Consider the following 441,306-nt stretch of genomic DNA (forward strand, 5'->3'; position numbering starts at 1 on the left):
ACCACTCATACTTTTATCCCTTACCAAATTCCTTTGCCTAGCTATCCTATTGCTTTCCTCTCCTTCCTTTGCAGTCTTATGGCTCTTATTTGTACCCTATCCCTACTATGAAATGTACTGGATAAGGTCTTGGACTTACAGCCAGGCCAGGGGGTGTAGTTACTAAACTCTGCTTTTCTTTCCTATTATCTCTTGATCTTCATACATCTCTCTCATTTTTTATCCTTTTTCATAACAATTTTGTGTATAACTGAAATACTGTACTCAGCCTCAAACGGGAAAGAAAGAAAGTGTGTGTGGAGCCCTGATTCTAATTTGTTTTTTCACTTTGGAGGCAACTACTACAATATTCGCCAACCTCTGTCTCTAATAAGTGACACTGTAGAATGCAAACAACGCTGGTGGGAGGGAGGAGGTTTCAGAATACAGATCATAAAAATGGACATGTAATAAAGTAAATGGTTAGTGGGAGGGAACAAGCACAAGGTAGCAGACCAATAAATATTGAATAGATATCAAGTTTAAAAATGAATGAATCAGGTTTCAAAATATTAAGCTGCTTGTTATTATACTAATGCATTTTGGCTCAAGGAACATCTTTCATGTGAAAAAACAAAGGTCCTATATTTTATCTGCATTAAAATATCTATTTATAAACTGTTTTCTTTAATGCAGCGTTACTGGTATAACTATGTTGAAATAACAATAGAAAACAAACAGTTTGCAGATAGGAATTACCATCGAGAATAATAGCTCAGTGATTAGTGATGCTATCTCAATAATCAATGTCATACATTTGTGAATAAACTCTTTGTGTAGTGTAATTAATGAGCAGCACTGGTTGTCACTATTTTTAATTAGATGTCCTACAGAAATAATGTAAAACTTAAGTATTCCACTAAACATAAATAATTAATTGTATAACAATGATATTCAGTTGCTTACTACCATGCCCCTTCTACTATGCCTCTTTTCAGAGGTTAGCTACAGCAACAATGTCCACTGTAAGGTAAATCATTCCATTAACAAAATAAAAATCACATTGTATGTTATGAAACCGGTTTATTAACAGTAAAAACACTTAAAAGCGAAATACAAATGTAGTTTTTAAAGACAGTTATATATATATATATACAGGTTGAGTATCCCGTATCCAAAATGCTCGGGACCAGGATAATTTTGGATAACGGATTATTCCGTATTTCGGAATATTTTAATATTTCAATGATGTATTTTGAAGTATCTTGCATGTATGCTGTATAAACACATAATATACACACAAATATATTTTATTACCACATAAAATACACACAAATATATTTTAATTGTTCAAAAAACAAGGTTTCAAAACGTGAAACAAAATGTGTGTACTATCTCAGCACTGAATTTGAATGCCAAGCAATCATTGTCTTGCACATATATAGTGCCAGTTACATATCATGTCCCCAGTGATGCTGTTACAAATGTCCCCAGTGAGTTTTTAGCAAAAAAATATTTTTTTTTCACTTTCTGGAATGTCCGTATTTCGGAATAATTCGGATAACGGATACTCGGATACGGGATACTCGACCTGTATATATATATATATATATATATATATAATCACTTACCCCCTCTGTGTAGAAGGAATTGAAGCCAGCACTCAGCGATGTAAGTGAAAAAACAAAATAACTTTTATTGCAAATACATCATTGCAAAAAAATGACAGCTGTAGAGACCTGACAGCCGTTTCAACTGCTCCCAGGCAGTTTTCATTAGAGGTGCAGTTGAAACGGCTGTCAGGGCCATTTCAAAATAAACACATGAGCTAGGTTACTCATCTCAGGCAAACTGAAGCTCCAGAGGTCCAGATGGTGAGTAAAAAACGGGGCCCCGTTTTTGGTCCCTCTGGTTACTCTCAGGCTGCCCAGATGAGATTTGCTGCTCCTTAGAGGTCACCACCAACGCATTTCAACCTTTAGAGAAGAACCTTTAGAGAGGATCTTCTCTAAAGAGGATCTTCTCTTGAAACGCTTTGGTGGTGACCTCTAAGGAGCAGCAAACCTCATCTGGGCGGCCTGAAAGTAACCAGAGGGACCAAAAACAGGGCCCCCATTTTTTACTCACCATCTGGACCTCTGGAGCTTCAGTTTGCCTGAGATGAGTAACCTAGCTCATGTGTTTATTTTTTTATTCATTGTATAAATAAAGGATCCATTCTACTTTTATTCTGGCGGATTTCTGTTGTCACTATACGGAATAAGAAGTTTGGGAATCCTTTGTGATACGCAACATTCAAGTCGCTAAAGAGTGAGTACTTGGAAAGGGGGAATCCCCGACTTTATTTGGCTACTTCTGTAGGATAAAGATTTCCATCCATCTGATATTGATAAGCCATATTAAAATTGATTAGTGTGAGTATTCTGACAGGGGAAACCCCCCGATTGCAGTACCAGCATACATCAGATCCACAGTACCAGATTTGCTTCATTGATACGATCATACTGATACGTTCATACTGTATTGACACGTATATATCAGTATTACACAAGGGTGGAGCTCTCTTCCTTTTTGTCTTTCATATTCGACCAAAATACTGCAAGAGACCCAACCTGCTAAAGTCATGTGACATTCGCCCGCCCCTTGCAGACATCAGCCTGCCTGCATTCCCAGGGGAACACCCAGTATTTCCTGCAGGGCATTCCCCTGCTCTGGCCCTTGCCGGCTCCCCTCCCTCCCTAACCTGTGTGAACACCTCAGTGACTGCGATAGTCTCCAAAGGCATTTGCACAGCAGCCCTGCACATGTGTATATTCACTTATAAACATGTGTAGAGCTGCACCATCGGTACCCGGAGAGAATACGCTGTGACCAAACCCTATTGAATCATGCCCTCTATCTCACTACTAAATGGTTTATGGGCACACGGGCCTGCTGAATGAACCTGCTAGTTGGACTAACATGTAATGTATATAGCAAGCATTGAACAAATATAAGAATTTTTATATGATATATTTAGTTTTCACCTTCACACAGTAACCTTAATCTAGTAATAAAGTCAGCAATGAGTTTACTGCATCCTAATTGTATGACTGAGACTTTGATTTTGCAAGTATTGGCTGTCATGCTCTACTATTATTGATGAATTGCTGTCTGTAGAATGCCTGGAACACTTATCCATCAGTTGTTTAATTTACTCTGAGTTTACTTATCCTTAAAGAGAAGAATTACATCAACTAAACGTACTTACAGGATTTTGGATAGATGAATTACTGCTAAATCTCCATATGAAAAACTTCTTCGATTTAAAACATTAAATAAATGCATTGTACCACCAAATGGTGGTTAATCTTGCATTCAGTTGTTATTCCTATCTATCACCATTTGTGTGAAAATAGCTATTGTTCAGCCTAACGGAAAATGTTTCCATCTAGGAGGACCCATATGTCAGCTACACTGAGACTGACATAAGCTATGTCTTTTGTCCATGTAAGATTTTAAGATTTCTGTATTTCATAGATTGTAGTTGGGTATAAACCATACAAATGTACCTGTTGTTTTACTAAAAAGTAAAAAAAAAAGCCATAAAAATAATTAATAAACGGTAGGTATGTATTTATTTGAGGTTTAAAAATATATTATTTTTAAAGGACATGTAAAGTTTAATGTATGTTGATACTTATAGAGCATTTGCAGCAAAATGTGTTCTAAACTCATTAATATTCTACCTGGAACACCTGCATTGCAATAGAGCGGATGATTAAAATGATTAATTACCATTAAGTGATAGCTTTAGCCTGGTATGTGTCAGTTAGATGATGATGTGGACAGTGCAATTTAAAACTCATGTAACAATTTCATTGTAAAATGTGTATTGTGTGCATATATTATAGACCTACGCTTTAAGATTGTAAGTATAGAATGAAAGACTTCTGCAGTGCCACAGTCTGGGTAAAATTGGTACTGCATAATCTTTGACATTCTTAAATTGCAATACATTATCCTTACAATTACATGTATTTCTCCCATCCTCTATAAATCACATTATTCTTTTTTTGCTGATATACAATTTCTTTTACCAGTGTTCTTGCATCAAACCTACAATATGTCATCATTTTAGGCAATGTGTTTTACTGTTAATTTTAAACCTCTCGAATATTTAATTGTAAAAAAAAAATAACACCAAATCAATTGTACTAACACTTTACCTTAAAATATCTACTTATGTTTAACAATATAATTCATATTAATATTAATGAAATTTAAAGTTAATGTTATAGTGCAGAATTTCTGCAATGAAAGTTATTGCATGGCATACATGTTGCAGTATTATTGCCATACATGTTGCAATTATCATAGGGAAAGGATTTGAATGTGTATGTTGAACATTAGATTAATATTACAATTGCAGTAAAACTCACAATGTGGCAGATCTCAATCAATTTGTACACCTAAGATATCTATCTATCTATCTATCTATCTATCTATCTATCTATCTATCTATCTATCTATCTATCTATCTATCTATCTATCTATCTCTATTGGGTAAAGTACTGTACTGACCACTAGAAGCCACTCGACTGTCACAGCTCAAAGTAAAAGTAAGAAATGTCACGGCTCAAAGTGAAAGCACAATGCAGAAGCCATCATTTTGACAGGCTTTTAATCAGTGTAGCCAGTGTAGATCTGAGGAAGAAGGGGGTTGCTGCACCTCGTCAATGACACTAAAACCACCTGCATCATCTATTAATAGGGATGGTGGTGCTGTGGAGGTCCGTGGTGGAGGTGGAATTGGTTCCACCTATCATTTCAGATGATGGAGCTTACTCCCCCATTACTTTAATCCCTTGGAGTAATTTATTGGAAATAATTTACAAATACATTTGTCTGATCTTTTTAACATTTCAAATTCAATGTGTTTACTTTCATGGAGATTGTGAGCATTTTTAATTATCAAAATTTGATGTTTTAGGTACAGGGGTGAATTGTGATGGAAAATCAGCCTAGGAAATTTCTGAAAGGAGCTTTTATGGGTCTGTTGAAGGGATGGGATCCATTCTCATATGGCTTCATACTGAGTTTGATATAGGTCACACCCACACCACCAGTCTCACACTCTATACCCTCTCCCAGGAGCAGCAGTTCCTTAGGTGCATAAGACCTCCGTAAATCTTCCCCGTGGTGCCTATTACCAATCCACCCCTCTTTAGATCTACCTATAAATCTAGGGCCCATAGATTAGCAAAGATCCATATTACTGTAGGTAATTTTCGCTAATCCAAGTAAGCACATGCAACTACGTGAATGTGTGAGGACTAAAACATTAAGGAAAAAGTGAATGCAGTCTAATGGCCATTGTGGAGTGGAGATGGGGCATCAGCGCAGTGTTGTGAAGTGTCTAGATGGCATTGAAGGTGGAGGACTGGTTACGGGATGGGTCGCTGTGGTTACTTGACATCATACGCAATCGATGTGATGGGAAAAATTGCAGGCCGCCAACTGTCTTTGCAGCTTGACTGTGTAGCAATGGGGCTACCCTTAACATGCAAGCACTAATAGCATAATAGCGATGTGATTGCAAATATTTGCAATCACATTATGGGGAGGGTACCTTATGTTAGAGGGATCAGTTGTAGTTTTGCTACAATTCAGGAAAACATCTACGGATGCTTAATTAGGCCCCTATTTCATTAATATTTCTGCTATTAATTTAATTGTATTGTTCTTTTGGTTTTTACGCTTTTTGATGGACTTGAGAGTATATGTTCTAATATACCGGTACTTTTGGCAAGGTAGTCTTAAATTGAGTACACACTATATTATTCCTCCATGAGTGATATCGTTAACAATATAGTTAACGATAATGCTCAAATGATCTAGCACATACACACTGAATGAAATCATTAACAATATTGTTCAGTGACTTCACTGGGCCCCCCGCTCAAAACACGCAGTCTTTGATAATGTAGTTAAATAACTGCAGTTCAGATGACAGAGGATCATTATCATTAACAATAATATTGTGCATATAGTGTAGTGTCAATGCATAATGGCCCTTATTCAGATCTGATCGTAGTACAAATTTGTTCTCAAAATGGGCAAAATCATGTGCACTGCAGGTGGGGCAGATGTAACATGTGCAGAGAGAGTTAGAGTTGTGAAGGGTGTGTTGAAACTGAAATCTAAATTGCAGTGTTAAAATAATGCAGCCAGTATTTACCCTGTACAGAAACAAAATAACTCACACAAATCTAACTATCTCTGCACATGTTACATCTGCCCCACCTGCAGTGCACATGGTTTTGCCCATTTTGAGAACAAATTTGTACTACGATCAGATCTGAATAAGGGCCATTATGCATTGACACTACACTATATGCACAATAATATTGTTAATGATATCGATATCATGCATATCATTAAGAAATGTCATATACTGTGTACCCAGCTTTAGTACAGTACAGTGCAGTTTGTATGCATGGCATTTTGTCAAGTAACTTGGGGGAAAATAAGCAGGAGCTCAATTGGTTTAATAAAATAGTGTGCTCACTACTGCATCTCATTGAATAAGATATTTTCTGTGTAAAGGACTAAGGGGGTGATTCAGGTTGGTTTGCAAAAGCAAATTCCATCTTTAATGGACGAAACCATGTGCACCGCAGGTGAGGCAGATGTAACGTGCAAAGAGAGTTAGAATTGGGTGAGTTATTTTATTTCTGTGCAGAGTCTAAAGGCCATTACTCACTACTTATTCTTCTAGATCTTTCTGCTGGATTTGACACTGTGGATCACACTCTTCTCTTACAAACACTACACTCTCAAGGTCTTTTCTGGTTCTCATCTCATCTTACCTATCTGATCGCTCTTTCAGTGTTCGCTTCGCTTCTCTGACTACCTCCTCTTTACTACCTCTGTCAGTCGAAGTTCCGCAAGGCTCAGTCTAAGGTCCTCTGCTTTTCTCAATCTATACTTCCTCTCTTGGCAAACTAATCATCTCTTTCGGATTTCAGTATCACTTATATGCGGATGATACTGAAATCTATCTATCAACCCTAGAGTTGTCACCAGTGGTTTTGGGCCGAGTCTTTGAATGCCTGTCTGCCATCTCATCTTGGATGTCTTCTCGTCAACTCAAACTCATTATTTCCAAAACAGAATTACTTATATTCACACCAGCCAAGAACAGTTACCATCCTGATATCTCCATCACTGTTGACAACTCGACAATCTACCCTACCCCACAAGCTTGTTGCCTTGGGGTCATCCTCGACTGAACTGCCCTTTCTTCCCCACATTCAATCTGTCTCCAAATCATGTTACATGTATCTAAAAAAACATATCCAAAATACAACTGTATCTCACACAAGACACTACTAAATCTCTTATCCATGCACTCATTATATCCTGCATTGATTATTGCAATAGTCTCCTAACTGGTCATACCAAGAACAGACTCTCACCACTGCAATCCATTTTAAATGCTGCTGCTAGGCTGATCTTCCTTGCAAGATGCAAGTCGTCTGCTGATCCGCTCTTATAATGGTTAATAAAGCTATTAACCATACTGCACCAGCATATATCACTTTACTTATCACAAAATATCTCCCATCTCGACCACTCCGCTCTGCAAAGGATCCCTTATGTTTCCTCTCCTATATCGCCTCTAACATGTACTGTAGGTGACCCTTAATTCTCTTCAGGCTGTGTGGCTGAGTCTTTGAAAACATTGAATGTGCAATCTTAGCAGAAGATGATAATTGGGGGTAATTGTCACTCTAAATGTTGTGAAGGAACAGAATACTCTACTCTTGTTTGTGCTATTGCTGTTGTTATTGTGAGTTACTGCTGTTTAGTATGTTAAAAGAATCTCATGTTGTTCATTTTTTTTCTTTGCTAATACCTTTAGTATTATTTAAAAATTTTGCTGTGTATTATTACCTGTTAACTTTACCAATAATTGATCTTTATTTCCCCATAGGGATCCCTATCAGTGAGTTAAGTGACTATATTTAGACTATGCAACAAACTTTTATTGGATCTTTTATTGGATCTGTCTTTCCTTCCTTGGGTCTGACAGCAATCTAAAAATGGGGTTTGCATTGGCGTACAGTACCTGAATGGTCCAATCAAAGCACTCCAAGGCACACATATCCTCTCTGATCTCAGTTTGCAAACTGGAAGTCCATTTTGGTGTGCAAAGAGGAGGAAAATCGGTACTTATGTAATATCTGGACTCCCGGTTTTCTTATGAGACCGTGTCCCCTCGCAGGGCTCGCTGCGCTCGCCACGCTTCGGGCACGGTGGCTCGCTGCGCTCGCCACACTATATAAAATCATCTCCATGCGTAGTTGGATAGTAGGGGTATGAAAAAATGGGGTGCATTTAACATGGGAGTCCAGATAATACATAAGTACCGGAAAATCTATATGCTTTACAATGTTCCTGCTAAAATACTGAGATTTAAAACATATTTCATAGTTATATTAATCATGAGAGTAAGGGGGTTCTAAACTACTTTTATACCATATTATGCCATTGAATAATTATTTTTAATTATATTGACATGAGTATACCTACTAGTAGTACTACTCTGCTATAGATCAAGCCATAAGTTATAGACCCCATTCAACGTATAAGAGGACATTTCAACAGTGACATATCTATAATAGTTGCAGTGTCCATTTTTCCAATACTTACCCTCCATATTCCAGTCGCTGAAGCGATTCTGAGATCCCATACAAAAATCAGCCATTTTTCTGGTGTTCTGCGCAGTGGAGTATAAATGCTATAGTGTGCTCACACTCCACAGTGCAGTGCAGTCATTTTTCTGGAGGTTTTCGCAGTAGGGTCTGATCGCTCTAGTGCTCAGACCTACTACTGCTCCAGGCAGAGAGGAGGGGGCATGGCCACAGGAGGCTGTGCAGGGGCCTCCTATTTTAAGATGCCCCTGCATTTCAATATTGCCACCTTGATGTTGGTTCTTTACTAATGTCCTATTTCTGAATGGAAAGGGGCATGCATACCTGCATACAGAAAATTACAATGCTAATAATGTATTTTTTCAATGCAATAATCTTGCTGAGTAATATAACCACTCAAAAAGGTTTCAGGTTGCCATAAGTTTAAAAAAGGGGCAGAATATACAAGAGTTTAATCATTTATTTTGTTGCATAGGTAAGCACAGGGGAGTTTTTATTTGCATGGAAACCCCCTACCCAACGGTCTGGCCAACAGCCACTACATGCAGTAAAAGGGCAGAATGGAGCTTCTGTACATTCCCGCCAGCTAGCGGTGAAGCTTATTGACACACACTTTGATTAGGATTGTATTTTGATTTATGTCTTAATTTTTACAGGTTGTGCTATATATGGGGGTTATGCGAGCAAGGTGTTGATCTTGCTGACTCCTCCAATTTGAGACACAGCAATTGCTTATATTATATATACTCTTAAAGCAATACACATGCCGTTATCTCTATCCTCTGAAGCAAACACCACAGCCTGTGCAAACTGGGTGTTAGTGGCTCATGAGATAGTGGGCTATTTTATTATAGCCATAGTGCTGGTATCTGTACAGAGGGACATTCTGAGGCCATTACGCAGATGACTAATTCTGCATACTGACTCCCGCTAGTATAATAGTGACTCACCGCAAGTGTCGCTATATGCATATGGCTTTGTAGAGCAATGATAAAGTATGGCATTGTTATTTCATGCCAATTAAAACAGCTTCCCCCTTTTTTTAAGTGGTTAAACTGAAAATCTGTGGACAACCCAACTTGGAATAAATATAAAATCTTTATCATCATTGTCCAGTACAGAAGTCTTTCATATAAGAGAAATTCATGTCACTCCTTATAGCATCCTTCACTGACTCATGATATTAAACTACAATTGTAACATTGTGCCTGATATAAAAAAAAACATTGGGTACTTGTTTCCTAGCACGGCGCCCACTAAGCAATTTACTTAGTGGGCTATTCTGCGTAGTGAAATCGCATTGCATGGGCCATTTTAGGGCCATGCAATGTGCGATGCGATTTTCCTATGTAATTTATTCACTGCTCTCTCAGCCCCGGGCCATCGCATCGCATCGCATCTGCCGCAAAATTTTTAATCTGCACGGTCTTACTGCGTCCGAACGGACGGGAATCTGAACGTACACTGTTGGTGTATTTGCGCAAACCTCAGTAATCTATTCGGAAGTCATGCTTCAGCGACATGACACATTTATCCAATTAGGGTACCTCATAACATATATATTTATTTGTAATTAAATCAATTACTTCCTAAATGACACTTAAACACATTACTAGCACTTTAGATTAACCCTTACACCATGTTAAGTTGAAATACTTCATTGTTGCCCCTTTACCTGTGTTCTAGTATTTTGTAATGGGCCATTTAGCCAGCAATGCTTCCAATTGAACGTCTGAAAAGAGTGTAATTAATCACTAATGAGTGAGGAGTGGAGGAGTGGATTGTATTGTGCTAAGCTGCGAGTGTTTAAGGTGCGGGTGTACTAATTGGGCGATCCGAATGCCTAGCGCATGAACCATTGCCTTCCGAGAACTGAAACTTGCTTATGGACGCCGAAGATTTCTACCGTGTTGGTTCACTTGCACTGGGTGTCCGGTCCGAATGCACGCCTACCACTGTTCGTGTACTTCCACGTGTACGCCCAGATTTACGCCCAGTTTTGCCCACATGATGCCCATATTACGCCCATATTTCCCGAGGGAGTTCGGTGCACATTTGTAGATGGTATTGCTGAGAACGAGTGCTAAGACACTGCGTTGCACATGCGCATTGCGTTGCTTGCGCATGCGCAGGTAGCTAAAAATCGCCCTCCGAAAGAATTCGGAACGGACCGCATCAACCAGAATAAGGCCCTTTGTGACAAAACAGATTCACGAATGCAGTTAAAAAGAAATAGTTTTATTTGTATCTTTCTATACAAGTGGTGAAGTGTGTACATATGAGATCTTTACCTCCCGTATTCAGTTACACGGTACCAATGTGAAGCTCACAAGATTTAATGACCACACGTGTCCAATAGATCAGATTCTCTCTAAAGGGGTGACCTTATAAACACATACTGGTGAATAATTTTCCACATCATATAAAAGTGCTGATACATCCTTGCTTCTTATTAGTTGATATTTATTTGTGAGACATACCCTCATTTATTTAGCCGATATACATTGATTTGGAAACCAATAATTTAATATACAGTGTCCTGTGTTAACAGTCTGTTTATTATTTAATATCCATTGCATAGTGCGTTGTCAGTAAGCCACCGTATTTAACACACCTACACCCTTCCCTGTCTTCACATATTGTTGTATGTGTGTTTGTCATATTTTGCTTGTTTTTTAATCTGAATCACAATATTAAAGTTATATTTTATTTGAAAATCCTCAGTGCACCACACCGTTGACAAACTTTCTCTTCCTTGCAATCCTTATAATAAAAAAATTGCCTTAGTGGTAGCACAACTCCCACCAAAATCGGGTTTCTCATAATAGTATTAAAATACCTATATACATTTTTTTGGGTGGTCCTCCTTCCTTTTTCCTCAAACATTTCAATGATGGTCCTGTGCTTGTAACAACCTTTGTGCCTTTGTCATTCCCAGTGGCAGCAGATTTTTCTTCTCAGTCTGCTGTAAGCATGTGTGTCTTTGGATATAAGTACCATTTCACCAGATAGAGAATCTGGTAAAGTGGCTTAAGGTGCCCATACATCTACAATGTATTGGGGTGATCTGCCAAACTCCTGATGGTCATGTTGAGGGATTGGGATTTAAAACATGTTTAAAAATCCTGATCCCCGGTTTTAGCAGGGATTTCGGAATTGGGACATTTTCAAGATGCTTCATTACCCCAATACGAATCACTGATTATCGATGCTCACCGATAGGCACATCCTGTGGGATGTTCATGTTTCCAGCAATTCTGCAAATTGGACAGTCTCCCCCTGTTTATGTATGGGCACCTTTGCTATGATCATTGCGCCTCCATATGTTGGAAGTACTGCATTACATAAAGTACATTTTTAGGCAGATTTTAGCTTGTTACAAAGGAGCTAATATCTCTCTTAGTACATAATAATGATGCATGCTTCATGGGCTGGTAAATATTGGGTCATATTGCATGTAGCCCACAACTTCTGGGCAGCTTTATTATCATGCAGAAATTTAGATTTAGTTTGGCTACAACCAATTAAAATCCAAATATGTCTGGACATGTTAGATCTACCTGCCCTGCAATTCAGAATGGTTTTGCCAAAGTTCACTTGCTCTTTGTGCTTTATTCCCTACTCAAAATCAGACCCATTAAACTAAATACTTTCTCCCATTGGCCCATTCCAACATCTGCTCCTCAGAAATATAAGCATATATATGGAATAAACTGGTGTTTCCCACAGTGCAGAATACCACCAAACTTTATAGATTTACTCATCAGGACTCTTCTATGAGGAAAGCATGCAAATAGGAGGTGTTGCCTCAGCAAAAGGGGTGTGGCTTCATAGGAATGCCACTATCATGAGCCACACCTCCCATTTGCTCTCACTGTTAGGGCATGCCCAGCACTCTAGGAGCCGCTGGATATGCAACCAGTCCTTCTCTCCTGTTAATAGACTCTGTGCACATGCTAAGCAATGCCACCCCACTAGTGCACAAAGAGGGTGAGGGGGTCTGTGTACCTAGAAATCCCCCTGTTGCGTTTCCATCACCTACAGTATATTTTGTTTTTATTTTTGGAGGGGAGACGGAGAAGCTACTCATACAAATACGTTGCGCTGCAAATAATTTAATGGCAATTGCTGTGCACAAAGAAACCGCACTCACTGTTCAAATTTTAGTATAATAGCTTTATATATGCAACAAAATAATCAACAAATTTTATATGTTAAGAACACATACAATCAATTAACACTTATAAGTTTAAATTTCAATTTAAAAGTTCACATCCAATGCACAAGATTTCCACTGATATCAAATAGTCATACTTATTGCCTCCAATAATAATATATTTGCCTGTAAAGATAGGATTTAGCACTTCTAGTCCCCTTCTTTGCTGTATTAGCATGTGAGCAAACACGCACGAACCACAGTTCAGTTAGGCAGCAGATGAGGGGTTAATAGGCAGGTGTAATTTGTTAGTTCACTGTGTTGTTATATTGATTAAACACAAAGTTTGTTATCCACACACCCGCTGTGTTAATGGAAAAGTTAGTTTGCCAGCTTTAGATCCCCATATAGGGTCGATGCAGATAAGCATAGGTTGTGATAGCAGTGCCTTAATAGGGTAGAGTGAACAGTTGGATAGTCACCTCGCTTGTAGCTGGTTTCAGGGAATGGGTTGCGACAGTATGTAGCTGGCATGAAAGCAGCACGCTGGTAAAGGCTGGAGTAATTCGCCACTTTAGTGTAGAAGTGCTGTGTGCCGCTGGGACAGAGGTATGGTGCTCGCTCTGTGTTGGGGCAAAATCCCGGCAGCTGTAGCCGATTAGCGTAAGGAGGGCTTCAGTGCATGGACCTCAAGGACCGGCTGTGAGGTCTGATACTGGAAGTCGTCAACGCGTTTCGTCTCCAGGGAAACAGGAGACTTTCTCAAGACATGCTGTGACTTCCCCTGGGGGCTCTATTTAAAGGTCCCATCATTATTTAATTGATTGATTAATTATTTTAAAGAGACAGTTTGCTTTGCGAGATTAAGCATAATATATATAGGTAATAAAATGCATATCAAATTCAGTGATTCCGGTGAATTACAGTAAACAATGCAACAATCAATTTGCAGTAAAGCGCAATGTATAAATTGCATTCATTATAATCTTTAAGGACAATCATATTAGTTCATTTTAGAACCATCCTTAAGGTAGTGAGATCTATTTACATAAATTAGTAATCAATATTTAAGTCACTAATGCAATTTTAATTCCACGGTGCAATCATATAATCAATTGTTCTATAGGTATTTATATCTATATTCGCATTAAGTATGGTCCAGCAAAGAGAGAGATTAAAAAAAAAAAATATATATATAAAAATAAACAGAGAGAGAGATAAATAAGGGAGAGATAAAGTAAGAAAAGACATATATGTAGAAAAATATTAAATAAAATACACAAAAAAAAAATATATATATATATATAAATATATATATATATATATATATATATATATATATATATATATATATATATATATATATAGAGAGAGAGAGAGAGAGAGAGAGAGAGAGAGAGAGAGAGCACTTACCCCCTTCCTTTGCAGGCGAGGATGGAACCGGCACACAAGTTTTAGGTGAAGAAAAAGTGAAGTTTATTGCACAAGCATAATTTTGCACAAACAGTCAGCTGTAACCTTACAGCCGTTTCAACCACTTCCTAGTGGTTTTCGTCAGAGGTGAAGAGGCATTACACTGAGCCGTTTAAATAACATAACATTGCGCCAAATCTGGCACCAGAGAGAGGCCAGTCAGACCTCCTGTGACGTCAGCAAGCGTCACATACAGTGAGTGACAGCGGGGCTAGGTTGCTGGGGGCGCGGCTCGTGGTGAGTCATCAGGGATCTCCCGATACGTCAGCGCTGTGCTGGTAACGGGATCACCCTGTGTAATGCGTGGGACTTCAAAGCAGATGACTGCAGGGGGGTACAGCTGCGATGCTGTTACAGTCTGGTGAGGACAGTGGGGAGACGGGGTGCGGGAACGGAGGTCTGATTGCCTACATATAAATACACATATAAATACAATCAGCTTCAGCATGCGGGGAAATAAGTGTAAAGACCAAGTGCATAAGCAGCCTGTTGCAAAGCTGTCATAAAGCAAAGGAAATCATCACAATCAAAGCATCGATAATCAAGGTGGTCAGGGTTCAGTACGGCACATTATGATCGCCAGTATCCAGTGGTTAAGGACTAAGTCCGGAGTCACAGCATGTATTGGACATATTCACAAACTGCCGACACTAGTGTGTGTCGATCTTGAATGCGACATAGACTTATCCAAATATAAACAACAACATGCTAGGTATACTACTCAATTCCAATCATGAGTCAATCCACTATCAGGATACCAGTAGGCAACCAGTGCATGTCCAGTCCACACAGGGCCGTGTCGATCCCGGACTTAATACGGAAAATAAATAGAATGATGGTGAGACTGTGCCCACACACGGCAGTGTAGGTTGGAGGTGGTAGTAAAACTTACTGCAACAGGAAAAAATGTATAATTATAAAAATGCACGCTCAGCGGCGTGTACATGTAACCCTGGACACTCGGCGGTGTTCAGGGGACCAGCAGGTGAATATAGCACCCCAGACACTCGGCGGTGTCTAGGGGACAGGCAGGTTATTAGGGTATAGGTATCATAAAAAGACACCCAACTTAAAATCCTCATTTAAACCCAGTGGTGCCAGACTTTTGAGCCTGAATATCCAAGAAAGTTCCCTTTGCAGGAGGAGTTTTTCCCTGTCGCCTCCGTATTTAAGCGGTGGAACGTGGTCTAGTATAGTACACTTTAAATCGATCATCTTGTGCCTCAGTTCCAGAAAATGTCTTGCGACAGGCAGGTTCTTGAGGTTGCTCTGGGTCGTCATGGGGTTGATGCTCTTTTTAATTGAGGATCTGTGCTGGTTAAATCTCTCCTTGAAGGTGCACGTCGTCTTGCCCACATAGATTTTGTGGCAAGGGCATTGTAAAGCATATACAATAAATCTGCTGTTGCAGTCGAGGTGGTACTTGATATTAAAGCTCTCGTCATTGAGGGGGTTAACAAATCTTGGGCCAGTCAGGAGATACTGGCAGTTCACACATCCACCACATTTGAAAGTTCCTTTTTTACATGTGAGCCATGTTTGTCTCGATCCAATTGCAGGGTTGGGAGTGGTTTTGACTAATAGGTCCCTCAGGTTTGGCCACCAGCTTCCTTCCTGAGCCGCTCAAACGTGGGCTGCCCTATTCTCAATTACTTAGAGTGATCAGGATAACATCAGACCCTGAGCTCACCAAAACAGCTATCTCTACAATGAAGGAGAAATTTCTTGAAAGGGGCTATGATATACATGAGGTGGAGAAGGCGATCGAAAGAGTGATGGAACTAAATAGAGAAGACCTCCTCCAACCAAAAAGGCCGGAGAACACAATGAGAGAGAGCAGACTCAACTTTGTGAGCACATACACAGTGGCCTCTAAACATATTAGAGACAAGGTGAATGAACACTGGCACCTGCTTACTAGTGATCCGGTTCTTTCAAAATAAATTACAGCACCCCCAAGATTTGCGTACCGCAGAGGGCCAAACCTGAGGGACCTATTAGTCAAAACCACTCCCAACCCTGCAATTGGATCGAGACTGATACTGAGGGGCAGATTTATTAAGCTTGGAGAAGAGATAAACTGAAGATAAAGCGGAGAAAAGGTAAAAGGAGATAAAGCACCAGCCAATAAACTCCCAACTGTCTTTTTCAAACACAGCTGATTGGCAGTGCTTTATCTCCTTTTACCTTTTCTCCGCCTTATCCAGTTTATCTCTTCTCCAAGCTTAATAAATCTGCCCCTCAATTAATGATTCTTTCCTTTAATGATACTGAATACTGGCCGGACTAGGGGAGTATATGTTGTTTGGCTCTGTTGTTTCCGGGAACCTGACTGATACGCATTTCTTACTTATGTACTTATTCTTCTAATCCTGCTCTTGTGTCTGCATTTATATCTGTGAACATTAGGGCAAAATTAGATTGAAATCCTGTTTATAATGTGTGGATGTTTGCCCTACTCATTACCGCCCCAGTTAGTCCATTCTGCTAATATCCTTCAACTGGGGGGGGGGGGGGGCTAGAAGGGGTAATTAGATTGGCGTAGATTAGCCAAGACGTAGACGTTCTCTCCTGATGGATAGGTAGGAATCCTATTAGTCTGGTTGATGACCACTAGCTACTGCCTTTTATATCGGGGAGGGAGGGGACCAATTAGGGTAGTATAGTTTAGACATAGTATAGATAGTGGGGTAGGGGTTAGATGGTTTAGGGGCTCCAGGTATGCCTAAATTGGGGATAGGTTATACAGGGTGGGGGGTTTTGGGGTAGGTTTGCTTTGGGAATCATTTTATTTATTATTTTGGGTAGTTGGGCATATATCAGGTATTCTAAGTTCACTTGGTCATTGCTTAATATAGTAAGCGAATATAGTAAGAGGGAGGACGATGACTACCCCAGTCTGCAATTATTATTTTACTATATGTTTTATATTGTGCGTGCCTGGTCGTCCCCGAATGGCGCCTTCGGGGGAATGAACTACCATGAATGCTTACTGGAATTATCCTGTATCCATGCATTATACGTATTCTGCTCACTCACATAAGACCACTTACTCATGCTATATTTTCTCCTGTCTGCCTTCAAATATTATGTTGTTGCCCTAATTGTCCTCCTATATGTAAGGGGTGTTGTAATTTTTGTTGTATGAGAAAATGTCAATAAAAATTATTGAATTAAAAAAAAAAGAGTAATAGATGAGGATACTAATAATAATAATAATAATAATAATAATAATAATTTAGGTCATTGTTCGGAAGGTAGGGAAAAAGATTTTCAGCAGATCTATGACCCTTCCAGTTACATCGTAACTGACAGATAAAATAGGCTATAGGTTTTAACATTACACATATACAGGTACTAGAAGTTAAGTTCATGATTTGGACAAAATAAACCCCAATGACTTATCTGTTGTTTAGTCAATACACGTGAAATCCAGGGCTTCATTTAGCCCCTGTGGATTGAGTGTTTCTAATTTAAAGATCCAGCTAGTTTCAGCAATACACAATTTTCTGAAACGGTCACCCCCTCTTTTGGTGGTCGCTATGTGTTCGATGCCCATGACATCAAACACATAGTAATGTCATGGAAGGAATTGAAATGACGGGAAATAGTATGATGCATTGATTTTTTTAGAATATTATTTAGATGTTCTCTAAAATGACTCTTAATACTCCGGGTTGTCCTCCCTACATACTGTAGCTTGCAGGGACATTGTAAAACATATATGCAATAGGTTGTTTCGCAGTTCATGAAATCCCTCAAAGAAAAGTTTTTGTTGTTAGAACAAGAGGCCACTGTATTTTTCCTATTGCTTATATAATTGCATGTCAAACAGATGGATTTGTTACATTTATAACTTCCTACTGGTTTAACCGGGAGCCAGGTGGAATAAGAAGTAGAGGGTTCGGTTGGTAGAAGGCTTGGTACTATATGATTTCTGATATTTTTATTTCTTCTGAAGATTATTTTTGGTTTATCAAGAACCCCATTAAGGATTTTATCATGCTTGAGGATCTCAAAGTTGTTCTGAATGATTTTTCTTATATTATGAGATTCCGTGTTAAATTTTGGGATAAAAATAACAGATTATTTTACATCGAGGCACTGTTGATTTTTTTGGGGGGTTGCTCTAGAATTTAATAAATAAAATGCTTCTTTGCACCGCTTCAACAGATTTCAAGGCATCAGTTAATAATTTGTTTGGGTAACCACGTCTTTTAAAGTTTTTTATCATTGAATTTGTTTGTGAATTGAAATCTAGATCTGTTGTACAGTTACGTCTTAATCTCAGCATTTGGTTTCTAGGAATATTACGAGTCCAGGGCTTATAGTGGCTACTCTCATAGTGGAGGTAGTTGTTGGTACCCACTGGTTTCACATAATTGGATGAAATCAGAAAGCCATCTTGGATGGAGAACGCGATATGATAGGAAGTTGACAGATGTATATCTAAAAGTGTGGGTAAATGTGAGGTTAAATGAATTGGTGTTGAGGAAACTGATGAAGTCTTGTGCTAATTCTTGACCTCCCCTCCAAATAATGAAGAGGTCGTCAATGAAACGGCCATAGAGGACCAGATTCTCTCTATACGGGCCACCCCAAATAAGTTGTTCCTTGAGGCAGCCCATATAAAGGTTTGCAAAACTAGGTGCAAATCTGGTCCCCATGGCCGTTCCAAGTTGTTGTAAATAATATTTGTCGTCAAATAGGAAATAGTTATGGGTTAAAATAAAAAGAATTGCATCCAGAATAAAAAAATTCTTTGAAATGAAAGATCTTTGTCAGAGTCCAAAAAGTGCTTAGTGGCTTTAATCCCCTCCTCATGGGGGATATTAGTATATAGGGCTTGGACGTCAAGGGTGAGGCATGCCCACCCCTCTGTCCAAGCAATATCCTGAGTTTGATTTATAATGTGTATGGTGTCCTTAATATGTGAAGGTAGTGCAGTAACACATTTTTGGAGGTGAATATCAACAAAGTGGGATAAATTAGACATGAGGGACACAACACCTGAAATAACTGGTCTCCCAGGAGGTGCAGTGAGACTTTTGTGTATTTTGGGTAAAAAAAGAAAATGTGGGGGTGACTGGGTATGGTGAATAAAGAAAATTAAGTTCATCCTTAGATATCGCGCTCTTCATCACTGCTTCATCCAACATGTCTTTAAATTGTTCTTTGTAGAGAGAGGTGGGATTTGACGGTAACTGTAAGTAATATTGAACATCACTTAATTGATTATATGCTTCTGTCAAATACATTTGTCTATCCATTAGAACTTTTCCTCCCCCCTTGTCTGCCTGTTTAATTACTAAAGACAGATCCTTCTTCAGATTTTTTAGTGCTAATCGTTCGGCGGTGCTAAGGTTGTCTTTATAGGGGGAGCAGAGTTTATTTATTTTCTTGTTGTTTTGATTGCATAGTTTTTTCAATTCATCCAATGTTTTATTATAGAAGAGGGTAATGGCTGGAATTTTTTGTTCCAGTGGAAAAAATGTAGACTTTTTTTCTAAAAATAGGTTTACTTGTACAGTACACCTGGGAATTGATATTAAATGTTTCGATCTCTAGTGTATTATTTTCTTCCCAGAGACGGAGAAGCTGTCAGTTATGTTGCTGACTCATCTAATTCAGAGACTGATGTGCTTGCAAGCTGGCTGAATCCAGGGCTAGGGGGAACTGAGGCCAGATCTGGCCAGTCAATTAGGCATCATACGCAGGCGCGTATGGCACTACGCTGTGATGGATTATCGCAGTCTAACTCTCACCCTGGTGTTGCTCTCTGCCGCTGATTGAGATGCAGCTGGCGCTCAAGCACTTCATCTGGGCTTCTTGCATGACATGCAGGCTGTGTCGCTGTCTGCAGAGGCACTGACCTTGCAAGAGAGAGATTCTCCAGTCCCCGCCCACACGATACACACACATCACAAACTTTACCACTCCTGCTAGTTCTTATGCTCTTCATGCTGCCCCATCTCTCTATGGTGCACGCACAGGGTCCATGTCCGACTGCATTCTAAAAAACATTTACATTGCACCTCAGCCTCACACTCACTCTACCATTAGCATTGTGTATGTTCCCCTGCTAAAATTAGGCCCTGACAGCCTAAAAATGACAGGTTGTAAGGGGATCTGTGTGTGTGTGTGTGTGTGTGTGTGTGTGTATGTGTGTGTGTGTGTATATATGTATATAGACTTTATTTCAGGGTGATAAACAATTTTGTGAGTGCAATCATCATGTCTATACTGCATATTACTTTACTATTACTATTAGAAGGCATCATGACAGATTATAGGGTGCATAATACCTCAGTCTCTGCCCCACACTCACACACACACACACACACACTGCTGTTCATGCAGAGCCAGATTAAGGTCTAAATGGGCCTGGAGCTGAAAATTATCAATGGCCTATTATGCACAATAATAGGGGTTGTGGCCAGCACCTAATAATGTGGGGGGCGTGACCAGTGTTCTGTTTGGGTGGTCTGCTCATGGGTGTGTCTGTATTTGTGTAAATACTTTCAACTAATTATATATGCCTAGAAAAGGCAGGGGGCTGGCATAAGAAAAATGCAGGGAGATATATTGGCGGGTGCCCTCCAAAGGTGCACCCGCATCACGCCGATGTCCTAAGATACTTGCAGGGTGAGGCAACATTCCAGTCATAAAAAAAATACTGAAAGCCGAAACTTGGTAGACAACATTTCAGCACCTTTTATGTGGTCACCTAAATTTACCACACCATATACCCCTTATACAAATCATGCAACACAATAGTAACCCCCTTATACTGTACTTGCCTCTTACACATTGTGCCACATGGAATGAGCCAAAATTCACACTATGGCACACAGATTAAGGCAAAATACACATTTTGCCACATGGATTGAGCCAAAATACACATTATTATACCAAACAGATTGAGCAATAAAGCACAATATGCTTCATAAATAGGGGCATTGCGCGCTGAAGGCGCGCATTAAAAATTTACACCATAATGCCCATTACATGTTAAGCCAAACACCATATTCTCCATTACGTATTATGCCAAACACCATAATGCCTATGAAAAATGATGCTACTTAAGTGTTGCTTACCAAAATGTTCATTGCCAGGGGTTCCATGCTTATTGCCACGTGGGATTACATGCTCATTGCCAAGGGGGAATACATGCTTGCGGTAACTGGGGGATAGCCGCCGCCGGGCAGAAATGACAGCCATTGACAGCTGGGCAGAGAGCAGGGGGCTGCCTGGCTGTATTCAGAGCACTGCTGCATGTCCCGGCTATTTGAAATAATACCCCATTCACACCAGAAAATGCAGGGATTTACCCGGGAATATGGCCCCAAGATCATGCAGGGACATTCCCGGACTGGACCGTTTTACACCAGCCTAGTCCCTGCATTTTTTTGTGTGAGGGGGAGAGAAAACAACCCCCGCCCCCCTTTAAACAACCAGCTACATCTTCGGAACCAACTGACCGATTTACATGTAGGCTTCAAATGATTTTGGTCCCGTGAAAATGGGACATTTGGTTCCAGAGAAATCTGTCCTCAAACAACATGAACAGCCATGAAATTACATTTTAGAAATGAAAAAAAATTGGTTAACCCGCAATATCTCTAGAACCAATGAACCCATATGGACCAGGTATCAGATTGAAGGCCCAGCGATTTGGGTTAGACTGAGATCAACCTCAAGCTTCTGTGATGCCGGAGGGGGAACTGGCAGCCGTTGGAACCGGGTGTAGGTCGGAATTAGCTGGTCCCATGTTATCCTATGGGGAAAACGTTCCAGGTTTGCCTGTCGGTATCTACGGTTCCCGGGGGGCTACCGACACGGGGCTGGGCTCGTTGGAAAGCTCTGGCCCTCAGCTAATGGGCCTATTTGGAGAATGGGCCTGGAGCTGTAGCTCCATCAGCCCCACTGTTAATCCGGCCCTGTGTTCATGGGTGGGACAGCAGGACAGCGGAACAGTGCCCCAAAACAGAACTGTCCCATGAAAATCGGGACAGATGGGAGGTATGGTGCAGATTTCACGCATACAGTTAGCTTTTATTATTAGAACCTAATTTACGTTTCTGTGCTCATGCAGTTATACATATGCATATAAAAATGCTGTGTAGTGTGAAATGCAGGAAAGTGAATCCAGGATAATAAAAAAAACATTAAAAAACAACATCAATTTCATGACATATAAAATAAAGGACTACAATATGGTGCTAGTAACCTATCTGTGCAATCCTTAATTATAATTGCTATTTACTTTCCTTGTGTCTTTAATGTTACTCATCATGATAAAATATTGCAGCTATTTATAGCAAAGATAGACAATGTTTGATTTACCTTTGTGAATAACACCCTCTACAGTATAAAGTAAAACCGTATATGTGAGAAAATTCAGCATTGCCATCACTCTCCAATAATATCTTTCACAAACAGACTTTCCAGAGACAATTTCAGTTCACAATAGGCTTTAATCAGTTAAGTGTTTAATCTAATAAAAGCATTCTTCAGAAAATGGAATTTGATTGTAACACCTTGTTTATGGCAACCATGTTGTCTATCAAGCTTTCCGTCAGCAGTTCCATTTAACATAGCATGATACTTTCTGAGCAGGAAGAAAGATTCCATGGTGAACATTCCATTGCTTGCTGCTTATTCTAGATAACAATGACAATAATGTAGCTCTGTTCTCTCTGGGACAGCAGCCAAGCACCACAGAAAATAATGCTGTTGTCGTTATCAAATATGAAACAATCACAGAGTAAACATAACTTAGACGTACCCCCAACATATTTGGCACCTCTAATAGGTATTGTTATAAGCTATTATATGCATTGACCTTAAGAAAGGCCTTGGTCTCATGCGGTTTGGCTTGTACAGCATACGATTAGGTTTTAACCCTTTAAAACATTGGATAAGAAATCCACTGGTTTGAAGGATAAAGTCAATTGTGCTTTACAAAGATAAGTGGTGATTCTAAACACACAATAAAGAAAAAGTCTATGAAAACTTTAATATCTTAACTGTTATACAGTGTGTCCAGTGTGTAAGAAAGAAGGTTACACAAATATATGGCCTTCAAATTAAACTATATGCATTTACAAATAATGACTTCTGTAATGCCTTTACCATGCACCCATCAAATGTGACACAGGTGGTGCTCAAACAGAATAAGAAGGCTGCCTTTAAAACAAATATCGGTACTTGTTTCCTAGCACGGCCACCACGATTTCTATCGTGGTGGTCGTGTCGGAAAAAATCGTGCCGGTCGCGTCGGGTGCATACCAAAACGCACACGACGCGACCGACGCGATGTACCCGATTTCTCCATAGGCTTCAATGTTAAAATAATTTAACATTGAAGCCTATGGAGAAATCGGGTACATCGTGTCCATAGGCTTCAATGTTAAATTATTTTAACATTGAAGCCTATGGAGAAATCGGGTCCATCGTGTCCATAGGCTTCAATGTTAAATTTTTTTAACATTGAAACTGAGTCCATTTAACATAGTAAAAAATGGTAAAAGGGCCAATATGGGCCATTTCTCATTGGGTATGGCCCCGTCATGTGTGTAAAAAATAATGGCCCCCCATTGTGGCCGCCACCCCCACGATTGACGCGAACCCGAAGCGTGGCGAGCGCAGCGAGCCCGCGAGGGGCGGCGGTGCGCGTCCTCCAACCTTTTCATCCCCCTACTAGTTGAGAATAGATTAGTGTGGCGAGCGCAGCGAGACACCGAGCCCGAAGCGTGGCGATCGCAGCGAGCCCCACGAGGGGACGCTGATACCTTCACAGATCCCTGCGTCCCCTCGCGGGCTTCACAGGTATCAGCGTCCCCTCGCGGGGCTCGCTGCGCTCGCCACGCTTTGGGCTCGGTGGCTCGCTGCGCTCGCCACACTAATCTATTCTCAACTCCACGCCAACGTGAATAGTAGGGGAATGAAAAGGTCAGAGGACGCGCACCGCCGCCCCTCGCGGGCTCGCTGCGCTCGCCACACTTCGGGTTCGCGTTAATCGTGGGGGTGGCGGCCACAATGGGGGGCCATTATTTTTTACACACATGACGGGGCCATAGCCAATGAGAAATGGCCCTTATTCTGCCTTTTCCCATTTTTTACTATGTTAAATGGACTCAGTTTCAATGTTAAAATAATTTAACATTGAAGCCTATGGACAAATCGGGTCCATCGCATAGGCTTCAATGTTAAATATTTTAACATTGAAGCCTATGGGGAAATCGTGGGCATCGCGTCGCATCGTGTGCCTTAAAGTTAAGGCACACGACAAATCGGGTCCATCGCATAGGCTTCAATGTTAAATATTTTAACATTGAAGCCTATGGGGAAATCGTGGGCATCGCGTCGCATCGTGTGCCTTAAAGTTAAGGCGTGTGCCCGCGATTGTGGCCGTGATAAGAAACAAGTACCCAAATATCTTGTGATTTATCAAATCAAGCTCACTAGTACTCCATATACATATACACAGTACAGTGCCCAATTGCCAATACACAGGGCCATGGAGGAAACACTGTCACTGCCCCATGGGATGACATGTGGCTTGCCAGATGCCTAAAACAGCAGCCTGCAGCCAGTATTGCTACTGCTGAGCTGCCAGTAGTGTCCAATGGATGCTCTAGCCAGGTGTTGCCCATCATGTGGAGATGCCCGATGCATTCTTAACTCGGCAGTGTTCTACTAAGCTGTTGGTCCAGCCCTCTATTTGTATTTGCTATTTAAAGAACATGAGCTACTGTACTTGCTTATGATTGTGCCCAGTGCTTGGATGGGCAGGGTAGGAGGGTGCCATCTGCCCTCCAGGCCAGTACATTTTATACCATTTGGGTCCGCACCAAATGCCTGTCAGCCTGTAGTGGGCTGCTGTGCTGTCATGTAATACTAGCCAGGCATGGCAGGCAGCAGAATCAGCCTTGTCCTCGCCATCCTCCCCCGTAAGCCAGTGAAGCTCCACCTCCCATAACAGGCAGGCTGACCAGGCTTGGCCGCTCCTCTCGTGTCTGTACAGGTGGGGTTTCACACTATGGCAAAAACAAAAAAACTGAAGAATTAGCGCTTGTGGTGTTCTTATAAATGAAACTCAGTTCATGTGAAGATAATCACAAAGAGTAAATGTCACCAAATGTAGGTATCCAAGCATAAATGGGATTATTGCTAGTAGGGTCCTCAAATAGTCAGGTCCTCAATGGTGGTATATAATATGAAATGACACAATAAAAGAAAAACGCTGCTGAGGAAGGACCTGTTGGGTCCGAAATGCATTTGGCGTGTCTCACTGTATAATCGCTGCAAACGGACTTGGCTGTGGCTATTCTTGGGTTTCAACTTCTCCCAGTATCCGGACCTGGTGTGAGTTCTGTGCCCCTGAACCATCTGTTGGATCGCAGTCTTGCCTTGAGCGACTTTTATCTACATGCTTATATGAAGCATTTAAATTGTAAGTGCACATCTTTATTAAATTTATTTGTTTAAGAAGGTTTGCACTATTTTTCTTTTATTGTGTCATTTCATATTATATACCACCATTGAGGACCTGACTATTTGAGGACCCTACTAGCAATAATCCCATTTATGCTTGGATACCTACATCTGGTGACATTTACTCTTTGTGATTATCTTCACATGAACTGAGTTTCATTTATAAGAACACCACAAGCGCTAATTCTTCAGTTTTTTTGTTTTTGCCATATGTCTCTATTGGCTGATTATTGGATGTCACCCTAAACTGTGGATAAGCTGCATGTGTGTTTTGCGCACCTTTTCACAAATCATTTTTTATTGTACGGGGTTTCACACTAACCAAGCCGTTCAATCCAGGAACGGAGGGACGGTGGTTGTCAGGGGGCAGAAGGATTGGATCACCCAGTATTTTATGGCCTCCCCCATAAAAACATTGGGCGTTCTAATGAGAATGCAGGTGTGGCAATGTCTGCTCATGGTGGGTGGCCCCTGGAAAGGGGGGAGGTGCTTGGCCAGGTATTTGCCTTTTCACTTGGCTGCAATTACACACAGCCTAGCGAACAGGCCAAAATAAAGTCCAGTAAGTGATCACTAGTGGCCCGCTCAGTTTAAACTGTGCCTGGTTTCCTTACAGCTACTGGCTCCTTCTCCTCTCTGGGCCATGCAGGAAGAGAGTTTTGCAGTGTACAGAGACTAAAGAGCGCTGCATCCAACTCTGATATATCACATTCCAAAGGAATATCCCTCAACCACACAAACAGCTCAAACATGTGAACAGTTCATGGCCTCATGATGTGTGTAGCCTCATGATCTCTAAATAAATATGTTTTGTGTGTGTGTGTATGTGGTGATGATGATGATGATCATCATTGCGCATCGTTGCGCATGTGCAACGCAGTGTCTTCGCACTCGTTCTCAGCAATACCATCTAAAAATGTCCACCGAACACCCTTGGGAAATATGGGCGTAATATATGGGGTGATTCTGGTTGGTTTGCAAAAGCAGACTCCTTTAATGGATAAAACCATGTGTACTGCAGGTGGGGCAGATGTAACATGTGCAGAGAAAGAGTTACATTTGGGTTGAGTGTGTTCAAATTGAAATGTAAATTGCAGTATACTGTAAAAATAAAGCAGCCAGTATTTACTCTGCACAGAAACAAAATAACTCACCCAAATATAACTCTATTTGCACATGTTACATCAGCCCTGCCTGCAGTGCACATGGGGCCTTATTTTGGTTGAGGAGGACCGTTCCGAATTCTTTCGGACGGCGACTTTTAGCTAACTGCGCATGCGTAAGCAATGCAATGCGCATGTGCAACGCAGTGTCTTCGCACTCGTTCTCAGCAATACCGTCTAAAAATGTCCACCGAACACCCTTGGGAAATATGGGCGTAATATGGGCGTCATGTGGGCGTGTATAAGGGCGCGGTTTCAAAGTGAGTGAAACTGGGTGTAAATCTGGGTGTAGACATGGGAGTGTACGAACAGTGGTAGGCGTGCATTCGGACCGGACACCAAGCGCAAGCGAACCAACATGGCAGAAATCTTCGGTGAAAACAAGCAGCTTTCACTTCTCGGAGGGCAATGGTTCATGCGCTAGGTATTCGGATCACCCAATTAGTATGCCCACACCTTAAATACTCGAAGCTGAGCACAATACAATCCAGTCCTCTGGTCATTAGTGATTAATTTAACACTTTCCACAGGTTCAATTGGAACCACTAAGACAGGTAAAGGTGCAACAATGAACTAATAAAACGTAACATGATGTAAGGGTTAATCTCAATAGGAAGTAATGTGTTTAAGTGTCAATTAGGAAGTAATTGATTACAATTAAAAATAATATATATGTTAGGAGGTACCATAATTGGATAAGTGTTTAATATGGGTGAAGCATGATTTCCGAATAGATTTGTGAGGTGGGCGCAAAAATGCCAACTCGGTGCGTACGGTCAGCTTCCCATCCGTTCGGACGCAGTAGGACCGTGCTGAATCTTTGATTTCCGACCACACCCGGACGTGTGGATGCAGTCCGAAGACACTCCCTCTTCTTTGAAAGTCCGTCCGACCGGATGCGGACGAAATGTAGGTGTGTGTTCTTCGAAGGTCCGACGTCCATTGCGTTCGGTCATTTACGAACTAACGCGCATCCAAAAGAGTGAACTTGAATAAGGGCCATGGTTTTGTCCATTAAAGAATCACCCTCAATTTCCACTGTGTTGACATAGCCCACAGACAGGAGGTTAGGCCTGCCTACCAGCCAATCATGAGACATCGGGAATTCTCCGCTCATGATTGGATGGTGGGCAGTCTTAACCCCTGGTTGGCGGGCAGACCCCACAGATGTAAACACAGTGGAAATTGTGTGTACAGCATGTGGATGGGGCTGCAGAAGCACAGAAGACGGCTGGTGAGTATGACTTCTTTCCACAGGAACACAAATGGATTCAACAGAACAAGGGGACCGGTCCTCCGTGACAAGATAGTGTAGGTGAGTATAGTATGAGTGGGCTATGTGTGTAATAAAGTTGTATTGTTCTGCTGTGTATGTGTTTTTTTATTTGGCTATTGTTCCTGCTGTGGAACTAAGTGTCCCAGCATGCCCATTAATGGGGCATATACTGAGTCCTGTAGTTCTCCAAGTCCCAGTATGTGGACTAGGCTTGCTGGGACTCATAATCCGCAGCAGAAGCCAATAATTCATCATTCTTTATTTTTACACACTGGCTATAAGCCCAGTGCCCATCGCACAGGGGTGCCATGGACAGCTCCAAGCTTCAGCCCGGGCAGGGTTAATCCTGGAGAGGGGGACCCCTTTTTTGGGGTGTCCCCACTACCCCAGAGTCCCTACCTGGGCTTACCGGTCAAGGGGTATAATGCTTCAACCGCGGGACATTATATAATAAGCGTCCCCTGGCTGTAGCATTAACCTGCTGGTTGGTTGGGCCTGGTGCTGGTTCTCAAAATACAGGGGACCCCTACTCATTTTGTCCCCCGTATTTTAGGAACCAGAACTGATCCTTGAGCCTGGTGCTGGTTATAAAAAAATCTGGGGATCCCCTATATCATTTCACCTGTGATTTTTTAAGACCTGTACCAGCTCTTTGAGCCTGGGGCTGATTATGGCTGTGTGGGAGTGGGATTCCCATGCCATTTGTATTTAGGGGTTGTATATATGGCCGCCAAATTCGTATACGACTCCATATGACATAAAAAATGATGAATCTCAAAAATACGGCACCTTTATAAATCATGCTCCGGAATACGAATGTGTAAATAAAATACTCCACTGATAACATCGTATTCAGTGGTATTCAGAATATGACACAAGCAAATTCGTATTCTAAATATATTTTACCCATTTTGAATGTTATTTGAAAAGCAGATTTGCAGTCACACAAAACGTAAGAATCTTGTATATCTTTTGCACCAGATACAATTTTTTAAAAACAATTTCCGTTGTAGAAAGGGGGAAAATACGATATTTTATACCCAAAATGCTCAGCAGTGATTTTCTTGTTACAGGTATAGAAAAAGTGAGAGCAAATAATAATTCTACTGAATAACAAAAGCTAATGCTCAACAAGCATTGAAAAATTATTTCTAGAACTTGGCTAACATAATGTACACATGAAACATTACGTTTCTTGTAAACTAAATCATCGCCATAATATTTTAAAATGATTGATGTTGCTCATAATGGCAAACTGATGGGCTAAGTAGAAATAGTACATATGAGATGTGTGGAAAATACAGCAACTGACAAAAACAGTTAAACCGGTTAATTTTTATGTTTGTACTGTAAGACATCAGTGGTGAAGGTGTTAAAAATGAATGAAAATATGATGTTGAATTTAATATTGTAGTCTTCTTGGAATGTGGATTAAAAAATAATATTGCAAGTGTTGTCATAGCAACAGTGTTTTGTTCACACCAGTGGGCTATTGTCTGCAAGGTAATAGCTGCTCACTAACATCTCCTAATCAATCAACATGCTGGGACCTGCTTTGAATATTGGGAATATTACAATAGCAGGTAGTATTGTACTTGCCGAACAAAGTTTATCATAATTAGCACACATAAACCATGTAAACATATAGTAAGCTTTATACTTTTATATTTACTTGTTGCTTCATATAAAAAATATAGTTAAATAATTGAAAGTTACCATATATAAAAGTCATATATAAAAAGTGATACAATGGAGAGTAATACACCACCAGCCAATCAGGTCCTAACTGATGTTATAGTCTGGGTTTAAAAAAAAAATGACATGAAGAAGCTGATTGGCTGGTTGTTTATCATTCTTCACTTTATCACTTTTTGAAGCTTGATACATCTGCCGCTATATGGTCATTAGGTCAACACACCTACGGTCAACATGCATTGGGTTGACCACTGAAGGTCGACGTGGCCTTAGGTCGACAATGGAAAAGGTCGAAATGGGCTTAGGTCGACAGCATCATTAAGTCAACACAAGTATTAGGTTGACATTGGGGAAGGTCAAAATATCAACATAGGTTTTTCATGTTTTTTGAGCCAACATGTGTCTACAGGCGGTATGCCGTGCCCTACCATCCACTAGGGCATGGTGGGAGAATAAAATAGTGTGCCGAGTGTAGCAAGGCACTGTGGCTGAAGCATGGTGAGCGTGGAGAGCCATGCGAGGGGACACTGCACCAATACAGTGTCCATGTCTACTGTGTCGGCATTCAGGGAAAAAAATGTGAAAAACCCATGTAAAACTTTTGAGTCTTGACCTTCCCCATGTTGACCTAAAGCTTATGTCGGCCTAATGACCCTGTCAACCTAAGCCCATGTCAACATTTCAGGTGTCTCAGTCCATGTCGACCTTCAGTTGTCGACCTTCCTCTGGTCGACCCAATGACCCATACCCATTTGGCCCTGTGTAACTTATCAATACGTCACTTTAGTGCCCTTCCTCCACAAGTTGGGAGAATATAACACATATGCTGGATGACATGCAAAGACTTTCAACCATAATAAACAAAAGGCACAGGGGAAATTTGCTAAGATTGCCGACTATGGGCGATCCGCAGTACGAACAGGTACAACCGCAATCGGCCGTAATTGGCACAAAAATACAAATGGAAAATACAACAGATTTACTAAGTTTATCAAACAAAACAAAAATAAGTAAGCGATGTCTGGTGCAGGAATTAACAATGAATACTTCTCCTTTGTCTTCAGAGAAGGTTTATGTTCTTAATTCCTCATACATGTTACAATGTTCTCAAAAGAAGGGGATTTCAAATATGATCTGTGACGTCACATGTAGGGGTTTGTAGTATTAACCCCTTTAGGTGATGGTCTATCCGAGGAGACAGACTTTACTCTCCGATAATGTATATAATAAAAGTGGTATTCAGCAAACGTGCTTACATATTGCTTACTCAGAAAGAAGTGCATTAAAGCCAATAAAGGTATCTTTGGTGAAGGGATACTCTAAATGTAAACCATGTGGATCGGAGCTTCTTACAGTGAAAAACATGTGCTCACACTGGCTTACATGAAGCAAACAGCATGTAATATATCTGGGTTTCTTTAGGTCCTTATGTTTGATTACACACATATGGGGTTACTCTGGTTCACTCACAAAGGCACAATCACTCTCTAATGGACAAAACCATGGGCACTGCAGGTGGGGCTGATGTAACATGTACAGAGAGAGTGTTAGATTTGGGTGTTTTATTGTTTCTGTGCAGGGTAAATACTGCTTTATTTTTACACTGCAATATAGATATCAGTTTGAAGTACAAACCCCACCCAAATCTCTCTGCACAAGTTTCATCTGATACATGTCTCTGGTTTCCTCAGAAGATAGGAAGTCTGGTTTCCAAAATACGGTGGACAAAAGGAGTAGGAAACCATCACTGGGCTCAAACAGCCAGCAGTGTCGTGTCACAACCGAGGGACACTTTTTACATAAGCTCCCCTGGCCAAAAAATTATTACCCTTGCTGGTCAGCCCAGTCCAGGTCCCAAGGACTATGGGGATTCCCCAATAAAGCCCCACTTCCAGAGGAACCTCGGCCTGGGCTGAAGCTCAGGGCTGTCCCTGCCACCCTTGGGCTATAGGTGGTGGGTTGATTGGGTTGAAAAGTGTAAAATTAAGAACAAAAGTATTCAGTTGTTTTATGAAACTACAAGTCCCAGCAAGTCTCCCCCACATGCAGCGACTTGGAGAACCACAAGTCCCAGCATGTGGGGCATTAATGGCCAGGCGGTTTTTGTAGTTCCAAAACATAACCAATACCTAAGTAAAACACACAAACACACAAATAAAGTATAAGTTTAATACATAGTACATTCACACATACAGTACATACTTACCTATAGGGTCCCCAGTAGGCCTATCTTCCTCTCCAGTAGTAATCCATAGGGGTACCTGTGAAAATAAATTATACTCATCACCCCCTCCTGTGGAGATTGCGTCCTCTTCATCCCTTGTAGCCGATTGTAAAAAAAATAAACTGAGTAGCCTGTTTCCACCAAACTGAGGAGCTACAAGTGTGTTTACACTTGCAACTCCTCCCTGGGAATGAGGGATTCCCCAGTGACTTAATTCACTGGGTCCTCTATCAGCAAATCAGGAGCGGGCTCTAGGGGGAGCTCCGAGCCTGATTGGCTCTGCACGGCTCCATAGGAGCCATTGTTGTGAATTTAAACTGGGTTCTATGGAGCCACACAGAGCTCCCCCGGAGCCCGCACCTGATTGGCTGAGGGAGTACCTGGTGAATGACATCAACGGGGAATCCCTCATTCTCTGGGATCCCATTTTGTATGAGTAATTAATTTTGTACAAGTGTGTTTTAAGATAAATAAATTGGTTGTGAACGTACTATACCATCATATCTTTTATATCTTTTCATATAATTTACAACTGGTGACCCACCAAGGGTAAAGATAAATATCAAAGGGAAGTATGGTTCATATTCCCATGTTTCCATACTACTTTCTCTTTAAATTCCTTTCAAATAGTTAAAACCCTTTGCGCACAATCCCTTCTTACACCCCTTTTTTTTCCACTAAAATCTGTTGCCTATTCTAGAGGTATAGCCTCGAGAAGAGAAGTGCAGCATTGGTAGGCCATTCAACATCAGCGCCAGTTAGAAGAACAAGGCCCTTTTACCTACCCCTATGTTTCTCTTATTGTTTGTGATAGTCAGATTCAGGGGTGCCCCATATTATGAAGCTCCTAGGCAGCTGCCTAAAGCTGCTTAATGATACGGCCCTGCATGGGGGCTGTCACTGACATTGAGCATACACACCGGACAATATTTTAATTTTACAATTCCGAATTGTGGGAATGTGGAAAATTGTTATGAATATCATCTAGTATGTACCCAGCTTTTCTGTCATCACAAGCACTATCAACCAATGTAATAAAAATAATATTTTTGCAAATCATAACTGCATCCACACAACAAATTATATTTGAAAGGGTGCAACTTAGATACAAGGGGCACATGTACTAGGATGCAATTTCCTTATGCATCTGATTTTGTTGGGTCTAAAATGGCAAAATGTGTGGTTTTCCGATAATTGCACATGTAATAGGGTGCTATTTGCTGTGAAAATCATCTGAGTTGCAGTGACTAATACAATCACACTTCATTAATCGCATCCAGATGCTTTCACATTGAAAACATACAAAATTGCAAATGTATTTGGGTGCAAATTTTAAAATCACTCACCTTACATGACTAAAATAATGCCCAAAAATAGACCTGCTTCTGACAGTGAGATCTGTGCATGCTTCTCTCAGGAAAAGTGTATAAAGGTAAACCTAAAAAACAACATAAGGTCCCCCCTGCCATGAGCATAACCAGCACTGGGCTCTTTGAGCTGGTCCTGGTTCCGGATATATGGGGGGACAAAGATTAGGATTTCCCCGTATTTCTAAAACCAGCACCGGGCTCATGGACTGGTCCTGGTTCCAAAAATCCAGGGAACAAAAGGTGTAGGGGTTCCTCATATTTTGGATCCAGCACCAGGCTCTAACAGCCAGCAGATTAATGCCACAGCCAGAGGAGACTTTTTATACATGCCCCACCGTTCAAAGCATCACCCTTGGGTTCAAAGTTGAAATGTAACCCTTTGAGGGCCAACATCTCTGTCAGAGATGCGCAAAATATCTGCTAAAAAGGGCCAACATCTCTGTGAGAGATGTGCAAAATATGTGTCAAAGGGCCAGATGTATCAAGCTTCAAAAGTGATAACATGGAGAGTGATAAACAGCCAGCCAATCAGCTCTTACCTTTAATTTTTCAAACCCAGCCTGTGACATGGCAGGTAGGAGCTGATTGGCTGGCTGTTTATCACTCTTCATTTTATCACTTTTGAAGCTTAGTACATCTGGCTCAAAATCTCTGTGAGAGATTTGCAAAAAAAAAAAAAAATTGCATCCTATTACATGTGCCCCTTATCTTTTTAAATGGGGATAAACTGAGTTGCATTATTTATTTATTATACCGAGCATTGATATTTCCTTCTATTACTTTAATAACAAACCACAAAAAGTCCAAAGCACAATAAGTTGTTTTTCATAATATAAATAGAGACTTACCAAAACACAACTTTCATATCTATGGTAACATTATTATTATTATTTTTTTCTATGTACATTTGCAGTCTAATGTAGCTAAAAAGAATCTATGCCGCTGTGTTCAGCTTTGTTGTGTTCACAATAGAAAACTGTAAAACAGAGCTACACGTGTGATACTGTATGCATGGTTGGGACAAGCATCTGCTTTTTCTTCATTGCAATCAATACATTTGTTATTTTTAAACTCAATATTGATCGAAGGTCCCAGGAACATTGGAAAACCATTATAAAGTGTACCATGGATTTTCTGGCTGGTTTCTTGTATTAAGAATTAAACAAGCCTTATAAAGCAAATGTTCAGTAAAATATTGATGGACCGGAAGTAAATAGGTCCAGAGCTAAAATTTGCATCATAAGCTTAGAAAAAAAAGTATTTTCTCAGTTCTCCACAGACAACAGAGAACTATACTGCTTGCAATCAATGTAAAAAAATAAGGAAAGAGAACATGTCAGCATGGACGCTCTAATCTGAGCTGGGGCAGATTTAGTGGAGAGGCGGCCCTTAGGCACAACAATAAAGGCTGCCCATCTGCCTAATTGTATTATTTTTATTGATTACTTATAAGTCCTCATTTGATAAAAGCCAATGGCTTAATGGATAAATAAATAAATAAAGAAGCCACTAATTGTGTCATTTTTATTTTTTATTATGCATACATATTTACTAAGTAGGACAGTTTACAGTGGCAGTATATGCATGTCCTAGCCATTTACACTCTATTCAAGATGGAATATGGTACAGTCAGTGGTGTAGCTAGGTGCCACAGCGCCCGGAGCAAGGGCATTTTTTTATTTATTTGAACATTTTGAGGTTACAACAGTTGAATCTGCCACAAGGCAGGCAGTGTCATGAGGTCAATACATGTAGTCGGCAATATACGTAGAACAATCATATAGAAATAAAGACAAAACAAGAACAGTAAGTAACCTTGTATCATAGCTGAGGGGGGGGGGGGAACAAAACGCAAAAGTAAATGGGGGGAAGAGAGGGGGGTTGGGGGGGGGTGAAGGTGGTAGGGCAGTGGGTGAACACTTGTAGAGAGTCGGCTCATAATATTTTGCAGGTGGTGACTGTGGGAATACCTTGAGAAGGGCTACAGAGAGGTCTCCTGCGGGACTTTTTAGTATATCGTTAGAGAAGGGAGGTGCCCTAGGTATGCAAGGGGGGATATTAGGCGTGGGGGCGCATGCTTGGGGAACTAAGATGAGTGTGTGGGCTAACCGCTACATTGTGAGTGCAATTGGAGGGCGAAGAGCTACTGAGAGCCAGGGGTGCCAAATGCGGTCAAATTTCTGAGGGCAGTCGTGTAAGTAGTAGGATATTTTTTCCATGTTGGCGATAAAGTTGATTTGGTTGTGGAGAGCATTCATAGAGGGTGAGGCTGGGGACTTCCAATTCTTAGCTATTAAAGATTTAGCTGCTACTAAAATGTGGGAGAGGAGTTTACTCATATTGGGGTCTAAAGTATAGTTTGTACGAGGTCTCCTTTATGCGAGTGGAAATTGAGCTCTTGGCGATGCTTTCCCTAATTTCCTCCCAGCTTGTTTGGTCAGGGGGGGTCCTAGGTCACGTTCCCATTCTACTTCATGGCGAGGGGAAGAGGGAGCGAGTGAGTCTATCAAGAGTGAGTATACTTGTGAGATTATGCCTCGTTGCAGGGGGTTCTCCAGGCATACCCGTTCCAATGTGGTGTAAGGTTGCAGGGTAGTGGTGCATATGTGTGAATTGACGAAGTGGCGAATTTGGAAATATTCAAAAAAATAGGGGGTTAGAGAGGGGAATTTATTTTTAATACCGTCAAGAGAGGCTAGCTGCCCCTCAATCAGTAGGTCTGCGGTGTATTTGATACCTGCACTCTTCCAGGACTTAAAATTGTTGGGGGAGCATCCCAAGGGGAAGTTAGGATTATCCCATATAGAGGTAAGAGGAGAGGAATTAGAGGTGAAGCTAAATTTAGAGTTAGAGTGTTTCCATAAGGTTATATGGAATTTGAGAGAGGGGAAAGCAACAAGAGTACTGAGTTTGGATGTATTGGGCTTATTAGGCATAGGCCAAATCGAGGAAAGGGAACTGATCCCCAGTGCTGAGTATTCGAGATATATCCATGCCAGGCTGCCCTTTGGCACGAAAGACGCCACCACTTGTCCTAGCTGGCTGGCTAAGTAGTAACATCTAACATCCGGTAGGCCTCTGCCCCCTTTTGCCCTGGGGAGTCTAAGGGTGCTAAGAGCTAGTCTGGGCGGTTTGTCGTTCCAGATAAATTTGGTGATGGAGGACTGGACCGTGCGTAATACTCTGTCAGGGACTTTTACTGGGAGGGTTTGGAAAAGGTATAGCAGCTGGGGAAGCACTGACATTTTGACCGCTATTATTCTTCCCAGCCATGAGATAATAAGTGATTTCCAAGTGTAGAGGTCTTTGGTGAGTTTGTCTATAAGTCGGGGGAAGTTTTCGGCGTAAAGAGAGTTGTAACTGGAGGTAATGTAGATGCCTAGATATTTAATTTTACGGGGTTGCCATTTAAAGTGGAAAGTGGAGGCGAGGGAGGCTTTGAGGTCGTGAGGAATGTGGAGAGATAAGGCTTCGGATTTGGTGTAGTTGATTTTGTATCCAGATAAATGACCATATTCCTCTATGAGCTCAAATAATGCAGGTAGGGATGTTTGGGGTTGAGTGATTGTTAATAAGACGTCGTCCGCAAACAGCGAGAGTTTTGGTTCGAGCGACCCTACTCTTACCCCTCTGATGTCGGGCGAGTTTCTAATCCTAGAGGCCAGGGACTCGATCACCAGTGCAAAAACAAGAGGGGATAGGGGGCAACCCTGGCGAGTACCATTAGATAAAGAGAATGGATTAGAAAGAATACCATTTGTCATAACTCTTGCTGTTGGGGAGGAATATAGGGCTGAGATTGCTAATAAGAATTCATCTTTTATGCCGAAGGCTTGCAGGGATTTAAATAGAAAAGACCATGAGATGCGGTCGAATGCCTTTTCGGCGTCAAGAGCTAATATCAGAGACGGGGTTTTTCTATGGTTCAGGATTTGTATGATGTCTATTGTGCGCCTGGTATTATCCCTTGCTTGTCTACCCGGGATAAACCCGACTTGGTCGTAGTGTATCAGGGAAGCCAAGTCTGTGTTAAGGCGATTGGCCAGAATTTTAGCATGGATTTTAATATCTATATTAAGGAGAGAAATAGGTCTATAACTTGAACAATCGTGTGGGTCCTTTCCTTCTTTGTGAATTAAGATTATTCTGGCTTCAAGCATTGATGGGGGGAAGTGGGAACCGTGTAGGGCTGCGTTAAGTAATGGTTTGAGGTGGGGCAGGAGTATGTGGGAGAACTTTTTGTAGTAGGCGGCCAAAAAGCCATCTGGTCCTGGGGCCTTCGATACTTTAAAAGATTTCAGGGCGTGCATGATTTCATCCTCCGAGATATCTCGGCATAGCTGCGTGGATAGGTGGTCTGGGAGGGATGGGAGGTTGGCTTTTCTTAGAAAGTCTTCAATTGCGGTGTCTGGTGGGGTGCTGGTTGGGCTATTGCTGTGGATATTGTAGAGATTGGAATAGTATTTTTCAAATTCGTTGCTAATTGAGTCTGCGGAGTACGATAGGACTCCAGCCCTATTTCTGATAGCTAGTATGTTGTTACGCGAATTTTTGGCTTTGAGTCTAGATGCTAGGATCTTATCTGCCTTATCTCCTTTCTCATAATATAATTGGTTCAGCTTTTGGAGAGCTTTCGCTGTGCGCTCCGACATGAAGGTGGACACCTCCTGTTTCGCTTCAGCTAGTTGTTCTGCTAGGTGAGGTGTTGGGGTGAGTTTGTGTTGTATTTCTAGATAGTGGAGTTTAGTCGTAAGTGTGTTCAGTTGTTGTTCTAGTGTCTTTTTGTGTCTGGAGGCGATGTTGATGAGGTGGCCTCGTATAACCGCTTTGTGTGCTTCCCAGAGAATTTGCGGGGTTGTTTCCGGGGAGGAGTTGAGTTGGAAGTATTCTTCTAGGCGGTCCTTAATTTGATTAACATACGTGGGATTGTGTAGGAGCGAGTCATTCAGACGCCAGGGTGTGGAAGGGGGGCGGGTGGCAATTGTGACTAGGTCAGCTGAGATCGGGTTATGGTCTGACCAGATCATGGGGTGTATATCTGCTGCTATAATGCTAGACGAGAGGGTTTTGCTAAGGAGAATCATGTCAATTCTCGAGTAAGTATTGTGAGCTGGTGAGAAGTAAGTGTAGTCCCTGGCAGAGGGGTCTATGAGCCTGAATGAGTCATACAGTAGGTGTTTCTTAAGAAGTGATAGTAGGGACCTTGAACCAGGCGTGGGAGAGCTCGGTGAGGGGGAAGAAGTTGAGGAGCGATCTAGTTTAACATCCAACACCTCGTTGAAGTCGCCCGCCATTATGACGGAGCCTTTGGCATAATTGTCTAAGAGAGAATTGATTTTATTGAAGAAACGGGCCTGGTGTTGGTTTGGGGCATATATGTTGACCAGGGTACACAGGGTTTGGTTTAGTTTCCCGACCAATATGAGCCATCTACCTTCCTTATCAGCATAAATGTTTTCTAGTGCAAACGTGAGGTGGGAGGCGAAGAGGATGGATATCCCTCTTTTTTTTTTGGTTGGCATCGCATGCATGAAATGTGAGGGGAAATAGTTTAGACTTCAGGTCGGGGTGGGAGGGATTTTTAAAGTGGGTTTCCTGGAGGAACACCAGGTCACTTTTAGTGTTCTTGAGTGTTAGGAACAACTTAGTTCTCTTAGTGGGGCTGTTCAGGCCCTTGACGTTGTGGGAGTAGATTCTAAGGGCCATTGTGTGGGTTAAATGAGATATCCGGGCATATCGGGCATAAGTTAATTACATGACACAGGTTGAGTCCCAGGGAGGAGGTTATGGTTCTACAGCTTGCTTTTCTAGGTAATAGAGTTAAAACAATTCTACCCTTCGGGGGAAGGAGTGGAGGGTGGGATTCAAAAAAAAAGTTGGCAACAGCCATGGGAGTACAGGGAGGTGGAAGACCAGGAGGGGCTAGTTCCGGTCTGAGGTGCCGGCCAGAGGGAAAAAAGAAGAGGTCGGGGTGCGACCTGGGCCGGTCTGGGGCTGGAGGCCCCAAGGGGGGGTCGTGGCCTGGGGTTACCCAGGGCATGGTACTGGTTGGGTCTTGGTGAGGCCAGGATAGGTCCGGAGTCTAACACAAATGTAGTTAGTACAAGCATAACAGGAGTACATTTCAACAAAACTAAACTAAGGGGTATGACTAACAGATTAACCGCAGTATCAACATTGAACATTAATAGCTATGTTGACCTGACTATCATCGTTACAAATCAGATAATGTTATTATATTAGTTAAGCAACTTGAGGCAATGTGCTAACTAAAGTTCAGGTGTGAATAAAACTAGTAGATAAACTGACTTTATAGACATGTGCAGCAGTCCAAAAAAGTTCACTAATGTGAACGTAGGTAAATAAGTCGAGCTACATCACCATCAAACGTCGATTCAAGGAGGGTGGTCAGGCGGCACTGCGTTCCTGGCGGAGGGGACTTGGGACCAGTCACGGTTTAAAAATCTTCTGGGGGTGTTGACGTTTGCTGAGGTTGGGGTGGCTTGTGCTATTGGAGTTGCTGCACTTGTGGAGGAAGGTATGGAGAGGCCCATCGCAGATAGAATTTTCTAGGCTTCTTCCGTAGTTCTTGCTGGAGTGAACTTGTTTTGATGCCATATGAGAATGCGGAATGGGAAGCCCCATCTGTATCTAATGTTCTTCTCGCTGAGGAGGGATGTGATGGGTTTAAACTCCCTGCGTTTGGCTAGGGTTGCCGGGGCGATATCTTGAAAGATTTGTAGGTTGTGGCCTTGAAATGTCACTTTTGATAGTTTTCTCGATTCTCTGACAATGTCCTCTTTTGCCTGAAAGTAGTGACATCGGAGGATGACGTCACGAGGTTGGGAAGGGTCTAATGATTTGGGGCGGAGTGCCCTATGGGCTCTGTCAAGGAGCAGGTGATCCTCTGGGGTTGTTGGCGAAAGGTGGGAGAAGAGTTTCTTAAGGTAGTCGTCAAGAGTAGAAGCATCTATTTCCTCAGGGATGCCTCTTATCCGTAAGTTGTTACGTCTTGCCCTGTTCTCTTGGTCTTCTTGACGGTCTTGGAGGTCACGCATCTCACTTTTGAGATTTTGTAGGTCAGAGGATAGGTCGTTCTGAAATGTGACAATATCGTCTACTTTAGATTCCAGTTGGTTTGTTCTGTTGCCAAGGTCATTGATATCTGCCTTAAGAGTGTTGACTGCTTCCCTAACTTCGGATTGGACAGCTTGGACTGACCGTCTTGTCTCTTGAATCTCTCGGAGTAGGGAGCGGAGGTCACCTCTCGTCAGCGGGGAGTTGTCAGATTCGTCTGAATCGGAGTTGTCCTGGGTTGAGCTTAAGGGGTTTTTTTGTGGTTTCTCCGCAGAGAAAGCAAATCTGCTGAGAGTCTGGGAGGGTTCCGGGTTGTCATGTTTGCGGTGACCTTTAGGCATGATGAGGAGGTTGCGGCTGGCTGGATGGGGGATGGAAGAACTAAGCTGCGGCCAAAGCTACTGTTTATAGGTAGAGCACTCCTGATGACTTCTGGATAGCGGAGGTGAGACTCCGGACCTAGAGCAAGTTTAGGCAGGCATTTATGCTGTATTGGTTAGACAGGTAACAATCCGGGGCGGGTGCCCAGATGAGAGCTAAGTGCATAAGTTGCACCCAGTGTTTCTACACGGGTGCCCAGATGAGAGCTAAGCGCATAAGTTGCACCCAGTGTTTCTACACCATTTAGTAAGAGCTTGTAGATGGGGCTTTTCCCTTTCAGTATGCTAGATATAGGATCTTAGGGGGTCCACAGGTGGGGATAAAGAGCAGGAGCTTTCAAGGAGAGAGAGGGTGCGTGGGGTGAAAGGCCTCTGATCAGGGTGTCCACAAGGGGGGACGGGGGGCAGGAGTTTGGATCTTGGAATTCACAGGGGGAGGTGGTGTGCAGGGTGAGGGGTGAGAGGCACCCGACCAGGGAATTTCTGTAGCTGGTCCTGTGTTTCCTCTTGCAGCACAGGTGGTACGCGCTGGGGGAAGGGGGTCTGTTTGGGGGCAACCTCCTGTAGTGTGGGTCAAGTTTTTAGAACTAGGGGTATGGGCGCTCCACAGGGAGTATTAGACCAAGTCCTTATAACAGCGATCACTGTGAGGCCCACGTTGTGTCAGGTAAGCTGCCTGTGCACCTGTGAGGCTTTAGGTGGGTGCCGGTATTATAGGCCTTCCCCCTCACTCCCCTCCGGAACGGTACCTGGTGGAGATGTTAGGCGAAAGGTGCTTGGATTCCCGTTCAAGTGTTGGGCTGTGAAGTTGTGAGGATCCGCCGGCAGCGCTACTGCCGGACCTCGTGCTGCTGTGCCCTGGGCGGCCCGCTCCAGAAATTGAGGCCGCGGCTCCCGGTATACGTGTAGGCCGCAATTCACAGGTGGCCCCGGCCAGTTGCCCCGACTCTGCTGCCCCACGATTTCGGTGCCGCTTGGGACCGGAGGGCACGGGGAGGCTGCGGGGGATGTTGTTTCGTCGGTATGAGGAGGCATGGCGAGGCCGCGGCTGCGGATCCCGGAAGGCGTGTAGGCCGCGAGCTGTGAGCTGGCACCACTGACACCGCCGGCTGCTCCGTCTCCCAAGTCTGTCACCTGCTGGAGCCTCTACCCGACGGTGACTGGGCAGGGTAGGAGGAGAGGTGGTTTTCAGCCACGAAATAGTTTTTAGAAGGGCATAAAGGCTCAGGGCACCGGGAGCTAATCTGAGTAGCGTCCTTCTCCTTTGGCTGCCAGGCCACGCCCCCCTCCCCCCCAATTTGTAGTAGGTGAGGCTCCTACCACACCGTGATGCCCATTGCACATTTTAGCAAACTTTGTAATACCAATTACACATAAAGCCACATGCCGTAATGCCAATTACACATAAAGCCACACATGATGCCCATTACATACTATATAACAAACCGTAATGCCCATTGCATACTATATAACAAACCATAATGCCCATTACATACTATATAACAAACCATAATGCCCATTACATACTATATAACAAACCATAATGCCCATTGCATACTATATAACACACCGTGATGCCCATCACATACTATATAACAAACCGTAATGCCCATTACATACTATATAACACACCGTGATGCCCATTACATACTATATAACAAACCGTAGTGCCCATTACATACTATATAACACACCGTGATGCCCATTACATACTATATAACACACCGTGATGCCCATTACATACTATATAACAAAACGTAATGCCCATTACATACTATATAACACACCGTGATGCCCATTACATACTATATAATACACCGTGATGCCCATTACATACTATATAACACACCATGGATCCGATATGATATCCCGGCGGTCGGGATCCCGGCGGTCGGAATCCCGACACTGGAATCCCGACCGCCGAAATCCCGACAAGGGGGGGACATGGATCGCCCCCCCTTGCGGGCTCGCTGCGCTCGCCACGCAGCGGGCCCGGTGCCTCGCTACGCTCGGCACGCTATTATATTCTCCCTCTATGGGTGTCGTGGACACCCACGGAGGGAGAAAGTTTCGGGATTTCGGCGGTCGGGATTCCAGTGTCGGGATTCCGACCGCCGGGATCCCGACCGCCGGGAAATTAACCGCATCCCCACACCATAATGCCCATTACATACTATATATCACACCGTAATGCCCATTACATACTATATATCACACTGTAATGACAAATACACATTTGACACATAAGTGCCACTTACCTACATGCTTGATACCAGGGGCTTCATGCTCCATGCCAAGGGGGACTGAAATTGCTTGTTGCCAAGGGGGACAGAACTGTGCAGCAGCCCAATCCCCACCGCTATTTTCAATTCAATGCACCGCCAGCTCCCCTGTGGTGGATCAAGACTTTTCTTCTAGGGGGGCAGTTTACTGTTTCATCTTGACCCTCCCCCGCCAGTCCCGACCCCTCCCCTTCCCATTTTTAAAGGAATTTAATGTGCTTATGCAAAACCACACATTAAATGTACACTCAGTAGGACATTTTATTTAAAAAAAAAGTTAAAGCAGACAGAAGGGATCTGAGTTCAGTCACCAACAAGCAGCCAACGGCCATACAGTGTTTGCATTGGTAGCTCCTGTGCCCCAAGTGCCTCCCGGCTGCATGTAGCAGCAGCCCCCGCCGCCCCCCAGCCCAGGCCTCAGAGAAGGTTGCTGGGCTCCTGGAGGAGACAGCTGGGACAGTCGCCAGGAACAGGGAGGAATGAGGCTGTCCACAGCTGCGGCTACAACCAATGGATAAGTGACAGCTCTGGCAGGGCAGGCGTTCACTGAGCACTTGCGCTTCAGAAAGCTCCCCACCCCTCCACTCCCCCGGCTCTCACTCAGAGGCAGCCTGGGTTCAACTTACTCTGTGTCCCTCAGGCTCCGGGGTTCTGACAGTGGCCCCTGTGCTCCGTGCACACAGGATTGGGAGCCGACCGATCCCGGACATGGGGGGAGGAGAGCATGGGTCCATAGGGGGGGGGGGGTGGGGGGGCGACCACACCATTCCCCCCCTCTGTATCGGTCCCGGGGAGACGTGCTGCTATTTTCAACTCACGTCTCCCACTGGACCGCTAGCCAATAGGCACTCGCAGTCCAGCAGCCACCAGTTGATTGGCTGCTGGACCACAAGCGCCTATTGGCTAGTGGTCCAGCGGGAGACGTGAATTGAAAATAGCAGCACGTCTCCTGGACACTGCGGGGAGCTGGGAGTGGGCAGAGGAGCAGGCAAGTTGGCGGCTCCGGCGCCCTGTTATCTTCTTGCGTCTGGAGCTCGTGCTCCGCCGGCACTGCCCTTGCTACGCCGTCTGAGTGCCGTGCTGGCAGGCCTCACTCAGCTCAATGAGAGCACCCAACTTGAAATAAAAAAGAGCAGATTGTTCACCAGGCTTCCCCTTGCTGTAGGAATCTTTGGCACTCCTTACCAATTGCTTCATATTTTGGAAATAATTAACACGGTCAAGAATTTACTGCATGGGAAGAAACAGACATATGCTGTCCTCGCTATGCAAATGAGCTCACTTTCTAGAAAGCACCCTCATTCTGTCTTTAAACTGAGAAAAGAAACCCCATTAAGCTGGGGCACACAAAAATTGAGACAAAACTCAGTTTTGCTCCTCTCCACGGAAATCTTTAGTAAAAGGCGAAAGATTTGTGCGTTCTGAAGAGAAACCAGAGCATGACCAAGATTTCACCTGTCGTCTGAGTGCTGTGCTGGCAGGCCTCACTCAGCTCAATGAGAGCACCCAACTTGAAATAAAACAGAGCAGATTGGTCACCAGGCTTCCCCTTGCTGTAGGAATCTTTGGCACTCCTTACCAATTGCTTCATATTTTGGAAATAATTAACACGGTCAAGAATTTACTGCATGGGAAGAAACAGACATATGCTGTCCTCGCTATGCAAATGAGCTCACTTTCTAGAAAGCACCCTCATTCTGTCTTTAAACTGAGAAAAGAAACCCCATTAAGCTGGGGCACACAAAAATTGAGACAAAACTCAGTTTTGCTCCTCTCCAAGGAAATCTTTAGTAAAAGGCGAAAGATTTGTGCGTTCTGAAGAGAAACCAGAGCATGACCAAGATTTCACCTGTCGTCTGAGTGCCGTGCTGGCAGGCCTCACTCAGCTCAATGAGAGCACCCAACTTGAAATAAAACAGAGCAGATTGGTCACCAGGCTTCCCCTTGCTGTAGGAATCTTTGGCACTCCTTACCAATTGCTTCATATTTTGGAAATAATTAACACGGTCAAGAATTTACTGCATGGGAAGAAACAGACATATGCTGTCCTCGCTATGCAAATGAGCTCACTTTCTAGAAAGCACCCTCATTCTGTCTTTAAACTGAGAAAAGAAACCCCATTAAGCTGGGGCACACAAAAATTGAGACAAAACTCAGTTTTGCTCCTCTCCACGGAAATCTTTAGTAAAAGGCGAAAGATTTGTGCGTTCTGAAGAGAAACCAGAGCATGACCAAGATTTCACCTGTCGTCTGAGTGCCGTGCTGGCAGGCCTCACTCAGCTCAATGAGAGCACCCAACTTGAAATAAAAAAGAGCAGATTGTTCACCAGGCTTCCCCTTGCTGTAGGAATCTTTGGCACTCCTTACCAATTGCTTCATATTTTGGAAATAATTAACACGGTCAAGAATTTACTGCATGGGAAGAAACAGACATATGCTGTCCTCGCTATGCAAATGAGCTCACTTTCTAGAAAGCACCCTCATTCTGTCTTTAAACTGAGAAAAGAAACCCCATTAAGCTGGGGCACACAAAAATTGAGACAAAACTCAGTTTTGCTCCTCTCCACGGAAATCTTTAGTAAAAGGTGAAAGATTTGTGCGTTCTGAAGAGAAACCAGAGCATGACCAAGATTTCACCTGTCGTCTGAGTGCCGTGCTGGCAAGCCTCACTCAGCTCAATGAGAGCACCCAACTTGAAATAAAAAAAAGAGCAGATTGTTCACCAGGCTTCCCCTTGCTGTAGGAATCTTTGGCACTCCTTACCAATTGCTTCATATTTTGGAAATAATTAACACGGTCAAGAATTTACTGCATGGGAAGAAACGGACATATGCTGTCCTCGCTATGCAAATGAGATCACTTTCTAGAAAGCACCCTCATTCTGTCTTTAAACTGAGAAAAGAAACCCCATTAAGCTGGGGCACACAAAAATTGAGTCAAAACTCAGTTTTGCTCCTCTCCACGGAAATCTTTAGTAAAAGGCAAAAGATTTGTGCGTTCTGAAGAGAAACCAGAGCATGACCAAGATTTCACCTGTCGTCTGAGTGCCGTGCTGGCAGGCCTCACTCAGCTCAATGAGAGCACCCAACTTGAAATAAAAAAGAGCAGATTGTTCACCAGGCTTCCCCTTGCTGTAGGAATCTTTGGCACTCCTTACCAATTGCTTCATATTTTGGAAATAATTAACACGGTCAAGAATTTACTGCATGGGAAGAAACAGACATATGCTGTCCTCGCTATGCAAATGAGCTCACTTTCTAGAAAGCACCCTCATTCTGTCTTTAAACTGAGAAAAGAAACCCCATTAAGCTGGGGCACACAAAAATTGAGACAAAACTCAGTTTTGCTCCTGTCCACGGAAATCTTTAGTAAAAGGCGAAAGATTTGTGCGTTCTGAAGAGAAACCAGAGCATGACCAAGATTTCACCTGTTGTCTGAGTGCCGTGCTGGCAGGCCTCACTCAGCTCAATGAGAGCACCCAACTTGAAATAAAAAAGAGCAGATTGTTCACCAGGCTTCTCCTTGCTGTAGGAATCTTTGGCACTCCTTACCAATTGCTTCATATTTTGGAAATAATTAACACGGTCAAGAATTTACTACATGGGAAGAAACAGACATATGCTGTCCTCGCTATGCAAATGAGCTCACTTTCTAGAAAGCACCCTCATTCTTTCTTTAAACTGAGAAAAGAAACCCTATTAAGCTGGGGCACACAAAAATTGAGACAAAACTCAGTTTTGCTCCTCTCCACGGAAATCTTTAGTAAAAGGCGAAAGATTTGTGCGTTCTGAAGAGAAACCAGAGCATGACCAAGATTTTACCTGTCGTCTGAGTGCCGTGCTGGCAGGCCTCACTCAGCTCAATGAGAGCACCCAACTTGAAATAAAACAGAGCAGATTGGTCACCAGGCTTCCCCTTGCTGTAGGAATCTTTGGCACTCCTTACCAATTGCTTCATATTTTGGAAATAATTAACACGGTCAAGAATTTACTGCATGGGAAGAAACAGACATATGCTGTCCTCGCTATGCAAATGAGCTCACTTTCTAGAAAGCACCCTCATTCTGTCTTTAAACTGAGAAAAGAAAACCCATTAAGCTGGGGCACACAAAAATTGAGACAAAACTCAGTTTTGCTCCTCTCCACGGAAATCTTTAGTAAAAGGCGAAAGATTTGTGCGTTCTGAAGAGAAACCAGAGCATGACCAAGATTTCACCTGTCGTCTGAGTGCCGTGCTGGCAGGCCTCACTCAGCTCAATGAGAGCACCCAACTTGAAATAAAAAAAAAGAGCAGATTGTTCACCAGGCTTCCCCTTGCTGTAGGAATCTTTGGCACTCCTTACCAATTGCTTCATATTTTGGAAATAATTAACACGGTCAAGAATTTACTGCATGGGAAGAAACAGACATATGCTGTCCTCGCTATGCAAATGAGCTCACTTTCTAGAAAGCACCCTCATTCTGTCTTTAAACTGAGAAAAGAAACCCCATTAAGCTGGGGCACACAAAAATTGAGTCAAAACTCAGTTTTGCTCCTCTCCACGGAAATCTTTAGTAAAAGGCGAAAGATTTGTGCGTTCTGAAGAGAAACCAGAGCATGACCAAGATTTCACCTGTCGTCTGAGTGCCGTGCTGGCAGGCCTCACTCAGCTCAATGAGAGCACCCAACTTGAAATAAAAAAGAGCAGATTGTTCACCAGGCTTCCCCTTGCTGTAGGAATCTTTGGCACTCCTTACCAATTGCTTCATATTTTGGAAATAATTAACACGGTCAAGAATTTACTGCATGGGAAGAAACAGACATATGCTGTCCTCGCTATGCAAATTAGCTCACTTTCTAGAAAGCACCCTCATTCTGTCTTTAAACTGAGAAAAGAAACCCCATTAAGCTGGGGCACACAAAAATTGAGACAAAACTCAGTTTTGCTCCTGTCCACGGAAATCTTTAGTAAAAGGCGAAAGATTTGTGCGTTCTGAAGAGAAACCAGAGCATGACCAAGATTTCACCTGTTGTCTGAGTGCCGTGCTGGCAGGCCTCACTCAGCTCAATGAGAGCACCCAACTTGAAATAAAAAAGAGCAGATTGTTCACCAGGCTTCCCCTTGCTGTAGGAATCTTTGGCACTCCTTACCAATTGCTTCTTATTTTGGAAATAATTAACACGGTCAAGAATTTACTACATGGGAAGAAACAGACATATGCTGTCCTCGCTATGCAAATGAGCTCACTTTCTAGAAAGCACCCTCATTCTTTCTTTAAACTGAGAAAAGAAACCCCATTAAGCTGGGGCACACAAAAATTGAGACAAAACTCAGTTTTGCTCCTCTCCACGGAAATCTTTAGTAAAAGGCGAAAGATTTGTGCGTTCTGAAGAGAAACCAGAGCATGACCAAGATTTCACCTGTCGTCTGAGTGCCGTGCTGGCAGGCCTCACTCAGCTCAATGAGAGCACCCAACTTGAAATAAAAAAAAAGAGCAGATTGTTCACCAGGCTTCCCCTTGCTGTAGGAATCTTTGGCACTCCTTACCAATTGCTTCATATTTTGGAAATAATTAACACGGTCAAGAATTTACTGCATGGGAAGAAACAGACATATGCTGTCCTCGCTATGCAAATGAGCTCACTTTCTAGAAAGCACCCTCATTCTGTCTTTAAACTGAGAAAAGAAACCCCATTAAGCTGGGGCACACAAAAATTGAGTCAAAACTCAGTTTTGCTCCTCTCCACGGAAATCTTTAGTAAAAGGCGAAAGATGTGTGCGTTCTGAAGAGAAACCAGAGCATGACCAAGATTTCACCTGTCGTCTGAGTGCCGTGCTGGCAGGCCTCACTCAGCTCAATGAGAGCACCCAACTTGAAATAAAAAAGAGCAGATTATTCACCAGGCTTCCCCTTGCTGTAGGAATCTTTGGCACTCCTTACCAATTGCTTCATATTTTGGAAATAATTAACACGGTCAAGAATTTACTGCATGGGAAGAAACAGACATATGCTGTCCTCGCTATGCAAATTAGCTCACTTTCTAGAAAGCACCCTCATTCTGTCTTTAAACTGAGAAAAGAAACCCCATTAAGCTGGGGCACACAAAAATTGAGACAAAACTCAGTTTTGCTCCTGTCCACGGAAATCTTTAGTAAAAGGCGAAAGATTTGTGCGTTCTGAAGAGAAACCAGAGCATGACCAAGATTTCACCTGTTGTCTGAGTGCCGTGCTGGCAGGCCTCACTCAGCTCAATGAGAGCACCCAACTTGAAATAAAAAAGAGCAGATTGTTCACCAGGCTTCCCCTTGCTGTAGGAATCTTTGGCACTCCTTACCAATTGCTTCTTATTTTGGAAATAATTAACACGGTCAAGAATTTACTACATGGGAAGAAACAGACATATGCTGTCCTCGCTATGCAAATGAGCTCACTTTCTAGAAAGCACCCTCATTCTTTCTTTAAACTGAGAAAAGAAACCCCATTAAGCTGGGGCACACAAAAATTGAGACAAAACTCAGTTTTGCTCCTCTCCACGGAAATCTTTAGTAAAAGGCGAAAGATTTGTGTGTTCTGAAGAGAAACCAGAGCATGACCAAGATTTTACCTGTCGTCTGAGTGCCGTGCTGGCAGGCCTCACTCAGCTCAATGAGAGCACCCAACTTGAAATAAAACAGAGCAGATTGGTCACCAGGCTTCCCCTTGCTGTAGGAATCTTTGGCACTCCTTACCAATTGCTTCATATTTTGGAAATAATTAACACGGTCAAGAATTTACTGCATGGGAAGAAACAGACATATGCTGTCCTCGCTATGCAAATGAGCTCACTTTCTAGAAAGCACCCTCATTCTGTCTTTAAACTGAGAAAAGAAAACCCATTAAGCTGGGGCACACAAAAATTGAGACAAAACTCAGTTTTGCTCCTCTCCACGGAAATCTTTAGTAAAAGGCGAAAGATTTGTGCGTTCTGAAGAGAAACCAGAGCATGACCAAGATTTCACCTGTCGTCTGAGTGCCGTGCTGGCAGGCCTCACTCAGCTCAATGAGAGCACCCAACTTGAAATAAAAAAGAGCAGATTGTTCACCAGGCTTCCCCTTGCTGTAGGAATCTTTGGCACTCCTTACCAATTGCTTCATATTTTGGAAATAATTAACACGGTCAAGAATTTACTGCATGGGAAGAAACAGACATATGCTGTCCTCGCTATGCAAATTAGCTCACTTTCTAGAAAGCACCCTCATTCTGTCTTTAAACTGAGAAAAGAAACCCCATTAAGCTGGGGCACACAAAAATTGAGACAAAACTCAGTTTTGCTCCTGTCCACGGAAATCTTTAGTAAAAGGCGAAAGATTTGTGCGTTCTGAAGAGAAACCAGAGCATGACCAAGATTTCACCTGTTGTCTGAGTGCCGTGCTGGCAGGCCTCACTCAGCTCAATGAGAGCACCCAACTTGAAATAAAAAAGAGCAGATTGTTCACCAGGCTTCCCCTTGCTGTAGGAATCTTTGGCACTCCTTACCAATTGCTTCTTATTTTGGAAATAATTAACACGGTCAAGAATTTACTACATGGGAAGAAACAGATGCTGTCCTCGCTATGCAAATGAGCTCACTTTCTAGAAAGCACCCTCATTCTTTCTTTAAACTGAGAAAAGAAACCCCATTAAGCTGGGGCACACAAAAATTGAGACAAAACTCAGTTTTGCTCCTCTCCACGGAAATATTTAGTAAAAGGCGAAAGATTTGTGCATTCTGAAGAGAAACCAGAGCATGACCAAGATTTCACCTGTCGTCTGAGTGCCGTGCTGTCAGGCCTCACTCAGCTCAATGAGAGCACCCAACTTGAAATAAAACAGAGCAGATTGGTCACCAGGCTTCCCCTTGCTGTAGGAATCTTTGGCACTCCTTACCAATTGCTTCATATTTTGGAAATAATTAACACGGTCAAGAATTTACTGCATGGGAAGAAACAGACATATGCTGTCCTCGCTATGCAAATGAGCTCACTTTCTAGAAAGCACCCTCATTCTGTCTTTAAACTGAGAAAAGAAACCCCATTAAGCTGGGGCACACAAAAATTGAGACAAAACTCAGTTTTGCTCCTCTCCACGGAAATCTTTAGTAAAAGGCAAAAGATTTGTGCGTTCTGAAGAGAAACCAGAGCATGACCAAGATTTCACCTGTCGTCTGAGTGCCGTGCTGGCAGGCCTCACTCAGCTCAATGAGAGCACCCAACTTGAAATAAAACAGAGCAGATTGGTCACCAGGCTTCCCCTTGCTGTAGGAATCTTTGGCACTCCTTACCAATTGCTTCATATTTTGGAAATAATTAACACGGTCAAGAATTTACAGCATGGGAAGAAACAGACATATGCTGTCCTCGCTATGCAAATGAGCTCACTTTCTAGAAAGCACCCTCATTCTGTCTTTAAACTGAGAAAAGAAACCCCATTAAGCTGGGGCACACAAAAATAGAGACAAAACTCAGTTTTGCTCCTCTCCACGGAAATCTTTAGTAAAAGGCGAAAGATTTGTGCGTTCTGAAGAGAAACCAGAGCATGACCAAGATTTCACCTGTCGTCTGAGTGCCGTGCTGGCAGGCCTCACTCAGCTCAATGAGAGCACCCAACTTGAAATAAAAAAGAGCAGATTGTTCACCAGGCTTCCCCTTGCTGTAGGAATCTTTGGCACTCCTTACCAATTGCTTCATATTTTGGAAATAATTAACACGGTCAAGAATTTACTGCATGGGAAGAAACAGACATATGCTGTCCTCGCTATGCAAATGAGCTCACTTTCTAGAAAGCACCCTCATTCTGTCTTTAAACTGAGAAAAGAAACCCCATTAAGCTGGGGCACACAAAAATTGAGTCAAAACTCAGTTTTGCTCCTCTCCACGGAAATCTTTAGTAAAAGGCGAAAGATTTGTGCGTTCTGAAGAGAAACCAGAGCATGACCAAGATTTCACCTGTCGTCTGAGTGCCGTGCTGGCAGGCCTCACTCAGCTCAATGAGAGCACCCAACTTGAAATAAAAAAGAGCAGATTGTTCACCAGGCTTCCCCTTGCTGTAGGAATCTTTGGCACTCCTTACCAATTGCTTCATATTTTGGAAATAATTAACACGGTCAAGAATTTACTGCATGGGAAGAAACAGACATATGCTGTCCTCGCTATGCAAATGAGCTCACTTTCTAGAAAGCACCCTCATTCTGTCTTTAAACTGAGAAAAGAAACCCCATTAAGCTGGGGCACACAAAAATAGAGACAAAACTCAGTTTTGCTCCTCTCCACGGAAATCTTTAGTAAAAGGCGAAAGATTTGTGCGTTCTGAAGAGAAACCAGAGCATGACCAAGATTTCATTTGTCGTCTGAGTGCCGTGCTGGCAGGCCTCACTCAGCTCAATGAGAGCACCCAACTTGAAATAAAACAGAGCAGATTGGTCACCAGGCTTCCCCTTGCTGTAGGAATCTTTGGCACTCCTTACCAATTGCTTCATATTTTGGAAATAATTAACACGGTCAAGAATTTACAGCATGGGAAGAAACAGACATATGCTGTCCTCGCTATGCAAATGAGCTCACTTTCTAGAAAGCACTCTCATTCTGTCTTTAAACTGAAAAAAGAAACCCCATTAAGCTGGGGCACACAAAAATTGAGACAAAACTCAGTTTTGCTCCTCTCCACGGAAATCTTTAGTAAAAGGCGAAAGATTTGTGCGTTCTGAAGAGAAACCAGAGCATGACCAAGATTTCACCTGTTGTCTGAGTGCCGTGCTGGCAGGCCTCACTCAGCTCAATGAGAGCACCCAACTTGAAATAAAAAAGAGCAGATTGTTCACCAGGCTACCCCTTGCTGTAGGAATCTTTGGCACTCCTTACCAATTGCTTCATATTTTGGAAATAATTAACACGGTCAAGAATTTACTGCATGGGAAGAAACAGATATATGCTGTCCTCGCTATGCAAATGAGCTCACTTTCTAGAAAGCACCCTCATTCTGTCTTTAAACTGAGAAAAGAAACCCTATTAAGCTGGGGCACACAAAAATTGAGTCAAAACTCAGTTTTGCTCCTCTCCACGGAAATCTTTAGTAAAAGGCGAAAGATTTGTGCGTTCTGAAGAGAAACCAGAGCATGACCAAGATTTCACCTGTCGTCTGAGTGCCGTGCTGGCAGGCCTCACTCAGCTCAATGAGAGCACCCAACTTGAAAAAAAAAAGAGCAGATTGTTCACCAGGCTTCCCCTTGCTGTAGGAATCTTTGGCACTCCTTACCAATTGCTTCATATTTTGGAAATAATTAACACGGTCAAGAATTTACTGCATGGGAAGAAACAGACATATGCTGTCCTCGCTATGCAAATGAGCTCACTTTCTAGAAAGCACCCTCATTCTGTCTTTAAACTGAGAAAAGAAACCCCATTAAGCTGGGGCACACAAAAATTGAGACAAAACTCAGTTTTGCTCCTCTCCACGGAAATCTTTAGTAAAAGGCGAAAGATTTGTGCGTTCTGAAGAGAAACCAGAGCATGACCAAGATTTCATTTGTCGTCTGAGTGCCGTGCTGGCAGGCCTCACTCAGCTCAATGAGAGCACCCAACTTGAAATAAAACAGAGCAGATTGGTCACCAGGCTTCCCCTTGCTGTAGGAATCTTTGGCACTCCTTACCAATTGCTTCATATTTTGGAAATAATTAACACGGTCAAGAATTTACAGCATGGGAAGAAACAGACATATGCTGTCCTCGCTATGCAAATGAGCTCAGTTTCTAGAAAGCACTCTCATTCTGTCTTTAAACTGAAAAAAGAAACCCCATTAAGCTGGGGCACTCAAAAATTGAGACAAAACTCAGTTTTGCTCCTCTCCACGGAAATCTTTAGTAAAAGGCGAAAGATTTGTGCGTTCTGAAGAGAAACCAGAGCATGACCAAGATTTCACCTGTTGTCTGAGTGCCGTGCTGGCAGGCCTCACTCAGCTCAATGAGAGCACCCAACTTGAAATAAAAAAGAGCAGATTGTTCACCAGGCTACCCCTTGCTGTAGGAATCTTTGGCACTCCTTACCAATTGCTTCATATTTTGGAAATAATGAACACGGTCAAGAATTTACTGCATGGGAAGAAACAGACATATGCTGTCCTCGCTATGCAAATGAGCTCACTTTCTAGAAAGCACCCTCATTCTGTCTTTAAACTGAGAAAAGAAACCCCATTAAGCTGGGGCACACAAAAATTGAGACAAAACTCAGTTTTGCTCCTCTCCACGGAAATCTTTAGTAAAAGGCGAAAGATTTGTGCGTTCTGAAGAGAAACCAGAGCATGACCAAGATTTCACCTGTTGTCTGAGTGCCGTGCTGGCAGGCCTCACTCAGCTCAATGAGAGCACCCAACTTGAAATAAAAAAGAGCAGATTGTTCACCAGGCTTCCCCTTGCTGTAGGAATCTTTGGCACTCCTTACCAATTGCTTCTTATTTTGGAAATAATTAACACGGTCAAGAATTTACTACATGGGAAGAAACAGACATATGCTGTCCTCGGTATGCAAATGAGCTCACTTTCTAGAAAGCACCCTCATTCTTTCTTTAAACTGAGAAAAGAAACCCCATTAAGCTGGGGCACACAAAAATTGAGACAAAACTCAGTTTTGCTCCTCTCCACGGAAATCTTTAGTAAAAGGCGAAAGATTTGTGCGTTCTGAAGAGAAACCAGAGCATGACCAAGATTTCACCTGTCGTCTGAGTGCCGTGCTGGCAGGCCTCACTCAGCTCAATGAGAGCACCCAACTTGAAATAAAAAAGAGCAGATTGTTCACCAGGCTTCCCCTTGCTGTAGGAATCTTTGGCACTCCTTACCAATTGCTTCATATTTTGGAAATAATTAACACGGTCAAGAGTTTACTGCATGGGAAGAAACAGACATATGCTGTCCTCGCTATGCAAATTAGCTCACTTTCTAGAAAGCACCCTCATTCTGTCTTTAAACTGAGAAAAGAAACCCCATTAAGCTGGGGCACACAAAAATTGAGACAAAACTCAGTTTTGCTCCTGTCCACGGAAATCTTTAGTAAAAGGCGAAAGATTTGTGCGTTCTGAAGAGAAACCAGAGCATGACCAAGATTTCACCTGTTGTCTGAGTGCCGTGCTGGCAGGCCTCACTCAGCTCAATGAGAGCACCCAACTTGAAATAAAACAGAGCAGATTGGTCACCAGGCTTCCCCTTGCTGTAGGAATCTTTGGCACTCCTTACCAATTGCTTCATATTTTGGAAATAATTAACACGGTCAAGAATTTACTGCCTGGGAAGAAACAGACATATGCTGTCCTCGCTATGCAAATGAGCTCACTTTCTAGAAAGCACCCTCATTCTGTCTTTAAACTGAGAAAAGAAACCCCATTAAGCTGGGGCACACAAAAATTGAGACAAAACTCAGTTTTGCTCCTCTCCACGGAAATCTTTAGTAAAAGGCAAAAGATTTGTTCGTTCTGAAGAGAAACCAGAGCATGACCAAGATTTCACCTGTCGTCTGAGTGCCGTGCTGGCAGGCCTCACTCAGCTCAATGAGAGCACCCAACTTGAAATAAAACAGAGCAGAATGGTCACCAGGCTTCCCCTTGCTGTAGGAATCTTTGGCACTTCTTACCAATTGCTTAATATTTTGGAAATAATTAACACGGTCAAGAATTTAAAGCATGGGAAGAAACAGACATATGCTGTCCTCGCTATGCAAATGAGCTCACTTTCTAGAAAGCACCCTCATTCTGTCTTTAAACTGAGAAAAGAAACCCCATTAAGCTGGGGCACACAAAAATTGAGACAAAACTCAGTTTTGCTCCTCTCCACGGAAATCTTTAGTAAAAGGCGAAAGATTTGTGCGTTCTGAAGAGAAACCAGAGCATGACCAAGATTTCACCTGTCGTCTGAGTGCCGTGCTGGCAGGCCTCACTCAGCTCAATGAGAGCACCCAACTTGAAATAAAAAAGAGCAGATTGTTCACCAGGCTTCCCCTTGCTGTAGGAATCTTTGGCACTCCTTACCAATTGCTTCATATTTTGGAAATAATTAACACGGTCAAGAATTTACTGCATGGGAAGAAACAGACATATGCTGTCCTCGCTATGCAAATGAGCTCACTTTCTAGAAAGCACCCTCATTCTGTCTTTAAACTGAGAAAAGAAACCCCATTAAGCTGGGGCACACAAAAATTGAGTCAAAACTCAGTTTTGCTCCTCTCCACGGAAATCTTTAGTAAAAGGCGAAAGATTTGTGCGTTCTGAAGAGAAACCAGAGCATGACCAAGATTTCACCTGTCGTCTGAGTGCCGTGCTGGCAGGCCTCACTCAGCTCAATGAGAGCACCCAACTTGAAATAAAAAAGAGCAGATTGTTCACCAGGCTTCCCCTTGCTGTAGGAATCTTTGGCACTCCTTACCAATTGCTTCATATTTTGGAAATAATTAACACGGTCAAGAATTTACTGCATGGGAAGAAACAGACATATGCTGTCCTCGCTATGCAAATTAGCTCACTTTCTAGAAAGCACCCTCATTCTGTCTTTAAACTGAGAAAAGAAACCCCATTAAGCTGGGGCACACAAAAATTGAGACAAAACTCAGTTTTGCTCCTCTCCACGGAAATCTTTAGTAAAAGGCGAAAGATTTGTGCATTCTGAAGAGAAACCAGAGCATGACCAAGATTTCACCTGTCGTCTGAGTGCCGTGCTGGCAGGCCTCACTCAGCTCAATGAGAGCACCCAACTTGAAATAAAACAGAGCAGATTGGTCACCAGGCTTCCCCTTGCTGTAGGAATCTTTGGCACTCCTTACCAATTGCTTCATATTTTGGAAATAATTAACACGGTCAAGAATTTACTGCATGGGAAGAAACAGACATATGCTGTCCTCGCTATGCAAATGAGCTCACTTTCTAGAAAGCACCCTCATTCTGTCTTTAAACTGAGAAAAGAAACCCCATTAAGCTGGGGCACACAAAAATTGAGACAAAACTCAGTTTTGCTCCTCTCCACGGAAATCTTTAGTAAAAGGCAAAAGATTTGTGCGTTCTGAAGAGAAACCAGAGCATGACCAAGATTTCACCTGTCGTCTGAGTGCCGTGCTGGCAGGCCTCACTCAGCTCAATGAGAGCACCCAACTTGAAATAAAAAAGAGCAGATTGTTCACCAGGCTTCCCCTTGCTGTAGGAATCTTTGGCACTCCTTACCAATTGCTTCATATTTTGGAAATAATTAACACGGTCAAGAATTTACTGCATGGGAAGAAACAGACATATGCTGTCCTCGCTATGCAAATGAGCTCACTTTCTAGAAAGCACCCTCATTCTGTCTTTAAACTGAGAAAAGAAACCCCATTAAGCTGGGGCACACAAAAATTGAGACAAAACTCAGTTTTGCTCCTCTCCATGGAAATCTTTAGTAAAAGGCGAAAGATTTGTGCGTTCTGAAGAGAAACCAGAGCATGACCAAGATTTTACCTGTCGTCTGAGTGCCGTGCTGGCAGGCCTCACTCAGCTCAATGAGAGCACCCAACTTGAAATAAAACAGAGCAGATTGGTCACCAGGCTTCCCCTTGCTGTAGGAATCTTTGGCACTCCTTACCAATTGCTCATATTTTGGAAATAATTAACACGGTCAAGAATTTACTGCATGGGAAGAAACAGACATATGCTGTCCTCGCTATGCAAATGAGCTCACTTTCTAGAAAGCACCCTCATTCTGTCTTTAAACTGAGAAAAGAAAACCCATTAAGCTGGGGCACACAAAAATTGAGACAAAACTCAGTTTTGCTCCTCTCCACGGAAATCTTTAGTAAAAGGCGAAAGATTTGTGCGTTCTGAAGAGAAACCAGAGCATGACCAAGATTTCACCTGTCGTCTGAGTGCCATGCTGGCAGGCCTCACTCAGCTCAATGAGAGCACCCAACTTGAAATAAAAAAGAGCAGATTGTTCACCAGGCTTACCCTTGCTGTAGGAATCTTTGGCACTCCTTACCAATTGCTTCATATTTTGGAAATAATTAACACGGTCAAGAATTTACTGCATGGGAAGAAACAGACATATGCTGTCCTCGCTATGCAAATTAGCTCACTTTCTAGAAAGCACCCTCATTCTGTCTTTAAACTGAGAAAAGAAACCCCATTAAGCTGGGGCACACAAAAATTGAGACAAAACTCAGTTTTGCTCTTGTCCACGGAAATCTTTAGTAAAAGGCGAAAGATTTGTGCGTTCTGAAGAGAAACCAGAGCATGACCAAGATTTCACCTGTTGTCTGAGTGCCGTGCTGGCAGGCCTCACTCAGCTCAATGAGAGCACCCAACTTGAAATAAAACAGAGCAGATTGGTCACCAGGCTTCCCCTTGCTGTAGGAATCTTTGGCACTCCTTACCAATTGCTTCATATTTTGGAAATAATTAACACGGTCAAAAATTTACTGCATGGGAAGAAACAGACATATGCTGTCCTCGCTATGCAAATGAGCTCACTTTCTAGAAAGCACCCTCATTCTGTCTTTAAACTGAGAAAAGAAACCCCATTAAGCTGGGGCACACAAAAATTGAGACAAAACTCAGTTTTGCTCCTCTCCACGGAAATCTCTAGTAAAAGGCGAAAGATTTGTGCGTTCTGAAGAGAAACAAGAGCATGACCAAGATTACACCTGTCGTCTGAGTGCCGTGCTGGCAGGCCTCACTCAGCTCATTGAGAGCACCCAACTTGAAATAAAAAAGAGCAGATTGTTCACCAGGCTTCCCCTTGCTGTAGGAATCTTTGGCACTCCTTACCAATTGCTTCATATTTTGGAAATAATTAACACGGTCAAGAATTTACTGCATGGGAAGAAACAGACATATGCTGTCCTCGCTATGCAAATGAGCTCACTTTCTAGAAAGCACCCTCATTCTGTCTTTAAACTGAGAAAAGAAACCCCATTAAGCTGGGGCACACAAAAATTGAGTCAAAACTCAGTTTTGCTCCTCTCCACGGAAATCTTTAGTAAAAGGCAAAAGATTTGTGCGTTCTGAAGAGAAACCAGAGCATGACCAAGATTTCACCTGTCGTCTGAGTGCCGTGCTGGCAGGCCTCACTCAGCTCAATGAGAGCACCCAACTTGAAATAAAACAGAGCAGATTGGTCACCAGGCTTCCCCTTGCTGTAGGAATCTTTGGCACTCCTTACCAATTGCTTCATATTTTGGAAATAATTAACACGGTCAAGAATTTACTGCATGGGAAGAAACAGACATATGCTGTCCTCGCTATGCAAATGAGCTCACTTTCTAGAAAGCACCCTCATTCTGTCTTTAAACTGAGAAAAGAAACCCCATTAAGCTGGGGCACACAAAAATAGAGACAAAACTCAGTTTTGCTCCTCTCCACGGAAATCTTTAGTAAAAGGCGAAAGATTTGTGCGTTCTGAAGAGAAACCAGAGCATGACCAAGATTTCATTTGTCGTCTGAGTGCCGTGCTGGCAGGCCTCACTCAGCTCAATGAGAGCACCCAACTTGAAATAAAACAGAGCAGATTGGTCACCAGGCTTCCCCTTGCTGTAGGAATCTTTGGCACTCCTTACCAATTGCTTCATATTTTGGAAATAATTAACACGGTCAAGAATTTACAGCATGGGAAGAAACAGACATATGCTGTCCTCGCTATGCAAATGAGCTCACTTTCTAGAAAGCACTCTCATTCTGTCTTTAAACTGAAAAAAGAAACCCCATTAAGCTGGGGCACACAAAAATTGAGACAAAACTCAGTTTTGCTCCTCTCCACGGAAATCTTTAGTAAAAGGCGAAAGATTTGTGCGTTCTGAAGAGAAACCAGAGCATGACCAAGATTTCACCTGTTGTCTGAGTGCCGTGCTGGCAGGCCTCACTCAGCTCAATGAGAGCACCCAACTTGAAATAAAAAAGAGCAGATTGTTCACCAGGCTACCCCTTGCTGTAGGAATCTTTGGCACTCCTTACCAATTGCTTCATATTTTGGAAATAATTAACACGGTCAAGAATTTACTGCATGGGAAGAAACAGATATATGCTGTCCTCGCTATGCAAATGAGCTCACTTTCTAGAAAGCACCCTCATTCTGTCTTTAAACTGAGAAAAGAAACCCTATTAAGCTGGGGCACACAAAAATTGAGTCAAAACTCAGTTTTGCTCCTCTCCACGGAAATCTTTAGTAAAAGGCGAAAGATTTGTGCGTTCTGAAGAGAAACCAGAGCATGACCAAGATTTCACCTGTCGTCTGAGTGCCGTGCTGGCAGGCCTCACTCAGCTCAATGAGAGCACCCAACTTGAAAAAAAAAAGAGCAGATTGTTCACCAGGCTTCCCCTTGCTGTAGGAATCTTTGGCACTCCTTACCAATTGCTTCATATTTTGGAAATAATTAACACGGTCAAGAATTTACTGCATGGGAAGAAACAGACATATGCTGTCCTCGCTATGCAAATGAGCTCACTTTCTAGAAAGCACCCTCATTCTGTCTTTAAACTGAGAAAAGAAACCCCATTAAGCTGGGGCACACAAAAATTGAGACAAAACTCAGTTTTGCTCCTCTCCACGGAAATCTTTAGTAAAAGGCGAAAGATTTGTGCGTTCTGAAGAGAAACCAGAGCATGACCAAGATTTCATTTGTCGTCTGAGTGCCGTGCTGGCAGGCCTCACTCAGCTCAATGAGAGCACCCAACTTGAAATAAAACAGAGCAGATTGGTCACCAGGCTTCCCCTTGCTGTAGGAATCTTTGGCACTCCTTACCAATTGCTTCATATTTTGGAAATAATTAACACGGTCAAGAATTTACAGCATGGGAAGAAACAGACATATGCTGTCCTCGCTATGCAAATGAGCTCAGTTTCTAGAAAGCACTCTCATTCTGTCTTTAAACTGAAAAAAGAAACCCCATTAAGCTGGGGCACTCAAAAATTGAGACAAAACTCAGTTTTGCTCCTCTCCACGGAAATCTTTAGTAAAAGGCGAAAGATTTGTGCGTTCTGAAGAGAAACCAGAGCATGACCAAGATTTCACCTGTTGTCTGAGTGCCGTGCTGGCAGGCCTCACTCAGCTCAATGAGAGCACCCAACTTGAAATAAAAAAGAGCAGATTGTTCACCAGGCTACCCCTTGCTGTAGGAATCTTTGGCACTCCTTACCAATTGCTTCATATTTTGGAAATAATGAACACGGTCAAGAATTTACTGCATGGGAAGAAACAGACATATGCTGTCCTCGCTATGCAAATGAGCTCACTTTCTAGAAAGCACCCTCATTCTGTCTTTAAACTGAGAAAAGAAACCCCATTAAGCTGGGGCACACAAAAATTGAGACAAAACTCAGTTTTGCTCCTCTCCACGGAAATCTTTAGTAAAAGGCGAAAGATTTGTGCGTTCTGAAGAGAAACCAGAGCATGACCAAGATTTCACCTGTTGTCTGAGTGCCGTGCTGGCAGGCCTCACTCAGCTCAATGAGAGCACCCAACTTGAAATAAAAAAGAGCAGATTGTTCACCAGGCTTCCCCTTGCTGTAGGAATCTTTGGCACTCCTTACCAATTGCTTCTTATTTTGGAAATAATTAACACGGTCAAGAATTTACTACATGGGAAGAAACAGACATATGCTGTCCTCGCTATGCAAATGAGCTCACTTTCTAGAAAGCACCCTCATTCTTTCTTTAAACTGAGAAAAGAAACCCCATTAAGCTGGGGCACACAAAAATTGAGACAAAACTCAGTTTTGCTCCTCTCCACGGAAATCTTTAGTAAAAGGCGAAAGATTTGTGCGTTCTGAAGAGAAACCAGAGCATGACCAAGATTTCACCTGTCGTCTGAGTGCCGTGCTGGCAGGCCTCACTCAGCTCAATGAGAGCACCCAACTTGAAATAAAAAAGAGCAGATTGTTCACCAGGCTTCCCCTTGCTGTAGGAATCTTTGGCACTCCTTACCAATTGCTTCATATTTTGGAAATAATTAACACGGTCAAGAGTTTACTGCATGGGAAGAAACAGACATATGCTGTCCTCGCTATGCAAATTAGCTCACTTTCTAGAAAGCACCCTCATTCTGTCTTTAAACTGAGAAAAGAAACCCCATTAAGCTGGGGCACACAAAAATTGAGACAAAACTCAGTTTTGCTCCTGTCCACGGAAATCTTTAGTAAAAGGCGAAAGATTTGTGCGTTCTGAAGAGAAACCAGAGCATGACCAAGATTTCACCTGTTGTCTGAGTGCCGTGCTGGCAGGCCTCACTCAGCTCAATGAGAGCACCCAACTTGAAATAAAACAGAGCAGATTGCTGTAGGAATCTTTGGCACTCCTTACCAATTGCTTCATATTTTGGAAATAATTAACACGGTCAAGAATTTACTGCATGGGAAGAAACAGACATATGCTGTCCTCGCTATGCAAATGAGCTCACTTTCTAGAAAGCACCCTCATTCTGTCTTTAAACTGAGAAAAGAAACCCCATTAAGCTGGGGCACACAAAAATTGAGACAAAACTCAGTTTTGCTCCTCTCCACGGAAATCTTTAGTAAAAGGCAAAAGATTTGTTCGTTCTGAAGAGAAACCAGAGCATGACCAAGATTTCACCTGTCGTCTGAGTGCCGTGCTGGCAGGCCTCACTCAGCTCAATGAGAGCACCCAACTTGAAATAAAACAGAGCAGAATGGTCACCAGGCTTCCCCTTGCTGTAGGAATCTTTGGCACTTCTTACCAATTGCTTCATATTTTGGAAATAATTAACACGGTCAAGAATTTAAAGCATGGGAAGAAACAGACATATGCTGTCCTCGCTATGCAAATGAGCTCACTTTCTAGAAAGCACCCTCATTCTGTCTTTAAACTGAGAAAAGAAACCCCATTAAGCTGGGGCACACAAAAATTGAGACAAAACTCAGTTTTGCTCCTCTCCACGGAAATCTTTAGTAAAAGGCGAAAGATTTGTGCGTTCTGAAGAGAAACCAGAGCATGACCAAGATTTCACCTGTCGTCTGAGTGCCGTGCTGGCAGGCCTCACTCAGCTCAATGAGAGCACCCAACTTGAAATAAAAAAGAGCAGATTGTTCACCAGGCTTCCCCTTGCTGTAGGAATCTTTGGCACTCCTTACCAATTGCTTCATATTTTGGAAATAATTAACACGGTCAAGAATTTACTGCATGGGAAGAAACAGACATATGCTGTCCTCGCTATGCAAATGAGCTCACTTTCTAGAAAGCACCCTCATTCTGTCTTTAAACTGAGAAAAGAAACCCCATTAAGCTGGGGCACACAAAAATTGAGTCAAAACTCAGTTTTGCTCCTCTCCACGGAAATCTTTAGTAAAAGGCGAAAGATTTGTGCGTTCTGAAGAGAAACCAGAGCATGACCAAGATTTCACCTGTCGTCTGAGTGCCGTGCTGGCAGGCCTCACTCAGCTCAATGAGAGCACCCAACTTGAAATAAAAAAGAGCAGATTGTTCACCAGGCTTCCCCTTGCTGTAGGAATCTTTGGCACTCCTTACCAATTGCTTCATATTTTGGAAATAATTAACACGGTCAAGAATTTACTGCATGGGAAGAAACAGACATATGCTGTCCTCGCTATGCAAATTAGCTCACTTTCTAGAAAGCACCCTCATTCTGTCTTTAAACTGAGAAAAGAAACCCCATTAAGCTGGGGCACACAAAAATTGAGACAAAACTCAGTTTTGCTCCTCTCCACGGAAATCTTTAGTAAAAGGCGAAAGATTTGTGCATTCTGAAGAGAAACCAGAGCATGACCAAGATTTCACCTGTCGTCTGAGTGCCGTGCTGGCAGGCCTCACTCAGCTCAATGAGAGCACCCAACTTGAAATAAAACAGAGCAGATTGGTCACCAGGCTTCCCCTTGCTGTAGGAATCTTTGGCACTCCTTACCAATTGCTTCATATTTTGGAAATAATTAACACGGTCAAGAATTTACTGCATGGGAAGAAACAGACATATGCTGTCCTCGCTATGCAAATGAGCTCACTTTCTAGAAAGCACCCTCATTCTGTCTTTAAACTGAGAAAAGAAACCCCATTAAGCTGGGGCACACAAAAATTGAGACAAAACTCAGTTTTGCTCCTCTCCACGGAAATCTTTAGTAAAAGGCAAAAGATTTGTGCGTTCTGAAGAGAAACCAGAGCATGACCAAGATTTCACCTGTCGTCTGAGTGCCGTGCTGGCAGGCCTCACTCAGCTCAATGAGAGCACCCAACTTGAAATAAAAAAGAGCAGATTGTTCACCAGGCTTCCCCTTGCTGTAGGAATCTTTGGCACTCCTTACCAATTGCTTCATATTTTGGAAATAATTAACACGGTCAAGAATTTACTGCATGGGAAGAAACAGACATATGCTGTCCTCGCTATGCAAATGAGCTCACTTTCTAGAAAGCACCCTCATTCTGTCTTTAAACTGAGAAAAGAAACCCCATTAAGCTGGGGCACACAAAAATTGAGACAAAACTCAGTTTTGCTCCTCTCCACGGAAATCTTTAGTAAAAGGCGAAAGATTTGTGCGTTCTGAAGAGAAACCAGAGCATGACCAAGATTTTACCTGTCGTCTGAGTGCCGTGCTGGCAGGCCTCACTCAGCTCAATGAGAGCACCCAACTTGAAATAAAACAGAGCAGATTGGTCACCAGGCTTCCCCTTGCTGTAGGAATCTTTGGCACTCCTTACCAATTGTTCATATTTTGGAAATAATTAACACGGTCAAGAATTTACTGCATGGGAAGAAACAGACATATGCTGTCCTCGCTATGCAAATGAGCTCACTTTCTAGAAAGCACCCTCATTCTGTCTTTAAACTGAGAAAAGAAAACCCATTAAGCTGGGGCACACAAAAATTGAGACAAAACTCAGTTTTGCTCCTCTCCACGGAAATCTTTAGTAAAAGGCGAAAGATTTGTGCGTTCTGAAGAGAAACCAGAGCATGACCAAGATTTCACCTGTCGTCTGAGTGCCGTGCTGGCAGGCCTCACTCAGCTCAATGAGAGCACCCAACTTGAAATAAAAAAGAGCAGATTGTTCACCAGGCTTACCCTTGCTGTAGGAATCTTTGGCACTCCTTACCAATTGCTTCATATTTTGGAAATAATTAACACGGTCAAGAATTTACTGCATGGGAAGAAACAGACATATGCTGTCCTCGCTATGCAAATTAGCTCACTTTCTAGAAAGCACCCTCATTCTGTCTTTAAACTGAGAAAAGAAACCCCATTAAGCTGGGGCACACAAAAATTGAGACAAAACTCAGTTTTGCTCCTGTCCACGGAAATCTTTAGTAAAAGGCGAAAGATTTGTGCGTTCTGAAGAGAAACCAGAGCATGACCAAGATTTCACCTGTTGTCTGAGTGCCGTGCTGGCAGGCCTCACTCAGCTCAATGAGAGCACCCAACTTGAAATAAAAAAGAGCAGATTGTTCACCAGGCTTCCCCTTGCTGTAGGAATCTTTGGCACTCCTTACCAATTGCTTCTTATTTTGGAAATAATTAACACGGTCAAGAATTTACTACATGGGAAGAAACAGACATATGCTGTCCTCGCTATGCAAATGAGCTCACTTTCTAGAAAGCACCCTCATTCTTTCTTTAAACTGAGAAAAGAAACCCCATTAAGCTGGGGAACACAAAAATTGAGACAAAACTCAGTTTTGCTCCTCTCCACGGAAATCTTTAGTAAAAGGCAAAAGATTTGTGCATTCTGAAGAGAAACCAGAGCATGACCAAGATTTCACCTGTCGTCTGAGTGCCGTGCTGGCAGGCCTCACAGCTCAATGAGAGCACCCAACTTGAAATAAAACAGAGCAGATTGGTCACCAGGCTTCCCCTTGCTGTAGGAATCTTTGGCACTCCTTACCAATTGCTTCATATTTTGGAAATAATTAACACGGTCAAAAATTTACTGCATGGGAAGAAACAGACATATGCTGTCCTCGCTATGCAAATGAGCTCACTTTCTAGAAAGCACCCTCATTCTGTCTTTAAACTGAGAAAAGAAACCCCATTAAGCTGGGGCACACAAAAATTGAGTCAAAACTCAGTTTTGCTCCTCTCCACGGAAATCTTTAGTAAAAGGCGAAAGATTTGTGCGTTCTGAAGAGAAACCAGAGCATGACCAAGATTTCACCTGTCGTCTGAGTGCCGTGCTGGCAGGCCTCACTCAGCTCAATGAGAGCACCCAACTTGAAATAAAAAAGAGCAGATTGTTCACCAGGCTTCCCCTTGCTGTAGGAATCTTTGGCACTCCTTAACAATTGCTTCATATTTTGGAAATAATTAACACGGTCAAGAATTTACTGCATGGGAAGAAACAGACATATGCTGTCCTCGCTATGCAAATTAGCTCACTTTCTAGAAAGCACCCTCATTCTGTCTTTAAACTGAGAAAAGAAACCCCATTAAGCTGGGGCACACAAAAATTGAGACAAAACTCAGTTTTGCTCCTGTCCACGGAAATCTTTAGTAAAAGGCGAAAGATTTGTGCGTTCTGAAGAGAAACCAGAGCATGACCAAGATTTCACCTGTTGTCTGAGTGCCGTGCTGGCAGGCCTCACTCAGCTCAATGAAAGCACCCAACTTTAAATAAAAAAGAGCAGATTGTTCACCAGGCTTCCCCTTGCTGTAGGAATCTTTGGCACTCCTTAACAATTGCTTCATATTTTGGAAATAATTAACACGGTCAAGAATTTACTGCATGGGAAGAAACAGACATATGCTGTCCTCGCTATGCAAATTAGCTCACTTTCTAGAAAGCACCCTCATTCTGTCTTTAAACTGAGAAAAGAAACCCCATTAAGCTGGGGCACACAAAAATTGAGACAAAACTCAGTTTTGCTCCTGTCCACGGAAATCTTTAGTAAAAGGCGAAAGATTTGTGCGTTCTGAAGAGAAACCAGAGCATGACCAAGATTTCACCTGTTGTCTGAGTGCCGTGCTGGCAGGCCTCACTCAGCTCAATGAAAGCACCCAACTTTAAATAAAAAAGAGCAGATTGTTCACCAGGCTTCCCCTTGCTGTAGGAATCTTTGGCACTCCTTACCAATTGCTTCTTATTTTGGAAATAATTAACACGGTCAAGAATTTACTACATGGGAAGAAACAGACATATGCTGTCCTCGCTATGCAAATGAGCTCACTTTCTAGAAAGCACCCTCATTCTTTCTTTAAACTGAGAAAAGAAACCCCATTAAGCTGGGGCACACAAAAATTGAGACAAAACTCAGTTTTGCTCCTCTCCACAGAAATCTTTAGTAAAAGGCGAAAGATTTGTGCGTTCTGAAGAGAAACCAGAGCATGACCAAGATTTCACCTGTCGTCTGAGTGCCGTGCTGGCAGGCCTCACTCAGCTCAATGAGAGCACCCAACTTGAAATAAAACAGAGCAGATTGGTCACCAGGCTTCCCCTTGCTGTAGGAATCTTTGGCACTCCTTACCAATTGCTTCATATTTTGGAAATAATTAACACGGTCAAGAATTTACTGCATGGGAAGAAACAGACATATGCTGTCCTCGCTATGCAAATTAGCTCACTTTCTAGAAAGCACCCTCATTCTGTCTTTAAACTGAGAAAAGAAACCCCATTAAGCTGGGGCACACAAAAATTGAGACAAAACTCAGTTTTGCTCCTGTCCACGGAAATCTTTAGTAAAAGGCGAAAGATTTGTGCATTCTGAAGAGAAACCAGAGCATGACCAAGATTTCACCTGTTGTCTGAGTGCCGTGCTGGCAGGCCTCACTCAGCTCAATGAGAGCACCCAACTTGAAATAAAAAAGAGCAGATTGTTCACCAGGCTTCCCCTTGCTGTAGGAATCTTTGGCACTCCTTACCAATTGCTTCTTATTTTGGAAATAATTAACACGGTCAAGAATTTACTACATGGGAAGAAACAGACATATGCTGTCCTCGCTATGCAAATGAGCTCACTTTCTAGAAAGCACCCTCATTCTTTCTTTCTTTAAACTGAGAAAAGAAACCCCATTAAGCTGGGGCACACAAAAATTGAGACAAAACTCAGTTTTGCTCCTCTCCACGGAAATCTTTAGTAAAAGGCGAAAGATTTGTGCATTCTGAAGAGAAACCAGAGCATGACCAAGATTTCACCTGTCGTCTGAGTGCCGTGCTGGCAGGCCTCACTCAGCTCAATGAGAGCACCCAACTTGAAATAAAACAGAGCAGATTGGTCACCAGGCTTCCCCTTGCTGTAGGAATCTTTGGCACTCCTTACCAATTGCTTCATATTTTGGAAATAATTAACACGGTCAAGAATTTACTGCATGGGAAGAAACAGACATATGCTGTCCTCGCTATGCAAATGAGCTCACTTTCTAGAAAGCACCCTCATTCTGTCTTTAAACTGAGAAAAGAAACCCCATTAAGCTGGGGCACACAAAAATTGAGACAAAACTCAGTTTTGCTCCTCTCCACGGAAATCTTTAGTAAAAGGCAAAAGATTTGTGCGTTCTGAAGAGAAACCAGAGCATGACCAAGATTTCACCTGTCGTCTGAGTGCCGTGCTGGCAGGCCTCACTCAGCTCAATGAGAGCACCCAACTTGAAATAAAAAAGAGCAGATTGTTCACCAGGCTTCCCCTTGCTGTAGGAATCTTTGGCACTCCTTACCAATTGCTTCATATTTTGGAAATAATTAACACGGTCAAGAATTTACTGCATGGGAAGAAACAGACATATGCTGTCCTCGCTATGCAAATGAGCTCACTTTCTAGAAAGCACCCTCATTCTGTCTTTAAACTGAGAAAAGAAACCCCATTAAGCTGGGGCACACAAAAATTGAGTCAAAACTCAGTTTTGCTCCTCTCCACGGAAATCTTTAGTAAAAGGCGAAAGATTTGTGCGTTCTGAAGAGAAACCAGAGCATGACCAAGATTTCACCTGTCGTCTGAGTGCCGTGCTGGCAGGCCTCACTCAGCTCAATGAGAGCACCCAACTTGAAATAAAAAAGAGCAGATTGTTCACCAGGCTTCCCCTTGCTGTAGGAATCTTTGGCACTCCTTACCAATTGCTTCATATTTTGGAAATAATTAACACGGTCAAGAATTTACTGCATGGGAAGAAACAGACATATGCTGTCCTCGCTATGCAAATTAGCTCACTTTCTAGAAAGCACCCTCATTCTGTCTTTAAACTGAGAAAAGAAACCCCATTAAGCTGGGGCACACAAAAATTGAGACAAAACTCAGTTTTGCTCCTGTCCACGGAAATCTTTAGTAAAAGGCGAAAGATTTGTGTGTTCTGAAGAGAAACCAGAGCATGACCAAGATTTCACCTGTTGTCTGAGTGCCGTGCTGGCAGGCCTCACTCAGCTCAATGAGAGCACCCAACTTGAAATAAAAAAGAGCAGATTGTTCACCAGGCTTCCCCTTGCTGTAGGAATCTTTGGCACTCCTTACCAATTGCTTCTTATTTTGGAAATAATTAACACGGTCAAGAATTTACTACATGGGAAGAAACAGACATATGCTGTCCTCGCTATGCAAATGAGCTCACTTTCTAGAAAGCACCCTCATTCTTTCTTTAAACTGAGAAAAGAAACCCCATTAAGCTGGGGCACACAAAAATTGAGACAAAACTCAGTTTTGCTCCTCTCCACGGAAATCTTTAGTAAAAGGCGAAAGATTTGTGCGTTCTGAAGAGAAACCAGAGCATGACCAAGATTTCACCTGTCGTCTGAGTGCCGTGCTGGCAGGCCTCACTCAGCTCAATGAGAGCACCCAACTTGAAATAAAAAAGAGCAGATTGGTCACCAGGCTTCCCCTTGCTGTAGGAATCTTTGGCACTCCTTACCAATTGCTTCATATTTTGGAAATAATGAACACGGTCAAGAATTTACTGCATGGGAAGAAACAGACATATGCTGTCCTCGCTATGCAAATGAGCTCACTTTCTAGAAAGCACCCTCATTCTTTCTTTAAACTGAGAAAAGAAACCCCATTAAGCTGGGGCACACAAAAATTGAGACAAAACTCAGTTTTGCTCCTCTCCACGGAAATCTTTAGTAAAAGGCGAAAGATTTGTGCGTTCTGAAGAGAAACCAGAGCATGACCAAGATTTCACCTGTCGTCTGAGTGCCGTGCTGGCAGGCCTCACTCAGCTCAATGAGAGCACCCAACTTGAAATAAAACAGAGCAGATTGGTCACCAGGCTTCCCCTTGCTGTAGGAATCTTTGGCACTCCTTACCAATTGCTTCATATTTTGGAAATAATGAACACGGTCAAGAATTTACTGCATGGGAAGAAACAGACATATGCTGTCCTCGCTATGCAAATGAGCTCACTTTCTAGAAAGCACCCTCATTCTGTCTTTAAACTGAGAAAAGAAACCCCATTAAGCTGGGGCACACAAAAATTGAGACAAAACTCAGTTTTGCTCCTCTCCACGGAAATCTCTAGTAAAAGGCGAAAGATTTGTGCGTTCTGAAGAGAAACCAGAGCATGACCAAGATTACACCTGTCGTCTGAGTGCCGTGCTGGCAGGCCTCACTCAGCTCAATGAGAGCACCCAACTTGAAATAAAAAAGAGCAGATTGTTCACCAGGCTTCCCCTTGCTGTAGGAATCTTTGGCACTCCTTACCAATTGCTTCATATTTTGGAAATAATTAACACGGTCAAGAATTTACTGCATGGGAAGAAACAGACATATGCTGTCCTCGCTATGCAAATGAGCTCACTTTCTAGAAAGCACCCTCATTCTGTCTTTAAACTGAGAAAAGAAACCCCATTAAGCTGGGGCACACAAAAATTGAGTCAAAACTCAGTTTTGCTCCTCTCCACGGAAATCTTTAGTAAAAGGCAAAAGATTTGTGCGTTCTGAAGAGAAACCAGAGCATGACCAAGATTTCACCTGTCGTCTGAGTGCCGTGCTGGCAGGCCTCACTCAGCTCAATGAGAGCACCCAACTTGAAATAAAACAGAGCAGATTGGTCACCAGGCTTCCCCTTGCTGTAGGAATCTTTGGCACTCCTTACCAATTGCTTCATATTTTGGAAATAATTAACACGGTCAAGAATTTACTGCATGGGAAGAAACAGACATATGCTGTCCTCGCTATGCAAATGAGCTCACTTTCTAGAAAGCACCCTCATTCTGTCTTTAAACTGAGAAAAGAAACCCCATTAAGCTGGGGCACACAAAAATAGAGACAAAACTCAGTTTTGCTCCTCTCCACGGAAATCTTTAGTAAAAGGCGAAAGATTTGTGCGTTCTGAAGAGAAACCAGAGCATGACCAAGATTTCATTTGTCGTCTGAGTGCCGTGCTGGCAGGCCTCACTCAGCTCAATGAGAGCACCCAACTTGAAATAAAACAGAGCAGATTGGTCACCAGGCTTCCCCTTGCTGTAGGAATCTTTGGCACTCCTTACCAATTGCTTCATATTTTGGAAATAATTAACACGGTCAAGAATTTACAGCATGGGAAGAAACAGACATATGCTGTCCTCGCTATGCAAATGAGCTCACTTTCTAGAAAGCACTCTCATTCTGTCTTTAAACTGAAAAAAGAAACCCCATTAAGCTGGGGCACACAAAAATTGAGACAAAACTCAGTTTTGCTCCTCTCCACGGAAATCTTTAGTAAAAGGCGAAAGATTTGTGCGTTCTGAAGAGAAACCAGAGCATGACCAAGATTTCACCTGTTGTCTGAGTGCCGTGCTGGCAGGCCTCACTCAGCTCAATGAGAGCACCCAACTTGAAATAAAAAAGAGCAGATTGTTCACCAGGCTACCCCTTGCTGTAGGAATCTTTGGCACTCCTTACCAATTGCTTCATATTTTGGAAATAATTAACACGGTCAAGAATTTACTGCATGGGAAGAAACAGATATATGCTGTCCTCGCTATGCAAATGAGCTCACTTTCTAGAAAGCACCCTCATTCTGTCTTTAAACTGAGAAAAGAAACCCTATTAAGCTGGGGCACACAAAAATTGAGTCAAAACTCAGTTTTGCTCCTCTCCACGGAAATCTTTAGTAAAAGGCGAAAGATTTGTGCATTCTGAAGAGAAACCAGAGCATGACCAAGATTTCACCTGTCGTCTGAGTGCCGTGCTGGCAGGCCTCACTCAGCTCAATGAGAGCACCCAACTTGAAAAAAAAAAGAGCAGATTGTTCACCAGGCTTCCCCTTGCTGTAGGAATCTTTGGCACTCCTTACCAATTGCTTCATATTTTGGAAATAATTAACACGGTCAAGAATTTACTGCATGGGAAGAAACAGACATATGCTGTCCTCGCTATGCAAATGAGCTCACTTTCTAGAAAGCACCCTCATTCTGTCTTTAAACTGAGAAAAGAAACCCCATTAAGCTGGGGCACACAAAAATTGAGACAAAACTCAGTTTTGCTCCTCTCCACAGAAATCTTTAGTAAAAGGCGAAAGATTTGTGCGTTCTGAAGAGAAACCAGAGCATGACCAAGATTTCATTTGTCGTCTGAGTGCCGTGCTGGCAGGCCTCACTCAGCTCAATGAGAGCACCCAACTTGAAATAAAACAGAGCAGATTGGTCACCAGGCTTCCCCTTGCTGTAGGAATCTTTGGCACTCCTTACCAATTGCTTCATATTTTGGAAATAATTAACACGGTCAAGAATTTACAGCATGGGAAGAAACAGACATATGCTGTCCTCGCTATGCAAATGAGCTCAGTTTCTAGAAAGCACTCTCATTCTGTCTTTAAACTGAAAAAAGAAACCCCATTAAGCTGGGGCACTCAAAAATTGAGACAAAACTCAGTTTTGCTCCTCTCCACGGAAATCTTTAGTAAAAGGCGAAAGATTTGTGCGTTCTGAAGAGAAACCAGAGCATGACCAAGATTTCACCTGTTGTCTGAGTGCCGTGCTGGCAGGCCTCACTCAGCTCAATGAGAGCACCCAACTTGAAATAAAAAAGAGCAGATTGTTCACCAGGCTACCCCTTGCTGTAGGAATCTTTGGCACTCCTTACCAATTGCTTCATATTTTGGAAATAATTAACACGGTCAAGAATTTACTGCATGGGAAGAAACAGACATATGCTGTCCTCGCTATGCAAATGAGCTCACTTTCTAGAAAGCACCCTCATTCTGTCTTTAAACTGAGAAAAGAAAACCTATTAAGCTGGGGCACACAAAAATTGAGTCAAAACTCAGTTTTGCTCCTCTCCACGGAAATCTTTAGTAAAAGGCAAAAGATTTGTGCGTTCTGAAGAGAAACCAGAGCATGACCAAGATTTCACCTGTTGTCTGAGTGCCGTGCTGGCAGGCCTCACTCAGCTCAATGAGAGCACCCAACTTGAAATAAAAAAGAGCAGATTGTTCACCAGGCTTCCCCTTGCTGTAGGAATCTTTGGCACTCCTTACCAATTGCTTCTTATTTTGGAAATAATTAACACGGTCAAGAATTTACTACATGGGAAGAAACAGACATATGCTGTCCTCGCTATGCAAATGAGCTCACTTTCTAGAAAGCACCCTCATTCTTTCTTTAAACTGAGAAAAGAAACCCCATTAAGCTGGGGCACACAAAAATTGAGACAAAACTCAGTTTTGCTCCTCTCCACGGAAATCTTTAGTAAAAGGCGAAAGATTTGTGCGTTCTGAAGAGAAACCAGAGCATGACCAAGATTTTACCTGTCGTCTGAGTGCCGTGCTGGCAGGCCTCACTCAGCTCAATGAGAGCACCCAACTTGAAATAAAACAGAGCAGATTGGTCACCAGGCTTCCCCTTGCTGTAGGAATCTTTGGCACTCCTTACCAATTGCTTCATATTTTGGAAATAATTAACACGGTCAAGAATTTACTGCATGGGAAGAAACAGACATATGCTGTCCTCGCTATGCAAATGAGCTCACTTTCTAGAAAGCACCCTCATTCTGTCTTTAAACTGAGAAAAGAAACCCCATTAAGCTGGGGCACACAAAAATTGAGACAAAACTCAGTTTTGCTCCTGTCCACGGAAATCTTTAGTAAAAGGCGAAAGATTTGTGCGTTCTGAAGAGAAACCAGAGCATGACCAAGATTTCACCTGTTGTCTGAGTGCCATGCTGGCAGGCCTCACTCAGCTCAATGAGAGCACCCAACTTGAAATAAAAAAGAGCAGATTGTTCACCAGGCTTCCCCTTGCTGTAGGAATCTTTGGCACTCCTTACCAATTGCTTCTTATTTTGGAAATAATTAACACGGTCAAGAATTTACTACATGGGAAGAAACAGACATATGCTGTCCTCGCTATGCAAATGAGCTCACTTTCTAGAAAGCAACCCCATTAAGCTGGGGCACACAAAAATTGAGACAAAACTCAGTTTTGCTCCTCTCCACGGAAATCTTTAGTAAAAGGCGAAAGATTTGTGCATTCTGAAGAGAAACCAGAGCATGACCAAGATTTCACCTGTCGTCTGAGTGCCGTGCTGGCAGGCCTCACTCAGCTCAATGAGAGCACCCAACTTGAAATAAAACAGAGCAGATTGGTCACCAGGCTTCCCCTTGCTGTAGGAATCTTTGGCACTCCTTACCAATTGCTTCATATTTTGGAAATAATTAACACGGTCAAGAATTTACTGCATGGGAAGAAACAGACATATGCTGTCCTCGCTATGCAAATGAGCTCACTTTCTAGAAAGCACCCTCATACTGTCTTTAAACTGAGAAAAGAAACCCCATTAAGCTGGGGCACACAAAAATAGAGACAAAACTCAGTTTTGCTCCTCTCCACGGAAATCTTTAGTAAAAGGCGAAAGATTTGTGCGTTCTGAAGAGAAACCAGAGCATGACCAAGATTTCACCTGTCGTCTGAATGCCGTGCTGGCAGGCCTCACTCAGCTCAATGAGAGCACCCAACTTGAAATAAAAAAGAGCAGATTGTTCACCAGGCTTCCCCTTGCTGTAGGAATCTTTGGCACTCCTTACCAATTGCTTCATATTTTGGAAATAATTAACACGGTCAAGAATTTACTGCATGGGAAGAAACAGACATATGCTGTCCTCGCTATGCAAATGAGCTCACTTTCTAGAAAGCACCCTCATTCTTTCTTTAAACTGAGAAAAGAAACCCCATTAAGCTGGGGCACACAAAAATTGAGACAAAACTCAGTTTTGCTCCTCTCCACGGAAATCTTTAGTAAAAGGCGAAAGATTTGTGCGTTCAGAAGAGAAACCAGAGCATGACCAAGATTTCACCTGTCGTCTGAGTGCCGTGCTGGCAGGCCTCACTCAGCTCAATGAGAGCACCCAACTTGAAATAAAACAGAGCAGATTGGTCACCAGGCTTCCCCTTGCTGTAGGAATCTTTGGCACTCCTTACCAATTGCTTCATATTTTGGAAATAATGAACACGGTCAAGAATTTACTGCATGGGAAGAAACAGACATATGCTGTCCTCGCTATGCAAATGAGCTCACTTTCTAGAAAGCACCCTCATTCTGTCTTTAAACTGAGAAAAGAAACCCCATTAAGCTGGGGCACACAAAAATTGAGACAAAACTCAGTTTTGCTCCTCTCCACGGAAATCTTTAGTAAAAGGCGAAAGATTTGTGCGTTCTGAAGAGAAACCAGAGCATGACCAAGATTTCACCTGTCGTCTGAGTGCCGTGCTGGCAGGCCTCACTCAGCTCAATGAGAGCACCCAACTTGAAATAAAAAAGAGCAGATTGTTCACCAGGCTTCCCCTTGCAGTAGGAATCTTTGGCACTCCTTACCAATTGCTTCATATTTTGGAAATAATTAACACGGTCAAGAATTTACTGCATGGGAAGAAACAGACATATGCTGTCCTCGCTATGCAAATTAGCTCACTTTCTAGAAAGCACCCTCATTCTGTCTTTAAACTGAGAAAAGAAACCCCATTAAGCTGGGGCACACAAAAATTGAGACAAAACTCAGTTTTGCTCCTGTCCACGGAAATCTTTAGTAAAAGGCGAAAGATTTGTGCGTTCTGAAGAGAAACCAGAGCATGACCAAGATTTCACCTGTCGTCTGAGTGCCGTGCTGGCAGGCCTCACTCAGCTCAATGAGAGCACCCAACTTGAAATAAAACAGAGCAGATTGTTCACCAGGCTTCCCCTTGCTGTAGGAATCTTTGTCACTCCTTACCAATTGCTTCATATTTTGGAAATAATTAACACGGTCAAGAAGTTACTGCATGGGAAGAAACAGACATATGCTGTCCTCACTATGCAAATGAGCTCACTTTCTAGAAAGCACCCTCATTCTGTCTTTAAACTGAGAAACGAAACCCCATTAAGCTGGGGCACACAAAAATTGAGACAAAACTCAGTTTTGCTCCTCTCCACGGAAATCTTTAGTAAAAGGCGAAAGATTTGTGCGTTCTGAAGAGAAACCAGAGCATGACCAAGATTTCACCTGTCATCTGAGTGCTGTGCTGGCAGGCCTCACTCAGCTCAATGAGAGCACCCAACTTGAAATAAAAAAGAGCAGATTGTTCACCAGGCTTCCCCTTGCTGTAGGAATCTTTGGCACTCCTTACCAATTGCTTCTTATTTTGGAAATAATTAACACGGTCAAGAATTTACTACATGGGAAGAAACAGACATATGCTGTCCTCGCTATGCAAATGAGCTCACTTTCTAGAAAGCAACCCCATTAAGCTGGGGCACACAAAAATTGAGACAAAACTCAGTTTTGCTCCTCTCCACGGAAATCTTTAGTAAAAGGCGAAAGATTTGTGCATTCTGAAGAGAAACCAGAGCATGACCAAGATTTCACCTGTCGTCTGAGTGCCGTGCTGGCAGGCCTCACTCAGCTCAATGAGAGCACCCAACTTGAAATAAAACAGAGCAGATTGGTCACCAGGCTTCCCCTTGCTGTAGGAATCTTTGGCACTCCTTACCAATTGCTTCATATTTTGGAAATAATTAACACGGTCAAGAATTTACTGCATGGGAAGAAACAGACATATGCTGTCCTCGCTATGCAAATGAGCTCACTTTCTAGAAAGCACCCTCATACTGTCTTTAAACTGAGAAAAGAAACCCCATTAAGCTGGGGCACACAAAAAAGATCTGTACTTGGACCGGTGCTTTTTAATATCTTTATTGGTGATATTGCTAATGGAATTGAGGGTAAAATGTGCCTTTTTGCAGATGACACAAAGGTATGCAACAGGGTAGACACACCAGGAGGGGTAAAACAAATGATTGAGGATCTAGGCAGATTAGAGAAATGGTCAAGAGAATGGCAACTACAGTTTAATGCCAAAAAATGCAAAATCATGCACTTGGGTCTCAGAAATCCAAAGACTCAATATAGTATAAATGGCACTATAATGGAAACTACTGAGGAAGAGAGGGATCTAGGTGTCACCATTTCAGGGGACTTAAAAGCAGGTAGGCAATGTAACAAAGCAATGAAGAAGGCAAGTCAGATGCTTGGTTGCATAGGGAGAGGTATCAGCAGTAGAAAGAAAGAAGTAATAATGCCACTGTATAGGTCATTGGTACGACCTCACCTAGAGTATTGTGTTCAGTTCTGGAGGCCATATCTCCAGAAGGATATAAATACATTAGAGACTGTACAAAGAAGAGCAACTAAAATGGTGCATGGCCTACATCACAAAACGTACCAGGAAAGACTAAAAGATCTTAATATGTATACTTTAGAGCAGAGAAGGGAAAGGGGGGACATGATAGAAACTTTCAAATATATCAAGGGCTTTAACAAGGTACAGGTGGGAGACATTCTTCACAGGAAGAGGAGCAACAGAACACGAGGACATGCACTGAAACTAGAGGGAGGAAGATTCAGGGGAAATGCGAGGAAGAATTTTTTCACAGAAAGAGTAGTAGATAAGTGGAATAGCCTCCCAACAGAGGTGGTAGACGCAAATACAGTAGTACAATTTAAACATGCTTGGGATAAGCATATTGATATCCTTACAAAAAAATAAGGATCAAATATGGTTTGAGGTAACATGTTTAAAAAAAGGGGCAGACTAGATGGGCCAAGTGGTTCTTATCTGCCGTCAAATTCTATGTTTCTATGTTTCTATGTAAACTCAGTTTTGCTCCTCTCCACGGAAATCTTTAGTAAAAGGCGAAAGATTTGTGCGTTCTGAAGAGAAACCAGAGCATGACCAAGATTTCACCTGTCGTCTGAGTGCCGTGCTGGCAGGCCTCACTCAGCTCAATGAGAGCACCCAACTTGAAATAAAAAAGAGCAGATTGTTCACCAGGCTTCCCCTTGCTGTAGGAATCTTTGGCACTCCTTACCAATTGCTTCATATTTTGGAAATAATTAACACGGTCAAGAATTTACTGCATGGGAAGAAACAGACATATGCTGTCCTCGCTATGCAAATGAGCTCACTTTCTAGAAAGCACCCTCATTCTTTCTTTAAACTGAGAAAAGAAACCCCATTAAGCTGGGGCACACAAAAATTGAGACAAAACTCAGTTTTGCTCCTCTCCACGGAAATCTTTAGTAAAAGGCGAAAGATTTGTGCGTTCAGAAGAGAAACCAGAGCATGACCAAGATTTCACCTGTCGTCTGAGTGCCGTGCTGGCAGGCCTCACTCAGCTCAATGAGAGCACCCAACTTGAAATAAAACAGAGCAGATTGGTCACCAGGCTTCCCCTTGCTGTAGGAATCTTTGGCACTCCTTACCAATTGCTTCATATTTTGGAAATAATGAACACGGTCAAGAATTTACTGCATGGGAAGAAACAGACATATGCTGTCCTCGCTATGCAAATGAGCTCACTTTCTAGAAAGCACCCTCATTCTGTCTTTAAACTGAGAAAAGAAACCCCATTAAGCTGGGGCACACAAAAATTGAGACAAAACTCAGTTTTGCTCCTCTCCACGGAAATCTTTAGTAAAAGGCGAAAGATTTGTGCGTTCTGAAGAGAAACCAGAGCATGACCAAGATTTCACCTGTCGTCTGAGTGCCGTGCTGGCAGGCCTCACTCAGCTCAATGAGAGCACCCAACTTGAAATAAAAAAGAGCAGATTGTTCACCAGGCTTCCCCTTGCAGTAGGAATCTTTGGCACTCCTTACCAATTGCTTCATATTTTGGAAATAATTAACACGGTCAAGAATTTACTGCATGGGAAGAAACAGACATATGCTGTCCTCGCTATGCAAATTAGCTCACTTTCTAGAAAGCACCCTCATTCTGTCTTTAAACTGAGAAAAGAAACCCCATTAAGCTGGGGCACACAAAAATTGAGACAAAACTCAGTTTTGCTCCTGTCCACGGAAATCTTTAGTAAAAGGCGAAAGATTTGTGCGTTCTGAAGAGAAACCAGAGCATGACCAAGATTTCACCTGTCGTCTGAGTGCCGTGCTGGCAGGCCTCACTCAGCTCAATGAGAGCACCCAACTTGAAATAAAACAGAGCAGATTGGTCACCAGGCTTCCCCTTGCTGTAGGAATCTTTGGCACTCCTTACCAATTGCTTCATATTTTGGAAATAATTAACACGGTCAAGAATTTACAGCATGGGAAGAAACAGACATATGCTGTCCTCGCTATGCAAATGAGCTCACTTTCTAGAAAGCACCCTCATTCTGTCTTTAAACTGAAAAAAGAAACCCCATTAAGCTGGGGCACACAAAAAAAGCTTAATGGGGTTTCTTTTCTCAGTTTAAAGACAGAATGAGGGTGCTTTCTAGAAAGTGAGCTCATTTGCATAGCGAGGACAGCATATGTCTGTTTCTTCCCATGCAGTAAATTCTTGACCGTGTTAATTATTTCCAAAATATGAAGCAATTGGTAAGGAGTGCCAAAGATTCCTACAGCAAGGGGAAGCCTGGTGAACAATCTGCTCTTTTTTATTTCAAGTTGGGTGCTCTCATTCAGCCTAGTGAGGCCTGCCAGCACGGCACTCAGACGACAGGTGAAATATTGGTCATGCTCTGGTTTCTCTTCAGAACGCACAAATCTTTCGCCTTTTACTAAAGATTTCCGTGGAGAGGAGCAAAACTGAGTTTTGTCTCAATTTTTGTGTGGCCCAGCTTAATGGGGTTTCTTTTCTCAGTTTAAAGACAGAATGAGGGTGCTTTCTAGAAAGTGAGCTCATTTGCATAGCGAGGACAGCATATGTCTGTTTCTTCCCATGCAGTAAATTCTTGACCGTGTTAATTATTTCCAAAATATGAAGCAATTGGTAAGGAGTGCCAAAGATTCCTACAGCAAGGGGAAGCCTGGTTAACAATCTGCTCTTTTTTATTTCAAGTTGGGTGCTCTCATTGAGCTGAGTGAGGCCTGCCAGCACAGCACTCAGATGACAGGTGAAATCTTGGTCATGCTCTGGTTTCTCTTCAGAACGCACAAATCTTTCGCCTTTTACTAAAGATTTCCGTGGAGAGGAGCAAAACTGAGTTTTGTCTCAATTTTTGTGTGCCCCAGCTTAATGGGGTTTTTTTTCTCAGTTTAAAGACAGAATGAGGGTGCTTTCTAGAAAGTGAGCTCATTTGCATAGCGAGGACAGCATATGTCTGTTTCTTCCCATGCAGTAAATTCTTGACCGTGTTAATTATTTCCAAAATATGAAGCAATTGGTAAGGAGTGCCAAAGATTCCTACAGCAAGGGGAAGCCTGGTGAACAATCTGCTCTTTTTTATTTCAAGTTGGGTGCTCTCATTGAGCTGAGTGAGGCCTGCCAGCACGGCACTCAGACGACAGGTGAAATCTTGGTCATGCTCTGGTTTCTCTTCAGAACGCACAAATCTTTCGCCTTTTACTAAAGATTTCCTTGGAGAGGAGCAAAACTGAGTTTTGTCTCAATTTTTGTGTGCCCCAGCTTAATGGGGTTTCTTTTCTCAGTTTAAAGACAGAATGAGGGTGCTTTCTAGAAAGTGAGCTCATTTGCATAGCGAGGACAGCATATGTCTGTTTCTTCCCATGCAGTAAATTCTTGACCGTGTTAATTATTTCCAAAATATGAAGCAATTGGTAAGGAGTGCCAAAGATTCCTACAGCAAGGGGAAGCCTGGTGAACAATCTGCTCTTTTTTATTTCAAGTTGGGTGCTCTCATTGAGCTGAGTGAGGCCTGCCAGCACGGCACTCAGACGACAGGTGAAATCTTGGTCAAGCTCTGGTTTCTCTTCAGAACGCACAAATCTTTCGCCTTTTACTAAAGATTTCCGTGGAGAGGAGCAAAACTGAGTTTTGTCTCAATTTTTGTGTGCCCCAGCTTAATGGGGTTTCTTTTCTCAGTTTAAAGACAGAATGAGGTTGCTTTCTAGAAAGTGAGCTCATTTGCATAGCGAGGACAGCATATGTCTGTTTCTTCCCATGCAGTAAATTCTTGACCGTGTTAATTATTTCCAAAATATGAAGCAATTGGTAAGGAGTGCCAAAGATTCCTACAGCAAGGGGAAGCCTTGTGAACAATCTGCTCTTTTTTATTTCAAGTTGGGTGCTCTCATTGAGCTGAGTGAGGCCTGCCAGCACGGCACTCAGACGACAGGTGAAATTTTGGTCATGCTCTGGTTTCTCTTCAGAACGCACAAATCTTTCGCCTTTTACTAAAGATTTCCGTGGAGAGGAGCAAAACTGAGTTTTGTCTCAATTTTTGTGTGCCCCAGCTTAATGGGGTTTCTTTTCTCAGTTTAAAGACAGAAGGAGGGAGCTTTCTAGAAAGTGAGCTCATTTGCATAGCGAGGACAGCATATGTCTGTTTCTTCCCATGCAGTAAATTCTTGACCGTTTTAATTATTTCCAAAATATGAAGCAATTGGTAAGGAGTGCCAAAGATTCCTACAGCAAGGGGAAGCCTGGTGAACAATCTGCTCTTTTTTATTTCAAGTTGGGTGCTCTCATTGAGCTGAGTGAGGCCTGCCAGCACGGCACTCAGACGACAGGTGAAATCTTGGTCATGCTCTGGTTTCTCTTCAGAACGCACAAATCTTTCGCCTTTTACTAAAGATTTCCGTGGAGAGGAGCAAAACTGAGTTTTGTCTCAATTTTTGTGTGCCCCAGCTTAATGGGGTTTCTTTTCTCAGTTTAAAGACAGAATGAGGGTGCTTTCTAGAAAGTGAGCTCATTTGCATAGCGAGGACAGCATATGTCTGTTTCTTCCCATGCAGTAAATTCTTGACCGTGTTAATTATTTCCAAAATATGAAGCAATTGGTAAGGAGTGCCAAAGATTCCTACAGCAAGGGGAAGCCTGGTGAACAATCTGCTCTTTTTTATTTCAAGTTGGGTGCTCTCATTGAGCTGAGTGAGGCCTGCCAGCACGGCACTCAGACGACAGGTGAAATCTTGGTCAAGCTCTGGTTTCTCTTCAGAACGCACAAATCTTTCGCCTTTTACTAAAGATTTCCGTGGAGAGGAGCAAAACTGAGTTTTGTCTCAATTTTTGTGTGCCCCAGCTTAATGGGGTTTCTTTTCTCAGTTTAAAGACAGAATGAGGGTGCTTTCTAGAAAGTGAGCTCATTTGCATAGCGAGGACAGCATATGTCTGTTTCTTCCCATGCAGTAAATTCTTGACCGTGTTAATTATTTCCAAAATATGAAGCAATTGGTAAGGAGTGCCAAAGATTCCTACAGCAAGGGGAAGCCTGGTGAACAATCTGCTCTTTTTTATTTCATGTTAAGTGCTCTCATTGAGCTGAGTGAGGCCTGCCAGCACGGCACTCAGACGACAGGTGAAATCTTGGTCATGCTCTGATTTTTCTTCAGAACGCACAAATCTTTCGCCTTTTACTAAAGATTTCCGTGGAGAGGAGCAAAACTGAGTTTTGTCTCAATTTTTGTGTGCCCCAGCTTAATGGGGTTTCTTTTCTTAGTTTAAAGACAGAATGAGGGTGCTTTCTAGAAAGTGAGCTCATTTGCATAGCGAGGACAGCATATGTCTGTTTCTTCCCATGCAGTAAATTCTTGACCGTGTTAATTATTTCCAAAATATGAAGCAATTGGTAAGGAGTGCCAAAGATTCCTACAGCAAGGGGAAGCCTGGTGAACAATCTGCTCTTTTTTATTTCAAGTTGGGTGCTCTCATTGAGCTGAGTGAGGCCTGCCAGCACGGCACTCAGACGACAGGTGAAATCTTGGTCATGCTCTGGTTTCTCTTCAGAACGCACAAATCTTTCGCCTTTTACTAAAGATTTCCGTGGAGAGGAGCAAAACTGAGTTTTGTCTCAATTTTTGTGTGCCCCAGCTTAATGGGGTTTCTTTTCTCAGTTTAAAGACAGAATGAGGGTGCTTTCTAGAAAGTGAGCTCATTTGCATAGCGAGGACAGCATATGTCTGTTTCTTCCCATGCAGTAAATTCTTGACCGTGTTAATTATTTCCAAAATATGAAGCAATTGGTAAGGAGTGCCAAAGATTCCTACAGCAAGGGGAAGCCTGGTGAACAATCTGCTCTTTTTTATTTCAAGTTGGGTGCTCTCATTGAGCTGAGTGAGGCCTGCCAGCATGGCACTCAGACGACAGGTGAAATCTTGGTCATGCTCTGGTTTCTCTTCAGAACGCACAAATCTTTCGCCTTTTACTAAAGATTTCCGTGGAGAGGAGCAAAACTGAGTTTTGTCTCAATTTTTGTGTGCCCCAGCTTAATGGGGTTTCTTTTCTCAGTTTAAAGACAGAATGAGGGTGCTTTCTAGAAAGTGAGCTCATTTGCATAGCGAGGACAGCATATGTCTGTTTCTTCCCATGCAGTAAATTCTTGACCGTGTTAATTATTTCCAAAATATGAAGCAATTGGTAAGGAGTGCCAAAGATTCCTACAGCAAGGGGAAGCCTGGTGAACAATCTGCTCTTTTTTATTTCATGTTAAGTGCTCTCATTGAGCTGAGTGAGGCCTGCCAGCACGGCACTCAGACGACAGGTGAAATCTTGGTCATGCTCTGGTTTCTCTTCAGAACGCACAAATCTTTCGCCTTTTACTAAAGATTTCCGTGGAGAGGAGCAAAACTGAGTTTTGTCTCAATTTTTGTGTGCCCCAGCTTAATGGGGTTTCTTTTCTCAGTTTAAAGACAGAATGAGGTTGCTTTCTAGAAAGTGAGCTCATTTGCATAGCGAGGACAGCATATGTCTGTTTCTTCCCATGCAGTAAATTCTTGACCGTGTTAATTATTTCCAAAATATGAAGCAATTGGTAAGGAGTGCCAAAGATTCCTACAGCAAGGGGAAGCCTGGTGAACAATCTGCTCTTTTTTATTTCAAGTTGGGTGCTCTCATTGAGCTGAGTGAGGCCTGCCAGCACGGCACTCAGACGACAGGTGAAATTTTGGTCATGCTCTGGTTTCTCTTCAGAACGCACAAATCTTTCGCCTTTTACTAAAGATTTCCGTGGAGAGGAGCAAAACTGAGTTTTGTCTCAATTTTTGTGTGCCCCAGCTTAATGGGGTTTCTTTTCTCAGTTTAAAGACAGAAGGAGGGAGCTTTCTAGAAAGTGAGCTCATTTGCATAGCGAGGACAGCATATGTCTGTTTCTTCCCATGCAGTAAATTCTTGACCGTTTTAATTATTTCCAAAATATGAAGCAATTGGTAAGGAGTGCCAAAGATTCCTACAGCAAGGGGAAGCCTGGTGAACAATCTGCTCTTTTTTATTTCAAGTTGGGTGCTCTCATTGAGCTGAGTGAGGCCTGCCAGCACGGCACTCAGACAGGTGAAATCTTGGTCATGCTCTGGTTTCTCTTCAGAACGCACAAATCTTTCGCCTTTTACTAAAGATTTCCGTGGAGAGGAGCAAAACTGAGTTTTGTCTCAATTTTTGTGTGCCCCAGCTTAATGGGGTTTCTTTTCTCAGTTTAAAGACAGAATGAGGGTGCTTTCTAGAAAGTGAGCTCATTTGCATAGCGAGGACAGCATATGTCTGTTTCTTCCCATGCAGTAAATTCTTGACCGTGTTAATTATTTCCAAAATATGAAGCAATTGGTAAGGAGTGCCAAAGATTCCTACAGCAAGGGGAAGCCTGGTGAACAATCTGCTCTTTTTTATTTCAAGTTGGGTGCTCTCATTGAGCTGAGTGAGGCCTGCCAGCACGGCACTCAGACGACAGGTGAAATCTTGGTCATGCTCTGGTTTCTCTTCAGAACGCACAAATCTTTCGCCTTTTACTAAAGATTTCCGTGGAGAGGAGCAAAACTGAGTTTTGTCTCAATTTTTGTGTGCCCCAGCTTAATGGGGTTTCTTTTCTCAGTTTAAAGAAAGAATGAGGGTGCTTTCTAGAAAGTGAGCTCATTTGCATAGCGAGGACAGCATATGTCTGTTTCTTCCCATGCAGTAAATTCTTGACCGTGTTAATTATTTCCAAAATATGAAGCAATTGGTAAGGAGTGCCAAAGATTCCTACAGCAAGGGGAAGCCTGGTGAACAATCTGCTCTTTTTTATTTCAAGTTGGGTGCTCTCATTGAGCTGAGTGAGGCCTGCCAGCACGGCACTCAGACAGGTGAAATCTTGGTCATGCTCTGGTTTCTCTTCAGAACGCACAAATCTTTCGCCTTTTACTAAAGATTTCCGTGGAGAGGAGCAAAACTGAGTTTTGTCTCAATTTTTGTGTGCCCCAGCTTAATGGGGTTTCTTTTCTCAGTTTAAAGACAGAATGAGGGTGCTTTCTAGAAAGTGAGCTCATTTGCATAGCGAGGACAGCATATGTCTGTTTCTTCCCATGCAGTAAATTCTTGACCGTGTTAATTATTTCCAAAATATGAAGCAATTGGTAAGGAGTGCCAAAGATTCCTACAGCAAGGGGAAGCCTGGTGAACAATCTGCTCTTTTTTATTTCAAGTTGGGTGCTCTCATTGAGCTGAGTGAGGCCTGCCAGCACGGCACTCAGACGACAGGTGAAATCTTGGTCATGCTCTGGTTTCTCTTCAGAACGCACAAATCTTTCGCCTTTTACTAAAGATTTCCGTGGAGAGGAGCAAAACTGAGTTTTGTCTCAATTTTTGTGTGCCCCAGCTTAATGGGGTTTCTTTTCTCAGTTTAAAGAAAGAATGAGGGTGCTTTCTAGAAAGTGAGCTCATTTGCATAGCGAGGACAGCATATGTCTGTTTCTTCCCATGCAGTAAATTCTTGACCGTGTTAATTATTTCCAAAATATGAAGCAATTGGTAAGGAGTGCCAAAGATTCCTACAGCAAGGGGAAGCCTGGTGAACAATCTGCTCTTTTTTATTTCAAGTTGGGTGCTCTCATTGAGCTGAGTGAGGCCTGCCAGCACGGCACTCAGACGACAGGTGAAATCTTGGTCATGCTCTGGTTTCTCTTCAGAACGCACAAATCTTTCGCCTTTTACTAAAGATTTCCGTGGAGAGGAGCAAAACTGAGTTTTGTCTCAATTTTTGTGTGCCCCAGCTTAATGGGGTTTCTTTTCTCAGTTTAAAGACAGAATGAGGGTGCTTTCTAGAAAGTGAGCTCATTTGCATAGCGAGGACAGCATATGTCTGTTTCTTCCCATGCAGTAAATTCTTGACAGTGTTAATTATTTCCAAAATATGAAGCAATTGGTAAGGAGTGCCAAAGATTCCTACAGCAAGGGGAAGCCTGGTGAACAATCTGCTCTTTTTTATTTCAAGTTGGGTGCTCTCATTGAGCTGAGTGAGGCCTGCCAGCACGGCACTCAGACGACAGGTGAAATCTTGGTCATGCTCTGGTTTCTCTTCAGAACGCACAAATCTTTCGCCTTTTACTAAAGATTTCCGTGGAGAGGAGCAAAACTGAGTTTTGTCTCAATTTTTGTGTGCCCCAGCTTAATGGGGTTTCTTTTCTCAGTTTAAAGACAGAATGAGGGTGCTTTCTAGAAAGTGAGCTCATTTGCATAGCGAGAACAGCATATGTCTGTTTCTTCCCATGCAGTAAATTCTTGACCGTGTTAATTATTTCCAAAATATGAAGCAATTGGTAAGGAGTGCCAGAGATTCCTACAGCAAGGGGAAGCCTGGTGAACAATCTGCTCTTTTTTATTTCAAGTTGGGTGCTCTCATTGAGCTGAGTGAGGCCTGCCAGCACGGCACTCAGACGACAGGTGAAATCTTGGTCATGCTCTGGTTTCTCTTCAGAACGCACAAATCTTTCGCCTTTTACTAAAGATTTCCGTGGAGAGGAGCAAAACTGAGTTTTGTCTCAATTTTTGTGTGCCCCAGCTTAATGGGGTTTCTTTTCTCAGTTTAAAGACAGAATGAGGGTGCTTTCTAGAAAGTGAGCTCATTTGCATAGCGAGAACAGCATATGTCTGTTTCTTCCCATGCAGTAAATTCTTGACCGTGTTAATTATTTCCAAAATATGAAGCAATTGGTAAGGAGTGCCAGAGATTCCTACAGCAAGGGGAAGCCTGGTGAACAATCTGCTCTTTTTTATTTCAAGTTGGGTGCTCTCATTGAGCTGAGTGAGGCCTGCCAGCACGGCACTCAGACGACAGGTGAAATCTTGGTCATGCTCTGGTTTCTCTTCAGAACGCACAAATCTTTCGCCTTTTACTAAAGATTTCCGTGGAGAGGAGCAAAACTGAGTTTTGTCTCAATTTTTGTGTGCCCCAGCTTAATGGGGTTTCTTTTCTCAGTTTAAAGACAGAATGAGGGTGCTTTCTAGAAAGTGAGCTCATTTGCATAGCGAGGACAGCATATGTCTGTTTCTTCCCATGCAGTAAATTCTTGACCGTGTTAATTATTTCCAAAATATGAAGCAATTGGTAAGGAGTGCCAAAGATTCCTACAGCAAGGGGAAGCTTGGTGAACAATCTGCTCTTTTTTATTTCAAGCTGGGTGCTCTCATTGAGCTGAGTGAGGCCTGCCAGCACAGCACTCAGATGACAGGTGAAATCTTGGTCATGCTCTGGTTTCTCTTCAGAACGCACAAATCTTTCGTCTTTTACTAAAGATTTCCGTGGAGAGGAGCAAAACTGAGTTTTGTCTCAATTTTTGTGTGCCCCAGCTTAATGGGGTTTCTTTTCTCAGTTTAAAGACAGAATGAGGGTGCTTTCTAGAAAGTGAGCTCATTTGCATAGCGAGGACAGCATATGTCTGTTTCTTCCCATGCAGTAAATTCTTGACCGTGTTAATTATTTCCAAAATATGAAGCAATTGGTAAGGAGTGCCAAAGATTCCTACAGCAAGGGGAAGACTGGTGACCAATCTGCTCTGTTTTATTTCAAGTTGGGTGCTCTCATTGAGCTGAGTGAGGCCTGCCAGCACGCCACTCAGACGACAGGTGAAATCTTGGTCATGCTCTGGTTTCTCTTCAGAACGCACAAATCTTTCGCCTTTTACTAAAGATTTCCGTGGAGAGGAGCAAAACTTAGTTTTGTCTCAATTTTTGTGTGCCCCAGCTTAATGGGGTTTCTTTTCTCAGTTTAAAGACAGAATGAGGGTGCTTTCTAGAAAGTGAGCTCATTTGCATAGCGAGGACAGCATATGTCTGTTTCTTCCCATGCAGTAAATTCTTGACCGTGTTAATTATTTCCAAAATATGAAGCAATTGGTAAGGGGAAGCCTGGTGAACAATCTGCTCTTTTTTATTTCAAGTTGGGTGCTCTCATTGAGCTGAGTGAGGCCTGCCAGCACGGCACTCAGACGACAGGTGAAATCTTGGTCATGCTCTGGTTTCTCTTCAGAACGCACAAATCTTTCGCCTTTTACTAAAGATTTCCGTGGAGAGGAGCAAAACTGAGTTTTGTCTCAATTTTTGTGTGCCCCAGCTTAATGGGGTTTCTTTTCTCAGTTTAAAGACAGAATGAGGGTGCTTTCTAGAAAGTGTGCTCATTTGCATAGCGAGGACAGCATATGTCTGTTTCTTCCCATGCAGTAAATTCTTGACCGTGTTAATTATTTCCAAAATATGAAGCAATTGGTAAGGAGTGCCAAAGATTCCTACAGCAAGGGGAAGCCTGGTGAACAATCTGCTCTTTTTTATTTCAAGTTGGGTGCTCTCATTGAGCTGAGTGAGGCCTGCCAGCACGGCACTCAGACGACAGGTGAAATCTTGGTCATGCTCTGGTTTCTCTTCAGAACGCACAAATCTTTCGCCTTTTACTAAAGATTTCCGTGGAGAGGAGCAAAACTGAGTTTTGTCTCAATTTTTGTGTGCCCCAGCTTAATGGGGTTTCTTTTCTCAGTTTAAAGACAGAATGAGGGTGCTTTCTAGAAAGTGAGCTCATTTGCATAGCGAGTACAGAATATGTTTGTTTCTTTCCATGCAGTAAATTCTTGACCGTGTTAATTATTTCCAAAATATGAAGCAATTGGTAAGGAGTGCCAAAGATTCCTACAGCAAGGGGAAGCCTGGTGAACAATCTGCTCTTTTTTATTTCAAGTTGGGTGCTCTCATTGAGCTGAGTGAGGCCTGCCAGCACGGCACTCAGACGACAGGTGAAATCTTGGTCATGCTCTGGTTTCTCTTCAGAACGCACAAATCTTTCGCCTTTTACTAAAGATTTCCGTGGAGAGGAGCAAAACTGAGTTTTGTCTCAATGTTTGTGTGCCCCAGCTTAATGGGGTTTCTTTTCTCAGTTTAAAGACAGAATGAGGGTGCTTTCTAGAAAGTGAGCTCATTTGCATAGCGAGGACAGCATATGTCTGTTTCTTCCCATGCAGTAAATTCTTGACCGTGTTAATTATTTCCAAAATATGAAGCAATTGGTAAGGAGTGCCAAAGATTCCTACAGCAAGGGGAAGCTTGGTGAACAATCTGCTCTTTTTTATTTCAAGTTGGGTGCTCTCATTGAGCTGAGTGAGGCCTGCCAGCACAGCACTCAGACGACAGGTGAAATCTTGGTCATGCTCTGGTTTCTCTTCAGAACGCACAAATCTTTCGCCTTTTACTAAAGATTTCCGTGGAGAGGAGCAAAACTGAGTTTTGTCTCAATTTTTGTGTGCCCCAGCTTAATGGGGTTTCTTTTCTCAGTTTAAAGACAGAATGAGGGTGCTTTCTAGAAAGTGAGCTCATTTGCATAGCGAGGACAGCATATGTCTGTTTCTTCCCATGCAGTAAATTCTTGACCGTGTTAATTATTTCCAAAATATGAAGCAATTGGTAAGGAGTGCCAAAGATTCCTACAGCAAGGGGAAGCCTGGTGAACAATCTGCTCTTTTTTATTTCAAGTTGGGTGCTCTCATTGAGCTGAGTGAGGCCTGCCAGCACGGCACTCAGACGACAGGTGAAATCTTGGTCATGCTCTGGTTTCTCTTCAGAACGCACAAATCTTTCGCCTTTTACTAAAGATTTCCGTGGAGAGGAGCAAAACTGAGTTTTGTCTCAATTTTTGTGTGCCCCAGCTTAATGGGGTTTCTTTTCTCAGTTTAAAGACAGAATGAGTGTGCTTTCTAGAAAGTGAGCTCATTTGCATAGCGAGGACAGAATATGTCTGTTTCTTTCCATGCAGTAAATTCTTGACCGTGTTAATTATTTCCAAAATATGAAGCAATTGGTAAGGAGTGCCAAAAATTCCTACAGCAAGGGGAAGCCTGGTGAACAATCTGCTCTTTTTTATTTCAAGTTGGGTGCTCTCATTGAGCTGAGTGAGGCCTGCCAGCACGGCACTCAGACGACAGGTGAAATCTTGGTCATGCTCTGGTTTCTCTTCAGAACGCACAAATCTTTCGCCTTTTACTAAAGATTTCCGTGGAGAGGAGCAAAACTGAGTTTTGTCTCAATTTTTGTGTGCCCCAGCTTAATGGGGTTTCTTTTCTCAGTTTAAAGACAGAATGAGGGTGCTTTCTAGAAAGTGAGCTCATTTGCATAGCGAGGACAGCATATGTCTGTTTCTTCCCATGCAGTAAATTCTTGACCGTGTTAATTATTTCCAAAATATGAAGCAATTGGTAAGGAGTGCCAAAGATTCCTACAGCTAGGGGAAGCCTGGTGAACAATCTGCTCTTTTTTATTTCAAGTTGGGTGCTCTCATTGAGCTGAGTGAGGCCTGCCAGCACGGCACTCAGACGACAGGTGAAATCTTGGTCATGCTCTGGTTTCTCTTCAGAACGCACAAATCTTTCGCCTTTTACTAAAGATTTCCGTGGAGTGGAGCAAAACTGAGTTTTGTCTCAATTTTTGTGTGCCCCAGCTTAATGGGGTTTCTTTTCTCAGTTTAAAGACAGAATGAGGGTGCTTTCTAGAAAGTGAGCTCATTTGCATAGCGAGGACAGAATATGTCTGTTTCTTCCCATGCAGTAAATTCTTGACCGTGTTAATTATTTCCAAAATATGAAGCAATTGGTAAGGAGTGCCAAAGATTCCTACAGCAAGGGGAAGCCTGGTGACCAATCTGCTCTGTTTTATTTCAAGTTGGGTGCTCTCATTGAGCTGAGTGAGGCCTGCCAGCACAGCACTCAGATGACAGGTGAAATCTTGGTCATGCTCTGGTTTCTCTTCAGAACGCACAAATCTTTCGCCTTTTACTAAAGATTTCCGTGGAGAGGAGCAAAACTGAGTTTTGTCTCAATTTTTGTGTGCCCCAGCTTTTGTGAGCATGACCAAGATTTCACCTGTCGTCTGAGTGCCGTGCTGGCAGGCCTCACTCAGCTCAATGAGAGCACCCAACTTGAAATAAAAAAGAGCAGATTGTTCACCAGGCTTCCCCTTGCTGTAGGAATCTTTGGCACTCCTTACCAATTGCTTCATATTTTGGAAATAATTAACACGGTCAAGAATTTACTGCATGGGAAGAAACAGACATATGCTGTCCTCGCTATGCAAATGAGCTCACTTTCTAGAAAGCACCCTCATTCTGTCTTTAAACTGAGAAAAGAAACCCCATTAAGCTGGGGCACACAAAAATTGAGACAAAACTCAGTTTTGCTCCTCTCCACGGAAATCTTTAGTAAAAGGCGAAAGATTTGTGCGTTCTGTAGAGAAACCAGAGCATGACCAAGATTTCACCTGTCGTCTGAGTGCCGTGCTGGCAGGCCTCACTCAGCTCAATGAGAGCACCCAACTTGAAATAAAAAAAGAGCAGATTGTTCACCAGGCTTCCCCTTGCTGTAGGAATCTTTGGCACTCCTTACCAATTGCTTCATATTTTGGAAATAATTAACACGGTCAAGAATTTACTGCATGGGAAGAAACAGACATATGCTGTCCTCGCTATGCAAATGAGCTCACTTTCTAGAAAGCACCCTCATTCTGTCTTTAAACTGAGAAAAGAAACCCCATTAAGCTGGGGCACACAAAAATTGAGACAAAACTCAGTTTTGCTCCTCTCCACGGAAATCTTTAGTAAAAGGCGAAAGATTTGTGCGTTCTGAAGAGAAACCAGAGCATGACCAAGATTTCACCTGTCGTCTGAGTGCCGTGCTGGCAGGCCTCACTAGGCTCAATGAGAGCACCCAACTTGAAATAAAAAAGAGCAGATTGTTCACCAGGCTTCCCCTTGCTGTAGGAATCTTTGGCACTCCTTACCAATTGCTTCATATTTTGGAAATAATTAACACGGTCAAGAATTTACTGCATGGGAAGAAACAGACATATGCTGTCCTCGCTATGCAAATGAGCTCACTTTCTAGAAAGCACCCTCATTCTGTCTTTAAACTGAGAAAAGAAACCCCATTAAGCTGGGGCACACAAAAATTGAGACAAAACTCAGTTTTGCTCCTCTCCACGGAAATCTTTAGTAAAAGGCGAAAGATTTGTGCGTTCTGAAGAGAAACCAGAGCATAACCAAGATTTCACCTGTCGTCTGAGTGCCGTGCTGGCAGGCCTCACTCAGCTCAATGAGAGCACCCAACTTGAAATAAAAAAGAGCAGATTGTTCACCAGGCTTCCCCTTGCTGTAGGAATCTTTGGCACTCCTTACCAATTGCTTCATATTTTGGAAATAATTAACACGGTCAAGAATTTACTGCATGGGAAGAAACAGACATATGCTGTCCTCGCTATGCAAATGAGCTCACTTTCTAGAAAGCACCCTCATTCTGTCTTTAAACTGAGAAAAGAAACCCCATTAAGCTGGGGCACACAAAAATTGAGACAAAACTCAGTTTTGCTCCTCTCCACGGAAATCTTTAGTAAAAGGCGAAAGATTTGTGCGTTCTGAAGAGAAACCAGAGCATGACCAAGATTTCACCTGTCGTCTGAGTGCCGTGCTGGCAGGCCTCACTCAGCTCAATGAGAGCACCCAACTTGAAATAAAAAAAGAGCAGATTGTTCACCAGGCTTCCCCTTGCTGTAGGAATCTTTGGCACTCCTTACCAATTGCTTCATATTTTGGAAATAATTAACACGGTCAAGAATTTACTGCATGGGAAGAAACAGACATATGCTGTCCTTGCTATGCAAATGAGCTCACTTTCTAGAAAGCACCCTCATTCTGTCTTTAAACTGAGAAAAGAAACCCCATTAAGCTGGGGCACACAAAAATTGAGACAAAACTCAGTTTTGCTCCTCTCCACGGAAATCTTTAGTAAAAGGCGAAAGATTTGTGCGTTCTGAAGAGAAACCAGAGCATGACCAAGATTTCACCTGTCGTCTGAGTGCCGTGCTGGCAGGCCTCACTCAGCTCAATGAGAGCACCCAACTTGAAATAAAAAAAGAGCAGATTGTTCACCAGGCTTCCCCTTGCTGTAGGAATCTTTGGCACTCCTTACCAATTGCTTCATATTTTGGAAATAATTAACACGGTCAAGAATTTACTGCATGGGAAGAAACAGACATATGCTGTCCTCGCTATGCAAATGAGCTCACTTTCTAGAAAGCACCCTCATTCTGTCTTTAAACTGAGAAAAGAAACCCCATTAAGCTGGGGCACACAAAAATTGAGACAAAACTCAGTTTTGCTCCTCTCCACGGAAATCTTTAGTAAAAGGCGAAAGATTTGTGCGTTCTGAAGAGAAACCAGAGCATAACCAAGATTTCACCTGTCGTCTGAGTGCCGTGCTGGCAGGCCTCACTCAGCTCAATGAGAGCACCCAACTTGAAATAAAAAAGAGCAGATTGTTCACCAGGCTTCCCCTTGCTGTAGGAATCTTTGGCACTCCTTACCAATTGCTTCATATTTTGGAAATAATTAACACGGTCAAGAATTTACTGCATGGGAAGAAACAGACATATGCTGTCCTCGCTATGCAAATGAGCTCACTTTCTAGAAAGCACCCTCATTCTGTCTTTAAACTGAGAAAAGAAACCCCATTAAGCTGGGGCACACAAAAATTGAGACAAAACTCAGTTTTGCTCCTCTCCACGGAAATCTTTAGTAAAAGGCGAAAGATTTGTGCGTTCTGTAGAGAAACCAGAGCATGACCAAGATTTCACCTGTCGTCTGAGTGCCGTGCTGGCAGGCCTCACTCAGCTCAATGAGAGCACCCAACTTGAAATAAAAAAAGAGCAGATTGTTCACCAGGCTTCCCCTTGCTGTAGGAATCTTTGGCACTCCTTACCAATTGCTTCATATTTTGGAAATAATTAACACGGTCAAGAATTTACTGCATGGGAAGAAACAGACATATGCTGTCCTCGCTATGCAAATGAGCTCACTTTCTAGAAAGCACCCTCATTCTGTCTTTAAACTGAGAAAAGAAACCCCATTAAGCTGGGGCACACAAAAATTGAGACAAAACTCAGTTTTGCTCCTCTCCACGGAAATCTTTAGTAAAAGGCGAAAGATTTGTGCGTTCTGAAGAGAAACCAGAGCATGACCAAGATTTCACCTGTCGTCTGAGTGCCGTGCTGGCAGGCCTCCCTCAGTTCAATGAGAGCACCCAACTTGAAATAAAAAAGAGCAGATTGTTCACCAGGCTTCCCCTTGCTGTAGGAATCTTTGGCACTCCTTACCAATTGCTTCATATTTTGGAAATAATTAACACGGTCAAGAATTTACTGCATGGGAAGAAACAGACATATGCTGTCCTCGCTATGCAAATGAGCTCACTTTCTAGAAAGCACCCTCATTCTGTCTTTAAACTGAGAAAAGAAACCCCATTAAGCTGGGGCACACAAAAATTGAGACAAAACTCAGTTTTGCTCCTCTCCACGGAAATCTTTAGTAAAAGGCGAAAGATTTGTGCGTTCTGAAGAGAAACCAGAGCATAACCAAGATTTCACCTGTCGTCTGAGTGCCGTGCTGGCAGGCCTCACTCAGCTCAATGAGAGCACCCAACTTGAAATAAAAAAGAGCAGATTGTTCACCAGGCTTCCCCTTGCTGTAGGAATCTTTGGCACTCCTTACCAATTGCTTCATATTTTGGAAATAATTAACACGGTCAAGAATTTACTGCATGGGAAGAAACAGACATATGCTGTCCTCGCTATGCAAATGAGCTCACTTTCTAGCAAGCACCCTCATTCTGTCTTTAAACTAAGAAAAGAAACCCCATTAAGCTGGGGCACACACAAATTGAGACAAAACTCAGTTTTGCTCCTCTCCACGGAAATCTTTAGTAAAAGGCGAAAGATTTGTGCGTTCTGAAGAGAAACCAGAGCATGACCAAGATTTCACCTGTCGTCTGAGTGCCGTGCTGGCAGGCCTCACTCAGCTCAATGAGAGCACCCAACTTGAAATAAAAAAGAGCAGATTGTTCACCAGGCTTCCCCTTGCTGTAGGAATCTTTGGCACTCCTTACCAATTGCTTCATATTTTGGAAATAATTAACACGGTCAAGAATTTACTGCATGGGAAGAAACAGACATATGCTGTCCTCGCTATGCAAATGAGCTCACTTTCTAGAAAGCACCCTCATTCTGTCTTTAAACTGAGAAAAGAAACCCCATTAAGCTGGGGCACACAAAAATTGAGACAAAACTCAGTTTTGCTCCTCTCCACGGAAATCTTTAGTAAAAGGCAAAAGATTTGTGCGTTCTGAAGAGAAACCAGAGCATGACCAATATTTCACCTGTCGTCTGAGTGCCGTGCTGGCAGGCCTCACTAGGCTCAATGAGAGCACCCAACTTGAAATAAAAAAGAGCAGATTATTTACCAGGCTTCCCCTTGCTGTAGGAATCTTTGGCACTACTTACCAATTGCTTCATATTTTGGAAATAATTAACACGGTCAAGAATTTACTGCATGGGAAGAAACAGACATATGCTGTCCTCGCTATGCAAATGAGCTCACTTTCTAGAAAGCACCCTCATTCTGTCTTTAAACTGAGAAAAGAAACCCCATTAAGCTGGGGCACACAAAAATTGAGACAAAACTCAGTTTTGCTCCTCTCCACGGAAATCTTTAGTAAAAGGCGAAAGATTTGTGCGTTCTGAAGAGAAACCAGAGCATGACCAAGATTTCACCTGTCGTCTGAGTGCCGTGCTGGCAGGCCTCACTCAGCTCAATGAGAGCACCCAACTTGAAATAAAAAAGAGCAGATTGTTCACCAGGCTTCCCCTTGCTGTAGGAATCTTTGGCACTCCTTAACAATTGCTTCATATTTTGGAAATAATTAACACAGTCAAGAATTTACTGCATGGTAAGAAACAGACATATGCTGTCCTCGCTATGCAAATGAGCTCACTTTCTAGAAAGCACCCTCATTCTGTCTTTAAACTGAGAAAAGAAACCCCATTAAGCTGGGGCACACAAAAATTGAGACAAAACTCAGTTTTGCTCCTCTCCACGGAAATCTTTAGTAAAAGGCGAAAGATTTGTGCGTTCTGAAAAGAAACCAGAGCATGACCAAGATTTCACCTGTCGTCTGAGTGCCGTGCTGGCAGGCCTCACTCAGCTCAATGAGAGCACCCAACTTGAAATAAAAAAGAGCAGATTGTTCACCAGGCTTCCCCTTGCTGTAGGAATCTTTGGCACTCCTTACCAATTGCTTCATATTTTGGAAATAATTAACACAGTCAAGAATTTACTGCATGGTAAGAAACAGACATATGCTGTCCTCGCTATGCAAATGAGCTCACTTTCTAGAAAGCACCCTCATTCTGTCTTTAAACTGAGAAAAGAAACCCCATTAAGCTGGGGCACACAAAAATTGAGACAAAACTCAGTTTTGCTCCTCTCCACGGAAATCTTTAGTAAAAGGCGAAAGATTTGTGCGTTCTGAAGAGAAACCAGAGCATGACCAAGATTTCACCTGTCGTCTGAGTGCCGTGCTCGCAGGCCTCACTCAGCTCAATGAGAGCACCCAACATGAAATAAAAAAGAGCAGATTGTTCACCAGGCTTCCCCTTGCTGTAGGAATCTTTGTCACTCCTTACCAATTGCTTCATATTTTGGAAATAATTAACACGGTCAAGAAGTTACTGCATGGGAAGAAACAGACATATGCTGTCCTCGCTATGCAAATGAGCTCACTTTCTAGAAAGCACCCTCATTCTGTCTTTAAACTGAGAAAAGAAACCCCATTAAGCTGGGGCACACAAAAATTGAGACAAAACTCAGTTTTGCTCCTCTCCACGGAAATCTTTAGTAAAAGGCGAAAGATTTGTGCGTTCTGAAGAGAAACCAGAGCATGACCAAGATTTCACCTGTCGTCTGAGTGCCGTGCTGGCAGGCCTCACTCAGCTCAATGAGAGCACCCAACTTGAAATAAAAAAGAGCAGATTGTTCACCAGGCTTCCCCTTGCTGTAGGAATCTTTGGCACTCCTTACCAATTGCTTCATATTTTGGAAATAATTAACACGGTCAAGAATTTACTGCATGGGAAGAAACAGACATATGCTGTCCTTGCTATGCAAATGAGCTCACTTTCTAGAAAGCACCCTCATTCTGTCTTTAAACTGAGAAAAGAAACCCCATTAAGCTGGGGCACACAAAAATTGAGACAAAACTCAGTTTTGCTCCTCTCCACGGAAATCTTTAGTAAAAGGCGAAAGATTTGTGCGTTCTGAAGAGAAACCAGAGCATGACCAAGATTTCACCTGTCGTCTGAGTGCCGTGCTGGCAGGCCTCACTCAGCTCAATGAGAGCACCCAACTTGAAATAAAAAAAGAGCAGATTGTTCACCAGGCTTCCCCTTGCTGTAGGAATCTTTGGCACTCCTTACCAATTGCTTCATATTTTGGAAATAATTAACACGGTCAAGAATTTACTGCATGGGAAGAAACAGACATATGCTGTCCTCGCTATGCAAATGAGCTCACTTTCTAGAAAGCACCCTCATTCTGTCTTTAAACTGAGAAAAGAAACCCCATTAAGCTGGGGCACACAAAAATTGAGACAAAACTCAGTTTTGCTCCTCTCCACGGAAATCTTTAGTAAAAGGCGAAAGATTTGTGCGTTCTGTAGAGAAACCAGAGCATGACCAAGATTTCACCTGTCGTCTGAGTGCCGTGCTGGCAGGCCTCACTCAGCTCAATGAGAGCACCCAACTTGAAATAAAAAAGAGCAGATTGTTCACCAGGCTTCCCCTTGCTGTAGGAATCTTTGGCACTCCTTACCAATTGCTTCATATTTTGGAAATAATTAACACGGTCAAGAATTTACTGCATGGGAAGAAACAGACATATGCTGTCCTCGCTATGCAAATGAGCTCACTTTCTAGAAAGCACCCTCATTCTGTCTTTAAACTGAGAAAAGAAACCCCATTAAGCTGGGGCACACAAAAATTGAGACAAAACTCAGTTTTGCTCCTCTCCACGGAAATCTTTAGTAAAAGGCGAAAGATTTGTGCGTTCTAAAGAGAAACCAGAGCATGACCAAGATTTCACCTGTCGTCTGAGTGCCGTGCTGGCAGGCCTCACTCAGCTCAATGAGAGCACCCAACTTGAAATAAAAAAGAGCAGATTGTTCACCAGGCTTCCCCTTGCTGTAGGAATCTTTGGCACTCCTTACCAATTGCTTCATATTTTGGAAATAATTAACACGGTCAAGAATTTACTGCATGGGAAGAAACAGACATATGCTGTCCTCGCTATGCAAATGAGCTCACTTTCTAGAAAGCACCCTCATTCTGTCTTTAAACTGAGAAAAGAAACCCCATTAAGCTGGGGCACACAAAAATTGAGACAAAACTCAGTTTTGCTCCTCTCCACGGAAATCTTTAGTAAAAGGCGAAAGATTTGTGCGTTCTGAAGAGAAACCAGAGCATGACCAAGATTTCACCTGTCGTCTGAGTGCCGTGCTGGCAGGCCTCACTCAGCTCAATGAGAGCACCCAACTTGAAATAAAAAAGAGCAGATTGTTCACCAGGCTTCCCCTTGCTGTAGGAATCTTTGGCACTCCTTACCAATTGCTTCATATTTTGGAAATAATTAACACGGTCAAGAATTTACTGCATGGGAAGAAACAGACATATGCTGTCCTCGCTATGCAAATGAGCTCACTTTCTAGAAAGCACCCTCATTCTGTCTTTAAACTGAGAAAAGAAACCCCATTAAGCTGGGGCACACAAAAATTGAGACAAAACTCAGTTTTGCTCCTCTCCACGGAAATCTTTAGTAAAAGGCGAAAGATTTGTGCGTTCTGAAGAGAAACCAGAGCATAACCAAGATTTCACCTGTCGTCTGAGTGCCGTGCTGGCAGGCCTCACTCAGCTCAATGAGAGCACCCAACTTGAAATAAAAAAGAGCAGATTGTTCACCAGGCTTCCCCTTGCTGTAGGAATCTTTGGCACTCCTTACCAATTGCTTCATATTTTGGAAATAATTAACACGGTCAAGAATTTACTGCATGGGAAGAAACAGACATATGCTGTCCTCGCTATGCAAATGAGCTCACTTTCTAGCAAGCACCCTCATTCTGTCTTTAAACTAAGAAAAGAAACCCCATTAAGCTGGGGCACACACAAATTGAGACAAAACTCAGTTTTGCTCCTCTCCACGGAAATCTTTAGTAAAAGGCGAAAGATTTGTGCGTTCTGAAGAGAAACCAGAGCATGACCAAGATTTCACCTGTCGTCTGAGTGCCGTGCTGGCAGGCCTCACTCAGCTCAATGAGAGCACCCAACTTGAAATAAAAAAAGAGCAGATTGTTCACCAGGCTTCCCCTTGCTGTAGGAATCTTTGGCACTCCTTACCAATTGCTTCATATTTTGGAAAAAATTAACACGGTCAAGAATTTACTGCATGGGAAGAAACAGACATATGCTGTCCTCGCTATGCAAATGAGCTCACTTTCTAGAAAGCACCCTCATTCTGTCTTTAAACTGAGAAAAGAAACCCCATTAAGCTGGGGCACACAAAAATTGAGACAAAACTCAGTTTTGCTCCTCTCCACGGAAATCTTTAGTAAAAGGCGAAAGATTTGTGCGTTCTGAAGAGAAACCAGAGCATGACCAAGATTTCACCTGTCGTCTGAGTGCCGTGCTGGCAGGCCTCACTCAGCTCAATGAGAGCACCCAACTTGAAATAAAAAAGAGCAGATTGTTCACCAGGCTTCCCCTTGCTGTAGGAATCTTTGGCACTCCTTACCAATTGCTTCATATTTTGGAAATAATTAACACGGTCAAGAATTTACTGCATGGGAAGAAACAGACATATGCTGTCCTCGCTATGCAAATGAGCTCACTTTCTAGAAAGCACCCTCATTCTGTCTTTAAACTGAGAAAAGAAACCCCATTAAGCTGGGGCACACAAAAATTGAGACAAAACTCAGTTTTGCTCCTCTCCACGGAAATCTTTAGTAAAAGCAAAAGATTTGTGCGTTCTGAAGAGAAACCAGAGCATAACCAAGATTTCACCTGTCGTCTGAGTGCCGTGCTGGCAGGCCTCACTCAGCTCAATGAGAGCACCCAACTTGAAATAAAAAAGAGCAGATTGTTCACCAGGCTTCCCCTTGCTGTAGGAATCTTTGGCACTCCTTACCAATTGCTTCATATTTTGGAAATAATTAACACGGTCAAGAATTTACTGCATGGGAAGAAACAGACATATGCTGTCCTCGCTATGCAAATGAGCTCACTTTCTAGAAAGCACCCTCATTCTGTCTTTAAACTGAGAAAAGAAACCCCATTAAGCTGGGGCACACAAAAATTGAGACAAAACTCAGTTTTGCTCCTCTCCACGGAAATCTTTAGTAAAAGGCGAAAGATTTGTGCGTTCTGAAGAGAAACCAGAGCATGACCAAGATTTCACCTGTCGTCTGAGTGCCGTGCTGGCAGGCCTCACTCAGCTCAATGAGAGCACCCAACTTGAAATAAAAAAGAGCAGATTGTTCACCAGGCTTCCCCTTGCTGTAGGAATCTTTGGCACTCCTTACCAATTGCTTCATATTTTGGAAATAATTAACACGGTCAAGAATTTACTGCATGGGAAGAAACAGACATATGCTGTCCTCGCTATGCAAATGAGCTCACTTTCTAGAAAGCACCCTCATTCTGTCTTTAAACTGAGAAAAGAAACCCCATTAAGCTGGGGCACACAAAAATTGAGACAAAACTCAGTTTTGCTCCTCTCCACGGAAATCTTTAGTAAAAGGCAAAAGATTTGTGCATTCTGAAGAGAAAGCAGAGCATGACCAAGATTTCACCTGTCATCTGAGTGCCGTGCTGGCAGGCCTCACTAGGCTCAATGAGAGCACCCAACTTGAAATAAAAAAGAGCAGATTGTTCACCAGGCTTCCCCTTGCTGTAGGAATCTTTGGCACTCCTTACCAATTGCTTCATATTTTGGAAATAATTAACACGGTCAAGAATTTACTGCATGGGAAGAAACAGACATATGCTGTCCTCGCTATGCAAATGAGCTCACTTTCTCGAAAGCACCCTCATTCTGTCTTTAAACTGAGAAAAGAAACCCCATTAAGCTGGGGCACACAAAAATTGAGACAAGACTCAGTTTTGCTCCTCTCCACGGAAATCTTTAGTAAAAGGCGAAAGATTTGTGCGTTCTGAAGAGAAACCAGAGCATGACCAAGATTTCACCTGTCGTCTGAGTGCCGTGCTGGCAGGCCTCACTCAGCTCAATGAGAGCACCCAACTTGAAATAAAAAAAGAGCAGATTGTTCACCAGGCTTCCCCTTGCTGTAGGAATCTTTGGCACTCCTTACCAATTGCTTCATATTTTGGAAATAATTAACACGGTCAAGAATTTACTGCATGGGAAGAAACAGACATATGCTGTCCTCGCTATGCAAATGAGCTCACTTTCTAGAAAGCACCCTCATTCTGTCTTTAAACTGAGAAAAGAAACCCCATTAAGCTGGGGCACACAAAAATTGAGACAAAACTCAGTTTTGCTCCTCTCCACGGAAATCTTTAGTAAAAGGCGAAAGATTTGTGCGTTCTGAAGAGAAACCAGAGCATAACCAAGATTTCACCTGTCGTCTGAGTGCCGTGCTGGCAGGCCTCACTCAGCTCAATGAGAGCACCCAACTTGAAATAAAAAAGAGCAGATTGTTCACCAGGCTTCCCCTTGCTGTAGGAATCTTTGGCACTCCTTACCAATTGCTTCATATTTTGGAAATAATTAACACGGTCAAGAATTTACTGCATGGGAAGAAACAGACATATGCTGTTCTCGCTATGCAAATGAGCTCACTTTCTAGAAAGCACCCTCATTCTGTCTTTAAACTGAGAAAAGAAACCCCATTAAGCTGGGGCACACAAAAATTGAGACAAAACTCAGTTTTGCTCCTCTCCACGGAAATCTTTAGTAAAAGGCGAAAGATTTGTGCGTTCTGTAGAGAAACCAGAGCATGACCAAGATTTCACCTGTCGTCTGAGTGCCGTGCTGGCAGGCCTCACTCAGCTCAATGAGAGCACCCAACTTGAAATAAAAAAAGAGCAGATTGTTCACCAGGCTTCCCCTTGCTGTAGGAATCTTTGGCACTCCTTACCAATTGCTTCATATTTTGGAAATAATTAACACGGTCAAGAATTTACTGCATGGGAAGAAACAGACATATGCTGTCCTCGCTATGCAAATGAGCTCACTTTCTAGAAAGCACCCTCATTCTGTCTTTAAACTGAGAAAAGAAACCCCATTAAGCTGGGGCACACAAAAATTGAGACAAAACTCAGTTTTGCTCCTCTCCACGGAAATCTTTAGTAAAAGGCGAAAGATTTGTGCGTTCTGAAGAGAAACCAGAGCATAACCAAGATTTCACCTGTCGTCTGAGTGCCGTGCTGGCAGGCCTCACTCAGCTCAATGAGAGCACCCAACTTGAAATAAAAAAAGAGCAGATTGTTCACCAGGCTTCCCCTTGCTGTAGGAATCTTTGGCACTCCTTACCAATTGCTTCATATTTTGGAAATAATTAACACGGTCAAGAATTTACTGCATGGGAAGAAACAGACATATGCTGTCCTCGCTATGCAAATGAGCTCACTTTCTAGAAAGCACCCTCATTCTGTCTTTAAACTGAGAAAAGAAACCCCATTAAGCTGGGGCACACAAAAATTGAGACAAAACTCAGTTTTGCTCCTCTCCACGGAAATCTTTAGTAAAAGGCGAAAGATTTGTGCGTTCTGAAGAGAAACCAGAGCATGACCAAGATTTCACCTGTCGTCTGAGTGCCGTGCTGGCAGGCCTCACTCAGCTCAACGAGAGCACCCAACTTGAAATAAAAAAGAGCAGATTGTTCACCAGGCTTCCCCTTGCTGTAGGAATCTTTGGCACTCCTTACCAATTGCTTCATATTTTGGAAATAATTAACACGGTCAAGAATTTACTGCATGGGAAGAAACAGACATATGCTGTCCTCGCTATGCAAATGAGCTCACTTTCTAGAAAGCACCCTCATTCTGTCTTTAAACTGAGAAAAGAAACCCCATTAAGCTGGGGCACACAAAAATTGAGACAAAACTCAGTTTTGCTCCTCTCCACGGAAATCTTTAGTAAAAGGCGAAAGATTTGTGCGTTCTGAAGAGAAACCAGAGCATAATCAAGATTTCACCTGTCGTCTGAGTGCCGTGCTGGCAGGCCTCACTCAGCTCAATGAGAGCACCCAACTTGAAATAAAAAAGAGCAGATTGTTCACCAGGCTTCCCCTTGCTGTAGGAATCTTTGGCACTCTTTACCAATTGCTTCATATTTTGGAAATAATTAACACGGTCAAGAATTTACTGCATGAGAAGAAACAGACATATGCTGTCCTCGCTATGCAAATGAGCTCACTTTCTAGAAAGCACCCTCATTCTGTCTTTAAACTGAGAAAAGAAACCCCATTAAGCTGGGGCACACAAAAATTGAGACAAAACTCAGTTCTGCTCCTCTCCACGGAAATCTTTAGTAAAAGGCGAAAGATTTGTGCGTTCTGAAGAGAAACCAAAGCATGACCAAGATTTCACCTGTCATCTGAGTGCCGTGCTGGCAGGCCTCACTCAGCTCAATGAGAGCACCCAACTTGAAATAAAAAAGAGCAGATTGTTCACCAGGCTTCCCCTTGCTGTAGGAATCTTTGGCACTCCTTACCAATTGCTTCATATTTTGGAAATAATTAACACGGTCAAGAATTTACTGCATGGGAAGAAACAGACATATGCTGTCCTCGCTATGCAAATGAGCTCACTTTCTAGAAAGCACCCTCATTCTGTCTTTAAACTGAGAAAAGAAACCCCATTAAGCTGGGGCACACAAAAATTGAGACAAAACTCAGTTTTGCTCCTCTCCACGGAAATCTTTAGTAAAAGGCAAAAGATTTGTGCGTTCTGAAGAGAAACCAGAGCATGACCAATATTTCACCTGTCGTCTGAGTGCCGTGCTGGCAGGCCTCACTAGGCTCAATGAGAGCACCCAACTTGAAATAAAAAAGAGCAGATTATTTACCAGGCTTCCCCTTGCTGTAGGAATCTTTGGCACTACTTACCAATTGCTTCATATTTTGGAAATAATTAACACGGTCAAGAATTTACTGCATGGGAAGAAACAGACATATGCTGTCCTCGCTATGCAAATGAGCTCACTTTCTAGAAAGCACCCTCATTCTGTCTTTAAACTGAGAAAAGAAACCCCATTAAGCTGGGGCACACAAAAATTGAGACAAAACTCAGTTTTGCTCCTCTCCACGGAAATCTTTAGTAAAAGGCGAAAGATTTGTGCGTTCTGAAGAGAAACCAGAGCATGACCAAGATTTCACCTGTCGTCTGAGTGCCGTGCTGGCAGGCCTCACTCAGCTCAATGAGAGCACCCAACTTGAAATAAAAAAGAGCAGATTGTTCACCAGGCTTCCCCTTGCTGTAGGAATCTTTGGCACTCCTTACCAATTGCTTCATATTTTGGAAATAATTAACACAGTCAAGAATTTACTGCATGGTAAGAAACAGACATATGCTGTCCTCGCTATGCAAATGAGCTCACTTTCTAGAAAGCACCCTCATTCTGTCTTTAAACTGAGAAAAGAAACCCCATTAAGCTGGGGCACACAAAAATTGAGACAAAACTCAGTTTTGCTCCTCTCCACGGAAATCTTTAGTAAAAGGCGAAAGATTTGTGCGTTCTGAAGAGAAACCAGAGCATGACCAAGATTTCACCTGTCGTCTGAGTGCCGTGCTGGCAGGCCTCACTCAGCTCAATGAGAGCACCCAACATGAAATAAAAAAGAGCAGATTGTTCACCAGGCTTCCCCTTGCTGTAGGAATCTTTGTCACTCCTTACCAATTGCTTCATATTTTGGAAATAATTAACACGGTCAAGAAGTTACTGCATGGGAAGAAACAGACATATGCTGTCCTCACTATGCAAATGAGCTCACTTTCTAGAAAGCACCCTCATTCTGTCTTTAAACTGAGAAAAGAAACCCCATTAAGCTGGGGCACACAAAAATTGAGACAAAACTCAGTTTTGCTCCTCTCCACGGAAATCTTTAGTAAAAGGCGAAAGATTTGTGCGTTCTGAAGAGAAACCAGAGCATGACCAAGATTTCACCTGTCATCTGAGTGCTGTGCTGGCAGGCCTCACTCAGCTCAATGAGAGCACCCAACTTGAAATAAAAAAAAGCAGATTGTTCACCAGGCTTCCCCTTGCTGTAGGAATCTTTGGCACTACTTACCAATTGCTTCATATTTTGGAAATAATTAACACGGTCAAGAATTTACTGCATGGGAAGAAACAGACATATGCTGTCCTCGCTATGCAAATGAGCTCACTTTCTAGAAAGCACCCTCATTCTGTCTTTAAACTGAGAAAAGAAACCCCATTAAGCTGGGGCACACAAAAATTGAGACAAAACTCAGTTTTGCTCCTCTCCACGGAAATCTTTAGTAAAAGGCGAAAGATTTGTGCAATCTGAAGAGAAACCAGAGCATGACCAAGATTTCACCTGTCGTCTGAGTGCCGTGCTGGCAGGCCTCACTCAGCTCAATGAGAGCACCCAACTTGAAATAAAAAAGAGCAGATTGTTCACCAGGCTTCCCCTTGCTGTAGGAATCTTTGGCACTCCTTACCAATTGCTTCATATTTTGGAAATAATTAACACAGTCAAGAATTTACTGCATGGTAAGAAACAGACATATGCTGTCCTCGCTATGCAAATGAGCTCACTTTCTAGAAAGCACCCTCATTCTGTCTTTAAACTGAGAAAAGAAACCCCATTAAGCTGGGGCACACAAAAATTGAGACAAAACTCAGTTTTGCTCCTCTCCACGGAAATCTTTAGTAAAAGGCGAAAGATTTGTGCGTTCTGAAGAGAAACCAGAGCATGACCAAGATTTCACCTGTCGTCTGAGTGCCGTGCTGGCAGGCCTCACTCAGCTCAATGAGAGCACCCAACATGAAATAAAAAAGAGCAGATTGTTCACCAGGCTTCCCCTTGCTGTAGGAATCTTTGTCACTCCTTACCAATTGCTTCATATTTTGGAAATAATTAACACGGTCAAGAAGTTACTGCATGGGAAGAAACAGACATATGCTGTCCTCACTATGCAAATGAGCTCACTTTCTAGAAAGCACCCTCATTCTGTCTTTAAACTGAGAAAAGAAACCCCATTAAGCTGGGGCACACAAAAATTGAGACAAAACTCAGTTTTGCTCCTCTCCACGGAAATCTTTAGTAAAAGGCGAAAGATTTGTGCGTTCTGAAGAGAAACCAGAGCATGACCAAGATTTCACCTGTCATCTGAGTGCTGTGCTGGCAGGCCTCACTCAGCTCAATGAGAGCACCCAACTTGAAATAAAAAAGAGCAGATTGTTAACCAGGCTTCCCCTTGCTGTAGGAATCTTTGGCACTCCTTACCAATTGCTTCATATTTTGGAAATAATTAACACGGTCAAGAATTTACTGCATGGGAAGAAACAGACATATGCTGTCCTCGCTATGCAAATGAGCTCACTTTCTAGAAAGCACCCTCATTCTGTCTTTAAACTGAGAAAAGAAACCCCATTAAGCTGGGCCACACAAAAATTGAGACAAAACTCAGTTTTGCTCCTCTCCACGGAAATCTTTAGTAAAAGGCGAAAGATCTGTGCGTTCTGAAGAGAAACCAGAGCATGACCAATATTTCACCTGTCGTCTGAGTGCCGTGCTGGCAGGCCTCACTAGGCTGAATGAGAGCACCCAACTTGAAATAAAAAAGAGCAGATTGTTCACCAGGCTTCCCCTTGCTGTAGGAATCTTTGGCACTCCTTACCAATTGCTTCATATTTTGGAAATAATTAACACGGTCAAGAATTTACTGCATGGGAAGAAACAGACATATGCTGTCCTCGCTATGCAAATGAGCTCACTTTCTAGAAAGCACCCTCATTCTGTCTTTAAACTGAGAAAAGAAACCCCATTAAGCTGGGGCACACAAAAATTGAGACAAAACTCAGTTTTGCTCCTCTCCACGGAAATCTTTAGTAAAAGGCGAAAGATTTGTGCGTTCTGAAGAGAAACCAGAGCATGTCCAAGATTTCACCTGTCGTCTGAGTGCCGTGCTGGCAGGCCTCACTCAGCTCAATGAGAGCACCCAACTTGAAATAAAAAAGAGCAGATTGTTCACCAGGCTTCCCCTTGCTGTAGGAATCTTTGGCACTCCTTACCAATTGCTTCATATTTTGGAAATAATTAACACGGTCAAGAATTTACTGCATGGGAAGAAACAGACATATGCTGTCCTCGCTATGCAAATGAGCTCACTTTCTAGAAAGCACCCTCATTCTGTCTTTAAACTGAGAAAAGAAACCCCATTAAGCTGGGGCACACAAAAATTGAGACAAAACTCAGTTTTGCTCCTCTCCACGGAAATCTTTAGTAAAAGGCGAAAGATTTGTGCGTTCTGAAGAGAAACCAGAGCATGACCAAGATTTCACCTGTCGTCTGAGTGCCGTGCTGGCAGGCCTCACTCAGCTCAATGAGAGCACCCAACTTGAAATAAAAAAGAGCAGATTGTTCACCAGGCTTCCCCTTGCTGTAGGAATCTTTGGCACTCCTTACCAATTGCTTCATATTTTGGAAATAATTAACACGGTCAAGAATTTACTGCATGGGAAGAAACAGACATATGCTGTCCTCGCTATGCAAATGAGCTCACTTTCTAGAAAGCACCCTCATTCTGTCTTTAAACTGAGAAAAGAAACCCCATTAAGCTGGGGCACACAAAAATTGAGACAAAACTCAGTTTTGCTCCTCTCCACGGAAATCTTTAGTAAAAGGCGAAAGATTTGTGCGTTCTGAAGAGAAACCAGAGCATGACCAAAATTTCACCTGTCGTCTGAGTGCCGTGCTGGCAGGCCTCACTCAGCTCAATGAGAGCACCCAACTTGAAATAAAAAAGAGCAGATTGTTCACCAGGCTTCCCCTTGCTGTAGGAATCTTTGGCACTCCTTACCAATTGCTTCATATTTTGGAAATAATTAACACGGTCAAGAATTTACTGCATGGGAAGAAACAGACATATGCTGTCCTCGCTATGCAAATGAGCTCACTTTCTAGAAAGCACCCTCATTCTGTCTTTAAACTGAGAAAAGAAACCCCATTAAGCTGGGGTACACAAAAATTGAGACAAAACTCAGTTTTGCTCCTCTCCACGGAAATCTTTAGTAAAAGGCGAAAGATTTGTGTGTTCTGAAGAGAAACCAGAGCATAACCAAGATTTCACCTGTCGTCTGAGTGCCGTGCTGGCAGGCCTCACTCAGCTCAATGAGAGCACCCAACTTGAAATAAAAAAGAGCAGATTGTTCACCAGGCTTCCCCTTGCTGTAGGAATCTTTGGCACTCCTTACCAATTGCTTCATATTTTGGAAATAATTAACACGGTCAAGAATTTACTGCATGGGAAGAAACAGACATATGCTGTCCTCGCTATGCAAATGAGCTCACTTTCTAGAAAGCACCCTCATTCTGTCTTTAAACTGAGAAAAGAAACCCCATTAAGCTGGGGCACACAAAAATTGAGACAAAACTCAGTTCTGCTCCTCTCCACGGAAATCTTTAGTAAAAGGCGAAAGATTTGTGCGTTCTGAAGAGAAACCAGAGCATGACCAAGATTTCACCTGTCGTCTGAGTGCCGTGCTGGCAGGCCTCACTCAGCTCAATGAGAGCACCCAACTTGAAATAAAAAAGAGCAGATTGTTCACCAGGCTTCCCCTTGCTGTAGGAATCTTTGGCACTCCTTACCAATTGCTTCATATTTTGGAAATAATTAACACGGTCAAGAATTTACTGCATGGGAAGAAACAGACATATGCTGTCCTCGCTATGCAAATGAGCTCACTTTCTAGAAAGCACCCTCATTCTGTCTTTAAACTGAGAAAAGAAACCCCATTAAGCTGGGGCACACAAAAATTGAGACACAACTCAGTTTTGCTCCTCTCCTCGGAAATCTTTAGTAAAAGGCGAAAGATTTGTGCGTTCTGAAGAGAAACCAGAGCATGACCAAGATTTCACCTGTCGTCTGATTGCCATGCTGGCAGGCCTCACTCAGCTCAATGAGAGCACCAAACTTGAAATAAAAAAGAGCAGATTGTTCACCAGGCTTCCCCTTGCTGTAGGAATCTTTGGCACTCCTTACCAATTGCTTCATATTTTGGAAATAATTAACACGGTCAAGAATTTACTGCATGGGAAGAAACAGACATATGCTGTCCTCGCTATGCAAATGAGCTCACTTTCTAGAAAGCACCCTCATTCTGTCTTTAAACTGAGAAAAGAAACCCCATTAAGCTGGGGCACACAAAAATTGAGACAAAACTCAGTTTTGCTCCTCTCCACGGAAATCTTTAGTAAAAGGCGAAAGATTTGTGCGTTCTGAAGAGAAACCAGAGCATGACCAATATTTCACCTGTCGTCTGAGTGCCGTGCTGGCAGGCCTCACTAGGCTCAATGAGAGCACCCAACTTGAAATAAAAAAGAGCAGATTGTTCACCAGGCTTCCCCTTGCTGTAGGAATCTTTGGCACTCCTTACCAATTGCTTCATATTTTGGAAATAATTAACACGGTCAAGAATTTACTGCATGGGAAGAAACAGACATATGCTGTCCTCGCTATGCAAATGAGCTCACTTTCTAGAAAGCACCCTCATTCTGTCTTTAAACTGAGAAAAGAAACCCCATTAAGCTGGGGCACACAAAAATTGAGACAAAACTCAGTTTTGCTCCTCTCCACGGAAATCTTTAGTAAAAGGCGAAATATTTGTGCGTTCTGAAGAGAAACCAGAGCATGACCAAGATTTCACCTGTCGTCTGAGTGCCGTGCTGGCAGGCCTCACTCAGCTCAATGAGAGCACCCAACATGAAATAAAAAAGAGCAGATTGTTCACCAGGCTTCCCCTTGCTGTAGGAATCTTTGTCACTCCTTACCAATTGCTTCATATTTTGGAAATAATTAACACGGTCAAGAAGTTACTGCATGGGAAGAAACAGACATATGCTGTCCTCACTATGCAAATGAGCTCACTTTCTAGAAAGCACCCTCATTCTGTCTTTAAACTGAGAAAAGAAACCCCATTAAGCTGGGGCACACAAAAATTGAGACAAAACTCAGTTTTGCTCCTCTCCACGGAAATCTTTAGTAAAAGGCGAAAGATTTGTGCGTTCTGAAGAGAAACCAGAGCATGACCAAGATTTCACCTGTCATCTGAGTGCTGTGCTGGCAGGCCTCACTCAGCTCAATGAGAGCACCCAACTTGAAATAAAAAAGAGCAGATTGTTCACCAGGCTTCCCCTTGCTGTAGGAATCTTTGGCACTCCTTACCAATTGCTTCATATTTTGGAAATAATTAACACGGTCAAGAATTTACTGCATGGGAAGAAACAGACATATGCTGTCCTCGCTATGCAAATGAGCTCACTTTCTAGAAAGCACCCTCATTCTGTCTTTAAACTGAGAAAAGAAACCCCATTAAGCTGGGGCACACAAAAATTGAGACAAAACTCAGTTCTGCTTCTCTCCACGGAAATCTTTAGTAAAAGGCGAAAGATTTGTGCGTTCTGAAGAGAAACCAGAGCATGACCAAGATTTCACATGTCTTCTGAGTGCCGTGCTGGCAGGCCTCACTCAGCTCAATGAGAGCACCCAACATGAAATAAAAAAGAGCAGATTGTTCACCAGGCTTCCCCTTGCTGTAGGAATCTTTGTCACTCCTTACCAATTGCTTCATATTTTGGAAATAATTAACACGGTCAAGAAGTTACTGCATGGGAAGAAACAGACATATGCTGTCCTCACTATGCAAATGAGCTCACTTTCTAGAAAGCACCCTCATTCTGTCTTTAAACTGAGAAAAGAAACCCCATTAAGCTGGGGCACACAAAAATTGAGACAAAACTCAGTTTTGCTCCTCTCCACGGAAATCTTTAGTAAAAGGCGAAAGATTTGTGCGTTCTGAAGAGAAACCAGAGCATGACCAAGATTTCACCTGTCATCTGAGTGCTGTGCTGGCAGGCCTCACTCAGCTCAATGAGAGCACCCAACTTGAAATAAAACAGAGCAGATTGTTCACCAGGCTTCCCCTTGCTGTAGGAATCTTTGGCACTCCTTACCAATTGCTTCATATTTTGGAAATAATTAACACGGTCAAGAATTTACTGCATGGGAAGAAACAGACATATGCTGTCCTCACTATGCAAATGAGCTCACTTTCTAGAAAGCACCCTCATTCTGTCTTTAAACTGAGAAAAGAAACCCCATTAAGCTGGGGCACACAAAAATTGAGACAAAACTCAGTTCTGCTCCTCTCCACGGAAATCTTTAGTAAAAGGCGAAAGATTTGTGCGTTCTGAAGAGAAACCAGAGCATGACCAAGATTTCACCTGTCGTCTGAGTGCCGTGCTGGCAGGCCTCACTCAGCTCAATGAGAGCACCCAACTTGAAATAAAAAAGAGCAGATTGTTCACCAGGCTTCCCCTTGCTGTAGGAATCTTTGGCACTCCTTACCAATTGCTTCATATTTTGGAAATAATTAACACGGTCAAGAATTTACTGCATGGGAAGAAACAGACATATGCTGTCCTCGCTATGCAAATGAGCTCACTTTCTAGAAAGCACCCTCATTCTGTCTTTAAACTGAGAAAAGAAACCCCATTAAGCTGGGGCACACAAAAATTTAGACAAAACTCAGTTTTGCTCCTCTCCACGGAAATCTTTAGTAAAAGGCGAAAGATTTGTGCGTTCTGAAGAGAAACCAGAGCATGACCAAGATTTCACCTGTCGTCTGAGTGCCGTGCTGGCAGGCCTCACTCAGCTCAATGAGAGCACCCAACTTGAAATAAAAAAGAGCAGATTGTTCACCAGGCTTCCCCTTGCTGTAGGAATCTTTGGCACTCCTTACCAATTGCTTCATATTTTGGAAATAATTAACACGGTCAAGAATTTACTGCATGGGAAGAAACAGACATATGCTGTCCTCGCTATGCAAATGAGCTCACTTTCTAGAAAGCACCCTCATTCTGTCTTTAAACTGAGAAAAGAAACCCCATTAAGCTGGGGCACACAAAAATTGAGACAAAACTCAGTTCTGCTCCTCTCCACGGAAATCTTTAGTAAAAGGCGAAAGATTTGTGCGTTCTGAAGAGAAACCAGAGCATGACCAAGATTTCACCTGTCGTCTGAGTGCCGTGCTGGCAGGCCTCACTCAGCTCAATGAGAGCACCCAACATGAAATAAAAAAGAGCAGATTGTTCACCAGGCTTCCCCTTGCTGTAGGAATCTTTGTCACTCCTTACCAATTGCTTCATATTTTGGAAATAATTAACACGGTCAAGAAGTTACTGCATGGGAAGAAACAGACATATGCTGTCCTCACTATGCAAATGAGCTCACTTTCTAGAAAGCACCCTCATTCTGTCTTTAAACTGAGAAAAGAAACCCCATTAAGCTGGGGCACACAAAAATTGAGACAAAACTCAGTTTTGCTCCTCTCCACGGAAATCTTTAGTAAAAGGCGAAAGATTTGTGCGTTCTGAAGAGAAACCAGAGCATGACCAAGATTTCACCTGTCATCTGAGTGCTGTGCTGGCAGGCCTCACTCAGCTCAATGAGAGCACCCAACTTGAAATAAAAAACAGCAGATTGTTCACCAGGCTTCCCCTTGCTGTAGGAATCTTTGGCACTCCTTACCAATTGCTTCATATTTTGGAAATAATTAACACGGTCAAGAATTTACTGCATGGGAAGAAACAGACATATGCTGTCCTCGCTATGCAAATGAGCTCACTTTCTAGAAAGCACCCTCATTCTGTCTTTAAACTGAGAAAAGAAACCCCATTAAGCTGGGGCACACAAAAATTGAGACAAAACTCAGTTTTGCTCCTCTCCACGGAAATCTTTAGTAAAAGGCGAAAGATTTGTGCGTTCTGAAGAGAAACCAGAGCATGACCAAGATTTCACCTGTCGTCTGAGTGCCATGCTGGCAGGCCTCACTCAGCTCAATGAGAGCACCAAACTTGAAATAAAAAAGAGCAGATTGTTCACCAGGCTTCCCCTTGCTGTAGGAATCTTTGGCACTCCTTACCAATTGCTTCATATTTTGGAAATAATTAACACGGTCAAGAATTTACTGCATGGGAAGAAACAGACATATGCTGTCCTCGCTATGCAAATGAGCTCACTTTCTAGAAAGCACCCTCATTCTGTCTTTAAACTGAGAAAAGAAACCCCATTAAGCTGGGGCACACAAAAATTGAGACAAAACTCAGTTCTGCTCCTCTCCACGGAAATCTTTAGTAAAAGGCGAAAGATTTGTGCGTTCTGAAGAGAAACCAGAGCATGACCAAGATTTCACCTGTCGTCTGAGTGCCGTGCTGGCAGGCCTCACTCAGCTCAATGAGAGCACCCAACTTGAAATAAAAAAGAGCAGATTGTTCACCAGGCTTCCCCTTGCTGTAGGAATCTTTGGCACTCCTTACCAATTGCTTCATATTTTGGAAATAATTAACACGGTCAAGAATTTACTGCATGGGAAGAAACAGACATATGCTGTCCTCGCTATGCAAATGAGCTCACTTTCTAGAAAGCACCCTCATTCTGTCTTTAAACTGAGAAAAGAAACCCCATTAAGCTGGGGCACACAAAAATTGAGACAAAACTCAGTTTTGCTCCTCTCCACGGAAATCTTTAGTAAAAGGCGAAAGATTTGTGCGTTCTGAAGAGAAACCAGAGCATGACCAAGATTTCACCTGTCGTCTGAGTGCCGTGCTGGCAGGCCTCACTCAGCTCAATGAGAGCACCCAACTTGAAATAAAAAAGAGCAGATTGTTCACCAGGCTTCCCCTTGCTGTAGGAATCTTTGGCACTCCTTACCAATTGCTTCATATTTTGGAAATAATTAACACGGTCAAGAATTTACTGCATGGGAAGAAACAGACATATGCTGTCCTCGCTATGCAAATGAGCTCACTTTCTAGAAAGCACCCTCATTCTGTCTTTAAACTGAGAAAAGAAACCCCATTAAGCTGGGGCACACAAAAATTGAGACAAAACTCAGTTCTGCTCCTCTCCACAGAAATCTTTAGTAAAAGGCGAAAGATTTGTGCGTTCTGAAGAGAAACCAGAGCATGACCAAGATTTCACCTGTCGTCTGAGTGCCGTGCTGGCAGGCCTCACTCAGCTCAATGAGAGCACCCAACATGAAATAAAAAAGAGCAGATTGTTCACCAGGCTTCCCCTTGCTGTAGGAATCTTTGTCACTCCTTACCAATTGCTTCATATTTTGGAAATAATTAACACGGTCAAGAAGTTACTGCATGGGAAGAAACAGACATATGCTGTCCTCACTATGCAAATGAGCTCACTTTCTAGAAAGCACCCTCATTCTGTCTTTAAACTGAGAAAAGAAACCCCATTAAGCTGGGGCACACAAAAATTGAGACAAAACTCAGTTTTGCTCCTCTCCACGGAAATCTTTAGTAAAAGGCGAAAGATTTGTGCGTTCTGAAGAGAAACCAGAGCATGACCAAGATTTCACCTGTCATCTGAGTGCTGTGCTGGCAGGCCTCACTCAGCTCAATGAGAGCACCCAACTTGAAATAAAAAACAGCAGATTGTTCACCAGGCTTCCCCTTGCTGTAGGAATCTTTGGCACTCCTTACCAATTGCTTCATATTTTGGAAATAATTAACACGGTCAAGAATTTACTGCATGGGAAGAAACAGACATATGCTGTCCTCGCTATGCAAATGAGCTCACTTTCTAGAAAGCACCCTCATTCTGTCTTTAAACTGAGAAAAGAAACCCCATTAAGCTGGGGCACACAAAAATTGAGACAAAACTCAGTTCTGCTCCTCTCCACGGAAATCTTTAGTAAAAGGCGAAAGATTTGTGCGTTCTGAAGAGAAACCAGAGCATGACCAAGATTTCACCTGTCGTCTGAGTGCCATGCTGGCAGGCCTCACTCAGCTCAATGAGAGCACCAAACTTGAAATAAAAAAGAGCAGATTGTTCACCAGGCTTCCCCTTGCTGTAGGAATCTTTGGCACTCCTTACCAATTGCTTCATATTTTGGAAATAATTAACACGGTCAAGAATTTACTGCATGGGAAGAAACAGACATATGCTGTCCTCGCTATGCAAATGAGCTCACTTTCTAGAAAGCACCCTCATTCTGTCTTTAAACTGAGAAAAGAAACCCCATTAAGCTGGGGCACACAAAAATTGAGACAAAACTCAGTTCTGCTCCTCTCCACGGAAATCTTTAGTAAAAGGCGAAAGATTTGTGCGTTCTGAAGAGAAACCAGAGCATGACCAAGATTTCACCTGTCGTCTGAGTGCCGTGCTGGCAGGCCTCACTCAGCTCAATGAGAGCACCCAACTTGAAATAAAAAAGAGCAGATTGTTCACCAGGCTTCCCCTTGCTGTAGGAATCTTTGGCACTCCTTACCAATTGCTTCATATTTTGGAAATAATTAACACGGTCAAGAATTTACTGCATGGGAAGAAACAGACATATGCTGTCCTCGCTATGCAAATGAGCTCACTTTCTAGAAAGCACCCTCATTCTGTCTTTAAACTGAGAAAAGAAACCCCATTAAGCTGGGGCACACAAAAATTGAGACAAAACTCAGTTTTGCTCCTCTCCACGGAAATCTTTAGTAAAAGGCGAAAGATTTGTGCGTTCTGAAGAGAAACCAGAGCATGACCAAGATTTCACCTGTCGTCTGAGTGCCGTGCTGGCAGGCCTCACTCAGCTCAATGAGAGCACCCAACTTGAAATAAAAAAGAGCAGATTGTTCACCAGGCTTCCCCTTGCTGTAGGAATCTTTGGCACTCCTTACCAATTGCTTCATATTTTGGAAATAATTAACACGGTCAAGAATTTACTGCATGGGAAGAAACAGACATATGCTGTCCTCGCTATGCAAATGAGCTCACTTTCTAGAAAGCACCCTCATTCTGTCTTTAAACTGAGAAAAGAAACCCCATTAAGCTGGGGCACACAAAAATTGAGACAAAACTCAGTTTTGCTCCTCTCCACGGAAATCTTTAGTAAAAGGCGAAAGATTTGAGCGTTCTGAAGAGAAACCAGAGCATGACCAAGATTTCACCTGTCATCTGAGTGCTGTGCTGGCAGGCCTCACTCAGCTCAATGAGAGCACCCAACTTGAAATAAAAAACAGCAGATTGTTCACCAGGCTTCCCCTTGCTGTAGGAATCTTTGGCACTCCTTACCAATTGCTTCATATTTTGGAAATAATTAACACGGTCAAGAATTTACTGCATGGGAAGAAACAGACATATGCTGTCCTCGCTATGCAAATGAGCTCACTTTCTAGAAAGCACCCTCATTCTGTCTTTAAACTGAGAAAAGAAACCCCATTAAGCTGGGGCACACAAGAATTGAGACAAAACTCAGTTTTGCTCCTCTCCACGGAAATCTTTAGTAAAAGGCGAAAGATTTGTGCGTTCTGAAGAGAAACCAGAGCATGACCAAGATTTCACCTGTCGTCTGAGTGCCATGCTGGCAGGCCTCACTCAGCTCAATGAGAGCACCAAACTTGAAATAAAAAAGAGCAGATTGTTCACCAGGCTTCCCCTTGCTGTAGGAATCTTTGGCACTCCTTACCAATTGCTTCATATTTTGGAAATAATTAACACGGTCAAGGATTTACTGCATGGGAAGAAACAGACATATGCTGTCCTCGCTATGCAAATGAGCTCACTTTCTAGAAAGCACCCTCATTCTGTCTTTAAACTGAGAAAAGAAACCCCATTAAGCTGGGGCACACAAAAATTGAGACAAAACTCAGTTTTGCTCCTCTCCACGGAAATCTTTAGTAAAAGGCGAAAGATTTGTGCGTTCTGAAGAGAAACCAGAGCATGACCAAGATTTCACCTGTCGTCTGAGTGCCGTGCTGGCAGGCCTCACTCAGCTCAATGAGAGCACCCAACATGAAATAAAAAAGAGCAGATTGTTCACCAGGCTTCCCCTTGCTGTAGGAATCTTTGTCACTCCTTACCAATTGCTTCATATTTTGGAAATAATTAACACGGTCAAGAAGTTACTGCATGGGAAGAAACAGACATATGCTGTCCTCACTATGCAAATGAGCTCACTTTCTAGAAAGCACCCTCATTCTGTCTTTAAACTGAGAAAAGAAACCCCATTAAGCTGGGGCACACAAAAATTGAGACAAAACTCAGTTTTGCTCCTCTCCACGGAAATCTTTAGTAAAAGGCGAAAGATTTGTGCGTTCTGAAGAGAAACCAGAGCATGACCAAGATTTCACCTGTCATCTGAGTGCTGTGCTGGCAGGCCTCACTCAGCTCAATGAGAGCACCCAACATGAAATAAAAAAGAGCAGATTGTTCACCAGGCTTCCCCTTGCTGTAGGAATCTTTGGCACTCCTTACCAATTGCTTCATATTTTGGAAATAATTAACACGGTCAAGAATTTACTGCATGGGAAGAAACAGACATATGCTGTCCTCGCTATGCAAATGAGCTCACTTTCTAGAAAGCACCCTCATTCTGTCTTTAAACTGAGAAAAGAAACCCCATTAAGCTGGGGCACACAAAAATTGAGACAAAACTCAGTTCTGCTCCTCTCCACGGAAATCTTTAGTAAAAGGCGAAAGATTTGTGCGTTCTGAAGAGAAACCAGAGCATGACCAAGATTTCACCTGTCGTCTGAGTGCCGTGCTGGCAGGCCTCACTCAGCTCAATGAGAGCACCCAACTTGAAATAAAAAAGAGCAGATTGTTCACCAGGCTTCCCCTTGCTGTAGGAATCTTTGGCACTCCTTACCAATTGCTTCATATTTTGGAAATAATTAACACGGTCAAGAATTTACTGCATGGGAAGAAACAGACATATGCTGTCCTCGCTATGCAAATGAGCTCACTTTCTAGAAAGCACCCTCATTCTGTCTTTAAACTGAGAAAAGAAACCCCATTAAGCTGGGGCACACAAAAATTGAGACAAAACTCAGTTTTGCTCCTCTCCACGAAAATCTTTAGTAAAAGGCGAAAGATTTGTGCGTTCTGAAGAGAAACCAGAGCATGACCAAGATTTCACCTGTCGTCTGAGTGCCGTGCTGGCAGGCCTCACTCAGCTCAATGAGAGCACCCAACATGAAATAAAAAAGAGAAGATTGTTCACCAGGCTTCCCCTTGCTGTAGGAATCTTTGTCACTCCTTACCAATTGCTTCATATTTTGGAAATAATTAACACGGTCAAGAAGTTACTGCATGGGAAGAAACAGACATATGCTGTCCTCACTATGCAAATGAGCTCACTTTCTAGAAAGCACCCTCATTCTGTCTTTAAATTTAGAAAAGAAACCCCATTAAGCTGGGGCACACAAAAATTGAGACAAAACTCAGTTTTGCTCCTCTCCACGGAAATCTTTAGTAAAAGGCGAAAGATTTGTGCGTTCTGAAGAGAAACCAGAGCATGACCAAGATTTCACCTGTCATCTGAGTGCTGTGCTGGCAGGCCTCACTCAGCTCAATGAGAGCACCCAACTTGAAATAAAACAGAGCAGATTGGTCACAAGGCTTCCCCTTGCTGTAGGAATCTTTGGCACTCCTTACCAATTGCTTCATATTTTGGAAATAATTAACACGGTCAAGAATTTACTGCATGGGAAGAAACAGACATATGCTGTCCTCGCTATGCAAATGAGCTCACTTTCTTGAAAGCACCCTCATTCTGTCTTTAAACTGAGAAAAGAAACCCCATTAAGCTGGGGCACACAAAAATTGAGACAAAACTCAGTTTTGCTCCTCTCCACGGAAATCTTTAGTAAAAGGCGAAAGATTTGTGCGTTCTGAAGAGAAACCAGAGCATGACCAAGATTTCACCTGTCGTCTGAGTGCCGTGCTGGCAGGCCTCACTCAGCTCAATGAGAGCACCCAACTTGAAATAAAAAAGAGCAGATTGTTCACCAAGCTTCCTCTTGCTGTAGGAATCTTTGGCACTCCTTACCAATTGCTTCATATTTTGGAAATAATTAACACGGTCAAGAATTTACTGCATGGGAAGAAACAGACATATGCTGTCCTCGCTATGCAAATGAGCTCACTTTCTAGAAAGCACCCTCATTCTGTCTTTAAACTGAGAAAAGAAACCCCATTAAGCTGGGGCACACAAAAATTGAGACAAAACTCAGTTCTGCTCCTCTCCACAGAAATCTTTAGTAAAAGGCGAAAGATTTGTGCGTTCTGAAGAGAAACCAGAGCATGACCAAGATTTCACCTGTCGTCTGAGTGCCGTGCTGGCAGGCCTCACTCAGCTCAATGAGAGCACCCAACATGAAATAAAAAAGAGCAGATTGTTCACCAGGCTTCCCCTTGCTGTAGGAATCTTTGTCACTCCTTACCAATTGCTTCATATTTTGGAAATAATTAACACGGTCAAGAAGTTACTGCATGGGAAGAAACAGACATATGCTGTCCTCACTATGCAAATGAGCTCACTTTCTAGAAAGCACCCTCATTCTGTCTTTAAACTGAGAAAAGAAACCCCATTAAGCTGGGGCACACAAAAATTGAGACAAAACTCAGTTTTGCTCCTCTCCACGGAAATCTTTAGTAAAAGGCGAAAGATTTGTGCGTTCTGAAGAGAAACCAGAGCATGACCAAGATTTCACCTGTCATCTGAGTGCTGTGCTGGCAGGCCTCACTCAGCTCAATGAGAGCACCCAACTTGAAATAAAAAACAGCAGATTGTTCACCAGGCTTCCCCTTGCTGTAGGAATCTTTGGCACTCCTTACCAATTGCTTCATATTTTGGAAATAATTAACACGGTCAAGAATTTACTGCATGGGAAGAAACAGACATATGCTGTCCTCGCTATGCAAATGAGCTCACTTTCTAGAAAGCACCCTCATTCTGTCTTTAAACTGAGAAAAGAAACCCCATTAAGCTGGGGCACACAAAAATTGAGACAAAACTCAGTTTTGCTCCTCTCCACGGAAATCTTTAGTAAAAGGCGAAAGATTTGTGCGTTCTGAAGAGAAACCAGAGCATGACCAAGATTTCACCTGTCGTCTGAGTGCCATGCTGGCAGGCCTCACTCAGCTCAATGAGAGCACCAAACTTGAAATAAAAAAGAGCAGATTGTTCACCAGGCTTCCCCTTGCTGTAGGAATCTTTGGCACTCCTTACCAATTGCTTCATATTTTGGAAATAATTAACACGGTCAAGAATTTACTGCATGGGAAGAAACAGACATATGCTGTCCTCGCTATGCAAATGAGCTCACTTTCTAGAAAGCACCCTCATTCTGTCTTTAAACTGAGAAAAGAAACCCCATTAAGCTGGGGCACACAAAAATTGAGACAAAACTCAGTTCTGCTCCTCTCCACGGAAATCTTTAGTAAAAGGCGAAAGATTTGTGCGTTCTGAAGAGAAACCAGAGCATGACCAAGATTTCACCTGTCGTCTGAGTGCCGTGCTGGCAGGCCTCACTCAGCTCAATGAGAGCACCCAACTTGAAATAAAAAAGAGCAGATTGTTCACCAGGCTTCCCCTTGCTGTAGGAATCTTTGGCACTCCTTACCAATTGCTTCATATTTTGGAAATAATTAACACGGTCAAGAATTTACTGCATGGGAAGAAACAGACATATGCTGTCCTCGCTATGCAAATGAGCTCACTTTCTAGAAAGCACCCTCATTCTGTCTTTAAACTGAGAAAAGAAACCCCATTAAGCTGGGGCACACAAAAATTGAGACAAAACTCAGTTTTGCTCCTCTCCACGAAAATCTTTAGTAAAAGGCGAAAGATTTGTGCGTTCTGAAGAGAAACCAGAGCATGACCAAGATTTCACCTGTCGTCTGAGTGCCGTGCTGGCAGGCCTCACTCAGCTCAATGAGAGCACCCAACATGAAATAAAAAAGAGAAGATTGTTCACCAGGCTTCCCCTTGCTGTAGGAATCTTTGTCACTCCTTACCAATTGCTTCATATTTTGGAAATAATTAACACGGTCAAGAAGTTACTGCATGGGAAGAAACAGACATATGCTGTCCTCACTATGCAAATGAGCTCACTTTCTAGAAAGCACCCTCATTCTGTCTTTAAACTGAGAAAAGAAACCCCATTAAGCTGGGGCACACAAAAATTGAGACAAAACTCAGTTTTGCTCCTCTCCACGGAAATCTTTAGTAAAAGGCGAAAGATTTGTGCGTTCTGAAGAGAAACCAGAGCATGACCAAGATTTCACCTGTCATCTGAGTGCTGTGCTGGCAGGCCTCACTCAGCTCAATGAGAGCACCCAACTTGAAATAAAACAGAGCAGATTGGTCACCAGGCTTCCCCTTGCTGTAGGAATCTTTGGCACTCCTTACCAATTGCTTCATATTTTGGAAATAATTAACACGGTCAAGAATTTACTGCATGGGAAGAAACAGACATATGCTGTCCTCGCTATGCAAATGAGCTCACTTTCTTGAAAGCACCCTCATTCTGTCTTTAAACTGAGAAAAGAAACCCCATTAAGCTGGGGCACACAAAAATTGAGACAAAACTCAGTTTTGCTCCTCTCCACGGAAATCTTTAGTAAAAGGCGAAAGATTTGTGCGTTCTGAAGAGAAACCAGAGCATGACCAAGATTTCACCTGTCGTCTGAGTGCCGTGCTGGCAGGCCTCACTCAGCTCAATGAGAGCACCCAACTTGAAATAAAAAAGAGCAGATTGTTCACCAAGCTTCCTCTTGCTGTAGGAATCTTTGGCACTCCTTACCAATTGCTTCATATTTTGGAAATAATTAACACGGTCAAGAATTTACTGCATGGGAAGAAACAGACATATGCTGTCCTCGCTATGCAAATGAGCTCACTTTCTAGAAAGCACCCTCATTCTGTCTTTAAACTGAGAAAAGAAACCCCATTAAGCTGGGGCACACAAAAATTGAGACAAAACTCAGTTTTGCTCCTCTCCACGGAAATCTTTAGTAAAAGGCGAAAGATTTGTGCGTTCTGAAGAGAAACCAGAGCATGACCAAGATTTCACCTGTCGTCTGAGTGCCGTGCTGGCAGGCCTCACTCAGCTCAATGAGAGCACCCAACTTGAAATGAAAAAGAGCAGATTGTTCACCAGGCTTCCCCTTGCTGTAGGAATCTTTGGCACTCCTTACCAATTGCTTCATATTTTGGAAATAATTAACACGGTCAAGAATTTACTGCATGGGAAGAAACAGACATATGCTGTCCTCGCTATGCAAATGAGCTCACTTTCTTGAAAGCACCCTCATTCTGTCTTTAAACTGAGAAAAGAAACCCCATTAAGCTGGGGCACACAAAAATTGAGACAAAACTCAGTTTTGCTCCTCTCCACGGAAATCTTTAGTAAAAGGCGAAAGATTTGTGCGTTCTGAAGAGAAACCAGAGCATGACCAAGATTTCACCTGTCGTCTGAGTGCCGTGCTGGCAGGCCTCACTCAGCTCAATGAGAGCACCCAACTTGAAATAAAAAAGAGCAGATTGTTCACCAAGCTTCCTCTTGCTGTAGGAATCTTTGGCACTCCTTACCAATTGCTTCATATTTTGGAAATAATTAACACGGTCAAGAATTTACTGCATGGGAAGAAACAGACATATGCTGTCCTCGCTATGCAAATGAGCTCACTTTCTAGAAAGCACCCTCATTCTGTCTTTAAACTGAGAAAAGAAACCCCATTAAGCTGGGGCACACAAAAATTGAGACAAAACTCAGTTCTGCTCCTCTCCACAGAAATCTTTAGTAAAAGGCGAAAGATTTGTGCGTTCTGAAGAGAAACCAGAGCATGACCAAGATTTCACCTGTCGTCTGAGTGCCGTGCTGGCAGGCCTCACTCAGCTCAATGAGAGCACCCAACATGAAATAAAAAAGAGCAGATTGTTCACCAGGCTTCCCCTTGCTGTAGGAATCTTTGTCACTCCTTACCAATTGCTTCATATTTTGGAAATAATTAACACGGTCAAGAAGTTACTGCATGGGAAGAAACAGACATATGCTGTCCTCACTATGCAAATGAGCTCACTTTCTAGAAAGCACCCTCATTCTGTCTTTAAACTGAGAAAAGAAACCCCATTAAGCTGGGGCACACAAAAATTGAGACAAAACTCAGTTTTGCTCCTCTCCACGGAAATCTTTAGTAAAAGGCGAAAGATTTGTGCGTTCTGAAGAGAAACCAGAGCATGACCAAGATTTCACCTGTCATCTGAGTGCTGTGCTGGCAGGCCTCACTCAGCTCAATGAGAGCACCCAACTTGAAATAAAAAACAGCAGATTGTTCACCAGGCTTCCCCTTGCTGTAGGAATCTTTGGCACTCCTTACCAATTGCTTCATATTTTGGAAATAATTAACACGGTCAAGAATTTACTGCATGGGAAGAAACAGACATATGCTGTCCTCGCTATGCAAATGAGCTCACTTTCTAGAAAGCACCCTCATTCTGTCTTTAAACTGAGAAAAGAAACCCCATTAAGCTGGGGCACACAAAAATTGAGACAAAACTCAGTTTTGCTCCTCTCCACGGAAATCTTTAGTAAAAGGCGAAAGATTTGTGCGTTCTGAAGAGAAACCAGAGCATGACCAAGATTTCACCTGTCGTCTGAGTGCCATGCTGGCAGGCCTCACTCAGCTCAATGAGAGCACCAAACTTGAAATAAAAAAGAGCAGATTGTTCACCAGGCTTCCCCTTGCTGTAGGAATCTTTGGCACTCCTTACCAATTGCTTCATATTTTGGAAATAATTAACACGGTCAAGAATTTACTGCATGGGAAGAAACAGACATATGCTGTCCTCGCTATGCAAATGAGCTCACTTTCTAGAAAGCACCCTCATTCTGTCTTTAAACTGAGAAAAGAAACCCCATTAAGCTGGGGCACACAAAAATTGAGACAAAACTCAGTTTTGCTCCTCTCCACGAAAATCTTTAGTAAAAGGCGAAAGATTTGTGCGTTCTGAAGAGAAACCAGAGCATGACCAAGATTTCACCTGTCGTCTGAGTGCCGTGCTGGCAGGCCTCACTCAGCTCAATGAGAGCACCCAACATGAAATAAAAAAGAGAAGATTGTTCACCAGGCTTCCCCTTGCTGTAGGAATCTTTGTCACTCCTTACCAATTGCTTCATATTTTGGAAATAATTAACACGGTCAAGAAGTTACTGCATGGGAAGAAACAGACATATGCTGTCCTCACTATGCAAATGAGCTCACTTTCTAGAAAGCACCCTCATTCTGTCTTTAAACTGAGAAAAGAAACCCCATTAAGCTGGGGCACACAAAAATTGAGACAAAACTCAGTTTTGCTCCTCTCCACGGAAATCTTTAGTAAAAGGCGAAAGATTTGTGCGTTCTGAAGAGAAACCAGAGCATGACCAAGATTTCACCTGTCATCTGAGTGCTGTGATGGCAGGCCTCACTCAGCTCAATGAGAGCACCCAACTTGAAATAAAACAGAGCAGATTGGTCACCAGGCTTCCCCTTGCTGTAGGAATCTTTGGCACTCCTTACCAATTGCTTCATATTTTGGAAATAATTAACACGGTCAAGAATTTACTGCATGGGAAGAAACAGACATATGCTGTCCTCGCTATGCAAATGAGCTCACTTTCTTGAAAGCACCCTCATTCTGTCTTTAAACTGAGAAAAGAAACCCCATTAAGCTGGGGCACACAAAAATTGAGACAAAACTCAGTTTTGCTCCTCTCCACGGAAATCTTTAGTAAAAGGCGAAAGATTTGTGCGTTCTGAAGAGAAACCAGAGCATGACCAAGATTTCACCTGTCGTCTGAGTGCCGTGCTGGCAGGCCTCACTCAGCTCAATGAGAGCACCCAACTTGAAATAAAAAAGAGCAGATTGTTCACCAAGCTTCCTCTTGCTGTAGGAATCTTTGGCACTCCTTACCAATTGCTTCATATTTTGGAAATAATTAACACGGTCAAGAATTTACTGCATGGGAAGAAACAGACATATGCTGTCCTCGCTATGCAAATGAGCTCACTTTCTAGAAAGCACCCTCATTCTGTCTTTAAACTGAGAAAAGAAACCCCATTAAGCTGGGGCACACAAAAATTGAGACAAAACTCAGTTTTGCCCCTCTCCACGGAAATCTTTAGTAAAAGGCGAAAGATTTGTGCGTTCTGAAGAGAAACCAGAGCATGACCAAGATTTCACCTGTCGTCTGAGTGCCGTGCTGGCAGGCCTCACTCAGCTCAATGAGAGCACCCAACTTGAAATGAAAAAGAGCAGATTGTTCACCAGGCTTCCCCTTGCTGTAGGAATCTTTGGCACTCCTTACCAATTGCTTCATATTTTGGAAATAATTAACACGGTCAAGAATTTACTGCATGGGAAGAAACAGACATATGCTGTCCTCGCTATGCAAATGAGCTCACTTTCTAGAAAGCACCCTCATTCTGTCTTTAAACTGAGAAAAGAAACCCCATTAAGCTGGGGCACACAAAAATTGAGACAAAACTCAGTTTTGCTCCTCTCCACGGAAATCTTTAGTAAAAGGCAAAAGATTTGTGCGTTCTGAAGAGAAACCAGAGCATGACCAATATTTCACCTGTCGTCTGAGTGCCGTGCTGGCAGGCCTCACTAGGCTCAATGAGAGCACCCAACTTGAAATAAAAAAGAGCAGATTATTCACCAGGCTTCCCCTTGCTGTAGGAATCTTTGGCACTCCTTACCAATTGCTTCATATTTTGGAAATAATTAACACGGTCAAGAATTTACTGCATGGGAAGAAACAGACATATGCTGTCCTCGCTATGCAAATGAGCTCACTTTCTAGAAAGCACCCTCATTCTGTCTTTAAACTGAGAAAAGAAACCCCATTAAGCTGGGGCACACAAAAATTGAGACAAAACTCAGTTTTGCTCCTCTCCACGGAAATCTTTAGTAAAAGGCGAAAGATTTGTGCGTTCTGAAGAGAAACCAGAGCATGACCAAGATTTCACCTGTCGTCTGAGTGCCGTGCTGGCAGGCCTCACTCAGCTCAATGAGAGCACCCAACTTGAAATAAAAAAGAGCAGATTGTTCACCAGGCTTCCCCTTGCTGTAGGAATCTTTGGCACTCCTTACCAATTGCTTCATATTTTGGAAATAATTAACACAGTCAAGAATTTACTGCATGGTAAGAAACAGACATATGCTGTCCTCGCTATGCAAATGAGCTCACTTTCTAGAAAGCACCCTCATTCTGTCTTTAAACTGAGAAAAGAAACCCTATTAAGCTGGGGCACACAAAAATTGAGACAAAACTTAGTTTTGCTCCTCTCCACGGAAATCTTTAGTAAAAGGCGAAAGATTTGTGCGTTCTGAAGAGAAACCAGAGCATGACCAAGATTTCACCTGTCGTCTGAGTGCCGTGCTGGCAGGCCTCACTCAGCTCAATGAGAGCACCCAACATGAAATAAAAAAGAGCAGATTGTTCACCAGGCTTCCCCTTGCTGTAGGAATCTTTGTCACTCCTTACCAATTGCTTCATATTTTGGAAATAATTAACACGGTCAAGAAGTTACTGCATGGGAAGAAACAGACATATGCTGTCCTCACTATGCAAATGAGCTCACTTTCTAGAAAGCACCCTCATTCTGTCTTTAAACTGAGAAAAGAAACCCCATTAAGCTGGGGCACACAAAAATTGAGACAAAACTCAGTTTTGCTCCTCTCCACGGAAATCTTTAGTAAAAGGCGAAAGATTTGTGCGTTCTGAAGAGAAACCAGAGCATGACCAAGATTTCACCTGTCATCTGAGTGCTGTGCTGGCAGGCCTCACTCAGCTCAATGAGAGCACCCAACTTGAAATAAAAAAGAGCAGATTGTTCACCAGGCTTCCCCTTGCTGTAGGAATCTTTGGCACTCCTTACCAATTGCTTCATATTTTGGAAATAATTAACACGGTCAAGAATTTACTGCATGGGAAGAAACAGACATATGCTGTCCTCGCTATGCAAATGAGCTCACTTTCTAGAAAGCACCCTCATTCTGTCTTTAAACTGAGAAAAGAAACCCCATTAAGCTGGGGCACACAAAAATTGAGACAAAACTCAGTTTTGCTCCTCTCCACGGAAATCTTTAGTAAAAGGCGAAAGATTTGTGCGTTCTGAAGAGAAACCAGAGCATGACCAATATTTCACCTGTCGTCTGAGTGCCGTGCTGGCAGGCCTCACTAGGCTCAATGAGAGCACCCAACTTGAAATAAAAAAGAGCAGATTGTTCACCAAGCTTCCTCTTGCTGTAGGAATCTTTGGCACTCCTTACCAATTGCTTCATATTTTGGAAATAATTAACACGGTCAAGAATTTACTGCATGGGAAGAAACAGACATATGCTGTCCTCGCTATGCAAATGAGCTCACTTTCTAAAAAAGCACCCTCATTCTGTCTTTAAACTGAGAAAAGAAACCCCATTAAGCTGGGGCACACAAAAATTGAGACAAAACTCAGTTTTGCTCCTCTCCACGGAAATCTTTAGTAAAAGGCGAAAGATTTGTGCGTTCTGAAGAGAAACCAGAGCATGACCAAGATTTCACCTGTCGTCTGAGTGCCGTGCTGGCAGGCCTCACTCAGCTCAATGAGAGCACCCAACTTGAAATAAAAAAGAGCAGATTGTTTACCAGGCTTCCCCTTGCTGTAGGAATCTTTGGCACTCCTTACCAATTGCTTCATATTTTGGAAATAATTAACACGGTCAAGAATTTACTGCATGGGAAGAAACAGACATATGCTGTCCTCGCTATGCAAATGAGCTCACTTTCTAGAAAGCACCCTCATTCTGTCTTTAAACTGAGAAAAGAAACCCCATAAAGCTGGGGCACACAAAAATTGAGACAAAACTCAGTTTTGCTCCTCTCCACGGAAATCTTTAGTAAAAGGCGAAAGATTTGTGCGTTCTGAAGAGAAACCAAAGCATGACCAAGATTTCACCTGTCGTCTGAGTGCCGTGCTGGCAGGCCTCACTCAGCTCAATGAGAGCACCCAACTTGAAATAAAAAAGAGCAGATTGTTCACCAGGCTTCCCCTTGCTGTAGGAATCTTTGGCACTCTTTACCAATTGCTTCATATTTTGGAAATTATTAACACGGTCAAGAATTTACTGCATGGGAAGAAACAGACATATGCTGTCCTCGCTATGCAAAGGAGCTCACTTTCTAGAAAGCACCCTCATTCTGTCTTTAAACTGAGAAAAGAAACCCCATTAATCCGGGGCACACAAAAATTGAGACAAAACTCAGTTTTGCTCCTCTCCACGGAAATCTTTAGTAAAAGGCGAAAGATTTGTGCGTTCTGAAGAGAAACCAGAGCATGACCAAGATTTCACCTGTCGTCTGAGTGCCGTGCTGGCAGGCCTCACTAGGCTCAATGAGAGCACCCAACTTGAAATAAAAAAGAGCAGATTGTTCACCAGGCTTCCCCTTGCTGTAGGAATCTTTGTCACTCCTTACCAATTGCTTCATATTTTTTAAATAATTAACACGGTCAAGAATTTACTGCATGGGAAGAAACAGACATATGCTGTCCTCGCTATGCAAATGAGCTCACTTTCTAGAAAGCACCCTCATTCTGTCTTTAAACTGAGAAAAGAAACCCCATTAAGCTGGGGCACACAAAAATTGAGACAAAACTCAGTTTTGCTCCTCTCCACGGAAATCTTTAGTAAAAGGCGAAAGATTTGTGCGTTCTGAAGAGAAACCAGAGCATGACCAAGATTTCACCTGTCGTCTGAGTGCCGTGCTGGCAGGCCTCACTCAGCTCAATGAGAGCACCCAACTTGAAATAAAAAAGAGCAGATTGTTCACCAAGCTTCCTCTTGCTGTAGGAATCTTTGGCACTCCTTACCAATTGCTTCATATTTTGGAAATAATTAACACGGTCAAGAATTTACTGCATGGGAAGAAACAGACATATGCTGTCCTCGCTATGCAAATGAGCTCACTTTCTAGAAAGCACCCTCATTCTGTCTTTAAACTGAGAAAAGAAACCCCATTAAGCTGGGGCACACAAAAATTGAGACAAAACTCAGTTTTGCTCCTCTCCACGGAAATCTTTAGTAAAAGGCAAAAGATTTGTGCGTTCTGAAGAGAAACCAGAGCATGACCAAGATTTCACCTGTCGTCTGAGTGCCGTGCTGGCAGGCCTCACTCAGCTCAATGAGAGCACCCAACTTGAAATGAAAAAGAGCAGATTGTTCACCAGGCTTCCCCTTGCTGTAGGAATCTTTGGCACTCCTTACCAATTGCTTCATATTTTGGAAATAATTAACACGGTCAAGAATTTACTGCATGGGAAGAAACAGACATATGCTGTCCTCGCTATGCAAATGAGCTCACTTTCTAGAAAGCACCCTCATTCTGTCTTTAAACTGAGAAAAGAAACCCCATTAAGCTGGGGCACACAAAAATTGAGACAAAACTCAGTTTTGCTCCTCTCCACGGAAATCTTTAGTAAAAGGCAAAAGATTTGTGCGTTCTGAAGAGAAACCAGAGCATGACCAATATTTCACCTGTCGTCTGAGTGCCGTGCTGGCAGGCCTCACTAGGCTCAATGAGAGCACCCAACTTGAAATAAAAAAGAGCAGATTATTCACCAGGCTTCCCCTTGCTGTAGGAATCTTTGGCACTCCTTACCAATTGCTTCATATTTTGGAAATAATTAACACGGTCAAGAATTTACTGCATGGGAAGAAACAGACATATGCTGTCCTCGCTATGCAAATGAGCTCACTTTCTAGAAAGCACCCTCATTCTGTCTTTAAACTGAGAAAAGAAACCCCATTAAGCTGGGGCACACAAAAATTGAGACAAAACTCAGTTTTGCTCCTCTCCACGGAAATCTTTAGTAAAAGGCGAAAGATTTGTGCGTTCTGAAGAGAAACCAGAGCATGACCAAGATTTCACCTGTCGTCTGAGTGCCGTGCTGGCAGGCCTCACTCAGCTCAATGAGAGCACCCAACTTGAAATAAAAAAGAGCAGATTGTTCACCAGGCTTCCCCTTGCTGTAGGAATCTTTGGCACTCCTTACCAATTGCTTCATATTTTGGAAATAATTAACACGGTCAAGAATTTACTGCATGGGAAGAAACAGACATATGCTGTCCTCGCTATGCAAATGAGCTCACTTTCTAGAAAGCACCCTCATTCTGTCTTTAAACTGAGAAAAGAAACCCCATTAAGCTGGGGCACACAAAAATTGAGACAAAACTCAGTTTTGCTCCTCTCCACGGAAATCTTTAGTAAAAGGCAAAAGATTTGTGCGTTCTGAAGAGAAACCAGAGCATGACCAATATTTCACCTGTCGTCTGAGTGCCGTGCTGGCAGGCCTCACTAGGCTCAATGAGAGCACCCAACTTGAAATAAAAAAGAGCAGATTATTCACCAGGCTTCCCCTTGCTGTAGGAATCTTTGGCACTCCTTACCAATTGCTTCATATTTTGGAAATAATTAACACGGTCAAGAATTTACTGCATGGGAAGAAACAGACATATGCTGTCCTCGCTATGCAAATGAGCTCACTTTCTAGAAAGCACCCTCATTCTGTCTTTAAACTGAGAAAAGAAACCCCATTAAGCTGGGGCACACAAAAATTGAGACAAAACTCAGTTTTGCTCCTCTCCACGGAAATCTTTAGTAAAAGGCGAAAGATTTGTGCGTTCTGAAGAGAAACCAGAGCATGACCAAGATTTCACCTGTCGTCTGAGTGCCGTGCTGGCAGGCCTCACTCAGCTCAATGAGAGCACCCAACTTGAAATAAAAAAGAGCAGATTGTTCACCAGGCTTCCCCTTGCTGTAGGAATCTTTGGCACTCCTTACCAATTGCTTCATATTTTGGAAATAATTAACACAGTCAAGAATTTACTGCATGGTAAGAAACAGACATATGCTGTCCTCGCTATGCAAATGAGCTCACTTTCTAGAAAGCACCCTCATTCTGTCTTTAAACTGAGAAAAGAAACCCTATTAAGCTGGGGCACACAAAAATTGAGACAAAACTCAGTTTTGCTCCTCTCCACGGAAATCTTTAGTAAAAGGCGAAAGATTTGTGCGTTCTGAAGAGAAACCAGAGCATGACCAAGATTTCACCTGTCGTCTGAGTGCCGTGCTGGCAGGCCTCACTCAGCTCAATAAGAGCACCCAACATGAAATAAAAAAGAGCAGATTGTTCACCAGGCTTCCCCTTGCTGTAGGAATCTTTGTCACTCCTTACCAATTGCTTCATATTTTGGAAATAATTAACACGGTCAAGAAGTTACTGCATGGGAAGAAACAGACATATGCTGTCCTCACTATGCAAATGAGCTCACTTTCTAGAAAGCACCCTCATTCTGTCTTTAAACTGAGAAAAGAAACCCCATTAAGCTGGGGCACACAAAAATTGAGACAAAACTCAGTTTTGCTCCTCTCCACGGAAATCTTTAGTAAAAGGCGAAAGATTTGTGCGTTCTGAAGAGAAACCAGAGCATGACCAAGATTTCACCTGTCATCTGAGTGCTGTGCTGGCAGGCCTCACTCAGCTCAATGAGAGCACCCAACTTGAAATAAAAAAGAGCAGATTGTTCACCAAGCTTCCTCTTGCTGTAGGAATCTTTGGCACTCCTTACCAATTGCTTCATATTTTGGAAATAATTAACACGGTCAAGAATTTACTGCATGGGAAGAAACAGACATATGCTGTCCTCGCTATGCAAATGAGCTCACTTTCTAGAAAGCACCCTCATTCTGTCTTTAAACTGAGAAAAGAAACCCCATTAAGCTGGGGCACACAAAAATTGAGACAAAACTCAGTTTTGCTCCTCTCCACGGAAATCTTTAGTAAAAGGCGAAAGATTTGTGCGTTCTGAAGAGAAACCAGAGCATGACCAAGATTTCACCTGTCGTCTGAGTGCCGTGCTGGCAGGCCTCACTCAGCTCAATGAGAGCACCCAACTTGAAATGAAAAAGAGCAGATTGTTCACCAGGCTTCCCCTTGCTGTAGGAATCTTTGGCACTCCTTACCAATTGCTTCATATTTTGGAAATAATTAACACGGTCAAGAATTTACTGCATGGGAAGAAACAGACATATGCTGTCCTCGCTATGCAAATGAGCTCACTTTCTAGAAAGCACCCTCATTCTGTCTTTAAACTGAGAAAAGAAACCCCATTAAGCTGGGGCACACAAAAATTGAGACAAAACTCAGTTTTGCTCCTCTCCACGGAAATCTTTAGTAAAAGGCAAAAGATTTGTGCGTTCTGAAGAGAAACCAGAGCATGACCAATATTTCACCTGTCGTCTGAGTGCCGTGCTGGCAGGCCTCACTAGGCTCAATGAGAGCACCCAACTTGAAATAAAAAAGAGCAGATTATTCACCAGGCTTCCCCTTGCTGTAGGAATCTTTGGCACTCCTTACCAATTGCTTCATATTTTGGAAATAATTAACACGGTCAAGAATTTACTGCATGGGAAGAAACAGACATATGCTGTCCTCGCTATGCAAATGAGCTCACTTTCTAGAAAGCACCCTCATTCTGTCTTTAAACTGAGAAAAGAAACCCCATTAAGCTGGGGCACACAAAAATTGAGACAAAACTCAGTTTTGCTCCTCTCCACGGAAATCTTTAGTAAAAGGCGAAAGATTTGTGCGTTCTGAAGAGAAACCAGAGCATGACCAAGATTTCACCTGTCGTCTGAGTGCTGTGCTGGCAGGCCTCACTCAGCTCAATGAGAGCACCCAACTTGAAATAAAAAAGAGCAGATTGTTCACCAGGCTTCCCCTTGCTGTAGGAATCTTTGGCACTCCTTACCAATTGCTTCATATTTTGGAAATAATTAACACAGTCAAGAATTTACTGCATGGTAAGAAACAGACATATGCTGTCCTCGCTATGCAAATGAGCTCACTTTCTAGAAAGCACCCTCATTCTGTCTTTAAACTGAGAAAAGAAACCCTATTAAGCTGGGGCACACAAAAATTGAGACAAAACTCAGTTTTGCTCCTCTCCACGGAAATCTTTAGTAAAAGGCGAAAGATTTGTGCGTTCTGAAGAGAAACCAGAGCATGACCAAGATTTCACCTGTCGTCTGAGTGCCGTGCTGGCAGGCCTCACTCAGCTCAATAAGAGCACCCAACATGAAATAAAAAAGAGCAGATTGTTCACCAGGCTTCCCCTTGCTGTAGGAATCTTTGTCACTCCTTACCAATTGCTTCATATTTTGGAAATAATTAACACGGTCAAGAAGTTACTGCATGGGAAGAAACAGACATATGCTGTCCTCACTATGCAAATGAGCTCACTTTCTAGAAAGCACCCTCATTCTGTCTTTAAACTGAGAAAAGAAACCCCATTAAGCTGGGGCACACAAAAATTGAGACAAAACTCAGTTTTGCTCCTCTCCACGGAAATCTTTAGTAAAAGGCGAAAGATTTGTGCGTTCTGAAGAGAAACCAGAGCATGACCAAGATTTCACCTGTCATCTGAGTGCTGTGCTGGCAGGCCTCACTCAGCTCAATGAGAGCACCCAACTTGAAATAAAAAAGAGCAGATTGTTCACCAGGCTTCCCCTTGCTGTAGGAATCTTTGGCACTCCTTACCAATTGCTTCATATTTTGGAAATAATTAACACGGTCAAGAATTTACTGCATGGGAAGAAACAGACATATGCTGTCCTCGCTATGCAAATAAGCTCACTTTCTAGAAAGCACCCTCATTCTGTCTTTAAACTGAGAAAAGAAACCCCATTAAGCTGGGGCACACAAAAATTGAGACAAAACTCAGTTTTGCTCCTCTCCACGGAAATCTTTAGTAAAAGGCGAAAGATTTGTGCGTTCTGAAGAGAAACCAGAGCATGACCAATATTTCACCTGTCGTCTGAGTGCCGTGCTGGCAGGCCTCACTAGGCTCAATGAGAGCACCCAACTTGAAATAAAAAAGAGCAGATTGTTCACCAAGCTTCCTCTTGCTGTAGGAATCTTTGGCACTCCTTACCAATTGCTTCATATTTTGGAAATAACTAACACGGTCAAGAATTTACTGCATGGGAAGAAACAGACATATGCTGTCCTCGCTATGCAAATGAGCTCACTTTCTAAAAAAGCACCCTCATTCTGTCTTTAAACTGAGAAAAGAAACCCCATTAAGCTGGGGCACACAAAAATTGAGACAAAACTCAGTTTTGCTCCTCTCCACGGAAATCTTTAGTAAAAGGCGAAAGATTTGTGCGTTCTGAAGAGAAACCAGAGCATGACCAAGATTTCACCTGTCGTCTGAGTGCCGTGCTGGCAGGCCTCACTCAGCTCAATGAGAGCACCCAACTTGAAATAAAAAAAGAGCAGATTGTTTACCAGGCTTCCCCTTGCTGTAGGAATCTTTGGCACTCCTTACCAATTGCTTCATATTTTGGAAATAATTAACACGGTCAAGAATTTACTGCATGGGAAGAAACAGACATATGCTGTCCTCGCTATGCAAATGAGCTCACTTTCTAGAAAGCACCCTCATTCTGTCTTTAAACTGAGAAAAGAAACCCCATAAAGCTGGGGCACACAAAAATTGAGACAAAACTCAGTTTTGCTCCTCTCCACGGAAATCTTTAGTAAAAGGCGAAAGATTTGTGCGTTCTGAAGAGAAACCAAAGCATGACCAAGATTTCACCTGTCGTCTGAGTGCCATGCTGGCAGGCCTCACTCAGCTCAATGAGAGCACCCAACTTGAAATAAAAAAAGAGCAGATTGTTCACCAGGCTTCCCCTTGCTGTTGGAATCTTTGGCACTCCTTACCAATTGCTTCATATTTTGGAAATAATTAACACGGTCAAGAATTTACTGCATGGGAAGAAACAGACATATGCTGTCCTCGCTATGCAAATGAGCTCACTTTCTAGAAAGCACCCTCATTCTGTCTTTAAACTGAGAAAAGAAACCCCATAAAGCTGGGGCACACAAAAATTGAGACAAAACTCAGTTTTGCTCCTCTCCACGGAAATCTTTAGTAAAAGGCGAAAGATTTGTGCGTTCTGAAGAGAAACCAGAGCATGACCAAGATTTCACCTGTCGTCTGAGTGCCGTGCTGGCAGGCCTCACTCAGCTCAATGAGAGCACCCAACTTGAAATAAAAAAGAGCAGATTGTTCACCAGGCTTCCCCTTGCTGTAGGAATCTTTGGCACTCTTTACCAATTGCTTCATATTTTGGAAATTATTAACACGGTCAAGAATTGACTGCATGGGAAGAAACAGACATATGCTGTCCTCGCTATGCAAAGGAGCTCACTTTCTAGAAAGCACCCTCATTCTGTCTTTAAACTGAGAAAAGAAACCCCATTAAGCTGGGGCACACAAAAATTGAGACAAAACTCAGTTTTGCTCCTCTCCACGGAAATCTTTAGTAAAAGGCGAAAGATTTGTGCGTTCTGAAGAGAAACCAGAGCATGACCAATATTTCACCTGTCGTCTGAGTGCCGTGCTGGCAGGCCTCACTAGGCTCAATGAGAGCACCCAACTTGAAATAAAAAAGAGCAGATTGTTCACCAAGCTTCCTCTTGCTGTAGGAATCTTTGGCACTCCTTACCAATTGCTTCATATTTTGGAAATAATTAACACGGTCAAGAATTTACTGCATGGGAAGAAACAGACATATGCTGTCCTCGCTAAGCAAATGAGCTCACTTTCTAAAAAAGCACCCTCATTCTGTCTTTAAACTGAGAAAAGAAACCCCATTAAGCTGGGGCACACAAAAATTGAGACAAAACTCAGTTTTGCTCCTCTCCACGGAAATCTTTAGTAAAAGGCGAAAGATTTGTGCGTTCTGAAGAGAAACCAGAGCATGACCAAGATTTCACCTGTCGTCTGAGTGCCGTGCTGGCAGGCCTCACTCAGCTCAATGAGAGCACCCAACTTGAAATAAAAAAGAGCAGATTGTTTACCAGGCTTCCCCTTGCTGTAGGAATCTTTGGCACTCCTTACCAATTGCTTCATATTTTGGAAATAATTAACACGGTCAAGAATTTACTGCATGGGAAGAAACAGACATATGCTGTCCTCGCTATGCAAATGAGCTCACTTTCTAGAAAGCACCCTCATTCTGTCTTTAAACTGAGAAAAGAAACCCCATAAAGCTGGGGCACACAAAAATTGAGACAAAACTCAGTTTTGCTCCTCTCCACGGAAATCTTTAGTAAAAGGCGAAAGATTTGTGCGTTCTGAAGAGAAACCAAAGCATGACCAAGATTTCACCTGTCGTCTGAGTGCCATGCTGGCAGGCCTCACTCAGCTCAATGAGAGCACCCAACTTGAAATAAAAAAGAGCAGATTGTTCACCAGGCTTCCCCTTGCTGTAGGAATCTTTGGCACTCCTTACCAATTGCTTCATATTTTGGAAATAATTAACACGGTCAAGAATTTACTGCATGGGAAGAAACAGACATATGCTGTCCTCGCTATGCAAATGAGCTCACTTTCTAGAAAGCACCCTCATTCTGTCTTTAAACTGAGAAAAGAAACCCCATAAAGCTGGGGCACACAAAAATTGAGACAAAACTCAGTTTTGCTCCTCTCCACGGAAATCTTTAGTAAAAGGCGAAAGATTTGTGCGTTCTGAAGAGAAACCAGAGCATGACCAAGATTTCACCTGTCGTCTGAGTGCCGTGCTGGCAGGCCTCACTCAGCTCAATGAGAGCACCCAACTTGAAATAAAAAAGAGCAGATTGTTCACCAGGCTTCCCCTTGCTGTAGGAATCTTTGGCACTCTTTACCAATTGCTTCATATTTTGGAAATTATTAACACGGTCAAGAATTTACTGCATGGGAAGAAACAGACATATGCTGTCCTCGCTATGCAAAGGAGCTCACTTTCTAGAAAGCACCCTCATTCTGTCTTTAAACTGAGAAAAGAAACCCCATTAATCTGGGGCACACAAAAATTGAGACAAAACTCAGTTTTGCTCCTCTCCACGGAAATCTTTAGTAAAAGGCGAAAGATTTGTGCGTTCTGAAGAGAAACCAGAGCATGACCAAGATTTCACCTGTCGTCTGAGTGCCGTGCTGGCAGGCCTCACTAGGCTCAATGAGAGCACCCAACTTGAAATAAAAAAGAGCAGATTGTTCACCAGGCTTCCCCTTGCTGTAGGAATCTTTGTCACTCCTTACCAATTGCTTCATATTTTTTAAATAATTAACACGGTCAAGAATTTACTGCATGGGAAGAAACAGACATATGCTGTCCTCGCTATGCAAATGAGCTCACTTTCTAGAAAGCACCCTCATTCTGTCTTTAAACTGAGAAAAGAAACCCCATTAAGCTGGGGCACACAAAAATTGAGACAAAACTCAGTTTTGCTCCTCTCCACGGAAATCTTTAGTAAAAGGCGAAAGATTTGTGCGTTCTGAAGAGAAACCAGAGCATGACCAAGATTTCACCTGTCGTCTGAGTGCCGTGCTGGCAGGCCTCACTCAGCTCAATGAGAGCACCCAACTTGAAATAAAAAAGAGCAGATTGTTCACCAAGCTTCCTCTTGCTGTAGGAATCTTTGGCACTCCTTACCAATTGCTTCATATTTTGGAAATAATTAACACGGTCAAGAATTTACTGCATGGGAAGAAACAGACATATGCTGTCCTCGCTATGCAAATGAGCTCACTTTCTAGAAAGCACCCTCATTCTGTCTTTAAACTGAGAAAAGAAACCCCATTAAGCTGGGGCACACAAAAATTGAGACAAAACTCAGTTTTGCTCCTCTCCACGGAAATCTTTAGTAAAAGGCGAAAGATTTGTGCGTTCTGAAGAGAAACCAGAGCATGACCAAGATTTCACCTGTCGTCTGAGTGCCGTGCTGGCAGGCCTCACTCAGCTCAATGAGAGCACCCAACTTGAAATGAAAAAGAGCAGATTGTTCACCAGGCTTCCCCTTGCTGTAGGAATCTTTGGCACTCCTTACCAATTGCTTCATATTTTGGAAATAATTAACACGGTCAAGAATTTACTGCATGGGAAGAAACAGACATATGCTGTCCTCGCTATGCAAATGAGCTCACTTTCTAGAAAGCACCCTCATTCTGTCTTTAAACTGAGAAAAGAAACCCCATTAAGCTGGGGCACACAAAAATTGAGACAAAACTCAGTTTTGCTCCTCTCCACGGAAATCTTTAGTAAAAGGCAAAAGATTTGTGCGTTCTGAAGAGAAACCAGAGCATGACCAATATTTCACCTGTCGTCTGAGTGCCGTGCTGGCAGGCCTCACTAGGCTCAATGAGAGCACCCAACTTGAAATAAAAAAGAGCAGATTATTCACCAGGCTTCCCCTTGCTGTAGGAATCTTTGGCACTCCTTACCAATTGCTTCATATTTTGGAAATAATTAACACGGTCAAGAATTTACTGCATGGGAAGAAACAGACATATGCTGTCCTCGCTATGCAAATGAGCTCACTTTCTAGAAAGCACCCTCATTCTGTCTTTAAACTGAGAAAAGAAACCCCATTAAGCTGGGGCACACAAAAATTGAGACAAAACTCAGTTTTGCTCCTCTCCACGGAAATCTTTAGTAAAAGGCGAAAGATTTGTGCGTTCTGAAGAGAAACCAGAGCATGACCAAGATTTCACCTGTCGTCTGAGTGCCGTGCTGGCAGGCCTCACTCAGCTCAATGAGAGCACCCAACTTGAAATAAAAAAGAGCAGATTGTTCACCAGGCTTCCCCTTGCTGTAGGAATCTTTGGCACTCCTTACCAATTGCTTCATATTTTGGAAATAATTAACACAGTCAAGAATTTACTGCATGGTAAGAAACAGACATATGCTGTCCTCGCTATGCAAATGAGCTCACTTTCTAGAAAGCACCCTCATTCTGTCTTTAAACTGAGAAAAGAAACCCTATTAAGCTGGGGCACACAAAAATTGAGACAAAACTCAGTTTTGCTCCTCTCCACGGAAATCTTTAGTAAAAGGCGAAAGATTTGTGCGTTCTGAAGAGAAACCAGAGCATGACCAAGATTTCACCTGTCGTCTGAGTGCCGTGCTGGCAGGCCTCACTCAGCTCAATAAGAGCACCCAACATGAAATAAAAAAGAGCAGATTGTTCACCAGGCTTCCCCTTGCTGTAGGAATCTTTGTCACTCCTTACCAATTGCTTCATATTTTGGAAATAATTAACACGGTCAAGAAGTTACTGCATGGGAAGAAACAGACATATGCTGTCCTCACTATGCAAATGAGCTCACTTTCTAGAAAGCACCCTCATTCTGTCTTTAAACTGAGAAAAGAAACCCCATTAAGCTGGGGCACACAAAAATTGAGACAAAACTCAGTTTTGCTCCTCTCCACGGAAATCTTTAGTAAAAGGCGAAAGATTTGTGCGTTCTGAAGAGAAACCAGAGCATGACCAAGATTTCACCTGTCATCTGAGTGCTGTGCTGGCAGGCCTCACTCAGCTCAATGAGAGCACCCAACTTGAAATAAAAAAGAGCAGATTGTTCACCAGGCTTCCCCTTGCTGTAGGAATCTTTGGCACTCCTTACCAATTGCTTCATATTTTGGAAATAATTAACACGGTCAAGAATTTACTGCATGGGAAGAAACAGACATATGCTGTCCTCGCTATGCAAATGAGCTCACTTTCTAGAAAGCACCCTCATTCTGTCTTTAAACTGAGAAAAGAAACCCCATTAAGCTGGGGCACACAAAAATTGAGACAAAACTCAGTTTTGCTCCTCTCCACGGAAATCTTTAGTAAAAGGCGAAAGATTTGTGCGTTCTGAAGAGAAACCAGAGCATGACCAATATTTCACCTGTCGTCTGAGTGCCGTGCTGGCAGGCCTCACTAGGCTCAATGAGAGCACCCAACTTGAAATAAAAAAGAGCAGATTGTTCACCAAGCTTCCTCTTGCTGTAGGAATCTTTGGCACTCCTTACCAATTGCTTCATATTTTGGAAATAACTAACACGGTCAAGAATTTACTGCATGGGAAGAAACAGACATATGCTGTCCTCGCTATGCAAATGAGCTCACTTTCTAAAAAAGCACCCTCATTCTGTCTTTAAACTGAGAAAAGAAACCCCATTAAGCTGGGGCACACAAAAATTGAGACAAAACTCAGTTTTGCTCCTCTCCACGGAAATCTTTAGTAAAAGGCGAAAGATTTGTGCGTTCTGAAGAGAAACCAGAGCATGACCAAGATTTCACCTGTCGTCTGAGTGCCGTGCTGGCAGGCCTCACTCAGCTCAATGAGAGCACCCAACTTGAAATAAAAAAAGAGCAGATTGTTTACCAGGCTTCCCCTTGCTGTAGGAATCTTTGGCACTCCTTACCAATTGCTTCATATTTTGGAAATAATTAACACGGTCAAGAATTTACTGCATGGGAAGAAACAGACATATGCTGTCCTCGCTATGCAAATGAGCTCACTTTCTAGAAAGCACCCTCATTCTGTCTTTAAACTGAGAAAAGAAACCCCATAAAGCTGGGGCACACAAAAATTGAGACAAAACTCAGTTTTGCTCCTCTCCACGGAAATCTTTAGTAAAAGGCGAAAGATTTGTGCGTTCTGAAGAGAAACCAAAGCATGACCAAGATTTCACCTGTCGTCTGAGTGCCATGCTGGCAGGCCTCACTCAGCTCAATGAGAGCACCCAACTTGAAATAAAAAAAGAGCAGATTGTTCACCAGGCTTCCCCTTGCTGTTGGAATCTTTGGCACTCCTTACCAATTGCTTCATATTTTGGAAATAATTAACACGGTCAAGAATTTACTGCATGGGAAGAAACAGACATATGCTGTCCTCGCTATGCAAATGAGCTCACTTTCTAGAAAGCACCCTCATTCTGTCTTTAAACTGAGAAAAGAAACCCCATAAAGCTGGGGCACACAAAAATTGAGACAAAACTCAGTTTTGCTCCTCTCCACGGAAATCTTTAGTAAAAGGCGAAAGATTTGTGCGTTCTGAAGAGAAACCAGAGCATGACCAAGATTTCACCTGTCGTCTGAGTGCCGTGCTGGCAGGCCTCACTCAGCTCAATGAGAGCACCCAACTTGAAATAAAAAAGAGCAGATTGTTCACCAGGCTTCCCCTTGCTGTAGGAATCTTTGGCACTCTTTACCAATTGCTTCATATTTTGGAAATTATTAACACGGTCAAGAATTTACTGCATGGGAAGAAACAGACATATGCTGTCCTCGCTATGCAAAGGAGCTCACTTTCTAGAAAGCACACTCATTCTGTCTTTAAACTGAGAAAAGAAACCCCATTAATCTGGGGCACACAAAAATTGAGACAAAACTCAGTTTTGCTCCTCTCCACGGAAATCTTTAGTAAAAGGCGAAAGATTTGTGCGTTCTGAAGAGAAACCAGAGCATGACCAAGATTTCACCTGTCGTCTGAGTGCCGTGCTGGCAGGCCTCACTAGGCTCAATGAGAGCACCCAACTTGAAATAAAAAAGAGCAGATTGTTCACCAGGCTTCCCCTTGCTGTAGGAATCTTTGTCACTCCTTACCAATTGCTTCATATTTTTTAAATAATTAACACGGTCAAGAATTTACTGCATGGGAAGAAACAGACATATGCTGTCCTCGCTATGCAAATGAGCTCACTTTCTAGAAAGCACCCTCATTCTGTCTTTAAACTGAGAAAAGAAACCCCATTAAGCTGGGGCACACAAAAATTGAGACAAAACTCAGTTTTGCTCCTCTCCACGGAAATCTTTAGTAAAAGGCGAAAGATTTGTGCGTTCTGAAGAGAAACCAGAGCATGACCAAGATTTCACCTGTCGTCTGAGTGCCGTGCTGGCAGGCCTCACTCAGCTCAATGAGAGCACCCAACTTGAAATAAAAAAGAGCAGATTGTTCACCAGGCTTCCCCTTGCTGTAGGAATCTTTGGCACTCCTTACCAATTGCTTCATATTTTGGAAATAATTAACACGGTCAAGAATTTACTGCATGGGAAGAAACAGACATATGCTGTCCTCGCTATGCAAATGAGCTCACTTTCTAGAAAGCACCCTCATTCTGTCTTTAAACTGAGAAAAGAAACCCCATTAAGCTGGGGCACACAAAAATTGAGACAAAACTCAGTTTTGCTCCTCTCCACGGAAATCTTTAGTAAAAGGCGAAAGATTTGTGCGTTCTGAAGAGAAACCAGAGCATAACCAAGATTTCACCTGTCGTCTGAGTGCCGTGATGGCAGGCCTCACTCAGCTCAATGAGAGCACCCAACTTGAAATAAAAAAGAGCAGATTGTTCACCAGGCTTCCCCTTGCTGTAGGAATCTTTGGCACTCCTTACCAATTGCTTCATATTTTGGAAATAATTAACACGGTCAAGAATTTACTGCATGGGAAGAAACAGACATATGCTGTCCTCGCTATGCAAATGAGCTCACTTTCTAGAAAGCACCCTCATTCTGTCTTTAAACTGAGAAAAGAAACCCCATTAAGTTGGGGCACACAAAAATTGAGACAAAACTCAGTTTTGCTCCTCTCCACGGAAATCTTTAGTAAAAGGCGAAAGATTTGTGCGTTCTGAAGAGAAACCAGAGCATGACCAAGATTTCACCTGTCGTCTGAGTGCCGTGCTGGCAGGCCTCACTCAGCTCAATGAGAGCACCCAACTTGAAATAAAAAAAGAGCAGATTGTTCACCAGGCTTCCCCTTGCTGTAGGAATCTTTGGCACTCCTTACCAATTGCTTCATATTTTGGAAATAATTAACACGGTCAAGAATTTACTGCATGGGAAGAAACAGACATATGCTGTCCTCGCTATGCAAATGAGCTCACTTTCTAGAAAGCACCCTCATTCTGTCTTTAAACTGAGAAAAGAAACCCCATTAAGCTGGGGCACACAAAAATTGAGACAAAACTCAGTTTTGCTCCTCTCCACGGAAATCTTTAGTAAAAGGCGAAAGATTTGTGCGTTCTGAAGAGAAACCAGAGCATGACCAAGATTTCACCTGTCGTCTGAGTGCCGTGCTGGCAGGCCTCACTCAGCTCAATGAGAGCACCCAACTTGAAATAAAAAAGAGCAGATTGTTCACCAGGCTTCCCCTTGCTGTAGGAATCTTTGGCACTCCTTACCAATTGCTTCATATTTTGGAAATAATTAACACGGTCAAGAATTTACTGCATGGGAAGAAACAGACATATGCTGTCCTCGCTATGCAAATGAGCTCACTTTCTAGAAAGCACCCTCATTCTGTCTTTAAACTGAGAAAAGAAACCCCATTAAGCTGGGGCACACAAAAATTGAGACAAAACTCAGTTTTGCTCCTCTCCACGGAAATCTTTAGTAAAAGGCGAAAGATTTGTGCGTTCTGAAGAGAAACCAGAGCATGACCAAGATTTCACATGTCGTCTGAGTGCCGTGCTGGCAGGCCTCACTCAGCTCAATGAGAGCACCCAACTTGAAATAAAAAAAGAGCAGATTGTTCACCAGGCTTCCCCTTGCTGTAGGAATCTTTGGCACTCCTTACCAATTGCTTCATATTTTGGAAATAATTAACACGGTCAAGAATTTACTGCATGGGAAGAAACAGACATATGCTGTCCTCGCTTTGCAAATGAGCTCACTTTCTAGAAAGCACCCTCATTCTGTCTTTAAACTGAGAAAAGAAACCCCATTAAGCTGGGGCACACAAAAATTGAGACAAAACTCAGTTCTGCTCCTCTCCACGGAAATCTTTAGTAAAAGGCGAAAGATTTGTGCGTTCTGAAGAGAAACCAGAGCATGACCAAGATTTCACCTGTCGTCTGAGTGCCGTGCTGGAAGGCCTCACTCAGCTCAATGAGAGCACCCAACTTGAAATAAAAAAGAGCAGATTGTTCACCAGGCTTCCCCTTGCTGTAGGAATCTTTGGCACTCCTTACCAATTGCTTCATATTTTGGAAATAATTAACACGGTCAAGAATTTACTGCATGGGAAGAAACAGACATATGCTGTCCTCGCTATGCAAATGAGCTCACTTTCTAGAAAGCACCCTCATTCTGTCTTTAAACTGAGAAAAGAAACCCCATAAAGCTTGGGCACACAAAAATTGAGACAAAACTCAGTTTTGCTCCTCTCCACGGAAATCTTTAGTAAAAGGCGAAAGATTTGTGCATTCTGAAGAGAAACCAGAGCATGACCAAGATTTCACCTGTCGTCTGAGTGCCGTGCTGGCAGGCCTCACTCAGCTCAATGAGAGCACCCAACTTGAAATAAAAAAAGAGCAGATTGTTCACCAGGCTTCCCCTTGCTGTAGGAATCTTTGGCACTCCTTACCAATTGCTTCATATTTTGGAAATAATTAACACGGTCAAGAATTTACTGCATGGGAAGAAACAGACATATGCTGTCCTCGCTATGCAAATTAGCTCACTTTCTAGAAAGCACCCTCATTCTGTCTTTAAACTGAGAAAAGAAACCCCATTAAGCTGGGGCACACAAAAATTGAGACAAAACTCAGTTCTGCTCCTCTCCACGGAAATCTTTAGTAAAAGGCGAAAGATTTGTGCGTTCTGAAGAGAAACCAGAGCATGACCAAGATTTCACCTGTCGTCTGAGTGCCGTGCTGGCAGGCCTCACTCAGCTCAATGAGAGCACCCAACTTGAAATAAAAAAGAGCAGATTGTTAACCAGGCTTCCCCTTGCTGTAGGAATCTTTGTCACTCCTTACCAATTGCTTCATATTTTGGAAATAATTAACACGGTCAAGAATTTACTGCATGGGAAGAAACAGACATATGCTGTCCTCGCTATGCAAATGAGCTCACTTTCTAGAAAGCACCCTCATTCTGTCTTTAAACTGAGAAAAGAAACCCCATTAAGCTGGGGCACACAAAAATTGAGACAAAACTCAGTTTTGCTCCTCTCCACGGAAATCTTTAGTAAAAGGCGAAAGATTTGTGCGTTCTGAAGAGAAACCAGAGCATGACCAAGATTTCACCTGTCGTCTGAGTGCCGTGCTGGCAGGCCTCACTCAGCTCAATGAGAGCACCCAACTTGAAATAAAAAAGAGCAGATTGTTCACCAGGCTTCCCCTTGCTGTAGGAATCTTTGGCACTCCTTACCAATTGCTTCATATTTTGGAAATAATTAACACGGTCAAGAATTTACTGCATGGGAAGAAACAGACATATGCTGTCCTCGCTATGCAAATTAGCTCACTTTCTAGAAAGCACCCTCATTCTGTCTTTAAACTGAGAAAAGAAACCCCATTAAGCTGGGGCACACAAAAATTGAGACAAAACTCAGTTCTGCTCCTCTCCACGGAAATCTTTAGTAAAAGGCGAAAGATTTGTGCGTTCTGAAGAGAAACCAGAGCATGACCAAGATTTCACCTGTCGTCTGAGTGCCGTGCTGGCAGGCCTCACTCAGCTCAATGAGAGCACCCAACTTGAAATAAAAAAGAGCAGATTGTTAACCAGGCTTCCCCTTGCTGTAGGAATCTTTTTTCACTCCTTACCAATTGCTTCATATTTTGGAAATAATTAACACGGTCAAGAATTTACTGCATGGGAAGAAACAGACATATGCTGTCCTCGCTATGCAAATGAGCTCACTTTCTAGAAAGCACCCTCATTCTGTCTTTAAACTGAGAAAAGAAACCCCATTAAGCTGGGGCACACAAAAATTGAGACAAAACTCAGTTTTGCTCCTCTCCACGGAAATCTTTAGTAAAAGGCGAAAGATTTGTGCGTTCTGAAGAGAAACCAGAGCATGACCAAGATTTCACCTGTCGTCTGAGTGCCGTGCTGGCAGGCCTCACTCAGCTCAATGAGAGCACTTAACATGAAATAAAAAAGAGCAGATTGTTCACCAGGCTTCCCCTTGCTGTAGGAATCTTTGGCACTCCTTACCAATTGCTTCATATTTTGGAAATAATTAACACGGTCAAGAATTTACTGCATGGGAAGAAACAGACATATGCTGTCCTCGCTATGCAAATGAGCTCACTTTCTAGAAAGCACCCTCATTCTGTCTTTAAACTGAGAAAAGAAACCCCATTAAGTTGGGGCACACAAAAATTGAGACAAAACTCAGTTTTGCTCCTCTCCACGGAAATCTTTAGTAAAAGGCGAAAGATTTGTGCGTTCTGAAGAGAAACCAGAGCATGACCAAGATTTCACCTGTCGTCTGAGTGCCGTGCTGGCAGGCCTCACTCAGCTCAATGAGAGCACCCAACTTGAAATAAAAAAAGAGCAGATTGTTCACCAGGCTTCCCCTTGCTGTAGGAATCTTTGGCACTCCTTACCAATTGCTTCATATTTTGGAAATAATTAACACGGTCAAGAATTTACTGCATGGGAAGAAACAGACATATGCTGTCCTCGCTATGCAAATGAGCTCACTTTCTAGAAAGCACCCTCATTCTGTCTTTAAACTGAGAAAAGAAACCCCATTAAGCTGGGGCACACAAAAATTGAGACAAAACTCAGTTCTGCTCCTCTCCACGGAAATCTTTAGTAAAAGGCGAAAGATTTGTGCGTTCTGAAGAGAAACCAGAGCATGACCAAGATTTCACCTGTCGTCTGAGTGCCGTGCTGGCAGGCCTCACTCAGCTCAATGAGAGCACCCAACTTGAAATAAAAAAGAGCAGATTGTTCACCAGGCTTCCCCTTGCTGTAGGAATCTTTGGCACTCCTTACCAATTGCTTCATATTTTGGAAATAATTAACACGGTCAAGAATTTACTGCATGGGAAGAAACAGACATATGCTGTCCTCGCTATGCAAATGAGCTCACTTTCTAGAAAGCACCCTCATTCTGTCTTTAAACTGAGAAAAGAAACCCCATTAAGCTGGGGCACACAAAAATTGAGACAAAACTCAGTTTTGCTCCTCTCCACGGAAATCTTTAGTAAAAGGCGAAAGATTTGTGCGTTCTGAAGAGAAACCAGAGCATGACCAAGATTTCACATGTCGTCTGAGTGCCGTGCTGGCAGGCCTCACTCAGCTCAATGAGAGCACCCAACTTGAAATAAAAAAAGAGCAGATTGTTCACCAGGCTTCCCCTTGCTGTAGGAATCTTTGGCACTCCTTACCAATTGCTTCATATTTTGGAAATAATTAACACGGTCAAGAATTTACTGCATGGGAAGAAACAGACATATGCTGTCCTCGCTATGCAAATGAGCTCACTTTCTAGAAAGCACCCTCATTCTGTCTTTAAACTGAGAAAAGAAACCCCATTAAGCTGGGGCACACAAAAATTGAGACAAAACTCAGTTCTGCTCCTCTCCACGGAAATCTTTAGTAAAAGGCGAAAGATTTGTGCGTTCTGAAGAGAAACCAGAGCATGACCAAGATTTCACCTGTCGTCTGAGTGCCGTGCTGGCAGGCCTCACTCAGCTCAATGAGAGCACCCAACTTGAAATAAAAAAAGAGCAGATTGTTCACCAGGCTTCCCCTTGCTGTAGGAATCTTTGGCACTCCTTACCAATTGCTTCATATTTTGGAAATAATTAACACGGTCAAGAATTTACTGCATGGGAAGAAACAGACATATGCTGTCCTCGCTATGCAAATTAGCTCACTTTCTAGAAAGCACCCTCATTCTGTCTTTAAACTGAGAAAAGAAACCCCATTAAGCTGGGGCACACAAAAATTGAGACAAAACTCAGTTCTGCTCCTCTCCACGGAAATCTTTAGTAAAAGGCGAAAGATTTGTGCGTTCTGAAGAGAAACCAGAGCATGACCAAGATTTCACCTGTCGTCTGAGTGCCGTGCTGGCAGGCCTCACTCAGCTCAATGAGAGCACCCAACTTGAAATAAAAAAGAGCAGATTGTTAACCAGGCTTCCCCTTGCTGTAGGAATCTTTGTCACTCCTTACCAATTGCTTCATATTTTGGAAATAATTAATACGGTCAAGAATTTACTGCATGGGAAGAAACAGACATATGCTGTCCTCGCTATGCAAATGAGCTCACTTTCTAGAAAGCACCCTCATTCTGTCTTTAAACTGAGAAAAGAAACCCCATTAAGCTGGGGCACACAAAAATTGAGACAAAACTCAGTTTTGCTCCTCTCCACGGAAATCTTTAGTAAAAGGCGAAAGATTTGTGCGTTCTGAAGAGAAACCAGAGCATGACCAAGATTTCACCTGTCGTCTGAGTGCCGTGCTGGCAGGCCTCACTCAGCTCAATGAGAGCACTTAACATGAAATAAAAAAGAGCAGATTGTTCACCAGGCTTCCCCTTGCTGTAGGAATCTTTGGCACTCCTTACCAATTGCTTCATATTTTGGAAATAATTAACACGGTCAAGAATTTACTGCATGGGAAGAAACAGACATATGCTGTCCTCGCTATGCAAATGAGCTCACTTTCTAGAAAGCACCCTCATTCTGTCTTTAAACTGAGAAAAGAAACCCCATTAAGCTGGGGCACACAAAAATTGAGACAAAACTCAGTTTTGCTCCTCTCCACGGAAATCTTTAGTAAAAGGCGAAAGATTTGTGCGTTCTGAAGAGAAACCAGAGCATGACCAAGATTTCACCTGTCGTCTGAGTGCCGTGCTGGCAGGCCTCACTCAGCTCAATGAGAGCACCCAACTTGAAATAAAAAAGAGCAGATTGTTCACCAAGCTTCCCCTTGCTGTAGGAATCTTTGGCACTCCTTACCAATTGCTTCATGTTTTGGAAATAATTAACACGGTCAAGAATTTACTGCATGGGAAGAAACAGACATATGCTGTCCTCGCTATGCAAATGAGCTCACTTTCTAGAAAGCACCCTCATTCTGTCTTTAAACTGAGAAAAGAAACCCCATTAAGCTGGGGCACACAAAAATTAATACAAAACTCAGTTTTGCTCCTCTCCACGGAAATCTTTAGTAAAAGGCGAAAGATTTGTGCGTTCTGAAGAGAAACCAGAGCATGACCAAGATTTCACCTGTCGTCTGAGTGCCGTGCTGGCAGGCCTCACTCAGCTCAATGAGAGCACCCAACTTGAAATAAAAAAGAGCAGATTGTTCACCAGGCTTCCCCTTGCTGTAGGAATCTTTGTCACTCCTTACCAATTGCTTCATATTTTTTAAATAATTAACACGGTCAAGAATTTACTGCATGGGAAGAAACAGACATATGCTGTCCTCGCTATGCAAATGAGCTCACTTTCTAGAAAGCACCCTCATTCTGTCTTTAAACTGAGAAAAGAAACCCCATTAAGCTGGGGCACACAAAAATTGAGACAAAACTCAGTTTTGCTCCTCTCCACGGAAATTTTTAGTAAAAGGCGAAAGATTTGTGCGTTCTGAAGAGAAACCAGAGCATGACCAAGATTTCACATGTCGTCTGAGTGCCGTGCTGGCAGGCCTCACTAGGCTCAATGAGAGCACCCAACTTGAAATAAAAAAGAGCAGATTGTTCACCAGGCTTCCCCTTGCTGTAGGAATCTTTGGCACTCCTTACCAATTGCTTCATATTTTGGAAATAATTAACACGGTCAAGAATTTACTGCATGGGAAGAAACAGACATATGCTGTCCTCGCTATGCAAATGAGCTCACTTTCTAGAAAGCACCCTCATTCTGTCTTTAAACTGAGAAAAGAAACCCCATTAAGCTGGGGCACACAAAAATTGAGACAAAACTCAGTTTTGCTCCTCTCCACGGAAATCTTTAGTAAAAGGCGAAAGATTTGTGCGTTCTGAAGAGAAACCAGAGCATGACCAAGATTTCACCTGTCGTCTTAGTGCCGTGCTGGCAGGCCTCACTCAGCTCAATGAGAGCACCCAACTTGAAATAAAAAAAGAGCAGATTGTTCACCAGGCTTCCCCTTGCTGTAGGAATCTTTGGCACTCCTTACCAATTGCTTCATATTTTGGAAATAATTAACACGGTCAAGAATTTACTGCATGGGAAGAAACAGACATATGCTGTCCTCGCTATGCAAATGAGCTCACTTTCTAGAAAGCACCCTCATTCTGTCTTTAAACTGAGAAAAGAAACCCCATTAAGCTGGGGCACACAAAAATTGAGACAAAACTCAGTTTTGCTCCTCTCCACAGAAATCTTTAGTAAAAGGCGAAAGATTTGTGCGTTCTGAAGAGAAACCAGAGCATAACCAAGATTTCACCTGTCGTCTGAGTGCCGTGATGGCAGGCCTCACTCAGCTCAATGAGAGCACCCAACTTGAAATAAAAAAGAGCAGATTGTTCACCAGGCTTCCCCTTGCTGTAGGAATCTTTGGCACTCCTTACCAATTGCTTCATATTTTGGAAATAATTAACACGGTCAAGAATTTACTGCATGGGAAGAAACAGACATATGCTGTCCTTGCTATGCAAATGAGCTCACTTTCTAGAAAGCACCCTCATTCTGTCTTTAAACTGAGAAAAGAAACCCCATTAAGTTGGGGCACACAAAAATTGAGACAAAACTCAGTTTTGCTCCTCTCCACGGAAATCTTTAGTAAAAGGCGAAAGATTTGTGCGTTCTGAGGAGAAACCAGAGCATGACCAAGATTTCACCTGTCGTCTGAGTGCCGTGCTGGCAGGCCTCACTCAGCTCAATGAGAGCACCCAACTTGAAATAAAAAAAGAGCAGATTGTTCACCAGGCTTCCCCTTGCTGTAGGAATCTTTGGCACTCCTTACCAATTGCTTCATATTTTGGAAATAATTAACACGGTCAAGAATTTACTGCATGGGAAGAAACAGACATATGCTGTCCTCGCTATGCAAATGAGCTCACTTTCTAGAAAGCACCCTCATTCTGTCTTTAAACTGAGAAAAGAAACCCCATTAAGCTGGGGCACACAAAAATTGAGACAAAACTCAGTTCTGCTCCTCTCCACGGAAATCTTTAGTAAAAGGCGAAAGATTTGTGCGTTCTGAAGAGAAACCAGAGCATGACCAAGATTTCACCTGTCGTCTGAGTGCCGTGCTGGCAGGCCTCACTCAGCTCAATGAGAGCACCCAACTTGAAATAAAAAAGAGCAGATTGTTCACCAGGCTTCCCCTTGCTGTAGGAATCTTTGGCACTCCTTACCAATTGCTTCATATTTTGGAAATAATTAACACGGTCAAGAATTTACTGCATGGGAAGAAACAGACATATGCTGTCCTCGCTATGCAAATGAGCTCACTTTCTAGAAAGCACCCTCATTCTGTCTTTAAACTGAGAAAAGAAACCCCATTAAGCTGGGGCACACAAAAATTGAGACAAAACTCAGTTTTGCTCCTCTCCACGGAAATCTTTAGTAAAAGGCGAAAGATTTGTGCGTTCTGAAGAGAAACCAGAGCATGACCAAGATTTCACCTGTCGTCTGAGTGCCGTGCTTTCAGGCCTCACTCAGCTCAATGAGAGCACCCAACTTGAAATAAAAAAGAGCAGATTGTTCACCAGGCTTCCCCTTGCTGTAGGAATCTTTGGCACTCCTTACCAATTGCTTCATATTTTGGAAATAATTAACACGGTCAAGAATTTACTGCATGGTAAGAAACAGACATATGCTGTCCTCGCTATGCAAATGAGCTCACTTTCTAGAAAGCACCCTCATTCTGTCTTTAAACTGAAAAAAGAAACCCCATTAAGCTGGGGCACACAAAAATTGAGACAAAACTCAGTTTTGCTCCTCTCCACGGAAATCTTTAGTAAAAGGCGAAAGATTTGTGCGTTCTGAAGAGAAACCAGAGCATGACCAAGATTTCACCTGTCGTCTGAGTGCCGTGCTTTCAGGCCTCACTCAGCTCAATGAGAGCACCCAACTTGAAATAAAAAAGAGCAGATTGTTCACCAGGCTTCCCCTTGCTGTAGGAATCTTTGGCACTCCTTACCAATTGCTTCATATTTTGGAAATAATTAACACGGTCAAGAATTTACTGCATGGGAGGAAACAGACATATGCTGTCCTCGCTATGCAAATGAGCTCACTTTCTAGAAAGCACCCTCATTCTGTCTTTAAACTGAGAAAAGAAACCCCATTAAGCTGGGGCACACAAAAATTGAGACAAAACTCAGTTCTGCTCCTCTCCACGGAAATCTTTAGTAAAAGGCGAAAGATTTGTGCGTTCTGAAGAGAAACCAGAGCATGACCAAGATTTCACCTGTCGTCTGAGTGCCGTGCTGGCAGGCCTCACTCAGCTCAATGAGAGCACCCAACTTGAAATAAAAAAGAGCAGATTGTTCACCAGGCTTCCCCTTGCTGTAGGAATCTTTGGCACTCCTTACCAATTGCTTCATATTTTGGAAATAATTAACACGGTCAAGAATTTACTGCATGGGAAGAAACAGACATATGCTGTCCTCGCTATGCAAATGAGCTCACTTTCTAGAAAGCACCCTCATTCTGTCTTTAAACTGAGAAAAGAAACCCCATTAAGCTGGGGCACACAAAATTTGAGACAAAACTCAGTTTTGCTCCTCTCCACGGAAATCTTTAGTAAAAGGCGAAAGATTTGTGCGTTCTGAAGAGAAACCAGAGCATGACCAAGATTTCACATGTCGTCTGAGTGCCGTGCTGGCAGGCCTCACTCAGCTCAATGAGAGCACCCAACTTGAAATAAAAAAAGAGCAGATTGTTCACCAGGCTTCCCCTTGCTGTAGGAATCTTTGGCACTCCTTACCAATTGCTTCATATTTTGGAAATAATTAACACGGTCAAGAATTTACTGCATGGGAAGAAACAGACATATGCTGTCCTCGCTATGCAAATGAGCTCACTTTCTAGAAAGCACCCTCATTCTGTCTTTATACTGAGAAAAGAAACCCCATTAAGCTGGGGCACACAAAAATTGAGACAAAACTCAGTTCTGCTCCTCTCCACGGAAATCTTTAGTAAAAGGCGAAAGATTTGTGCGTTCTGAAGAGAAACCAGAGCATGACCAAGATTTCACCTGTCGTCTGAGTGCCGTGCTGGCAGGCCTCACTCAGCTCAATGAGAGCACCCAACTTGAAATAAAAAAAGAGCAGATTGTTCACCAGGCTTCCCCTTGCTGTAGGAATCTTTGGCACTCCTTACCAATTGCTTCATATTTTGGAAATAATTAACACGGTCAAGAATTTACTGCATGGGAAGAAACAGACATATGCTGTCCTCGCTATGCAAATTAGCTCACTTTCTAGAAAGCACCCTCATTCTGTCTTTAAACTGAGAAAAGAAACCCCATTAAGCTGGGGCACACAAAAATTGAGACAAAACTCAGTTCTGCTCCTCTCCACGGAAATCTTTAGTAAAAGGCGAAAGATTTGTGCGTTCTGAAGAGAAACCAGAGCATGACCAAGATTTCACCTGTCGTCTGAGTGCCGTGCTGGCAGGCCTCACTCAGCTCAATGAGAGCACCCAACTTGAAATAAAAAAGAGCAGATTGTTAACCAGGCTTCCCCTTGCTGTAGGAATCTTTGTCACTCCTTACCAATTGCTTCATATTTTGGAAATAATTAACACGGTCAAGAATTTACTGCATGGGAAGAAACAGACATATGCTGTCCTCGCTATGCAAATGAGCTCACTTTCTAGAAAGCACCCTCATTCTGTCTTTAAACTGAGAAAAGAAACCCCATTAAGCTGGGGCACACAAAAATTGAGACAAAACTCAGTTTTGCTCCTCTCCACGGAAATCTTTAGTAAAAGGCGAAAGATTTGTGCGTTCTGAAGAGAAACCAGAGCATGACCAAGATTTCACCTGTCGTCTGAGTGCCGTGCTGGCAGGCCTCACTCAGCTCAATGAGAGCACTTAACATGAAATAAAAAAGAGCAGATTGTTCACCAGGCTTCCCCTTGCTGTAGGAATCTTTGTCACTCCTTACCAATTGCTTCATATTTTGGAAATAATTAACACGGTCAAGAATTTACTGCATGGGAAGAAACAGACATATGCTGTCCTCGCTATGCAAATGAGCTCACTTTCTAGAAAGCACCCTCATTCTGTCTTTAAACTGAGAAAAGAAACCCCATTAAGCTGGGGCACACAAAAATTGAGACAAAACTCAGTTTTGCTCCTCTCCACGGAAATCTTTAGTAAAAGGCGAAAGATTTGTGCGTTCTGAAGAGAAACCAGAGCATGACCAAGATTTCACCTGTCGTCTGAGTGCCGTGCTGGCAGGCCTCACTCAGCTCAATGAGAGCACTTAACATGAAATAAAAAAGAGCAGATTGTTCACCAGGCTTCCCCTTGCTGTAGGAATCTTTGTCACTCCTTACCAATTGCTTCATATTTTGGAAATAATTAACACGGTCAAGAATTTACTGCATGGGAAGAAACAGACATATGCTGTCCTCGCTATGCAAATGAGCTCACTTTCTAGAAAGCACCCTCATTCTGTCTTTAAACTGAGAAAAGAAACCCCATTAAGCTGGGGCACACAAAAATTGAGACAAAACTCAGTTTTGCTCCTCTCCACGGAAATCTTTAGTAAAAGGCGAAAGATTTGTGCGTTCTGAAGAGAAACCAGAGCATGACCAAGATTTCACCTGTCGTCTGAGTGCCGTGCTGGCAGGCCTCACTCAGCTCAATGAGAGCACCCAACTTGAAATAAAAAAGAGCAGATTGTTCACCAAGCTTCCCCTTGCTGTAGGAATCTTTGGCACTCCTTACCAATTGCTTCATGTTTTGGAAATAATTAACACGGTCAAGAATTTACTGCATGGGAAGAAACAGACATATGCTGTCCTCGCTATGCAAATGAGCTCACTTTCTAGAAAGCACCCTCATTCTGTCTTTAAACTGAGAAAAGAAACCCCATTAAGCTGGGGCACACAAAAATTAATACAAAACTCAGTTTTGCTCCTCTCCACGGAAATCTTTAGTAAAAGGCGAAAGATTTGTGCGTTCTGAAGAGAAACCAGAGCATGACCAAGATTTCACCTGTCGTCTGAGTGCCGTGCTGGCAGGCCTCACTCAGCTCAATGAGAGCACCCAACTTGAAATAAAAAAGAGCAGATTGTTCACCAGGCTTCCCCTTGCTGTAGGAATCTTTGTCACTCCTTACCAATTGCTTCATATTTTTTAAATAATTAACACGGTCAAGAATTTACTGCATGGGAAGAAACAGACATATGCTGTCCTCGCTATGCAAATGAGCTCACTTTCTAGAAAGCACCCTCATTCTGTCTTTAAACTGAGAAAAGAAACCCCATTAAGCTGGGGCACACAAAAATTGAGACAAAACTCAGTTTTGCTCCTCTCCACGGAAATCTTTAGTAAAAGGCGAAAGATTTGTGCGTTCTGAAGAGAAACCAGAGCATGACCAAGATTTCACATGTCGTCTGAGTGCCGTGCTGGCAGGCCTCACTCAGCTCAATGAGAGCACCCAACTTGAAATAAAAAAGAGCAGATTGTTCACCAGGCTTCCCCTTGCTGTAGGAATCTTTGGCACTCCTTACCAATTGCTTCATATTTTGGAAATAATTAACACGGTCAAGAATTTACTGCATGGGAAGAAACAGACATATGCTGTCCTCGCTATGCAAATGAGCTCACTTTCTAGAAAGCACCCTCATTCTGTCTTTAAACTGAGAAAAGAAACCCCATTAAGCTGGGGCACACAAAAATTGAGACAAAACTCAGTTTTGCTCCTCTCCACAGAAATCTTTAGTAAAAGGCGAAAGATTTGTGCGTTCTGAAGAGAAACCAGAGCATAACCAAGATTTCACCTGTCGTCTGAGTGCCGTGATGGCAGGCCTCACTCAGCTCAATGAGAGCACCCAACTTGAAATAAAAAAGAGCAGATTGTTCACCAGGCTTCCCCTTGCTGTAGGAATCTTTGGCACTCCTTACCAATTGCTTCATATTTTGGAAATAATTAACACGGTCAAGAATTTACTGCATGGGAAGAAACAGACATATGCTGTCCTTGCTATGCAAATGAGCTCACTTTCTAGAAAGCACCCTCATTCTGTCTTTAAACTGAGAAAAGAAACCCCATTAAGTTGGGGCACACAAAAATTGAGACAAAACTCAGTTTTGCTCCTCTCCACGGAAATCTTTAGTAAAAGGCGAAAGATTTGTGCGTTCTGAAGAGAAACCAGAGCATGACCAAGATTTCACCTGTCGTCTGAGTGCCGTGCTGGCAGGCCTCACTCAGCTCAATGAGAGCACCCAACTTGAAATAAAAAAAGAGCAGATTGTTCACCAGGCTTCCCCTTGCTGTAGGAATCTTTGGCACTCCTTACCAATTGCTTCATATTTTGGAAATAATTAACACGGTCAAGAATTTACTGCATGGGAAGAAACAGACATATGCTGTCCTCGCTATGCAAATGAGCTCACTTTCTAGAAAGCACCCTCATTCTGTCTTTAAACTGAGAAAAGAAACCCCATTAAGCTGGGGCACACAAAAATTGAGACAAAACTCAGTTCTGCTCCTCTCCACGGAAATCTTTAGTAAAAGGCGAAAGATTTGTGCGTTCTGAAGAGAAACCAGAGCATGACCAAGATTTCACCTGTCGTCTGAGTGCCGTGCTGGCAGGCCTCACTCAGCTCAATGAGAGCACCCAACTTGAAATAAAAAAGAGCAGATTGTTCACCAGGCTTCCCCTTGCTGTAGGAATCTTTGTCACTCCTTACCAATTGCTTCATATTTTTGAAATAATTAACACGGTCAAGAATTTACTGCATGGGAAGAAACAGACATATGCTGTCCTCGCTATGCAAATGAGCTCACTTTCTAGAAAGCACCCTCATTCTGTCTTTAAACTGAGAAAAGAAACCCCATTAAGCTGGGGCACACAAAAATTGAGACAAAACTCAGTTTTGCTCCTCTCCACGGAAATCTTTAGTAAAAGGCGAAAGATTTGTGCGTTCTGAAGAGAAACCAGAGCATGACCAAGATTTCACCTGTCGTCTGAGTGCCGTGCTGGCAGGCCTCACTCAGCTCAATGAGAGCACCCAACTTGAAATAAAAAAGAGCAGATTGTTCACCAGGCTTCCCCTTGCTGTAGGAATCTTTGGCACTCCTTACCAATTGCTTCATATTTTGGAAATAATTAACACGGTCAAGAATTTACTGCATGGGAAGAAACAGACATATGCTGTCCTCGCTATGCAAATGAGCTCACTTTCTAGAAAGCACCCTCATTCTGTCTTTAAACTGAGAAAAGAAACCCCATTAAGCTGGGGCACACAAAAATTGAGACAAAACTCAGTTTTGCTCCTCTCCACGGAAATCTTTAGTAAAAGGCGAAAGATTTGTGCGTTCTGAAGAGAAACCAGAGCATGACCAAGATTTCACCTGTCGTCTTAGTGCCGTGCTGGCAGGCCTCACTCAGCTCAATGAGAGCACCCAACTTGAAATAAAAAAAGAGCAGATTGTTCACCAGGCTTCCCCTTGCTGTAGGAATCTTTGGCACTCCTTACCAATTGCTTCATATTTTGGAAATAATTAACACGGTCAAGAATTTACTGCATGGGAAGAAACAGACATATGCTGTCCTCGCTATGCAAATGAGCTCACTTTCTAGAAAGCACCCTCATTCTGTCTTTAAACTGAGAAAAGAAACCCCATTAAGTTGGGGCACACAAAAATTGAGACAAAACTCAGTTTTGCTCCTCTCCACGGAAATCTTTAGTAAAAGGCGAAAGATTTGTGCGTTCTGAAGAGAAACCAGAGCATGACCAAGATTTCACCTGTCGTCTGAGTGCCGTGCTGGCAGGCCTCACTCAGCTCAATGAGAGCACCCAACTTGAAATAAAAAAAGAGCAGATTGTTCACCAGGCTTCCCCTTGCTGTAGGAATCTTTGGCACTCCTTACCAATTGCTTCATATTTTGGAAATAATTAACACGGTCAAGAATTTACTGCATGGGAAGAAACAGACATATGCTGTCCTCGCTATGCAAATGAGCTCACTTTCTAGAAAGCACCCTCATTCTGTCTTTAAACTGAGAAAAGAAACCCCATTAAGCTGGGGCACACAAAAATTGAGACAAAACTCAGTTCTGCTCCTCTCCACGGAAATCTTTAGTAAAAGGCGAAAGATTTGTGCGTTCTGAAGAGAAACCAGAGCATGACCAAGATTTCACCTGTCGTCTGAGTGCCGTGCTGGCAGGCCTCACTCAGCTCAATGAGAGCACCCAACTTGAAATAAAAAAGAGCAGATTGTTCACCAGGCTTCCCCTTGCTGTAGGAATCTTTGGCACTCCTTACCAATTGCTTCATATTTTGGAAATAATTAACACGGTCAAGAATTTACTGCATGGGAAGAAACAGACATATGCTGTCCTCGCTATGCAAATGAGCTCACTTTCTAGAAAGCACCCTCATTCTGTCTTTAAACTGAGAAAAGAAACCCCATTAAGCTGGGGCACACAAAAATTGAGACAAAACTCAGTTTTGCTCCTCTCCACGGAAATCTTTAGTAAAAGGCGAAAGATTTGTGCGTTCTGAAGAGAAACCAGAGCATGACCAAGATTTCACCTGTCGTCTGAGTGCCGTGCTTTCAGGCCTCACTCAGCTCAATGAGAGCACCCAACTTGAAATAAAAAAGAGCAGATTGTTCACCAGGCTTCCCCTTGCTGTAGGAATCTTTGGCACTCCTTACCAATTGCTTCATATTTTGGAAATAATTAACACGGTCAAGAATTTACTGCATGGTAAGAAACAGACATATGCTGTCCTCGCTATGCAAATGAGCTCACTTTCTAGAAAGCACCCTCATTCTGTCTTTAAACTGAGAAAAGAAACCCCATTAAGCTGGGGCACACAAAAATTGAGACAAAACTCAGTTTTGCTCCTCTCCACGGAAATCTTTAGTAAAAGGCGAAAGATTTGTGCGTTCTGAAGAGAAACCAGAGCATGACCAAGATTTCACCTGTCGTCTGAGTGCCGTGCTTTCAGGCCTCACTCAGCTCAATGAGAGCACCCAACTTGAAATAAAAAAGAGCAGATTGTTCACCAGGCTTCCCCTTGCTGTAGGAATCTTTGGCACTCCTTACCAATTGCTTCATATTTTGGAAATAATTAACACGGTCAAGAATTTACTGCATGGGAAAAAACAGACATATGCTGTCCTCGCTATGCAAATGAGCTCACTTTCTAGAAAGCACCCTCATTCTGTCTTTAAACTGAGAAAAGAAACCCCATTAAGCTGGGGCACACAAAAATTGAGACAAAACTCAGTTTTGCTCCTCTCCACGGAAATCTTTAGTAAAAGGCGAAAGATTTGTGCGTTCTGAAGAGAAACCAGAGCATGACCAAGATTTCACCTGTCGTCTGAGTGCCGTGCTGGCAGGCCTCACTCAGCTCAATGAGAGCACCCAACTTGAAATAAAAAAAGAGCAGATTGTTCACCAGGCTTCCCCTTGCTGTAGGAATCTTTGGCACTCCTTACCAATTGCTTCATATTTTGGAAATAATTAACACGGTCAAGAATTTACTGCATGGGAAGAAACAGACATATGCTGTCCTCGCTATGCAAATTAGCTCACTTTCTAGAAAGCACCCTCATTCTGTCTTTAAACTGAGAAAAGAAACCCCATTAAGCTGGGGCACACAAAAATTGAGACAAAACTCAGTTCTGCTCCTCTCCACGGAAATCTTTAGTAAAAGGCGAAAGATTTGTGCGTTCTGAAGAGAAACCAGAGCATGACCAAGATTTCACCTGTCGTCTGAGTGCCGTGCTGGCAGGCCTCACTCAGCTCAATGAGAGCACCCAACTTGAAATAAAAAAGAGCAGATTGTTCACCAGGCTTCCCCTTGCTGTAGGAATCTTTGTCACTCCTTACCAATTGCTTCATATTTTGGAAATAATTAACACGGTCAAGAATTTACTGCATGGGAAGAAACAGACATATGCTGTCCTCGCTATGCAAATGAGCTCACTTTCTAGAAAGCACCCTCATTCTGTCTTTAAACTGAGAAAAGAAACCCCATTAAGCTGGGGCACACAAAAATTGAGACAAAACTCAGTTTTGCTCCTCTCCACGGAAATCTTTAGTAAAAGGCGAAAGATTTGTGCGTTCTGAAGAGAAACCAGAGCATGACCAAGATTTCACCTGTCGTCTGAGTGCCGTGCTGGCAGGCCTCACTCATCTCAATGAGAGCACTTAACATGAAATAAAAAAGAGCAGATTGTTCACCAGGCTTCCCCTTACCAATTGCTTCATATTTTGGAAATAATTAACACGGTCAAGAATTTACTGCATGGGAAGAAACAGACATATGCTGTCCTCGCTATGCAAATGAGCTCACTTTCTAGAAAGCACCCTCATTCTGTCTTTAAACTGGGAAAAGAAACCCCATTAAGCTGGGGCACACAAAAATTGAGACAAAACTCAGTTTTGCTCCTCTCCACGGAAATCTTTAGTAAAAGGCGAAAGATTTGTGCGTTCTGAAGAGAAACCAGAGCATGACCAATATTTCACCTGTCGTCTGAGTGCCGTGCTGGCAGGCCTCACTAGGCTCAATGAGAGCACCCAACTTGAAATAAAAAAGAGCAGATTGTTCACCAGGCTTCCCCTTGCTGTAGGAATCTTTGGCACTCCTTACCAATTGCTTCATATTTTGGAAATAATTAACACGGTCAAGAATTTACTGCATGGGAAGAAACAGACATATGCTGTCCTCGCTATGCAAATGAGCTCACTTTCTAGAAAGCACCCTCATTCTGTCTTTAAACTGAGAAAAGAAACCCCATTAAGCTGGGGCACACAAAAATTAATACAAAACTCAGTTTTGCTCCTCTCCACGGAAATCTTTTTTTTTTTTTTTTTATATAACTTTTTATTGAAAATTTTCATGTACACAAACATACATATAATGGCAAAAAGAATGGATATGTAATTGCTTTGCACATTGTATAAGGAAGTTGAATACTGCTTGATCTTTAACAATAGGTCAGTTATACAATGTCAGAAATTGATAGCCAAATATTTTCTTTAACAATAGCATAGTATATTGAAATAGACGTAGAACAGACACATCGGGGGTGGGGTGAGGGAGGGGGGGGGGGAGGTTTGAGTTTAGTAAATGACTGGACAATTTGATAGCTTAATTTGGGTATTGCCGACTACGAATCGGACCAGGTAAAACAAGGAACAAATCTAGGAGCTCTCTTTGACATTTATTCTAACAATAGAGTATCTATGTCATTTAGGAAGGTATTGGCTAATTCGCTGTTTGAGTATTTCCTTTGGGAGGTACATTATGTAAGGCGTCAAAAAAATGAATAATGTCAGAGCTGAGTAAGTTAGTTCGAAGGTGAGTTTGGCAATAAGCCTTTCAAATGGGGTCCTGCCCTTACCCATTCTCCCTTATTAAAGAATCCCTGTATGGTGTTTCGTGCTTCTTCGTCCATACAATTTATGAAGGCATCCCATTTATCATGGAAGGATTTTGCGGACACCCCTGCGTTTATCATAAGGGTTTTCACATCAAAATATAGCAATTGTAATAGTTTGCCTATCAGTTCTCGTATTGTGGGCGCTGATTTTTTGGTCCAATGTATTAGAATGTTTTTTTTTGCTAAGGTTAGTGTAATCACTAGAAAGGGGACCCGACGTGGTGTGTGAGGAGCTAGGCTCCAAGAGCTAAAATCAAGGAGCAAACATGCCTCTGGTGTTGGCAACACTGATATCCCCAAACCCCTGTTGACATAAGCTACCACCTTTGCCCAATAGCGACGGATTTTTGAACACTCCCAGAAACAGTGATAGTATTTTGCATTTGCCATTTTGCACTTAGTGCAGTCACCTGATTCCGAATTCCCCGGCATCATAAATCTACGCTGGGCGGGGGTAATAAATGATCTATGCAATGTCTTTAGGTGGGTTTCTTGTAAGTAGGCAGAAGATAAGTATCGATTACATCTACCATAGTGAACTATTGTGGATGGAGACAGTTTACCAGGATCAGTAATATCTGTGGTCCATTTTGCTATTAAGTCCTGCGTAAGGGGTCTAGATTTATTTTTTGCCTCGACTAGGCATGGATATAAGTGTTTTATTCTATATTCTACAGTATCCCACGCCCGAAGTATAGCAGAGATAAGGTGTGTCTCCTTGCCCAGCAGGGGGCCCTTATCCAGTGACCGTACATAGTGTCTCACCTGAAGATAGAGATAGAAGGTGTTTTTTGGTAATATGAATTTCTCCTGAAGGTCAGCAAAAGGGACAACGTGTCCTCCTGGGTCGAACACCCTGCTTGCAAGGTCCACGCCAGCCTCAAGCCAGATCTTGAATGCAGGATTGGTCAAGGATGGGCTGAAACCGGGGTTTCCCCACAGAGGTAGGTAAGGCGAAATGTGGTAGTCCCGGTTAAGAAGTTTATTAATCCCCACCCAATTCTTGTATGTGTCTTTAAATAAGACATTTGCGAGTAAGCCTGGGGGAATATCAGAAGGTTTCATATGCAGTAGCGCCGCAGGTGAGAAAGGATGAAAGACTGCTCGGTCTAGTGCAGTGTCCGTATATGTAGACCTCCCCAGCAACCAGTCCCCTGCGTATCTGAAGAATATAGACTTAGAGTATAACTCAAAGTCGGGTATTCCTAAACCACCATGGGGCCGAGGAGATGTTAGTTTTGCAATCGAGATCCTGGCCCGTTGCCCTTTCCATAAAAATTTGGAGATTGCCGATGTTATCCTTTTAATGTCAGTGTTGAGTATGGCTATGGGGAGCATCTGAAGTGCATAAAACACCTTAGGAAAGATCACCGTTTTGACTGCCGCGGCTCTACCTAAGAGGGAGAGAGGAAAGCTGTTCCACGTATTCATCAGGTTAATCACTTTGGTAATTATGGGAGTGAAGTTTGATTTGTATAGGTGTTCCGTTGTGTTCGGAATTTGCACACCTAGATATTTAATCTGGGTCGCTTTAGTTTTTAATTGTGCCAACCTGGGGGAGGAAGAGGGATCGATCTTGTAGTGCCCCAAAATCATTATCTCAGATTTGTCGAGATTTACTTTGTAACCTGATTCATGACCAAAAGTTTCTATTATCGAAAGTATAACTGGAATAGACGTCATGGGGCTGGCGACATACAGCAGCATGTCGTCTGCGAAAAGTGAGACTTTAATCTCATGTCTTCCTATTTTAATACCTTGGAAATCAGGGGCGTTTCTCAGTTTCATCGCTAACGGCTCAATGGCCATAGCGAAGAGTAAGGGTGATAGAGGGCACCCTTGTCTGGTGCCTCTATGCAATTTAAAGTGATCTGATAATTGGCCATTGCACATTATTTGGGAAGTGGGTGAGGTATATAGTAGTTTAATATATTTGATAAATTTAGAGGGAATGCCGAATTCGTCCATTGTTTTATATAAATGGGGCCATAGCACAAGGTCAAAGGCCTTTTCTGCATCGAGGGACACAATGGCCCCTACAGGAGACATGCCTTCCCTTTTTTGTAGGTGTTGGACAGCCGCGATGACTTTCCTGACGTTGAGGACAGAATGTCGACCAGCGATGAACCCAGTCTGATCGGGATGGATAATGTCTGGCATGACACTTTTAAGTCTGTTAGTCAGTATTTTTGCCAGGATCTTATAGTCCGTGTTAAGCAAAGATATGGGCCTATAAGACCCTGGCAATGAGAGATCACGACCTTGCTTAGGTAGAATTTTGATATAGGCCGCGTTAAAATGTAAGGGGGGGATTTCAGATTGCAACATAGTGTTAAAGCAGTTTGTAAGGGGTTCTAGTATATGTTGAACCATGAATTTATAGAAATTACTTCCGTAGCCGTCCGGGCCAGGTGCTTTTCCTTGTTTTAAGGCCTTAATTGTATCAAGCACTTCTTTAGTGGTTATGGGGGCTGTGAGGTGTTCTGTCTTTTCCTTAGATAGGGTAGGGAGGCGAGGGGCTTCGCTGTCTGGGAGGACGTCTTCGGGGGTTTTAAAAGCTGTAGTGTTTTGGCAAGTCGGTACTGCATAAAGGGATGAATAAAAGTCTTTCATGGTACATGTTATTTGTTTGTTTGACCTTGTGTATGTCCCGTCAGGGAGTTTTAAGGGATGGACGGTAGTGGCCGACCTAGTTCCATGTAACATGTTGGTGAGAAGCTTTCCAGTCTTATTGCCAAATCTGTGATATCGGTAGTTTGTATTGTATAGGTTTTTATTTCCACATGAGTGCAAATATTCATTGAAATGGGTATTGGCTATGGTGTACTCGTGCTTATTAGATGGCGTAGGATCTTGTTGGTATTTGGTATATGTGTGAGTAAGGGTTTTTTGGAGTTTAAGGTAGGTGGTCGAATAAGATTTATTGAGTCTAGTTGTGTATGATAAAATGTTCCCTCGTATGACGGACTTTGCCGTTTGCCAGAAAAGGGGGGGGTTGCTATCAGCATGGGACTGGTTGCTGGATTGGAAGTCCTCCCAGCTGTCCTTTAACATCATTTTGAAACCTTCTGACGCTAGTAAATGGGCGGGGAATCTCCATATTTTATTATGAGAGGTTTCATCTGCCACATGAAGTTTAACCCATTGTAGTGCGTGATCAGATATAGTAATCGGCTCAATTTCAGCCGCAGATATTCTGGCAAGCAGGGTTTCGGAGAGGAGGATATAATCAATCCTAGAGAAATTATGGTGAGCTTTTGACTCACATGTAAACTCTTTAGATGTAGGATTAAGAGATCTCCATACATCAATCAATCCCAGGTGATTGGCTACCTGGGGGATCCCCAGGCCGGGCAAGGAGACACCACGTGTTGAACCAGTGGACCTGTCCAGGACCCGGTCTGATATTAAATTGAAATCTCCGCCAACTATCAGGTTTGTGTCGCTATAGGGAGTCAGCTCTTTGATTAATTGTTCAAAAAATCTCTTGTTGTAGGGTGTGGGGGCGTATACATTGCATAGTGTAAACTTTTTTGATTGAAGGGACACAAGAGCGATAGTATATCTTCCCTCAGGGTCGGAAATGACCTTGAGTACCTCGTGGGGTATGGACCTTTTAATTAAGATGACTACTCCTCTAGACTTGGAGTTGTATGGAGCAGATGCTAGTAGGCTCCAACCCAGCATTTGTAGTTTTAACACTTCCGTGTGGATTAAATGTGTTTCTTGTAAGAACAGCAGATCCAGATTTAATTTATTGCTATAGACCAATACTTTCCTTCTTTTCGCAGGGGAGTTAAAACCCCCTACGTTAAGAGAGCCTATTTTAAGTTCCGACATGTTTATTAATCAAGAAGATATAGCTACCCTTAACGATTTGTATAACTTGAACCCATCTCAGCCTAATATTCAGATCGGAGTAAATGCTAAGGAAAGAAACATGAAGGGAGGGGGAGACAGCATACAGCAATGAAATAACGAAATAAACATATAACATATTACAAGTGATGCGTTGAAATGATCCACATCTCAACAATACCGTAATGAAAGCTAATGGACTTCCGTAGCAATGGTAAGTTCCTACCATCTTAAGGATTTAACTAAACAAATTTAAACGTATCCGGAGCTAGGCTCCCTCCGTTCCCAACCGAGGAGATTTGGAGTGACTTTTTATAGTTTGTACGTTATCTTGCTAGATTTAAAACTTACATGGTAATTAACTAGGTGTACCATATTGAACTAGGAGTGAAAAGAGGGGGGGGTGGGTAAGTGGAGAGGAGGGTGAGGGGGGGGGGTTATTGAGAGAGATATGGGGGCGAGACCAGTCCAAATTTTCGCCATACTATATCTAGATATATGACTATATGCAGAACATGTTAGCGTGGATGATCATCATAAATCATTTCTTATCTGAGATGTCCTGGTCTACTTGGAGGTCTCGATGACGGAGGTATTCAGCCGCCTCTGCTGGTGATGTGAAATCGTAGTGAGTGTCTTTGTAGAAAATTCGGAGTTTCGCCGGATAGATAAGGGCAAATTTATTTTTGTCTGCAATCAGCCGACTGCAGATTGGTGAGAAGGCCCTGCGTGCCTTGGTCACTTCGGCAGAGAAGTCTTGAAAAAGTCTTATAGTCTTTCCTTCCCATTTCAGCATAGGTTGCTTCCTTGAAGCGTTCCATATTTCCATTTTGTGTGTATAGCTGAGGCATTTGAAAATGGTTACCCTCGGGCGTGTATCTTGGGGGCGAGGAGGGGGCCCTATTCTGTGGACTCTTTCAATGACCATGGTCGAGCAGGCCTCCTGGATTCCCAGCATTTGTGGCAGCGTTGTTTTTACAAAGTTGTCTAAGGAGGGTCCTTTCAGGGATTCGGGGAGTCCTACTATACGCAAATTGTTGCGTCTGGAGCGATTTTCGATTTCTTCAACCTTATTTATCAAGGTGTAGTTCTCCTTTTCAAGCCTTTTGATTTCGCATTGAGCGTTCGCCATATTTTGAGCCAAGGCCCCAATTCTGTTTTCTGTGGTGTCTACTCTTAAGCTTAGTTGTTGGAGTTGAGTCTTAATGTCCTTTACAGCTTTATTCAGAAGTGGCCCCATCGTTGAGGTGATTGCATCAACAAGATCTTCATATGTGAGGGCGTTGACCCTTTTACTGTCGGAGTCTGCATCTAGTGAGGTTGTAGTAGTTTTTTTTGAGGCAGGGGATGTGTCTATTGATTCAGTCTCGTCTTCCGTGGGGGGAATGATCCCTCTTTTTACCTGTCTCATGCTTTGCTGCGAGGAACGTTGGGGTTGCTGAGATGTGCTGTATTTGTCCATTATTACACCGCTGATCAGTGAAGAAGCAGTCTTTCAATATGTCAATATTATGGCCGGAGTGGTGGTCTTTTCAAAAAATCGCCTGTGATGGGACTGAGAGGTATCGGAAAAGGATGTTGTCTTTGCAGCGTATTATATAGGCAGTCCGCAAAAGTATTGGGTTGATAACTTGTGTCCACAAAAATGTTCGCTACCACGTGGATGGGAGGTCAGTTTCCAGTTTTTTTTTTTTTTCCCCCCTCTGTGTATAGGAAGAGGTACTGGTAGGGTGTACAGGAACTTAGAGGTTTAAACCCAGCTGTATTATGTTCTTTTTAACAGCTTCTCTAGTTTCACTTAAGTAGTATTCTAGAGCAGTATGGGGGGTAACTTCGCCTTCAGGTGTTTTATTTAGGCTTAGGTGGCGTTTTAGCAATGAGACAAGGGTGTCTGGGGGGGGGGGGGAGGGATATTGTTAGGAGCTTCCTTTCTCCCTCGAACCCTCTGTGGGATCTAATTAAGGATCCGGGACTTTAATTAGTGTAAAGGTACTTCCTCAGCTATACCACACGGTGCGAATGATGAATGGGCAAGCTCGCTGGAATTATGGTCGAAGATTTCTCAGAGTCTTTGAGTAAGGGAGTCCAAATAGTAGGGAGGAAATTATGTAGTTGGGGGTAGTTTAGGATGTTTGACCAACTTCAGGCGTTATTGTACCTGTACTTATATTTGTAGTCTCCTTAGACTGTGTCAATTTGCTGACTTATCTTGTTTGTTTGTTTTTTTATTTTGTTTTTTATTATTTTTTTTATTATTATTTATTTCCTTTTTCTTTCTTTCTTTTTTTTTTTTTATTTATTTATTTATTATATTTTTATTTTATTTTATTATTATTATTATTTTTTTTTTTTTTTTTTATTTACTTTAGTATTCAGTTCAGGCTGCAGGGATGGTCTCTGTTTGGATAATTCCCAAGAGGCTTTGGTGCAGAGGTTTAGAGGAGGGAGGGGATATGAAGTTTGCAGGGGCTGCTCAGTAGTGACTTCTAACTGCTGCCCTGGTGAGATGACGTCACTAGGCTCAAGCGCGATGTCCTGGGAGCAGTAGTGCGCCAGCAGAACTTCCCACGATGGTAAGCAGAGCTTCAGTACTAGCCTCCTGAGGGGGGGGGGATAGCGTGCGCTGGCGTTGATGTGCCGAGCCTGATGTTCTGGGCTGTGTAGTGCGCCACGCGTCAGTCTCCACGTGCGCAATCTGCTGTATTACCTGCCGTCTGTCGGCTGTTGGGATGCGGGGAGCCCGCCGTCACAGTGCTGGCGCTTGCAGGTCTGGATGTCTATCTTACTGTGTTCTGCCGCCGGAGGTGTAGGGGGTCTCGTCCCGCCGGGAGAGGCTTGTGGCGCGGTGATCGTTCTGCGAGCAGGCCGTCAGCGTCTCCGTTGCCGGGGGTGGCAGATTTCTTCTCTCGCCCACTTTGTGCTGTTAGTTATAGTCAGCGTCTCTCTGCAAGGGCACTCCAAAGTATTAGGGAGGCTTTTGGCCGTGTAAATTGGCTTTTTCCAGTCGGTTCAGGAGGGAGCCTTGGAGCAAGCAGCTACTCCATTGCTAACCGGAACCGGAAGTGCCACGGAAATCTTTAGTAAAAGGCGAAAGATTTGTTCGTTCTGAAGAGAAACCAGAGCATGACCAAGATTTCACCTGTCGTCTGAGTGCCGTGCTGGCAGGCCTCACTCAGCTCAATGAGAGCACCCAACTTGAAATAAAAAAGAGCAGATTGTTCACCAGGCTTCCCCTTGCTGTAGGAATCTTTGGCACTCCTTACCAATTGCTTCATATCTTTGGCACTCCTTACCAATTGCTTCATATTTTGGAAATAATTAACACGGTCAAGAATTTACTGCATGGGAAGAAACAGACATATGCTGTCCTCGCTATGCAAATGAGCTCACTTTCTAGAAAGCACCCTCATTCTGTCTTTAAACTGAGAAAAGAAACCCCATTAAGCTGGGGCACACAAAAATTGAGACAAAACTCAGTTTTGCTCCTCTCCACGGAAATCTTTAGTAAAAGGCGAAAGATTTGTGCGTTCTGAAGAGAAACCAGAGCATGACCAAGATTTCACCTGTCGTCTGAGTGCCGTGCTTTCAGGCCTCACTCAGCTCAATGAGAGCACCCAACTTGAAATAAAAAAGAGCAGATTGTTCACCAGGCTTCCCCTTGCTGTAGGAATCTTTGGCACTCCTTACCAATTGCTTCATATTTTGGAAATAATTAACACGGTCAAGAATTTACTGCATGGGAAGAAACAGACATATGCTGTCCTCGCTATGCAAATGAGCTCACTTTCTAAAAAAGCACCCTCATTCTGTCTTTAAACTGAGAAAAGAAACCCCATTAAGCTGGGGCACACAAAAATTGAGACAAAACTCAGTTTTGCTCCTCTCCACGGAAATCTTTAGTAAAAGGCGAAAGATTTGTGCGTTCTGAAGAGAAACCAGAGCATGACCAAGATTTCACCTGTCGTCTGAGTGCCGTGCTGGCAGGCCTCACTCAGCTCAATGAGAGCACCCAACTTGAAATAAAAAAGAGCAGATTGTTTACCAGGCTTCCCCTTGCTGTAGGAATCTTTGTCACTCCTTACCAATTGCTTCATATTTTGGAAATAATTAACACGGTCAAGAATTTACTGCATGGGAAGAAACAGACATATGCTGTCCTCGCTATGCAAATGAGCTCACTTTCTAGAAAGCACCCTCATTCTGTCTTTAAACTGAGAAAAGAAACCCCATTAAGCTGGGGCACACAAAAATTGAGACAAAACTCAGTTTTGCTCCTCTCCACGGAAATCTTTAGTAAAAGGCGAAAGATTTGTGCGTTCTGAAGAGAAACCAGAGCATGACCAATATTTCACCTGTCGTCTGAGTGCCGTGCTGGCAGGCCTCACTAGGCTCAATGAGAGCACCCAACTTGAAATAAAAAAGAGCAGATTGTTCACCAGGCTTCCCCTTGCTGTAGGAATCTTTGGCACTCTGTAGAGTTTTATTTTAGGGGTCATATATCTCTCTTTATCCCAATAATGGTTATTGAGATTGAAATATTATATAAAATATATTTATTATATCTTGGATTGATATAATAACATATATATTTGACATCTGCAATTATATTCTAATAGACCTTACAATACAATATGCAGAGTACTTGTCATAATTTGATTCCCCAAATATGAGAGTTCGAGACTTGTAATTTTAGCTCCAATTGGAGGATTTTATTTATAGGCAAACAAACCATACAGAATAATTGTAACACAGTAATTAATGTATATGCTATTATATATATATTTATATACGCCTCCTTGCTTATATTACCTAAAACAACATTAAACAATTGACAGACTTAAGACTGCTATAAAACTAACATAAATTGTAGACTTCAGTATTCCATAACTTTATCAACAACTGAACATTTATATCTACCATGATTACTCACTCACTCCAGCCCATCGCTTCTAGGTTCCGTTCCTCTCTCCTGCTCGTGGCTCACATCTCTCCTCCTGACTCACTGAATGGGTTTCTTGCTGACTGTCCGTGTGTGTCTGTGTGCGAATGTGTGTGAATGTCTACTCTATCTCTCTCCTTATATCACAAATACATGAATTGAAGTTCCCTGTTCTCATGACGTTATTGAATTTATGGATGCTAATGGTGACAGGGTCTCCTGCTTGTCTGGACTCTAGTGGTAATCTCCTTTGCGAGATCTCCTGTTCTGGTCTCTCCCTGTGCATCAATCTATTTTACACTCTTGTTGTCAAAATACACAATAGTGTCCTGTCTGTCCTGCAAAGTAACTTGGATGATGTACTAGCAGCTACATTCTCCAGATGGCTGGGGTCTGGCCCATAGTGTATACATTGCTTACTCCTTACAGCACAGACTACCTAAATACAAATATTGCTACATTCTGTAAACATTTAAATGATATACATATTCAATTTATAGCTACATTACTTTATAGTATCAAAATAATATTCAATTTCTATGCAAACAAAATTATATATGGTAACAACTCCTTACCAATTGCTTCATATTTTGGAAATAATTAACACGGTCAAGAATTTACTGCATGGGAAGAAACAGACATATGCTGTCCTCGCTATGCAAATGAGCTCACTTTCTAGAAAGCACCCTCATTCTGTCTTTAAACTGAGAAAAGAAACCCCATTAAGCTGGGGCACACAAAAATTGAGACAAAACTCAGTTTTGCTCCTCTCCACGGAAATCTTTAGTAAAAGGCGAAAGATTTGTGCGTTCTGAAGAGAAACCAGAGCATGACCAAGATTTCACCTGTCGTCTGAGTGCCGTGCTGGCAGGCCTCACTCAGCTCAATGAGAGCACCCAACTTGAAATAAAAAAGAGCAGATTGTTCACCAGGCTTCCCCTTGCTATAGGAATCTTTGGCACTCCTTACCAATTGCTTCATATTTTGGAAATAATTAACACGGTCAAGAATTTACTGCATGGGAAGAAACAGACATATGCTGTCCTCGCTATGCAAATGAGCTCACTTTCGAGAAAGCACCCTCATTCTGTCTTTAAACTGAGAAAAGAAACCCCATTAAGCTGGGGCACACAAAAATTGAGACAAAACTCAGTTTTGCTCCTCTCCACGGAAATCTTTAGTAAAAGGCGAAAGATTTGTGCGTTCTGAAGAGAAACTAGAGCATGACCAAGATTTCACCTGTCGTCTGAGTGCCGTGCTGGCAGGCCTCACTAGGCTCAATGAGAGCACCCAACTTGAAATAAAAAAGAGCAGATTGTTCACCAGGCTTCCCCTTGCTGTAGGAATCTTTGTCACTCCTTACCAATTGCTTCATATTTTGGAAATAATTAACACGGTCAAGAATTTACTGCATGGGAAGAAACAGACATATGCTGTCCTCGCTATGCAAATGAGCTCACTTTCTAGAAAGCACCCTCATTCTGTCTTTAAACTGAGAAAAGAAACCCCATTAAGCTGGGGCACACAAAAATTGAGACAAAACTCAGTTTTGCTCCTCTCCACGGAAATCTTTAGTAAAAGGCGAAAGATTTGTGCGTTCTGAAGAGAAACCAGAGCATGACCAAGATTTCACCTGTCGTCTGAGTGCCGTGCTGGCAGGCCTCACTCAGCTCAATGAGAGCACCCAACTTGAAATAAAAAAGAGCAGATTGTTCACCAGGCTTCCCCTTGCTGTAGGAATCTTTGGCACTCCTTACCAATTGCTTCATATTTTGGAAATAATTAACACGGTCAAGAATTTACTGCATGGGAAGAAACAGACATATGCTGTCCTCGCTATGCAAATGAGCTCACTTTCTAGAAAGCACCCTCATTCTGTCTTTAAACTGAGAAAAGAAACCCCATTAAGCTGGGGCACACAAAAATTGAGACAAAACTCAGTTTTGCTCCTCTCCACGGAAATCTTTAGTAAAAGGCGAAAGATTTGTGCGTTCTGAAGAGAAACCAGAGCATGACCAAGATTTCACCTGTCGTCTTAGTGCCGTGCTGGCAGGCCTCACTCAGCTCAATGAGAGCACCCAACTTGAAATAAAAAAAGAGCAGATTGTTCACCAGGCTTCCCCTTGCTGTAGGAATCTTTGGCACTCCTTACCAATTGCTTCATATTTTGGAAATAATTAACACGGTCAAGAATTTACTGCATGGGAAGAAACAGACATATGCTGTCCTCGCTATGCAAATGAGCTCACTTTCTAGAAAGCACCCTCATTCTGTCTTTAAACTGAGAAAAGAAACCCCATTAAGCTGGGGAACACAAAAATTGAGACAAAACTCAGTTTTGCTCCTCTCCACGGAAATCTTTAGTAAAAGGCGAAAGATTTGTGCGTTCTGAAGAGAAACCAGAGCATGACCAAGATTTCACCTGTCGTCTGAGTGCCGTGCTGGCAGGCCTCACTCAGCTCAATGAGAGCACCCAACTTGAAATAAAAAAGAGCAGATTGTTCACCAGGCTTCCCCTTGCTGTAGGAATCTTTGGCACTCCTTACCAATTGCTTCATATTTTGGAAATAATTAACACGGTCAAGAAGTTACTGCATGGGAAGAAACAGACATATGCTGTCCTCACTATGCAAATGAGCTCACTTTCTAGAAAGCACCCTCATTCTGTCTTTAAACTGAGAAAAGAAACCCCATTAAGCTGGGGCACACAAAAATTGAGACAAAACTCAGTTTTGCTCCTCTCCACGGAAATCTTTAGTAAAAGGCGAAAGATTTGTGCGTTCTGAAGAGAAACCAGAGCATGACCAAGATTTCACCTGTCGTCTGAGTGCCGTGCTGGCAGGCCTCACTCAGCTCAATGAGAGCACCCAACTTGAAATAAAAAAGAGCAGATTGTTCACCAGGCTTCCCCTTGCTGTAGGAATCTTTGGCACTCCTTACCAATTGCTTCATATTTTGGAAATAATTAACACGGTCAAGAATTTACTGCATGGGAAGAAACAGACATATGCTGTCCTCGCTATGCAAATGAGCTCACTTTCTAGAAAGCACCCTCATTCTGTCTTTAAACTGAGAAAAGAAACCCCATTAAGCTGGGGCACACAAAAATTGAGACAAAACTCAGTTTTGCTCCTCTCCACGGAAATCTTTAGTAAAAGGCGAAAGATTTGTGCGTTCTGAAGAGAAACCAGAGCATGACCAAGATTTCACCTGTCGTCTGAGTGCCGTGCTGGCAGGCCTCACTCAGCTCTATGAGAGCACCCAACTTGAAATAAAAAAGAGCAGATTGTTCACCAGGCTTCCCCTTGCTGTAGGAATCTTTGGCACTCCTTACCAATTGCTTCATATTTTGGAAATAATTAACACGGTCAAGAATTTACTGCATGGGAAGAAACAGACATATGCTGTCCTCGCTATGCAAATGAGCTCACTTTCTAGAAAGCACCCTCATTCTGTCTTTAAACTGAGAAAAGAAACCCCATTAAGCTGGGGCACACAAAAATTAAGACAAAACTCAGTTTTGCTCCTCTCCACGGAAATCTTTAGTAAAAGGCGAAAGATTTGTGCGTTCTGAAGAGAAACCAGAGCATGACCAAGATTTCACCTGTCGTCTGAGTGCCGTGCTGGCAGGCCTCACTCAGCTCAATGAGAGCACCCAACATGAAATAAAAAAGAGCAGATTGTTCACCAGGCTTCCCCTTGCTGTAGGAATCTTTGGCACTCCTTACCAATTGCTTCATATTTTGGAAATAATTAACACGGTCAAGAATTTACTGCATGGGAAGAAACAGACATATGCTGTCCTCGCTATGCAAATGAGCTCACTTTCTAGAAAGCACCCTCATTCTGTCTTTAAACTGAGAAAAGAAACCCCATTAAGCTGGGGCACACAAAAATTGAGACAAAACTCAGTTTTGCTCCTCTCCACGGAAATCTTTAGTAAAAGGCGAAAGATTTGTGCGTTCTGAAGAGAAAGCAGAGCATGACCAAGATTTCACCTGTCATCTGAGTGCTGTGCTGGCAGGCCTCACTCAGCTCAATGAGAGCACCCAACTTGAAATAAAACAGAGCAGATTGGTCACCAGGCTTCCCCTTGCTGTAGGAATCTTTGGCACTCCTTACCAATTGCTTCATATTTTGGAAATAATTAACACGGTCAAGAAATTACTGCATGGGAAGAAACAGACATATGCTGTCCTCGCTATGCAAATGAGCTCACTTTCTAGAAAGCACCCTCATTCTGTCTTTAAACTGAGAAAAGAAACCCCATTAAGCTGGGGCACACAAAAATTGAGACAAAACTCAGTTTTGCTCCTCTCCACGGAAATCTTTAGTAAAAGGCGAAAGATTTGTGCGTTCTGAAGAGAAACCAGAGCATGACCAAGATTTCACCTGTCGTCTGAGTGCCGTGCTGGCAGGCCTCACTCAGCTCAATGAGAGCACCCAACTTGAAATAAAAAAGAGCAGATTGTTCACCAGGCTTCCCCTTGCTGTAGGAATCTTTGGCACTCCTTACCAATTGCTTCATATTTTGGAAATAATTAACACGGTCAAGAATTTACTGCATGGGAAGAAACAGACATATGCTGTCCTCGCTATGCAAATGAGCTCACTTTCTAGAAAGCACCCTCATTCTGTCTTTAAACTGAGAAAAGAAACCCCATTAAGCTGGGGCACACAAAAATTGAGACAAAACTCAGTTCTGCTCCTCTCCACGGAAATCTTTAGTAAAAGGCGAAAGATTTGTGCGTTCTGAAGAGAAACCAGAGCATGACCAAGATTTCACCTGTCGTCTGAGTGCCGTGCTGGCAGGCCTCACTCAGCTCAATGAGAGCACCCAACTTGAAATAAAAAAGAGCAGATTGTTCACCAGGCTTCCCCTTGCTGTAGGAATCTTTGGCACTCCTTACCAATTGCTTCATATTTTGGAAATAATTAACACGGTCAAGAATTTACTGCATGGGAAGAAACAGACATATGCTGTCCTCGCTATGCAAATGAGCTCACTTTCTAGAAAGCACCCTCATTCTGTCTTTAAACTGAGAAAAGAAACCCCATTAAGCTGAGGCACACAAAAATTGAGACAAAACTCAGTTCTGCTCCTCTCCACGGAAATCTTTAGTAAAAGGCGAAAGATTTGTGCGTTCTGAAGAGAAACCAGAGCATGACCAATATTTTACCTGTCGTCTGAGTGCCGTGCTGGCAGGCCTCACTAGGCTCAATGAGAGCACCCAACTTGAAATAAAAAAGAGCAGATTGTTCACCAGGCTTCCCCTTGCTGTAGGAATCTTTGGCACTCCTTACCAATTGCTTCATATTTTGGAAATAATTAACACGGTCAAGAATTTACTGCATGGGAAGAAACAGACATATGCTGTCCTCGCTATGCAAATGAGCTCACTTTCTAGAAAGCACCCTCATTCTGTCTTTAAACTGAGAAAAGAAACCCCATTAAGCTGGGGCACACAAAAATTGAGACAAAACTCAGTTTTGCTCCTCTCCACGGAAATCTTTAGTAAAAGGCGAAAGATTTGTGCGTTCTGAAGAGAAACCAGAGCATGACCAAGATTTCACCTGTCGTCTGAGTGCCGTGCTGGCAGGCCTCACTCAGCTCAATGAGAGCACCCAACTTGAAATAAAAAAGAGCAGATTGTTCACCAGGCTTCCCCTTGCTGTAGGAATCTTTGGCACTCCTTACCAATTGCTTCATATTTTGGAAATTATTAACACGGTCAAGAATTTACTGCATGGGAAGAAACAGACATATGCTGTCCTCGCTATGCAAATGAGCTCACTTTCTAGAAAGCACCCTCATTCTGTCTATAAACTGAGAAAAGAAACCCCATTAAGCTGGGGCACACAAAAATTGAGACAAAACTCAGTTTTGCTCCTCTCCACGGAAATCTTTAGTAAAAGGCGAAAGATTTGTGCGTTCTGAAGAGAAACCAGAGCATGACCAAGATTTCACCTGTCGTCTGAGTGCCGTGCTGGCAGGCCTCACTCAGCTCAATGAGAGCACCCAACTTGAAATAAAAAAAGAGCAGATTGTTCACCAGGCTTCCCCTTGCTGTAGGAATCTTTGGCACTCCTTACCAATTGCTTCATATTTTGGAAATAATTAACACGGTCAAGAATTTACTGCATGGGAAGAAACAGACATATGCTGTCCTCGCTATGCAAATGAGCTCAATTTCTAGAAAGCACCCTCATTCTGTCTTTAAACTGAGAAAAGAAACCCCATAAAGCTGGGGCACACAAAAATTGAGACAAAACTCAGTTTTGCTCCTCTCCACGGAAATCTTTAGTAAAAGGCGAAAGATTTGTGCGTTCTGAAGAGAAACCAGAGCATGACCAAGATTTCACCTGTCGTCTGAGTGCCGTGCTAGCAGGCCTCACTCAGCTCAATGAGAGCACCCAACTTGAAATAAAAAAGAGCAGATTGTTCACCAGGCTTCCCCTTGCTGTAGGAATCTTTGGCACTCCTTACCAATTGCTTCATATCTTTGGCACTCCTTACCAATTGCTTCATATTTTGGAAATAATTAACACGGTCAAGAATTTACTGCATGGGAAGAAACAGACATATGCTGTCCTCGCTATGCAAATGAGCTCACTTTCTAAAAAAGCACACTCATTCTGTCTTTAAACTGAGAAAAGAAACCCCATTAAGCTGGGGCACACAAAAATTGAGACAAAACTCAGTTTTGCTCCTCTCCACGGAAATCTTTAGTAAAAGGCGAAAGATTTGTGCGTTCTGAAGAGAAACCAGAGCATGACCAAGATTTCACCTGTCGTCTGAGTGCCGTGCTGGCAGGCCTCACTCAGCTCAATGAGAGCACCCAACTTGAAATAAAAAAGAGCAGATTGTTTACCAGGCTTCCCCTTGCTGTAGGAATCTTTGGCACTCCTTACCAATTGCTTCATATTTTGGAAATAATTAACACGGTCAAGAATTTACTGCATGGGAAGAAACAGACATATGCTGTCCTCGCTATGCAAATGAGCTCACTTTCTAGAAAGCACCCTCATTCTGTCTTTAAACTGAGAAAAGAAACCCCATAAAGCTGGGGCACACAAAAATTGAGACAAAACTCAGTTTTGCTCCTCTCCACGGAAATCTTTAGTAAAAGGCGAAAGATTTGTGCGTTCTGAAGAGAAACCAGAGCATGACCAAGATTTCACCTGTCGTCTGAGTGCCGTGCTGGCAGGCCTCACTCAGCTCAATGAGAGCACTTAACATGAAATAAAAAAGAGCAGATTGTTCACCAGGCTTCCCCTTGCTGTAGGAATCTTTGTCACTCCTTACCAATTGCTTCATATTTTGGAAATAATTAACACGGTCAAGAATTTACTGCATGGGAAGAAACAGACATATGCTGTCCTCGCTATGCAAATGAGCTCACTTTCTAGAAAGCACCCTCATTCTGTCTTTAAACTGAGAAAAGAAACCCCATTAAGCTGGGGCACACAAAAATTGAGACAAAACTCAGTTTTGCTCCTCTCCACGGAAATCTTTAGTAAAAGGCGAAAGATTTGTGCGTTCTGAAGAGAAACCAGAGCATGACCAATATTTCACCTGTCGTCTGAGTGCCGTGCTGGCAGGCCTCACTCAGCTCAATGAGAGCACCCAACTTGAAATAAAAAAGAGCAGATTGTTCACCAGGCTTCCCCTTGCTGTAGGAATCTTTGGCACTCCTTACCAATTGCTTCATATTTTGGAAATTATTAACACGGTCAAGAATTTACTGCATGGGAAGAAACAGACATATGCTGTCCTCGCTATGCAAAGGAGCTCACTTTCTAGAAAGCACCCTCATTCTGTCTTTAAACTGAGAAAAGAAACCCCATTAAGCTGGGGCACACAAAAATTGAGACAAAACTCAGTTTTGCTCCTCTCCACGGAAATCTTTAGTAAAAGGCGAAAGATTTGTGCGTTCTGAAGAGAAACCAGAGCATGACCAAGATTTCACCTGTCGTCTGAGTGCCGTGCTGGCAGGCCTCACTCAGCTCAATGAGAGCACCCAACTTGAAATAAAAAAGAGCAGATTGTTCACCAGGCTTCCCCTTGCTGTAGGAATCTTTGGCACTCCTTACCAATTGCTTCATATTTTGGAAATTATTAACACGGTCAAGAATTTACTGCATGGGAAGAAACAGACATATGCTGTCCTCGCTATGCAAAGGAGCTCACTTTCTAGAAAGCACCCTCATTCTGTCTTTAAACTGAGAAAAGAAACCCCATTAAGCTGGGGCACACAAAAATTGAGACAAAACTCAGTTTTGCTCCTCTCCACGGAAATCTTTAGTAAAAGGCGAAAGATTTGTGCGTTCTGAAGAGAAACCAGAGCATGACCAAGATTTCACCTGTCGTCTGAGTGCCGTGCTGGCAGGCCTCACTCAGCTCAATGAGAGCACCCAACTTGAAATAAAAAAGAGCAGATTGTTCACCAGGCTTCCCCTTGCTGTAGGAATCTTTGGCACTCCTTACCAATTGCTTCATATTTTGGAAATAATTAACACGGTCAAGAATTTACTGCATGGGAAGAAACAGACATATGCTGTCCTCGCTATGCAAATGAGCTCACTTTCTAGAAAGCACCCTCATTCTGTCTTTAAACTGAGAAAAGAAACCCCATTAAGCTGGGGCACACAAAAATTGAGACAAAACTCAGTTTTGCTCCTCTCCACGGAAATCTTTAGTAAAAGGCGAAAGATTTGTGCGTTCTGAAGAGAAACCAGAGCATGACCAATATTTCACCTGTCGTCTGAGTGCCGTGCTGGCAGGCCTCACTCAGCTCAATGAGAGCACCCAACTTGAAATAAAAAAGAGCAGATTGTTCACCAGGCTTCCCCTTGCTGTAGGAATCTTTGGCACTCCTTACCAATTGCTTCATATTTTGGAAATTATTAACACGGTCAAGAATTTACTGCATGGGAAGAAACAGACATATGCTGTCCTCGCTATGCAAAGGAGCTCACTTTCTAGAAAGCACCCTCATTCTGTCTTTAAACTGAGAAAAGAAACCCCATTAAGCTGGGGCACACAAAAATTGAGACAAAACTCAGTTTTGCTCCTCTCCACGGAAATCTTTAGTAAAAGGCGAAAGATTTGTGCGTTCTGAAGAGAAACCAGAGCATGACCAAGATTTCACCTGTCGTCTGAGTGCCGTGCTGGCAGGCCTCACTCAGCTCAATGAGAGCACCCAACTTGAAATAAAAAAGAGCAGATTGTTCACCAGGCTTCCCCTTACCAATTGCTTCATATTTTGGAAATTATTAACACGGTCAAGAATTTACTGCATGGGAAGAAACAGACATATGCTGTCCTCGCTATGCAAAGGAGCTCACTTTCTAGAAAGCACCCTCATTCTGTCTTTAAACTGAGAAAAGAAACCCCATTAAGCTGGGGCACACAAAAATTGAGACAAAACTCAGTTTTGCTCCTCTCCACGGAAATCTTTAGTAAAAGGCGAAAGATTTGTGCGTTCTGAAGAGAAACCAGAGCATGACCAAGATTTCACCTGTCGTCTGAGTGCCGTGCTGGCAGGCCTCACTCAGCTCAATGAGAGCACCCAACTTGAAATAAAAAAGAGCAGATTGTTCACCAGGCTTCCCCTTGCTGTAGGAATCTTTGGCACTCCTTACCAATTGCTTCATATTTTGGAAATAATTAACACGGTCAAGAATTTACTGCATGGGAAGAAACAGACATATGCTGTCCTCGCTATGCAAATGAGCTCACTTTCTAGAAAGCACCCTCATTCTGTCTTTAAACTGAGAAAAGAAACCCCATTAAGCTGGGGCACACAAAAATTGAGACAAAACTCAGTTTTGCTCCTCTCCACGGAAATCTTTAGTAAAAGGCGAAAGATTTGTGCGTTCTGAAGAGAAACTAGAGCATGACCAAGATTTCACCTGTCGTCAGAGTGCCGTGCTGGAAGGCCTCACTAGGCTCAATGAGAGCACCCAACTTGAAATAAAAAAGAGCAGATTGTTCACCAGGCTTCCCCTTGCTGTAGGAATCTTTGTCACTCCTTACCAATTGCTTCATATTTTGGAAATAATTAACACGGTCAAGAATTTACTGCATGGGAAGAAACAGACATATGCTGTCCTCGCTATGCAAATGAGCTCACTTTCTAGAAAGCACCCTCATTCTGTCTTTAAACTGAGAAAAGAAACCCCATTAAGCTGGGGCACACAAAAATTGAGACAAAACTCAGTTTTGCTCCTCTCCACGGAAATCTTTAGTAAAAGGCGAAAGATTTGTGCGTTCTGAAGAGAAACCAGAGCATGACCAAGATTTCACCTGTCGTCTGAGTGCCGTGCTGGCAGGCCTCACTCAGCTCAATGAGAGCACCCAACTTGAAATAAAAAAGAGCAGATTGTTCACCAGGCTTCCCCTTGCTGTAGGAATCTTTGGCACTCCTTACCAATTGCTTCATATTTTGGAAATAATTAACACGGTCAAGAATTTACTGCATGGGAAGAAACAGACATATGCTGTCCTCGCTATGCAAATGAGCTCACTTTCTAGAAAGCACCCTCATTCTGTCTTTAAACTGAGAAAAGAAACCCCATTAAGCTGGGGCACACAAAAATTGAGACAAAACTCAGTTTTGCTCCTCTCCACGGAAATCTTTAGTAAAAGGCGAAAGATTTGTGCGTTCTGAAGAGAAACCAGAGCATGACCAAGATTTCACCTGTCGTCTTAGTGCCGTGCTGGCAGGCCTCACTCAGCTCAATGAGAGCACCCAACTTGAAATAAAAAAAGAGCAGATTGTTCACCAGGCTTCCCCTTGCTGTAGGAATCTTTGGCACTCCTTACCAATTGCTTCATATTTTGGAAATAATTAACACGGTCAAGAATTTACTGCATGGGAAGAAACAGACATATGCTGTCCTCGCTATGCAAATGAGCTCACTTTCTAGAAAGCACCCTCATTCTGTCTTTAAACTGAGAAAAGAAACCCCATTAAGCTGGGGCACACAAAAATTGAGACAAAACTCAGTTTTGCTCCTCTCCACGGAAATCTTTAGTAAAAGGCTAAAGATTTGTGCGTTCTGAAGAGAAACCAGAGCATAACCAAGATTTCACCTGTCGTCTGAGTGCCGTGATGGCAGGCCTCACTCAGCTCAATGAGAGCACCCAACTTGAAATAAAAAAGAGCAGATTGTTCACCAGGCTTCCCCTTGCTGTAGGAATCTTTGGCACTCCTTACCAATTGCTTCATATTTTGGAAATAATTAACACGGTCAAGAATTTACTGCATGGGAAGAAACAGACATATGCTGTCCTCGCTATGCAAATGAGCTCACTTTCTAGAAAGCACCCTCATTCTGTCTTTAAACTGAGAAAAGAAACCCCATTAAGCTGGGGCACACAAAAATTGAGACAAAACTCAGTTCTGCTCCTCTCCACGGAAATCTTTGGTAAAAGGCGAAAGATTTGTGCGTTCTGAAGAGAAACCAGAGCATGACCAAGATTTCACCTGTCGTCTGAGTGCCGTGCTGGCAGGCCTCACTCAGCTCAATGAGAGCACCCAACTTGAAATAAAAAAGAGCAGATTGTTCACCAGGCTTCCCCTTGCTGTAGGAATCTTTGTCACTCCTTACCAATTGCTTCATATTTTGGAAATAATTAACACGGTCAAGAATTTACTGCATGGGAAGAAACAGACATATGCTGTCCTCGCTATGCAAATGAGCTCACTTTCTAGAAAGCACCCTCATTCTGTCTTTAAACTGAGAAAAGAAACCCCATTAAGCTGGGGCACACAAAAATTGAGACAAAACTCAGTTTTGCTCCTCTCCACGGAAATCTTTAGTAAAAGGCGAAAGATTTGTGCGTTCTGAAGAGAAACCAGAGCATGACCAATATTTCACCTGTCGTCTGAGTGCCGTGCTGGCAGGCCTCACTCAGCTCAATGAGAGCACCCAACTTGAAATAAAAAAGAGCAGATTGTTCACCAGGCTTCCCCTTGCTGTAGGAATCTTTGGCACTCCTTACCAATTGCTTCATATTTTGGAAATTATTAACACGGTCAAGAATTTACTGCATGGGAAGAAACAGACATATGCTGTCCTCGCTATGCAAAGGAGCTCACTTTCTAGAAAGCACCCTCATTCTGTCTTTAAACTGAGAAAAGAAACCCCATTAAGCTGGGGCACACAAAAATTGAGACAAAACTCAGTTTTGCTCCTCTCCACGGAAATCTTTAGTAAAAGGCGAAAGATTTGTGCGTTCTGAAGAGAAACCAGAGCATGACCAAGATTTCACCTGTCGTCTGAGTGCCGTGCTGGCAGGCCTCACTCAGCTCAATGAGAGCACCCAACTTGAAATAAAAAAGAGCAGATTGTTCACCAGGCTTCCCCTTGCTGTAGGAATCTTTGGCACTCCTTACCAATTGCTTCATATTTTGGAAATTATTAACACGGTCAAGAATTTACTGCATGGGAAGAAACAGACATATGCTGTCCTCGCTATGCAAAGGAGCTCACTTTCTAGAAAGCACCCTCATTCTGTCTTTAAACTGAGAAAAGAAACCCCATTAAGCTGGGGCACACAAAAATTGAGACAAAACTCAGTTTTGCTCCTCTCCACGGAAATCTTTAGTAAAAGGCGAAAGATTTGTGCGTTCTGAAGAGAAACCAGAGCATGACCAAGATTTCACCTGTCGTCTGAGTGCCGTGCTGGCAGGCCTCACTCAGCTCAATGAGAGCACCCAACTTGAAATAAAAAAGAGCAGATTGTTCACCAGGCTTCCCCTTGCTGTAGGAATCTTTGGCACTCCTTACCAATTGCTTCATATTTTGGAAATAATTAACACGGTCAAGAATTTACTGCATGGGAAGAAACAGACATATGCTGTCCTCGCTATGCAAATGAGCTCACTTTCTAGAAAGCACCCTCATTCTGTCTTTAAACTGAGAAAAGAAACCCCATTAAGCTGGGGCACACAAAAATTGAGACAAAACTCAGTTTTGCTCCTCTCCACGGAAATCTTTAGTAAAAGGCGAAAGATTTGTGCGTTCTGAAGAGAAACCAGAGCATGACCAATATTTCACCTGTCGTCTGAGTGCCGTGCTGGCAGGCCTCACTCAGCTCAATGAGAGCACCCAACTTGAAATAAAAAAGAGCAGATTGTTCACCAGGCTTCCCCTTGCTGTAGGAATCTTTGGCACTCCTTACCAATTGCTTCATATTTTGGAAATTATTAACACGGTCAAGAATTTACTGCATGGGAAGAAACAGACATATGCTGTCCTCGCTATGCAAAGGAGCTCACTTTCTAGAAAGCACCCTCATTCTGTCTTTAAACTGAGAAAAGAAACCCCATTAAGCTGGGGCACACAAAAATTGAGACAAAACTCAGTTTTGCTCCTCTCCACGGAAATCTTTAGTAAAAGGCGAAAGATTTGTGCGTTCTGAAGAGAAACCAGAGCATGACCAAGATTTCACCTGTCGTCTGAGTGCCGTGCTGGCAGGCCTCACTCAGCTCAATGAGAGCACCCAACTTGAAATAAAAAAGAGCAGATTGTTCACCAGGCTTCCCCTTGCTGTAGGAATCTTTGGCACTCCTTACCAATTGCTTCATATTTTGGAAATTATTAACACGGTCAAGAATTTACTGCATGGGAAGAAACAGACATATGCTGTCCTCGCTATGCAAAGGAGCTCACTTTCTAGAAAGCACCCTCATTCTGTCTTTAAACTGAGAAAAGAAACCCCATTAAGCTGGGGCACACAAAAATTGAGACAAAACTCAGTTTTGCTCCTCTCCACAGAAATCTTTAGTAAAAGGCGAAAGATTTGTGCGTTCTGAAGAGAAACCAGAGCATGACCAAGATTTCACCTGTCGTCTGAGTGCCGTGCTGGCAGGCCTCACTCAGCTCAATGAGAGCACCCAACTTGAAATAAAAAAGAGCAGATTGTTCACCAGGCTTCCCCTTGCTGTAGGAATCTTTGGCACTCCTTACCAATTGCTTCATATTTTGGAAATAATTAACACGGTCAAGAATTTACTGCATGGGAAGAAACAGACATATGCTGTCCTCGCTATGCAAATGAGCTCACTTTCTAGAAAGCACCCTCATTCTGTCTTTAAACTGAGAAAAGAAACCCCATTAAGCTGGGGCACACAAAAATTGAGACAAAACTCAGTTTTGCTCCTCTCCACGGAAATCTTTAGTAAAAGGCGAAAGATTTGTGCGTTCTGAAGAGAAACCAGAGCATGACCAATATTTCACCTGTCGTCTGAGTGCCGTGCTGGCAGGCCTCACTCAGCTCAATGAGAGCACCCAACTTGAAATAAAAAAGAGCAGATTGTTCACCAGGCTTCCCCTTGCTGTAGGAATCTTTGGCACTCCTTACCAATTGCTTCATATTTTGGAAATTATTAACACGGTCAAGAATTTACTGCATGGGAAGAAACAGACATATGCTGTCCTCGCTATGCAAAGGAGCTCACTTTCTAGAAAGCACCCTCATTCTGTCTTTAAACTGAGAAAATAAACCCCATTAAGCTGGGGCACACAAAAATTGAGACAAAACTCAGTTTTGCTCCTCTCCACGGAAATCTTTAGTAAAAGGCGAAAGATTTGTGCGTTCTGAAGAGAAACCAGAGCATGACCAAGATTTCACCTGTCGTCTGAGTGCCGTGCTGGCAGGCCTCACTCAGCTCAATGAGAGCACCCAACTTGAAATAAAAAAGAGCAGATTGTTCACCAGGCTTCCCCTTGCTGTAGGAATCTTTGGCACTCCTTACCAATTGCTTCATATTTTGGAAATTATTAACACGGTCAAGAATTTACTGCATGGGAAGAAACAGACATATGCTGTCCTCGCTATGCGAAGGAGCTCACTTTCTAGAAAGCACCCTCATTCTGTCTTTAAACTGAGAAAAGAAACCCCATTAAGCTGGGGCACACAAAAATTGAGACAAAACTCAGTTTTGCTCCTCTCCACGGAAATCTTTAGTAAAAGGCGAAAGATTTGTGCGTTCTGAAGAGAAACTAGAGCATGACCAAGATTTCACCTGTCGTCAGAGTGCCGTGCTGGAAGGCCTCACTCAGCTCAATGAGAGCACCCAACTTGAAATAAAAAAGAGCAGATTGTTCACCAGGCTTCCCCTTGCTGTAGGAATCTTTGGCACTCCTTACCAATTGCTTCATATTTTGGAAATAATTAACACGGTCAAGAATTTACTGCATGGGAAGAAACAGACATATGCTGTCCTCGCTATGCAAATGAGCTCACTTTCTAGAAAGCACCCTCATTCTGTCTTTAAACTGAGAAAAGAAACCCCATTAAGCTGGGGCACACAAAAATTGAGACAAAACTCAGTTTTGCTCCTCTCCACGGAAATCTTTAGTAAAAGGCGAAAGATTTGTGCGTTCTGAAGAGAAACTAGAGCATGACCAAGATTTCACCTGTCGTCAGAGTGCCGTGCTGGAAGGCCTCACTAGGCTCAATGAGAGCACCCAACTTGAAATAAAAAAGAGCAGATTGTTCACCAGGCTTCCCCTTGCTGTAGGAATCTTTGTCACTCCTTACCAATTGCTTCATATTTTGGAAATAATTAACACGGTCAAGAATTTACTGCATGGGAAGAAACAGACATATGCTGTCCTCGCTATGCAAATGAGCTCACTTTCTAGAAAGCACCCTCATTCTGTCTTTAAACTGAGAAAAGAAACCCCATTAAGCTGGGGCACACAAAAATTGAGACAAAACTCAGTTTTGCTCCTCTCCACGGAAATCTTTAGTAAAAGGCGAAAGATTTGTGCGTTCTGAAGAGAAACCAGAGCATGACCAAGATTTCACCTGTCGTCTGAGTGCCGTGCTGGCAGGCCTCACTCAGCTCAATGAGAGCACCCAACTTGAAATAAAAAAGAGCAGATTGTTCACCAGGCTTCCCCTTGCTGTAGGAATCTTTGGCACTCCTTACCAATTGCTTCATATTTTGGAAATAATTAACACGGTCAAGAATTTACTGCATGGGAAGAAACAGACATATGCTGTCCTCGCTATGCAAATGAGCTCACTTTCTAGAAAGCACCCTCATTCTGTCTTTAAACTGAGAAAAGAAACCCCATTAAGCTGGGGCACACAAAAATTGAGACAAAACTCAGTTTTGCTCCTCTCCACGGAAATCTTTAGTAAAAGGCGAAAGATTTGTGCGTTCTGAAGAGAAACCAGAGCATGACCAAGATTTCACCTGTCGTCTTAGTGCCGTGCTGGCAGGCCTCACTCAGCTCAATGAGAGCACCCAACTTGAAATAAAAAAAGAGCAGATTGTTCACCAGGCTTCCCCTTGCTGTAGGAATCTTTGGCACTCCTTACCAATTGCTTCATATTTTGGAAATAATTAACACGGTCAAGAATTTACTGCATGGGAAGAAACAGACATATGCTGTCCTCGCTATGCAAATGAGCTCACTTTCTAGAAAGCACCCTCATTCTGTCTTTAAACTGAGAAAAGAAACCCCATTAAGCTGGGGCACACAAAAATTGAGACAAAACTCAGTTTTGCTCCTCTCCACGGAAATCTTTAGTAAAAGGCTAAAGATTTGTGCGTTCTGAAGAGAAACCAGAGCATAACCAAGATTTCACCTGTCGTCTGAGTGCCGTGATGGCAGGCCTCACTCAGCTCAATGAGAGCACCCAACTTGAAATAAAAAAGAGCAGATTGTTCACCAGGCTTCCCCTTGCTGTAGGAATCTTTGGCACTCCTTACCAATTGCTTCATATTTTGGAAATAATTAACACGGTCAAGAATTTACTGCATGGGAAGAAACAGACATATGCTGTCCTCGCTATGCAAATGAGCTCACTTTCTAGAAAGCACCCTCATTCTGTCTTTAAACTGAGAAAAGAAACCCCATAAAGCTGGGGCACACAAAAATTGAGACAAAACTCAGTTTTGCTCCTCTCCACGGAAATCTTTAGTAAAAGGCGAAAGATTTGTGCGTTCTGAAGAGAAACCAGAGCATGACCAAGATTTCACCTGTCGTCTGAGTGCCGTGCTGGCAGGCCTCACTCAGCTCAATGAGAGCACCCAACTTGAAATAAAAAAGAGCAGATTGTTCACCAGGCTTCCCCTTGCTGTAGGAATCTTTGGCACTCCTTACCAATTGCTTCATATTTTGGAAATAATTAACACGGTCAAGAATTTACTGCATGGGAAGAAACAGACATATGCTGTCCTCGCTATGCAAATGAGCTCACTTTCTAGAAAGCACCCTCATTCTGTCTTTAAACTGAGAAAAGAAACCCCATTAAGCTGGGGCACACAAAAATTGAGACAAAACTCAGTTTTGCTCCTCTCCACGGAAATCTTTAGTAAAAGGCGAAAGATTTGTGCGTTCTGAAGAGAAACCAGAGCATGACCAAGATTTCACCTGTCGTCTGAGTGCCGTGCTGGCAGGCCTCACTCAGCTCAATGGGAGCACTTAACATGAAATAAAAAAGAGCAGATTGTTCACCAGGCTTCCCCTTGCTGTAGGAATCTTTGTCACTCCTTACCAATTGCTTCATATTTTGGAAATAATTAACACGGTCAAGAATTTACTGCATGGGAAGAAACAGACATATGCTGTCCTCGCTATGCAAATGAGCTCACTTTCTAGAAAGCACCCTCATTCTGTCTTTAAACTGAGAAAAGAAACCCCATTAAGCTGGGGCACACAAAAATTGAGACAAAACTCAGTTTTGCTCCTCTCCACGGAAATCTTTAGTAAAAGGCGAAAGATTTGTGCGTTCTGAAGAGAAACCAGAGCATGACCAAGATTTCACCTGTCGTCTGAGTGCCGTGCTGGCAGGCCTCACTCAGCTCAATGAGAGCACCCAACTTGAAATAAAAAAGAGCAGATTGTTCACCAAGCTTCCCCTTGCTGTAGGAATCTTTGGCACTCCTTACCAATTGCTTCATATTTTGGAAATAATTAACACGGTCAAGAATTTACTGCATGGGAAGAAACAGACATATGCTGTCCTCGCTATGCAAATGAGCTCACTTTCTAGAAAGCACCCTCATTCTGTCTTTAAACTGAGAAAAGAAACCCCATTAAGCTGGGGCACACAAAAATTAATACAAAACTCAGTTTTGCTCCTCTCCACGGAAATCTTTAGTAAAAGGCGAAAGATTTGTTCGTTCTGAAGAGAAACCAGAGCATGACCAAGATTTCACCTGTCGTCTGAGTGCCATGCTGGCAGGCCTCACTCGGCTCAATGAGAGCACCCAACTTGAAATAAAAAAGAGCAGATTGTTCACCAGGCTTCCCCTTGCTGTAGGAATCTTTGGCACTCCTTACCAATTGCTTCATATTTTGGAAATAATTAACACGGTCAAGAATTTACTGCATGGAAAGAAACAGACATATTCTGTCCTCGCTATGCAAATGAGCTCACTTTCTAGAAAGCACCCTCATTCTGTCTTTAAACTGAGAAAAGAAACCCCATTAAGCTGGGGCACACAAAAATTGAGACAAAACTCAGTTTTGCTCCTCTCCACGGAAATCTTTAGTAAAAGGCGAAAGATTTGTGCGTTCTGAAGAGAAACCAGAGCATGACCAAGATTTCACCTGTCGTCTGAGTGCCGTGCTGGCAGGCCTCACTCAGCTCAATGAGAGCACCCAACTTGAAATAAAAAAGAGCAGATTGTTCACCAGGCTTCCCCTTGCTGTAGAAATCTTTGGCACTCCTTACCAATTGCTTCATATTTTGGAAATAATTAACACGGTCAAGAATTTACTGTATGGGAAGAAACAGACATATGCTGTCCTCGCTATGCAAATGAGCTCACTTTCTAGAAAGCACCCTCATTCTGTCTTTAAACTGAGAAAAGAAACCCCATTAAGCTGGGGCACACAAAAATTGAGACAAAACTCAGTTTTGCTCCTCTCCACGGAAATCTTTAGTAAAAGGCGAAAAATTTGTGCGTTCTGAAGAGAAACCAGAGCATGACCAAGATTTCACCTGTCGTCTGAGTGCCGTGCTGGCAGGCCTCACTCAGCTCAATGAGAGCACCCAACTTGAAATAAAAAAGAGCAGATTGTTCACCAGGCTTCCCCTTGCTGTAGGAATCTTTGGCACTGCTTACCAATTGCTTCATATTTTGGAAATAATTAACACGGTCAAGAATTTACTGCATGGGAAGAAACAGACATATGCTGTCCTCGCTATGCAAATGAGCTCACTTTCTAGAAAGCACCCTCATTCTGTCTTTAAACTGAGAAAAGAAACCCCATTAAGCTGGGGCACACAAAAATTGAGACAAAACTCAGTTTTGCTCCTCTCCACGGAAATCTTTAGTAAAAGGCGAAAGATTTGTGCGTTCTGAAGAGAAACCAGAGCATGACCAAGATTTCACCTGTCGTCTGAGTGCCGTGCTGGCAGGCCTCACTCAGCTCAATGAGAGCACCCAACTTGAAATAAAAAAGAGCAGATTGTTCACCAGGCTTCCCCTTGCTGTAGGAATCTTTGGCACTCCTTACCAATTGCTTCATATTTTGGAAATTATTAACACGGTCAAGAATTTACTGCATGGGAAGAAACAGACATATGCTGTCCTCGCTATGCAAAGGAGCTCACTTTCTAGAAAGCACCCTCATTCTGTCTTTAAACTGAGAAAAGAAACCCCATTAAGCTGGGGCACACAAAAATTGAGACAAAACTCAGTTTTGCTCCTCTCCACGGAAATCTTTAGTAAAAGGCTAAAGATTTGTGCGTTCTGAAGAGAAACCAGAGCATAACCAAGATTTCACCTGTCGTCTGAGTGCCGTGATGGCAGGCCTCACTCAGCTCAATGAGAGCACCCAACTTGAAATAAAAAAGAGCAGATTGTTCACCAGGCTTCCCCTTGCTGTAGGAATCTTTGGCACTCCTTACCAATTGCTTCATATTTTGGAAATAATTAACACGGTCAAGAATTTACTGCATGGGAAGAAACAGACATATGCTGTCCTCGCTATGCAAATGAGCTCACTTTCTAGAAAGCACCCTCATTCTGTCTTTAAACTGAGAAAAGAAACCCCATAAAGCTGGGGCACACAAAAATTGAGACAAAACTCAGTTTTGCTCCTCTCCACGGAAATCTTTAGTAAAAGGCGAAAGATTTGTGCGTTCTGAAGAGAAACCAGAGCATGACCAAGATTTCACCTGTCGTCTGAGTGCCGTGCTGGCAGGCCTCACTCAGCTCAATGAGAGCACCCAACTTGAAATAAAAAAGAGCAGATTGTTCACCAGGCTTCCCCTTGCTGTAGGAATCTTTGGCACTCCTTACCAATTGCTTCATATTTTGGAAATAATTAACACGGTCAAGAATTTACTGCATGGGAAGAAACAGACATATGCTGTCCTCGCTATGCAAATGAGCTCACTTTCTAGAAAGCACCCTCATTCTGTCTTTAAACTGAGAAAAGAAACCCCATTAAGCTGGGGCACACAAAAATTGAGACAAAACTCAGTTTTGCTCCTCTCCACGGAAATCTTTAGTAAAAGGCGAAAGATTTGTGCGTTCTGAAGAGAAACCAGAGCATGACCAAGATTTCACCTGTCGTCTGAGTGCCGTGCTGGCAGGCCTCACTCAGCTCAATGGGAGCACTTAACATGAAATAAAAAAGAGCAGATTGTTCACCAGGCTTCCCCTTGCTGTAGGAATCTTTGTCACTCCTTACCAATTGCTTCATATTTTGGAAATAATTAACACGGTCAAGAATTTACTGCATGGGAAGAAACAGACATATGCTGTCCTCGCTATGCAAATGAGCTCACTTTCTAGAAAGCACCCTCATTCTGTCTTTAAACTGAGAAAAGAAACCCCATTAAGCTGGGGCACACAAAAATTGAGACAAAACTCAGTTTTGCTCCTCTCCACGGAAATCTTTAGTAAAAGGCGAAAGATTTGTGCGTTCTGAAGAGAAACCAGAGCATGACCAAGATTTCACCTGTCGTCTGAGTGCCGTGCTGGCAGGCCTCACTCAGCTCAATGAGAGCACCCAACTTGAAATAAAAAAGAGCAGATTGTTCACCAAGCTTCCCCTTGCTGTAGGAATCTTTGGCACTCCTTACCAATTGCTTCATATTTTGGAAATAATTAACACGGTCAAGAATTTACTGCATGGGAAGAAACAGACATATGCTGTCCTCGCTATGCAAATGAGCTCACTTTCTAGAAAGCACCCTCATTCTGTCTTTAAACTGAGAAAAGAAACCCCATTAAGCTGGGGCACACAAAAATTAATACAAAACTCAGTTTTGCTCCTCTCCACGGAAATCTTTAGTAAAAGGCGAAAGATTTGTTCGTTCTGAAGAGAAACCAGAGCATGACCAAGATTTCACCTGTCGTCTGAGTGCCATGCTGGCAGGCCTCACTCGGCTCAATGAGAGCACCCAACTTGAAATAAAAAAGAGCAGATTGTTCACCAGGCTTCCCCTTGCTGTAGGAATCTTTGGCACTCCTTACCAATTGCTTCATATTTTGGAAATAATTAACACGGTCAAGAATTTACTGCATGGAAAGAAACAGACATATTCTGTCCTCGCTATGCAAATGAGCTCACTTTCTAGAAAGCACCCTCATTCTGTCTTTAAACTGAGAAAAGAAACCCCATTAAGCTGGGGCACACAAAAATTGAGACAAAACTCAGTTTTGCTCCTCTCCACGGAAATCTTTAGTAAAAGGCGAAAGATTTGTGCGTTCTGAAGAGAAACCAGAGCATGACCAAGATTTCACCTGTCGTCTGAGTGCCGTGCTGGCAGGCCTCACTCAGCTCAATGAGAGCACCCAACTTGAAATAAAAAAGAGCAGATTGTTCACCAGGCTTCCCCTTGCTGTAGAAATCTTTGGCACTCCTTACCAATTGCTTCATATTTTGGAAATAATTAACACGGTCAAGAATTTACTGTATGGGAAGAAACAGACATATGCTGTCCTCGCTATGCAAATGAGCTCACTTTCTAGAAAGCACCCTCATTCTGTCTTTAAACTGAGAAAAGAAACCCCATTAAGCTGGGGCACACAAAAATTGAGACAAAACTCAGTTTTGCTCCTCTCCACGGAAATCTTTAGTAAAAGGCGAAAAATTTGTGCGTTCTGAAGAGAAACCAGAGCATGACCAAGATTTCACCTGTCGTCTGAGTGCCGTGCTGGCAGGCCTCACTCAGCTCAATGAGAGCACCCAACTTGAAATAAAAAAGAGCAGATTGTTCACCAGGCTTCCCCTTGCTGTAGGAATCTTTGGCACTGCTTACCAATTGCTTCATATTTTGGAAATAATTAACACGGTCAAGAATTTACTGCATGGGAAGAAACAGACATATGCTGTCCTCGCTATGCAAATGAGCTCACTTTCTAGAAAGCACCCTCATTCTGTCTTTAAACTGAGAAAAGAAACCCCATTAAGCTGGGGCACACAAAAATTGAGACAAAACTCAGTTTTGCTCCTCTCCACGGAAATCTTTAGTAAAAGGCGAAAGATTTGTGCGTTCTGAAGAGAAACCAGAGCATGACCAAGATTTCACCTGTCGTCTGAGTGCCGTGCTGGCAGGCCTCACTCAGCTCAATGAGAGCACCCAACTTGAAATAAAAAAGAGCAGATTGTTCACCAGGCTTCCCCTTGCTGTAGGAATCTTTGGCACTCCTTACCAATTGCTTCATATTTTGGAAATTATTAACACGGTCAAGAATTTACTGCATGGGAAGAAACAGACATATGCTGTCCTCGCTATGCAAAGGAGCTCACTTTCTAGAAAGCACCCTCATTCTGTCTTTAAACTGAGAAAAGAAACCCCATTAAGCTGGGGCACACAAAAATTGAGACAAAACTCAGTTTTGCTCCTCTCCACGGAAATCTTTAGTAAAAGGCGAAAGATTTGTGCGTTCTGAAGAGAAACCAGAGCATGACCAAGATTTCACCTGTCGTCTGAGTGCCGTGCTGGCAGGCCTCACTCAGCTCAATGAGAGCACCCAACTTGAAATAAAAAAGAGCAGATTGTTCACCAGGCTTCCCCTTGCTGTAGGAATCTTTGGCACTCCTTACCAATTGCTTCATATTTTGGAAATAATTAACACGGTCAAGAATTTACTGCATGGGAAGAAACAGACATATGCTGTCCTCGCTATGCAAATGAGCTCACTTTCTAGAAAGCACCCTCATTCTGTCTTTAAACTGAGAAAAGAAACCCCATTAAGCTGGGGCACACAAAAATTGAGACAAAACTCAGTTTTGCTCCTCTCCACGGAAATCTTTAGTAAAAGGCGAAAGATTTGTGCGTTTTGAAGAGAAACTAGAGCATGACCAAGATTTCACCTGTCGTCAGAGTGCCGTGCTGGAAGGCCTCACTAGGCTCAATGAGAGCACCCAACTTGAAATAAAAAAGAGCAGATTGTTCACCAGGCTTCCCCTTGCTGTAGGAATCTTTGTCACTCCTTACCAATTGCTTCATATTTTGGAAATAATTAACACGGTCAAGAATTTACTGCATGGGAAGAAACAGACATATGCTGTCCTCGCTATGCAAATGAGCTCACTTTCTAGAAAGCACCCTCATTCTGTCTTTAAACTGAGAAAAGAAACCCCATTAAGCTGGGGCACACAAAAATTGAGACAAAACTCAGTTTTGCTCCTCTCCACGGAAATCTTTAGTAAAAGGCGAAAGATTTGTGCGTTCTGAAGAGAAACCAGAGCATGACCAAGATTTCACCTGTCGTCTGAGTGCCGTGCTGGCAGGCCTCACTCAGCTCAATGAGAGCACCCAACTTGAAATAAAAAAGAGCAGATTGTTCACCAGGCTTCCCCTTGCTGTAGGAATCTTTGGCACTCCTTACCAATTGCTTCATATTTTGGAAATAATTAACACGGTCAAGAATTTACTGCATGGGAAGAAACAGACATATGCTGTCCTCGCTATGCAAATGAGCTCACTTTCTAGAAAGCACCCTCATTCTGTCTTTAAACTGAGAAAAGAAACCCCATTAAGCTGGGGCACACAAAAATTGAGACAAAACTCAGTTTTGCTCCTCTCCACGGAAATCTTTAGTAAAAGGCGAAAGATTTGTGCGTTCTGAAGAGAAACCAGAGCATGACCAAGATTTCACCTGTCGTCTTAGTGCCGTGCTGGCAGGCCTCACTCAGCTCAATGAGAGCACCCAACTTGAAATAAAAAAAGAGCAGATTGTTCACCAGGCTTCCCCTTGCTGTAGGAATCTTTGGCACTCCTTACCAATTGCTTCATATTTTGGAAATAATTAACACGGTCAAGAATTTACTGCATGGGAAGAAACAGACATATGCTGTCCTCGCTATGCAAATGAGCTCACTTTCTAGAAAGCACCCTCATTCTGTCTTTAAACTGAGAAAAGAAACCCCATTAAGCTGGGGCACACAAAAATTGAGACAAAACTCAGTTTTGCTCCTCTCCACGGAAATCTTTAGTAAAAGGCTAAAGATTTGTGCGTTCTGAAGAGAAACCAGAGCATAACCAAGATTTCACCTGTCGTCTGAGTGCCGTGATGGCAGGCCTCACTCAGCTCAATGAGAGCACCCAACTTGAAATAAAAAAGAGCAGATTGTTCACCAGGCTTCCCCTTGCTGTAGGAATCTTTGGCACTCCTTACCAATTGCTTCATATTTTGGAAATAATTAACACGGTCAAGAATTTACTGCATGGGAAGAAACAGACATATGCTGTCCTCGCTATGCAAATGAGCTCACTTTCTAGAAAGCACCCTCATTCTGTCTTTAAACTGAGAAAAGAAACCCCATTAAGCTGGGGCACACAAAAATTGAGACAAAACTCAGTTCTGCTCCTCTCCACGGAAATCTTTGGTAAAAGGCGAAAGATTTGTGCGTTCTGAAGAGAAACCAGAGCATGACCAAGATTTCACCTGTCGTCTGAGTGCCGTGCTGGCAGGCCTCACTCAGCTCAATGAGAGCACCCAACTTGAAATAAAAAAGAGCAGATTGTTCACCAGGCTTCCCCTTGCTGTAGGAATCTTTGGCACTCCTTACCAATTGCTTCATATTTTGGAAATAATTAACACGGTCAAGAATTTACTGCATGGGAAGAAACAGACATATGCTGTCCTCGCTATGCAAATGAGCTCACTTTCTAGAAAGCACCCTCATTCTGTCTTTAAACTGAGAAAAGAAACCCCATTAAGCTGGGGCACACAAAAATTGAGACAAAACTCAGTTTTGCTCCTCTCCACGGAAATCTTTAGTAAAAGGCGAAAGATTTGTGCGTTCTGAAGAGAAACCAGAGCATGACCAAGATTTCACCTGTCGTCTGAGTGCCGTGCTGGCAGGCCTCACGCAGCTCAATGAGAGCACCCAACTTGAAATAAAAAAAGAGCAGATTGTTCACCAGGCTTCCCCTTGCTGTAGGAATCTTTGGCACTCCTTACCAATTGCTTCATATTTTGGAAATAATTAACACGGTCAAGAATTTACTGCATGGGAAGAAACAGACATATGCTGTCCTCGCTATGCAAATGAGCTCACTTTCTAGAAAGCACCCTCATTCTGTCTTTAAACTGAGAAAAGAAACCCCATAAAGCTGGGGCACACAAAAATTGAGACAAAACTCAGTTTTGCTCCTCTCCACGGAAATCTTTAGTAAAAGGCGAAAGATTTGTGCGTTCTGAAGAGAAACCAGAGCATGACCAAGATTTCACCTGTCGTCTGAGTGCCGTGCTGGCAGGCCTCACTCAGCTCAATGAGAGCACCCAACTTGAAATAAAAAAGAGCAGATTGTTCACCAGGCTTCCCCTTGCTGTAGGAATCTTTGTCACTCCTTACCAATTGCTTCATATTTTGGAAATAATTAACACGGTCAAGAATTTACTGCATGGGAAGAAACAGACATATGCTGTCCTCGCTATGCAAATGAGCTCACTTTCTAGAAAGCACCCTCATTCTGTCTTTAAACTGAGAAAAGAAACCCCATTAAGCTGGGGCACACAAAAATTGAGACAAAACTCAGTTTTGCTCCTCTCCACGGAAATCTTTAGTAAAAGGCGAAAGATTTGTGCGTTCTGAAGAGAAACCAGAGCATGACCAAGATTTCACCTGTCGTCTGAGTGCCGTGCTGGCAGGCCTCACTCAGCTCAATGAGAGCACCCAACTTGAAATAAAAAAGAGCAGATTGTTCACCAGGCTTCCCCTTGCTGTAGGAATCTTTGGCACTCCTTACCAATTGCTTCATATTTTGGAAATAATTAACACGGTCAAGAATTTACTGTATGGGAAGAAACAGACATATGCTGTCCTCGCTATGCAAATGAGCTCACTTTCTAGAAAGCACCCTCATTCTGTCTTTAAACTGAGAAAAGAAACCCCATTAAGCTGGGGCACACAAAAATTGAGACAAAACTCAGTTTTGCTCCTCTCCACGGAAATCTTTAGTAAAAGGCGAAAGATTTGTGCGTTCTGAAGAGAAACCAGAGCATGACCAAGATTTCACCTGTCGTCTGAGTGCCGTGCTGGCAGGCCTCACTCAGCTCAATGAGAGCACCCAACTTGAAATAAAAAAGAGCAGATTGTTCACCAGGCTTCCCCTTGCTGTAGGAATCTTTGGCACTGCTTACCAATTGCTTCATATTTTGGAAATAATGAACACGGTCAAGAATTTACTGCATGGGAAGAAACAGACATATGCTGTCCTCGCTATGCAAATGAGCTCACTTTCTAGAAAGCACCCTCATTCTGTCTTTAAACTGAGAAAAGAAACCCCATTAAGCTGGGGCACACAAAAATTGAGACAAAACTCAGTTTTGCTCCTCTCCACGGAAATCTTTAGTAAAAGGCGAAAGATTTGTGCGTTCTGAAGAGAAACCAGAGCATGACCAAGATTTCACCTGTCGTCTGAGTGCCGTGCTGGCAGGCCTCACTCAGCTCAATGAGAGCACCCAACTTGAAATAAAAAAGAGCAGATTGTTCACCAGGCTTCCCCTTGCTGTAGGAATCTTTGACACTCCTTACCAATTGCTTCATATTTTGGAAATAATTAACACGGTCAAGAATTTACTGCATGGGAAGAAACAGACATATGCTGTCCTCGCTATGCAAATGAGCTCACTTTCTAGAAAGCACCCTCATTCTGTCTTTAAACTGAGAAAAGAAACCCCATTAAGCTGGGGCACACAAAAATTGAGACAAAACTCAGTTTTGCTCCTCTCCACGGAAATCTTTAGTAAAAGGCGAAAGATTTGTGCATTCTGAAGAGAAACCAGAGCATGACCAAGATTTCACCTGTCGTCTGAGTGCCGTGCTGGCAGGCCTCACTCAGCTCAATGAGAGCACCCAACTTGAAATAAAAAAGAGCAGATTGTTCACCAGGCTTCCCCTTGCTGTAGGAATCTTTGGCACTCCTTACCAATTGCTTCATATTTTGGAAATAATTAACACGGTCAAGAATTTACTGCATGGGAAGAAACAGACATATGCTGTCCTCGCTATGCAAATGAGCTCACTTTCTAGAAAGCACCCTCATTCTGTCTTTAAACTGAGAAAAGAAACCCCATTAAGCTGGGGCACACAAAAATTGAGACAAAACTCAGTTTTGCTCCTCTCCACGGAAATCTTTAGTAAAAGGCGAAAGATTTGTGCGTTCTGAAGAGAAACCAGAGCATGACCAATATTTTACCTGTCGTCTGAGTGCCGTGCTGGCAGGCCTCACTAGGCTCAATGAGAGCACCCAACTTGAAATAAAAAAGAGCAGATTGTTCACCAGGCTTCCCCTTGCTGTAGGAATCTTTGGCACTCCTTACCAATTGCTTCATATTTTGGAAATAATTAACACGGTCAAGAATTTACTGCATGGGAAGAAACAGACATATGCTGTCCTCGCTATGCAAATGAGCTCACTTTCTAGAAAGCACCCTCATTCTGTCTTTAAACTGAGAAAAGAAACCACATTAAACTGGGGCACACAAAAATTGAGACAAAACTCAGTTTTGCTCCTCTCCACGGAAATCTTTAGTAAAAGGCGAAAGATTTGTGCGTTCTGAAGAGAAACCAGAGCATGACCAAGATTTCACCTGTCGTCTGAGTGCCGTGCTGGCAGGCCTCACTCAGCTCAATGAGAGCACCCAACTTGAAATAAAAAAGAGCAGATTGTTCACCAGGCTTCCCCTTGCTGTAGGAATCTTTGGCACTCCTTACCAATTGCTTCATATTTTGGAAATAATTAACACAGTCAAGAATTTACTGCATGGTAAGAAACAGACATATGCTGTCCTCGCTATGCAAATGAGCTCACTTTCTAGAAAGCACCCTCATTCTGTCTTTAAACTGAGAAAAGAAACCCCATTAAGCTGGGGCACACAAAAATTGAGACAAAACTCAGTTTTGCTCCTCTCCACGGAAATCTTTAGTAAAAGGCGAAAGATTTGTGCGTTCTGAAGAGAAACCAGAGCATGACCAAGATTTCACCTGTCGTCTGAGTGCCGTGCTGGCAGGCCTCACTCAGCTCAATGAGAGCACCCAACTTGAAATAAAAAAGAGCAGATTGTTCACCAGGCTTCCCCTTGCTGTAGGAATCTTTGGCACTCCTTACCAATTGCTTCATATTTTGGAAATAATTAACACGGTCAAGAATTTACTGCATGGGAAGAAACAGACATATGCTGTCCTCGCTATGCAAATGAGCTCACTTTCTAGAAAGCACCCTCATTCTGTCTTTAAACTGAGAAAAGAAACCCCATTAAGCTGGGGCACACAAAAATTGAGACAAAACTCAGTTTTGCTCCTCTCCACGGAAATCTTTAGTAAAAGGCGAAAGATTTGTGCGTTCTGAAGAGAAACCAGAGCATGACCAATATTTTACCTGTCGTCTGAGTGCCGTGCTGGCAGGCCTCACTAGGCTCAATGAGAGCACCCAACTTGAAATAAAAAAGAGCAGATTGTTCACCAGGCTTCCCCTTGCTGTAGGAATCTTTGGCACTCCTTACCAATTGCTTCATATTTTGGAAATAATTAACACGGTCAAGAATTTACTGCATGGGAAGAAACAGACATATGCTGTCCTCGCTATGCAAATGAGCTCACTTTCTAGAAAGCACCCTCATTCTGTCTTTAAACTGAGAAAAGAAACCCCATTAAGCTGGGGCACACAAAAATTGAGACAAAACTCAGTTTTGCTCCTCTCCACGGAAATCTTTAGTAAAAGGCGAAAGATTTGTGCGTTCTGAAGATGAAACCAGAGCATGACCAAGATTTCACCTGTCGTCTGAGTGCCGTGCTGGCAGGCCTCACTCAGCTCAATGAGAGCACCCAACTTGAAATAAAAAAGAGCAGATTGTTCACCAGGCTTCCCCTTGCTGTAGGAATCTTTGTCACTCCTTACCAATTGCTTCATATTTTGGATATAATTAACATGGTCAAGAATTTACTGCATGGGAAGAAACAGACATATGCTGTCCTCGCTATGCAAATGAGCTCACTTTCTAGAAAGCACCCTCATTCTGTCTTTAAACTGAGAAAAGAAACCCCATTAAGCTGGGGCACACAAAAATTGAGACAAAACTCAGTTCTGCTCCTCTCCACGGAAATCTTTAGTAAAAGGCGAAAGATTTGTGCGTTCTGAAGAGAAACCAGAGCATGACCAAGATTTCACCTGTCGTCTGAGTGCCGTGCTGGCAGGCCTCACTCAGCTCAATGAGAGCACCCAACTTGAAATAAAAAAGAGCAGATTGTTCACCAGGCTTCCCCTTGCTGTAGGAATCTTTGGCACTCCTTACCAATTGCTTCATATTTTGGAAATAATTAACACGGTCAAGAATTTACTGCATGGGAAGAAACAGACATATGCTGTCCTCGCTATGCAAATGAGCTCACTTTCTAGAAAGCACCCTCATTCTGTCTTTAAACTGAGAAAAGAAACCCCATTAAGCTGGGGCACACAAAAATTGAGACAAAACTCAGTTTTGCTCCTCTCCACGGAAATCTTTAGTAAAAGGCGAAAGATTTGTGCGTTCTGAAGAGAAACCAGAGCATGACCAAGATTTCACCTGTCGTCTGAGTGCCGTGCTGGCAGGCCTCACTCAGCTCAATGAGAGCACCCAACTTGAAATAAAAAAGAGCAGATTGTTCACCAGGCTTCCCCTTGCTGTAGGAATCTTTGGCACTCCTTACCAATTGCTTCATATTTTGGAAATAATTAACACGGTCAAGAATTTACTGCATGGGAAGAAACAGACATATGCTGTCCTCGCTATGCAAATGAGCTCACTTTCTAGAAAGCACCCTCATTCTGTCTTTAAACTGAGAAAAGAAACCCCATTAAGCTGGGGCACACAAAAATTGAGACAAAACTCAGTTTTGCTCCTCTCCACGGAAATCTTTAGTAAAAGGCGAAAGATTTGTGCGTTCTGAAGAGAAACCAGAGCATGACCAAGATTTCACCTGTCATCTGAGTGCTGTGCTGGCAGGCCTCACTCAGCTCAATGAGAGCACCCAACTTGAAATAAAAAAGAGCAGATTGTTCACCAGGCTTCCCCTTGCTGTAGGAATCTTTGGCACTCCTTACCAATTGCTTCATATTTTGGAAATAATTAACACGGTCAAGAATTTACTGCATGGAAAGAAACAGACATATGCTGTCCTCGCTATGCAAATGAGCTCACTTTCTAGAAAGCACCCTCATTCTGTCTTTAAACTGAGAAAAGAAACCCCATTAAGCTGGGGCACACAAAAATTGAGACAAAACTCAGTTCTGCTCCTCTCCACGGAAATCTTTAGTAAAAGGCGAAAGATTTGTGCGTTCTGAAGAGAAACCAGAGCATGACCAAGATTTCACCTGTCGTCTGAGTGCCGTGCTGGCAGGCCTCACTCAGCTCAATGAGAGCACCCAACTTGAAATAAAAAAGAGCAGATTGTTCACCAGGCTTCCCCTTGCTGTAGGAATCTTTGGCACTCCTTACCAATTGCTTCATATTTTGGAAATAATTAACACGGTCAAGAATTTACTGCATGGGAAGAAACAGACATATGCTGTCCTCGCTATGCAAATGAGCTCACTTTCTAGAAAGCACCCTCATTCTGTCTTTAAACTGAGAAAAGAAACCCCATTAAGCTGTGGCACACAAAAATTGAGACAAAACTCAGTTCTGCTCCTCTCCACGGAAATCTTTAGTAAAAGGCGAAAGATTTGTGCGTTCTGAAGAGAAACCAGAGCATGACCAAGATTTCACCTGTCGTCTGAGTGCCGTGCTGGCAGGCCTCACTCAGCTCAATGAGAGCACCCAACATGAAATAAAAAAGAGCAGATTGTTCACCAGGCTTCCCCTTGCTGTAGGAATCTTTGTCACTCCTTACCAATTGCTTCATATTTTGGAAATAATTAACACGGTCAAGAAGTTACTGCATGGGAAGAAACAGACATATGCTGTCCTCACTATGCAAATGAGCTCACTTTCTAGAAAGCACCCTCATTCTGTCTTTAAACTGAGAAAAGAAACCCCATTAAGCTGGGGCACACAAAAATTGAGACAAAACTCAGTTTTGCTCCTCTCCACGGAAATCTTTAGTAAAAGGCGAAAGATTTGTGCGTTCTGAAGAGAAACCAGAGCATGACCAAGATTTCACCTGTCATCTGAGTGCTGTGCTGGCAGGCCTCACTCAGCTCAATGAGAGCACCCAACTTGAAATAAAACAGAGCAGATTGGTCACCAGGCTTCCCCTTGCTGTAGGAATCTTTGGCACTCCTTACCAATTGCTTCATATTTTGGAAATAATTAACACGGTCAAGAATTTACTGCATGGGAAGAAACAGACATATGCTGTCCTCGCTATGCAAATGAGCTCACTTTCTAGAAAGCACCCTCATTCTGTCTTTAAACTGAGAAAAGAAACCCCATTAAGCTGTGGCACACAAAAATTGAGACAAAACTCAGTTTTGCTCCTCTCCACGGAAATCTTTAGTAAAAGGCGAAAGATTTGTGCGTTCTGAAGAGAAACCAGAGCATGACCAAGATTTCACCTGTCGTCTGAGTGCCGTGCTGGCAGGCCTCACTCAGCTCAATGAGAGCACCCAACTTGAAATAAAAAAGAGCAGATTGTTCACCAGGCTTCCCCTTGCTGTAGGAATCTTTGGCACTCCTTACCAATTGCTTCATATATTGGAAATAATTAACACGGTCAAGAATTTACTGCATGGGAAGAAACAGACATATGCTGTCCTCGCTATGCAAATGAGCTCACTTTCTAGAAAGCACCCTCATTCTGTCTTTAAACTGAGAAAAGAAACCCCATTAAGCTGGGGCACACAAAAATTGAGACAAAACTCAGTTTTGCTCCTCTCCACGGAAATCTTTAGTAAAAGGCGAAAGATTTGTGCGTTCTGAAGAGAAACCAGAGCATGACCAAGATTTCACCTGTCGTCTGAGTGCCGTGCTGGCAGGCCTCACTCAGCTCAATGAGAGCACCCAACTTGAAATGAAAAAGAGCAGATTGTTCACCAGGCTTCCCCTTGCTGTAGGAATCTTTGGCACTCCTTACCAATTGCTTCATATTTTGGAAATAATTAACACGGTCAAGAATTTACTGCATGGGAAGAAACAGACATATGCTGTCCTCGCTATGCAAATGAGCTCACTTTCTAGAAAGCACCCTCATTCTGTCTTTAAACTGAGAAAAGAAACCCCATTAAGCTGGGGCACACAAAAATTGAGACAAAACTCAGTTTTGCTCCTCTCCACGGAAATCTTTAGTAAAAGGCGAAAGATTTGTGCGTTCTGAAGAGAAACCAGAGCATGACCAAGATTTCACCTGTCGTCTGAGTGCCGTGCTGGCAGGCCTCACTCAGCTCAATGAGAGCACCCAACTTGAAATAAAAAAGAGCAGATTGTTCACCAGGCTTCCCCTTGCTGTAGGAATCTTTGGCACTCCTTACCAATTGCTTCATATTTTGGAAATAATTAACACGGTCAAGAATTTACTGCATGGGAAGAAACAGACATATGCTGTCCTCGCTATGCAAATGAGCTCACTTTCTAGAAAGCACCCTCATTCTGTCTTTAAACTGAGAAAAGAAACCCCATTAAGCTGGGGCACACAAAAATTGAGACAAAACTCAGTTTTGCTCCTCTCCACGGAAATCTTTAGTAAAAGGCAAAAGATTTGTGCGTTCTGAAGAGAAACCAGAGCATGACCAAGATTTCACCTGTCGTCTGAGTGCCGTGCTGGCAGGCCTCACTCAGCTTAATGAGAGCACCCAACTTGAAATAAAAAAGAGCAGATTGTTCACCAGGCTTCCCCTTGCTGTAGGAATCTTTGGCACTCCTTACCAATTGCTTCATATTTTGGAAATAATTAACACGGTCAAGAATTTACTGCATGGGAAGAAACAGACATATGCTGTCCTCGCTATGCAAATGAGCTCACTTTCTAGAAAGCACCCTCATTCTGTCTTTAAACTGAGAAAAGAAACCCCATTAAGCTGGGGCACACAAAAATTGAGACAAAACTCAGTTTTGCTCCTCTCCACGGAAATCTTTAGTAAAAGGCGAAAGATTTGTGCGTTCTGAAGAGAAACCAGAGCATGACCAAGATTTCACCTGTCGTCTGAGTGCCGTGCTGGCAGGCCTCACTCAGCTCAATGAGAGCACCCAACTTGAAATAAAAAAGAGCAGATTGTTCACCAGGCTTCCCCTTGCTGTAGGAATCTTTGGCACTCCTTACCAATTGCTTCATATTTTGGAAATTATTAACACGGTCAAGAATTTACTGCATGGGAAGAAACAGACATATGCTGTCCTCGCTATGCAAAGGAGCTCACTTTCTAGAAAGCACCCTCATTCTGTCTTTAAACTGAGAAAAGAAACCCCATTAAGCTGGGGCACACAAAAATTGAGACAAAACTCAGTTTTGCTCCTCTCCACGGAAATCTTTAGTAAAAGGCGAAAGATTTGTGCGTTCTGAAGAGAAACCAGAGCATGACCAAGATTTCACCTGTCGTCTGAGTGCCGTGCTGGCAGGCCTCACTCAGCTCAATGAGAGCACCCAACTTGAAATAAAAAAGAGCAGATTGTTCACCAGGCTTCCCCTTGCTGTAGGAATCTTTGGCACTCCTTACCAATTGCTTCATATTTTGGAAATAATTAACACGGTCAAGAATTTACTGCATGGGAAGAAACAGACATATGCTGTCCTCGCTATGCAAATGAGCTCACTTTCTAGAAAGCACCCTCATTCTGTCTTTAAACTGAGAAAAGAAACCCCATTAAGCTGGGGCACACAAAAATTGAGACAAAACTCAGTTTTGCTCCTCTCCACGGAAATCTTTAGTAAAAGGCGAAAGATTTGTGCGTTCTGAAGAGAAACCAGAGCATGACCAATATTTCACCTGTCGTCTGAGTGCCGTGCTGGCAGGCCTCACTCAGCTCAATGAGAGCACCCAACTTGAAATAAAAAAGAGCAGATTGTTCACCAGGCTTCCCCTTGCTGTAGGAATCTTTGGCACTCCTTACCAATTGCTTCATATTTTGGAAATTATTAACACGGTCAAGAATTTACTGCATGGGAAGAAACAGACATATGCTGTCCTCGCTATGCAAAGGAGCTCACTTTCTAGAAAGCACCCTCATTCTGTCTTTAAACTGAGAAAAGAAACCCCATTAAGCTGGGGCACACAAAAATTGAGACAAAACTCAGTTTTGCTCCTCTCCACGGAAATCTTTAGTAAAAGGCGAAAGAGAAACCAGAGCATGACCAAGATTTCACCTGTCGTCTGAGTGCCGTGCTGGCAGGCCTCACTCAGCTCAATGAGAGCACCCAACTTGAAATAAAAAAGAGCAGATTGTTCACCAGGCTTCCCCTTGCTGTAGGAATCTTTGGCACTCCTTACCAATTGCTTCATATTTTGGAAATTATTAACACGGTCAAGAATTTACTGCATGGGAAGAAACAGACATATGCTGTCCTCGCTATGCAAAGGAGCTCACTTTCTAGAAAGCACCCTCATTCTGTCTTTAAACTGAGAAAAGAAACCCCATTAAGCTGGGGCACACAAAAATTGAGACAAAACTCAGTTTTGCTCCTCTCCACGGAAATCTTTAGTAAAAGGCGAAAGATTTGTGCGTTCTGAAGAGAAACCAGAGCATGACCAAGATTTCACCTGTCGTCTGAGTGCCGTGCTGGCAGGCCTCACTCAGCTCAATGAGAGCACCCAACTTGAAATAAAAAAGAGCAGATTGTTCACCAGGCTTCCCCTTGCTGTAGGAATCTTTGGCACTCCTTACCAATTGCTTCATATTTTGGAAATTATTAACACGGTCAAGAATTTACTGCATGGGAAGAAACAGACATATGCTGTCCTCGCTATGCAAAGGAGCTCACTTTCTAGAAAGCACCCTCATTCTGTCTTTAAACTGAGAAAAGAAACCCCATTAAGCTGGGGCACACAAAAATTGAGACAAAACTCAGTTTTGCTCCTCTCCACGGAAATCTTTAGTAAAAGGCGAAAGATTTGTGCGTTCTGAAGAGAAACCAGAGCATGACCAAGATTTCACCTGTCGTCTGAGTGCCGTGCTGGCAGGCCTCACTCAGCTCAATGAGAGCACCCAACTTGAAATAAAAAAGAGCAGATTGTTCACCAGGCTTCCCCTTGCTGTAGGAATCTTTGGCACTCCTTACCAATTGCTTCATATTTTGGAAATTATTAACACGGTCAAGAATTTACTGCATGGGAAGAAACAGACATATGCTGTCCTCGCTATGCAAAGGAGCTCACTTTCTAGAAAGCACCCTCATTCTGTCTTTAAACTGAGAAAAGAAACCCCATTAAGCTGGGGCACACAAAAATTGAGACAAAACTCAGTTTTGCTCCTCTCCACGGAAATCTTTAGTAAAAGGCGAAAGATTTGTGCGTTCTGAAGAGAAACTAGAGCATGACCAAGATTTCACCTGTCGTCAGAGTGCCGTGCTGGAAGGCCTCACTCAGCTCAATGAGAGCACCCAACTTGAAATAAAAAAGAGCAGATTGTTCACCAGGCTTCCCCTTGCTGTAGGAATCTTTGGCACTCCTTACCAATTGCTTCATATTTTGGAAATAATTAACACGGTCAAGAATTTACTGCATGGGAAGAAACAGACATATGCTGTCCTCGCTATGCAAATGAGCTCACTTTCTAGAAAGCACCCTCATTCTGTCTTTAAACTGAGAAAAGAAACCCCATTAAGCTGGGGCACACAAAAATTGAGACAAAACTCAGTTTTGCTCCTCTCCACGGAAATCTTTAGTAAAAGGCGAAAGATTTGTGCGTTCTGAAGAGAAACCAGAGCATGACCAAGATTTCACCTGTCGTCTGAGTGCCGTGCTGGCAGGCCTCACTCAGCTCAATGAGAGCACCCAACTTGAAATAAAAAAGAGCAGATTGTTCACCAGGCTTCCCCTTGCTGTAGGAATCTTTGGCACTCCTTACCAATTGCTTCATATTTTGGAAATAATTAACACGGTCAAGAATTTACTGCATGGGAAGAAACAGACATATGCTGTCCTCGCTATGCAAATGAGCTCACTTTCTAGAAAGCACCCTCATTCTGTCTTTAAACTGAGAAAAGAAACCCCATTAAGCTGGGGCACACAAAAATTGAGACAAAACTCAGTTTTGCTCCTCTCCACGGAAATCTTTAGTAAAAGGCGAAAGATTTGTGCGTTCTGAAGAGAAACCAGAGCATGACCAAGATTTCACCTGTCGTCTTAGTGCCGTGCTGGCAGGCCTCACTCAGCTCAATGAGAGCACCCAACTTGAAATAAAAAAAGAGCAGATTGTTCACCAGGCTTCCCCTTGCTGTAGGAATCTTTGGCACTCCTTACCAATTGCTTCATATTTTGGAAATAATTAACACGGTCAAGAATTTACTGCATGGGAAGAAACAGACATATGCTGTCCTCGCTATGCAAATGAGCTCACTTTCTAGAAAGCACCCTCATTCTGTCTTTAAACTGAGAAAAGAAACCCCATTAAGCTGGGGCACACAAAAATTGAGACAAAACTCAGTTTTGCTCCTCTCCACGGAAATCTTTAGTAAAAGGCTAAAGATTTGTGCGTTCTGAAGAGAAACCAGAGCATAACCAAGATTTCACCTGTCGTCTGAGTGCCGTGATGGCAGGCCTCACTCAGCTCAATGAGAGCACCCAACTTGAAATAAAAAAGAGCAGATTGTTCACCAGGCTTCCCCTTGCTGTAGGAATCTTTGGCACTCCTTACCAATTGCTTCATATTTTGGAAATAATTAACACGGTCAAGAATTTACTGCATGGGAAGAAACAGACATATGCTGTCCTCGCTATGCAAATGAGCTCACTTTCTAGAAAGCACCCTCATTCTGTCTTTAAACTGAGAAAAGAAACCCCATTAAGCTGGGGCACACAAAAATTGAGACAAAACTCAGTTCTGCTCCTCTCCACGGAAATCTTTGGTAAAAGGCGAAAGATTTGTGCGTTCTGAAGAGAAACCAGAGCATGACCAAGATTTCACCTGTCGTCTGAGTGCCGTGCTGGCAGGCCTCACTCAGCTCAATGAGAGCACCCAACTTGAAATAAAAAAGAGCAGATTGTTCACCAGGCTTCCCCTTGCTGTAGGAATCTTTGGCACTCCTTACCAATTGCTTCATATTTTGGAAATAATTAACACGGTCAAGAATTTACTGCATGGGAAGAAACAGACATATGCTGTCCTCGCTATGCAAATGAGCTCACTTTCTAGAAAGCACCCTCATTCTGTCTTTAAACTGAGAAAAGAAACCCCATAAAGCTGGGGCACACAAAAATTGAGACAAAACTCAGTTTTGCTCCTCTCCACGGAAATCTTTAGTAAAAGGCGAAAGATTTGTGCGTTCTGAAGAGAAACCAGAGCATGACCAAGATTTCACCTGTCGTCTGAGTGCCGTGCTGGCAGGCCTCACTCAGCTCAATGGGAGCACTTAACATGAAATAAAAAAGAGCAGATTGTTCACCAGGCTTCCCCTTGCTGTAGGAATCTTTGTCACTCCTTACCAATTGCTTCATATTTTGGAAATAATTAACACGGTCAAGAATTTACTGCATGGGAAGAAACAGACATATGCTGTCCTCGCTATGCAAATGAGCTCACTTTCTAGAAAGCACCCTCATTCTGTCTTTAAACTGAGAAAAGAAACCCCATTAAGCTGGGGCACACAAAAATTGAGACAAAACTCAGTTTTGCTCCTCTCCACGGAAATCTTTAGTAAAAGGCGAAAGATTTGTGCGTTCTGAAGAGAAACCAGAGCATGACCAAGATTTCACCTGTCGTCTGAGTGCCGTGCTGGCAGGCCTCACTCAGCTCAATGAGAGCACCCAACTTGAAATAAAAAAGAGCAGATTGTTCACCAAGCTTCCCCTTGCTGTAGGAATCTTTGGCACTCCTTACCAATTGCTTCATATTTTGGAAATAATTAACACGGTCAAGAATTTACTGCATGGGAAGAAACAGACATATGCTGTCCTCGCTATGCAAATGAGCTCACTTTCTAGAAAGCACCCTCATTCTGTCTTTAAACTGAGAAAAGAAACCCCATTAAGCTGGGGCACACAAAAATTAATACAAAACTCAGTTTTGCTCCTCTCCACGGAAATCTTTAGTAAAAGGCGAAAGATTTGTTCGTTCTGAAGAGAAACCAGAGCATGACCAAGATTTCACCTGTCGTCTGAGTGCCATGCTGGCAGGCCTCACTCGGCTCAATGAGAGCACCCAACTTGAAATAAAAAAGAGCAGATTGTTCACCAGGCTTCCCCTTGCTGTAGGAATCTTTGGCACTCCTTACCAATTGCTTCATATTTTGGAAATAATTAACACGGTCAAGAATTTACTGCATGGAAAGAAACAGACATATTCTGTCCTCGCTATGCAAATGAGCTCACTTTCTAGAAAGCACCCTCATTCTGTCTTTAAACTGAGAAAAGAAACCCCATTAAGCTGGGGCACACAAAAATTGAGACAAAACTCAGTTTTGCTCCTCTCCACGGAAATCTTTAGTAAAAGGCGAAAGATTTGTGCGTTCTGAAGAGAAACCAGAGCATGACCAAGATTTCACCTGTCGTCTGAGTGCCGTGCTGGCAGGCCTCACTCAGCTCAATGAGAGCACCCAACTTGAAATAAAAAAGAGCAGATTGTTCACCAGGCTTCCCCTTGCTGTAGGAATCTTTGGCACTCCTTACCAATTGCTTCATATTTTGGAAATAATTAACACGGTCAAGAATTTACTGTATGGGAAGAAACAGACATATGCTGTCCTCGCTATGCAAATGAGCTCACTTTCTAGAAAGCACCCTCATTCTGTCTTTAAACTGAGAAAAGAAACCCCATTAAGCTGGGGCACACAAAAATTGAGACAAAACTCAGTTTTGCTCCTCTCCACGGAAATCTTTAGTAAAAGGCGAAAGATTTGTGCGTTCTGAAGAGAAACCAGAGCATGACCAAGATTTCACCTGTCGTCTGAGTGCCGTGCTGGCAGGCCTCACTCAGCTCAATGAGAGCACCCAACTTGAAATAAAAAAGAGCAGATTGTTCACCAGGCTTCCCCTTGCTGTAGGAATCTTTGGCACTGCTTACCAATTGCTTCATATTTTGGAAATAATTAACACGGTCAAGAATTTACTGCATGGGAAGAAACAGACATATGCTGTCCTCGCTATGCAAATGAGCTCACTTTCTAGAAAGCACCCTCATTCTGTCTTTAAACTGAGAAAAGAAACCCCATTAAGCTGGGGCACACAAAAATTGAGACAAAACTCAGTTTTGCTCCTCTCCACGGAAATCTTTAGTAAAAGGCGAAAGATTTGTGCGTTCTGAAGAGAAACCAGAGCATGACCAAGATTTCACCTGTCGTCTGAGTGCCGTGCTGGCAGGCCTCACTCAGCTCAATGAGAGCACCCAACTTGAAATAAAAAAGAGCAGATTGTTCACCAGGCTTCCCCTTGCTGTAGGAATCTTTGGCACTCCTTACCAATTGCTTCATATTTTGGAAATTATTAACACGGTCAAGAATTTACTGCATGGGAAGAAACAGACATATGCTGTCCTCGCTATGCAAAGGAGCTCACTTTCTAGAAAGCACCCTCATTCTGTCTTTAAACTGAGAAAAGAAACCCCATTAAGCTGGGGCACACAAAAATTGAGACAAAACTCAGTTTTGCTCCTCTCCACGGAAATCTTTAGTAAAAGGCGAAAGATTTGTGCGTTCTGAAGAGAAACCAGAGCATGACCAAGATTTCACCTGTCGTCTGAGTGCCGTGCTGGCAGGCCTCACTCAGCTCAATGAGAGCACCCAACTTGAAATAAAAAAGAGCAGATTGTTCACCAGGCTTCCCCTTGCTGTAGGAATCTTTGGCACTCCTTACCAATTGCTTCATATTTTGGAAATAATTAACACGGTCAAGAATTTACTGCATGGGAAGAAACAGACATATGCTGTCCTCGCTATGCAAATGAGCTCACTTTCTAGAAAGCACCCTCATTCTGTCTTTAAACTGAGAAAAGAAACCCCATTAAGCTGGGGCACACAAAAATTGAGACAAAACTCAGTTTTGCTCCTCTCCACGGAAATCTTTAGTAAAAGGCGAAAGATTTGTGCGTTTTGAAGAGAAACTAGAGCATGACCAAGATTTCACCTGTCGTCAGAGTGCCGTGCTGGAAGGCCTCACTAGGCTCAATGAGAGCACCCAACTTGAAATAAAAAAGAGCAGATTGTTCACCAGGCTTCCCCTTGCTGTAGGAATCTTTGTCACTCCTTACCAATTGCTTCATATTTTGGAAATAATTAACACGGTCAAGAATTTACTGCATGGGAAGAAACAGACATATGCTGTCCTCGCTATGCAAATGAGCTCACTTTCTAGAAAGCACCCTCATTCTGTCTTTAAACTGAGAAAAGAAACCCCATTAAGCTGGGGCACACAAAAATTGAGACAAAACTCAGTTTTGCTCCTCTCCACGGAAATCTTTAGTAAAAGGCGAAAGATTTGTGCGTTCTGAAGAGAAACCAGAGCATGACCAAGATTTCACCTGTCGTCTGAGTGCCGTGCTGGCAGGCCTCACTCAGCTCAATGAGAGCACCCAACTTGAAATAAAAAAGAGCAGATTGTTCACCAGGCTTCCCCTTGCTGTAGGAATCTTTGGCACTCCTTACCAATTGCTTCATATTTTGGAAATAATTAACACGGTCAAGAATTTACTGCATGGGAAGAAACAGACATATGCTGTCCTCGCTATGCAAATGAGCTCACTTTCTAGAAAGCACCCTCATTCTGTCTTTAAACTGAGAAAAGAAACCCCATTAAGCTGGGGCACACAAAAATTGAGACAAAACTCAGTTTTGCTCCTCTCCACGGAAATCTTTAGTAAAAGGCGAAAGATTTGTGCGTTCTGAAGAGAAACCAGAGCATGACCAAGATTTCACCTGTCGTCTTAGTACCGTGCTGGCAGGCCTCACTCAGCTCAATGAGAGCACCCAACTTGAAATAAAAAAAGAGCAGATTGTTCACCAGGCTTCCCCTTGCTGTAGGAATCTTTGGCACTCCTTACCAATTGCTTCATATTTTGGAAATAATTAACACGGTCAAGAATTTACTGCATGGGAAGAAACAGACATATGCTGTCCTCGCTATGCAAATGAGCTCACTTTCTAGAAAGCACCCTCATTCTGTCTTTAAACTGAGAAAAGAAACCCCATTAAGCTGGGGCACACAAAAATTGAGACAAAACTCAGTTTTGCTCCTCTCCACGGAAATCTTTAGTAAAAGGCTAAAGATTTGTGCGTTCTGAAGAGAAACCAGAGCATAACCAAGATTTCACCTGTCGTCTGAGTGCCGTGATGGCAGGCCTCACTCAGCTCAATGAGAGCACCCAACTTGAAATAAAAAAGAGCAGATTGTTCACCAGGCTTCCCCTTGCTGTAGGAATCTTTGGCACTCCTTACCAATTGCTTCATATTTTGGAAATAATTAACACGGTCAAGAATTTACTGCATGGGAAGAAACAGACATATGCTGTCCTCGCTATGCAAATGAGCTCACTTTCTAGAAAGCACCCTCATTCTGTCTTTAAACTGAGAAAAGAAACCCCATTAAGCTGGGGCACACAAAAATTGAGACAAAACTCAGTTCTGCTCCTCTCCACGGAAATCTTTGGTAAAAGGCGAAAGATTTGTGCGTTCTGAAGAGAAACCAGAGCATGACCAAGATTTCACCTGTCGTCTGAGTGCCGTGCTGGCAGGCCTCACTCAGCTCAATGAGAGCACCCAACTTGAAATAAAAAAGAGCAGATTGTTCACCAGGCTTCCCCTTGCTGTAGGAATCTTTGGCACTCCTTACCAATTGCTTCATATTTTGGAAATAATTAACACGGTCAAGAATTTACTGCATGGGAAGAAACAGACATATGCTGTCCTCGCTATGCAAATGAGCTCACTTTCTAGAAAGCACCCTCATTCTGTCTTTAAACTGAGAAAAGAAACCCCATTAAGCTGGGGCACACAAAAATTGAGACAAAACTCAGTTTTGCTCCTCTCCACGGAAATCTTTAGTAAAAGGCGAAAGATTTGTGCGTTCTGAAGAGAAACCAGAGCATGACCAAGATTTCACCTGTCGTCTGAGTGCCGTGCTGGCAGGCCTCACTCAGCTCAATGAGAGCACCCAACTTGAAATAAAAAAAGAGCAGATTGTTCACCAGGCTTCCCCTTGCTGTAGGAATCTTTGGCACTCCTTACCAATTGCTTCATATTTTGGAAATAATTAACACGGTCAAGAATTTACTGCATGGGAAGAAACAGACATATGCTGTCCTCGCTATGCAAATGAGCTCACTTTCTAGAAAGCACCCTCATTCTGTCTTTAAACTGAGAAAAGAAACCCCATAAAGCTGGGGCACACAAAAATTGAGACAAAACTCAGTTTTGCTCCTCTCCACGGAAATCTTTAGTAAAAGGCGAAAGATTTGTGCGTTCTGAAGAGAAACCAGAGCATGACCAAGATTTCACCTGTCGTCTGAGTGCCGTGCTGGCAGGCCTCACTCAGCTCAATGAGAGCACCCAACTTGAAATAAAAAAGAGCAGATTGTTCACCAGGCTTCCCCTTGCTGTAGGAATCTTTGTCACTCCTTACCAATTGCTTCATATTTTGGAAATAATTAACACGGTCAAGAATTTACTGCATGGGAAGAAACAGACATATGCTGTCCTCGCTATGCAAATGAGCTCACTTTCTAGAAAGCACCCTCATTCTGTCTTTAAACTGAGAAAAGAAACCCCATTAAGCTGGGGCACACAAAAATTGAGACAAAACTCAGTTTTGCTCCTCTCCACGGAAATCTTTAGTAAAAGGCGAAAGATTTGTGCGTTCTGAAGAGAAACCAGAGCATGACCAAGATTTCACCTGTCGTCTGAGTGCCGTGCTGGCAGGCCTCACTCAGCTCAATGAGAGCACCCAACTTGAAATAAAAAAGAGCAGATTGTTCACCAGGCTTCCCCTTGCTGTAGGAATCTTTGGCACTCCTTACCAATTGCTTCATATTTTGGAAATAATTAACACGGTCAAGAATTTACTGTATGGGAAGAAACAGACATATGCTGTCCTCGCTATGCAAATGAGCTCACTTTCTAGAAAGCACCCTCATTCTGTCTTTAAACTGAGAAAAGAAACCCCATTAAGCTGGGGCACACAAAAATTGAGACAAAACTCAGTTTTGCTCCTCTCCACGGAAATCTTTAGTAAAAGGCGAAAGATTTGTGCGTTCTGAAGAGAAACCAGAGCATGACCAAGATTTCACCTGTCGTCTGAGTGCCGTGCTGGCAGGCCTCACTCAGCTCAATGAGAGCACCCAACTTGAAATAAAAAAGAGCAGATTGTTCACCAGGCTTCCCCTTGCTGTAGGAATCTTTGGCACTGCTTACCAATTGCTTCATATTTTGGAAATAATTAACACGGTCAAGAATTTACTGCATGGGAAGAAACAGACATATGCTGTCCTCGCTATGCAAATGAGCTCACTTTCTAGAAAGCACCCTCATTCTGTCTTTAAACTGAGAAAAGAAACCCCATTAAGCTGGGGCACACAAAAATTGAGACAAAACTCAGTTTTGCTCCTCTCCACGGAAATCTTTAGTAAAAGGCGAAAGATTTGTGCGTTCTGAAGAGAAACCAGAGCATGACCAAGATTTCACCTGTCGTCTGAGTGCCGTGCTGGCAGGCCTCACTCAGCTCAATGAGAGCACCCAACTTGAAATAAAAAAGAGCAGATTGTTCACCAGGCTTCCCCTTGCTGTAGGAATCTTTGACACTCCTTACCAATTGCTTCATATTTTGGAAATAATTAACACGGTCAAGAATTTACTGCATGGGAAGAAACAGACATATGCTGTCCTCGCTATGCAAATGAGCTCACTTTCTAGAAAGCACCCTCATTCTGTCTTTAAACTGAGAAAAGAAACCCCATTAAGCTGGGGCACACAAAAATTGAGACAAAACTCAGTTTTGCTCCTCTCCACGGAAATCTTTAGTAAAAGGCGAAAGATTTGTGCATTCTGAAGAGAAACCAGAGCATGACCAAGATTTCACCTGTCGTCTGAGTGCCGTGCTGGCAGGCCTCACTCAGCTCAATGAGAGCACCCAACTTGAAATAAAAAAGAGCAGATTGTTCACCAGGCTTCCCCTTGCTGTAGGAATCTTTGGCACTCCTTACCAATTGCTTCATATTTTGGAAATAATTAACACGGTCAAGAATTTACTGCATGGGAAGAAACAGACATATGCTGTCCTCGCTATGCAAATGAGCTCACTTTCTAGAAAGCACCCTCATTCTGTCTTTAAACTGAGAAAAGAAACCCCATTAAGCTGGGGCACACAAAAATTGAGACAAAACTCAGTTTTGCTCCTCTCCACGGAAATCTTTAGTAAAAGGCGAAAGATTTGTGCGTTCTGAAGAGAAACCAGAGCATGACCAATATTTTACCTGTCGTCTGAGTGCCGTGCTGGCAGGCCTCACTAGGCTCAATGAGAGCACCCAACTTGAAATAAAAAAGAGCAGATTGTTCACCAGGCTTCCCCTTGCTGTAGGAATCTTTGGCACTCCTTACCAATTGCTTCATATTTTGGAAATAATTAACACGGTCAAGAATTTACTGCATGGGAAGAAACAGACATATGCTGTCCTCGCTATGCAAATGAGCTCACTTTCTAGAAAGCACCCTCATTCTGTCTTTAAACTGAGAAAAGAAACCACATTAAACTGGGGCACACAAAAATTGAGACAAAACTCAGTTTTGCTCCTCTCCACGGAAATCTTTAGTAAAAGGCGAAAGATTTGTGCGTTCTGAAGAGAAACCAGAGCATGACCAAGATTTCACCTGTCGTCTGAGTGCCGTGCTGGCAGGCCTCACTCAGCTCAATGAGAGCACCCAACTTGAAATAAAAAAGAGCAGATTGTTCACCAGGCTTCCCCTTGCTGTAGGAATCTTTGGCACTCCTTACCAATTGCTTCATATTTTGGAAATAATTAACACAGTCAAGAATTTACTGCATGGTAAGAAACAGACATATGCTGTCCTCGCTATGCAAATGAGCTCACTTTCTAGAAAGCACCCTCATTCTGTCTTTAAACTGAGAAAAGAAACCCCATTAAGCTGGGGCACACAAAAATTGAGACAAAACTCAGTTTTGCTCCTCTCCACGGAAATCTTTAGTAAAAGGCGAAAGATTTGTGCGTTCTGAAGAGAAACCAGAGCATGACCAAGATTTCACCTGTCGTCTGAGTGCCGTGCTGGCAGGCCTCACTCAGCTCAATGAGAGCACCCAACTTGAAATAAAAAAGAGCAGATTGTTCACCAGGCTTCCCCTTGCTGTAGGAATCTTTGGCACTCCTTACCAATTGCTTCATATTTTGGAAATAATTAACACGGTCAAGAATTTACTGCATGGGAAGAAACAGACATATGCTGTCCTCGCTATGCAAATGAGCTCACTTTCTAGAAAGCACCCTCATTCTGTCTTTAAACTGAGAAAAGAAACCCCATTAAGCTGGGGCACACAAAAATTGAGACAAAACTCAGTTTTGCTCCTCTCCACGGAAATCTTTAGTAAAAGGCGAAAGATTTGTGCGTTCTGAAGAGAAACCAGAGCATGACCAATATTTCACCTGTCGTCTGAGTGCCGTGCTGGCAGGCCTCACTAGGCTCAATGAGAGCACCCAACTTGAAATAAAAAAGAGCAGATTGTTCACCAGGCTTCCCCTTGCTGTAGGAATCTTTGGCACTCCTTACCAATTGCTTCATATTTTGGAAATAATTAACACGGTCAAGAATTTACTGCATGGGAAGAAACAGACATATGCTGTCCTCGCTATGCAAATGAGCTCACTTTCTAGAAAGCACCCTCATTCTGTCTTTAAACTGAGAAAAGAAACCCCATTAAGCTGGGGCACACAAAAATTGAGACAAAACTCAGTTTTGCTCCTCTCCACGGAAATCTTTAGTAAAAGGCGAAAGATTTGTGCGTTCTGAAGATGAAACCAGAGCATGACCAAGATTTCACCTGTCGTCTGAGTGCCGTGCTGGCAGGCCTCACTCAGCTCAATGAGAGCACCCAACTTGAAATAAAAAAGAGCAGATTGTTCACCAGGCTTCCCCTTGCTGTAGGAATCTTTGTCACTCCTTACCAATTGCTTCATATTTTGGATATAATTAACATGGTCAAGAATTTACTGCATGGGAAGAAACAGACATATGCTGTCCTCGCTATGCAAATGAGCTCACTTTCTAGAAAGCACCCTCATTCTGTCTTTAAACTGAGAAAAGAAACCCCATTAAGCTGGGGCACACAAAAATTGAGACAAAACTCAGTTCTGCTCCTCTCCACGGAAATCTTTAGTAAAAGGCGAAAGATTTGTGCGTTCTGAAGAGAAACCAGAGCATGACCAAGATTTCACCTGTCGTCTGAGTGCCGTGCTGGCAGGCCTCACTCAGCTCAATGAGAGCACCCAACTTGAAATAAAAAAGAGCAGATTGTTCACCAGGCTTCCCCTTGCTGTAGGAATCTTTGGCACTCCTTACCAATTGCTTCATATTTTGGAAATAATTAACACGGTCAAGAATTTACTGCATGGGAAGAAACAGACATATGCTGTCCTCGCTATGCAAATGAGCTCACTTTCTAGAAAGCACCCTCATTCTGTCTTTAAACTGAGAAAAGAAACCCCATTAAGCTGGGGCACACAAAAATTGAGACAAAACTCAGTTTTGCTCCTCTCCACGGAAATCTTTAGTAAAAGGCGAAAGATTTGTGCGTTCTGAAGAGAAACCAGAGCATGACCAAGATTTCACCTGTCGTCTGAGTGCCGTGCTGGCAGGCCTCACTCAGCTCAATGAGAGCACCCAACTTGAAATAAAAAAGAGCAGATTGTTCACCAGGCTTCCCCTTGCTGTAGGAATCTTTGGCACTCCTTACCAATTGCTTCATATTTTGGAAATAATTAACACGGTCAAGAATTTACTGCATGGGAAGAAACAGACATATGCTGTCCTCGCTATGCAAATGAGCTCACTTTCTAGAAAGCACCCTCATTCTGTCTTTAAACTGAGAAAAGAAACCCCATTAAGCTGGGGCACACAAAAATTGAGACAAAACTCAGTTTTGCTCCTCTCCACGGAAATCTTTAGTAAAAGGCGAAAGATTTGTGCGTTCTGAAGAGAAACCAGAGCATGACCAAGATTTCACCTGTCATCTGAGTGCTGTGCTGGCAGGCCTCACTCAGCTCAATGAGAGCACCCAACTTGAAATAAAAAAGAGCAGATTGTTCACCAGGCTTCCCCTTGCTGTAGGAATCTTTGGCACTCCTTACCAATTGCTTCATATTTTGGAAATAATTAACACGGTCAAGAATTTACTGCATGGAAAGAAACAGACATATGCTGTCCTCGCTATGCAAATGAGCTCACTTTCTAGAAAGCACCCTCATTCTGTCTTTAAACTGAGAAAAGAAACCCCATTAAGCTGGGGCACACAAAAATTGAGACAAAACTCAGTTCTGCTCCTCTCCACGGAAATCTTTAGTAAAAGGCGAAAGATTTGTGCGTTCTGAAGAGAAACCAGAGCATGACCAAGATTTCACCTGTCGTCTGAGTGCCGTGCTGGCAGGCCTCACTCAGCTCAATGAGAGCACCCAACTTGAAATAAAAAAGAGCAGATTGTTCACCAGGCTTCCCCTTGCTGTAGGAATCTTTGGCACTCCTTACCAATTGCTTCATATTTTGGAAATAATTAACACGGTCAAGAATTTACTGCATGGGAAGAAACAGACATATGCTGTCCTCGCTATGCAAATGAGCTCACTTTCTAGAAAGCACCCTCATTCTGTCTTTAAACTGAGAAAAGAAACCCCATTAAGCTGGGGCACACAAAAATTGAGACAAAACTCAGTTTTGCTCCTCTCCACGGAAATCTTTAGTAAAAGGCGAAAGATTTGTGCGTTCTGAAGAGAAACCAGAGCATGACCAAGATTTCACCTGTCGTCTGAGTGCCGTGCTGGCAGGCCTCACTCAGCTCAATGAGAGCACCCAACATGAAATAAAAAAGAGCAGATTGTTCACCAGGCTTCCCCTTGCTGTAGGAATCTTTGTCACTCCTTACCAATTGCTTCATATTTTGGAAATAATTAACACGGTCAAGAAGTTACTGCATGGGAAGAAACAGACATATGCTGTCCTCACTATGCAAATGAGCTCACTTTCTAGAAAGCACCCTCATTCTGTCTTTAAACTGAGAAAAGAAACCCCATTAAGCTGGGGCACACAAAAATTGAGACAAAACTCAGTTTTGCTCCTCTCCACGGAAATCTTTAGTAAAAGGCGAAAGATTTGTGCGTTCTGAAGAGAAACCAGAGCATGACCAAGATTTCACCTGTCATCTGAGTGCTGTGCTGGCAGGCCTCACTCAGCTCAATGAGAGCACCCAACTTGAAATAAAACAGAGCAGATTGGTCACCAGGCTTCCCCTTGCTGTAGGAATCTTTGGCACTCCTTACCAATTGCTTCATATTTTGGAAATAATTAACACGGTCAAGAATTTACTGCATGGGAAGAAACAGACATATGCTGTCCTCGCTATGCAAATGAGCTCACTTTCTAGAAAGCACCCTCATTCTGTCTTTAAACTGAGAAAAGAAACCCCATTAAGCTGTGGCACACAAAAATTGAGACAAAACTCAGTTTTGCTCCTCTCCACGGAAATCTTTAGTAAAAGGCGAAAGATTTGTGCGTTCTGAAGAGAAACCAGAGCATGACCAAGATTTCACCTGTCGTCTGAGTGCCGTGCTGGCAGGCCTCACTCAGCTCAATGAGAGCACCCAACTTGAAATAAAAAAGAGCAGATTGTTCACCAGGCTTCCCCTTGCTGTAGGAATCTTTGGCACTCCTTACCAATTGCTTCATATTTTGGAAATAATTAACACGGTCAAGAATTTACTGCATGGGAAGAAACAGACATATGCTGTCCTCGCTATGCAAATGAGCTCACTTTCTAGAAAGCACCCTCATTCTGTCTTTAAACTGAGAAAAGAAACCCCATTAAGCTGGGGCACACAAAAATTGAGACAAAACTCAGTTTTGCTCCTCTCCACGGAAATCTTTAGTAAAAGGCGAAAGATTTGTGCGTTCTGAAGAGAAACCAGAGCATGACCAAGATTTCACCTGTCGTCTGAGTGCCGTGCTGGCAGGCCTCACTCAGCTCAATGAGAGCACCCAACTTGAAATGAAAAAGAGCAGATTGTTCACCAGGCTTCCCCTTGCTGTAGGAATCTTTGGCACTCCTTACCAATTGCTTCATATTTTGGAAATAATTAACACGGTCAAGAATTTACTGCATGGGAAGAAACAGACATATGCTGTCCTCGCTATGCAAATGAGCTCACTTTCTAGAAAGCACCCTCATTCTGTCTTTAAACTGAGAAAAGAAACCCCATTAAGCTGGGGCACACAAAAATTGAGACAAAACTCAGTTCTGCTCCTCTCCACGGAAATCTTTAGTAAAAGGCGAAAGATTTGTGCGTTCTGAAGAGAAACCAGAGCATGACCAAGATTTCACCTGTCGTCTGAGTGCCGTGCTGGCAGGCCTCACTCAGCTCAATGAGAGCACCCAACTTGAAATAAAAAAAGAGCAGATTGTTCACCAGGCTTCCCCTTGCTGTAGGAATCTTTGGCACTCCTTACCAATTGCTTCATATTTTGGAAATAATTAACACGGTCAAGAATTTACTGCATGGGAAGAAACAGACATATGCTGTCCTCGCTATGCAAATGAGCTCACTTTCTAGAAAGCACCCTCATTCTGTCTTTAAACTGAGAAAAGAAACCCCATTAAGCTGGGGCACACAAAAATTGAGACAAAACTCAGTTTTGCTCCTCTCCACGGAAATCTTTAGTAAAAGGCGAAAGATTTGTGCGTTCTGAAGAGAAACCAGAGCATGACCAAGATTTCACCTGTCATCTGAGTGCTGTGCTGGCAGGCCTCACTCAGCTCAATGAGAGCACCCAACTTGAAATAAAAAAGAGCAGATTGTTCACCAGGCTTCCCCTTGCTGTAGGAATCTTTGGCACTCCTTACCAATTGCTTCATATTTTGGAAATAATTAACACGGTCAAGAATTTACTGCATGGGAAGAAACAGACATATGCTGTCCTCGCTATGCAAATGAGCTCACTTTCTAGAAAGCACCCTCATTCTGTCTTTAAACTGAGAAAAGAAACCCCATTAAGCTGGGGCACACAAAAATTGAGACAAAACTCAGTTTTGCTCCTCTCCACGGAAATCTTTAGTAAAAGGCGAAAGATTTGTGCGTTCTGAAGAGCAACCAGAGCATGACCAAGATTTCACCTGTCGTCTGAGTGCCGTGCTGGCAGGCCTCACTCAGCTCAATGAGAGCACCCAACATGAAATAAAAAAGAGCAGATTGTTCACCAGGCTTCCCCTTGCTGTAGGAATCTTTGTCACTCCTTACCAATTGCTTCATATTTTGGAAATAATTAACACGGTCAAGAAGTTACTGCATGGGAAGAAACAGACATATGCTGTCCTCACTATGCAAATGAGCTCACTTTCTAGAAAGCACCCTCATTCTGTCTTTAAACTGAGAAAAGAAACCCCATTAAGCTGGGGCACACAAAAATTGAGACAAAACTCAGTTTTGCTCCTCTCCACGGAAATCTTTAGTAAAAGGCGAAAGATTTGTGCGTTCTGAAGAGAAACCAGAGCATGACCAAGATTTCACCTGTCATCTGAGTGCTGTGCTGGCAGGCCTCACTCAGCTCAATGAGAGCACCCAACTTGAAATAAAACAGAGCAGATTGGTCACCAGGCTTCCCCTTGCTGTAGGAATCTTTGGCACTCCTTACCAATTGCTTCATATTTTGGAAATAATTAACACGGTCAAGAATTTACTGCATGGGAAGAAACAGACATATGCTGTCCTCGCTATGCAAATGAGCTCACTTTCTAGAAAGCACCCTCATTCTGTCTTTAAACTGAGAAAAGAAACCCCATTAAGCTGTGGCACACAAAAATTGAGACAAAACTCAGTTTTGCTCCTCTCCACGGAAATCTTTAGTAAAAGGCGAAAGATTTGTGCGTTCTGAAGAGAAACCAGAGCATGACCAAGATTTCACCTGTCGTCTGAGTGCCGTGCTGGCAGGCCTCACTCAGCTCAATGAGAGCACCCAACTTGAAATAAAAAAGAGCAGATTGTTCACCAGGCTTCCCCTTGCTGTAGGAATCTTTGGCACTCCTTACCAATTGCTTCATATATTGGAAATAATTAACACGGTCAAGAATTTACTGCATGGGAAGAAACAGACATATGCTGTCCTCGCTATGCAAATGAGCTCACTTTCTAGAAAGCACCCTCATTCTGTCTTTAAACTGAGAAAAGAAACCCCATTAAGCTGGGGCACACAAAAATTGAGACAAAACTCAGTTTTGCTCCTCTCCACGGAAATCTTTAGTAAAAGGCGAAAGATTTGTGCGTTCTGAAGAGAAACCAGAGCATGACCAAGATTTCACCTGTCGTCTGAGTGCCGTGCTGGCAGGCCTCACTCAGCTCAATGAGAGCACCCAACTTGAAATGAAAAAGAGCAGATTGTTCACCAGGCTTCCCCTTGCTGTAGGAATCTTTGGCACTCCTTACCAATTGCTTCATATTTTGGAAATAATTAACACGGTCAAGAATTTACTGCATGGGAAGAAACAGACATATGCTGTCCTCGCTATGCAAATGAGCTCACTTTCTAGAAAGCACCCTCATTCTGTCTTTAAACTGAGAAAAGAAACCCCATTAAGCTGGGGCACACAAAAATTGAGACAAAACTCAGTTTTGCTCCTCTCCACGGAAATCTTTAGTAAAAGGCGAAAGATTTGTGCGTTCTGAAGAGAAACCAGAGCATGACCAAGATTTCACCTGTCGTCTGAGTGCCGTGCTGGCAGGCCTCACTCAGCTCAATGAGAGCACCCAACTTGAAATAAAAAAGAGCAGATTGTTCACCAGGCTTCCCCTTGCTGTAGGAATCTTTGGCACTCCTTACCAATTGCTTCATATTTTGGAAATAATTAACACGGTCAAGAATTTACTGCATGGGAAGAAACAGACATATGCTGTCCTCGCTATGCAAATGAGCTCACTTTCTAGAAAGCACCCTCATTCTGTCTTTAAACTGAGAAAAGAAACCCCATTAAGCTGGGGCACACAAAAATTGAGACAAAACTCAGTTTTGCTCCTCTCCACGGAAATCTTTAGTAAAAGGCAAAAGATTTGTGCGTTCTGAAGAGAAACCAGAGCATGACCAAGATTTCACCTGTCGTCTGAGTGCCGTGCTGGCAGGCCTCACTCAGCTTAATGAGAGCACCCAACTTGAAATAAAAAAGAGCAGATTGTTCACCAGGCTTCCCCTTGCTGTAGGAATCTTTGGCACTCCTTACCAATTGCTTCATATTTTGGAAATAATTAACACGGTCAAGAATTTACTGCATGGGAAGAAACAGACATATGCTGTCCTCGCTATGCAAATGAGCTCACTTTCTAGAAAGCACCCTCATTCTGTCTTTAAACTGAGAAAAGAAACCCCATTAAGCTGGGGCACACAAAAATTGAGACAAAACTCAGTTTTGCTCCTCTCCACGGAAATCTTTAGTAAAAGGCGAAAGATTTGTGCGTTCTGAAGAGAAACCAGAGCATGACCAAGATTTCACCTGTCGTCTGAGTGCCGTGCTGGCAGGCCTCACTCAGCTCAATGAGAGCACCCAACTTGAAATAAAAAAGAGCAGATTGTTCACCAGGCTTCCCCTTGCTGTAGGAATCTTTGGCACTCCTTACCAATTGCCTCATATTTTGGAAATAATTAACACGGTCAAGAATTTACTGCATGGGAAGAAACAGACATATGCTGTCCTCGCTATGCAAATGAGCTCACTTTCTAGAAAGCACCCTCATTCTGTCTTTAAACTGAGAAAAGAAACCCCATTAAGCTGGGGCACACAAAAATTGAGACAAAACTCAGTTTTGCTCCTCTCCACGGAAATCTTTAGTAAAAGGCAAAAGATTTGTGAGTTCTGAAGAGAAACCAGAGCATGACCAAGATTTCACCTGTCGTCTGAGTGCCGTGCTGGCAGGCCTCACTCAGCTCAATGAGAGCACCCAACTTGAAATAAAAAAAGAGCAGATTGGTCACCAGGCTTCCCCTTGCTGTAGGAATCTTTGGCACTCCTTACCAATTGCTTCATATTTTGGAAATAATTAACACGGTCAAGAATTTACTGCATGGGAAGAAACAGACATATGCTGTCCTCGCTATGCAAATGAGCTCACTTTCTAGAAAGCACCCTCATTCTGTCTTTAAACTGAGAAAAGAAACCCCATAAAGCTGGGGCACACAAAAATTGAGACAAAACTCAGTTTTGCTCCTCTCCACGGAAATCTTTAGTAAAAGGCGAAAGATTTGTGCGTTCTGAAGAGAAACCAGAGCATGACCAAGATTTCACCTGTCGTCTGAGTGCCGTGCTGGCAGGCCTCACTCAGCTCAATGAGAGCACCCAACTTGAAATAAAAAAGAGCAGATTGTTCACCAGGCTTCCCCTTGCTGTAGGAATCTTTGGCACTCCTTACCAATTGCTTCATATTTTGGAAATTATTAACACGGTCAAGAATTTACTGCATGGGAAGAAACAGACATATGCTGTCCTCGCTATGCAAATGAGCTCACTTTCTAGAAAGCACCCTCATTCTGTCTATAAACTGAGAAAAGAAACCCCATTAAGCTGGGGCACACAAAAATTGAGACAAAACTCAGTTTTGCTCCTCTCCACGGAAATCTTTAGTAAAAGGCGAAAGATTTGTGCGTTCTGAAGAGAAACCAGAGCATGACCAAGATTTCACCTGTCGTCTGAGTGCCGTGCTGGCAGGCCTCACTCAGCTCAATGAGAGCACCCAACTTGAAATAAAAAAGAGCAGATTGTTCACCAGGCTTCCCCTTGCTGTAGGAATCTTTGGCACTCCTTACCAATTGCTTCATATCTTTGGCACTCCTTACCAATTGCTTCATATTTTGGAAATAATTAACACGGTCAAGAATTTACTGCATGGGAAGAAACATACATATGCTGTCCTCGCTATGCAAATGAGCTCACTTTCTAGAAAGCACCCTCATTCTGTCTTTAAACTGAGAAAAGAAACCCCATTAAGCTGGGGCACAGAAAAATTGAGACAACACTCAGTTTTGCTCCTCTCCACGGAAATCTTTAGTAAAAGGCGAAAGATTTGTGCGTTCTGAAGAGAAACCAGAGCATGACCAAGATTTCACCTGTCGTCTGAGTGCCGTGCTGGCAGGCCTCACTCAGCTCAATGAGAGCACCCAACTTGAAATAAAAAAGAGCAGATTGTTTACCAGGCTTCCCCTTGTTGTAGGAATCTTTGGCACTCCTTACCAATTACTTCATATTTTGGAAATAATTAACACGGTCAAGAATTTACTGCATGGGCAGAAACAGACATATGCTGTCCTCGATATGCAAATGAGCTCACTTTCTAGAAAGCACCCTCATTCTGTCTTTAAACTGAGAAAAGAAACCCCATAAAGCTGGGGCACACAAAAATTGAGACAAAACTCAGTTTTGCTCCTCTCCACGGAAATCTTTAGTAAAAGGCGAAAGATTTGTGCGTTCTGAAGAGAAACCAGAGCATGACCAAGATTTCACCGGTCGTCTGAGTGCCGTGCTTTCAGGCCTCACTCAGCTCAATGAGAGCACCCAACTTGAAATAAAAAAGAGCAGATTGTTCACCAGGCTTCCCCTTGCTGTAGGAATCTTTGGCACTCCTTATCAATTGCTTCATATTTTGGAAATAATTAACACGGTCAAGAATTTACTGCATGGGAAGAAACAGACATATGCTGTCCTCGCTATGTAAATGAGCTCACTTTCTAAAAAAGCACCCTCATTCTGTCTTTAAACTGAGAAAAGAAACCCCATTAAGCTGGGGCACACAAAAATTGAGACAACACTCAGTTTTGCTCCTCTCCACGGAAATCTTTAGTAAAAGGCGAAAGATTTGTGCGTTCTGAAGAGAAACCAGAGCATGACCAAGATTTCACCTGTCGTCTGAGTGCCGTGCTGGCAGGCCTCACTCAGCTCAATGAGAGCACCCAACTTGAAATAAAAAAGAGCAGATTGTTTACCAGGCTTCCCCTTGTTGTAGGAATCTTTGGCACTCCTTACCAATTACTTCATATTTTGGAAATAATTAACACGGTCAAGAATTTACTGCATGGGCAGAAACAGACATATGCTGTCCTCGCTATGCAAATGAGCTCACTTTCTAGAAAGCACCCTCATTCTGTCTTTAAACTGAGAAAAGAAACCCCATAAAGCTGGGGCACACAAAAATTGAGACAAAACTCAGTTTTGCTCCTCTCCACGGAAATCTTTAGTAAAAGGCGAAAGATTTGTGCGTTCTGAAGAGAAACCAGAGCATGACCAAGATTTCACCTGTCGTCTGAGTGCCGTGCTGGCAGGCCTCACTCAGCTCAATGAGAGCACCCAACTTGAAATAAAAAAGAGCAGATTGTTCACCAGGCTTCCCCTTGCTGTAGGAATCTTTGGCACTCCTTACCAATTGCTTCATATTTTGGAAATTATTAACACGGTCAAGAATTTACTGCATGGGAAGAAACAGACATATGCTGTCCTCGCTATGCAAAGGAGCTCACTTTCTAGAAAGCACCCTCATTCTGTCTTTAAACTGAGAAAAGAAACCCCAAAAAGCTGGGGCACACAAAAATTGAGACAAAACTCAGTTTTGCTCCTCTCCACGGAAATCTTTAGTAAAAGGCGAAAGATTTGTGCGTTCTGAAGAGAAACCAGAGCATGACCAAGATTTCACCTGTCGTCTGAGTGCCGTGCTGGCAGGCCTCACTCAGCTCAATGAGAGCACCCAACTTGAAATAAAAAAGAGCAGATTGTTCACCAGGCTTCCCCTTGCTGTAGGAATCTTTGGCACTCCTTACCAATTGCTTCATATTTTGGAAATAATTAACACGGTCAAGAATTTACTGCATGGGAAGAAACAGACATATGCTGTCCTCGCTATGCAAATGAGCTCACTTTCTAGAAAGCACCCTCATTCTGTCTTTAAACTGAGAAAAGAAACCCCATTAAGCTGGGGCACACAAAAATTGAGACAAAACTCAGTTTTGCTCCTCTCCACGGAAATCTTTAGTAAAAGGCGAAAGATTTGTGCGTTCTGAAGAGAAACTAGAGCATGACCAAGATTTCACCTGTCGTCTGAGTGCCGTGCTGGCAGGCCTCACTAGGCTCAATGAGAGCACCCAACTTGAAATAAAAAAGAGCAGATTGTTCACCAGGCTTCCCCTTGCTGTAGGAATCTTTGTCACTCCTTACCAATTGCTTCATATTTTGGAAATAATTAACACGGTCAAGAATTTACTGCATGGGAAGAAACAGACATATGCTGTCCTCGCTATGCAAATGAGCTCACTTTCTAGAAAGCACCCTCATTCTGTCTTTAAACTGAGAAAAGAAACCCCATTAAGCTGGGGCACACAAAAATTGAGACAAAACTCAGTTTTGCTCCTCTCCACGGAAATCTTTAGTAAAAGGCGAAAGATTTGTGCGTTCTGAAGAGAAACCAGAGCATGACCAAGATTTCACCTGTCGTCTGAGTGCCGTGCTGGCAGGCCTCACTCAGCTCAATGAGAGCACCCAACTTGAAATAAAAAAGAGCAGATTGTTCACCAGGCTTCCCCTTGCTGTAGGAATCTTTGGCACTCCTTACCAATTGCTTCATATTTTGGAAATAATTAACACGGTCAAGAATTTACTGCATGGGAAGAAACAGACATATGCTGTCCTCGCTATGCAAATGAGCTCACTTTCTAGAAAGCACCCTCATTCTGTCTTTAAACTGAGAAAAGAAACCCCATTAAGCTGGGGCACACAAAAATTGAGACAAAACTCAGTTTTGCTCCTCTCCACGGAAATCTTTAGTAAAAGGCGAAAGATTTGTGCGTTCTGAAGAGAAACCAGAGCATGACCAAGATTTCACCTGTCGTCTGAGTGCCGTGCTGGCAGGCCTCACTCAGCTCAATGAGAGCACCCAACTTGAAATAAAAAAAGAGCAGATTGTTCACCAGGCTTCCCCTTGCTGTAGGAATCTTTGGCACTCCTTACCAATTGCTTCATATTTTGGAAACAATTAACACGGTCAAGAATTTACTGCATGGGAAGAAACAGACATATGCTGTCCTCGCTATGCAAATGAGCTCACTTTCTAGAAAGCACCCTCATTCTGTCTCTAAACTGAGAAAAGAAACCCCATTAAGCTGGGGCACACAAAAATTGAGACAAAACTCAGTTTTGCGCCTCTCCACGGAAATCTTTAGTAAAAGGCGAAAGATTTGTGCGTTCTGAAGAGAAACCAGAGCATGACCAAGATTTCACCTGTCGTCTGAGTGCCGTGCTGGCAGGCCTCACTCAGCTCAATGAGAGCACCCAACTTGAAATAAAAAAAGAGCAGATTGTTCACCAGGCTTCCCCTTGCTGTAGGAATCTTTGGCACTCCTTACCAATTGCTTCATATTTTGGAAATAATTAACACGGTCAAGAATTTACTGCATGGGAAGAAACAGACATATGCTGTCCTTGCTATGCAAATGAGCTCACTTTCTAGAAAGCACCCTCATTCTGTCTTTAAACTGAGAAAAGAAACCCCATAAAGCTGGGGCACACAAAAATTGAGACAAAACTCAGTTTTGCTCCTCTCCACGGAAATCTTTAGTAAAAGGCGAAAGATTTGTGCGTTCTGAAGAGAAACCAGAGCATGACCAAGATTTCACCTGTCGTCTGAGTGCCGTGCTGGCAGGCCTCACTCAGCTCAATGAGAGCACCCAACTTGAAATAAAAAAAGAGCAGATTGTTCACCAGGCTTCCCCTTGCTGTAGGAATCTTTGACACTCCTTACCAATTGCTTCATATTTTGGAAATAATTAACACGGTCAAGAATTTACTGCATGGGAAGAAACAGACATATGCTGTCCTCGCTATGCAAATGAGCTCACTTTCTAGAAAGCACCCTCATTCTGTCTTTAAACTGAGAAAAGAAACCCCATAAAGCTGGGGCACACAAAAATTGAGACAAAACTCAGTTTTGCTCCTCTCCACGGAAATATTTAGTAAAAGGCGAAAGATTTGTGCGTTCTGAAGAGAAACCAGAGCATGACCAAGATTTCACCTGTCGTCTGAGTGCCGTGCTGGCAGGCCTCACTCAGCTCAATGAGAGCACCCAACTTGAAATAAAAAAGAGCAGATTGTTCACCAGGCTTCCCCTTGCTGTAGGAATCTTTGGCACTCCTTACCAATTGCTTCATATTTTGGAAATAATTAACACGGTCAAGAATTTACTGCATGGGAAGAAACAGACATATGCTGTCCTCGCTATGCAAATGAGCTCACTTTCTAGAAAGCACCCTCATTCTGTCTTTAAACTGAGAAAAGAAACCCCATTAAGCTGGGGCACACAAAAATTGAGACAAAACTCAGTTTTGCTCCTCTCCACGGAAATCTTTAGTAAAAGGCGAAAGATTTGTGCGTTCTGAAGAGAAACCAGAGCATGACCAAGATTTCACCTGTCGTCTGAGTGCCGTGCTGGCAGGCCTCACTCAGCTCAATGAGAGCACCCAACTTGAAATAAAAAAGAGCAGATTGTTCACCAGGCTTCCCCTTGCTGTAGGAATCTTTGGCACTCCTTACCAATTGCTTCATATTTTGGAAATAATTAACACGGTCAAGAATTTACTGCATGGGAAGAAACAGACATATGCTGTCCTCGCTATGCAAATGAGCTCACTTTCTAGAAAGCACCCTCATTCTGTCTTTAAACTGAGAAAAGAAACCCCATTAAGCTGGGGCACACAAAAATTGAGACAAAACTCAGTTTTGCTCCTCTCCACGGAAATCTTTAGTAAAAGGCAAAAGATTTGTGCGTTCTGAAGAGAAACCAGAGCATGACCAAGATTTCACCTGTCGTCTGAGTGCCGTGCTGGCAGGCCTCACTCAGCTTAATGAGAGCACCCAACTTGAAATAAAAAAGAGCAGATTGTTCACCAGGCTTCCCCTTGCTGTAGGAATCTTTGGCACTCCTTACCAATTGCTTCATATTTTGGAAATAATTAACACGGTCAAGAATTTACTGCATGGGAAGAAACAGACATATGCTGTCCTCGCTATGCAAATGAGCTCACTTTCTAGAAAGCACCCTCATTCTGTCTTTAAACTGAGAAAAGAAACCCCATTAAGCTGGGGCACACAAAAATTGAGACAAAACTCAGTTTTGCTCCTCTCCACGGAAATCTTTAGTAAAAGGCGAAAGATTTGTGCGTTCTGAAGAGAAACCAGAGCATGACCAAGATTTCACCTGTCGTCTGAGTGCCGTGCTGGCAGGCCTCACTCAGCTCAATGAGAGCACCCAACTTGAAATAAAAAAGAGCAGATTGTTCACCAGGCTTCCCCTTGCTGTAGGAATCTTTGGCACTCCTTACCAATTGCCTCATATTTTGGAAATAATTAACACGGTCAAGAATTTACTGCATGGGAAGAAACAGACATATGCTGTCCTCGCTATGCAAATGAGCTCACTTTCTAGAAAGCACCCTCATTCTGTCTTTAAACTGAGAAAAGAAACCCCATTAAGCTGGGGCACACAAAAATTGAGACAAAACTCAGTTTTGCTCCTCTCCACGGAAATCTTTAGTAAAAGGCAAAAGATTTGTGCGTTCTGAAGAGAAACCAGAGCATGACCAAGATTTCACCTGTCGTCTGAGTGCCGTGCTGGCAGGCCTCACTCAGCTCAATGAGAGCACCCAACTTGAAATAAAAAAGAGCAGATTGTTCACCAGGCTTCCCCTTGCTGTAGGAATCTTTGGCACTCCTTACCAATTGCTTCATATTTTGGAAATAATTAACACGGTCAAGAATTTACTGCATGGGAAGAAACAGACATATGCTGTCCTCGCTATGCAAATGAGCTCACTTTCTAGAAAGCACCCTCATTCTGTCTTTAAACTGAGAAAAGAAACCCCATTAAGCTGGGGCACACAAAAATTGAGACAAAACTCAGTTTTGCGCCTCTCCACGGAAATCTTTAGTAAAAGGCGAAAGATTTGTGAGTTCTGAAGAGAAACCAGAGCATGACCAAGATTTCACCTGTCGTCTGAGTGCCGTGCTGGCAGGCCTCACTCAGCTCAATGAGAGCACCCAACTTGAAATAAAAAAAGAGCAGATTGGTCACCAGGCTTCCCCTTGCTGTAGGAATCTTTGGCACTCCTTACCAATTGCTTCATATTTTGGAAATAATTAACACGGTCAAGAATTTACTGCATGGGAAGAAACAGACATATGCTGTCCTCGCTATGCAAATGAGCTCACTTTCTAGAAAGCACCCTCATTCTGTCTTTAAACTGAGAAAAGAAACCCCATAAAGCTGGGGCACACAAAAATTGAGACAAAACTCAGTTTTGCTCCTCTCCACGGAAATCTTTAGTAAAAGGCGAAAGATTTGTGCGTTCTGAAGAGAAACCAGAGCATGACCAAGATTTCACCTGTCGTCTGAGTGCCGTGCTGGCAGGCCTCACTCAGCTCAATGAGAGCACCCAACTTGAAATAAAAAAGAGCAGATTGTTCACCAGGCTTCCCCTTGCTGTAGGAATCTTTGGCACTCCTTACCAATTGCTTCATATTTTGGAAATTATTAACACGGTCAAGAATTTACTGCATGGGAAGAAACAGACATATGCTGTCCTCGCTATGCAAATGAGCTCACTTTCTAGAAAGCACCCTCATTCTGTCTATAAACTGAGAAAAGAAACCCCATTAAGCTGGGGCACACAAAAATTGAGACAAAACTCAGTTTTGCTCCTCTCCACGGAAATCTTTAGTAAAAGGCGAAAGATTTGTGCGTTCTGAAGAGAAACCAGAGCATGACCAAGATTTCACCTGTCGTCTGAGTGCCGTGCTGGCAGGCCTCACTCAGCTCAATGAGAGCACCCAACTTGAAATAAAAAAGAGCAGATTGTTCACCAGGCTTCCCCTTGCTGTAGGAATCTTTGGCACTCCTTACCAATTGCTTCATATCTTTGGCACTCCTTACCAATTGCTTCATATTTTGGAAATAATTAACACGGTCAAGAATTTACTGCATGGGAAGAAACATACATATGCTGTCCTCGCTATGCAAATGAGCTCACTTTCTAGAAAGCACCCTCATTCTGTCTTTAAACTGAGAAAAGAAACCCCATTAAGCTGGGGCACAGAAAAATTGAGACAACACTCAGTTTTGCTCCTCTCCACGGAAATCTTTAGTAAAAGGCGAAAGATTTGTGCGTTCTGAAGAGAAACCAGAGCATGACCAAGATTTCACCTGTCGTCTGAGTGCCGTGCTGGCAGGCCTCACTCAGCTCAATGAGAGCACCCAACTTGAAATAAAAAAGAGCAGATTGTTTACCAGGCTTCCCCTTGTTGTAGGAATCTTTGGCACTCCTTACCAATTACTTCATATTTTGGAAATAATTAACACGGTCAAGAATTTACTGCATGGGCAGAAACAGACATATGCTGTCCTCGATATGCAAATGAGCTCACTTTCTAGAAAGCACCCTCATTCTGTCTTTAAACTGAGAAAAGAAACCCCATAAAGCTGGGGCACACAAAAATTGAGACAAAACTCAGTTTTGCTCCTCTCCACGGAAATCTTTAGTAAAAGGCGAAAGATTTGTGCGTTCTGAAGAGAAACCAGAGCATGACCAAGATTTCACCGGTCGTCTGAGTGCCGTGCTTTCAGGCCTCACTCAGCTCAATGAGAGCACCCAACTTGAAATAAAAAAGAGCAGATTGTTCACCAGGCTTCCCCTTGCTGTAGGAATCTTTGGCACTCCTTATCAATTGCTTCATATTTTGGAAATAATTAACACGGTCAAGAATTTACTGCATGGGAAGAAACAGACATATGCTGTCCTCGCTATGTAAATGAGCTCACTTTCTAAAAAAGCACCCTCATTCTGTCTTTAAACTGAGAAAAGAAACCCCATTAAGCTGGGGCACACAAAAATTGAGACAACACTCAGTTTTGCTCCTCTCCACGGAAATCTTTAGTAAAAGGCGAAAGATTTGTGCGTTCTGAAGAGAAACCAGAGCATGACCAAGATTTCACCTGTCGTCTGAGTGCCGTGCTGGCAGGCCTCACTCAGCTCAATGAGAGCACCCAACTTGAAATAAAAAAGAGCAGATTGTTTACCAGGCTTCCCCTTGTTGTAGGAATCTTTGGCACTCCTTACCAATTACTTCATATTTTGGAAATAATTAACACGGTCAAGAATTTACTGCATGGGCAGAAACAGACATATGCTGTCCTCGCTATGCAAATGAGCTCACTTTCTAGAAAGCACCCTCATTCTGTCTTTAAACTGAGAAAAGAAACCCCATAAAGCTGGGGCACACAAAAATTGAGACAAAACTCAGTTTTGCTCCTCTCCACGGAAATCTTTAGTAAAAGGCGAAAGATTTGTGCGTTCTGAAGAGAAACCAGAGCATGACCAAGATTTCACCTGTCGTCTGAGTGCCGTGCTGGCAGGCCTCACTCAGCTCAATGAGAGCACCCAACTTGAAATAAAAAAGAGCAGATTGTTCACCAGGCTTCCCCTTGCTGTAGGAATCTTTGGCACTCCTTACCAATTGCTTCATATTTTGGAAATTATTAACACGGTCAAGAATTTACTGCATGGGAAGAAACAGACATATGCTGTCCTCGCTATGCAAAGGAGCTCACTTTCTAGAAAGCACCCTCATTCTGTCTTTAAACTGAGAAAAGAAACCCCAAAAAGCTGGGGCACACAAAAATTGAGACAAAACTCAGTTTTGCTCCTCTCCACGGAAATCTTTAGTAAAAGGCGAAAGATTTGTGCGTTCTGAAGAGAAACCAGAGCATGACCAAGATTTCACCTGTCGTCTGAGTGCCGTGCTGGCAGGCCTCACTCAGCTCAATGAGAGCACCCAACTTGAAATAAAAAAGAGCAGATTGTTCACCAGGCTTCCCCTTGCTGTAGGAATCTTTGGCACTCCTTACCAATTGCTTCATATTTTGGAAATAATTAACACGGTCAAGAATTTACTGCATGGGAAGAAACAGACATATGCTGTCCTCGCTATGCAAATGAGCTCACTTTCTAGAAAGCACCCTCATTCTGTCTTTAAACTGAGAAAAGAAACCCCATTAAGCTGGGGCACACAAAAATTGAGACAAAACTCAGTTTTGCTCCTCTCCACGGAAATCTTTAGTAAAAGGCGAAAGATTTGTGCGTTCTGAAGAGAAACTAGAGCATGACCAAGATTTCACCTGTCGTCTGAGTGCCGTGCTGGCAGGCCTCACTAGGCTCAATGAGAGCACCCAACTTGAAATAAAAAAGAGCAGATTGTTCACCAGGCTTCCCCTTGCTGTAGGAATCTTTGTCACTCCTTACCAATTGCTTCATATTTTGGAAATAATTAACACGGTCAAGAATTTACTGCATGGGAAGAAACAGACATATGCTGTCCTCGCTATGCAAATGAGCTCACTTTCTAGAAAGCACCCTCATTCTGTCTTTAAACTGAGAAAAGAAACCCCATTAAGCTGGGGCACACAAAAATTGAGACAAAACTCAGTTTTGCTCCTCTCCACGGAAATCTTTAGTAAAAGGCGAAAGATTTGTGCGTTCTGAAGAGAAACCAGAGCATGACCAAGATTTCACCTGTCGTCTGAGTGCCGTGCTGGCAGGCCTCACTCAGCTCAATGAGAGCACCCAACTTGAAATAAAAAAGAGCAGATTGTTCACCAGGCTTCCCCTTGCTGTAGGAATCTTTGGCACTCCTTACCAATTGCTTCATATTTTGGAAATAATTAACACGGTCAAGAATTTACTGCATGGGAAGAAACAGACATATGCTGTCCTCGCTATGCAAATGAGCTCACTTTCTAGAAAGCACCCTCATTCTGTCTTTAAACTGAGAAAAGAAACCCCATTAAGCTGGGGCACACAAAAATTGAGACAAAACTCAGTTTTGCTCCTCTCCACGGAAATCTTTAGTAAAAGGCGAAAGATTTGTGCGTTCTGAAGAGAAACCAGAGCATGACCAAGATTTCACCTGTCGTCTGAGTGCCGTGCTGGCAGGCCTCACTCAGCTCAATGAGAGCACCCAACTTGAAATAAAAAAAGAGCAGATTGTTCACCAGGCTTCCCCTTGCTGTAGGAATCTTTGGCACTCCTTACCAATTGCTTCATATTTTGGAAACAATTAACACGGTCAAGAATTTACTGCATGGGAAGAAACAGACATATGCTGTCCTCGCTATGCAAATGAGCTCACTTTCTAGAAAGCACCCTCATTCTGTCTCTAAACTGAGAAAAGAAACCCCATTAAGCTGGGGCACACAAAAATTGAGACAAAACTCAGTTTTGCGCCTCTCCACGGAAATCTTTAGTAAAAGGCGAAAGATTTGTGCGTTCTGAAGAGAAACCAGAGCATGACCAAGATTTCACCTGTCGTCTGAGTGCCGTGCTGGCAGGCCTCACTCAGCTCAATGAGAGCACCCAACTTGAAATAAAAAAAGAGCAGATTGTTCACCAGGCTTCCCCTTGCTGTAGGAATCTTTGGCACTCCTTACCAATTGCTTCATATTTTGGAAATAATTAACACGGTCAAGAATTTACTGCATGGGAAGAAACAGACATATGCTGTCCTTGCTATGCAAATGAGCTCACTTTCTAGAAAGCACCCTCATTCTGTCTTTAAACTGAGAAAAGAAACCCCATAAAGCTGGGGCACACAAAAATTGAGACAAAACTCAGTTTTGCTCCTCTCCACGGAAATCTTTAGTAAAAGGCGAAAGATTTGTGCGTTCTGAAGAGAAACCAGAGCATGACCAAGATTTCACCTGTCGTCTGAGTGCCGTGCTGGCAGGCCTCACTCAGCTCAATGAGAGCACCCAACTTGAAATAAAAAAAGAGCAGATTGTTCACCAGGCTTCCCCTTGCTGTAGGAATCTTTGACACTCCTTACCAATTGCTTCATATTTTGGAAATAATTAACACGGTCAAGAATTTACTGCATGGGAAGAAACAGACATATGCTGTCCTCGCTATGCAAATGAGCTCACTTTCTAGAAAGCACCCTCATTCTGTCTTTAAACTGAGAAAAGAAACCCCATAAAGCTGGGGCACACAAAAATTGAGACAAAACTCAGTTTTGCTCCTCTCCACGGAAATATTTAGTAAAAGGCGAAAGATTTGTGCGTTCTGAAGAGAAACCAGAGCATGACCAAGATTTCACCTGTCGTCTGAGTGCCGTGCTGGCAGGCCTCACTCAGCTCAATGAGAGCACCCAACTTGAAATAAAAAAGAGCAGATTGTTCACCAGGCTTCCCCTTGCTGTAGGAATCTTTGGCACTCCTTACCAATTGCTTCATATTTTGGAAATAATTAACACGGTCAAGAATTTACTGCATGGGAAGAAACAGACATATGCTGTCCTCGCTATGCAAATGAGCTCACTTTCTAAAAAAGCACCCTCATTCTGTCTTTAAACTGAGAAAAGAAACCCCATTAAGCTGGGGCACACAAAAATTGAGACAAAACTCAGTTTTGCTCCTCTCCACGGAAATCTTTAGTAAAAGGCGAAAGATTTGTGCGTTCTGAAGAGAAACCAGAGCATGACCAAGATTTCACCTGTCGTCTGAGTGCCGTGCTGGCAGGCCTCACTCAGCTCAATGAGAGCACCCAACTTGAAATAAAAAAGAGCAGATTGTTTACCAGGCTTCCCCTTGCTGTAGGAATCTTTGGCACTCCTTACCAATTGCTTCATATTTTGGAAATAATTAACACGGTCAAGAATTTACTGCATGGGAAGAAACAGACATATGCTGTCCTCGCTATGCAAATGAGCTCACTTTCTAGAAAGCACCCTCATTCTGTCTTTAAACTGAGAAAAGAAACCCCATTAAGCTGGGGCACACAAAAATTGAGACAAAACTCAGTTTTGCTCCTCTCCACGGAAATCTTTAGTAAAAGGCGAAAGATTTGTGCGTTCTGAAGAGAAACCAGAGCATGACCAAGATTTCACCTGTCGTCTTAGTGCCGTGCTGGCAGGCCTCACTCAGCTCAATGAGAGCACCCAACTTGAAATAAAAAAAGAGCAGATTGTTCACCAGGCTTCCCCTTGCTGTAGGAATCTTTGGCACTCCTTACCAATTGCTTCATATTTTGGAAATAATTAACACGGTCAAGAATTTACTGCATGGGAAGAAACAGACATATGCTGTCCTCGCTATGCAAATAAGCTCACTTTCTAGAAAGCACCCTCATTCTGTCTTTAAACTGAGAAAAGAAACCCCATTAAGCTGGGGCACACAAAAATTGAGACAAAACTCAGTTTTGCTCCTCTCCACGGAAATCTTTAGTAAAAGGCGAAAGATTTGTGCGTTCTGAAGAGAAACCAGAGCATGACCAAGATTTCACCTGTCGTCTGAGTGCCGTGCTTTCAGGCCTCACTCAGCTCAATGAGAGCACCCAACTTGAAATAAAAAAGAGCAGATTGTTCACCAGGCTTCCCCTTGCTGTAGGAATCTTTGGCACTCCTTACCAATTGCTTCATATTTTGGAAATAATTAACACGGTCAAGAATTTACTGCATGGGAAGAAACAGACATATGCTGTCCTCGCTATGCAAATGAGCTCACTTTCTAAAAAAGCACCCTCATTCTGTCTTTAAACTGAGAAAAGAAACCCCATTAAGCTGGGGCACACAAAAATTGAGACAAAACTCAGTTTTGCTCCTCTCCACGGAAATCTTTAGTAAAAGGCGAAAGATTTGTGCGTTCTGAAGAGAAACCAGAGCATGACCAAGATTTCACCTGTCGTCTGAGTGCCGTGCTGGCAGGCCTCACTCAGCTCAATGAGAGCACCCAACTTGAAATAAAAAAGAGCAGATTGTTTACCAGGCTTCCCCTTGCTGTAGGAATCTTTGGCACTCCTTACCAATTGCTTCATATTTTGGAAATAATTAACACGGTCAAGAATTTACTGCATGGGAAGAAACAGACATATGCTGTCCTCGCTATGCAAATGAGCTCACTTTCTAGAAAGCACCCTCATTCTGTCTTTAAACTGAGAAAAGAAACCCCATAAAGCTGGGGCACACAAAAATTGAGACAAAACTCAGTTTTGCTCCTCTCCACGGAAATCTTTAGTAAAAGGCGAAAGATTTGTGCGTTCTGAAGAGAAACCAGAGCATGACCAAGATTTCACCTGTCGTCTGAGTGCCGTGCTGGCAGGCCTCACTCAGCTCAATGAGAGCACCCAACTTGAAATAAAAAAGAGCAGATTGTTCACCAGGCTTCCCCTTGCTGTAGGAATCTTTGGCACTCCTTACCAATTGCTTCATATTTTGGAAATTATTAACACGGTCAAGAATTTACTGCATGGGAAGAAACAGACATATGCTGTCCTCGCTATGCAAAGGAGCTCACTTTCTAGAAAGCACCCTCATTCTGTCTTTAAACTGAGAAAAGAAACCCCATTAAGCTGGGGCACACAAAAATTGAGACAAAACTCAATTTTGCTCCTCTCCACGGAAATCTTTAGTAAATGGCGAAAGATTTGTGCGTTCTGAAGAGAAACCAGAGCATGACCAAGATTTCACCTGTCGTCTGAGTGCCGTGCTGGCAGGCCTCACTCAGCTCAATGAGAGCACCCAACTTGAAATAAAAAAGAGCAGATTGTTCACCAGGCTTCCCCTTGCTGTAGGAATCTTTGGCACTCCTTACCAATTGCTTCATATTTTGGAAATAATTAACACGGTCAAGAATTTACTGCATGGGAAGAAACAGACATATGCTGTCCTCACTATGCAAATGAGCTCACTTTCTAGAAAGCACCCTCATTCTGTCTTTAAACTGAGAAAAGAAACCCCATTAAGCTGGGGCACACAAAAATTGAGACAAAACTCAGTTTTGCTCCTCTCCACGGAAATCTTTAGTAAAAGGCGAAAGATTTGTGCGTTCTGAAGAGAAACTAGAGCATGACCAAGATTTCACCTGTCGTCTGAGTGCCGTGCTGGCAGGCCTCACTAGGCTCAATGAGAGCACCCAACTTGAAATAAAAAAGAGCAGATTGTTCACCAGGCTTCCCCTTGCTGTAGGAATCTTTGGCACTCCTTACCAATTGCTTCATATTTTGGAAATAATTAACACGGTCAAGAATTTACTGCATGGGAAGAAACAGACATATGCTGTCCTCGCTATGCAAATGAGCTCACTTTCTAGAAAGCACCCTCATTCTGTCTTTAAACTGAGAAAAGAAACCCCATTAAGCTGGGGCACACAAAAATTGAGACAAAACTCAGTTTTGCTCCTCTCCACGGAAATCTTTAGTAAAAGGCGAAAGATTTGTGCGTTCTGAAGAGAAACCAGAGCATGACCAAGATTTCACCTGTCGTCTGAGTGCCGTGCTGGCAGGCCTCACTCAGCTCAATGAGAGCACCCAACTTGAAATAAAAAAGAGCAGATTGTTCACCAGGCTTCCCCTTGCTGTAGGAATCTTTGGCACTCCTTACCAATTGCTTCATATTTTGGAAATAATTAACACGGTCAAGAATTTACTGCATGGGAAGAAACAGACATATGCTGTCCTCGCTATGCAAATGAGCTCACTTTCTAGAAAGCACCCTCATTCTGTCTTTAAACTGAGAAAAGAAACCCCATTAAGCTGGGGCACACAAAAATTGAGACAAAACTCAGTTTTGCTCCTCTCCACGGAAATCTTTAGTAAAAGGCGAAAGATTTGTGCGTTCTGAAGAGAAACCAGAGCATGACCAAGATTTCACCTGTCGTCTTAGTGCCGTGCTGGCAGGCCTCACTCAGCTCAATGAGAGCACCCAACTTGAAATAAAAAAAGAGCAGATTGTTCACCAGGCTTCCCCTTGCTGTAGGAATCTTTGGCACTCCTTACCAATTGCTTCATATTTTGGAAATAATTAACACGGTCAAGAATTTACTGCATGGGAAGAAACAGACATATGCTGTCCTCGCTATGCAAATGAGCTCACTTTCTAGAAAGCACCCTCATTCTGTCTTTAAACTGAGAAAAGAAACCCCATTAAGCTGGGGCACACAAAAATTGAGACAAAACTCAGTTTTGCTTCTCTCCACGGAAATCTTTAGTAAAAGGCGAAAGATTTGTGCGTTCTGAAGAGAAACCAGAGCATGACCAAGACTTCACCTGTCGTCTGAGTGCCGTGCTTTCAGGCCTCACTCAGCTCAATGAGAGCACCCAACTTGAAATAAAAAAGAGCAGATTGTTCACCAGGCTTCCCCTTGCTGTAGGAATCTTTGGCACTCCTTACCAATTGCTTCATATTTTGGAAATAATTAACACGGTCAAGAATTTACTGCATGGGAAGAAACAGACATATGCTGTCCTCGCTATGCAAATGAGCTCACTTTCTAAAAAAGCACCCTCATTCTGTCTTTAAACTGAGAAAAGAAACCCCATTAAGCTGGGGCACACAAAAATTGAGACAAAACTCAGTTTTGCTCCTCTCCACGGAAATCTTTAGTAAAAGGCGAAAGATTTGTGCGTTCTGAAGAGAAACCAGAGCATGACCAAGATTTCACCTGTCGTCTGAGTGCCGTGCTGGCAGGCCTCACTCAGCTCAATGAGAGCACCCAACTTGAAATAAAAAAGAGCAGATTGTTTACCAGGCTTCCCCTTGCTGTAGGAATCTTTGGCACTCCTTACCAATTGCTTCATATTTTGGAAATAATTAACACGGTCAAGAATTTACTGCATGGGAAGAAACAGACATATGCTGTCCTCGCTATGCAAATGAGCTCACTTTCTAGAAAGCACCCTCATTCTGTCTTTAAACTGAGAAAAGAAACCCTATAAAGCTGGGGCACACAAAAATTGAGACAAAACTCAGTTTTGCTCCTCTCCACGGAAATCTTTAGTAAAAGGCGAAAGATTTGTGCATTCTGAAGAGAAACCAAAGCATGACCAAGATTTCACCTGTCGTCTGAGTGCCGTGCTGGCAGGCCTCACTCAGCTCAATGAGAGCACCCAACTTGAAATAAAAAAAGAGCAGATTGTTCACCAGGCTTCCCCTTGCTGTAGGAATCTTTGGCACTCCTTACCAATTGCTTCATATTTTGGAAATAATTAACACGGTCAAGAATTTACTGCATGGGAAGAAACAGACATATGCTGTCCTCGCTATGCAAATGAGCTCACTTTCTAGAAAGCACCCTCATTCTGTCTTTAAACTGAGAAAAGAAACCCCATAAAGCTGGGGCACACAAAAATTGAGACAAAACTCAGTTTTGCTCCTCTCCACGGAAATCTTTAGTAAAAGGCGAAAGATTTGTGCGTTCTGAAGAGAAACCAGAGCATGACCAAGATTTCACCTGTCGTCTGAGTGCCGTGCTGGCAGGCCTCACTCAGCTCAATGAGAGCACCCAACTTGAAATAAAAAAGAGCAGATTGTTCACCAGGCTTCCCCTTGCTGTAGGAATCTTTGGCACTCCTTACCAATTGCTTCATATTTTGGAAATTATTAACACGGTCAAGAATTTACTGCATGGGAAGAAACAGACATATGCTGTCCTCGCTATGCAAAGGAGCTCACTTTCTAGAAAGCACCCTCATTCTGTCTTTAAACTGAGAAAAGAAACCCCATTAAGCTGGGGCACACAAAAATTGAGACAAAACTCAGTTTTGCTCCTCTCCACGGAAATCTTTAGTAAAAGGCGAAAGATTTGTGCGTTCTGAAGAGAAACCAGAGCATGACCAAGATTTCACCTGTCGTCTGAGTGCCGTGCTGGCAGGCCTCACTCAGCTCAATGAGAGCACCCAACTTGAAATAAAAAAGAGCAGATTGTTCACCAGGCTTCCCCTTGCTGTAGGAATCTTTGGCACTCCTTACCAATTGCTTCATATTTTGGAAATAATTAACACGGTCAAGAATTTACTGCATGGGAAGAAACAGACATATGCTGTCCTCGCTATGCAAATGAGCTCACTTTCTAGAAAGCACCCTCATTCTGTCTTTAAACTGAGAAAAGAAACCCCATTAAGCTGGGGCACACAGAAATTGAGACAAAACTCAGTTTTGCTCCTCTCCACGGAAATCTTTAGTAAAAGGCGAAAGATTTGTGCGTTCTGAAGAGAAACTAGAGCATGACCAAGATTTCACCTGTCGTCTGAGTACCGTGCTGGCAGGCCTCACTAGGCTCAATGAGAGCACCCAACTTGAAATAAAAAAGAGCAGATTGTTCACCAGGCTTCCCCTTGCTGTAGGAATCTTTGTCACTCCTTACCAATTGCTTCATATTTTGGAAATAATTAACACGGTCAAGAATTTACTGCATGGGAAGAAACAGACATATGCTGTCCTCGCTATGCAAATGAGCTCACTTTCTAGAAAGCACCCTCATTCTGTCTTTAAACTGAGAAAAGAAACCCCATTAAGCTGGGGCACACAAAAATTGAGACAAAACTCAGTTTTGCTCCTCTCCACGGAAATCTTTAGTAAAAGGCGAAAGATTTGTGCGTTCTGAAGAGAAACCAGAGCATGACCAAGATTTCACCTGTCGTCTGAGTGCCGTGCTGGCAGGCCTCACTCAGCTCAATGAGAGCACCCAACTTGAAATAAAAAAGAGCAGATTGTTCACCAGGCTTCCCCTTGCTGTAGGAATCTTTGGCACTCCTTACCAATTGCTTCATATTTTGGAAATAATTAACACGGTCAAGAATTTACTGCATGGGAAGAAACAGACATATGCTGTCCTCGCTATGCAAATGAGCTCACTTTCTAGAAAGCACCCTCATTCTGTCTTTAAACTGAGAAAAGAAACCCCATTAAGCTGGGGCACACAAAAATTGAGACAAAACTCAGTTTTGCTTCTCTCCACGGAAATCTTTAGTAAAAGGCGAAAGATTTGTGCGTTCTGAAGAGAAACCAGAGCATAACCAAGATTTCACCTGTCGTCTGAGTGCCGTGATGGCAGGCCTCACTCAGCTCAATGAGAGCACCCAACTTGAAATAAAAAAGAGCAGATTGTTCACCAGGCTTCCCCTTGCTGTAGGAATCTTTGGCACTCCTTACCAATTGCTTCATATTTTGGAAATAATTAACACGGTCAAGAATTTACTGCATGGGAAGAAACAGACATATGCTGTCCTCGCTATGCAAATGAGCTCACTTTCTAGAAAGCACCCTCATTCTGTCTTTAAACTGAGAAAAGAAACCCCATTAAGTTGGGGCACACAAAAATTGAGACAAAACTCAGTTTTGCTCCTCTCCACGGAAATCTTTAGTAAAAGGCGAAAGATTTGTGCGTTCTGAAGAGAAACCAGAGCATGACCAAGATTTCACCTGTCGTCTGAGTGCCGTGCTGGCAGGCCTCACTCAGCTCAATGAGAGCACCCAACTTGAAATAAAAAAAGAGCAGATTGTTCACCAGGCTTCCCCTTGCTGTAGGAATCTTTGGCACTCCTTACCAATTGCTTCATATTTTGGAAATAATTAACACGGTCAAGAATTTACTGCATGGGAAGAAACAGACATATGCTGTCCTCGCTATGCAAATGAGCTCACTTTCTAGAAAGCACCCTCATTCTGTCTTTAAACTGAGAAAAGAAACCCCATTAAGCTGGGGCACACAAAAATTGAGACAAAACTCAGTTCTGCTCCTCTCCACGGAAATCTTTAGTAAAAGGCGAAAGATTTGTGCGTTCTGAAGAGAAACCAGAGCATGACCAAGATTTCACCTGTCGTCTGAGTGCCGTGCTGGCAGGCCTCACTCAGCTCAATGAGAGCACCCAACTTGAAATAAAAAAGAGCAGATTGTTTACCAGGCTTCCCCTTGCTGTAGGAATCTTTGGCACTCCTTACCAATTGCTTCATATTTTGGAAATAATTAACACGGTCAAGAATTTACTGCATGGGAAGAAACAGACATATGCTGTCCTCGCTATGCAAATGAGCTCACTTTCTAGAAAGCACCCTCATTCTGTCTTTAAACTGAGAAAAGAAACCCCATTAAGCTGGGGCACACAAAAATTGAGACAAAACTCAGTTTTGCTCCTCTCCACGGAAATCTTTAGTAAAAGGCGAAAGATTTGTGCGTTCTGAAGAGAAACCAGAGCATGACCAAGATTTCACCTGTCGTCTTAGTGCCGTGCTGGCAGGCCTCACTCAGCTCAATGAGAGCACCCAACTTGAAATAAAAAAAGAGCAGATTGTTCACCAGGCTTCCCCTTGCTGTAGGAATCTTTGGCACTCCTTACCAATTGCTTCATATTTTGGAAATAATTAACACGGTCAAGAATTTACTGCATGGGAAGAAACAGACATATGCTGTCCTCGCTATGCAAATAAGCTCACTTTCTAGAAAGCACCCTCATTCTGTCTTTAAACTGAGAAAAGAAACCCCATTAAGCTGGGGCACACAAAAATTGAGACAAAACTCAGTTTTGCTCCTCTCCACGGAAATCTTTAGTAAAAGGCGAAAGATTTGTGCGTTCTGAAGAGAAACCAGAGCATGACCAAGATTTCACCTGTCGTCTGAGTGCCGTGCTTTCAGGCCTCACTCAGCTCAATGAGAGCACCCAACTTGAAATAAAAAAGAGCAGATTGTTCACCAGGCTTCCCCTTGCTGTAGGAATCTTTGGCACTCCTTACCAATTGCTTCATATTTTGGAAATAATTAACACGGTCAAGAATTTACTGCATGGGAAGAAACAGACATATGCTGTCCTCGCTATGCAAATGAGCTCACTTTCTAAAAAAGCACCCTCATTCTGTCTTTAAACTGAGAAAAGAAACCCCATTAAGCTGGGGCACACAAAAATTGAGACAAAACTCAGTTTTGCTCCTCTCCACGGAAATCTTTAGTAAAAGGCGAAAGATTTGTGCGTTCTGAAGAGAAACCAGAGCATGACCAAGATTTCACCTGTCGTCTGAGTGCCGTGCTGGCAGGCCTCACTCAGCTCAATGAGAGCACCCAACTTGAAATAAAAAAGAGCAGATTGTTTACCAGGCTTCCCCTTGCTGTAGGAATCTTTGGCACTCCTTACCAATTGCTTCATATTTTGGAAATAATTAACACGGTCAAGAATTTACTGCATGGGAAGAAACAGACATATGCTGTCCTCGCTATGCAAATGAGCTCACTTTCTAGAAAGCACCCTCATTCTGTCTTTAAACTGAGAAAAGAAACCCCATAAAGCTGGGGCACACAAAAATTGAGACAAAACTCAGTTTTGCTCCTCTCCACGGAAATCTTTAGTAAAAGGCGAAAGATTTGTGCGTTCTGAAGAGAAACCAGAGCATGACCAAGATTTCACCTGTCGTCTGAGTGCCGTGCTGGCAGGCCTCACTCAGCTCAATGAGAGCACCCAACTTGAAATAAAAAAGAGCAGATTGTTCACCAGGCTTCCCCTTGCTGTAGGAATCTTTGGCACTCCTTACCAATTGCTTCATATTTTGGAAATTATTAACACGGTCAAGAATTTACTGCATGGGAAGAAACAGACATATGCTGTCCTCGCTATGCAAAGGAGCTCACTTTCTAGAAAGCACCCTCATTCTGTCTTTAAACTGAGAAAAGAAACCCCATTAAGCTGGGGCACACAAAAATTGAGACAAAACTCAATTTTGCTCCTCTCCACGGAAATCTTTAGTAAATGGCGAAAGATTTGTGCGTTCTGAAGAGAAACCAGAGCATGACCAAGATTTCACCTGTCGTCTGAGTGCCGTGCTGGCAGGCCTCACTCAGCTCAATGAGAGCACCCAACTTGAAATAAAAAAGAGCAGATTGTTCACCAGGCTTCCCCTTGCTGTAGGAATCTTTGGCACTCCTTACCAATTGCTTCATATTTTGGAAATAATTAACACGGTCAAGAATTTACTGCATGGGAAGAAACAGACATATGCTGTCCTCACTATGCAAATGAGCTCACTTTCTAGAAAGCACCCTCATTCTGTCTTTAAACTGAGAAAAGAAAGCCCATTAAGCTGGGGCACACAAAAATTGAGACAAAACTCAGTTTTGCTCCTCTCCACGGAAATCTTTAGTAAAAGGCGAAAGATTTGTGCGTTCTGAAGAGAAACTAGAGCATGACCAAGATTTCACCTGTCGTCTGAGTGCCGTGCTGGCAGGCCTCACTAGGCTCAATGAGAGCACCCAACTTGAAATAAAAAAGAGCAGATTGTTCACCAGGCTTCCCCTTGCTGTAGGAATCTTTGGCACTCCTTACCAATTGCTTCATATTTTGGAAATAATTAACACGGTCAAGAATTTACTGCATGGGAAGAAACAGACATATGCTGTCCTCGCTATGCAAATGAGCTCACTTTCTAGAAAGCACCCTCATTCTGTCTTTAAACTGAGAAAAGAAACCCCATTAAGCTGGGGCACACAAAAATTGAGACAAAACTCAGTTTTGCTCCTCTCCACGGAAATCTTTAGTAAAAGGCGAAAGATTTGTGCGTTCTGAAGAGAAACCAGAGCATGACCAAGATTTCACCTGTCGTCTGAGTGCCGTGCTGGCAGGCCTCACTCAGCTCAATGAGAGCACCCAACTTGAAATAAAAAAGAGCAGATTGTTCACCAGGCTTCCCCTTGCTGTAGGAATCTTTGGCACTCCTTACCAATTGCTTCATATTTTGGAAATAATTAACACGGTCAAGAATTTACTGCATGGGAAGAAACAGACATATGCTGTCCTCGCTATGCAAATGAGCTCACTTTCTAGAAAGCACCCTCATTCTGTCTTTAAACTGAGAAAAGAAACCCCATTAAGCTGGGGCACACAAAAATTGAGACAAAACTCAGTTTTGCTCCTCTCCACGGAAATCTTTAGTAAAAGGCGAAAGATTTGTGCGTTCTGAAGAGAAACCAGAGCATGACCAAGATTTCACCTGTCGTCTTAGTGCCGTGCTGGCAGGCCTCACTCAGCTCAATGAGAGCACCCAACTTGAAATAAAAAAAGAGCAGATTGTTCACCAGGCTTCCCCTTGCTGTAGGAATCTTTGGCACTCCTTACCAATTGCTTCATATTTTGGAAATAATTAACACGGTCAAGAATTTACTGCATGGGAAGAAACAGACATATGCTGTCCTCGCTATGCAAATGAGCTCACTTTCTAGAAAGCACCCTCATTCTGTCTTTAAACTGAGAAAAGAAACCCCATTAAGCTGGGGCACACAAAAATTGAGACAAAACTCAGTTTTGCTTCTCTCCACGGAAATCTTTAGTAAAAGGCAAAAGATTTGTGCGTTCTGAAGAGAAACCAGAGCATGACCAAGACTTCACCTGTCGTCTGAGTGCCGTGCTTTCAGGCCTCACTCAGCTCAATGAGAGCACCCAACTTGAAATAAAAAAGAGCAGATTGTTCACCAGGCTTCCCCTTGCTGTAGGAATCTTTGGCACTCCTTACCAATTGCTTCATATTTTGGAAATAATTAACACGGTCAAGAATTTACTGCATGGGAAGAAACAGACATATGCTGTCCTCGCTATGCAAATGAGCTCACTTTCTAAAAAAGCACCCTCATTCTGTCTTTAAACTGAGAAAAGAAACCCCATTAAGCTGGGGCACACAAAAATTGAGACAAAACTCAGTTTTGCTCCTCTCCACGGAAATCTTTAGTAAAAGGCGAAAGATTTGTGCGTTCTGAAGAGAAACCAGAGCATGACCAAGATTTCACCTGTCGTCTGAGTGCCGTGCTGGCAGGCCTCACTCAGCTCAATGAGAGCACCCAACTTGAAATAAAAAAGAGCAGATTGTTTACCAGGCTTCCCCTTGCTGTAGGAATCTTTGGCACTCCTTACCAATTGCTTCATATTTTGGAAATAATTAACACGGTCAAGAATTTACTGCATGGGAAGAAACAGACATATGCTGTCCTCGCTATGCAAATGAGCTCACTTTCTAGAAAGCACCCTCATTCTGTCTTTAAACTGAGAAAAGAAACCCTATAAAGCTGGGGCACACAAAAATTGAGACAAAACTCAGTTTTGCTCCTCTCCACGGAAATCTTTAGTAAAAGGCGAAAGATTTGTGCATTCTGAAGAGAAACCAAAGCATGACCAAGATTTGACCTGTCGTCTGAGTGCCGTGCTGGCAGGCCTCACTCAGCTCAATGAGAGCACCCAACTTGAAATAAAAAAGAGCAGATTGTTCACCAGGCTTCCCCTTGCTGTAGGAATCTTTGGCACTCCTTACCAATTGCTTCATATTTTGGAAATTATTAACACGGTCAAGAATTTACTGCATGGGAAGAAACAGACATATGCTGTCCTCGCTATGCAAAGGAGCTCACTTTCTAGAAAGCACCCTCATTCTGTCTTTAAACTGAGAAAAGAAACCCCATTAAGCTGGGGCACACAAAAATTGAGACAAAACTCAGTTTTGCTCCTCTCCACGGAAATCTTTAGTAAAAGGCGAAAGATTTGTGCGTTCTGAAGAGAAACCAGAGCATGACCAAGATTTCACCTGTCGTCTGAGTGCCGTGCTGGCAGGCCTCACTCAGCTCAATGAGAGCACCCAACTTGAAATAAAAAAGAGCAGATTGTTCACCAGGCTTCCCCTTGCTGTAGGAATCTTTGGCACTCCTTACCAATTGCTTCATATTTTGGAAATAATTAACACGGTCAAGAATTTACTGCATGGGAAGAAACAGACATATGCTGTCCTCGCTATGCAAATGAGCTCACTTTCTAGAAAGCACCCTCATTCTGTCTTTAAACTGAGAAAAGAAACCCCATTAAGCTGGGGCACACAGAAATTGAGACAAAACTCAGTTTTGCTCCTCTCCACGGAAATCTTTAGTAAAAGGCGAAAGATTTGTGCGTTCTGAAGAGAAACTAGAGCATGACCAAGATTTCACCTGTCGTCTGAGTGCCGTGCTGGCAGGCCTCACTAGGCTCAATGAGAGCACCCAACTTGAAATAAAAAAGAGCAGATTGTTCACCAGGCTTCCCCTTGCTGTAGGAATCTTTGTCACTCCTTACCAATTGCTTCATATTTTGGAAATAATTAACACGGTCAAGAATTTACTGCATGGGAAGAAACAGACATATGCTGTCCTCGCTATGCAAATGAGCTCACTTTCTAGAAAGCACCCTCATTCTGTCTTTAAACTGAGAAAAGAAACCCCATTAAGCTGGGGCACACAAAAATTGAGACAAAACTCAGTTTTGCTCCTCTCCACGGAAATCTTTAGTAAAAGGCGAAAGATTTGTGCGTTCTGAAGAGAAACCAGAGCATGACCAAGATTTCACCTGTCGTCTGAGTGCCGTGCTGGCAGGCCTCACTCAGCTCAATGAGAGCACCCAACTTGAAATAAAAAAGAGCAGATTGTTCACCAGGCTTCCCCTTGCTGTAGGAATCTTTGGCACTCCTTACCAATTGCTTCATATTTTGGAAATAATTAACACGGTCAAGAATTTACTGCATGGGAAGAAACAGACATATGCTGTCCTCGCTATGCAAATGAGCTCACTTTCTAGAAAGCACCCTCATTCTGTCTTTAAACTGAGAAAAGAAACCCCATTAAGCTGGGGCACACAAAAATTGAGACAAAACTCAGTTTTGCTCCTCTCCACGGAAATCTTTAGTAAAAGGCGAAAGATTTGTGCGTTCTGAAGAGAAACTAGAGCATGACCAAGATTTCACCTGTCGTCTGAGTGCCGTGCTGGCAGGCCTCACTAGGCTCAATGAGAGCACCCAACTTGAAATAAAAAAGAGCAGATTGTTCACCAGGCTTCCCCTTGCTGTAGGAATCTTTGGCACTCCTTACCAATTGCTTCATATTTTGGAAATAATTAACACGGTCAAGAATTTACTGCATGGGAAGAAACAGACATATGCTGTCCTCGCTATGCAAATGAGCTCACTTTCTAGAAAGCACCCTCATTCTGTCTTTAAACTGAGAAAAGAAACCCCATTAAGCTGGGGCACACAAAAATTGAGACAAAACTCAGTTTTGCTCCTCTCCACGGAAATCTTTAGTAAAAGGCGAAAGATTTGTGCGTTCTGAAGAGAAACCAGAGCATGACCAAGATTTCACCTGTCGTCTGAGTGCCGTGCTGGCAGGCCTCACTCAGCTCAATGAGAGCACCCAACTTGAAATAAAAAAGAGCAGATTGTTCACCAGGCTTCCCCTTGCTGTAGGAATCTTTGGCACTCCTTACCAATTGCTTCATATTTTGGAAATAATTAACACGGTCAAGAATTTACTGCATGGGAAGAAACAGACATATGCTGTCCTCGCTATGCAAATGAGCTCACTTTCTAGAAAGCACCCTCATTCTGTCTTTAAACTGAGAAAAGAAACCCCATTAAGCTGGGGCACACAAAAATTGAGACAAAACTCAGTTTTGCTCCTCTCCACGGAAATCTTTAGTAAAAGGCGAAAGATTTGTGCGTTCTGAAGAGAAACCAGAGCATGACCAAGATTTCACCTGTCGTCTTAGTGCCGTGCTGGCAGGCCTCACTCAGCTCAATGAGAGCACCCAACTTGAAATAAAAAAAGAGCAGATTGTTCACCAGGCTTCCCCTTGCTGTAGGAATCTTTGGCACTCCTTACCAATTGCTTCATATTTTGGAAATAATTAACACGGTCAAGAATTTACTGCATGGGAAGAAACAGACATATGCTGTCCTCGCTATGCAAATGAGCTCACTTTCTAGAAAGCACCCTCATTCTGTCTTTAAACTGAGAAAAGAAACCCCATTAAGCTGGGGCACACAAAAATTGAGACAAAACTCAGTTTTGCTTCTCTCCACGGAAATCTTTAGTAAAAGGCAAAAGATTTGTGCGTTCTGAAGAGAAACCAGAGCATGACCAAGACTTCACCTGTCGTCTGAGTGCCGTGCTTTCAGGCCTCACTCAGCTCAATGAGAGCACCCAACTTGAAATAAAAAAGAGCAGATTGTTCACCAGGCTTCCCCTTGCTGTAGGAATCTTTGGCACTCCTTACCAATTGCTTCATATTTTGGAAATAATTAACACGGTCAAGAATTTACTGCATGGGAAGAAACAGACATATGCTGTCCTCGCTATGCAAATGAGCTCACTTTCTAAAAAAGCACCCTCATTCTGTCTTTAAACTGAGAAAAGAAACCCCATTAAGCTGGGGCACACAAAAATTGAGACAAAACTCAGTTTTGCTCCTCTCCACGGAAATCTTTAGTAAAAGGCGAAAGATTTGTGCGTTCTGAAGAGAAACCAGAGCATGACCAAGATTTCACCTGTCGTCTGAGTGCCGTGCTGGCAGGCCTCACTCAGCTCAATGAGAGCACCCAACTTGAAATAAAAAAGAGCAGATTGTTTACCAGGCTTCCCCTTGCTGTAGGAATCTTTGGCACTCCTTACCAATTGCTTCATATTTTGGAAATAATTAACACGGTCAAGAATTTACTGCATGGGAAGAAACAGACATATGCTGTCCTCGCTATGCAAATGAGCTCACTTTCTAGAAAGCACCCTCATTCTGTCTTTAAACTGAGAAAAGAAACCCTATAAAGCTGGGGCACACAAAAATTGAGACAAAACTCAGTTTTGCTCCTCTCCACGGAAATCTTTAGTAAAAGGCGAAAGATTTGTGCATTCTGAAGAGAAACCAAAGCATGACCAAGATTTCACCTGTCGTCTGAGTGCCGTGCTGGCAGGCCTCACTCAGCTCAATGAGAGCACCCAACTTGAAATAAAAAAAGAGCAGATTGTTCACCAGGCTTCCCCTTGCTGTAGGAATCTTTGGCACTCCTTACCAATTGCTTCATATTTTGGAAATAATTAACACGGTCAAGAATTTACTGCATGGGAAGAAACAGACATATGCTGTCCTCGCTATGCAAATGAGCTCACTTTCTAGAAAGCACCCTCATTCTGTCTTTAAACTGAGAAAAGAAACCCCATAAAGCTGGGGCACACAAAAATTGAGACAAAACTCAGTTTTGCTCCTCTCCACGGAAATCTTTAGTAAAAGGCGAAAGATTTGTGCGTTCTGAAGAGAAACCAGAGCATGACCAAGATTTCACCTGTCGTCTGAGTGCCGTGCTGGCAGGCCTCACTCAGCTCAATGAGAGCACCCAACTTGAAATAAAAAAGAGCAGATTGTTCACCAGGCTTCCCCTTGCTGTAGGAATCTTTGGCACTCCTTACCAATTGCTTCATATTTTGGAAATTATTAACACGGTCAAGAATTTACTGCATGGGAAGAAACAGACATATGCTGTCCTCGCTATGCAAAGGAGCTCACTTTCTAGAAAGCACCCTCATTCTGTCTTTAAACTGAGAAAAGAAACCCCATTAAGCTGGGGCACACAAAAATTGAGACAAAACTCAGTTTTGCTCCTCTCCACGGAAATCTTTAGTAAAAGGCGAAAGATTTGTGCGTTCTGAAGAGAAACCAGAGCATGACCAAGATTTCACCTGTCGTCTGAGTGCCGTGCTGGCAGGCCTCACTCAGCTCAATGAGAGCACCCAACTTGAAATAAAAAAGAGCAGATTGTTCACCAGGCTTCCCCTTGCTGTAGGAATCTTTGGCACTCCTTACCAATTGCTTCATATTTTGGAAATAATTAACACGGTCAAGAATTTACTGCATGGGAAGAAACAGACATATGCTGTCCTCGCTATGCAAATGAGCTCACTTTCTAGAAAGCACCCTCATTCTGTCTTTAAACTGAGAAAAGAAACCCCATTAAGCTGGGGCACACAGAAATTGAGACAAAACTCAGTTTTGCTCCTCTCCACGGAAATCTTTAGTAAAAGGCGAAAGATTTGTGCGTTCTGAAGAGAAACTAGAGCATGACCAAGATTTCACCTGTCGTCTGAGTGCCGTGCTGGCAGGCCTCACTAGGCTCAATGAGAGCACCCAACTTGAAATAAAAAAGAGCAGATTGTTCACCAGGCTTCCCCTTGCTGTAGGAATCTTTGTCACTCCTTACCAATTGCTTCATATTTTGGAAATAATTAACACGGTCAAGAATTTACTGCATGGGAAGAAACAGACATATGCTGTCCTCGCTATGCAAATGAGCTCACTTTCTAGAAAGCACCCTCATTCTGTCTTTAAACTGAGAAAAGAAACCCCATTAAGCTGGGGCACACAAAAATTGAGACAAAACTCAGTTTTGCTCCTCTCCACGGAAATCTTTAGTAAAAGGCGAAAGATTTGTGCGTTCTGAAGAGAAACCAGAGCATGACCAAGATTTCACCTGTCGTCTGAGTGCCGTGCTGGCAGGCCTCACTCAGCTCAATGAGAGCACCCAACTTGAAATAAAAAAGAGCAGATTGTTCACCAGGCTTCCCCTTGCTGTAGGAATCTTTGGCACTCCTTACCAATTGCTTCATATTTTGGAAATAATTAACACGGTCAAGAATTTACTGCATGGGAAGAAACAGACATATGCTGTCCTCGCTATGCAAATGAGCTCACTTTCTAGAAAGCACCCTCATTCTGTCTTTAAACTGAGAAAAGAAACCCCATTAAGCTGGGGCACACAAAAATTGAGACAAAACTCAGTTTTGCTTCTCTCCACGGAAATCTTTAGTAAAAGGCGAAAGATTTGTGCGTTCTGAAGAGAAACCAGAGCATAACCAAGATTTCACCTGTCGTCTGAGTGCCGTGATGGCAGGCCTCACTCAGCTCAATGAGAGCACCCAACTTGAAATAAAAAAGAGCAGATTGTTCACCAGGCTTCCCCTTGCTGTAGGAATCTTTGGCACTCCTTACCAATTGCTTCATATTTTGGAAATAATTAACACGGTCAAGAATTTACTGCATGGGAAGAAACAGACATATGCTGTCCTCGCTATGCAAATGAGCTCACTTTCTAGAAAGCACCCTCATTCTGTCTTTAAACTGAGAAAAGAAACCCCATTAAGTTGGGGCACACAAAAATTGAGACAAAACTCAGTTTTGCTCCTCTCCACGGAAATCTTTAGTAAAAGGCGAAAGATTTGTGCGTTCTGAAGAGAAACCAGAGCATGACCAAGATTTCACCTGTCGTCTGAGTGCCGTGCTGGCAGGCCTCACTCAGCTCAATGAGAGCACCCAACTTGAAATAAAAAAAGAGCAGATTGTTCACCAGGCTTCCCCTTGCTGTAGGAATCTTTGGCACTCCTTACCAATTGCTTCATATTTTGGAAATAATTAACACGGTCAAGAATTTACTGCATGGGAAGAAACAGACATATGCTGTCCTCGCTATGCAAATGAGCTCACTTTCTAGAAAGCACCCTCATTCTGTCTTTAAACTGAGAAAAGAAACCCCATTAAGCTGGGGCACACAAAAATTGAGACAAAACTCAGTTCTGCTCCTCTCCACGGAAATCTTTAGTAAAAGGCGAAAGATTTGTGCGTTCTGAAGAGAAACCAGAGCATGACCAAGATTTCACCTGTCGTCTGAGTGCCGTGCTGGCAGGCCTCACTCAGCTCAATGAGAGCACCCAACTTGAAATAAAAAAGAGCAGATTGTTCACCAGGCTTCCCCTTGCTGTAGGAATCTTTGGCACTCCTTACCAATTGCTTCATATCTTTGGCACTCCTTACCAATTGCTTCATATTTTGGAAATAATTAACACGGTCAAGAATTTACTGCATGGGAAGAAACAGACATATGCTGTCCTCGCTATGCAAATGAGCTCACTTTCTAGAAAGCACCCTCATTCTGTCTTTAAACTGAGAAAAGAAACCCCATTAAGCTGGGGCACACAAAAATTGAGACAAAACTCAGTTTTGCTCCTCTCCACGGAAATCTTTAGTAAAAGGCGAAAGATTTGTGCGTTCTGAAGAGAAACCAGAGCATGACCAAGATTTCACCTGTCGTCTGAGTGCCGTGATGGCAGGCCTCACTCAGCTCAATGAGAGCACCCAACTTGAAATAAAAAAAGAGCAGATTGTTCACCAGGCTTCCCCTTGCTGTAGGAATCTTTGGCACTCCTTACCAATTGCTTCATATTTTGGAAATAATTAACACGGTCAAGAATTTACTGCATGGGAAGAAACAGACATATGCTGTCCCCGCTATGCAAATGAGCTCACTTTCTAGAAAGCACCCTCATTCTGTCTTTAAACTGAGAAAAGAAACCCCATTAAGTTGGGGCACACAAAAATTGAGACAAAACTCAGTTTTGCTCCTCTCCACGGAAATCTTTAGTAAAAGGCGAAAGATTTGTGCATTCTGAAGAGAAACCAGAGCATGACCAAGATTTCACCTGTCGTCTGAGTGCCGTGCTGGCAGGCCTCACTCAGCTCAATGAGAGCACCCAACTTGAAATAAAAAAAGAGCAGATTGTTCACCAGGCTTCCCCTTGCTGTAGGAATCTTTGGCACTCCTTACCAATTGCTTCATATTTTGGAAATAATTAACACGGTCAAGAATTTACTGCATGGGAAGAAACAGACATATGCTGTCCTCGCTATGCAAATGAGCTCACTTTCTAGAAAGCACCCTCATTCTGTCTTTAAACTGAGAAAAGAAACCCCATTAAGCTGGGGCACACAAAAATTGAGACAAAACTCAGTTCTGCTCCTCTCCACGGAAATCTTTAGTAAAAGGCGAAAGATTTGTGCGTTCTGAAGAGAAACCAGAGCATGACCAAGATTTCACCTGTCGTCTGAGTGCCGTGCTGGCAGGCCTCACTCAGCTCAATGAGAGCACCCAATTTGAAATAAAAAAGAGCAGATTGTTCACCAGGCTTCCCCTTGCTGTAGGAATCTTTGGCACTCCTTACCAATTGCTTCATATTTTGGAAATAATTAACACGGTCAAGAATTTACTGCATGGGAAGAAACAGACATATGCTGTCCTCGCTATGCAAATGAGCTCACTTTCTAGAAAGCACCCTCATTCTGTCTTTAAACTGAGAAAAGAAACCCCATAAAGCTGGGGCACACAAAAATTGAGACAAAACTCAGTTTTGCTCCTCTCCACGGAAATCTTTAGTAAAAGGCGAAAGATTTGTGCGTTCTGAAGAGAAACCAGAGCATGACCAAGATTTCACCTGTCGTCTGAGTGCCGTGCTGGCAGGCCTCACTCAGCTCAATGAGAGCACCCAACTTGAAATAAAAAAGAGCAGATTGTTCACCAGGCTTCCCCTTGCTGTAGGAATCTTTGGCACTCCTTACCAATTGCTTCATATTTTGGAAATAATTAACACGGTCAAGAATTTACTGCATGGGAAGAAACAGACATATGCTGTCCTCGCTATGCAAATGAGCTCACTTTCTAGAAAGCACCCTCATTCTGTCTTTAAACAGAGAAAAGAAACCCCATTAAGCTGGGGCACACAAAAATTGAGACAAAACTCAGTTCTGCTCCTCTCCACGGAAATCTTTAGTAAAAGGCGAAAGATTTGTGCGTTCTGAAGAGAAACCAGAGCATGACCAAGATTTCACCTGTCGTCTGAGTGCCGTGATGGCAGGCCTCACTCAGCTCAATGAGAGCACCCAACTTGAAATAAAAAAGAGCAGATTGTTCACCAGGCTTCCCCTTGCTGTAGGAATCTTTGGCACTCCTTACCAATTGCTTCATATCTTTGGCACTCCTTACCAATTGCTTCATATTTTGGAAATAATTAACACGGTCAAGAATTTACTGCATGGGAAGAAACAGACATATGCTGTCCTCGCTATGCAAATGAGCTCACTTTCTAGAAAGCACCCTCATTCTGTCTTTAAACTGAGAAAAGAAACCCCATTAAGCTGGGGCACACAAAAATTGAGACAAAACTCAGTTTTGCTCCTCTCCACGGAAATCTTTAGTAAAAGGCGAAAGATTTGTGCGTTCTGAAGAGAAACCAGAGCATGACCAAGATTTCACCTGTCGTCTGAGTGCCGTGCTTTCAGGCCTCACTCAGCTCAATGAGAGCACCCAACTTGAAATAAAAAAGAGCAGATTGTTCACCAGGCTTCCCCTTGCTGTAGGAATCTTTGGCACTCCTTACCAATTGCTTCATATTTTGGAAATAATTAACACGGTCAAGAATTTACTGCATGGGAAGAAACAGACATATGCTGTCCTCGCTATGCAAATGAGCTCACTTTCTAAAAAAGCACCCTCATTCTGTCTTTAAACTGAGAAAAGAAACCCCATTAAGCTGGGGCACACAAAAATTGAGACAAAACTCAGTTTTGCTCCTCTCCACGGAAATCTTTAGTAAAAGGCGAAAGATTTGTGCGTTCTGAAGAGAAACCAGAGCATGACCAAGATTTCACCTGTCGTCTTAGTGCCGTGCTGGCAGGCCTCACTCAGCTCAATGAGAGCACCCAACTTGAAATAAAAAAAGAGCAGATTGTTCACCAGGCTTCCCCTTGCTGTAGGAATCTTTGGCACTCCTTACCAATTGCTTCATATTTTGGAAATAATTAACACGGTCAAGAATTTACTGCATGGGAAGAAACAGACATATGCTGTCCTCGCTATGCAAATGAGCTCACTTTCTAGAAAGCACCCTCATTCTGTCTTTAAACTGAGAAAAGAAACCCCATTAAGCTGGGGCACACAAAAATTGAGACAAAACTCAGTTTTGCTTCTCTCCACGGAAATCTTTAGTAAAAGGCGAAAGATTTGTGCGTTCTGAAGAGAAACCAGAGCATAACCAAGATTTCACCTGTCGTCTGAGTGCCGTGATGGCAGGCCTCACTCAGCTCAATGAGAGCACCCAACTTGAAATAAAAAAGAGCAGATTGTTCACCAGGCTTCCCCTTGCTGTAGGAATCTTTGGCACTCCTTACCAATTGCTTCATATTTTGGAAATAATTAACACGGTCAAGAATTTACTGCATGGGAAGAAACAGACATATGCTGTCCTCGCTATGCAAATGAGCTCACTTTCTAGAAAGCACCCTCATTCTGTCTTTAAACTGAGAAAAGAAACCCCATTAAGTTGGGGCACACAAAAATTGAGACAAAACTCAGTTTTGCTCCTCTCCACGGAAATCTTTAGTAAAAGGCGAAAGATTTGTGCGTTCTGAAGAGAAACCAGAGCATGACCAAGATTTCACCTGTCGTCTGAGTGCCGTGCTGGCAGGCCTCACTCAGCTCAATGAGAGCACCCAACTTGAAATAAAAAAAGAGCAGATTGTTCACCAGGCTTCCCCTTGCTGTAGGAATCTTTGGCACTCCTTACCAATTGCTTCATATTTTGGAAATAATTAACACGGTCAAGAATTTACTGCATGGGAAGAAACAGACATATGCTGTCCTCGCTATGCAAATGAGCTCACTTTCTAGAAAGCACCCTCATTCTGTCTTTAAACTGAGAAAAGAAACCCCATTAAGCTGGGGCACACAAAAATTGAGACAAAACTCAGTTCTGCTCCTCTCCACGGAAATCTTTAGTAAAAGGCGAAAGATTTGTGCGTTCTGAAGAGAAACCAGAGCATGACCAAGATTTCACCTGTCGTCTGAGTGCCGTGCTGGCAGGCCTCACTCAGCTCAATGAGAGCACCCAACTTGAAATAAAAAAGAGCAGATTGTTCACCAGGCTTCCCCTTGCTGTAGGAATCTTTGGCACTCCTTACCAATTGCTTCATATTTTGGAAATAATTAACACGGTCAAGAATTTACTGCATGGGAAGAAACAGACATATGCTGTCCTCGCTATGCAAATGAGCTCACTTTCTAGAAAGCACCCTCATTCTGTCTTTAAACTGAGAAAAGAAACCCCATTAAGCTGGGGCACACAAAAATTGAGACAAAACTCAGTTTTGCTTCTCTCCACGGAAATCTTTAGTAAAAGGCGAAAGATTTGTGCGTTCTGAAGAGAAACCAGAGCATAACCAAGATTTCACCTGTCGTCTGAGTGCCGTGATGGCAGGCCTCACTCAGCTCAATGAGAGCACCCAACTTGAAATAAAAAAGAGCAGATTGTTCACCAGGCTTCCCCTTGCTGTAGGAATCTTTGGCACTCCTTACCAATTGCTTCATATTTTGGAAATAATTAACACGGTCAAGAATTTACTGCATGGGAAGAAACAGACATATGCTGTCCTCGCTATGCAAATGAGCTCACTTTCTAGAAAGCACCCTCATTCTGTCTTTAAACTGAGAAAAGAAACCCCATTAAGTTGGGGCACACAAAAATTGAGACAAAACTCAGTTTTGCTCCTCTCCACGGAAATCTTTAGTAAAAGGCGAAAGATTTGTGCGTTCTGAAGAGAAACCAGAGCATGACCAAGATTTCACCTGTCGTCTGAGTGCCGTGCTGGCAGGCCTCACTCAGCTCAATGAGAGCACCCAACTTGAAATAAAAAAAGAGCAGATTGTTCACCAGGCTTCCCCTTGCTGTAGGAATCTTTGGCACTCCTTACCAATTGCTTCATATTTTGGAAATAATTAACACGGTCAAGAATTTACTGCATGGGAAGAAACAGACATATGCTGTCCTCGCTATGCAAATGAGCTCACTTTCTAGAAAGCACCCTCATTCTGTCTTTAAACTGAGAAAAGAAACCCCATTAAGCTGGGGCACACAAAAATTGAGACAAAACTCAGTTCTGCTCCTCTCCACGGAAATCTTTAGTAAAAGGCGAAAGATTTGTGCGTTCTGAAGAGAAACCAGAGCATGACCAAGATTTCACCTGTCGTCTGAGTGCCGTGCTGGCAGGCCTCACTCAGCTCAATGAGAGCACCCAACTTGAAATAAAAAAGAGCAGATTGTTCACCAGGCTTCCCCTTGCTGTAGGAATCTTTGGCACTCCTTACCAATTGCTTCATATCTTTGGCACTCCTTACCAATTGCTTCATATTTTGGAAATAATTAACACGGTCAAGAATTTACTGCATGGGAAGAAACAGACATATGCTGTCCTCGCTATGCAAATGAGCTCACTTTCTAGAAAGCACCCTCATTCTGTCTTTAAACTGAGAAAAGAAACCCCATTAAGCTGGGGCACACAAAAATTGAGACAAAACTCAGTTTTGCTCCTCTCCACGGAAATCTTTAGTAAAAGGCGAAAGATTTGTGCGTTCTGAAGAGAAACCAGAGCATGACCAAGATTTCACCTGTCGTCTGAGTGCCGTGATGGCAGGCCTCACTCAGCTCAATGAGAGCACCCAACTTGAAATAAAAAAAGAGCAGATTGTTCACCAGGCTTCCCCTTGCTGTAGGAATCTTTGGCACTCCTTACCAATTGCTTCATATTTTGGAAATAATTAACACGGTCAAGAATTTACTGCATGGGAAGAAACAGACATATGCTGTCCCCGCTATGCAAATGAGCTCACTTTCTAGAAAGCACCCTCATTCTGTCTTTAAACTGAGAAAAGAAACCCCATTAAGTTGGGGCACACAAAAATTGAGACAAAACTCAGTTTTGCTCCTCTCCACGGAAATCTTTAGTAAAAGGCGAAAGATTTGTGCATTCTGAAGAGAAACCAGAGCATGACCAAGATTTCACCTGTCGTCTGAGTGCCGTGCTGGCAGGCCTCACTCAGCTCAATGAGAGCACCCAACTTGAAATAAAAAAAGAGCAGATTGTTCACCAGGCTTCCCCTTGCTGTAGGAATCTTTGGCACTCCTTACCAATTGCTTCATATTTTGGAAATAATTAACACGGTCAAGAATTTACTGCATGGGAAGAAACAGACATATGCTGTCCTCGCTATGCAAATGAGCTCACTTTCTAGAAAGCACCCTCATTCTGTCTTTAAACTGAGAAAAGAAACCCCATTAAGCTGGGGCACACAAAAATTGAGACAAAACTCAGTTCTGCTCCTCTCCACGGAAATCTTTAGTAAAAGGCGAAAGATTTGTGCGTTCTGAAGAGAAACCAGAGCATGACCAAGATTTCACCTGTCGTCTGAGTGCCGTGCTGGCAGGCCTCACTCAGCTCAATGAGAGCACCCAACTTGAAATAAAAAAGAGCAGATTGTTCACCAGGCTTCCCCTTGCTGTAGGAATCTTTGGCACTCCTTACCAATTGCTTCATATTTTGGAAATAATTAACACGGTCAAGAATTTACTGCATGGGAAGAAACAGACATATGCTGTCCTCGCTATGCAAATGAGCTCACTTTCTAGAAAGCACCCTCATTCTGTCTTTAAACTGAGAAAAGAAACCCCATAAAGCTGGGGCACACAAAAATTGAGACAAAACTCAGTTTTGCTCCTCTCCACGGAAATCTTTAGTAAAAGGCGAAAGATTTGTGCGTTCTGAAGAGAAACCAGAGCATGACCAAGATTTCACCTGTCGTCTGAGTGCCGTGCTGGCAGGCCTCACTCAGCTCAATGAGAGCACCCAACTTGAAATAAAAAAGAGCAGATTGTTCACCAGGCTTCCCCTTGCTGTAGGAATCTTTGGCACTCCTTACCAATTGCTTCATATTTTGGAAATAATTAACACGGTCAAGAATTTACTGCATGGGAAGAAACAGACATATGCTGTCCTCGCTATGCAAATGAGCTCACTTTCTAGAAAGCACCCTCATTCTGTCTTTAAACAGAGAAAAGAAACCCCATTAAGCTGGGGCACACAAAAATTGAGACAAAACTCAGTTCTGCTCCTCTCCACGGAAATCTTTAGTAAAAGGCGAAAGATTTGTGCGTTCTGAAGAGAAACCAGAGCATGACCAAGATTTCACCTGTCGTCTGAGTGCCGTGATGGCAGGCCTCACTCAGCTCAATGAGAGCACCCAACTTGAAATAAAAAAGAGCAGATTGTTCACCAGGCTTCCCCTTGCTGTAGGAATCTTTGGCACTCCTTACCAATTGCTTCATATCTTTGGCACTCCTTACCAATTGCTTCATATTTTGGAAATAATTAACACGGTCAAGAATTTACTGCATGGGAAGAAACAGACATATGCTGTCCTCGCTATGCAAATGAGCTCACTTTCTAGAAAGCACCCTCATTCTGTCTTTAAACTGAGAAAAGAAACCCCATTAAGCTGGGGCACACAAAAATTGAGACAAAACTCAGTTTTGCTCCTCTCCACGGAAATCTTTAGTAAAAGGCGAAAGATTTGTGCGTTCTGAAGAGAAACCAGAGCATGACCAAGATTTCACCTGTCGTCTGAGTGCCGTGCTTTCAGGCCTCACTCAGCTCAATGAGAGCACCCAACTTGAAATAAAAAAGAGCAGATTGTTCACCAGGCTTCCCCTTGCTGTAGGAATCTTTGGCACTCCTTACCAATTGCTTCATATTTTGGAAATAATTAACACGGTCAAGAATTTACTGCATGGGAAGAAACAGACATATGCTGTCCTCGCTATGCAAATGAGCTCACTTTCTAAAAAAGCACCCTCATTCTGTCTTTAAACTGAGAAAAGAAACCCCATTAAGCTGGGGCACACAAAAATTGAGACAAAACTCAGTTTTGCTCCTCTCCACGGAAATCTTTAGTAAAAGGCGAAAGATTTGTGCGTTCTGAAGAGAAACCAGAGCATGACCAAGATTTCACCTGTCGTCTTAGTGCCGTGCTGGCAGGCCTCACTCAGCTCAATGAGAGCACCCAACTTGAAATAAAAAAAGAGCAGATTGTTCACCAGGCTTCCCCTTGCTGTAGGAATCTTTGGCACTCCTTACCAATTGCTTCATATTTTGGAAATAATTAACACGGTCAAGAATTTACTGCATGGGAAGAAACAGACATATGCTGTCCTCGCTATGCAAATGAGCTCACTTTCTAGAAAGCACCCTCATTCTGTCTTTAAACTGAGAAAAGAAACCCCATTAAGCTGGGGCACACAAAAATTGAGACAAAACTCAGTTTTGCTTCTCTCCACGGAAATCTTTAGTAAAAGGCGAAAGATTTGTGCGTTCTGAAGAGAAACCAGAGCATAACCAAGATTTCACCTGTCGTCTGAGTGCCGTGATGGCAGGCCTCACTCAGCTCAATGAGAGCACCCAACTTGAAATAAAAAAGAGCAGATTGTTCACCAGGCTTCCCCTTGCTGTAGGAATCTTTGGCACTCCTTACCAATTGCTTCATATTTTGGAAATAATTAACACGGTCAAGAATTTACTGCATGGGAAGAAACAGACATATGCTGTCCTCGCTATGCAAATGAGCTCACTTTCTAGAAAGCACCCTCATTCTGTCTTTAAACTGAGAAAAGAAACCCCATTAAGTTGGGGCACACAAAAATTGAGACAAAACTCAGTTTTGCTCCTCTCCACGGAAATCTTTAGTAAAAGGCGAAAGATTTGTGCGTTCTGAAGAGAAACCAGAGCATGACCAAGATTTCACCTGTCGTCTGAGTGCCGTGCTGGCAGGCCTCACTCAGCTCAATGAGAGCACCCAACTTGAAATAAAAAAAGAGCAGATTGTTCACCAGGCTTCCCCTTGCTGTAGGAATCTTTGGCACTCCTTACCAATTGCTTCATATTTTGGAAATAATTAACACGGTCAAGAATTTACTGCATGGGAAGAAACAGACATATGCTGTCCTCGCTATGCAAATGAGCTCACTTTCTAGAAAGCACCCTCATTCTGTCTTTAAACTGAGAAAAGAAACCCCATTAAGCTGGGGCACACAAAAATTGAGACAAAACTCAGTTCTGCTCCTCTCCACGGAAATCTTTAGTAAAAGGCGAAAGATTTGTGCGTTCTGAAGAGAAACCAGAGCATGACCAAGATTTCACCTGTCGTCTGAGTGCCGTGCTGGCAGGCCTCACTCAGCTCAATGAGAGCACCCAACTTGAAATAAAAAAGAGCAGATTGTTCACCAGGATTCCCCTTGCTGTAGGAATCTTTGGCACTCCTTACCAATTGCTTCATATCTTTGGCACTCCTTACCAATTGCTTCATATTTTGGAAATAATTAACACGGTCAAGAATTTACTGCATGGGAAGAAACAGACATATGCTGTCCTCGCTATGCAAATGAGCTCACTTTCTAGAAAGCACCCTCATTCTGTCTTTAAACTGAGAAAAGAAACCCCATTAAGCTGGGGCACACAAAAATTGAGACAAAACTCAGTTTTGCTCCTCTCCACGGAAATCTTTAGTAAAAGGCGAAAGATTTGTGTGTTCTGAAGAGAAACCAGAGCATGACCAAGATTTCACCTGTCGTCTGAGTGCCGTGCTTTAAGGCCTCACTCAGCTCAATGAGAGCACCCAACTTGAAATAAAAAAGAGCAGATTGTTCACCAGGCTTCCCCTTGCTGTAGGAATCTTTGGCACTCCTTACCAATTGCTTCATATTTTGGAAATAATTAACACGGTCAAGAATTTACTGCATGGGAAGAAACAGACATATGCTGTCCTCGCTATGCAAATGAGCTCACTTTCTAAAAAAGCACCCTCATTCTGTCTTTAAACTGAGAAAAGAAACCCCATTAAGCTGGGGCACACAAAAATTGAGACAAAACTCAGTTTTGCTCCTCTCCACGGAAATCTTTAGTAAAAGGCGAAAGATTTGTGCGTTCTGAAGAGAAACTAGAGCATGACCAAGATTTCACCTGTCGTCTGAGTGCCGTGCTGGCAGGCCTCACTAGGCTCAATGAGAGCACCCAACTTGAAATAAAAAAGAGCAGATTGTTCACCAGGCTTCCCCTTGCTGTAGGAATCTTTGTCACTCCTTACCAATTGCTTCATATTTTGGAAATAATTAACACGGTCAAGAATTTACTGCATGGGAAGAAACAGACATATGCTGTCCTCGCTATGCAAATGAGCTCACTTTCTAGAAAGCACCCTCATTCTGTCTTTAAACTGAGAAAAGAAACCCCATTAAGCTGGGGCACACAAAAATTGAGACAAAACTCAGTTTTGCTCCTCTCCACGGAAATCTTTAGTAAAAGGCGAAAGATTTGTGCGTTCTGAAGAGAAACCAGAGCATGACCAAGATTTCACCTGTCGTCTGAGTGCCGTGCTGGCAGGCCTCACTCAGCTCAATGAGAGCACCCAACTTGAAATAAAAAAAGAGCAGATTGTTCACCAGGCTTCCCCTTGCTGTAGGAATCTTTGGCACTCCTTACCAATTGCTTCATATTTTGGAAATAATTAACACGGTCAAGAATTTACTGCATGGGAAGAAACAGACATATGCTGTCCTCGCTATGCAAATGAGCTCACTTTCTAGAAAGCACCCTCATTCTGTCTTTAAACTGAGAAAAGAAACCCCATTAAGCTGGGGCACACAAAAATTGAGACAAAACTCAGTTCTGCTCCTCTCCACGGAAATCTTTAGTAAAAGGCGAAAGATTTGTGCGTTCTGAAGAGAAACCAGAGCATGACCAAGATTTCACCTGTCGTCTGAGTGCCGTGCTGGCAGGCCTCACTCAGCTCAATGAGAGCACCCAACTTGAAATAAAAAAGAGCAGATTGTTCACCAGGCTTCCCCTTGCTGTAGGAATCTTTGGCACTCCTTACCAATTGCTTCATATTTTGGAAATAATTAACACGGTCAAGAATTTACTGCATGGAAAGAAACAGACATATGCTGTCCTCGCTATGCAAATGAGCTCACTTTCTAGAAAGCACCCTCATTCTGTCTTTAAACTGAGAAAAGAAACCCCATTAAGCTGGGGCACACAAAAATTGAGACAAAACTCAGTTCTGCTCCTCTCCACGGAAATCTTTAGTAAAAGGCGAAAGATTTGTGCGTTCTGAAGAGAAACCAGAGCATGACCAAGATTTCACCTGTCGTCTGAGTGCCGTGCTGGCAGGCCTCACTCAGCTCAATGAGAGCACCCAACTTGAAATAAAAAAGAGCAGATTGTTCACCAGGCTTCCCCTTGCTGTAGGAATCTTTGGCACTCCTTACCAATTGCTTCATATTTTGGAAATAATTAACACGGTCAAGAATTTACTGCATGGGAAGAAACAGACATATGCTGTCCTCGCTATGCAAATGAGCTCACTTTCTAGAAAGCACCCTCATTCTGTCTTTAAACTGAGAAAAGAAACCCCATAAAGCTGGGGCACACAAAAATTGAGACAAAACTCAGTTTTGCTCCTCTCCACGGAAATCTTTAGTAAAAGGCGAAAGATTTGTGCGTTCTGAAGAGAAACCAGAGCATGACCAAGATTTCACCTGTCGTCTGAGTGCCGTGCTGGCAGGCCTCACTCAGCTCAATGAGAGCACCCAACTTGAAATAAAAAAAGAGCAGATTGTTCACCAGGCTTCCCCTTGCTGTAGGAATCTTTGGCACTCCTTACCAATTGCTTCATATTTTGGAAATAATTAATACGGTCAAGAATTTACTGCATGGGAAGAAACAGACATATGCTGTCCTCGCTATGCAAATGAGCTCACTTTCTAGAAAGCACCCTCATTCTGTCTTTAAACTGAGAAAAGAAACCCCATTAAGCTGGGGCACACAAAAATTGAGACAAAACTCAGTTCTGCTCCTCTCCACGGAAATCTTTAGTAAAAGGCGAAAGATTTGTGCGTTCTGAAGAGAAACCAGAGCATGACCAAGATTTCACCTGTCGTCTGAGTGCCGTGCTGGCAGGCCTAACTCAGCTCAATGAGAGCACCCAACTTGAAATAAAAAAGAGCAGATTGTTCACCAAGCTTCCCCTTGCTGTAGGAATCTTTGGCACTCCTTACCAATTGCTTCATATTTTGGAAATAATTAACACGGTCAAGAATTTACTGCATGGGAAGAAACAGACATATGCTGTCCTCGCTATGCAAATGAGCTCACTTTCTAGAAAGCACCCTCATTCTGTCTTTAAACTGAGAAAAGAAACCCCATTAAGCTGGGGCACACAAAAATTGAGACAAAACTCAGTTTTGCTTCTCTCCACGGAAATCTTTAGTAAAAGGCGAAAGATTTGTGCGTTCTGAAGAGAAACCAGAGCATAACCAAGATTTCACCTGTCGTCTGAGTGCCGTGATGGCAGGCCTCACTCAGCTCAATGAGAGCACCCAACTTGAAATAAAAAAGAGCAGATTGTTCACCAGGCTTCCCCTTGCTGTAGGAATCTTTGGCACTCCTTACCAATTGCTTCATATTTTGGAAATAATTAACACGGTCAAGAATTTACTGCATGGGAAGAAACAGACATATGCTGTCCTCGCTATGCAAATGAGCTCACTTTCTAGAAAGCACCCTCATTCTGTCTTTAAACTGAGAAAAGAAACCCCATTAAGTTGGGGCACACAAAAATTGAGACAAAACTCAGTTTTGCTCCTCTCCACGGAAATCTTTAGTAAAAGGCGAAAGATTTGTGCGTTCTGAAGAGAAACCAGAGCATGACCAAGATTTCACCTGTCGTCTGAGTGCCGTGCTGGCAGGCCTCACTCAGCTCAATGAGAGCACCCAACTTGAAATAAAAAAAGAGCAGATTGTTCACCAGGCTTCCCCTTGCTGTAGGAATCTTTGGCACTCCTTACCAATTGCTTCATATTTTGGAAATAATTAACACGGTCAAGAATTTACTGCATGGGAAGAAACAGACATATGCTGTCCTCGCTATGCAAATGAGCTCACTTTCTAGAAAGCACCCTCATTCTGTCTTTAAACTGAGAAAAGAAACCCCATTAAGCTGGGGCACACAAAAATTGAGACAAAACTCAGTTCTGCTCCTCTCCACGGAAATCTTTAGTAAAAGGCGAAAGATTTGTGCGTTCTGAAGAGAAACCAGAGCATGACCAAGATTTCACCTGTCGTCTGAGTGCCGTGCTGGCAGGCCTCACTCAGCTCAATGAGAGCACCCAACTTGAAATAAAAAAGAGCAGATTGTTCACCAGGATTCCCCTTGCTGTAGGAATCTTTGGCACTCCTTACCAATTGCTTCATATCTTTGGCACTCCTTACCAATTGCTTCATATTTTGGAAATAATTAACACGGTCAAGAATTTACTGCATGGGAAGAAACAGACATATGCTGTCCTCGCTATGCAAATGAGCTCACTTTCTAGAAAGCACCCTCATTCTGTCTTTAAACTGAGAAAAGAAACCCCATTAAGCTGGGGCACACAAAAATTGAGACAAAACTCAGTTTTGCTCCTCTCCACGGAAATCTTTAGTAAAAGGCGAAAGATTTGTGTGTTCTGAAGAGAAACCAGAGCATGACCAAGATTTCACCTGTCGTCTGAGTGCCGTGCTTTAAGGCCTCACTCAGCTCAATGAGAGCACCCAACTTGAAATAAAAAAGAGCAGATTGTTCACCAGGCTTCCCCTTGCTGTAGGAATCTTTGGCACTCCTTACCAATTGCTTCATATTTTGGAAATAATTAACACGGTCAAGAATTTACTGCATGGGAAGAAACAGACATATGCTGTCCTCGCTATGCAAATGAGCTCACTTTCTAAAAAAGCACCCTCATTCTGTCTTTAAACTGAGAAAAGAAACCCCATTAAGCTGGGGCACACAAAAATTGAGACAAAACTCAGTTTTGCTCCTCTCCACGGAAATCTTTAGTAAAAGGCGAAAGATTTGTGCGTTCTGAAGAGAAACTAGAGCATGACCAAGATTTCACCTGTCGTCTGAGTGCCGTGCTGGCAGGCCTCACTAGGCTCAATGAGAGCACCCAACTTGAAATAAAAAAGAGCAGATTGTTCACCAGGCTTCCCCTTGCTGTAGGAATCTTTGTCACTCCTTACCAATTGCTTCATATTTTGGAAATAATTAACACGGTCAAGAATTTACTGCATGGGAAGAAACAGACATATGCTGTCCTCGCTATGCAAATGAGCTCACTTTCTAGAAAGCACCCTCATTCTGTCTTTAAACTGAGAAAAGAAACCCCATTAAGCTGGGGCACACAAAAATTGAGACAAAACTCAGTTTTGCTCCTCTCCACGGAAATCTTTAGTAAAAGGCGAAAGATTTGTGCGTTCTGAAGAGAAACCAGAGCATGACCAAGATTTCACCTGTCGTCTGAGTGCCGTGCTGGCAGGCCTCACTCAGCTCAATGAGAGCACCCAACTTGAAATAAAAAAAGAGCAGATTGTTCACCAGGCTTCCCCTTGCTGTAGGAATCTTTGGCACTCCTTACCAATTGCTTCATATTTTGGAAATAATTAACACGGTCAAGAATTTACTGCATGGGAAGAAACAGACATATGCTGTCCTCGCTATGCAAATGAGCTCACTTTCTAGAAAGCACCCTCATTCTGTCTTTAAACTGAGAAAAGAAACCCCATTAAGCTGGGGCACACAAAAATTGAGACAAAACTCAGTTCTGCTCCTCTCCACGGAAATCTTTAGTAAAAGGCGAAAGATTTGTGCGTTCTGAAGAGAAACCAGAGCATGACCAAGATTTCACCTGTCGTCTGAGTGCCGTGCTGGCAGGCCTCACTCAGCTCAATGAGAGCACCCAACTTGAAATAAAAAAGAGCAGATTGTTCACCAGGCTTCCCCTTGCTGTAGGAATCTTTGGCACTCCTTACCAATTGCTTCATATTTTGGAAATAATTAACACGGTCAAGAATTTACTGCATGGAAAGAAACAGACATATGCTGTCCTCGCTATGCAAATGAGCTCACTTTCTAGAAAGCACCCTCATTCTGTCTTTAAACTGAGAAAAGAAACCCCATTAAGCTGGGGCACACAAAAATTGAGACAAAACTCAGTTCTGCTCCTCTCCACGGAAATCTTTAGTAAAAGGCGAAAGATTTGTGCGTTCTGAAGAGAAACCAGAGCATGACCAAGATTTCACCTGTCGTCTGAGTGCCGTGCTGGCAGGCCTCACTCAGCTCAATGAGAGCACCCAACTTGAAATAAAAAAGAGCAGATTGTTCACCAGGCTTCCCCTTGCTGTAGGAATCTTTGGCACTCCTTACCAATTGCTTCATATTTTGGAAATAATTAACACGGTCAAGAATTTACTGCATGGGAAGAAACAGACATATGCTGTCCTCGCTATGCAAATGAGCTCACTTTCTAGAAAGCACCCTCATTCTGTCTTTAAACTGAGAAAAGAAACCCCATAAAGCTGGGGCACACAAAAATTGAGACAAAACTCAGTTTTGCTCCTCTCCACGGAAATCTTTAGTAAAAGGCGAAAGATTTGTGCGTTCTGAAGAGAAACCAGAGCATGACCAAGATTTCACCTGTCGTCTGAGTGCCGTGCTGGCAGGCCTCACTCAGCTCAATGAGAGCACCCAACTTGAAATAAAAAAAGAGCAGATTGTTCACCAGGCTTCCCCTTGCTGTAGGAATCTTTGGCACTCCTTACCAATTGCTTCATATTTTGGAAATAATTAATACGGTCAAGAATTTACTGCATGGGAAGAAACAGACATATGCTGTCCTCGCTATGCAAATGAGCTCACTTTCTAGAAAGCACCCTCATTCTGTCTTTAAACTGAGAAAAGAAACCCCATTAAGCTGGGGCACACAAAAATTGAGACAAAACTCAGTTCTGCTCCTCTCCACGGAAATCTTTAGTAAAAGGCGAAAGATTTGTGCGTTCTGAAGAGAAACCAGAGCATGACCAAGATTTCACCTGTCGTCTGAGTGCCGTGCTGGCAGGCCTAACTCAGCTCAATGAGAGCACCCAACTTGAAATAAAAAAGAGCAGATTGTTCACCAAGCTTCCCCTTGCTGTAGGAATCTTTGGCACTCCTTACCAATTGCTTCATATTTTGGAAATAATTAACACGGTCAAGAATTTACTGCATGGGAAGAAACAGACATATGCTGTCCTCGCTATGCAAATGAGCTCACTTTCTAGAAAGCACCCTCATTCTGTCTTTAAACTGAGAAAAGAAACCCCATTAAGCTGGGGCACACAAAAATTGAGACAAAACTCAGTTCTGCTCCTCTCCACGGAAATCTTTAGTAAAAGGCGAAAGATTTGTGCGTTCTGAAGAGAAACCAGAGCATGACCAAGATTTCACCGGTCGTCTGAGTGCCGTGCTGGCAGGCCTCACTCAGCTCAATGAGAGCACCCAACTTGAAATAAAAAAGAGCAGATTGTTCACCAGGCTTCCCCTTGCTGTAGGAATCTTTGGCACTCCTTACCAATTGCTTCATATTTTGGAAATAATTAACACGGTCAAGAATTTACTGCATGGGAAGAAACAGACATATGCTGTCCTCGCTATGCAAATGAGCTCACTTTCTAGAAAGCACCCTCATTCTGTCTTTAAACTGAGAAAAGAAACCCCATAAAGCTGGGGCACACAAAAATTGAGACAAAACTCAGTTTTGCTCCTCTCCACGGAAATCTTTAGTAAAAGGCGAAAGATTTGTGCGTTCTGAAGAGAAACCAGAGCATGACCAAGATTTCACCTGTCGTCTGAGTGCCGTGCTGGCAGGCCTCACTCAGCTCAATGAGAGCACCCAACTTGAAATAAAAAAAGAGCAGATTGTTCACCAGGCTTCCCCTTGCTGTAGGAATCTTTGGCACTCCTTACCAATTGCTTCATATTTTGGAAATAATTAACACGGTCAAGAATTTACTGCATGGGAAGAAACAGACATATGCTGTCCTCGCTATGCAAATGAGCTCACTTTCTAGAAAGCACCCTCATTCTGTCTTTAAACTGAGAAAAGAAACCCCATTAAGCTGGGGCACACAAAAATTGAGACAAAACTCAGTTCTGCTCCTCTCCACGGAAATCTTTAGTAAAAGGCGAAAGATTTGTGCGTTCTGAAGAGAAACCAGAGCATGACCAAGATTTCACCTGTCGTCTGAGTGCCGTGCTGGCAGGCCTCACTCAGCTCAATGAGAGCACCCAACTTGAAATAAAAAAGAGCAGATTGTTTACCAGGCTTCCCCTTGCTGTAGGAATCTTTGGCACTCCTTACCAATTGCTTCATATTTTGGAAATAATTAACACGGTCAAGAATTTACTGCATGGGAAGAAACAGACATATGCTGTCCTCGCTATGCAAATGAGCTCACTTTCTAGAAAGCACCCTCATTCTGTCTTTAAACTGAGAAAAGAAACCCCATAAAGCTGGGGCACACAAAAATTGAGACAAAACTCAGTTTTGCTCCTCTCCACGGAAATCTTTAGTAAAAGGCGAAAGATTTGTGCGTTCTGAAGAGAAACCAAAGCATGACCAAGATTTCACCTGTCGTCTGAGTGCCGTGCTGGCAGGCCTCACTCAGCTCAATGAGAGCACCCAACTTGAAATAAAAAAGAGCAGATTGTTCACCAGGCTTCCCCTTGCTGTAGGAATCTTTGGCACTCCTTACCAATTGCTTCATATTTTGGAAATAATTAACACGGTCAAGAATTTACTGCATGGGAAGAAACAGACATATGCTGTCCTCGCTATGCAAATGAGCTCACTTTCTAGAAAGCACCCTCATTCTGTCTTTAAACTGAGAAAAGAAACCCCATTAAGCTGGGGCACACAAAAATTGAGACAAAACTCAGTTTTGCTCCTCTCCACGGAAATCTTTAGTAAAAGGCGAAAGATTTGTGCGTTCTGAAGAGAAACCAGAGCATGACCAAGATTTCACCTGTCGTCTGAGTGCCGTGCTGGCAGGCCTCACTCAGCTCAATGAGAGCACCCAACTTGAAATAAAAAAGAGCAGATTGTTCACCAGGCTTCCCCTTGCTGTAGGAATCTTTGGCACTCCTTACCAATTGCTTCATATTTTGGAAATAATTAACACGGTCAAGAATTTACTGCATGGGAAGAAACAGACATATGCTGTCCTCGCTATGCAAATGAGCTCACTTTCTAGAAAGCACCCTCATTCTGTCTTTAAACTGAGAAAAGAAACCCCATTAAGCTGGGGCACACAAAAATTGAGACAAAACTCAGTTTTGCTCCTCTCCACGGAAATCTTTAGTAAAAGGCGAAAGATTTGTGCGTTCTGAAGAGAAACTAGAGCATGACCAAGATTTCACCTGTCGTCTGAGTGCCGTGCTGGCAGGCCTCACTAGGCTCAATGAGAGCACCCAACTTGAAATAAAAAAGAGCAGATTGTTCACCAGGCTTCCCCTTGCTGTAGGAATCTTTGTCACTCCTTACCAATTGCTTCATATTTTGGAAATAATTAACACGGTCAAGAATTTACTGCATGGGAAGAAACAGACATATGCTGTCCTCGCTATGCAAATGAGCTCACTTTCTAGAAAGCACCCTCATTCTGTCTTTAAACTGAGAAAAGAAACCCCATTAAGCTGGGGCACACAAAAATTGAGACAAAACTCAGTTTTGCTCCTCTCCACGGAAATCTTTAGTAAAAGGCGAAAGATTTGTGCGTTCTGAAGAGAAACCAGAGCATGACCAAGATTTCACCTGTCGTCTGAGTGCCGTGCTGGCAGGCCTCACTCAGCTCAATGAGAGCACCCAACTTGAAATAAAAAAGAGCAGATTGTTCACCAGGCTTCCCCTTGCTGTAGGAATCTTTGGCACTCCTTACCAATTGCTTCATATTTTGGAAATAATTAACACGGTCAAGAATTTACTGCATGGGAAGAAACAGACATATGCTGTCCTCGCTATGCAAATGAGCTCACTTTCTAGAAAGCACCCTCATTCTGTCTTTAAACTGAGAAAAGAAACCCCATTAAGTTGGGGCACACAAAAATTGAGACAAAACTCAGTTTTGCTCCTCTCCACGGAAATCTTTAGTAAAAGGCGAAAGATTTGTGCGTTCTGAAGAGAAACCAGAGCATGACCAAGATTTCACCTGTCGTCTGAGTGCCGTGCTGGCAGGCCTCACTCAGCTCAATGAGAGCACCCAACTTGAAATAAAAAAAGAGCAGATTGTTCACCAGGCTTCCCCTTGCTGTAGGAATCTTTGGCACTCCTTACCAATTGCTTCATATTTTGGAAATAATTAACACGGTCAAGAATTTACTGCATGGGAAGAAACAGACATATGCTGTCCTCGCTATGCAAATGAGCTCACTTTCTAGAAAGCACCCTCATTCTGTCTTTAAACTGAGAAAAGAAACCCCATTAAGCTGGGGCACACAAAAATTGAGACAAAACTCAGTTTTGCTCCTCTCCACGGAAATCTTTAGTAAAAGGCGAAAGATTTGTGCGTTCTGAAGAGAAACCAGAGCATGACCAAGATTTCACCTGTCGTCTGAGTGCCGTGCTGGCAGGCCTCACTCAGCTCAATGAGAGCACCCAACTTGAAATAAAAAAAGAGCAGATTGTTCACCAGGCTTCCCCTTGCTGTAGGAATCTTTGGCACTCCTTACCAATTGCTTCATATTTTGGAAATAATTAACACGGTCAAGAATTTACTGCATGGGAAGAAACAGACATATGCTGTCCTCGCTATGCAAATGAGCTCACTTTCTAGAAAGCACCCTCATTCTGTCTTTAAACTGAGAAAAGAAACCCCATAAAGCTGGGGCACACAAAAATTGAGACAAAACTCAGTTTTGCTCCTCTCCACGGAAATCTTTAGTAAAAGGCGAAAGATTTGTGCGTTCTGAAGAGAAACCAAAGCATGACCAAGATTTCACCTGTCGTCTGAGTGCCGTGCTGGCAGGCCTCACTCAGCTCAATGAGAGCACCCAACTTGAAATAAAAAAAGAGCAGATTGTTCACCAGGCTTCCCCTTGCTGTAGGAATCTTTGGCACTCCTTACCAATTGCTTCATATTTTGGAAATAATTAACACGGTCAAGAATTTACTGCATGGGAAGAAACAGACATATGCTGTCCTCGCTATGCAAATGAGCTCACTTTCTAGAAAGCACCCTCATTCTGTCTTTAAACTGAGAAAAGAAACCCCATTAAGCTGGGGCACACAAAAATTGAGACAAAACTCAGTTTTGCTCCTCTCCACGGAAATCTTTAGTAAAAGGCGAAAGATTTGTGCGTTCTGAAGAGAAACTAGAGCATGACCAAGATTTCACCTGTCGTCTGAGTGCCGTGCTGGCAGGCCTCACTAGGCTCAATGAGAGCACCCAACTTGAAATAAAAAAGAGCAGATTGTTCACCAGGCTTCCCCTTGCTGTAGGAATCTTTGTCACTCCTTACCAATTGCTTCATATTTTGGAAATAATTAACACGGTCAAGAATTTACTGCATGGGAAGAAACAGACATATGCTGTCCTCGCTATGCAAATGAGCTCACTTTCTAGAAAGCACCCTCATTCTGTCTTTAAACTGAGAAAAGAAACCCCATTAAGCTGGGGCACACAAAAATTGAGACAAAACTCAGTTTTGCTCCTCTCCACGGAAATCTTTAGTAAAAGGCGAAAGATTTGTGCGTTCTGAAGAGAAACCAGAGCATGACCAAGATTTCACCTGTCGTCTGAGTGCCGTGCTGGCAGGCCTCACTCAGCTCAATGAGAGCACCCAACTTGAAATAAAAAAGAGCAGATTGTTCACCAGGCTTCCCCTTGCTGTAGGAATCTTTGGCACTCCTTACCAATTGCTTCATATTTTGGAAATAATTAACACGGTCAAGAATTTACTGCATGGGAAGAAACAGACATATGCTGTCCTCGCTATGCAAATGAGCTCACTTTCTAGAAAGTACCCTCATTCTGTCTTTAAACTGAGAAAAGAAACCCCATTAAGTTGGGGCACACAAAAATTGAGACAAAACTCAGTTTTGCTCCTCTCCACGGAAATCTTTAGTAAAAGGCGAAAGATTTGTGCGTTCTGAAGAGAAACCAGAGCATGACCAAGATTTCACCTGTCGTCTGAGTGCCGTGCTGGCAGGCCTCACTCAGCTCAATGAGAGCACCCATCTTGAAATAAAAAAAGAGCAGATTGTTCACCAGGCTTCCCCTTGCTGTAGGAATCTTTGGCACTCCTTACCAATTGCTTCATATTTTGGAAATAATTAACACGGTCAAGAATTTACTGCATGGGAAGAAACAGACATATGCTGTCCTCGCTATGCAAATGAGCTCACTTTCTAGAAAGCACCCTCATTCTGTCTTTAAACTGAGAAAAGAAACCCCATTAAGCTGGGGCACACAAAAATTGAGACAAAACTCAGTTCTGCTCCTCTCCATGGAAATCTTTAGTAAAAGGCGAAAAATTTGTGCGTTCTGAAGAGAAACCAGAGCATGACCAAGATTTCACCTGTCGTCTGAGTGCCGTGCTGGCAGGCCTCACTCAGCTCAATGAGAGCACCCAACTTGAAATAAAAAAGAGCAGATTGTTCACCAGGCTTCCCCTTGCTGTAGGAATCTTTGGCACTCCTTACCAATTGCTTCATATTTTGGAAATAATTAACACGGTCAAGAATTTACTGCATGGAAAGAAACAGACATATGCTGTCCTCGCTATGCAAATGAGCTCACTTTCTAGAAAGCACCCTCATTCTGTCTTTAAACTGAGAAAAGAAACCCCATTAAGCTGGGGCACACAAAAATTGAGACAAAACTCAGTTCTGCTCCTCTCCACGGAAATCTTTAGTAAAAGGCGAAAGATTTGTGCGTTCTGAAGAGAAACCAGAGCATGACCAAGATTTCACCTGTCGTCTGAGTGCCGTGCTGGCAGGCCTCACTCAGCTCAATGAGAGCACCCAACTTGAAATAAAAAAGAGCAGATTGTTCACCAGGCTTCCCCTTGCTGTAGGAATCTTTGGCACTCCTTACCAATTGCTTCATATTTTGGAAATAATTAACACGGTCAAGAATTTACTGCATGGGAAGAAACAGACATATGCTGTCCTCGCTATGCAAATGAGCTCACTTTCTAGAAGGCACCCTCATTCTGTCTTTAAACTGAGAAAAGAAACCCCATAAAGCTGGGGCACACAAAAATTGAGACAAAACTCAGTTTTGCTCCTCTCCACGGAAATCTTTAGTAAAAGGCGAAAGATTTGTGCGTTCTGAAGAGAAACCAGAGCAGGACCAAGATTTCACCTGTCGTCTGAGTGCCGTGCTGGCAGGCCTCACTCAGCTCAATGAGAGCACCCAACTTGAAATAAAAAAAGAGCAGATTGTTCACCAGGCTTCCCCTTGCTGTAGGAATCTTTGGCACTCCTTACCAATTGCTTCATATTTTGGAAATAATTAACACGGTCAAGAATTTACTGCATGGGAAGAAACAGACATATGCTGTCCTCGCTATGCAAATGAGCTCACTTTCTAGAAAGCACCCTCATTCTGTCTTTAAACTGAGAAAAGAAACCCCATTAAGCTGGGGCACACAAAAATTGAGACAAAACTCAGTTCTGCTCCTCTCCACGGAAATCTTTAGTAAAAGGCGAAAGATTTGTGCGTTCTGAAGAGAAACCAGAGCATGACCAAGATTTCACCTGTCGTCTGAGTGCCGTGCTGGCAGGCCTCACTCAGCTCAATGAGAGCACCCAACTTGAAATAAAAAAGAGCAGATTGTTCACCAAGCTTCGCCTTGCTGTAGGAATCTTTGGCACTCCTTACCAATTGCTTCATATTTTGGAAATAATTAACACGGTCAAGAATTTACTGCATGGGAAGAAACAGACATATGCTGTCCTCGCTATGCAAATGAGCTCACTTTCTAGAAAGCACCCTCATTCTGTCTTTAAACTGAGAAAAGAAACCCCATTAAGCTGGGGCACACAAAAATTGAGACAAAACTCAGTTCTGCTCCTCTCCACGGAAATCTTTAGTAAAAGGCGAAAGATTTGTGCGTTCTGAAGAGAAACCAGAGCATGACCAAGATTTCACCGGTCGTCTGAGTGCCGTGCTGGCAGGCCTCACTCAGCTCAATGAGAGCACCCAACTTGAAATAAAAAAGAGCAGATTGTTCACCAGGCTTCCCCTTGCTGTAGGAATCTTTGGCACTCCTTACCAATTGCTTCATATTTTGGAAATAATTAACACGGTCAAGAATTTACTGCATGGGAAGAAACAGACATATGCTGTCCTCGCTATGCAAATGAGCTCACTTTCTAGAAAGCACCCTCATTCTGTCTTTAAACTGAGAAAAGAAACCCCATAAAGCTGGGGCACACAAAAATTGAGACAAAACTCAGTTTTGCTCCTCTCCACGGAAATCTTTAGTAAAAGGCAAAAGATTTGTGCGTTCTGAAGAGAAACCAGAGCATGACCAAGATTTCACCTGTCGTCTGAGTGCCGTGCTGGCAGGCCTCACTCAGCTCAATGAGAGCACCCAACTTGAAATAAAAAAAGAGCAGATTGTTCACCAGGCTTCCCCTTGCTGTAGGAATCTTTGGCACTCCTTACCAATTGCTTCATATTTTGGAAATAATTAACACGGTCAAGAATTTACTGCATGGGAAGAAACAGACATATGCTGTCCTCGCTATGCAAATGAGCTCACTTTCTAGAAAGCACCCTCATTCTGTCTTTAAACTGAGAAAAGAAACCCCATTAAGCTGGGGCACACAAAAATTGAGACAAAACTCAGTTCTGCTCCTCTCCACGGAAATCTTTAGTAAAAGGCGAAAGATTTGTGCGTTCTGAAGAGAAACCAGAGCATGACCAAGATTTCACCTGTCGTCTGAGTGCCGTGCTGGCAGGCCTCACTCAGCTCAATGAGAGCACCCAACTTGAAATAAAAAAGAGCAGATTGTTCACCAGGCTTCCCCTTGCTGTAGGAATCTTTGTCACTCCTTACCAATTGCTTCATATTTTGGAAATAATTAACACGGTCAAGAATTTACTGCATGGGAAGAAACAGACATATGCTGTCCTCGCTATGCAAATGAGCTCACTTTCTAGAAAGCACCCTCATTCTGTCTTTAAACTGAGAAAAGAAACCCCATTAAGCTGGGGCACACAAAAATTGAGACAAAACTCAGTTTTGCTCCTCTCCACGGAAATCTTTAGTAAAAGACGAAAGATTTGTGCGTTCTGAAGAGAAACCAGAGCATGACCAAGATTTCACCTGTCGTCTGAGTGCCGTGCTGGCAGGCCTCACTCAGCTCAATGAGAGCACTTAACATGAAATAAAAAAGAGCAGATTGTTCACCAGGCTTCCCCTTGCTGTAGGAATCTTTGGCACTCCTTACCAATTGCTTCATATTTTGGAAATAATTAACACGGTCAAGAATTTACTGCATGGGAAGAAACAGACATATGCTGTCCTCGCTATGCAAATGAGCTCACTTTCTAGAAAGCACCCTCATTCTGTCTTTAAACTGAGAAAAGAAACCCCATTAAGCTGGGGCACACAAAAATTGAGACAAAACTCAGTTTTGCTCCTCTCCACGGAAATCTTTAGTAAAAGGCGAAAGATTTGTGCGTTCTGAAGAGAAACCAGAGCATGACCAAGATTTCACCTGTCGTCTGAGTGCCGTGCTGGCAGGCCTCACTCAGCTCAATGAGAGCACCCAACTTGAAATAAAAAAAGAGCAGATTGTTCACCAGGCTTCCCCTTGCTGTAGGAATCTTTGGCACTCCTTACCAATTGCTTCATATTTTGGAAATAATTAACACGGTCAAGAATTTACTGCATGGGAAGAAACAGACATATGCTGTCCTCGCTATGCAAATGAGCTCACTTTCTAGAAAGCACCCTCATTCTGTCTTTAAACTGAGAAAAGAAACCCCATTAAGCTGGGGCACACAAAAATTGAGACAAAACTCAGTTCTGCTCCTCTCCACGGAAATCTTTAGTAAAAGGCGAAAGATTTGTGCGTTCTGAAGAGAAACCAGAGCATGACCAAGATTTCACCTGTCGTCTGAGTGCCGTGCTGGCAGGCCTCACTCAGCTCAATGAGAGCACCCAACTTGAAATAAAAAAGAGCAGATTGTTCACCAGGCTTCCCCTTGCTGTAGGAATCTTTGTCACTCCTTACCAATTGCTTCATATTTTGGAAATAATTAACACGGTCAAGAATTTACTGCATGGGAAGAAACAGACATATGCTGTCCTCGCTATGCAAATGAGCTCACTTTCTAGAAAGCACCCTCATTCTGTCTTTAAACTGAGAAAAGAAACCCCATTAAGCTGGGGCACACAAAAATTGAGACAAAACTCAGTTTTGCTCCTCTCCACGGAAATCTTTAGTAAAAGGCGAAAGATTTGTGCATTCTGAAGAGAAACCAGAGCATGACCAAGATTTCACCTGTCGTCTGAGTGCCGTGCTGGCAGGCCTCACTCAGCTCAATGAGAGCACTTAACATGAAATAAAAAAGAGCAGATTGTTCACCAGGCTTCCCCTTGCTGTAGGAATCTTTGGCACTCCTTACCAATTGCTTCATATTTTGGAAATAATTAACACGGTCAAGAATTTACTGCATGGGAAGAAACAGACATATGCTGTCCTCGCTATGCAAATGAGCTCACTTTCTAGAAAGCACCCTCATTCTGTCTTTAAACTGAGAAAAGAAACCCCATTAAGCTGGGGCACACAAAAATTGAGACAAAACTCAGTTTTGCTCCTCTCCACGGAAATCTTTAGTAAAAGGCGAAAGATTTGTGCGTTCTGAAGAGAAACCAGAGCATGACCAATATTTCACCTGTCGTCTGAGTGCCGTGCTGGCAGGCCTCACTCAGCTCAATGAGAGCACCCAACTTGAAATAAAAAAGAGCAGATTGTTCACCAAGCTTCCCCTTGCTGTAGGAATCTTTGGCACTCCTTACCAATTGCTTCATATTTTGGAAATAATTAACACGGTCAAGAATTTACTGCATGGGAAGAAACAGACATATGCTGTCCTCGCTATGCAAATGAGCTCACTTTCTAGAAAGCACCCTCATTCTGTCTTTAAACTGAGAAAAGAAACCCCATTAAGCTGGGGCACACAAAAATTAATACAAAACTCAGTTCTGCTCCTCTCCACGGAAATCTTTAGTAAAAGGCGAAAGATTTGTGCGTTCTGAAGAGAAACCAGAGCATGACCAAGATTTCACCTGTCGTCTGAGTGCCATGCTGGCAGGCCTCACTCGGCTCAATGAGAGCACCCAACTTGAAATAAAAAAGAGCAGATTGTTCACCAGGCTTCCCCTTGCTGTAGGAATCTTTGGCACTCCTTACCAATTGCTTCATATTTTGGAAATAATTAACACGGTCAAGAATTTACTGCATGGAAAGAAACAGACATATTCTGTCCTCGCTATGCAAATGAGCTCACTTTCTAGAAAGCACCCTCATTCTGTCTTTAAACTGAGAAAAGAAACCCCATTAAGCTGGGGCACACAAAAATTGAGACAAAACTCAGTTTTGCTCCTCTCCACGGAAATCTTTAGTAAAAGGCGAAAGATTTGTGCGTTCTGAAGAGAAACCAGAGCATGACCAAGATTTCACCTGTCGTCTGAGTGCCGTGCTGGCAGGCCTCACTCAGCTCAATGAGAGCACCCAACTTGAAATAAAAAACAGCAGATTGTTCACCAGGCTTCCCCTTGCTGTAGGAATCTTTGGCACTCCTTACCAATTGCTTCATATTTTGGAAATAATTAACACGGTCAAGAATTTACTGCATGGGAAGAAACAGACATATGCTGTCCTCGCTATGCAAATGAGCTCACTTTCTAGAAAGCACCCTCATTCTGTCTTTAAATTGAGAAAAGAAACCCCATTAAGCTGGGGCACACAAAAATTGAGACAAAACTCAGTTTTGCTCCTCTCCACGGAAATCTTTAGTAAAAGGCGAAAGATTTGTGCGTTCTGAAGAGAAACCAGAGCATGACCAAGATTTCACCTGTCGTCTGAGTGCCGTGCTGGCAGGCCTCACTCAGCTCAATGAGAGCACCCAACTTGAAATAAAAAAGAGCAGATTGTTCACCAGGCTTCCCCTTGCTGTAGGAATCTTTGGCACTCCTTACCAATTGCTTCATATTTTGGAAATAATTAACACGGTCAAGAATTTACTGCATGGGAAGAAACAGACATATGCTGTCCTCGCTATGCAAATGAGCTCACTTTCTAGAAAGCACCCTCATTCTGTCTTTAAACTGAGAAAAGAAACCCCATTAAGCTGGGGCACACAAAAATTGAGACAAAACTCAGTTTTGCTCCTCTCCACGGAAATCTTTAGTAAAAGGCGAAAGATTTGTGCGTTCTGAAGAGAAACCAGAGCATGACCAAGATTTCACCTGTCGTCTGAGTGCCGTGCTGGCAGGCCTCACTCAGCTCAATGAGAGCACCCAACTTGAAATAAAAAAGAGCAGATTGTTCACCAGGCTTCCCCTTGCTGTAGGAATCTTTGGCACTCCTTACCAATTGCTTCATATTTTGGAAATAATTAACACGGTCAAGAATTTACTGCATGGGAAGAAACAGACATATGCTGTCCTCGCTATGCAAATGAGCTCACTTTCTAGAAAGCACCCTCATTCTGTCTTTAAACTGAGAAAAGAAACCCCATTAAGCTGGGGCACACAAAAATTGAGACAAAACTCAGTTTTGCTCCTCTCCACGGAAATCTTTAGTAAAAGGCGAAAGATTTGTGCGTTCTGAAGAGAAACCAGAGCATGACCAAGATTTCACCTGTCGTCTGAGTGCCGTGCTGGCAGGCCTCACTCAGCTCAATGAGAGCACCCAACTTGAAATAAAAAAGAGCAGATTGTTCACCAGGCTTCCCCTTGCTGTAGGAATCTTTGGCACTCCTTACCAATTGCTTCATATTTTGGAAATAATTAACACGGTCAAGAATTTACTGCATGGGAAGAAACAGACATATGCTGTCCTCGCTATGCAAATGAGCTCACTTTCTAGAAAGCACCCTCATTCTGTCTTTAAACTGAGAAAAGAAACCCCATTAAGCTGGGGCACACAAAAATTAATACAAAACTCAGTTTTGCTCCTCTCCACGGAAATCTTTAGTAAAAGGCGAAAGATTTGTTCGTTCTGAAGAGAAACCAGAGCATGACCAAGATTTCACCTGTCGTCTGAGTGCCATGCTGGCAGGCCTCACTCGGCTCAATGAGAGCACCCAACTTGAAATAAAAAAGAGCAGATTGTTCACCAGGCTTCCCCTTGCTGTAGGAATCTTTGGCACTCCTTACCAATTGCTTCATATTTTGGAAATAATTAACACGGTCAAGAATTTACTGCATGGAAAGAAACAGACATATTCTGTCCTCGCTATGCAAATGAGCTCACTTTCTAGAAAGCACCCTCATTCTGTCTTTAAACTGAGAAAAGAAACCCCATTAAGCTGGGGCACACAAAAATTGAGACAAAACTCAGTTTTGCTCCTCTCCACGGAAATCTTTAGTAAAAGGCGAAAGATTTGTGCGTTCTGAAGAGAAACCAGAGCATGACCAAGATTTCACCTGTCGTCTGAGTGCCGTGCTGGCAGGCCTCACTCAGCTCAATGAGAGCACCCAACTTGAAATAAAAAAGAGCAGATTGTTCACCAGGCTTCCCCTTGCTGTAGGAATCTTTGGCACTCCTTACCAATTGCTTCATATTTTGGAAATAATTAACACGGTCAAGAATTTACTGCATGGAAAGAAACAGACATATTCTGTCCTCGCTATGCAAATGAGCTCACTTTCTAGAAAGCACCCTCATTCTGTCTTTAAACTGAGAAAAGAAACCCCATTAAGCTGGGGCACACAAAAATTGAGACAAAACTCAGTTTTGCTCCTCTCCACGGAAATCTTTAGTAAAAGGCGAAAGATTTGTGCGTTCTGAAGAGAAACCAGAGCATGACCAAGATTTCACCTGTCGTCTGAGTGCCGTGCTGGCAGGCCTCACTCAGCTCAATGAGAGCACCCAACTTGAAATAAAAAAGAGCAGATTGTTCACCAGGCTTCCCCTTGCTGTAGGAATCTTTGGCACTCCTTACCAATTGCTTCATATTTTGGAAATAATTAACACGGTCAAGAATTTACTGCATGGGAAGAAACAGACATATGCTGTCCTCGCTATGCAAATGAGCTCACTTTCTAGAAAGCACCCTCATTCTGTCTTTAAACTGAGAAAAGAAACCCCATTAAGCTGGGGCACACAAAAATTGAGACAAAACTCAGTTTTGCTCCTCTCCACGGAAATCTTTAGTAAAAGGCGAAAGATTTGTGCGTTCTGAAGAGAAACCAGAGCATGACCAAGATTTCACCTGTCGTCTGAGTGCCGTGCTGGCAGGCCTCACTCAGCTCAATGAGAGCACCCAACTTGAAATAAAAAAGAGCAGATTGTTCACCAGGCTTCCCCTTGCTGTAGGAATCTTTGGCACTCCTTACCAATTGCTTCATATTTTGGAAATAATTAACACGGTCAAGAATTTACTGCATGGGAAGAAACAGACATATGCTGTCCTCGCTATGCAAATGAGCTCACTTTCTAGAAAGCACCCTCATTCTGTCTTTAAACTGAGAAAAGAAACCCCATTAAGCTGGGGCACACAAAAATTGAGACAAAACTCAGTTTTGCTCCTCTCCACGGAAATCTTTAGTAAAAGGCGAAAGATTTGTGCGTTCTGAAGAGAAACCAGAGCATGACCAAGATTTCACCTGTCGTCTGAGTGCCGTGCTGGCAGGCCTCACTCAGCTCAATGAGAGCACCCAACTTGAAATAAAAAAGAGCAGATTGTTCACCAGGCTTCCCCTTGCTGTAGGAATCTTTGGCACTCCTTACCAATTGCTTCATATTTTGGAAATAATTAACACGGTCAAGAATTTACTGCATGGGAAGAAACAGACATATGCTGTCCTCGCTATGCAAATGAGCTCACTTTCTAGAAAGCACCCTCATTCTGTCTTTAAACTGAGAAAAGAAACCCCATTAAGCTGGGGCACACAAAAATTGAGACAAAACTCAGTTTTGCTCCTCTCCACGGAAATCTTTAGTAAAAGGCGTAAGATTTGTGCGTTCTGAAGAGAAACCAGAGCATGACCAAGATTTCACCTGTCGTCTGGGTGCCGTGCTGGCAGGCCTCACTCAGCTCAATGAGAGCACCCAACTTGAAATAAAAAAGAGCAGATTGTTCACCAGGCTTCCCCTTGCTGTAGGAATCTTTGGCACTCCTTACCAATTGCTTCATATTTTGGAAATAATTAACACGGTCAAGAATTTACTGCATGGGAAGAAACAGACATATGCTGTCCTCGCTATGCAAATGAGCTCACTTTCTAGAAAGCACCCTCATTCTGTCTTTAAACTGAGAAAAGAAACCCCATTAAGCTGGGGCACACAAAAATTGAGACAAAACTCAGTTTTGCTCCTCTCCACGGAAATCTTTAGTAAAAGGCGAAAGATTTGTGCGTTCTGAAGAGAAACCAGAGCATGACCAAGATTTCACCTGTCGTCTGAGTGCCGTGCTGGCAGGCCTCACTCAGCTCAATGAGAGCACCCAACTTGAAATAAAAAAGAGCAGATTGTTCACCAGGCTTCCCCTTGCTGTAGGAATCTTTGGCACTCCTTACCAATTGCTTCATATTTTGGAAATAATTAACACGGTCAAGAATTTACTGCATGGGAAGAAACAGACATATGCTGTCCTCGCTATGCAAATGAGCTCACTTTCTAGAAAGCACCCTCATTCTGTCTTTAAACTGAGAAAAGAAACCCCATTAAGCTGGGGCACACAAAAATTGAGACAAAACTCAGTTTTGCTCCTCTCCACGGAAATCTTTAGTAAAAGGCGAAAGATTTGTGCGTTCTGAAGAGAAACCAGAGCATGACCAATATTTCACCTGTCGTCTGAGTGCCGTGCTGGCAGGCCTCACTCAGCTCAATGAGAGCACCCAACTTGAAATAAAAAAGAGCAGATTGTTCACCAAGCTTCCCCTTGCTGTAGGAATCTTTGGCACTCCTTACCAATTGCTTCATATTTTGGAAATAATTAACACGGTCAAGAATTTACTGCATGGGAAGAAACAGACATATGCTGTCCTCGCTATGCAAATGAGCTCACTTTCTAGAAAGCACCCTCATTCTGTCTTTAAACTGAGAAAAGAAACCCCATTAAGCTGGGGCACACAAAAATTAATACAAAACTCAGTTTTGCTCCTCTCCACGGAAATCTTTAGTAAAAGGCGAAAGATTTGTTCGTTCTGAAGAGAAACCAGAGCATGACCAAGATTTCACCTGTCGTCTGAGTGCCATGCTGGCAGGCCTCACTCGGCTCAATGAGAGCACCCAACTTGAAATAAAAAAGAGCAGATTGTTCACCAGGCTTCCCCTTGCTGTAGGAATCTTTGGCACTCCTTACCAATTGCTTCATATTTTGGAAATAATTAACACGGTCAAGAATTTACTGCATGGAAAGAAACAGACATATTCTGTCCTCGCTATGCAAATGAGCTCACTTTCTAGAAAGCACCCTCATTCTGTCTTTAAACTGAGAAAAGAAACCCCATTAAGCTGGGGCACACAAAAATTGAGACAAAACTCAGTTTTGCTCCTCTCCACGGAAATCTTTAGTAAAAGGCGAAAGATTTGTGCGTTCTGAAGAGAAACCAGAGCATGACCAAGATTTCACCTGTCTTCTGAGTGCCGTGCTGGCAGGCCTCACTCAGCTCAATGAGAGCACCCAACTTGAAATAAAAAAGAGCAGATTGTTCACCAGGCTTCCCCTTGTTGTAGGAATCTTTGGCACTCCTTACCAATTGCTTCATATTTTGGAAATAATTAACACGGTCAAGAATTTACTGCATGGGAAGAAACAGACATATGCTGTCCTCGCTATGCAAATGAGCTCACTTTCTAGAAAGCACCCTCATTCTGTCTTTAAACTGAGAAAAGAAACCCCATTAAGCTGGGGCACACAAAAATTGAGACAAAACTTAGTTTTGCTCCTCTCCACGGAAATCTTTAGTAAAAGGCGAAAGATTTGTGCGTTCTGAAGAGAAACCAGAGCATGACCAAGATTTCACCTGTCGTCTGAGTGCCGTGCTGGCAGGCCTCACTCAGCTCAATGAGAGCACCCAACTTGAAATAAAAAAGAGCAGATTGTTCACCAGGCTTCCCCTTGCTGTAGGAATCTTTGGCACTCCTTACCAATTGCTTCATATTTTGGAAATAATTAACACGGTCAAGAATTTACTGCATGGGAAGAAACAGACATATGCTGTCCTCGCTATGCAAATGAGCTCACTTTCTAGAAAGCACCCTCATTCTGTCTTTAAACTGAGAAAAGAAACCCCATTAAGCTGGGGCACACAAAAATTGAGACAAAACTCAGTTTTGCTCCTCTCCACGGAAATCTTTAGTAAAAGGCGAAAGATTTGTGCGTTCTGAAGAGAAACCAGAGCATGACCAAGATTTCACCTGTCGTCTGAGTGCCGTGCTGGCAGGCCTCACTCAGCTCAATGAGAGCACCCAACTTGAAATAAAAAAGAGCAGATTGTTCACCAGGCTTCCCCTTGCTGTAGGAATCTTTGGCACTCCTTACCAATTGCTTCATATTTTGGAAATAATTAACACGGTCAAGAATTTACTGCATGGGAAGAAACAGACATATGCTGTCCTCGCTATGCAAATGAGCTCACTTTCTAGAAAGCACCCTCATTCTGTCTTTAAACTGAGAAAAGAAACCCCATTAAGCTGGGGCACACAAAAATTGAGACAAAACTCAGTTTTGCTCCTCTCCACGGAAATCTTTAGTAAAAGGCGAAAGATTTGTGCGTTCTGAAGAGAAACCAGAGCATGACCAAGATTTCACCTGTCGTCTGAGTGCCGTGCTGGCAGGCCTCACTCAGCTCAATGAGAGCACCCAACTTGAAATAAAAAAGAGCAGATTGTTCACCAGGCTTCCCCTTGCTGTAGGAATCTTTGGCACTCCTTACCAATTGCTTCATATTTTGGAAATAATTAACACGGTCAAGAATTTACTGCATGGGAAGAAACAGACATATGCTGTCCTCGCTATGCAAATGAGCTCACTTTCTAGAAAGCACCCTCATTCTGTCTTTAAACTGAGAAAAGAAACCCCATTAAGCTGGGGCACACAAAAATTGAGACAAAACTCAGTTTTGCTCCTCTCCACGGAAATCTTTAGTAAAAGGCGTAAGATTTGTGCGTTCTGAAGAGAAACCAGAGCATGACCAAGATTTCACCTGTCGTCTGGGTGCCGTGCTGGCAGGCCTCACTCAGCTCAATGAGAGCACCCAACTTGAAATAAAAAAGAGCAGATTGTTCACCAGGCTTCCCCTTGCTGTAGGAATCTTTGGCACTCCTTACCAATTGCTTCATATTTTGGAAATAATTAACACGGTCAAGAATTTACTGCATGGGAAGAAACAGACATATGCTGTCCTCGCTATGCAAATGAGCTCACTTTCTAGAAAGCACCCTCATTCTGTCTTTAAACTGAGAAAAGAAACCCCATTAAGCTGGGGCACACAAAAATTAATACAAAACTCAGTTTTGCTCCTCTCCACGGAAATCTTTAGTAAAAGGCGAAAGATTTGCGCGTTCTGAAGAGAAACCAGAGCATGACCAAGATTTCACCTGTCGTCTGAGTGCCGTGCTGGCAGGCCTCACTCAGCTCAATGAGAGCACCCAACTTGAAATAAAAAAGAGCAGATTGTTCACCAGGCTTCCCCTTGCTGTAGGAATCTTTGGCACTCCTTACCAATTGCTTCATATTTTGGAAATAATTAACACGGTCAAGAATTTACTGCATGGGAAGAAACAGACATATGCTGTCCTCGCTATGCAAATGAGCTCACTTTCTAGAAAGCACCCTCATTCTGTCTTTAAACTGAGAAAAGAAACCCCATTAAGCTGGGGCACACAAAAATTGAGACAAAACTCAGTTTTGCTCCTCTCCACGGAAATCTTTAGTAAAAGGCGAAAGATTTGTGCGTTCTGAAGAGAAACCAGAGCATGACCAAGATTTCACCTGTCGTCTGAGTGCCGTGCTGGCAGGCCTCACTCAGCTCAATGAGAGCACCCAACTTGAAATAAAAAAGAGCAGATTGTTCACCAGGCTTCCCCTTGCTGTAGGAATCTTTGGCACTCCTTACCAATTGCTTCATATTTTGGAAATAATTAACACGGTCAAGAATTTACTGCATGGGAAGAAACAGACATATGCTGTCCTCGCTATGCAAATGAGCTCACTTTCTAGAAAGCACCCTCATTCTGTCTTTAAACTGAGAAAAGAAACCCCATTAAGCTGGGGCACACAAAAATTGAGACAAAACTCAGTTTTGCTCCTCTCCACGGAAATCTTTAGTAAAAGGCGAAAGATTTGTGCGTTCTGAAGAGAAACCAGAGCATGACCAAGATTTCACCTGTCGTCTGAGTGCCGTGCTGGCAGGCCTCACTCAGCTCAATGAGAGCACCCAACTTGAAATAAAAAAGAGCAGATTGTTCACCAGGCTTCCCCTTGCTGTAGGAATCTTTGGCACTCCTTACCAATTGCTTCATATTTTGGAAATAATTAACACGGTCAAGAATTTACTGCATGGGAAGAAACAGACATATGCTGTCCTCGCTATGCAAATGAGCTCACTTTCTAGAAAGCACCCTCATTCTGTCTTTAAACTGAGAAAAGAAACCCCATTAAGCTGGGGCACACAAAAATTGAGACAAAACTCAGTTTTGCTCCTCTCCACGGAAATCTTTAGTAAAAGGCGAAAGATTTGTGCGTTCTGAAGAGAAACCAGAGCATGACCAAGATTTCACCTGTCGTGTGGGTGCCGTGCTGGCAGGCCTCACTCAGCTCAATGAGAGCACCCAACTTGAAATAAAAAAGAGCAGATTGTTCACCAGGCTTCCCCTTGCTGTAGGAATCTTTGGCACTCCTTACCAATTGCTTCATATTTTGGAAATAATTAACACGGTCAAGAATTTACTGCATGGAAAGAAACAGACATATTCTGTCCTCGCTATGCAAATGAGCTCACTTTCTAGAAAGCACCTTCATTCTGTCTTTAAACTGAGAAAAGAAACCCCATTAAGCTGGGGCACACAAAAATTGAGACAAAACTCAGTTTTGCTCCTCTCCACGGAAATCTTTAGTAAAAGGCGAAAGATTTGTGCGTTCTGAAGAGAAACCAGAGCATGACCAAGATTTCACCTGTCATCTGAGTGCCGTGCTGGCAGGCCTCACTCAGCTCAATGAGAGCACCCAACTTGAAATAAAAAAGAGCAGATTGTTCACCAGGCTTCCCCTTGCTGTAGGAATCTTTGGCACTCCTTACCAATTGCTTCATATTTTGGAAATAATTAACACGGTCAAGAATTTACTGCATGGGAAGAAACAGACATATGCTGTCCTCGCTATGCAAATGAGCTCACTTTCTAGAAAGCACCCTCATTCTGTCTTTAAACTGAGAAAAGAAACCCCATTAAGCTGGGGCACACAAAAATTGAGACAAAACTCAGTTTTGCTCCTCTCCACGGAAATCTTTAGTAAAAGGCGAAAGATTTGTGCGTTCTGAAGAGAAACCAGAGCATGACCAAGATTTCACCTGTCGTCTGAGTGCCGTGCTGGCAGGCCTCACTCAGCTCAATTAGAGCACCCAACTTGAAATAAAAAAGAGCAGATTGTTCACCAAGCTTCCCCTTGCTGTAGGAATCTTTGGCACTCCTTACCAATTGCTTCATATTTTGGAAATAATTAACACGGTCAAGAATTTACTGCATGGGAAGAAACAGACATATGCTGTCCTCGCTATGCAAATGAGCTCACTTTCTAGAAAGCACCCTCATTCTGTCTTTAAACTGAGAAAAGAAACCCCATTAAGCTGGGGCACACAAAAATTAATACAAAACTCAGTTTTGCTCCTCTCCACGGAAATCTTTAGTAAAAGGCGAAAGATTTGTGCGTTCTGAAGAGAAACCAGAGCATGACCAAGATTTCACCTGTCGTCTGAGTGCCGTGCTGGCAGGCCTCACTCGGCTCAATGAGAGCACCCAACTTGAAATAAAAAAGATCAGATTGTTCACCAGGCTTCCCCTTGCTGTAGGAATCTTTGGCACTCCTTACCAATTGCTTCATATTTTGGAAATAATTAACACGGTCAAGAATTTACTGCATGGGAAGAAACAGACATATGCTGTCCTCGCTATGCAAATGAGCTCACTTTCTAGAAAGCACCCTCATTCTGTCTTTAAACTGAGAAAAGAAACCCCATTAAGCTGGGGCACACAAAAATTGAGACAAAACTCAGTTTTGCTCCTCTCCACGGAAATCTTTAGTAAAAGGCGAAAGATTTGTGCGTTCTGAAGAGAAACCAGAGCATGACCAAGATTTCACCTGTCGTCTGAGTGCCGTGCTGGCAGGCCTCACTCAGCTCAATTAGAGCACCCAACTTGAAATAAAAAAGAGCAGATTGTTCACCAAGCTTCCCCTTGCTGTAGGAATCTTTGGCACTCCTTACCAATTGCTTCATATTTTGGAAATAATTAACACGGTCAAGAATTTACTGCATGGGAAGAAACAGACATATGCTGTCCTCGCTATGCAAATGAGCTCACTTTCTAGAAAGCACCCTCATTCTGTCTTTAAACTGAGAAAAGAAACCCCATTAAGCTGGGGCACACAAAAATTAATACAAAACTCAGTTTTGCTCCTCTCCACGGAAATCTTTAGTAAAAGGCGAAAGATTTGTGCGTTCTGAAGAGAAACCAGAGCATGACCAAGATTTCACCTGTCGTCTGAGTGCCGTGCTGGCAGGCCTCACTCGGCTCAATGAGAGCACCCAACTTGAAATAAAAAAGAGCAGATTGTTCACCAGGCTTCCCCTTGCTGTAGGAATCTTTGGCACTCCTTACCAATTGCTTCATATTTTGGAAATAATTAACACGGTCAAGAATTTACTGCATGGGAAGAAACAGACATATGCTGTCCTCGCTATGCAAATGAGCTCACTTTCTAGAAAGCACCCTCATTCTGTCTTTAAACTGAGAAAAGAAACCCCATTAAGCTGGGGCACACAAAAATTAATACAAAACTCAGTTTTGCTCCTCTCCACGGAAATCTTTAGTAAAAGGCGAAAGATTTGTTCGTTCTGAAGAGAAACCAGAGCATGACCAAGATTTCACCTGTCGTCTGAGTGCCATGCTGGCAGGCCTCACTCGGCTCAATGAGAGCACCCAACTTGAAATAAAAAAGAGCAGATTGTTCACCAGGCTTCCCCTTGCTGTAGGAATCTTTGGCACTCCTTACCAATTGCTTCATATTTTGGAAATAATTAACACGGTCAAGAATTTACTGCATGGAAAGAAACAGACATATTCTGTCCTCGCTATGCAAATGAGCTCACTTTCTAGAAAGCACCCTCATTCTGTCTTTAAACTGAGAAAAGAAACCCCATTAAGCTGGGGCACACAAAAATTGAGACAAAACTCAGTTTTGCTCCTCTCCACGGAAATCTTTAGTAAAAGGCGAAAGATTTGTGCGTTCTGAAGAGAAACCAGAGCATGACCAAGATTTCACCTGTCTTCTGAGTGCCGTGCTGGCAGGCCTCACTCAGCTCAATGAGAGCACCCAACTTGAAATAAAAAAGAGCAGATTGTTCACCAGGCTTCCCCTTGTTGTAGGAATCTTTGGCACTCCTTACCAATTGCTTCATATTTTGGAAATAATTAACACGGTCAAGAATTTACTGCATGGGAAGAAACAGACATATGCTGTCCTCGCTATGCAAATGAGCTCACTTTCTAGAAAGCACCCTCATTCTGTCTTTAAACTGAGAAAAGAAACCCCATTAAGCTGGGGCACACAAAAATTGAGACAAAACTCAGTTTTGCTCCTCTCCACGGAAATCTTTAGTAAAAGGCGAAAGATTTGTGCGTTCTGAAGAGAAACCAGAGCATGACCAAGATTTCACCTGTCGTCTGAGTGCCGTGCTGGCAGGCCTCACTCAGCTCAATGAGAGCACCCAACTTGAAATAAAAAAGAGCAGATTGTTCACCAGGCTTCCCCTTGCTGTAGGAATCTTTGGCACTCCTTACCAATTGCTTCATATTTTGGAAATAATTAACACGGTCAAGAATTTACTGCATGGGAAGAAACAGACATATGCTGTCCTCGCTATGCAAATGAGCTCACTTTCTAGAAAGCACCCTCATTCTGTCTTTAAACTGAGAAAAGAAACCCCATTAAGCTGGGGCACACAAAAATTGAGACAAAACTCAGTTTTGCTCCTCTCCACGGAAATCTTTAGTAAAAGGCGAAAGATTTGTGCGTTCTGAAGAGAAACCAGAGCATGACCAAGATTTCACCTGTCGTCTGAGTGCCGTGCTGGCAGGCCTCACTCAGCTCAATGAGAGCACCCAACTTGAAATAAAAAAGAGCAGATTGTTCACCAGGCTTCCCCTTGCTGTAGGAATCTTTGGCACTCCTTACCAATTGCTTCATATTTTGGAAATAATTAACACGGTCAAGAATTTACTGCATGGGAAGAAACAGACATATGCTGTCCTCGCTATGCAAATGAGCTCACTTTCTAGAAAGCACCCTCATTCTGTCTTTAAACTGAGAAAAGAAACCCCATTAAGCTGGGGCACACAAAAATTAATACAAAACTTAGTTTTGCTCCTCTCCACGGAAATCTTTAGTAAAAGGCGAAAGATTTGTGCGTTCTGAAGAGAAACCAGAGCATGACCAAAATTTCACCTGTCGTCTGAGTGCCGTGCTGGCAGGCCTCACTCAGCTCAATGAGAGCACCCAACTTGAAATAAAAAAGAGCAGATTGTTCACCAGGCTTCCCCTTGCTGTAGGAATCTTTGGCACTCCTTACCAATTGCTTCATATTTTGGAAATAATTAACACGGTCAAGAATTTACTGCATGGAAAGAAACAGACATATTCTGTCCTCACTATGCAAATGAGCTCACTTTCTAGAAAGCACCCTCATTCTGTCTTTAAACTGAGAAAAGAAACCCCATTAAGCTGGGGCACACAAAAATTGAGACAAAACTTAGTTTTGCTCCTCTCCACGGAAATCTTTAGTAAAAGGCGAAAGATTTGTGCGTTCTGAAGAGAAACCAGAGCATGACCAAGATTTCACCTGTCGTCTGAGTGCCGTGCTGGCAGGCCTCACTCGGCTCAATGAGAGCACCCAACTTGAAATAAAAAAGAGCAGATTGTTCACCAGGCTTCCCCTTGCTGTAGGAATCTTTGGCACTCCTTACCAATTGCTTCATATTTTGGAAATAATTAACACGGTCAAGAATTTACTGCATGGAAAGAAACAGACATATTCTGTCCTCGCTATGCAAATGAGCTCACTTTCTAGAAAGCACCCTCATTCTGTCTTTAAACTGAGAAAAGAAACCCCATTAAGCTGGGGCACACAAAAATTGAGACAAAACTCAGTTTTGCTCCTCTCCACGGAAATCTTTAGTAAAAGGCGAAAGATTTGTGCGTTCTGAAGAGAAACCAGAGCATGACCAAGATTTCACCTGTCATCTGAGTGCCGTGCTGGCAGGCCTCACTCAGCTCAATGAGAGCACCCAACTTGAAATAAAAAAGAGCAGATTGTTCACCAGGCTTCCCCTTGCTGTAGGAATCTTTGGCACTCCTTACCAATTGCTTCATATTTTGGAAATAATTAACACGGTCAAGAATTTACTGCATGGGAAGAAACAGACATATGCTGTCCTCGCTATGCAAATGAGCTCACTTTCTAGAAAGCACCCTCATTCTGTCTTTAAACTGAGAAAAGAAACCCCATTAAGCTGGGGCACACAAAAATTGAGACAAAACTCAGTTTTGCTCCTCTCCACGGAAATCTTTAGTAAAAGGCGAAAGATTTGTGCGTTCTGAAGAGAAACCAGAGCATGACCAAGATTTCACCTGTCGTCTGAGTGCCGTGCTGGCAGGCCTCACTCAGCTCAATGAGAGCACCCAACTTGAAATAAAAAAGAGCAGATTGTTCACCAGGCTTCCCCTTGCTGTAGGAATCTTTGGCACTCCTTACCAATTGCTTCATATTTTGGAAATAATTAACACGGTCAAGAATTTACTGCATGGGAAGAAACAGACATATGCTGTCCTCGCTATGCAAATGAGCTCACTTTCTAGAAAGCACCCTCATTCTGTCTTTAAACTGAGAAAAGAAACCCCATTAAGCTGGGGCACACAAAAATTGAGACAAAACTCAGTTTTGCTCCTCTCCACGGAAATCTTTAGTAAAAGGCGAAAGATTTGTGCGTTCTGAAGAGAAACCAGAGCATGACCAAGATTTCACCTGTCGTCTGAGTGCCGTGCTGGCAGGCCTCACTCAGCTCAATGAGAGCACCCAACTTGAAATAAAAAAGAGCAGATTGTTCACCAGGCTTCCCCTTGCTGTAGGAATCTTTGGCACTCCTTACCAATTGCTTCATATTTTGGAAATAATTAACACGGTCAAGAATTTACTGCATGGGAAGAAACAGACATATGCTGTCCTCGCTATGCAAATGAGCTCACTTTCTAGAAAGCACCCTCATTCTGTCTTTAAACTGAGAAAAGAAACCCCATTAAGCTGGGGCACACAAAAATTGAGACAAAACTCAGTTTTGCTCCTCTCCACGGAAATCTTTAGTAAAAGGCGAAAGATTTGTGCGTTCTGAAGAGAAACCAGAGCATGACCAAGATTTCACCTGTCGTCTGAGTGCCGTGCTGGCAGGCCTCACTCAGCTCAATGAGAGCACCCAACTTGAAATAAAAAAGAGCAGATTGTTCACCAGGCTTCCCCTTGCTGTAGGAATCTTTGGCACTCCTTACCAATTGCTTCATATTTTGGAAATAATTAACACGGTCAAGAATTTACTGCATGGGAAGAAACAGACATATGCTGTCCTCGCTATGCAAATGAGCTCACTTTCTAGAAAGCACCCTCATTCTGTCTTTAAACTGAGAAAAGAAACCCCATTAAGCTGGGGCACACAAAAATTGAGACAAAACTCAGTTTTGCTCCTCTCCACGAAAATCTTTAGTAAAAGGCGAAAGATTTGTGCGTTCTGAAGAGAAACCAGAGCATGACCAAGATTTCACCTGTCGTCTGAGTGCCGTGCTGGCAGGCCTCACTCAGCTCAATGAGAGCACCCAACTTGAAATAAAAAAGAGCAGATTGTTCACCAAGCTTCCCCTTGCTGTAGGAATCTTTGGCACTCCTTACCAATTGCTTCATATTTTGGAAATAATTAACACGGTCAAGAATTTACTGCATGGAAAGAAACAGACATATGCTGTCCTCGCTATGCAAATGAGCTCACTTTCTAGAAAGCACCCTCATTCTGTCTTTAAACTGAGAAAAGAAACCCCATTAAGCTGGGGCACACAAAAATTGAGACAAAACTCAGTTTTGCTCCTCTCCACGGAAATCTTTAGTAAAAGGCGAAAGCTTTGTGCGTTCTGAAGAGAAACCACAGCATGACCAAGATTTCACCTGTCTTCTGAGTGCCGTGCTGGCAGGCCTCACTCAGCTCAATGAGAGCACCCAACTTGAAATAAAAAAGAGCAGATTGTTCACCAGGCTTCCCCTTGCTGTAGGAATCTTTGGCACTCCTTACCAATTGCTTCATATTTTGGAAATAATTAACACGGTCAAGAATTTACTGCATGGGAAGAAACAGACATATGCTGTCCTCGCTATGCAAATGAGCTCACTTTCTAGAAAGCACCCTCATTCTGTCTTTAAACTGAGAAAAGAAACCCCATTAAGCTGGGGCACACAAAAATTGAGACAAAACTCAGTTTTGCTCCTCTCCACGGAAATCTTTAGTAAAAGGCGAAAGATTTGTGCGTTCTGAAGAGAAACCAGAGCATGACCAAGATTTCACCTGTCGTCTGAGTGCCGTGCTGGCAGGCCTCACTCAGCTCAATGAGAGCACCCAACTTGAAATAAAAAAGAGCAGATTGTTCACCAGGCTTCCCCTTGCTGTAGGAATCTTTGGCACTCCTTACCAATTGCTTCATATTTTGGAAATAATTAACACGGTCAAGAATTTACTGCATGGGAAGAAACAGACATATGCTGTCCTCGCTATGCAAATGAGCTCACTTTCTAGAAAGCACCCTCATTCTGTCTTTAAACTGAGAAAAGAAACCCCATTAAGCTGGGGCACACAAAAATTGAGACAAAACTCAGTTTTGCTCCTCTCCACGGAAATCTTTAGTAAAAGGCGAAAGATTTGTGCGTTCTGAAGAGAAACCAGAGCATGACCAAGATTTCACCTGTCGTCTGAGTGCCGTGCTGGCAGGCCTCACTCAGCTCAATGAGAGCACCCAACTTGAAATAAAAAAGAGCAGATTGTTCACCAGGCTTCCCCTTGCTGTAGGAATCTTTGGCACTCCTTACCAATTGCTTCATATTTTGGAAATAATTAACACGGTCAAGAATTTACTGCATGGGAAGAAACAGACATATGCTGTCCTCGCTATGCAAATGAGCTCACTTTCTAGAAAGCACCCTCATTCTGTCTTTAAACTGAGAAAAGAAACCCCATTAAGCTGGGGCACACAAAAATTGAGACAAAACTCAGTTTTGCTCCTCTCCACGGAAATCTTTAGTAAAAGGCGAAAGATTTGTGCGCTCTGAAGAGAAACCAGAGCATGACCAAGATTTCACCTGTCGTCTGAGTGCCGTGCTGGCAGGCCTCACTCAGCTCAATGAGAGCACCCAACTTGAAATAAAAAAGAGCAGATTGTTCACCAGGCTTCCCCTTGCTGTAGGAATCTTTGGCACTCCTTACCAATTGCTTCATATTTTGGAAATAATTAACACGGTCAAGAATTTACTGCATGGGAAGAAACAGACATATGCTGTCCTCGCTATGCAAATGAGCTCACTTTCTAGAAAGCACCCTCATTCTGTCTTTAAACTGAGAAAATAAACCCCATTAAGCTGGGGCACACAAAAATTGAGACAAAACTCAGTTTTGCTCCTCTCCACGGAAATCTTTAGTAAAAGGCGAAAGATTTGTGCGTTCTGAAGAGAAACCAGAGCATGACCAAGATTTCACCTGTCGTCTGGGTGCCGTGCTGGCAGGCCTCACTCAGCTCAATGAGAGCACCCAACTTGAAATAAAAAAGAGCAGATTGTTCACCAGGCTTCCCCTTGCTGTAGGAATCTTTGGCACTCCTTACCAATTGCTTCATATTTTGGAAATAATTAACACGGTCAAGAATTTACTGCATGGGAAGAAACAGACATATGCTGTCCTCGCTATGCAAATGAGCTCACTTTCTAGAAAGCACCCTCATTCTGTCTTTAAACTGAGAAAAGAAACCCCATTAAGCTGGGGCACACAAAAATTAATACAAAACTCAGTTTTGCTCCTCTCCACGGAAATCTTTAGTAAAAGGCGAAAGATTTGTGCGTTCTGAAGAGAAACCAGAGCATGACCAAGATTTCACCTGTCGTCTGAGTGCCGTGCTGGCAGGCCTCACTCAGCTCAATGAGAGCACCCAACTTGAAATAAAAAAGAGCAGATTGTTCACCAGGCTTCCCCTTGTTGTAGGAATCTTTGGCACTCCTTACCAATTGCTTCATATTTTGGAAATAATTAACACGGTCAAGAATTTACTGCATGGAAAGAAACAGACATATTCTGTCCTCGCTATGCAAATGAGCTCACTTTCTAGAAAGCACCCTCATTCTGTCTTTAAACTGAGAAAAGAAACCCCATTAAGCTGGGGCACACAAAAATTGAGACAAAACTCAGTTTTGCTCCTCTCCACGGAAATCTTTAGTAAAAGGCGAAAGATTTGTGCGTTCTGAAGAGAAACCAGAGCATGACCAAGATTTCACCTGTCGTATGAGTGCCGTGCTGGCAGGCCTCACTCAGCTCAATGAGAGCACCCAACTTGAAATAAAAAAGAGCAGATTGTTCACCAGGCTTCCCCTTGCTGTAGGAATCTTTGGCACTCCTTACCAATTGCTTCATATTTTGGAAATAATTAACACGGTCAAGAATTTACTGCATGGGAAGAAACACACATATGCTGCCCTCGCTATGCAAATGAGCTCACTTTCTAGAAAGCACCCTCATTCTGTCTTTAAACTGAGAAAAGAAACCCCATTAAGCTGGGGCACACAAAAATTGAGACAAAACTCAGTTTTGCTCCTCTCCACGGAAATCTTTAGTAAAAGGCGAAAGATTTGTGCGTTCTGAAGAGAAACCAGAGCATGACCAAGATTTCACCTGTCGTCTGAGTGCCGTGCTGGCAGGCCTCACTAGGCTCAATGAGAGCACCCAACTTGAAATAAAAAAGAGCAGATTGTTCACCAGACTTCCCCTTGCTGTAGGAATCTTTGGCACTCCTTACCAATTGCTTCATATTTTGGAAATAATTAACACGGTCAAGAATTTACTGCATGGGAAGAAACAGACATATGCTGTCCTCGCTATGCAAATGAGCTCACTTTCTAGAAAGCACCCTCATTCTGTCTTTAAACTGAGAAAAGAAACCCCATTAAGCTGGGGCACACAAAAATTGAGACAAAACTCAGTTTTGCTCCTCTCCACGGAAATCTTTAGTAAAAGGCGAAAGATTTGTGCGTTCTGAAGAGAAACCAGAGCATGACCAAGATTTCACCTGTCGTCTGAGTGCCGTGCTGGCAGGCCTCACTCAGCTCAATGAGAGCACCCAACTTGAAATAAAAAAGAGCAGATTGTTCACCAGGCTTCCCCTTGCTGTAGGAATCTTTGGCACTCCTTACCAATTGCTTCATATTTTGGAAATAATTAACACGGTCAAGAATTTACTGCATGGGAAGAAACAGACATATGCTGTCCTCGCTATGCAAATGAGCTCACTTTCTAGAAAGCACCCTCATTCTGTCTTTAAACTGAGAAAAGAAACCCCATTAAGCTGGGGCACACAAAAATTGAGACAAAACTCAGTTTTGCTCCTCTCCACGGAAATCTTTAGTAAAAGGCGAAAGATTTGTGCGCTCTGAAGAGAAACCAGAGCATGACCAAGATTTCACCTGTCGTCTGAGTGCCGTGCTGGCAGGCCTCACTCAGCTCAATGAGAGCACCCAACTTGAAATAAAAAAGAGCAGATTGTTCACCAGGCTTCCCCTTGCTGTAGGAATCTTTGGCACTCCTTACCAATTGCTTCATATTTTGGAAATAATTAACACGGTCAAGAATTTACTGCATGGGAAGAAACAGACATATGCTGTCCTCGCTATGCAAATGAGCTCACTTTCTAGAAAGCACCCTCATTCTGTCTTTAAACTGAGAAAATAAACCCCATTAAGCTGGGGCACACAAAAATTGAGACAAAACTCAGTTTTGCTCCTCTCCACGGAAATCTTTAGTAAAAGGCGAAAGATTTGTGCGTTCTGAAGAGAAACCAGAGCATGACCAAGATTTCACCTGTCGTCTGGGTGCCGTGCTGGCAGGCCTCACTCAGCTCAATGAGAGCACCCAACTTGAAATAAAAAAGAGCAGATTGTTCACCAGGCTTCCCCTTGCTGTAGGAATCTTTGGCACTCCTTACCAATTGCTTCATATTTTGGAAATAATTAACACGGTCAAGAATTTACTGCATGGGAAGAAACAGACATATGCTGTCCTCGCTATGCAAATGAGCTCACTTTCTAGAAAGCACCCTCATTCTGTCTTTAAACTGAGAAAAGAAACCCCATTAAGCTGGGGCACACAAAAATTAATACAAAACTCAGTTTTGCTCCTCTCCACGGAAATCTTTAGTAAAAGGCGAAAGATTTGTGCGTTCTGAAGAGAAACCAGAGCATGACCAAGATTTCACCTGTCGTCTGAGTGCCGTGCTGGCAGGCCTCACTCAGCTCAATGAGAGCACCCAACTTGAAATAAAAAAGAGCAGATTGTTCACCAGGCTTCCCCTTGCTGTAGGAATCTTTGGCACTCCTTACCAATTGCTTCATATTTTGGAAATAATTAACACGGTCAAGAATTTACTGCATGGGAAGAAACAGACATATGCTGTCCTCGCTATGCAAATGAGCTCACTTTCTAGAAAGCACCCTCATTCTGTCTTTAAACTGAGAAAAGAAACCCCATTAAGCTGGGGCACACAAAAATTGAGACAAAACTCAGTTTTGCTCCTCTCCACGGAAATCTTTAGTAAAAGGCGAAAGATTTGTGCGTTCTGAAGAGAAACCAGAGCATGACCAAGATTTCACCTGTCGTATGAGTGCCGTGCTGGCAGGCCTCACTCAGCTCAATGAGAGCACCCAACTTGAAATAAAAAAGAGCAGATTGTTCACCAGGCTTCCCCTTGCTGTAGGAATCTTTGGCACTCCTTACCAATTGCTTCATATTTTGGAAATAATTAACACGGTCAAGAATTTACTGCATGGGAAGAAACACACATATGCTGCCCTCGCTATGCAAATGAGCTCACTTTCTAGAAAGCACCCTCATTCTGTCTTTAAACTGAGAAAAGAAACCCCATTAAGCTGGGGCACACAAAAATTGAGACAAAACTCAGTTTTGCTCCTCTCCACGGAAATCTTTAGTAAAAGGCGAAAGATTTGTGCGTTCTGAAGAGAAACCAGAGCATGACCAAGATTTCACCTGTCGTCTGAGTGCCGTGCTGGCAGGCCTCACTAGGCTCAATGAGAGCACCCAACTTGAAATAAAAAAGAGCAGATTGTTCACCAGACTTCCCCTTGCTGTAGGAATCTTTGGCACTCCTTACCAATTGCTTCATATTTTGGAAATAATTAACACGGTCAAGAATTTACTGCATGGGAAGAAACAGACATATGCTGTCCTCACTATGCAAATGAGCTCACTTTCTAGAAAGCACCCTCATTCTGTCTTTAAACTGAGAAAAGAAACCCCATTAAGCTGGGGCACACAAAAATTGAGACAAAACTCAGTTTTGCTCCTCTCCACGGAAATCTTTAGTAAAAGGCGAAAGATTTGTGCGTTCTGAAGAGAAACCAGAGCATGACCAAGATTTCACCTGTCGTCTGGGTGCCGTGCTGGCAGGCCTCACTCAGCTCAATGAGAGCACCCAACTTGAAATAAAAAAGAGCAGATTGTTCACCAGGCTTCCCCTTGCTGTAGGAATCTTTGGCACTCCTTACCAATTGCTTCATATTTTGGAAATAATTAACACGGTCAAGAATTTACTGCATGGGAAGAAACAGACATATGCTGTCCTCGCTATGCAAATGAGCTCACTTTCTAGAAAGCACCCTCATTCTGTCTTTAAACTGAGAAAAGAAACCCCATTAAGCTGGGGCACACAAAAATTAATACAAAACTCAGTTTTGCTCCTCTCCACGGAAATCTTTAGTAAAAGGCGAAAGATTTGTGCGTTCTGAAGAGAAACCAGAGCATGACCAAAATTTCACCTGTCGTCTGAGTGCCGTGCTGGCAGGCCTCACTCAGCTCAATGAGAGCACCCAACTTGAAATAAAAAAGAGCAGATTGTTCACCAGGCTTCCCCTTGCTGTAGGAATCTTTGGCACTCCTTACCAATTGCTTCATATTTTGGAAATAATTAACACGGTCAAGAATTTACTGCATGGAAAGAAACAGACATATTCTGTCCTCACTATGCAAATGAGCTAACTTTCTAGAAAGCACCCTCATTCTGTCTTTAAACTGAGAAAAGAAACCCCATTAAGCTGGGGCACACAAAAATTGAGACAAAACTCAGTTTTGCTCCTCTCCACGGAAATCTTTAGTAAAAGGCGAAAGATTTGTGCGTTCTGAAGAGAAACCAGAGCATGACCAAGATTTCACCTGTCATCTGAGTGCCGTGCTGGCAGGCCTCACTCAGCTCAATGAGAGCACCCAACTTGAAATAAAAAAGAGCAGATTGTTCACCAGGCTTCCCCTTGCTGTAGGAATCTTTGGCACTCCTTACCAATTGCTTCATATTTTGGAAATAATTAACACGGTCAAGAATTTACTGAATGGGAAGAAACAGACATATGCTGTCCTCGCTATGCAAATGAGCTCACTTTCTAGAAAGCACCCTCATTCTGTCTTTAAACTGAGAAAAGAAACCCCATTAAGCTGGGGCACACAAAAATTGAGACAAAACTCAGTTTTGCTCCTCTCCACGGAAATCTTTAGTAAAAGGCGAACGATTTGTGCGTTCTGAAGAGAAACCAGAGCATGACCAAGATTTCACCTGTCGTCTGAGTGCCGTGCTGGCAGGCCTCACTCAGCTCAATTAGAGCACCCAACTTGAAATAAAAAAGAGCAGATTGTTCACCAAGCTTCCCCTTGCTGTAGGAATCTTTGGCACTCCTTACCAATTGCTTCATTTTTTGGAAATAATTAACACGGTCAAGAATTTACTGCATGGGAAGAAACAGACATATGCTGTCCTCGCTATGCAAATGAGCTCACTTTCTAGAAAGCACCCTCATTCTGTCTTTAAACTGAGAAAAGAAACCCCATTAAGCTGGGGCACACAAAAATTGAGACAAAACTCAGTTTTGCTCCTCTCCACGGAAATCTTTAGTAAAAGGCGAAAGATTTGTGCGTTCTGAAGAGAAACCAAAGCATGACCAAGATTTCACCTGTCGTCTGAGTGCCGTGCTGGCAGGCCTCACTCAGCTCAATGAGAGCACCCAACTTGAAATAAAAAAGAGCAGATTGTTCACCAGGCTTCCCCTTGCTGTAGGAATCTTTGGCACTCCTTACCAATTGCTTCATATTTTGGAAATAATTAACACGGTCAAGAATTTACTGCATGGGAAGAAACAGACATATGCTGTCCTCGCTATGCAAATGAGCTCACTTTCTAGAAAGCACCCTCATTCTGTCTTTAAACTGAGAAAAGAAACCCCATTAAGCTGGGGCACACAAAAATTGAGACAAAACTCAGTTTTGCTCCTCTCCACGGAAATCTTTAGTAAAAGGCGAAAGATTTGTGCGTTCTGAAGAGAAACCAGAGCATGACCAAGATTTCACCTGTCGTCTGAGTGCCGTGCTGGCAGGCCTCACTCAGCTCAATGAGAGCACCCAACTTGAAATAAAAAAGAGCAGATTGTTCACCAGGCTTCCCCTTGCTGTAGGAATCTTTGGCACTCCTTACCAATTGCTTCATATTTTGGAAATAATTAACACGGTCAAGAATTTACTGCATGGGAAGAAACAGACATATGCTGTCCTCGCTATGCAAATGAGCTCACTTTCTAGAAAGCACCCTCATTCTGTCTTTAAACTGAGAAAAGAAACCCCATTAAGCTGGGGCACACAAAAATTGAGACAAAACTCAGTTTTGCTCCTCTCCACGGAAATCTTTAGTAAAAGGCGAAAGATTTGTGCGTTCTGAAGAGAAACCAAAGCATGACCAAGATTTCACCTGTCGTCTGAGTGCCGTGCTGGCAGGCCTCACTCAGCTCAATGAGAGCACTTAACATGAAATAAAAAAGAGCAGATTGTTCACCAGGCTTCCCCTTGCTGTAGGAATCTTTGGCACTCCTTACCAATTGCTTCATATTTTGGAAATAATTAACACGGTCAAGAATTTACTGCATGGGAAGAAACAGACATATGCTGTCCTCGCTATGCAAATGAGCTCACTTTCTAGAAAGCACCCTCATTCTGTCTTTAAACTGAGAAAAGAAACCCCATTAAGCTGGGGCACACAAAAATTGAGACAAAACTCAGTTTTGCTCCTCTCCACGGAAATCTTTAGTAAAAGGCGAAAGATTTGTGCGTTCTGAAGAGAAACCAGAGCATGACCAAGATTTCACCTGTCGTCTGAGTGCCGTGCTGGCAGGCCTCACTCAGCTTAATGAGAGCACCCAACTTGAAATAAAAAAGAGCAGATTGTTCACCAGGCTTCCCCTTGCTGTAGGAATCTTTGGCACTCCTTACCAATTGCTTCATATTTTGGAAATAATTAACACGGTCAAGAATTTACTGCATGGGAAGAAACAGACATATGCTGTCCTCGCTATGCAAATGAGCTCACTTTCTAGAAAGCACCCTCATTCTGTCTTTAAACTGAGAAAAGAAACCCCATTAAGCTGGGGCACACAAAAATTGAGACAAAACTCAGTTTTGCTCCTCTCCACGGAAATCTTTAGTAAAAGGCGAAAGATTTGTGCGTTCTGAAGAGAAACCAGAGCATGACCAAGATTTCACCTGTCGTCTGGGTGCCGTGCTGGCAGGCCTCACTCAGCTCAATGAGAGCACCCAACTTGAAATAAAAAAGAGCAGATTGTTCACCAGGCTTCCCCTTGCTGTAGGAATCTTTGGCACTCCTTACCAATTGCTTCATATTTTGGAAATAATTAACACGGTCAAGAATTTACTGCATGGGAAGAAACAGACATATGCTGTCCTCGCTATGCAAATGAGCTCACTTTCTAGAAAGCACCCTCATTCTGTCTTTAAACTGAGAAAAGAAACCCCATTAAGCTGGGGCACACAAAAATTAATACAAAACTCAGTTTTGCTCCTCTCCACGGAAATCTTTAGTAAAAGGCGAAAGATTTGTGCGTTCTGAAGAGAAACCAGAGCATGACCAAAATTTCACCTGTCGTCTGAGTGCCGTGCTGGCAGGCCTCACTCAGCTCAATGAGAGCACCCAACTTGAAATAAAAAAGAGCAGATTGTTCACCAGGCTTCCCCTTGCTGTAGGAATCTTTGGCACTCCTTACCAATTGCTTCATATTTTGGAAATAATTAACACGGTCAAGAATTTACTGCATGGTAAGAAACAGACATATTCTGTCCTCACTATGCAAATGAGCTCACTTTCTAGAAAGCACCCTCATTCTGTCTTTAAACTGAGAAAAGAAACCCCATTAAGCTGGGGCACACAAAAATTGAGACAAAACTCAGTTTTGCTCCTCTCCACGGAAATCTTTAGTAAAAGGCGAAAGATTTGTGCGTTCTGAAGAGAAACCAGAGCATGACCAAGATTTCACCTGTCGTCTGAGTGCCGTGCTGGCAGGCCTCACTCAGCTCAATTAGAGCACCCAACTTGAAATAAAAAAGAGCAGATTGTTCACCAAGCTTCCCCTTGCTGTAGGAATCTTTGGCACTCCTTACCAATTGCTTCATATTTTGGAAATAATTAACACGGTCAAGAATTTACTGCATGGGAAGAAACAGACATATGCTGTCCTCGCTATGCAAATGAGCTCACTTTCTAGAAAGCACCCTCATTCTGTCTTTAAACTGAGAAAAGAAACCCCATTAAGCTGGGGCACACAAAAATTAATACAAAACTCAGTTTTGCTCCTCTCCACGGAAATCTTTAGTAAAAGGCGAAAGATTTGTGCGTTCTGAAGAGAAACCAGAGCATGACCAAGATTTCACCTGTCGTCTGAGTGCCGTGCTGGCAGGCCTCACTCGGCTCAATGAGAGCACCCAACTTGAAATAAAAAAGAGCAAATTGTTCACCAGGCTTCCCCTTGCTGTAGGAATCTTTGGCACTCCTTACCAATTGCTTCATATTTTGGAAATAATTAACACGGTCAAGAATTTACTGCATGGGAAGAAACAGACATATGCTGTCCTCGCTATGCAAATGAGCTCACTTTCTAGAAAGCACCCTCATTCTGTCTTTAAACTGAGAAAAGAAACCCCATTAAGCTGGGGCACACAAAAATTGAGACAAAACTCAGTTTTGCTCCTCTCCACGGAAATCTTTAGTAAAAGGCGAAAGATTTGTGCGTTCTGAAGAGAAACCAGAGCATGACCAAGATTTCACCTGTCGTCTGAGTGCCGTGCTGGCAGGCCACACTAGGCTCAATGAGAGCACCCAACTTGAAATAAAAAAGAGCAGATTGTTCACCAGGCTTCCCCTTGCTGTAGGAATCTTTGGCACTCCTTACCAATTGCTTCATATTTTGGAAATAATTAACACGGTCAAGAATTTACTGCATGGGAAGAAACAGACATATTCTGTACTCGCTATGCAAATGAGCTCACTTTCTAGAAAGCACCCTCATTCTGTCTTTAGACTGAGAAAAGAAACCCCATTAAGCTGGGGCACACAAAAATTGAGACAAAACTCAGTTTTGCTCCTCTCCACGGAAATCTTTAGTAAAAGGCGAAAGATTTGTGCGTTCTGAAGAGAAACCAGAGCATGACCAAGATTTCACCTGTCATCTGAGTGCCGTGCTGTCAGGCCTCACTCAGCTCAATGAGAGCACCCAACTTGAAATAAAAAAGAGCAGATTGTTCACCAAGCTTCCCCTTGCTGTAGGAATCTTTGGCACTCCTTACCAATTGCTTCATATTTTGGAAATAATTAACACGGTCAAGAATTTACTGCATGGGAAGAAACAGACATATGCTGTCCTCCCTATGCAAATGAGCTCACTTTCTAGAAAGCACCCTCATTCTGTCTTTAAACTGAGAAAAGAAACCCCATTAAGCTGGGGCACACAAAAATTGAGACAAAACTCAGTTCTGCTCCTCTCCACGGAAATCTTTAGTAAAAGGCAAAAGATTTGTGCGTTCTGAAGAGTAACCAGAGCATGACCAAGATTTCACCTGTCGTCTGAGTGCCGTGCTGGCAGGCCTCACTCAGCTCAATGAGAGCACCCAACTTGAAATAAAAAAGAGCAGATTGTTCACCAGGCTTCCCCTTGCTGTAGGAATCTTTGGCACTCCTTACCAATTGCTTCATATTTTGGAAATAATTAACACGGTCAAGAATTTACTGCATGGTAAGAAACAGACATATTCTGTCCTCACTATGCAAATGAGCTCACTTTCTAGAAAGCACCCTCATTCTGTCTTTAAACTGAGAAAAGAAACCCCATTAAGCTGGGGCACACAAAAATTGAGACAAAACTCAGTTTTGCTCCTCTCCACGGAAATCTTTAGTAAAAGGCGAAAGATTTGTGCGTTCTGAAGAGAAACCAGAGCATGACCAAGATTTCACCTGTCGTCTGAGTGCCGTGCTGGCAGGCCTCACTCAGCTCAATTAGAGCACCCAACTTGAAATAAAAAAGAGCAGATTGTTCACCAAGCTTCCCCTTGCTGTAGGAATCTTTGGCACTCCTTACCAATTGCTTCATATTTTGGAAATAATTAACACGGTCAAGAATTTACTGCATGGGAAGAAACAGACATATGCTGTCCTCGCTATGCAAATGAGCTCACTTTCTAGAAAGCACCCTCATTCTGTCTTTAAACTGAGAAAAGAAACCCCATTAAGCTGGGGCACACAAAAATTAATACAAAACTCAGTTTTGCTCCTCTCCACGGAAATCTTTAGTAAAAGGCGAAAGATTTGTGCGTTCTGAAGAGAAACCAGAGCATGACCAAGATTTCACCTGTCGTCTGAGTGCCGTGCTGGCAGGCCTCACTCGGCTCAATGAGAGCACCCAACTTGAAATAAAAAAGAGCAAATTGTTCACCAGGCTTCCCCTTGCTGTAGGAATCTTTGGCACTCCTTACCAATTGCTTCATATTTTGGAAATAATTAACACGGTCAAGAATTTACTGCATGGGAAGAAACAGACATATGCTGTCCTCGCTATGCAAATGAGCTCACTTTCTAGAAAGCACCCTCATTCTGTCTTTAAACTGAGAAAAGAAACCCCATTAAGCTGGGGCACACAAAAATTGAGACAAAACTCAGTTTTGCTCCTCTCCACGGAAATCTTTAGTAAAAGGCGAAAGATTTGTGCGTTCTGAAGAGAAACCAGAGCATGACCAAGATTTCACCTGTCGTCTGAGTGCCGTGCTGGCAGGCCTCACTAGGCTCAATGAGAGCACCCAACTTGAAATAAAAAAGAGCAGATTGTTCACCAGGCTTCCCCTTGCTGTAGGAATCTTTGGCACTCCTTACCAATTGCTTCATATTTTGGAAATAATTAACACGGTCAAGAATTTACTGCATGGGAAGAAACAGACATATGCTGTCCTCGCTATGCAAATGAGCTCACTTTCTAGAAAGCACCCTCATTCTGTCTTTAAACTGAGAAAAGAAACCCCATTAAGCTGGGGCACACAAAAATTGAGACAAAACTCAGTTTTGCTCCTCTCCACGGAAATCTTTAGTAAAAGGCGAAAGATTTGTGCGTTCTGAAGAGAAACCAGAGCATGACCAAGATTTCACCTGTCGTCTGGGTGCCGTGCTGGCAGGCCTCACTCAGCTCAATGAGAGCACCCAACTTGAAATAAAAAAGAGCAGATTGTTCACCAGGCTTCCCCTTGCTGTAGGAATCTTTGGCACTCCTTACCAATTGCTTCATATTTTGGAAATAATTAACACGGTCAAGAATTTACTGCATGGGAAGAAACAGACATATGCTGTCCTCGCTATGCAAATGAGCTCACTTTCTAGAAAGCACCCTCATTCTGTCTTTAAACTGAGAAAAGAAACCCCATTAAGCTGGGGCACACAAAAATTGAGACAAAACTCAGTTTTGCTCCTCTCCACGGAAATCTTTAGTAAAAGGCGAAAGATTTGTGCGTTCTGAAGAGAAACCAGAGCATGACCAAGATTTCACCTGTCGTCTGAGTGCTGTGCTGGCAGGCCTCACTCAGCTCAATGAGAGCACCCAACTTGAAATAAAAAAGAGCAGATTGTTCACCAGGCTTCCCCTTGCTGTAGGAATCTTTGGCACTCCTTACCAATTGCTTCATATTTTGGAAATAATTAACACGGTCAAGAATTTACTGCATGGGAAGAAACAGACATATGCTGTCCTCGCTATGCAAATGAGCTCACTTTCTAGAAAGCACCCTCATTCTGTCTTTAAACTGAGAAAAGAAACCCCATTAAGCTGGGGCACTAGTGATGGGTAGTTCGTGAATGATTAGTTCAAAATGAACTAATCTTCAAAGTGAACTAAATCGTTCAGATCACTGCTCTGGCAAAGATTAGTTCATTTAGTTCACCAGGAAGTAAAGCAAGTGGGAGGTGTAACACAGACAGACAGAGCCCAGTGTAACACAGACAGACAGAGCCCAGCAGCTCCATAAGGCTCATTTACTGGATCTTTACTTTCTGAATCTAAAGTTAAAAGTACAATAAAGCCCAGCAAATACAAATCTAATAAAATATAAATATGCACTGCCTAGCCAAAGTCTATATGTGGTGTGTCTGTGAGTGAGAATGTGTGCTCATGCTGCTCACCTTTATGTGATACTATCATTATATGATTAGTTCAGATGTCCAAACACTTACTGCTGCTGCTTCTGGTACTGGGTCCTGAGCATACTGCTGTGCTAAATCTTCTGCTGGGATCTGTGTAGGAGCTTCTGCAGCAGCCATGTTATCAGCTCTCATGCAATACACAGGAGGCAGTACATGTTAGCTGCCAAAGATGGCAGTGCTGAGCTCACACATGGTCTGGACTCTGCGGATCCAAATGAACTACATTGTCCTGATGACTCAAGAGTCCTGCAAATAGTTCAGTAGTTCAATTAGTTCACTGATCATACAGATCCCTGAACTAATCTCTGACTATACAGCCATAATGAGACTGTACAGTACCTGTGAGCTACCATGTGTGGCACTGCTGTGCTCAGGCACATGTATTGTGTGTATGCAGCCACAGACACAGTGCTGGCTGCTGCATGTTATACAGTATACTGTAGTAGCTCTGTTTACTCCACATTACAGTCAGAGATGGATATGTATGAACCTTCATGATACATACAGTGGAGCAGTTGCCCCTAGCAACCAATCAGCAACTGGTTACTTTGCAAAATCTCTACTTTATCTCTCTCTAAGGTCAGCTAAATTGGGGCAAGGGGACATGTTTTTTTCTAATTACTGTATTTTAAAAGCAGAAAAAAATTGACTTTTTAAATTACTCTGAATTTGGGTATTTTACTTGCATATTATGGAAGGTAAAATAACCACCACAATGGGATTAATATTGCAGAGCTAAACAATAAACATGTCACTATAAGTGTGCTGTATAATTTATTGCTTTTCTAAAATAATCTGATTTATTAAACCTACAGTATATGATAATTCTAACAAGACTAAACTCCTACAATGAGCTGGTATTACAATGCCTGTGTGTCATAATCTAGTCTAGTTCATCTAGATCCATGCACTCCTCTCAGTCTCTGAGTCAGTGCTGGAATAATGAACTAAATGAACTAGATGAACTAATCTTCTGATCTAATCTTTTGGGTGAACTAGATCATAATGAACTAGTCACCAAAACGAACTAGATTTCCCATCACTATGTGGCACACAAAAATTGAGACAAAACTCAGTTTTGCTCCTCTCCACGGAAATCTTTAGTAAAAGGCGAAAGATTTGTGCGTTCTGAAGAGAAACCAGAGCATGACCAAGATTTCACCTGTCGTCTGAGTGCCGTGCTGGCAGGCCTCACTCAGCTCAATGAGAGCACCCAACTTGAAATAAAAAAAGAGCAGATTGTTCACCAGGCTTCCCCTTGCTGTAGGAATCTTTGGCACTCCTTACCAATTGCTTCATATTTTGGAAATAATTAACACGGTCAAGAATTTACTGCATGGGAAGAAACAGACATATGCTGTCCTCGCTATGCAAATGAGCTCACTTTCTAGAAAGCACCCTCATTCTGTCTTTAAACTGAGAAAAGAAACCCCATTAAGCTGGGGCACACAAAAATTGAGACAAAACTCAGTTCTGCTCCTCTCCACGGAAATCTTTAGTAAAAGGCGAAAGATTTGTGCGTTCTGAAGAGAAACCAGAGCATGACCAAGATTTCACCTGTCGTCTGAGTGCCGTGCTGGCAGGCCTCACTCAGCTCAATGAGAGCACCCAACTTGAAATAAAAAAGAGCAGATTGTTCACCAGGCTTCCCCTTGCTGTAGGAATCTTTGGCACTCCTTACCAATTGCTTCATATTTTGGAAATAATTAACACGGTCAAGAATTTACTGCATGGGAAGAAACAGACATATGCTGTCCTCGCTATGCAAATGAGCTCACTTTCTAGAAAGCACCCTCATTCTGTCTTTAAACTGAGAAAAGAAACCCCATTAAGCTGGGGCACACAAAAATTGAGACAAAACTCAGTTTTGCTCCTCTCCACGGAAATCTTTAGTAAAAGGCGAAAGATTTGTGCGTTCTGAAGAGAAACCAGAGCATGACCAAGATTTCACCTGTCGTATGAGTGCCGTGCTGGCAGGCCTCACTCAGCTCAATGAGAGCACCCAACTTGAAATAAAAAAGAGCAGATTGTTCACCAGGCTTCCCCTTGCTGTAGGAATCTTTGGCACTCCTTACCAATTGCTTCATATTTTGGAAATAATTAACACGGTCAAGAATTTACTGCATGGGAAGAAACACACATATGCTGCCCTCGCTATGCAAATGAGCTCACTTTCTAGAAAGCACCCTCATTCTGTCTTTAAACTGAGAAAAGAAACCCCATTAAGCTGGGGCACACAAAAATTGAGACAAAACTCAGTTTTGCTCCTCTCCACGGAAATCTTTAGTAAAAGGCGAAAGATTTGTGCGTTCTGAAGAGAAACCAGAGCATGACCAAGATTTCACCTGTCGTCTGAGTGCCGTGCTGGCAGGCCTCACTAGGCTCAATGAGAGCACCCAACTTGAAATAAAAAAGAGCAGATTGTTCACCAGACTTCCCCTTGCTGTAGGAATCTTTGGCACTCCTTACCAATTGCTTCATATTTTGGAAATAATTAACACGGTCAAGAATTTACTGCATGGGAAGAAACAGACATATGCTGTCCTCACTATGCAAATGAGCTCACTTTCTAGAAAGCACCCTCATTCTGTCTTTAAACTGAGAAAAGAAACCCCATTAAGCTGGGGCACACAAAAATTGAGACAAAACTCAGTTTTGCTCCTCTCCACGGAAATCTTTAGTAAAAGGCGAAAGATTTGTGCGTTCTGAAGAGAAACCAGAGCATGACCAAGATTTCACCTGTCGTCTGGGTGCCGTGCTGGCAGGCCTCACTCAGCTCAATGAGAGCACCCAACTTGAAATAAAAAAGAGCATATTGTTCACCAGGCTTCCCCTTGCTGTAGGAATCTTTGGCACTCCTTACCAATTGCTTCATATTTTGGAAATAATTAACACGGTCAAGAATTTACTGCATGGGAAGAAACAGACATATGCTGTCCTCGCTATGCAAATGAGCTCACTTTCTAGAAAGCACCCTCATTCTGTCTTTAAACTGAGAAAAGAAACCCCATTAAGCTGGGGCACACAAAAATTAATACAAAACTCAGTTTTGCTCCTCTCCACGGAAATCTTTAGTAAAAGGCGAAAGATTTGTGCGTTCTGAAGAGAAACCAGAGCATGACCAAAATTTCACCTGTCGTCTGAGTGCCGTGCTGGCAGGCCTCACTCAGCTCAATGAGAGCACCCAACTTGAAATAAAAAAGAGCAGATTGTTCACCAGGCTTCCCCTTGCTGTAGGAATCTTTGGCACTCCTTACCAATTGCTTCATATTTTGGAAATAATTAACACGGTCAAGAATTTACTGCATCGAAAGAAACAGACATATTCTGTCCTCACTATGCAAATGAGCTAACTTTCTAGAAAGCACCCTCATTCTGTCTTTAAACTGAGAAAAGAAACCCCATTAAGCTGGGGCACACAAAAATTGAGACAAAACTCAGTTTTGCTCCTCTCCACGGAAATCTTTAGTAAAAGGCGAAAGATTTGTGCGTTCTGAAGAGAAACCAGAGCATGACCAAGATTTCACCTGTCATCTGAGTGCCGTGCTGGCAGGCCTCACTCAGCTCAATGAGAGCACCCAACTTGAAATAAAAAAGAGCAGATTGTTCACCAGGCTTCCCCTTGCTGTAGGAATCTTTGGCACTCCTTACCAATTGCTTCATATTTTGGAAATAATTAACACGGTCAAGAATTTACTGAATGGGAAGAAACAGACATATGCTGTCCTCGCTATGCAAATGAGCTCACTTTCTAGAAAGCACCCTCATTCTGTCTTTAAACTGAGAAAAGAAACCCCATTAAGCTGGGGCACACAAAAATTGAGACAAAACTCAGTTTTGCTCCTCTCCACGGAAATCTTTAGTAAAAGGCGAAAGATTTGTGCGTTCTGAAGAGAAACCAGAGCATGACCAAGATTTCACCTGTCGTCTGAGTGCCGTGCTGGCAGGCCTCACTCAGCTCAATTAGAGCACCCAACTTGAAATAAAAAAGAGCAGATTGTTCACCAAGCTTCCCCTTGCTGTAGGAATCTTTGGCACTCCTTACCAATTGCTTCATTTTTTGGAAATAATTAACACGGTCAAGAATTTACTGCATGGGAAGAAACAGACATATGCTGTCCTCGCTATGCAAATGAGCTCACTTTCTAGAAAGCACCCTCATTCTGTCTTTAAACTGAGAAAAGAAACCCCATTAAGCTGGGGCACACAAAAATTGAGACAAAACTCAGTTTTGCTCCTCTCCACGGAAATCTTTAGTAAAAGGCGAAAGATTTGTGCGTTCTGAAGAGAAACCAAAGCATGACCAAGATTTCACCTGTCGTCTGAGTGCCGTGCTGGCAGGCCTCACTCAGCTCAATGAGAGCACCCAACTTGAAATAAAAAAGAGCAGATTGTTCACCAGGCTTCCCCTTGCTGTAGGAATCTTTGGCACTCCTTACCAATTGCTTCATATTTTGGAAATAATTAACACGGTCAAGAATTTACTGCATGGGAAGAAACAGACATATGCTGTCCTCGCTATGCAAATGAGCTCACTTTCTAGAAAGCACCCTCATTCTGTCTTTAAACTGAGAAAAGAAACCCCATTAAGCTGGGGCACACAAAAATTGAGACAAAACTCAGTTTTGCTCCTCTCCACGGAAATCTTTAGTAAAAGGCGAAAGATTTGTGCGTTCTGAAGAGAAACCAGAGCATGACCAAGATTTCACCTGTCGTCTGAGTGCCGTGCTGGCAGGCCTCACTCAGCTCAATGAGAGCACCCAACTTGAAATAAAAAAGAGCAGATTGTTCACCAGGCTTCCCCTTGCTGTAGGAATCTTTGGCACTCCTTACCAATTGCTTCATATTTTGGAAATAATTAACACGGTCAAGAATTTACTGCATGGGAAGAAACAGACATATGCTGTCCTCGCTATGCAAATGAGCTCACTTTCTAGAAAGCACCCTCATTCTGTCTTTAAACTGAGAAAAGAAACCCCATTAAGCTGGGGCACACAAAAATTGAGACAAAACTCAGTTTTGCTCCTCTCCACGGAAATCTTTAGTAAAAGGCGAAAGATTTGTGCGTTCTGAAGAGAAACCAAAGCATGACCAAGATTTCACCTGTCGTCTGAGTGCCGTGCTGGCAGGCCTCACTCAGCTCAATGAGAGCACTTAACATGAAATAAAAAAGAGCAGATTGTTCACCAGGCTTCCCCTTGCTGTAGGAATCTTTGGCACTCCTTACCAATTGCTTCATATTTTGGAAATAATTAACACGGTCAAGAATTTACTGCATGGGAAGAAACAGACATATGCTGTCCTCGCTATGCAAATGAGCTCACTTTCTAGAAAGCACCCTCATTCTGTCTTTAAACTGAGAAAAGAAACCCCATTAAGCTGGGGCACACAAAAATTGAGACAAAACTCAGTTTTGCTCCTCTCCACGGAAATCTTTAGTAAAAGGCGAAAGATTTGTGCGTTCTGAAGAGAAACCAGAGCATGACCAAGATTTCACCTGTCGTCTGAGTGCCGTGCTGGCAGGCCTCACTCAGCTTAATGAGAGCACCCAACTTGAAATAAAAAAGAGCAGATTGTTCACCAGGCTTCCCCTTGCTGTAGGAATCTTTGGCACTCCTTACCAATTGCTTCATATTTTGGAAATAATTAACACGGTCAAGAATTTACTGCATGGGAAGAAACAGACATATGCTGTCCTCGCTATGCAAATGAGCTCACTTTCTAGAAAGCACCCTCATTCTGTCTTTAAACTGAGAAAAGAAACCCCATTAAGCTGGGGCACACAAAAATTGAGACAAAACTCAGTTTTGCTCCTCTCCACGGAAATCTTTAGTAAAAGGCGAAAGATTTGTGCGTTCTGAAGAGAAACCAGAGCATGACCAAGATTTCACCTGTCGTCTGGGTGCCGTGCTGGCAGGCCTCACTCAGCTCAATGAGAGCACCCAACTTGAAATAAAAAAGAGCAGATTGTTCACCAGGCTTCCCCTTGCTGTAGGAATCTTTGGCACTCCTTACCAATTGCTTCATATTTTGGAAATAATTAACACGGTCAAGAATTTACTGCATGGGAAGAAACAGACATATGCTGTCCTCGCTATGCAAATGAGCTCACTTTCTAGAAAGCACCCTCATTCTGTCTTTAAACTGAGAAAAGAAACCCCATTAAGCTGGGGCACACAAAAATTAATACAAAACTCAGTTTTGCTCCTCTCCACGGAAATCTTTAGTAAAAGGCGAAAGATTTGTGCGTTCTGAAGAGAAACCAGAGCATGACCAAAATTTCACCTGTCGTCTGAGTGCCGTGCTGGCAGGCCTCACTCAGCTCAATGAGAGCACCCAACTTGAAATAAAAAAGAGCAGATTGTTCACCAGGCTTCCCCTTGCTGTAGGAATCTTTGGCACTCCTTACCAATTGCTTCATATTTTGGAAATAATTAACACGGTCAAGAATTTACTGCATGGTAAGAAACAGACATATTCTGTCCTCACTATGCAAATGAGCTCACTTTCTAGAAAGCACCCTCATTCTGTCTTTAAACTGAGAAAAGAAACCCCATTAAGCTGGGGCACACAAAAATTGAGACAAAACTCAGTTTTGCTCCTCTCCACGGAAATCTTTAGTAAAAGGCGAAAGATTTGTGCGTTCTGAAGAGAAACCAGAGCATGACCAAGATTTCACCTGTCGTCTGAGTGCCGTGCTGGCAGGCCTCACTCAGCTCAATTAGAGCACCCAACTTGAAATAAAAAAGAGCAGATTGTTCACCAAGCTTCCCCTTGCTGTAGGAATCTTTGGCACTCCTTACCAATTGCTTCATATTTTGGAAATAATTAACACGGTCAAGAATTTACTGCATGGGAAGAAACAGACATATGCTGTCCTCGCTATGCAAATGAGCTCACTTTCTAGAAAGCACCCTCATTCTGTCTTTAAACTGAGAAAAGAAACCCCATTAAGCTGGGGCACACAAAAATTAATACAAAACTCAGTTTTGCTCCTCTCCACGGAAATCTTTAGTAAAAGGCGAAAGATTTGTGCGTTCTGAAGAGAAACCAGAGCATGACCAAGATTTCACCTGTCGTCTGAGTGCCGTGCTGGCAGGCCTCACTCGGCTCAATGAGAGCACCCAACTTGAAATAAAAAAGAGCAAATTGTTCACCAGGCTTCCCCTTGCTGTAGGAATCTTTGGCACTCCTTACCAATTGCTTCATATTTTGGAAATAATTAACACGGTCAAGAATTTACTGCATGGGAAGAAACAGACATATGCTGTCCTCGCTATGCAAATGAGCTCACTTTCTAGAAAGCACCCTCATTCTGTCTTTAAACTGAGAAAAGAAACCCCATTAAGCTGGGGCACACAAAAATTGAGACAAAACTCAGTTTTGCTCCTCTCCACGGAAATCTTTAGTAAAAGGCGAAAGATTTGTGCGTTCTGAAGAGAAACCAGAGCATGACCAAGATTTCACCTGTCGTCTGAGTGCCGTGCTGGCAGGCCTCACTAGGCTCAATGAGAGCACCCAACTTGAAATAAAAAAGAGCAGATTGTTCACCAGGCTTCCCCTTGCTGTAGGAATCTTTGGCACTCCTTACCAATTGCTTCATATTTTGGAAATAATTAACACGGTCAAGAATTTACTGCATGGGAAGAAACAGACATATTCTGTCCTCGCTATGCAAATGAGCTCACTTTCTAGAAAGCACCCTCATTCTGTCTTTAGACTGAGAAAAGAAACCCCATTAAGCTGGGGCACACAAAAATTGAGACAAAACTCAGTTTTGCTCCTCTCCACGGAAATCTTTAGTAAAAGGCGAAAGATTTGTGCGTTCTGAAGAGAAACCAGAGCATGACCAAGATTTCACCTGTCATCTGAGTGCCGTGCTGTCAGGCCTCACTCAGCTCAATGAGAGCACCCAACTTGAAATAAAAAAGAGCAGATTGTTCACCAAGCTTCCCCTTGCTGTAGGAATCTTTGGCACTCCTTACCAATTGCTTCATATTTTGGAAATAATTAACACGGTCAAGAATTTACTGCATGGGAAGAAACAGACATATGCTGTCCTCCCTATGCAAATGAGCTCACTTTCTAGAAAGCACCCTCATTCTGTCTTTAAACTGAGAAAAGAAACCCCATTAAGCTGGGGCACACAAAAATTGAGACAAAACTCAGTTCTGCTCCTCTCCACGGAAATCTTTAGTAAAAGGCAAAAGATTTGTGCGTTCTGAAGAGTAACCAGAGCATGACCAAGATTTCACCTGTCGTCTGAGTGCCGTGCTGGCAGGCCTCACTCAGCTCAATTAGAGCACCCAACTTGAAATAAAAAAGAGCAGATTGTTCACCAAGCTTCCCCTTGCTGTAGGAATCTTTGGCACTCCTTACCAATTGCTTCATATTTTGGAAATAATTAACACGGTCAAGAATTTACTGCATGGGAAGAAACAGACATATGCTGTCCTCGCTATGCAAATGAGCTCACTTTCTAGAAAGCACCCTCATTCTGTCTTTAAACTGAGAAAAGAAACCCCATTAAGCTGGGGCACACAAAAATTAATACAAAACTCAGTTTTGCTCCTCTCCACGGAAATCTTTAGTAAAAGGCGAAAGATTTGTGCGTTCTGAAGAGAAACCAGAGCATGACCAAGATTTCACCTGTCGTCTGAGTGCCGTGCTGGCAGGCCTCACTCGGCTCAATGAGAGCACCCAACTTGAAATAAAAAAGAGCAAATTGTTCACCAGGCTTCCCCTTGCTGTAGGAATCTTTGGCACTCCTTACCAATTGCTTCATATTTTGGAAATAATTAACACGGTCAAGAATTTACTGCATGGGAAGAAACAGACATATGCTGTCCTCGCTATGCAAATGAGCTCACTTTCTAGAAAGCACCCTCATTCTGTCTTTAAACTGAGAAAAGAAACCCCATTAAGCTGGGGCACACAAAAATTGAGACAAAACTCAGTTTTGCTCCTCTCCACGGAAATCTTTAGTAAAAGGCGAAAGATTTGTGCGTTCTGAAGAGAAACCAGAGCATGACCAAGATTTCACCTGTCGTCTGAGTGCCGTGCTGGCAGGCCTCACTAGGCTCAATGAGAGCACCCAACTTGAAATAAAAAAGAGCAGATTGTTCACCAGGCTTCCCCTTGCTGTAGGAATCTTTGGCACTCCTTACCAATTGCTTCATATTTTGGAAATAATTAACACGGTCAAGAATTTACTGCATGGGAAGAAACAGACATATGCTGTCCTCGCTATGCAAATGAGCTCACTTTCTAGAAAGCACCCTCATTCTGTCTTTAAACTGAGAAAAGAAACCCCATTAAGCTGGGGCACACAAAAATTGAGACAAAACTCAGTTTTGCTCCTCTCCACGGAAATCTTTAGTAAAAGGCGAAAGATTTGTGCGTTCTGAAGAGAAACCAGAGCATGACCAAGATTTCACCTGTCGTCTGGGTGCCGTGCTGGCAGGCCTCACTCAGCTCAATGAGAGCACCCAACTTGAAATAAAAAAGAGCAGATTGTTCACCAGGCTTCCCCTTGCTGTAGGAATCTTTGGCACTCCTTACCAATTGCTTCATATTTTGGAAATAATTAACACGGTCAAGAATTTACTGCATGGGAAGAAACAGACATATGCTGTCCTCGCTATGCAAATGAGCTCACTTTCTAGAAAGCACCCTCATTCTGTCTTTAAACTGAGAAAAGAAACCCCATTAAGCTGGGGCACACAAAAATTGAGACAAAACTCAGTTTTGCTCCTCTCCACGGAAATCTTTAGTAAAAGGCGAAAGATTTGTGCGTTCTGAAGAGAAACCAGAGCATGACCAAGATTTCACCTGTCGTCTGAGTGCTGTGCTGGCAGGCCTCACTCAGCTCAATGAGAGCACCCAACTTGAAATAAAAAAGAGCAGATTGTTCACCAGGCTTCCCCTTGCTGTAGGAATCTTTGGCACTCCTTACCAATTGCTTCATATTTTGGAAATAATTAACACGGTCAAGAATTTACTGCATGGGAAGAAACAGACATATGCTGTCCTCGCTATGCAAATGAGCTCACTTTCTAGAAAGCACCCTCATTCTGTCTTTAAACTGAGAAAAGAAACCCCATTAAGCTGGGGCACTAGTGATGGGTAGTTCGTGAATGATTAGTTCAAAATGAACTAATCTTCAAAGTGAACTAAATCGTTCAGATCACTGCTCTGGCAAAGATTAGTTCATTTAGTTCACCAGGAAGTAAAGCAAGTGGGAGGTGTAACACAGACAGACAGAGCCCAGTGTAACACAGACAGACAGAGCCCAGCAGCTCCATAAGGCTCATTTACTGGATCTTTACTTTCTGAATCTAAAGTTAAAAGTACAATAAAGCCCAGCAAATACAAATCTAATAAAATATAAATATGCACTGCCTAGCCAAAGTCTATATGTGGTGTGTCTGTGAGTGAGAATGTGTGCTCATGCTGCTCACCTTTATGTGATACTATCATTATATGATTAGTTCAGATGTCCAAACACTTACTGCTGCTGCTTCTGGTACTGGGTCCTGAGCATACTGCTGTGCTAAATCTTCTGCTGGGATCTGTGTAGGAGCTTCTGCAGCAGCCATGTTATCAGCTCTCATGCAATACACAGGAGGCAGTACATGTTAGCTGCCAAAGATGGCAGTGCTGAGCTCACACATGGTCTGGACTCTGCGGATCCAAATGAACTACATTGTCCTGATGACTCAAGAGTCCTGCAAATAGTTCAGTAGTTCAATTAGTTCACTGATCATACAGATCCCTGAACTAATCTCTGACTATACAGCCATAATGAGACTGTACAGTACCTGTGAGCTACCATGTGTGGCACTGCTGTGCTCAGGCACATGTATTGTGTGTATGCAGCCACAGACACAGTGCTGGCTGCTGCATGTTATACAGTATACTGTAGTAGCTCTGTTTACTCCACATTACAGTCAGAGATGGATATGTATGAACCTTCATGATACATACAGTGGAGCAGTTGCCCCTAGCAACCAATCAGCAACTGGTTACTTTGCAAAGTCTCTACTTTATCTCTCTCTAAGGTCAGCTAAATTGGGGCAAGGGGACATGTTTTTTTCTAATTACTGTATTTTAAAAGCAGAAAAAAATTGACTTTTTAAATTACTCTGAATTTGGGTATTTTACTTGCATATTATGGAAGGTAAAATAACCACCACAATGGGATTAATATTGCAGAGCTAAACAATAAACATGTCACTATAAGTGTGCTGTATAATTTATTGCTTTTCTAAAATAATCTGATTTATTAAACCTACAGTATATGATAATTCTAACAAGACTAAACTCCTACAATGAGCTGGTATTACAATGCCTGTGTGTCATAATCTAGTCTAGTTCATCTAGATCCATGCACTCCTCTCAGTCTCTGAGTCAGTGCTGGAATAATGAACTAAATGAACTAGATGAACTAATCTTCTGATCTAATCTTTTGGGTGAACTAGATCATAATGAACTAGTCACCAAAACGAACTAGATTTCCCATCACTATGTGGCACACAAAAATTGAGACAAAACTCAGTTTTGCTCCTCTCCACGGAAATCTTTAGTAAAAGGCGAAAGATTTGTGCGTTCTGAAGAGAAACCAGAGCATGACCAAGATTTCACCTGTCGTCTGAGTGCCGTGCTGGCAGGCCTCACTCAGCTCAATGAGAGCACCCAACTTGAAATAAAAAAAGAGCAGATTGTTCACCAGGCTTCCCCTTGCTGTAGGAATCTTTGGCACTCCTTACCAATTGCTTCATATTTTGGAAATAATTAACACGGTCAAGAATTTACTGCATGGGAAGAAACAGACATATGCTGTCCTCGCTATGCAAATGAGCTCACTTTCTAGAAAGCACCCTCATTCTGTCTTTAAACTGAGAAAAGAAACCCCATTAAGCTGGGGCACACAAAAATTGAGACAAAACTCAGTTCTGCTCCTCTCCACGGAAATCTTTAGTAAAAGGCGAAAGATTTGTGCGTTCTGAAGAGAAACCAGAGCATGACCAAGATTTCACCTGTCGTCTGAGTGCCGTGCTGGCAGGCCTCACTCAGCTCAATGAGAGCACCCAACTTGAAATAAAAAAGAGCAGATTGTTCACCAGGCTTCCCCTTGCTGTAGGAATCTTTGGCACTCCTTACCAATTGCTTCATATTTTGGAAATAATTAACACGGTCAAGAATTTACTGCATGGGAAGAAATAGACATATGCTGTCCTCGCTATGCAAATGAGCTCACTTTCTAGAAAGCACCCTCATTCTGTCTTTAAACTGAGAAAAGAAACCCCATTAAGCTGGGGCACACAAAAATTGAGACAAAACTCAGTTTTGCTCCTCTCCACGGAAATCTTTAGTAAAAGGCGAAAGATTTGTGCGTTCTGAAGAGAAACCAGAGCATGACCAAGATTTCACCTGTCGTCTGAGTGCCGTGCTGGCAGGCCTCACTCGGCTCAATGAGAGCACCCAACTTGAAATAAAAAAGAGCAGATTGTTCACCAGGCTTCCCCTTGCTGTAGGAATCTTTGGCACTCCTTACCAATTGCTTCATATTTTGGAAATAATTAACACGGTCAAGAATTTACTGCATGGGAAGAAACAGACATATGCTGTCCTCGCTATGCAAATGAGCTCACTTTCTAGAAAGCACCCTCATTCTGTCTTTAAACTGAGAAAAGAAACCCCATTAAGCTGGGGCACACAAAAATTGAGACAAAACTCAGTTTTGCTCCTCTCCACGGAAATCTTTAGTAAAAGGCGAAAGATTTGTGCGTTCTGAAGAGAAACCAGAGCATGACCAAGATTTCACCTGTCGTCTGAGTGCCGTGCTGGCAGGCCTCACTCAGCTCAATGAGAGCACCCAACTTGAAATAAAAAAGAGCAGATTGTTCACCAGGCTTCCCGTTGCTGTAGGAATCTTTGGCACTCCTTACCAATTGCTTCATATTTTGGAAATAATTAACACGGTCAAGAATTTACTGCATGGGAAGAAACAGACATATGCTGTCCTCGCTATGCAAATGAGCTCACTTTCTAGAAAGCACCCTCATTCTGTCTTTAAACTGAGAAAAGAAACCCCATTAAGCTGGGGCACACAAAAATTGAGACAAAACTCAGTTTTGCTCCTCTCCACGGAAATCTTTAGTAAAAGGCGAAAGATTTGTGCGTTCTGTAGAGACCAAGATTTCACCTGTCGTCTGAGTGCCGTGCTGGCAGGCCTCACTCAGCTCAATGAGAGCACCCAACTTGAAATAAAAAAAGAGCAGATTGTTCACCAGGCTTCCCCTTGCTGTAGGAATCTTTGGCACTCCTTACCAATTGCTTCATATTTTGGAAATAATTAACACGGTCAAGAATTTACTGCATGGGAAGAAACAGACATATGCTGTCCTCGCTATGCAAATGAGCTCACTTTCTAGAAAGCACCCTCATTCTGTCTTTAAACTGAGAAAAGAAACCCCATTAAGCTGGGGCACACAAAAATTGAGACAAAACTCAGTTTTGCTCCTCTCCACGGAAATCTTTAGTAAAAGGCGAAAGATTTGTGCGTTCTGAAGAGAAACCAGAGCATGACCAAAATTTCACCTGTCGTCTGATTGCTGTGCTGGCAGGCCTCACTCAGCTCAATGAGAGCACCCAACTTGAAATAAAAAAGAGCAGATTGTTCACCAGGCTTCCCCTTGCTGTAGGAATCTTTGGCACTCCTTACCAATTGCTTCATATTTTGGAAATAATTAACACGGTCAAGAATTTACTGCATGGAAAGAAACAGACATATTCTGTCCTCGCTATGCAAATGAGCTCACTTTCTAGAAAGCACCCTCATTCTGTCTTTAGACTGAGAAAAGAAACCCCATTAAGCTGGGGCACACAAAAATTGAGACAAAACTCAGTTTTGCTCCTCTCCACGGAAATCTTTAGTAAAAGGCGAAAGATTTGTGCGTTCTGAAGAGAAACCAGAGCATGACCAAGATTTCACCTGTCGTCTGAGTGCCGTGCTGGCAGGCCTCACTCAGCTCAATGAGAGCACCCAACTTGAAATAAAAAAGAGCAGATTGTTCACCAGGCTTCCCCTTGCTGTAGGAATCTTTGGCACTCCTTACCAATTGCTTCATATTTTGGAAATAATTAACACGATCAAGAATTTACTGCATGGGAAGAAACAGACATATGCTGTCCTTGCTATGCAAATGAGCTCACTTTCTAGAAAGCACCCTCATTCTGTCTTTAAACTGAGAAAAGAAACCCCATTAAGCTGGGGCACACAAAAATTGAGACAAAACTCAGTTTTGCTCCTCTCCACGGAAATCTTTTGTAAAAGGCGAAAGATTTGTGCGTTCTGAAGAGAAACCAGAGCATGACCAAGATTTCACCTGTCATCTGAGTGCCGTGCTGTCAGGCCTCACTCAGCTCAATGAGAGCACCCAACTTGAAATAAAAAAGAGCAGATTGTTCACCAAGCTTCCCCTTGCTGTAGGAATCTTTGGCACTCCTTACCAATTGCTTCATATTTTGGAAATAATTAACACGGTCAAGAATTTACTGCATGGGAAGAAACAGACATATGCTGTCCTCCCTATGCAAATGAGCTCACTTTCTAGAAAGCACCCTCATTCTGTCTTTAAACTGAGAAAAGAAACCCCATTAAGCTGGGGCACACAAAAATTGAGACAAAACTCAGTTCTGCTCCTCTCCACGGAAATCTTTAGTAAAAGGCAAAAGATTTGTGCGTTCTGAAGAGTAACCAGAGCATGACCAAGATTTCACCTGTCGTCTGAGTGCCGTGCTGGCAGGCCTCACTCAGCTCAATGAGAGCACCCAACTTGAAATAAAAAAGAGCAGATTGTTCACCAGGCTTCCCCTTACCAATTGCTTCATATTTTGGAAATAATTAACACGGTCAAGAATTTACTGCATGGGAAGAAACAGACATATGCTGTCCTCGCTATGCAAATGAGCTCACTTTCTAGAAAGCACCCTCATTCTGTCTTTAAACTGAGAAAAGAAACCCCATTAAGCTGGGGCACACAAAAATTGAGACAAAACTCAGTTTTGCTCCTCTCCACGGAAATCTTTAGTAAAAGGCGAAAGATTTGTGCGTTCTGAAGAGAAACCAGAGCATGACCAAGATTTCACCTGTCGTCTGAGTGCCGTGCTGGCAGGCCTCACTCAGCTCAATGAGAGCACCCAACTTGAAATAAAAAAGAGCAGATTGTTCACCAGGCTTCCCCTTGCTGTAGGAATCTTTGGCACTCCTTACCAATTGCTTCATATTTTGGAAATAATTAACACGGTCAAGAATTTACTGCATGGGAAGAAACAGACATATGCTTCCTTGCTATGCAAATGAGCTCACTTTCTAGAAAGCACCCTCATTCTGTCTTTAAACTGAGAAAAGAAACCCCATTAAGCTGGGGCACACAAAAATTGAGACAAAACTCAGTTTTGCTCCTCTCCACGGAAATCTTTTGTAAAAGGCGAAAGATTTGTGCGTTCTGAAGAGAAACCAGAGCATGACCAAGATTTCACCTGTCGTCTGGGTGCCGTGCTGGCAGGCCTCACTCAGCTCAATGAGAGCACCCAACTTGAAATAAAAAAGAGCAGATTGTTCACCAGGCTTCCCCTTGCTGTAGGAATCTTTGGCACTCCTTACCAATTGCTTCATATTTTAGAAATAATTAACACGGTCAAGAATTTACTGCATGGGAAGAAACAGACATATGCTGTCCTCGCTATGCAAATGAGCTCACTTTCTAGAAAGCACCCTCATTCTGTCTTTAAACTGAGAAAAGAAACCCCATTAAGCTGGGGCACACAAAAATTAATACAAAACTCAGTTTTGCTCCTCTCCACGGAAATCTTTAGTAAAAGGCGAAAGATTTGTGCGTTCTGAAGAGAAACCAGAGCATGACCAAGATTTCACCTGTCGTCTGAGTGCCGTGCTGGCAGGCCTCACTCAGCTCAATGAGAGCACCCAACTTGAAATAAAAAAGAGCAGATTGTTCACCAGGCTTCCCCTTGCTGTAGGAATCTTTGGCACTCCTTACCAATTGCTTCATATTTTGGAAATAATTAACACGGTCAAGAATTTACTGCATGGAAAGAAACAGACATATTCTGTCCTCGCTATGCAAATGAGCTCACTTTCTAGAAAGCACCCTCATTCTGTCTTTAAACTGAGAAAAGAAACCCCATTAAGCTGGGGCACACAAAAATTGAGACAAAACTCAGTTTTGCTCCTCTCCACGGAAATCTTTAGTAAAAGGCGAAAGATTCGTGCGTTCTGAAGAGAAACCAGAGCATGACCAAGATTTCACCTGTCGTCTGAGTGCCGTGCTGGCAGGCCTCACTCAGCTCAATGAGAGCACCCAACTTGAAATAAAAAAAGAGCAGATTGTTCACCAGGCTTCCCCTTGCTGTAGGAATCTTTGGCACTCCTTACCAATTGCTTCATATTTTGGAAATAATTAACACGGTCAAGAATTTACTGCATGGGAAGAAACAGACATATGCTGTCCTCGCTATGCAAATGAGCTCACTTTCTAGAAAGCACCCTCATTCTGTCTTTAAACTGAGAAAAGAAACCCCATTAAGCTGGGGCACACAAAAATTGAGACAAAACTCAGTTCTGCTCCTCTCCACGGAAATCTTTAGTAAAAGGCGAAAGATTTGTGCGTTCTGAAGAGAAACCAGAGCATGACCAAGATTTCACCTGTCGTCTGAGTGCCGTGCTGGCAGGCCTCACTCAGCTCAATGAGAGCACCCAACTTGAAATAAAAAAGAGCAGATTGTTCACCAGGCTTCCCCTTGCTGTAGGAATCTTTGGCACTCCTTACCAATTGCTTCATATTTTGGAAATAATTAACACGGTCAAGAATTTACTGCATGGGAAGAAATAGACATATGCTGTCCTCGCTATGCAAATGAGCTCACTTTCTAGAAAGCACCCTCATTCTGTCTTTAAACTGAGAAAAGAAACCCCATTAAGCTGGGGCACACAAAAATTGAGACAAAACTCAGTTTTGCTCCTCTCCACGGAAATCTTTAGTAAAAGGCGAAAGATTTGTGCGTTCTGAAGAGAAACCAGAGCATGACCAAGATTTCACCTGTCGTCTGAGTGCCGTGCTGGCAGGCCTCACTCGGCTCAATGAGAGCACCCAACTTGAAATAAAAAAGAGCAGATTGTTCACCAGGCTTCCCCTTGCTGTAGGAATCTTTGGCACTCCTTACCAATTGCTTCATATTTTGGAAATAATTAACACGGTCAAGAATTTACTGCATGGGAAGAAACAGACATATGCTGTCCTCGCTATGCAAATGAGCTCACTTTCTAGAAAGCACCCTCATTCTGTCTTTAAACTGAGAAAAGAAACCCCATTAAGCTGGGGCACACAAAAATTGAGACAAAACTCAGTTTTGCTCCTCTCCACGGAAATCTTTAGTAAAAGGCGAAAGATTTGTGCGTTCTGAAGAGAAACCAGAGCATGACCAAGATTTCACCTGTCGTCTGAGTGCCGTGCTGGCAGGCCTCACTCAGCTCAATGAGAGCACCCAACTTGAAATAAAAAAGAGCAGATTGTTCACCAGGCTTCCCGTTGCTGTAGGAATCTTTGGCACTCCTTACCAATTGCTTCATATTTTGGAAATAATTAACACGGTCAAGAATTTACTGCATGGGAAGAAACAGACATATGCTGTCCTCGCTATGCAAATGAGCTCACTTTCTAGAAAGCACCCTCATTCTGTCTTTAAACTGAGAAAAGAAACCCCATTAAGCTGGGGCACACAAAAATTGAGACAAAACTCAGTTTTGCTCCTCTCCACGGAAATCTTTAGTAAAAGGCGAAAGATTTGTGCGTTCTGTAGAGACCAAGATTTCACCTGTCGTCTGAGTGCCGTGCTGGCAGGCCTCACTCAGCTCAATGAGAGCACCCAACTTGAAATAAAAAAAGAGCAGATTGTTCACCAGGCTTCCCCTTGCTGTAGGAATCTTTGGCACTCCTTACCAATTGCTTCATATTTTGGAAATAATTAACACGGTCAAGAATTTACTGCATGGGAAGAAACAGACATATGCTGTCCTCGCTATGCAAATGAGCTCACTTTCTAGAAAGCACCCTCATTCTGTCTTTAAACTGAGAAAAGAAACCCCATTAAGCTGGGGCACACAAAAATTGAGACAAAACTCAGTTTTGCTCCTCTCCACGGAAATCTTTAGTAAAAGGCGAAAGATTTGTGCGTTCTGAAGAGAAACCAGAGCATGACCAAAATTTCACCTGTCGTCTGATTGCTGTGCTGGCAGGCCTCACTCAGCTCAATGAGAGCACCCAACTTGAAATAAAAAAGAGCAGATTGTTCACCAGGCTTCCCCTTGCTGTAGGAATCTTTGGCACTCCTTACCAATTGCTTCATATTTTGGAAATAATTAACACGGTCAAGAATTTACTGCATGGAAAGAAACAGACATATTCTGTCCTCGCTATGCAAATGAGCTCACTTTCTAGAAAGCACCCTCATTCTGTCTTTAGACTGAGAAAAGAAACCCCATTAAGCTGGGGCACACAAAAATTGAGACAAAACTCAGTTTTGCTCCTCTCCACGGAAATCTTTAGTAAAAGGCGAAAGATTTGTGCGTTCTGAAGAGAAACCAGAGCATGACCAAGATTTCACCTGTCGTCTGAGTGCCGTGCTGGCAGGCCTCACTCAGCTCAATGAGAGCACCCAACTTGAAATAAAAAAGAGCAGATTGTTCACCAGGCTTCCCCTTGCTGTAGGAATCTTTGGCACTCCTTACCAATTGCTTCATATTTTGGAAATAATTAACACGATCAAGAATTTACTGCATGGGAAGAAACAGACATATGCTGTCCTTGCTATGCAAATGAGCTCACTTTCTAGAAAGCACCCTCATTCTGTCTTTAAACTGAGAAAAGAAACCCCATTAAGCTGGGGCACACAAAAATTGAGACAAAACTCAGTTTTGCTCCTCTCCACGGAAATCTTTTGTAAAAGGCGAAAGATTTGTGCGTTCTGAAGAGAAACCAGAGCATGACCAAGATTTCACCTGTCATCTGAGTGCCGTGCTGTCAGGCCTCACTCAGCTCAATGAGAGCACCCAACTTGAAATAAAAAAGAGCAGATTGTTCACCAAGCTTCCCCTTGCTGTAGGAATCTTTGGCACTCCTTACCAATTGCTTCATATTTTGGAAATAATTAACACGGTCAAGAATTTACTGCATGGGAAGAAACAGACATATGCTGTCCTCCCTATGCAAATGAGCTCACTTTCTAGAAAGCACCCTCATTCTGTCTTTAAACTGAGAAAAGAAACCCCATTAAGCTGGGGCACACAAAAATTGAGACAAAACTCAGTTCTGCTCCTCTCCACGGAAATCTTTAGTAAAAGGCAAAAGATTTGTGCGTTCTGAAGAGTAACCAGAGCATGACCAAGATTTCACCTGTCGTCTGAGTGCCGTGCTGGCAGGCCTCACTCAGCTCAATGAGAGCACCCAACTTGAAATAAAAAAGAGCAGATTGTTCACCAGGCTTCCCCTTACCAATTGCTTCATATTTTGGAAATAATTAACACGGTCAAGAATTTACTGCATGGGAAGAAACAGACATATGCTGTCCTCGCTATGCAAATGAGCTCACTTTCTAGAAAGCACCCTCATTCTGTCTTTAAACTGAGAAAAGAAACCCCATTAAGCTGGGGCACACAAAAATTGAGACAAAACTCAGTTTTGCTCCTCTCCACGGAAATCTTTAGTAAAAGGCGAAAGATTTGTGCGTTCTGAAGAGAAACCAGAGCATGACCAAGATTTCACCTGTCGTCTGAGTGCCGTGCTGGCAGGCCTCACTCAGCTCAATGAGAGCACCCAACTTGAAATAAAAAAGAGCAGATTGTTCACCAGGCTTCCCCTTGCTGTAGGAATCTTTGGCACTCCTTACCAATTGCTTCATATTTTGGAAATAATTAACACGGTCAAGAATTTACTGCATGGGAAGAAACAGACATATGCTTCCTTGCTATGCAAATGAGCTCACTTTCTAGAAAGCACCCTCATTCTGTCTTTAAACTGAGAAAAGAAACCCCATTAAGCTGGGGCACACAAAAATTGAGACAAAACTCAGTTTTGCTCCTCTCCACGGAAATCTTTTGTAAAAGGCGAAAGATTTGTGCGTTCTGAAGAGAAACCAGAGCATGACCAAGATTTCACCTGTCGTCTGGGTGCCGTGCTGGCAGGCCTCACTCAGCTCAATGAGAGCACCCAACTTGAAATAAAAAAGAGCAGATTGTTCACCAGGCTTCCCCTTGCTGTAGGAATCTTTGGCACTCCTTACCAATTGCTTCATATTTTAGAAATAATTAACACGGTCAAGAATTTACTGCATGGGAAGAAACAGACATATGCTGTCCTCGCTATGCAAATGAGCTCACTTTCTAGAAAGCACCCTCATTCTGTCTTTAAACTGAGAAAAGAAACCCCATTAAGCTGGGGCACACAAAAATTAATACAAAACTCAGTTTTGCTCCTCTCCACGGAAATCTTTAGTAAAAGGCGAAAGATTTGTGCGTTCTGAAGAGAAACCAGAGCATGACCAAGATTTCACCTGTCGTCTGAGTGCCGTGCTGGCAGGCCTCACTCAGCTCAATGAGAGCACCCAACTTGAAATAAAAAAGAGCAGATTGTTCACCAGGCTTCCCCTTGCTGTAGGAATCTTTGGCACTCCTTACCAATTGCTTCATATTTTGGAAATAATTAACACGGTCAAGAATTTACTGCATGGAAAGAAACAGACATATTCTGTCCTCGCTATGCAAATGAGCTCACTTTCTAGAAAGCACCCTCATTCTGTCTTTAAACTGAGAAAAGAAACCCCATTAAGCTGGGGCACACAAAAATTGAGACAAAACTCAGTTTTGCTCCTCTCCACGGAAATCTTTAGTAAAAGGCGAAAGATTTGTGCGTTCTGAAGAGAAACCAGAGCATGACCAAGATTTCACCTGTCATCTGAGTGCCGTGCTGGCAGGCCTCACTCAGCTCAATGAGAGCACCCAACTTGAAATAAAAAAGAGCAGATTGTTCACCAGGCTTCCCCTTGCTGTAGGAATCTTTGGCACTCCTTACCAATTGCTTCATATTTTGGAAATAATTAACACGGTCAAGAATTTACTGCATGGGATGAAACAGACATATGCTGTCCTCGCTATGCAAATGAGCTCACTTTCTAGAAAGCACCCTCATTCTGTCTTTAAACTGAGAAAAGAAACCCCATTAAGCTGGGGCACACAAAAATTGAGACAAAACTCAGTTTTGCTCCTCTCCACGGAAACCTTTAGTAAAAGGCGAAAGATTTGTGCGTTCTGAAGAGAAACCAGAGCATGACCAAGATTTCACCTGTCGTCTGAGTGCCGTGCTGGCAGGCCTCACTCAGCTCAATGAGAGCACCCAACTTGAAATAAAAAAGAGCAGATTGTTCACCAAGCTTCCCCTTGCTGTAGGAATCTTTGGCACTCCTTACCAATTGCTTCATATTTTGGAAATAATTAACACGGTCAAGAATTTACTGCATGGGAAGAAACAGACATATGCTGTCCTCGCTATGCAAATGAGCTCACTTTCTAGAAAGCACCCTCATTCTGTCTTTAAACTGAGAAAAGAAACCCCATTAAGCTGGGGCACACAAAAATTAATACAAAACTCAGTTTTGCTCCTCTCCACGGAAACCTTTAGTAAAAGGCGAAAGATTTGTGCGTTCTGAAGAGAAACCAGAGCATGACCAAGATTTCACCTGTCGTCTGAGTGCCGTGCTGGCAGGCCTCACTCGGCTCAATGAGAGCACCCAACTTGAAATAAAAAAGAGCAGATTGTTCACCAGGCTTCCCCTTGCTGTAGGAATCTTTGGCACTCCTTACCAATTGCTTCATATTTTGGAAATAATTAACACGGTCAAGAATTTACTGCATGGAAAGAAACAGACATATTCTGTCCTCGCTATGCAAATGAGCTCACTTTCTAGAAAGCACCCTCATTCTGTCTTTAAACTGAAAAAAGAAACCCCATTAAGCTGGGGCACACAAAAATTGAGACAAAACTCAGTTTTGCTCCTCTCCACGGAAATCTTTAGTAAAAGGCGAAAGATTTGTGCGTTCTGAAGAGAAACCAGAGCATGACCAAGATTTCACCTGTCATCTGAGTGCCGTGCTGGCAGGCCTCACTCAGCTCAATGAGAGCACCCAACTTGAAATAAAAAAGAGCAGATTGTTCACCAGGCTTCCCCTTGCTGTAGGAATCTTTGGCACTCCTTACCAATTGCTTCATATTTTGGAAATAATTAACACGGTCAAGAATTTACTGCATGGGAAGAAACAGACATATGCTGTCCTCGCTATGCAAATGAGCTCACTTTCTAGAAAGCACCCTCATTCTGTCTTTAAACTGAGAAAAGAAACCCCATTAAGCTGGGGCACACAAAAATTGAGACTAAACTCAGTTTTGCTCCTCTCCACGGAAATCTTTAGTAAAAGGCGAAAGATTTGTGCGTTCTGAAGAGAAACCAGAGCATGACCAAGATTTCACCTGTCGTCTGAGTGCCGTGCTGGCAGGCCTCACTCAGCTCAATGAGAGCACCCAACTTGAAATAAAAAAGAGCAGATTGTTCACCAGGCTTCCCCTTGCTGTAGGAATCTTTGGCACTCCTTACCAATTGCTTCATATTTTGGAAATAATTAACACGGTCAAGAATTTACTGCATGGGAAGAAACAGACATATGCTGTATTTGCTATGCAAATGAGCTCACTTTCTAGAAAGCACCCTCATTCTGTCTTTAAACTGAGAAAAGAAACCCCATTAAGCTGGGGCACACAAAAATTGAGACAAAACTCAGTTTTGCTCCTCTCCACGGAAATCTTTTGTAAAAGGCGAAAGATTTGTGCGTTCTGAAGAGAAACCAGAGCATGACCAAGATTTCACCTGTCGTCTGGGTGCCGTGCTGGCAGGCCTCACTCAGCTCAATGAGAGCACCCAACTTGAAATAAAAAAGAGCAGATTGTTCACCAGGCTTCCCCTTGCTGTAGGAATCTTTGGCACTCCTTACCAATTGCTTCATATTTTGGAAATAATTAACACGGTCAAGAATTTACTGCATGGGAAGAAACAGACATATGCTGTCCTCGCTATGCAAATGAGCTCACTTTCTAGAAAGCACCCTCATTCTGTCTTTAAACTGAGAAAAGAAACCCCATTAAGCTGGGGCACACAAAAATTAATACAAAACTCAGTTTTGCTCCTCTCCACGGAAATCTTTAGTAAAAGGCGAAAGATTTGTGCGTTCTGAAGAGAAACCAGAGCATGACCAAGATTTCACCTGTCGTCTGAGTGCCGTGCTGGCAGGCCTCACTCAGCTCAATGAGAGCACCCAACTTGAAATAAAAAAGAGCAGATTGTTCACCAGGCTTCCCCTTGCTGTAGGAATCTTTGGCACTCCTTACCAATTGCTTCATATTTTGGAAATAATTAACACGGTCAAGAATTTACTGCATGGAAAGAAACAGACATATTCTGTCCTCGCTATGCAAATGAGCTCACTTTCTAGAAAGCACCCTCATTCTGTCTTTAAACTGAGAAAAGAAACCCCATTAAGCTGGGGCACACAAAAATTGAGACAAAACTCAGTTTTGCTCCTCTCCACGGAAATCTTTAGTAAAAGGCGAAAGATTTGTGCGTTCTGAAGAGAAACCAGAGCATGACCAAGATTTCACCTGTCGTCTGAGTGCCGTGCTGGCAGGCCTCACTCAGCTCAATGAGAGCACCCAACTTGAAATAAAAAAGAGCAGATTGTTCACCAGGCTTCCCCTTGCTGTAGGAATCTTTGGCACTCCTTACCAATTGCTTCATATTTTGGAAATAATTAACACGATCAAGAATTTACTGCATGGGAAGAAACAGACATATGCTGTCCTTGCTATGCAAATGAGCTCACTTTCTAGAAAGCACCCTCATTCTGTCTTTAAACTGAGAAAAGAAACCCCATTAAGCTGGGGCACTAGTGATGGGTAGTTCGTGAATGATTAGTTCAAAATGAACTAATCTTCAAAGTGAACTAAATCGTTCAGATCACTGCTCTGGCAAAGATTAGTTCATTTAGTTCACCAGGAAGTAAAGCAAGTGGGAGGTGTAACACAGACAGACAGAGCCCAGTGTAACACAGACAGACAGAGCCCAGCAGCTCCATAAGGCTCATTTACTGGATCTTTACTTTCTGAATCTAAAGTTAAAAGTACAATAAAGCCCAGCAAATACAAATCTAATAAAATATAAATATGCACTGCCTAGCCAAAGTCTATATGTGGTGTGTCTGTGAGTGAGAATGTGTGCTCATGCTGCTCACCTTTATGTGATACTATCATTATATGATTAGTTCAGATGTCCAAACACTTACTGCTGCTGCTTCTGGTACTGGGTCCTGAGCATACTGCTGTGCTAAATCTTCTGCTGGGATCTGTGTAGGAGCTTCTGCAGCAGCCATGTTATCAGCTCTCATGCAATACACAGGAGGCAGTACATGTTAGCTGCCAAAGATGGCAGTGCTGAGCTCACACATGGTCTGGACTCTGCGGATCCAAATGAACTACATTGTCCTGATGACTCAAGAGTCCTGCAAATAGTTCAGTAGTTCAATTAGTTCACTGATCATACAGATCCCTGAACTAATCTCTGACTATACAGCCATAATGAGACTGTACAGTACCTGTGAGCTACCATGTGTGGCACTGCTGTGCTCAGGCACATGTATTGTGTGTATGCAGCCACAGACACAGTGCTGGCTGCTGCATGTTATACAGTATACTGTAGTAGCTCTGTTTACTCCACATTACAGTCAGAGATGGATATGTATGAACCTTCATGATACATACAGTGGAGCAGTTGCCCCTAGCAACCAATCAGCAACTGGTTACTTTGCAAAGTCTCTACTTTATCTCTCTCTAAGGTCAGCTAAATTGGGGCAAGGGGACATGTTTTTTTCTAATTACTGTATTTTAAAAGCAGAAAAAAATTGACTTTTTAAATTACTCTGAATTTGGGTATTTTACTTGCATATTATGGAAGGTAAAATAACCACCACAATGGGATTAATATTGCAGAGCTAAACAATAAACATGTCACTATAAGTGTGCTGTATAATTTATTGCTTTTCTAAAATAATCTGATTTATTAAACCTACAGTATATGATAATTCTAACAAGACTAAACTCCTACAATGAGCTGGTATTACAATGCCTGTGTGTCATAATCTAGTCTAGTTCATCTAGATCCATGCACTCCTCTCAGTCTCTGAGTCAGTGCTGGAATAATGAACTAAATGAACTAGATGAACTAATCTTCTGATCTAATCTTTTGGGTGAACTAGATCATAATGAACTAGTCACCAAAACGAACTAGATTTCCCATCACTATGTGGCACACAAAAATTGAGACAAAACTCAGTTTTGCTCCTCTCCACGGAAATCTTTAGTAAAAGGCGAAAGATTTGTGCGTTCTGAAGAGAAACCAGAGCATGACCAAGATTTCACCTGTCGTCTGAGTGCCGTGCTGGCAGGCCTCACTCAGCTCAATGAGAGCACCCAACTTGAAATAAAAAAGAGCAGATTGTTCACCAGGCTTCCCCTTGCTGTAGGAATCTTTGGCACTCCTTACCAATTGCTTCATATTTTGGAAATAATTAACACGGTCAAGAATTTACTGCATGGGAAGAAATAGACATATGCTGTCCTCGCTATGCAAATGAGCTCACTTTCTAGAAAGCACCCTCATTCTGTCTTTAAACTGAGAAAAGAAACCCCATTAAGCTGGGGCACACAAAAATTGAGACAAAACTCAGTTTTGCTCCTCTCCACGGAAATCTTTAGTAAAAGGCGAAAGATTTGTGCGTTCTGAAGAGAAACCAGAGCATGACCAAGATTTCACCTGTCGTCTGAGTGCCGTGCTGGCAGGCCTCACTCGGCTCAATGAGAGCACCCAACTTGAAATAAAAAAGAGCAGATTGTTCACCAGGCTTCCCCTTGCTGTAGGAATCTTTGGCACTCCTTACCAATTGCTTCATATTTTGGAAATAATTAACACGGTCAAGAATTTACTGCATGGGAAGAAACAGACATATGCTGTCCTCGCTATGCAAATGAGCTCACTTTCTAGAAAGCACCCTCATTCTGTCTTTAAACTGAGAAAAGAAACCCCATTAAGCTGGGGCACACAAAAATTGAGACAAAACTCAGTTTTGCTCCTCTCCACGGAAATCTTTAGTAAAAGGCGAAAGATTTGTGCGTTCTGAAGAGAAACCAGAGCATGACCAAGATTTCACCTGTCGTCTGAGTGCCGTGCTGGCAGGCCTCACTCAGCTCAATGAGAGCACCCAACTTGAAATAAAAAAGAGCAGATTGTTCACCAGGCTTCCCGTTGCTGTAGGAATCTTTGGCACTCCTTACCAATTGCTTCATATTTTGGAAATAATTAACACGGTCAAGAATTTACTGCATGGGAAGAAACAGACATATGCTGTCCTCGCTATGCAAATGAGCTCACTTTCTAGAAAGCACCCTCATTCTGTCTTTAAACTGAGAAAAGAAACCCCATTAAGCTGGGGCACACAAAAATTGAGACAAAACTCAGTTTTGCTCCTCTCCACGGAAATCTTTAGTAAAAGGCGAAAGATTTGTGCGTTCTGTAGAGACCAAGATTTCACCTGTCGTCTGAGTGCCGTGCTGGCAGGCCTCACTCAGCTCAATGAGAGCACCCAACTTGAAATAAAAAAAGAGCAGATTGTTCACCAGGCTTCCCCTTGCTGTAGGAATCTTTGGCACTCCTTACCAATTGCTTCATATTTTGGAAATAATTAACACGGTCAAGAATTTACTGCATGGGAAGAAACAGACATATGCTGTCCTCGCTATGCAAATGAGCTCACTTTCTAGAAAGCACCCTCATTCTGTCTTTAAACTGAGAAAAGAAACCCCATTAAGCTGGGGCACACAAAAATTGAGACAAAACTCAGTTTTGCTCCTCTCCACGGAAATCTTTAGTAAAAGGCGAAAGATTTGTGCGTTCTGAAGAGAAACCAGAGCATGACCAAGATTTCACCTGTCGTCTGAGTGCCGTGCTGGCAGGCCTCACTCAGCTCAATGAGAGCACCCAACTTGAAATAAAAAAGAGCAGATTGTTCACCAGGCTTCCCCTTGCTGTAGGAATCTTTGGCACTCCTTACCAATTGCTTCATATTTTGGAAATAATTAACACGGTCAAGAATTTACTGCATGGGAAGAAATAGACATATGCTGTCCTCGCTATGCAAATGAGCTCACTTTCTAGAAAGCACCCTCATTCTGTCTTTAAACTGAGAAAAGAAACCCCATTAAGCTGGGGCACACAAAAATTGAGACAAAACTCAGTTTTGCTCCTCTCCACGGAAATCTTTAGTAAAAGGCGAAAGATTTGTGCGTTCTGAAGAGAAACCAGAGCATGACCAAGATTTCACCTGTCGTCTGAGTGCCGTGCTGGCAGGCCTCACTCGGCTCAATGAGAGCACCCAACTTGAAATAAAAAAGAGCAGATTGTTCACCAGGCTTCCCCTTGCTGTAGGAATCTTTGGCACTCCTTACCAATTGCTTCATATTTTGGAAATAATTAACACGGTCAAGAATTTACTGCATGGGAAGAAACAGACATATGCTGTCCTCGCTATGCAAATGAGCTCACTTTCTAGAAAGCACCCTCATTCTGTCTTTAAACTGAGAAAAGAAACCCCATTAAGCTGGGGCACACAAAAATTGAGACAAAACTCAGTTTTGCTCCTCTCCACGGAAATCTTTAGTAAAAGGCGAAAGATTTGTGCGTTCTGAAGAGAAACCAGAGCATGACCAAGATTTCACCTGTCGTCTGAGTGCCGTGCTGGCAGGCCTCACTCAGCTCAATGAGAGCACCCAACTTGAAATAAAAAAGAGCAGATTGTTCACCAGGCTTCCCGTTGCTGTAGGAATCTTTGGCACTCCTTACCAATTGCTTCATATTTTGGAAATAATTAACACGGTCAAGAATTTACTGCATGGGAAGAAACAGACATATGCTGTCCTCGCTATGCAAATGAGCTCACTTTCTAGAAAGCACCCTCATTCTGTCTTTAAACTGAGAAAAGAAACCCCATTAAGCTGGGGCACACAAAAATTGAGACAAAACTCAGTTTTGCTCCTCTCCACGGAAATCTTTAGTAAAAGGCGAAAGATTTGTGCGTTCTGTAGAGACCAAGATTTCACCTGTCGTCTGAGTGCCGTGCTGGCAGGCCTCACTCAGCTCAATGAGAGCACCCAACTTGAAATAAAAAAAGAGCAGATTGTTCACCAGGCTTCCCCTTGCTGTAGGAATCTTTGGCACTCCTTACCAATTGCTTCATATTTTGGAAATAATTAACACGGTCAAGAATTTACTGCATGGGAAGAAACAGACATATGCTGTCCTCGCTATGCAAATGAGCTCACTTTCTAGAAAGCACCCTCATTCTGTCTTTAAACTGAGAAAAGAAACCCCATTAAGCTGGGGCACACAAAAATTGAGACAAAACTCAGTTTTGCTCCTCTCCACGGAAATCTTTAGTAAAAGGCGAAAGATTTGTGCGTTCTGAAGAGAAACCAGAGCATGACCAAGATTTCACCTGTCGTCTGAGTGCCGTGCTGGCAGGCCTCACTCAGCTCAATGAGAGCACCCAACTTGAAATAAAAAAGAGCAGATTGTTCACCAGGCTTCCCGTTGCTGTAGGAATCTTTGGCACTCCTTACCAATTGCTTCATATTTTGGAAATAATTAACACGGTCAAGAATTTACTGCATGGGAAGAAACAGACATATGCTGTCCTCGCTATGCAAATGAGCTCACTTTCTAGAAAGCACCCTCATTCTGTCTTTAAACTGAGAAAAGAAACCCCATTAAGCTGGGGCACACAAAAATTGAGACAAAACTCAGTTTTGCTCCTCTCCACGGAAATCTTTAGTAAAAGGCGAAAGATTTGTGCGTTCTGAAGAGAAACCAGAGCATGACCAAAATTTCACCTGTCGTCTGATTGCTGTGCTGGCAGGCCTCACTCAGCTCAATGAGAGCACCCAACTTGAAATAAAAAAGAGCAGATTGTTCACCAGGCTTCCCCTTGCTGTAGGAATCTTTGGCACTCCTTACCAATTGCTTCATATTTTGGAAATAATTAACACGGTCAAGAATTTACTGCATGGAAAGAAACAGACATATTCTGTCCTCGCTATGCAAATGAGCTCACTTTCTAGAAAGCACCCTCATTCTGTCTTTAGACTGAGAAAAGAAACCCCATTAAGCTGGGGCACACAAAAATTGAGACAAAACTCAGTTTTGCTCCTCTCCACGGAAATCTTTAGTAAAAGGCGAAAGATTTGTGCGTTCTGAAGAGAAACCAGAGCATGACCAAGATTTCACCTGTCATCTGAGTGCCGTGCTGTCAGGCCTCACTCAGCTCAATGAGAGCACCCAACTTGAAATAAAAAAGAGCAGATTGTTCACCAAGCTTCCCCTTGCTGTAGGAATCTTTGGCACTCCTTACCAATTGCTTCATATTTTGGAAATAATTAACACGGTCAAGAATTTACTGCATGGGAAGAAACAGACATATGCTGTCCTCCCTATGCAAATGAGCTCACTTTCTAGAAAGCACCCTCATTCTGTCTTTAAACTGAGAAAAGAAACCCCATTAAGCTGGGGCACACAAAAATTGAGACAAAACTCAGTTCTGCTCCTCTCCACGGAAATCTTTAGTAAAAGGCAAAAGATTTGTGCGTTCTGAAGAGTAACCAGAGCATGACCAAGATTTCACCTGTCGTCTGAGTGCCGTGCTGGCAGGCCTCACTCAGCTCAATGAGAGCACCCAACTTGAAATAAAAAAGAGCAGATTGTTCACCAGGCTTCCCCTTGCTGTAGGAATCTTTGGCACTCCTTACCAATTGCTTCATATTTTGGAAATAATTAACACGGTCAAGAATTTACTGCATGGGAAGAAACAGACATATGCTGTCCTCGCTATGCAAATGAGCTCACTTTCTAGAAAGCACCCTCATTCTGTCTTTAAACTGAGAAAAGAAACCCCATTAAGCTGGGGCACACAAAAATTGAGACAAAACTCAGTTTTGCTCCTCTCCACGGAAATCTTTAGTAAAAGGCGAAAGATTTGTGCGTTCTGAAGAGAAACCAGAGCATGACCAAGATTTCACCTGTCGTCTGAGTGCCGTGCTGGCAGGCCTCACTCAGCTCAATGAGAGCACCCAACTTGAAATAAAAAAGAGCAGATTGTTCACCAGGCTTCCCCTTGCTGTAGGAATCTTTGGCACTCCTTACCAATTGCTTCATATTTTGGAAATAATTAACACGATCAAGAATTTACTGCATGGGAAGAAACAGACATATGCTGTCCTTGCTATGCAAATGAGCTCACTTTCTAGAAAGCACCCTCATTCTGTCTTTAAACTGAGAAAAGAAACCCCATTAAGCTGGGGCACACAAAAATTGAGACAAAACTCAGTTTTGCTCCTCTCCACGGAAATCTTTTGTAAAAGGCGAAAGATTTGTGCGTTCTGAAGAGAAACCAGAGCATGACCAAGATTTCACCTGTCATCTGAGTGCCGTGCTGTCAGGCCTCACTCAGCTCAATGAGAGCACCCAACTTGAAATAAAAAAGAGCAGATTGTTCACCAAGCTTCCCCTTGCTGTAGGAATCTTTGGCACTCCTTACCAATTGCTTCATATTTTGGAAATAATTAACACGGTCAAGAATTTACTGCATGGGAAGAAACAGACATATGCTGTCCTCCCTATGCAAATGAGCTCACTTTCTAGAAAGCACACTCATTCTGTCTTTAAACTGAGAAAAGAAACCCCATTAAGCTGGGGCACACAAAAATTGAGACAAAACTCAGTTCTGCTCCTCTCCACGGAAATCTTTAGTAAAAGGCAAAAGATTTGTGCGTTCTGAAGAGTAACCAGAGCATGACCAAGATTTCACCTGTCGTCTGAGTGCCGTGCTGGCAGGCCTCACTCAGCTCAATGAGAGCACCCAACTTGAAATAAAAAAGAGCAGATTGTTCACCAGGCTTCCCCTTACCAATTGCTTCATATTTTGAAAATAATTAACACGGTCAAGAATTTACTGCATGGGAAGAAACAGACATATGCTGTCCTCGCTATGCAAATGAGCTCACTTTCTAGAAAGCACCCTCATTCTGTCTTTAAACTGAGAAAAGAAACCCCATTAAGCTGGGGCACACAAAAATTGAGACAAAACTCAGTTTTGCTCCTCTCCACGGAAATCTTTAGTAAAAGGCGAAAGATTTGTGCGTTCTGAAGAGAAACCAGAGCATGACCAAGATTTCACCTGTCGTCTGAGTGCCGTGCTGGCAGGCCTCACTCAGCTCAATGAGAGCACCCAACTTGAAATAAAAAAGAGCAGATTGTTCACCAGGCTTCCCCTTGCTGTAGGAATCTTTGGCACTCCTTACCAATTGCTTCATATTTTGGAAATAATTAACACGGTCAAGAATTTACTGCATGGGAAGAAACAGACATATGCTTCCTTGCTATGCAAATGAGCTCACTTTCTAGAAAGCACCCTCATTCTGTCTTTAAACTGAGAAAAGAAACCCCATTAAGCTGGGGCACACAAAAATTGAGACAAAACTCAGTTTTGCTCCTCTCCACGGAAATCTTTTGTAAAAGGCGAAAGATTTGTGCGTTCTGAAGAGAAACCAGAGCATGACCAAGATTTCACCTGTCGTCTGGGTGCCGTGCTGGCAGGCCTCACTCAGCTCAATGAGAGCACCCAACTTGAAATAAAAAAGAGCAGATTGTTCACCAGGCTTCCCCTTGCTGTAGGAATCTTTGGCACTCCTTACCAATTGCTTCATATTTTGGAAATAATTAACACGGTCAAGAATTTACTGCATGGGAAGAAACAGACATATGCTGTCCTCGCTATGCAAATGAGCTCACTTTCTAGAAAGCACCCTCATTCTGTCTTTAAACTGAGAAAAGAAACCCCATTAAGCTGGGGCACACAAAAATTAATACAAAACTCAGTTTTGCTCCTCTCCACGGAAATCTTTAGTAAAAGGCGAAAGATTTGTGCGTTCTGAAGAGAAACCAGAGCATGACCAAGATTTCACCTGTCGTCTGAGTGCCGTGCTGGCAGGCCTCACTCAGCTCAATGAGAGCACCCAACTTGAAATAAAAAAGAGCAGATTGTTCACCAGGCTTCCCCTTGCTGTAGGAATCTTTGGCACTCCTTACCAATTGCTTCATATTTTGGAAATAATTAACACGGTCAAGAATTTACTGCATGGAAAGAAACAGACATATTCTGTCCTCGCTATGCAAATGAGCTCACTTTCTAGAAAGCACCCTCATTCTGTCTTTAAACTGAGAAAAGAAACCCCATTAAGCTGGGGCACACAAAAATTGAGACAAAACTCAGTTTTGCTCCTCTCCACGGAAATCTTTAGTAAAAGGCGAAAGATTTGTGCGTTCTGAAGAGAAACCAGAGCATGACCAAGATTTCACCTGTCATCTGAGTGCCGTGCTGGCAGGCCTCACTCAGCTCAATGAGAGCACCCAACTTGAAATAAAAAAGAGCAGATTGTTCACCAGGCTTCCCCTTGCTGTAGGAATCTTTGGCACTCCTTACCAATTGCTTCATATTTTGGAAATAATTAACACGGTCAAGAATTTACTGCATGGGATGAAACAGACATATGCTGTCCTCGCTATGCAAATGAGCTCACTTTCTAGAAAGCACCCTCATTCTGTCTTTAAACTGAGAAAAGAAACCCCATTAAGCTGGGGCACACAAAAATTGAGACAAAACTCAGTTTTGCTCCTCTCCACGGAAACCTTTAGTAAAAGGCGAAAGATTTGTGCGTTCTGAAGAGAAACCAGAGCATGACCAAGATTTCACCTGTCGTCTGAGTGCCGTGCTGGCAGGCCTCACTCAGCTCAATGAGAGCACCCAACTTGAAATAAAAAAGAGCAGATTGTTCACCAAGCTTCCCCTTGCTGTAGGAATCTTTGGCACTCCTTACCAATTGCTTCATATTTTGGAAATAATTAACACGGTCAAGAATTTACTGCATGGGAAGAAACAGACATATGCTGTCCTCGCTATGCAAATGAGCTCACTTTCTAGAAAGCACCCTCATTCTGTCTTTAAACTGAGAAAAGAAACCCCATTAAGCTGGGGCACACAAAAATTAATACAAAACTCAGTTTTGCTCCTCTCCACGGAAACCTTTAGTAAAAGGCGAAAGATTTGTGCGTTCTGAAGAGAAACCAGAGCATGACCAAGATTTCACCTGTCGTCTGAGTGCCGTGCTGGCAGGCCTCACTCGGCTCAATGAGAGCACCCAACTTGAAATAAAAAAGAGCAGATTGTTCACCAGGCTTCCCCTTGCTGTAGGAATCTTTGGCACTCCTTACCAATTGCTTCATATTTTGGAAATAATTAACACGGTCAAGAATTTACTGCATGGAAAGAAACAGACATATTCTGTCCTCGCTATGCAAATGAGCTCACTTTCTAGAAAGCACCCTCATTCTGTCTTTAAACTGAAAAAAGAAACCCCATTAAGCTGGGGCACACAAAAATTGAGACAAAACTCAGTTTTGCTCCTCTCCACGGAAATCTTTAGTAAAAGGCGAAAGATTTGTGCGTTCTGAAGAGAAACCAGAGCATGACCAAGATTTCACCTGTCATCTGAGTGCCGTGCTGGCAGGCCTCACTCAGCTCAATGAGAGCACCCAACTTGAAATAAAAAAGAGCAGATTGTTCACCAGGCTTCCCCTTGCTGTAGGAATCTTTGGCACTCCTTACCAATTGCTTCATATTTTGGAAATAATTAACACGGTCAAGAATTTACTGCATGGGAAGAAACAGACATATGCTGTCCTCGCTATGCAAATGAGCTCACTTTCTAGAAAGCACCCTCATTCTGTCTTTAAACTGAGAAAAGAAACCCCATTAAGCTGGGGCACACAAAAATTGAGACTAAACTCAGTTTTGCTCCTCTCCACGGAAATCTTTAGTAAAAGGCGAAAGATTTGTGCGTTCTGAAGAGAAACCAGAGCATGACCAAGATTTCACCTGTCGTCTGAGTGCCGTGCTGGCAGGCCTCACTCAGCTCAATGAGAGCACCCAACTTCAAATAAAAAAGAGCAGATTGTTCACCAGGCTTCCCCTTGCTGTAGGAATCTTTGGCACTCCTTACCAATTGCTTCATATTTTGGAAATAATTAACACGGTCAAGAATTTACTGCATGGGAAGAAACAGACATATGCTGTACTTGCTATGCAAATGAGCTCACTTTCTAGAAAGCACCCTCATTCTGTCTTTAAACTGAGAAAAGAAACCCCATTAAGCTGGGGCACACAAAAATTGAGACAAAACTCAGTTTTGCTCCTCTCCACGGAAATCTTTTGTAAAAGGCGAAAGATTTGTGCGTTCTGAAGAGAAACCAGAGCATGACCAAGATTTCACCTGTCGTCTGGGTGCCGTGCTGGCAGGCCTCACTCAGCTCAATGAGAGCACCCAACTTGAAATAAAAAAGAGCAGATTGTTCACCAGGCTTCCCCTTGCTGTAGGAATCTTTGGCACTCCTTACCAATTGCTTCATATTTTGGAAATAATTAACACGGTCAAGAATTTACTGCATGGGAAGAAACAGACATATGCTGTCCTCGCTATGCAAATGAGCTCACTTTCTAGAAAGCACCCTCATTCTGTCTTTAAACTGAGAAAAGAAACCCCATTAAGCTGGGGCACACAAAAATTAATACAAAACTCAGTTTTGCTCCTCTCCACGGAAATCTTTAGTAAAAGGCGAAAGATTTGTGCGTTCTGAAGAGAAACCAGAGCATGACCAAGATTTCACCTGTCGTCTGAGTGCCGTGCTGGCAGGCCTCACTCAGCTCAATGAGAGCACCCAACTTGAAATAAAAAAGAGCAGATTGTTCACCAGGCTTCCCCTTGCTGTAGGAATCTTTGGCACTCCTTACCAATTGCTTCATATTTTGGAAATAATTAACACGGTCAAGAATTTACTGCATGGAAAGAAACAGACATATTCTGTCCTCGCTATGCAAATGAGCTCACTTTCTAGAAAGCACCCTCATTCTGTCTTTAAACTGAGAAAAGAAACCCCATTAAGCTGGGGCACACAAAAATTGAGACAAAACTCAGTTTTGCTCCTCTCCACGGAAATCTTTAGTAAAAGGCGAAAGATTTGTGCGTTCTGAAGAGAAACCAGAGCATGACCAAGATTTCACCTGTCGTCTGAGTGCCGTGCTGGCAGGCCTCACTCAGCTCAATGAGAGCACCCAACTTGAAATAAAAAAGAGCAGATTGTTCACCAGGCTTCCCCTTGCTGTAGGAATCTTTGGCACTCCTTACCAATTGCTTCATATTTTGGAAATAATTAACACGGTCAAGAATTTACTGCATGGGAAGAAACAGACATATGCTGTCCTTGCTATGCAAATAAGCTCACTTTCTAGAAAGCACCCTCATTCTGTCTTTAAACTGAGAAAAGAAACCCCATTAAGCTGGGGCACACAAAAATTGAGACAAAACTCAGTTTTGCTCCTCTCCACGGAAATCTTTTGTAAAAGGCGAAAGATTTGTGCGTTCTGAAGAGAAACCAGAGCATGACCAAGATTTCACCTGTCATCTGAGTGCCGTGCTGTCAGGCCTCACTCAGCTCAATGAGAGCACCCAACTTGAAATAAAAAAGAGCAGATTGTTCACCAAGCTTCCCCTTGCTGTAGGAATCTTTGGCACTCCTTACCAATTGCTTCATATTTTGGAAATAATTAACACGGTCAAGAATTTACTGCATGGGAAGAAACAGACATATGCTGTCCTCCCTATGCAAATGAGCTCACTTTCTAGAAAGCACCCTCATTCTGTCTTTAAACTGAGAAAAGAAACCCCATTAAGCTGGGGCACACAAAAATTGAGACAAAACTCAGTTCTGCTCCTCTCCACGGAAATCTTTAGTAAAAGGCAAAAGATTTGTGCGTTCTGAAGAGTAACCAGAGCATGACCAAGATTTCACCTGTCGTCTGAGTGCCGTGCTGGCAGGCCTCACTCAGCTCAATGAGAGCACCCAACTTGAAATAAAAAAGAGCAGATTGTTCACCAGGCTTCCCCTTGCTGTAGGAATCTTTGGCACTCCTTACCAATTGCTTCATATTTTGGAAATAATTAACACGGTCAAGAATTTACTGCATGGGAAGAAACAGACATATGCTGTCCTCGCTATGCAAATGAGCTCACTTTCTAGAAAGCACCCTCATTCTGTCTTTAAACTGAGAAAAGAAACCCCATTAAGCTGGGGCACACAAAAATTAATACAAAACTCAGTTTTGCTCCTCTCCACGGAAATCTTTAGTAAAAGGCGAAAGATTTGTGCGTTCTGAAGAGAAACCAGAGCATGACCAAGATTTCACCTGTCGTCTGAGTGCCGTGCTGGCAGGCCTCACTCAGCTCAATGAGAGCACCCAACTTGAAATAAAAAAGAGCAGATTGTTCACCAGGCTTCCCCTTGCTGTAGGAATCTTTGGCACTCCTTACCAATTGCTTCATATTTTGGAAATAATTAACACGGTCAAGAATTTACTGCATGGAAAGAAACAGACATATTCTGTCCTCGCTATGCAAATGAGCTCACTTTCTAGAAAGCACCCTCATTCTGTCTTTAAACTGAGAAAAGAAACCCCATTAAGCTGGGGCACACAAAAATTGAGACAAAACTCAGTTTTGCTCCTCTCCACGGAAATCTTTAGTAAAAGGCGAAAGATTTGTGCGTTCTGAAGAGAAACCAGAGCATGACCAAGATTTCACCTGTCGTCTGAGTGCCGTGCTGGCAGGCCTCACTCAGCTCAATGAGAGCACCCAACTTGAAATAAAAAAGAGCAGATTGTTCACCAGGCTTCCCCTTGCTGTAGGAATCTTTGGCACTCCTTACCAATTGCTTCATATTTTGGAAATAATTAACACGGTCAAGAATTTACTGCATGGGAAGAAACAGACATATGCTGTCCTCGCTATGCAAATGAGCTCACTTTCTAGAAAGCACCCTCATTCTGTCTTTAAACTGAGAAAAGAAACCCCATTAAGCTGGGGCACACAAAAATTGAGACAAAACTCAGTTTTGCTCCTCTCCACGGAAATCTTTTGTAAAACGCGAAAGATTTGTGCGTTCTGAAGAGAAACCAGAGCATGACCAAGATTTCACCTGTCATCTGAGTGCCGTGCTGTCAGGCCTCACTCAGCTCAATGAGAGCACCCAACTTGAAATAAAAAAGAGCAGATTGTTCACCAAGCTTCCCCTTGCTGTAGGAATCTTTGGCACTCCTTACCAATTGCTTCATATTTTGGAAATAATTAACACGGTCAAGAATTTACTGCATGGGAAGAAACAGACATATGCTGTCCTCCCTATGCAAATGAGCTCACTTTCTAGAAAGCACCCTCATTCTGTCTTTAAACTGAGAAAAGAAACCCCATTAAGCTGGGGCACACAAAAATTGAGACAAAACTCAGTTCTGCTCCTCTCCACGGAAATCTTTAGTAAAAGGCAAAAGATTTGTGCGTTCTGAAGAGTAACCAGAGCATGACCAAGATTTCACCTGTCGTCTGAGTGCCGTGCTGGCAGGCCTCACTCAGCTCAATGAGAGCACCCAACTTGAAATAAAAAAGAGCAGATTGTTCACCAGGCTTCCCCTTGCTGTAGGAATCTTTGGCACTCCTTACCAATTGCTTCATATTTTGGAAATAATTAACACGGTCAAGAAATTACTGCATGGGAAGAAACAGACATATGCTGTCCTCGCTATGCAAATGAGCTCACTTTCTAGAAAGCACCCTCATTCTGTCTTTAAACTGAGAAAAGAAACCCCATTAAGCTGGGGCACACAAAAATTGAGACAAAACTCAGTTTTGCTCCTCTCCACGGAAATCTTTAGTAAAAGGCGAAAGATTTGTGCGTTCTGAAGAGAAACCAGAGCATGACCAAGATTTCACCTGTCATCTGAGTGCCGTGCTGTCAGGCCTCACTCAGCTCAATGAGAGCACCCAACTTGAAATAAAAAAGAGCAGATTGTTCACCAAGCTTCCCCTTGCTGTAGGAATCTTTGGCACTCCTTACCAATTGCTTCATATTTTGGAAATAATTAACACGGTCAAGAATTTACTGCATGGGAAGAAACAGACATATGCTGTCCTCCCTATGCAAATGAGCTCACTTTCTAGAAAGCACCCTCATTCTGTCTTTAAACTGAGAAAAGAAACCCCATTAAGCTGGGGCACACAAAAATTGAGACAAAACTCAGTTCTGCTCCTCTCCACGGAAATCTTTAGTAAAAGGCAAAAGATTTGTGCGTTCTGAAGAGAAACCAGAGCATGACCAAGATTTCACCTGTCATCTGAGTGCCGTGCTGTCAGGCCTCACTCAGCTCAATGAGAGCACCCAACTTGAAATAAAAAAGAGCAGATTGTTCACCAAGCTTCCCCTTGCTGTAGGAATCTTTGGCACTCCTTACCAATTGCTTCATATTTTGGAAATAATTAACACGGTCAAGAATTTACTGCATGGGAAGAAACAGACATATGCTGTCCTCCCTATGCAAATGAGCTCACTTTCTAGAAAGCACCCTCATTCTGTCTTTAAACTGAGAAAAGAAACCCCATTAAGCTGGGGCACACAAAAATTGAGACAAAACTCAGTTCTGCTCCTCTCCACGGAAATCTTTAGTAAAAGGCAAAAGATTTGTGCGTTCTGAAGAGTAACCAGAGCATGACCAAGATTTCACCTGTCGTCTGAGTGCCGTGCTGGCAGGCCTCACTCAGCTCAATGAGAGCACCCAACTTGAAATAAAAAAGAGCAGATTGTTCACCAGGCTTCCCCTTGCTGTAGGAATCTTTGGCACTCCTTACCAATTGCTTCATATTTTGGAAATAATTAACACGGTCAAGAATTTACTGCATGGGAAGAAACAGACATATGCTGTCCTCGCTATGCAAATGAGCTCACTTTCTAGAAAGCACCCTCATTCTGTCTTTAAACTGAGAAAAGAAACCCCATTAAGCTGGGGCACACAAAAATTGAGACAAAACTCAGTTTTGCTCCTCTCCACGGAAATCTTTAGTAAAAGGCGAAAGATTTGTGCGTTCTGAAGAGAAACCAGAGCATGACCAAGATTTCACCTGTCGTCTGAGTGCCGTGCTGGCAGGCCTCACTCAGCTCAATGAGAGCACCCAACTTGAAATAAAAAAGAGCAGATTGTTCACCAGGCTTCCCCTTGCTGTAGGAATCTTTGGCACTCCTTACCAATTGCTTCATATTTTGGAAATAATTAACACGATCAAGAATTTACTGCATGGGAAGAAACAGACATATGCTGTCCTTGCTATGCAAATGAGCTCACTTTCTAGAAAGCACCCTCATTCTGTCTTTAAACTGAGAAAAGAAACCCCATTAAGCTGGGGCACACAAAAATTGAGACAAAACTCAGTTTTGCTCCTCTCCACGGAAATCTTTTGTAAAAGGCGAAAGATTTGTGCGTTCTGAAGAGAAACCAGAGCATGACCAAGATTTCACCTGTCATCTGAGTGCCGTGCTGTCAGGCCTCACTCAGCTCAATGAGAGCACCCAACTTGAAATAAAAAAGAGCAGATTGTTCACCAAGCTTCCCCTTGCTGTAGGAATCTTTGGCACTCCTTACCAATTGCTTCATATTTTGGAAATAATTAACACGGTCAAGAATTTACTGCATGGGAAGAAACAGACATATGCTGTCCTCCCTATGCAAATGAGCTCACTTTCTAGAAAGCACCCTCATTCTGTCTTTAAACTGAGAAAAGAAACCCCATTAAGCTGGGGCACACAAAAATTGAGACAAAACTCAGTTCTGCTCCTCTCCACGGAAATCTTTAGTAAAAGGCAAAAGATTTGTGCGTTCTGAAGAGTAACCAGAGCATGACCAAGATTTCACCTGTCGTCTGAGTGCCGTGCTGGCAGGCCTCACTCAGCTCAATGAGAGCACCCAACTTGAAATAAAAAAGAGCAGATTGTTCACCAGGCTTCCCCTTACCAATTGCTTCATATTTTGGAAATAATTAACACGGTCAAGAATTTACTGCATGGGAAGAAACAGACATATGCTGTCCTCGCTATGCAAATGAGCTCACTTTCTAGAAAGCACCCTCATTCTGTCTTTAAACTGAGAAAAGAAACCCCATTAAGCTGGGGCACACAAAAATTGAGACAAAACTCAGTTTTGCTCCTCTCCACGGAAATCTTTAGTAAAAGGCGAAAGATTTGTGCGTTCTGAAGAGAAACCAGAGCATGACCAAGATTTCACCTGTCGTCTGAGTGCCGTGCTGGCAGGCCTCACTCAGCTCAATGAGAGCACCCAACTTGAAATAAAAAAGAGCAGATTGTTCACCAGGCTTCCCCTTGCTGTAGGAATCTTTGGCACTCCTTACCAATTGCTTCATATTTTGGAAATAATTAACACGGTCAAGAATTTACTGCATGGGAAGAAACAGACATATGCTTCCTTGCTATGCAAATGAGCTCACTTTCTAGAAAGCACCCTCATTCTGTCTTTAAACTGAGAAAAGAAACCCCATTAAGCTGGGGCACACAAAAATTGAGACAAAACTCAGTTTTGCTCCTCTCCACGGAAATCTTTTGTAAAAGGCGAAAGATTTGTGCGTTCTGAAGAGAAACCAGAGCATGACTAAGATTTCACCTGTCGTCTGGGTGCCGTGCTGGCAGGCCTCACTCAGCTCAATGAGAGCACCCAACTTGAAATAAAAAAGAGCAGATTGTTCACCAGGCTTCCCCTTGCTGTAGGAATCTTTGGCACTCCTTACCAATTGCTTCATATTTTGGAAATAATTAACACGGTCAAGAATTTACTGCATGGGAAGAAACAGACATATGCTGTCCTCGCTATGCAAATGAGCTCACTTTCTAGAAAGCACCCTCATTCTGTCTTTAAACTGAGAAAAGAAACCCCATTAAGCTGGGGCACACAAAAATTAATACAAAACTCAGTTTTGCTCCTCTCCACGGAAATCTTTAGTAAAAGGCGAAAGATTTGTGCGTTCTGAAGAGAAACCAGAGCATGACCAAGATTTCACCTGTCGTCTGAGTGCCGTGCTGGCAGGCCTCACTCAGCTCAATGAGAGCACCCAACTTGAAATAAAAAAGAGCAGATTGTTCACCAGGCTTCCCCTTGCTGTAGGAATCTTTGGCACTCCTTACCAATTGCTTCATATTTTGGAAATAATTAACACGGTCAAGAATTTACTGCATGGAAAGAAACAGACATATTCTGTCCTCGCTATGCAAATGAGCTCACTTTCTAGAAAGCACCCTCATTCTGTCTTTAAACTGAGAAAAGAAACCCCATTAAGCTGGGGCACACAAAAATTGAGACAAAACTCAGTTTTGCTCCTCTCCACGGAAATCTTTAGTAAAAGGCGAAAGATTTGTGCGTTCTGAAGAGAAACCAGAGCATGACCAAGATTTCACCTGTCATCTGAGTGCCGTGCTGGCAGGCCTCACTCAGCTCAATGAGAGCACCCAACTTGAAATAAAAAAGAGCAGATTGTTCACCAGGCTTCCCCTTGCTGTAGGAATCTTTGGCACTCCTTACCAATTGCTTCATATTTTGGAAATAATTAACACGGTCAAGAATTTACTGCATGGGATGAAACAGACATATGCTGTCCTCGCTATGCAAATGAGCTCACTTTCTAGAAAGCACCCTCATTCTGTCTTTAAACTGAGAAAAGAAACCCCATTAAGCTGGGGCACACAAAAATTGAGACAAAACTCAGTTTTGCTCCTCTCCACGGAAACCTTTAGTAAAAGGCGAAAGATTTGTGCGTTCTGAAGAGAAACCAGAGCATGACCAAGATTTCACCTGTCGTCTGAGTGCCGTGCTGGCAGGCCTCACTCAGCTCAATGAGAGCACCCAACTTGAAATAAAAAAGAGCAGATTGTTCACCAAGCTTCCCCTTGCTGTAGGAATCTTTGGCACTCCTTACCAATTGCTTCATATTTTGGAAATAATTAACACGGTCAAGAATTTACTGCATGGGAAGAAACAGACATATGCTGTCCTCGCTATGCAAATGAGCTCACTTTCTAGAAAGCACCCTCATTCTGTCTTTAAACTGAGAAAAGAAACCCCATTAAGCTGGGGCACACAAAAATTAATACAAAACTCAGTTTTGCTCCTCTCCACGGAAACCTTTAGTAAAAGGCGAAAGATTTGTGCGTTCTGAAGAGAAACCAGAGCATGACCAAGATTTCACCTGTCGTCTGAGTGCCGTGCTGGCAGGCCTCACTCGGCTCAATGAGAGCACCCAACTTGAAATAAAAAAGAGCAGATTGTTCACCAGGCTTCCCCTTGCTGTAGGAATCTTTGGCACTCCTTACCAATTGCTTCATATTTTGGAAATAATTAACACGGTCAAGAATTTACTGCATGGGAAGAAACAGACATATGCTGTCCTCGCTATGCAAATGAGCTCACTTTCTAGAAAGCACCCTCATTCTGTCTTTAAACTGAGAAAAGAAACCCCATTAAGCTGGGGCACACAAAAATTGAGACTAAACTCAGTTTTGCTCCTCTCCACGGAAATCTTTAGTAAAAGGCGAAAGATTTGTGCGTTCTGAAGAGAAACCAGAGCATGACCAAGATTTCACCTGTCGTCTGAGTGCCGTGCTGGCAGGCCTCACTCAGCTCAATGAGAGCACCCAACTTGAAATAAAAAAGAGCAGATTGTTCACCAGGCTTCCCCTTGCTGTAGGAATCTTTGGCACTCCTTACCAATTGCTTCATATTTTGGAAATAATTAACACGGTCAAGAATTTACTGCATGGGAAGAAACAGACATATGCTGTCCTTGCTATGCAAATGAGCTCACTTTCTAGAAAGCACCCTCATTCTGTCTTTAAACTGAGAAAAGAAACCCCATTAAGCTGGGGCACACAAAAATTGAGACAAAACTCAGTTTTGCTCCTCTCCACGGAAATCTTTTGTAAAAGGCGAAAGATTTGTGCGTTCTGAAGAGAAACCAGAGCATGACCAAGATTTCACATGTCGTCTGGGTGCCGTGCTGGCAGGCCTCACTCAGCTCAATGAGAGCACCCAACTTGAAATAAAAAAGAGCAGATTGTTCACCAGGCTTCCCCTTGCTGTAGGAATCTTTGGCACTCCTTACCAATTGCTTCATATTTTGGAAATAAGTAACACGGTCAAGAATTTACTGCATGGGAAGAAACAGACATATGCTGTCCTCGCTATGCAAATGAGCTCACTTTCTAGAAAGCACCCTCATTCTGTCTTTAAACTGAGAAAAGAAACCCCATTAAGCTGGGGCACACAAAAATTAATACAAAACTCAGTTTTGCTCCTCTCCACGGAAATCTTTAGTAAAAGGCGAAAGATTTGTGCGTTCTGAAGAGAAACCAGAGCATGACCAAGATTTCACCTGTCGTCTGAGTGCCGTGCTGGCAGGCCTCACTCAGCTCAATGAGAGCACCCAACTTGAAATAAAAAAGAGCAGATTGTTCACCAGGCTTCCCCTTGCTGTAGGAATCTTTGGCACTCCTTACCAATTGCTTCATATTTTGGAAATAATTAACACGGTCAAGAATTTACTGCATGGAAAGAAACAGACATATTCTGTCCTCGCTATGCAAATGAGCTCACTTTCTAGAAAGCACCCTCATTCTGTCTTTAAACTGAGAAAAGAAACCCCATTAAGCTGGGGCACACAAAAATTGAGACAAAACTCAGTTTTGCTCCTCTCCACGGAAATCTTTAGTAAAAGGCGAAAGATTTGTGCGTTCTGAAGAGAAACCAGAGCATGACCAAGATTTCACCTGTCATCTGAGTGCCGTGCTGGCAGGCCTCACTCAGCTCAATGAGAGCACCCAACTTGAAATAAAAAAGAGCAGATTGTTCACCAGGCTTCCCCTTGCTGTAGGAATCTTTGGCACTCCTTACCAATTGCTTCATATTTTGGAAATAATTAACACGGTCAAGAATTTACTGCATGGGATGAAACAGACATTATGCTGTCCTCGCTATGCAAATGAGCTCACTTTCTAGAAAGCACCCTCATTCTGTCTTTAAACTGAGAAAAGAAACCCCATTAAGCTGGGGCACACAAAAATTGAGACAAAACTCAGTTTTGCTCCTCTCCACGGAAACCTTTAGTAAAAGGCGAAAGATTTGTGCGTTCTGAAGAGAAACCAGAGCATGACCAAGATTTCACCTGTCGTCTGAGTGCCGTGCTGGCAGGCCTCACTCAGCTCAATGAGAGCACCCAACTTGAAATAAAAAAGAGCAGATTGTTCACCAAGCTTCCCCTTGCTGTAGGAATCTTTGGCACTCCTTACCAATTGCTTCATATTTTGGAAATAATTAACACGGTCAAGAATTTACTGCATGGGAAGAAACAGACATATGCTGTCCTCGCTATGCAAATGAGCTCACTTTCTAGAAAGCACCCTCATTCTGTCTTTAAACTGAGAAAAGAAACCCCATTAAGCTGGGGCACACGAAAATTAATACAAAACTCAGTTTTGCTCCTCTCCACGGAAACCTTTAGTAAAAGGCGAAAGATTTGTGCGTTCTGAAGAGAAACCAGAGCATGACCAAGATTTCACCTGTCGTCTGAGTGCCGTGCTGGCAGGCCTCACTCGGCTCAATGAGAGCACCCAACTTGAAATAAAAAAGAGCAGATTGTTCACCAGGCTTCCCCTTGCTGTAGGAATCTTTGGCACTCCTTACCAATTGCTTCATATTTTGGAAATAATTAACACGGTCAAGAATTTACTGCATGGAAAGAAACAGACATATTCTGTCCTCGCTATGCAAATGAGCTCACTTTCTAGAAAGCACCCTCATTCTGTCTTTAAACTGAAAAAAGAAACCCCATTAAGCTGGGGCACACAAAAATTGAGACAAAACTCAGTTTTGCTCCTCTCCACGGAAATCTTTAGTAAAAGGCGAAAGATTTGTGCGTTCTGAAGAGAAACCAGAGCATGACCAAGATTTCACCTGTCATCTGAGTGCCGTGCTGGCAGGCCTCACTCAGCTCAATGAGAGCACCCAACTTGAAATAAAAAAGAGCAGATTGTTCACCAGGCTTCCCCTTGCTGTAGGAATCTTTGGCACTCCTTACCAATTGCTTCATATTTTGGAAATAATTAACACGGTCAAGAATTTACTGCATGGGAAGAAACAGACATATGCTGTCCTCGCTATGCAAATGAGCTCACTTTCTAGAAAGCACCCTCATTCTGTCTTTAAACTGAGAAAAGAAACCCCATTAAGCTGGGGCACACAAAAATTGAGACTAAACTCAGTTTTGCTCCTCTCCACGGAAATCTTTAGTAAAAGGCGAAAGATTTGTGCGTTCTGAAGAGAAACCAGAGCATGACCAAGATTTCACCTGTCGTCTGAGTGCCGTGCTGGCAGGCCTCACTCAGCTCAATGAGAGCACCCAACTTGAAATAAAAAAGAGCAGATTGTTCACCAGGCTTCCCCTTGCTGTAGGAATCTTTGGCACTCCTTACCAATTGCTTCATATTTTGGAAATAATTAACACGGTCAAGAATTTACTGCATGGGAAGAAACAGACATATGCTGTCCTCGCTATGCAAATGAGCTCACTTTCTAGAAAGCACCCTCATTCTGTCTTTAAACTGAGAAAAGAAACCCCATTAAGCTGGGGCACACAAAAATTGAGACAAAACTCAGTTTTGCTCCTCTCCACGGAAATCTTTAGTAAAAGGCGAAAGATTTGTGCGTTCTGAAGAGAAACCAGAGCATGACCAAGATTTCACCTGTCGTCTGAGTGCCGTGCTGGCAGGCCTCACTCAGCTCAATGAGAGCACCCAACTTGAAATAAAAAAGAGCAGATTGTTCACCAGGCTTCCCCTTGCTGTAGGAATCTTTGGCACTCCTTACCAATTGCTTCATATTTTGGAAATAATTAACACGGTCAAGAATTTACTGCATGGGAAGAAACAGACATATGCTGTCCTCGCTATGCAAATGAGCTCACTTTCTAGAAAGCACCCTCATTCTGTCTTTAAACTGAGAAAAGAAACCCCATTAAGCTGGGGCACACAAAAATTGAGACTAAACTCAGTTTTGCTCCTCTCCACGGAAATCTTTAGTAAAAGGCGAAAGATTTGTGCGTTCTGAAGAGAAACCAGAGCATGACCAAGATTTCACCTGTCATCTGAGTGCCGTGCTGGCAGGCCTCACTCAGCTCAATGAGAGCACCCAACTTGAAATAAAAAAGAGCAGATTGTTCACCAGGCTTCCCCTTGCTGTAGGAATCTTTGGCACTCCTTACCAATTGCTTCATATTTTGGAAATAATTAACACGGTCAAGAATTTACTGCATGGGAAGAAACAGACATATGCTGTCCTCGCTATGCAAATGAGCTCACTTTCTAGAAAGCACCCTCATTCTGTCTTTAAACTGAGAAAAGAAACCCCATTAAGCTGGGGCACACAAAAATTGAGACTAAACTCAGTTTTGCTCCTCTCCACGGAAATCTTTAGTAAAAGGCGAAAGATTTGTGCGTTCTGAAGAGAAACCAGAGCATGACCAAGATTTCACCTGTCGTCTGAGTGCCGTGCTGGCAGGCCTCACTCAGCTCAATGAGAGCACCCAACTTGAAATAAAAAAGAGCAGATTGTTCACCAGGCTTCCCCTTGCTGTAGGAATCTTTGGCACTCCTTACCAATTGCTTCATATTTTGGAAATAATTAACACGGTCAAGAATTTACTGCATGGGAAGAAACAGACATATGCTGTCCTTGCTATGCAAATGAGCTCACTTTCTAGAAAGCACCCTCATTCTGTCTTTAAACTGAGAAAAGAAACCCCATTAAGCTGGGGCACACAAAAATTGAGACAAAACTCAGTTTTGCTCCTCTCCACGGAAATCTTTTGTAAAAGGCGAAAGATTTGTGCGTTCTGAAGAGAAACCAGAGCATGACCAAGATTTCACCTGTCGTCTGGGTGCCGTGCTGGCAGGCCTCACTCAGCTCAATGAGAGCACCCAACTTGAAATAAAAAAGAGCAGATTGTTCACCAGGCTTCCCCTTGCTGTAGGAATCTTTGGCACTCCTTACCAATTGCTTCATATTTTGGAAATAATTAACACGGTCAAGAATTTACTGCATGGGAAGAAACAGACATATGCTGTCCTCGCTATGCAAATGAGCTCACTTTTTAGAAAGCACCCTCATTCTGTCTTTAAACTGAGAAAAGAAACCCCATTAAGCTGGGGCACACAAAAATTAATACAAAACTCAGTTTTGCTCCTCTCCACGGAAATCTTTAGTAAAAGGCGAAAGATTTGTGCGTTCTGAAGAGAAACCAGAGCATGACCAAGATTTCACCTGTCGTCTGAGTGCCGTGCTGGCAGGCCTCACTCAGCTCAATGAGAGCACCCAACTTGAAATAAAAAAGAGCAGATTGTTCACCAGGCTTCCCCTTGCTGTAGGAATCTTTGGCACTCCTTACCAATTGCTTCATATTTTGGAAATAATTAACACGGTCAAGAATTTACTGCATGGGAAGAAACAGACATATGCTGTCCTCGCTATGCAAATGAGCTCACTTTCTAGAAAGCACCCTCATTCTGTCTTTAAACTGAGAAAAGAAACCCCATTAAGCTGGGGCACACAAAAATTGAGACAAAACTCAGTTCTGCTCCTCTCCACGGAAATCTTTAGTAAAAGGCGAAAGATTTGTGCGTTCTGAAGAGAAACCAGAGCATGACCAAGATTTCACCTGTCGTCTGAGTGCCGTGCTGGCAGGCCTCACTCAGCTCAATGAGAGCACCCAACTTGAAATAAAAAAGAGCAGATTGTTCACCAGGCTTCCCCTTGCTGTAGGAATCTTTGGCACTCCTTACCAATTGCTTCATATTTTGGAAATAATTAACACGGTCAAGAATTTACTGCATGGGAAGAAACAGACATATGCTGTCCTCGCTATGCAAATGAGCTCACTTTCTAGAAAGCACCCTCATTCTGTCTTTAAACTGAGAAAAGAAACCCCATTAAGCTGGGGCACACAAAAATTGAGACAAAACTCAGTTTTGCTCCTCTCCACGGAAATCTTTAGTAAAAGGCGAAAGATTTGTGCGTTCTGAAGAGAAACCAGAGCATGACCAAGATTTCACCTGTCTTCTGAGTGCCGTGCTGGCAGGCCTCACTCAGCTCAATGAGAGCACCCAACTTGAAATAAAAAAGAGCAGATTGTTCACCAGGCTTCCCCTTGCTGTAGGAATCTTTGGCACTCCTTACCAATTGCTTCATATTTTGGAAATAATTAACACGGTCAAGAATTTACTGCATGGGAAGAAACAGACATATGCTGTCCTCGCTATGCAAATGAGCTCACTTTCTAGAAAGCACCCTCATTCTGTCTTTAAACTGAGAAAAGAAACCCCATTAAGCTGGGGCACACAAAAATTGAGACAAAACTCAGTTTTGCTCCTCTCCACGGAAATCTTTAGTAAAAGGCGAAAGATTTGTGCGTTCTGAAGAGAAACCAGAGCATGACCAAGATTTCACCTGTCGTCTGAGTGCCGTGCTGGCAGGCCTCACTCAGCTCAATGAGAGCACCCAACTTGAAATAAAAAAGAGCAGATTGTTCACCAGGCTTCCCCTTGCTGTAGGAATCTTTGGCACTCCTTACCAATTGCTTCATATTTTGGAAATAATTAACACGGTCAAGAATTTACTGCATGGGAAGAAACAGACATATGCTGTCCTCGCTATGCAAATGAGCTCACTTTCTAGAAAGCACCCTCATTCTGTCTTTAAACTGAGAAAAGAAACCCCATTAAGCTGGGGCACACAAAAATTGAGACAAAACTCAGTTTTGCTCCTCTCCACGGAAATCTTTAGTAAAAGGCGAAAGATTTGTGCGTTCTGAAGAGAAACCAGAGCATGACCAAGATTTCACCTGTCGTCTGAGTGCCGTGCTGGCAGGCCTCACTCAGCTCAATGAGAGCACCCAACTTGAAATAAAAAAGAGCAGATTGTTCACCAGGCTTCCCCTTGCTGTAGGAATCTTTGGCACTCCTTACCAATTGCTTCATATTTTGGAAATAATTAACACGGTCAAGAATTTACTGCATGGGAAGAAACAGACATATGCTGTCCTCGCTATGCAAATGAGCTCACTTTCTAGAAAGCACCCTCATTCTGTCTTTAAACTGAGAAAAGAAACCCCATTAAGCTGGGGCACACAAAAATTGAGACAAAACTCAGTTTTGCTCCTCTCCACGGAAATCTTTAGTAAAAGGCGAAAGATTTGTGCGTTCTGAAGAGAAACCAGAGCATGACCAAGATTTCACCTGTCGTCTGAGTGCCGTGCTGGCAGGCCTCACTCAGCTCAATGAGAGCACCCAACTTGAAATAAAAAAGAGCAGATTGTTCACCAGGCTTCCCCTTGCTGTAGGAATCTTTGGCACTCCTTACCAATTGCTTCATATTTTGGAAATAATTAACACGGTCAAGAATTTACTGCATGGGAAGAAACAGACATATGCTGTCCTCGCTATGCAAATGAGCTCACTTTCTAGAAAACACCCTCATTCTGTCTTTAAACTGAGAAAAGAAACCCCATTAAGCTGGGGCACACAAAAATTGAGACAAAACTCAGTTTTGCTCCTCTCCACGGAAATCTTTAGTAAAAGGCGAAAGATTTGTGCGTTCTGAAGAGAAACCAGAGCATGACCAATATTTCACCTGTCGTCTGAGTGCCGTGCTGGCAGGCCTCACTCAGCTCAATGAGAGCACCCAACTTGAAATAAAAAAGAGCAGATTGTTCACCAGGCTTCCCCTTGCTGTAGGAATCTTTGGCACTCCTTACCAATTGCTTCATATTTTGGAAATAATTAACACGGTCAAGAATTTACTGCATGGGAAGAAACAGACATATGCTGTCCTCGCTATGCAAATGAGCTCACTTTCTAGAAAGCACCCTCATTCTGTCTTTAAACTGAGAAAAGAAACCCCATTAAGCTGGGGCACACAAAAATTGAGACAAAACTCAGTTTTGCTCCTCTCCACGGAAATCTTTAGTAAAAGGCGAAAAATTTGTGCGTTCTGAAGAGAAACCAGAGCATGACCAAGATTTCACCTGTCGTCTGAGTGCCGTGCTGGCAGGCCTCACTCAGCTCAATGAGAGCACCCAACTTGAAATAAAAAAGAGCAGATTGTTCACCAGGCTTCCCCTTGCTGTAGGAATCTTTGGCACTCCTTACCAATTGCTTCATATTTTGGAAATAATTAACACGGTCAAGAATTTACTGCATGGGAAGAAACAGACATATGCTGTCCTCGCTATGCAAATGAGCTCACTTTCTAGAAAGCACCCTCATTCTGTCTTTAAACTGAGAAAATAAACCCCATTAAGCTGGGGCACACAAAAATTGAGACAAAACTCAGTTTTGCTCCTCTCCACGGAAATCTTTAGTAAAAGGCGAAAGATTTGTGCGTTCTGAAGAGAAACCAGAGCATGACCAAGATTTCACCTGTCGTCTGAGTGCCGTGCTGGCAGGCCTCACTCAGCTCAATGAGAGCACCCAACATGAAATAAAAAAGAGCAGATTGTTCACCAGGCTTCCCCTTGCTGTAGGAATCTTTGTCACTCCTTACCAATTGCTTCATATTTTGGAAATAATTAACACGGTCAAGAATTTACTGCATGGGAAGAAACAGACATATGCTGTCCTCGCTATGCAAATGAGCTCACTTTCTAGAAAGCACCCTCATTCTGTCTTTAAACTGAGAAAAGAAACCCCATTAAGCTGGGGCACACAAAAATTGAGACAAAACTCAGTTTTGCTCCTCTCCACGGAAATCTTTAGTAAAAGGCGAAAGATTTGTGCGTTCTGAAGAGAAACCAGAGCATGACCAAGATTTCACCTGTCGTCTGAGTGCCGTGCTGGCAGGCCTCACTCAGCTCAATGAGAGCACCCAACTTGAAATAAAAAAGAGCAGATTGTTCACCAGGCTTCCCCTTGCTGTAGGAATCTTTGGCACTCCTTACCAATTGCTTCATATTTTGGAAATAATTAACACGGTCAAGAATTTACTGCATGGGAAGAAACAGACATATGCTGTCCTCGCTATGCAAATGAGCTCACTTTCTAGAAAGCACCCTCATTCTGTCTTTAAACTGAGAAAAGAAACCCCATTAAGCTGGGACACACAAAAATTGAGACAAAACTCAGTTTTGCTCCTCTCCACGGAAATCTTTAGTAAAAGGCGAAAGATTTGTGCGTTCTGAAGAGAAACCAGAGCATGACCAAGATTTCACCTGTCGTCTGAGTGCCGTGCTGGCAGGCCTCACTCAGCTCAATGAGAGCACCCAACTTGAAATAAAAAAGAGCAGATTGTTCACCAGGCTTCCCCTTGCTGTAGGAATCTTTGGCACTCCTTACCAATTGCTTCATATTTTGGAAATAATTAACACGGTCAAGAATTTACTGCATGGGAAGAAACAGACATATGCTGTCCTCGCTATGCAAATGAGCTCACTTTCTAGAAAGCACCCTCATTCTGTCTTTAAACTGAGAAAAGAAACCCCATTAAGCTGGGGCACACAAAAATTGAGACAAAACTCAGTTTTGCTCCTCTCCACGGAAATCTTTAGTAAAAGGCGAAAGATTTGTGCGTTCTGAAGAGAAACCAGAGCATGACCAAGATTTCACCTGTCGTCTGAGTGCCGTGCTGGCAGGCCTCACTCAGCTCAATGAGAGCACCCAACTTGAAATAAAAAAGAGCAGATTGTTCACCAGGCTTCCCCTTGCTGTAGGAATCTTTGGCACTCCTTACCAATTGCTTCATATTTTGGAAATAATTAACACGGTCAAGAATTTACTGCATGGGAAGAAACAGACATATGCTGTCCTCGCTATGCAAATGAGCTCACTTTCTAGAAAGCACCCTCATTCTGTCTTTAAACTGAGAAAAGAAACCCCATTAAGCTGGGGCACACAAAAATTGAGACAAAACTCAGTTTTGCTCCTCTCCACGGAAATCTTTAGTAAAAGGCGAAAGATTTGTGCGTTCTGAAGAGAAACCAGAGCATGACCAAGATTTCACCTGTCGTCTGGGTGCCGTGCTGGCAGGCCTCACTCAGCTCAATGAGAGCACCCAACTTGAAATAAAAAAGAGCAGATTGTTCACCAGGCTTCCCCTTGCTGTAGGAATCTTTGGCACTCAATACCAATTGCTTCATATTTTGGAAATAATTAACACGGTCAAGAATTTACTGCATGGGAAGAAACAGACATATGCTGTCCTCGCTATGCAAATGAGCTCACTTTCTAGAAAGCACCCTCATTCTGTCTTTAAACTGAGAAAAGAAACCCCATTAAGCTGGGGCACACAAAAATTAATACAAAACTCAGTTTTGCTCCTCTCCACGGAAATCTTTAGTAAAAGGCGAAAGATTTTCGCGTTCTGAAGAGAAACCAGAGCATGACCAAGATTTCACCTGTCGTCTGAGTGCCGTGCTGGCAGGCCTCACTCAGCTCAATGAGAGCACCCAACTTGAAATAAAAAAGAGCAGATTGTTCACCAGGCTTCCCCTTGCTGTAGGAATCTTTGGCACTCCTTACCAATTGCTTCATATTTTGGAAATAATTAACACGGTCAAGAATTTACTGCATGGGAAGAAACAGACATATGCTGTCCTCGCTATGCAAATGAGCTCACTTTCTAGAAAGCACCCTCATTCTGTCTTTAAACTGAGAAAAGAAACCCCATTAAGCTGGGGCACACAAAAATTGAGACAAAACTCAGTTTTGCTCCACTCCACGGAAATCTTTAGTAAAAGGCGAAAGATTTGTGCGTTCTGAAGAGAAACCAGAGCATGACCAAGATTTCACCTGTCGTCTGAGTGCCGTGCTGGCAGGCCTCACTCAGCTCAATGACAGCACCCAACTTGAAATAAAAAAGAGCAGATTGTTCACCAGGCTTCCCCTTGCTGTAGGAATCTTTGGCACTCCTTACCAATTGCTTCATATTTTGGAAATAATTAACACGGTCAAGAATTTACTGCATGGGAAGAAACAGACATATGCTGTCCTCGCTATGCAAATGAGCTCACTTTCTAGAAAGCACCCTCATTCTGTCTTTAAACTGAGAAAAGAAACCCCATTAAGCTGGGGCACACAAAAATTGAGACAAAACTCAGTTTTGCTCCACTCCACGGAAATCTTTAGTAAAAGGCGAAAGATTTGTGCGTTCTGAAGAGAAACCAGAGCATGACCAAGATTTCACCTGTCGTCTGAGTGCCGTGCTGGCAGGCCTCACTCAGCTCAATGACAGCACCCAACTTGAAATAAAAAAGAGCAGATTGTTCACCAGGCTTCCCCTTGCTGTAGGAATATTTGGCACTCCTTAACAATTGCTTCATATTTTGGAAATAATTAACACGGTCAAGAATTTACTGCATGGGAAGAAACAGACATATGCTGTCCTCGCTATGCAAATGAGCTCACTTTCTAGAAAGCACCCTCATTCTGTCTTTAAACTGAGAAAAGAAACCCCATTAAGCTGGGGCACACAAAAATTGAGACAAAACTCAGTTTTGCTCCTCTCCACGGAAATCTTTAGTAAAAGGCGAAAGATTTGTGCGTTCTGAAGAGAAACCAGAGCATGACCAAGATTTCACCTGTCGTCTGAGTGCCGTGCTGGCAGGCCTCACTCAGCTCAATGAGAGCACCCAACTTGAAATAAAAAAGAGCAGATTGTTCACCAGGCTTCCCCTTGCTGTAGGAATCTTTGGCACTCCTTACCAATTGCTTCATATTTTGGAAATAATTAACACGGTCAAGAATTTACTGCATGGGAAGAAACAGACATATGCTGTCCTCGCTATGCAAATGAGCTCACTTTCTAGAAAGCACCCTCATTCTGTCTTTAAACTGAGAAAAGAAACCCCATTAAGCTGGGGCACACAAAAATTGAGACAAAACTCAGTTTTGCTCCTCTCCACGGAAATCTTTAGTAAAAGGCGAAAGATTTGTGCGTTCTGAAGAGAAACCAGAGCATGACCAAGATTTCACCTGTCGTCTGGGTGCCGTGCTGGCAGGCCTCACTCAGCTCAATGAGAGCACCCAACTTGAAATAAAAAAGAGCAGATTGTTCACCAGGCTTCCCCTTGCTGTAGGAATCTTTGGCACTCCTTACCAATTGCTTCATATTTTGGAAATAATTAACACGGTCAAGAATTTACTGCATGGGAAGAAACAGACATATGCTGTCCTCGCTATGCAAATGAGCTCACTTTGTAGAAAGCACCCTCATTCTGTCTTTAAACTGAGAAAAGAAACCCCATTAAGCTGGGGCACACAAAAATTGAGACAAAACTCAGTTTTGCTCCTCTCCACGGAAATCTTTAGTAAAAGGCGAAAGATTTGTGCGTTCTGAAGAGAAACCAGAGCATGACCAAGATTTCACCTGTCGTCTGAGTGCCGTGCTGGCAGGCCTCACTCAGCTCAATGAGAGCACCCAACTTGAAATAAAAAAGAGCAGATTGTTCACCAGGCTTCCCCTTGCTGTAGGAATCTTTGGCACTCCTTACCAATTGCTTCATATTTTGGAAATAATTAACACGGTCAAGAATTTACTGCATGGGAAGAAACAGACATATGCTGTCCTCGCTATGCAAATGAGCTCACTTTCTAGAAAGCACCCTCATTCTGTCTTTAAACTGAGAAAAGAAACCCCATTAAGCTGGGGCACACAAAAATTAATACAAAACTCAGTTTTGCTCCTCTCCACGGAAATCTTTAGTAAAAGGCGAAAGATTTGTGCGTTCTGAAGAGAAACCAGAGCATGACCAAGATTTCACCTGTCGTCTGAGTGCCGTGCTGGCAGGCCTCACTCAGCTCAATGAGAGCACCCAACTTGAAATAAAAAAGAGCAGATTGTTCACCAGGCTTCCCCTTGCTGTAGGAATCTTTGGCACTCCTTACCAATTGCTTCATATTTTGGAAATAATTAACACGGTCAAGAATTTACTGCATGGAAAGAAACAGACATATTCTGTCCTCGCTATGCAAATGAGCTCACTTTCTAGAAAGCACCCTCATATTGTCTTTAAACTGAGAAAAGAAACCCCATTAAGCTGGGGCACACAAAAATTGAGACAAAACTCAGTTTTGCTCCTCTCCACGGAAATCTTTAGTAAAAGGCGAAAGATTTGTGCGTTCTGAAGAGAAACCAGAGCATGACCAAGATTTCACCTGTCATCTGATTGCCGTGCTGGCAGGCCTCACTCAGCTCAATGAGAGCACCCAACTTGAAATAAAAAAGAGCAGATTGTTCACCAGGCTTCCCCTTGCTGTAGGAATCTTTGGCACTCCTTACCAATTGCTTCATATTTTGGAAATAATTAACACGGTCAAGAATTTACTGCATGGGATGAAACAGACATATGCTGTCCTCGCTATGCAAATGAGCTCACTTTCTAGAAAGCACCCTCATTCTGTCTTTAAACTGAGAAAAGAAACCCCATTAAGCTGGGGCACACAAAAATTGAGACAAAACTCAGTTTTGCTCCTCTCCACGGAAACCTTTAGTAAAAGGCGAAAGATTTGTGCGTTCTGAAGAGAAACCAGAGCATGACCAAGATTTCACCTGTCGTCTGAGTGCCGTGCTGGCAGGCCTCACTCAGCTCAATGAGAGCACCCAACTTGAAATAAAAAAGAGCAGATTGTTCACCAAGCTTCCCCTTGCTGTAGGAATCTTTGGCACTCCTTACCAATTGCTTCATATTTTGGAAATAATTAACACGGTCAAGAATTTACTGCATGGGAAGAAACAGACATATGCTGTCCTCGCTATGCAAATGAGCTCACTTTCTAGAAAGCACCCTCATTCTGTCTTTAAACTGAGAAAAGAAACCCCATTAAGCTGGGGCACACAAAAATTAATACAAAACTCAGTTTTGCTCCTCTCCACGGAAACCTTTAGTAAAAGGCGAAAGATTTGTGCGTTCTGAAGAGAAACCAGAGCATGACCAAGATTTCACCTGTCGTCTGAGTGCCGTGCTGGCAGGCCTCACTCGGCTCAATGAGAGCACCCAACTTGAAATAAAAAAGAGCAGATTGTTCACCAGGCTTCCCCTTGCTGTAGGAATCTTTGGCACTCCTTACCAATTGCTTCATATTTTGGAAATAATTAACACGGTCAAGAATTTACTGCATGGAAAGAAACAGACATATTCTGTCCTCGCTATGCAAATGAGCTCACTTTCTAGAAAGCACCCTCATTCTGTCTTTAAACTGAAAAAAGAAACCCCATTAAGCTGGGGCACACAAAAATTGAGACAAAACTCAGTTTTGCTCCTCTCCACGGAAATCTTTAGTAAAAGGCGAAAGATTTGTGCGTTCTGAAGAGAAACCAGAGCATGACCAAGATTTCACCTGTCATCTGAGTGCCGTGCTGGCAGGCCTCACTCAGCTCAATGAGAGCACCCAACTTGAAATAAAAAAGAGCAGATTGTTCACCAGGCTTCCCCTTGCTGTAGGAATCTTTGGCACTCCTTACCAATTGCTTCATATTTTGGAAATAATTAACACGGTCAAGAATTTACTGCATGGGAAGAAACAGACATATGCTGTCCTCGCTATGCAAATGAGCTCACTTTCTAGAAAGCACCCTCATTCTGTCTTTAAACTGAGAAAAGAAACCCCATTAAGCTGGGGCACACAAAAATTGAGACTAAACTCAGTTTTGCTCCTCTCCACGGAAATCTTTAGTAAAAGGCGAAAGATTTGTGCGTTCTGAAGAGAAACCAGAGCATGACCAAGATTTCACCTGTCGTCTGAGTGCCGTGCTGGCAGGCCTCACTCAGCTCAATGAGAGCACCCAACTTGAAATAAAAAAGAGCAGATTGTTCACCAGGCTTCCCCTTGCTGTAGGAATCTTTGGCACTCCTTACCAATTGCTTCATATTTTGGAAATAATTAACACGGTCAAGAATTTACTGCATGGGAAGAAACAGACATATGCTGTCCTTGCTATGCAAATGAGCTCACTTTCTAGAAAGCACCCTCATTCTGTCTTTAAACTGAGAAAAGAAACCCCATTAAGCTGGGGCACACAAAAATTGAGACAAAACTCAGTTTTGCTCCTCTCCACGGAAATCTTTTGTAAAAGGCGAAAGATTTGTGCGTTCTGAAGAGAAACCAGAGCATGACCAAGATTTCACCTGTCGTCTGGGTGCCGTGCTGGCAGGCCTCACTCAGCTCAATGAGAGCACCCAACTTGAAATAAAAAAGAGCAGATTGTTCACCAGGCTTCCCCTTGCTGTAGGAATCTTTGGCACTCCTTACCAATTGCTTCATATTTTGGAAATAATTAACACGGTCAAGAATTTACTGCATGGGAAGAAACAGACATATGCTGTCCTCGCTATGCAAATGAGCTCACTTTCTAGAAAGCACCCTCATTCTGTCTTTAAACTGAGAAAAGAAACCCCATTAAGCTGGGGCACACAAAAATTAATACAAAACTCAGTTTTGCTCCTCTCCACGGAAATCTTTAGTAAAAGGCGAAAGATTTGTGCGTTCTGAAGAGAAACCAGAGCATGACCAAGATTTCACCTGTCGTCTGAGTGCCGTGCTGGCAGGCCTCACTCAGCTCAATGAGAGCACCCAACTTGAAATAAAAAAGAGCAGATTGTTCACCAGGCTTCCCCTTGCTGTAGGAATCTTTGGCACTCCTTACCAATTGCTTCATATTTTGGAAATAATTAACACGGTCAAGAATTTACTGCATGGAAAGAAACAGACATATTCTGTCCTCGCTATGCAAATGAGCTCACTTTCTAGAAAGCACCCTCATTCTGTCTTTAAACTGAGAAAAGAAACCCCATTAAGCTGGGGCACACAAAAATTGAGACAAAACTCAGTTTTGCTCCTCTCCACGGAAATCTTTAGTAAAAGGCGAAAGATTTGTGCGTTCTGAAGAGAAACCAGAGCATGACCAAGATTTCACCTGTCATCTGAGTGCCGTGCTGGCAGGCCTCACTCAGCTCAATGAGAGCACCCAACTTGAAATAAAAAAGAGCAGATTGTTCACCAGGCTTCCCCTTGCTGTAGGAATCTTTGGCACTCCTTACCAATTGCTTCATATTTTGGAAATAATTAACACGGTCAAGAATTTACTGCATGGGATGAAACAGACATTATGCTGTCCTCGCTATGCAAATGAGCTCACTTTCTAGAAAGCACCCTCATTCTGTCTTTAAACTGAGAAAAGAAACCCCATTAAGCTGGGGCACACAAAAATTGAGACAAAACTCAGTTTTGCTCCTCTCCACGGAAACCTTTAGTAAAAGGCGAAAGATTTGTGCGTTCTGAAGAGAAACCAGAGCATGACCAAGATTTCACCTGTCGTCTGAGTGCCGTGCTGGCAGGCCTCACTCAGCTCAATGAGAGCACCCAACTTGAAATAAAAAAGAGCAGATTGTTCACCAAGCTTCCCCTTGCTGTAGGAATCTTTGGCACTCCTTACCAATTGCTTCATATTTTGGAAATAATTAACACGGTCAAGAATTTACTGCATGGGAAGAAACAGACATATGCTGTCCTCGCTATGCAAATGAGCTCACTTTCTAGAAAGCACCCTCATTCTGTCTTTAAACTGAGAAAAGAAACCCCATTAAGCTGGGGCACACGAAAATTAATACAAAACTCAGTTTTGCTCCTCTCCACGGAAACCTTTAGTAAAAGGCGAAAGATTTGTGCGTTCTGAAGAGAAACCAGAGCATGACCAAGATTTCACCTGTCGTCTGAGTGCCGTGCTGGCAGGCCTCACTCGGCTCAATGAGAGCACCCAACTTGAAATAAAAAAGAGCAGATTGTTCACCAGGCTTCCCCTTGCTGTAGGAATCTTTGGCACTCCTTACCAATTGCTTCATATTTTGGAAATAATTAACACGGTCAAGAATTTACTGCATGGAAAGAAACAGACATATTCTGTCCTCGCTATGCAAATGAGCTCACTTTCTAGAAAGCACCCTCATTCTGTCTTTAAACTGAAAAAAGAAACCCCATTAAGCTGGGGCACACAAAAATTGAGACAAAACTCAGTTTTGCTCCTCTCCACGGAAATCTTTAGTAAAAGGCGAAAGATTTGTGCGTTCTGAAGAGAAACCAGAGCATGACCAAGATTTCACCTGTCATCTGAGTGCCGTGCTGGCAGGCCTCACTCAGCTCAATGAGAGCACCCAACTTGAAATAAAAAAGAGCAGATTGTTCACCAGGCTTCCCCTTGCTGTAGGAATCTTTGGCACTCCTTACCAATTGCTTCATATTTTGGAAATAATTAACACGGTCAAGAATTTACTGCATGGGAAGAAACAGACATATGCTGTCCTCGCTATGCAAATGAGCTCACTTTCTAGAAAGCACCCTCATTCTGTCTTTAAACTGAGAAAAGAAACCCCATTAAGCTGGGGCACACAAAAATTGAGACTAAACTCAGTTTTGCTCCTCTCCACGGAAATCTTTAGTAAAAGGCGAAAGATTTGTGCGTTCTGAAGAGAAACCAGAGCATGACCAAGATTTCACCTGTCGTCTGAGTGCCGTGCTGGCAGGCCTCACTCAGCTCAATGAGAGCACCCAACTTGAAATAAAAAAGAGCAGATTGTTCACCAGGCTTCCCCTTGCTGTAGGAATCTTTGGCACTCCTTACCAATTGCTTCATATTTTGGAAATAATTAACACGGTCAAGAATTTACTGCATGGGAAGAAACAGACATATGCTGTCCTCGCTATGCAAATGAGCTCACTTTCTAGAAAGCACCCTCATTCTGTCTTTAAACTGAGAAATGAAACCCCCTTAAGCTGGGGCACACAAAAATTGAGACAAAACTCAGTTTTGCTCCTCTCCACGGAAATCTTTAGTAAAAGGCAAAAGATTTGTGCGTTCTGAAGAGAAACCAGAGCATGACCAAGATTTCACCTGTCGTCTGAGTGCCGTGCTGGCAGGCCTCACTCAGCTCAATGAGAGCACCCAACTTGAAATAAAAAAGAGCAGATTGTTCACCAAGCTTCCCCTTGCTGTAGGAATCTTTGGCACTCCTTACCAATTGCTTCATATTTTGGAAATAATTAACACGGTCAAGAATTTACTGCATGGGAAGAAACAGACATATGCTGTCCTCGCTATGCAAATGAGCTCACTTTCTAGAAAGCACCCTCATTCTGTCTTTAAACTGAGAAAAGAAACCCCATTAAGCTGGGGCACACAAAAATTGAGACAAAACTCAGTTTTGCTCCTCTCCACGGAAATCTTTAGTAAAAGGCGAAAGATTTGTGCGTTCTGAAGAGAAACCAGAGCATGACCAAGATTTCACCTGTCGTCTGAGTGCCGTGCTGGCAGGCCTCACTCAGCTCAATGAGAGCACTTAACATGAAATAAAAAAGAGCAGATTGTTCACCAGGCTTCCCCTTGCTGTAGGAATCTTTGGCACTCCTTACCAATTGCTTCATATTTTGGAAATAATTAACACGGTCAAGAATTTACTGCATGGGAAGAAACAGACATATGCTGTCCTCGCTATGCAAATGAGCTCACTTTCTAGAAAGCACCCTCATTCTGTCTTTAAACTGAGAAAAGAAACCCCATTAAGCTGGGGCACACAAAAATTGAGACAAAACTCAGTTCTGCTCCTCTCCACGGAAATCTTTAGTAAAAGGCGAAAGATTTGTGCGTTCTGAAGAGAAACCAGAGCATGACCAAGATTTCACCTGTCGTCTGAGTGCCGTGCTGGCAGGCCTCACTCAGCTCAATGAGAGCACCCAACTTGAAATAAAAAAGAGCAGATTGTTCACCAAGCTTCCCCTTGCTGTAGGAATCTTTGGCACTCCTTACCAATTGCTTCATATTTTGGAAATAATTAACACGGTCAAGAATTTACTGCATGGGAAGAAACAGACATATGCTGTCCTCGCTATGCAAATGAGCTCACTTTCTAGAAAGCACCCTCATTCTGTCTTTAAACTGAGAAAAGAAACCCCATTAAGCTGGGGCACACAAAAATTGAGACAAAACTCAGTTTTGCTCCTCTCCACGGAAATCTTTAGTAAAAGGCGAAAGATTTGTGCGTTCTGAAGAGAAACCAGAGCATGACCAAGATTTCACCTGTCGTCTGAGTGCCGTGCTGGCAGGCCTCACTCAGCTCAATGAGAGCACTTAACATGAAATAAAAAAGAGCAGATTGTTCACCAGGCTTCCCCTTGCTGTAGGAATCTTTGGCACTCCTTACCAATTGCTTCATATTTTGGAAATAATTAACACGGTCAAGAATTTACTGCATGGGAAGAAACAGACATATGCTGTCCTCGCTATGCAAATGAGCTCACTTTCTAGAAAGCACCCTCATTCTGTCTTTAAACTGAGAAAAGAAACCCCATTAAGCTGGGGCACACAAAAATTGAGACAAAACTCAGTTTTGCTCCTCTCCACGGAAATCTTTAGTAAAAGGCGAAAGATTTGTGCGTTCTGAAGAGAAACCAGAGCATGACCAAGATTTCACCTGTCGTCTGAGTGCCGTGCTGGCAGGCCTCACTCAGCTCAATGAGAGCACCCAACTTGAAATAAAAAAGAGCAGATTGTTCACCAGGCTTCCCCTTGCTGTAGGAATCTTTGGCACTCCTTACCAATTGCTTCATATCTTTGGCACTCCTTACCAATTGCTTCATATTTTGGAAATAATTAACACGGTCAAGAATTTACTGCATGGGAAGAAACAGACATATGCTGTCCTCGCTATGCAAATGAGCTCACTTTCTAGAAAGCACCCTCATTCTGTCTTTAAACTGAGAAAAGAAACCCCATTAAGCTGGGGCACACAAAAATTGAGACAAAACTCAGTTCTGCTCCTCTCCACGGAAATCTTTAGTAAAAGGCGAAAGATTTGTGCGTTCTGAAGAGAAACCAGAGCATGACCAAGATTTCACCTGTCGTCTGAGTGCCGTGCTGGCAGGCCTCACTCAGCTCAATGAGAGCACCCAACTTGAAATAAAAAAGAGCAGATTGTTCACCAGGCTTCCCCTTGCTGTAGGAATCTTTGGCACTCCTTACCAATTGCTTCATATTTTGGAAATAATTAACACGGTCAAGAATTTACTGCATGGGAAGAAACAGACATATGCTGTCCTCGCTATGCAAATGAGCTCACTTTCTAGAAAGCACCCTCATTCTGTCTTTAAACTGAGAAAAGAAACCCCATTAAGCTGGGGCACACAAAAATTGAGACAAAACTCAGTTTTGCTCCTCTCCACGGAAATCTTTAGTAAAAGGCGAAAGATTTGTGCGTTCTGAAGAGAAACCAGAGCATGACCAAGATTTCACCTGTCTTCTGAGTGCCGTGCTGGCAGGCCTCACTCAGCTCAATGAGAGCACCCAACTTGAAATAAAAAAGAGCAGATTGTTCACCAGGCTTCCCCTTGCTGTAGGAATCTTTGGCACTCCTTACCAATTGCTTCATATTTTGGAAATAATTAACACGGTCAAGAATTTACTGCATGGGAAGAAACAGACATATGCTGTCCTCGCTATGCAAATGAGCTCACTTTCTAGAAAGCACCCTCATTCTGTCTTTAAACTGAGAAAAGAAACCCCATTAAGCTGGGGCACACAAAAATTGAGACAAAACTCAGTTTTGCTCCTCTCCACGGAAATCTTTAGTAAAAGGCGAAAGATTTGTGCGTTCTGAAGAGAAACCAGAGCATGACCAAGATTTCACCTGTCGTCTGAGTGCCGTGCTGGCAGGCCTCACTCAGCTCAATGAGAGCACCCAACTTGAAATAAAAAAGAGCAGATTGTTCACCAGGCTTCCCCTTGCTGTAGGAATCTTTGGCACTCCTTACCAATTGCTTCATATTTTGGAAATAATTAACACGGTCAAGAATTTACTGCATGGGAAGAAACAGACATATGCTGTCCTCGCTATGCAAATGAGCTCACTTTCTAGAAAGCACCCTCATTCTGTCTTTAAACTGAGAAGAGAAACCCCATTAAGCTGGGGCACACAAAAATTGAGACAAAACTCAGTTTTGCTCCTCTCCACGGAAATCTTTAGTAAAAGGCGAAAGATTTGTGCGTTCTGAAGAGAAACCAGAGCATGACCAAGATTTCACCTGTCGTCTGAGTGCCGTGCTGGCAGGCCTCACTCAGCTCAATGAGAGCACCCAACTTGAAATAAAAAAGAGCAGATTGTTCACCAGGCTTCCCCTTGCTGTAGGAATCTTTGGCACTCCTTACCAATTGCTTCATATTTTGGAAATAATTAACACGGTCAAGAATTTACTGCATGGGAAGAAACAGACATATGCTGTCCTCGCTATGCAAATGAGCTCACTTTCTAGAAAGCACCCTCATTCTGTCTTTAAACTGAGAAAAGAAACCCCATTAAGCTGGGGCACACAAAAATTGAGACAAAACTCAGTTTTGCTCCTCTCCACGGAAATCTTTAGTAAAAGGCGAAAGATTTGTGCGTTCTGAAGAGAAACCAGAGCATGACCAAGATTTCACCTGTCGTCTGAGTGCCGTGCTGGCAGGCCTCACTCAGCTCAATGAGAGCACCCAACTTGAAATAAAAAAGAGCAGATTGTTCACCAAGCTTCCCCTTGCTGTAGGAATCTTTGGCACTCCTTACCAATTGCTTCATATTTTGGAAATAATTAACACGGTCAAGAATTTACTGCATGGGAAGAAACAGACATATGCTGTCCTCGCTATGCAAATGAGCTCACTTTCTAGAAAGCACCCTCATTCTGTCTTTAAACTGAGAAAATAAACCCCATTAAGCTGGGGCACACAAAAATTAATACAAAACTCAGTTTTGCTCCTCTCCACGGAAATCTTTAGTAAAAGGCGAAAGATTTGTGCGTTCTGAAGAGAAACCAGAGCATGACCAAGATTTCACCTGTCGTCTGAGTGCCGTGCTGGCAGGCCTCACTCAGCTCAATGAGAGCACCCAACTTGAAATAAAAAAGAGCAGATTGTTCACCAGGCTTCCCCTTGCTGTAGGAATCTTTGGCACTCCTTACCAATTGCTTCATATTTTGGAAATAATTAACACGGTCAAGAATTTACTGCATGGGAAGAAACAGACATATGCTGTCCTCGCTATGCAAATGAGCTCACTTTCTAGAAAGCACCCTCATTCTGTCTTTAAACTGAGAAAATAAACCCCATTAAGCTGGGGCACACAAAAATTGAGACAAAACTCAGTTTTGCTCCTCTCCACGGAAATCTTTAGTAAAAGGCGAAAGATTTGTGCATTCTAAAGAGAAACCAGAGCATGACCAAGATTTCACCTGTCGTCTGAGTGCCGTGCTGGCAGGCCTCACTCAGCTCAATGAGAGCACCCAACTTGAAATAAAAAAGAGCAGATTGTTCACCAGGCTTCCCCTTGCTGTAGGAATCTTTGGCACTCCTTACCAATTGCTTCATATTTTGGAAATAATTAACACGGTCAAGAATTTACTGCATGGGAAGAAACAGACATATGCTGTCCTCGCTATGCAAATGAGCTCACTTTCTAGAAAGCACCCTCATTCTGTCTTTAAACTGAGAAAAGAAACCCCATTAAGCTGGGGCACACAAAAATTGAGACAAAACTCAGTTTTGCTCCTCTCCACGGAAATCTTTAGTAAAAGGCGAAAAATTTGTGCGTTCTGAAGAGAAACCAGAGCATGACCAAGATTTCACCTGTCGTCTGAGTGCCGTGCTGGCAGGCCTCACTCAGCTCAATGAGAGCACCCAACTTGAAATAAAAAAGAGCAGATTGTTCACCAGGCTTCCCCTTGCTGTAGGAATCTTTGGCACTCCTTACCAATTGCTTCATATTTTGGAAATAATTAACACGGTCAAGAATTTACTGCATGGGAAGAAACAGACATATGCTGTCCTCGCTATGCAAATGAGCTCACTTTCTAGAAAGCACCCTCATTCTGTCTTTAAACTGAGAAAAGAAACCCCATTAAGCTGGGGCACACAAAAATTGAGACAAAACTCAGTTTTGCTCCTCTCCACGGAAATCTTTAGTAAAAGGCGAAAGATTTGTGCGTTCTGAAGAGAAACCAGAGCATGACCAAGATTTCACCTGTCGTCTGAGTGCCGTGCTGGCAGGCCTCACTCAGCTCAATGAGAGCACCCAACATGAAATAAAAAAGAGCAGATTGTTCACCAGGCTTCCCCTTGCTGTAGGAATCTTTGTCACTCCTTACCAATTGCTTCATATTTTGGAAATAATTAACACGGTCAAGAATTTACTGCATGGGAAGAAACAGACATATGCTGTCCTCGCTATGCAAATGAGCTCACTTTCTAGAAAGCACCCTCATTCTGTCTTTAAACTGAGAAAAGAAACCCCATTAAGCTGGGGCACACAAAAATTGAGACAAAACTCAGTTTTGCTCCTCTCCACGGAAATCTTTAGTAAAAGGCGAAAGATTTGTGCGTTCTGAAGAGAAACCAGAGCATGACCAAGATTTCACCTGTCGTCTGAGTGCCGTGCTGGCAGGCCTCACTCAGCTCAATGAGAGCACCCAACTTGAAATAAAAAAGAGCAGATTGTTCACCAGGCTTCCCCTTGCTGTAGGAATCTTTGGCACTCCTTACCAATTGCTTCATATTTTGGAAATAATTAACACGGTCAAGAATTTACTGCATGGGAAGAAACAGACATATGCTGTCCTCGCTATGCAAATGAGCTCACTTTCTAGAAAGCACCCTCATTCTGTCTTTAAACTGAGAAAAGAAACCCCATTAAGCTGGGACACACAAAAATTGAGACAAAACTCAGTTTTGCTCCTCTCCACGGAAATCTTTAGTAAAAGGCGAAAGATTTGTGCGTTCTGAAGAGAAACCAGAGCATGACCAAGATTTCACCTGTCGTCTGAGTGCCGTGCTGGCAGGCCTCACTCAGCTCAATGAGAGCACCCAACTTGAAATAAAAAAGAGCAGATTGTTCACCAGGCTTCCCCTTGCTGTAGGAATCTTTGGCACTCCTTACCAATTGCTTCATATTTTGGAAATAATTAACACGGTCAAGAATTTACTGCATGGGAAGAAACAGACATATGCTGTCCTCGCTATGCAAATGAGCTCACTTTCTAGAAAGCACCCTCATTCTGTCTTTAAACTGAGAAAAGAAACCCCATTAAGCTGGGGCACACAAAAATTGAGACAAAACTCAGTTTTGCTCCTCTCCACGGAAATCTTTAGTAAAAGGCGAAAGATTTGTGCGTTCTGAAGAGAAACCAGAGCATGACCAAGATTTCACCTGTCGTCTGAGTGCCGTGCTGGCAGGCCTCACTCAGCTCAATGAGAGCACCCAACTTGAAATAAAAAAGAGCAGATTGTTCACCAAGCTTCCCCTTGCTGTAGGAATCTTTGGCACTCCTTACCAATTGCTTCATATTTTGGAAATAATTAACACGGTCAAGAATTTACTGCATGGGAAGAAACAGACATATGCTGTCCTCGCTATGCAAATGAGCTCACTTTCTAGAAAGCACCCTCATTCTGTCTTTAAACTGAGAAAAGAAACCCCATTAAGCTGGGGCACACAAAAATTGAGACAAAACTCAGTTTTGCTCCTCTCCACGGAAATCTTTAGTAAAAAGCGAAAGATTTGTGCGTTCTGAAGAGAAACCAGAGCATGACCAAGATTTCACCTGTCGTCTGAGTGCCGTGCTGGCAGGCCTCACTCAGCTCAATGAGAGCACCCAACTTGAAATAAAAAAGAGCAGATTGTTCACCAGGCTTCCCCTTGCTGTAGGAATCTTTGGCACTCCTTACCAATTGCTTCATATTTTGGAAATAATTAACACGGTCAAGAATTTACTGCATGGGAAGAAACAGACATATGCTGTCCTCGCTATGCAAATGAGCTCACTTTCTAGAAAGCACCCTCATTCTGTCTTTAAACTGAGAAAAGAAACCCCATTAAGCTGGGGCACACAAAAATTGAGACAAAACTCAGTTTTGCTCCTCTCCACGGAAATCTTTAGTAAAAGGCGAAAAATTTGTGCGTTCTGAAGAGAAACCAGAGCATGACCAAGATTTCACCTGTCGTCTGAGTGCCGTGCTGGCAGGCCTCACTCAGCTCAATGAGAGCACCCAACTTGAAATAAAAAAGAGCAGATTGTTCACCAGGCTTCCCCTTGCTGTAGGAATCTTTGGCACTCCTTACCAATTGCTTCATATTTTGGAAATAATTAACACGGTCAAGAATTTACTGCATGGGAAGAAACAGACATATGCTGTCCTCGCTATGCAAATGAGCTCACTTTCTAGAAAGCACCCTCATTCTGTCTTTAAACTGAGAAAAGAAACCCCATTAAGCTGGGGCACACAAAAATTGAGACAAAACTCAGTTTTGCTCCTCTCCACGGAAATCTTTAGTAAAAGGCGAAAGATTTGTGCGTTCTGAAGAGAAACCAGAGCATGACCAAGATTTCACCTGTCGTCTGAGTGCCGTGCTGGCAGGCCTCACTCAGCTCAATGAGAGCACCCAACATGAAATAAAAAAGAGCAGATTGTTCACCAGGCTTCCCCTTGCTGTAGGAATCTTTGTCACTCCTTACCAATTGCTTCATATTTTGGAAATAATTAACACGGTCAAGAATTTACTGCATGGGAAGAAACAGACATATGCTGTCCTCGCTATGCAAATGAGCTCACTTTCTAGAAAGCACCCTCATTCTGTCTTTAAACTGAGAAAAGAAACCCCATTAAGCTGGGGCACACAAAAATTGAGACAAAACTCAGTTTTGCTCCTCTCCACGGAAATCTTTAGTAAAAGGCGAAAGATTTGTGCGTTCTGAAGAGAAACCAGAGCATGACCAAGATTTCACCTGTCGTCTGAGTGCCGTGCTGGCAGGCCTCACTCAGCTCAATGAGAGCACCCAACTTGAAATAAAAAAGAGCAGATTGTTCACCAGGCTTCCCCTTGCTGTAGGAATCTTTGGCACTCCTTACCAATTGCTTCATATTTTGGAAATAATTAACACGGTCAAGAATTTACTGCATGGGAAGAAACAGACATATGCTGTCCTCGCTATGCAAATGAGCTCACTTTCTAGAAAGCACCCTCATTCTGTCTTTAAACTGAGAAAAGAAACCCCATTAAGCTGGGACACACAAAAATTGAGACAAAACTCAGTTTTGCTCCTCTCCACGGAAATCTTTAGTAAAAGGCGAAAGATTTGTGCGTTCTGAAGAGAAACCAGAGCATGACCAAGATTTCACCTGTCGTCTGAGTGCCGTGCTGGCAGGCCTCACTCAGCTCAATGAGAGCACCCAACTTGAAATAAAAAAGAGCAGATTGTTCACCAGGCTTCCCCTTGCTGTAGGAATCTTTGGCACTCCTTACCAATTGCTTCATATTTTGGAAATAATTAACACGGTCAAGAATTTACTGCATGGGAAGAAACAGACATATGCTGTCCTCGCTATGCAAATGAGCTCACTTTCTAGAAAGCACCCTCATTCTGTCTTTAAACTGAGAAAAGAAACCCCATTAAGCTGGGGCACACAAAAATTGAGACAAAACTCAGTTTTGCTCCTCTCCACGGAAATCTTTAGTAAAAGGCGAAAGATTTGTGCGTTCTGAAGAGAAACCAGAGCATGACCAAGATTTCACCTGTCGTCTGAGTGCCGTGCTGGCAGGCCTCACTCAGCTCAATGAGAGCACCCAACTTGAAATAAAAAAGAGCAGATTGTTCACCAAGCTTCCCCTTGCTGTAGGAATCTTTGGCACTCCTTACCAATTGCTTCATATTTTGGAAATAATTAACACGGTCAAGAATTTACTGCATGGGAAGAAACAGACATATGCTGTCCTCGCTATGCAAATGAGCTCACTTTCTAGAAAGCACCCTCATTCTGTCTTTAAACTGAGAAAAGAAACCCCATTAAGCTGGGGCACACAAAAATTGAGACAAAACTCAGTTTTGCTCCTCTCCACGGAAATCTTTAGTAAAAGGCGAAAGATTTGTGCGTTCTGAAGAGAAACCAGAGCATGACCAAGATTTCACCTGTCGTCTGAGTGCCGTGCTGGCAGGCCTCACTCAGCTCAATGAGAGCACCCAACTTGAAATAAAAAAGAGCAGATTGTTCACCAGGCTTCCCCTTGCTGTAGGAATCTTTGGCACTCCTTACCAATTGCTTCATATTTTGGAAATAATTAACACGGTCAAGAATTTACTGCATGGGAAGAAACAGACATATGCTGTCCTCGCTATGCAAATGAGCTCACTTTCTAGAAAGCACCCTCATTCTGTCTTTAAACTGAGAAAATAAACCCCATTAAGCTGGGGCACACAAAAATTGAGACAAAACTCAGTTTTGCTCCTCTCCACGGAAATCTTTAGTAAAAGGCGAAAGATTTGTGCATTCTAAAGAGAAACCAGAGCATGACCAAGATTTCACCTGTCGTCTGAGTGCCGTGCTGGCAGGCCTCACTCAGCTCAATGAGAGCACCCAACTTGAAATAAAAAAGAGCAGATTGTTCACCAGGCTTCCCCTTGCTGTAGGAATCTTTGGCACTCCTTACCAATTGCTTCATATTTTGGAAATAATTAACACGGTCAAGAATTTACTGCATGGGAAGAAACAGACATATGCTGTCCTCGCTATGCAAATGAGCTCACTTTCTAGAAAGCACCCTCATTCTGTCTTTAAACTGAGAAAAGAAACCCCATTAAGCTGGGGCACACAAAAATTGAGACAAAACTCAGTTTTGCTCCTCTCCCCGGAAATCTTTAGTAAAAGGCGAAAAATTTGTGCGTTCTGAAGAGAAACCAGAGCATGACCAAGATTTCACCTGTCGTCTGAGTGCCGTGCTGGCAGGCCTCACTCAGCTCAATGAGAGCACCCAACTTGAAATAAAAAAGAGCAGATTGTTCACCAGGCTTCCCCTTGCTGTAGGAATTTTGGCACTCCTTACCAATTGCTTCATATTTTGGAAATAATTAACACGGTCAAGAATTTACTGCATGGGAAGAAACAGACATATGCTGTCCTCGCTATGCAAATGAGCTCACTTTCTAGAAAGCACCCTCATTCTGTCTTTAAACTGAGAAAAGAAACCCCATTAAGCTGGGGCACACAAAAATTGAGACAAAACTCAGTTTTGCTCCTCTCCACGGAAATCTTTAGTAAAAGGCGAAAGATTTGTGCGTTCTGAAGAGAAACCAGAGCATGACCAAGATTTCACCTGTCGTCTGAGTACCGTGCTGGCAGGCCTCACTCAGCTCAATGAGAGCACCCAACATGAAATAAAAAAGAGCAGATTGTTCACCAGGCTTCCCCTTGCTGTAGGAATCTTTGTCACTCCTTACCAATTGCTTCATATTTTGGAAATAATTAACACGGTCAAGAATTTACTGCATGGGAAGAAACAGACATATGCTGTCCTCGCTATGCAAATGAGCTCACTTTCTAGAAAGCACCCTCATTCTGTCTTTAAACTGAGAAAAGAAACCCCATTAAGCTGGGGCACACAAAAATTGAGACAAAACTCAGTTTTGCTCCTCTCCACGGAAATCTTTAGTAAAAGGCGAAAGATTTGTGCGTTCTGAAGAGAAACCAGAGCATGACCAAGATTTCACCTGTCGTCTGAGTGCCGTGCTGGCAGGCCTCACTCAGCTCAATGAGAGCACCCAACTTGAAATAAAAAAGAGCAGATTGTTCACCAGGCTTCCCCTTGCTGTAGGAATCTTTGGCACTCCTTACCAATTGCTTCATATTTTGGAAATAATTAACACGGTCAAGAATTTACTGCATGGGAAGAAACAGACATATGCTGTCCTCGCTATGCAAATGAGCTCACTTTCTAGAAAGCACCCTCATTCTGTCTTTAAACTGAGAAAAGAAACCCCATTAAGCTGGGACACACAAAAATTGAGACAAAACTCAGTTTTGCTCCTCTCCACGGAAATCTTTAGTAAAAGGCGAAAGATTTGTGCGTTCTGAAGAGAAACCAGAGCATGACCAAGATTTCACCTGTCGTCTGAGTGCCGTGCTGGCAGGCCTCACTCAGCTCAATGAGAGCACCCAACTTGAAATAAAAAAGAGCAGATTGTTCACCAGGCTTCCCCTCGCTGTAGGAATCTTTGGCACTCCTTACCAATTGCTTCATATTTTGGAAATAATTAACACGGTCAAGAATTTACTGCATGGGAAGAAACAGACATATGCTGTCCTCGCTATGCAAATGAGCTCACTTTCTAGAAAGCACCCTCATTCTGTCTTTAAACTGAGAAAAGAAACCCCATTAAGCTGGGACACACAAAAATTGAGACAAAACTCAGTTTTGCTCCTCTCCACGGAAATCTTTAGTAAAAGGCGAAAGATTTGTGCGTTCTGAAGAGAAACCAGAGCATGACCAAGATTTCACCTGTCGTCTGAGTGCCGTGCTGGCAGGCCTCACTCAGCTCAATGAGAGCACCCAACTTGAAATAAAAAAGAGCAGATTGTTCACCAGGCTTCCCCTTGCTGTAGGAATCTTTGGCACTCCTTACCAATTGCTTCATATTTTGGAAATAATTAACACGGTCAAGAATTTACTGCATGGGAAGAAACAGACATATGCTGTCCTCGCTATGCAAATGAGCTCACTTTCTAGAAAGCACCCTCATTCTGTCTTTAAACTGAGAAAAGAAACCCCATTAAGCTGGGGCACACAAAAATTGAGACAAAACTCAGTTTTGCTCCTCTCCACGGAAATCTTTAGTAAAAGGCGAAAGATTTGTGCGTTCTGAAGAGAAACCAGAGCATGACCAAGATTTCACCTGTCGTCTGAGTGCCGTGCTGGCAGGCCTCAATCAGCTCAATGAGAGCACCCAACTTGAAATAAAAAAGAGCAGATTGTTCACCAGGCTTCCCCTTGCTGTAGGAATCTTTGGCACTCCTTACCAATTGCTTCATATTTTGGAAATAATTAACACGGTCAAGAATTTACTGCATGGGAAGAAACAGACATATGCTGTCCTCGCTATGCAAATGAGCTCACTTTCTAGAAAGCACCCTCATTCTGTCTTTAAACTGAGAAAAGAAACCCCATTAAGCTGGGGCACACAAAAATTGAGACAAAACTCAGTTTTGCTCCTCTCCACGGAAATCTTTAGTAAAAGGCGAAAGATTTGTGCGTTCTGAAGAGAAACCAGAGCATGACCAAGATTTCACCTGTCGTCTGGGTGCCGTGCTGGCAGGCCTCACTCAGCTCAATGAGAGCACCCAACTTGAAATAAAAAAGAGCAGATTGTTCACCAGGCTTCCCCTTGCTGTAGGAATCTTTGGCACTCAATACCAATTGCTTCATATTTTGGAAATAATTAACACGGTCAAGAATTTACTGCATGGGAAGAAACAGACATATGCTGTCCTCGCTATGCAAATGAGCTCACTTTCTAGAAAGCACCCTCATTCTGTCTTTAAACTGAGAAAAGAAACCCCATTAAGCTGGGGCACACAAAAATTAATACAAAACTCAGTTTTGCTCCTCTCCACGGAAATCTTTAGTAAAAGGCGAAAGATTTTCGCGTTCTGAAGAGAAACCAGAGCATGACCAAGGTTTCACCTGTCGTCTGAGTGCCGTGCTGGCAGGCCTCACTCAGCTCAATGAGAGCACCCAACTTGAAATAAAAAAGAGCAGATTGTTCACCAGGCTTCCCCTTGCTGTAGGAATCTTTGGCACTCCTTACCAATTGCTTCATATTTTGGAAATAATTAACACGGTCAAGAATTTACTGCATGGGAAGAAACAGACATATGCTGTCCTCGCTATGCAAATGAGCTCACTTTCTAGAAAGCACCCTCATTCTGTCTTTAAACTGAGAAAAGAAACCCCATTAAGCTGGGGCACACAAAAATTGAGACAAAACTCAGTTTTGCTCCACTCCACGGAAATCTTTAGTAAAAGGCGAAAGATTTGTGCGTTCTGAAGAGAAACCAGAGCATGACCAAGATTTCACCTGTCGTCTGAGTGCCGTGCTGGCAGGCCTCACTCAGCTCAATGACAGCACCCAACTTGAAATAAAAAAGAGCAGATTGTTCACCAGGCTTCCCCTTGCTGTAGGAATCTTTGGCACTCCTTACCAATTGCTTCATATTTTGGAAATAATTAACACGGTCAAGAATTTACTGCATGGGAAGAAACAGACATATGCTGTCCTCGCTATGCAAATGAGCTCACTTTCTAGAAAGCACCCTCATTCTTTCTTTAAACTGAGAAATGAAACCCCCTTAAGCTGGGGCACACAAAAATTGAGACAAAACTCAGTTTTTCTCCTCTCCACGGAAATCTTTAGTAAAAGGCGAAAGATTTGTGCGTTCTGAAGAGAAACCAGAGCATGACCAAGATTTCACCTGTCGTCTGAGTGCCGTGCTGGCAGGCCTCACTCAGCTCAATGAGAGCACCCAACATGAAATAAAAAAGAGCAGATTGTTCACCAGGCTTCCCCTTGCTGTAGGAATCTTTGTCACTCCTTACCAATTGCTTCATATTTTGGAAATAATTAACACGGTCAAGAATTTACTGCATGGGAAGAAACAGACATATGCTGTCCTCGCTATGCAAATGAGCTCACTTTCTAGAAAGCACCCTCATTCTGTCTTTAAACTGAGAAAAGAAACCCCATTAAGCTGGGGCACACAAAAATTGAGACAAAACTCAGTTTTGCTCCTCTCCACGGAAATCTTTAGTAAAAGGCGAAAGATTTGTGCGTTCTGAAGAGAAACCAGAGCATGACCAAGATTTCACCTGTCGTCTGAGTGCCGTGCTGGCAGGCCTCACTCAGCTCAATGAGAGCACCCAACTTGAAATAAAAAAGAGCAGATTGTTCACCAGGCTTCCCCTTGCTGTAGGAATCTTTGGCACTCCTTACCAATTGCTTCATATTTTGGAAATAATTAACACGGTCAAGAATTTACTGCATGGGAAGAAACAGACATATGCTGTCCTCGCTATGCAAATGAGCTCACTTTCTAGAAAGCACCCTCATTCTGTCTTTAAACTGAGAAAAGAAACCCCATTAAGCTGGGACACACAAAAATTGAGACAAAACTCAGTTTTGCTCCTCTCCACGGAAATCTTTAGTAAAAGGCGAAAGATTTGTGCGTTCTGAAGAGAAACCAGAGCATGACCAAGATTTCACCTGTCGTCTGAGTGCCGTGCTGGCAGGCCTCACTCAGCTCAATGAGAGCACCCAACTTGAAATAAAAAAGAGCAGATTGTTCACCAGGCTTCCCCTTGCTGTAGGAATCTTTGGCACTCCTTACCAATTGCTTCATATTTTGGAAATAATTAACACGGTCAAGAATTTACTGCATGGGAAGAAACAGACATATGCTGTCCTCGCTATGCAAATGAGCTCACTTTCTAGAAAGCACCCTCATTCTGTCTTTAAACTGAGAAAAGAAACCCCATTAAGCTGGGGCACACAAAAATTGAGACAAAACTCAGTTTTGCTCCTCTCCACGGAAATCTTTAGTAAAAGGCGAAAGATTTGTGCGTTCTGAAGAGAAACCAGAGCATGACCAAGATTTCACCTGTCGTCTGAGTGCCGTGCTGGCAGGCCTCACTCAGCTCAATGAGAGCACCCAACTTGAAATAAAAAAGAGCAGATTGTTCACCAAGCTTCCCCTTGCTGTAGGAATCTTTGGCACTCCTTACCAATTGCTTCATATTTTGGAAATAATTAACACGGTCAAGAATTTACTGCATGGGAAGAAACAGACATATGCTGTCCTCGCTATGCAAATGAGCTCACTTTCTAGAAAGCACCCTCATTCTGTCTTTAAACTGAGAAAAGAAACCCCATTAAGCTGGGGCACACAAAAATTGAGACAAAACTCAGTTTTGCTCCTCTCCACGGAAATCTTTAGTAAAAGGCGAAAGATTTGTGCGTTCTGAAGAGAAACCAGAGCATGACCAAGATTTCACCTGTCGTCTGAGTGCCGTGCTGGCAGGCCTCACTCAGCTCAATGAGAGCACCCAACTTGAAATAAAAAAGAGCAGATTGTTCACCAGGCTTCCCCTTGCTGTAGGAATCTTTGGCACTCCTTACCAATTGCTTCATATTTTGGAAATAATTAACACGGTCAAGAATTTACTGCATGGGAAGAAACAGACATATGCTGTCCTCGCTATGCAAATGAGCTCACTTTCTAGAAAGCACCCTCATTCTGTCTTTAAACTGAGAAAAGAAACCCCATTAAGCTGGGGCACACAAAAATTGAGACAAAACTCAGTTTTGCTCCTCTCCACGGAAATCTTTAGTAAAAGGCGAAAAATTTGTGCGTTCTGAAGAGAAACCAGAGCATGACCAAGATTTCACCTGTCGTCTGAGTGCCGTGCTGGCAGGCCTCACTCAGCTCAATGAGAGCACCCAACTTGAAATAAAAAAGAGCAGATTGTTCACCAGGCTTCCCCTTGCTGTAGGAATCTTTGGCACTCCTTACCAATTGCTTCATATTTTGGAAATAATTAACACGGTCAAGAATTTACTGCATGGGAAGAAACAGACATATGCTGTCCTCGCTATGCAAATGAGCTCACTTTCTAGAAAGCACCCTCATTCTGTCTTTAAACTGAGAAAAGAAACCCCATTAAGCTGGGGCACACAAAAATTGAGACAAAACTCAGTTTTGCTCCTCTCCACGGAAATCTTTAGTAAAAGGCGAAAGATTTGTGCGTTCTGAAGAGAAACCAGAGCATGACCAAGATTTCACCTGTCGTCTGAGTGCCGTGCTGGCAGGCCTCACTCAGCTCAATGAGAGCACCCAACATGAAATAAAAAAGAGCAGATTGTTCACCAGGCTTCCCCTTGCTGTAGGAATCTTTGTCACTCCTTACCAATTGCTTCATATTTTGGAAATAATTAACACGGTCAAGAATTTACTGCATGGGAAGAAACAGACATATGCTGTCCTCGCTATGCAAATGAGCTCACTTTCTAGAAAGCACCCTCATTCTGTCTTTAAACTGAGAAAAGAAACCCCATTAAGCTGGGGCACACAAAAATTGAGACAAAACTCAGTTTTGCTCCTCTCCACGGAAATCTTTAGTAAAAGGCGAAAGATTTGTGCGTTCTGAAGAGAAACCAGAGCATGACCAAGATTTCACCTGTCGTCTGAGTGCCGTGCTGGCAGGCCTCACTCAGCTCAATGAGAGCACCCAACTTGAAATAAAAAAGAGCAGATTGTTCACCAGGCTTCCCCTTGCTGTAGGAATCTTTGGCACTCCTTACCAATTGCTTCATATTTTGGAAATAATTAACACGGTCAAGAATTTACTGCATGGGAAGAAACAGACATATGCTGTCCTCGCTATGCAAATGAGCTCACTTTCTAGAAAGCACCCTCATTCTGTCTTTAAACTGAGAAAAGAAACCCCATTAAGCTGGGACACACAAAAATTGAGACAAAACTCAGTTTTGCTCCTCTCCACGGAAATCTTTAGTAAAAGGCGAAAGATTTGTGCGTTCTGAAGAGAAACCAGAGCATGACCAAGATTTCACCTGTCGTCTGAGTGCCGTGCTGGCAGGCCTCACTCAGCTCAATGAGAGCACCCAACTTGAAATAAAAAAGAGCAGATTGTTCACCAGGCTTCCCCTTGCTGTAGGAATCTTTGGCACTCCTTACCAATTGCTTCATATTTTGGAAATAATTAACACGGTCAAGAATTTACTGCATGGGAAGAAACAGACATATGCTGTCCTCGCTATGCAAATGAGCTCACTTTCTAGAAAGCACCCTCATTCTGTCTTTAAACTGAGAAAAGAAACCCCATTAAGCTGGGGCACACAAAAATTGAGACAAAACTCAGTTTTGCTCCTCTCCACGGAAATCTTTAGTAAAAGGCGAAAGATTTGTGCGTTCTGAAGAGAAACCAGAGCATGACCAAGATTTCACCTGTCGTCTGAGTGCCGTGCTGGCAGGCCTCACTCAGCTCAATGAGAGCACCCAACTTGAAATAAAAAAGAGCAGATTGTTCACCAAGCTTCCCCTTGCTGTAGGAATCTTTGGCACTCCTTACCAATTGCTTCATATTTTGGAAATAATTAACACGGTCAAGAATTTACTGCATGGGAAGAAACAGACATATGCTGTCCTCGCTATGCAAATGAGCTCACTTTCTAGAAAGCACCCTCATTCTGTCTTTAAACTGAGAAAAGAAACCCCATTAAGCTGGGGCACACAAAAATTGAGACAAAACTCAGTTTTGCTCCTCTCCACGGAAATCTTTAGTAAAAGGCGAAAGATTTGTGCGTTCTGAAGAGAAACCAGAGCATGACCAAGATTTCACCTGTCGTCTGAGTGCCGTGCTGGCAGGCCTCACTCAGCTCAATGAGAGCACCCAACTTGAAATAAAAAAGAGCAGATTGTTCACCAGGCTTCCCCTTGCTGTAGGAATCTTTGGCACTCCTTACCAATTGCTTCATATTTTGGAAATAATTAACACGGTCAAGAATTTACTGCATGGGAAGAAACAGACATATGCTGTCCTCGCTATGCAAATGAGCTCACTTTCTAGAAAGCACCCTCATTCTGTCTTTAAACTGAGAAAATAAACCCCATTAAGCTGGGGCACACAAAAATTGAGACAAAACTCAGTTTTGCTCCTCTCCACGGAAATCTTTAGTAAAAGGCGAAAGATTTGTGCATTCTAAAGAGAAACCAGAGCATGACCAAGATTTCACCTGTCGTCTGAGTGCCGTGCTGGCAGGCCTCACTCAGCTCAATGAGAGCACCCAACTTGAAATAAAAAAGAGCAGATTGTTCACCAGGCTTCCCCTTGCTGTAGGAATCTTTGGCACTCCTTACCAATTGCTTCATATTTTGGAAATAATTAACACGGTCAAGAATTTACTGCATGGGAAGAAACAGACATATGCTGTCCTCGCTATGCAAATGAGCTCACTTTCTAGAAAGCACCCTCATTCTGTCTTTAAACTGAGAAAAGAAACCCCATTAAGCTGGGGCACACAAAAATTGAGACAAAACTCAGTTTTGCTCCTCTCCACGGAAATCTTTAGTAAAAGGCGAAAAATTTGTGCGTTCTGAAGAGAAACCAGAGCATGACCAAGATTTCACCTGTCGTCTGAGTGCCGTGCTGGCAGGCCTCACTCAGCTCAATGAGAGCACCCAACTTGAAATAAAAAAGAGCAGATTGTTCACCAGGCTTCCCCTTGCTGTAGGAATCTTTGGCACTCCTTACCAATTGCTTCATATTTTGGAAATAATTAACACGGTCAAGAATTTACTGCATGGGAAGAAACAGACATATGCTGTCCTCGCTATGCAAATGAGCTCACTTTCTAGAAAGCACCCTCATTCTGTCTTTAAACTGAGAAAAGAAACCCCATTAAGCTGGGGCACACAAAAATTGAGACAAAACTCAGTTTTGCTCCTCTCCACGGAAATCTTTAGTAAAAGGCGAAAGATTTGTGCGTTCTGAAGAGAAACCAGAGCATGACCAAGATTTCACCTGTCGTCTGAGTACCGTGCTGGCAGGCCTCACTCAGCTCAATGAGAGCACCCAACATGAAATAAAAAAGAGCAGATTGTTCACCAGGCTTCCCCTTGCTGTAGGAATCTTTGTCACTCCTTACCAATTGCTTCATATTTTGGAAATAATTAACACGGTCAAGAATTTACTGCATGGGAAGAAACAGACATATGCTGTCCTCGCTATGCAAATGAGCTCACTTTCTAGAAAGCACCCTCATTCTGTCTTTAAACTGAGAAAAGAAACCCCATTAAGCTGGGGCACACAAAAATTGAGACAAAACTCAGTTTTGCTCCTCTCCACGGAAATCTTTAGTAAAAGGCGAAAGATTTGTGCGTTCTGAAGAGAAACCAGAGCATGACCAAGATTTCACCTGTCGTCTGAGTGCCGTGCTGGCAGGCCTCACTCAGCTCAATGAGAGCACCCAACTTGAAATAAAAAAGAGCAGATTGTTCACCAGGCTTCCCCTTGCTGTAGGAATCTTTGGCACTCCTTACCAATTGCTTCATATTTTGGAAATAATTAACACGGTCAAGAATTTACTGCATGGGAAGAAACAGACATATGCTGTCCTCGCTATGCAAATGAGCTCACTTTCTAGAAAGCACCCTCATTCTGTCTTTAAACTGAGAAAAGAAACCCCATTAAGCTGGGACACACAAAAATTGAGACAAAACTCAGTTTTGCTCCTCTCCACGGAAATCTTTAGTAAAAGGCGAAAGATTTGTGCGTTCTGAAGAGAAACCAGAGCATGACCAAGATTTCACCTGTCGTCTGAGTGCCGTGCTGGCAGGCCTCACTCAGCTCAATGAGAGCACCCAACTTGAAATAAAAAAGAGCAGATTGTTCACCAGGCTTCCCCTTGCTGTAGGAATCTTTGGCACTCCTTACCAATTGCTTCATATTTTGGAAATAATTAACACGGTCAAGAATTTACTGCATGGGAAGAAACAGACATATGCTGTCCTCGCTATGCAAATGAGCTCACTTTCTAGAAAGCACCCTCATTCTGTCTTTAAACTGAGAAAAGAAACCCCATTAAGCTGGGGCACACAAAAATTGAGACAAAACTCAGTTTTGCTCCTCTCCACGGAAATCTTTAGTAAAAGGCGAAAGATTTGTGCGTTCTGAAGAGAAACCAGAGCATGACCAAGATTTCACCTGTCGTCTGAGTGCCGTGCTGGCAGGCCTCACTCAGCTCAATGAGAGCACCCAACTTGAAATAAAAAAGAGCAGATTGTTCACCAGGCTTCCCCTTGCTGTAGGAATCTTTGGCACTCCTTACCAATTGCTTCATATTTTGGAAATAATTAACACGGTCAAGAATTTACTGCATGGGAAGAAACAGACATATGCTGTCCTCGCTATGCAAATGAGCTCACTTTCTAGAAAGCACCCTCATTCTGTCTTTAAACTGAGAAAAGAAACCCCATTAAGCTGGGACACACAAAAATTGAGACAAAACTCAGTTTTGCTCCTCTCCACGGAAATCTTTAGTAAAAGGCGAAAGATTTGTGCGTTCTGAAGAGAAACCAGAGCATGACCAAGATTTCACCTGTCGTCTGAGTGCCGTGCTGGCAGGCCTCACTCAGCTCAATGAGAGCACCCAACTTGAAATAAAAAAGAGCAGATTGTTCACCAGGCTTCCCCTTGCTGTAGGAATCTTTGGCACTCCTTACCAATTGCTTCATATTTTGGAAATAATTAACACGGTCAAGAATTTACTGCATGGGAAGAAACAGACATATGCTGTCCTCGCTATGCAAATGAGCTCACTTTCTAGAAAGCACCCTCATTCTGTCTTTAAACTGAGAAAAGAAACCCCATTAAGCTGGGACACACAAAAATTGAGACAAAACTCAGTTTTGCTCCTCTCCACGGAAATCTTTAGTAAAAGGCGAAAGATTTGTGCGTTCTGAAGAGAAACCAGAGCATGACCAAGATTTCACCTGTCGTCTGAGTGCCGTGCTGGCAGGCCTCACTCAGCTCAATGAGAGCACCCAACTTGAAATAAAAAAGAGCAGATTGTTCACCAGGCTTCCCCTTGCTGTAGGAATCTTTGGCACTCCTTACCAATTGCTTCATATTTTGGAAATAATTAACACGGTCAAGAATTTACTGCATGGGAAGAAACAGACATATGCTGTCCTCGCTATGCAAATGAGCTCACTTTCTAGAAAGCACCCTCATTCTGTCTTTAAACTGAGAAAAGAAACCCCATTAAGCTGGGGCACACAAAAATTGAGACAAAACTCAGTTTTGCTCCTCTCCACGGAAATCTTTAGTAAAAGGCGAAAGATTTGTGCGTTCTGAAGAGAAACCAGAGCATGACCAAGATTTCACCTGTCGTCTGAGTGCCGTGCTGGCAGGCCTCACTCAGCTCAATGAGAGCACCCAACTTGAAATAAAAAAGAGCAGATTGTTCACCAGGCTTCCCCTTGCTGTAGGAATCTTTGGCACTCCTTACCAATTGCTTCATATTTTGGAAATAATTAACACGGTCAAGAATTTACTGCATGGGAAGAAACAGACATATGCTGTCCTCGCTATGCAAATGAGCTCACTTTCTAGAAAGCACCCTCATTCTGTCTTTAAACTGAGAAAAGAAACCCCATTAAGCTGGGGCACACAAAAATTGAGACAAAACTCAGTTTTGCTCCTCTCCACGGAAATCTTTAGTAAAAGGCGAAAGATTTGTGCGTTCTGAAGAGAAACCAGAGCATGACCAAGATTTCACCTGTCGTCTGGGTGCCGTGCTGGCAGGCCTCACTCAGCTCAATGAGAGCACCCAACTTGAAATAAAAAAGAGCAGATTGTTCACCAGGCTTCCCCTTGCTGTAGGAATCTTTGGCACTCAATACCAATTGCTTCATATTTTGGAAATAATTAACACGGTCAAGAATTTACTGCATGGGAAGAAACAGACATATGCTGTCCTCGCTATGCAAATGAGCTCACTTTCTAGAAAGCACCCTCATTCTGTCTTTAAACTGAGAAAAGAAACCCCATTAAGCTGGGGCACACAAAAATTAATACAAAACTCAGTTTTGCTCCTCTCCACGGAAATCTTTAGTAAAAGGCGAAAGATTTTCGCGTTCTGAAGAGAAACCAGAGCATGACCAAGATTTCACCTGTCGTCTGAGTGCCGTGCTGGCAGGCCTCACTCAGCTCAATGAGAGCACCCAACTTGAAATAAAAAAGAGCAGATTGTTCACCAGGCTTCCCCTTGCTGTAGGAATCTTTGGCACTCCTTACCAATTGCTTCATATTTTGGAAATAATTAACACGGTCAAGAATTTACTGCATGGGAAGAAACAGACATATGCTGTCCTCGCTATGCAAATGAGCTCACTTTCTAGAAAGCACCCTCATTCTGTCTTTAAACTGAGAAAAGAAACCCCATTAAGCTGGGGCACACAAAAATTGAGACAAAACTCAGTTTTGCTCCACTCCACGGAAATCTTTAGTAAAAGGCGAAAGATTTGTGCGTTCTGAAGAGAAACCAGAGCATGACCAAGATTTCACCTGTCGTCTGAGTGCCGTGCTGGCAGGCCTCACTCAGCTCAATGACAGCACCCAACTTGAAATAAAAAAGAGCAGATTGTTCACCAGGCTTCCCCTTGCTGTAGGAATCTTTGGCACTCCTTACCAATTGCTTCATATTTTGGAAATAATTAACACGGTCAAGAATTTACTGCATGGGAAGAAACAGACATATGCTGTCCTCGCTATGCAAATGAGCTCACTTTCTAGAAAGCACCCTCATTCTTTCTTTAAACTGAGAAATGAAACCCCCTTAAGCTGGGGCACACAAAAATTGAGACAAAACTCAGTTTTTCTCCTCTCCACGGAAATCTTTAGTAAAAGGCGAAAGATTTGTGCGTTCTGAAGAGAAACCAGAGCATGACCAAGATTTCACCTGTCGTCTGAGTGCCGTGCTGGCAGGCCTCACTCAGCTCAATGAGAGCACCCAACTTGAAATAAAAAAGAGCAGATTGTTCACCAGGCTTCCCCTTGCTGTAGGAATATTTGGCACTCCTTAACAATTGCTTCATATTTTGGAAATAATTAACACGGTCAAGAATTTACTGCATGGGAAGAAACAGACATATGCTGTCCTCGCTATGCAAATGAGCTCACTTTCTAGAAAGCACCCTCATTCTGTCTTTAAACTGAGAAAAGAAACCCCATTAAGCTGGGGCACACAAAAATTGAGACAAAACTCAGTTTTGCTCCTCTCCACGGAAATCTTTAGTAAAAGGCGAAAGATTTGTGCGTTCTGAAGAGAAACCAGAGCATGACCAAGATTTCACCTGTCGTCTGAGTGCCGTGCTGGCAGGCCTCACTCAGCTCAATGAGAGCACCCAACTTGAAATAAAAAAGAGCAGATTGTTCACCAGGCTTCCCCTTGCTGTAGGAATCTTTGGCACTCCTTACCAATTGCTTCATATTTTGGAAGTAATTAACACGGTCAAGAATTTACTGCATGGGAAGAAACAGACATATGCTGTCCTCGCTATGCAAATGAGCTCACTTTCTAGAAAGCACCCTCATTCTGTCTTTAAACTGAGAAAAGAAACCCCATTAAGCTGGGGCACACAAAAATTGAGACAAAACTCAGTTTTGCTCCTCTCCACGGAAATCTTTAGTAAAAGGCGAAAGATTTGTGCGTTCTGAAGAGAAACCAGAGCATGACCAAGATTTCACCTGTCGTCTGGGTGCCGTGCTGGCAGGCCTCACTCAGCTCAATGAGAGCACCCAACTTGAAATAAAAAAGAGCAGATTGTTCACCAGGCTTCCCCTTGCTGTAGGAATCTTTGGCACTCCTTACCAATTGCTTCATATTTTGGAAATAATTAACACGGTCAAGAATTTACTGCATGGGAAGAAACAGACATATGCTGTCCTCGCTATGCAAATGAGCTCACTTTGTAGAAAGCACCCTCATTCTGTCTTTAAACTGAGAAAAGAAACCCCATTAAGCTGGGGCACACAAAAATTGAGACAAAACTCAGTTTTGCTCCTCTCCACGGAAATCTTTAGTAAAAGGCGAAAGATTTGTGCGTTCTGAAGAGAAACCAGAGCATGACCAAGATTTCACCTGTCGTCTGAGTGCCGTGCTGGCAGGCCTCACTCAGCTCAATGAGAGCACCCAACTTGAAATAAAAAAGAGCAGATTGTTCACCAGGCTTCCCCTTGCTGTAGGAATCTTTGGCACTCCTTACCAATTGCTTCATATTTTGGAAATAATTAACACGGTCAAGAATTTACTGCATGGGAAGAAACAGACATATGCTGTCCTCGCTATGCAAATGAGCTCACTTTCTAGAAAGCACCCTCATTCTGTCTTTAAACTGAGAAAAGAAACCCCATTAAGCTGGGGCACACAAAAATTGAGACAAAACTCAGTTTTGCTCCTCTCCACGGAAATCTTTAGTAAAAGGCGAAAGATTTGTGCGTTCTGAAGAGAAACCAGAGCATGACCAAGATTTCACCTGTCGTCTGAGTGCCGTGCTGGCAGGCCTCACTAGGCTCAATGAGAGCACCCAACTTGAAATAAAAAAGAGCAGATTGTTCACCAGGCTTCCCCTTGCTGTAGGAATCTTTGGCACTCCTTACCAATTGCTTCATATTTTGGAAATAATTAACACGGTCAAGAATTTACTGCATGGGAAGAAACAGACATATGCTGTCCTCGCTATGCAAATGAGCTCACTTTCTAGAAAGCACCCTCATTCTGTCTTTAAACTGAGAAAAGAAACCCCATTAAGCTGGGGCACACAAAAATTGAGACAAAACTCAGTTTTGCTCCTCTCCACGGAAATCTTTAGTAAAAGGCGAAAGATTTGTGCGTTCTGAAGAGAAACCAGAGCATGACCAAGATTTCACCTGTCGTCTGGGTGCCGTGCTGGCAGGCCTCACTCAGCTCAATGAGAGCACCCAACTTGAAATAAAATAGAGCAGATTGTTCACCAGGCTTCCCCTTGCTGTAGGAATCTTTGGCACTCCTTACCAATTGCTTCATATTTTGGAAATAATTAACACGGTCAAGAATTTACTGCATGGGAAGAAACAGACATATGCTGTCCTCGCTATGCAAATGAGCTCACTTTCTAGAAAGCACCCTCATTCTGTCTTTAAACTGAGAAAAGAAACCCCATTAAGCTGGGGCACACAAAAATTGAGACAAAACTCAGTTTTGCTCCTCTCCACGGAAATCTTTAGTAAAAGGCGAAAGATTTGTGCGTTCTGAAGAGAAACCAGAGCATGACCAAGATTTCACCTGTCGTCTGAGTGCCGTGCTGGCAGGCCTCACTCAGCTCAATGAGAGCACCCAACTTGAAATAAAAAAGAGCAGATTGTTCACCAGGCTTCCCCTTGCTGTAGGAATCTTTGGCACTCCTTACCAATTGCTTCATATTTTGGAAATAATTAACACGGTCAAGAATTTACTGCATGGGAAGAAACAGACATATGCTGTCCTCGCTATGCAAATGAGCTCACTTTCTAGAAAGCACCCTCATTCTGTCTTTAAACTGAGAAAAGAAACCCCATTAAGCTGGGGCACACAAAAATTGAGACAAAACTCAGTTTTGCTCCTCTCCACGGAAATCTTTAGTAAAAGGCGAAAGATTTGTGCGTTCTGAAGAGAAACCAGAGCATGACCAAGATTTCACCTGTCGTCTGAGTGCCGTGCTGGCAGGCCTCACTCAGCTCAATGAGAGCACCCAACATGAAATAAAAAAGAGCAGATTGTTCACCAGGCTTCCCCTTGCTGTAGGAATCTTTGTCACTCCTTACCAATTGCTTCATATTTTGGAAATAATTAACACGGTCAAGAATTTACTGCATGGGAAGAAACAGACATATGCTGTCCTCGCTATGCAAATGAGCTCACTTTCTAGAAAGCACCCTCATTCTGTCTTTAAACTGAGAAAAGAAACCCCATTAAGCTGGGGCACACAAAAATTGAGACAAAACTCAGTTTTGCTCCTCTCCACGGAAATCTTTAGTAAAAGGCGAAAGATTTGTGCGTTCTGAAGAGAAACCAGAGCATGACCAAGATTTCACCTGTCGTCTGAGTGCCGTGCTGGCAGGCCTCACTCAGCTCAATGAGAGCACCCAACTTGAAATAAAAAAGAGCAGATTGTTCACCAGGCTTCCCCTTGCTGTAGGAATCTTTGTCACTCCTTACCAATTGCTTCATATTTTGGAAATAATTAACACGGTCAAGAATTTACTGCATGGGAAGAAACAGACATATGCTGTCCTCGCTATGCAAATGAGCTCACTTTCTAGAAAGCACCCTCATTCTGTCTTTAAACTGAGAAAAGAAACCCCATTAAGCTGGGGCACACAAAAATTGAGACAAAACTCAGTTTTGCTCCTCTCCACGGAAATCTTTAGTAAAAGGCGAAAGATTTGTGCGTTCTGAAGAGAAACCAGAGCATGACCAAGATTTCACCTGTCGTCTGGGTGCCGTGCTGGCAGGCCTCACTCAGCTCAATGAGAGCACCCAACTTGAAATAAAAAAGAGCAGATTGTTCACCAGGCTTCCCCTTGCTGTAGGAATCTTTGTCACTCCTTACCAATTGCTTCATATTTTGGAAATAATTAACACGGTCAAGAATTTACTGCATGGGAAGAAACAGACATATGCTGTCCTCGCTATGCAAATGAGCTCACTTTCTAGAAAGCACCCTCATTCTGTCTTTAAACTGAGAAAAGAAACCCCATTAAGCTGGGGCACACAAAAATTGAGACAAAACTCAGTTCTGCTCCTCTCCACGGAAATCTTTAGTAAAAGGCGAAAGATTTGTGCGTTCTGAAGAGAAACCAGAGCATGACCAAGATTTCACCTGTCGTCTGAGTGCCGTGCTGGCAGGCCTCACTCAGCTCAATGAGAGCACTTAACATGAAATAAAAAAGAGCAGATTGTTCACCAGGCTTCCCCTTGCTGTAGGAATCTTTGGCACTCCTTACCAATTGCTTCATATTTTGGAAATAATTAACACGGTCAAGAATTTACTGCATGGGAAGAAACAGACATATGCTGTCCTCGCTATGCAAATGAGCTCACTTTCTAGAAAGCACCCTCATTCTGTCTTTAAACTGAGAAAAGAAACCCCATTAAGCTGGGGCACACAAAAATTGAGACAAAACTCAGTTTTGCTCCTCTCCACGGAAATCTTTAGTAAAAGGCGAAAGATTTGTGCGTTCTGAAGAGAAACCAGAGCATGACCAAGATTTCACCTGTCGTCTGAGTGCCGTGCTGGCAGGCCTCACTCAGCTCAATGAGAGCACCCAACTTGAAATAAAAAAAGAGCAGATTGTTCACCAGGCTTCCCCTTGCTGTAGGAATCTTTGGCACTCCTTACCAATTGCTTCATATTTTGGAAATAATTAACACGGTCAAGAATTTACTGCATGGGAAGAAACAGACATATGCTGTCCTCGCTATGCAAATGAGCTCACTTTCTAGAAAGCACCCTCATTCTGTCTTTAAACTGAGAAAAGAAACCCCATTAAGCTGGGGCACACAAAAATTGAGACAAAACTCAGTTCTGCTCCTCTCCACGGAAATCTTTAGTAAAAGGCGAAAGATTTGTGCGTTCTGAAGAGAAACCAGAGCATGACCAAGATTTCACCTGTCGTCTGAGTGCCGTGCTGGCAGGCCTCACTCAGCTCAATGAGAGCACCCAAGTTGAAATAAAAAAGAGCAGATTGTTCACCAGGCTTCCCCTTGCTGTAGGAATCTTTGTCACTCCTTACCAATTGCTTCATATTTTGGAAATAATTAACACGGTCAAGAATTTACTGCATGGGAAGAAACAGACATATGCTGTCCTCGCTATGCAAATGAGCTCACTTTCTAGAAAGCACCCTCATTCTGTCTTTAAACTGAGAAAAGAAACCCCATTAAGCTGGGGCACACAAAAATTGAGACAAAACTCAGTTTTGCTCCTCTCCACGGAAATCTTTAGTAAAAGGCGAAAGATTTGTGCGTTCTGTAGAGAAACCAGAGCATGACCAAGATTTCACCTGTCGTCTGAGTGCCGTGCTGGCAGGCCTCACTCAGCTCAATGAGAGCACTTAACATGAAATAAAAAAGAGCAGATTGTTCACCAGGCTTCCCCTTGCTGTAGGAATCTTTGGCACTCCTTACCAATTGCTTCATATTTTGGAAATAATTAACACGGTCAAGAATTTACTGCATGGGAAGAAACAGACATATGCTGTCCTCGCTATGCAAATGAGCTCACTTTCTAGAAAGCACCCTCATTCTGTCTTTAAACTGAGAAAAGAAACCCCATTAAGCTGGGGCACACAAAAATTGAGACAAAACTCAGTTTTGCTCCTCTCCACGGAAATCTTTAGTAAAAGGCGAAAGATTTGTGCGTTCTGAAGAGAAACCAGAGCATGACCAATATTTCACCTGTCGTCTGAGTGCCGTGCTGGCAGGCCTCACTCAGCTCAATGAGAGCACCCAACTTGAAATAAAAAAGAGTAGATTGTTCACCAAGCTTCCCCTTGCTGTAGGAATCTTTGGCACTCCTTACCAATTGCTTCATATTTTGGAAATAATTAACACGGTCAAGAATTTACTGCATGGGAAGAAACAGACATATGCTGTCCTCGCTATGCAAATGAGCTCACTTTCTAGAAAGCACCCTCATTCTGTCTTTAAACTGAGAAAAGAAACCCCATTAAGCTGGGGCACACAAAAATTAATACAAAACTCAGTTTTGCTCCTCTCCACGGAAATCTTTAGTAAAAGGCGAAAGATTTGTTCGTTCTGAAGAGAAACCAGAGCATGACCAAGATTTCACCTGTCGTCTGAGTGCCATGCTGGCAGGCCTCACTCGGCTCAATGAGAGCACCCAACTTGAAATAAAAAAGAGCAGATTGTTCTCCAGGCTTCCCCTTGCTGTAGGAATCTTTGGCACTCCTTACCAATTGCTTCATATTTTGGAAATAATTAACACGGTCAAGAATTTACTGCATGGAAAGAAACAGACATATTCTGTCCTCGCTATGCAAATGAGCTCACTTTCTAGAAAGCACCCTCATTCTGTCTTTAAACTGAGAAAAGAAACCCCATTAAGCTGGGGCACACAAAAATTGAGACAAAACTCAGTTTTGCTCCTCTCCACGGAAATCTTTAGTAAAAGGCGAAAGATTTGTGCGTTCTGAAGAGAAACCAGAGCATGACCAAGATTTCACCTGTCTTCTGAGTGCCGTGCTGGCAGGCCTCACTCAGCTCAATGAGAGCACCCAACTTGAAATAAAAAAGAGCAGATTGTTCACCAGGCTTCCCCTTGCTGTAGGAATCTTTGGCACTCCTTACCAATTGCTTCATATTTTGGAAATAATTAACACGGTCAAGAATTTACTGCATGGGAAGAAACAGACATATGCTGTCCTCGCTATGCAAATGAGCTCACTTTCTAGAAAGCACCCTCATTCTGTCTTTAAACTGAGAAAAGAAACCCCATTAAGCTGGGGCACACAAAAATTGAGACAAAACTCAGTTTTGCTCCTCTCCACGGAAATCTTTAGTAAAAGGCGAAAGATTTGTGCGTTCTGAAGAGAAACCAGAGCATGACCAAGATTTCACCTGTCGTCTGAGTGCCGTGCTGGCAGGCCTCACTCAGCTCAATGAGAGCACCCAACTTGAAATAAAAAAGAGCAGATTGTTCACCAGGCTTCCCCTTGCTGTAGGAATCTTTGGCACTCCTTACCAATTGCTTCATATTTTGGAAATAATTAACACGGTCAAGAATTTACTGCATGGGAAGAAACAGACATATGCTGTCCTCGCTATGCAAATGAGCTCACTTTCTAGAAAGCACCCTCATTCTGTCTTTAAACTGAGAAAAGAAACCCCATTAAGCTGGGGCACACAAAAATTGAGACAAAACTCAGTTTTGCTCCTCTCCACGGAAATCTTTAGTAAAAGGCGAAAGATTTGTGCGTTCTGAAGAGAAACCAGAGCATGACCAAGATTTCACCTGTCGTCTGAGTGCCGTGCTGGCAGGCCTCACTCAGCTCAATGAGAGCACCCAACTTGAAATAAAAAAGAGCAGATTGTTCACCAGGCTTCCCCTTGCTGTAGGAATCTTTGGCACTCCTTACCAATTGCTTCATATTTTGGAAATAATTAACACGGTCAAGAATTTACTGCATGGGAAGAAACAGACATATGCTGTCCTCGCTATGCAAATGAGCTCACTTTCTAGAAAGCACCCTCATTCTGTCTTTAAACTGAGAAAAGAAACCCCATTAAGCTGGGGCACACAAAAATTGAGACAAAACTCAGTTTTGCTCCTCTCCACGGAAATCTTTAGTAAAAGGCGAAAGATTTGTGCGTTCTGAAGAGAAACCAGAGCATGACCAAGATTTCACCTGTCGTCTGAGTGCCGTGCTGGCAGGCCTCACTCAGCTCAATGAGAGCACCCAACTTGAAATAAAAAAGAGCAGATTGTTCACCAGGCTTCCCCTTGCTGTAGGAATCTTTGGCACTCCTTACCAATTGCTTCATATTTTGGAAATAATTAACACGGTCAAGAATTTACTGCATGGGAAGAAACAGACATATGCTGTCCTCGCTATGCAAATGAGCTCACTTTCTAGAAAGCACCCTCATTCTGTCTTTAAACTGAGAAAAGAAACCCCATTAAGCTGGGGCACACAAAAATTGAGACAAAACTCAGTTTTGCTCCTCTCCACGGAAATCTTTAGTAAAAGGCGAAAGATTTGTGCGTTCTGAAGAGAAACCAGAGCATGACCAAGATTTCACCTGTCGTCTGAGTGCCGTGCTGGCAGGCCTCACTCAGCTCAATGAGAGCACCCAACTTGAAATAAAAAAGAGCAGATTGTTCACCAGGCTTCCCCTTGCTGTAGGAATCTTTGGCACTCCTTACCAATTGCTTCATATTTTGGAAATAATTAACACGGTCAAGAATTTACTGCATGGGAAGAAACAGACATATGCTGTCCTCGCTATGCAAATGAGCTCACTTTCTAGAAAGCACCCTCATTCTGTCTTTAAACTGAGAAAAGAAACCCCATTAAGCTGGGGCACACAAAAATTGAGACAAAACTCAGTTTTGCTCCTCTCCACGGAAATCTTTAGTAAAAGGCGAAAGATTTGTGCGTTCTGAAGAGAAACCAGAGCATGACCAAGATTTCACCTGTCGTCTGAGTGCCGTGCTGGCAGGCCTCACTCAGCTCAATGAGAGCACCCAACTTGAAATAAAAAAGAGCAGATTGTTCACCAGGCTTCCCCTTGCTGTAGGAATCTTTGGCACTCCTTACCAATTGCTTCATATTTTGGAAATAATTAACACGGTCAAGAATTTACTGCATGGGAAGAAACAGACATATGCTGTCCTCGCTATGCAAATGAGCTCACTTTCTAGAAAGCACCCTCATTCTGTCTTTAAACTGAGAAAAGAAACCCCATTAAGCTGGGGCACACAAAAATTGAGACAAAACTCAGTTTTGCTCCTCTCCACGGAAATCTTTAGTAAAAGGCGAAAGATTTGTGCGTTCTGAAGAGAAACCAGAGCATGACCAAGATTTCACCTGTCGTCTGAGTGCCGTGCTGGCAGGCCTCACTCAGCTCAATGAGAGCACCCAACTTGAAATAAAAAAGAGCAGATTGTTCACCAGGCTTCCCCTTGCTGTAGGAATCTTTGGCACTCCTTACCAATTGCTTCATATTTTGGAAATAATTAACACGGTCAAGAATTTACTGCATGGGAAGAAACAGACATATGCTGTCCTCGCTATGCAAATGAGCTCACTTTCTAGAAAGCACCCTCATTCTGTCTTTAAACTGAGAAAAGAAACCCCATTAAGCTGGGGCACACAAAAATTGAGACAAAACTCAGTTTTGCTCCTCTCCACGGAAATCTTTAGTAAAAGGCGAAAGATTTGTGCGTTCTGAAGAGAAACCAGAGCATGACCAAGATTTCACCTGTCGTCTGGGTGCCGTGCTGGCAGGCCTCACTCAGCTCAATGAGAGCACCCAACTTGAAATAAAAAAGAGCAGATTGTTCACCAGGCTTCCCCTTGCTGTAGGAATCTTTGGCACTCCTTACCAATTGCTTCATATTTTGGAAATAATTAACACGGTCAAGAATTTACTGCATGGGAAGAAACAGACATATGCTGTCCTCGCTATGCAAATGAGCTCACTTTCTAGAAAGCACCCTCATTCTGTCTTTAAACTGAGAAAAGAAACCCCATTAAGCTGGGGCACACAAAAATTGAGACAAAACTCAGTTTTGCTCCTCTCCACGGAAATCTTTAGTAAAAGGCGAAAGATTTGTGCGTTCTGAAGAGAAACCAGAGCATGACCAAGATTTCACCTGTCGTCTGAGTGCCGTGCTGGCAGGCCTCACTCAGCTCAATGAGAGCACTTAACATGAAATAAAAAAGAGCAGATTGTTCACCAGGCTTCCCCTTGCTGTAGGAATCTTTGGCACTCCTTACCAATTGCTTCATATTTTGGAAATAATTAACACGGTCAAGAATTTACTGCATGGGAAGAAACAGACATATGCTGTCCTCGCTATGCAAATGAGCTCACTTTCTAGAAAGCACCCTCATTCTGTCTTTAAACTGAGAAAAGAAACCCCATTAAGCTGGGGCACACAAAAATTGAGACAAAACTCAGTTTTGCTCCTCTCCACGGAAATCTTTAGTAAAAGGCGAAAGATTTGTGCGTTCTGAAGAGAAACCAGAGCATGACCAATATTTCACCTGTCGTCTGAGTGCCGTGCTGGCAGGCCTCACTCAGCTCAATGAGAGCACCCAACTTGAAATAAAAAAGAGCAGATTGTTCACCAAGCTTCCCCTTGCTGTAGGAATCTTTGGCACTCCTTACCAATTGCTTCATATTTTGGAAATAATTAACACGGTCAAGAATTTACTGCATGGGAAGAAACAGACATATGCTGTCCTCGCTATGCAAATGAGCTCACTTTCTAGAAAGCACCCTCATTCTGTCTTTAAACTGAGAAAAGAAACCCCATTAAGCTGGGGCACACAAAAATTAATACAAAACTCAGTTTTGCTCCTCTCCACGGAAATCTTTAGTAAAAGGCGAAAGATTTGTTCGTTCTGAAGAGAAACCAGAGCATGACCAAGATTTCACCTGTCGTCTGAGTGCCATGCTGGCAGGCCTCACTCGGCTCAATGAGAGCACCCAACTTGAAATAAAAAAGAGCAGATTGTTCTCCAGGCTTCCCCTTGCTGTAGGAATCTTTGGCACTCCTTACCAATTGCTTCATATTTTGGAAATAATTAACACGGTCAAGAATTTACTGCATGGAAAGAAACAGACATATTCTGTCCTCGCTATGCAAATGAGCTCACTTTCTAGAAAGCACCCTCATTCTGTCTTTAAACTGAGAAAAGAAACCCCATTAAGCTGGGGCACACAAAAATTGAGACAAAACTCAGTTTTGCTCCTCTCCACGGAAATCTTTAGTAAAAGGCGAAAGATTTGTGCGTTCTGAAGAGAAACCAGAGCATGACCAAGATTTCACCTGTCTTCTGAGTGCCGTGCTGGCAGGCCTCACTCAGCTCAATGAGAGCACCCAACTTGAAATAAAAAAGAGCAGATTGTTCACCAGGCTTCCCCTTGCTGTAGGAATCTTTGGCACTCCTTACCAATTGCTTCATATTTTGGAAATAATTAACACGGTCAAGAATTTACTGCATGGGAAGAAACAGACATATGCTGTCCTCGCTATGCAAATGAGCTCACTTTCTAGAAAGCACCCTCATTCTGTCTTTAAACTGAGAAAAGAAACCCCATTAAGCTGGGGCACACAAAAATTGAGACAAAACTCAGTTTTGCTCCTCTCCACGGAAATCTTTAGTAAAAGGCGAAAGATTTGTGCGTTCTGAAGAGAAACCAGAGCATGACCAAGATTTCACCTGTCGTCTGAGTGCCGTGCTGGCAGGCCTCACTCAGCTCAATGAGAGCACCCAACTTGAAATAAAAAAGAGCAGATTGTTCACCAGGCTTCCCCTTGCTGTAGGAATCTTTGGCACTCCTTACCAATTGCTTCATATTTTGGAAATAATTAACACGGTCAAGAATTTACTGCATGGGAAGAAACAGACATATGCTGTCCTCGCTATGCAAATGAGCTCACTTTCTAGAAAGCACCCTCATTCTGTCTTTAAACTGAGAAAAGAAACCCCATTAAGCTGGGGCACACAAAAATTGAGACAAAACTCAGTTTTGCTCCTCTCCACGGAAATCTTTAGTAAAAGGCGAAAGATTTGTGCGTTCTGAAGAGAAACCAGAGCATGACCAAGATTTCACCTGTCGTCTGAGTGCCGTGCTGGCAGGCCTCACTCAGCTCAATGAGAGCACCCAACTTGAAATAAAAAAGAGCAGATTGTTCACCAGGCTTCCCCTTGCTGTAGGAATCTTTGGCACTCCTTACCAATTGCTTCATATTTTGGAAATAATTAACACGGTCAAGAATTTACTGCATGGGAAGAAACAGACATATGCTGTCCTCGCTATGCAAATGAGCTCACTTTCTAGAAAGCACCCTCATTCTGTCTTTAAACTGAGAAAAGAAACCCCATTAAGCTGGGGCACACAAAAATTGAGACAAAACTCAGTTTTGCTCCTCTCCACGGAAATCTTTAGTAAAAGGCGAAAGATTTGTGCGTTCTGAAGAGAAACCAGAGCATGACCAAGATTTCACCTGTCGTCTGAGTGCCGTGCTGGCAGGCCTCACTCAGCTCAATGAGAGCACCCAACTTGAAATAAAAAAGAGCAGATTGTTCACCAGGCTTCCCCTTGCTGTAGGAATCTTTGGCACTCCTTACCAATTGCTTCATATTTTGGAAATAATTAACACGGTCAAGAATTTACTGCATGGGAAGAAACAGACATATGCTGTCCTCGCTATGCAAATGAGCTCACTTTCTAGAAAGCACCCTCATTCTGTCTTTAAACTGAGAAAAGAAACCCCATTAAGCTGGGGCACACAAAAATTGAGACAAAACTCAGTTTTGCTCCTCTCCACGGAAATCTTTAGTAAAAGGCGAAAGATTTGTACGTTCTGAAGAGAAACCAGAGCATGACCAAGATTTCACCTGTCGTCTGAGTGCCGTGCTGGCAGGCCTCACTCAGCTCAATGAGAGCACCCAACTTGAAATAAAAAAGAGCAGATTGTTCACCAGGCTTCCCCTTGCTGTAGGAATCTTTGGCACTCCTTACCAATTGCTTCATATTTTGGAAATAATTAACACGGTCAAGAATTTACTGCATGGGAAGAAACAGATATATGCTGTCCTCGCTATGCAAATGAGCTCACTTTCTAGAAAGCACCCTCATTCTGTCTTTAAACTGAGAAATGAAACCCCCTTAAGCTGGGGCACACAAAAATTGAGACAAAACTCAGTTTTGCTCCTCTCCACGGAAATCTTTAGTAAAAGGCGAAAGATTTGTGCGTTCTGAAGAGAAACCAGAGCATGACCAAGAATTTACTGCATGGGAAGAAACAGACATATGCTGTCCTCGCTATGCAAATGAGCTCACTTTCTAGAAAGCACCCTCATTCTGTCTTTAAACTGAGAAAAGAAACCCCATTAAGCTGGGGCACACAAAAATTGAGACAAAACTCAGTTTTGCTCCTCTCCACGGAAATCTTTAGTAAAAGGCGAAAGATTTGTGCGTTCTGAAGAGAAACCAGAGCATGACCAAGATTTCACCTGTCGTCTGAGTGCCGTGCTGGCAGGCCTCACTCAGCTCAATGAGAGCACCCAACTTGAAATAAAAAAGAGCAGATTGTTCACCAGGCTTCCCCTTGCTGTAGGAATCTTTGGCACTCCTTACCAATTGCTTCATATTTTGGAAATAATTAACACAGTCAAGAATTTACTGCATGGGAAGAAACAGATATATGCTGTCCTCGCTATGCAAATGAGCTCACTTTCTAGAAAGCACCCTCATTCTGTCTTTAAACTGAGAAATGAAACCCCCTTAAGCTGGGGCACACAAAAATTGAGACAAAACTCAGTTTTGCTCCTCTCCACGGAAATCTTTAGTAAAAGGCGAAAGATTTGTGCGTTCTGAAGAGAAACCAGAGCATGACCAAGATTTCACCTGTCGTCTGAGTGCCGTGCTGGCAGGCCTCACTCAGCTCAATGAGAGCACCCAACTTGAAATAAAAAAGAGCAGATTGTTCACCAGGCTTCCCCTTGCTGTAGGAATCTTTGGCACTCCTTACCAATTGCTTCATATTTTGGAAATAATTAACACGGTCAAGAATTTACTGCATGGGAAGAAACAGACATATGCTGTCCTCGCTATGCAAATGAGCTCACTTTCTAGAAAGCACCCTCATTCTGTCTTTAAACTGAGAAAAGAAACCCCATTAAGCTGGGGCACACAAAAATTGAGACAAAACTCAGTTTTGCTCCTCTCCACGGAAATCTTTAGTAAAAGGCGAAAGATTTGTGCGTTCTGAAGAGAAACCAGAGCATGACCAAGATTTCACCTGTCGTCTGGGTGCCGTGCTGGCAGGCCTCACTCAGCTCAATGAGAGCACCCAACTTGAAATAAAAAAGAGCAGATTGTTCACCAGGCTTCCCCTTGCTGTAGGAATCTTTGTCACTCCTTACCAATTGCTTCATATTTTGGAAATAATTAACACGGTCAAGAATTTACTGCATGGGAAGAAACAGACATATGCTGTCCTCGCTATGCAAATGAGCTCACTTTCTAGAAAGCACCCTCATTCTGTCTTTAAACTGAGAAAAGAAACCCCATTAAGCTGGGGCACACAAAAATTGAGACAAAACTCAGTTTTGCTCCTCTCCACGGAAATCTTTAGTAAAAGGCGAAAGATTTGTGCGTTCTGAAGAGAAACCAGAGCATGACCAAGATTTCACCTGTCGTCTGAGTGCCGTGCTGGCAGGCCTCACTCAGCTCAATGAGAGCACTTAACATGAAATAAAAAAGAGCAGATTGTTCACCAGGCTTCCCCTTGCTGTAGGAATCTTTGGCACTCCTTACCAATTGCTTCATATTTTGGAAATAATTAACACGGTCAAGAATTTACTGCATGGGAAGAAACAGACATATGCTGTCCTCGCTATGCAAATGAGCTCACTTTCTAGAAAGCACCCTCATTCTGTCTTTAAACTGAGAAAAGAAACCCCATTAAGCTGGGGCACACAAAAATTGAGACAAAACTCAGTTTTGCTCCTCTCCACGGAAATCTTTAGTAAAAGGCGAAAGATTTGTGCGTTCTGAAGAGAAACCAGAGCATGACCAATATTTCACCTGTCGTCTGAGTGCCGTGCTGGCAGGCCTCACTCAGCTCAATGAGAGCACCCAACTTGAAATAAAAAAGAGCAGATTGTTCACCAAGCTTCCCCTTGCTGTAGGAATCTTTGGCACTCCTTACCAATTGCTTCATATTTTGGAAATAATTAACACGGTCAAGAATTTACTGCATGGGAAGAAACAGACATATGCTGTCCTCGCTATGCAAATGAGCTCACTTTCTAGAAAGCACCCTCATTCTGTCTTTAAACTGAGAAAAGAAACCCCATTAAGCTGGGGCACACAAAAATTAATACAAAACTCAGTTTTGCTCCTCTCCACGGAAATCTTTAGTAAAAGGCGAAAGATTTGTTCGTTCTGAAGAGAAACCAGAGCATGACCAAGATTTCACCTGTCGTCTGAGTGCCATGCTGGCAGGCCTCACTCGGCTCAATGAGAGCACCCAACTTGAAATAAAAAAGAGCAGATTGTTCTCCAGGCTTCCCCTTGCTGTAGGAATCTTTGGCACTCCTTACCAATTGCTTCATATTTTGGAAATAATTAACACGGTCAAGAATTTACTGCATGGAAAGAAACAGACATATTCTGTCCTCGCTATGCAAATGAGCTCACTTTCTAGAAAGCACCCTCATTCTGTCTTTAAACTGAGAAAAGAAACCCCATTAAGCTGGGGCACACAAAAATTGAGACAAAACTCAGTTTTGCTCCTCTCCACGGAAATCTTTAGTAAAAGGCGAAAGATTTGTGCGTTCTGAAGAGAAACCAGAGCATGACCAAGATTTCACCTGTCTTCTGAGTGCCGTGCTGGCAGGCCTCACTCAGCTCAATGAGAGCACCCAACTTGAAATAAAAAAGAGCAGATTGTTCACCAGGCTTCCCCTTGCTGTAGGAATCTTTGGCACTCCTTACCAATTGCTTCATATTTTGGAAATAATTAACACGGTCAAGAATTTACTGCATGGGAAGAAACAGACATATGCTGTCCTCGCTATGCAAATGAGCTCACTTTCTAGAAAGCACCCTCATTCTGTCTTTAAACTGAGAAAAGAAACCCCATTAAGCTGGGGCACACAAAAATTGAGACAAAACTCAGTTTTGCTCCTCTCCACGGAAATCTTTAGTAAAAGGCGAAAGATTTGTGCGTTCTGAAGAGAAACCAGAGCATGACCAAGATTTCACCTGTCGTCTGAGTGCCGTGCTGGCAGGCCTCACTCAGCTCAATGAGAGCACCCAACTTGAAATAAAAAAGAGCAGATTGTTCACCAGGCTTCCCCTTGCTGTAGGAATCTTTGGCACTCCTTACCAATTGCTTCATATTTTGGAAATAATTAACACGGTCAAGAATTTACTGCATGGGAAGAAACAGACATATGCTGTCCTCGCTATGCAAATAAGCTCACTTTCTAGAAAGCACCCTCATTCTGTCTTTAAACTGAGAAAAGAAACCCCATTAAGCTGGGGCACACAAAAATTGAGACAAAACTCAGTTTTGCTCCTCTCCACGGAAATCTTTAGTAAAAGGCGAAAGATTTGTGCGTTCTGAAGAGAAACCAGAGCATGACCAAGATTTCACCTGTCGTCTGAGTGCCGTGCTGGCAGGCCTCACTCAGCTCAATGAGAGCACCCAACTTGAAATAAAAAAGAGCAGATTGTTCACCAGGCTTCCCCTTGCTGTAGGAATCTTTGGCACTCCTTACCAATTGCTTCATATTTTGGAAATAATTAACACGGTCAAGAATTTACTGCATGGGAAGAAACAGACATATGCTGTCCTCGCTATGCAAATGAGCTCACTTTCTAGAAAGCACCCTCATTCTGTCTTTAAACTGAGAAAAGAAACCCCATTAAGCTGGGGCACACAAAAATTGAGACAAAACTCAGTTTTGCTCCTCTCCACGGAAATCTTTAGTAAAAGGCGAAAGATTTGTGCGTTCTGAAGAGAAACCAGAGCATGACCAAGATTTCACCTGTCGTCTGAGTGCCGTGCTGGCAGGCCTCACTCAGCTCAATGAGAGCACCCAACTTGAAATAAAAAAGAGCAGATTGTTCACCAGGCTTCCCCTTGCTGTAGGAATCTTTGGCACTCCTTACCAATTGCTTCATATTTTGGAAATAATTAACACGGTCAAGAATTTACTGCATGGGAAGAAACAGACATATGCTGTCCTCGCTATGCAAATGAGCTCACTTTCTAGAAAGCACCCTCATTCTGTCTTTAAACTGAGAAAAGAAACCCCATTAAGCTGGGGCACACAAAAATTGAGACAAAACTCAGTTTTGCTCCTCTCCACGGAAATCTTTAGTAAAAGGCGAAAGATTTGTGCGTTCTGAAGAGAAACCAGAGCATGACCAAGATTTCACCTGTCGTCTGAGTGCCGTGCTGGCAGGCCTCACTCAGCTCAATGAGAGCACCCAACTTGAAATAAAAAAGAGCAGATTGTTCACCAGGCTTCCCCTTGCTGTAGGAATCTTTGGCACTCCTTACCAATTGCTTCATATTTTGGAAATAATTAACACGGTCAAGAATTTACTGCATGGGAAGAAACAGACATATGCTGTCCTCGCTATGCAAATGAGCTCACTTTCTAGAAAGCACCCTCATTCTGTCTTTAAACTGAGAAAAGAAACCCCATTAAGCTGGGGCACACAAAAATTAATACAAAACTCAGTTTTGCTCCTCTCCACGGAAATCTTTAGTAAAAGGCGAAAGATTTTCGCGTTCTGAAGAGAAACCAGAGCATGACCAAGATTTCACCTGTCGTCTGAGTGCCGTGCTGGCAGGCCTCACTCAGCTCAATGAGAGCACCCAACTTGAAATAAAAAAGAGCAGATTGTTCACCAGGCTTCCCCTTGCTGTAGGAATCTTTGGCACTCCTTACCAATTGCTTCATATTTTGGAAATAATTAACACGGTCAAGAATTTACTGCATGGGAAGAAACAGACATATGCTGTCCTCGCTATGCAAATGAGCTCACTTTCTAGAAAGCACCCTCATTCTGTCTTTAAACTGAGAAAAGAAACCCCATTAAGCTGGGGCACACAAAAATTGAGACAAAACTCAGTTTTGCTCCACTCCACGGAAATCTTTAGTAAAAGGCGAAAGATTTGTGCGTTCTGAAGAGAAACCAGAGCATGACCAAGATTTCACCTGTCGTCTGAGTGCCGTGCTGGCAGGCCTCACTCAGCTCAATGAGAGCACCCAACTTGAAATAAAAAAGAGCAGATTGTTCACCAGGCTTCCCCTTGCTGTAGGAATCTTTGGCACTCCTTACCAATTGCTTCATATTTTGGAAATAATTAACACGGTCAAGAATTTACTGCATGGGAAGAAACAGATATATGCTGTCCTCGCTATGCAAATGAGCTCACTTTCTAGAAAGCACCCTCATTCTGTCTTTAAACTGAGAAATGAAACCCCCTTAAGCTGGGGCACACAAAAATTGAGACAAAACTCAGTTTTGCTCCTCTCCACGGAAATCTTTAGTAAAAGGCGAAAGATTTGTGCGTTCTGAAGAGAAACCAGAGCATGACCAAGATTTCACCTGTCGTCTGAGTGCCGTGCTGGCAGGCCTCACTCAGCTCAATGAGAGCACCCAACTTGAAATAAAAAAGAGCAGATTGTTCACCAGGCTTCCCCTTGCTGTAGGAATCTTTGGCACTCCTTAACAATTGCTTCATATTTTGGAAATAATTAACACGGTCAAGAATTTACTGCATGGGAAGAAACAGACATATGCTGTCCTCGCTATGCAAATGAGCTCACTTTCTAGAAAGCACCCTCATTCTGTCTTTAAACTGAGAAAAGAAACCCCATTAAGCTGGGGCACACAAAAATTGAGACAAAACTCAGTTTTGCTCCTCTCCACGGAAATCTTTAGTAAAAGGCGAAAGATTTGTGCGTTCTGAAGAGAAACCAGAGCATGACCAAGATTTCACCTGTCGTCTGAGTGCCGTGCTGGCAGGCCTCACTCAGCTCAATGAGAGCACCCAACTTGAAATAAAAAAGAGCAGATTGTTCACCAGGCTTCCCCTTGCTGTAGGAATCTTTGGCACTCCTTACCAATTGCTTCATATTTTGGAAATAATTAACACGGTCAAGAATTTACTGCATGGGAAGAAACAGACATATGCTGTCCTCGCTATGCAAATGAGCTCACTTTCTAGAAAGCACCCTCATTCTGTCTTTAAACTGAGAAAAGAAACCCCATTAAGCTGGGGCACACAAAAATTGAGACAAAACTCAGTTTTGCTCCTCTCCACGGAAATCTTTAGTAAAAGGCGAAAGATTTGTGCGTTCTGAAGAGAAACCAGAGCATGACCAAGATTTCACCTGTCGTCTGGGTGCCGTGCTGGCAGGCCTCACTCAGCTCAATGAGAGCACCCAACTTGAAATAAAAAAGAGCAGATTGTTCACCAGGCTTCCCCTTGCTGTAGGAATCTTTGGCGCTCCTTACCAATTGCTTCATATTTTGGAAATAATTAACACGGTCAAGAATTTACTGCATGGGAAGAAACAGACATATGCTGTCCTCGCTATGCAAATGAGCTCACTTTCTAGAAAGCACCCTCATTCTGTCTTTAAACTGAGAAAAGAAACCCCATTAAGCTGGGGCACACAAAAATTGAGACAAAACTCAGTTTTGCTCCTCTCCACGGAAATCTTTAGTAAAAGGCGAAAGATTTGTGCGTTCTGAAGAGAAACCAGAGCATGACCAAGATTTCACCTGTCGTCTGGGTGCCGTGCTGGCAGGCCTCACTCAGCTCAATGAGAGCACCCAACTTGAAATAAAATAGAGCAGATTGTTCACCAGGCTTCCCCTTGCTGTAGGAATCTTTGGCACTCCTTACCAATTGCTTCATATTTTGGAAATAATTAACACGGTCAAGAATTTACTGCATGGGAAGAAACAGACATATGCTGTCCTCGCTATGCAAATGAGCTCACTTTCTAGAAAGCACCCTCATTCTGTCTTTAAACTGAGAAAAGAAACCCCATTAAGCTGGGGCACACAAAAATTGAGACAAAACTCAGTTTTGCTCCTCTCCACGGAAATCTTTAGTAAAAGGCGAAAGATTTGTGCGTTCTGAAGAGAAACCAGAGCATGACCAAGATTTCACCTGTCGTCTGAGTGCCGTGCTGGCAGGCCTCACTCAGCTCAATGAGAGCACCCAACTTGAAATAAAAAAGAGCAGATTGTTCACCAGGCTTCCCCTTGCTGTAGGAATCTTTGGCACTCCTTACCAATTGCTTCATATTTTGGAAATAATTAACACGGTCAAGAATTTACTGCATGGGAAGAAACAGACATATGCTGTCCTCGCTATGCAAATGAGCTCACTTTCTAGAAAGCACCCTCATTCTGTCTTTAAACTGAGAAAAGAAACCCCATTAAGCTGGGGCACACAAAAATTGAGACAAAACTCAGTTTTGCTCCTCTCCACGGAAATCTTTAGTAAAAGGCGAAAGATTTGTGCGTTCTGAAGAGAAACCAGAGCATGACCAAGATTTCACCTGTCGTCTGAGTGCCGTGCTGGCAGGCCTCACTAGGCTCAATGAGAGCACCCAACTTGAAATAAAAAAGAGCAGATTGTTCACCAGGCTTCCCCTTGCTGTAGGAATCTTTGGCACTCCTTACCAATTGCTTCATATTTTGGAAATAATTAACACGGTCAAGAATTTACTGCATGGGAAGAAATAGACATATGCTGTCCTCGCTATGCAAATGAGCTCACTTTCTAGAAAGCACCCTCATTCTGTCTTTAAACTGAGAAAAGAAACCCCATTAAGCTGGGGCACACAAAAATTGAGACAAAACTCAGTTTTGCTCCTCTCCACGGAAATCTTTAGTAAAAGGCGAAAGATTTGTGCGTTCTGAAGAGAAACCAGAGCATGACCAAGATTTCACCTGTCGTCTGGGTGCCGTGCTGGCAGGCCTCACTCAGCTCAATGAGAGCACCCAACTTGAAATAAAAAAGAGCAGATTGTTCACCAGGCTTCCCCTTGCTGTAGGAATCTTTGGCACTCCTTACCAATTGCTTCATATTTTGGAAATAATTAACACGGTCAAGAATTTACTGCATGGGAAGAAACAGACATATGCTGTCCTCGCTATGCAAATGAGCTCACTTTCTAGAAAGCACCCTCATTCTGTCTTTAAACTGAGAAAAGAAACCCCATTAAGCTGGGGCACACAAAAATTAATACAAAACTCAGTTTTGCTCCTCTCCACGGAAATCTTTAGTAAAAGGCGAAAGATTTGTGCATTCTGAAGAGAAACCAGAGCATGACCAAGATTTCACCTGTCGTCTGAGTGCCGTGCTGGCAGGCCTCACTCAGCTCAATGAGAGCACCCAACTTGAAATAAAAAAGAGCAGATTGTTCACCAGGCTTCCCCTTGCTGTAGGAATCTTTGGCACTCCTTACCAATTGCTTCATATTTTGGAAATAATTAACACGGTCAAGAATTTACTGCATGGGAAGAAACAGACATATGCTGTCCTCGCTATGCAAATGAGCTCACTTTCTAGAAAGCACCCTCATTCTGTCTTTAAACTGAGAAAAGAAACCCCATTAAGCTGGGGCACACAAAAATTGAGACAAAACTCAGTTTTGCTCCTCTCCACGGAAATCTTTAGTAAAAGGCGAAAGATTTGTGCGTTCTGAAGAGAAACCAGAGCATGACCAAGATTTCACCTGTCGTCTGAGTGCCGTGCTGGCAGGCCTCACTCAGCTCAATGAGAGCACCCAACTTGAAATAAAAAAGAGCAGATTGTTCACCAGGCTTCCCCTTGCTGTAGGAATCTTTGGCACTCCTTACCAATTGCTTCATATTTTGGAAATAATTAACACGGTCAAGAATTTACTGCATGGGAAGAAACAGACATATGCTGTCCTCGCTATGCAAATGAGCTCACTTTCTAGAAAGCACCCTCATTCTGTCTTTAAACTGAGAAAAGAAACCCCATTAAGCTGGGGCACACAAAAATTGAGACAAAACTCAGTTTTGCTCCTCTCCACGGAAATCTTTAGTAAAAGGCGAAAGATTTGTGCGTTCTGAAGAGAAACCAGAGCATGACCAAGATTTCACCTGTCGTCTGAGTGCCGTGCTGGCAGGCCTCACTAGGCTCAATGAGAGCACCCAACTTGAAATAAAAAAGAGCAGATTGTTCACCAGGCTTCCCCTTGCTGTAGGAATCTTTGGCACTCCTTACCAATTGCTTCATATTTTGGAAATAATTAACACGGTCAAGAATTTACTGCATGGGAAGAAACAGACATATGCTGTCCTCGCTATGCAAATGAGCTCACTTTCTAGAAAGCACCCTCATTCTGTCTTTAAACTGAGAAAAGAAACCCCATTAAGCTGGGGCACACAAAAATTGAGACAAAACTCAGTTTTGCTCCTCTCCACGGAAATCTTTAGTAAAAGGCGAAAGATTTGTGCGTTCTGAAGAGAAACCAGAGCATGACCAAGATTTCACCTGTCGTCTGAGTGCCGTGCTGGCAGGCCTCACTCAGCTCAATGAGAGCACCCAACTTGAAATAAAAAAGAGCAGATTGTTCACCAGGCTTCCCCTTGCTGTAGGAATCTTTGGCACTCCTTACCAATTGCTTAATATTTTGGAAATAATTAACACGGTCAAGAATTTACTGCATGGGAAGAAACAGACATATGCTGTCCTCGCTATGCAAATGAGCTCACTTTCTAGAAAGCACCCTCATTCTGTCTTTAAACTGAGAAAAGAAACCCCATTAAGCTGGGGCACACAAAAATTGAGACAAAACTCAGTTTTGCTCCTCTCCACGGAAATCTTTAGTAAAAGGCGAAAGATTTGTGCGTTCTGAAGAGAAACCAGAGCATGACCAAGATTTCACCTGTCGTCTGAGTGCCGTGCTGGCAGGCCTCACTCAGCTCAATGAGAGCACCCAACTTGAAATAAAAAAGAGCAGATTGTTCACCAGGCTTCCCCTTGCTGTAGGAATCTTTGGCACTCCTTACCAATTGCTTCATATTTTGGAAATAATTAACACGGTCAAGAATTTACTGCATGGGAAGAAACAGACATATGCTGTCCTCGCTATGCAAATGAGCTCACTTTCTAGAAAGCACCCTCATTCTGTCTTTAAACTGAGAAAATAAACCCCATTAAGCTGGGGCACACAAAAATTGAGACAAAACTCAGTTTTGCTCCTCTCCACGGAAATCTTTAGTAAAAGGCGAAAGATTTGTGTGTTCTGAAAAGAAACCAGAGCATAACCAAGATTTCACCTGTCGTCTGAGTGCCGTGCTGGCAGGCCTCACTCAGCTCAATGAGAGCACCCAACTTGAAATAAAAAAGAGCAGATTGTTCACCAGGCATCCCCTTGCTGTAGGAATCTTTGGCACTCCTTACCAATTGCTTCATATTTTGGAAATAATTAACACGGTCAAGAATTTACTGCATGGGAAGAAACAGACATATGCTGTCCTCGCTATGCAAATGAGCTCACTTTCTAGAAAGCACCCTCATTCTGTCTTTAAACTGAGAAAAGAAACCCCATTAAGCTGGGGCACACAAAAATTGAGACAAAACTCAGTTTTGCTCCTCTCCACGGAAATCTTTAGTAAAAGGCGAAAGATTTGTGCGTTCTGAAGAGAAACCAGAGCATGACCAAGATTTCACCTGTCGTCTGAGTGCCGTGCTGGCAGGCCTCATTCAGCTCAATGAGAGCACCCAACTTGAAATAAAAAAGAGCAGATTGTTCACCAGGCTTCCCCTTGCTGTAGGAATCTTTGGCACTCCTTACCAATTGCTTCATATTTTGGAAATAATTAACACGGTCAAGAATTTACTGAATGGGAAGAAACAGACATATGCTGTCCTCGCTATGCAAATGAGCTCACTTTCTAGAAAGCACCCTCATTCTGTCTTTAAACTGAGAAAAGAAACCCCATTAAGCTGGGGCACACAAAAATTGAGACAAAACTCAGTTTTGCTCCTCTCCACGGAAACCTTTAGTAAAAGGCAAAAGATTTGTGCGTTCTGAAGAGAAACCAGAGCATGACCAAGATTTCACCTGTCGTCTGAGTGCCGTGCTGGCAGGCCTCACTCAGCTCAATGAGAGCACCCAACTTGAAATTAAAAAGAGCAGATTGTTCACCAGGCTTCCCCTTGCTGTAGGAATCTTTGGCACTCCTTACCAATTGCTTCATATTTTGGAAATAATTAACACGGTCAAGAATTTACTGCATGGGAAGAAACAGACATATGCTGTCCTCGCTATGCAAATGAGCTCACTTTCTAGAAAGCACCCTCATTCTGTCTTTAAACTGAGAAAAGAAACCCCATTAAGCTGGGGCACACAAAAATTGAGACAAAACTCAGTTTTGCTCCTCTCCACGGAAATCTTTAGTAAAAGGCGAAAGATTTGTGCGTTCTGAAGAGAAACCAGAGCATGACCAAGATTTCACCTGTCGTCTGAGTGCCGTGCTGGCAGGCCTCACTCAGCTCAATGAGAGCACCCAACTTGAAATAAAAAGAGCAGATTGTTCATCAGGCTTCCCCCCCTTGCTGTAGGAATTTTTGGCACTCCTTACCAATTGCTTCATATTTTGGAAATAATTAACACGGTCAAGAATTTACTGCATGGGAAGAAACAGACATATGCTGTCCTCGCTATGCAAATGAGCTCACTTTCTAGAAAGCACCCTCATTCTGTCTTTAAACTGAGAAAAGAAACCCCATTAAGCTGGGGCACACAAAAATTGAGACAAAACTCAGTTTTGCTCCTCTCCACGGAAATCTTTAGTAAAAGGCGAAAGATTTGTGCGTTCTGAAGAGAAACCAGAGCATGACCAAGATTTCACCTGTCGTCTGAGTGCCGTGCTGGCAGGCCTCACTCAGCTCAATGAGAGCACCCAACTTGAAATTAAAAAGAGCAGATTGTTCACCAGGCTTCCCCTTGCTGTAGGAATCTTTGGCACTCCTTACCAATTGCTTCATATTTTGGAAATAATTAACACGGTCAAGAATTTACTGCATGGGAAGAAACAGACATATGCTGTCCTCGCTATGCAAATGAGCTCACTTTCTAGAAAGCACCTTCATTCTGTCTTTAAACTGAGAAAAGAAACCCCATTAAGCTGGGGCACACTAAAATTGAGACAAAACTCAGTTTTGCTCCTCTCCACGGAAATCTTTAGTAAAAGGCGAAAGATTTGTGCGTTCTGAAGAGAAACCAGAGCATGACCAAGATTTCACCTGTCGTCTGAGTGCCGTGCTGGCAGGCCTCACTCAGCTCAATGAGAGCACCCAACTTGAAATAAAAAAGAGCAGATTGTTCACCAGGCTTCCCCTTGCTGTAGGAATCTTTGGCACTCCTTACCAATTGCTTCATATTTTGGAAATAATTAACACGGTCAAGAATTTACTGCATGGGAAGAAACAGACATATGCTGTCCTCGCTATGCAAATGAGCTCACTTTCTAGAAAGCACCCTCATTCTGTCTTTAAACTGAGAAAAGAAACCCCATTAAGCTGGGGCACACAAAAATTGAGACAAAACTCAGTTTTGCTCCTCTCCACGGAAACCTTTAGTAAAAGGCAAAAGATTTGTGCGTTCTGAAGAGAAACCAGAGCATGACCAAGATTTCACCTGTCGTCTGAGTGCCGTGCTGGCAGGCCTCACTCAGCTCAATGAGAGCACCCAACTTGAAATTAAAAAGAGCAGATTGTTCACCAGGCTTCCCCTTGCTGTAGGAATCTTTGGCACTCCTTACCAATTGCTTCATATTTTGGAAATAATTAACACGGTCAAGAATTTACTGCATGGGAAGAAACAGACATATGCTGTCCTCGCTATGCAAATGAGCTCACTTTCTAGAAAGCACCCTCATTCTGTCTTTAAACTGAGAAAAGAAACCCCATTAAGCTGGGGCACACAAAAATTGAGACAAAACTCAGTTTTGCTCCTCTCCACGGAAATCTTTAGTAAAAGGCGAAAGATTTGTGCGTTCTGAAGAGAAACCAGAGCATGACCAAGATTTCACCTGTCGTCTGAGTGCCGTGCTGGCAGGCCTCACTCAGCTCAATGAGAGCACCCAACTTGAAATAAAAAGAGCAGATTGTTCATCAGGCTTCCCCCCCTTGCTGTAGGAATTTTTGGCACTCCTTACCAATTGCTTCATATTTTGGAAATAATTAACACGGTCAAGAATTTACTGCATGGGAAGAAACAGACATATGCTGTCCTCGCTATGCAAATGAGCTCACTTTCTAGAAAGCACCCTCATTCTGTCTTTAAACTGAGAAAAGAAACCCCATTAAGCTGGGGCACACAAAAATTGAGACAAAACTCAGTTTTGCTCCTCTCCACGGAAATCTTTAGTAAAAGGCGAAAGATTTGTGCGTTCTGAAGAGAAACCAGAGCATGACCAAGATTTCACCTGTCGTCTGAGTGCCGTGCTGGCAGGCCTCACTCAGCTCAATGAGAGCACCCAACTTGAAATTAAAAAGAGCAGATTGTTCACCAGGCTTCCCCTTGCTGTAGGAATCTTTGGCACTCCTTACCAATTGCTTCATATTTTGGAAATAATTAACACGGTCAAGAATTTACTGCATGGGAAGAAACAGACATATGCTGTCCTCGCTATGCAAATGAGCTCACTTTCTAGAAAGCACCTTCATTCTGTCTTTAAACTGAGAAAAGAAACCCCATTAAGCTGGGGCACACTAAAATTGAGACAAAACTCAGTTTTGCTCCTCTCCACGGAAATCTTTAGTAAAAGGCGAAAGATTTGTGCGTTCTGAAGAGAAACCAGAGCATGACCAAGATTTCACCTGTCGTCTGAGTGCCGTGCTGGCAGGCCTCACTCAGCTCAATGAGAGCACCCAACTTGAAATAAAAAAGAGCAGATTGTTCACCAGGCTTCCCCTTGCTGTAGGAATCTTTGGCACTCCTTACCAATTGCTTCATATTTTGGAAATAATTAACACGGTCAAGAATTTACTGCATGGGAAGAAACAGACATATGCTGTCCTCGCTATGCAAATGAGCTCACTTTCTAGAAAGCACCCTCATTCTGTCTTTAAACTGAGAAAATAAACCCCATTAAGCTGGGGCACACAAAAATTGAGACAAAACTCAGTTTTGCTCCTCTCCACGGAAATCTTTAGTAAAAGGCGAAAGATTTGTGTGTTCTGAAAAGAAACCAGAGCATGACCAAGATTTCACCTGTCGTCTGAGTGCCGTGCTGGCAGGCCTCACTCAGCTCAATGAGAGCACCCAACTTGAAATAAAAAAGAGCAGATTGTTCACCAGGCATCCCCTTGCTGTAGGAATCTTTGGCACTCCTTACCAATTGCTTCATATTTTGGAAATAATTAACACGGTCAAGAATTTACTGCATGGAAAGAAACAGACATATTCTGTCCTCGCTATGCAAATGAGCTCACTTTCTAGAAAGCACCCTCATTCTGTCTTTAAACTGAGAAAAGAAACCCCATTAAGCTGGGGCACACAAAAATTGAGACAAAACTCAGTTTTGCTCCTCTCCACGGAAATCTTTAGTAAAAGGCGAAAGATTTGTGCGTTCTGAAGAGAAACCAGAGCATGACCAAGATTTCACCAGTCGTCTGAGTGCCGTGCTGGCAGGCCTCACTCAGCTCAATGAGAGCACCCAACTTGAAATAAAAAAGAGCAGATTGTTCACCAGGCTTCCCCTTGCTGTAGGAATCTTTGGCACTCCTTACCAATTGCTTCATATTTTGGAAATAATTAACACGGTCAAGAATTTACTGCATGGGAAGAAACAGACATATGCTGTCCTCGCTATGCAAATGAGATCACTTTCTAGAAAGCACCCTCATTCTGTCTTTAAACTGAGAAAAGAAACCCCATTAAGCTGGGGCACACAAAAATTGAGACAAAACTCAGTTTTGCTCCTCTCCACGGAAATCTTTAGTAAAAGGCGAAAGATTTGTGCGTTCTGAAGAGAAACCAGAGCATGACCAAGATTTCACCTGTCGTCTGAGTGCCGTGCTGGCAGGCCTCACTCAGCTCAATGAGAGCACCCAACTTGAAATAAAAAAGAGCAGATTGTTCATCAGGCTTCCCCCCCTTGCTGTAGGAATCTTTGGCACTCCTTACCAATTGCTTCATATTTTGGAAATAATTAACACGGTCAAGAATTTACTGCATGGGAAGAAACAGACATATGCTGTCCTCGCTATGCAAATGAGCTCACTTTCTAGAAAGCACCCTCATTCTGTCTTTAAACTGAGAAAAGAAACCCCATTAAGCTGGGGCACACAAAAATTGAGACAAAACTCAGTTTTGCTCCTCTCCACAGAAATCTTTAGTAAAAGGCGAAAGATTTGTGCGTTCTGAAGAGAAACCAGAGCATGACCAAGATTTCACCTGTCGTCTGAGTGCCGTGCTGGCAGGCCTCACTAGGCTCAATGAGAGCACCCAACTTGAAATAAAAAAGAGCAGATTGTTCACCAGGCTTCCCCTTGCTGTAGGAATCTTTGGCACTCCTTACCAATTGCTTCATATTTTGGAAATAATTAACACGGTCAAGAATTTACTGCATGGGAAGAAACAGACATATGCTGTCCTCGCTATGCAAATGAGCTCACTTTCTAGAAAGCACCCTCATTCTGTCTTTAAACTGAGAAAAGAAACCCCATTAAGCTGGGGCACACAAAAATTGAGACAAAACTCAGTTTTGCTCCTCTCCACGGAAATCTTTAGTAAAAGGCGAAAGATTTGTGCGTTCTGAAGAGAAACCAGAGCATGACCAAGATTTCACCTGTCGTCTAAATGCCGTGCTGGCAGGCCTCACTCAGCTCAATGAGAGCACCCAACATGAAATAAAAAAGAGCAGATTGTTCACCAGGCTTCCCCTTGCTGTAGGAATCTTTGTCACTCCTTACCAATTGCTTCATATTTTGGAAATAATTAACACGGTCAAGAATTTACTGCATGGGAAGAAACAGACATATGCTGTCCTCGCTATGCAAATGAGCTCACTTTCTAGAAAGCACCCTCATTCTGTCTTTAAACTGAGAAAAGAAACCCCATTAAGCTGGGGCACACAAAAATTGAGACAAAACTCAGTTTTGCTCCTCTCCACGGAAATCTTTAGTAAAAGGCGAAAGATTTGTGCGTTCTGAAGAGAAACCAGAGCATGACCAAGATTTCACCTGTCGTCTGAGTGCCGTGCTGGCAGGCCTCACTCAGCTCAATGAGAGCACCCAACTTGAAATAAAAAAGAGCAGATTGTTCACCAGGCTTCCCCTTGCTGTAGGAATCTTTGGCACTCCTTACCAATTGCTTTATATTTTGGAAATAATTAACACGGTCAAGAATTTACTGCATGGGAAGAAACAGACATATGCTGTCCTCGCTATGCAAATGAGCTCACTTTCTAGAAAGCACCCTCATTCTGTCTTTAAACTGAGAAAAGAAACCCCATTAAGCTGGGGCACACAAAAATTGAGACAAAACTCAGTTTTGCTCCTCTCCACGGAAATCTTTAGTAAAAGGCGAAAGATTTGTGCGTTCTGAAGAGAAACCAGAGCATGACCAAGATTTCACCTGTCGTCTGAGTGCCGTGCTGGCAGGCCTCACTCAGCTCAATGAGAGCACCCAACTTGAAATAAAAAAGAGCAGATTGTTCACCAGGCTTCCCCTTGCTGTAGGAATCTTTGGCACTCCTTACCAAATGCTTCATATTTTGGAAATAATTAACACGGTCAAGAATTTACTGCATGGGAAGAAACAGACATATGCTGTCCTCGCTATGCAAATGAGCTCACTTTCTAGAAAGCACCCTCATTCTGTCTTTAAACTGAGAAAAGAAACCCCATTAAGCTGGGGCACACAAAAATTGAGACAAAACTCAGTTTTGCTCCTCTCCACGGAAATCTTTAGTAAAAGGCGAAAGATTTGTGCGTTCTGAAGAGAAACCAGAGCATGACCAAGATTTCACCTGTCGTCTGAGTGCCGTGCTGGCAGGCCTCACTCAGCTCAATGAGAGCACCCAACATGAAAAAAAAAGGGCAGATTGTTCACCAGGCTTCCCCTTGCTGTAGGAATCTTTGTCACTCCTTACCAATTGCTTCATATTTTGGAAATAATTAACACGGTCAAGAATTTACTGCATGGGAAGAAACAGACATATGCTGTCCTCGCTATGCAAATGAGCTCACTTTCTAGAAAGCACCCTCATTCTGTCTTTAAACTGAGAAAAGAAACCCCATTAAGCTGGGGCACACAAAAATTGAGACAAAACTCAGTTTTGCTCCTCTCCACGGAAATCTTTAGTAAAAGGCGAAAGATTTGTGCGTTCTGAAGAGAAACCAGAGCATGACCAAGATTTCACCTGTCGTCTGAGTGCCGTGCTGGCAGGCCTCACTCAGCTCAATGAGAGCACCCAACTTGAAATAAAAAAGAGCAGATTGTTCACCAGGCTTCCCCTTGCTGTAGGAATCTTTGGCACTCCTTACCAATTGCTTCATATTTTGGAAATAATTAACACGGTCAAGAATTTACTGCATGGGAAGAAACAGACATATGCTGTCCTCGCTATGCAAATGAGCTCACTTTCTAGAAAGCACCCTCATTCTGTCTTTAAACTGAGAAAAGAAACCCCATTAAGCTGGGGCACACAAAAATTGAGACAAAACTCAGTTTTGCTCCTCTCCACGGAAATCTTTAGTAAAAGGCGAAAGATTTGTGCGTTCTGAAGAGAAACCAGAGCATGACCAAGATTTCACCTGTCGTCTGAGTGCCGTGCTGGCAGGCCTCACTAGGCTCAATGAGAGCACCCAACTTGAAATAAAAAAGAGCAGATTGTTCACCAGGCTTCCCCTTGCTGTAGGAATCTTTGGCACTCCTTACCAATTGCTTCATATTTTGGAAATAATTAACACGGTCAAGAATTTACTGCATGGGAAGAAACAGACATATGCTGTCCTCGCTATGCAAATGAGCTCACTTTCTAGAAAGCACCCTCATTCTGTCTTTAAACTGAGAAAAGAAACCCCATTAAGCTGGGGCACACAAAAATTGAGACAAAACTCAGTTTTGCTCCTCTCCACGGAAATCTTTAGTAAAAGGCGAAAGATTTGTGCGTTCTGAAGAGAAACCAGAGCATGACCAAGATTTCACCTGTCGTCTGGGTGCCGTGCTGGCAGGCCTCACTCAGCTCAATGAGAGCACCCAACTTGAAATAAAATAGAGCAGATTGTTCACCAGGCTTCCCCTTGCTGTAGGAATCTTTGGCACTCCTTACCAATTGCTTCATATTTTGGAAATAATTAACACGGTCAAGAATTTACTGCATGGGAAGAAACAGACATATGCTGTCCTCGCTATGCAAATGAGCTCACTTTCTAGAAAGCACACTCATTCTGTCTTTAAACTGAGAAAAGAAACCCCATTAAGCTGGGGCACACAAAAATTGAGACAAAACTCAGTTTTGCTCCTCTCCACGGAAATCTTTAGTAAAAGGCGAAAGATTTGTGCGTTCTGAAGAGAAACCAGAGCATGACCAAGATTTCACCTGTCGTCTGAGTGCCGTGCTGGCAGGCCTCACTCAGCTCAATGAGAGCACCCAACTTGAAATAAAAAAGAGCAGATTGTTCACCAGGCTTCCCCTTGCTGTAGGAATCTTTGGCACTCCTTACCAATTGCTTCATATTTTGGAAATAATTAACACGGTCAAGAATTTACTGCATGGGAAGAAACAGACATATGCTGTCCTCGCTATGCAAATGAGCTCACTTTCTAGAAAGCACCCTCATTCTGTCTTTAAACTGAGAAAAGAAACCCCATTAAGCTGGGGCACACAAAAATTGAGACAAAACTCAGTTTTGCTCCTCTCCACGGAAATCTTTAGTAAAAGGCGAAAGATTTGTGCGTTCTGAAGAGAAACCAGAGCATGACCAAGATTTCACCTGTCGTCTGAGTGCCGTGCTGGCAGGCCTCACTAGGCTCAATGAGAGCACCCAACTTGAAATAAAAAAGAGCAGATTGTTCACCAGGCTTCCCCTTGCTGTAGGAATCTTTGGCACTCCTTACCAATTGCTTCATATTTTGGAAATAATTAACACGGTCAAGAATTTACTGCATGGGAAGAAACAGACATATGCTGTCCTCGCTATGCAAATGAGCTCACTTTCTAGAAAGCACCCTCATTCTGTCTTTAAACTGAGAAAAGAAACCCCATTAAGCTGGGGCACACAAAAATTGAGACAAAACTCAGTTTTGCTCCTCTCCACGGAAATCTTTAGTAAAAGGCGAAAGATTTGTGCGTTCTGAAGAGAAACCAGAGCATGACCAAGATTTCACCTGTCGTCTGGGTGCCGTGCTGGCAGGCCTCACTCAGCTCAATGAGAGCACCCAACTTGAAATAAAAAAGAGCAGATTGTTCACCAGGCTTCCCCTTGCTGTAGGAATCTTTGGCACTCCTTACCAATTGCTTCATATTTTGGAAATAATTAACACGGTCAAGAATTTACTGCATGGGAAGAAACAGACATATGCTGTCCTCGCTATGCAAATGAGCTCACTTTCTAGAAAGCACCCTCATTCTGTCTTTAAACTGAGAAAAGAAACCCCATTAAGCTGGGGCACACAAAAATTAATACAAAACTCAGTTTTGCTCCTCTCCACGGAAATCTTTAGTAAAAGGCGAAAGATTTGTGCATTCTGAAGAGAAACCAGAGCATGACCAAGATTTCACCTGTCGTCTGAGTGCCGTGCTGGCAGGCCTCACTCAGCTCAATGAGAGCACCCAACTTGAAATAAAAAAGAGCAGATTGTTCACCAGGCTTCCCCTTGCTGTAGGAATCTTTGGCACTCCTTACCAATTGCTTCATATTTTGGAAATAATTAACACGGTCAAGAATTTACTGCATGGGAAGAAACAGACATATGCTGTCCTCGCTATGCAAATGAGCTCACTTTCTAGAAAGCACCCTCATTCTGTCTTTAAACTGAGAAAATAAACCCCATTAAGCTGGGGCACACAAAAATTGAGACAAAACTCAGTTTTGCTCCTCTCCACGGAAATCTTTAGTAAAAGGCGAAAGATTTGTGTGTTCTGAAAAGAAACCAGAGCATGACCAAGATTTCACCTGTCGTCTGAGTGCCGTGCTGGCAGGCCTCACTCAGCTCAATGAGAGCACCCAACTTGAAATAAAAAAGAGCAGATTGTTCACCAGGCATCCCCTTGCTGTAGGAATCTTTGGCACTCCTTACCAATTGCTTCATATTTTGGAAATAATTAACACGGTCAAGAATTTACTGCATGGGAAGAAACAGACATATGCTGTCCTCGCTATGCAAATGAGCTCACTTTCTAGAAAGCACCCTCATTCTGTCTTTAAACTGAGAAAAGAAACCCCATTAAGCTGGGGCACACAAAAATTGAGACAAAACTCAGTTTTGCTCCTCTCCACGGAAATCTTTAGTAAAAGGCAAAAGATTTGTGCGTTCTGAAGAGAAACCAGAGCATGACCAAGATTTCACCTGTCGTCTGAGTGCCGTGCTGGCAGGCCTCACTCAGCTCAATGAGAGCACCCAACTTGAAATTAAAAAGAGCAGATTGTTCACCAGGCTTCCCCTTGCTGTAGGAATCTTTGGCACTCCTTACCAATTGCTTCATATTTTGGAAATAATTAACACGGTCAAGAATTTACTGCATGGGAAGAAACAGACATATGCTGTCCTCGCTATGCAAATGAGCTCACTTTCTAGAAAGCACCCTCATTCTGTCTTTAAACTGAGAAAAGAAACCCCATTAAGCTGGGGCACACAAAAATTGAGACAAAACTCAGTTTTGCTCCTCTCCACGGAAATCTTTAGTAAAAGGCGAAAGATTTGTGCGTTCTGAAGAGAAACCAGAGCATGACCAAGATTTCACCTGTCGTCTGAGTGCCGTGCTGGCAGGCCTCACTCAGCTCAATGAGAGCACCCAACTTGAAATAAAAAAGAGCAGATTGTTCACCAGGCTTCCCCTTGCTGTAGGAATCTTTGGCACTCCTTACCAATTGCTTCATATTTTGGAAATAATTAACACGGTCAAGAATTTACTGCATGGGAAGAAACAGACATATGCTGTCCTCGCTATGCAAATGAGCTAACTTTCTAGAAAGCACCCTCATTCTGTCTTTAAACTGAGAAAAGAAACCCCATTAAGCTGGGGCACACAAAAATTGAGACAAAACTCAGTTTTGCTCCTCTCCACGGAAATCTTTAGTAAAAGGCGAAAGATTTGTGCGTTCTGAAGAGAAACCAGAGCATGACCAAGATTTCACCTGTCGTCTGAGTGCCGTGCTGGCAGGCCTCACTCAGCTCAATGAGAGCACCCAACTTGAAATAAAAAAGAGCAGATTGTTCACCAGGCTTCCCCTTGCTGTAGGAATCTTTGGCACTCCTTACCAATTGCTTCATATTTTGGAAATAATTAACACGGTCAAGAATTTACTGCATGGGAAGAAACAGACATATGCTGTCCTCGCTATGCAAATGAGCTCACTTTCTAGAAAGCACCCTCATTCTGTCTTTAAACTGAGAAAATAAACCCCATTAAGCTGGGGCACACAAAAATTGAGACAAAACTCAGTTTTGCTCCTCTCCACGGAAATCTTTAGTAAAAGGCGAAAGATTTGTGTGTTCTGAAAAGAAACCAGAGCATGACCAAGATTTCACCTGTCGTCTGAGTGCCGTGCTGGCAGGCCTCACTCAGCTCAATGAGAGCACCCAACTTGAAATAAAAAAGAGCAGATTGTTCACCAGGCATCCCCTTGCTGTAGGAATCTTTGGCACTCCTTACCAATTGCTTCATATTTTGGAAATAATTAACACGGTCAAGAATTTACTGCATGGGAAGAAACAGACATATGCTGTCCTCGCTATGCAAATGAGCTCACTTTCTAGAAAGCACCCTCATTCTGTCTTTAAACTGAGAAAAGAAACCCCATTAAGCTGGGGCACACAAAAATTGAGACAAAACTCAGTTTTGCTCCTCTCCACGGAAATCTTTAGTAAAAGGCGAAAGATTTGTGCGTTCTGAAGAGAAACCAGAGCATGACCAAGATTTCACCTGTCGTCTGAGTGCCGTGCTGGCAGGCCTCACTCAGCTCAATGAGAGCACCCAACTTGAAATAAAAAAGAGCAGATTGTTCACCAGGCTTCCCCTTGCTGTAGGAATCTTTGGCACTCCTTACCAATTGCTTCATATTTTGGAAATAATTAACATGGTCAAGAATTTACTGAATGGGAAGAAACAGACATATGCTGTCCTCGCTATGCAAATGAGCTCACTTTCTAGAAAGCACCCTCATTCTGTCTTTAAACTGAGAAAAGAAACCCCATTAAGCTGGGGCACACAAAAATTGAGACAAAACTCAGTTTTGCTCCTCTCCACGGAAATCTTTAGTAAAAGGCAAAAGATTTGTGCGTTCTGAAGAGAAACCAGAGCATGACCAAGATTTCACCTGTCGTCTGAGTGCCGTGCTGGCAGGCCTCACTCAGCTCAATGAGAGCACCCAACTTGAAATTAAAAAGAGCAGATTGTTCACCAGGCTTCCCCTTGCTGTAGGAATCTTTGGCACTCCTTACCAATTGCTTCATATTTTGGAAATAATTAACACGGTCAAGAATTTACTGCATGGGAAGAAACAGACATATGCTGTCCTCGCTATGCAAATGAGCTCACTTTCTAGAAAGCACCTTCATTCTGTCTTTAAACTGAGAAAAGAAACCCCATTAAGCTGGGGCACACAAAAATTGAGACAAAACTCAGTTTTGCTCCTCTCCACGGAAATCTTTAGTAAAAGGCGAAAGATTTGTGCGTTCTGAAGAGAAACCAGAGCATGACCAAGATTTTACCTGTCAACTGAGTGCCGTGCTGGCAGGCCTCACTCAGCTCAATGAGAGCACCCAACTGTAAATAAAAAAAGAGCAGATTGTTCACCAAGCTTACCCTTGCTGTTGGAATCTTTGGCACTCCTTACCAATTGCTTCATATTTTGGAAATAATTAACACGGTCAAGAATTTACTGCATGGGAAGAAACAGACATATGCTGTCCTCGCTATGCAAATGAGCTCACTTTCTAGAAAGCACCCTCATTCTGTCTTTAAACTGAGAAAAGAAACCCCATTAAGCTGGGGCACACAAAAATTGAGACAAAACTCAGTTTTGCTCCTCTCCACGGAAATCTTTAGTAAAAGACGAAAGATTTGTGCGTTCTGAAGCGAAACCAGAGCATGACCAAGATTTCACCTGTCGTCTGAGTGCCGTGCTGGCAGGCCTCACTCAGCTCAATGAGAGCACCCAACTTGAAATAAAAAAGAGCAGATTGTTCACCAGGCTTCCCCTTGCTGTAGGAATCTTTGGCACTCCTTACCAATTGCTTCATATTTTGGAAATAATTAACACGGTCAAGAATTTACTGCATGGGAAGAAACAGACATATGCTGTCCTCGCTATGCAAATGAGCTCACTTTCTAGAAAGCACCCTCATTCTGTCTTTAAACTGAGAAAAGAAACCCCATTAAGCTGGGGCACACAAAAATTGAGACAAAACTCAGTTTTGCTCCTCTCCACGGAAATCTTTAGTAAAAGGCGAAAGATTTGTGCGTTCTGAAGAGAAACCAGAGCATGACCAAGATTTCACCTGTCGTCTGAGTGCCGTGCTGGCAGGCCTCACTCAGCTCAATGAGAGCACCCAACTTGAAATAAAAAAGAGCAGATTGTTCACCAGGCTTCCCCTTGCTGTAGGAATCTTTGGCACTCCTTACCAATTGCTTCATATTTTGGAAATAATTAACAAGGTCAAGAATTTACTGCATGGGAAGAAACAGACATATGCTGTCCTCGCTATGCAAATGAGCTCACTTTCTAGAAAGCACCCTCATTCTGTCTTTAAACTGAGAAAAGAAACCCCATTAAGCTGGGGCACACAAAAATTGAGACAAAACTCAGTTTTGCTCCTCTCCACGGAAATCTTTAGTAAAAGGCGAAAGATTTGTGCGTTCTGAAGAGAAACCAGAGCATGACCAAGATTTCACCTGTCGTCTGAGTGCCGTGCTGGCAGGCCTCACTCAGCTCAATGAGAGCACCCAACTTGAAATAAAAAAGAGCAGATTGTTCACCAGGCTTCCCCTTGCTGTAGGAATCTTTGGCACTCCTTACCAATTGCTTCATATTTTGGAAATAATTAACACGGTCAAGAATTTACTGCATGGGAAGAAACAGACATATGCTATCCTCGCTATGCAAATGAGCTCACTTTCTAGAAAGCACCCTCATTCTGTCTTTAAACTGAGAAAAGAAACCCCATTAAGCTGGGGCGCACAAAAATTGAGACAAAACTCAGTTTTGCTCCTCTCCACGGAAATCTTTAGTAAAAGGCGAAAGATTTGTGCGTTCTGAAGAAAAACCAGAGCATGACCAAGATTTCACCTGTCGTCTGAGTGCCGTGCTGGCAGGCCTCACTCAGCTCAATGAGAGCACCCAACATGAAATAAAAAAGAGCAGATTGTTCACCAGGCTTCCCCTTGCTGTAGGAATCTTTGTCACTCCTTACCAATTGCTTCATATTTTGGAAATAATTAACACGGTCAAGAATTTACTGCATGGGAAGAAACAGACATATGCTGTCCTCGCTATGCAAATGAGCTCACTTTCTAGAAAGCACCCTCCTTCTGTCTTTAAACTGAGAAAAGAAACCCCATTAAGCTGGGGCATACAAAAATTTAGACAAAACTCAGTTTTGCTCCTCTCCACGGAAATCTTTAGTAAAAGGCGAAAGATTTGTGCGTTCTGAAGAGAAACCAGAGCATGACCAAGATTTCACCTGTCGTCTGAGTGCCGTGCTGGCAGGCCTCACTCAGCTCAATGAGAGCACCCAACTTGAAATAAAAAAGAGCAGATTGTTCACCAGGCTTCCCCTTGCTGTAGGAATCTTTGGCACTCCTTACCAATTGCTTCATATTTTGGAAATAATTAACACGGTCAAGAATTTACTGCATGGGAAGAAACAGACATATGCTGTCCTCGCTATGCAAATGAGCTCACTTTCTAGAAAGCACCCTCATTCTGTCTTTAAACTGAGAAAAGAAACCCCATTAAGCTGGGGCACACAAAAATTGAGACAAAACTCAGTTTTGCTCCTCTCCACGGAAATCTTTAGTAAAAGGCGAAAGATTTGTGCGTTCTGAAGAGAAACCAGAGCATGACCAAGATTTCACCTGTCGTCTGAGTGCCGTGCTTTCAGGCCTCACTCAGCTCAATGAGAGCACCCAACTTGAAATAAAAAAGAGCAGATTGTTCACCAGGCTTCCCCTTGCTGTAGGAATCTTTGGCACTCCTTACCAATTGCTTCATATTTTGGAAATAATTAACACGGTCAAGAATTTACTGCATGGGAAGAAACAGACATATGCTGTCCTCGCTATGCAAATGAGCTCACTTTCTAGAAAGCACCCTCATTCTGTCTTTAAACTGAGAAAAGAAACCCAATTAAGCTGGGGCACACAAAAATTGAGACAAAACTCAGTTTTGCTCCTCTCCACGGAAATCTTTAGTAAAAGACGAAAGATTTGTGCGTTCTGAAGCGAAACCAGAGCATGACCAAGATTTCACCTGTCGTCTGAGTGCCGTGCTGGCAGGCCTCACTCAGCTCAATGAGAGCACCCAACTTGAAATAAAAAAGAGCAGATTGTTCACCAGGCTTCCCCTTGCTGTAGGAATCTTTGGCACTCCTTACCAATTGCTTCATATTTTGGAAATAATTAACACGGTCAAGAATTTACTGCATGGGAAGAAACAGACATATGCTGTCCTCGCTATGCAAATGAGCTCACTTTCTAGAAAGCACCCTCATTCTGTCTTTAAACTGAGAAAAGAAACCCCATTAAGCTGGGGCACACAAAAATTGAGACAAAACTCAGTTCTGCTCCTCTCCACGGAAATCTTTAGTAAAAGGCGAAAGATTTGTGCGTTCTGAAGAGAAACCAGAGCATGACCAAGATTTCACCTGTCGTCTGAGTGCCGTGCTGGCAGGCCTCACTCAGCTCAATGAGAGCACCCAACTTGAAATAAAAAAGAGCAGATTGTTCACCAGGCTTCCCCTTGCTGTAGGAATCTCTGGCACTCCTTACCAATTGCTTCATATTTTGGAAATAATTAACACGGTCAAGAATTTACTGCATGGGAAGAAACAGACATATGCTGTCCTCGCTATGCAAATGAGCTCACTTTCTAGAAAGCACCCTCATTCTGTCTTTAAACTGAGAAAAGAAACCCCATTAAGCTGGGGCACACAAAAATTGAGACAAAACTCAGTTTTGCTCCTCTCCACGGAAATCTTTAGTAAAAGGCGAAAGATTTGTGCTTTCTGAAGAGAAACCAGAGCATGACCAAGATTTCACCTGTCGTCTGAGTGCCTTGCTGGCAGGCCTCACTCAGCTCAATGAGAGCACCCAACTTGAAATAAAAAAGAGCAGATTGTTCACCAGGCTTCCCCTTGCTGTAGGAATCTTTGGCACTCCTTACCAATTGCTTCATATTTTGGAAATAATTAACACGGTCAAGAATTTACTGCATGGGAAGAAACAGACATATGCTGTCCTCGCTATGCAAATGAGCTCACTTTCTAGAAAGCACCCTCATTCTGTCTTTAAACTGAGAAAAGAAACCCCATTAAGCTGTGGCACACAAAAATTGAGACAAAACTCAGTTTTGCTCCTCTCCACGGAAATCTTTAGTAAAAGGCGAAAGATTTGTGCGTTCTGAAGAGAAACCAGAGCATGACCAAGATTTCACCTGTCGTCTGAGTGCCGTGCTGGCAGGCCCCACTCAGCTCAATGAGAACGCCCAACTTGAAATAAAAAAGAGCAGATTGCTCACCAGGCTTCCCCTTGCTGTAGGAATCTTTGGCACTCCTTACCAATTGCTTCATATTTTGGAAATAATTAACACGGTCAAGAATATACTGCATGGGAAGAAACAGACATATGCTGTCCTCGCTATGCAAATGAGCTCACTTTCTAGAAAGCACCCTCATTCTGTCTTTCAACTGAGAAAAGAAACCCCATTATGCTGGGGCACACAAAAATTGAGACAAACTCAGTTTTGCTCCTATCCACGGAAATCTTTAGTAAAAGGCGAAAGATTTGTGCATTCTGAAGAGAAACCAGAGCATGACCAAGATTTCACCTGTCGTCTGAGTGCCGTGCTGGCAGGCCTCACTCAGCTCAATGAGAGCACCCAACTTGAAATAAAAAAGAGCAGATTGTTCACCAGGCTTCCCCTTGCTGTAGGAATCTTTGGCACTCCTTACCAATTGCTTCATATTTTGGAAATAATTAACACGGTCAAGAATTTACTGCATGGGAAGAAACAGACATATGCTGTCCTCGCTATGCAAATGAGCTCACTTTCTAGAAAGCACCCTCATTCTGTCTTTAAACTGAGAAAAGAAACCCCATTAAGATGGGGCACACAAAAATTGAGACAAAACTCAGTTTTGCTCCTCTCCACGGAAATCTTTAGTAAAAGGCGAAAGATTTGTGCGTTCTGAAGAGAAACCAGAGCATGACCAAGATTTCACCTGTCGTCTGAGTGCCGTGCTGGCAGGCCTCACTCAGCTCAATGAGAGCACCCAACATGAAATAAAAAAGAGCAGATTGTTCACCAGGCTTCCCCTTGCTGTAGGAATCTTTGGCACTCCTTACCAATTGCTTCATATTTTGGAAATAATTAACACGGTCAAGAATTTACTGCATGGGAAGAAACAGACATATGCTGTCCTCGCTATGCAAATGAGCTCACTTTCTAGAAAGCACCCTCCTTCTGTCTTTAAACTGAGAAAAGAAACCCCATTAAGCTGGGGCATACAAAAATTGAGACAAAACTCAGTTTTGCTCCTCTCCACGGAAATCTTTAGTAAAAGGCGAAAGATTTGTGCGTTCTGAAGAGAAACCAGAGCATGACCAAGATTTCACCTGTCGTCTGAGTGCCGTGCTGGCAGGCCTCACTCAGCTCAATGAGAGCACCCAACTTGAAATAAAAAAAGAGCAGATTGTTCACCAGGCTTCCCCTTGCTGTAGGAATCTTTGGCACTCCTTACCAATTGCTTCATATTTTGGAAATAATTAACACGGTCAAGAATTTACTGCATGGGAAGAAACAGACATATGCTGTCCTCGCTATGCAAATGAGCTCACTTTCTAGAAAGCACCCTCATTCTGTCTTTAAACTGAGAAAAGAAACCCCATTAAGCTGGGGCACACAAAAATTGAGACAAAACTCAGTTTTGCTCCTCTCCACGGAAATTTTTAGTAAAAGGCGAAAGATTTGTGCGTTCTGAAGAGAAACCAAAGCATGACTAAGATTTCACCTGTCGTTTGAGTGCTGTGCTGGCAGGCCTCACTCAGCTCAATGAGAGCACCCAACTTGAAATAAAAAAGAGCAGATTGTTCACCAGGCTTCCCCTTGCTGTAGGAATCTTTGGCACTCCTTACCAATTGCTTCATATTTTGGAAATAATTAACACGGTCAAGAATTTACTGCATGGGAAGAAACAGACATATGCTGTCCTCGCTATGCAAATGAGCTCACTTTCTAGAAAGCACCCTCATTCTGTCTTTAAACTGAGAAAAGAAACCCCATTAAGCTGGGGCACACAAAAATTGAGACAAAACTCAGTTTTGCTCCTCTCCATGGAAATCTTTAGTAAAAGGTGAAAGATTTGTGCGTTCTGAAGAGAAACCAGAGCATGACCAAGATTTCACCTGTCGTCTGAGTGCCGTGCTGGCAGGCCTCACTCAGCTCAATGAGAGCACCCAACTTGAAATAAAAAAGAGCAGATTGTTCACCAGGCTTCTGCTTGCTGTAGGAATCTTTGGCACTCCTTACCAATTGCTTCATATTTTGGAAATAATTAACACGGTCAAGAATTTACTGCATGGGAAGAAACAGACATATGCTGTCCTCGCTATGCAAATGAGCTCACTTTCTAGAAAGCACCCTCATTCTGTCTTTAAACTGAGAAAAGAAACCCCATTAAGCTGGGGCACACAAAAATTGAGACAAAACTCAGTTTTGCTCCTCTCCACGGAAATCTTTAGTAAAAGGCGAAAGATTTGTGCGTTCTGAAGAGAAACCAGAGCATGACCAAGATTTCACCTGTCGTCTGAGTGCCGTGCTGGCAGGCCTCACTCAGCTCAATGAGAGCACCCAACTTGAAATAAAAAAGAGCAGATTGTTCACCAGGCTTCCCCTTGCTGTAGGAATCTCTGGCACTCCTTACCAATTGCTTCATATTTTGGAAATAATTAACACGGTCAAGAATTTACTGCATGGGAAGAAACAGACATATGCTGTCCTCGCTATGCAAATGAGCTCACTTTCTAGAAAGCACCCTCATTCTGTCTTTAAACTGAGAAAAGAAACCCCATTAAGCTGGGGCACACAAAAATTGAGACAAAACTCAGTTTTGCTCCTCTCCACGGAAATCTTTAGTAAAAGGCGAAAGATTTGTGCTTTCTGAAGAGAAACCAGAGCATGACCAAGATTTCACCTGTCGTCTGAGTGCCTTGCTGGCAGGCCTCACTCAGCTCAATGAGAGCACCCAACTTGAAATAAAAAAGAGCAGATTGTTCACCAGGCTTCCCCTTGCTGTAGGAATCTTTGGCACTCCTTACCAATTGCTTCATATTTTGGAAATAATTAACACGGTCAAGAATTTACTGCATGGGAAGAAACAGACATATGCTGTCCTCGCTATGCAAATGAGCTCACTTTCTAGAAAGCACCCTCATTCTGTCTTTAAACTGAGAAAAGAAACCCCATTAAGCTGTGGCACACAAAAATTGAGACAAAACTCAGTTTTGCTCCTCTCCACGGAAATCTTTAGTAAAAGGCGAAAGATTTGTGCGTTCTGAAGAGAAACCAGAGCATGACCAAGATTTCACCTGTCGTCTGAGTGCCGTGCTGGCAGGCCCCACTCAGCTCAATGAGAACGCCCAACTTGAAATAAAAAAGAGCAGATTGCTCACCAGGCTTCCCCTTGCTGTAGGAATCTTTGGCACTCCTTACCAATTGCTTCATATTTTGGAAATAATTAACACGGTCAAGAATATACTGCATGGGAAGAAACAGACATATGCTGTCCTCGCTATGCAAATGAGCTCACTTTCTAGAAAGCACCCTCATTCTGTCTTTCAACTGAGAAAAGAAACCCCATTATGCTGGGGCACACAAAAATTGAGACAAACTCAGTTTTGCTCCTATCCACGGAAATCTTTAGTAAAAGGCGAAAGATTTGTGCGTTCTGAAGAGAAACCAGAGCATGACCAAGATTTCACCTGTCGTCTGAGTGCCGTGCTGGCAGGCCTCACTCAGCTCAATGAGAGCACCCAACTTGAAATAAAAAAGAGCAGATTGTTCACCAGGCTTCCCCTTGCTGTAGGAATCTTTGGCACTCCTTACCAATTGCTTCATATTTTGGAAATAATTAACACGGTCAAGAATTTACTGCATGGGAAGAAACAGACATATGCTGTCCTCGCTATGCAAATGAGCTCACTTTCTAGAAAGCACCCTCATTCTGTCTTTAAACTGAGAAAAGAAACCCCATTAAGATGGGGCACACAAAAATTGAGACAAAACTCAGTTTTGCTCCTCTCCACGGAAATCTTTAGTAAAAGGCGAAAGATTTGTGCGTTCTGAAGAGAAACCAGAGCATGACCAAGATTTCACCTGTCGTCTGAGTGCCGTGCTGGCAGGCCTCACTCAGCTCAATGAGAGCACCCAACATGAAATAAAAAAGAGCAGATTGTTCACCAGGCTTCCCCTTGCTGTAGGAATCTTTGTCACTCCTTACCAATTGCTTCATATTTTGGAAATAATTAACACGGTCAAGAATTTACTGCATGGGAAGAAACAGACATATGCTGTCCTCGCTATGCAAATGAGCTCACTTTCTAGAAAGCACCCTCCTTCTGTCTTTAAACTGAGAAAAGAAACTCCATTAAGCTGGGGCATACAAAAATTGAGACAAAACTCAGTTTTGCTCCTCTCCACGGAAATCTTTAGTAAAAGGCGAAAGATTTGTGCGTTCTGAAGAGAAACCAGAGCATGACCAAGATTTCACCTGTCGTCTGAGTGCCGTGCTGGCAGGCCTCACTCAGCTCAATGAGAGCACCCAACTTGAAATAAAAAAAGAGCAGATTGTTCACCAGGCTTCCCCTTGCTGTAGGAATCTTTGGCACTCCTTACCAATTGCTTCATATTTTGGAAATAATTAACACGGTCAAGAATTTACTGCATGGGAAGAAACAGACATATGCTGTCCTCGCTATGCAAATGAGCTCACTTTCTAGAAAGCACCCTCATTCTGTCTTTAAACTGAGAAAAGAAACCCCATTAAGCTGGGGCACACAAAAATTGAGACAAAACTCAGTTTTGCTCCTCTCCACGGAAATTTTTAGTAAAAGGCGAAAGATTTGTGCGTTCTGAAGAGAAACCAAAGCATGACTAAGATTTCACCTGTCGTTTGAGTGCTGTGCTGGCAGGCCTCACTCAGCTCAATGAGAGCACCCAACTTGAAATAAAAAAGAGCAGATTGTTCACCAGGCTTCCTCTTGCTGTAGGAATCTTTGGCACTCCTTACCAATTGCTTCATATTTTGGAAATAATTAACACGGTCAAGAATTTACTGCATGGGAAGAAACAGACATATGCTGTCCTCGCTATGCAAATGAGCTCACTTTCTAGAAAGCACCCTCATTCTGTCTTTAAACTGAGAAAAGAAACCCCATTAAGCTGGGGCACACAAAAATTGAGACAAAACTCAGTTTTGCTCCTCTCCATGGAAATCTTTAGTAAAAGGTGAAAGATTTGTGCGTTCTGAAGAGAAACCAGAGCATGACCAAGATTTCACCTGTCGTCTGAGTGCCGTGCTGGCAGGCCTCACTCAGCTCAATGAGAGCACCCAACTTGAAATAAAAAAGAGCAGATTGTTCACCAGGCTTCTGCTTGCTGTAGGAATCTTTGGCACTCCTTACCAATTGCTTCATATTTTGGAAATAATTAACACGGTCAAGAATTTACTGCATGGGAAGAAACAGACATATGCTGTCCTCGCTATGCAAATGAGCTCACTTTCTAGAAAGCACCCTCATTCTGTCTTTAAACTGAGAAAAGAAACCCCATTAAGCTGGGGCACACAAAAATTGAGACAAAACTCAGTTTTGCTCCTCTCCACGGAAATCTTTAGTAAAAGGCGAAAGATTTGTGCGTTCTGAAGAGAAACCAGAGCATGACCAAGATTTCACCTGTCGTCTGAGTGCCGTGCTGGCAGGCCTCACTCAGCTCAATGAGAGCACCCAACTTGAAATAAAAAAGAGCAGATTGTTCACCAGGCTTCCCCTTGCTGTAGGAATCTTTGGCACTCCTTACCAATTGCTTCATATTTTGGAAATAATTAACACGGTCAAGAATTTACTGCATGGGAAGAAACAGACATATGCTGTCCTCGCTATGCAAATGAGCTCACTTTCTAGAAAGCACCCTCATTCTGTCTTTAAACTGAGAAAAGAAACCCCATTAAGCTGGGGCACACAAAAATTGAGACAAAACTCAGTTTTGCTCCTCTCCACGGAAATCTTTAGTAAAAGGCGAAAGATTTGTGCGTTCTGAAGAGAAACCAGAGCATGACCAAGATTTCACCTGTCGTCTGAGTGCCGTGCTTTCAGGCCTCACTCAGCTCAATGAGAGCACCCAACTTGAAATAAAAAAGAGCAGATTGTTCACCAGGCTTCCCCTTGCTGTAGGAATCTTTGGCACTCCTTACCAATTGCTTCATATTTTGGAAATAATTAACACGGTCAAGAATTTACTGCATGGGAAGAAACAGACATATGCTGTCCTCGCTATGCAAATGAGCTCACTTTCTAGAAAGCACCCTCATTCTGTCTTTAAACTGAGAAAAGAAACCCAATTAAGCTGGGGCACACAAAAATTGAGACAAAACTCAGTTTTGCTCCTCTCCACGGAAATCTTTAGTAAAAGACGAAAGATTTGTGCGTTCTGAAGCGAAACCAGAGCATGACCAAGATTTCACCTGTCGTCTGAGTGCCGTGCTGGCAGGCCTCACTCAGCTCAATGAGAGCACCCAACTTGAAATAAAAAAGAGCAGATTGTTCACCAGGCTTCCCCTTGCTGTAGGAATCTTTGGCACTCCTTACCAATTGCTTCATATTTTGGAAATAATTAACACGGTCAAGAATTTACTGCATGGGAAGAAACAGACATATGCTGTCCTCGCTATGCAAATGAGCTCACTTTCTAGAAAGCACCCTCATTCTGTCTTTAAACTGAGAAAAGAAACCCCATTAAGCTGGGGCACACAAAAATTGAGACAAAACTCAGTTCTGCTCCTCTCCACGGAAATCTTTAGTAAAAGGCGAAAGATTTGTGCGTTCTGAAGAGAAACCAGAGCATGACCAAGATTTCACCTGTCGTCTGAGTGCCGTGCTGGCAGGCCTCACTCAGCTCAATGAGAGCACCCAACTTGAAATAAAAAAGAGCAGATTGTTCACCAGGCTTCCCCTTGCTGTAGGAATCTCTGGCACTCCTTACCAATTGCTTCATATTTTGGAAATAATTAACACGGTCAAGAATTTACTGCATGGGAAGAAACAGACATATGCTGTCCTCGCTATGCAAATGAGCTCACTTTCTAGAAAGCACCCTCATTCTGTCTTTAAACTGAGAAAAGAAACCCCATTAAGCTGGGGCACACAAAAATTGAGACAAAACTCAGTTTTGCTCCTCTCCACGGAAATCTTTAGTAAAAGGCGAAAGATTTGTGCGTTCTGAAGAGAAACCAGAGCATGACCAAGATTTCACCTGTCGTCTGAGTGCCTTGCTGGCAGGCCTCACTCAGCTCAATGAGAGCACCCAACTTGAAATAAAAAAGAGCAGATTGTTCACCAGGCTTCCCCTTGCTGTAGGAATCTTTGGCACTCCTTACCAATTGCTTCATATTTTGGAAATAATTAACACGGTCAAGAATTTACTGCATGGGAAGAAACAGACATATGCTGTCCTCGCTATGCAAATGAGCTCACTTTCTAGAAAGCACCCTCATTCTGTCTTTAAACTGAGAAAAGAAACCCCATTAAGCTGTGGCACACAAAAATTGAGACAAAACTCAGTTTTGCTCCTCTCCACGGAAATCTTTAGTAAAAGGCGAAAGATTTGTGCGTTCTGAAGAGAAACCAGAGCATGACCAAGATTTCACCTGTCGTCTGAGTGCCGTGCTGGCAGGCCCCACTCAGCTCAATGAGAGCGCCAAACTTGAAATAAAAAAGAGCAGATTGCTCACCAGGCTTCCCCTTGCTGTAGGAATCTTTGGCACTCCTTACCAATTGCTTCATATTTTGGAAATAATTAACACGGTCAAGAATATACTGCATGGGAAGAAACAGACATATGCTGTCCTCGCTATGCAAATGAGCTCACTTTCTAGAAAGCACCCTCATTCTGTCTTTCAACTGAGAAAAGAAACCCCATTATGCTGGGGCACACAAAAATTGAGACAAACTCAGTTTTGCTCCTATCCACGGAAATCTTTAGTAAAAGGCGAAAGATTTGTGCGTTCTGAAGAGAAACCAGAGCATGACCAAGATTTCACCTGTCGTCTGAGTGCCGTGCTGGCAGGCCTCACTCAGCTCAATGAGAGCACCCAACTTGAAATAAAAAAGAGCAGATTGTTCACCAGGCTTCCCCTTGCTGTAGGAATCTTTGGCACTCCTTACCAATTGCTTCATATTTTGGAAATAATTAACACGGTCAAGAATTTACTGCATGGGAAGAAACAGACATATGCTGTCCTCGCTATGCAAATGAGCTCACTTTCTAGAAAGCACCCTCATTCTGTCTTTAAACTGAGAAAAGAAACCCCATTAAGATGGGGCACACAAAAATTGAGACAAAACTCAGTTTTGCTCCTCTCCACGGAAATCTTTAGTAAAAGGCGAAAGATTTGTGCGTTCTGAAGAGAAACCAGAGCATGACCAAGATTTCACCTGTCGTCTGAGTGCCGTGCTGGCAGGCCTCACTCAGCTCAATGAGAGCACCCAACATGAAATAAAAAAGAGCAGATTGTTCACCAGGCTTCCCCTTGCTGTAGGAATCTTTGTCACTCCTTACCAATTGCTTCATATTTTGGAAATAATTAACACGGTCAAGAATTTACTGCATGGGAAGAAACAGACATATGCTGTCCTCGCTATGCAAATGAGCTCACTTTCTAGAAAGCACCCTCCTTCTGTCTTTAAACTGAGAAAAGAAACCCCATTAAGCTGGGGCATACAAAAATTGAGACAAAACTCAGTTTTGCTCCTCTCCACGGAAATCTTTAGTAAAAGGCGAAAGATTTGTGCGTTCTGAAGAGAAACCAGAGCATGACCAAAATTTCACCTGTCGTCTGAGTGCCGTGCTGGCAGGCCTCACTCAGCTCAATGAGAGCACCCAACTTGAAATAAAAAAGAGCAGATTGTTCACCAGGCTTCCCCTTGCTGTAGGAATCTTTGGCACTCCTTACCAATTGCTTCATATTTTGGAAATAATTAACACGGTCAAGAATTTACTGCATGGGAAGAAACAGACATATGCTGTCCTCGCTATGCAAATGAGCTCACTTTCTAGAAAGCACCCTCATTCTGTCTTTAAACTGAGAAAAGAAACCCCATTAAGCTGGGGCACACAAAAATTGAGACAAAACTCAGTTTTGCTCCTCTCCACGGAAATTTTTAGTAAAAGGCGAAAGATTTGTGCGTTCTGAAGAGAAACCAAAGCATGACTAAGATTTCACCTGTCGTTTGAGTGCTGTGCTGGCAGGCCTCACTCAGCTCAATGAGAGCACCCAACTTGAAATAAAAAAGAGCAGATTGTTCACCAGGCTTCCCCTTGCTGTAGGAATCTTTGGCACTCCTTACCAATTGCTTCATATTTTGGAAATAATTAACACGGTCAAGAATTTACTGCATGGGAAGAAACAGACATATGCTGTCCTCGCTATGCAAATGAGCTCACTTTCTAGAAAGCACCCTCATTCTGTCTTTAAACTGAGAAAAGAAACCCCATTAAGCTGGGGCACACAAAAATTGAGACAAAACTCAGTTTTGCTCCTCTCCATGGAAATCTTTAGTAAA

The 441,306-nt window shown here is 42.8% G+C and overlaps 969 non-coding genes and 3 pseudogenes across 969 annotated transcripts in view; 30 read left to right on the plus strand and 942 right to left on the minus strand.

Moving 5' to 3' along the window:
• Positions 1–44,598: 44,598 nt before the first annotated feature.
• Positions 44,599–44,714, minus strand: LOC146064961 (U5 spliceosomal RNA). Its single transcript, XR_014471881.1, has one exon. It is a non-coding gene; the product is annotated as a U5 spliceosomal RNA (small nuclear RNA).
• Positions 44,715–44,992: 278 nt separating this feature from the next.
• On the minus strand, positions 44,993–45,108 carry LOC146065883 (U5 spliceosomal RNA). The gene has a single exon (XR_014472691.1). It is a non-coding gene; the product is annotated as a U5 spliceosomal RNA (small nuclear RNA).
• A 278-nt stretch (positions 45,109–45,386) lies between these two features.
• On the minus strand, positions 45,387–45,502 carry LOC146064962 (U5 spliceosomal RNA). Its single transcript, XR_014471882.1, has one exon. It is a non-coding gene; the product is annotated as a U5 spliceosomal RNA (small nuclear RNA).
• A 278-nt stretch (positions 45,503–45,780) lies between these two features.
• Positions 45,781–45,896, minus strand: LOC146065881 (U5 spliceosomal RNA). Its single transcript, XR_014472689.1, has one exon. It is a non-coding gene; the product is annotated as a U5 spliceosomal RNA (small nuclear RNA).
• A 280-nt stretch (positions 45,897–46,176) lies between these two features.
• Positions 46,177–46,292, minus strand: LOC146066203 (U5 spliceosomal RNA). The gene has a single exon (XR_014472899.1). It is a non-coding gene; the product is annotated as a U5 spliceosomal RNA (small nuclear RNA).
• Positions 46,293–46,570: 278 nt separating this feature from the next.
• LOC146065841 (U5 spliceosomal RNA) lies at positions 46,571–46,686 on the minus strand. The gene has a single exon (XR_014472650.1). It is a non-coding gene; the product is annotated as a U5 spliceosomal RNA (small nuclear RNA).
• Positions 46,687–46,964: 278 nt separating this feature from the next.
• Positions 46,965–47,080, minus strand: LOC146065794 (U5 spliceosomal RNA). Its single transcript, XR_014472607.1, has one exon. It is a non-coding gene; the product is annotated as a U5 spliceosomal RNA (small nuclear RNA).
• Positions 47,081–47,358: 278 nt separating this feature from the next.
• LOC146065789 (U5 spliceosomal RNA) lies at positions 47,359–47,474 on the minus strand. Its single transcript, XR_014472602.1, has one exon. It is a non-coding gene; the product is annotated as a U5 spliceosomal RNA (small nuclear RNA).
• A 281-nt stretch (positions 47,475–47,755) lies between these two features.
• Positions 47,756–47,871, minus strand: LOC146066196 (U5 spliceosomal RNA). Its single transcript, XR_014472892.1, has one exon. It is a non-coding gene; the product is annotated as a U5 spliceosomal RNA (small nuclear RNA).
• A 278-nt stretch (positions 47,872–48,149) lies between these two features.
• On the minus strand, positions 48,150–48,265 carry LOC146065842 (U5 spliceosomal RNA). The gene has a single exon (XR_014472651.1). It is a non-coding gene; the product is annotated as a U5 spliceosomal RNA (small nuclear RNA).
• Positions 48,266–48,543: 278 nt separating this feature from the next.
• On the minus strand, positions 48,544–48,659 carry LOC146064963 (U5 spliceosomal RNA). The gene has a single exon (XR_014471883.1). It is a non-coding gene; the product is annotated as a U5 spliceosomal RNA (small nuclear RNA).
• A 281-nt stretch (positions 48,660–48,940) lies between these two features.
• Positions 48,941–49,056, minus strand: LOC146065880 (U5 spliceosomal RNA). The gene has a single exon (XR_014472688.1). It is a non-coding gene; the product is annotated as a U5 spliceosomal RNA (small nuclear RNA).
• A 278-nt stretch (positions 49,057–49,334) lies between these two features.
• LOC146065843 (U5 spliceosomal RNA) lies at positions 49,335–49,450 on the minus strand. Its single transcript, XR_014472652.1, has one exon. It is a non-coding gene; the product is annotated as a U5 spliceosomal RNA (small nuclear RNA).
• Positions 49,451–49,728: 278 nt separating this feature from the next.
• On the minus strand, positions 49,729–49,844 carry LOC146065785 (U5 spliceosomal RNA). The gene has a single exon (XR_014472598.1). It is a non-coding gene; the product is annotated as a U5 spliceosomal RNA (small nuclear RNA).
• Positions 49,845–50,122: 278 nt separating this feature from the next.
• On the minus strand, positions 50,123–50,238 carry LOC146065790 (U5 spliceosomal RNA). Its single transcript, XR_014472603.1, has one exon. It is a non-coding gene; the product is annotated as a U5 spliceosomal RNA (small nuclear RNA).
• Positions 50,239–50,516: 278 nt separating this feature from the next.
• On the minus strand, positions 50,517–50,632 carry LOC146065844 (U5 spliceosomal RNA). The gene has a single exon (XR_014472653.1). It is a non-coding gene; the product is annotated as a U5 spliceosomal RNA (small nuclear RNA).
• A 274-nt stretch (positions 50,633–50,906) lies between these two features.
• Positions 50,907–51,022, minus strand: LOC146065919 (U5 spliceosomal RNA). The gene has a single exon (XR_014472726.1). It is a non-coding gene; the product is annotated as a U5 spliceosomal RNA (small nuclear RNA).
• Positions 51,023–51,300: 278 nt separating this feature from the next.
• On the minus strand, positions 51,301–51,416 carry LOC146065513 (U5 spliceosomal RNA). The gene has a single exon (XR_014472361.1). It is a non-coding gene; the product is annotated as a U5 spliceosomal RNA (small nuclear RNA).
• A 278-nt stretch (positions 51,417–51,694) lies between these two features.
• LOC146065772 (U5 spliceosomal RNA) lies at positions 51,695–51,810 on the minus strand. The gene has a single exon (XR_014472585.1). It is a non-coding gene; the product is annotated as a U5 spliceosomal RNA (small nuclear RNA).
• Positions 51,811–52,088: 278 nt separating this feature from the next.
• LOC146066197 (U5 spliceosomal RNA) lies at positions 52,089–52,204 on the minus strand. Its single transcript, XR_014472893.1, has one exon. It is a non-coding gene; the product is annotated as a U5 spliceosomal RNA (small nuclear RNA).
• Positions 52,205–52,482: 278 nt separating this feature from the next.
• On the minus strand, positions 52,483–52,598 carry LOC146065773 (U5 spliceosomal RNA). The gene has a single exon (XR_014472586.1). It is a non-coding gene; the product is annotated as a U5 spliceosomal RNA (small nuclear RNA).
• Positions 52,599–52,876: 278 nt separating this feature from the next.
• LOC146064964 (U5 spliceosomal RNA) lies at positions 52,877–52,992 on the minus strand. Its single transcript, XR_014471884.1, has one exon. It is a non-coding gene; the product is annotated as a U5 spliceosomal RNA (small nuclear RNA).
• A 278-nt stretch (positions 52,993–53,270) lies between these two features.
• LOC146065782 (U5 spliceosomal RNA) lies at positions 53,271–53,386 on the minus strand. Its single transcript, XR_014472595.1, has one exon. It is a non-coding gene; the product is annotated as a U5 spliceosomal RNA (small nuclear RNA).
• Positions 53,387–53,664: 278 nt separating this feature from the next.
• LOC146064965 (U5 spliceosomal RNA) lies at positions 53,665–53,780 on the minus strand. Its single transcript, XR_014471885.1, has one exon. It is a non-coding gene; the product is annotated as a U5 spliceosomal RNA (small nuclear RNA).
• A 278-nt stretch (positions 53,781–54,058) lies between these two features.
• On the minus strand, positions 54,059–54,174 carry LOC146065537 (U5 spliceosomal RNA). Its single transcript, XR_014472381.1, has one exon. It is a non-coding gene; the product is annotated as a U5 spliceosomal RNA (small nuclear RNA).
• Positions 54,175–54,452: 278 nt separating this feature from the next.
• Positions 54,453–54,568, minus strand: LOC146064967 (U5 spliceosomal RNA). The gene has a single exon (XR_014471886.1). It is a non-coding gene; the product is annotated as a U5 spliceosomal RNA (small nuclear RNA).
• Positions 54,569–54,846: 278 nt separating this feature from the next.
• On the minus strand, positions 54,847–54,962 carry LOC146064968 (U5 spliceosomal RNA). The gene has a single exon (XR_014471887.1). It is a non-coding gene; the product is annotated as a U5 spliceosomal RNA (small nuclear RNA).
• A 278-nt stretch (positions 54,963–55,240) lies between these two features.
• Positions 55,241–55,356, minus strand: LOC146065845 (U5 spliceosomal RNA). Its single transcript, XR_014472654.1, has one exon. It is a non-coding gene; the product is annotated as a U5 spliceosomal RNA (small nuclear RNA).
• A 278-nt stretch (positions 55,357–55,634) lies between these two features.
• Positions 55,635–55,750, minus strand: LOC146066138 (U5 spliceosomal RNA). The gene has a single exon (XR_014472840.1). It is a non-coding gene; the product is annotated as a U5 spliceosomal RNA (small nuclear RNA).
• A 278-nt stretch (positions 55,751–56,028) lies between these two features.
• LOC146064969 (U5 spliceosomal RNA) lies at positions 56,029–56,144 on the minus strand. Its single transcript, XR_014471888.1, has one exon. It is a non-coding gene; the product is annotated as a U5 spliceosomal RNA (small nuclear RNA).
• Positions 56,145–56,422: 278 nt separating this feature from the next.
• Positions 56,423–56,538, minus strand: LOC146066198 (U5 spliceosomal RNA). Its single transcript, XR_014472895.1, has one exon. It is a non-coding gene; the product is annotated as a U5 spliceosomal RNA (small nuclear RNA).
• Positions 56,539–56,816: 278 nt separating this feature from the next.
• Positions 56,817–56,932, minus strand: LOC146065693 (U5 spliceosomal RNA). The gene has a single exon (XR_014472515.1). It is a non-coding gene; the product is annotated as a U5 spliceosomal RNA (small nuclear RNA).
• Positions 56,933–57,210: 278 nt separating this feature from the next.
• LOC146065514 (U5 spliceosomal RNA) lies at positions 57,211–57,326 on the minus strand. Its single transcript, XR_014472362.1, has one exon. It is a non-coding gene; the product is annotated as a U5 spliceosomal RNA (small nuclear RNA).
• A 278-nt stretch (positions 57,327–57,604) lies between these two features.
• On the minus strand, positions 57,605–57,720 carry LOC146065858 (U5 spliceosomal RNA). Its single transcript, XR_014472667.1, has one exon. It is a non-coding gene; the product is annotated as a U5 spliceosomal RNA (small nuclear RNA).
• Positions 57,721–57,997: 277 nt separating this feature from the next.
• LOC146065791 (U5 spliceosomal RNA) lies at positions 57,998–58,113 on the minus strand. Its single transcript, XR_014472604.1, has one exon. It is a non-coding gene; the product is annotated as a U5 spliceosomal RNA (small nuclear RNA).
• A 278-nt stretch (positions 58,114–58,391) lies between these two features.
• Positions 58,392–58,507, minus strand: LOC146065951 (U5 spliceosomal RNA). Its single transcript, XR_014472757.1, has one exon. It is a non-coding gene; the product is annotated as a U5 spliceosomal RNA (small nuclear RNA).
• A 278-nt stretch (positions 58,508–58,785) lies between these two features.
• On the minus strand, positions 58,786–58,901 carry LOC146065926 (U5 spliceosomal RNA). The gene has a single exon (XR_014472732.1). It is a non-coding gene; the product is annotated as a U5 spliceosomal RNA (small nuclear RNA).
• A 278-nt stretch (positions 58,902–59,179) lies between these two features.
• LOC146066204 (U5 spliceosomal RNA) lies at positions 59,180–59,295 on the minus strand. The gene has a single exon (XR_014472900.1). It is a non-coding gene; the product is annotated as a U5 spliceosomal RNA (small nuclear RNA).
• A 278-nt stretch (positions 59,296–59,573) lies between these two features.
• On the minus strand, positions 59,574–59,689 carry LOC146065774 (U5 spliceosomal RNA). The gene has a single exon (XR_014472587.1). It is a non-coding gene; the product is annotated as a U5 spliceosomal RNA (small nuclear RNA).
• Positions 59,690–59,967: 278 nt separating this feature from the next.
• LOC146064970 (U5 spliceosomal RNA) lies at positions 59,968–60,083 on the minus strand. The gene has a single exon (XR_014471889.1). It is a non-coding gene; the product is annotated as a U5 spliceosomal RNA (small nuclear RNA).
• Positions 60,084–60,361: 278 nt separating this feature from the next.
• Positions 60,362–60,477, minus strand: LOC146065783 (U5 spliceosomal RNA). The gene has a single exon (XR_014472596.1). It is a non-coding gene; the product is annotated as a U5 spliceosomal RNA (small nuclear RNA).
• Positions 60,478–60,755: 278 nt separating this feature from the next.
• Positions 60,756–60,871, minus strand: LOC146064972 (U5 spliceosomal RNA). The gene has a single exon (XR_014471890.1). It is a non-coding gene; the product is annotated as a U5 spliceosomal RNA (small nuclear RNA).
• A 278-nt stretch (positions 60,872–61,149) lies between these two features.
• On the minus strand, positions 61,150–61,265 carry LOC146065538 (U5 spliceosomal RNA). The gene has a single exon (XR_014472382.1). It is a non-coding gene; the product is annotated as a U5 spliceosomal RNA (small nuclear RNA).
• A 278-nt stretch (positions 61,266–61,543) lies between these two features.
• On the minus strand, positions 61,544–61,659 carry LOC146064973 (U5 spliceosomal RNA). The gene has a single exon (XR_014471891.1). It is a non-coding gene; the product is annotated as a U5 spliceosomal RNA (small nuclear RNA).
• Positions 61,660–61,937: 278 nt separating this feature from the next.
• LOC146064974 (U5 spliceosomal RNA) lies at positions 61,938–62,053 on the minus strand. Its single transcript, XR_014471892.1, has one exon. It is a non-coding gene; the product is annotated as a U5 spliceosomal RNA (small nuclear RNA).
• A 278-nt stretch (positions 62,054–62,331) lies between these two features.
• On the minus strand, positions 62,332–62,447 carry LOC146065846 (U5 spliceosomal RNA). Its single transcript, XR_014472655.1, has one exon. It is a non-coding gene; the product is annotated as a U5 spliceosomal RNA (small nuclear RNA).
• A 259-nt stretch (positions 62,448–62,706) lies between these two features.
• LOC146066139 (U5 spliceosomal RNA) lies at positions 62,707–62,822 on the minus strand. Its single transcript, XR_014472841.1, has one exon. It is a non-coding gene; the product is annotated as a U5 spliceosomal RNA (small nuclear RNA).
• Positions 62,823–63,100: 278 nt separating this feature from the next.
• On the minus strand, positions 63,101–63,216 carry LOC146064975 (U5 spliceosomal RNA). Its single transcript, XR_014471893.1, has one exon. It is a non-coding gene; the product is annotated as a U5 spliceosomal RNA (small nuclear RNA).
• Positions 63,217–63,494: 278 nt separating this feature from the next.
• Positions 63,495–63,610, minus strand: LOC146066199 (U5 spliceosomal RNA). The gene has a single exon (XR_014472896.1). It is a non-coding gene; the product is annotated as a U5 spliceosomal RNA (small nuclear RNA).
• Positions 63,611–63,888: 278 nt separating this feature from the next.
• Positions 63,889–64,004, minus strand: LOC146065694 (U5 spliceosomal RNA). The gene has a single exon (XR_014472516.1). It is a non-coding gene; the product is annotated as a U5 spliceosomal RNA (small nuclear RNA).
• A 278-nt stretch (positions 64,005–64,282) lies between these two features.
• LOC146065516 (U5 spliceosomal RNA) lies at positions 64,283–64,398 on the minus strand. The gene has a single exon (XR_014472363.1). It is a non-coding gene; the product is annotated as a U5 spliceosomal RNA (small nuclear RNA).
• Positions 64,399–64,676: 278 nt separating this feature from the next.
• Positions 64,677–64,792, minus strand: LOC146064976 (U5 spliceosomal RNA). The gene has a single exon (XR_014471894.1). It is a non-coding gene; the product is annotated as a U5 spliceosomal RNA (small nuclear RNA).
• Positions 64,793–65,069: 277 nt separating this feature from the next.
• LOC146065792 (U5 spliceosomal RNA) lies at positions 65,070–65,185 on the minus strand. Its single transcript, XR_014472605.1, has one exon. It is a non-coding gene; the product is annotated as a U5 spliceosomal RNA (small nuclear RNA).
• A 278-nt stretch (positions 65,186–65,463) lies between these two features.
• LOC146065847 (U5 spliceosomal RNA) lies at positions 65,464–65,579 on the minus strand. Its single transcript, XR_014472656.1, has one exon. It is a non-coding gene; the product is annotated as a U5 spliceosomal RNA (small nuclear RNA).
• Positions 65,580–65,857: 278 nt separating this feature from the next.
• On the minus strand, positions 65,858–65,973 carry LOC146065711 (U5 spliceosomal RNA). Its single transcript, XR_014472530.1, has one exon. It is a non-coding gene; the product is annotated as a U5 spliceosomal RNA (small nuclear RNA).
• Positions 65,974–66,249: 276 nt separating this feature from the next.
• On the minus strand, positions 66,250–66,365 carry LOC146066200 (U5 spliceosomal RNA). The gene has a single exon (XR_014472897.1). It is a non-coding gene; the product is annotated as a U5 spliceosomal RNA (small nuclear RNA).
• A 278-nt stretch (positions 66,366–66,643) lies between these two features.
• On the minus strand, positions 66,644–66,759 carry LOC146065848 (U5 spliceosomal RNA). The gene has a single exon (XR_014472657.1). It is a non-coding gene; the product is annotated as a U5 spliceosomal RNA (small nuclear RNA).
• Positions 66,760–67,037: 278 nt separating this feature from the next.
• LOC146065849 (U5 spliceosomal RNA) lies at positions 67,038–67,153 on the minus strand. The gene has a single exon (XR_014472658.1). It is a non-coding gene; the product is annotated as a U5 spliceosomal RNA (small nuclear RNA).
• A 278-nt stretch (positions 67,154–67,431) lies between these two features.
• On the minus strand, positions 67,432–67,547 carry LOC146065820 (U5 spliceosomal RNA). The gene has a single exon (XR_014472630.1). It is a non-coding gene; the product is annotated as a U5 spliceosomal RNA (small nuclear RNA).
• A 278-nt stretch (positions 67,548–67,825) lies between these two features.
• On the minus strand, positions 67,826–67,941 carry LOC146065922 (U5 spliceosomal RNA). Its single transcript, XR_014472729.1, has one exon. It is a non-coding gene; the product is annotated as a U5 spliceosomal RNA (small nuclear RNA).
• A 282-nt stretch (positions 67,942–68,223) lies between these two features.
• On the minus strand, positions 68,224–68,339 carry LOC146065695 (U5 spliceosomal RNA). Its single transcript, XR_014472517.1, has one exon. It is a non-coding gene; the product is annotated as a U5 spliceosomal RNA (small nuclear RNA).
• A 278-nt stretch (positions 68,340–68,617) lies between these two features.
• On the minus strand, positions 68,618–68,733 carry LOC146065517 (U5 spliceosomal RNA). The gene has a single exon (XR_014472364.1). It is a non-coding gene; the product is annotated as a U5 spliceosomal RNA (small nuclear RNA).
• A 278-nt stretch (positions 68,734–69,011) lies between these two features.
• Positions 69,012–69,127, minus strand: LOC146066202 (U5 spliceosomal RNA). Its single transcript, XR_014472898.1, has one exon. It is a non-coding gene; the product is annotated as a U5 spliceosomal RNA (small nuclear RNA).
• A 278-nt stretch (positions 69,128–69,405) lies between these two features.
• On the minus strand, positions 69,406–69,521 carry LOC146065928 (U5 spliceosomal RNA). The gene has a single exon (XR_014472734.1). It is a non-coding gene; the product is annotated as a U5 spliceosomal RNA (small nuclear RNA).
• Positions 69,522–69,799: 278 nt separating this feature from the next.
• LOC146064977 (U5 spliceosomal RNA) lies at positions 69,800–69,915 on the minus strand. Its single transcript, XR_014471895.1, has one exon. It is a non-coding gene; the product is annotated as a U5 spliceosomal RNA (small nuclear RNA).
• Positions 69,916–70,193: 278 nt separating this feature from the next.
• On the minus strand, positions 70,194–70,309 carry LOC146064978 (U5 spliceosomal RNA). The gene has a single exon (XR_014471896.1). It is a non-coding gene; the product is annotated as a U5 spliceosomal RNA (small nuclear RNA).
• A 278-nt stretch (positions 70,310–70,587) lies between these two features.
• On the minus strand, positions 70,588–70,703 carry LOC146065808 (U5 spliceosomal RNA). Its single transcript, XR_014472620.1, has one exon. It is a non-coding gene; the product is annotated as a U5 spliceosomal RNA (small nuclear RNA).
• Positions 70,704–70,981: 278 nt separating this feature from the next.
• Positions 70,982–71,097, minus strand: LOC146066205 (U5 spliceosomal RNA). The gene has a single exon (XR_014472901.1). It is a non-coding gene; the product is annotated as a U5 spliceosomal RNA (small nuclear RNA).
• A 278-nt stretch (positions 71,098–71,375) lies between these two features.
• LOC146065775 (U5 spliceosomal RNA) lies at positions 71,376–71,491 on the minus strand. Its single transcript, XR_014472588.1, has one exon. It is a non-coding gene; the product is annotated as a U5 spliceosomal RNA (small nuclear RNA).
• Positions 71,492–71,769: 278 nt separating this feature from the next.
• Positions 71,770–71,885, minus strand: LOC146064979 (U5 spliceosomal RNA). Its single transcript, XR_014471897.1, has one exon. It is a non-coding gene; the product is annotated as a U5 spliceosomal RNA (small nuclear RNA).
• A 278-nt stretch (positions 71,886–72,163) lies between these two features.
• On the minus strand, positions 72,164–72,279 carry LOC146065898 (U5 spliceosomal RNA). The gene has a single exon (XR_014472706.1). It is a non-coding gene; the product is annotated as a U5 spliceosomal RNA (small nuclear RNA).
• A 278-nt stretch (positions 72,280–72,557) lies between these two features.
• Positions 72,558–72,673, minus strand: LOC146065821 (U5 spliceosomal RNA). The gene has a single exon (XR_014472631.1). It is a non-coding gene; the product is annotated as a U5 spliceosomal RNA (small nuclear RNA).
• A 278-nt stretch (positions 72,674–72,951) lies between these two features.
• On the minus strand, positions 72,952–73,067 carry LOC146065540 (U5 spliceosomal RNA). The gene has a single exon (XR_014472383.1). It is a non-coding gene; the product is annotated as a U5 spliceosomal RNA (small nuclear RNA).
• Positions 73,068–73,345: 278 nt separating this feature from the next.
• LOC146065917 (U5 spliceosomal RNA) lies at positions 73,346–73,461 on the minus strand. Its single transcript, XR_014472725.1, has one exon. It is a non-coding gene; the product is annotated as a U5 spliceosomal RNA (small nuclear RNA).
• A 278-nt stretch (positions 73,462–73,739) lies between these two features.
• Positions 73,740–73,855, minus strand: LOC146064980 (U5 spliceosomal RNA). Its single transcript, XR_014471898.1, has one exon. It is a non-coding gene; the product is annotated as a U5 spliceosomal RNA (small nuclear RNA).
• Positions 73,856–74,133: 278 nt separating this feature from the next.
• On the minus strand, positions 74,134–74,249 carry LOC146065850 (U5 spliceosomal RNA). The gene has a single exon (XR_014472659.1). It is a non-coding gene; the product is annotated as a U5 spliceosomal RNA (small nuclear RNA).
• A 247-nt stretch (positions 74,250–74,496) lies between these two features.
• Positions 74,497–74,612, minus strand: LOC146065696 (U5 spliceosomal RNA). The gene has a single exon (XR_014472518.1). It is a non-coding gene; the product is annotated as a U5 spliceosomal RNA (small nuclear RNA).
• A 278-nt stretch (positions 74,613–74,890) lies between these two features.
• Positions 74,891–75,006, minus strand: LOC146065776 (U5 spliceosomal RNA). Its single transcript, XR_014472589.1, has one exon. It is a non-coding gene; the product is annotated as a U5 spliceosomal RNA (small nuclear RNA).
• A 278-nt stretch (positions 75,007–75,284) lies between these two features.
• On the minus strand, positions 75,285–75,400 carry LOC146065832 (U5 spliceosomal RNA). The gene has a single exon (XR_014472642.1). It is a non-coding gene; the product is annotated as a U5 spliceosomal RNA (small nuclear RNA).
• Positions 75,401–75,678: 278 nt separating this feature from the next.
• LOC146064981 (U5 spliceosomal RNA) lies at positions 75,679–75,794 on the minus strand. Its single transcript, XR_014471899.1, has one exon. It is a non-coding gene; the product is annotated as a U5 spliceosomal RNA (small nuclear RNA).
• A 278-nt stretch (positions 75,795–76,072) lies between these two features.
• LOC146065852 (U5 spliceosomal RNA) lies at positions 76,073–76,188 on the minus strand. Its single transcript, XR_014472660.1, has one exon. It is a non-coding gene; the product is annotated as a U5 spliceosomal RNA (small nuclear RNA).
• A 278-nt stretch (positions 76,189–76,466) lies between these two features.
• LOC146064984 (U5 spliceosomal RNA) lies at positions 76,467–76,582 on the minus strand. The gene has a single exon (XR_014471900.1). It is a non-coding gene; the product is annotated as a U5 spliceosomal RNA (small nuclear RNA).
• Positions 76,583–76,829: 247 nt separating this feature from the next.
• Positions 76,830–76,945, minus strand: LOC146065697 (U5 spliceosomal RNA). The gene has a single exon (XR_014472519.1). It is a non-coding gene; the product is annotated as a U5 spliceosomal RNA (small nuclear RNA).
• A 1,271-nt stretch (positions 76,946–78,216) lies between these two features.
• LOC146065962 (U5 spliceosomal RNA) lies at positions 78,217–78,323 on the minus strand (annotated as a pseudogene).
• Positions 78,324–78,601: 278 nt separating this feature from the next.
• Positions 78,602–78,717, minus strand: LOC146065833 (U5 spliceosomal RNA). Its single transcript, XR_014472643.1, has one exon. It is a non-coding gene; the product is annotated as a U5 spliceosomal RNA (small nuclear RNA).
• A 278-nt stretch (positions 78,718–78,995) lies between these two features.
• LOC146064985 (U5 spliceosomal RNA) lies at positions 78,996–79,111 on the minus strand. The gene has a single exon (XR_014471901.1). It is a non-coding gene; the product is annotated as a U5 spliceosomal RNA (small nuclear RNA).
• Positions 79,112–79,389: 278 nt separating this feature from the next.
• LOC146065853 (U5 spliceosomal RNA) lies at positions 79,390–79,505 on the minus strand. The gene has a single exon (XR_014472661.1). It is a non-coding gene; the product is annotated as a U5 spliceosomal RNA (small nuclear RNA).
• A 599-nt stretch (positions 79,506–80,104) lies between these two features.
• Positions 80,105–80,220, plus strand: LOC146065781 (U5 spliceosomal RNA). Its single transcript, XR_014472594.1, has one exon. It is a non-coding gene; the product is annotated as a U5 spliceosomal RNA (small nuclear RNA).
• A 278-nt stretch (positions 80,221–80,498) lies between these two features.
• Positions 80,499–80,614, plus strand: LOC146064986 (U5 spliceosomal RNA). Its single transcript, XR_014471902.1, has one exon. It is a non-coding gene; the product is annotated as a U5 spliceosomal RNA (small nuclear RNA).
• Positions 80,615–80,892: 278 nt separating this feature from the next.
• LOC146065884 (U5 spliceosomal RNA) lies at positions 80,893–81,008 on the plus strand. The gene has a single exon (XR_014472692.1). It is a non-coding gene; the product is annotated as a U5 spliceosomal RNA (small nuclear RNA).
• Positions 81,009–81,286: 278 nt separating this feature from the next.
• On the plus strand, positions 81,287–81,402 carry LOC146065544 (U5 spliceosomal RNA). Its single transcript, XR_014472387.1, has one exon. It is a non-coding gene; the product is annotated as a U5 spliceosomal RNA (small nuclear RNA).
• A 278-nt stretch (positions 81,403–81,680) lies between these two features.
• Positions 81,681–81,796, plus strand: LOC146064987 (U5 spliceosomal RNA). Its single transcript, XR_014471903.1, has one exon. It is a non-coding gene; the product is annotated as a U5 spliceosomal RNA (small nuclear RNA).
• A 278-nt stretch (positions 81,797–82,074) lies between these two features.
• Positions 82,075–82,190, plus strand: LOC146064988 (U5 spliceosomal RNA). Its single transcript, XR_014471904.1, has one exon. It is a non-coding gene; the product is annotated as a U5 spliceosomal RNA (small nuclear RNA).
• A 278-nt stretch (positions 82,191–82,468) lies between these two features.
• On the plus strand, positions 82,469–82,584 carry LOC146065545 (U5 spliceosomal RNA). The gene has a single exon (XR_014472388.1). It is a non-coding gene; the product is annotated as a U5 spliceosomal RNA (small nuclear RNA).
• A 278-nt stretch (positions 82,585–82,862) lies between these two features.
• LOC146065913 (U5 spliceosomal RNA) lies at positions 82,863–82,978 on the plus strand. The gene has a single exon (XR_014472721.1). It is a non-coding gene; the product is annotated as a U5 spliceosomal RNA (small nuclear RNA).
• A 278-nt stretch (positions 82,979–83,256) lies between these two features.
• Positions 83,257–83,372, plus strand: LOC146064989 (U5 spliceosomal RNA). Its single transcript, XR_014471905.1, has one exon. It is a non-coding gene; the product is annotated as a U5 spliceosomal RNA (small nuclear RNA).
• A 278-nt stretch (positions 83,373–83,650) lies between these two features.
• LOC146064990 (U5 spliceosomal RNA) lies at positions 83,651–83,766 on the plus strand. The gene has a single exon (XR_014471906.1). It is a non-coding gene; the product is annotated as a U5 spliceosomal RNA (small nuclear RNA).
• A 278-nt stretch (positions 83,767–84,044) lies between these two features.
• LOC146064991 (U5 spliceosomal RNA) lies at positions 84,045–84,160 on the plus strand. Its single transcript, XR_014471907.1, has one exon. It is a non-coding gene; the product is annotated as a U5 spliceosomal RNA (small nuclear RNA).
• A 278-nt stretch (positions 84,161–84,438) lies between these two features.
• Positions 84,439–84,554, plus strand: LOC146064992 (U5 spliceosomal RNA). Its single transcript, XR_014471908.1, has one exon. It is a non-coding gene; the product is annotated as a U5 spliceosomal RNA (small nuclear RNA).
• Positions 84,555–84,829: 275 nt separating this feature from the next.
• On the plus strand, positions 84,830–84,945 carry LOC146064993 (U5 spliceosomal RNA). The gene has a single exon (XR_014471909.1). It is a non-coding gene; the product is annotated as a U5 spliceosomal RNA (small nuclear RNA).
• A 278-nt stretch (positions 84,946–85,223) lies between these two features.
• LOC146064995 (U5 spliceosomal RNA) lies at positions 85,224–85,339 on the plus strand. Its single transcript, XR_014471910.1, has one exon. It is a non-coding gene; the product is annotated as a U5 spliceosomal RNA (small nuclear RNA).
• Positions 85,340–85,614: 275 nt separating this feature from the next.
• On the plus strand, positions 85,615–85,730 carry LOC146064996 (U5 spliceosomal RNA). The gene has a single exon (XR_014471911.1). It is a non-coding gene; the product is annotated as a U5 spliceosomal RNA (small nuclear RNA).
• A 278-nt stretch (positions 85,731–86,008) lies between these two features.
• LOC146064997 (U5 spliceosomal RNA) lies at positions 86,009–86,124 on the plus strand. Its single transcript, XR_014471912.1, has one exon. It is a non-coding gene; the product is annotated as a U5 spliceosomal RNA (small nuclear RNA).
• A 278-nt stretch (positions 86,125–86,402) lies between these two features.
• On the plus strand, positions 86,403–86,518 carry LOC146064998 (U5 spliceosomal RNA). The gene has a single exon (XR_014471913.1). It is a non-coding gene; the product is annotated as a U5 spliceosomal RNA (small nuclear RNA).
• A 278-nt stretch (positions 86,519–86,796) lies between these two features.
• Positions 86,797–86,912, plus strand: LOC146064999 (U5 spliceosomal RNA). The gene has a single exon (XR_014471914.1). It is a non-coding gene; the product is annotated as a U5 spliceosomal RNA (small nuclear RNA).
• Positions 86,913–87,190: 278 nt separating this feature from the next.
• On the plus strand, positions 87,191–87,306 carry LOC146065000 (U5 spliceosomal RNA). Its single transcript, XR_014471915.1, has one exon. It is a non-coding gene; the product is annotated as a U5 spliceosomal RNA (small nuclear RNA).
• Positions 87,307–87,584: 278 nt separating this feature from the next.
• On the plus strand, positions 87,585–87,700 carry LOC146065001 (U5 spliceosomal RNA). The gene has a single exon (XR_014471916.1). It is a non-coding gene; the product is annotated as a U5 spliceosomal RNA (small nuclear RNA).
• Positions 87,701–87,978: 278 nt separating this feature from the next.
• On the plus strand, positions 87,979–88,094 carry LOC146065828 (U5 spliceosomal RNA). Its single transcript, XR_014472638.1, has one exon. It is a non-coding gene; the product is annotated as a U5 spliceosomal RNA (small nuclear RNA).
• Positions 88,095–88,372: 278 nt separating this feature from the next.
• Positions 88,373–88,488, plus strand: LOC146065891 (U5 spliceosomal RNA). The gene has a single exon (XR_014472699.1). It is a non-coding gene; the product is annotated as a U5 spliceosomal RNA (small nuclear RNA).
• Positions 88,489–88,741: 253 nt separating this feature from the next.
• On the plus strand, positions 88,742–88,857 carry LOC146065002 (U5 spliceosomal RNA). Its single transcript, XR_014471917.1, has one exon. It is a non-coding gene; the product is annotated as a U5 spliceosomal RNA (small nuclear RNA).
• A 278-nt stretch (positions 88,858–89,135) lies between these two features.
• On the plus strand, positions 89,136–89,251 carry LOC146065003 (U5 spliceosomal RNA). The gene has a single exon (XR_014471918.1). It is a non-coding gene; the product is annotated as a U5 spliceosomal RNA (small nuclear RNA).
• A 278-nt stretch (positions 89,252–89,529) lies between these two features.
• Positions 89,530–89,645, plus strand: LOC146065816 (U5 spliceosomal RNA). The gene has a single exon (XR_014472627.1). It is a non-coding gene; the product is annotated as a U5 spliceosomal RNA (small nuclear RNA).
• A 278-nt stretch (positions 89,646–89,923) lies between these two features.
• Positions 89,924–90,039, plus strand: LOC146065004 (U5 spliceosomal RNA). Its single transcript, XR_014471919.1, has one exon. It is a non-coding gene; the product is annotated as a U5 spliceosomal RNA (small nuclear RNA).
• A 278-nt stretch (positions 90,040–90,317) lies between these two features.
• On the plus strand, positions 90,318–90,433 carry LOC146065006 (U5 spliceosomal RNA). Its single transcript, XR_014471920.1, has one exon. It is a non-coding gene; the product is annotated as a U5 spliceosomal RNA (small nuclear RNA).
• Positions 90,434–90,711: 278 nt separating this feature from the next.
• On the plus strand, positions 90,712–90,827 carry LOC146065007 (U5 spliceosomal RNA). The gene has a single exon (XR_014471921.1). It is a non-coding gene; the product is annotated as a U5 spliceosomal RNA (small nuclear RNA).
• Positions 90,828–91,105: 278 nt separating this feature from the next.
• LOC146065752 (U5 spliceosomal RNA) lies at positions 91,106–91,221 on the plus strand. The gene has a single exon (XR_014472566.1). It is a non-coding gene; the product is annotated as a U5 spliceosomal RNA (small nuclear RNA).
• A 278-nt stretch (positions 91,222–91,499) lies between these two features.
• LOC146065927 (U5 spliceosomal RNA) lies at positions 91,500–91,616 on the plus strand. Its single transcript, XR_014472733.1, has one exon. It is a non-coding gene; the product is annotated as a U5 spliceosomal RNA (small nuclear RNA).
• Positions 91,617–91,894: 278 nt separating this feature from the next.
• LOC146065704 (U5 spliceosomal RNA) lies at positions 91,895–92,010 on the minus strand. The gene has a single exon (XR_014472524.1). It is a non-coding gene; the product is annotated as a U5 spliceosomal RNA (small nuclear RNA).
• Positions 92,011–92,289: 279 nt separating this feature from the next.
• LOC146065009 (U5 spliceosomal RNA) lies at positions 92,290–92,405 on the minus strand. Its single transcript, XR_014471922.1, has one exon. It is a non-coding gene; the product is annotated as a U5 spliceosomal RNA (small nuclear RNA).
• Positions 92,406–92,683: 278 nt separating this feature from the next.
• LOC146065010 (U5 spliceosomal RNA) lies at positions 92,684–92,799 on the minus strand. Its single transcript, XR_014471923.1, has one exon. It is a non-coding gene; the product is annotated as a U5 spliceosomal RNA (small nuclear RNA).
• A 278-nt stretch (positions 92,800–93,077) lies between these two features.
• Positions 93,078–93,193, minus strand: LOC146065011 (U5 spliceosomal RNA). Its single transcript, XR_014471924.1, has one exon. It is a non-coding gene; the product is annotated as a U5 spliceosomal RNA (small nuclear RNA).
• A 279-nt stretch (positions 93,194–93,472) lies between these two features.
• Positions 93,473–93,588, minus strand: LOC146065013 (U5 spliceosomal RNA). Its single transcript, XR_014471926.1, has one exon. It is a non-coding gene; the product is annotated as a U5 spliceosomal RNA (small nuclear RNA).
• A 279-nt stretch (positions 93,589–93,867) lies between these two features.
• On the minus strand, positions 93,868–93,983 carry LOC146065014 (U5 spliceosomal RNA). The gene has a single exon (XR_014471927.1). It is a non-coding gene; the product is annotated as a U5 spliceosomal RNA (small nuclear RNA).
• Positions 93,984–94,261: 278 nt separating this feature from the next.
• On the minus strand, positions 94,262–94,377 carry LOC146065705 (U5 spliceosomal RNA). Its single transcript, XR_014472525.1, has one exon. It is a non-coding gene; the product is annotated as a U5 spliceosomal RNA (small nuclear RNA).
• Positions 94,378–94,656: 279 nt separating this feature from the next.
• Positions 94,657–94,772, minus strand: LOC146065015 (U5 spliceosomal RNA). The gene has a single exon (XR_014471928.1). It is a non-coding gene; the product is annotated as a U5 spliceosomal RNA (small nuclear RNA).
• Positions 94,773–95,050: 278 nt separating this feature from the next.
• LOC146065016 (U5 spliceosomal RNA) lies at positions 95,051–95,166 on the minus strand. The gene has a single exon (XR_014471929.1). It is a non-coding gene; the product is annotated as a U5 spliceosomal RNA (small nuclear RNA).
• Positions 95,167–95,444: 278 nt separating this feature from the next.
• On the minus strand, positions 95,445–95,560 carry LOC146065834 (U5 spliceosomal RNA). Its single transcript, XR_014472644.1, has one exon. It is a non-coding gene; the product is annotated as a U5 spliceosomal RNA (small nuclear RNA).
• A 278-nt stretch (positions 95,561–95,838) lies between these two features.
• On the minus strand, positions 95,839–95,954 carry LOC146065518 (U5 spliceosomal RNA). The gene has a single exon (XR_014472365.1). It is a non-coding gene; the product is annotated as a U5 spliceosomal RNA (small nuclear RNA).
• A 278-nt stretch (positions 95,955–96,232) lies between these two features.
• On the minus strand, positions 96,233–96,348 carry LOC146065017 (U5 spliceosomal RNA). The gene has a single exon (XR_014471930.1). It is a non-coding gene; the product is annotated as a U5 spliceosomal RNA (small nuclear RNA).
• A 278-nt stretch (positions 96,349–96,626) lies between these two features.
• Positions 96,627–96,742, minus strand: LOC146065678 (U5 spliceosomal RNA). Its single transcript, XR_014472502.1, has one exon. It is a non-coding gene; the product is annotated as a U5 spliceosomal RNA (small nuclear RNA).
• A 278-nt stretch (positions 96,743–97,020) lies between these two features.
• On the minus strand, positions 97,021–97,136 carry LOC146065019 (U5 spliceosomal RNA). The gene has a single exon (XR_014471931.1). It is a non-coding gene; the product is annotated as a U5 spliceosomal RNA (small nuclear RNA).
• Positions 97,137–97,414: 278 nt separating this feature from the next.
• LOC146065020 (U5 spliceosomal RNA) lies at positions 97,415–97,530 on the minus strand. Its single transcript, XR_014471932.1, has one exon. It is a non-coding gene; the product is annotated as a U5 spliceosomal RNA (small nuclear RNA).
• Positions 97,531–97,808: 278 nt separating this feature from the next.
• LOC146065021 (U5 spliceosomal RNA) lies at positions 97,809–97,924 on the minus strand. The gene has a single exon (XR_014471933.1). It is a non-coding gene; the product is annotated as a U5 spliceosomal RNA (small nuclear RNA).
• A 279-nt stretch (positions 97,925–98,203) lies between these two features.
• Positions 98,204–98,319, minus strand: LOC146065706 (U5 spliceosomal RNA). The gene has a single exon (XR_014472526.1). It is a non-coding gene; the product is annotated as a U5 spliceosomal RNA (small nuclear RNA).
• A 278-nt stretch (positions 98,320–98,597) lies between these two features.
• Positions 98,598–98,713, minus strand: LOC146065566 (U5 spliceosomal RNA). The gene has a single exon (XR_014472406.1). It is a non-coding gene; the product is annotated as a U5 spliceosomal RNA (small nuclear RNA).
• Positions 98,714–98,991: 278 nt separating this feature from the next.
• Positions 98,992–99,107, minus strand: LOC146065022 (U5 spliceosomal RNA). The gene has a single exon (XR_014471934.1). It is a non-coding gene; the product is annotated as a U5 spliceosomal RNA (small nuclear RNA).
• A 278-nt stretch (positions 99,108–99,385) lies between these two features.
• Positions 99,386–99,501, minus strand: LOC146065023 (U5 spliceosomal RNA). The gene has a single exon (XR_014471935.1). It is a non-coding gene; the product is annotated as a U5 spliceosomal RNA (small nuclear RNA).
• A 278-nt stretch (positions 99,502–99,779) lies between these two features.
• On the minus strand, positions 99,780–99,895 carry LOC146065835 (U5 spliceosomal RNA). The gene has a single exon (XR_014472645.1). It is a non-coding gene; the product is annotated as a U5 spliceosomal RNA (small nuclear RNA).
• A 279-nt stretch (positions 99,896–100,174) lies between these two features.
• On the minus strand, positions 100,175–100,290 carry LOC146065025 (U5 spliceosomal RNA). Its single transcript, XR_014471936.1, has one exon. It is a non-coding gene; the product is annotated as a U5 spliceosomal RNA (small nuclear RNA).
• A 278-nt stretch (positions 100,291–100,568) lies between these two features.
• Positions 100,569–100,683, minus strand: LOC146065954 (U5 spliceosomal RNA). Its single transcript, XR_014472760.1, has one exon. It is a non-coding gene; the product is annotated as a U5 spliceosomal RNA (small nuclear RNA).
• A 278-nt stretch (positions 100,684–100,961) lies between these two features.
• On the minus strand, positions 100,962–101,077 carry LOC146065026 (U5 spliceosomal RNA). Its single transcript, XR_014471937.1, has one exon. It is a non-coding gene; the product is annotated as a U5 spliceosomal RNA (small nuclear RNA).
• Positions 101,078–101,355: 278 nt separating this feature from the next.
• On the minus strand, positions 101,356–101,471 carry LOC146065882 (U5 spliceosomal RNA). The gene has a single exon (XR_014472690.1). It is a non-coding gene; the product is annotated as a U5 spliceosomal RNA (small nuclear RNA).
• Positions 101,472–101,749: 278 nt separating this feature from the next.
• LOC146065536 (U5 spliceosomal RNA) lies at positions 101,750–101,865 on the minus strand. The gene has a single exon (XR_014472380.1). It is a non-coding gene; the product is annotated as a U5 spliceosomal RNA (small nuclear RNA).
• A 279-nt stretch (positions 101,866–102,144) lies between these two features.
• LOC146065027 (U5 spliceosomal RNA) lies at positions 102,145–102,260 on the minus strand. The gene has a single exon (XR_014471938.1). It is a non-coding gene; the product is annotated as a U5 spliceosomal RNA (small nuclear RNA).
• A 278-nt stretch (positions 102,261–102,538) lies between these two features.
• On the minus strand, positions 102,539–102,654 carry LOC146065707 (U5 spliceosomal RNA). Its single transcript, XR_014472527.1, has one exon. It is a non-coding gene; the product is annotated as a U5 spliceosomal RNA (small nuclear RNA).
• A 279-nt stretch (positions 102,655–102,933) lies between these two features.
• Positions 102,934–103,049, minus strand: LOC146065028 (U5 spliceosomal RNA). Its single transcript, XR_014471939.1, has one exon. It is a non-coding gene; the product is annotated as a U5 spliceosomal RNA (small nuclear RNA).
• A 279-nt stretch (positions 103,050–103,328) lies between these two features.
• Positions 103,329–103,444, minus strand: LOC146065029 (U5 spliceosomal RNA). Its single transcript, XR_014471940.1, has one exon. It is a non-coding gene; the product is annotated as a U5 spliceosomal RNA (small nuclear RNA).
• A 278-nt stretch (positions 103,445–103,722) lies between these two features.
• On the minus strand, positions 103,723–103,838 carry LOC146065031 (U5 spliceosomal RNA). The gene has a single exon (XR_014471941.1). It is a non-coding gene; the product is annotated as a U5 spliceosomal RNA (small nuclear RNA).
• A 278-nt stretch (positions 103,839–104,116) lies between these two features.
• On the minus strand, positions 104,117–104,232 carry LOC146065793 (U5 spliceosomal RNA). The gene has a single exon (XR_014472606.1). It is a non-coding gene; the product is annotated as a U5 spliceosomal RNA (small nuclear RNA).
• Positions 104,233–104,510: 278 nt separating this feature from the next.
• Positions 104,511–104,626, minus strand: LOC146065520 (U5 spliceosomal RNA). The gene has a single exon (XR_014472366.1). It is a non-coding gene; the product is annotated as a U5 spliceosomal RNA (small nuclear RNA).
• Positions 104,627–104,904: 278 nt separating this feature from the next.
• LOC146065032 (U5 spliceosomal RNA) lies at positions 104,905–105,020 on the minus strand. The gene has a single exon (XR_014471942.1). It is a non-coding gene; the product is annotated as a U5 spliceosomal RNA (small nuclear RNA).
• A 278-nt stretch (positions 105,021–105,298) lies between these two features.
• On the minus strand, positions 105,299–105,414 carry LOC146065033 (U5 spliceosomal RNA). Its single transcript, XR_014471943.1, has one exon. It is a non-coding gene; the product is annotated as a U5 spliceosomal RNA (small nuclear RNA).
• A 278-nt stretch (positions 105,415–105,692) lies between these two features.
• LOC146065034 (U5 spliceosomal RNA) lies at positions 105,693–105,808 on the minus strand. The gene has a single exon (XR_014471944.1). It is a non-coding gene; the product is annotated as a U5 spliceosomal RNA (small nuclear RNA).
• A 278-nt stretch (positions 105,809–106,086) lies between these two features.
• LOC146065690 (U5 spliceosomal RNA) lies at positions 106,087–106,202 on the minus strand. Its single transcript, XR_014472513.1, has one exon. It is a non-coding gene; the product is annotated as a U5 spliceosomal RNA (small nuclear RNA).
• A 278-nt stretch (positions 106,203–106,480) lies between these two features.
• Positions 106,481–106,596, minus strand: LOC146065035 (U5 spliceosomal RNA). Its single transcript, XR_014471945.1, has one exon. It is a non-coding gene; the product is annotated as a U5 spliceosomal RNA (small nuclear RNA).
• Positions 106,597–106,874: 278 nt separating this feature from the next.
• On the minus strand, positions 106,875–106,990 carry LOC146065036 (U5 spliceosomal RNA). The gene has a single exon (XR_014471946.1). It is a non-coding gene; the product is annotated as a U5 spliceosomal RNA (small nuclear RNA).
• Positions 106,991–107,268: 278 nt separating this feature from the next.
• Positions 107,269–107,384, minus strand: LOC146065912 (U5 spliceosomal RNA). The gene has a single exon (XR_014472720.1). It is a non-coding gene; the product is annotated as a U5 spliceosomal RNA (small nuclear RNA).
• Positions 107,385–107,662: 278 nt separating this feature from the next.
• On the minus strand, positions 107,663–107,778 carry LOC146065037 (U5 spliceosomal RNA). The gene has a single exon (XR_014471947.1). It is a non-coding gene; the product is annotated as a U5 spliceosomal RNA (small nuclear RNA).
• A 278-nt stretch (positions 107,779–108,056) lies between these two features.
• LOC146065038 (U5 spliceosomal RNA) lies at positions 108,057–108,172 on the minus strand. Its single transcript, XR_014471948.1, has one exon. It is a non-coding gene; the product is annotated as a U5 spliceosomal RNA (small nuclear RNA).
• A 278-nt stretch (positions 108,173–108,450) lies between these two features.
• Positions 108,451–108,566, minus strand: LOC146065039 (U5 spliceosomal RNA). The gene has a single exon (XR_014471949.1). It is a non-coding gene; the product is annotated as a U5 spliceosomal RNA (small nuclear RNA).
• Positions 108,567–108,844: 278 nt separating this feature from the next.
• LOC146065640 (U5 spliceosomal RNA) lies at positions 108,845–108,960 on the minus strand. Its single transcript, XR_014472469.1, has one exon. It is a non-coding gene; the product is annotated as a U5 spliceosomal RNA (small nuclear RNA).
• A 278-nt stretch (positions 108,961–109,238) lies between these two features.
• On the minus strand, positions 109,239–109,354 carry LOC146065570 (U5 spliceosomal RNA). The gene has a single exon (XR_014472409.1). It is a non-coding gene; the product is annotated as a U5 spliceosomal RNA (small nuclear RNA).
• Positions 109,355–109,632: 278 nt separating this feature from the next.
• LOC146065908 (U5 spliceosomal RNA) lies at positions 109,633–109,748 on the minus strand. The gene has a single exon (XR_014472716.1). It is a non-coding gene; the product is annotated as a U5 spliceosomal RNA (small nuclear RNA).
• A 278-nt stretch (positions 109,749–110,026) lies between these two features.
• On the minus strand, positions 110,027–110,142 carry LOC146065041 (U5 spliceosomal RNA). The gene has a single exon (XR_014471950.1). It is a non-coding gene; the product is annotated as a U5 spliceosomal RNA (small nuclear RNA).
• A 278-nt stretch (positions 110,143–110,420) lies between these two features.
• Positions 110,421–110,536, minus strand: LOC146065899 (U5 spliceosomal RNA). Its single transcript, XR_014472707.1, has one exon. It is a non-coding gene; the product is annotated as a U5 spliceosomal RNA (small nuclear RNA).
• Positions 110,537–110,814: 278 nt separating this feature from the next.
• Positions 110,815–110,930, minus strand: LOC146065043 (U5 spliceosomal RNA). The gene has a single exon (XR_014471951.1). It is a non-coding gene; the product is annotated as a U5 spliceosomal RNA (small nuclear RNA).
• Positions 110,931–111,208: 278 nt separating this feature from the next.
• On the minus strand, positions 111,209–111,324 carry LOC146065563 (U5 spliceosomal RNA). Its single transcript, XR_014472403.1, has one exon. It is a non-coding gene; the product is annotated as a U5 spliceosomal RNA (small nuclear RNA).
• Positions 111,325–111,602: 278 nt separating this feature from the next.
• Positions 111,603–111,718, minus strand: LOC146065044 (U5 spliceosomal RNA). Its single transcript, XR_014471952.1, has one exon. It is a non-coding gene; the product is annotated as a U5 spliceosomal RNA (small nuclear RNA).
• A 278-nt stretch (positions 111,719–111,996) lies between these two features.
• LOC146065571 (U5 spliceosomal RNA) lies at positions 111,997–112,112 on the minus strand. Its single transcript, XR_014472410.1, has one exon. It is a non-coding gene; the product is annotated as a U5 spliceosomal RNA (small nuclear RNA).
• Positions 112,113–112,390: 278 nt separating this feature from the next.
• LOC146065541 (U5 spliceosomal RNA) lies at positions 112,391–112,506 on the minus strand. Its single transcript, XR_014472384.1, has one exon. It is a non-coding gene; the product is annotated as a U5 spliceosomal RNA (small nuclear RNA).
• A 278-nt stretch (positions 112,507–112,784) lies between these two features.
• On the minus strand, positions 112,785–112,900 carry LOC146065572 (U5 spliceosomal RNA). Its single transcript, XR_014472411.1, has one exon. It is a non-coding gene; the product is annotated as a U5 spliceosomal RNA (small nuclear RNA).
• A 278-nt stretch (positions 112,901–113,178) lies between these two features.
• Positions 113,179–113,294, minus strand: LOC146065045 (U5 spliceosomal RNA). Its single transcript, XR_014471953.1, has one exon. It is a non-coding gene; the product is annotated as a U5 spliceosomal RNA (small nuclear RNA).
• A 278-nt stretch (positions 113,295–113,572) lies between these two features.
• LOC146065046 (U5 spliceosomal RNA) lies at positions 113,573–113,688 on the minus strand. Its single transcript, XR_014471954.1, has one exon. It is a non-coding gene; the product is annotated as a U5 spliceosomal RNA (small nuclear RNA).
• A 278-nt stretch (positions 113,689–113,966) lies between these two features.
• On the minus strand, positions 113,967–114,082 carry LOC146065573 (U5 spliceosomal RNA). The gene has a single exon (XR_014472412.1). It is a non-coding gene; the product is annotated as a U5 spliceosomal RNA (small nuclear RNA).
• A 278-nt stretch (positions 114,083–114,360) lies between these two features.
• LOC146065047 (U5 spliceosomal RNA) lies at positions 114,361–114,476 on the minus strand. Its single transcript, XR_014471955.1, has one exon. It is a non-coding gene; the product is annotated as a U5 spliceosomal RNA (small nuclear RNA).
• Positions 114,477–114,754: 278 nt separating this feature from the next.
• On the minus strand, positions 114,755–114,870 carry LOC146065900 (U5 spliceosomal RNA). The gene has a single exon (XR_014472708.1). It is a non-coding gene; the product is annotated as a U5 spliceosomal RNA (small nuclear RNA).
• Positions 114,871–115,148: 278 nt separating this feature from the next.
• LOC146065048 (U5 spliceosomal RNA) lies at positions 115,149–115,264 on the minus strand. The gene has a single exon (XR_014471956.1). It is a non-coding gene; the product is annotated as a U5 spliceosomal RNA (small nuclear RNA).
• Positions 115,265–115,542: 278 nt separating this feature from the next.
• Positions 115,543–115,658, minus strand: LOC146065575 (U5 spliceosomal RNA). The gene has a single exon (XR_014472413.1). It is a non-coding gene; the product is annotated as a U5 spliceosomal RNA (small nuclear RNA).
• Positions 115,659–115,936: 278 nt separating this feature from the next.
• Positions 115,937–116,052, minus strand: LOC146065576 (U5 spliceosomal RNA). Its single transcript, XR_014472414.1, has one exon. It is a non-coding gene; the product is annotated as a U5 spliceosomal RNA (small nuclear RNA).
• A 278-nt stretch (positions 116,053–116,330) lies between these two features.
• On the minus strand, positions 116,331–116,446 carry LOC146065049 (U5 spliceosomal RNA). Its single transcript, XR_014471957.1, has one exon. It is a non-coding gene; the product is annotated as a U5 spliceosomal RNA (small nuclear RNA).
• Positions 116,447–116,724: 278 nt separating this feature from the next.
• On the minus strand, positions 116,725–116,840 carry LOC146065777 (U5 spliceosomal RNA). The gene has a single exon (XR_014472590.1). It is a non-coding gene; the product is annotated as a U5 spliceosomal RNA (small nuclear RNA).
• Positions 116,841–117,118: 278 nt separating this feature from the next.
• LOC146065799 (U5 spliceosomal RNA) lies at positions 117,119–117,234 on the minus strand. The gene has a single exon (XR_014472611.1). It is a non-coding gene; the product is annotated as a U5 spliceosomal RNA (small nuclear RNA).
• Positions 117,235–117,512: 278 nt separating this feature from the next.
• LOC146065050 (U5 spliceosomal RNA) lies at positions 117,513–117,628 on the minus strand. The gene has a single exon (XR_014471958.1). It is a non-coding gene; the product is annotated as a U5 spliceosomal RNA (small nuclear RNA).
• A 278-nt stretch (positions 117,629–117,906) lies between these two features.
• LOC146065051 (U5 spliceosomal RNA) lies at positions 117,907–118,022 on the minus strand. Its single transcript, XR_014471959.1, has one exon. It is a non-coding gene; the product is annotated as a U5 spliceosomal RNA (small nuclear RNA).
• Positions 118,023–118,300: 278 nt separating this feature from the next.
• LOC146065577 (U5 spliceosomal RNA) lies at positions 118,301–118,416 on the minus strand. Its single transcript, XR_014472415.1, has one exon. It is a non-coding gene; the product is annotated as a U5 spliceosomal RNA (small nuclear RNA).
• A 278-nt stretch (positions 118,417–118,694) lies between these two features.
• LOC146065859 (U5 spliceosomal RNA) lies at positions 118,695–118,810 on the minus strand. Its single transcript, XR_014472668.1, has one exon. It is a non-coding gene; the product is annotated as a U5 spliceosomal RNA (small nuclear RNA).
• A 278-nt stretch (positions 118,811–119,088) lies between these two features.
• LOC146065052 (U5 spliceosomal RNA) lies at positions 119,089–119,204 on the minus strand. The gene has a single exon (XR_014471960.1). It is a non-coding gene; the product is annotated as a U5 spliceosomal RNA (small nuclear RNA).
• Positions 119,205–119,482: 278 nt separating this feature from the next.
• On the minus strand, positions 119,483–119,598 carry LOC146065054 (U5 spliceosomal RNA). Its single transcript, XR_014471961.1, has one exon. It is a non-coding gene; the product is annotated as a U5 spliceosomal RNA (small nuclear RNA).
• A 278-nt stretch (positions 119,599–119,876) lies between these two features.
• LOC146065901 (U5 spliceosomal RNA) lies at positions 119,877–119,992 on the minus strand. The gene has a single exon (XR_014472709.1). It is a non-coding gene; the product is annotated as a U5 spliceosomal RNA (small nuclear RNA).
• Positions 119,993–120,270: 278 nt separating this feature from the next.
• On the minus strand, positions 120,271–120,386 carry LOC146065055 (U5 spliceosomal RNA). Its single transcript, XR_014471962.1, has one exon. It is a non-coding gene; the product is annotated as a U5 spliceosomal RNA (small nuclear RNA).
• Positions 120,387–120,664: 278 nt separating this feature from the next.
• LOC146065058 (U5 spliceosomal RNA) lies at positions 120,665–120,780 on the minus strand. The gene has a single exon (XR_014471963.1). It is a non-coding gene; the product is annotated as a U5 spliceosomal RNA (small nuclear RNA).
• Positions 120,781–121,058: 278 nt separating this feature from the next.
• Positions 121,059–121,174, minus strand: LOC146065578 (U5 spliceosomal RNA). The gene has a single exon (XR_014472416.1). It is a non-coding gene; the product is annotated as a U5 spliceosomal RNA (small nuclear RNA).
• Positions 121,175–121,452: 278 nt separating this feature from the next.
• LOC146065860 (U5 spliceosomal RNA) lies at positions 121,453–121,568 on the minus strand. Its single transcript, XR_014472669.1, has one exon. It is a non-coding gene; the product is annotated as a U5 spliceosomal RNA (small nuclear RNA).
• A 278-nt stretch (positions 121,569–121,846) lies between these two features.
• LOC146065059 (U5 spliceosomal RNA) lies at positions 121,847–121,962 on the minus strand. Its single transcript, XR_014471964.1, has one exon. It is a non-coding gene; the product is annotated as a U5 spliceosomal RNA (small nuclear RNA).
• Positions 121,963–122,240: 278 nt separating this feature from the next.
• LOC146065060 (U5 spliceosomal RNA) lies at positions 122,241–122,356 on the minus strand. Its single transcript, XR_014471965.1, has one exon. It is a non-coding gene; the product is annotated as a U5 spliceosomal RNA (small nuclear RNA).
• Positions 122,357–122,634: 278 nt separating this feature from the next.
• Positions 122,635–122,750, minus strand: LOC146065061 (U5 spliceosomal RNA). Its single transcript, XR_014471966.1, has one exon. It is a non-coding gene; the product is annotated as a U5 spliceosomal RNA (small nuclear RNA).
• Positions 122,751–123,028: 278 nt separating this feature from the next.
• On the minus strand, positions 123,029–123,144 carry LOC146065062 (U5 spliceosomal RNA). Its single transcript, XR_014471967.1, has one exon. It is a non-coding gene; the product is annotated as a U5 spliceosomal RNA (small nuclear RNA).
• Positions 123,145–123,422: 278 nt separating this feature from the next.
• On the minus strand, positions 123,423–123,538 carry LOC146065902 (U5 spliceosomal RNA). The gene has a single exon (XR_014472710.1). It is a non-coding gene; the product is annotated as a U5 spliceosomal RNA (small nuclear RNA).
• A 278-nt stretch (positions 123,539–123,816) lies between these two features.
• On the minus strand, positions 123,817–123,932 carry LOC146065063 (U5 spliceosomal RNA). Its single transcript, XR_014471968.1, has one exon. It is a non-coding gene; the product is annotated as a U5 spliceosomal RNA (small nuclear RNA).
• A 278-nt stretch (positions 123,933–124,210) lies between these two features.
• On the minus strand, positions 124,211–124,326 carry LOC146065064 (U5 spliceosomal RNA). Its single transcript, XR_014471969.1, has one exon. It is a non-coding gene; the product is annotated as a U5 spliceosomal RNA (small nuclear RNA).
• Positions 124,327–124,604: 278 nt separating this feature from the next.
• LOC146065861 (U5 spliceosomal RNA) lies at positions 124,605–124,720 on the minus strand. The gene has a single exon (XR_014472670.1). It is a non-coding gene; the product is annotated as a U5 spliceosomal RNA (small nuclear RNA).
• Positions 124,721–124,998: 278 nt separating this feature from the next.
• LOC146065065 (U5 spliceosomal RNA) lies at positions 124,999–125,114 on the minus strand. The gene has a single exon (XR_014471970.1). It is a non-coding gene; the product is annotated as a U5 spliceosomal RNA (small nuclear RNA).
• A 278-nt stretch (positions 125,115–125,392) lies between these two features.
• LOC146065067 (U5 spliceosomal RNA) lies at positions 125,393–125,508 on the minus strand. Its single transcript, XR_014471971.1, has one exon. It is a non-coding gene; the product is annotated as a U5 spliceosomal RNA (small nuclear RNA).
• A 278-nt stretch (positions 125,509–125,786) lies between these two features.
• LOC146065643 (U5 spliceosomal RNA) lies at positions 125,787–125,902 on the minus strand. The gene has a single exon (XR_014472471.1). It is a non-coding gene; the product is annotated as a U5 spliceosomal RNA (small nuclear RNA).
• A 278-nt stretch (positions 125,903–126,180) lies between these two features.
• On the minus strand, positions 126,181–126,296 carry LOC146065521 (U5 spliceosomal RNA). Its single transcript, XR_014472367.1, has one exon. It is a non-coding gene; the product is annotated as a U5 spliceosomal RNA (small nuclear RNA).
• A 278-nt stretch (positions 126,297–126,574) lies between these two features.
• On the minus strand, positions 126,575–126,690 carry LOC146065068 (U5 spliceosomal RNA). Its single transcript, XR_014471972.1, has one exon. It is a non-coding gene; the product is annotated as a U5 spliceosomal RNA (small nuclear RNA).
• Positions 126,691–126,968: 278 nt separating this feature from the next.
• On the minus strand, positions 126,969–127,084 carry LOC146065938 (U5 spliceosomal RNA). The gene has a single exon (XR_014472744.1). It is a non-coding gene; the product is annotated as a U5 spliceosomal RNA (small nuclear RNA).
• Positions 127,085–127,362: 278 nt separating this feature from the next.
• LOC146065069 (U5 spliceosomal RNA) lies at positions 127,363–127,478 on the minus strand. The gene has a single exon (XR_014471973.1). It is a non-coding gene; the product is annotated as a U5 spliceosomal RNA (small nuclear RNA).
• Positions 127,479–127,756: 278 nt separating this feature from the next.
• On the minus strand, positions 127,757–127,872 carry LOC146065070 (U5 spliceosomal RNA). The gene has a single exon (XR_014471974.1). It is a non-coding gene; the product is annotated as a U5 spliceosomal RNA (small nuclear RNA).
• Positions 127,873–128,151: 279 nt separating this feature from the next.
• LOC146065071 (U5 spliceosomal RNA) lies at positions 128,152–128,267 on the minus strand. Its single transcript, XR_014471975.1, has one exon. It is a non-coding gene; the product is annotated as a U5 spliceosomal RNA (small nuclear RNA).
• A 278-nt stretch (positions 128,268–128,545) lies between these two features.
• On the minus strand, positions 128,546–128,661 carry LOC146065661 (U5 spliceosomal RNA). The gene has a single exon (XR_014472487.1). It is a non-coding gene; the product is annotated as a U5 spliceosomal RNA (small nuclear RNA).
• Positions 128,662–128,939: 278 nt separating this feature from the next.
• Positions 128,940–129,055, minus strand: LOC146065689 (U5 spliceosomal RNA). Its single transcript, XR_014472512.1, has one exon. It is a non-coding gene; the product is annotated as a U5 spliceosomal RNA (small nuclear RNA).
• Positions 129,056–129,333: 278 nt separating this feature from the next.
• LOC146065072 (U5 spliceosomal RNA) lies at positions 129,334–129,449 on the minus strand. The gene has a single exon (XR_014471976.1). It is a non-coding gene; the product is annotated as a U5 spliceosomal RNA (small nuclear RNA).
• A 278-nt stretch (positions 129,450–129,727) lies between these two features.
• Positions 129,728–129,843, minus strand: LOC146065522 (U5 spliceosomal RNA). The gene has a single exon (XR_014472368.1). It is a non-coding gene; the product is annotated as a U5 spliceosomal RNA (small nuclear RNA).
• Positions 129,844–130,121: 278 nt separating this feature from the next.
• Positions 130,122–130,237, minus strand: LOC146065523 (U5 spliceosomal RNA). Its single transcript, XR_014472369.1, has one exon. It is a non-coding gene; the product is annotated as a U5 spliceosomal RNA (small nuclear RNA).
• A 278-nt stretch (positions 130,238–130,515) lies between these two features.
• Positions 130,516–130,631, minus strand: LOC146065073 (U5 spliceosomal RNA). Its single transcript, XR_014471977.1, has one exon. It is a non-coding gene; the product is annotated as a U5 spliceosomal RNA (small nuclear RNA).
• Positions 130,632–130,909: 278 nt separating this feature from the next.
• LOC146065524 (U5 spliceosomal RNA) lies at positions 130,910–131,025 on the minus strand. Its single transcript, XR_014472370.1, has one exon. It is a non-coding gene; the product is annotated as a U5 spliceosomal RNA (small nuclear RNA).
• Positions 131,026–131,303: 278 nt separating this feature from the next.
• LOC146065074 (U5 spliceosomal RNA) lies at positions 131,304–131,419 on the minus strand. The gene has a single exon (XR_014471978.1). It is a non-coding gene; the product is annotated as a U5 spliceosomal RNA (small nuclear RNA).
• Positions 131,420–131,697: 278 nt separating this feature from the next.
• Positions 131,698–131,813, minus strand: LOC146065795 (U5 spliceosomal RNA). Its single transcript, XR_014472608.1, has one exon. It is a non-coding gene; the product is annotated as a U5 spliceosomal RNA (small nuclear RNA).
• Positions 131,814–132,091: 278 nt separating this feature from the next.
• Positions 132,092–132,207, minus strand: LOC146065075 (U5 spliceosomal RNA). The gene has a single exon (XR_014471979.1). It is a non-coding gene; the product is annotated as a U5 spliceosomal RNA (small nuclear RNA).
• Positions 132,208–132,485: 278 nt separating this feature from the next.
• Positions 132,486–132,601, minus strand: LOC146065076 (U5 spliceosomal RNA). Its single transcript, XR_014471980.1, has one exon. It is a non-coding gene; the product is annotated as a U5 spliceosomal RNA (small nuclear RNA).
• A 278-nt stretch (positions 132,602–132,879) lies between these two features.
• On the minus strand, positions 132,880–132,995 carry LOC146065525 (U5 spliceosomal RNA). Its single transcript, XR_014472371.1, has one exon. It is a non-coding gene; the product is annotated as a U5 spliceosomal RNA (small nuclear RNA).
• A 278-nt stretch (positions 132,996–133,273) lies between these two features.
• On the minus strand, positions 133,274–133,389 carry LOC146065078 (U5 spliceosomal RNA). The gene has a single exon (XR_014471981.1). It is a non-coding gene; the product is annotated as a U5 spliceosomal RNA (small nuclear RNA).
• A 278-nt stretch (positions 133,390–133,667) lies between these two features.
• On the minus strand, positions 133,668–133,783 carry LOC146065796 (U5 spliceosomal RNA). Its single transcript, XR_014472609.1, has one exon. It is a non-coding gene; the product is annotated as a U5 spliceosomal RNA (small nuclear RNA).
• Positions 133,784–134,061: 278 nt separating this feature from the next.
• On the minus strand, positions 134,062–134,177 carry LOC146065079 (U5 spliceosomal RNA). The gene has a single exon (XR_014471982.1). It is a non-coding gene; the product is annotated as a U5 spliceosomal RNA (small nuclear RNA).
• Positions 134,178–134,455: 278 nt separating this feature from the next.
• On the minus strand, positions 134,456–134,571 carry LOC146065080 (U5 spliceosomal RNA). The gene has a single exon (XR_014471983.1). It is a non-coding gene; the product is annotated as a U5 spliceosomal RNA (small nuclear RNA).
• Positions 134,572–134,850: 279 nt separating this feature from the next.
• On the minus strand, positions 134,851–134,966 carry LOC146065081 (U5 spliceosomal RNA). Its single transcript, XR_014471984.1, has one exon. It is a non-coding gene; the product is annotated as a U5 spliceosomal RNA (small nuclear RNA).
• A 279-nt stretch (positions 134,967–135,245) lies between these two features.
• Positions 135,246–135,361, minus strand: LOC146065662 (U5 spliceosomal RNA). Its single transcript, XR_014472488.1, has one exon. It is a non-coding gene; the product is annotated as a U5 spliceosomal RNA (small nuclear RNA).
• A 279-nt stretch (positions 135,362–135,640) lies between these two features.
• Positions 135,641–135,756, minus strand: LOC146066206 (U5 spliceosomal RNA). Its single transcript, XR_014472902.1, has one exon. It is a non-coding gene; the product is annotated as a U5 spliceosomal RNA (small nuclear RNA).
• A 278-nt stretch (positions 135,757–136,034) lies between these two features.
• LOC146065082 (U5 spliceosomal RNA) lies at positions 136,035–136,150 on the minus strand. The gene has a single exon (XR_014471985.1). It is a non-coding gene; the product is annotated as a U5 spliceosomal RNA (small nuclear RNA).
• Positions 136,151–136,429: 279 nt separating this feature from the next.
• On the minus strand, positions 136,430–136,545 carry LOC146065083 (U5 spliceosomal RNA). The gene has a single exon (XR_014471986.1). It is a non-coding gene; the product is annotated as a U5 spliceosomal RNA (small nuclear RNA).
• A 278-nt stretch (positions 136,546–136,823) lies between these two features.
• On the minus strand, positions 136,824–136,939 carry LOC146065663 (U5 spliceosomal RNA). The gene has a single exon (XR_014472489.1). It is a non-coding gene; the product is annotated as a U5 spliceosomal RNA (small nuclear RNA).
• Positions 136,940–137,217: 278 nt separating this feature from the next.
• LOC146066207 (U5 spliceosomal RNA) lies at positions 137,218–137,333 on the minus strand. The gene has a single exon (XR_014472903.1). It is a non-coding gene; the product is annotated as a U5 spliceosomal RNA (small nuclear RNA).
• A 278-nt stretch (positions 137,334–137,611) lies between these two features.
• LOC146065542 (U5 spliceosomal RNA) lies at positions 137,612–137,727 on the minus strand. The gene has a single exon (XR_014472385.1). It is a non-coding gene; the product is annotated as a U5 spliceosomal RNA (small nuclear RNA).
• Positions 137,728–138,005: 278 nt separating this feature from the next.
• Positions 138,006–138,121, minus strand: LOC146065084 (U5 spliceosomal RNA). Its single transcript, XR_014471987.1, has one exon. It is a non-coding gene; the product is annotated as a U5 spliceosomal RNA (small nuclear RNA).
• Positions 138,122–138,399: 278 nt separating this feature from the next.
• LOC146065085 (U5 spliceosomal RNA) lies at positions 138,400–138,515 on the minus strand. Its single transcript, XR_014471988.1, has one exon. It is a non-coding gene; the product is annotated as a U5 spliceosomal RNA (small nuclear RNA).
• A 278-nt stretch (positions 138,516–138,793) lies between these two features.
• LOC146065526 (U5 spliceosomal RNA) lies at positions 138,794–138,909 on the minus strand. The gene has a single exon (XR_014472372.1). It is a non-coding gene; the product is annotated as a U5 spliceosomal RNA (small nuclear RNA).
• A 278-nt stretch (positions 138,910–139,187) lies between these two features.
• On the minus strand, positions 139,188–139,303 carry LOC146065086 (U5 spliceosomal RNA). The gene has a single exon (XR_014471989.1). It is a non-coding gene; the product is annotated as a U5 spliceosomal RNA (small nuclear RNA).
• Positions 139,304–139,581: 278 nt separating this feature from the next.
• Positions 139,582–139,697, minus strand: LOC146065797 (U5 spliceosomal RNA). Its single transcript, XR_014472610.1, has one exon. It is a non-coding gene; the product is annotated as a U5 spliceosomal RNA (small nuclear RNA).
• Positions 139,698–139,975: 278 nt separating this feature from the next.
• LOC146065087 (U5 spliceosomal RNA) lies at positions 139,976–140,091 on the minus strand. The gene has a single exon (XR_014471990.1). It is a non-coding gene; the product is annotated as a U5 spliceosomal RNA (small nuclear RNA).
• Positions 140,092–140,369: 278 nt separating this feature from the next.
• On the minus strand, positions 140,370–140,485 carry LOC146065089 (U5 spliceosomal RNA). Its single transcript, XR_014471991.1, has one exon. It is a non-coding gene; the product is annotated as a U5 spliceosomal RNA (small nuclear RNA).
• A 279-nt stretch (positions 140,486–140,764) lies between these two features.
• On the minus strand, positions 140,765–140,880 carry LOC146065090 (U5 spliceosomal RNA). The gene has a single exon (XR_014471992.1). It is a non-coding gene; the product is annotated as a U5 spliceosomal RNA (small nuclear RNA).
• A 279-nt stretch (positions 140,881–141,159) lies between these two features.
• Positions 141,160–141,275, minus strand: LOC146065664 (U5 spliceosomal RNA). Its single transcript, XR_014472490.1, has one exon. It is a non-coding gene; the product is annotated as a U5 spliceosomal RNA (small nuclear RNA).
• A 279-nt stretch (positions 141,276–141,554) lies between these two features.
• Positions 141,555–141,670, minus strand: LOC146066208 (U5 spliceosomal RNA). Its single transcript, XR_014472904.1, has one exon. It is a non-coding gene; the product is annotated as a U5 spliceosomal RNA (small nuclear RNA).
• Positions 141,671–141,948: 278 nt separating this feature from the next.
• Positions 141,949–142,064, minus strand: LOC146065543 (U5 spliceosomal RNA). The gene has a single exon (XR_014472386.1). It is a non-coding gene; the product is annotated as a U5 spliceosomal RNA (small nuclear RNA).
• A 278-nt stretch (positions 142,065–142,342) lies between these two features.
• On the minus strand, positions 142,343–142,458 carry LOC146065091 (U5 spliceosomal RNA). The gene has a single exon (XR_014471993.1). It is a non-coding gene; the product is annotated as a U5 spliceosomal RNA (small nuclear RNA).
• A 278-nt stretch (positions 142,459–142,736) lies between these two features.
• Positions 142,737–142,852, minus strand: LOC146065092 (U5 spliceosomal RNA). The gene has a single exon (XR_014471994.1). It is a non-coding gene; the product is annotated as a U5 spliceosomal RNA (small nuclear RNA).
• Positions 142,853–143,130: 278 nt separating this feature from the next.
• On the minus strand, positions 143,131–143,246 carry LOC146066145 (U5 spliceosomal RNA). The gene has a single exon (XR_014472846.1). It is a non-coding gene; the product is annotated as a U5 spliceosomal RNA (small nuclear RNA).
• Positions 143,247–143,525: 279 nt separating this feature from the next.
• LOC146065093 (U5 spliceosomal RNA) lies at positions 143,526–143,641 on the minus strand. Its single transcript, XR_014471995.1, has one exon. It is a non-coding gene; the product is annotated as a U5 spliceosomal RNA (small nuclear RNA).
• A 278-nt stretch (positions 143,642–143,919) lies between these two features.
• Positions 143,920–144,035, minus strand: LOC146065094 (U5 spliceosomal RNA). The gene has a single exon (XR_014471996.1). It is a non-coding gene; the product is annotated as a U5 spliceosomal RNA (small nuclear RNA).
• A 279-nt stretch (positions 144,036–144,314) lies between these two features.
• LOC146065579 (U5 spliceosomal RNA) lies at positions 144,315–144,430 on the minus strand. Its single transcript, XR_014472417.1, has one exon. It is a non-coding gene; the product is annotated as a U5 spliceosomal RNA (small nuclear RNA).
• Positions 144,431–144,708: 278 nt separating this feature from the next.
• Positions 144,709–144,824, minus strand: LOC146065903 (U5 spliceosomal RNA). Its single transcript, XR_014472711.1, has one exon. It is a non-coding gene; the product is annotated as a U5 spliceosomal RNA (small nuclear RNA).
• A 279-nt stretch (positions 144,825–145,103) lies between these two features.
• Positions 145,104–145,219, minus strand: LOC146065580 (U5 spliceosomal RNA). Its single transcript, XR_014472418.1, has one exon. It is a non-coding gene; the product is annotated as a U5 spliceosomal RNA (small nuclear RNA).
• A 278-nt stretch (positions 145,220–145,497) lies between these two features.
• LOC146065095 (U5 spliceosomal RNA) lies at positions 145,498–145,613 on the minus strand. Its single transcript, XR_014471997.1, has one exon. It is a non-coding gene; the product is annotated as a U5 spliceosomal RNA (small nuclear RNA).
• Positions 145,614–145,891: 278 nt separating this feature from the next.
• LOC146065581 (U5 spliceosomal RNA) lies at positions 145,892–146,007 on the minus strand. Its single transcript, XR_014472419.1, has one exon. It is a non-coding gene; the product is annotated as a U5 spliceosomal RNA (small nuclear RNA).
• Positions 146,008–146,286: 279 nt separating this feature from the next.
• LOC146065096 (U5 spliceosomal RNA) lies at positions 146,287–146,402 on the minus strand. Its single transcript, XR_014471998.1, has one exon. It is a non-coding gene; the product is annotated as a U5 spliceosomal RNA (small nuclear RNA).
• Positions 146,403–146,680: 278 nt separating this feature from the next.
• LOC146066146 (U5 spliceosomal RNA) lies at positions 146,681–146,796 on the minus strand. The gene has a single exon (XR_014472847.1). It is a non-coding gene; the product is annotated as a U5 spliceosomal RNA (small nuclear RNA).
• Positions 146,797–147,075: 279 nt separating this feature from the next.
• LOC146065582 (U5 spliceosomal RNA) lies at positions 147,076–147,191 on the minus strand. Its single transcript, XR_014472420.1, has one exon. It is a non-coding gene; the product is annotated as a U5 spliceosomal RNA (small nuclear RNA).
• A 278-nt stretch (positions 147,192–147,469) lies between these two features.
• LOC146065097 (U5 spliceosomal RNA) lies at positions 147,470–147,585 on the minus strand. Its single transcript, XR_014471999.1, has one exon. It is a non-coding gene; the product is annotated as a U5 spliceosomal RNA (small nuclear RNA).
• A 279-nt stretch (positions 147,586–147,864) lies between these two features.
• On the minus strand, positions 147,865–147,980 carry LOC146065584 (U5 spliceosomal RNA). Its single transcript, XR_014472421.1, has one exon. It is a non-coding gene; the product is annotated as a U5 spliceosomal RNA (small nuclear RNA).
• Positions 147,981–148,259: 279 nt separating this feature from the next.
• Positions 148,260–148,375, minus strand: LOC146065585 (U5 spliceosomal RNA). The gene has a single exon (XR_014472422.1). It is a non-coding gene; the product is annotated as a U5 spliceosomal RNA (small nuclear RNA).
• A 278-nt stretch (positions 148,376–148,653) lies between these two features.
• Positions 148,654–148,769, minus strand: LOC146065098 (U5 spliceosomal RNA). Its single transcript, XR_014472000.1, has one exon. It is a non-coding gene; the product is annotated as a U5 spliceosomal RNA (small nuclear RNA).
• Positions 148,770–149,047: 278 nt separating this feature from the next.
• LOC146065100 (U5 spliceosomal RNA) lies at positions 149,048–149,163 on the minus strand. The gene has a single exon (XR_014472001.1). It is a non-coding gene; the product is annotated as a U5 spliceosomal RNA (small nuclear RNA).
• A 278-nt stretch (positions 149,164–149,441) lies between these two features.
• On the minus strand, positions 149,442–149,557 carry LOC146066158 (U5 spliceosomal RNA). The gene has a single exon (XR_014472858.1). It is a non-coding gene; the product is annotated as a U5 spliceosomal RNA (small nuclear RNA).
• Positions 149,558–149,835: 278 nt separating this feature from the next.
• LOC146065869 (U5 spliceosomal RNA) lies at positions 149,836–149,951 on the minus strand. Its single transcript, XR_014472677.1, has one exon. It is a non-coding gene; the product is annotated as a U5 spliceosomal RNA (small nuclear RNA).
• A 278-nt stretch (positions 149,952–150,229) lies between these two features.
• Positions 150,230–150,345, minus strand: LOC146065101 (U5 spliceosomal RNA). Its single transcript, XR_014472002.1, has one exon. It is a non-coding gene; the product is annotated as a U5 spliceosomal RNA (small nuclear RNA).
• A 279-nt stretch (positions 150,346–150,624) lies between these two features.
• Positions 150,625–150,740, minus strand: LOC146065822 (U5 spliceosomal RNA). Its single transcript, XR_014472632.1, has one exon. It is a non-coding gene; the product is annotated as a U5 spliceosomal RNA (small nuclear RNA).
• Positions 150,741–151,018: 278 nt separating this feature from the next.
• LOC146065692 (U5 spliceosomal RNA) lies at positions 151,019–151,134 on the minus strand. The gene has a single exon (XR_014472514.1). It is a non-coding gene; the product is annotated as a U5 spliceosomal RNA (small nuclear RNA).
• A 279-nt stretch (positions 151,135–151,413) lies between these two features.
• LOC146065587 (U5 spliceosomal RNA) lies at positions 151,414–151,529 on the minus strand. Its single transcript, XR_014472423.1, has one exon. It is a non-coding gene; the product is annotated as a U5 spliceosomal RNA (small nuclear RNA).
• Positions 151,530–151,807: 278 nt separating this feature from the next.
• On the minus strand, positions 151,808–151,923 carry LOC146065102 (U5 spliceosomal RNA). Its single transcript, XR_014472003.1, has one exon. It is a non-coding gene; the product is annotated as a U5 spliceosomal RNA (small nuclear RNA).
• A 278-nt stretch (positions 151,924–152,201) lies between these two features.
• Positions 152,202–152,317, minus strand: LOC146065103 (U5 spliceosomal RNA). Its single transcript, XR_014472004.1, has one exon. It is a non-coding gene; the product is annotated as a U5 spliceosomal RNA (small nuclear RNA).
• Positions 152,318–152,595: 278 nt separating this feature from the next.
• LOC146065588 (U5 spliceosomal RNA) lies at positions 152,596–152,711 on the minus strand. Its single transcript, XR_014472424.1, has one exon. It is a non-coding gene; the product is annotated as a U5 spliceosomal RNA (small nuclear RNA).
• A 278-nt stretch (positions 152,712–152,989) lies between these two features.
• LOC146065780 (U5 spliceosomal RNA) lies at positions 152,990–153,105 on the minus strand. Its single transcript, XR_014472593.1, has one exon. It is a non-coding gene; the product is annotated as a U5 spliceosomal RNA (small nuclear RNA).
• Positions 153,106–153,384: 279 nt separating this feature from the next.
• Positions 153,385–153,500, minus strand: LOC146065589 (U5 spliceosomal RNA). Its single transcript, XR_014472425.1, has one exon. It is a non-coding gene; the product is annotated as a U5 spliceosomal RNA (small nuclear RNA).
• Positions 153,501–153,779: 279 nt separating this feature from the next.
• Positions 153,780–153,895, minus strand: LOC146065590 (U5 spliceosomal RNA). The gene has a single exon (XR_014472426.1). It is a non-coding gene; the product is annotated as a U5 spliceosomal RNA (small nuclear RNA).
• Positions 153,896–154,173: 278 nt separating this feature from the next.
• On the minus strand, positions 154,174–154,289 carry LOC146065104 (U5 spliceosomal RNA). The gene has a single exon (XR_014472005.1). It is a non-coding gene; the product is annotated as a U5 spliceosomal RNA (small nuclear RNA).
• Positions 154,290–154,567: 278 nt separating this feature from the next.
• Positions 154,568–154,683, minus strand: LOC146065105 (U5 spliceosomal RNA). Its single transcript, XR_014472006.1, has one exon. It is a non-coding gene; the product is annotated as a U5 spliceosomal RNA (small nuclear RNA).
• Positions 154,684–154,961: 278 nt separating this feature from the next.
• LOC146065106 (U5 spliceosomal RNA) lies at positions 154,962–155,077 on the minus strand. Its single transcript, XR_014472007.1, has one exon. It is a non-coding gene; the product is annotated as a U5 spliceosomal RNA (small nuclear RNA).
• Positions 155,078–155,355: 278 nt separating this feature from the next.
• On the minus strand, positions 155,356–155,471 carry LOC146066159 (U5 spliceosomal RNA). The gene has a single exon (XR_014472859.1). It is a non-coding gene; the product is annotated as a U5 spliceosomal RNA (small nuclear RNA).
• A 278-nt stretch (positions 155,472–155,749) lies between these two features.
• Positions 155,750–155,865, minus strand: LOC146065107 (U5 spliceosomal RNA). The gene has a single exon (XR_014472008.1). It is a non-coding gene; the product is annotated as a U5 spliceosomal RNA (small nuclear RNA).
• A 278-nt stretch (positions 155,866–156,143) lies between these two features.
• On the minus strand, positions 156,144–156,259 carry LOC146065823 (U5 spliceosomal RNA). Its single transcript, XR_014472633.1, has one exon. It is a non-coding gene; the product is annotated as a U5 spliceosomal RNA (small nuclear RNA).
• A 278-nt stretch (positions 156,260–156,537) lies between these two features.
• Positions 156,538–156,653, minus strand: LOC146066147 (U5 spliceosomal RNA). Its single transcript, XR_014472848.1, has one exon. It is a non-coding gene; the product is annotated as a U5 spliceosomal RNA (small nuclear RNA).
• A 279-nt stretch (positions 156,654–156,932) lies between these two features.
• On the minus strand, positions 156,933–157,048 carry LOC146065591 (U5 spliceosomal RNA). The gene has a single exon (XR_014472427.1). It is a non-coding gene; the product is annotated as a U5 spliceosomal RNA (small nuclear RNA).
• A 278-nt stretch (positions 157,049–157,326) lies between these two features.
• LOC146065108 (U5 spliceosomal RNA) lies at positions 157,327–157,442 on the minus strand. Its single transcript, XR_014472009.1, has one exon. It is a non-coding gene; the product is annotated as a U5 spliceosomal RNA (small nuclear RNA).
• Positions 157,443–157,720: 278 nt separating this feature from the next.
• Positions 157,721–157,836, minus strand: LOC146065109 (U5 spliceosomal RNA). The gene has a single exon (XR_014472010.1). It is a non-coding gene; the product is annotated as a U5 spliceosomal RNA (small nuclear RNA).
• Positions 157,837–158,115: 279 nt separating this feature from the next.
• LOC146066148 (U5 spliceosomal RNA) lies at positions 158,116–158,231 on the minus strand. The gene has a single exon (XR_014472849.1). It is a non-coding gene; the product is annotated as a U5 spliceosomal RNA (small nuclear RNA).
• Positions 158,232–158,510: 279 nt separating this feature from the next.
• On the minus strand, positions 158,511–158,626 carry LOC146065593 (U5 spliceosomal RNA). The gene has a single exon (XR_014472428.1). It is a non-coding gene; the product is annotated as a U5 spliceosomal RNA (small nuclear RNA).
• A 278-nt stretch (positions 158,627–158,904) lies between these two features.
• LOC146065111 (U5 spliceosomal RNA) lies at positions 158,905–159,020 on the minus strand. The gene has a single exon (XR_014472011.1). It is a non-coding gene; the product is annotated as a U5 spliceosomal RNA (small nuclear RNA).
• Positions 159,021–159,298: 278 nt separating this feature from the next.
• Positions 159,299–159,414, minus strand: LOC146065112 (U5 spliceosomal RNA). Its single transcript, XR_014472012.1, has one exon. It is a non-coding gene; the product is annotated as a U5 spliceosomal RNA (small nuclear RNA).
• Positions 159,415–159,692: 278 nt separating this feature from the next.
• Positions 159,693–159,808, minus strand: LOC146065113 (U5 spliceosomal RNA). Its single transcript, XR_014472013.1, has one exon. It is a non-coding gene; the product is annotated as a U5 spliceosomal RNA (small nuclear RNA).
• A 279-nt stretch (positions 159,809–160,087) lies between these two features.
• Positions 160,088–160,203, minus strand: LOC146065594 (U5 spliceosomal RNA). The gene has a single exon (XR_014472429.1). It is a non-coding gene; the product is annotated as a U5 spliceosomal RNA (small nuclear RNA).
• Positions 160,204–160,481: 278 nt separating this feature from the next.
• LOC146065114 (U5 spliceosomal RNA) lies at positions 160,482–160,597 on the minus strand. Its single transcript, XR_014472014.1, has one exon. It is a non-coding gene; the product is annotated as a U5 spliceosomal RNA (small nuclear RNA).
• A 253-nt stretch (positions 160,598–160,850) lies between these two features.
• On the minus strand, positions 160,851–160,966 carry LOC146065115 (U5 spliceosomal RNA). Its single transcript, XR_014472015.1, has one exon. It is a non-coding gene; the product is annotated as a U5 spliceosomal RNA (small nuclear RNA).
• A 7,854-nt stretch (positions 160,967–168,820) lies between these two features.
• LOC146065963 (U5 spliceosomal RNA) lies at positions 168,821–168,864 on the minus strand (annotated as a pseudogene).
• A 324-nt stretch (positions 168,865–169,188) lies between these two features.
• Positions 169,189–169,304, minus strand: LOC146065116 (U5 spliceosomal RNA). The gene has a single exon (XR_014472016.1). It is a non-coding gene; the product is annotated as a U5 spliceosomal RNA (small nuclear RNA).
• A 279-nt stretch (positions 169,305–169,583) lies between these two features.
• LOC146065117 (U5 spliceosomal RNA) lies at positions 169,584–169,699 on the minus strand. The gene has a single exon (XR_014472017.1). It is a non-coding gene; the product is annotated as a U5 spliceosomal RNA (small nuclear RNA).
• Positions 169,700–169,977: 278 nt separating this feature from the next.
• LOC146065118 (U5 spliceosomal RNA) lies at positions 169,978–170,093 on the minus strand. Its single transcript, XR_014472018.1, has one exon. It is a non-coding gene; the product is annotated as a U5 spliceosomal RNA (small nuclear RNA).
• A 1,316-nt stretch (positions 170,094–171,409) lies between these two features.
• On the minus strand, positions 171,410–171,525 carry LOC146065119 (U5 spliceosomal RNA). Its single transcript, XR_014472019.1, has one exon. It is a non-coding gene; the product is annotated as a U5 spliceosomal RNA (small nuclear RNA).
• Positions 171,526–171,803: 278 nt separating this feature from the next.
• Positions 171,804–171,919, minus strand: LOC146065735 (U5 spliceosomal RNA). The gene has a single exon (XR_014472551.1). It is a non-coding gene; the product is annotated as a U5 spliceosomal RNA (small nuclear RNA).
• A 278-nt stretch (positions 171,920–172,197) lies between these two features.
• LOC146065120 (U5 spliceosomal RNA) lies at positions 172,198–172,313 on the minus strand. The gene has a single exon (XR_014472020.1). It is a non-coding gene; the product is annotated as a U5 spliceosomal RNA (small nuclear RNA).
• Positions 172,314–172,591: 278 nt separating this feature from the next.
• On the minus strand, positions 172,592–172,707 carry LOC146065122 (U5 spliceosomal RNA). The gene has a single exon (XR_014472021.1). It is a non-coding gene; the product is annotated as a U5 spliceosomal RNA (small nuclear RNA).
• A 279-nt stretch (positions 172,708–172,986) lies between these two features.
• Positions 172,987–173,102, minus strand: LOC146065534 (U5 spliceosomal RNA). Its single transcript, XR_014472379.1, has one exon. It is a non-coding gene; the product is annotated as a U5 spliceosomal RNA (small nuclear RNA).
• A 278-nt stretch (positions 173,103–173,380) lies between these two features.
• On the minus strand, positions 173,381–173,496 carry LOC146065123 (U5 spliceosomal RNA). Its single transcript, XR_014472022.1, has one exon. It is a non-coding gene; the product is annotated as a U5 spliceosomal RNA (small nuclear RNA).
• Positions 173,497–173,774: 278 nt separating this feature from the next.
• LOC146065124 (U5 spliceosomal RNA) lies at positions 173,775–173,890 on the minus strand. The gene has a single exon (XR_014472023.1). It is a non-coding gene; the product is annotated as a U5 spliceosomal RNA (small nuclear RNA).
• Positions 173,891–174,168: 278 nt separating this feature from the next.
• Positions 174,169–174,284, minus strand: LOC146066193 (U5 spliceosomal RNA). The gene has a single exon (XR_014472889.1). It is a non-coding gene; the product is annotated as a U5 spliceosomal RNA (small nuclear RNA).
• Positions 174,285–174,562: 278 nt separating this feature from the next.
• Positions 174,563–174,678, minus strand: LOC146065702 (U5 spliceosomal RNA). The gene has a single exon (XR_014472523.1). It is a non-coding gene; the product is annotated as a U5 spliceosomal RNA (small nuclear RNA).
• Positions 174,679–174,956: 278 nt separating this feature from the next.
• On the minus strand, positions 174,957–175,072 carry LOC146065125 (U5 spliceosomal RNA). Its single transcript, XR_014472024.1, has one exon. It is a non-coding gene; the product is annotated as a U5 spliceosomal RNA (small nuclear RNA).
• Positions 175,073–175,350: 278 nt separating this feature from the next.
• On the minus strand, positions 175,351–175,466 carry LOC146065595 (U5 spliceosomal RNA). The gene has a single exon (XR_014472430.1). It is a non-coding gene; the product is annotated as a U5 spliceosomal RNA (small nuclear RNA).
• Positions 175,467–175,744: 278 nt separating this feature from the next.
• LOC146065788 (U5 spliceosomal RNA) lies at positions 175,745–175,860 on the minus strand. The gene has a single exon (XR_014472601.1). It is a non-coding gene; the product is annotated as a U5 spliceosomal RNA (small nuclear RNA).
• A 278-nt stretch (positions 175,861–176,138) lies between these two features.
• Positions 176,139–176,254, minus strand: LOC146065126 (U5 spliceosomal RNA). Its single transcript, XR_014472025.1, has one exon. It is a non-coding gene; the product is annotated as a U5 spliceosomal RNA (small nuclear RNA).
• A 278-nt stretch (positions 176,255–176,532) lies between these two features.
• LOC146065128 (U5 spliceosomal RNA) lies at positions 176,533–176,648 on the minus strand. Its single transcript, XR_014472026.1, has one exon. It is a non-coding gene; the product is annotated as a U5 spliceosomal RNA (small nuclear RNA).
• A 279-nt stretch (positions 176,649–176,927) lies between these two features.
• LOC146066209 (U5 spliceosomal RNA) lies at positions 176,928–177,043 on the minus strand. The gene has a single exon (XR_014472905.1). It is a non-coding gene; the product is annotated as a U5 spliceosomal RNA (small nuclear RNA).
• Positions 177,044–177,352: 309 nt separating this feature from the next.
• Positions 177,353–177,468, minus strand: LOC146065129 (U5 spliceosomal RNA). The gene has a single exon (XR_014472027.1). It is a non-coding gene; the product is annotated as a U5 spliceosomal RNA (small nuclear RNA).
• A 278-nt stretch (positions 177,469–177,746) lies between these two features.
• On the minus strand, positions 177,747–177,862 carry LOC146066210 (U5 spliceosomal RNA). Its single transcript, XR_014472906.1, has one exon. It is a non-coding gene; the product is annotated as a U5 spliceosomal RNA (small nuclear RNA).
• Positions 177,863–178,140: 278 nt separating this feature from the next.
• Positions 178,141–178,256, minus strand: LOC146065130 (U5 spliceosomal RNA). The gene has a single exon (XR_014472028.1). It is a non-coding gene; the product is annotated as a U5 spliceosomal RNA (small nuclear RNA).
• Positions 178,257–178,534: 278 nt separating this feature from the next.
• Positions 178,535–178,650, minus strand: LOC146065131 (U5 spliceosomal RNA). The gene has a single exon (XR_014472029.1). It is a non-coding gene; the product is annotated as a U5 spliceosomal RNA (small nuclear RNA).
• A 278-nt stretch (positions 178,651–178,928) lies between these two features.
• Positions 178,929–179,044, minus strand: LOC146065132 (U5 spliceosomal RNA). The gene has a single exon (XR_014472030.1). It is a non-coding gene; the product is annotated as a U5 spliceosomal RNA (small nuclear RNA).
• A 278-nt stretch (positions 179,045–179,322) lies between these two features.
• Positions 179,323–179,438, minus strand: LOC146065134 (U5 spliceosomal RNA). The gene has a single exon (XR_014472031.1). It is a non-coding gene; the product is annotated as a U5 spliceosomal RNA (small nuclear RNA).
• A 278-nt stretch (positions 179,439–179,716) lies between these two features.
• LOC146065135 (U5 spliceosomal RNA) lies at positions 179,717–179,832 on the minus strand. The gene has a single exon (XR_014472032.1). It is a non-coding gene; the product is annotated as a U5 spliceosomal RNA (small nuclear RNA).
• Positions 179,833–180,085: 253 nt separating this feature from the next.
• LOC146065136 (U5 spliceosomal RNA) lies at positions 180,086–180,201 on the minus strand. Its single transcript, XR_014472033.1, has one exon. It is a non-coding gene; the product is annotated as a U5 spliceosomal RNA (small nuclear RNA).
• Positions 180,202–180,479: 278 nt separating this feature from the next.
• On the minus strand, positions 180,480–180,595 carry LOC146065736 (U5 spliceosomal RNA). Its single transcript, XR_014472552.1, has one exon. It is a non-coding gene; the product is annotated as a U5 spliceosomal RNA (small nuclear RNA).
• A 278-nt stretch (positions 180,596–180,873) lies between these two features.
• On the minus strand, positions 180,874–180,989 carry LOC146065137 (U5 spliceosomal RNA). Its single transcript, XR_014472034.1, has one exon. It is a non-coding gene; the product is annotated as a U5 spliceosomal RNA (small nuclear RNA).
• A 278-nt stretch (positions 180,990–181,267) lies between these two features.
• LOC146065138 (U5 spliceosomal RNA) lies at positions 181,268–181,383 on the minus strand. The gene has a single exon (XR_014472035.1). It is a non-coding gene; the product is annotated as a U5 spliceosomal RNA (small nuclear RNA).
• A 279-nt stretch (positions 181,384–181,662) lies between these two features.
• Positions 181,663–181,778, minus strand: LOC146065729 (U5 spliceosomal RNA). Its single transcript, XR_014472545.1, has one exon. It is a non-coding gene; the product is annotated as a U5 spliceosomal RNA (small nuclear RNA).
• Positions 181,779–182,056: 278 nt separating this feature from the next.
• Positions 182,057–182,172, minus strand: LOC146065667 (U5 spliceosomal RNA). Its single transcript, XR_014472493.1, has one exon. It is a non-coding gene; the product is annotated as a U5 spliceosomal RNA (small nuclear RNA).
• A 278-nt stretch (positions 182,173–182,450) lies between these two features.
• LOC146065139 (U5 spliceosomal RNA) lies at positions 182,451–182,566 on the minus strand. Its single transcript, XR_014472036.1, has one exon. It is a non-coding gene; the product is annotated as a U5 spliceosomal RNA (small nuclear RNA).
• Positions 182,567–182,844: 278 nt separating this feature from the next.
• On the minus strand, positions 182,845–182,960 carry LOC146065140 (U5 spliceosomal RNA). The gene has a single exon (XR_014472037.1). It is a non-coding gene; the product is annotated as a U5 spliceosomal RNA (small nuclear RNA).
• Positions 182,961–183,238: 278 nt separating this feature from the next.
• On the minus strand, positions 183,239–183,354 carry LOC146065141 (U5 spliceosomal RNA). Its single transcript, XR_014472038.1, has one exon. It is a non-coding gene; the product is annotated as a U5 spliceosomal RNA (small nuclear RNA).
• A 278-nt stretch (positions 183,355–183,632) lies between these two features.
• Positions 183,633–183,748, minus strand: LOC146065142 (U5 spliceosomal RNA). Its single transcript, XR_014472039.1, has one exon. It is a non-coding gene; the product is annotated as a U5 spliceosomal RNA (small nuclear RNA).
• Positions 183,749–184,026: 278 nt separating this feature from the next.
• On the minus strand, positions 184,027–184,142 carry LOC146065144 (U5 spliceosomal RNA). The gene has a single exon (XR_014472040.1). It is a non-coding gene; the product is annotated as a U5 spliceosomal RNA (small nuclear RNA).
• A 278-nt stretch (positions 184,143–184,420) lies between these two features.
• Positions 184,421–184,536, minus strand: LOC146065824 (U5 spliceosomal RNA). Its single transcript, XR_014472634.1, has one exon. It is a non-coding gene; the product is annotated as a U5 spliceosomal RNA (small nuclear RNA).
• Positions 184,537–184,814: 278 nt separating this feature from the next.
• Positions 184,815–184,930, minus strand: LOC146065146 (U5 spliceosomal RNA). The gene has a single exon (XR_014472041.1). It is a non-coding gene; the product is annotated as a U5 spliceosomal RNA (small nuclear RNA).
• A 278-nt stretch (positions 184,931–185,208) lies between these two features.
• LOC146065147 (U5 spliceosomal RNA) lies at positions 185,209–185,324 on the minus strand. Its single transcript, XR_014472042.1, has one exon. It is a non-coding gene; the product is annotated as a U5 spliceosomal RNA (small nuclear RNA).
• A 278-nt stretch (positions 185,325–185,602) lies between these two features.
• Positions 185,603–185,718, minus strand: LOC146065737 (U5 spliceosomal RNA). Its single transcript, XR_014472553.1, has one exon. It is a non-coding gene; the product is annotated as a U5 spliceosomal RNA (small nuclear RNA).
• A 278-nt stretch (positions 185,719–185,996) lies between these two features.
• Positions 185,997–186,112, minus strand: LOC146065739 (U5 spliceosomal RNA). Its single transcript, XR_014472554.1, has one exon. It is a non-coding gene; the product is annotated as a U5 spliceosomal RNA (small nuclear RNA).
• A 278-nt stretch (positions 186,113–186,390) lies between these two features.
• LOC146065148 (U5 spliceosomal RNA) lies at positions 186,391–186,506 on the minus strand. The gene has a single exon (XR_014472043.1). It is a non-coding gene; the product is annotated as a U5 spliceosomal RNA (small nuclear RNA).
• A 278-nt stretch (positions 186,507–186,784) lies between these two features.
• Positions 186,785–186,900, minus strand: LOC146065149 (U5 spliceosomal RNA). The gene has a single exon (XR_014472044.1). It is a non-coding gene; the product is annotated as a U5 spliceosomal RNA (small nuclear RNA).
• Positions 186,901–187,179: 279 nt separating this feature from the next.
• On the minus strand, positions 187,180–187,295 carry LOC146065730 (U5 spliceosomal RNA). The gene has a single exon (XR_014472546.1). It is a non-coding gene; the product is annotated as a U5 spliceosomal RNA (small nuclear RNA).
• A 278-nt stretch (positions 187,296–187,573) lies between these two features.
• On the minus strand, positions 187,574–187,689 carry LOC146066211 (U5 spliceosomal RNA). Its single transcript, XR_014472907.1, has one exon. It is a non-coding gene; the product is annotated as a U5 spliceosomal RNA (small nuclear RNA).
• Positions 187,690–187,967: 278 nt separating this feature from the next.
• On the minus strand, positions 187,968–188,083 carry LOC146065150 (U5 spliceosomal RNA). The gene has a single exon (XR_014472045.1). It is a non-coding gene; the product is annotated as a U5 spliceosomal RNA (small nuclear RNA).
• Positions 188,084–188,361: 278 nt separating this feature from the next.
• Positions 188,362–188,477, minus strand: LOC146065151 (U5 spliceosomal RNA). Its single transcript, XR_014472046.1, has one exon. It is a non-coding gene; the product is annotated as a U5 spliceosomal RNA (small nuclear RNA).
• Positions 188,478–188,755: 278 nt separating this feature from the next.
• LOC146066126 (U5 spliceosomal RNA) lies at positions 188,756–188,871 on the minus strand. The gene has a single exon (XR_014472829.1). It is a non-coding gene; the product is annotated as a U5 spliceosomal RNA (small nuclear RNA).
• A 278-nt stretch (positions 188,872–189,149) lies between these two features.
• LOC146065152 (U5 spliceosomal RNA) lies at positions 189,150–189,265 on the minus strand. The gene has a single exon (XR_014472047.1). It is a non-coding gene; the product is annotated as a U5 spliceosomal RNA (small nuclear RNA).
• Positions 189,266–189,543: 278 nt separating this feature from the next.
• LOC146065679 (U5 spliceosomal RNA) lies at positions 189,544–189,659 on the minus strand. The gene has a single exon (XR_014472503.1). It is a non-coding gene; the product is annotated as a U5 spliceosomal RNA (small nuclear RNA).
• Positions 189,660–189,937: 278 nt separating this feature from the next.
• Positions 189,938–190,053, minus strand: LOC146065153 (U5 spliceosomal RNA). The gene has a single exon (XR_014472048.1). It is a non-coding gene; the product is annotated as a U5 spliceosomal RNA (small nuclear RNA).
• A 278-nt stretch (positions 190,054–190,331) lies between these two features.
• On the minus strand, positions 190,332–190,447 carry LOC146065731 (U5 spliceosomal RNA). The gene has a single exon (XR_014472547.1). It is a non-coding gene; the product is annotated as a U5 spliceosomal RNA (small nuclear RNA).
• Positions 190,448–190,725: 278 nt separating this feature from the next.
• LOC146066213 (U5 spliceosomal RNA) lies at positions 190,726–190,841 on the minus strand. Its single transcript, XR_014472908.1, has one exon. It is a non-coding gene; the product is annotated as a U5 spliceosomal RNA (small nuclear RNA).
• Positions 190,842–191,119: 278 nt separating this feature from the next.
• LOC146065154 (U5 spliceosomal RNA) lies at positions 191,120–191,235 on the minus strand. Its single transcript, XR_014472049.1, has one exon. It is a non-coding gene; the product is annotated as a U5 spliceosomal RNA (small nuclear RNA).
• A 278-nt stretch (positions 191,236–191,513) lies between these two features.
• On the minus strand, positions 191,514–191,629 carry LOC146065155 (U5 spliceosomal RNA). The gene has a single exon (XR_014472050.1). It is a non-coding gene; the product is annotated as a U5 spliceosomal RNA (small nuclear RNA).
• Positions 191,630–191,907: 278 nt separating this feature from the next.
• LOC146066127 (U5 spliceosomal RNA) lies at positions 191,908–192,023 on the minus strand. Its single transcript, XR_014472830.1, has one exon. It is a non-coding gene; the product is annotated as a U5 spliceosomal RNA (small nuclear RNA).
• Positions 192,024–192,301: 278 nt separating this feature from the next.
• LOC146065157 (U5 spliceosomal RNA) lies at positions 192,302–192,417 on the minus strand. Its single transcript, XR_014472051.1, has one exon. It is a non-coding gene; the product is annotated as a U5 spliceosomal RNA (small nuclear RNA).
• Positions 192,418–192,695: 278 nt separating this feature from the next.
• On the minus strand, positions 192,696–192,811 carry LOC146065681 (U5 spliceosomal RNA). The gene has a single exon (XR_014472504.1). It is a non-coding gene; the product is annotated as a U5 spliceosomal RNA (small nuclear RNA).
• A 278-nt stretch (positions 192,812–193,089) lies between these two features.
• Positions 193,090–193,205, minus strand: LOC146065158 (U5 spliceosomal RNA). Its single transcript, XR_014472052.1, has one exon. It is a non-coding gene; the product is annotated as a U5 spliceosomal RNA (small nuclear RNA).
• A 278-nt stretch (positions 193,206–193,483) lies between these two features.
• On the minus strand, positions 193,484–193,599 carry LOC146065160 (U5 spliceosomal RNA). The gene has a single exon (XR_014472053.1). It is a non-coding gene; the product is annotated as a U5 spliceosomal RNA (small nuclear RNA).
• A 278-nt stretch (positions 193,600–193,877) lies between these two features.
• Positions 193,878–193,993, minus strand: LOC146065687 (U5 spliceosomal RNA). The gene has a single exon (XR_014472510.1). It is a non-coding gene; the product is annotated as a U5 spliceosomal RNA (small nuclear RNA).
• Positions 193,994–194,271: 278 nt separating this feature from the next.
• LOC146065161 (U5 spliceosomal RNA) lies at positions 194,272–194,387 on the minus strand. The gene has a single exon (XR_014472054.1). It is a non-coding gene; the product is annotated as a U5 spliceosomal RNA (small nuclear RNA).
• A 278-nt stretch (positions 194,388–194,665) lies between these two features.
• On the minus strand, positions 194,666–194,781 carry LOC146065162 (U5 spliceosomal RNA). Its single transcript, XR_014472055.1, has one exon. It is a non-coding gene; the product is annotated as a U5 spliceosomal RNA (small nuclear RNA).
• A 279-nt stretch (positions 194,782–195,060) lies between these two features.
• Positions 195,061–195,176, minus strand: LOC146065732 (U5 spliceosomal RNA). The gene has a single exon (XR_014472548.1). It is a non-coding gene; the product is annotated as a U5 spliceosomal RNA (small nuclear RNA).
• A 278-nt stretch (positions 195,177–195,454) lies between these two features.
• On the minus strand, positions 195,455–195,570 carry LOC146065670 (U5 spliceosomal RNA). Its single transcript, XR_014472494.1, has one exon. It is a non-coding gene; the product is annotated as a U5 spliceosomal RNA (small nuclear RNA).
• Positions 195,571–195,848: 278 nt separating this feature from the next.
• Positions 195,849–195,964, minus strand: LOC146065163 (U5 spliceosomal RNA). Its single transcript, XR_014472056.1, has one exon. It is a non-coding gene; the product is annotated as a U5 spliceosomal RNA (small nuclear RNA).
• A 279-nt stretch (positions 195,965–196,243) lies between these two features.
• Positions 196,244–196,359, minus strand: LOC146066214 (U5 spliceosomal RNA). Its single transcript, XR_014472909.1, has one exon. It is a non-coding gene; the product is annotated as a U5 spliceosomal RNA (small nuclear RNA).
• A 278-nt stretch (positions 196,360–196,637) lies between these two features.
• On the minus strand, positions 196,638–196,753 carry LOC146065164 (U5 spliceosomal RNA). The gene has a single exon (XR_014472057.1). It is a non-coding gene; the product is annotated as a U5 spliceosomal RNA (small nuclear RNA).
• A 278-nt stretch (positions 196,754–197,031) lies between these two features.
• On the minus strand, positions 197,032–197,147 carry LOC146065165 (U5 spliceosomal RNA). Its single transcript, XR_014472058.1, has one exon. It is a non-coding gene; the product is annotated as a U5 spliceosomal RNA (small nuclear RNA).
• A 278-nt stretch (positions 197,148–197,425) lies between these two features.
• Positions 197,426–197,541, minus strand: LOC146065166 (U5 spliceosomal RNA). Its single transcript, XR_014472059.1, has one exon. It is a non-coding gene; the product is annotated as a U5 spliceosomal RNA (small nuclear RNA).
• A 278-nt stretch (positions 197,542–197,819) lies between these two features.
• On the minus strand, positions 197,820–197,935 carry LOC146065698 (U5 spliceosomal RNA). The gene has a single exon (XR_014472520.1). It is a non-coding gene; the product is annotated as a U5 spliceosomal RNA (small nuclear RNA).
• Positions 197,936–198,213: 278 nt separating this feature from the next.
• LOC146065167 (U5 spliceosomal RNA) lies at positions 198,214–198,329 on the minus strand. Its single transcript, XR_014472060.1, has one exon. It is a non-coding gene; the product is annotated as a U5 spliceosomal RNA (small nuclear RNA).
• Positions 198,330–198,607: 278 nt separating this feature from the next.
• On the minus strand, positions 198,608–198,723 carry LOC146065809 (U5 spliceosomal RNA). The gene has a single exon (XR_014472621.1). It is a non-coding gene; the product is annotated as a U5 spliceosomal RNA (small nuclear RNA).
• A 278-nt stretch (positions 198,724–199,001) lies between these two features.
• LOC146065169 (U5 spliceosomal RNA) lies at positions 199,002–199,117 on the minus strand. Its single transcript, XR_014472061.1, has one exon. It is a non-coding gene; the product is annotated as a U5 spliceosomal RNA (small nuclear RNA).
• Positions 199,118–199,395: 278 nt separating this feature from the next.
• LOC146065170 (U5 spliceosomal RNA) lies at positions 199,396–199,511 on the minus strand. The gene has a single exon (XR_014472062.1). It is a non-coding gene; the product is annotated as a U5 spliceosomal RNA (small nuclear RNA).
• A 278-nt stretch (positions 199,512–199,789) lies between these two features.
• LOC146065942 (U5 spliceosomal RNA) lies at positions 199,790–199,906 on the minus strand. The gene has a single exon (XR_014472748.1). It is a non-coding gene; the product is annotated as a U5 spliceosomal RNA (small nuclear RNA).
• Positions 199,907–200,184: 278 nt separating this feature from the next.
• Positions 200,185–200,300, minus strand: LOC146065596 (U5 spliceosomal RNA). The gene has a single exon (XR_014472431.1). It is a non-coding gene; the product is annotated as a U5 spliceosomal RNA (small nuclear RNA).
• Positions 200,301–200,578: 278 nt separating this feature from the next.
• On the minus strand, positions 200,579–200,694 carry LOC146065171 (U5 spliceosomal RNA). The gene has a single exon (XR_014472063.1). It is a non-coding gene; the product is annotated as a U5 spliceosomal RNA (small nuclear RNA).
• Positions 200,695–200,972: 278 nt separating this feature from the next.
• LOC146065172 (U5 spliceosomal RNA) lies at positions 200,973–201,088 on the minus strand. Its single transcript, XR_014472064.1, has one exon. It is a non-coding gene; the product is annotated as a U5 spliceosomal RNA (small nuclear RNA).
• Positions 201,089–201,366: 278 nt separating this feature from the next.
• Positions 201,367–201,482, minus strand: LOC146065597 (U5 spliceosomal RNA). The gene has a single exon (XR_014472432.1). It is a non-coding gene; the product is annotated as a U5 spliceosomal RNA (small nuclear RNA).
• A 278-nt stretch (positions 201,483–201,760) lies between these two features.
• On the minus strand, positions 201,761–201,876 carry LOC146065890 (U5 spliceosomal RNA). Its single transcript, XR_014472698.1, has one exon. It is a non-coding gene; the product is annotated as a U5 spliceosomal RNA (small nuclear RNA).
• Positions 201,877–202,154: 278 nt separating this feature from the next.
• Positions 202,155–202,270, minus strand: LOC146065173 (U5 spliceosomal RNA). Its single transcript, XR_014472065.1, has one exon. It is a non-coding gene; the product is annotated as a U5 spliceosomal RNA (small nuclear RNA).
• A 278-nt stretch (positions 202,271–202,548) lies between these two features.
• Positions 202,549–202,664, minus strand: LOC146065802 (U5 spliceosomal RNA). Its single transcript, XR_014472614.1, has one exon. It is a non-coding gene; the product is annotated as a U5 spliceosomal RNA (small nuclear RNA).
• Positions 202,665–202,942: 278 nt separating this feature from the next.
• Positions 202,943–203,058, minus strand: LOC146065174 (U5 spliceosomal RNA). Its single transcript, XR_014472066.1, has one exon. It is a non-coding gene; the product is annotated as a U5 spliceosomal RNA (small nuclear RNA).
• A 278-nt stretch (positions 203,059–203,336) lies between these two features.
• Positions 203,337–203,452, minus strand: LOC146065175 (U5 spliceosomal RNA). The gene has a single exon (XR_014472067.1). It is a non-coding gene; the product is annotated as a U5 spliceosomal RNA (small nuclear RNA).
• A 278-nt stretch (positions 203,453–203,730) lies between these two features.
• Positions 203,731–203,846, minus strand: LOC146065528 (U5 spliceosomal RNA). Its single transcript, XR_014472373.1, has one exon. It is a non-coding gene; the product is annotated as a U5 spliceosomal RNA (small nuclear RNA).
• A 278-nt stretch (positions 203,847–204,124) lies between these two features.
• LOC146065176 (U5 spliceosomal RNA) lies at positions 204,125–204,240 on the minus strand. The gene has a single exon (XR_014472068.1). It is a non-coding gene; the product is annotated as a U5 spliceosomal RNA (small nuclear RNA).
• Positions 204,241–204,518: 278 nt separating this feature from the next.
• Positions 204,519–204,634, minus strand: LOC146065177 (U5 spliceosomal RNA). The gene has a single exon (XR_014472069.1). It is a non-coding gene; the product is annotated as a U5 spliceosomal RNA (small nuclear RNA).
• Positions 204,635–204,912: 278 nt separating this feature from the next.
• Positions 204,913–205,028, minus strand: LOC146065178 (U5 spliceosomal RNA). The gene has a single exon (XR_014472070.1). It is a non-coding gene; the product is annotated as a U5 spliceosomal RNA (small nuclear RNA).
• A 278-nt stretch (positions 205,029–205,306) lies between these two features.
• LOC146065964 (U5 spliceosomal RNA) lies at positions 205,307–205,415 on the minus strand (annotated as a pseudogene).
• Positions 205,416–205,683: 268 nt separating this feature from the next.
• On the minus strand, positions 205,684–205,799 carry LOC146065180 (U5 spliceosomal RNA). Its single transcript, XR_014472071.1, has one exon. It is a non-coding gene; the product is annotated as a U5 spliceosomal RNA (small nuclear RNA).
• Positions 205,800–206,077: 278 nt separating this feature from the next.
• On the minus strand, positions 206,078–206,193 carry LOC146065181 (U5 spliceosomal RNA). Its single transcript, XR_014472072.1, has one exon. It is a non-coding gene; the product is annotated as a U5 spliceosomal RNA (small nuclear RNA).
• Positions 206,194–206,471: 278 nt separating this feature from the next.
• Positions 206,472–206,587, minus strand: LOC146065740 (U5 spliceosomal RNA). Its single transcript, XR_014472555.1, has one exon. It is a non-coding gene; the product is annotated as a U5 spliceosomal RNA (small nuclear RNA).
• A 278-nt stretch (positions 206,588–206,865) lies between these two features.
• LOC146065182 (U5 spliceosomal RNA) lies at positions 206,866–206,981 on the minus strand. The gene has a single exon (XR_014472073.1). It is a non-coding gene; the product is annotated as a U5 spliceosomal RNA (small nuclear RNA).
• Positions 206,982–207,259: 278 nt separating this feature from the next.
• On the minus strand, positions 207,260–207,375 carry LOC146065183 (U5 spliceosomal RNA). Its single transcript, XR_014472074.1, has one exon. It is a non-coding gene; the product is annotated as a U5 spliceosomal RNA (small nuclear RNA).
• A 279-nt stretch (positions 207,376–207,654) lies between these two features.
• On the minus strand, positions 207,655–207,770 carry LOC146065733 (U5 spliceosomal RNA). Its single transcript, XR_014472549.1, has one exon. It is a non-coding gene; the product is annotated as a U5 spliceosomal RNA (small nuclear RNA).
• Positions 207,771–208,048: 278 nt separating this feature from the next.
• Positions 208,049–208,164, minus strand: LOC146065671 (U5 spliceosomal RNA). Its single transcript, XR_014472495.1, has one exon. It is a non-coding gene; the product is annotated as a U5 spliceosomal RNA (small nuclear RNA).
• A 278-nt stretch (positions 208,165–208,442) lies between these two features.
• Positions 208,443–208,558, minus strand: LOC146066215 (U5 spliceosomal RNA). Its single transcript, XR_014472910.1, has one exon. It is a non-coding gene; the product is annotated as a U5 spliceosomal RNA (small nuclear RNA).
• A 278-nt stretch (positions 208,559–208,836) lies between these two features.
• LOC146065184 (U5 spliceosomal RNA) lies at positions 208,837–208,952 on the minus strand. The gene has a single exon (XR_014472075.1). It is a non-coding gene; the product is annotated as a U5 spliceosomal RNA (small nuclear RNA).
• Positions 208,953–209,230: 278 nt separating this feature from the next.
• Positions 209,231–209,346, minus strand: LOC146066128 (U5 spliceosomal RNA). The gene has a single exon (XR_014472831.1). It is a non-coding gene; the product is annotated as a U5 spliceosomal RNA (small nuclear RNA).
• A 278-nt stretch (positions 209,347–209,624) lies between these two features.
• Positions 209,625–209,740, minus strand: LOC146065185 (U5 spliceosomal RNA). Its single transcript, XR_014472076.1, has one exon. It is a non-coding gene; the product is annotated as a U5 spliceosomal RNA (small nuclear RNA).
• A 278-nt stretch (positions 209,741–210,018) lies between these two features.
• LOC146065186 (U5 spliceosomal RNA) lies at positions 210,019–210,134 on the minus strand. The gene has a single exon (XR_014472077.1). It is a non-coding gene; the product is annotated as a U5 spliceosomal RNA (small nuclear RNA).
• Positions 210,135–210,412: 278 nt separating this feature from the next.
• On the minus strand, positions 210,413–210,528 carry LOC146065187 (U5 spliceosomal RNA). The gene has a single exon (XR_014472078.1). It is a non-coding gene; the product is annotated as a U5 spliceosomal RNA (small nuclear RNA).
• A 278-nt stretch (positions 210,529–210,806) lies between these two features.
• On the minus strand, positions 210,807–210,922 carry LOC146065188 (U5 spliceosomal RNA). Its single transcript, XR_014472079.1, has one exon. It is a non-coding gene; the product is annotated as a U5 spliceosomal RNA (small nuclear RNA).
• Positions 210,923–211,200: 278 nt separating this feature from the next.
• On the minus strand, positions 211,201–211,316 carry LOC146065688 (U5 spliceosomal RNA). The gene has a single exon (XR_014472511.1). It is a non-coding gene; the product is annotated as a U5 spliceosomal RNA (small nuclear RNA).
• Positions 211,317–211,594: 278 nt separating this feature from the next.
• On the minus strand, positions 211,595–211,710 carry LOC146065189 (U5 spliceosomal RNA). Its single transcript, XR_014472080.1, has one exon. It is a non-coding gene; the product is annotated as a U5 spliceosomal RNA (small nuclear RNA).
• A 278-nt stretch (positions 211,711–211,988) lies between these two features.
• Positions 211,989–212,104, minus strand: LOC146065191 (U5 spliceosomal RNA). Its single transcript, XR_014472081.1, has one exon. It is a non-coding gene; the product is annotated as a U5 spliceosomal RNA (small nuclear RNA).
• A 279-nt stretch (positions 212,105–212,383) lies between these two features.
• LOC146065734 (U5 spliceosomal RNA) lies at positions 212,384–212,499 on the minus strand. Its single transcript, XR_014472550.1, has one exon. It is a non-coding gene; the product is annotated as a U5 spliceosomal RNA (small nuclear RNA).
• Positions 212,500–212,777: 278 nt separating this feature from the next.
• On the minus strand, positions 212,778–212,893 carry LOC146065672 (U5 spliceosomal RNA). The gene has a single exon (XR_014472496.1). It is a non-coding gene; the product is annotated as a U5 spliceosomal RNA (small nuclear RNA).
• A 278-nt stretch (positions 212,894–213,171) lies between these two features.
• On the minus strand, positions 213,172–213,287 carry LOC146065192 (U5 spliceosomal RNA). The gene has a single exon (XR_014472082.1). It is a non-coding gene; the product is annotated as a U5 spliceosomal RNA (small nuclear RNA).
• A 279-nt stretch (positions 213,288–213,566) lies between these two features.
• Positions 213,567–213,682, minus strand: LOC146066216 (U5 spliceosomal RNA). The gene has a single exon (XR_014472911.1). It is a non-coding gene; the product is annotated as a U5 spliceosomal RNA (small nuclear RNA).
• Positions 213,683–213,960: 278 nt separating this feature from the next.
• On the minus strand, positions 213,961–214,076 carry LOC146065193 (U5 spliceosomal RNA). Its single transcript, XR_014472083.1, has one exon. It is a non-coding gene; the product is annotated as a U5 spliceosomal RNA (small nuclear RNA).
• A 278-nt stretch (positions 214,077–214,354) lies between these two features.
• Positions 214,355–214,470, minus strand: LOC146065194 (U5 spliceosomal RNA). The gene has a single exon (XR_014472084.1). It is a non-coding gene; the product is annotated as a U5 spliceosomal RNA (small nuclear RNA).
• A 278-nt stretch (positions 214,471–214,748) lies between these two features.
• On the minus strand, positions 214,749–214,864 carry LOC146065195 (U5 spliceosomal RNA). Its single transcript, XR_014472085.1, has one exon. It is a non-coding gene; the product is annotated as a U5 spliceosomal RNA (small nuclear RNA).
• Positions 214,865–215,142: 278 nt separating this feature from the next.
• Positions 215,143–215,258, minus strand: LOC146065700 (U5 spliceosomal RNA). The gene has a single exon (XR_014472521.1). It is a non-coding gene; the product is annotated as a U5 spliceosomal RNA (small nuclear RNA).
• A 278-nt stretch (positions 215,259–215,536) lies between these two features.
• On the minus strand, positions 215,537–215,652 carry LOC146065196 (U5 spliceosomal RNA). The gene has a single exon (XR_014472086.1). It is a non-coding gene; the product is annotated as a U5 spliceosomal RNA (small nuclear RNA).
• A 278-nt stretch (positions 215,653–215,930) lies between these two features.
• LOC146065810 (U5 spliceosomal RNA) lies at positions 215,931–216,046 on the minus strand. The gene has a single exon (XR_014472622.1). It is a non-coding gene; the product is annotated as a U5 spliceosomal RNA (small nuclear RNA).
• Positions 216,047–216,324: 278 nt separating this feature from the next.
• On the minus strand, positions 216,325–216,440 carry LOC146065197 (U5 spliceosomal RNA). Its single transcript, XR_014472087.1, has one exon. It is a non-coding gene; the product is annotated as a U5 spliceosomal RNA (small nuclear RNA).
• Positions 216,441–216,718: 278 nt separating this feature from the next.
• Positions 216,719–216,834, minus strand: LOC146065198 (U5 spliceosomal RNA). Its single transcript, XR_014472088.1, has one exon. It is a non-coding gene; the product is annotated as a U5 spliceosomal RNA (small nuclear RNA).
• A 278-nt stretch (positions 216,835–217,112) lies between these two features.
• On the minus strand, positions 217,113–217,229 carry LOC146065943 (U5 spliceosomal RNA). Its single transcript, XR_014472749.1, has one exon. It is a non-coding gene; the product is annotated as a U5 spliceosomal RNA (small nuclear RNA).
• A 278-nt stretch (positions 217,230–217,507) lies between these two features.
• On the minus strand, positions 217,508–217,623 carry LOC146065600 (U5 spliceosomal RNA). The gene has a single exon (XR_014472433.1). It is a non-coding gene; the product is annotated as a U5 spliceosomal RNA (small nuclear RNA).
• Positions 217,624–217,901: 278 nt separating this feature from the next.
• On the minus strand, positions 217,902–218,017 carry LOC146065199 (U5 spliceosomal RNA). The gene has a single exon (XR_014472089.1). It is a non-coding gene; the product is annotated as a U5 spliceosomal RNA (small nuclear RNA).
• Positions 218,018–218,295: 278 nt separating this feature from the next.
• On the minus strand, positions 218,296–218,411 carry LOC146065200 (U5 spliceosomal RNA). The gene has a single exon (XR_014472090.1). It is a non-coding gene; the product is annotated as a U5 spliceosomal RNA (small nuclear RNA).
• A 278-nt stretch (positions 218,412–218,689) lies between these two features.
• On the minus strand, positions 218,690–218,805 carry LOC146065601 (U5 spliceosomal RNA). The gene has a single exon (XR_014472434.1). It is a non-coding gene; the product is annotated as a U5 spliceosomal RNA (small nuclear RNA).
• Positions 218,806–219,083: 278 nt separating this feature from the next.
• On the minus strand, positions 219,084–219,199 carry LOC146065202 (U5 spliceosomal RNA). Its single transcript, XR_014472091.1, has one exon. It is a non-coding gene; the product is annotated as a U5 spliceosomal RNA (small nuclear RNA).
• Positions 219,200–219,477: 278 nt separating this feature from the next.
• On the minus strand, positions 219,478–219,593 carry LOC146065203 (U5 spliceosomal RNA). Its single transcript, XR_014472092.1, has one exon. It is a non-coding gene; the product is annotated as a U5 spliceosomal RNA (small nuclear RNA).
• Positions 219,594–219,871: 278 nt separating this feature from the next.
• On the minus strand, positions 219,872–219,987 carry LOC146065803 (U5 spliceosomal RNA). Its single transcript, XR_014472615.1, has one exon. It is a non-coding gene; the product is annotated as a U5 spliceosomal RNA (small nuclear RNA).
• A 278-nt stretch (positions 219,988–220,265) lies between these two features.
• On the minus strand, positions 220,266–220,381 carry LOC146065204 (U5 spliceosomal RNA). The gene has a single exon (XR_014472093.1). It is a non-coding gene; the product is annotated as a U5 spliceosomal RNA (small nuclear RNA).
• A 278-nt stretch (positions 220,382–220,659) lies between these two features.
• Positions 220,660–220,775, minus strand: LOC146065602 (U5 spliceosomal RNA). Its single transcript, XR_014472435.1, has one exon. It is a non-coding gene; the product is annotated as a U5 spliceosomal RNA (small nuclear RNA).
• A 279-nt stretch (positions 220,776–221,054) lies between these two features.
• LOC146065206 (U5 spliceosomal RNA) lies at positions 221,055–221,170 on the minus strand. The gene has a single exon (XR_014472094.1). It is a non-coding gene; the product is annotated as a U5 spliceosomal RNA (small nuclear RNA).
• Positions 221,171–221,448: 278 nt separating this feature from the next.
• Positions 221,449–221,564, minus strand: LOC146065815 (U5 spliceosomal RNA). The gene has a single exon (XR_014472626.1). It is a non-coding gene; the product is annotated as a U5 spliceosomal RNA (small nuclear RNA).
• A 278-nt stretch (positions 221,565–221,842) lies between these two features.
• On the minus strand, positions 221,843–221,958 carry LOC146065207 (U5 spliceosomal RNA). The gene has a single exon (XR_014472095.1). It is a non-coding gene; the product is annotated as a U5 spliceosomal RNA (small nuclear RNA).
• Positions 221,959–222,236: 278 nt separating this feature from the next.
• LOC146065804 (U5 spliceosomal RNA) lies at positions 222,237–222,352 on the minus strand. Its single transcript, XR_014472616.1, has one exon. It is a non-coding gene; the product is annotated as a U5 spliceosomal RNA (small nuclear RNA).
• A 278-nt stretch (positions 222,353–222,630) lies between these two features.
• LOC146065208 (U5 spliceosomal RNA) lies at positions 222,631–222,746 on the minus strand. Its single transcript, XR_014472096.1, has one exon. It is a non-coding gene; the product is annotated as a U5 spliceosomal RNA (small nuclear RNA).
• A 278-nt stretch (positions 222,747–223,024) lies between these two features.
• Positions 223,025–223,140, minus strand: LOC146065209 (U5 spliceosomal RNA). Its single transcript, XR_014472097.1, has one exon. It is a non-coding gene; the product is annotated as a U5 spliceosomal RNA (small nuclear RNA).
• Positions 223,141–223,418: 278 nt separating this feature from the next.
• LOC146065529 (U5 spliceosomal RNA) lies at positions 223,419–223,534 on the minus strand. Its single transcript, XR_014472374.1, has one exon. It is a non-coding gene; the product is annotated as a U5 spliceosomal RNA (small nuclear RNA).
• A 278-nt stretch (positions 223,535–223,812) lies between these two features.
• Positions 223,813–223,928, minus strand: LOC146065210 (U5 spliceosomal RNA). The gene has a single exon (XR_014472098.1). It is a non-coding gene; the product is annotated as a U5 spliceosomal RNA (small nuclear RNA).
• A 278-nt stretch (positions 223,929–224,206) lies between these two features.
• Positions 224,207–224,322, minus strand: LOC146065801 (U5 spliceosomal RNA). Its single transcript, XR_014472613.1, has one exon. It is a non-coding gene; the product is annotated as a U5 spliceosomal RNA (small nuclear RNA).
• Positions 224,323–224,601: 279 nt separating this feature from the next.
• Positions 224,602–224,717, minus strand: LOC146066217 (U5 spliceosomal RNA). The gene has a single exon (XR_014472912.1). It is a non-coding gene; the product is annotated as a U5 spliceosomal RNA (small nuclear RNA).
• A 278-nt stretch (positions 224,718–224,995) lies between these two features.
• Positions 224,996–225,111, minus strand: LOC146065211 (U5 spliceosomal RNA). Its single transcript, XR_014472099.1, has one exon. It is a non-coding gene; the product is annotated as a U5 spliceosomal RNA (small nuclear RNA).
• A 308-nt stretch (positions 225,112–225,419) lies between these two features.
• LOC146065817 (U5 spliceosomal RNA) lies at positions 225,420–225,535 on the minus strand. The gene has a single exon (XR_014472628.1). It is a non-coding gene; the product is annotated as a U5 spliceosomal RNA (small nuclear RNA).
• A 278-nt stretch (positions 225,536–225,813) lies between these two features.
• On the minus strand, positions 225,814–225,929 carry LOC146066218 (U5 spliceosomal RNA). The gene has a single exon (XR_014472913.1). It is a non-coding gene; the product is annotated as a U5 spliceosomal RNA (small nuclear RNA).
• Positions 225,930–226,208: 279 nt separating this feature from the next.
• On the minus strand, positions 226,209–226,324 carry LOC146065568 (U5 spliceosomal RNA). Its single transcript, XR_014472407.1, has one exon. It is a non-coding gene; the product is annotated as a U5 spliceosomal RNA (small nuclear RNA).
• Positions 226,325–226,602: 278 nt separating this feature from the next.
• Positions 226,603–226,718, minus strand: LOC146066219 (U5 spliceosomal RNA). The gene has a single exon (XR_014472914.1). It is a non-coding gene; the product is annotated as a U5 spliceosomal RNA (small nuclear RNA).
• Positions 226,719–226,996: 278 nt separating this feature from the next.
• LOC146066194 (U5 spliceosomal RNA) lies at positions 226,997–227,112 on the minus strand. Its single transcript, XR_014472890.1, has one exon. It is a non-coding gene; the product is annotated as a U5 spliceosomal RNA (small nuclear RNA).
• Positions 227,113–227,390: 278 nt separating this feature from the next.
• On the minus strand, positions 227,391–227,506 carry LOC146065742 (U5 spliceosomal RNA). Its single transcript, XR_014472556.1, has one exon. It is a non-coding gene; the product is annotated as a U5 spliceosomal RNA (small nuclear RNA).
• A 278-nt stretch (positions 227,507–227,784) lies between these two features.
• Positions 227,785–227,900, minus strand: LOC146065212 (U5 spliceosomal RNA). The gene has a single exon (XR_014472100.1). It is a non-coding gene; the product is annotated as a U5 spliceosomal RNA (small nuclear RNA).
• Positions 227,901–228,178: 278 nt separating this feature from the next.
• LOC146065214 (U5 spliceosomal RNA) lies at positions 228,179–228,294 on the minus strand. The gene has a single exon (XR_014472101.1). It is a non-coding gene; the product is annotated as a U5 spliceosomal RNA (small nuclear RNA).
• Positions 228,295–228,573: 279 nt separating this feature from the next.
• LOC146065778 (U5 spliceosomal RNA) lies at positions 228,574–228,689 on the minus strand. The gene has a single exon (XR_014472591.1). It is a non-coding gene; the product is annotated as a U5 spliceosomal RNA (small nuclear RNA).
• A 279-nt stretch (positions 228,690–228,968) lies between these two features.
• LOC146066220 (U5 spliceosomal RNA) lies at positions 228,969–229,084 on the minus strand. Its single transcript, XR_014472915.1, has one exon. It is a non-coding gene; the product is annotated as a U5 spliceosomal RNA (small nuclear RNA).
• Positions 229,085–229,363: 279 nt separating this feature from the next.
• On the minus strand, positions 229,364–229,479 carry LOC146065830 (U5 spliceosomal RNA). The gene has a single exon (XR_014472640.1). It is a non-coding gene; the product is annotated as a U5 spliceosomal RNA (small nuclear RNA).
• Positions 229,480–229,757: 278 nt separating this feature from the next.
• LOC146065215 (U5 spliceosomal RNA) lies at positions 229,758–229,873 on the minus strand. Its single transcript, XR_014472102.1, has one exon. It is a non-coding gene; the product is annotated as a U5 spliceosomal RNA (small nuclear RNA).
• Positions 229,874–230,151: 278 nt separating this feature from the next.
• LOC146065530 (U5 spliceosomal RNA) lies at positions 230,152–230,267 on the minus strand. The gene has a single exon (XR_014472375.1). It is a non-coding gene; the product is annotated as a U5 spliceosomal RNA (small nuclear RNA).
• Positions 230,268–230,545: 278 nt separating this feature from the next.
• On the minus strand, positions 230,546–230,661 carry LOC146065216 (U5 spliceosomal RNA). Its single transcript, XR_014472103.1, has one exon. It is a non-coding gene; the product is annotated as a U5 spliceosomal RNA (small nuclear RNA).
• Positions 230,662–230,939: 278 nt separating this feature from the next.
• LOC146065531 (U5 spliceosomal RNA) lies at positions 230,940–231,055 on the minus strand. Its single transcript, XR_014472376.1, has one exon. It is a non-coding gene; the product is annotated as a U5 spliceosomal RNA (small nuclear RNA).
• A 278-nt stretch (positions 231,056–231,333) lies between these two features.
• LOC146065921 (U5 spliceosomal RNA) lies at positions 231,334–231,449 on the minus strand. The gene has a single exon (XR_014472728.1). It is a non-coding gene; the product is annotated as a U5 spliceosomal RNA (small nuclear RNA).
• A 279-nt stretch (positions 231,450–231,728) lies between these two features.
• On the minus strand, positions 231,729–231,844 carry LOC146066221 (U5 spliceosomal RNA). The gene has a single exon (XR_014472916.1). It is a non-coding gene; the product is annotated as a U5 spliceosomal RNA (small nuclear RNA).
• A 278-nt stretch (positions 231,845–232,122) lies between these two features.
• Positions 232,123–232,238, minus strand: LOC146065217 (U5 spliceosomal RNA). The gene has a single exon (XR_014472104.1). It is a non-coding gene; the product is annotated as a U5 spliceosomal RNA (small nuclear RNA).
• A 308-nt stretch (positions 232,239–232,546) lies between these two features.
• LOC146065819 (U5 spliceosomal RNA) lies at positions 232,547–232,662 on the minus strand. The gene has a single exon (XR_014472629.1). It is a non-coding gene; the product is annotated as a U5 spliceosomal RNA (small nuclear RNA).
• A 278-nt stretch (positions 232,663–232,940) lies between these two features.
• LOC146066222 (U5 spliceosomal RNA) lies at positions 232,941–233,056 on the minus strand. Its single transcript, XR_014472917.1, has one exon. It is a non-coding gene; the product is annotated as a U5 spliceosomal RNA (small nuclear RNA).
• A 279-nt stretch (positions 233,057–233,335) lies between these two features.
• Positions 233,336–233,451, minus strand: LOC146065569 (U5 spliceosomal RNA). Its single transcript, XR_014472408.1, has one exon. It is a non-coding gene; the product is annotated as a U5 spliceosomal RNA (small nuclear RNA).
• A 278-nt stretch (positions 233,452–233,729) lies between these two features.
• Positions 233,730–233,845, minus strand: LOC146066224 (U5 spliceosomal RNA). Its single transcript, XR_014472918.1, has one exon. It is a non-coding gene; the product is annotated as a U5 spliceosomal RNA (small nuclear RNA).
• A 278-nt stretch (positions 233,846–234,123) lies between these two features.
• On the minus strand, positions 234,124–234,239 carry LOC146066195 (U5 spliceosomal RNA). The gene has a single exon (XR_014472891.1). It is a non-coding gene; the product is annotated as a U5 spliceosomal RNA (small nuclear RNA).
• A 278-nt stretch (positions 234,240–234,517) lies between these two features.
• LOC146065743 (U5 spliceosomal RNA) lies at positions 234,518–234,633 on the minus strand. The gene has a single exon (XR_014472557.1). It is a non-coding gene; the product is annotated as a U5 spliceosomal RNA (small nuclear RNA).
• Positions 234,634–234,911: 278 nt separating this feature from the next.
• LOC146065218 (U5 spliceosomal RNA) lies at positions 234,912–235,027 on the minus strand. The gene has a single exon (XR_014472105.1). It is a non-coding gene; the product is annotated as a U5 spliceosomal RNA (small nuclear RNA).
• A 278-nt stretch (positions 235,028–235,305) lies between these two features.
• Positions 235,306–235,421, minus strand: LOC146065219 (U5 spliceosomal RNA). The gene has a single exon (XR_014472106.1). It is a non-coding gene; the product is annotated as a U5 spliceosomal RNA (small nuclear RNA).
• A 279-nt stretch (positions 235,422–235,700) lies between these two features.
• LOC146065779 (U5 spliceosomal RNA) lies at positions 235,701–235,816 on the minus strand. The gene has a single exon (XR_014472592.1). It is a non-coding gene; the product is annotated as a U5 spliceosomal RNA (small nuclear RNA).
• Positions 235,817–236,095: 279 nt separating this feature from the next.
• Positions 236,096–236,211, minus strand: LOC146066225 (U5 spliceosomal RNA). The gene has a single exon (XR_014472919.1). It is a non-coding gene; the product is annotated as a U5 spliceosomal RNA (small nuclear RNA).
• Positions 236,212–236,490: 279 nt separating this feature from the next.
• LOC146065831 (U5 spliceosomal RNA) lies at positions 236,491–236,606 on the minus strand. The gene has a single exon (XR_014472641.1). It is a non-coding gene; the product is annotated as a U5 spliceosomal RNA (small nuclear RNA).
• Positions 236,607–236,885: 279 nt separating this feature from the next.
• LOC146065220 (U5 spliceosomal RNA) lies at positions 236,886–237,001 on the minus strand. Its single transcript, XR_014472107.1, has one exon. It is a non-coding gene; the product is annotated as a U5 spliceosomal RNA (small nuclear RNA).
• Positions 237,002–237,279: 278 nt separating this feature from the next.
• LOC146065222 (U5 spliceosomal RNA) lies at positions 237,280–237,395 on the minus strand. Its single transcript, XR_014472108.1, has one exon. It is a non-coding gene; the product is annotated as a U5 spliceosomal RNA (small nuclear RNA).
• A 279-nt stretch (positions 237,396–237,674) lies between these two features.
• LOC146065223 (U5 spliceosomal RNA) lies at positions 237,675–237,790 on the minus strand. Its single transcript, XR_014472109.1, has one exon. It is a non-coding gene; the product is annotated as a U5 spliceosomal RNA (small nuclear RNA).
• A 279-nt stretch (positions 237,791–238,069) lies between these two features.
• On the minus strand, positions 238,070–238,185 carry LOC146065224 (U5 spliceosomal RNA). The gene has a single exon (XR_014472110.1). It is a non-coding gene; the product is annotated as a U5 spliceosomal RNA (small nuclear RNA).
• Positions 238,186–238,463: 278 nt separating this feature from the next.
• Positions 238,464–238,579, minus strand: LOC146066226 (U5 spliceosomal RNA). The gene has a single exon (XR_014472920.1). It is a non-coding gene; the product is annotated as a U5 spliceosomal RNA (small nuclear RNA).
• Positions 238,580–238,857: 278 nt separating this feature from the next.
• Positions 238,858–238,973, minus strand: LOC146065866 (U5 spliceosomal RNA). Its single transcript, XR_014472674.1, has one exon. It is a non-coding gene; the product is annotated as a U5 spliceosomal RNA (small nuclear RNA).
• Positions 238,974–239,251: 278 nt separating this feature from the next.
• LOC146065744 (U5 spliceosomal RNA) lies at positions 239,252–239,367 on the minus strand. The gene has a single exon (XR_014472558.1). It is a non-coding gene; the product is annotated as a U5 spliceosomal RNA (small nuclear RNA).
• A 278-nt stretch (positions 239,368–239,645) lies between these two features.
• Positions 239,646–239,761, minus strand: LOC146065226 (U5 spliceosomal RNA). The gene has a single exon (XR_014472111.1). It is a non-coding gene; the product is annotated as a U5 spliceosomal RNA (small nuclear RNA).
• Positions 239,762–240,039: 278 nt separating this feature from the next.
• On the minus strand, positions 240,040–240,155 carry LOC146065227 (U5 spliceosomal RNA). The gene has a single exon (XR_014472112.1). It is a non-coding gene; the product is annotated as a U5 spliceosomal RNA (small nuclear RNA).
• Positions 240,156–240,434: 279 nt separating this feature from the next.
• On the minus strand, positions 240,435–240,550 carry LOC146066237 (U5 spliceosomal RNA). Its single transcript, XR_014472929.1, has one exon. It is a non-coding gene; the product is annotated as a U5 spliceosomal RNA (small nuclear RNA).
• A 279-nt stretch (positions 240,551–240,829) lies between these two features.
• Positions 240,830–240,945, minus strand: LOC146065228 (U5 spliceosomal RNA). The gene has a single exon (XR_014472113.1). It is a non-coding gene; the product is annotated as a U5 spliceosomal RNA (small nuclear RNA).
• Positions 240,946–241,223: 278 nt separating this feature from the next.
• On the minus strand, positions 241,224–241,339 carry LOC146065929 (U5 spliceosomal RNA). The gene has a single exon (XR_014472735.1). It is a non-coding gene; the product is annotated as a U5 spliceosomal RNA (small nuclear RNA).
• A 279-nt stretch (positions 241,340–241,618) lies between these two features.
• LOC146066227 (U5 spliceosomal RNA) lies at positions 241,619–241,734 on the minus strand. The gene has a single exon (XR_014472921.1). It is a non-coding gene; the product is annotated as a U5 spliceosomal RNA (small nuclear RNA).
• Positions 241,735–242,012: 278 nt separating this feature from the next.
• LOC146065229 (U5 spliceosomal RNA) lies at positions 242,013–242,128 on the minus strand. Its single transcript, XR_014472114.1, has one exon. It is a non-coding gene; the product is annotated as a U5 spliceosomal RNA (small nuclear RNA).
• A 278-nt stretch (positions 242,129–242,406) lies between these two features.
• Positions 242,407–242,522, minus strand: LOC146065909 (U5 spliceosomal RNA). The gene has a single exon (XR_014472717.1). It is a non-coding gene; the product is annotated as a U5 spliceosomal RNA (small nuclear RNA).
• Positions 242,523–242,800: 278 nt separating this feature from the next.
• LOC146065230 (U5 spliceosomal RNA) lies at positions 242,801–242,916 on the minus strand. Its single transcript, XR_014472115.1, has one exon. It is a non-coding gene; the product is annotated as a U5 spliceosomal RNA (small nuclear RNA).
• A 278-nt stretch (positions 242,917–243,194) lies between these two features.
• LOC146066238 (U5 spliceosomal RNA) lies at positions 243,195–243,310 on the minus strand. The gene has a single exon (XR_014472930.1). It is a non-coding gene; the product is annotated as a U5 spliceosomal RNA (small nuclear RNA).
• A 278-nt stretch (positions 243,311–243,588) lies between these two features.
• On the minus strand, positions 243,589–243,704 carry LOC146066149 (U5 spliceosomal RNA). The gene has a single exon (XR_014472850.1). It is a non-coding gene; the product is annotated as a U5 spliceosomal RNA (small nuclear RNA).
• Positions 243,705–243,983: 279 nt separating this feature from the next.
• LOC146065603 (U5 spliceosomal RNA) lies at positions 243,984–244,099 on the minus strand. Its single transcript, XR_014472436.1, has one exon. It is a non-coding gene; the product is annotated as a U5 spliceosomal RNA (small nuclear RNA).
• A 278-nt stretch (positions 244,100–244,377) lies between these two features.
• LOC146065231 (U5 spliceosomal RNA) lies at positions 244,378–244,493 on the minus strand. Its single transcript, XR_014472116.1, has one exon. It is a non-coding gene; the product is annotated as a U5 spliceosomal RNA (small nuclear RNA).
• A 279-nt stretch (positions 244,494–244,772) lies between these two features.
• On the minus strand, positions 244,773–244,888 carry LOC146065232 (U5 spliceosomal RNA). Its single transcript, XR_014472117.1, has one exon. It is a non-coding gene; the product is annotated as a U5 spliceosomal RNA (small nuclear RNA).
• A 279-nt stretch (positions 244,889–245,167) lies between these two features.
• On the minus strand, positions 245,168–245,283 carry LOC146065233 (U5 spliceosomal RNA). The gene has a single exon (XR_014472118.1). It is a non-coding gene; the product is annotated as a U5 spliceosomal RNA (small nuclear RNA).
• Positions 245,284–245,561: 278 nt separating this feature from the next.
• LOC146066229 (U5 spliceosomal RNA) lies at positions 245,562–245,677 on the minus strand. Its single transcript, XR_014472922.1, has one exon. It is a non-coding gene; the product is annotated as a U5 spliceosomal RNA (small nuclear RNA).
• Positions 245,678–245,955: 278 nt separating this feature from the next.
• On the minus strand, positions 245,956–246,071 carry LOC146065867 (U5 spliceosomal RNA). Its single transcript, XR_014472675.1, has one exon. It is a non-coding gene; the product is annotated as a U5 spliceosomal RNA (small nuclear RNA).
• Positions 246,072–246,349: 278 nt separating this feature from the next.
• LOC146065907 (U5 spliceosomal RNA) lies at positions 246,350–246,465 on the minus strand. Its single transcript, XR_014472715.1, has one exon. It is a non-coding gene; the product is annotated as a U5 spliceosomal RNA (small nuclear RNA).
• A 278-nt stretch (positions 246,466–246,743) lies between these two features.
• LOC146065234 (U5 spliceosomal RNA) lies at positions 246,744–246,859 on the minus strand. The gene has a single exon (XR_014472119.1). It is a non-coding gene; the product is annotated as a U5 spliceosomal RNA (small nuclear RNA).
• Positions 246,860–247,137: 278 nt separating this feature from the next.
• LOC146065235 (U5 spliceosomal RNA) lies at positions 247,138–247,253 on the minus strand. The gene has a single exon (XR_014472120.1). It is a non-coding gene; the product is annotated as a U5 spliceosomal RNA (small nuclear RNA).
• Positions 247,254–247,532: 279 nt separating this feature from the next.
• LOC146064958 (U5 spliceosomal RNA) lies at positions 247,533–247,648 on the minus strand. Its single transcript, XR_014471879.1, has one exon. It is a non-coding gene; the product is annotated as a U5 spliceosomal RNA (small nuclear RNA).
• A 279-nt stretch (positions 247,649–247,927) lies between these two features.
• On the minus strand, positions 247,928–248,043 carry LOC146065237 (U5 spliceosomal RNA). The gene has a single exon (XR_014472121.1). It is a non-coding gene; the product is annotated as a U5 spliceosomal RNA (small nuclear RNA).
• A 278-nt stretch (positions 248,044–248,321) lies between these two features.
• LOC146065930 (U5 spliceosomal RNA) lies at positions 248,322–248,437 on the minus strand. Its single transcript, XR_014472736.1, has one exon. It is a non-coding gene; the product is annotated as a U5 spliceosomal RNA (small nuclear RNA).
• A 278-nt stretch (positions 248,438–248,715) lies between these two features.
• LOC146065238 (U5 spliceosomal RNA) lies at positions 248,716–248,831 on the minus strand. The gene has a single exon (XR_014472122.1). It is a non-coding gene; the product is annotated as a U5 spliceosomal RNA (small nuclear RNA).
• A 278-nt stretch (positions 248,832–249,109) lies between these two features.
• LOC146065910 (U5 spliceosomal RNA) lies at positions 249,110–249,225 on the minus strand. Its single transcript, XR_014472718.1, has one exon. It is a non-coding gene; the product is annotated as a U5 spliceosomal RNA (small nuclear RNA).
• A 278-nt stretch (positions 249,226–249,503) lies between these two features.
• On the minus strand, positions 249,504–249,619 carry LOC146065239 (U5 spliceosomal RNA). The gene has a single exon (XR_014472123.1). It is a non-coding gene; the product is annotated as a U5 spliceosomal RNA (small nuclear RNA).
• Positions 249,620–249,897: 278 nt separating this feature from the next.
• On the minus strand, positions 249,898–250,013 carry LOC146065745 (U5 spliceosomal RNA). The gene has a single exon (XR_014472559.1). It is a non-coding gene; the product is annotated as a U5 spliceosomal RNA (small nuclear RNA).
• A 278-nt stretch (positions 250,014–250,291) lies between these two features.
• On the minus strand, positions 250,292–250,407 carry LOC146065240 (U5 spliceosomal RNA). The gene has a single exon (XR_014472124.1). It is a non-coding gene; the product is annotated as a U5 spliceosomal RNA (small nuclear RNA).
• A 278-nt stretch (positions 250,408–250,685) lies between these two features.
• LOC146065241 (U5 spliceosomal RNA) lies at positions 250,686–250,801 on the minus strand. The gene has a single exon (XR_014472125.1). It is a non-coding gene; the product is annotated as a U5 spliceosomal RNA (small nuclear RNA).
• Positions 250,802–251,080: 279 nt separating this feature from the next.
• LOC146064960 (U5 spliceosomal RNA) lies at positions 251,081–251,196 on the minus strand. Its single transcript, XR_014471880.1, has one exon. It is a non-coding gene; the product is annotated as a U5 spliceosomal RNA (small nuclear RNA).
• Positions 251,197–251,475: 279 nt separating this feature from the next.
• LOC146065243 (U5 spliceosomal RNA) lies at positions 251,476–251,591 on the minus strand. Its single transcript, XR_014472126.1, has one exon. It is a non-coding gene; the product is annotated as a U5 spliceosomal RNA (small nuclear RNA).
• A 278-nt stretch (positions 251,592–251,869) lies between these two features.
• LOC146065931 (U5 spliceosomal RNA) lies at positions 251,870–251,985 on the minus strand. The gene has a single exon (XR_014472737.1). It is a non-coding gene; the product is annotated as a U5 spliceosomal RNA (small nuclear RNA).
• A 279-nt stretch (positions 251,986–252,264) lies between these two features.
• LOC146066230 (U5 spliceosomal RNA) lies at positions 252,265–252,380 on the minus strand. The gene has a single exon (XR_014472923.1). It is a non-coding gene; the product is annotated as a U5 spliceosomal RNA (small nuclear RNA).
• A 278-nt stretch (positions 252,381–252,658) lies between these two features.
• Positions 252,659–252,774, minus strand: LOC146065244 (U5 spliceosomal RNA). The gene has a single exon (XR_014472127.1). It is a non-coding gene; the product is annotated as a U5 spliceosomal RNA (small nuclear RNA).
• A 278-nt stretch (positions 252,775–253,052) lies between these two features.
• LOC146065911 (U5 spliceosomal RNA) lies at positions 253,053–253,168 on the minus strand. The gene has a single exon (XR_014472719.1). It is a non-coding gene; the product is annotated as a U5 spliceosomal RNA (small nuclear RNA).
• A 278-nt stretch (positions 253,169–253,446) lies between these two features.
• LOC146065245 (U5 spliceosomal RNA) lies at positions 253,447–253,562 on the minus strand. Its single transcript, XR_014472128.1, has one exon. It is a non-coding gene; the product is annotated as a U5 spliceosomal RNA (small nuclear RNA).
• Positions 253,563–253,840: 278 nt separating this feature from the next.
• LOC146066239 (U5 spliceosomal RNA) lies at positions 253,841–253,956 on the minus strand. Its single transcript, XR_014472931.1, has one exon. It is a non-coding gene; the product is annotated as a U5 spliceosomal RNA (small nuclear RNA).
• Positions 253,957–254,234: 278 nt separating this feature from the next.
• Positions 254,235–254,350, minus strand: LOC146066150 (U5 spliceosomal RNA). Its single transcript, XR_014472851.1, has one exon. It is a non-coding gene; the product is annotated as a U5 spliceosomal RNA (small nuclear RNA).
• Positions 254,351–254,629: 279 nt separating this feature from the next.
• LOC146065604 (U5 spliceosomal RNA) lies at positions 254,630–254,745 on the minus strand. Its single transcript, XR_014472437.1, has one exon. It is a non-coding gene; the product is annotated as a U5 spliceosomal RNA (small nuclear RNA).
• A 308-nt stretch (positions 254,746–255,053) lies between these two features.
• On the minus strand, positions 255,054–255,169 carry LOC146065246 (U5 spliceosomal RNA). The gene has a single exon (XR_014472129.1). It is a non-coding gene; the product is annotated as a U5 spliceosomal RNA (small nuclear RNA).
• A 279-nt stretch (positions 255,170–255,448) lies between these two features.
• Positions 255,449–255,564, minus strand: LOC146065560 (U5 spliceosomal RNA). Its single transcript, XR_014472401.1, has one exon. It is a non-coding gene; the product is annotated as a U5 spliceosomal RNA (small nuclear RNA).
• A 279-nt stretch (positions 255,565–255,843) lies between these two features.
• On the minus strand, positions 255,844–255,959 carry LOC146065605 (U5 spliceosomal RNA). The gene has a single exon (XR_014472438.1). It is a non-coding gene; the product is annotated as a U5 spliceosomal RNA (small nuclear RNA).
• Positions 255,960–256,237: 278 nt separating this feature from the next.
• Positions 256,238–256,353, minus strand: LOC146066231 (U5 spliceosomal RNA). Its single transcript, XR_014472924.1, has one exon. It is a non-coding gene; the product is annotated as a U5 spliceosomal RNA (small nuclear RNA).
• Positions 256,354–256,631: 278 nt separating this feature from the next.
• LOC146065606 (U5 spliceosomal RNA) lies at positions 256,632–256,747 on the minus strand. The gene has a single exon (XR_014472439.1). It is a non-coding gene; the product is annotated as a U5 spliceosomal RNA (small nuclear RNA).
• Positions 256,748–257,055: 308 nt separating this feature from the next.
• On the minus strand, positions 257,056–257,171 carry LOC146065248 (U5 spliceosomal RNA). Its single transcript, XR_014472130.1, has one exon. It is a non-coding gene; the product is annotated as a U5 spliceosomal RNA (small nuclear RNA).
• Positions 257,172–257,450: 279 nt separating this feature from the next.
• On the minus strand, positions 257,451–257,566 carry LOC146065250 (U5 spliceosomal RNA). Its single transcript, XR_014472131.1, has one exon. It is a non-coding gene; the product is annotated as a U5 spliceosomal RNA (small nuclear RNA).
• A 279-nt stretch (positions 257,567–257,845) lies between these two features.
• LOC146066240 (U5 spliceosomal RNA) lies at positions 257,846–257,961 on the minus strand. Its single transcript, XR_014472932.1, has one exon. It is a non-coding gene; the product is annotated as a U5 spliceosomal RNA (small nuclear RNA).
• A 278-nt stretch (positions 257,962–258,239) lies between these two features.
• LOC146066151 (U5 spliceosomal RNA) lies at positions 258,240–258,355 on the minus strand. The gene has a single exon (XR_014472852.1). It is a non-coding gene; the product is annotated as a U5 spliceosomal RNA (small nuclear RNA).
• A 279-nt stretch (positions 258,356–258,634) lies between these two features.
• LOC146065607 (U5 spliceosomal RNA) lies at positions 258,635–258,750 on the minus strand. Its single transcript, XR_014472440.1, has one exon. It is a non-coding gene; the product is annotated as a U5 spliceosomal RNA (small nuclear RNA).
• Positions 258,751–259,028: 278 nt separating this feature from the next.
• On the minus strand, positions 259,029–259,144 carry LOC146064954 (U5 spliceosomal RNA). The gene has a single exon (XR_014471875.1). It is a non-coding gene; the product is annotated as a U5 spliceosomal RNA (small nuclear RNA).
• Positions 259,145–259,422: 278 nt separating this feature from the next.
• On the minus strand, positions 259,423–259,538 carry LOC146066152 (U5 spliceosomal RNA). The gene has a single exon (XR_014472853.1). It is a non-coding gene; the product is annotated as a U5 spliceosomal RNA (small nuclear RNA).
• A 279-nt stretch (positions 259,539–259,817) lies between these two features.
• On the minus strand, positions 259,818–259,933 carry LOC146065608 (U5 spliceosomal RNA). Its single transcript, XR_014472441.1, has one exon. It is a non-coding gene; the product is annotated as a U5 spliceosomal RNA (small nuclear RNA).
• A 308-nt stretch (positions 259,934–260,241) lies between these two features.
• Positions 260,242–260,357, minus strand: LOC146065251 (U5 spliceosomal RNA). The gene has a single exon (XR_014472132.1). It is a non-coding gene; the product is annotated as a U5 spliceosomal RNA (small nuclear RNA).
• Positions 260,358–260,636: 279 nt separating this feature from the next.
• LOC146065561 (U5 spliceosomal RNA) lies at positions 260,637–260,752 on the minus strand. The gene has a single exon (XR_014472402.1). It is a non-coding gene; the product is annotated as a U5 spliceosomal RNA (small nuclear RNA).
• Positions 260,753–261,031: 279 nt separating this feature from the next.
• LOC146065609 (U5 spliceosomal RNA) lies at positions 261,032–261,147 on the minus strand. Its single transcript, XR_014472442.1, has one exon. It is a non-coding gene; the product is annotated as a U5 spliceosomal RNA (small nuclear RNA).
• A 278-nt stretch (positions 261,148–261,425) lies between these two features.
• On the minus strand, positions 261,426–261,541 carry LOC146066232 (U5 spliceosomal RNA). Its single transcript, XR_014472925.1, has one exon. It is a non-coding gene; the product is annotated as a U5 spliceosomal RNA (small nuclear RNA).
• A 278-nt stretch (positions 261,542–261,819) lies between these two features.
• LOC146065611 (U5 spliceosomal RNA) lies at positions 261,820–261,935 on the minus strand. The gene has a single exon (XR_014472443.1). It is a non-coding gene; the product is annotated as a U5 spliceosomal RNA (small nuclear RNA).
• A 308-nt stretch (positions 261,936–262,243) lies between these two features.
• Positions 262,244–262,359, minus strand: LOC146065252 (U5 spliceosomal RNA). Its single transcript, XR_014472133.1, has one exon. It is a non-coding gene; the product is annotated as a U5 spliceosomal RNA (small nuclear RNA).
• A 279-nt stretch (positions 262,360–262,638) lies between these two features.
• Positions 262,639–262,754, minus strand: LOC146065253 (U5 spliceosomal RNA). The gene has a single exon (XR_014472134.1). It is a non-coding gene; the product is annotated as a U5 spliceosomal RNA (small nuclear RNA).
• A 279-nt stretch (positions 262,755–263,033) lies between these two features.
• Positions 263,034–263,149, minus strand: LOC146064955 (U5 spliceosomal RNA). Its single transcript, XR_014471876.1, has one exon. It is a non-coding gene; the product is annotated as a U5 spliceosomal RNA (small nuclear RNA).
• Positions 263,150–263,427: 278 nt separating this feature from the next.
• On the minus strand, positions 263,428–263,543 carry LOC146066153 (U5 spliceosomal RNA). Its single transcript, XR_014472854.1, has one exon. It is a non-coding gene; the product is annotated as a U5 spliceosomal RNA (small nuclear RNA).
• A 279-nt stretch (positions 263,544–263,822) lies between these two features.
• LOC146065612 (U5 spliceosomal RNA) lies at positions 263,823–263,938 on the minus strand. The gene has a single exon (XR_014472444.1). It is a non-coding gene; the product is annotated as a U5 spliceosomal RNA (small nuclear RNA).
• A 308-nt stretch (positions 263,939–264,246) lies between these two features.
• Positions 264,247–264,362, minus strand: LOC146065786 (U5 spliceosomal RNA). Its single transcript, XR_014472599.1, has one exon. It is a non-coding gene; the product is annotated as a U5 spliceosomal RNA (small nuclear RNA).
• A 279-nt stretch (positions 264,363–264,641) lies between these two features.
• On the minus strand, positions 264,642–264,757 carry LOC146065746 (U5 spliceosomal RNA). Its single transcript, XR_014472560.1, has one exon. It is a non-coding gene; the product is annotated as a U5 spliceosomal RNA (small nuclear RNA).
• Positions 264,758–265,035: 278 nt separating this feature from the next.
• LOC146065254 (U5 spliceosomal RNA) lies at positions 265,036–265,151 on the minus strand. Its single transcript, XR_014472135.1, has one exon. It is a non-coding gene; the product is annotated as a U5 spliceosomal RNA (small nuclear RNA).
• Positions 265,152–265,430: 279 nt separating this feature from the next.
• LOC146065613 (U5 spliceosomal RNA) lies at positions 265,431–265,546 on the minus strand. The gene has a single exon (XR_014472445.1). It is a non-coding gene; the product is annotated as a U5 spliceosomal RNA (small nuclear RNA).
• Positions 265,547–265,824: 278 nt separating this feature from the next.
• Positions 265,825–265,940, minus strand: LOC146065614 (U5 spliceosomal RNA). Its single transcript, XR_014472446.1, has one exon. It is a non-coding gene; the product is annotated as a U5 spliceosomal RNA (small nuclear RNA).
• A 278-nt stretch (positions 265,941–266,218) lies between these two features.
• Positions 266,219–266,334, minus strand: LOC146066233 (U5 spliceosomal RNA). The gene has a single exon (XR_014472926.1). It is a non-coding gene; the product is annotated as a U5 spliceosomal RNA (small nuclear RNA).
• A 279-nt stretch (positions 266,335–266,613) lies between these two features.
• On the minus strand, positions 266,614–266,729 carry LOC146065616 (U5 spliceosomal RNA). Its single transcript, XR_014472447.1, has one exon. It is a non-coding gene; the product is annotated as a U5 spliceosomal RNA (small nuclear RNA).
• Positions 266,730–267,007: 278 nt separating this feature from the next.
• On the minus strand, positions 267,008–267,123 carry LOC146064956 (U5 spliceosomal RNA). The gene has a single exon (XR_014471877.1). It is a non-coding gene; the product is annotated as a U5 spliceosomal RNA (small nuclear RNA).
• Positions 267,124–267,401: 278 nt separating this feature from the next.
• LOC146066154 (U5 spliceosomal RNA) lies at positions 267,402–267,517 on the minus strand. Its single transcript, XR_014472855.1, has one exon. It is a non-coding gene; the product is annotated as a U5 spliceosomal RNA (small nuclear RNA).
• Positions 267,518–267,796: 279 nt separating this feature from the next.
• Positions 267,797–267,912, minus strand: LOC146065617 (U5 spliceosomal RNA). The gene has a single exon (XR_014472448.1). It is a non-coding gene; the product is annotated as a U5 spliceosomal RNA (small nuclear RNA).
• A 308-nt stretch (positions 267,913–268,220) lies between these two features.
• LOC146065787 (U5 spliceosomal RNA) lies at positions 268,221–268,336 on the minus strand. Its single transcript, XR_014472600.1, has one exon. It is a non-coding gene; the product is annotated as a U5 spliceosomal RNA (small nuclear RNA).
• Positions 268,337–268,615: 279 nt separating this feature from the next.
• LOC146065747 (U5 spliceosomal RNA) lies at positions 268,616–268,731 on the minus strand. The gene has a single exon (XR_014472561.1). It is a non-coding gene; the product is annotated as a U5 spliceosomal RNA (small nuclear RNA).
• Positions 268,732–269,009: 278 nt separating this feature from the next.
• LOC146065255 (U5 spliceosomal RNA) lies at positions 269,010–269,125 on the minus strand. The gene has a single exon (XR_014472136.1). It is a non-coding gene; the product is annotated as a U5 spliceosomal RNA (small nuclear RNA).
• A 279-nt stretch (positions 269,126–269,404) lies between these two features.
• LOC146065618 (U5 spliceosomal RNA) lies at positions 269,405–269,520 on the minus strand. Its single transcript, XR_014472449.1, has one exon. It is a non-coding gene; the product is annotated as a U5 spliceosomal RNA (small nuclear RNA).
• Positions 269,521–269,798: 278 nt separating this feature from the next.
• On the minus strand, positions 269,799–269,914 carry LOC146065619 (U5 spliceosomal RNA). The gene has a single exon (XR_014472450.1). It is a non-coding gene; the product is annotated as a U5 spliceosomal RNA (small nuclear RNA).
• Positions 269,915–270,192: 278 nt separating this feature from the next.
• LOC146066234 (U5 spliceosomal RNA) lies at positions 270,193–270,308 on the minus strand. The gene has a single exon (XR_014472927.1). It is a non-coding gene; the product is annotated as a U5 spliceosomal RNA (small nuclear RNA).
• A 279-nt stretch (positions 270,309–270,587) lies between these two features.
• LOC146065620 (U5 spliceosomal RNA) lies at positions 270,588–270,703 on the minus strand. The gene has a single exon (XR_014472451.1). It is a non-coding gene; the product is annotated as a U5 spliceosomal RNA (small nuclear RNA).
• A 278-nt stretch (positions 270,704–270,981) lies between these two features.
• Positions 270,982–271,097, minus strand: LOC146065621 (U5 spliceosomal RNA). The gene has a single exon (XR_014472452.1). It is a non-coding gene; the product is annotated as a U5 spliceosomal RNA (small nuclear RNA).
• A 278-nt stretch (positions 271,098–271,375) lies between these two features.
• On the minus strand, positions 271,376–271,491 carry LOC146066236 (U5 spliceosomal RNA). The gene has a single exon (XR_014472928.1). It is a non-coding gene; the product is annotated as a U5 spliceosomal RNA (small nuclear RNA).
• A 279-nt stretch (positions 271,492–271,770) lies between these two features.
• On the minus strand, positions 271,771–271,886 carry LOC146065623 (U5 spliceosomal RNA). Its single transcript, XR_014472453.1, has one exon. It is a non-coding gene; the product is annotated as a U5 spliceosomal RNA (small nuclear RNA).
• A 278-nt stretch (positions 271,887–272,164) lies between these two features.
• LOC146065665 (U5 spliceosomal RNA) lies at positions 272,165–272,280 on the minus strand. The gene has a single exon (XR_014472491.1). It is a non-coding gene; the product is annotated as a U5 spliceosomal RNA (small nuclear RNA).
• A 278-nt stretch (positions 272,281–272,558) lies between these two features.
• LOC146065256 (U5 spliceosomal RNA) lies at positions 272,559–272,674 on the minus strand. Its single transcript, XR_014472137.1, has one exon. It is a non-coding gene; the product is annotated as a U5 spliceosomal RNA (small nuclear RNA).
• Positions 272,675–272,952: 278 nt separating this feature from the next.
• On the minus strand, positions 272,953–273,068 carry LOC146065748 (U5 spliceosomal RNA). The gene has a single exon (XR_014472562.1). It is a non-coding gene; the product is annotated as a U5 spliceosomal RNA (small nuclear RNA).
• A 278-nt stretch (positions 273,069–273,346) lies between these two features.
• LOC146065257 (U5 spliceosomal RNA) lies at positions 273,347–273,462 on the minus strand. The gene has a single exon (XR_014472138.1). It is a non-coding gene; the product is annotated as a U5 spliceosomal RNA (small nuclear RNA).
• A 278-nt stretch (positions 273,463–273,740) lies between these two features.
• On the minus strand, positions 273,741–273,856 carry LOC146066156 (U5 spliceosomal RNA). The gene has a single exon (XR_014472856.1). It is a non-coding gene; the product is annotated as a U5 spliceosomal RNA (small nuclear RNA).
• Positions 273,857–274,135: 279 nt separating this feature from the next.
• LOC146065258 (U5 spliceosomal RNA) lies at positions 274,136–274,251 on the minus strand. The gene has a single exon (XR_014472139.1). It is a non-coding gene; the product is annotated as a U5 spliceosomal RNA (small nuclear RNA).
• Positions 274,252–274,530: 279 nt separating this feature from the next.
• Positions 274,531–274,646, minus strand: LOC146065666 (U5 spliceosomal RNA). Its single transcript, XR_014472492.1, has one exon. It is a non-coding gene; the product is annotated as a U5 spliceosomal RNA (small nuclear RNA).
• Positions 274,647–274,925: 279 nt separating this feature from the next.
• LOC146065749 (U5 spliceosomal RNA) lies at positions 274,926–275,041 on the minus strand. Its single transcript, XR_014472563.1, has one exon. It is a non-coding gene; the product is annotated as a U5 spliceosomal RNA (small nuclear RNA).
• A 278-nt stretch (positions 275,042–275,319) lies between these two features.
• LOC146065259 (U5 spliceosomal RNA) lies at positions 275,320–275,435 on the minus strand. Its single transcript, XR_014472140.1, has one exon. It is a non-coding gene; the product is annotated as a U5 spliceosomal RNA (small nuclear RNA).
• A 278-nt stretch (positions 275,436–275,713) lies between these two features.
• Positions 275,714–275,829, minus strand: LOC146066157 (U5 spliceosomal RNA). Its single transcript, XR_014472857.1, has one exon. It is a non-coding gene; the product is annotated as a U5 spliceosomal RNA (small nuclear RNA).
• Positions 275,830–276,108: 279 nt separating this feature from the next.
• LOC146065936 (U5 spliceosomal RNA) lies at positions 276,109–276,224 on the minus strand. Its single transcript, XR_014472742.1, has one exon. It is a non-coding gene; the product is annotated as a U5 spliceosomal RNA (small nuclear RNA).
• A 278-nt stretch (positions 276,225–276,502) lies between these two features.
• LOC146065624 (U5 spliceosomal RNA) lies at positions 276,503–276,618 on the minus strand. The gene has a single exon (XR_014472454.1). It is a non-coding gene; the product is annotated as a U5 spliceosomal RNA (small nuclear RNA).
• A 278-nt stretch (positions 276,619–276,896) lies between these two features.
• LOC146065557 (U5 spliceosomal RNA) lies at positions 276,897–277,012 on the minus strand. The gene has a single exon (XR_014472398.1). It is a non-coding gene; the product is annotated as a U5 spliceosomal RNA (small nuclear RNA).
• Positions 277,013–277,291: 279 nt separating this feature from the next.
• Positions 277,292–277,407, minus strand: LOC146065625 (U5 spliceosomal RNA). The gene has a single exon (XR_014472455.1). It is a non-coding gene; the product is annotated as a U5 spliceosomal RNA (small nuclear RNA).
• A 278-nt stretch (positions 277,408–277,685) lies between these two features.
• On the minus strand, positions 277,686–277,801 carry LOC146065626 (U5 spliceosomal RNA). The gene has a single exon (XR_014472456.1). It is a non-coding gene; the product is annotated as a U5 spliceosomal RNA (small nuclear RNA).
• Positions 277,802–278,079: 278 nt separating this feature from the next.
• LOC146064957 (U5 spliceosomal RNA) lies at positions 278,080–278,195 on the minus strand. Its single transcript, XR_014471878.1, has one exon. It is a non-coding gene; the product is annotated as a U5 spliceosomal RNA (small nuclear RNA).
• A 279-nt stretch (positions 278,196–278,474) lies between these two features.
• Positions 278,475–278,590, minus strand: LOC146065627 (U5 spliceosomal RNA). Its single transcript, XR_014472457.1, has one exon. It is a non-coding gene; the product is annotated as a U5 spliceosomal RNA (small nuclear RNA).
• A 278-nt stretch (positions 278,591–278,868) lies between these two features.
• Positions 278,869–278,984, minus strand: LOC146065829 (U5 spliceosomal RNA). The gene has a single exon (XR_014472639.1). It is a non-coding gene; the product is annotated as a U5 spliceosomal RNA (small nuclear RNA).
• A 278-nt stretch (positions 278,985–279,262) lies between these two features.
• LOC146065261 (U5 spliceosomal RNA) lies at positions 279,263–279,378 on the minus strand. Its single transcript, XR_014472141.1, has one exon. It is a non-coding gene; the product is annotated as a U5 spliceosomal RNA (small nuclear RNA).
• A 279-nt stretch (positions 279,379–279,657) lies between these two features.
• LOC146065628 (U5 spliceosomal RNA) lies at positions 279,658–279,773 on the minus strand. Its single transcript, XR_014472458.1, has one exon. It is a non-coding gene; the product is annotated as a U5 spliceosomal RNA (small nuclear RNA).
• Positions 279,774–280,051: 278 nt separating this feature from the next.
• Positions 280,052–280,167, minus strand: LOC146065701 (U5 spliceosomal RNA). Its single transcript, XR_014472522.1, has one exon. It is a non-coding gene; the product is annotated as a U5 spliceosomal RNA (small nuclear RNA).
• A 278-nt stretch (positions 280,168–280,445) lies between these two features.
• On the minus strand, positions 280,446–280,561 carry LOC146065262 (U5 spliceosomal RNA). Its single transcript, XR_014472142.1, has one exon. It is a non-coding gene; the product is annotated as a U5 spliceosomal RNA (small nuclear RNA).
• Positions 280,562–280,839: 278 nt separating this feature from the next.
• Positions 280,840–280,955, minus strand: LOC146065556 (U5 spliceosomal RNA). Its single transcript, XR_014472397.1, has one exon. It is a non-coding gene; the product is annotated as a U5 spliceosomal RNA (small nuclear RNA).
• Positions 280,956–281,233: 278 nt separating this feature from the next.
• On the minus strand, positions 281,234–281,349 carry LOC146065263 (U5 spliceosomal RNA). The gene has a single exon (XR_014472143.1). It is a non-coding gene; the product is annotated as a U5 spliceosomal RNA (small nuclear RNA).
• Positions 281,350–281,627: 278 nt separating this feature from the next.
• LOC146065264 (U5 spliceosomal RNA) lies at positions 281,628–281,743 on the minus strand. The gene has a single exon (XR_014472144.1). It is a non-coding gene; the product is annotated as a U5 spliceosomal RNA (small nuclear RNA).
• Positions 281,744–282,021: 278 nt separating this feature from the next.
• Positions 282,022–282,137, minus strand: LOC146065265 (U5 spliceosomal RNA). Its single transcript, XR_014472145.1, has one exon. It is a non-coding gene; the product is annotated as a U5 spliceosomal RNA (small nuclear RNA).
• Positions 282,138–282,415: 278 nt separating this feature from the next.
• Positions 282,416–282,531, minus strand: LOC146065266 (U5 spliceosomal RNA). The gene has a single exon (XR_014472146.1). It is a non-coding gene; the product is annotated as a U5 spliceosomal RNA (small nuclear RNA).
• Positions 282,532–282,809: 278 nt separating this feature from the next.
• Positions 282,810–282,925, minus strand: LOC146066129 (U5 spliceosomal RNA). The gene has a single exon (XR_014472832.1). It is a non-coding gene; the product is annotated as a U5 spliceosomal RNA (small nuclear RNA).
• Positions 282,926–283,203: 278 nt separating this feature from the next.
• Positions 283,204–283,319, minus strand: LOC146065267 (U5 spliceosomal RNA). The gene has a single exon (XR_014472147.1). It is a non-coding gene; the product is annotated as a U5 spliceosomal RNA (small nuclear RNA).
• Positions 283,320–283,597: 278 nt separating this feature from the next.
• Positions 283,598–283,713, minus strand: LOC146065268 (U5 spliceosomal RNA). The gene has a single exon (XR_014472148.1). It is a non-coding gene; the product is annotated as a U5 spliceosomal RNA (small nuclear RNA).
• Positions 283,714–283,991: 278 nt separating this feature from the next.
• Positions 283,992–284,107, minus strand: LOC146065269 (U5 spliceosomal RNA). Its single transcript, XR_014472149.1, has one exon. It is a non-coding gene; the product is annotated as a U5 spliceosomal RNA (small nuclear RNA).
• A 278-nt stretch (positions 284,108–284,385) lies between these two features.
• LOC146065270 (U5 spliceosomal RNA) lies at positions 284,386–284,501 on the minus strand. The gene has a single exon (XR_014472150.1). It is a non-coding gene; the product is annotated as a U5 spliceosomal RNA (small nuclear RNA).
• Positions 284,502–284,779: 278 nt separating this feature from the next.
• Positions 284,780–284,895, minus strand: LOC146065952 (U5 spliceosomal RNA). The gene has a single exon (XR_014472758.1). It is a non-coding gene; the product is annotated as a U5 spliceosomal RNA (small nuclear RNA).
• Positions 284,896–285,173: 278 nt separating this feature from the next.
• LOC146065272 (U5 spliceosomal RNA) lies at positions 285,174–285,289 on the minus strand. Its single transcript, XR_014472151.1, has one exon. It is a non-coding gene; the product is annotated as a U5 spliceosomal RNA (small nuclear RNA).
• A 278-nt stretch (positions 285,290–285,567) lies between these two features.
• Positions 285,568–285,683, minus strand: LOC146065274 (U5 spliceosomal RNA). Its single transcript, XR_014472152.1, has one exon. It is a non-coding gene; the product is annotated as a U5 spliceosomal RNA (small nuclear RNA).
• A 278-nt stretch (positions 285,684–285,961) lies between these two features.
• LOC146066130 (U5 spliceosomal RNA) lies at positions 285,962–286,077 on the minus strand. The gene has a single exon (XR_014472833.1). It is a non-coding gene; the product is annotated as a U5 spliceosomal RNA (small nuclear RNA).
• Positions 286,078–286,355: 278 nt separating this feature from the next.
• LOC146065275 (U5 spliceosomal RNA) lies at positions 286,356–286,471 on the minus strand. Its single transcript, XR_014472153.1, has one exon. It is a non-coding gene; the product is annotated as a U5 spliceosomal RNA (small nuclear RNA).
• A 278-nt stretch (positions 286,472–286,749) lies between these two features.
• LOC146065864 (U5 spliceosomal RNA) lies at positions 286,750–286,865 on the minus strand. The gene has a single exon (XR_014472672.1). It is a non-coding gene; the product is annotated as a U5 spliceosomal RNA (small nuclear RNA).
• A 278-nt stretch (positions 286,866–287,143) lies between these two features.
• Positions 287,144–287,259, minus strand: LOC146065276 (U5 spliceosomal RNA). Its single transcript, XR_014472154.1, has one exon. It is a non-coding gene; the product is annotated as a U5 spliceosomal RNA (small nuclear RNA).
• Positions 287,260–287,537: 278 nt separating this feature from the next.
• LOC146065277 (U5 spliceosomal RNA) lies at positions 287,538–287,653 on the minus strand. Its single transcript, XR_014472155.1, has one exon. It is a non-coding gene; the product is annotated as a U5 spliceosomal RNA (small nuclear RNA).
• A 278-nt stretch (positions 287,654–287,931) lies between these two features.
• LOC146065953 (U5 spliceosomal RNA) lies at positions 287,932–288,047 on the minus strand. The gene has a single exon (XR_014472759.1). It is a non-coding gene; the product is annotated as a U5 spliceosomal RNA (small nuclear RNA).
• A 278-nt stretch (positions 288,048–288,325) lies between these two features.
• On the minus strand, positions 288,326–288,441 carry LOC146065710 (U5 spliceosomal RNA). The gene has a single exon (XR_014472529.1). It is a non-coding gene; the product is annotated as a U5 spliceosomal RNA (small nuclear RNA).
• Positions 288,442–288,719: 278 nt separating this feature from the next.
• LOC146065278 (U5 spliceosomal RNA) lies at positions 288,720–288,835 on the minus strand. Its single transcript, XR_014472156.1, has one exon. It is a non-coding gene; the product is annotated as a U5 spliceosomal RNA (small nuclear RNA).
• Positions 288,836–289,113: 278 nt separating this feature from the next.
• On the minus strand, positions 289,114–289,229 carry LOC146065279 (U5 spliceosomal RNA). Its single transcript, XR_014472157.1, has one exon. It is a non-coding gene; the product is annotated as a U5 spliceosomal RNA (small nuclear RNA).
• Positions 289,230–289,507: 278 nt separating this feature from the next.
• On the minus strand, positions 289,508–289,623 carry LOC146065280 (U5 spliceosomal RNA). The gene has a single exon (XR_014472158.1). It is a non-coding gene; the product is annotated as a U5 spliceosomal RNA (small nuclear RNA).
• Positions 289,624–289,901: 278 nt separating this feature from the next.
• Positions 289,902–290,017, minus strand: LOC146065281 (U5 spliceosomal RNA). The gene has a single exon (XR_014472159.1). It is a non-coding gene; the product is annotated as a U5 spliceosomal RNA (small nuclear RNA).
• Positions 290,018–290,295: 278 nt separating this feature from the next.
• LOC146065282 (U5 spliceosomal RNA) lies at positions 290,296–290,411 on the minus strand. The gene has a single exon (XR_014472160.1). It is a non-coding gene; the product is annotated as a U5 spliceosomal RNA (small nuclear RNA).
• A 278-nt stretch (positions 290,412–290,689) lies between these two features.
• Positions 290,690–290,805, minus strand: LOC146066160 (U5 spliceosomal RNA). The gene has a single exon (XR_014472860.1). It is a non-coding gene; the product is annotated as a U5 spliceosomal RNA (small nuclear RNA).
• Positions 290,806–291,083: 278 nt separating this feature from the next.
• LOC146065284 (U5 spliceosomal RNA) lies at positions 291,084–291,199 on the minus strand. Its single transcript, XR_014472161.1, has one exon. It is a non-coding gene; the product is annotated as a U5 spliceosomal RNA (small nuclear RNA).
• Positions 291,200–291,477: 278 nt separating this feature from the next.
• Positions 291,478–291,593, minus strand: LOC146066161 (U5 spliceosomal RNA). The gene has a single exon (XR_014472861.1). It is a non-coding gene; the product is annotated as a U5 spliceosomal RNA (small nuclear RNA).
• A 278-nt stretch (positions 291,594–291,871) lies between these two features.
• On the minus strand, positions 291,872–291,987 carry LOC146066131 (U5 spliceosomal RNA). The gene has a single exon (XR_014472834.1). It is a non-coding gene; the product is annotated as a U5 spliceosomal RNA (small nuclear RNA).
• A 278-nt stretch (positions 291,988–292,265) lies between these two features.
• LOC146065285 (U5 spliceosomal RNA) lies at positions 292,266–292,381 on the minus strand. The gene has a single exon (XR_014472162.1). It is a non-coding gene; the product is annotated as a U5 spliceosomal RNA (small nuclear RNA).
• Positions 292,382–292,659: 278 nt separating this feature from the next.
• Positions 292,660–292,775, minus strand: LOC146065286 (U5 spliceosomal RNA). Its single transcript, XR_014472163.1, has one exon. It is a non-coding gene; the product is annotated as a U5 spliceosomal RNA (small nuclear RNA).
• Positions 292,776–293,053: 278 nt separating this feature from the next.
• LOC146065287 (U5 spliceosomal RNA) lies at positions 293,054–293,169 on the minus strand. Its single transcript, XR_014472164.1, has one exon. It is a non-coding gene; the product is annotated as a U5 spliceosomal RNA (small nuclear RNA).
• Positions 293,170–293,447: 278 nt separating this feature from the next.
• LOC146065800 (U5 spliceosomal RNA) lies at positions 293,448–293,563 on the minus strand. The gene has a single exon (XR_014472612.1). It is a non-coding gene; the product is annotated as a U5 spliceosomal RNA (small nuclear RNA).
• A 278-nt stretch (positions 293,564–293,841) lies between these two features.
• Positions 293,842–293,957, minus strand: LOC146065865 (U5 spliceosomal RNA). Its single transcript, XR_014472673.1, has one exon. It is a non-coding gene; the product is annotated as a U5 spliceosomal RNA (small nuclear RNA).
• Positions 293,958–294,235: 278 nt separating this feature from the next.
• Positions 294,236–294,351, minus strand: LOC146065288 (U5 spliceosomal RNA). Its single transcript, XR_014472165.1, has one exon. It is a non-coding gene; the product is annotated as a U5 spliceosomal RNA (small nuclear RNA).
• Positions 294,352–294,629: 278 nt separating this feature from the next.
• LOC146065290 (U5 spliceosomal RNA) lies at positions 294,630–294,745 on the minus strand. The gene has a single exon (XR_014472166.1). It is a non-coding gene; the product is annotated as a U5 spliceosomal RNA (small nuclear RNA).
• Positions 294,746–295,023: 278 nt separating this feature from the next.
• Positions 295,024–295,139, minus strand: LOC146065291 (U5 spliceosomal RNA). Its single transcript, XR_014472167.1, has one exon. It is a non-coding gene; the product is annotated as a U5 spliceosomal RNA (small nuclear RNA).
• Positions 295,140–295,417: 278 nt separating this feature from the next.
• On the minus strand, positions 295,418–295,533 carry LOC146065292 (U5 spliceosomal RNA). The gene has a single exon (XR_014472168.1). It is a non-coding gene; the product is annotated as a U5 spliceosomal RNA (small nuclear RNA).
• A 278-nt stretch (positions 295,534–295,811) lies between these two features.
• LOC146065863 (U5 spliceosomal RNA) lies at positions 295,812–295,927 on the minus strand. Its single transcript, XR_014472671.1, has one exon. It is a non-coding gene; the product is annotated as a U5 spliceosomal RNA (small nuclear RNA).
• Positions 295,928–296,205: 278 nt separating this feature from the next.
• Positions 296,206–296,321, minus strand: LOC146065957 (U5 spliceosomal RNA). The gene has a single exon (XR_014472763.1). It is a non-coding gene; the product is annotated as a U5 spliceosomal RNA (small nuclear RNA).
• A 278-nt stretch (positions 296,322–296,599) lies between these two features.
• LOC146065293 (U5 spliceosomal RNA) lies at positions 296,600–296,715 on the minus strand. Its single transcript, XR_014472169.1, has one exon. It is a non-coding gene; the product is annotated as a U5 spliceosomal RNA (small nuclear RNA).
• Positions 296,716–296,993: 278 nt separating this feature from the next.
• On the minus strand, positions 296,994–297,109 carry LOC146065294 (U5 spliceosomal RNA). Its single transcript, XR_014472170.1, has one exon. It is a non-coding gene; the product is annotated as a U5 spliceosomal RNA (small nuclear RNA).
• Positions 297,110–297,387: 278 nt separating this feature from the next.
• On the minus strand, positions 297,388–297,503 carry LOC146065558 (U5 spliceosomal RNA). The gene has a single exon (XR_014472399.1). It is a non-coding gene; the product is annotated as a U5 spliceosomal RNA (small nuclear RNA).
• Positions 297,504–297,781: 278 nt separating this feature from the next.
• Positions 297,782–297,897, minus strand: LOC146065296 (U5 spliceosomal RNA). The gene has a single exon (XR_014472171.1). It is a non-coding gene; the product is annotated as a U5 spliceosomal RNA (small nuclear RNA).
• A 278-nt stretch (positions 297,898–298,175) lies between these two features.
• On the minus strand, positions 298,176–298,291 carry LOC146066163 (U5 spliceosomal RNA). The gene has a single exon (XR_014472862.1). It is a non-coding gene; the product is annotated as a U5 spliceosomal RNA (small nuclear RNA).
• Positions 298,292–298,569: 278 nt separating this feature from the next.
• Positions 298,570–298,685, minus strand: LOC146065297 (U5 spliceosomal RNA). Its single transcript, XR_014472172.1, has one exon. It is a non-coding gene; the product is annotated as a U5 spliceosomal RNA (small nuclear RNA).
• A 278-nt stretch (positions 298,686–298,963) lies between these two features.
• On the minus strand, positions 298,964–299,079 carry LOC146065298 (U5 spliceosomal RNA). The gene has a single exon (XR_014472173.1). It is a non-coding gene; the product is annotated as a U5 spliceosomal RNA (small nuclear RNA).
• A 278-nt stretch (positions 299,080–299,357) lies between these two features.
• Positions 299,358–299,473, minus strand: LOC146065299 (U5 spliceosomal RNA). Its single transcript, XR_014472174.1, has one exon. It is a non-coding gene; the product is annotated as a U5 spliceosomal RNA (small nuclear RNA).
• Positions 299,474–299,751: 278 nt separating this feature from the next.
• On the minus strand, positions 299,752–299,867 carry LOC146065559 (U5 spliceosomal RNA). The gene has a single exon (XR_014472400.1). It is a non-coding gene; the product is annotated as a U5 spliceosomal RNA (small nuclear RNA).
• A 278-nt stretch (positions 299,868–300,145) lies between these two features.
• LOC146065300 (U5 spliceosomal RNA) lies at positions 300,146–300,261 on the minus strand. The gene has a single exon (XR_014472175.1). It is a non-coding gene; the product is annotated as a U5 spliceosomal RNA (small nuclear RNA).
• Positions 300,262–300,539: 278 nt separating this feature from the next.
• Positions 300,540–300,655, minus strand: LOC146066164 (U5 spliceosomal RNA). The gene has a single exon (XR_014472863.1). It is a non-coding gene; the product is annotated as a U5 spliceosomal RNA (small nuclear RNA).
• A 278-nt stretch (positions 300,656–300,933) lies between these two features.
• Positions 300,934–301,049, minus strand: LOC146065301 (U5 spliceosomal RNA). Its single transcript, XR_014472176.1, has one exon. It is a non-coding gene; the product is annotated as a U5 spliceosomal RNA (small nuclear RNA).
• Positions 301,050–301,327: 278 nt separating this feature from the next.
• On the minus strand, positions 301,328–301,443 carry LOC146065302 (U5 spliceosomal RNA). The gene has a single exon (XR_014472177.1). It is a non-coding gene; the product is annotated as a U5 spliceosomal RNA (small nuclear RNA).
• Positions 301,444–301,721: 278 nt separating this feature from the next.
• Positions 301,722–301,837, minus strand: LOC146065303 (U5 spliceosomal RNA). Its single transcript, XR_014472178.1, has one exon. It is a non-coding gene; the product is annotated as a U5 spliceosomal RNA (small nuclear RNA).
• A 278-nt stretch (positions 301,838–302,115) lies between these two features.
• LOC146066165 (U5 spliceosomal RNA) lies at positions 302,116–302,231 on the minus strand. The gene has a single exon (XR_014472864.1). It is a non-coding gene; the product is annotated as a U5 spliceosomal RNA (small nuclear RNA).
• A 278-nt stretch (positions 302,232–302,509) lies between these two features.
• Positions 302,510–302,625, minus strand: LOC146065304 (U5 spliceosomal RNA). The gene has a single exon (XR_014472179.1). It is a non-coding gene; the product is annotated as a U5 spliceosomal RNA (small nuclear RNA).
• A 278-nt stretch (positions 302,626–302,903) lies between these two features.
• Positions 302,904–303,019, minus strand: LOC146065939 (U5 spliceosomal RNA). Its single transcript, XR_014472745.1, has one exon. It is a non-coding gene; the product is annotated as a U5 spliceosomal RNA (small nuclear RNA).
• Positions 303,020–303,297: 278 nt separating this feature from the next.
• Positions 303,298–303,413, minus strand: LOC146065674 (U5 spliceosomal RNA). Its single transcript, XR_014472498.1, has one exon. It is a non-coding gene; the product is annotated as a U5 spliceosomal RNA (small nuclear RNA).
• Positions 303,414–303,691: 278 nt separating this feature from the next.
• LOC146065306 (U5 spliceosomal RNA) lies at positions 303,692–303,807 on the minus strand. Its single transcript, XR_014472180.1, has one exon. It is a non-coding gene; the product is annotated as a U5 spliceosomal RNA (small nuclear RNA).
• A 278-nt stretch (positions 303,808–304,085) lies between these two features.
• Positions 304,086–304,201, minus strand: LOC146065675 (U5 spliceosomal RNA). Its single transcript, XR_014472499.1, has one exon. It is a non-coding gene; the product is annotated as a U5 spliceosomal RNA (small nuclear RNA).
• Positions 304,202–304,479: 278 nt separating this feature from the next.
• LOC146065308 (U5 spliceosomal RNA) lies at positions 304,480–304,595 on the minus strand. Its single transcript, XR_014472181.1, has one exon. It is a non-coding gene; the product is annotated as a U5 spliceosomal RNA (small nuclear RNA).
• A 278-nt stretch (positions 304,596–304,873) lies between these two features.
• LOC146065309 (U5 spliceosomal RNA) lies at positions 304,874–304,989 on the minus strand. The gene has a single exon (XR_014472182.1). It is a non-coding gene; the product is annotated as a U5 spliceosomal RNA (small nuclear RNA).
• A 278-nt stretch (positions 304,990–305,267) lies between these two features.
• Positions 305,268–305,383, minus strand: LOC146066166 (U5 spliceosomal RNA). Its single transcript, XR_014472865.1, has one exon. It is a non-coding gene; the product is annotated as a U5 spliceosomal RNA (small nuclear RNA).
• A 278-nt stretch (positions 305,384–305,661) lies between these two features.
• Positions 305,662–305,777, minus strand: LOC146065310 (U5 spliceosomal RNA). The gene has a single exon (XR_014472183.1). It is a non-coding gene; the product is annotated as a U5 spliceosomal RNA (small nuclear RNA).
• Positions 305,778–306,055: 278 nt separating this feature from the next.
• On the minus strand, positions 306,056–306,171 carry LOC146066168 (U5 spliceosomal RNA). Its single transcript, XR_014472866.1, has one exon. It is a non-coding gene; the product is annotated as a U5 spliceosomal RNA (small nuclear RNA).
• Positions 306,172–306,449: 278 nt separating this feature from the next.
• LOC146065311 (U5 spliceosomal RNA) lies at positions 306,450–306,565 on the minus strand. Its single transcript, XR_014472184.1, has one exon. It is a non-coding gene; the product is annotated as a U5 spliceosomal RNA (small nuclear RNA).
• A 278-nt stretch (positions 306,566–306,843) lies between these two features.
• LOC146065312 (U5 spliceosomal RNA) lies at positions 306,844–306,959 on the minus strand. The gene has a single exon (XR_014472185.1). It is a non-coding gene; the product is annotated as a U5 spliceosomal RNA (small nuclear RNA).
• A 278-nt stretch (positions 306,960–307,237) lies between these two features.
• LOC146065870 (U5 spliceosomal RNA) lies at positions 307,238–307,353 on the minus strand. The gene has a single exon (XR_014472678.1). It is a non-coding gene; the product is annotated as a U5 spliceosomal RNA (small nuclear RNA).
• Positions 307,354–307,631: 278 nt separating this feature from the next.
• LOC146065313 (U5 spliceosomal RNA) lies at positions 307,632–307,747 on the minus strand. Its single transcript, XR_014472186.1, has one exon. It is a non-coding gene; the product is annotated as a U5 spliceosomal RNA (small nuclear RNA).
• A 278-nt stretch (positions 307,748–308,025) lies between these two features.
• Positions 308,026–308,141, minus strand: LOC146066169 (U5 spliceosomal RNA). Its single transcript, XR_014472867.1, has one exon. It is a non-coding gene; the product is annotated as a U5 spliceosomal RNA (small nuclear RNA).
• Positions 308,142–308,419: 278 nt separating this feature from the next.
• On the minus strand, positions 308,420–308,535 carry LOC146065314 (U5 spliceosomal RNA). Its single transcript, XR_014472187.1, has one exon. It is a non-coding gene; the product is annotated as a U5 spliceosomal RNA (small nuclear RNA).
• A 278-nt stretch (positions 308,536–308,813) lies between these two features.
• On the minus strand, positions 308,814–308,929 carry LOC146065315 (U5 spliceosomal RNA). The gene has a single exon (XR_014472188.1). It is a non-coding gene; the product is annotated as a U5 spliceosomal RNA (small nuclear RNA).
• A 278-nt stretch (positions 308,930–309,207) lies between these two features.
• Positions 309,208–309,323, minus strand: LOC146065316 (U5 spliceosomal RNA). Its single transcript, XR_014472189.1, has one exon. It is a non-coding gene; the product is annotated as a U5 spliceosomal RNA (small nuclear RNA).
• Positions 309,324–311,019: 1,696 nt separating this feature from the next.
• LOC146065933 (U5 spliceosomal RNA) lies at positions 311,020–311,135 on the minus strand. The gene has a single exon (XR_014472739.1). It is a non-coding gene; the product is annotated as a U5 spliceosomal RNA (small nuclear RNA).
• A 279-nt stretch (positions 311,136–311,414) lies between these two features.
• On the minus strand, positions 311,415–311,530 carry LOC146065629 (U5 spliceosomal RNA). Its single transcript, XR_014472459.1, has one exon. It is a non-coding gene; the product is annotated as a U5 spliceosomal RNA (small nuclear RNA).
• A 278-nt stretch (positions 311,531–311,808) lies between these two features.
• On the minus strand, positions 311,809–311,924 carry LOC146065317 (U5 spliceosomal RNA). Its single transcript, XR_014472190.1, has one exon. It is a non-coding gene; the product is annotated as a U5 spliceosomal RNA (small nuclear RNA).
• A 278-nt stretch (positions 311,925–312,202) lies between these two features.
• LOC146065319 (U5 spliceosomal RNA) lies at positions 312,203–312,318 on the minus strand. The gene has a single exon (XR_014472191.1). It is a non-coding gene; the product is annotated as a U5 spliceosomal RNA (small nuclear RNA).
• Positions 312,319–312,596: 278 nt separating this feature from the next.
• On the minus strand, positions 312,597–312,712 carry LOC146065320 (U5 spliceosomal RNA). The gene has a single exon (XR_014472192.1). It is a non-coding gene; the product is annotated as a U5 spliceosomal RNA (small nuclear RNA).
• A 278-nt stretch (positions 312,713–312,990) lies between these two features.
• LOC146066170 (U5 spliceosomal RNA) lies at positions 312,991–313,106 on the minus strand. Its single transcript, XR_014472868.1, has one exon. It is a non-coding gene; the product is annotated as a U5 spliceosomal RNA (small nuclear RNA).
• Positions 313,107–313,384: 278 nt separating this feature from the next.
• LOC146065321 (U5 spliceosomal RNA) lies at positions 313,385–313,500 on the minus strand. The gene has a single exon (XR_014472193.1). It is a non-coding gene; the product is annotated as a U5 spliceosomal RNA (small nuclear RNA).
• Positions 313,501–313,778: 278 nt separating this feature from the next.
• Positions 313,779–313,894, minus strand: LOC146065322 (U5 spliceosomal RNA). The gene has a single exon (XR_014472194.1). It is a non-coding gene; the product is annotated as a U5 spliceosomal RNA (small nuclear RNA).
• A 278-nt stretch (positions 313,895–314,172) lies between these two features.
• LOC146065676 (U5 spliceosomal RNA) lies at positions 314,173–314,288 on the minus strand. Its single transcript, XR_014472500.1, has one exon. It is a non-coding gene; the product is annotated as a U5 spliceosomal RNA (small nuclear RNA).
• A 278-nt stretch (positions 314,289–314,566) lies between these two features.
• On the minus strand, positions 314,567–314,682 carry LOC146065323 (U5 spliceosomal RNA). The gene has a single exon (XR_014472195.1). It is a non-coding gene; the product is annotated as a U5 spliceosomal RNA (small nuclear RNA).
• Positions 314,683–314,960: 278 nt separating this feature from the next.
• Positions 314,961–315,076, minus strand: LOC146065677 (U5 spliceosomal RNA). Its single transcript, XR_014472501.1, has one exon. It is a non-coding gene; the product is annotated as a U5 spliceosomal RNA (small nuclear RNA).
• Positions 315,077–315,354: 278 nt separating this feature from the next.
• Positions 315,355–315,470, minus strand: LOC146065324 (U5 spliceosomal RNA). Its single transcript, XR_014472196.1, has one exon. It is a non-coding gene; the product is annotated as a U5 spliceosomal RNA (small nuclear RNA).
• A 278-nt stretch (positions 315,471–315,748) lies between these two features.
• LOC146065325 (U5 spliceosomal RNA) lies at positions 315,749–315,864 on the minus strand. The gene has a single exon (XR_014472197.1). It is a non-coding gene; the product is annotated as a U5 spliceosomal RNA (small nuclear RNA).
• A 278-nt stretch (positions 315,865–316,142) lies between these two features.
• Positions 316,143–316,258, minus strand: LOC146066171 (U5 spliceosomal RNA). Its single transcript, XR_014472869.1, has one exon. It is a non-coding gene; the product is annotated as a U5 spliceosomal RNA (small nuclear RNA).
• A 278-nt stretch (positions 316,259–316,536) lies between these two features.
• Positions 316,537–316,652, minus strand: LOC146065326 (U5 spliceosomal RNA). The gene has a single exon (XR_014472198.1). It is a non-coding gene; the product is annotated as a U5 spliceosomal RNA (small nuclear RNA).
• A 278-nt stretch (positions 316,653–316,930) lies between these two features.
• Positions 316,931–317,046, minus strand: LOC146066172 (U5 spliceosomal RNA). Its single transcript, XR_014472870.1, has one exon. It is a non-coding gene; the product is annotated as a U5 spliceosomal RNA (small nuclear RNA).
• A 278-nt stretch (positions 317,047–317,324) lies between these two features.
• On the minus strand, positions 317,325–317,440 carry LOC146065327 (U5 spliceosomal RNA). The gene has a single exon (XR_014472199.1). It is a non-coding gene; the product is annotated as a U5 spliceosomal RNA (small nuclear RNA).
• A 278-nt stretch (positions 317,441–317,718) lies between these two features.
• LOC146065328 (U5 spliceosomal RNA) lies at positions 317,719–317,834 on the minus strand. The gene has a single exon (XR_014472200.1). It is a non-coding gene; the product is annotated as a U5 spliceosomal RNA (small nuclear RNA).
• A 278-nt stretch (positions 317,835–318,112) lies between these two features.
• Positions 318,113–318,228, minus strand: LOC146065871 (U5 spliceosomal RNA). Its single transcript, XR_014472679.1, has one exon. It is a non-coding gene; the product is annotated as a U5 spliceosomal RNA (small nuclear RNA).
• A 278-nt stretch (positions 318,229–318,506) lies between these two features.
• Positions 318,507–318,622, minus strand: LOC146066173 (U5 spliceosomal RNA). Its single transcript, XR_014472871.1, has one exon. It is a non-coding gene; the product is annotated as a U5 spliceosomal RNA (small nuclear RNA).
• Positions 318,623–318,900: 278 nt separating this feature from the next.
• LOC146065330 (U5 spliceosomal RNA) lies at positions 318,901–319,016 on the minus strand. The gene has a single exon (XR_014472201.1). It is a non-coding gene; the product is annotated as a U5 spliceosomal RNA (small nuclear RNA).
• Positions 319,017–319,294: 278 nt separating this feature from the next.
• LOC146065332 (U5 spliceosomal RNA) lies at positions 319,295–319,410 on the minus strand. The gene has a single exon (XR_014472202.1). It is a non-coding gene; the product is annotated as a U5 spliceosomal RNA (small nuclear RNA).
• Positions 319,411–319,688: 278 nt separating this feature from the next.
• Positions 319,689–319,804, minus strand: LOC146065333 (U5 spliceosomal RNA). The gene has a single exon (XR_014472203.1). It is a non-coding gene; the product is annotated as a U5 spliceosomal RNA (small nuclear RNA).
• Positions 319,805–321,500: 1,696 nt separating this feature from the next.
• Positions 321,501–321,616, minus strand: LOC146065934 (U5 spliceosomal RNA). Its single transcript, XR_014472740.1, has one exon. It is a non-coding gene; the product is annotated as a U5 spliceosomal RNA (small nuclear RNA).
• Positions 321,617–321,895: 279 nt separating this feature from the next.
• On the minus strand, positions 321,896–322,011 carry LOC146065630 (U5 spliceosomal RNA). Its single transcript, XR_014472460.1, has one exon. It is a non-coding gene; the product is annotated as a U5 spliceosomal RNA (small nuclear RNA).
• A 278-nt stretch (positions 322,012–322,289) lies between these two features.
• Positions 322,290–322,405, minus strand: LOC146065334 (U5 spliceosomal RNA). Its single transcript, XR_014472204.1, has one exon. It is a non-coding gene; the product is annotated as a U5 spliceosomal RNA (small nuclear RNA).
• Positions 322,406–322,683: 278 nt separating this feature from the next.
• On the minus strand, positions 322,684–322,799 carry LOC146065335 (U5 spliceosomal RNA). The gene has a single exon (XR_014472205.1). It is a non-coding gene; the product is annotated as a U5 spliceosomal RNA (small nuclear RNA).
• A 278-nt stretch (positions 322,800–323,077) lies between these two features.
• LOC146065958 (U5 spliceosomal RNA) lies at positions 323,078–323,190 on the minus strand. The gene has a single exon (XR_014472764.1). It is a non-coding gene; the product is annotated as a U5 spliceosomal RNA (small nuclear RNA).
• Positions 323,191–323,459: 269 nt separating this feature from the next.
• LOC146065336 (U5 spliceosomal RNA) lies at positions 323,460–323,575 on the minus strand. The gene has a single exon (XR_014472206.1). It is a non-coding gene; the product is annotated as a U5 spliceosomal RNA (small nuclear RNA).
• Positions 323,576–323,853: 278 nt separating this feature from the next.
• On the minus strand, positions 323,854–323,969 carry LOC146065337 (U5 spliceosomal RNA). Its single transcript, XR_014472207.1, has one exon. It is a non-coding gene; the product is annotated as a U5 spliceosomal RNA (small nuclear RNA).
• Positions 323,970–324,247: 278 nt separating this feature from the next.
• Positions 324,248–324,363, minus strand: LOC146065712 (U5 spliceosomal RNA). Its single transcript, XR_014472531.1, has one exon. It is a non-coding gene; the product is annotated as a U5 spliceosomal RNA (small nuclear RNA).
• A 278-nt stretch (positions 324,364–324,641) lies between these two features.
• LOC146065872 (U5 spliceosomal RNA) lies at positions 324,642–324,757 on the minus strand. The gene has a single exon (XR_014472680.1). It is a non-coding gene; the product is annotated as a U5 spliceosomal RNA (small nuclear RNA).
• A 253-nt stretch (positions 324,758–325,010) lies between these two features.
• LOC146065338 (U5 spliceosomal RNA) lies at positions 325,011–325,126 on the minus strand. Its single transcript, XR_014472208.1, has one exon. It is a non-coding gene; the product is annotated as a U5 spliceosomal RNA (small nuclear RNA).
• Positions 325,127–325,403: 277 nt separating this feature from the next.
• LOC146065713 (U5 spliceosomal RNA) lies at positions 325,404–325,519 on the minus strand. Its single transcript, XR_014472532.1, has one exon. It is a non-coding gene; the product is annotated as a U5 spliceosomal RNA (small nuclear RNA).
• A 278-nt stretch (positions 325,520–325,797) lies between these two features.
• On the minus strand, positions 325,798–325,913 carry LOC146066174 (U5 spliceosomal RNA). Its single transcript, XR_014472872.1, has one exon. It is a non-coding gene; the product is annotated as a U5 spliceosomal RNA (small nuclear RNA).
• Positions 325,914–326,191: 278 nt separating this feature from the next.
• On the minus strand, positions 326,192–326,307 carry LOC146065784 (U5 spliceosomal RNA). The gene has a single exon (XR_014472597.1). It is a non-coding gene; the product is annotated as a U5 spliceosomal RNA (small nuclear RNA).
• Positions 326,308–326,586: 279 nt separating this feature from the next.
• Positions 326,587–326,702, minus strand: LOC146065631 (U5 spliceosomal RNA). The gene has a single exon (XR_014472461.1). It is a non-coding gene; the product is annotated as a U5 spliceosomal RNA (small nuclear RNA).
• A 278-nt stretch (positions 326,703–326,980) lies between these two features.
• Positions 326,981–327,096, minus strand: LOC146065339 (U5 spliceosomal RNA). Its single transcript, XR_014472209.1, has one exon. It is a non-coding gene; the product is annotated as a U5 spliceosomal RNA (small nuclear RNA).
• A 278-nt stretch (positions 327,097–327,374) lies between these two features.
• LOC146065340 (U5 spliceosomal RNA) lies at positions 327,375–327,490 on the minus strand. Its single transcript, XR_014472210.1, has one exon. It is a non-coding gene; the product is annotated as a U5 spliceosomal RNA (small nuclear RNA).
• Positions 327,491–327,768: 278 nt separating this feature from the next.
• LOC146065959 (U5 spliceosomal RNA) lies at positions 327,769–327,881 on the minus strand. Its single transcript, XR_014472765.1, has one exon. It is a non-coding gene; the product is annotated as a U5 spliceosomal RNA (small nuclear RNA).
• Positions 327,882–328,150: 269 nt separating this feature from the next.
• LOC146065342 (U5 spliceosomal RNA) lies at positions 328,151–328,266 on the minus strand. Its single transcript, XR_014472211.1, has one exon. It is a non-coding gene; the product is annotated as a U5 spliceosomal RNA (small nuclear RNA).
• A 278-nt stretch (positions 328,267–328,544) lies between these two features.
• LOC146065343 (U5 spliceosomal RNA) lies at positions 328,545–328,660 on the minus strand. Its single transcript, XR_014472212.1, has one exon. It is a non-coding gene; the product is annotated as a U5 spliceosomal RNA (small nuclear RNA).
• Positions 328,661–328,938: 278 nt separating this feature from the next.
• Positions 328,939–329,054, minus strand: LOC146065714 (U5 spliceosomal RNA). The gene has a single exon (XR_014472533.1). It is a non-coding gene; the product is annotated as a U5 spliceosomal RNA (small nuclear RNA).
• Positions 329,055–329,332: 278 nt separating this feature from the next.
• Positions 329,333–329,448, minus strand: LOC146065873 (U5 spliceosomal RNA). The gene has a single exon (XR_014472681.1). It is a non-coding gene; the product is annotated as a U5 spliceosomal RNA (small nuclear RNA).
• A 253-nt stretch (positions 329,449–329,701) lies between these two features.
• On the minus strand, positions 329,702–329,817 carry LOC146065344 (U5 spliceosomal RNA). The gene has a single exon (XR_014472213.1). It is a non-coding gene; the product is annotated as a U5 spliceosomal RNA (small nuclear RNA).
• A 277-nt stretch (positions 329,818–330,094) lies between these two features.
• On the minus strand, positions 330,095–330,210 carry LOC146065717 (U5 spliceosomal RNA). The gene has a single exon (XR_014472534.1). It is a non-coding gene; the product is annotated as a U5 spliceosomal RNA (small nuclear RNA).
• A 278-nt stretch (positions 330,211–330,488) lies between these two features.
• On the minus strand, positions 330,489–330,604 carry LOC146066175 (U5 spliceosomal RNA). The gene has a single exon (XR_014472873.1). It is a non-coding gene; the product is annotated as a U5 spliceosomal RNA (small nuclear RNA).
• A 278-nt stretch (positions 330,605–330,882) lies between these two features.
• LOC146065345 (U5 spliceosomal RNA) lies at positions 330,883–330,998 on the minus strand. Its single transcript, XR_014472214.1, has one exon. It is a non-coding gene; the product is annotated as a U5 spliceosomal RNA (small nuclear RNA).
• Positions 330,999–331,276: 278 nt separating this feature from the next.
• On the minus strand, positions 331,277–331,392 carry LOC146065758 (U5 spliceosomal RNA). Its single transcript, XR_014472572.1, has one exon. It is a non-coding gene; the product is annotated as a U5 spliceosomal RNA (small nuclear RNA).
• A 278-nt stretch (positions 331,393–331,670) lies between these two features.
• LOC146065656 (U5 spliceosomal RNA) lies at positions 331,671–331,786 on the minus strand. Its single transcript, XR_014472483.1, has one exon. It is a non-coding gene; the product is annotated as a U5 spliceosomal RNA (small nuclear RNA).
• A 278-nt stretch (positions 331,787–332,064) lies between these two features.
• LOC146065346 (U5 spliceosomal RNA) lies at positions 332,065–332,180 on the minus strand. Its single transcript, XR_014472215.1, has one exon. It is a non-coding gene; the product is annotated as a U5 spliceosomal RNA (small nuclear RNA).
• A 278-nt stretch (positions 332,181–332,458) lies between these two features.
• On the minus strand, positions 332,459–332,574 carry LOC146065546 (U5 spliceosomal RNA). Its single transcript, XR_014472389.1, has one exon. It is a non-coding gene; the product is annotated as a U5 spliceosomal RNA (small nuclear RNA).
• A 278-nt stretch (positions 332,575–332,852) lies between these two features.
• Positions 332,853–332,968, minus strand: LOC146065718 (U5 spliceosomal RNA). The gene has a single exon (XR_014472535.1). It is a non-coding gene; the product is annotated as a U5 spliceosomal RNA (small nuclear RNA).
• A 278-nt stretch (positions 332,969–333,246) lies between these two features.
• LOC146066176 (U5 spliceosomal RNA) lies at positions 333,247–333,362 on the minus strand. Its single transcript, XR_014472874.1, has one exon. It is a non-coding gene; the product is annotated as a U5 spliceosomal RNA (small nuclear RNA).
• A 278-nt stretch (positions 333,363–333,640) lies between these two features.
• LOC146065348 (U5 spliceosomal RNA) lies at positions 333,641–333,756 on the minus strand. Its single transcript, XR_014472216.1, has one exon. It is a non-coding gene; the product is annotated as a U5 spliceosomal RNA (small nuclear RNA).
• Positions 333,757–335,452: 1,696 nt separating this feature from the next.
• On the minus strand, positions 335,453–335,568 carry LOC146065935 (U5 spliceosomal RNA). The gene has a single exon (XR_014472741.1). It is a non-coding gene; the product is annotated as a U5 spliceosomal RNA (small nuclear RNA).
• A 278-nt stretch (positions 335,569–335,846) lies between these two features.
• On the minus strand, positions 335,847–335,962 carry LOC146065349 (U5 spliceosomal RNA). The gene has a single exon (XR_014472217.1). It is a non-coding gene; the product is annotated as a U5 spliceosomal RNA (small nuclear RNA).
• A 278-nt stretch (positions 335,963–336,240) lies between these two features.
• Positions 336,241–336,356, minus strand: LOC146065350 (U5 spliceosomal RNA). The gene has a single exon (XR_014472218.1). It is a non-coding gene; the product is annotated as a U5 spliceosomal RNA (small nuclear RNA).
• A 278-nt stretch (positions 336,357–336,634) lies between these two features.
• On the minus strand, positions 336,635–336,747 carry LOC146065960 (U5 spliceosomal RNA). The gene has a single exon (XR_014472766.1). It is a non-coding gene; the product is annotated as a U5 spliceosomal RNA (small nuclear RNA).
• Positions 336,748–337,016: 269 nt separating this feature from the next.
• LOC146065351 (U5 spliceosomal RNA) lies at positions 337,017–337,132 on the minus strand. Its single transcript, XR_014472219.1, has one exon. It is a non-coding gene; the product is annotated as a U5 spliceosomal RNA (small nuclear RNA).
• A 278-nt stretch (positions 337,133–337,410) lies between these two features.
• Positions 337,411–337,526, minus strand: LOC146065352 (U5 spliceosomal RNA). The gene has a single exon (XR_014472220.1). It is a non-coding gene; the product is annotated as a U5 spliceosomal RNA (small nuclear RNA).
• A 278-nt stretch (positions 337,527–337,804) lies between these two features.
• LOC146065354 (U5 spliceosomal RNA) lies at positions 337,805–337,920 on the minus strand. Its single transcript, XR_014472221.1, has one exon. It is a non-coding gene; the product is annotated as a U5 spliceosomal RNA (small nuclear RNA).
• Positions 337,921–338,198: 278 nt separating this feature from the next.
• LOC146065961 (U5 spliceosomal RNA) lies at positions 338,199–338,311 on the minus strand. The gene has a single exon (XR_014472767.1). It is a non-coding gene; the product is annotated as a U5 spliceosomal RNA (small nuclear RNA).
• A 269-nt stretch (positions 338,312–338,580) lies between these two features.
• LOC146065355 (U5 spliceosomal RNA) lies at positions 338,581–338,696 on the minus strand. Its single transcript, XR_014472222.1, has one exon. It is a non-coding gene; the product is annotated as a U5 spliceosomal RNA (small nuclear RNA).
• Positions 338,697–338,974: 278 nt separating this feature from the next.
• On the minus strand, positions 338,975–339,090 carry LOC146065356 (U5 spliceosomal RNA). Its single transcript, XR_014472223.1, has one exon. It is a non-coding gene; the product is annotated as a U5 spliceosomal RNA (small nuclear RNA).
• A 278-nt stretch (positions 339,091–339,368) lies between these two features.
• On the minus strand, positions 339,369–339,484 carry LOC146065357 (U5 spliceosomal RNA). Its single transcript, XR_014472224.1, has one exon. It is a non-coding gene; the product is annotated as a U5 spliceosomal RNA (small nuclear RNA).
• A 278-nt stretch (positions 339,485–339,762) lies between these two features.
• Positions 339,763–339,878, minus strand: LOC146065874 (U5 spliceosomal RNA). The gene has a single exon (XR_014472682.1). It is a non-coding gene; the product is annotated as a U5 spliceosomal RNA (small nuclear RNA).
• A 278-nt stretch (positions 339,879–340,156) lies between these two features.
• On the minus strand, positions 340,157–340,272 carry LOC146065358 (U5 spliceosomal RNA). Its single transcript, XR_014472225.1, has one exon. It is a non-coding gene; the product is annotated as a U5 spliceosomal RNA (small nuclear RNA).
• Positions 340,273–340,550: 278 nt separating this feature from the next.
• LOC146065719 (U5 spliceosomal RNA) lies at positions 340,551–340,666 on the minus strand. Its single transcript, XR_014472536.1, has one exon. It is a non-coding gene; the product is annotated as a U5 spliceosomal RNA (small nuclear RNA).
• A 278-nt stretch (positions 340,667–340,944) lies between these two features.
• Positions 340,945–341,060, minus strand: LOC146065875 (U5 spliceosomal RNA). The gene has a single exon (XR_014472683.1). It is a non-coding gene; the product is annotated as a U5 spliceosomal RNA (small nuclear RNA).
• A 253-nt stretch (positions 341,061–341,313) lies between these two features.
• LOC146065360 (U5 spliceosomal RNA) lies at positions 341,314–341,429 on the minus strand. The gene has a single exon (XR_014472226.1). It is a non-coding gene; the product is annotated as a U5 spliceosomal RNA (small nuclear RNA).
• Positions 341,430–341,706: 277 nt separating this feature from the next.
• LOC146065720 (U5 spliceosomal RNA) lies at positions 341,707–341,822 on the minus strand. The gene has a single exon (XR_014472537.1). It is a non-coding gene; the product is annotated as a U5 spliceosomal RNA (small nuclear RNA).
• Positions 341,823–342,100: 278 nt separating this feature from the next.
• Positions 342,101–342,216, minus strand: LOC146066177 (U5 spliceosomal RNA). Its single transcript, XR_014472875.1, has one exon. It is a non-coding gene; the product is annotated as a U5 spliceosomal RNA (small nuclear RNA).
• A 278-nt stretch (positions 342,217–342,494) lies between these two features.
• Positions 342,495–342,610, minus strand: LOC146065361 (U5 spliceosomal RNA). The gene has a single exon (XR_014472227.1). It is a non-coding gene; the product is annotated as a U5 spliceosomal RNA (small nuclear RNA).
• A 278-nt stretch (positions 342,611–342,888) lies between these two features.
• On the minus strand, positions 342,889–343,004 carry LOC146065759 (U5 spliceosomal RNA). Its single transcript, XR_014472573.1, has one exon. It is a non-coding gene; the product is annotated as a U5 spliceosomal RNA (small nuclear RNA).
• A 278-nt stretch (positions 343,005–343,282) lies between these two features.
• Positions 343,283–343,398, minus strand: LOC146065658 (U5 spliceosomal RNA). Its single transcript, XR_014472484.1, has one exon. It is a non-coding gene; the product is annotated as a U5 spliceosomal RNA (small nuclear RNA).
• Positions 343,399–343,676: 278 nt separating this feature from the next.
• Positions 343,677–343,792, minus strand: LOC146065362 (U5 spliceosomal RNA). The gene has a single exon (XR_014472228.1). It is a non-coding gene; the product is annotated as a U5 spliceosomal RNA (small nuclear RNA).
• A 278-nt stretch (positions 343,793–344,070) lies between these two features.
• LOC146065547 (U5 spliceosomal RNA) lies at positions 344,071–344,186 on the minus strand. The gene has a single exon (XR_014472390.1). It is a non-coding gene; the product is annotated as a U5 spliceosomal RNA (small nuclear RNA).
• Positions 344,187–344,464: 278 nt separating this feature from the next.
• On the minus strand, positions 344,465–344,580 carry LOC146065721 (U5 spliceosomal RNA). The gene has a single exon (XR_014472538.1). It is a non-coding gene; the product is annotated as a U5 spliceosomal RNA (small nuclear RNA).
• A 278-nt stretch (positions 344,581–344,858) lies between these two features.
• On the minus strand, positions 344,859–344,974 carry LOC146066179 (U5 spliceosomal RNA). Its single transcript, XR_014472876.1, has one exon. It is a non-coding gene; the product is annotated as a U5 spliceosomal RNA (small nuclear RNA).
• A 278-nt stretch (positions 344,975–345,252) lies between these two features.
• Positions 345,253–345,368, minus strand: LOC146065363 (U5 spliceosomal RNA). Its single transcript, XR_014472230.1, has one exon. It is a non-coding gene; the product is annotated as a U5 spliceosomal RNA (small nuclear RNA).
• A 278-nt stretch (positions 345,369–345,646) lies between these two features.
• Positions 345,647–345,762, minus strand: LOC146065722 (U5 spliceosomal RNA). The gene has a single exon (XR_014472539.1). It is a non-coding gene; the product is annotated as a U5 spliceosomal RNA (small nuclear RNA).
• Positions 345,763–346,040: 278 nt separating this feature from the next.
• LOC146065876 (U5 spliceosomal RNA) lies at positions 346,041–346,156 on the minus strand. The gene has a single exon (XR_014472684.1). It is a non-coding gene; the product is annotated as a U5 spliceosomal RNA (small nuclear RNA).
• Positions 346,157–346,434: 278 nt separating this feature from the next.
• Positions 346,435–346,550, minus strand: LOC146066180 (U5 spliceosomal RNA). The gene has a single exon (XR_014472877.1). It is a non-coding gene; the product is annotated as a U5 spliceosomal RNA (small nuclear RNA).
• Positions 346,551–346,828: 278 nt separating this feature from the next.
• LOC146065364 (U5 spliceosomal RNA) lies at positions 346,829–346,944 on the minus strand. Its single transcript, XR_014472231.1, has one exon. It is a non-coding gene; the product is annotated as a U5 spliceosomal RNA (small nuclear RNA).
• A 278-nt stretch (positions 346,945–347,222) lies between these two features.
• Positions 347,223–347,338, minus strand: LOC146065941 (U5 spliceosomal RNA). Its single transcript, XR_014472747.1, has one exon. It is a non-coding gene; the product is annotated as a U5 spliceosomal RNA (small nuclear RNA).
• Positions 347,339–347,616: 278 nt separating this feature from the next.
• On the minus strand, positions 347,617–347,732 carry LOC146065877 (U5 spliceosomal RNA). The gene has a single exon (XR_014472685.1). It is a non-coding gene; the product is annotated as a U5 spliceosomal RNA (small nuclear RNA).
• A 278-nt stretch (positions 347,733–348,010) lies between these two features.
• On the minus strand, positions 348,011–348,126 carry LOC146065366 (U5 spliceosomal RNA). The gene has a single exon (XR_014472232.1). It is a non-coding gene; the product is annotated as a U5 spliceosomal RNA (small nuclear RNA).
• Positions 348,127–348,404: 278 nt separating this feature from the next.
• LOC146065642 (U5 spliceosomal RNA) lies at positions 348,405–348,520 on the minus strand. Its single transcript, XR_014472470.1, has one exon. It is a non-coding gene; the product is annotated as a U5 spliceosomal RNA (small nuclear RNA).
• A 278-nt stretch (positions 348,521–348,798) lies between these two features.
• LOC146065878 (U5 spliceosomal RNA) lies at positions 348,799–348,914 on the minus strand. The gene has a single exon (XR_014472686.1). It is a non-coding gene; the product is annotated as a U5 spliceosomal RNA (small nuclear RNA).
• A 278-nt stretch (positions 348,915–349,192) lies between these two features.
• On the minus strand, positions 349,193–349,308 carry LOC146065367 (U5 spliceosomal RNA). Its single transcript, XR_014472233.1, has one exon. It is a non-coding gene; the product is annotated as a U5 spliceosomal RNA (small nuclear RNA).
• A 278-nt stretch (positions 349,309–349,586) lies between these two features.
• LOC146065723 (U5 spliceosomal RNA) lies at positions 349,587–349,702 on the minus strand. Its single transcript, XR_014472540.1, has one exon. It is a non-coding gene; the product is annotated as a U5 spliceosomal RNA (small nuclear RNA).
• Positions 349,703–349,980: 278 nt separating this feature from the next.
• LOC146065879 (U5 spliceosomal RNA) lies at positions 349,981–350,096 on the minus strand. Its single transcript, XR_014472687.1, has one exon. It is a non-coding gene; the product is annotated as a U5 spliceosomal RNA (small nuclear RNA).
• A 253-nt stretch (positions 350,097–350,349) lies between these two features.
• On the minus strand, positions 350,350–350,465 carry LOC146065369 (U5 spliceosomal RNA). Its single transcript, XR_014472234.1, has one exon. It is a non-coding gene; the product is annotated as a U5 spliceosomal RNA (small nuclear RNA).
• A 277-nt stretch (positions 350,466–350,742) lies between these two features.
• Positions 350,743–350,858, minus strand: LOC146065724 (U5 spliceosomal RNA). Its single transcript, XR_014472541.1, has one exon. It is a non-coding gene; the product is annotated as a U5 spliceosomal RNA (small nuclear RNA).
• Positions 350,859–351,136: 278 nt separating this feature from the next.
• Positions 351,137–351,252, minus strand: LOC146066181 (U5 spliceosomal RNA). The gene has a single exon (XR_014472878.1). It is a non-coding gene; the product is annotated as a U5 spliceosomal RNA (small nuclear RNA).
• A 278-nt stretch (positions 351,253–351,530) lies between these two features.
• Positions 351,531–351,646, minus strand: LOC146065370 (U5 spliceosomal RNA). The gene has a single exon (XR_014472235.1). It is a non-coding gene; the product is annotated as a U5 spliceosomal RNA (small nuclear RNA).
• Positions 351,647–351,924: 278 nt separating this feature from the next.
• Positions 351,925–352,040, minus strand: LOC146065760 (U5 spliceosomal RNA). Its single transcript, XR_014472574.1, has one exon. It is a non-coding gene; the product is annotated as a U5 spliceosomal RNA (small nuclear RNA).
• A 278-nt stretch (positions 352,041–352,318) lies between these two features.
• Positions 352,319–352,434, minus strand: LOC146065659 (U5 spliceosomal RNA). Its single transcript, XR_014472485.1, has one exon. It is a non-coding gene; the product is annotated as a U5 spliceosomal RNA (small nuclear RNA).
• Positions 352,435–352,712: 278 nt separating this feature from the next.
• On the minus strand, positions 352,713–352,828 carry LOC146065548 (U5 spliceosomal RNA). The gene has a single exon (XR_014472391.1). It is a non-coding gene; the product is annotated as a U5 spliceosomal RNA (small nuclear RNA).
• Positions 352,829–353,106: 278 nt separating this feature from the next.
• On the minus strand, positions 353,107–353,222 carry LOC146065725 (U5 spliceosomal RNA). Its single transcript, XR_014472542.1, has one exon. It is a non-coding gene; the product is annotated as a U5 spliceosomal RNA (small nuclear RNA).
• A 278-nt stretch (positions 353,223–353,500) lies between these two features.
• On the minus strand, positions 353,501–353,616 carry LOC146066182 (U5 spliceosomal RNA). The gene has a single exon (XR_014472879.1). It is a non-coding gene; the product is annotated as a U5 spliceosomal RNA (small nuclear RNA).
• Positions 353,617–353,894: 278 nt separating this feature from the next.
• LOC146065371 (U5 spliceosomal RNA) lies at positions 353,895–354,010 on the minus strand. Its single transcript, XR_014472236.1, has one exon. It is a non-coding gene; the product is annotated as a U5 spliceosomal RNA (small nuclear RNA).
• A 279-nt stretch (positions 354,011–354,289) lies between these two features.
• Positions 354,290–354,405, minus strand: LOC146065761 (U5 spliceosomal RNA). Its single transcript, XR_014472575.1, has one exon. It is a non-coding gene; the product is annotated as a U5 spliceosomal RNA (small nuclear RNA).
• A 278-nt stretch (positions 354,406–354,683) lies between these two features.
• On the minus strand, positions 354,684–354,799 carry LOC146065892 (U5 spliceosomal RNA). The gene has a single exon (XR_014472700.1). It is a non-coding gene; the product is annotated as a U5 spliceosomal RNA (small nuclear RNA).
• Positions 354,800–355,077: 278 nt separating this feature from the next.
• Positions 355,078–355,193, minus strand: LOC146065372 (U5 spliceosomal RNA). The gene has a single exon (XR_014472237.1). It is a non-coding gene; the product is annotated as a U5 spliceosomal RNA (small nuclear RNA).
• Positions 355,194–355,471: 278 nt separating this feature from the next.
• LOC146065549 (U5 spliceosomal RNA) lies at positions 355,472–355,587 on the minus strand. The gene has a single exon (XR_014472392.1). It is a non-coding gene; the product is annotated as a U5 spliceosomal RNA (small nuclear RNA).
• A 278-nt stretch (positions 355,588–355,865) lies between these two features.
• LOC146065373 (U5 spliceosomal RNA) lies at positions 355,866–355,981 on the minus strand. The gene has a single exon (XR_014472238.1). It is a non-coding gene; the product is annotated as a U5 spliceosomal RNA (small nuclear RNA).
• A 278-nt stretch (positions 355,982–356,259) lies between these two features.
• Positions 356,260–356,375, minus strand: LOC146065552 (U5 spliceosomal RNA). The gene has a single exon (XR_014472393.1). It is a non-coding gene; the product is annotated as a U5 spliceosomal RNA (small nuclear RNA).
• Positions 356,376–356,653: 278 nt separating this feature from the next.
• On the minus strand, positions 356,654–356,769 carry LOC146065553 (U5 spliceosomal RNA). Its single transcript, XR_014472394.1, has one exon. It is a non-coding gene; the product is annotated as a U5 spliceosomal RNA (small nuclear RNA).
• A 278-nt stretch (positions 356,770–357,047) lies between these two features.
• LOC146065726 (U5 spliceosomal RNA) lies at positions 357,048–357,163 on the minus strand. Its single transcript, XR_014472543.1, has one exon. It is a non-coding gene; the product is annotated as a U5 spliceosomal RNA (small nuclear RNA).
• A 278-nt stretch (positions 357,164–357,441) lies between these two features.
• LOC146066183 (U5 spliceosomal RNA) lies at positions 357,442–357,557 on the minus strand. Its single transcript, XR_014472880.1, has one exon. It is a non-coding gene; the product is annotated as a U5 spliceosomal RNA (small nuclear RNA).
• Positions 357,558–357,835: 278 nt separating this feature from the next.
• Positions 357,836–357,951, minus strand: LOC146065632 (U5 spliceosomal RNA). The gene has a single exon (XR_014472462.1). It is a non-coding gene; the product is annotated as a U5 spliceosomal RNA (small nuclear RNA).
• Positions 357,952–358,229: 278 nt separating this feature from the next.
• Positions 358,230–358,345, minus strand: LOC146065374 (U5 spliceosomal RNA). The gene has a single exon (XR_014472239.1). It is a non-coding gene; the product is annotated as a U5 spliceosomal RNA (small nuclear RNA).
• Positions 358,346–358,623: 278 nt separating this feature from the next.
• Positions 358,624–358,739, minus strand: LOC146065375 (U5 spliceosomal RNA). Its single transcript, XR_014472240.1, has one exon. It is a non-coding gene; the product is annotated as a U5 spliceosomal RNA (small nuclear RNA).
• Positions 358,740–359,017: 278 nt separating this feature from the next.
• Positions 359,018–359,133, minus strand: LOC146065376 (U5 spliceosomal RNA). The gene has a single exon (XR_014472241.1). It is a non-coding gene; the product is annotated as a U5 spliceosomal RNA (small nuclear RNA).
• Positions 359,134–359,411: 278 nt separating this feature from the next.
• On the minus strand, positions 359,412–359,527 carry LOC146065378 (U5 spliceosomal RNA). The gene has a single exon (XR_014472242.1). It is a non-coding gene; the product is annotated as a U5 spliceosomal RNA (small nuclear RNA).
• Positions 359,528–359,805: 278 nt separating this feature from the next.
• On the minus strand, positions 359,806–359,921 carry LOC146065379 (U5 spliceosomal RNA). Its single transcript, XR_014472243.1, has one exon. It is a non-coding gene; the product is annotated as a U5 spliceosomal RNA (small nuclear RNA).
• A 278-nt stretch (positions 359,922–360,199) lies between these two features.
• LOC146065682 (U5 spliceosomal RNA) lies at positions 360,200–360,315 on the minus strand. The gene has a single exon (XR_014472505.1). It is a non-coding gene; the product is annotated as a U5 spliceosomal RNA (small nuclear RNA).
• A 278-nt stretch (positions 360,316–360,593) lies between these two features.
• Positions 360,594–360,709, minus strand: LOC146065380 (U5 spliceosomal RNA). The gene has a single exon (XR_014472244.1). It is a non-coding gene; the product is annotated as a U5 spliceosomal RNA (small nuclear RNA).
• Positions 360,710–360,987: 278 nt separating this feature from the next.
• Positions 360,988–361,103, minus strand: LOC146065381 (U5 spliceosomal RNA). The gene has a single exon (XR_014472245.1). It is a non-coding gene; the product is annotated as a U5 spliceosomal RNA (small nuclear RNA).
• Positions 361,104–361,381: 278 nt separating this feature from the next.
• On the minus strand, positions 361,382–361,497 carry LOC146065644 (U5 spliceosomal RNA). Its single transcript, XR_014472472.1, has one exon. It is a non-coding gene; the product is annotated as a U5 spliceosomal RNA (small nuclear RNA).
• A 278-nt stretch (positions 361,498–361,775) lies between these two features.
• On the minus strand, positions 361,776–361,891 carry LOC146065382 (U5 spliceosomal RNA). The gene has a single exon (XR_014472246.1). It is a non-coding gene; the product is annotated as a U5 spliceosomal RNA (small nuclear RNA).
• A 278-nt stretch (positions 361,892–362,169) lies between these two features.
• Positions 362,170–362,285, minus strand: LOC146065383 (U5 spliceosomal RNA). Its single transcript, XR_014472247.1, has one exon. It is a non-coding gene; the product is annotated as a U5 spliceosomal RNA (small nuclear RNA).
• Positions 362,286–362,563: 278 nt separating this feature from the next.
• Positions 362,564–362,679, minus strand: LOC146065836 (U5 spliceosomal RNA). The gene has a single exon (XR_014472646.1). It is a non-coding gene; the product is annotated as a U5 spliceosomal RNA (small nuclear RNA).
• A 278-nt stretch (positions 362,680–362,957) lies between these two features.
• LOC146065753 (U5 spliceosomal RNA) lies at positions 362,958–363,073 on the minus strand. Its single transcript, XR_014472567.1, has one exon. It is a non-coding gene; the product is annotated as a U5 spliceosomal RNA (small nuclear RNA).
• A 278-nt stretch (positions 363,074–363,351) lies between these two features.
• LOC146065754 (U5 spliceosomal RNA) lies at positions 363,352–363,467 on the minus strand. Its single transcript, XR_014472568.1, has one exon. It is a non-coding gene; the product is annotated as a U5 spliceosomal RNA (small nuclear RNA).
• A 278-nt stretch (positions 363,468–363,745) lies between these two features.
• LOC146065384 (U5 spliceosomal RNA) lies at positions 363,746–363,861 on the minus strand. The gene has a single exon (XR_014472248.1). It is a non-coding gene; the product is annotated as a U5 spliceosomal RNA (small nuclear RNA).
• A 278-nt stretch (positions 363,862–364,139) lies between these two features.
• On the minus strand, positions 364,140–364,255 carry LOC146065385 (U5 spliceosomal RNA). Its single transcript, XR_014472249.1, has one exon. It is a non-coding gene; the product is annotated as a U5 spliceosomal RNA (small nuclear RNA).
• Positions 364,256–364,533: 278 nt separating this feature from the next.
• Positions 364,534–364,649, minus strand: LOC146065386 (U5 spliceosomal RNA). The gene has a single exon (XR_014472250.1). It is a non-coding gene; the product is annotated as a U5 spliceosomal RNA (small nuclear RNA).
• A 278-nt stretch (positions 364,650–364,927) lies between these two features.
• Positions 364,928–365,043, minus strand: LOC146066185 (U5 spliceosomal RNA). The gene has a single exon (XR_014472882.1). It is a non-coding gene; the product is annotated as a U5 spliceosomal RNA (small nuclear RNA).
• Positions 365,044–365,321: 278 nt separating this feature from the next.
• On the minus strand, positions 365,322–365,437 carry LOC146065387 (U5 spliceosomal RNA). The gene has a single exon (XR_014472251.1). It is a non-coding gene; the product is annotated as a U5 spliceosomal RNA (small nuclear RNA).
• Positions 365,438–365,715: 278 nt separating this feature from the next.
• On the minus strand, positions 365,716–365,831 carry LOC146065762 (U5 spliceosomal RNA). Its single transcript, XR_014472576.1, has one exon. It is a non-coding gene; the product is annotated as a U5 spliceosomal RNA (small nuclear RNA).
• Positions 365,832–366,109: 278 nt separating this feature from the next.
• Positions 366,110–366,225, minus strand: LOC146065660 (U5 spliceosomal RNA). Its single transcript, XR_014472486.1, has one exon. It is a non-coding gene; the product is annotated as a U5 spliceosomal RNA (small nuclear RNA).
• Positions 366,226–366,503: 278 nt separating this feature from the next.
• Positions 366,504–366,619, minus strand: LOC146065389 (U5 spliceosomal RNA). Its single transcript, XR_014472252.1, has one exon. It is a non-coding gene; the product is annotated as a U5 spliceosomal RNA (small nuclear RNA).
• Positions 366,620–366,897: 278 nt separating this feature from the next.
• On the minus strand, positions 366,898–367,013 carry LOC146065554 (U5 spliceosomal RNA). Its single transcript, XR_014472395.1, has one exon. It is a non-coding gene; the product is annotated as a U5 spliceosomal RNA (small nuclear RNA).
• Positions 367,014–367,291: 278 nt separating this feature from the next.
• LOC146065728 (U5 spliceosomal RNA) lies at positions 367,292–367,407 on the minus strand. Its single transcript, XR_014472544.1, has one exon. It is a non-coding gene; the product is annotated as a U5 spliceosomal RNA (small nuclear RNA).
• A 278-nt stretch (positions 367,408–367,685) lies between these two features.
• LOC146066186 (U5 spliceosomal RNA) lies at positions 367,686–367,801 on the minus strand. Its single transcript, XR_014472883.1, has one exon. It is a non-coding gene; the product is annotated as a U5 spliceosomal RNA (small nuclear RNA).
• A 278-nt stretch (positions 367,802–368,079) lies between these two features.
• Positions 368,080–368,195, minus strand: LOC146065390 (U5 spliceosomal RNA). Its single transcript, XR_014472253.1, has one exon. It is a non-coding gene; the product is annotated as a U5 spliceosomal RNA (small nuclear RNA).
• Positions 368,196–368,474: 279 nt separating this feature from the next.
• LOC146065763 (U5 spliceosomal RNA) lies at positions 368,475–368,590 on the minus strand. Its single transcript, XR_014472577.1, has one exon. It is a non-coding gene; the product is annotated as a U5 spliceosomal RNA (small nuclear RNA).
• Positions 368,591–368,868: 278 nt separating this feature from the next.
• Positions 368,869–368,984, minus strand: LOC146065893 (U5 spliceosomal RNA). Its single transcript, XR_014472701.1, has one exon. It is a non-coding gene; the product is annotated as a U5 spliceosomal RNA (small nuclear RNA).
• Positions 368,985–369,262: 278 nt separating this feature from the next.
• Positions 369,263–369,378, minus strand: LOC146065391 (U5 spliceosomal RNA). Its single transcript, XR_014472254.1, has one exon. It is a non-coding gene; the product is annotated as a U5 spliceosomal RNA (small nuclear RNA).
• Positions 369,379–369,656: 278 nt separating this feature from the next.
• On the minus strand, positions 369,657–369,772 carry LOC146065555 (U5 spliceosomal RNA). Its single transcript, XR_014472396.1, has one exon. It is a non-coding gene; the product is annotated as a U5 spliceosomal RNA (small nuclear RNA).
• A 278-nt stretch (positions 369,773–370,050) lies between these two features.
• On the minus strand, positions 370,051–370,166 carry LOC146065771 (U5 spliceosomal RNA). The gene has a single exon (XR_014472584.1). It is a non-coding gene; the product is annotated as a U5 spliceosomal RNA (small nuclear RNA).
• A 278-nt stretch (positions 370,167–370,444) lies between these two features.
• Positions 370,445–370,560, minus strand: LOC146065392 (U5 spliceosomal RNA). Its single transcript, XR_014472255.1, has one exon. It is a non-coding gene; the product is annotated as a U5 spliceosomal RNA (small nuclear RNA).
• Positions 370,561–370,838: 278 nt separating this feature from the next.
• LOC146065634 (U5 spliceosomal RNA) lies at positions 370,839–370,954 on the minus strand. Its single transcript, XR_014472463.1, has one exon. It is a non-coding gene; the product is annotated as a U5 spliceosomal RNA (small nuclear RNA).
• A 278-nt stretch (positions 370,955–371,232) lies between these two features.
• On the minus strand, positions 371,233–371,348 carry LOC146065393 (U5 spliceosomal RNA). The gene has a single exon (XR_014472256.1). It is a non-coding gene; the product is annotated as a U5 spliceosomal RNA (small nuclear RNA).
• A 278-nt stretch (positions 371,349–371,626) lies between these two features.
• Positions 371,627–371,742, minus strand: LOC146065394 (U5 spliceosomal RNA). Its single transcript, XR_014472257.1, has one exon. It is a non-coding gene; the product is annotated as a U5 spliceosomal RNA (small nuclear RNA).
• Positions 371,743–372,050: 308 nt separating this feature from the next.
• Positions 372,051–372,166, minus strand: LOC146065635 (U5 spliceosomal RNA). Its single transcript, XR_014472464.1, has one exon. It is a non-coding gene; the product is annotated as a U5 spliceosomal RNA (small nuclear RNA).
• A 278-nt stretch (positions 372,167–372,444) lies between these two features.
• On the minus strand, positions 372,445–372,560 carry LOC146065395 (U5 spliceosomal RNA). The gene has a single exon (XR_014472258.1). It is a non-coding gene; the product is annotated as a U5 spliceosomal RNA (small nuclear RNA).
• A 278-nt stretch (positions 372,561–372,838) lies between these two features.
• On the minus strand, positions 372,839–372,954 carry LOC146065396 (U5 spliceosomal RNA). The gene has a single exon (XR_014472259.1). It is a non-coding gene; the product is annotated as a U5 spliceosomal RNA (small nuclear RNA).
• Positions 372,955–373,232: 278 nt separating this feature from the next.
• LOC146065397 (U5 spliceosomal RNA) lies at positions 373,233–373,348 on the minus strand. The gene has a single exon (XR_014472260.1). It is a non-coding gene; the product is annotated as a U5 spliceosomal RNA (small nuclear RNA).
• A 278-nt stretch (positions 373,349–373,626) lies between these two features.
• LOC146065398 (U5 spliceosomal RNA) lies at positions 373,627–373,742 on the minus strand. The gene has a single exon (XR_014472261.1). It is a non-coding gene; the product is annotated as a U5 spliceosomal RNA (small nuclear RNA).
• A 278-nt stretch (positions 373,743–374,020) lies between these two features.
• Positions 374,021–374,136, minus strand: LOC146066187 (U5 spliceosomal RNA). Its single transcript, XR_014472884.1, has one exon. It is a non-coding gene; the product is annotated as a U5 spliceosomal RNA (small nuclear RNA).
• A 278-nt stretch (positions 374,137–374,414) lies between these two features.
• On the minus strand, positions 374,415–374,530 carry LOC146065811 (U5 spliceosomal RNA). The gene has a single exon (XR_014472623.1). It is a non-coding gene; the product is annotated as a U5 spliceosomal RNA (small nuclear RNA).
• Positions 374,531–374,808: 278 nt separating this feature from the next.
• On the minus strand, positions 374,809–374,924 carry LOC146065683 (U5 spliceosomal RNA). The gene has a single exon (XR_014472506.1). It is a non-coding gene; the product is annotated as a U5 spliceosomal RNA (small nuclear RNA).
• A 278-nt stretch (positions 374,925–375,202) lies between these two features.
• LOC146065400 (U5 spliceosomal RNA) lies at positions 375,203–375,318 on the minus strand. Its single transcript, XR_014472262.1, has one exon. It is a non-coding gene; the product is annotated as a U5 spliceosomal RNA (small nuclear RNA).
• A 278-nt stretch (positions 375,319–375,596) lies between these two features.
• Positions 375,597–375,712, minus strand: LOC146065401 (U5 spliceosomal RNA). Its single transcript, XR_014472263.1, has one exon. It is a non-coding gene; the product is annotated as a U5 spliceosomal RNA (small nuclear RNA).
• Positions 375,713–375,990: 278 nt separating this feature from the next.
• LOC146065646 (U5 spliceosomal RNA) lies at positions 375,991–376,106 on the minus strand. Its single transcript, XR_014472473.1, has one exon. It is a non-coding gene; the product is annotated as a U5 spliceosomal RNA (small nuclear RNA).
• Positions 376,107–376,384: 278 nt separating this feature from the next.
• On the minus strand, positions 376,385–376,500 carry LOC146065402 (U5 spliceosomal RNA). Its single transcript, XR_014472264.1, has one exon. It is a non-coding gene; the product is annotated as a U5 spliceosomal RNA (small nuclear RNA).
• Positions 376,501–376,778: 278 nt separating this feature from the next.
• LOC146065868 (U5 spliceosomal RNA) lies at positions 376,779–376,894 on the minus strand. The gene has a single exon (XR_014472676.1). It is a non-coding gene; the product is annotated as a U5 spliceosomal RNA (small nuclear RNA).
• Positions 376,895–377,172: 278 nt separating this feature from the next.
• On the minus strand, positions 377,173–377,288 carry LOC146065684 (U5 spliceosomal RNA). Its single transcript, XR_014472507.1, has one exon. It is a non-coding gene; the product is annotated as a U5 spliceosomal RNA (small nuclear RNA).
• Positions 377,289–377,566: 278 nt separating this feature from the next.
• On the minus strand, positions 377,567–377,682 carry LOC146065403 (U5 spliceosomal RNA). The gene has a single exon (XR_014472265.1). It is a non-coding gene; the product is annotated as a U5 spliceosomal RNA (small nuclear RNA).
• A 278-nt stretch (positions 377,683–377,960) lies between these two features.
• On the minus strand, positions 377,961–378,076 carry LOC146065404 (U5 spliceosomal RNA). Its single transcript, XR_014472266.1, has one exon. It is a non-coding gene; the product is annotated as a U5 spliceosomal RNA (small nuclear RNA).
• Positions 378,077–378,354: 278 nt separating this feature from the next.
• Positions 378,355–378,470, minus strand: LOC146065647 (U5 spliceosomal RNA). Its single transcript, XR_014472475.1, has one exon. It is a non-coding gene; the product is annotated as a U5 spliceosomal RNA (small nuclear RNA).
• Positions 378,471–378,748: 278 nt separating this feature from the next.
• On the minus strand, positions 378,749–378,864 carry LOC146065405 (U5 spliceosomal RNA). The gene has a single exon (XR_014472267.1). It is a non-coding gene; the product is annotated as a U5 spliceosomal RNA (small nuclear RNA).
• A 278-nt stretch (positions 378,865–379,142) lies between these two features.
• Positions 379,143–379,258, minus strand: LOC146065406 (U5 spliceosomal RNA). Its single transcript, XR_014472268.1, has one exon. It is a non-coding gene; the product is annotated as a U5 spliceosomal RNA (small nuclear RNA).
• A 278-nt stretch (positions 379,259–379,536) lies between these two features.
• LOC146065812 (U5 spliceosomal RNA) lies at positions 379,537–379,652 on the minus strand. Its single transcript, XR_014472624.1, has one exon. It is a non-coding gene; the product is annotated as a U5 spliceosomal RNA (small nuclear RNA).
• A 278-nt stretch (positions 379,653–379,930) lies between these two features.
• On the minus strand, positions 379,931–380,046 carry LOC146065906 (U5 spliceosomal RNA). The gene has a single exon (XR_014472714.1). It is a non-coding gene; the product is annotated as a U5 spliceosomal RNA (small nuclear RNA).
• A 277-nt stretch (positions 380,047–380,323) lies between these two features.
• LOC146065407 (U5 spliceosomal RNA) lies at positions 380,324–380,439 on the minus strand. The gene has a single exon (XR_014472269.1). It is a non-coding gene; the product is annotated as a U5 spliceosomal RNA (small nuclear RNA).
• Positions 380,440–380,717: 278 nt separating this feature from the next.
• Positions 380,718–380,833, minus strand: LOC146065408 (U5 spliceosomal RNA). Its single transcript, XR_014472270.1, has one exon. It is a non-coding gene; the product is annotated as a U5 spliceosomal RNA (small nuclear RNA).
• A 278-nt stretch (positions 380,834–381,111) lies between these two features.
• Positions 381,112–381,227, minus strand: LOC146065648 (U5 spliceosomal RNA). Its single transcript, XR_014472476.1, has one exon. It is a non-coding gene; the product is annotated as a U5 spliceosomal RNA (small nuclear RNA).
• Positions 381,228–381,505: 278 nt separating this feature from the next.
• LOC146065649 (U5 spliceosomal RNA) lies at positions 381,506–381,621 on the minus strand. Its single transcript, XR_014472477.1, has one exon. It is a non-coding gene; the product is annotated as a U5 spliceosomal RNA (small nuclear RNA).
• A 278-nt stretch (positions 381,622–381,899) lies between these two features.
• Positions 381,900–382,015, minus strand: LOC146065410 (U5 spliceosomal RNA). The gene has a single exon (XR_014472271.1). It is a non-coding gene; the product is annotated as a U5 spliceosomal RNA (small nuclear RNA).
• A 278-nt stretch (positions 382,016–382,293) lies between these two features.
• LOC146065412 (U5 spliceosomal RNA) lies at positions 382,294–382,409 on the minus strand. Its single transcript, XR_014472272.1, has one exon. It is a non-coding gene; the product is annotated as a U5 spliceosomal RNA (small nuclear RNA).
• A 278-nt stretch (positions 382,410–382,687) lies between these two features.
• LOC146065837 (U5 spliceosomal RNA) lies at positions 382,688–382,803 on the minus strand. Its single transcript, XR_014472647.1, has one exon. It is a non-coding gene; the product is annotated as a U5 spliceosomal RNA (small nuclear RNA).
• A 278-nt stretch (positions 382,804–383,081) lies between these two features.
• On the minus strand, positions 383,082–383,197 carry LOC146065755 (U5 spliceosomal RNA). The gene has a single exon (XR_014472569.1). It is a non-coding gene; the product is annotated as a U5 spliceosomal RNA (small nuclear RNA).
• A 278-nt stretch (positions 383,198–383,475) lies between these two features.
• Positions 383,476–383,591, minus strand: LOC146065924 (U5 spliceosomal RNA). The gene has a single exon (XR_014472730.1). It is a non-coding gene; the product is annotated as a U5 spliceosomal RNA (small nuclear RNA).
• Positions 383,592–383,869: 278 nt separating this feature from the next.
• On the minus strand, positions 383,870–383,985 carry LOC146065413 (U5 spliceosomal RNA). Its single transcript, XR_014472273.1, has one exon. It is a non-coding gene; the product is annotated as a U5 spliceosomal RNA (small nuclear RNA).
• A 278-nt stretch (positions 383,986–384,263) lies between these two features.
• On the minus strand, positions 384,264–384,379 carry LOC146065650 (U5 spliceosomal RNA). The gene has a single exon (XR_014472478.1). It is a non-coding gene; the product is annotated as a U5 spliceosomal RNA (small nuclear RNA).
• Positions 384,380–384,657: 278 nt separating this feature from the next.
• On the minus strand, positions 384,658–384,773 carry LOC146065414 (U5 spliceosomal RNA). Its single transcript, XR_014472274.1, has one exon. It is a non-coding gene; the product is annotated as a U5 spliceosomal RNA (small nuclear RNA).
• Positions 384,774–385,051: 278 nt separating this feature from the next.
• LOC146065415 (U5 spliceosomal RNA) lies at positions 385,052–385,167 on the minus strand. The gene has a single exon (XR_014472275.1). It is a non-coding gene; the product is annotated as a U5 spliceosomal RNA (small nuclear RNA).
• Positions 385,168–385,445: 278 nt separating this feature from the next.
• Positions 385,446–385,561, minus strand: LOC146065685 (U5 spliceosomal RNA). Its single transcript, XR_014472508.1, has one exon. It is a non-coding gene; the product is annotated as a U5 spliceosomal RNA (small nuclear RNA).
• Positions 385,562–385,839: 278 nt separating this feature from the next.
• LOC146065416 (U5 spliceosomal RNA) lies at positions 385,840–385,955 on the minus strand. The gene has a single exon (XR_014472276.1). It is a non-coding gene; the product is annotated as a U5 spliceosomal RNA (small nuclear RNA).
• Positions 385,956–386,233: 278 nt separating this feature from the next.
• LOC146065417 (U5 spliceosomal RNA) lies at positions 386,234–386,349 on the minus strand. Its single transcript, XR_014472277.1, has one exon. It is a non-coding gene; the product is annotated as a U5 spliceosomal RNA (small nuclear RNA).
• A 278-nt stretch (positions 386,350–386,627) lies between these two features.
• LOC146065651 (U5 spliceosomal RNA) lies at positions 386,628–386,743 on the minus strand. The gene has a single exon (XR_014472479.1). It is a non-coding gene; the product is annotated as a U5 spliceosomal RNA (small nuclear RNA).
• Positions 386,744–387,021: 278 nt separating this feature from the next.
• On the minus strand, positions 387,022–387,137 carry LOC146065418 (U5 spliceosomal RNA). Its single transcript, XR_014472278.1, has one exon. It is a non-coding gene; the product is annotated as a U5 spliceosomal RNA (small nuclear RNA).
• A 278-nt stretch (positions 387,138–387,415) lies between these two features.
• LOC146065419 (U5 spliceosomal RNA) lies at positions 387,416–387,531 on the minus strand. Its single transcript, XR_014472279.1, has one exon. It is a non-coding gene; the product is annotated as a U5 spliceosomal RNA (small nuclear RNA).
• A 278-nt stretch (positions 387,532–387,809) lies between these two features.
• Positions 387,810–387,925, minus strand: LOC146065813 (U5 spliceosomal RNA). The gene has a single exon (XR_014472625.1). It is a non-coding gene; the product is annotated as a U5 spliceosomal RNA (small nuclear RNA).
• A 278-nt stretch (positions 387,926–388,203) lies between these two features.
• LOC146065686 (U5 spliceosomal RNA) lies at positions 388,204–388,319 on the minus strand. Its single transcript, XR_014472509.1, has one exon. It is a non-coding gene; the product is annotated as a U5 spliceosomal RNA (small nuclear RNA).
• Positions 388,320–388,597: 278 nt separating this feature from the next.
• On the minus strand, positions 388,598–388,713 carry LOC146065420 (U5 spliceosomal RNA). Its single transcript, XR_014472280.1, has one exon. It is a non-coding gene; the product is annotated as a U5 spliceosomal RNA (small nuclear RNA).
• A 278-nt stretch (positions 388,714–388,991) lies between these two features.
• Positions 388,992–389,107, minus strand: LOC146065421 (U5 spliceosomal RNA). The gene has a single exon (XR_014472281.1). It is a non-coding gene; the product is annotated as a U5 spliceosomal RNA (small nuclear RNA).
• Positions 389,108–389,385: 278 nt separating this feature from the next.
• LOC146065653 (U5 spliceosomal RNA) lies at positions 389,386–389,501 on the minus strand. Its single transcript, XR_014472480.1, has one exon. It is a non-coding gene; the product is annotated as a U5 spliceosomal RNA (small nuclear RNA).
• A 278-nt stretch (positions 389,502–389,779) lies between these two features.
• Positions 389,780–389,895, minus strand: LOC146065423 (U5 spliceosomal RNA). The gene has a single exon (XR_014472282.1). It is a non-coding gene; the product is annotated as a U5 spliceosomal RNA (small nuclear RNA).
• A 278-nt stretch (positions 389,896–390,173) lies between these two features.
• LOC146065654 (U5 spliceosomal RNA) lies at positions 390,174–390,289 on the minus strand. Its single transcript, XR_014472481.1, has one exon. It is a non-coding gene; the product is annotated as a U5 spliceosomal RNA (small nuclear RNA).
• Positions 390,290–390,567: 278 nt separating this feature from the next.
• LOC146065655 (U5 spliceosomal RNA) lies at positions 390,568–390,683 on the minus strand. Its single transcript, XR_014472482.1, has one exon. It is a non-coding gene; the product is annotated as a U5 spliceosomal RNA (small nuclear RNA).
• Positions 390,684–390,961: 278 nt separating this feature from the next.
• LOC146065424 (U5 spliceosomal RNA) lies at positions 390,962–391,077 on the minus strand. Its single transcript, XR_014472283.1, has one exon. It is a non-coding gene; the product is annotated as a U5 spliceosomal RNA (small nuclear RNA).
• A 278-nt stretch (positions 391,078–391,355) lies between these two features.
• Positions 391,356–391,471, minus strand: LOC146065425 (U5 spliceosomal RNA). Its single transcript, XR_014472284.1, has one exon. It is a non-coding gene; the product is annotated as a U5 spliceosomal RNA (small nuclear RNA).
• A 278-nt stretch (positions 391,472–391,749) lies between these two features.
• LOC146065838 (U5 spliceosomal RNA) lies at positions 391,750–391,865 on the minus strand. The gene has a single exon (XR_014472648.1). It is a non-coding gene; the product is annotated as a U5 spliceosomal RNA (small nuclear RNA).
• A 278-nt stretch (positions 391,866–392,143) lies between these two features.
• LOC146065756 (U5 spliceosomal RNA) lies at positions 392,144–392,259 on the minus strand. The gene has a single exon (XR_014472570.1). It is a non-coding gene; the product is annotated as a U5 spliceosomal RNA (small nuclear RNA).
• A 278-nt stretch (positions 392,260–392,537) lies between these two features.
• Positions 392,538–392,653, minus strand: LOC146065925 (U5 spliceosomal RNA). The gene has a single exon (XR_014472731.1). It is a non-coding gene; the product is annotated as a U5 spliceosomal RNA (small nuclear RNA).
• A 278-nt stretch (positions 392,654–392,931) lies between these two features.
• LOC146065426 (U5 spliceosomal RNA) lies at positions 392,932–393,047 on the minus strand. Its single transcript, XR_014472285.1, has one exon. It is a non-coding gene; the product is annotated as a U5 spliceosomal RNA (small nuclear RNA).
• A 278-nt stretch (positions 393,048–393,325) lies between these two features.
• Positions 393,326–393,441, minus strand: LOC146065427 (U5 spliceosomal RNA). The gene has a single exon (XR_014472286.1). It is a non-coding gene; the product is annotated as a U5 spliceosomal RNA (small nuclear RNA).
• A 278-nt stretch (positions 393,442–393,719) lies between these two features.
• Positions 393,720–393,835, minus strand: LOC146065428 (U5 spliceosomal RNA). Its single transcript, XR_014472287.1, has one exon. It is a non-coding gene; the product is annotated as a U5 spliceosomal RNA (small nuclear RNA).
• Positions 393,836–394,113: 278 nt separating this feature from the next.
• Positions 394,114–394,229, minus strand: LOC146065429 (U5 spliceosomal RNA). The gene has a single exon (XR_014472288.1). It is a non-coding gene; the product is annotated as a U5 spliceosomal RNA (small nuclear RNA).
• Positions 394,230–394,507: 278 nt separating this feature from the next.
• Positions 394,508–394,623, minus strand: LOC146065430 (U5 spliceosomal RNA). The gene has a single exon (XR_014472289.1). It is a non-coding gene; the product is annotated as a U5 spliceosomal RNA (small nuclear RNA).
• A 278-nt stretch (positions 394,624–394,901) lies between these two features.
• On the minus strand, positions 394,902–395,017 carry LOC146065431 (U5 spliceosomal RNA). The gene has a single exon (XR_014472290.1). It is a non-coding gene; the product is annotated as a U5 spliceosomal RNA (small nuclear RNA).
• A 278-nt stretch (positions 395,018–395,295) lies between these two features.
• On the minus strand, positions 395,296–395,411 carry LOC146065432 (U5 spliceosomal RNA). Its single transcript, XR_014472291.1, has one exon. It is a non-coding gene; the product is annotated as a U5 spliceosomal RNA (small nuclear RNA).
• Positions 395,412–395,689: 278 nt separating this feature from the next.
• Positions 395,690–395,805, minus strand: LOC146065434 (U5 spliceosomal RNA). The gene has a single exon (XR_014472292.1). It is a non-coding gene; the product is annotated as a U5 spliceosomal RNA (small nuclear RNA).
• Positions 395,806–396,083: 278 nt separating this feature from the next.
• Positions 396,084–396,199, minus strand: LOC146065436 (U5 spliceosomal RNA). Its single transcript, XR_014472293.1, has one exon. It is a non-coding gene; the product is annotated as a U5 spliceosomal RNA (small nuclear RNA).
• A 278-nt stretch (positions 396,200–396,477) lies between these two features.
• On the minus strand, positions 396,478–396,593 carry LOC146065636 (U5 spliceosomal RNA). The gene has a single exon (XR_014472465.1). It is a non-coding gene; the product is annotated as a U5 spliceosomal RNA (small nuclear RNA).
• Positions 396,594–396,871: 278 nt separating this feature from the next.
• On the minus strand, positions 396,872–396,987 carry LOC146065437 (U5 spliceosomal RNA). Its single transcript, XR_014472294.1, has one exon. It is a non-coding gene; the product is annotated as a U5 spliceosomal RNA (small nuclear RNA).
• Positions 396,988–397,266: 279 nt separating this feature from the next.
• LOC146065637 (U5 spliceosomal RNA) lies at positions 397,267–397,382 on the minus strand. The gene has a single exon (XR_014472466.1). It is a non-coding gene; the product is annotated as a U5 spliceosomal RNA (small nuclear RNA).
• Positions 397,383–397,660: 278 nt separating this feature from the next.
• LOC146065708 (U5 spliceosomal RNA) lies at positions 397,661–397,776 on the minus strand. Its single transcript, XR_014472528.1, has one exon. It is a non-coding gene; the product is annotated as a U5 spliceosomal RNA (small nuclear RNA).
• A 278-nt stretch (positions 397,777–398,054) lies between these two features.
• LOC146065438 (U5 spliceosomal RNA) lies at positions 398,055–398,170 on the minus strand. The gene has a single exon (XR_014472295.1). It is a non-coding gene; the product is annotated as a U5 spliceosomal RNA (small nuclear RNA).
• Positions 398,171–398,448: 278 nt separating this feature from the next.
• On the minus strand, positions 398,449–398,564 carry LOC146066132 (U5 spliceosomal RNA). Its single transcript, XR_014472835.1, has one exon. It is a non-coding gene; the product is annotated as a U5 spliceosomal RNA (small nuclear RNA).
• A 278-nt stretch (positions 398,565–398,842) lies between these two features.
• Positions 398,843–398,958, minus strand: LOC146065439 (U5 spliceosomal RNA). The gene has a single exon (XR_014472296.1). It is a non-coding gene; the product is annotated as a U5 spliceosomal RNA (small nuclear RNA).
• Positions 398,959–399,236: 278 nt separating this feature from the next.
• Positions 399,237–399,352, minus strand: LOC146065440 (U5 spliceosomal RNA). The gene has a single exon (XR_014472297.1). It is a non-coding gene; the product is annotated as a U5 spliceosomal RNA (small nuclear RNA).
• A 278-nt stretch (positions 399,353–399,630) lies between these two features.
• LOC146065441 (U5 spliceosomal RNA) lies at positions 399,631–399,746 on the minus strand. Its single transcript, XR_014472298.1, has one exon. It is a non-coding gene; the product is annotated as a U5 spliceosomal RNA (small nuclear RNA).
• Positions 399,747–400,024: 278 nt separating this feature from the next.
• On the minus strand, positions 400,025–400,140 carry LOC146065442 (U5 spliceosomal RNA). The gene has a single exon (XR_014472299.1). It is a non-coding gene; the product is annotated as a U5 spliceosomal RNA (small nuclear RNA).
• A 278-nt stretch (positions 400,141–400,418) lies between these two features.
• On the minus strand, positions 400,419–400,534 carry LOC146065443 (U5 spliceosomal RNA). The gene has a single exon (XR_014472300.1). It is a non-coding gene; the product is annotated as a U5 spliceosomal RNA (small nuclear RNA).
• Positions 400,535–400,812: 278 nt separating this feature from the next.
• Positions 400,813–400,928, minus strand: LOC146065444 (U5 spliceosomal RNA). The gene has a single exon (XR_014472301.1). It is a non-coding gene; the product is annotated as a U5 spliceosomal RNA (small nuclear RNA).
• Positions 400,929–401,206: 278 nt separating this feature from the next.
• LOC146065446 (U5 spliceosomal RNA) lies at positions 401,207–401,322 on the minus strand. The gene has a single exon (XR_014472302.1). It is a non-coding gene; the product is annotated as a U5 spliceosomal RNA (small nuclear RNA).
• A 278-nt stretch (positions 401,323–401,600) lies between these two features.
• On the minus strand, positions 401,601–401,716 carry LOC146065447 (U5 spliceosomal RNA). Its single transcript, XR_014472303.1, has one exon. It is a non-coding gene; the product is annotated as a U5 spliceosomal RNA (small nuclear RNA).
• A 278-nt stretch (positions 401,717–401,994) lies between these two features.
• LOC146065448 (U5 spliceosomal RNA) lies at positions 401,995–402,110 on the minus strand. Its single transcript, XR_014472304.1, has one exon. It is a non-coding gene; the product is annotated as a U5 spliceosomal RNA (small nuclear RNA).
• A 278-nt stretch (positions 402,111–402,388) lies between these two features.
• Positions 402,389–402,504, minus strand: LOC146065449 (U5 spliceosomal RNA). The gene has a single exon (XR_014472305.1). It is a non-coding gene; the product is annotated as a U5 spliceosomal RNA (small nuclear RNA).
• A 278-nt stretch (positions 402,505–402,782) lies between these two features.
• LOC146066134 (U5 spliceosomal RNA) lies at positions 402,783–402,898 on the minus strand. Its single transcript, XR_014472836.1, has one exon. It is a non-coding gene; the product is annotated as a U5 spliceosomal RNA (small nuclear RNA).
• A 278-nt stretch (positions 402,899–403,176) lies between these two features.
• Positions 403,177–403,292, minus strand: LOC146065450 (U5 spliceosomal RNA). The gene has a single exon (XR_014472306.1). It is a non-coding gene; the product is annotated as a U5 spliceosomal RNA (small nuclear RNA).
• A 278-nt stretch (positions 403,293–403,570) lies between these two features.
• On the minus strand, positions 403,571–403,686 carry LOC146065451 (U5 spliceosomal RNA). Its single transcript, XR_014472307.1, has one exon. It is a non-coding gene; the product is annotated as a U5 spliceosomal RNA (small nuclear RNA).
• Positions 403,687–403,964: 278 nt separating this feature from the next.
• Positions 403,965–404,080, minus strand: LOC146065452 (U5 spliceosomal RNA). The gene has a single exon (XR_014472308.1). It is a non-coding gene; the product is annotated as a U5 spliceosomal RNA (small nuclear RNA).
• Positions 404,081–404,358: 278 nt separating this feature from the next.
• Positions 404,359–404,474, minus strand: LOC146065453 (U5 spliceosomal RNA). The gene has a single exon (XR_014472309.1). It is a non-coding gene; the product is annotated as a U5 spliceosomal RNA (small nuclear RNA).
• Positions 404,475–404,752: 278 nt separating this feature from the next.
• On the minus strand, positions 404,753–404,868 carry LOC146066188 (U5 spliceosomal RNA). The gene has a single exon (XR_014472885.1). It is a non-coding gene; the product is annotated as a U5 spliceosomal RNA (small nuclear RNA).
• Positions 404,869–405,146: 278 nt separating this feature from the next.
• On the minus strand, positions 405,147–405,262 carry LOC146065766 (U5 spliceosomal RNA). The gene has a single exon (XR_014472580.1). It is a non-coding gene; the product is annotated as a U5 spliceosomal RNA (small nuclear RNA).
• A 108-nt stretch (positions 405,263–405,370) lies between these two features.
• On the minus strand, positions 405,371–405,486 carry LOC146065454 (U5 spliceosomal RNA). The gene has a single exon (XR_014472310.1). It is a non-coding gene; the product is annotated as a U5 spliceosomal RNA (small nuclear RNA).
• A 278-nt stretch (positions 405,487–405,764) lies between these two features.
• LOC146065768 (U5 spliceosomal RNA) lies at positions 405,765–405,880 on the minus strand. Its single transcript, XR_014472581.1, has one exon. It is a non-coding gene; the product is annotated as a U5 spliceosomal RNA (small nuclear RNA).
• Positions 405,881–406,158: 278 nt separating this feature from the next.
• LOC146065455 (U5 spliceosomal RNA) lies at positions 406,159–406,274 on the minus strand. The gene has a single exon (XR_014472311.1). It is a non-coding gene; the product is annotated as a U5 spliceosomal RNA (small nuclear RNA).
• Positions 406,275–406,552: 278 nt separating this feature from the next.
• On the minus strand, positions 406,553–406,668 carry LOC146065457 (U5 spliceosomal RNA). Its single transcript, XR_014472312.1, has one exon. It is a non-coding gene; the product is annotated as a U5 spliceosomal RNA (small nuclear RNA).
• Positions 406,669–406,946: 278 nt separating this feature from the next.
• On the minus strand, positions 406,947–407,062 carry LOC146065458 (U5 spliceosomal RNA). Its single transcript, XR_014472313.1, has one exon. It is a non-coding gene; the product is annotated as a U5 spliceosomal RNA (small nuclear RNA).
• Positions 407,063–407,340: 278 nt separating this feature from the next.
• LOC146066135 (U5 spliceosomal RNA) lies at positions 407,341–407,456 on the minus strand. Its single transcript, XR_014472837.1, has one exon. It is a non-coding gene; the product is annotated as a U5 spliceosomal RNA (small nuclear RNA).
• A 278-nt stretch (positions 407,457–407,734) lies between these two features.
• On the minus strand, positions 407,735–407,850 carry LOC146065459 (U5 spliceosomal RNA). Its single transcript, XR_014472314.1, has one exon. It is a non-coding gene; the product is annotated as a U5 spliceosomal RNA (small nuclear RNA).
• Positions 407,851–408,128: 278 nt separating this feature from the next.
• LOC146065460 (U5 spliceosomal RNA) lies at positions 408,129–408,244 on the minus strand. The gene has a single exon (XR_014472315.1). It is a non-coding gene; the product is annotated as a U5 spliceosomal RNA (small nuclear RNA).
• A 278-nt stretch (positions 408,245–408,522) lies between these two features.
• On the minus strand, positions 408,523–408,638 carry LOC146065461 (U5 spliceosomal RNA). The gene has a single exon (XR_014472316.1). It is a non-coding gene; the product is annotated as a U5 spliceosomal RNA (small nuclear RNA).
• Positions 408,639–408,916: 278 nt separating this feature from the next.
• LOC146065462 (U5 spliceosomal RNA) lies at positions 408,917–409,032 on the minus strand. The gene has a single exon (XR_014472317.1). It is a non-coding gene; the product is annotated as a U5 spliceosomal RNA (small nuclear RNA).
• A 278-nt stretch (positions 409,033–409,310) lies between these two features.
• LOC146065463 (U5 spliceosomal RNA) lies at positions 409,311–409,426 on the minus strand. Its single transcript, XR_014472318.1, has one exon. It is a non-coding gene; the product is annotated as a U5 spliceosomal RNA (small nuclear RNA).
• Positions 409,427–409,704: 278 nt separating this feature from the next.
• Positions 409,705–409,820, minus strand: LOC146065839 (U5 spliceosomal RNA). The gene has a single exon (XR_014472649.1). It is a non-coding gene; the product is annotated as a U5 spliceosomal RNA (small nuclear RNA).
• Positions 409,821–410,098: 278 nt separating this feature from the next.
• LOC146065757 (U5 spliceosomal RNA) lies at positions 410,099–410,214 on the minus strand. The gene has a single exon (XR_014472571.1). It is a non-coding gene; the product is annotated as a U5 spliceosomal RNA (small nuclear RNA).
• Positions 410,215–410,492: 278 nt separating this feature from the next.
• On the minus strand, positions 410,493–410,608 carry LOC146065769 (U5 spliceosomal RNA). The gene has a single exon (XR_014472582.1). It is a non-coding gene; the product is annotated as a U5 spliceosomal RNA (small nuclear RNA).
• Positions 410,609–410,886: 278 nt separating this feature from the next.
• Positions 410,887–411,002, minus strand: LOC146065464 (U5 spliceosomal RNA). Its single transcript, XR_014472319.1, has one exon. It is a non-coding gene; the product is annotated as a U5 spliceosomal RNA (small nuclear RNA).
• Positions 411,003–411,280: 278 nt separating this feature from the next.
• LOC146065465 (U5 spliceosomal RNA) lies at positions 411,281–411,396 on the minus strand. Its single transcript, XR_014472320.1, has one exon. It is a non-coding gene; the product is annotated as a U5 spliceosomal RNA (small nuclear RNA).
• A 278-nt stretch (positions 411,397–411,674) lies between these two features.
• LOC146065467 (U5 spliceosomal RNA) lies at positions 411,675–411,790 on the minus strand. The gene has a single exon (XR_014472321.1). It is a non-coding gene; the product is annotated as a U5 spliceosomal RNA (small nuclear RNA).
• Positions 411,791–412,068: 278 nt separating this feature from the next.
• LOC146065469 (U5 spliceosomal RNA) lies at positions 412,069–412,184 on the minus strand. The gene has a single exon (XR_014472322.1). It is a non-coding gene; the product is annotated as a U5 spliceosomal RNA (small nuclear RNA).
• Positions 412,185–412,462: 278 nt separating this feature from the next.
• On the minus strand, positions 412,463–412,578 carry LOC146065470 (U5 spliceosomal RNA). The gene has a single exon (XR_014472323.1). It is a non-coding gene; the product is annotated as a U5 spliceosomal RNA (small nuclear RNA).
• A 278-nt stretch (positions 412,579–412,856) lies between these two features.
• Positions 412,857–412,972, minus strand: LOC146065471 (U5 spliceosomal RNA). The gene has a single exon (XR_014472324.1). It is a non-coding gene; the product is annotated as a U5 spliceosomal RNA (small nuclear RNA).
• Positions 412,973–413,250: 278 nt separating this feature from the next.
• On the minus strand, positions 413,251–413,366 carry LOC146065564 (U5 spliceosomal RNA). The gene has a single exon (XR_014472404.1). It is a non-coding gene; the product is annotated as a U5 spliceosomal RNA (small nuclear RNA).
• A 278-nt stretch (positions 413,367–413,644) lies between these two features.
• On the minus strand, positions 413,645–413,760 carry LOC146065472 (U5 spliceosomal RNA). The gene has a single exon (XR_014472325.1). It is a non-coding gene; the product is annotated as a U5 spliceosomal RNA (small nuclear RNA).
• Positions 413,761–414,038: 278 nt separating this feature from the next.
• On the minus strand, positions 414,039–414,154 carry LOC146065473 (U5 spliceosomal RNA). The gene has a single exon (XR_014472326.1). It is a non-coding gene; the product is annotated as a U5 spliceosomal RNA (small nuclear RNA).
• Positions 414,155–414,432: 278 nt separating this feature from the next.
• Positions 414,433–414,548, minus strand: LOC146065475 (U5 spliceosomal RNA). The gene has a single exon (XR_014472327.1). It is a non-coding gene; the product is annotated as a U5 spliceosomal RNA (small nuclear RNA).
• A 278-nt stretch (positions 414,549–414,826) lies between these two features.
• LOC146065476 (U5 spliceosomal RNA) lies at positions 414,827–414,942 on the minus strand. Its single transcript, XR_014472328.1, has one exon. It is a non-coding gene; the product is annotated as a U5 spliceosomal RNA (small nuclear RNA).
• Positions 414,943–415,220: 278 nt separating this feature from the next.
• Positions 415,221–415,336, minus strand: LOC146065886 (U5 spliceosomal RNA). The gene has a single exon (XR_014472694.1). It is a non-coding gene; the product is annotated as a U5 spliceosomal RNA (small nuclear RNA).
• Positions 415,337–415,614: 278 nt separating this feature from the next.
• Positions 415,615–415,730, minus strand: LOC146065477 (U5 spliceosomal RNA). Its single transcript, XR_014472329.1, has one exon. It is a non-coding gene; the product is annotated as a U5 spliceosomal RNA (small nuclear RNA).
• A 278-nt stretch (positions 415,731–416,008) lies between these two features.
• LOC146065764 (U5 spliceosomal RNA) lies at positions 416,009–416,124 on the minus strand. Its single transcript, XR_014472578.1, has one exon. It is a non-coding gene; the product is annotated as a U5 spliceosomal RNA (small nuclear RNA).
• A 278-nt stretch (positions 416,125–416,402) lies between these two features.
• On the minus strand, positions 416,403–416,518 carry LOC146065478 (U5 spliceosomal RNA). Its single transcript, XR_014472330.1, has one exon. It is a non-coding gene; the product is annotated as a U5 spliceosomal RNA (small nuclear RNA).
• A 280-nt stretch (positions 416,519–416,798) lies between these two features.
• LOC146065479 (U5 spliceosomal RNA) lies at positions 416,799–416,914 on the minus strand. The gene has a single exon (XR_014472331.1). It is a non-coding gene; the product is annotated as a U5 spliceosomal RNA (small nuclear RNA).
• A 278-nt stretch (positions 416,915–417,192) lies between these two features.
• Positions 417,193–417,308, minus strand: LOC146065826 (U5 spliceosomal RNA). Its single transcript, XR_014472636.1, has one exon. It is a non-coding gene; the product is annotated as a U5 spliceosomal RNA (small nuclear RNA).
• A 278-nt stretch (positions 417,309–417,586) lies between these two features.
• LOC146065765 (U5 spliceosomal RNA) lies at positions 417,587–417,702 on the minus strand. The gene has a single exon (XR_014472579.1). It is a non-coding gene; the product is annotated as a U5 spliceosomal RNA (small nuclear RNA).
• A 278-nt stretch (positions 417,703–417,980) lies between these two features.
• On the minus strand, positions 417,981–418,096 carry LOC146065481 (U5 spliceosomal RNA). Its single transcript, XR_014472332.1, has one exon. It is a non-coding gene; the product is annotated as a U5 spliceosomal RNA (small nuclear RNA).
• Positions 418,097–418,376: 280 nt separating this feature from the next.
• LOC146065482 (U5 spliceosomal RNA) lies at positions 418,377–418,492 on the minus strand. Its single transcript, XR_014472334.1, has one exon. It is a non-coding gene; the product is annotated as a U5 spliceosomal RNA (small nuclear RNA).
• Positions 418,493–418,770: 278 nt separating this feature from the next.
• Positions 418,771–418,886, minus strand: LOC146065827 (U5 spliceosomal RNA). The gene has a single exon (XR_014472637.1). It is a non-coding gene; the product is annotated as a U5 spliceosomal RNA (small nuclear RNA).
• Positions 418,887–419,164: 278 nt separating this feature from the next.
• LOC146065887 (U5 spliceosomal RNA) lies at positions 419,165–419,280 on the minus strand. The gene has a single exon (XR_014472695.1). It is a non-coding gene; the product is annotated as a U5 spliceosomal RNA (small nuclear RNA).
• Positions 419,281–419,558: 278 nt separating this feature from the next.
• On the minus strand, positions 419,559–419,674 carry LOC146065483 (U5 spliceosomal RNA). The gene has a single exon (XR_014472335.1). It is a non-coding gene; the product is annotated as a U5 spliceosomal RNA (small nuclear RNA).
• Positions 419,675–419,952: 278 nt separating this feature from the next.
• On the minus strand, positions 419,953–420,068 carry LOC146065484 (U5 spliceosomal RNA). Its single transcript, XR_014472336.1, has one exon. It is a non-coding gene; the product is annotated as a U5 spliceosomal RNA (small nuclear RNA).
• Positions 420,069–420,349: 281 nt separating this feature from the next.
• Positions 420,350–420,465, minus strand: LOC146065825 (U5 spliceosomal RNA). Its single transcript, XR_014472635.1, has one exon. It is a non-coding gene; the product is annotated as a U5 spliceosomal RNA (small nuclear RNA).
• A 278-nt stretch (positions 420,466–420,743) lies between these two features.
• On the minus strand, positions 420,744–420,859 carry LOC146065485 (U5 spliceosomal RNA). The gene has a single exon (XR_014472337.1). It is a non-coding gene; the product is annotated as a U5 spliceosomal RNA (small nuclear RNA).
• A 278-nt stretch (positions 420,860–421,137) lies between these two features.
• Positions 421,138–421,253, minus strand: LOC146065486 (U5 spliceosomal RNA). The gene has a single exon (XR_014472338.1). It is a non-coding gene; the product is annotated as a U5 spliceosomal RNA (small nuclear RNA).
• Positions 421,254–421,531: 278 nt separating this feature from the next.
• On the minus strand, positions 421,532–421,647 carry LOC146065488 (U5 spliceosomal RNA). The gene has a single exon (XR_014472339.1). It is a non-coding gene; the product is annotated as a U5 spliceosomal RNA (small nuclear RNA).
• A 278-nt stretch (positions 421,648–421,925) lies between these two features.
• LOC146065489 (U5 spliceosomal RNA) lies at positions 421,926–422,041 on the minus strand. The gene has a single exon (XR_014472340.1). It is a non-coding gene; the product is annotated as a U5 spliceosomal RNA (small nuclear RNA).
• A 277-nt stretch (positions 422,042–422,318) lies between these two features.
• On the minus strand, positions 422,319–422,434 carry LOC146065490 (U5 spliceosomal RNA). Its single transcript, XR_014472341.1, has one exon. It is a non-coding gene; the product is annotated as a U5 spliceosomal RNA (small nuclear RNA).
• Positions 422,435–422,712: 278 nt separating this feature from the next.
• On the minus strand, positions 422,713–422,828 carry LOC146065491 (U5 spliceosomal RNA). The gene has a single exon (XR_014472342.1). It is a non-coding gene; the product is annotated as a U5 spliceosomal RNA (small nuclear RNA).
• A 278-nt stretch (positions 422,829–423,106) lies between these two features.
• Positions 423,107–423,222, minus strand: LOC146065493 (U5 spliceosomal RNA). The gene has a single exon (XR_014472343.1). It is a non-coding gene; the product is annotated as a U5 spliceosomal RNA (small nuclear RNA).
• Positions 423,223–423,500: 278 nt separating this feature from the next.
• Positions 423,501–423,616, minus strand: LOC146065494 (U5 spliceosomal RNA). Its single transcript, XR_014472344.1, has one exon. It is a non-coding gene; the product is annotated as a U5 spliceosomal RNA (small nuclear RNA).
• Positions 423,617–423,894: 278 nt separating this feature from the next.
• LOC146065495 (U5 spliceosomal RNA) lies at positions 423,895–424,010 on the minus strand. The gene has a single exon (XR_014472345.1). It is a non-coding gene; the product is annotated as a U5 spliceosomal RNA (small nuclear RNA).
• A 278-nt stretch (positions 424,011–424,288) lies between these two features.
• LOC146065496 (U5 spliceosomal RNA) lies at positions 424,289–424,404 on the minus strand. The gene has a single exon (XR_014472346.1). It is a non-coding gene; the product is annotated as a U5 spliceosomal RNA (small nuclear RNA).
• Positions 424,405–424,682: 278 nt separating this feature from the next.
• On the minus strand, positions 424,683–424,798 carry LOC146065565 (U5 spliceosomal RNA). The gene has a single exon (XR_014472405.1). It is a non-coding gene; the product is annotated as a U5 spliceosomal RNA (small nuclear RNA).
• A 278-nt stretch (positions 424,799–425,076) lies between these two features.
• LOC146065888 (U5 spliceosomal RNA) lies at positions 425,077–425,192 on the minus strand. The gene has a single exon (XR_014472696.1). It is a non-coding gene; the product is annotated as a U5 spliceosomal RNA (small nuclear RNA).
• Positions 425,193–425,470: 278 nt separating this feature from the next.
• LOC146065532 (U5 spliceosomal RNA) lies at positions 425,471–425,586 on the minus strand. Its single transcript, XR_014472377.1, has one exon. It is a non-coding gene; the product is annotated as a U5 spliceosomal RNA (small nuclear RNA).
• A 278-nt stretch (positions 425,587–425,864) lies between these two features.
• On the minus strand, positions 425,865–425,980 carry LOC146065497 (U5 spliceosomal RNA). Its single transcript, XR_014472347.1, has one exon. It is a non-coding gene; the product is annotated as a U5 spliceosomal RNA (small nuclear RNA).
• Positions 425,981–426,258: 278 nt separating this feature from the next.
• LOC146065498 (U5 spliceosomal RNA) lies at positions 426,259–426,374 on the minus strand. The gene has a single exon (XR_014472348.1). It is a non-coding gene; the product is annotated as a U5 spliceosomal RNA (small nuclear RNA).
• A 278-nt stretch (positions 426,375–426,652) lies between these two features.
• On the minus strand, positions 426,653–426,768 carry LOC146065889 (U5 spliceosomal RNA). Its single transcript, XR_014472697.1, has one exon. It is a non-coding gene; the product is annotated as a U5 spliceosomal RNA (small nuclear RNA).
• A 278-nt stretch (positions 426,769–427,046) lies between these two features.
• On the minus strand, positions 427,047–427,162 carry LOC146065499 (U5 spliceosomal RNA). The gene has a single exon (XR_014472349.1). It is a non-coding gene; the product is annotated as a U5 spliceosomal RNA (small nuclear RNA).
• Positions 427,163–427,440: 278 nt separating this feature from the next.
• On the minus strand, positions 427,441–427,556 carry LOC146065533 (U5 spliceosomal RNA). The gene has a single exon (XR_014472378.1). It is a non-coding gene; the product is annotated as a U5 spliceosomal RNA (small nuclear RNA).
• Positions 427,557–427,834: 278 nt separating this feature from the next.
• LOC146065500 (U5 spliceosomal RNA) lies at positions 427,835–427,950 on the minus strand. Its single transcript, XR_014472350.1, has one exon. It is a non-coding gene; the product is annotated as a U5 spliceosomal RNA (small nuclear RNA).
• A 279-nt stretch (positions 427,951–428,229) lies between these two features.
• Positions 428,230–428,345, minus strand: LOC146065932 (U5 spliceosomal RNA). The gene has a single exon (XR_014472738.1). It is a non-coding gene; the product is annotated as a U5 spliceosomal RNA (small nuclear RNA).
• Positions 428,346–428,623: 278 nt separating this feature from the next.
• On the minus strand, positions 428,624–428,739 carry LOC146065501 (U5 spliceosomal RNA). Its single transcript, XR_014472351.1, has one exon. It is a non-coding gene; the product is annotated as a U5 spliceosomal RNA (small nuclear RNA).
• Positions 428,740–429,017: 278 nt separating this feature from the next.
• On the minus strand, positions 429,018–429,133 carry LOC146065502 (U5 spliceosomal RNA). Its single transcript, XR_014472352.1, has one exon. It is a non-coding gene; the product is annotated as a U5 spliceosomal RNA (small nuclear RNA).
• A 278-nt stretch (positions 429,134–429,411) lies between these two features.
• On the minus strand, positions 429,412–429,527 carry LOC146065770 (U5 spliceosomal RNA). Its single transcript, XR_014472583.1, has one exon. It is a non-coding gene; the product is annotated as a U5 spliceosomal RNA (small nuclear RNA).
• A 278-nt stretch (positions 429,528–429,805) lies between these two features.
• Positions 429,806–429,921, minus strand: LOC146066140 (U5 spliceosomal RNA). Its single transcript, XR_014472842.1, has one exon. It is a non-coding gene; the product is annotated as a U5 spliceosomal RNA (small nuclear RNA).
• A 278-nt stretch (positions 429,922–430,199) lies between these two features.
• Positions 430,200–430,315, minus strand: LOC146065505 (U5 spliceosomal RNA). Its single transcript, XR_014472353.1, has one exon. It is a non-coding gene; the product is annotated as a U5 spliceosomal RNA (small nuclear RNA).
• A 278-nt stretch (positions 430,316–430,593) lies between these two features.
• On the minus strand, positions 430,594–430,709 carry LOC146065955 (U5 spliceosomal RNA). Its single transcript, XR_014472761.1, has one exon. It is a non-coding gene; the product is annotated as a U5 spliceosomal RNA (small nuclear RNA).
• A 278-nt stretch (positions 430,710–430,987) lies between these two features.
• Positions 430,988–431,103, minus strand: LOC146065638 (U5 spliceosomal RNA). The gene has a single exon (XR_014472467.1). It is a non-coding gene; the product is annotated as a U5 spliceosomal RNA (small nuclear RNA).
• A 278-nt stretch (positions 431,104–431,381) lies between these two features.
• Positions 431,382–431,497, minus strand: LOC146065750 (U5 spliceosomal RNA). The gene has a single exon (XR_014472564.1). It is a non-coding gene; the product is annotated as a U5 spliceosomal RNA (small nuclear RNA).
• Positions 431,498–431,775: 278 nt separating this feature from the next.
• On the minus strand, positions 431,776–431,891 carry LOC146065805 (U5 spliceosomal RNA). Its single transcript, XR_014472617.1, has one exon. It is a non-coding gene; the product is annotated as a U5 spliceosomal RNA (small nuclear RNA).
• A 278-nt stretch (positions 431,892–432,169) lies between these two features.
• Positions 432,170–432,284, minus strand: LOC146065940 (U5 spliceosomal RNA). The gene has a single exon (XR_014472746.1). It is a non-coding gene; the product is annotated as a U5 spliceosomal RNA (small nuclear RNA).
• Positions 432,285–432,562: 278 nt separating this feature from the next.
• Positions 432,563–432,678, minus strand: LOC146066141 (U5 spliceosomal RNA). The gene has a single exon (XR_014472843.1). It is a non-coding gene; the product is annotated as a U5 spliceosomal RNA (small nuclear RNA).
• A 278-nt stretch (positions 432,679–432,956) lies between these two features.
• On the minus strand, positions 432,957–433,072 carry LOC146066136 (U5 spliceosomal RNA). The gene has a single exon (XR_014472838.1). It is a non-coding gene; the product is annotated as a U5 spliceosomal RNA (small nuclear RNA).
• Positions 433,073–433,351: 279 nt separating this feature from the next.
• Positions 433,352–433,467, minus strand: LOC146065914 (U5 spliceosomal RNA). Its single transcript, XR_014472722.1, has one exon. It is a non-coding gene; the product is annotated as a U5 spliceosomal RNA (small nuclear RNA).
• A 278-nt stretch (positions 433,468–433,745) lies between these two features.
• On the minus strand, positions 433,746–433,861 carry LOC146065948 (U5 spliceosomal RNA). Its single transcript, XR_014472754.1, has one exon. It is a non-coding gene; the product is annotated as a U5 spliceosomal RNA (small nuclear RNA).
• Positions 433,862–434,139: 278 nt separating this feature from the next.
• Positions 434,140–434,255, minus strand: LOC146065506 (U5 spliceosomal RNA). Its single transcript, XR_014472354.1, has one exon. It is a non-coding gene; the product is annotated as a U5 spliceosomal RNA (small nuclear RNA).
• A 278-nt stretch (positions 434,256–434,533) lies between these two features.
• LOC146065751 (U5 spliceosomal RNA) lies at positions 434,534–434,649 on the minus strand. The gene has a single exon (XR_014472565.1). It is a non-coding gene; the product is annotated as a U5 spliceosomal RNA (small nuclear RNA).
• Positions 434,650–434,927: 278 nt separating this feature from the next.
• Positions 434,928–435,043, minus strand: LOC146065806 (U5 spliceosomal RNA). Its single transcript, XR_014472618.1, has one exon. It is a non-coding gene; the product is annotated as a U5 spliceosomal RNA (small nuclear RNA).
• A 278-nt stretch (positions 435,044–435,321) lies between these two features.
• LOC146065904 (U5 spliceosomal RNA) lies at positions 435,322–435,436 on the minus strand. The gene has a single exon (XR_014472712.1). It is a non-coding gene; the product is annotated as a U5 spliceosomal RNA (small nuclear RNA).
• Positions 435,437–435,714: 278 nt separating this feature from the next.
• LOC146066142 (U5 spliceosomal RNA) lies at positions 435,715–435,830 on the minus strand. The gene has a single exon (XR_014472844.1). It is a non-coding gene; the product is annotated as a U5 spliceosomal RNA (small nuclear RNA).
• Positions 435,831–436,108: 278 nt separating this feature from the next.
• On the minus strand, positions 436,109–436,224 carry LOC146065673 (U5 spliceosomal RNA). The gene has a single exon (XR_014472497.1). It is a non-coding gene; the product is annotated as a U5 spliceosomal RNA (small nuclear RNA).
• A 279-nt stretch (positions 436,225–436,503) lies between these two features.
• On the minus strand, positions 436,504–436,619 carry LOC146065915 (U5 spliceosomal RNA). Its single transcript, XR_014472723.1, has one exon. It is a non-coding gene; the product is annotated as a U5 spliceosomal RNA (small nuclear RNA).
• A 278-nt stretch (positions 436,620–436,897) lies between these two features.
• On the minus strand, positions 436,898–437,013 carry LOC146065949 (U5 spliceosomal RNA). Its single transcript, XR_014472755.1, has one exon. It is a non-coding gene; the product is annotated as a U5 spliceosomal RNA (small nuclear RNA).
• A 278-nt stretch (positions 437,014–437,291) lies between these two features.
• LOC146065507 (U5 spliceosomal RNA) lies at positions 437,292–437,407 on the minus strand. The gene has a single exon (XR_014472355.1). It is a non-coding gene; the product is annotated as a U5 spliceosomal RNA (small nuclear RNA).
• A 278-nt stretch (positions 437,408–437,685) lies between these two features.
• On the minus strand, positions 437,686–437,801 carry LOC146065508 (U5 spliceosomal RNA). The gene has a single exon (XR_014472356.1). It is a non-coding gene; the product is annotated as a U5 spliceosomal RNA (small nuclear RNA).
• Positions 437,802–438,079: 278 nt separating this feature from the next.
• Positions 438,080–438,195, minus strand: LOC146065956 (U5 spliceosomal RNA). The gene has a single exon (XR_014472762.1). It is a non-coding gene; the product is annotated as a U5 spliceosomal RNA (small nuclear RNA).
• A 278-nt stretch (positions 438,196–438,473) lies between these two features.
• LOC146065639 (U5 spliceosomal RNA) lies at positions 438,474–438,589 on the minus strand. The gene has a single exon (XR_014472468.1). It is a non-coding gene; the product is annotated as a U5 spliceosomal RNA (small nuclear RNA).
• A 278-nt stretch (positions 438,590–438,867) lies between these two features.
• Positions 438,868–438,983, minus strand: LOC146065509 (U5 spliceosomal RNA). Its single transcript, XR_014472357.1, has one exon. It is a non-coding gene; the product is annotated as a U5 spliceosomal RNA (small nuclear RNA).
• A 278-nt stretch (positions 438,984–439,261) lies between these two features.
• LOC146065807 (U5 spliceosomal RNA) lies at positions 439,262–439,377 on the minus strand. The gene has a single exon (XR_014472619.1). It is a non-coding gene; the product is annotated as a U5 spliceosomal RNA (small nuclear RNA).
• A 278-nt stretch (positions 439,378–439,655) lies between these two features.
• LOC146065905 (U5 spliceosomal RNA) lies at positions 439,656–439,770 on the minus strand. The gene has a single exon (XR_014472713.1). It is a non-coding gene; the product is annotated as a U5 spliceosomal RNA (small nuclear RNA).
• A 278-nt stretch (positions 439,771–440,048) lies between these two features.
• On the minus strand, positions 440,049–440,164 carry LOC146066143 (U5 spliceosomal RNA). The gene has a single exon (XR_014472845.1). It is a non-coding gene; the product is annotated as a U5 spliceosomal RNA (small nuclear RNA).
• A 278-nt stretch (positions 440,165–440,442) lies between these two features.
• On the minus strand, positions 440,443–440,558 carry LOC146066137 (U5 spliceosomal RNA). Its single transcript, XR_014472839.1, has one exon. It is a non-coding gene; the product is annotated as a U5 spliceosomal RNA (small nuclear RNA).
• A 278-nt stretch (positions 440,559–440,836) lies between these two features.
• On the minus strand, positions 440,837–440,952 carry LOC146065916 (U5 spliceosomal RNA). Its single transcript, XR_014472724.1, has one exon. It is a non-coding gene; the product is annotated as a U5 spliceosomal RNA (small nuclear RNA).
• Positions 440,953–441,230: 278 nt separating this feature from the next.
• Positions 441,231–441,306, minus strand: part of LOC146065950 (U5 spliceosomal RNA) — a 116-nt gene continuing 40 nt past the window's right edge. The window contains exon 1 of the small nuclear RNA XR_014472756.1: positions 441,231–441,306. This exon is cut by the window's right edge and continues 40 nt beyond it. This is a non-coding gene — a small nuclear RNA (U5 spliceosomal RNA).

The sequence above is a fragment of the Crinia signifera genome, chromosome 3 (genome assembly GCF_055691185.1).
Source record: "Crinia signifera chromosome 3, ASM5569118v1, whole genome shotgun sequence".
In the NCBI taxonomy this organism is placed as follows: domain Eukaryota; kingdom Metazoa; phylum Chordata; class Amphibia; order Anura; family Myobatrachidae; genus Crinia; species Crinia signifera.